Raw genomic sequence first — 504,351 nt, 5'->3', positions numbered from 1 at the left:
AAAGCTGGTTCATTACAACACACACACAAGAGCAGCTCTGATCCCCCGATACCCGCTCCTGGCTCACGTACACCTGCTGGGACGTCACACTGTACGTGAACGGGTGACATGTAGCACCGAATTCCCAGCAACCCGAGCACCTCCGCCATCTTCCAGCCGGTCACGTTACAGCTGCTCCCTACCATAGTTATTTCACATGGCAGCAGCTCTGCTCAATATCCCCTTCTGCCCCACTGCCCAGGGGGCTGCTGCCGAGCTGACTGTACACTGGGAACGGTCAGGCCTGACGTTGCCATTTCTATTTAAAGCCCCAAAGTCCCTGGCGCGGTCTGACTGCCTCAGACCCAGCATGAGCCGCCATTAGACGTTTCCTCCTGACCTTGCCGCTGGCCGAGGCAACAGCTGCACCAGGCTAATGTGGCCTGTCCTAGCCCCAGAAAAGGCAACACATCTGTCTGGAGCAGCTGGTTTCCCCTGGGGCAGTAGTTGGTGCATGTTATGACTATCAGATGTATGTCCAGGTCTCCCCCATCGCTGCAAATTAATATACCCTGTGATCAGTGACTTATACTAGCCACACATCAATGAAGCAACATTACATGGGAGTTTTCATAACATTTTTGACCTCATACGGTGGCGGAATGACGTGACACACTGTGTAGTAGTGCCATGATGCTGGCATGACCCCAGGTTGCAGGGGTGTGACACCATGTGGCACCAGCGTGATTCTGGCATGACCCCAGATAGCAAGGGTGTAACACCATGTGGCACCGCATGACGCTGGCGTGACCCCAGGTTGCAGGGGTGTGACACCATGTGGCACCAGCGTGATGCTGGCATGACCCCAGGTAGCAGGGGTGTGACACCATGTGGCACCGGAGTGATGCTGGCGTAACCCCAGGTAGCAGGGGTGTGACACCATGTGGCACCGGAGTGATGCTGGCGTGACCCCAGGTAGCAGGGGTGTGACACCATGTGGCACCGGAGTGATGCTGGCGTGACCCCAGGTAGCAGGGGTGTGACACCATGTGGCACCGGAGTGATGCTGGCGTGACCCCAGGTAGCAGGGGTGTGACACCATGTGGCACCGGCGTGATGCTGGCGTGACCCCAGGTAGCAGGGGTGTGACACCATGTGGCACCGGCGTGATGCCAGTGTTAACCCAGGTGGGGGGGAGGCATGACACCGCGTGGTGTTGGGCTGACGCTGGTGTTACCCAGGGGTCAGCGTGTCCGTACACGGACACAAGGGTCCATGGTAAAAAATGCTGAGGTCCGTGGTAATTTTTCAAAAAAGGGAATGACTGAATGACATACCCCCCACCCTCACCCCCCCATGCCCATCACTAAGTAAAGTTATTTTGTCAAGTGTCCGTCGCGCAACATGGTGCCGACCCCTGGTGTTACCCCGTCCCCACATGGCTGAGGCATGACAAAGCGTGGCAATGGCGTGGCGCTGGCATGACCCCTGGTGGCAAGGGCATGACATGAGGTGGCGTTGTCATGACAACAGGTGGCAGGGGCGTGACCCCCGTTGGCGTTGTCATGACAACAGGTGGCAGGGGCGTGACCCCCGTTGGCGCTGATGCCCCCAGCCAGGCGCGCGGCGCGGTCTTTGCCCAGGGGCCGGGCATAAGCGCAGGCCGCGGGCGGGGCGGGGCGGGGCCGAGCCGGCCGGGCGGAGAGCGAGCGCCCTCTGCTGGGCCCACGCCGGCGCCGCAGGCACCGCGCTCCCCATGACGGGCGCGGCCTGGCCCCACTCGCCTCCCGTCGCGGCGGAAGTGCGTGCGGGTCAGGTGACCGGAAGCGTTCGGCGGCGACGGGGCAGGGTGATTCCAGGCAGGCGGGCGAGACCCGGCAACGGAGACAGCGAGCGGCGCGGCCCCGGTGAGTGCGGGCAGAGAACCCGGCCCCGGGGGACAGGCCCCGATACCCCCCGCTGCGTGCCCCTGTCACCGCCGGGCCCCCGCGTGCGCGGGCAGACGCACGCCTCCAGCCAGCGCGCGCACGGTGCGGGCGGGGCGCGCCCTGCCTCCTGCACGGGCGCCCGGCGCGTGTGCGGCGCTGCTGCTGCTGCTGCTCCCCGTGTGCTGCGCGTGCACTGGGCCGGGGCGGGCGTGCCTCGCGCGCGCGCACACCCCCATTGCGCAGGTGCCGCCGCCCGCGTGGGGCCCGTGCGTGTGCACGTCCAGCTGCCCTTGCCGGGCGGTGCACGCGCACGAATCCCACCCCCCCCGCCCAGGCCGGGCACGCAGCCCGGCCGTGAGCTGGCGCTGCCCCGTGTGGCAAGGCAGGGCGGGGGGCCCATCGCCTCCCGCCTGTGTCCTTCCTGCCTGGTCGCCGGCTCCTGCTGCCTTCCGCAGGGTGGGCCGGGTGCTCCCGCACCGGGCCGGGCCCTCCCGCACCGGGCCGGGCCCGAGCGCTTGGACCCAAACTGTTGCCTGCCGGCTCCCTCCCGTGCCCGCCTTGTCGGACGCCAGGGGGCAGCAGGCCCCGTGTCTGATTCCGCCCTGGCTCCGAGACACCCCACGGAGCTGTCACCGCCCCAGGTGCTCTGAGCGCACAAGGGGGGCAGCTGTGCTGAGCGAAGGTGCCTCTTCCAGCCTTTCCTCTGTCCTTAAGGCGCTTTGCGGGCGCCAGCCCTGCTCTTAACGGGGGTGCCCAGGCAGCAGCTGTGAAAAAACAGGGCAGGGGGTGGGGGGTAATAGGCAAGAATAGGTAATATGTAAGAAAAAGCCCCTGAAAACAGGACATCTGGTCACCCTACTCTTAACCAAACCTGAATCCCATATAAAATGTGCAATTTCACACCGAACTTTAACACACGGGTCCAAATTTCCTAGTATTTGTTGGGAGATAATATCTTCCCTTCCGTTTTTAATTTATGGGGCTAGCATAGTGTATAATACAGGGGTGGGCAAACTTTTTGGCCCGAGGGCCACACTGGGGTGCCAAACTGTATGGAGGGCCGGGTGAGGGAGGCTGTGCCCCCCAAACAGCCTGGCACCTGCTCCCTATCCACCCCCTCCCCCTGACTGCCCCCCTCAGAACCCCCGACCCATCCAACCCCGCCCTGCTCCTTGTCCCCTGACCGTCCCCTCCTTGGACCCCCCGCCCCAAACCGCCCTGCCCCGGGATCCCACCCCCTATCCGACTGCCCCCCGACCCCTATCCACCACCCCCCGACAGGCCCCCCGGGACTCCCACAACCTATCCAACCCCCCCGACCGCCCCAGAACCTCTGCCTCATCCAACCGCTCCCTGTCTCCTGACTGCCCCCCAGGATACCCTACCCAACCCCCATCACTGCTGCCCCTGTACCATGCCGCTCAGAGCAGCAGGAGCTCGCAGCCCCACTGCCGGTGCGGCGGCGCTGCAGGGGAGGGGGGACAGTGGAGGAGGGGCTGGGGGCTAGCCTCCCCGGCTGGGAGCTCAAGGGCTGGGCAGGATGGTCCCGCGGGCACTGGTATAATACATAACTTGTCTGATACATAGCAGTGAGACTGTGATGGGAAATGTACTCCAAGCGGGAATGATACAAAGATTTCTTAATGTTAGTTATCAAGCATACATTTGTAATTTTTGAGTTTCCAAAAGTGCATTAGATGCTTCGGACTCCCTGAAAGGTACAGTTACTGTCCCGTAGAACATCTAGTCTGAGGCTCCTGTTCTGCAACTTAAATCAGCACAGTTGGAACCATTGTCACCCTGCTCCACAAGGGTTCACCCATCCAGCTCCACTTGCAGGATTGGAGCCTGTATTAGGCATGACCCACAAAATGAGGATCAGAAGGAAGGGGCTGAGGAAGGATAAGATAGACAATGTCGTCTCTTGGGACTTCCATAAGACATACATGCATGCAGCTTGAGGGGTCCAGTTATGTTTGCTCTTTAACTTGCTTCTCATACGTGACACAGCAGAAGTGAGTTTCCAGGAGGGATTTGAATGGAGAGAAGAGGGGATGTTGGCCGGCTGTTTACACATGGAGAGGAACACAGGAAAGTGTACAAAGGTGTGAGCAGCACAAAGGAATAAAGGGGGCATTTAGGCTGGCATGTATCCCTGGTGGTGGGCAGAGGGACCTATAAAAGAAAATACATTTGGAGGAGGAGGAGGAGGAAATGAAGGACACCTCTAGCTTGAAAGTTCATCTAGCATGTAGTTGGGATTTGAAGATGGGAGTAACATAGGTTGAGTGATGAGCAAGAAAGGCTCTAAAGTGTCTTTCCCTCAAGACTTGGCATTTCTTGTCCTCTGTCCCTCTCTTTCCTCTTTCCTTCTCTTCTCCATGTTTTTCTTTTGGCTCTCTGGAGGGCTAGTTCCATGGATTTGAAATCAAGGGACTGATGAATAAACTCTTAGTTCTACATAGTACCTCCCAAAGCACTTCTGATTTGTTTTACAAAGCTTCATACCAAACCATTCTAACAGGATTCTTAGCATGATTCTGGTGAGCTCTGTGACCATGGGCACATACTGACTGGTTCTGTGACTCACTTTCCTCTGGGTAAAAGGAGGATAACTATCTCATAGGAAAGTTTCTAAGGTTAGTTCACTACCGGTAGCAAAGCGCTTTGAGATCCTTGGATAGAAGAGTAAAGTAGATTAATTTATTTTTAAAAGATAGCACCCCTTGCATCAGTGAATGTGTGCGTTCTATTAGTGGAATCATTAATATAGAGCACACAGAATAGACCAAAAAATAGACTGCAAAGAAACCTGCGTGCCCTGCACTTAAAGTGGTCTGACAGTCAATGACTAGCTTATTTTGGGACACAAAGCTCACCTAATTCAAGCTCCAGCAGAGTGCTGGAAGAGGAGGTGGTTTCAGAGATGGGTGGGCCTCCGCTGAGAAGGTGCTTCCCAGTGTACATGCTAACTACTCAGGCTATGCCCTGGGGCCAGATTTTTGGCCTTACACAGATCATATTTCTAGCGTTCCAGGCTATCTATCTGGAGACCTGGGAGGATGGCTCTGCTGTGTCAGTTACGGTCAACTCAAGGTTGCCCTGACAACCCTAAGAGCTAAAAATGTTCTTGTTTTTAAACAAAATCTTGGGTTCTGCAGGCATTGATAGGGAAAGCCAGAGAGAAGAGTCCTGCTCACTTTTGACAGTGGATTTGCTGGGGCCTGCATTGTGCCAATATGTAATGGCTATTTGCTTTATTTTTATTGTACGTGTACTGGGAGGTGGGGGGGGGGTTGTTTGGTTTGTTTTATCAGAGCATCTGATAGATTACAGGGATTGGGTGGCATTCTCACATATTGGCTAATGCTGCAGAAAGCAACATTTCATCCTAAGGCCCAAGCACAGTGCGTTGCCATGATTCATAGCTGAAGGAACCATTGTGCTCTCGTGTCTGATCTCCTGCATAGCACCGATCTGCTCTTGGGCTACCAAAGGCATGAATTGCTATGAGAAGGTTGGTGTTGGGTTCAGCACTGACATCTAACTTTGTGCTGTGCTGACATGGACAAAGACACCGTTATTGCCCTAACCAATGCAGTTTAGACACAGATAATAAGGTATTGGACAGGAATAGCTGCAAATGAGTTTTATCTACCGTTCAATATATTTTTTTAAAAATAAATTGTCCTCTTTTCTAGCAATCTTTTCCTTAATTCTTTCTCTTGAATCTTTTTTTTGCCTGCTTTGATTTCTTGTATGATAATCATTTCCCTTCTTCTTTTGCTTTCTCCTGTGGTCTCGATCTCTTCACCCAAGTTGTTTTTTCACCTTTTCTCACTCTCCTATACCTCCTCCTGCCACCTCCAAGTTGCCATTCTTCCTGGGACAGAAAGCGTGAGTGAGGCACCCTGTGCAACATGGCTAAGAAAAGTAGGATAAATGATAAAAGTAGAATAAATGAAGCATTGTGAGAGGGCACTACTGGTCTGTTCTTTATTGCTGCTACGCTGGGGAATTCTGCATAAAACTCAGCTAAGCATTTACTAGGCTTTTTTTCTTCTTCTTCTTCTTCTTGTCATGGGTTTGACGTGCTTGTCCTCAGTCAGGAAGCTCTATTTGTATGCAGAGTCATAAAGGCATCCATAACAGCTTACCCTCCCTGTGGTTGGAGGCCTTTGTGCAGAGGAGCACAGAAGCTAATACATGTTGCTGTTGTTGTGTCTTCACCGAGTTTTGGCTTCCCTAATTATTTGGCATCCTGGAGTTCCAACACATTTTTCTTCTAAGTAATGAAAGAGAGAGAGTGAGCTTTTAAGGAAGTTGAAAATGCTAGAAGATGGCTGTCTAATACCTCCTCAGGGTGAGCCACACAAGGCGGGGGAAGTATATATTACACATAGCAGTGACCTGGTGCTGTAACTAATCACCACCTGACTCATCCTAAAGAGGCTAAATTGGCTGCTTACCCAGGATGGCTACACTAGATTTTTGTTTTGGCAGTTTTCCCATCGTTGCCTTCCATCTGCAGTAGCAGTGGTGAGAGCACTCATAGCCAAGGCCCCTGGTGGTGACTAGCATTTGAAGCACTATGTCATCTAAACCTGCAGAAAACTTCCCCAGGCCTAAAGAATGGAACTCTCTTTGGTATCTTTACAGTTCTTCTAAGTACTGATTTTCAGTGTGTGATAGTGTAACAGCAGCTTGTGACTTTGGAGGGTTTCTCTCGTGCTTTTCATTGCCCTCCCTTCATTCTAGGGCTGCTTTTCTTCCCTCCCAGTGTTAACAGTCACTCACAACAGCCATTTACTTTTGGTTTGGCGGTAGGGTGCCAATCCTTCTGGCAGGGTAGTTCCACTCCAGCTTTCATTCTGTGTACCACTTCGTAAGAGAGAGACCCTCTCCTGTATCCACCTCCCATCCCAATACCCCAACCTTACATTACATAGTCTCAGAATACTTCCATCTGTGGAGCAATGCTTATCCTTGGGCCTCATTTTGAGAACTACTGGGGTTCTGGTTGGTGCTTCTTAATAGAATTGAGTCATTTGAAACACAATCTAATGGAATTATTAGAGCTTTGACGATAGAGTTATAAAAATGTCAAAGGGATGCTGTCAGCTTGAAATCAGTTTTAAAAATGAGTTAAAAGTACCTTAGGTCCTTTCACAAACTGAAGATACAGAAATGTTTTCCCTAACCTGAGAGCCATTTTATAAGTCTTGTAACAGTTGCGTTGCCAGTCCTATCAATTCTATAACGCGGCAGGTCTTCCATTGTGCAAAATAACTGGGGTCATTGATCTTGGGTAGATTTTGCGTGTGATAGTTTTGGACAGTACACTCAGCTGCTGACTTGCAGGAAAACACCTGATACTCAGTAATTCTTTCTGAACCATGTGAGAAACCAAGTCTCTCTCACCATCTTACTTACTATAGTGTTAAAGGTTATGTTTTTTAAAAATGCATCATGATAGATGGAAGCCACTCATTCTTCATCTGCCCTTTTTTCAGTACCCGGAGACAATTCTGAGCCCAGTAAGTTGTGATCCATGGCTACAATGATAACATGCCGAAGATTTCCAGGCGGAGTTCGCAGCATGGTTGCATTTTCAACTACAACCAAGTGCGGGGCCAAGAAGAGAGTTCCTAGTAGAAAACAAAAGGAGGATGAGAGCCCTGAAGTGAGCAACACCGATGCGAAAGCTGTGGCTTCTATCAGATTGCTGAACCCTCTGGAGTACAGAGTACTTTATAATCCATCAGCCTACACAGGAACCAAAACCGCATCCCATCAGAATGCTGCTAGAAACTGTGAAGATAGTGAAGGGCCATTTGTAAATGAATTCTCCACCATCAGTGCTAAGCAGTTTCAGAATAAGTACAGCATCAGCTGTTCTCGAAGTCTATCAAGCACAAAACACACCTTGCTGGATCTGGAGTTCCATAAAACTCTTTCCACACAGGCCAGCTCAGTGCCTCCAGCCACACTGGAGCCCAAGGAAGACAAATTGCTAGATGCTGATGTGGAGGCCTATGACACTAAGGAAGATCCCAGAATGTTTCAGCAGCACAGACCCGAATACCGATCTCTAAGTTATGACAAGTCTGAGACCTTGCAGGTCCTTCCTCTAGAAGAAGGTGACTTGATATTACATAAAGTAACTGTACTTAAGAATGGCCTGATCCCAGGAACCATTGTGGAATACTTTTGCAAGCTGAGCTGTTCGCCAGTGCAGCAGCATGTGATGGTGAGATCCAATACTAAGTTTATGATGCTGTGTCGTTACGGAGTTGAAAACATCCAGCTGTTTAGCATCTCAGAACTCACTGACATTTTAAAGGCCTTTATCCGTTTAGCCATTCCACCAACCCACTCCATGCTGAAAGTGTATGAGACTGAATTTTGCCGTAGGGTCTGGGACATGAGCCTGGATCAGCTACTGCTGGTGGCTGACCTGTGGCGCTGCTTGGGACGCAGCGTGCCTCACTATTTACAGATCTCCTTCAGCTATGTTAACTTGCACTGGAAAGACCTCACCTTGCCTCAGCTGGTTCAGCTGATTTATATCATCGGTGAAGGCCGGAGGGTGCCCCAAGATTTAATGCAGAAGTTGGAGACTTTAGTGTTGAAGTATTTGGATTCCTTCAACTTGGAGGAAGTGGGCATCATTTCCTTAGGGTTCTTCAAGTCCAACAGTACCTTTTCTGAGCATGTCATGAGAAAAATTGGAGACAAGGTGTCAGGCCAGATGGCAGACATGAGCAATTATGCTTTAGTGAATGTACTTAAGATGTTCCGCTATACTCATGTCGATCATTTAGAATTCTTGAAGCAACTTGGGAAAGTCGTTCCTCCTCGAATTGGTACTATAGGCATACAGGGTGTCATGCACATAACTCTTGCTTGTTCAGCCTTGCATTACCTTGATGAAGGGATTATGAATGCAGTAGCCTCTTTGTTGCCTTCCAGGGTGATGTATTGCCGTAGCAAAGATATTGCTAAATTCTTGTGGTCATTCGGATACCTGAATTATGAGCCGCCTAATGCAGAGAGGTTTTACTCCAGCCTCATAGACCAGATGCACAGAAAGCTGCATGAATTTGAGAAGTTCCCAGAACATCTCCTCACCTGTTTGTTGGCTCTGGCATTTTCTGGGCACTTCCTAGATGACCTGATAGATTACGCTCTGAGTGCTGAGTTTATTCAGTTAGCCAGGGAGAGTAAATTTGAGCTCAGAAAGGACCTGTTCACTCTTGATGGCAGTGTAGAGATCGAGTGCCCAGATTACAAAGGTAATCGCCTTACGCCACAGTTTCGGCAAGAGGTTACTGAGATGCTGTGGAATTTTGCGAAGAAGGAAATCTGCGTAAAGCCGGAAGTGACAGAAGCTGTCTCTCTACTTGAGGTAATGTTAGGTGGACCCCAGTATGTCAAAAACCACATGATTTTGCCTCACACTAGATCAGATGATGTGGAGGTCCACTTGGGCACAGACCGAAAGCCATTACCTTTTAACTTAGAAGCTGCCACAAGAGCTAAAGGAGAACTGCAAGACATTGGAGTCCATCTCACAGATAACTTAATGAATCAGCTGCTGAAGGGGAAGCCCAGTGGCAAGTCACTTGGGGGTAATAAAACTCGGTCAGAGACTTGTAGCCAGAAGGAGGCAGTAGAACAGAAGCAGGCTCCACCCATTCGGAATCATTCTGCATTTTCATATGAGGTTCCTCTGACTGACACCATTTTGAATGCTTTGACCAAATCAAAGACCTCTCCTAAAAATTGTCCCTCCCAGCTAAGGCCGCATCCTGGAGGTGTGAAGCTAGCCATTCAGGTGTCAAACAGGAACCAGTATTGCTATGGTTCTAAACAGTTGTTGGGACTGCACAGCTTGAAAAGGAGGCAGCTACAGAAAATGGGATATGTGGTAGTCGAGCTGCCCTTTTGGGAATGGTTTCCTTTGCTCAGACGGACCCATTCAGAGAAGCTGAGCTACCTGCACCACAAAGTGTTTGACTCGGTTCTTTAAGAATCACAGTGTCAGCAAAAAGCTGTTTGACAAATTAATGCTTGAATCAAGTTCTGTAGGGGAATCTGCCTGGCTATAGAGAGTGAAATAGCCATACAAATGCTCCTGTCTGTTGTTTCTCATCACTGTTTAAAATGGCCCCTCTCTTAGAGTAACTTACTTTAAGCTTTGGTTGCTGCTTTGCAGGCAGAGCATGCAGGCAGAGACTTGACAACCACGTTAGCAGGTTCATCCTGCTGCCTCACCTACAGCTGTAAATCCCAAGCTTGTTCAGCTTTGTAAGGAGATCCCAGAATGATTCCATTACAAATAAAATCTCTGGTAACGTACTCTTTTATCCACAACATAAGACTTTTCCCTTCAAGCGAGAGCCGGTGGGTTTGGTTGCTCAGTGTGTGAAAACCAGCCCCTCCTTCAGGATGATGTATCAATGCAGTCAGGACGCCTGGAGAAGAATCAGTGAATTCTAAATTGTGCATATGCCGTCTGCTACGGACACCTCTTGCCCATAGGTACCTACCACACCTAGAGCCACTGGTCTGGGTGTCGGGGAAATAGGCTTCCCTGTGCCCTGGCTCCTTCCAGTGCTTCTAGTTTGCGGATGTATGGGAAGGATTCCAGGGCTTCCCCTTTCTTGGGCTCACAGCGAAAGTGAGGGAGCTGGTAAGTGGTATGGGGTTGGGTTGACCGCATGAGTGCTGGAGAGGAGGGGGATGGGTGTGGGGAGGGACTGCGCTCTGTTGGCCATTGGTTTCTCGTGCATGTGTGCACACACAAAAAGCCTTAGAGGGAACATAGGTCTTGGGTCACTCTCAGTGGAGAGGCATTCACCTTACACAACCCCCAATTACGTTGGTACTAATTAGCCCTGTTGATGGCAGTCTGACTCTCACAGGTAAAGGCTGAACGGCCTAGAAATCCAACTATCCATCTTAAGTGGTTCCAGCAAGTCAGGGTTGAATCACAGAGACCAGGCAGTGTGGCAGGAGCTTGTACTGCTGCTGTCTAGCATGTCTATTCTGATTAAAAGATGGTTTTAGTCGTCGTCCCCTTAGTTGATATACTTATTTGTGTCACATCTAAAATTAGATAGTAAAAACTTTGGGGGCAGGGAATAGGCCTTTGCTCTGTAAAGGTCCTAGCACATTTTGGAGCAGTATGTAAATTATCATCTTCCTCTTATACCATGTTATATTTCGGATCCCATACTAATAAACCATGCGAGCAGCAGAAACCCTGTGCTGTCACTTGTGTGTAATTGGTAAAGTTATGTGAGTAAATATGGGGGCTCTTATTTCCACGTGCTGTGATGCAGTGTTGCCCTTTGTACGCGTGCCTCAAATTTTGTGCCCAGAATTGGCCTCTGGCTGGAAGCACAACCACTTCTTTGCTAGTCCCGCTTCTTGTCATGAGCTGTCGCGGTCCAACCACCACTGAACCTTTGGTCTCCAGCATTCCATCTGGTTCTCACGGGGCCCAGGTATGATTGAACCTTGCAACATGCTACACAAAATGAGCTTTCAGCCATCCTTATTGCTGTTTCCATGTCTTCCCGCTGACTCAGCAGACATTCTAGGCCTCCGAGTGACCATCGTGGAAGATGTAGGAATTTGTGCAGGTGGCGAATGTGTGCTGAGGTGAGTGTCTGTGTGTGTTTGGGGCTTCTGTGCATGCCAGTTGAATTGAGTGGGTGGTTGTGATGACTGGGGCATTGTGCTGGGAGATTTGCATGGGTGGCAGTTTGGGTGCTCAGCTGTGGTAGTTGGACCAAGCAATCCACCATCTCTTCAGTCTGTCTCCTGCAACCAATGAACTGTTGCTTGCAAAGTAGCTGTCCTGTAAAGGTGGTAATTAGCTAAAGTACCTTTGACATCTCAGTGGTCTAGGACTCTTGATATAGCATAGATATGTGCCTTACTGTAGCTGTACACCAAACAGGTGTAATTCATAAAGTCAAAAAGGCTGAGAACTTAAAAATTGGATGGCAGCAGACCATAAATCCCAGCGATAAGAACATAAGGCCACACTGGGTCAGACCAAGATCCATCTAGCCCAGTATCCTGTCTTTCGACAGTGGCCAATGCCAGGTGCCCCAGAAGAATGAATAGAACAGGTAATCAAATCCGTCCCCTGTCACCCATTCCCAGCTTCTGGCAAACAGGCTAGGGACACCATCCCTATCCATCCTGGCTAATACCCATTGATGGACCTATCCTCCATGAACTTATCTAGTTCTTTTTTGAACCCTGTTAAAGTCTTGGCCTTCACAATATCCTCTAGCAAGAAGTTCCACAGGTTGACTGTGCGTTGTGTGAAAAAATACTTTTTTTTTTTTTTTTTAAATCTGCTGCCTATTAATTTCATTTGGTGACCCTTAGCTCTTGTGTTATGAGGAGTAAATAACACTTCCTTATTTACTTTCTCCACACCAGTCATGATATTATAGACCTCTATCATCTCCCCACTTAGTTGTCTTTTTTCCAAGCTGAAAAGTCAGTCTTATTAATCTCTCCCTATATAGCAGCTGTTCCATACCCCTAATCATTTGTTTTGGCCTTTTCTGAACCTTTTCCAATTCCAATATATCTTTTTTGAGATGGGGTGACCACATCTGCACGCAGTATTCAAGATGTGGGCGTACCATGGATTTATATAGAGGAAATATGATATTTTCTATCTTATTATCTATCCCTTTCTTAATGATTGCCAATATTCTGTTAACTTTTTTTACTTTTTTTTTCCCCCAGAGAACTATCCACAATGACTCCAAGATCTCTTTCTTGAGTGGTAACAGCCAGTTTAGACTCCATCATTTTATATGTGTAGTTGGAATTATGTTTTCCAATGTGCATTACTTTGCATTTATCAACACTTAATTTCATCTGCCATATTGTTGCCCAGTGACCTTATTTTGAGAGATCCTTTTGTAGCTCTTCTCAGTCTGCCTGGGACTTAACTATCTTGAGTAGTTTTGTATCGTGCAAATTTTGCCACCTCACCGTTTACCCCTTTTTCCAGATCATTTATGAATATGTTAAATACAATTTACCTCTCTCCATTCTGAAAACTGACCATTTATTCCTACCCTTCGTTTCCGATCTTTTAACCAGTTACCAATCCATAAGAGGACCTTCCCTCTTATCCCATAGCTGCTTACTTTTCTTAAGAGCCTTTGGTGAGGGACCTTGTCAAAGACTTTCTGAAAATCTAAGTACGTTATATCCACTGGATTCCCCTTGTCCACATGCTTGTTGACCCCCTCAAAGAATTCTAATAGATTGGTGAGGCATGATTTCCCTTTACTAAAACCATGTTGACACTTCCCCAACAAATTAAGTTCATCTATGTGTCTGACAATTTTGTTCTATACTATAGTTTCAATCAGTTTGCCTGGTACTGAAGTCAGACTTACCAATCTGTAATTGCCAGGATCACCCCTGGAGCCCTTTTTAAAAATTGGCATCACATTAGCTATCCTCCACTCATTTGATACGGAAACTGATTTAAATGATAGGTTACAGACTACCGTTAGTAGGTCTGCAATTTCCCATTTGTGTTCCTTCAGAACTCTTGGATGAATACCATCTGGTCCTGGTGACTTATTACTGTTTAGTTTATCAATTTGTTCCAAAATCTCCTCTAATGACACCTCAATCTGGGACAGTTCCTAAGATTTGTCACCTAAAAAGAGTGGCTCGGGTTTGGGAATCTCTCTCACATCCTCAGCCATGAAGACCGATGCAAAGAATTCATTTAGCTTCTCTGCAGTGGCCTTATTGTCCTTGAGTGCTCCTTTAGCAGCTTGATCGTCCATTGGTCCCACTGGTTGTTTAGCAGGCTTCTTGCTTCTGATGTACTTAAACATTTTTTTGTTATTACTTTTTGAGTCTCTGACTAGCTGTTCTTCAAATTCTTCCTAATTATATTTTTACACTTCATTTGCCAGAGTTTATGCTCTTTTCTATTTTCCTCACTAGGATTTAGCTTTCACTTTTTAAAGGATGCCTTTTTGCCTCTCACTTCTTTTACTTTCTTGTTTAGCCATGGTGGCACTTTTTTGGTTCTCTTACTATGTTTTTTAATTTGGGGTATACATTTAAGTTGAGCCTCTATTATGGTGTCTTTAAAAAGTTTCCATGCAGCTTGCAGGGATTTCACTTCTGGTGCTGTACCTTTTAATTTTTGTTTAACTAACTTCCTCATTTTTGTGTAGTCCCCTTTTCTGAAATTAAATGCTACAGTGTGGGGCTTCTGTGGTGTTTTCCCCACCACAGGGATGTGAAATTTACTTATCTTATGGTCACTATTACCAGCTATATGGTCCAGCTATATTCACCTCGTGGACCAGATCCTATGCTCCACTGAGGACTAAATCAAGAATTGCCTCTACTCTTGTGGGTTCCAGGACTAGCTGCTTCAAGAAGCAGTCATTTAAGGTGTCAAGAAACTTTATCTCTGAATCCCGTCCTGAGGTGACGTACCCAGTCAATATGGGGATAGTTGATATTCCCCTTTATTATTAAGTTCTTTATTTTGATAGCCTCTCTAACCTCCCTGAGCATTTCACAGTCTCTGTCACCATCCTGGTCAGATGATCAGTAATATATCCCTACTGCTATATTCTTCTTGTTAGAGCTTGGAATTACTATCCATAGAGATTCTGTGGTATACTTTGGTTCATTTAAGGTTTTTACTTCATTTGATTCTACTCTTTCTTTCACATGATGATTGAATGATTGAAACTGGTGATATTCTGAACAAAAAGAGCTCTCAGCTATGGTTGTAGAGGATTCCATCATTTCACACTGACTCATCAGACATTCTAGGCTTCAGCAGGATAATCCTGCAATATTATATAATCTTAGATATATTTCAGTGGAATAGAGGCAGTAGATCCTACTGTGATATTACACACACAAACAAATGTCAGAATTATGGTGGCCTGTGCAACCCATTCCCTCCCCCCAAAGTGCAATCCTTTCTGCACCATCCCCTCCAACCTTACCATGTCCCAATGTCTTCACCCAGCTAGTCCCAGTCTCCACTCCTCAGGCCCAGCAAGTCCCTAGTCTCACCTCTCTGGACTCTTCCTCCCAGTCTCCTTGCTCAGCCATTCCCAGTTCTCCCCCCACACCAGGCTCCTCATCTGATTATTTTCTGTCCCTCATGCTGCCCATGTACCCCGTCCCCACCGGATCCCTGTTCCAATTTCCCTCCATGGCCTCATTCCAATCTCAGTGTTCACTTGTCTCTTTGTCCTAGATTTTTTGTGCAGCCAAACCCAGTTCTTATGTGACTCCTCATCAGATCGGTCTCCCCTCCGCTCAACCCCACTGGTTCTCAGCCTCTCTCTTGTCCAGCTAGTCCCTGTCTCCTCCCACCTCCTCATCCAATCCCAGTCTCCCCCCACCTACTAGCTCCTTATCATGACCCCCACTGCCACACACACACACACATTCAGTTTCTCTCCCAGTTTCTTTGCCTAGCTTTAATTCCAGTCTTCCCTCCCCCCACCCCATTGCCAGTCTCCAATCCAAGCCTTCTCCTCCCACCACATCCCAACATGCTCCTTGCTGCAGTCTACTCACTCTTGTCCCCTCTGCATTTGAATCAAGTAACCTCCTTCGTCAGGTTCCCTGGGCCCAACAGAGAGAGCCCTGAGAGCACAGGAGAGACAGTCTTCCTGCTCTCAGTTCAGGTGCTTGGATCCAGCATAGTCCACAGCAGCCCAGAGTTGCAGTAGCAGGGAAAGTCCTGTCCATCTCTGTGCTGGAGCACTCCCAGTGTGGATGGAATCTTTGTGGAATTTAGCTGCTAAAATAGAGTCTATATTGAGCATGTGTGAACTTAAGTTTTTTTTGAAAGGCTTTAATTTGGCTACATTTGGGCAGATTTTCACAAGAACAGCAAAAAGCACATCCCTGGCCCAAAGGCCACTCCCCTGCCAAACTTCGAGTCCCTGGCTCCAAAGCATGGGGGCACTTGAGCTTTTCAAAGAAAACATAGCTATTAACATGTGCAAATCGTAGTTTTTCCCAGTCTTGCTCTCAGAAACAGCTGAACTGTTGCAGCTGAAATTTAAAACACAATATTCAAGCCTGAAGCAGACACCCAGTATGGAAAACCAAATGATTAAAGTTGGACAAAGTTATAAGCAACTGAGAAAAAGATCTTATGACACAAAATGATGGGCAGCCTTAACAGCGAGTGATATTACCAGCCCCACCTGTCACTACTTTGGGGTTTGAAAGGATTGGTGGGGGTGTGGTTCCCCCCCTCATCCTACTTCTGTTTTAATTTTTCCCACTCCTCAGTGGAGGTATAGTTCACCTTTGCATACAGAAGATATGGTGCCTGCTAACAGGCCTGAGAAGCTTATTGATACCCTATTGAGCTGAATAACATTTATCTCAAATAGTAGCACCGTTTATCTTAAATCTCTCGTGTTTCAGCTCAAAGAAAATCAGTCCTTAAACCGAGCAGAATAGGAGCTGCCCATTGACCAAAACGCACACAGCTCTATCCAGTCACTTACAGTGGATTGCCCCTCAACCAGAATATTCCTTATACCTCTCAATAAGGGAAGAGAAGATTAAGCGACATCTCACACGTGTCTGTTGCTGTGAGCTGTGCACTTTTTGGTGCCACGCCCCCTTTTCAAAATGACTATGAAGTGCACTTTGTTCCTCAGTCAGAAATCACTCCAGTGGAAACCGTTATTCTGTGGTCACCTACGTAAGTTGTACAACATTCTGTCCATGTGGCTAAAAGCTTAGTAGAATTCAAAAAAAGCCTACGCACTTACACTGTACTAGGGGTGTTGTCAATGGACAGGCTAAAACAGCGTTTTTCAAAGTTTGGGTCGCCACCCCGTACTGGGTCACGGCATGACAGGCACTAGGTCACTCTGGGCAGCACCGCCGACTAGGGTGTTAAAAGTCCCGTCGGTGGTGCTGCCCAGCTAAGGCAGGCTAGTGCCTACCTGCTCTGACACCGTGCTGTGCCCCGGAAGCAGCCAGCAGCGGGTGCAGCTTCTCGGCGGGGGGAGCCACCGGGCTCCCCGAGCACGGGCTCTGCACTCGGCCAACGGGAGCTAGGGGCGGGGCGGGACAGTGCTTGTGGGCGAGAGCCACGCAGAGCCGCTTGCATGCCTCCGCCTAGGAGCCGGACCTGCTGCTGGCTGCTTCTGGGGTGCAGTGCGGTCCACAGCGCCAGGACAGGTGGGAAGCCTGCCTCTACACCCTGGTTGCACTGCTGACTGGGAGCCGCCAGAGGTAAGTCCGTGCCCCAACCCCATGCCCTAATCTCCAGCCCTGAGTTCCCTCCCCCCCCAAGCTGGAACCCCTTCCTGCACCCCAAACCCCTCATCCCTGGCCCCACCCCAGAGCCTGCACTTCCAGCCCAGAGCCCTGACCCCCTCCTGCACCACAACCCTCTGCCCCCGCCCAGAGACCCCTCCCACACCCTGAACCCATCATTCCCAGCTGCAGCCCTCACCCCAACCCCCAGCCCTGAGCCCCTCCCACACCCCAAACCCCTGAGCCCGAGCTCCGTTGGGTCGTGGGCATCAACAATTTTCTTCAACTGGGCCCCAGGAAAAAAAATTGGAAAACCACTGGGCTAAAACATATTTTGAATGGATTTAAACCTAGGATGGAAGCTAGCAGGAAAGTGCCTGGGGTTAGGAAGAAACTTCCCTTATGAGCAGGCTATCACGTAATTCAGCACTATGGAATGACTTGTGCCTTCCTCTCAATTATGTAGTGCTAGTCCCTGCCAGAGATGGGTTGCTGAACGGGGTGGGCCAAAAGTTCCATAGGATCTTTCATGATCAAGAATGGACAGATGTACACAGAGTTCTACTTTTCGAGAGATGGTATTTCCAGCAGCAAGCCTGGCACTGCTATAGATTGCAGACCTTGCACTTTTTAACCTAAATAGAGACTTGAAAATGCCTCTCTGTTTATCTTACGTGAAATTGACATTTATTATATGTGAGCACACTGGTCTCCTTTTAACAAACACAGCCTGATCCACCAAAAACTATCAGACAGGCGTTTGTAACATAAGCTTCAAACTTACTCTTTCATGGGTGACTTGAGATTTTTTTACGTTGAATTTGGACTTTAGAGCCAATGTCACCATTTATCTGTATTCTGACATCTGCACTTAATCAGTGTTCAGGCTGTGTTATGCTTGTACGTTTACTAGACAGGTATAAGAAGCATTACACACTGACCTGATTTCAGTTCATTTTATAATCCCATTGTACACCTAAAAGCGCTTGCAAAAATCCAGTTAGGCTGAACAAATACCCTCAACTGGAAATCATTTAAAGGGCTCCCTTTTCTTGATAGAATTTGCAAGTATGTGATTATAAGATTGCTCCAAGCAATGAGGTTTACACCCACATTAAGAGGTTAAAATTCTTACTTTTAAAAAGAATCGTGTCTAATCAGTTTGTTTAGTTCTTTGAATGCAAAAGGTTGTGTGTTCTCCTGGCTTCCTTTTCTGAACATGTTTGAAAGAGTTGACTTGATCAGTGCTCAGAATTTTGTTGATCTCCCTAAAACACCAAGACAGGTTTCAGAGTAGCAACCGTGTTAGTCTGTATCCGCAAAAAGAAAAGGAGGACTTGTGGCACCTTAGAGACTAACCCATTTATTTGAGCATAAGCTTCCGTGAGCTACAGCTCGATGCATCCGATGAGGTGGGCTGTAGGTCACGAAAGCTTATGCTCAAATAAATTTGTTAGTGTCTAAGGTGCCACAAGTACTCCTTTCCTAAAGCACCAAGTGATCTGTTGGATAACAGAGAGCAGCTATTAGGTAATGGTTATTAATTTTGCATTCAAGAGTAACTTTCATCTGAGGATTTCAGAGCATTTAGAAACATTTATCCTTGCAACCACTGTGCATTGTTACTTATTTACATTACAGTAACATCTCGATTCCTTGGTTGAGATCTCACATCCTATTGTGCTAGACCTTTTACTACCAGACAGTTTCTGCCCCCCGGCTTGCTTGCTTACAACCTAAATAGACAAGACAGGCACAGGATGGAAGAGGAAACAAGGACAGAGATGTAAAATGATTTGCTCAAGGTCACGCAGCAAGTTGATGGCAGAGACGAGAATAGGCCTTCTGACTCCTAGATCAGTGCCCTAGCCGTCTCGGAGCATAGTGTAAGCTATGGCACAGAGCGGTTAAGTGATTTGACCAAGGTCTTAGCGGGGAAGATTTGCAAAGACACAAAGGGGAATTAGGCTGCTGAGAGTTAGGCATCTTTTGAAAAACTCCTTCAGGTTGAATGGATGGCAGGGCAGGGACTAAGTCCCTACCAAACCCTTCCTCTCTAGAGCACACTCCCCTTTGATAAGTCTTGCATCTAATCACTGGTTTATTTACAAATTAGAATTTTCATAAAAACATTCATTCCCTAGGCTTCCTTCTCAGACATTTTTCTCCTTTGAATCGTGAATGATTTTAACTTAATCTTGCATCTTAACCCAGAATCACCTATGACACGCTCACTTGGGTTTCTCATGAGTTGCTAAAAGCCTCACCCACTTGAATCTGAACTGCATTTTGTAAGCAGTCAGACTTGCAATTCACCTGTGACTCAGGAACCGTTTACACAAGAGTCTCCTATTTTCCTATAAACTAACATTTATGTTTTGCTTTTGCCTTTAGTTTTACTAGCTGACTCTGATGCTTGGAAGTTGAGTCCTCAAACTGCAAAGATGGTAATAAACATCTGCCTCCCACATTTCAAGCCAAGAATTCACTGCAACAAGGTAAAAATAAAAAAGCATTGTGTTTTCTGCGGCTTAAGGCATAGAGGGTCGGCTCTGGTATCCCTTGGTTAGGTGGAGAGAATAAGCAGTCCTTGTCTCTGCTGGACAGAGTAGACAAAGGAGTGCTCACTCATTACACCATTTGTGTCTGAGATAATGTTTGCTTAAGAGCATTCTCAGATGCTCATGCAAATCTTTCTAAGAAAAAGCAACCAATTTTACTCACCAGGCTCTGTGGTGAAATCCCCCAGAAAACACCTGAGCAGTGTCTGTTGGAATTATCTCCGTGTAATGTGCAGAGAGATGCTCTTGTGGCATCACACTTAAAGGGCCATGGTCAGGTAGGTTACAGCGAAAACAACAGGATTTTTTAATTTTGCAAAACTGGGTGGAATTGCTTGGGGGCGGGTGTTGACAATTTAGTTTTAATTTATAACATTTTTTTGTGAAAGCCCCTCAAGTCTTCAAGACTCATCTTCAAAGCTAACCACTCTTATTGCAAAGAATTGGGGCAGTGTGGTATAATGGTGAGTTAGGACTCATGGGTTCTTTTTCTGCATCTGGTAATTTGGGATATTGGGTACCTGCAACTCCTGTTGACTTGGTTTGGAGTTGTGGGTGCTCATCACTGCTAAAAATCAGTGCCAAGGTATTTCAGGTTGGACCCCCAGTTAGGAGGTCACTCTGAAAAATTTGGCCCTTATCCTTTCTCTGCTTCAGTTAACCTCTATGTAAAATTGGTGTTATAACACTGTTACACCTCATAGGGGAGTTCTGAGGGTTAATTAGTTCTGAGATCTTCAGATGAAAGGTGGTAGGTAATGTTATCATTATTCAAGTGCTTACATAGTCAACATTTTAATATAGACAGATACCTTTTTCTCTCTGCCTTAGAGATTACCTAGTTCTTAATTCAAAGCCTATTTTGAATGGCAAGGCCCCCCAAACTGCATCTCAGAAACAGAGAACCTGGGTTTTGTCTTGTGAAAAATGCAGCATTTATTTACACAGTATTTAAAACCCTTCCTAGACGGGGTTGATTACATTGCTGGTCTGTACAAGCAAGGTGACTGCAATTAAGTGAGTGGAGTTGCCTGCTCTTACATCAGTGCTGAATTTAGCCTCTCCTCCATATTTTAGTCTAGAATGAATTTATGGCAAAATCCTTTACAATAAATGTTTTCAATTAAATTCTCATTTCCTTAAAGCTGCACTGTCATAATTGGTGAATGCTTCTAACGTCTTGAGCAACACTACTGTACCAAATGGGTTTGCAGAGCCCAGCATCCCTAGACTAACAACTCAGGAACACACATGCCCTGGGGAAGACAATCAAGAGCGCACAGTTCATCCTTTAAGTTTTGTTATTCGCAGTTGATCATTTAATGCCTCAAAAATACTGTAAAAGTGGTTGCAAACTCACTTTCCTCTTTTGGGTCAAATCAAGCCCAGTATCCTCTCATTTCTCTTTAAACACAGATTTCTGCTGATGGTTATGAAGTTGAAAACCTCATCTCTGAAGACCTTGCAAAGAGAAACCGGGGCTTTCGCAGTGAATATTTCATCAAGCCCCCAGTCCATGTTACTCTCTCCTTTCCCTTCAACATAGAAATCTGCAGGATTAACATAGACATCTCATCGGGCGGGTATCAGAATTTCACGGGGCTGGACATTTACACGTCTACCTCATTGAACAAAAGCTCTTGGAACAGCCCCGAGTCTCAGTTCTCAGGTCTGGCTGGTCAGCCTGTGTCGGACAAAGACGTTTTCACACTAGTGGGTAAAGCCATTCTAAAAAATCAAAGCAAAGTGACGTTCAGCCATAGGGGCTTCAAGCCAAGGCCTCCTTTCCATCAGATGGAAGCTGTCTTCTACCCTGGTTCTGCATCTCAAGACCTATGGAATAAAGGCCCTGCCTCACTGAGCAATGTATCGCACTTAAAAATTTGCATCTCCCACGTAGCGGGAGGTGGCCTCCCTTGCATTAAAAGACTGGAGGTTTGGGGACAGCCAGCTAAGTCATGCCCGCAGGAAGTGATGGACAGCGTGTTCCAAGTGGCCTCTGCGTGCCTGGCTCAGGGCTTGGGCATCCAGAGTGCCGGTTTCATGTTCCCAATGGAAAGCGAGTGTGTGCCCTTAAGCAACTCTGACTGCGAACAGCAGAGTCTCCAGAAGCTAGTCGATGTTGTTCAGGATATCCCTGAAGAGTTCTTGGACCCCATCACTCTGGAGATAATGCCCTTCCCAATGCTGCTGCCATCTGGCAAGGTGATTGACCAGAGCACTCTGGAGAAATGCAACCGGAGTGAGGCTTCCTGGGGTCGGGTGCCCAGCGATCCTTTCACTGGGGTTGCCTTTAGCCAACACTCCCAGCCCCTCCCTCACCCCTCTCTAAAGGCGAGGATAGACCACTTCCTATTACAGCACAGCATCCCGGGCACCAACCTCCTCGGGAGGGCTCAGGTCTTAGGGATGGTCACACCTTCTTCCCTAACCATATCTTCTCTGAAAAGGAAAATGGACTGTATGGAGCAAAGCCCTGATGACAGCAACCACGTAGAACCCTCTTATTTTTCTACCACAAACTTACTAGCCATGTCTACCTCCGAGAGCGGTGCTAAAAAAATGAAAACGGAGAGTGACTCGCCTTTGGCCCAAATGGACTGCTCGACAGGTACTCGCCTCCCTAATTCTCACTGTTTCTTCACCTTGCTGATCTCCCAGGACCAGAGTCCCACATTGCCATCCCAAATGTGGTTTCACTTAATCCTCGCATCTCCTGCAGATTCTCACACCAAAACCTAGGGGCGCTTTTTGAGGCTGTTGTCTTTTGCTCCTGCCAAACATTATGGAAATGGTTTTAGCGTGTCATTCATGTCGGACTTTCCCCTTTCCTCTACCCAGCTCATTCTTTCTTTCATAGCCAGATTTTACTTGTTTTGTTTTGTTTTTTTCAGGCCATGACCTCATTGTTCTGCCTGTGTCAATCTACACCATTTTATTTGCCCATAATTGGTTCAGATCACTTAATTTTTCCGTTAGTCTTTTATTTCCTTTGTCCCTATCATTTTCAGTTCATTGACAAATTTTGCTCTGCTGGAAAATCATCTCTTGCAGCCTGTGCAAAACAATTATCATGGGGATTTTACTAACCCAGGCATGCAGCGTGCTGGCCCATCGTCCCCATAATGGGGGAAAACTCTCAAATATCTTCCCTGCGCCGAATGAACTGGTTTGTAGAATCATGTGTGGGCTGCTCACACAGGTCACGGCAATCACAAATGTGCTCTGCTGACCCTTCTGCTGCTTACATTCCTAACCGTTCTCCCCCAAGTGGCATTTACTTAACACAGCACAGCTCGAGAAGCACTTGTCACATCCCAGTCAGTAACACTAAATGCTTGTGTTGATGGATATCCCTGCCAAGGGAGCGTAAAGCCTTAAAACCAATGGATAGCAGAAAGAGCAAGTGTGTGTGTGTCCAATCGGAGTGAAGTTCTAGAGGCCAAGGGACAGCGCTTGAAAGGCTGGAGGGGAAGGTTCTACCCATGGACTGTGGGTGATTAAGCCAGAGAGGACATTTCCAAAGGAGAAGCCTTTACAGTTGCTAAAAATGGGCTGTAGCAAGTGTCCCGGGAGGGTGGGGGAGGGCCGTTTGACACTGGTATCGCCCCCCTCAGTATTAGCCGCTTTCACGCTCTGTTAGAAAAATGTCTGTGAGCAGAGCCATTGGGCATGAGCTCGTCATCGTGAATCATTTGCCAACTGTCATGTCACCAACTATGGGCCCAGTTTTGCACCCCTAAGTCGGTGAGCAGTCCCACTGATCATCCAAGGCTTTAACACGCCATTTAGGTCCCTTCTGTGCTACAAGCTGTCATTGTCAACCAAGCCAGGAGATAGCCATGTTGTAAGTGGGTTCTCTGGCTGGGTGGCACTTGCTGTAATGTAGGCAGCCTCTCGGGCTCCCCGTCACTGTAAAGTTGGCCGTGGGGTGCTGGATAGCAATCGTGGATTGATGGCACACTCAAGCTTTTTGACTGCTGAGCCAGTTACACTGGTTGGAGAGGAAGGATGGCTTTGTGGTTAAAGCACAAGACAAATGCATCTGCTCCTCCAGAATGGGACCTACTGCTCCTGCTTTTTCATTCTCTTAACAAGTAGCGCATTCAGTCTCTGTCCTATAACGATCAGCTTAGCACAAGGGGGATGATAGGCCTGCTGTCTCCAGGCATGTTCGGTCATGTAAAGCATTTTTCTTGGCATATTTATTTCCTTCCTCATTTGTGCAGAAATACCTAGAATGTATTGAACTCTGGCTTTACTCCAGAACACACACAGCCCTTTATATGCATGCGTTTCCATTTTGCTCTGCATCTTTCTTATCAGTTGTGTGGCATAATTATAGTTACTACATTATTTAATAACATCACAGATAAAGAGAGGTAAATGAAGTTGAATAACCAAGGAAGAAGAGACTATGTGGGCATGGGTAATTTGAAGAGAAGTGGAGAGCCACGGAAGCAGTGAAGTTTAGGGAATCTGGCCCACACACAGCACATGAGTGTGTTGAACACAGAAGGATTGTCTCCCTGAAGAGCTGAGTTGAATTTTCTTGAATACATTCTGCAAAGGCATAATGTAAACCAAATAGGATTTGGGCTGAAGGTGGCATGGAGAACGTTCGTCCACAGTAGGTACATGAAAATGTCAAAGGTGGGCTGAAGCCGCACTGTTCAGATCTGAACTCTCCCAGTCTCCCAAACAGCATTTCCTTTGTGGTGTAAACATTCCCCATCAGCGTTAGAAACCAAACCCATGGCGCTGAGCTAGTGCCTACAGACCGGAAAGTGAAACTGAACAGTCTAGCGTCAGCTGGGCAAGCTGAGCGAAGTGCAGAAGTAAAGAAAGGGTGATTGGGATTTTCAAAAGGGCCCAAAGGAATTAGGTGTTTGAATGCCACTGAAGTGCAGGCTTTAAGCAGGCACATAAGCATTTGTAAGATCGGGGCCTAAACTTCAATGGCATTCAGGCACCTAACTCCCTTAGTCCTCTTTGTAAGTCCCAAGCAATAAAAGTAAATAAATCGTAGCATGTCTATTGGGCTTGTCTTCCCTAGATCTCAAAGCACTTTACCCAGCTGGGCAAGGTATCAGTATCCCAACTTCACAGGTGGGGAAGCCGAGGCACGAAGAGTTAGAGTGATGGGGCCAGTCCATCACAGTGAATCAGTGGCAGAGTCAGAACTGAGCTCTCCTGGCTGCATACCCACCCCACCGCATGACATGGGAAAAAGTAAAATGAGAGTTGAAAAGTCCTTTTGCGTGTCTCAGTCCGGGCCTTTCACTGGGCCATAGCGGTGACCACACGGGATATTAGTGCGCGGCTGCGCTGTAGATTCACACGCTGGCCTGTCGTGTGTTAACTCAGCCCTAAGACACTGTTTTGAAGAGAAATAAAAAGGCTTTTGTCTTATGTTCAGACCATCCCTTCAAAATTAAGAATGTGTTTAGTAGCGAAGCAGCTTTTATTTTGTCCCTTGATGCCTCCCCCCGCAAAACTTGGCTATTTCTAGATCTCATGCCTTTCTCTGCAGGTCCAGTCTCTCATGAACAGAAGCTGTCCGAAAGCTTGGACATTGCCTTGACCTCTGCACTCAGCTCTAGGCCATCATTTACAGCTAGGTTGGTAAAAGGCCAGCAGCAGCCGCATAGCGAGGGGGGCTGCAGCAGTTCGTGGAATGCAAATGCCCCAGCTGGTAAGCAGCAAACCGATTGGTTTCACTTTTGGCATTCAGAAGCGCAATGGTAGGCTGTAGATTTTGTATTAATATAATTTAATAAGGACTCCCACAGGTTGGATTGTGCATTTTTTCCCTTCTTTTGACATAGAGTAGTTCGTAAATCTACCCAAAGTGTCTCCTAAGAAGCCTTACTTAGCAATAACCATCTGAGTACCTCCCAGTCTTTAATGCTTTGTTTTCCCAACCCCTTGGCAAAGCACAGCTGTACTATTATCCCCATTATACAGATGGGGAACCGAGGCACAGAGAGACTATGTGGTCTGCCCAAGGTCACACAGGAAGTCTGTGCCAGAGCAGAGAATTGAACCGGAATCTCAGGGCAGCGCTCTGACTACTAGACCATCCTTCCTCATCCGCTGCGTGAAGCTGTTGCCCATTTTGTGTGTCAGAAATCAGATGCTAGACGCTAACTCGTGCCATCGGAGGAGATGGGGGACCACGTGCAGTTCCCATAGTGTATGCAGGTTTCTGAGCTGCTTTCACTAGCAGTGTGTTCTATTGTTGAGCTATCACCATTGAGATGGAATCTGAATAGCCCGCTCTAGGCATTATGGGCACAAAAAGCAAAGTGGTATTTAAGGAAATATGTTAAGTTCTTCATACAGTGGAGTATGATACCCGTGCAGATGTCTGACAGAGACCAAGTTCAGTACTCAAATGCCAGTGTTTGAAAAGGGGTGATTTTTAGCCTAGACAAAAGCAAGAATTCTTTTGCTAGCTTTCATCCTCAATAAAATTTTGGTGGTACCAAACTTCACCTTGATCTAGTCTTCCCAAGCAGAAATGCTAGGAAGCAAGAGGAATATCCTTGGAGTTTTGACATGGTAGCTTGTTATAAGGAAAACAGGGCCCATTCCCAAGATAGTGTGAGCGCTTGCAGCTCTAGCTGCTTGTAGGTGCACCTCACCTCAGAATCGGGTTGATAGCCTCCATCTAACATCTTGTGCCAGAGTTTCAGGTGTGGAATAGGTACCATGTTGCCACGGTTGCTGTAGGATCAACTGACTTGCATTAACATTGACAAAACTTTCTTCTTTCAACTTTCCAGAGCACAGTAGCCGGCCGGTTCAAGGATGCGCTTCCTGTAATAGAACATTTTCTTCTTATTTCAAAATGGAGCCTGTTTACCAGCTTCCCTGCGGCCACCTCCTGTGTCGTCCTTGCTTAGCTGAAAAGCAGAAGTCCTTAACGATACTGTGCATGAATTGTAAAAGGTCAGTCTCCGCTCATGATGTGCTGAGGGTCCACTTTTAACTTCTTGCGTGCTGCTATTGAAATGGCTGGCTGAAAGGCCCCAGGGAGAGCTGGAGCCGCTGCTGTTCTACTTGCCTGTATTGAATAGTACAAGGGCGTGGTCCTTTAAAGAGCTTGCCAGATGAGTGCACATAATTCTGAAGAGGACTTTGTCTTCTTATGCTTACAAAGTAGCGGGGAGGTTAGAGCATCGCCCCAGAGCAAAGCGTTACAAGGATAATAAAGCCATACGCTTCTTTAACAAGGAAAATGTATTTATATGAAACTGACATCCATCCAATCACGCACCATCACTTCACCATTCCACCGGCTCAGTGGTTAGCATAGGTGCCTTTTGAACTGTGAGTTTAGCTTCCCTGTCACTTAAAACCATTTCAATATTTGACAAGTAGCCATTCAGTCCTGGGCCACGTGAAGTCCTTGTGATTGAATTCATGCAAGCTACCTGACTTCTCCCCTTTCCTGCCCCCACTCCCTGCAATTTCCCAGCTGGGCTAAGAGCACACAGGTCCCCTGTTCTGAAGACCAGTAAGTAATGGAAAGAGGAGCTGGAATTAGTGCATAAGTAACTCTGATGATGATCTCATTCTGCTCATACGAACTGTAGAGAAGCCATTGCATTACACACAATGTCACTCTGTTTGTCATGTGACAGGACCGGCTCCCGTCTGGCTGATAGACATTTACGCCTTAATAAAATTATGGTTAAAGTCAGTTACTTTTTTCTGCCTTGTAATTGGTCTCTTTGTGAGTCTTCCGAATGATCTCGCCTTTTGAGTTTCTTTTCAGAGCTCAGTCTAAAAGTGAAGGAGAAAAACAAGCTGATACAAAGGAACATTCTCCCCAGAGCCTTATATTTTCAAGGGGTGATCACAGTAACCTACTCTGCAGTCTATACAGACTTTAAAAATTGAAATTCAGATATGTAAATCCATGGGGTGCAGTTTACAGGTATCTGCTGAGAAAAGACATTCAGGAAAATTACTCAGATACCCCTTGTCACCTGCATAGCCTGGCTATGTTTGGAACAAGTGGCTATTGGAGGGTTTTGCTAATATTACTCCTACGGGAATTATGCACCAAAAAATTAAAAATTCTGCACACACTATTTTAAAATTCTGCACGTAACACAATAGAATCACACCAGTTTCAATTTTGGTAATTTTGTTCCAAAATAGCTATCAGCAAATATGTCTAACTATACAGCCCAAAAAAAAAAAGATTTCAGGAAATGTGTTTTGACAAATAGATTCCGTACTAGGCATATTAATACAGAACTCTGAGTAATAATTCATTTAAACTACATAACAGAAAAGTCACAATAACTATTCAGCATTTCCTAAACCTAAACACATGAAAATTAACTTACAAATACTTGGTAACCAATACCCTGAATTTCAGTTATAATCCTGGATTTTCATTTAAATTACATTACAGAAGACCAAACAGCAAAACGACATTAAAGTAGAATGTTGTTTTAAATTGCTCATTTTAATCACGATCGAACAAAACTGTACTGAAAATTCTCCGTTCTTCCTGCAAAAGATGATGCCCACAAAGCATGCTAGCGCACTTTACATGAAGTGCTGCACACACGTTATCGATCTGATGAAGGCATGAACTCTAGGTGGGCAGTCCCCTGCAAACCCGTGGATCCTCACTGCAGGATCAAGGTATAAGTTACCCTAAAAAAAAGGAGAGATGGGAAGGAAGGCAGAGAGCAGATTAGTCAGTTGAGAGAATGCATTAGCTGAATAGGATCTGTCCCCAGTCTCTTCCCAGGGAGAAGTGAGGGTGCTCCCTGCTTCTCTGGGGGCAAACAGACCCCAAGACCCACTTAGCTGCACTTAGCCCCACACTCTTCTTCAGCTCCACTTCCATCATGATCCTTGTCCCAGTGACTGTTCTCTCTCAGCTGCTCCTCCCATACTGACTGCTTGCTCCCTCCCTCAGGGCACAACCCTGTGCCCTAATCTCTCCCTTCTCCTGGAGATTCTCTCTCTCTCACACCCACCCACCCACATCCCTGGGGGCTCTGTGCTCCCTCTGTTCACCACAACCACTGGGCACCCCTGTGCTCCCCCCCGACTGACCCCTTCCTTGCCTGCCCCACCCCTAGAGGCCTTTGTGCAACAGAGGAAACTGACCACTGCAGCTGGAGAACCCTGGCTCCTGGAGAAAGGGACCTGCCTGTGCAGTGTTGCAGGTAAGCGCCCGGCCTGGGCCTGGGGTGTACACCGCAAGCAGACCCCGGTGCAAAACCCAGGGGGGAGCAGGTGACCCCCACCCTCCCTAAATGACTCCCCTGACCAAGGCTCCCTGCAATTTCCCCATAGCTTCTTGTGTCAGCCCCACGCCTCTGCAGGGCACGTCCAGTGACGACGGCAAGGGGTGCACACTGGGGCTGCTTCCCAGTGGGGAGCGCAGGCCACTAGCTGCATGGAGATGGGGGATCACCCAGTAGCCTCCCCTGAACACAGGCTTGGCAGCAAGGCTGAACCCAAACCTTGACAGCACAAGGGCCAGGCCTGCCCCTCCACACCGGTCACACCCCACACCCAAACCAACATGCCCACTCAGGACCACTGCTGGGGAGGGGCACATAACCCCTCTCTTGGTGTCCCTTTGCTTCCCTGTCAGAATCTCTTATTCTGGGGGGAAACAAAAAATCTGCAGGAGATACTAATTCTGCACATGCGCAGTGGTGCAGAATTCTCCCAGGAGTACAATATACATACTTTGATACTGCCACTCGATTGTCATGGTCAGAGTCGACTTCCCTGGCTCATTTCCTGTGCCCCTTTTTTAGGGTAGTACAGCTTTAAGATGGATCAAGTCAAGCAGGTGTAACCCCTTTGTATACCTTACAAGCAGCATCCTTACTGAGTAATCCTAAGGTACATCTACGCTGGAGCTCCATTTGCTGAGGGTTGTCAGACCAATGTAATGGTGATGTGAAACTGTTCTCACATCACCATTAAACTAGTCTGACTCCTGGTTTGAACTGATGTGAGTTCCGAATTGAGCTCCATATGGATCAGAAAATAATACATAATCTGTTGTAGCAGGACTTCTGGACTCTACTGTAAATAATAAATTATTGAAAAATAAAATATGCAAATTCAGTAAATTCAGAGGCAACAAACACCCCATTAGGTCTGCCAGGCATAAACAGGTTTGTGTTTCCAATGAGTTGAGCCATCCAGCACTATTCAAGCCTCCTGCACCTCAGGTCTTCTCCAAGGTACAGTCCCCGCCATTAGGAGATTCCAGCATACATAGCTCTTCATTTTCCTTTCTCTAGAGCTTAACAGAACCCAGCCACCTCCAACTCAAGCCAAGCCACAGCTCAGGCAGCCCACTCCCATACCCAAAAGGTATACACGAAGCCATCCTGGAAAACGACTTGATGTCACCTCTGGAACTCCTACATGTTGCAGAGACCATCTCCATGCTGGGCCAAATTTATGGACAATAGCTGCACTGACCGTTGTGCAATGGCACTTGGGAATAAATTTGCTCATTTGGATCTTGGTTCCTATTCTGCTGCTTGCTCACATACTCCAGGATTTCCCCCTAGGAGCGCATGAATCTGCAGCACCTGCCACCCTGGGGCCATCCATCTGGTACTCAGTAGCCCACTAATCCTCAACTTTCTGAAGGGACAAGAACAGGCCTACCTGAGTGGTGTTCTTCAGTCCTGTGTGCGTATTCCAGGGGCAGGCCTATTTCACCAGTACTAGTGAGCGTCTTTTTTCCATTTTCCTTCTGGGGATGGGGAATATCCTGTTGTAAATAACTCCCTGCTCTGTGCCATTAGTAAGGTTTGGCACCAGCCGCACCTTCGAGGCTTTACATTGGCTCAGAGCAAGAGAACGGGATCTCTTTCAGAGACTGTCACGCCTGCTCCTTACTTTGCCAAAGGGGAGATGCTGTTCAGCAGCTTAAGGTGTTTTCCATCTCTTCACACAAATAGCGCAAGCAGCTGGGGTCTGGGAACAGTCTGGCTTCTCTCTGCAGCCAATCAGCTGGGGCCATGACCCCGTGAACTCTACCTGCCCAATATCTGCCACCCACTGTGCTATCTAGGTGCTATGCTCAGGAGATCCAGTTCTCAGATGAGAGACCTTCAAGTAACCTTTAGGTGCTGCAAGAAGTGATATCTGTGTTATAGGTGGTGGTGGTTTCCCTTGCAAGTCAGCTCAGAACCAGTTTCCCAGCAAAGCACTGGGCAAGTGGAATGGGGTCTTTTCGAGGAGACCGAAAACCAAGGTCCTGAACATTTGTGGTGTAAACAACCCATGGACCTTTTTCTAACATAAGGGAGCTAAGTGACTTGCCTAAAGTCTCACTGAATTATTGGCAGATCTGGGAAAGGAAGCCAGAAGTCTGGATCCCCAGCTATGCTGTCCAGGCGCTGCCCACTAAATGATGCTTCCTTTCTTAACAATTCTTAAATGGGGCTTGGCTCAGAATGACGTGGTGAGGTGCCGCATTCACTGCATCTCAGCAATTTCCGATTAACGATGCTCAGTTAATAAATAAGAAGAACTTTTCCTCCCAGTTGGCAGCTCGGAGAACTCAACCTGGGAGTTGAGTCAAGCTGGGTTCTTTCCCCATCCCAGATCATCACTAGTGATAATTTCTGCAGGCTCAATGATGCTCTTAGATACTTGTGCAAGTCCATTGTCTTCAAATCCTGTCCCTCCAGCACTGTCTTCTTAAATAGCTTTGCAAGGAGGTAAGTGTGTTAGGAGCAGGATAAAGCATCCTAGGCCCAAGGAGGAGGTGCAGAATCCAGCTCCCTCGTCCTTAGCTGTGTTGGCTCTGTGGGGCTCAACTCACTTTTGGCACTGAAGTCGGAAGATCAGCCAGAACGCAGCCGAGGGGAAGGGCTGAATAGAAGGCGCTGGTTTTATGCACACCTCAGTGCAGAGCCTCACTCTACGACAGGGGTGGCCAGCCTGAGATGGAGCCAGAATTTGCCAATGTACATTGCCAAACAGCCACAGTAATACGTCAGCAGCCCCCCATCAGCTCCCACCCACTGGCAGCCCCGCCGATCAGTGCCTTCCCCTCCCTCCCTCCCTCCCTCCCTGCACCTCCCAGTCGGCTGTTTCGTGGTGTGCAGGAGCCTGTGGTGGGGAGGAGCGAGGGCACGGCAGGCTCAGAGGAGGGGACAGGAAGGGGTGGAGTGGGGGCAGGGCCTGTGGCAGAGCCAGGGGGTGAGCAGTGAGCACCCCCCGGCACATTGGAAACTTGGTGCCTGTAGCTCCAGCCCCAGAGTCGGTGCCTAGACAAGGAGCCGCATATTAACGTCTGAAGAGCCGCATGTGGCTCCGGGGCCATGGGTTGGCCACCCCTGCTCTAAGATAACGTCACAGCCCTGAATGCTTGCTCTAAAGACGGCAGCGCTTCGTTTGAATTGACAGCGCTTAGTGTCTGCATCGTTCCTCCATCCACGATAACTCCTTTACACTCCTTGTTTACACTCGTTTCCCCCACTAGCACCCTGTTAAGCTACACGCCTGCATTCGCTTTCACTTTGGACCCCTACGCTGTGCTCGCGTAGAGTGTAAGTTCTTTGTGGCAGCGACTGTCTTTTTGATAATGTTATGTGGGGCTGGAGTCTTTAAGCATAACATTCTGCCACTGGTAACCTCACTCCTTTGTCCTCTATGAAATCATGGCAAAGAAGCAAATACCCAGGTCCTGTGCCTTTCACTAAGCCCCTGGGCAAGGATAACTGGAGTTCCATACAAGCCCTTCACCTGAATGGGTTTCAAGTGGGCAGCCTGGAGTGCAAAATTAGAGTTAACTGATAGTCCACGCTTAGTTCATGGTGACCGAATGAAGCACCTTGAGCCTTTGCTAAGTATTGGTGAGATTTAGTCGAATTAAGAAGCATTAGTTCACCTATAAAATAAAATGGATCTTGCCTTTGGCAACATGACCTGCTTTGTAGCTACAGAACACCAGTTATGTTTATTACGAGGGATCGCTCTATTCTCAGGGCTGTTAGGCAACCATCTAATCAGCGATCTCTGCTTGTCCATATTAAGGGAAAAATTTATAAATCACACTTCAATCTGAAAATGTTTTACCGATTACTTTTCCAAGTACTGTAGCATCCAAGTTGCTATAATCTTTCTTTGATCACAATGGTCCTTTCTGGTTTTAAAATCTATTAAGCTGATTGGGTTCTTATATTGCACTGACCACTGGTATTTAAACATCTTACCACGGTATTAAAGTGAATGCAAAAAGATCCGTCTTTCTCATTCTTACCACCCACTCCCCCAGCCTCCATTCTGTAGGGAGTCTTCAGAAGGAGATATTTTGTTGGTATTATTACTATAATGAACCATTCTTAGTACTGAGGGAAGGCTGGGTTTTGCATTTTGCTCTGAAGGTGCTGAAGCTTGCAGTTATTCTGTTGACAAGATGAGAAAAATCATTGTCCTCTCTGTACCATAAAGAGAATATTTAAAAATCTTCTATTTTAGCATGTGTATTTTGTGCTTTGAACAGTATCGTGTGCAGTATCGTCAATTTCATTGTTGCCACATGTCACAAAGTACCCACTTGGCTAGGCGTGGAGCTGTAGCACCCTGCCTCAGTTTCCCTTCTTTGACTCCTCGGTAACTCTCAACAGACTTTCACGAGTCCAATGACAACAGCCCTTCTTGGGGTCTGGTTGATTAACTTGATATTCAAAATAAACACAAAAGAGTCTGAGACCCCAGCTTCAAGCTGGACACAGCCCCTGCACCTGGAAGGCTTGGCTGAGTTACTTTGCTTTTCTGCACTTCACTTTCCCAATCTGCATAATGAGTGATGTGATTTCTGATTAGTTAATATTTGCAGAGCACTTTGCCGACAGAAATAAACCTTACGCTTCCCAGAGCTAACGAATGCCCAGCTCGTCACAAATCTTTGGGGTTTTTCTTTCAGAGCCACTTACAACCCACTGCGGCGCGAAGAACTGCTTTAGAAAAAGCATCCCCAGCAAATTAACTCTGCCAATTAGATGCTGCCCTGTGTTTAACTAGTGACTCACATGTCGTTACTATATTAGTGAAAACAGAGGGCCCCTCTGGGGCGAGAGTAGCCTCCGAAAAGAACGTAAACAAGCGTGTCGTGCGGCAGGCAGGCAGAAGAGTCAATACAGAGTTGGTGGCAGTGTGAGTTGGAAATGGAACCCAGTCACCAAGTTCTGGCTCCTCCGTGGCTGATCCTTGAGGCTGCTTTTCAGTCCCTGTTAGAGGACGGGATTCCCTCAGCCTTCCCCATTCCAGGGTTAGGCCTGCTCAGATCAGTTGCTGGAGCCAGGGCAAGGAATCAGATTTGGGATTAGAAAAAGAACAGCAACTACTTAATTCTCAACCAGGTGAGGACACACCCAGCCTGGCTCAAGGCCCCTGGGGTACATTTTCAAATGTGATCAAGTGGTCTAAAAAGAGACTTAGAGGTCCAAATCTCACTGACTTCTAATGAGATTTATGAGTGCCTAAGTCCTTTTGAAAATGTTACCCTTAGACTAGATACACAAAGGGATTTAGGTGCCTAATCACCATTTTAAGCACCTAAATCCAAATGTAGATGCTCAAAACCCCTGCTCAGCTGCCACCTAACCCTGTAGGCCTCTCAGTTTCCTCTGGTAGAGTCCCCTGGGCTCCTACATTTTGGCCAGTGGGCATGTCCAAGTCACCTAAGTCCTGACTGCCTGCAGGATACTCAAACCAGGCATTCCCTTGCCTGCCTCAGTCTATGTCTAATCCAGAGGGCATTCTCCAAGGCCACCAAAGAGCATGCCTGCTGAATTAGACCCTGCACAAAACATTGTGATGCCTGCCCTCCCCCTCGCGCTCCCCCCTGACCAAAGCCCAGTGGTTACAGCACTCGCCCAGGAAGTGGGAGATCTGGGTTCAAAACCCCACTTTGCCCAGTGCAGAGCAGGGACTTGAGCCCAGTGCTCCCACCTATGCTGTAACCACTGGGCTAGGGTCATTCTCTCGCTGGCCCAATGAATGTTTATTTCATATAAAGTAGGGGCAGCATCAACAGGAGCAGGCTCATGGCTGCACATCCCCACTGCAGACAGGCTTCTTGCTTCAACCCAGCGTTAGGTTCCTCAGCCCTTTGAGGAGCCGAGCATAGGCCCCACTCCTCTCCTCGACATTTCCTAATGGCTAGCTTAGGCAGCTCCTCACCCAGCCTGCTGCCTCCTGTGGGACCTGTTCTCTGACACCTCACTTGCCCTGTGTATTTTCTAGGGAGCCTGGGCGGGCCTGACTCTGGGCTGTGGACTCCACTGGGCTGCAATGCAATGCTCAGCCTAAGTCCCCTTTGTGGATCTAGGCCTCAGTGACTCAGGTTAACAGGTCATTCCCCATGCCAGAATGGACAACTATGCCTGTCACATGACACTGGCCTCTTCCAGCACCTGATGAACGACCCAGCAGACAGATGTCTTCCGCGTCAGCGTCTGTCTCCCTTATAGTGCAGCTCCTTTTGTCCTTCCCAACGACCCCATCCTTTGTGGAAGTCTCGATCCGTCTAGTTGCAATAGACACCAGTTTCAGCAAGTCCACCCTACCCATAAGGCAGCCAGTGGCAAATTTCCAGTGGGTAGAAATACACAGAACATGATGACTCGTCAGCCAGGCGCACAGATATGTTCCACCTCCCACCATGAACCTCCAGTGACTCAATCTCTCAGGAATGGCGTGCTCAGCTGACTAGTGGGTTCAAATGTATGGTTCCAAGGAAATGGAGTATTTCAAAATGGGGACTTAGGCTGTATGTGATCATCAGCAACTGGGGGGGGGGAGGGTTCCCCAAAGATTCATAGATTCCAAGGTACAGAAGGGACCGCTGTAATCATTTAGTCTGACCTCCGGCATAACACAAGCCAGAGAACTTGGACAAAACAATTCCACAGCAGAACTTTTAGAAAAACGTCCAGTCTTGATTTTAAAATTGTCAGTGATGGAGAATCCACCACGACCCTTGGCAAATTGCTCCAGTGGTTAATTACTCTCACTGTTAAAAACGTACACCTTATTTCCAGCCTGAATTTGTCTAGCTTCAGCTTCCAGCCATTGCACTGTGTTATGCCTTGCTCTGCTAGATTGAAGAGCCCATTATTAAATATGTATTCCCCACGCAGGTAATTATGGGCTGTAATCAAATCACCCCTGAACCTTCTCTTTGTTAAGCTACATAGATTGAGCTCCTTGAGTCTATCGCTATTAGGCAGGTTTTCTAATCCTTTAATCATTCTCGTGGCTCTTCACTGATCCCTCTCCAGTGTATCGACATCCTTCTTGAATTGTGGATACCAGAGTTGGACATGGTATTCCAGCAGTGGCTGCACCAATGCCAAATACAGAGGTAAAATAACTTTTCTATTCCTACTTGAGATTCTCCTGTTTATGCACCCCAGGATCGCATTAGCCCTTTTGGCCAAAACATCGCACTGGGAGCTCATGGTCAACTGATCATCCACCACGACTCCCAAATCTTTTTCAGCATCACTGCTTCCCAGGATAGAGTCCCCCATCATGTAAGTATGGCTACATTCTTTGTTCCTAGATTTATACATTTACATTTAGCCATAGTAAGAACACACACTGTTTGTTTGCACCCAGTTTACCAAGCAATCCAGATGTCTCTGTATCACTGACCTGTCCTCTTCATTATTTACCACTCCCCCAGTTATTGTGTCGTTTACTGCAAAATTTATCAGTGATGATTTTATGTTTTCGCCAGGTCATTAAGAAAAATGTTAACTAGGACCATAGGGCCAAGAACCAATCATGCGGAACCCCCACGAGAAACACACCCATTTGATGATGATTCTACATATTAAGCCCTACTAGTGAGCCAGCTTGTAATCCATTCAATGTGTGCCATGTTAATTTTAAGGTTATTTTAATCAAAATGTGATGTGCTATCAAGCCAAACACCTTACAGAAGTCTAATACAACAACACTCTTACCTCTTTCAACCAAACTTGTAATTTCATCATAAAAGATATCAAATTAGTTTGATAGGATCTATTTCCCATAAACCCATGTTGATTGTCATTAATTACATTACCCTCCTTTAATTCTTTGTTAATCGAGTCCTGTTCCATTATCTTGGCTGGGATCGTTGTTAGACTAACAGACTTAATATTACTCAGGTCATCCCATTTAACTTTTTTAAAGACTGACACAACATGAACCTTCTTCCAGTCCTCTGGAACTGCCATGATGCTCCAAGACGTACTTAAAATTATCATTAATGGTCCAGCAAGCTCCTCAGCCGGCTCTTTGAAAACTCTTAGATGCAAGTTGTCTGGACCTGCCAGCCTCACCAACTCTCCAGAAGGGGAAAGCAAGAGGAGGGGGATTCAAAAAGGTCAAGGTGAAGATGGTTTGAAGGGCCTCTCCTCGTCTTACACGTGGAGCGTTGTACAATGGAGGACCCTCTGTGAGCTAGCTTTGTCACCAATATAGTCCAGAGTGCCCCTAGGGGCTGATAGCTGACTTGCCCTGCCAGTCATCACTGTTCGGCAGGGTACAGGGCAATCAGGTGCTATGGGCCTCGTGTAAGTAGAGCTTCATTTACAAAGACCGTGATTTGGCATATTGCCAGCTATGGCGGCGCAGATGTTACCAACACCCTCACTCCCATGTAGCAGAGGAAGCAAGCAGCCTCCGCAATTGCACAGTATATAATTGGCTGAACTGTCTTCCACCAATGCTGCTGTCCATCAGTGCCCCAATGAAAGAGGAAACTAGCTGCCTGGAGTCAAGAGACAACTTCCCCCATGGCCAGTTTATTCCATAATCGGCCCCAGGGGGGTTTCATGCCCCTTCCTCTGAAGCAGCTGGTCCTGGGCAATATTAGAGCCAGAATATGAACCCCTGCTCTGATCCAATTGCTATTTATCTCTGTTATATGCAGTGGCCACATCACCCTTAGTCTCAACAAGTCCCACATCTTGGGGGGGAATCTGGGAGGCAGTGACCATGAGTTGGTTGAGTTCAGGATCCTGACACAGGGAAGAAAGGTAAGCAGCACGATACGGACCCTGGACTTCAGGAAAGCAGACTTCGACTCCCTCAGGGAACGGATGGCCAGGATCCCCTGGGGGACTAACTTGAAGGGGAAAGGAGTCCAGGAGAGCTGGCTGTATTTCAAGGAATCCCTGTTGAGGTTACAGGGACAAACCATCCCGATGAGTCGAAAGAATAGTAAATATGGCAGGCGACCAGCTTGGCTTAATGGTGAAATCTTAGCGGATCTTAAACATAAAAAAGAAGCTTACAAGAAGTGGAAGGTTGGACATATGACCAGGGAAGAGTATAAAAATATTGCTCGGGCATGTAGGAATGTTATCAGGAGGGCCAAATCGCACCTGGAGCTGCAGCTAGCCAGAGATGTCAAGAGTAACAAGAAGGGTTTCTTCAGGTATGTTGGCAACAAGAAGAAAGCCAAGGAATGTGTGGGCCCCTTACTGAATGAGGGAGGCAAACTAGTGACAGAGGATGTGGAAAAAGCTAATGTACTCAATGCTTTTTTTGCCTCTGTTTTCACTAACAAGGTCAGCTCCCAGACTGCTACGCTGGGCATCGCAAAATGGGGAAGAGATGGACAGCCCTCTGTGGAGATAGAGGTGGTTAGGGACTATTTAGAAAAGCTGGACGTGCACAAGTCCATGGGGCCGGACGAGTTGCATCCGAGAGTGCTGAAGGAACTGGCGGCTGTGATTGCAGAGCCATTGGCCATTATCTTTGAAAACTCGTGGTGAACCGGGGAAGTCCCGGATGACTGGAAAAAGGCTAATGTAGTGCCAATCTTTAAAAAAGGGAAGAAGGAGGATCCTGGGAACTACAGGCCAGTCAGCCTCACTTCAGTCCCTGGAAAAATCATGGAGCAGGTCCTCAAAGAATCAATCCTGAAGCACTTGCATGAGAGGAAAGTGATCAGGAACAGCCAGCATGGATTCACCAAGGGAAGGTCATGCCTGACTAATCTAATCGCCTTCTATGATGAGATTACTGGTTCTGTGGATGAAGGGAAAGCAGTGGATGTATTGTTTCTTGACTTTAGCAAAGCTTTTGACACGGTCTCCCACAGTATTCTTGTCAGCAAGTTAAGGAAGTATGGGCTGGATGAATGCACTACAAGGTGGGTAGAAAGCTGGCTAGATTGTCGGGCTCAACGGGTAGTTATCAATGGCTCCATGTCTAGTTGGCAGCCGGTATCAAGTGGAGTGCCCCAAGGGTCGGTCCTGGGGCCGGTTTTGTTCAATATCTTCATAAATGATCTGGAGGATGGTGTGGATTGCACTCTCAGCAAATTTGCGGATGATACTAAACTGGGAGGAGTGGTAGATACGCTGGAGGGGAGGGATAGGATACAGAAGGACCTAGACAAATTGGAGGATTGGGCCAAAAGAAATCTGATGAGGTTCAATAAGGATAAGTGCAGGGTCCTGCACTTAGGACGGAAGAACCCAATGCACAGCTACAGACTAGGGACCGAATGGCTAGGCAGCAGTTCTGCGGAAAAGGACCTAGGGGTGACAGTGGACGAGAAGCTGGATATGAGTCAGCAGTGTGCCCTTGTTGCCAAGAAGGCCAATGGCATTTTGGGATGTATAAGTAGGGGCATAGCGAGCAGATCGAGGGACGTGATCGTTCCCCTCTATTCGACATTGGTGAGGCCTCATCTGGAGTACTGTGTCCAGTTTTGGGCCCCACACTTCAAGAAGGATGTGGATAAATTGGAGAGAGTCCAGCGAAGGGCAACAAAAATGATTAGGGGTCTGGAACACATGAGTTATGAGGAGAGGCTGAGGGAGCTGGGATTGTTTAGCCTGCAGAAGAGAAGAGTGAGGGGGGATTTGATAGCTGCTTTCAACTACCTGAAAGTGGGTTCCAAAGAGGATGGCTCTAGACTGTTCTCAATGGTATCAGATGACAGAACGAGGAGTAATGGTCTCAAGCTGCAGTGGGGGAGGTTTAGATTGGATATTAGGAAAAACTTTTTCACTAAGAGGGTGGTGAAACACTGGAATGCGTTACCTAGGGAGGTGGTAGAATCTCCTTCCTTAGAGGTTTTTAAGGTCAGGCTTGACAAAGCCCTGGCTGGGATGATTTAACTGGGAATTGGTCCTGCTTCGAGCAGGGGGTTGGACTAGATGACCTTCTGGGGTCCCTTCCAACCCTTATATTCTATGATTCTATGATTCTATGCTTTTCCTTACAGTGGCAGGGCACAGACCTAGAGAAACTGTTCCCTGATTTTCTTCGCAGGCCTGATGTTTTCTATCCAAATGTTCTTTTGTGGCTTATGCTTTTAAAAACTTCTCTCCCTCCCCGCTTAGCTCCTGACTGATCCTCCCCTTGATTCCATTAAGTGATTCCGCGCCGCAGCTGTGAATCCTCTGCAACTCAGAAAACATTTGATTAACCTACCTTGACTTTTAAGAGCGTGATTACATTTTAATCTTATATTTCCACGTTGGCATTCCAGACACAGAGTCATTTGAATGCAGATCATTCTGGCTAATGTAATTTTAAGATACAGTAATGAAGAGATGCGCATGATCGTGTAACATTGTTATCCAATTTAGCGATGACATTTGAGTTTCTTTTGAAATAAGTTTGCCGGCCCGATTTCATATTTTTTGCTTACTCCTCGGTCTCTTAGATTTGGGTCAGTTGCTGAACCCACTGTGACATGGACAATGTGAGGGGAGCAGGCAGCTACCAGGTGCTGATAGTACTGAGACAGGTGCCTAAGAATATCTACTGGATACATGTCTCACAATGCCTGATAACACCTGAAAGCCCAGTACCTAGGATGTGTATAAGTGAGGGAGTGTAGTTTACCACTGAGAGCAAAGGACTTTTGCAGCAGGACTGCTGGGGCCTAGTTCCCGCCCTGTCACTGAGAACGCTTGGTGTCACCTGGAGCAAGTCACATGAGGCCAGGCTTTCTAAAGCACTCAGAGCCCACTGCCGGGGAACGGCTTCTTCTAGAGAGTTCAGCTCCCATTGGGGTCCTAACTGAAAAGGGTCAGATTCCCAGCAGTGCTTGGCCACCCCCAGGAAGACGCGCACTTGCCCCATTGAGAACGAAGGGAGCTGGTGGGTGAGGAGCCCTTCTGAAGAGTCTGGTCTTAGTGCCTCTGGGTCTCAGTTTCTCCCAGCTGTGAAACAGGGTTGTGAGCTGTGCCTGCCCCATTGGGCTTGATTATTTTTCTTGAACCACCTGAATGTGAGTCGAAGTCTCTGGGAATGAAGCCAAAGATTCCACTTACCTTGTTTTAAGGGCAGGAAATGGTAACGTGTGGGTGGAAATAAGGGTGGGTCACGGTGACATTGATTCATTTCCTGCTTCTCAATCCTAGCCCACGGTCGCCTCCGATGCAAGATCCCCGAGCTTGGCAGTCTATTTTACTGCCATTTAAATGTAAACTGCTCCTTTGTGTCATTCCAGGAAAATTGCATAAAATAAGTCTCACCTGCGATAAACTGAGCAGCGAGTATTTCTCCGTCAGCCGCTAAACAGCGTGCATGACGGACGGATGGGCCCCGCACTCCGGGGCTATAGCAGCAATGCTTGTGGTGGTGTCTTTACCAGCCTGAGAAAGCAAATCCTGCATGTTTAATACCTTTCCTGTTCAGGACACAGCCCTGTCTCGCAGCCTTGGCTGGCATGGCTCTTCCATTAAATGTGTACAGAGGAACCCATGTGTGAGGCCAGGTCCCAGGTTTGCCACTGCATCTGTAAGATCAGATGCCCCAACGATGGACATGGTTATAAAAACCTAAATACAGCACAAGGAAATCTTTCCTCCATTGTGAAAGCATTAGATGCTGTGAGTCTTAGTGATCTCAGCAGGCCAGGTCAATTCACGGCTGCAGAGACACCAAAGATGACGTTAGCCCTGCCCCAAAGGGCAGGGATCTTGAGACCCTGAGAGGTCATCAAGTCCAGCCCCCTGCACTGAAGCAGGACCAAGTGAACCTAGACCAGTGGTCTCCAACCTTTTTACACCCAAGATCACTTTCTGAATTTAAGGGCAACCAAGGATATACCCCGTCACTTCCCCAAGGCCCCGCTCCTTCCCCAAATCCCCACCCTGCTCATTCCACCCCACCCCCCACCCATCACTTGCTCTTTCCCAACCTCACTCACTTTCACGGGGCCGGGGTAGGAGGTTGGGGTTCAGGAAAGGGTGCAAGCTCTGGGCTGGGGCCAAGGAGTTTGCAGTGTGGGAGGGGCTCTGGGCTGAGCCTGAGGCAGGTGGGTTGGGGTGCAGAAGGGGGGTGAGGAATGCAAGCTCTGGGAGGGAGTTTAGGTACAGGAGGGGGCTCTGGGCTGGGGCAGAGTGTTGGGAAGTTGGAGGGGGTATGGGGTGCTGGCTCTGGGAGGGGGCTCAGGGCTGGGGCTTGGGGTGCGACCTCCCACTGGGCAGCACTTACCTTGGGCAGCTCCTGGTTGGCAGTGCAGCAAGGCTAAGGCAGGCTCACTGCCTACCCTGGCCCCAAGCTGCTCCCAGAAGGGGCCAACACACCATTGCGGCCCCTGGGGGCTCCAGGGGTCATGTGGCACCACACACTGCCCCTCTCTGCAAGCACCGCCTCCACAGCTCCCATTGGACACAGCTCCCCATTCCCAGCCAATGGGAGCTGCACGGGTGGTGCTTGCAGGCAGGAGCAGTGCGAAGAGGAAGACCCCTACCCCCACCCCCCCCGAGCTGCGGGGCCACGGTGACCACTTCTGGGGATGGTGTGGGGCTGGGGTAGGCAGGGAGCCTGCCTTAGGGGCAGCCCCGCTGCACCACCAGATATCCTGATCGACTGGGAGATCCTCTGGGAGCGACCGGTTGGTGACCGCTGACCTAGACCATCCATGACAGGTGTTTGAACAACCTGTTCTTAAAAACCTTCAGTGATGGGGATTCCACAGCCTCCCGTGGAAGCCTATCCCAGACCTTAACTCCCTTAGGGTTAGAAGGTTTTTCCTACAGTCAGTCTTCTTTCCTCAAGACAAAACCTGCCCTGTTTTTTAATCTGTTCTCGGAGATCAGGTTTTCTTCACCTTTGATCATTTTTGGTGCTTTAAGAGGCAAAGAACCCAAAGAGGGCTGTAACATGATGTCTCACTGTTATTTAAGCTCCGGCTGTGTGCAAATAACCAGCCACACCGTAGGTCACCTCTTCAGCTGGTGTAAACGGGTATGATTCCATGGAAGGCAATGGAGCTAGGCTGACCTACGCTAGGTAAGGGCACGCCCACACACCTCAGCCTTAGGGTTCTGCAGTGTGATGCAGACAAAGAGGAGTGGTACTCGTCCAACTGTAGCACCTCGAGGCGGTTGTGCCAGGTTCTGTCTACAAAGAGACCCTGCCCTGGAGCACCTGCACACTAACTAGATCGAACAGAGGGGGGAAGGTTGTTCAACTTCGCAGCTGGACGAGAGAGTCAATGAGAGATTAAAGTGACTTGTCCCCGAGTCTGAACGCACACCTCCGGAGTACCACTCCAGTGCCTTAACCACCAGGCAAGGCTCAAACTGAACCTGCAGTGGGGAACGCCAAGACCAGAGCTAGCCTAGGTGGGTTGAGTGATGGATGGGGTTCTGCGCTAATGGATGGCAACGTGGCTTGTGACACTGATGTCAGTGGCACCAGGATTTGGCCCAGGAGGCTTCAGTTTGGGACAGTTAGTTGGGATACGTCTGCACTGGGTTTAGCACCAACCCTTTGCCTGCTTCCAGCACCCCTTGCCTTTAGGATCCCAAAGCAGGTTACGAACATCAATGAATTAAACGTCACAAGCCCCCTGGGAGTATCTAGCCTTGTGCCCATGGAGAAGCTGAGGCCCAGAGGCCCAGATCCTCAAAGGTACTTAGGCACCAAACTCCCATTGACATCAACGGGAGCTAGGCACCTGACTCACTTTGAGGAGCTGGGCCAGAGCGACTTGCCTGAAGCGCATCGTTGGCAAATCGCAGACCAGAATGCAGGTTTCATGACACCTGTTCCCTTGCTCTAACCATTAGGGTGAGGCTCTGCTTCCCGAGCCCTTTTTCTGTGTGTCTCCTCATTGGTTCTTGCTAGTGTAAAGGGTACTGCAAGCCTGGAGTTGTAACACCAACAGACCCCAGTCATCAGCGGGCAGGATCAAATCTGGGACCTCTGGAGCTAAATGCATGAGCCTCTCCTGCATGAGTTAAAAGCCTCATGGCCCTTAGCTAAGGCTGTAGCAGACTCATTAATCTCGAAGGGGGGGTCTCCGGGCCACTAGTGGGGACAGAACACCACACAAAGGAGGTGTGTGGGTTACAGGGGCACTGGAGAACTGGCTTGTCGTGGAGGCTCTGAAGTGTAGCTGTGACCCAGGGTCTCTAATAGCATGTCAGCATGAGTCAGGAACTTTTCCTGGGTCAAAAGAACCATCCAACCAGCTGCAACTGCCTGGCATTATTGCTGAGGGGGCCAAGGAAGAGGGGTAACCTGGAAGAGCATAACAGAAGTCAGCCCAGTGCTGGCAGATTATGTGAGAACTACCTAGCCAGGTATCCATGAGGAGGAGAGTGATGGATGAATGTGGGGGACGGGGACAGGGCCAGATGAAGGAGGCTTGACCATCGCCTTGCGACAGCATTTGTTCACTTAACTGTCTCGGCCTACGCCCAGCTGTTTGTCTGTATATAAGGTCCTGACTATGCGTATTTAACATTGTCCTTTGGTGACTACCCCACAGTGAGGATACTGGCCCCACTGCTCCTCCCAGCTAATGGTGCTCCCTTGACGGCAGGCAGTAGAGACCTGTGTTTTGGGAAAAGGAGTAGCTAGGTGCTCGTCTTCGCACCTCATCTGTAGGTGATTTCGTTAGCTGTGTCTCCGCAGTAGCTGTGGGGTGTGGTTTGATTGATGGAAAGGCTCTGAGATCTGGCTAGGCCTGCTACTTGCAAGGGTTAATAATTCCTGCTTTAGTGCTGAATATATTCCCTTGGTGGTTTTGCTCAGCATGCCAGGAATCCCAAGTTAGATTGTCCTCTGAGCCTCTTTCTATACTTTGCGGCGGGGGGTGGGGAGGTGAGATGCTGGCTTTCTTTTTTTAACAGCTGCCTTTCTAAGGCTTTTCCAGAGCAGGGCTTGTCCGCTTTGCTGATGAATAGTGCTGCAGGTGATGTAGCCCTACCATGATTCCACTTGGGGATAATTGCTCTGTTTGCAACAGTAAATGGGAGGAACGGGTCTAAGGATCATGTACGTTTGCTCTCAGCCTGCCCCTGCCCTTGCCCTAGCAAAAGGATGGGCTTGGGGGAGTGCCACAAAGGGATGTGGGTGTTGCAATGCTGAGTGGTGCAGCATTTAACGTCCAGGTGCCCTGCCGCCCAGTAGAATACACAGCCCCCAGGGAGGCACCCCGGCGCCCTCGACAATGCACAGGGAGAGTTTAGGCCCCTGGGGCCTGGGGCGCTCAGAGGCCAGCATGCTAAGTGGGGAGCCGCGTGAGATAGCCCGTAGGACACACTGAGGAGAGGAGTTGGGAGGGAAGAGGGGTGCAAGTACCTATACAGTTGACCCAGTTCGTGTGCCTTGCTGACAGGCAAGCCACAGACCCGCTCCTGGAGTTAGACTCCTAACCCGAGTCAGCCCCATACGTAGCCCAGAACAGCCAAAACCGTCTCTCTCCTCCTTACACTCACTACCTCGCTCACACTTGGCCTGTGTGGCCCTGTGCCCCTGGTTGTCATGTCTACAGGGGCTGTGCTGGCCCCACACCTCTCAGGGGCCTGGATTGGCGCTCCTGCTGCACTGTCTGACCGGTATTGGGTCTCAGAGGGGTGCTCAGAGCAGTCCTATGGAGTCGGGCTCCGCTGGCATGCTGGGCATCCCCCTCTGCCCCCCGGTCCCACGTAAAATCCCCTCAGGGGGCTTCTGCTTCAACTCATCAGCTGTGGGGTGGCAGCAGCATTTGAAAATGCCAACTGTGGGCGATGTAAGCACCTGGGGGGGGTTAGGCACCTACAGGGTAAGATGGTGCCTGAGCTGCTGCTTTGAAAATGTCAGTGGTGCCGACGCGGTGGACTGAGGCACCTGCCTGCTTGTTTAGGTGCCTAAGTCCCTTGAAACAGCCGACCCCAAGGCTCCAGCAGGATTTCACCAGAATTTAGCCCGAAACGCCTCCGCCCACCTCTCTTGCAGGAGGGGCTCGCTGCCGCTCGCAATCCAACCCGATGTTCAGTGGCACCCGGGACTGATCACTGCCTTCAGGCTGTATGTGTCACAGGGCCCAGGCCAACACAACTCCTCCTTTTCTGCTGGGTAACTCTTCCCTCCTCCCCCCCAGATAGACAGCCCATGGCCTTTGTACCAAACCCTCCTGCAACTGCTGCCCCTTCCCTCCAGCCATCTGCCCTAGCTTCTCCCCACTGGCCCTTCTTCCCCAACAGCCATCTTTCCCTCTACCTCTCCCAATTGCCTGTCCCTACTTCTTGCCATTCCCCCTGCCCATCAATAACCCCTTCCTCCTCTTTATCCCCCTTTCCCCCTCCTCCCCCAACACCCTTCTCCTCTATAACCCCCCCCACACACACACACATGCTCAGCTACAACCCTTTCCACTGTCCTGCATCCACCCCGCCAGACCCGGATGTGACCAGCAAAATACAATAGTCATTTTGGTGGCACTCGGTTGCTTACTGTGTCGTTAGCACTTTGGGGCCCCCTCCCACTTCATTAGACTCTGAAGATGACCTTTAATAATTGCCTCTAAAGGATGAGAAGTGGCTGCCGAGCTGATCTGCCGGGGCCATTGGGCGCTCTCCAAGGGGGGCTGCTGACGCATTCATTAGGCGGATGATTCCCCGCTGCATGTTAATTTCACGTTGCTAAGGTCACCCTCTGCTGGAGCCTGCCCTGGGCCCATCCCCATAGGGATCCACACCACAAGAATTGACTGGCTCTGGGGCTTGTGTTGCTAGGAAGAGGACCTGGGACAAAGACAATGGGAATAATAATATAGATAAACCAGGTCTTGTTTCCTCCACTGCGAAAAACCAAACAAAAACCTACTGCCAAGGAAACGACAGTTCAGCTGGGAGTGTAACTAGTTAACGTCATTAGTGGCGGTGGGGGACTCAGAGGAGTGGGGTGGGTCTCTTACAGCTACTGGTCCTTTGCGTCTCTCCCATCAGGGCTTCATTGGGATCACTCCTGATTTACACTGGTGAGAGGAGAATCTGATCCATTACCTCCAAGAGGTAAGCACATCAGGAAATGGTGCATAAGAATGTAAGAACAGCCACACTGGGTCAGACCAAAGGTCCATCTAGCCGAGTAGCCTGTCTGCCAACAGTGGCCAGTGCCAGGTGCCCCAGAGGGATTGAACAGAACAGGGAATCACCAAGTGATCCATCCCATCACCCAATCCAAGCAGCACTAGATCTAAGGAGGGGCGCTACCCCCTGCAGGAAGGAGGCAACCAGGACCAGCCTTCAGATGAAAGGGACTGTGGACGGAGTGGCCACTGAGACAGAAGCAGAGCTAGTTTATAAAGGCTAGAGCATCCAGTCGGGCAACAGGCCTGAGTTTAAAGTGACCACTTGCAGAGTGGGCAAATACCAGAACCGGGAGGCACAGTTCGTGAGCGACCTGCGAGCAGGAATTCATTTGCCAAACGATGTTAACTGGACAGCTGCAAAGAGCAACCAAATCCGTACGCGCCACTGTCTGTGGACGGGCAGTTTGTGAAGGGAAACAAGGACCACAGCCACCAAAGAAATGGCTCCTCATCAATGGTTCAGCCTAACTACCCAACCTAGGATGTGCTCAGAGCCTGGGGTTAGCTCCCTTCTTTTAATGGAAGGTGCTGGGGATTTTTAACAATTCTAGGGACCTGGATCTTAGCTTTCCGTTTTGGCTGGCTAAAAGCACCTCTGTGTGCTCTGCTGTTGCATTGTTTTCGTAACAGCTCAGATCACATGTCATGTGCTACATCCCCAGCACCCTTTCCTGCAGCACTAGATGGTCCCTGGAGGACTCCCAGCCAAAGACTGAGGGGGTCTGTCTGCACTGCAGAGTATGCGTGGGCTCTGAGCCCATGCCTCCCCTTCCATGCACAGACAAATCAGTCTGACTTGGGTCACCAAGCACTCAGTACCTGGGGTCTAGGATCCTGCTAGGTGGACGGGTCTGAGCCAGAATCCTGCTGGGACTCAGGGTCCAAGCCCGGTCATTTTGCAGGTCAAGTTGCAGACCCGAGTCAGAAGGCCTGTGTCGTGCAGTGAGGACACATTAACATGGCTGTGGGTCCTGGGGGCCCAGCAACTGTAAGCCTAGGTTTATAATGTAGTGTGGACGCTCAAGCAAAGGCTTGAAAACAACAAGCCCACAAGCCTGGGCCCCCAGAGCCAGGGGTGCAGTGCAGCCCCTCACTTGGTTCAACCTGGTAGGCTCTGATGGTACAATCCCAACACGCTAGCAGGAGTGGTGCTGCTCCTAGGCTCGCAGCAGAGGGGAGCGACGGAAAAGAGGAGCAAAGCTGGGAATGGGGCTGGCCACTAACCTGTCATCTGCTGTAGTATCTGGGAGCCTTCCAGTCGTGCCTCAAGTGAGGTGATTGACATCTGTCACCTGTGGTTCATCCTCTCCCCAGGGCGAGACCTGCACATGCAGGGGTAAGTTTTTGCTTGGCTAAGGTTTTAGGTTATTTAAGCTCAAAAGCCACCTTGCAGTCATTCCGTGACAGAAACCAGCCACACTGCAGCTGTCAGTTACCTGTTCAACGTTGCAAGCTCTTTGGGACGATGTCGCTGTGTGCATTTGTAGGCCACCCACTGTAACCCAGAGGTGCCACCCCAGTATAGGTGCTGGGTGCTGGAGCAGCGCCACGGAGTGATCAGGAGATTCATTTAGCACCACTGTCACCAAGCCAGGAATTTGTCACAGGTACAAAGGCTCGGAATCGGAGGCTGCCAGGGAACCAGCCTGCAGGCCGCTACAAACAAATCTGTGTGGTGCAGAAGTCAGGGCCAAAAACCACTTGCCATGACTCACTCAGCAGATGGAGCTGGGTCCTGGAGGAGTGACTTGCAGCTAGTCAGCCTTGCTGCCTTCTTCATGAAGCAGCAACCCTTGACTCTTGGGTTAGCACTGGAAGCTTTTGAAAGTTCTGTCAGTTCCTTGGAGCAGTGGCTCTCAACCTTTCCCGATGCCGGTACCCCTTTCAGGAGGCTGATTTGTTGTGCACACCCTAAGTTTCACCTCACTTAAAAACTTCTTGCTTCCAAAATCAGACATAACAATACAAACGTATCCCTCCCAGCACACTAGTACTGAAAGTGCTGACTTTCTCATTTTGACCATAGAACTAATGGATTGGAATATAAATATTATACTGATCGTTCAGGATGATACTTGAGCCTGTTTTTCATTTCTGAGCCTTGTCTGAAGCCCAAGCGACAGGACTGAAGCCCGAGCCCCAGGCAGCAGGAAAGATGCTTGTAGCTAAGTTTTGAGGGGGTCCCCTGTGGCATGGAGCCCCAGGCAATTGCCTTGCTTGCCAGTAGGGTGACCAGCTGTCCCTGTTTTATAGGGACGGTCCTGATATTTGGGGCTTTTTCTTATATAGGCGCCAATTACTCCCCACCCCTGTCCCGATTTTTCACACTTGCTATCTGGTCACCCTGCTTGCCAGTCCCAATGCCAGCCGTGCACTTGCAATCCCCTTAAACCTGTCACGTGACCTCCCTCTTGGGGCTGCAACCCCGCCAGGTTGAGAAACCCTGATCTACATGAGTTTGAGTACCCACTGGAAGACCTTTGTGTAACCCCAGGGGTACGTGTACCCCTGGTTGAGAATGACTGCCTTGGCAAATGCTACCTCTGTGTGTGTGTGTGTGTGTGGCGGGGGTGGGGGGAGAGGCAGAGCCTCAGCTGGTGTGAACTGGCCAGTGGAGGCTTTGGAGCACAGAATCCGGTGTTGGAGCCACGCCAGGCAATGTAAACGCTGCACGCATTCCAATCAATCAGGAAGCAGAAGAACACAGGCTGGCGCACAGTAGAATACATGTACTAGCATTGAGAACGTATGCGGCGCTTTTCACTTGTAGCGTTCCAAATGCTTTACAGCGAGGGGGAGACACTGTTATGTCTGTTTCAAAGGCAGGGAAACTGAAGCACAGAGCTGTCAGAGCAAGTTATGGCCAGAGCTGAAAATATAGCTAGGTTTCCTGATTCCCCACTTCAGGCCTTACCCATTGGATCATACTGCCTCCCCAGTCCACACTTAGAGCCCTTTGCCGTCCTGAACTAACTCATCACAGCAAACCTCTGTGGTAGAGACATAAAGGTCCAGGGAGGAGCTAGACACAGGGCGTGGGGTTAGAAAGCACAGCAGGTTGATAGGCAGCCTAGGAACGGATCCAGCTAAGGACCTACTTGTCTGAGTGTTCGTCCTTGCGTTAGGTATGCATATGCTCCCCACCCCGTACTGTTAAAGTGTCTCACAATCTTTAATGCATTTAGCTACACAGTACCTTGTGCTGGGGGGCCGGGCTTTTCACCCCATTGTACAGATGGGGCCTTGAGACACAGGGTGAGATTAAGGTCTAGCTTTTGAATGGTATTTAGGTGTTGTTGCAGTCAACATTGCAACAGCTCACGCTGCTTTAGGGGCGTCATTTGTAAAAGGGATTTCGGAACATAGGCGCCTAAATCCTATTGATGGTCAGTACTGACATTCATGTAAAAACCCAAGCCTCAGTGACTGGCCAAAGTGACACAGGAAGTTTGTGGATGAGGAGGGTGTTGAACTCAGAGCTCGTCAGTTGTGGGGGAGGGCCCCTAACCCCTGACCCTGCCTTCCTCAGTGTCATGGGGATGACGGGAGAGGGGTGTGTGGTCTGTCATGCTTTGGCTCACCTTGCCCTGCCCATAGTCTCACCAGAGGGGGTTGGGAGGCGTTTTGCCGATATCAGATTATCTTGCCGCAGCCGCCCTGACAGCGGCCCAGAGGGCAGGTCTCCTCCCCCAGGGCAGGGGATGGTTTCCATATGAGATGCCAATTCCAAGCCCCACTTCTCCAGTGAGCCTTTTCACCTGTCTAGAGCCTCCATCTTTGGACTAAGGCTGGGGCTGTCCAAGGGTCCAGGGATGCTGAGGTGCGATGGCGTGGGGGTCATCGCCTGAGGGGGGGTGGGGGCCGAGGTAAAGCTCAGCACTAGTGCAGTGCTTGCAGATGGCTGCCCATGGGGGTGGGCAGTATGCCCTGGCTGGGTGGGCGAATGAGTGTCAGTGTGTATGGTGGGGGGAGGGAATGCTGTGTGGTCCCGTCTCTGGGGTGTTGCTGCGTCAAACCGTTCCAGGGGTTATTGGGACAGTGGCGTGGGTGGGGCAGGAGAAGGTGTGTCTCTGACTGTGCCCAGATGTCCTTCATCACCCAGCAAGGTATCTAACACCCCCTGCCAGCCCCCCTTGGTCATGGATAAAGCAGGGGGGGATGAATGTGTGAGAACAGTATGAGCTAGTGGCTAAGCCAGCCAAGCGTGGGTGGCTGCTGGCTTTGGTGATGAGTGACGGCGACTGACTTCAGAGGGGCCACGCCATCAGCGGCTGGCTCACACCCTGCAAGCAGCAAGAGGGGAGGGGTTGAACAGGGCTTGGAGAGAGGCTGCAATGTGGAGGCGAATGTTCGGGGGGCGAGAACTCACGTAAGTCAACAGAAGTGCTTCTCTCCGAGGCAGAGCTGAACCTCGGCGCTGGGGCTAGGGCCCCTCTATTACAGTAGGACCCAGAGGGCACGGGCCCCATGGCCGTGAGTAATGTAAAGCTACAGCGTGACAGCCAGCTTGTGCCCCAAAGACCTTCCAGCCTAAGCGTGGGTTGCTCTCATTGGACAGCTGGGAACGGAGGCGCAGAGCTGCGAAATGAACCAAGAGCTTCCCCATTCCCAAGCCAGCACTTTAACCACCCACTCACACTGGTCTCTGGAAGAGTCACACTGTTCCCCATCTTCAACTGGCCTCTTTATCATATTTGCCTTAAAAAGCCTCACGATCCCTTCATAAGAGCCTCCAGAGGAGGCCCTGGCCCTACTCAGCTTTCATGCTGCCCTCTGAGTCCCAGGGCTAGACAGTGCCTTCACCATCCAAAGTCCACACCACCGGCTCTGGCTCGTAACCAAGCGGGACCCAGGATTGGCCGTACCACACTCTCCAAACCAGTCCCCTAGGAAGGAACCAGCACATCAGCTGCTCATGGGCTGCTCTGTAAAAAGAGCAGGACTCTGTATTACACACACATACGTATGCCAGAGCAGCCCACAGCTGACATGTGGAGAAAGGGCTTCTGTTGTTGTCTCTGCTGGTCACAGCCTGGGTTGGACCCAGGTGCAAGCCAGGAGTTCCCCTCCCTCAGAGGCCAGGCCTCTTCTGACCTCAACCCAGAGCACTGAGGTAGCTAGGTCTCCCATTGCATCTATCACCATGGTAGCTGCATCCTCACACACAGGAGAGCGAGGAATGTAACGACATCATTCAAGCTGCTCCATGCTCGTCTTCTCTGCAATGTGCTTGGATGAGCTGGATCGGTCCCCGTCCCTCAGTCTCTCCACACGCTGTATGACTAGAATATTGCTGGGAGCATTGACTAGAATTCCACAAACCCAGTGAAAGTCAGCTGTGTCTTTGTGCTTCTGTCCCTGGGTGGCTAGTGATTTATTTGTGAATCTCCTGGGGTTTGAAGCTGGAGGTTAAGAAGATATTTATAACTAGCACCCCCTATTATTAAGATTGCCCAACACTTCCCATAGTAAGACCCTGTTTTCAGTTGCTTATAACTTTGCCAAACTTTTACTGTTTGGGCTGAAATTTTCCATGCACCATGTCTGCCAGGCTTCCCACTTCAGGTATCTGAATTGAAAGCAAGGGGACTGTCTCTCCTGTGCCCATGATGCTCTCTCTGCTGGGCCCAGGCAGTGTGGAGGAGGAAGCTGCCTGATTCAAATGCAGAGGGAACAGGAGCCAAACCTGCATGGGGGTAGAGCAGACTCATGAGCATCATAGTGGGAGAATGGGATTGGAGGTTGACAGGGAGGAGGACATGGGGAGACTGGGAGATGAGGGAGGGAGGGAAAGTAGGACGGATGGTTGGGCAAGGAGACTGGGAGCAGTCCAGGAAGCCAGTGGTAGGGAAGAGACATGACTGGGGCAGAGACAGGTTGGAGGGGATGGGAACCTTAATTTTGGCATTTCCTAACTTTGGAGTGCTTGACTTTGCAACATTAATGTCCTCAACATTGTGTGTAATTATATAGCTCTACACACAAAGAGCAAGCAAGCAATAATGCAAATCACAGCAAAATGTACACATGATGAGAGGGACGACTAGACATGGAATTGTAATATGGAGGCTGGATCATACCTGAGGTCTCTCTAATTCAGTATCCTCTTTCCCACAGTGGCCAATAGCAGAACAAAACATTATTTGGGGCTGGGAAGTTACTCAGCCTTTAGAGATAGAGGGGAGACTGACTGTCACGGGTGGGTACCAAAAACCACCCGTGACAATGTTTTTGCCCCATCAGGCAATGGAGCTTAACCCAGAATTCCAGTGGGCAGCAGGGACTGTGGGATAGCTACTTACAATGCACCACTCCGTAAATCGATGCTAGCCACGGTATTGAGGATGCACTCCACCAACCTACTGTGCTTAGTGGGGGCATACACAATCGACTGTATCAAATCACTTTCTAAAGATCAACTTCTGTAAAATCGACCTAATTTCGTAGTGTAGACATACCCTAAGTGCCTTATTCATATAAGTCAATGGGAGTTTATCCTGACTAATGATTTTGGGATTTACCCCAGAGAGGTAATTGCTGTGGCTTCTCCCTCCTCACCTTGCTACAACTAAACTACCAGGCAGAAACAAAAGGCACAAGTCTTTTTGCAATGTGGTAAATGTTCCCCGCACAGCAGAAAAGCTTCAGGAGAACAGTCTTGTCTGGTAGTTAAGTGCACTGGAATGAGACTCAGGCGAGCTGGGTCCTATTCCTGGCTCTGTTGTGTTGGACAAGTTTGTGTGTCTGTTTCTTTCTGTCTTGTTTATTTCAATTGTAAACTCTTGGGTGCAGGGCCTGTCTCTCACTATGTTTGTACAGCACCTAGCACAATGGAGCCCCAGGCTAGCAATCATTAATATACGCGAGCGTGAGCTAGCATTGTTAGAAAAAAGGGACAGCTTCATGCCAGGGTTAATGGCATGTGGCTCAAGTTTAACCTCAATTGTGGATGCCTTTGATAGTCACCTAACTGTTTATACAGCACTAGTGGTGTGGCAGGGGCTTCAGAGGCAGGTGTGAAAGCAATGGGCCTGATTCTCCACTGCCTTGCACCTTGCTCCATCCTTTACACCTGTGCAATGGGAGGGCAAAGCGTTGGCGTTGAGCCCTCGCTGGGCACAGGTGTGAATGGCTGTGCAGGGTGAAGCTGGTGAACAAAACCCAGAGAGCCTGATTCTGAGCTTGCCTGCGTGGAACTCAGAAGCAGCCCCACCCTGGCGAACCAGGCTCGGTGAGACCGGAAGCGTTCACAATGTGAAGACCCAATCTGGGTTACGTGGGCAAGGCTTACTCACCTGAGTAAGGGGCAGCAGGACTAAGCCCTCAATAAGCAGAACCCATAAACTACGCCAGCAAATGCATCCCACAATACATTTTATATCTGGAGCCTCAACTGCCCTCTGCGTCCGCTGTCAGCCTCCAGGTTTCTAGACGGGGCCAGCACCATATTACTGCAAGTGGTGTATCCCAAAGAGGAAAAGGCCTTTTACCCTTAGGAGTCAATACGCTGTGTGAGTGGGATGCTCAGCTGGTGTAAGTCGACACAGCGCCAACGATTTCAGTTACACCGGTTGTAGATTTGGCCCCACGTGCCGCTCCGGAGGAAATGGCTGGGGCTGGTTCTCCTTGTGTTCCCAGGATGATCCATTGGCATCAGTGGAGTCACTCTGGAATAGCACAGGGGTGAGTGAGATCAGAATCAGACCCAGACACCCAAGCCCCCCATCCCCACCCTGCTACCCCTCCCCCCCCCACCTGTTCCCAGGTTCCCTGCTGGGATTTCGCATTGGGCTGGAAGGAAGAATTATTCATCAGCACCCAGCTAAGTCTCAGAGGAGCTGTTGAGCCCAGTCTGGCTGTTTGTGCTTCTGCACTGAATCACCTCAATTACAGGATTTACTTTGAGTCTAGTTTGGGAAAGAGGTTTAAAAAAAAAAGCTCCCTCCCCCTGGCAGTGGTGACAAAGGCCAAGAAAGGCGTTACGTCGGCACCAGGAGGGGTATAAATAGGCAGCTGGTCCAGAAAGGAGCCAGATGCAAACAGGAGGCTGGAAAGCAAACAAAGCTTCTCTCTGTGCATGTGAGAGCCTGGCGCCCCCCTTCAAGATGCCCGAAACCTCGCTTCCAGTCCCCTTCCTCTGTCTTCTCGCCTTGTCTTCAGCCTGCTACATCCAGAACTGCCCTCGAGGAGGAAAGAGAGCCTTGCCCAACACAGAGCTCAGACAGGTACGAGAGGGGCTACTTGCGGTGTGCGTAGGGTGGGGTGGGACTAATTCTTCGCTGTGTGGTGAACTGTGTTCCCATACAATGTGTGTGTGCGTGCGTGCAAGTGTGTGTGTGTGTGTGAGTGAGTGAGTGTACTTCAATACTCTGGGCACAAGGGACTGTCTTCCAGTCCTGGGTGTGTTCAGCAAACTCCTATGTGGAGACTCTATTCGAGTTCTGGGTGTGAGAGGGACAGGGGCAAACTCCTCGCTGGCTGGCAGCTAGATTCAGCTCATTGGCCTGAAGCTCAGATTGGCATTTTCTAAAGCTCCTAGTTCTTGCTCCAACTTGCTTCCTTTACAGAAATGAACTTACATTGCTTTGAGCAAAGGAGCTTTGTATTGACGCTTCTTAGAGACGGGGGGGGGGGGAATCTCTATTTAGATTTAGGAAAGGTGCCTCTAAGTCCCCCTACCCTCGGCCCCTACTTGGAAGCTGCAGAGAGAAAAGCTAGGGAGAAAAATAGGGAGCCAGTCCTTAAATCGACTGAAATTCTTTGGACTGGGAAACTGGAGGCGATGGGAGGGAAGTGGTAAAATGATGGGTACTTCACTGGAACTGGGGCTGTGCCTCCTAAAGAGGAACAGCAGACATTCGTGATTTCCTTCTGCCACCTAACACCCTTTTAATGCAAGCTTGTTCCACAAACTTTAATAGTGCTTTTGGCTTGTGGTTAAAGAACAGAATGTTTGCTCTGTTGCTAGTTGTAACAGCCTCAGTAACGCACTCGCAGAGAGAGGACATCTGAAGCCCATTTGAAGAGCCAAATCCTCAGCTGGTGTAAATCATCTTCAATAGAGCATGACAACACCAGCTAAGGATCTGACCCCCAAGAACCCAGGACTTGTATTTTCTTGTGGAAAGTGAACAGATGAAATTTCTTTTAAGTTACAGACCTTCCAATGTACTTAGGGTGAAATCCTGGCCCCACTCTGGTCAATGGACATTTTGCCGTTGACTTCAACGCAGTCTGGATGTCACCCTCAATGCAAATGTGACGTACCAATAATGTATTTAGGGTAATTTCAGAAAGAAAGGCTATATCATAAAAGTAATAGCACCAGTGCATTTGAAACACACATTGATTTACATGAGGCACTACTGTGTTACTTTCTTAAACCATTTCAGTCGTAGCAAAGTGTTTGACACCATTTCATTTTGGTTCTACCACATTTTGAGCAGATCTGAACACAACAGTTACCTGAGAAATTTATATATCAATTTGTAGGCATGCAGGTTAGAACAAGAGGATTTAAAATAACCACAGTTAATGGGATTGTCTCTTCCTATTGTGGCTGACTTGATTTTTAGACAACGTCTCTGATGTATGGTAGCTTGTCCACCTATGGAAAGTTGGTCCCAAAAGTGTTTGGGCCATTAAAGAACCTAACAAATTAAGCACCATGGACAGAGCCACTGTGCTAACCAATTAGAGCCTGTGATCAGCTTTTTAAACCAGTTCCTTCTGATCAAAATTTGAATGCAAACATCTCTAGACCACAATTTAATTTTCCATTTCAATAGGATTCACTGTGGCTGGCTTTAGACTGATGTGGCTTCTAAGTGTAATTACTAAGGTTAAGATTTTGTCACAGTTATTTTTAGTAAAACTCACAGACAGGATGTGGGCAATAAACAAACATTCATGGAAGCCCACAATCTATCTATGATTTTTACTAAAAATGGGGGGGGAGCGGACCGGGGGTGGAAGAGACTACCGGCACCAGCCCCCATTGCCGACAGCGGTGGCTGACAGCTGCAGGCCCCTTGCCATCCCAAGTCACGGGGCTGAAGCTGAAGCAGAAAATGTCATGGAGATCGCTGAAAGTCACCGAATCCGTGACCTCCGTGACAAAATCTTATCCTTAGTAATTACTTTCCCCTGTGGTTTGTGCGTAGGCACGATCCCACTGCTGGTGGGCAGTTATTAAATGAGGGGACCTTTGACACAGAGATACACAGCATGGGCCTGTATTGCCTCCCGTCACTGAGTAGCCTTTCCCTTTTATCCTGAAGAGAGTGTGCAAAATATAGCCCCTTCATATAACAGTCCACAGTAAGCTTCCTACGCTAACTGTGAGCTGGAGCTATATGGATTATAGAGCACAGGAGTTAATAATAATGCCTGGCTCTTATGTATCACTCATCAGCAGCAGATCTCAAAGTGCTTTACAAAGGAGGGCACGGTCATTATTCCCATTTTACAGATGGGGAAACTGAGGCACAGAAAGGTGACATGACCCACTCAAGGTTATCTACCAGGCCAGTGGCAGAGCCAGGAACTGAATCCAGGACTCCTGAGGCCCAGTCCAGTGCTCTAGGCAACCAGCCCACACAGACTTGTTCCCTACTGAACACACCCTACCCTTCTCTCCTGGCTAAATCTGACCGGTAGTGATCAATGGCACCATGTCTAGTTGGCAGCCAGTATCAAGTGGAGTGCCCCAAGGGTCGGTTCTCGGGCCAGCTTTGTTCAATATCTTCATAAATGATCTGGAGGATGGTGTGGATTGCACCCTCAGCAAGTTTGCAGATGACACTAAACTGGGAGGAGAGGTAGATACGCTGGAGGGGAGGGGTAGGATACAGAAGGACCTAGACAAATTGGAGGATTGGGCCAAAAGAAATCTGATGAGGTTCAACAAGGACAAGTGCAGAGTCCTGCACTTAGGACGGAAGAATTCCAGGCATCGCTACAGACTAGGGACCGAATGGCTAGGCAGCAGTTCTGCAGAAAAGGACCTAGGGGTTACAGTGGACGAGAAGTTGGATATGAGTCAACAGTGTGCCCTTGTTGCCAAGAAGGCCAATGGCATTTTGGGATGTATACGTAGGGGCATTGCCAGCAGATCGAGGGACTTGATCGTTCCCCTCTATTCGACATTGGTGAGGCCTCATCTGGAGTACTGTCTCCAGTTTTGGGCCCCACACTACAAGAAGGATGTGGAAAAATTGGAAAGCGTCCAGCGGAGGGCAACAAAAATGATTAGGGGACTGGAACACATGACTTATGAAGAGAGGCTGAGGGAACTGGGATTGTTTAGTCTGCAGAAGAGAAGAATGAGGGGGGATTTGATAGCTGCTTTCAACTACCTGAAAGAGGGTTCGAAGAGGATGGATCTAGACTGTTCTCAGTGGTAGCGGATGACAGAACAAGGAGTAATGGTCTCAAGTTGCAGTGGGGGAGGTTTAGGTTGGATATTAGGAAAAACTTTTTCACTAGGAGGGTGGTGAAACACTGGAATGTGTTACCTAGGGAGGTGGTGGAATCTCCTTCCTTAGAAGTTTTTAAGGTCAGGCTTGACAAAGCCCTGGCTGGGATGATTTAGTTGGGGATTGGTCCCGCTTTGAGCAGATGACCTCCTGAGGTCCCTTCCAACCCTGATATTCTATGATTCTATGATGGAGAGGCTACCCCTTCCCTTAGGAAGCAATTGCAGAGCCAAAGTGAGCTTTCTGTTAGGCTGTTTTATTTGCTATTCATCTTAAGTCCTCTCTTCTCTCATATGGCTAATAAGAACATCCAGTATTAAAATACTTAATGACGTACATTGTGGAAGGGATACTAACCCCCATACTGCAGGGGTTAAGCAAATCTCTAGGAAAGACTAGAAGGAGCCCTAATGCAGGGGGCAGCTTATCTCACATCTGCCTAGTATGGGGCTCTTGCACCTTCTTCTGAAGCATCTGGTACTGGCCATAGTCAGAGCCTGGATACTGGGCTGGATGGACCCTGGGTCTGATCCAATCTGGCAGTTGCTATGTTCTTTCTTAATGTGACCCCATCACTTCTAGCTATTCCCCTTTGTACTATCCTAAGTAATTCCTCTCACCCGCTTGAATGTAATGACCCCCATCCCTTCCAGAGGTCATCAGCCAGGTTGCAACTCAGACCTTCAGCACGACAACACTGATCTCTAGCACTTGAGCTAAAGGGATAACTCTGTTACTGTTAATAGCAGTAGGTTGTTATCCTCCAGTGGGTGGACACACACACACACACAAAATGCACTGTGCTAGGATTGGTTACACTGACCTCTTTCAGTGTTTGTAGAATCATGCTTACCCTCCCACCCTTAGTCACTGCTTAGCCAGACTACCCATATTTAACCCTTTCCCTCTTTCTTTCCAAGACTGTCCCTCCAGCCCCCGATCACTTTTTGCTGCTCTTCTTTGAACTGCTTCCAATTAATTAATATATTTCTGTTAATGAGGTGGCCAGAACTGAATGCTGGTGGTCTCAGCAGAGCGGTACTGAAAAGAGCACTTGTACCTTTTTACCCCATAATGCAATAAACAAACATATTGAAAATTCTAGTGGGGAGGAAATTCCCTTGACTAGGAAGTTCTAAACATGGGAGCGGAATTGATGTAGCCCTGAAAGCAACATCATTCTACAGCTTGGCTCTAATTCCTTTAAGGCTTGAAGGCATCTTTGCAAGAGAGCCACCACCATCCATGAATGACATTGGCTTCCATATAATATGGTGGAAGGCAAATTGTAGGAGACCTTTAAAACAAGACTGAACAAAAGGAGGCACAATCTGGCATTGCCAACAAGGGAAAGAGCAGACAATCCAGTAAGCCATTTCTGTCTCCTGGTTTTTGGACAAAAACGATGACTGCTAATGCCAAGCGCTTATCTAAACCACTGGGAGCCACAGAATATTTAAACCCTGCACTTACTTCCAGGGTTTGAGAGAGTGAATAAGCTCATCCTTCTGCTCAAAAAAATAAGTTAACTTATAGCATCATCTTCCATGGAAAGATCTGAACCCAGCTGCTATTCTATCAACTGAAAATGATTGTCCCCTACATTGGTAACCTTACAGGGATGCATCCTCCATTGAGAAAGCTGCATTTTACTTCAGGGGAGGACGAATATTATGCTTAAAGTATTTGTCGGTTTTATAAATACCTGATGAGGTAGGTATATATGGCTCAGTTCACCCACTATTGAAATGCAGATATCTAGTAAATGGAATAGGTGCCCAGATACTGCAGTGATGGGCATGGGATACAAACATGAAGGGGTGGAGGGAGTTTGTTAACAGCACAGCACCTAAAGCAGAATATCAGCTCCAATTGAAGCTGCAGGGGGCGCTCAGGGAGGCAGGATGTAATTAACTGGGTGCAGTTCTTCTGGGACACACCCACTCTTATGGGCTCTTTCATTGCATAGAGGCCTTGCCTGCAACAGGTGGAGAGGGAGAGGGAAAATGTGTGACCATGCAGCTGGTTTTAGGGTTGATCTCAAAGACCCAGTCCTGCCTCCTAGCTCAGGTTAAACACCTGCTGAAGGATTTGGCCCATAAAATCAGCTAAGAATTAACCGCCATTCAACACAATGGGAATTTTGCCATTTATTTCAATGGGGAGCAGGACCTGGCTCACAACCTTCAGACCTGGCTCACTGGTTATAACAGTGTCCCATTCATGCACCCGATTCTCCTGGCTGGTTACTCCATGGACTCACCTCTGATTCCCAGCGGTGAGATCAGGCCCCGTGCTTATACCATGCATGAGGGGTTTCGCTGTTCCCTGAGAATGAGCCTCCCCCCATTCGCCATGCAGCCCCTGGCAGGCTGATCTGTCTCCTGTCTTCCCAGTGCATACCCTGTGGCCCCGGGAACAGAGGGAACTGCTTTGGCCCCAACATCTGCTGCGGAGAGGAGCTCGGCTGCTACGTGGGCACTTCCGAAACCCTGCGCTGCGTGGAAGAAAACTACCTGCCTTCCCCTTGCGAGGCCGGCGGGAAAGCCTGCAGCTCAGGAGGGAGATGCGCTGCTCCCGGCGTTTGCTGCAATGATGGTAATAGAGGCGTACCCCCCTACCCAGAACAAATACAATGGAGAGAGGAGGCACCTCAAATAGTAACAGCCTTTGCTTAGTGGATCATCTCCTCTCCTGGGTACTGCACTGGCCCCGTTTCTGTAGTAGCTGAGCCCCTCACAATGTTTAATGTACTTATCCTCATAACACCCTACTCTGTGATGTAAGGAAGTGCTGTTAGCCCCACTTAGAGATGGGGAATTGGCCACCGTCAGCAGCAGGATAATGAAAGAGATGGTATGATCCAGAATGTCAGCTACTTGACTCTTGGATTGGACCATTTCTGGAAATACAAGTAACAATAATGGACCAAACCTGCCTGACATTTTAGTTTTTGCTCAGTCATGAATCAGGACAAACTCCTATTGACTTCCCCGGTGGGGCGGAGGGGTTGCTGAGTAACTGACCTCAATGAGCATTTTGCAGGAGTAAGGATTTGACTCAACACAAAAGCCTATGGCTTATATGACACTTTCTATCTTCAAAGCTCTTTACGAGCATTAACTAAAGAGCTCACCAGACTCAAAGGTAGGGTTGTAAAAGTATTACTATAATCCCGATCTCCCAGATGGGGAAACTGGTTTGCCCAAGTCTACATAGCATGTCAATGTCAGAGCTAAGATTACAACTCAGGAATTTCGGGTTCCCCACTTCCAACCTCCATTTGTAATGTATTTGCTGGCAATATGTTATTCATCCACGATGTCTCTGTTTGCTGTAGTGAGTTCCAGACAGGTTGTGGTCTCTGGTAAACAAGGGAGACAAAGCTGGAACATAAGCTCCGTGGAAGTCTTCTTGTGGCTGTAGGTGTAGCTTTTCTGTTTAATAAGTCCCTTCTGTTTAAGAAAGTACATGGAATCACAGCCTATGACACCAGTCCCTGGAACCCACTGCTTCATGTAACATCAGTGATAACACTTTGGTTTCTTTTCTTGTGTCAAAGAGAGCTGCACCATGGATACCATTTGCCTGGATGACGATAGTGACAGAAGTCGAGAGCCCTCAGAGAAGAACCTGACTGTGCTGGATGGCTCGGCGAGTGACCTCCTGCTCAAGCTGATGCATTTGGCGAACAGGCAGCAACAGGGGAAGCACCAGTTCTACTGAGGGAAAGAAGCAAGATCAGAGATGAGTCTAACAGCGAGTATGTTGCTTACATGCCGCAGCACCTCAGAAAACCCTTACGAGATGTAAAGGAACAGCCCTTTGAGAGCATTGTAAATATGTGGCCAATAAAGTCTTTTATTGCACTGTGCTATTCAACTTTGTCCTGTGTCATTTGCACTGAAGTCTTCGGCACCAGGGGCTAGATCTGCAAGAGCTCAGGACTTTGGGTGCAGAGCTCATTTGAAGATCTGCCCATCAATGTCACAGCGGGAGCTGAGCTCTTTAGAGAAGCTGGGGGGTGCTGAGCACTCAGCAATCTGGCCCTCTACGGCTCAGCAGCCCCTCCTCATTCAGTGGAGGGGAGAAGGAGCACCACATGTGACATCACTATTCAGATCTTCCAAAAGCCTTTGCCAAGTTCCCCCGGCTAAGAGAGGCAGCAGATAGTTCAGATGTACACTGCAGGCAGAAACCAGACCTCACGGGGTACAAACCTTCAGCAGCCCCCCCCGGAGCACTGACTTAGAGGATCACTCCCGGCAGCACAGGAGTTTCCCAGAAGACTCCCATGGGAGTTCTGTCTGAGGACAATTCTGCACAGCTTGGGGTGTCTGATGGAAGCACCCCCGCAGGGCAGGCTAGCTGCAGAGAGTGGTGTGGGTGAAGTTTTCAAAGGTTCCTGAGCACCTGTGGGTACGTCTACATGACAAGCAGAAACCCAAGGCAGCAAGTCTCGGAGCCCAGGTCAACAGGCTTGGGCTCACAGGCCTTGCACCGCAGCACTAAAAATAGCCCTGCAGATGTTCAGACTCGGGCTCCCAACCTCACCCCTCTGGGCAGGTTTCAGAGCCGGAGCTGCAGCCTGAGCCAAACATCGACACGGCTGTTATTAGCACCATAGCACAAGTACTAACCTGTAGGTCCGGGCTCCAAGACGCACTGCTGCTGGTTTCTGCTTGCTGTGTAGACATAAGCTTCGGTGACGGTAAGTCCCATTGACTTTCAGTGAGACTTGGCCTCCGAAGTGCCTTTTGAAACTGGGATTTAGGTACCTAACTCACTTAAAAGCTTTTAAAAATGTTATCCACTGGACGTTGGACACTAAGACATTTTAACTCCAGTTGGCACCAAAGACTGTCTTTGGAAACTACCCCATAAGATTCCTACCCCGCCCCCTTTTTTGATTCTGTATACAACCGCTCATCACTGGAGTAGCTGACCACCAGGGTCACTGTCATTCGCAGGCTTTATCCTGCAAGATGTGGACGCATCATCTCCATTGGATGGCAGCACTGTGTAAATTGAGGGACGCGCCCAAGGATCATTTGCAGCAGAGCCAGGAACTGAACACAGGTCTTGTGTGTCCCATGCTACTGCCCTGTCCATTAAACCAGCCTTCCTCCCATAATTAGCTCTTGGGAAGATATTAATAATCAGCGGATAGGTTCAGCAGGCTCGAAGCCACAGGGCCAGCTCCCAAGACCTCAGACAAAATTCTCACATTGCCTTAACAATCTCCTCCCAGCCCTGTGAGGGGCAAGCCAGGAAGGGCCCTGATTCCACCAGTAACAACCAGACCTTGAGGGAGGATGAACCCAATGCAAGAGGGTGAACTGTCTGTTCTCTGCCTCTCCAGACAGTCTGCCATGGGATCCAGCTGAGTGCCAGGACTTGATCTATTCTCCTCCCCCACCCCCATCGCATATGAACTCCATAAGGATGGCATCAGCCCCCCGATGCTGAAACCTGACTCTGGCTCTGAGCGTTCTCTGCTGCAAGATACAGCCTCAGGGCCAAACTCTGCTCCAGGCTACACCTGTGTAAATCGGGAGTAACCCCACTGAAATCACTTTGGATTTATACCCCTGCAACTTCACACAACCCCTATGAAAGAGGTAATTGCTTTGCCAGGTCCAATTCTGCCCATATTTGCATCCAAGCAACCCCATTGGCTGTGCAGAGTTTCCCCCAGGGGCTGTAAGGTCAATCCTGGTACAAGCAAATCCAACGTCTATTGGGCCAGTCAATCAGCCTAGCGCTGCCGTGGAGCTAGGTTGATTGACACCAGCTGAGGATCTGGCCAAATGACTTCAGCACAACTTGAACCAGGTTCACCAGCCCTGCTAACCGGGTATCAAACAGCTTTCCTGAGTGATTTAAAGTAATTGCACCAGCCAGCCTGTTACTGATGCTCTTCTATTGCCTAGAGCAGGGTTTCTCCACCTGTGGGTCGGGAGCCAAAATTGGGTCACCAGAATGTTTCAAAGGGTCACGTGACAGTTCCTGTGGCTCCTGCCCCACAAGGCTGGCTGGGCACAGCTCCCTGCTCCAGGCCCTGCAGCCTGTGGGGTCCCAGAGCCACTCAGGTTTGGCCCAGCCGTCATGACAACGGGAGTGTGGCTAGGCCGAATCTGAGTGAGTGGCACCACAACCCCACGAGCCAGGTCACAACTCCACTCACACACCTTTGGTACAGGCAGGGGTGCAGGGCCAAACCTGAGCAGCACTGCAGCCCCAGAGGTCGTGATGCCCAGAGCAGAGAGTCAAGCCCAGCCAGCCCCACAGCACAGGGGCTATAGGAGCCGCCATTGCGGGGTGAGTGCTGGGCAGAGCCCAACCCCCTGCCAGGGGGCAGGATCCAACCAAACCCACTCCAGAGCCCCAGACTATTTACTGGGTGGCAACAGGTCATCAACACTTACCAACGGGTCCTGAGCCCAAAAAGGTGAGAACCACTGGCCTAGAGGACATCCTCCAGGAAAAGCAGTGGGGTGGTTTGCACAGGGCAGTGCACCAATGTGGGTGGCTGATTTAACGCTCTGGGTTTCTTGCTGTCCAGTTGGCACTAAAGAGAGCAGCATCTCGTTTACTGTATTTACAGAGTCCTCTGCGCTGAGGGACTCACACTGCGGTGACGGTACCTAGAACGGACGGACGGATCCTGTAGGTCCATGGGTCGAATGAATGAATTTGGGGCTTTTTAAGTCAAAAATTCAACTGGGTGAAACGATTACAAAGACTTTAACTTACATGACAAGCCCCTGCGAAGTCTGGCTGTGATGCACTGCACCATCCCATACGCCATGGAAGCCATGACAGGCAGCACCCTTAGAGCTGATGGTCGCCTACCGTGCGCGGTAATAAGCACGAGCGCAAAGACACAGACGCTCGACTTGCTGGCAGACGCGCCCCTGGATAGGAGTGCCCCTGGCTGGTTTTCATACAGGGTAAAACCCTTCTGTCATTCAGGCTTGCAAAGCCAGGCAGCCACAGAGCCAGACCAAGCCCTGGGGTTTGTGCCCGGGGCTCAGACATTGAATTCTGGGGCAGCTACGGCTCCTCCCCACAGGCAAGCCCTGCTCAGCTAGCAAAGCTAGGGGCCCGGCTCTGACGCTGCTCTGTGCAGGGGCTCCCTTGGGAGTTCAATGGGAGTCTGACCATGGGGGTAGGGGTGCTCTGTCAGACCCTTGTTGGCTGCAGCCATCCTGGAGCTCAGAGCGGAGCTTGGCTGGCCCATGTGTAGCACTGGAAGCACGTGTCACCTGGTTTCCAGTTTCGTGACAAACCCAGATCTCAGGCCAGAGGGGCTGAGCCCTTGTGACCGTGAGAGCGCGGGCTGGGGAGACACTTCCTGAGGGAAGCAATGGAAGCCCCATCAGTAGGGACACTGGAAACAAGGCACAGGGAGGAGAAGAGCCCTGCCTTGGCAGGGGAGGGACTGGCTGTTCCAGCAGACCCCCATCCAGCTCCCGTGAGGCTGGGAACACATTTCCCAGGAGCCCAGGGCTGCTTTGGGGCTTGGGGTGGAAAACATGAAACGCTGCAGTTTTACAGCTTTCTCTTTTGAGTCTCCCAGGGCACTGGAGCCGGCCGCCCAAAGTTCAGGGTTGTGACCCTGCCAAAGAACAGATTCCCATGAGCCCTGTGCAATGAACCCCCTGCAGCACCCAGATTGCCCTTGTGTAGCTAGCAGCTTCTCCCCCTCTTCACCAGCGAACCCTCACAGGCAAGCTAGCGAGTCGCGCTGTGCAGATGGGGAAACTGAGGCAAAGCGGTTAAGAGCCATGTTGAGTTTGGACTTGCCGTGAGTGCACATAGAGTGTCACACCCTACTGCACCCCCTGTGGTGGCTAGTAACAACCACAGACCCTGCTCCCTCCTAGTGCCCCCTCGGGTCAGGGCAGTGGCACGGAGGGGGCAGCTTGTCCAAAAGTAGCTCAGTTTTGGCACAGTCCTCATGCACACCTGGGAGCTCCTGGGGAGACCGTGCTCTGCTGAGCTGTCCCTGGCGTGCATCACCCCTACGCAGATTTCACCCTCTCATCCTTAGTGACTTGCGGAGGGAGTCAGCATCAGACTCAGGAGCCTAGTTCAGGAGTTCCTGGCTCCTGGACACATGTTCAGACCACGTCGCTCTGATAAGACCATAGTTCAGCTGAGTGGCAGTCAGACAACCCAAAAGGGGAAAGCGGCTGGGAAACGTGTTCCTGAATGCAGAGAGCACGGCATTCTGCAGGCTTCTCTAGTCTCATTGTGCTGCCTCTCTGATCGGGAATTTGCAATGAGAATCAGATAAAGCACGCTGGCTCATTTGATGCGCCATTCTGTTTGAAACACCCCGTGGTCAGAGCAACCTGGGCTGGGAGAGGCAGGGCCGGGAAGTGAGATTTCAGAGATTGTGTCACCACTTTTACTGCAGGTGGCAATGTTCCCTCTAATTTTTGACAGGCCGTGTGCGCAAAAAATTTCTTCTGTGCAAATTGTTGGGCTTCTGTGCAAAAATTTTTGGGTGTGCCGTGTTTTGCCATGTGCGCGGGTTTAGGATCTGTGTGCGTGCACACACCTTAGAGGGAACAGTGGAGGGCGGAGAATATTAGGGCATGTCAGCATGGCCAGAGCAGAGGGAGAGAGGGCACTAGCAAGGAAATTATTTGAGCCCATTTCTCTGACCTGCTAAGCAAATAAATGGCAGATCAAGAGGCTTGGGAGCGGAGGGAGGCCGACAAAGCAGCCAGCAAGGGATTAATCTCCATTGCCTGGAGTTACAGTGAAGCGAACGGGTTCCTGAGGAAGGCATACGAAATAGCCCCCTTCACTGGATAATAAGGGGGCTGGCTTCTGATCACTCAGTGCAGTCCAGCCAAGCACCCCGTTTTTGCTTAGAGCTCGTCTCTCATTCCCCTCCCTCTGACCCATCTAGCCCTCCCTCTCCAGCTCTTTACTATTCATGGCTTCTCCACCTCCAGCTCCTCCTCTCCCCTGCCCTCTCCCTCAGGTCCCTCCTGAGAACCCACCTGTTTATTTCAGGAGTGTTCTCCTCCCAGTGCTACACAGGAAGGCAGCCTAGAGGAGCACCATGGTCCCCTCTGGCCTGGGAATCCATGACACCTCTTGAAGCAACCCCTCCTCCTCCATCTGCTAATGGCCTTTTCTCTCCTCGTCCCACGGCTTGTGTGTGCCCCTTCGGTCTCGATCGGGGATTGCCACAGCACCCACCACCATAGCATCTCAGGCCCAAATCCTCAATGCTATTTAGGCACCTAACTCGCAGGGATTCCCATGGGAGTTTGGTGCCTAAATAGCCAGGCAATTCGTGTCTGCAGGGAGACATCTCTACTGGACTCCATGGAGTCTTCTTGGAAGCAGAGCTTGTGACGGACATCTATAGCACGTGTAACCCACACACGGCCTGGGTGTGGTGTTCTGTCCCATCTAGTGGCACCGAGATCACTTAGAGATTAATGAGTCTGCTCTATAGCCTTAACTAAGTGCCATATGGCTTTTAGCTCATGCAGTAGAGGCTCATGCACTGAGGTCCCAGGTTTGATCCCGCCCGCCGACAACTGGGGTCTGTCAGTGTTACACGCTCACATTTACACAGAGCTTTGCTCCGTTAAGGACCCCTATAACCAACCCCACTTTGGTGGCAGTGGGATTCGGATCCACGTCCTTCAGAGCGAAAGGCCTTGGCAGCTACAAACAGAACTGAAGGACACAAAGTTAGAGTTTGAAAGGTATCGAGGTGGCTGAAGATTGAAATCAATGGGAGATCCACACCTAGGTGCTTTTGAAAACTCCACCAGGTACCTGGCTGCATCTTTAGGTGCCTAAATACCTTTAAAACCCTGGCCCAAATTCCCCAAACTGGTAGCAATTATAGACTCAAACCTCTCATGTGAGCCAGCCACCAGAGGGAGACAATACCCCACACTGTCTGAAGATTATGTGTACAGTGCCTAGCGCAATGGCGTGGGGGCTGCTAGACACTACCACAATACATTAACACCAGGATCAGAATCTGACCCATCGACTCAATTGAGTTAGTCTGCATTTATACCCATGTGAGGTCAGAATCAGGCTCGCTGATTTCAGTAGAGTTCATCTATAGGTACACCAGTGTACCTGAGAGCAGAAGTTATCCCACTGGTTACTTTTCTTTAATGCCTTGCATATTTTTTGCAAGCAAAGCAGAGAGATAGGTCTTTCATCTGAGCAAACCACACCTGCATCACACAGCAAACCACGGAGGCTTCTGGACTAGAGCAACACAGCCCTTTCAAAACGTCAGGGACCCGACATTGAGATTCTAGTGCCTGGAGGTGCATAATGCCACATTATCTACTGATTGCCCTGTCACGTATAGCTCCCAAAGCTGGAGAGACAGAGAAGTCAGTTCAGTGGGTCTCAGGCTGCAAGCACCCTCACAACACAATTAATACATAATCTTACAGTTAAAGAGCTCTCATCCCATAGGATGATTAGCCAAGTGTATATCTAGTGAATCACACAAATAGGAGGCAGCAGAAAGCCTCGTTAGGGCCACCAAACCCCACAGCTGTGCAGAATCACTCTCTACTACATATTCATTCTCTCATCGAGTCAGGTTCAACGTGAGCCAGGTCATGGGGTTGCCATAATTAACCAGATTTCACGGGTAGAGAATTTGTCCGGATAACTTACACTTCCTTTTGCTCAGCGTCATCCCAGGACTCTCACCCTCGCTGGCTTCTTGCTCCATGGAGCAGAGTGAAGTTCTAGGGCTGTTCAACAAACTGGGTCTAGCTCCCGACACGTTTCAATGTTCTGTATGTTGGCGTGACGTTCCGCTCAGGACAGCCAGAACTGTAAGCCACAGAGTTACCCCCCTGCCTCAGCAGAGATTAGCCCGTGTGTCAGCTCCCTGCCACACCAGCCCGCCCGCTTCACTAGCAAACCCCTTGAAACTCTGCCAGGCTAAACCTTGCCTGGCAGGTAACAATCAGTGAATTGCAGTTCCCCGGAGACGTCTCCCTGCAGCATCTAGTCCCTCTTGCTGGATGCTCACAGAAATTACTAAATCCGCTGCCTCCAAAGAGACAGCGTGCATGTCAGCTGGTTAGGTTTGCTGAAGACTCACACTTACTTCAATAGGATAGCAGTGAGCTGGTTTATAGTAAAACTAGGGAGAAGTTTATTAACAAAGAACAGAGATTTAAGGGATACTAAGCAAGTATAAAAGAGAGAGGTGTGGTTACAAATAATACAAAACACACTTGATAGCAACTAATTTTAGCAAGTTACCATCTTTGCCAAAGCAGTTTTCTTCCCTATATGAAGTTACCAGCATCCCTAGCCCTCCAGACTAGGGAATCCAACTTTCACAGGCTGCCATCCCTTTATGTCCCCACAGTGATGGGTCACTAAAAAGTCTTTTTCCTCCCCTTGTATTACCCAAAATCCATTTTCTCTGCCACAAGAGGCAGGAAGTCTTCCTGGGGTGCATATTCTGCCTCCCACCATGATTGTTGAACAGTCTTCTCCTCTATTTGTTTATCTGGATGGCTTTGATGGCTTTCTTTACCTTACATGTAAATGTACTTTCATTGTCCTCTGCCTGAAGTCTAGCTGGTCAGACAGGTAATACACACCCCTTTGTGCACTGCCTCCTAAACACATTTTGAGAACATGTTTCTAGCACACATCTGTAACTCTTTATACACAACCCATACATCCATCACATGACAGCGGGTACCTTACATGGCACTTTTGAGCTACATATTATGACAACAGTGTGTTGGGGCAATGCGTATGTCAGAGTTGATGCGAGTTACAAAATGGGGGTGCTCTCTGCTAATTGGCACTGAGGGGCTCTTAGGGTCACAGCTGGGTAAAACTTTCTTGTTGTGTGTCTTGGCTGCTTTGCTTTTTCTATTGGGGTGTGATTTGGGACAAGGCACCACCAGCACCCTCACACTGGCCCCTGTGCAGGAGGGGAATTCACCCCCGGCAGTTTGCAATATCCTCCTCGTTTCTTTATTCACCCAAAAACATCCTAAACATCAACATCCCCTTTTGTTCAGCATGAATGTGAAGAAGTGACTGAAATAAAAACTGCTGCCAAACCCAAAGTACAGGCACATGGCTCTTCCCAAAACAGAGGCAAATACAAGGCTGTCCAGAAATCTGAATGAGCTGTGTGGAGGGACTCTCTGGGTATTGTTTGAGCAGAGGGAGGTGTGTAAATGTAAGAGAAGCAGGAGACAGCACACACATACAGAGACAGACACAGTCTGGACAAGCTCAGTGGGTGACCCCGAGAGGAGCCAAGAGAAGGAGTCTGGTGCCGGAAAAAGAGGCTTGGAGCAGAAAGCAAAGAACCTATCTCCTGTTTGGTTCCTTCTGTGTTCAGGGAAACAGGACTTTGTGTTCACCCCTTGTAAATAAACAAGATTGCAGCGAAGAAAAGACCTGATTCTGTCATCAATTTCTCCTTTTAACTGGAACTACCCACAACCCCCCAAATTCAGCGAACCACTCGGGTCCAAAGGGGCAACAGGGTGTTGAAAAAGAGAAGGAGCACACTTACCCGTTGGACCAGGAGAGTGCTGGTTGGATGGTAGCCGGCCTGTGATGCAGGCGACGCAAAGGCACCGCCTCAATCGGCTCTGACGGTCACCAAGCTTAGGAAGCAACCATTTATAGAGTCCCAAGAGGGAGGAGGCACTCCAGGGAGGTGGAGCAAGAGGCGGAGCTTCCAGTGTCAAACCGGGCCTCCTCCCTGCTGAGTAATGCCGTGTCTGAGGAGTCACAGCCACTATATATGTTGCTGCACCCGCAAATCGCCCTGTTGCTTGCGAGGGTTCCTTCTTAGAACTCTCTTTTGGGTCTCAGTCCTGCTCCCCGGGGAGCTGTATGGGGTCAGCCAGGAGGATGAGGCCCATCTCTCCTAGCTAACTAGTGGATAAGAAAGTACAGAACCTGGTCTGAAGCCCCTTAAAGCGAATGAGAGTCACATAGCCTGGCTCAGGCCTATAAACAGCAACTATGTCTGTGTGTAATTAACAGGCAGCTTAATAATGAGAGAGAGAAAGCTCTTCCCCCTCCTAGTCATTTTCTTCTGTGACCAGCTGTTTTTGACTGTTTCTCAGGGACATGTACTAGCCTAGCAGCCTCACAAGCGGGTCTCCTGGAAACAATCCTGAAACTACAGACTAATCAGAGATGAGAGGAAATGGAAACCCTGGGGTTGACACCCACAGACTTTGAGAAATAGCAGATCTGGACCCACCGGCATCCTACAGAACCAAAAGCATAGCTCTGAAGCTGGCATTCAGATCTGGATTGTGGATCTAGACTATTGATCCACTGATGCCTTGTGTTGTCTCCCACTGATGGAGTCCTCTTTTCCCTTTCTACAGCAGGCTGAGAAAGGGCAGCCCTGTGTTATACCCCAGTGCTCAGCCCCTTTTCCAGACAGGGGCTCTCAGTCATTCTAAATCACCTACAATAATACCTGGGGGAGAGTTTATAAAGGCAGTCCTTTCTCTCTAGTGCAGTTACATCTTTAAGTCTTTGAAACACTCTTTTTTCTCCTCCTTTATGATTTCAATGGGAGTTTAGCACTTAGGCACCTTTGAAAACCTCACTAGGGGTTTTGACACCTAAATATCTCCATAAAACTGGCCCTCGGACTCCAAATTTCTGGGTTCAATTCTGGCTCCGATATTGACTTTCTGTGGGCTCATAGGCAAGTCACTTCCCCTCTCCCTGTCTCAGTTTTCTATCGGTCCATCTAAGGTATTTATAGGGCCTGTTCTGGTAACTGGGCCTACAAATGTACCCAAATTGTGAGCTCAGCTGCGAAGAGCCAGTGAAAGTTCATTCAGAGTTACAATAACATGAAACAAGAAATGTTGATGGGAAAAGGTGCAAAAGGGAGACGAAAAACAGCATGAGTCCAAACAAAGAGGCCTCCACATAGAACTCACGGGCTGTGTTAAGACCATGCCTGGTAACCAAAAGAAGTGTTGGAGCAGATATCAATGAACCAAAATGGGTGTGTCAGAAACTAGGACTAATTGGTGGACAAAATAATGAGAGGAGGAGCTATTCCCTCCCCCCCCCATTTTGGGGTCCTCAGAAAGAGATTTTGTGGAGGAATAAGGAGCAGGTTATCATGAAGCCGGCTGATGAAAGGAAGGGAAAGGAGCAAGCTTCACCATCACCTCCATGCCCACCATCTCCTGGGACTCTGGACCTTCTTCAGCCTGGATTGAAGAAGAAGAAGAAGAAGAAGAAGAAGGAAGAAGGAAGAAGGCAGGCACAGGAGCAGGTCCAGCTGCAGACACATTCATTGAGCAGCCAGTGACCTGCTGCTGCTGAGCTTAAAAGCAGGCCTACTGGCTCTCTTCAGCCAATCAGGTGGGCTAGCCAATGAGGCAGTCCTGCTGCAATCCATCCAAGTTTGTTAATTGGCCCAGAGGCTGGTCTGACTAGTCCTCAGGTTCAGCTGAAGGAGCTCACTCCTGACAGCCTAACACTGTTTAATGTTGGAGCATTAAACTGGGTTGTGTTAACACTTTTGATTCTTTGGGCCCTTCTTTTCCACCTAAATTAATTGAGGATCTGGGCCTAAGTGACTTGCCCAAGGTCACACAGGAAGTCTGTGGCAGAGTAGGGAATTTAGCCCAGGTCTCCTAACCTAGTTCCCCTAACCACTAGGTCATCCTTTTCCCATCTGTGGAATACAGGCCTGTTGCTCTTTACCTACCTCACAGGGTGTGTGAGGCGCACTCAGTTAAGGTTTGCACAACGCTTTGGGCTGTTTGTATGAAAAATGACATTACAGTCCCCCTATCCCAAAGAGCGTATTCTGTCCTCGCTCTACTGCACCGGCCAGAGCAATTCTCGTGGGCCAGATTCTGATCTCACAGTAGTTTTGTACTGATGTAACTCCACTGAAGTCACTCTTAACTTGTACCATCATGCAGGAGACTGGAATCAGGCTAAATGGTTTGAGTGGAGTCACTCCAGATTTATAGTGGTGCAAGATAAGAATCAGGCTCTAGGATGACAGCAGATGACAGCAGAGAAGATTTCAGAACACTCTAGAACAGTGGTCCCCAAACTTTTTATGTGGCACCCCCCCCTTCTTACCCATAATGGAACCTGTCCGCCCCCCGGCAACTCTGGTCAGGAGCTGGGAGCGGGACCGGAGCTGTGGTGGGGAGTTGCCCACGGGTTGTGGACGGGGCTGGAATGGAGCTGGAGGCAGATTGCCCGGGCCTTGCCACACCCCCCGGACGTTCCTCCAGGCCCCGCTATGGGGGCACACCCCACAGTTTGGGGACCACTGCACTAGAAGGCTATTAGTATTTATGTCATGTCCTTCTTTTCCCATTCATTGGTTTAAGTGAGGACTCACTGCTTAATGTTGCCTGGCTGACCCTGCTCAGATTCCAAAGGCAGGGGTGAAACAGCCCCTCTCACCCGCTCTATTGTCTACCATGCCCTCGCTAAGTAGCAAATATTAAAGCAAGCCAACGAAGATGACAAAGGTTGCTGATTAGACAACTGTTAAGTGTCTGGAGCAATGTATGCACCATTTATCCAGGCCCTGGGATGGGTGGTGACAGTGACAGGATAATATAGCCAATAAATGTAAGAGTTTCAGGACGTTATCCATGTCTGATGAATTTATGCTAGACAGGAAGATCTTAATTGAGCTAATGAAGGTGAGGGGTCAAGGTGAGCAGCGTCCCTGACTGATTTCACTATCTGTCAATCTCGCTCATTAACGCTTAGCAGCATTACTGGCTGCCGGCGCATCTTCAGTGCCGAGACATCTGCTTTTCTCCCGATGATTCAGCACTGCGTTGGACAACCCGGGGGCGTGGTTGCACGCAGAAAGTTAGTGATCGCAAATCACCAAGGGGTGGGGGGGAGTCACTTTGGGCAAAATGGTTCAGGCCCCTGGCAGGGGCTCTGAGGACAGAGCTAGCTCACCTGCAAAGCAGCCGCACTACTCAGCCTCGTGGCGGGTGTAACACAGGCAGACGCAGTGCAAGCCGCCCAGCCGGCCCACCTCAGCCGCCTCTCGGGGAGAAGGAACTCCGTCTGCTTGGCCCTGGCGACCTCACCCTGGCACCAAAGAGGCCAGGTGTGGCAGAGCCGTTGTGAGGTAGACACCAGAACTCGGAGTGCTATTATCTCCAGTGCACTGAGGTGAAACTGAGGCACAGAGCAACTACGGGCATGTCTCTACTGCAATCACAATGTGATTGCAGCTCAAGCAGACACACTTAACGCTAGCTTTAATCTAGCTAGCGCCGGTACCGGAGGAGTGACAGTACGGCAGCAGCTCATGCTTCAGTGTGGTCTAGCCCCATGAATAATTGCCTAGGGCTCCGATGGGCTTGTACGGCCTGCGCTAAAGTACATGCTGCTGGGGCTTCACCCCTTCAGAATCGGAGTTAGCAAGATTACAACTAACTCAGGTCTGTGCACTCCAACTGTAACAACCACCCCACCTGATGGCAGGACAGCCACACCCTGCGCAATTTGACCCAGGTCAAAGAGGAAGCCTGGAACAGAGCAGAAAATTGAATGCAGGTTTCCCAAATGCCAAGCTAATACCTAACCCCTGGATGGTACTTTCTCTTCCTTTCAGCCAGGCATTACTCACTTGGCAGTGGCATCCTGGCCTAAGTGGCTACAGCAATATTGACCCAGGGTTAGCTCTTTTGGGTATATAGTCCATTTTTGCAATTGACCAGATCAGCTGTTTGGGAAGAGCAGGAAAAATTATGCTCAACCCCCTCAGAGTGAATCTCCATGAGTAGGTTTCGCTGCCTTCCTATTTCCTGCCAAAACTGTTCAGAAGCTGTTTTTCCTTCTTGGTGGATAGGTCAGTTTGCTCAGACTGGCTCTGCCACTTAGCTCTGCAGGCCTGTAACCAGAAACGTTAGGTTTGTTCACTTAAAAATAAAAAGGGAAAACTGTTCTGGAGAAAAAAAACAGACCCTTCCTGTCTGTTTAGCTGCTAGTCCCAGTTTGCAATGCACTGGAGCCGGTGATCTGTGGTGGAACATAGGTTAATCCACAACGGTTTGTGTGTTCCTCTAAACTGTGGCTGTTCTTCTGATGTCATTAACCTGGCAATGTGCCCGGTGTCCGAGACCCTACAGTGCTCAAGGCTAGAAGGAAATGAATGCCCTTGCAACAGGAACGCAGTGTTACTCCAAGGAATTCACCCTGCAGGACAGCTGGAGTTTCCAGGCTGCAGGATCATTCAGAAGTGGTGCGTACGGCAGTGTAAATTAGCCTCCCCTTTGGTGGGCATGAAGGAATTTCAATCCAATAACCTTATCACCTTCAGGGAAACTACACCTGTATTCCCTCTCCAGGGTCTAGCAAGGGCATAGGCTCCTGAGCTGTGTCACCCCTCCTGGGTGGAGACCCTATATCTCTCTCTCTCTCCTGACCAGGGTTTTCCCAGCCTGACCTTCCCCTCTGAGGAAGGAAATTCCACCACCTCCCTAGGTAATACATTCCAGTGCTTCACCAGCCTCCTAGTGAAAAAGTTTTTCCTAATATCCAACCTAAACCTCCCCCACTGCAACTTGAGACCATTGCTCCTTGTTCTGTCCTCTGCTACCACTGAGAACAGTCTAGAGCCATCCTCTTTGGAACCCACTTTCAGGTAGTTGAAAGCAGCTATCAAATCCGCCCCACCCCATTCTTCTCTTCTGCAGACTAAACAATCCCAGTTCTCTCAGCCTGTCCTCATAAGTCATGTGTTCCAGCCCCCTAATCATTTTTGTTGCCCTCCACTGGACTCTTTCTAATTTTTCCACATCCTTCTTGTAGTGTGGGGTCCAAAACTGGACACAGTACTCCAGATGAGGCCTCACCAATGCTGAATAGAGGGGAATGATCACGTCCCTCGATCTGCTGGCAATGCCCCTACGTATACAGCCCAAAATGCTGCTAGCCTTCTTGGCAACAAGGGCTCACTGTTGACTCATATCCAGCTTCTCGTCCACTGTAACCCCTAGGTCCTTTTCTGCAGAACTGCTGCCTAGCCACTTGGTCCCTAGTCTGTAGCGGTGCATGGGATTCTTCTGTCCTAAGTTCAGGACTCTGCACTTGTCCTTGTTGAACCTCATCAGATTTCTTTTGGCCCAATCCTCTAATTTGTCTAGGTCCCTCTGTATCCTATCCCTACCCTCCAGCATATCTACCATGCCTCCCAGTTTAGTGTCATCTGCAAACTTGCTGAGGGTGCAATCCACACCATCCTGGAGATCATTAAGGAAGATATTGAACAAAACTGGCCCTAGGACTGACCCTTGGGGCACTCGCTGGATACCGGCTGCTAGCTAGACATGGAGCCATTGATTACTACCCTATACTTAACTCGAGTTCCACAGGATGACTGTGCACTGAGTGAAGAAGAACTTCCTTTTATTTGTTTTAAACCTGCTGCCCATTAATTTCATTTGGTGGCCCCTAGTTCTTATATTATGGGAACAAGTAAATAACTTTTCCTCATTCACTTTCTCCACACCACTCATGATTTTATATACCTCTATCAGATCCCCCCTTAGTCTCTTCTTTTCCAAGCTGAGAAGTCCGAGCCTCTTTAATCTCTCCTCATATGGGACCCGTTCTAAACCCCTAATCATTTTAGTTGCCCTTTTCTGAACCTTTTCTAATGCCAGTATATCTTTTTTGAGATGATTCCGAACATCCCGTTTGCTTTTTTGACTGCCGCTCCACATTGTGTGGACGTCTTCAGAGAACTATCCACGATGACTCCAAGATCTTTCTCCTGATTAGTTGTAGCTAAATTAGCCCCCCATCATAGTGTATGTATAGTTGGGGTTATGCTGCCTGTTGATATTTGTGTACTGCTTTTGGAGCCTCTCAGGCTGAAAGGTGTGTGATGAAATGTAACTGTTAGGAAATATTCTTCTGCCAGGAGCAAAAAAGGGAACTGCCGCGTCCTAGGACTTCAAGGCAAGGTGAGGGCTATGCCAACTCTGCTCGCTGACCCCCAGCGGCCCCGATTGACTGTGCCAATTAAAGGAAACTTGTAGACGTGAACTTATGTCTCGCCATGTTTGGAATAAGCACCAAGGAGCAAATGATTCCTTCTTCGCTGACCTCACATCCTCGACCCTGGATTATTAGCAGTGCTAGTTGGTGTGAAAAGCAATGCCTTGTATTTTTTAAGGGAAATGAGTGACGATGGTGGTGGCATGTCTAAGTAGTTGCGGCAGGCGCTATATATACAGGCATCCCGGGAGAAGCAAAGACAAAACCTGGAGGGCTTTCCTGAGCCCACTCAAGAGCGAAGCAGGGTCAGCAGCAGCCACCATGTCTCAGAACGCGCTCGCCATCTGCCTCTTGTGGCTCCTGGGTCTCTCCTCGGCCTGTTACATCCAGAATTGCCCCATCGGAGGAAAGCGATCAGTCTTGGACATGGATGTCAGAAAGGTACGTGATGCTTTCCTTACCGTCAGGTTGTTACAGTGAATCTGGGTAAAGACTCCTCACTGACAGCCTGTAAGCGTGACGGTCCCAAGCTGCCCTGATACTGTGCCAAAGCCTTCAACTCCCACCCAAAAGGATCACGTCCAGGGCGTGAAAGGAGAGATTGCTGGCAAGGGACTGAGCTGTGCCAGCTGTCTAAACCCTAGCAACTAGACACGCGTCTGTTTTGATACCCTGATCAACACCACGCGTAGCTAGACTCTGGCTCACCAACTTCCTTCACATAGCTGTGGTGTGAATTTTGTAAAGCTCTGAACAAGCATTAACTAACATTCATTACCAAGTCTCTCTTTTCCTTCCCTTCTCCTGTCCCCCATTCCAACTGTCTCTGTGTTCAATGTTCAGCCAATTAGGAAAGCATAGACTATAGTGTATGCCAAACTCATGGGCAGTAGAGAAGTGCATCTTGTGATTGTCAGGACTTCATTCAGTCTCTTTAAATAATATATTACTGATGCAGCTAAAGCTGAAAGTATGTTTAAAAAACAGTGGAACACATGCACGAGCCCCATTGCAGATGAGCGGTAAGCAGCCAGACTTTTCAGCCTTGGTCTTGTGGTTAAAGCATTGGAGACTGAGAGGGAGGCCGGAGATCTGGATTCAATTCCCAGCTCTGCTACAGACACCCTGTGTGATCTTGGGCAAGTCCTTTAATCTCTCTGTGCCTTAGTTCCCCATCTGTACACTGGGGATAATAATCTTTCCTTTAGCTGTCTTGTCTCTGTAAAGTGTAAACCCTCTGGGGCTGGCTTTATGTGCATGTGTACGGCACCCGGCCCAATCGGGTCCCATTTCAATCAGGTTCTCCAGGCCCTATTGTACTACAGTTATCAGCCCAGCTGTACTGAGGACATCAGAAGTCTAATTTGGTGGTGAATTGTAAATACTGTTACCAGTGTAGCTGTCTATATCAGATTGCCTTATAGGCAGGACTGGGAGCAGCCTCTATTTTGAAAGTTGTTCAATACTTCCCCATATAGGTCTGTATTTTCAGTTCCTTATAACTTTGCCAAATTTCAACTGCTTGGCTTGAAATGTACTGTGCTGGGTGTCTGCCTCAGCTTGAATTGTCTTTTGAAAGGTTCAGCTAAAATATCTTGTGGCACCTTAGAGACTAACCAATTTATTTGAGCATAAGCTTTCATGAGCTACAGCTCACTTCATTGGATGAGCTGTAGCTCACGAAAGCTTATGCTCAAATAAATTGGTTAGTCTCTAAGGTGCCACAAGTACTCGTTTTCTTTTTGCGAATACAGACTAACACGGCTGTTACTCTGAAACCTAAAATATCTTGGCCACTTCCAAGAATAAGATGTGGGGGGGGGGGGAGCATACACTGACTGTTTTGCCCATATTAAAAAACAAATTTGTACATCTGTTTTGTTGAGCCGCTCTAGCATCCCCCTTCTTTGGAGACGGGACCTGAAATTTGGGAGTGGGGTCGCCCTGGTATCAGGGATGTGCCTTTTGCCAGCCCCATGGAATAAAGCACTCAAATCTTGGCCACGTTACAAGCCTCTGTACTTACTTAATAGAGAGGTGTTAGAGTTTGGCAGCTAAATTCTCTGAAGATTCCATCTGCACTGAGCATGTGCCAGCCCCTCACAGGTGCTACATGGGACTGGCTGTGTATGACCCATTCCCACAGAATGACTGAGCATGCTCCAGCCCGGAACTACTGGGGCTGAGCAGGCCTTTCCCTGCAATTGTGTTCCCAGTTGCTGTGGGCAGGCGGGCGGGGAGAGGGCACTGTGATGCCAGGCACTAGAGCTAACAGCAGAGAAGATTCGCTCCTGTGCTCTCAGCAACCCGCCGGTGGGTGCCCATGCAGCTTGGAAGAAAAAGAAGAAGCTGCCTGACTCAGATGCAGAGGGGACGAGAACTGGATTGGGGCAGTGGCAGAGGGACTAGCCTGGAGCAAGGAGCCTTGAGGGGGCTGAGTGCACATGCTAACAGGCTCATGCTGAAACACAGAGAAAAACACCACAGGGATGCAGGCAAATAGTCTGCGTCGCGTGTCAGGAATGCTGGCCGGCGGATGTTGGCCAGCCAAGAAATAGCTGTGATAGACCAGCAGCAGGCCACTGGCCAGTTACTGCACGCTGGCTTTGGGAGAAGAGCAAGGTGGGCCACATAAGGGGCAGTCGCTGGCTGAGACGAGTTTTCAGTGCTCTGCTACATGTTCCTCCAGCAGCCTGTCCATTCTTGGGGCACAGGCACAGTCGGGACTGGGGGAGAAAAGGCCTGCAGCCTTTCCAAACCTATGCCACAATGTTAAGAGCTATTTTGCTTCGGAGGAACATTTTACTGATAATCTTCTTAGTCAGTCTATACAGCTTTAATGTGTATCCTGTACACATGAGAGGAGATATCAGCCCCAGTATCAGCTACACTGGGGGACAAGGGGGCAAAGGGAATGAATCCAATCATACTCCCTGTAACGCCATTTACTCAAATGGTTCTGAGGGAGGCAAAATCTTCTGGAGCAATATTTCCCTAAGGCGGGAGGCCACTGCATAAGAGATGCTGGTTAGGGCCACAATTTGGGTGAGGAGGGAATACGTTTGCACTGGTTAGATTCGAGAAAGCTACCCAGCGATTACTGATGTATTAAAATAAGACGTAATTCTGCTCTCTGTTGAACCCGTGCAACTGTAGCCAATGAGGCTGGGACAGTGCAACTAAAAGCAAAGTCCGGGGGTGAGGTCTATATTTGTTCATGTGACCTGCAATTTGTTCTGTTTTTCAAAGCATCCCTTTTCCTAGCCAATGAACTCCTAGGTCAAATGTTAGGTCTGGCTGCTTTCAAGTGGGTAGGGCTGCCAGGAGCTTTAACCCTGAACTGATACACAAAGGCGCCAGTGTTTGGTAGAACCCACAGCAATAACTGCTCCACTGCCCGCCTCGCGTCATTGATCATCAGGCAAAACTTGGGGACTTTCACATAAAAATCATCATCTAGCTGGAGCCTAGGAAAGCTGTTAGTGCAGCTAAACACTGTGCTTAATTAAAGAAATACACAGCAGAATACACTAGGAGACCCAGCCCAGCAAGCGGTGCGGAGTTCTCTAAATAGGAGTCACATGCCAAGTATCAAACACTACTGTGGTCAGCGGAGTTACACCCTGGATTAGTTTAGCCCAATTTGCTCAAGATGGTCTCACCTGTTTTTTAAAGGGGCACCGTCTAACGCAATGTTTCCAAACAATTCCCTCCCTGGGCTAGCAACTAACAGCGTCAATTATTTAACAATCACAAAACAAAATGATCCTTTATCCCTCCCACTCCCAGGTTGTGTTTGCTTCCCCCTCCCCCACCCTCTCACACACACACACCCCCGAGCTAGAATAGTGACACCTGCACTGGTCAATTTCAGTTTGGGGTGCTGCTAGTTATTTTCACTCCATGTCTCCGATGAAGTGGGTTTTAAATTTATTTGGGCATAAGCTTTCATGGGTTGTTAGTCTCTATGGTGCCACAGGGACGCCTAGTTATTTTCTAGTCGGTTTCACTTTCTGGGGATGCGAGCCCAGGTTAGTGTGGTTGGGCTTCTGACCCCTCCTAAGAACATATCATTTCCCACCACATCCAGTTCCACAGAGAGATCCCATGAGAAGATTTCGCTTTCTAATAAGGTTTCTAATACCAGTTGAAAAACTAGAACTGAAGCGCTAGGCCTGAGCAGAGCATAGAGGGGCTCCTTAAATACTGGCAGATGATGGCAGAAAGACACCATCCTAAGGGCTCAATGGACTGAGCGCAGTGGCAGTCTTTCCAATGGGCTTTGAATCAGGACCCAAGCAACTAGGGTTGCTGTTTTCCCCCGTTAACCAGCCTTTGGGTTTCTCTCTCCCACCAGTGCATCCCCTGTGGGCCTAGGAACAAAGGCCACTGCTTCGGCCCTAGCATCTGCTGCGGAGCGGAGATGGGATGCTACTTCGGTACTTCAGAAACCCTGCGATGTCAAGAAGAGAATTACCTGCCAACACCCTGTGAGTCTGGCAGGAAGCCATGCGGGCCCAGTGGTGGGACCTGCGCAGCCCCTGGGATCTGCTGTAACAACGGTAAGAGAGCACTTGCTTAGCTTGGACTTTAACCATAGCTCCATATGAACTAGAGCACAATCCCTCCCACACCCACAATTTATGGCTGTTAAAGTAACACTTCCTATCTATTCTCAATACTCCCATGCACTTTTAACATGGGGAAAATGGGCCTTGTGATTAAGAGATTGGGGTGGGGGGGACAGGAGATGGGGCTTAGTAGATATGAGCTTTACCCTGCCTCTGCTACAGACTCCCTGAGAGACACAGGGCCAGTTGCTTAACCACTTCGTGCCTCAGTTTCCCCATCAGTAAAGTCAGGATCATTATACTTTCAGCCTCACAGCTACATTGACTGATGTTTGGAAAGCGCTTGGAGATCTCTGGACGGCACACAGTGGCACCGTTATCTCAGTACTGGTGCATGCACAAGTGGCAAGAGTTCTGCAAAGGCCATGGGCCATTATCTACTGCTCAGGCCATAGTAATTGTGGACAGAGAAGAAGTGGGGAAGTTAATATGGGTGGCAGACCAGCCAGTTTCCTCCTTTCCCAGAGGAGAGAAATCTCAATTAGCCTGGTCATTGCCTTCATTGCCGCAGGCAAAGTTAGCAGCAGCATCACATCAGGCCAAACCCCATGCACAGAAGCGAATAGTTTATAATAGCTTTCCCTTTGCAGGAAAGGCACCACACACACATCCTAGGCCAGACTCTCAGACATGTCTCTTGGTATAGTACCATCGTCTTCCATGGAGCTACACGCATTTACATCAGCTGAGGATCTGCCCTAAGGTGTTATCCAGCAGAGCTATATGTAACTCCAGTGGCCAAATTCATGCAGCGTTTCCTTTTACGTGCTTTTGTTTCTCTGCAGAGGGCTGCATGGTGGACTCAGCCTGTGACCAAGAATCGCCGTTTTCCTAGACCACCCACTATACAGAAGGGATGAAGCCACATGATTTGCCATCTACGAGGCTTTGCAAGACCAAAAGCCAGTCCAATAGGATGCATTAATCCTGGCCGTGCTGCACCTCGACAGTCATTTAAATGACATCCCCAGCTAGAAATAAAACTTGTACCAAAAAAATCCTGATATTTCTTTTTTTGCCCCCGGCTTTGTAACAAACTCAACAGCTTTGCTGTCTGCTTAGCTGGGAATCACATCCCCCCTCTGGACAGGAGACGCTGCTTCTTGGTACAGCCTGGATGAGGGAGGGGAGGAATGTAGGTGATTTACCTAAGCAGGCAGTTAAGGACCAGGACAGGGGGTTTTGTGATGCTTTCCAGCGGTCCCCAGGATTGGGAGGCACCATGCTACCACCTGCCCTTAGCATGAGGGAGCCTTGTCTGTGCATGCCTGGGGTCAGCTCCCTGACACCTCTGGGAACACAAACACTCCCCTCCAGGCCTACGCAGGCTCCACTGCCACCCCTCAAGCCCTCTGAGCGTACCCTAGAGTATCCAGTCCATGGTCCACTGGACACTCGGAGCATTCAGAGCCACTGCTCCCAAAGCAGCTGTTTACCCCAGCTCTACCTCAGATCACTGCTCCGCTGGACGCACAGTGCTGAGATATGTTTATAGAGAAAACAAGCAAAAGTTTACTTAGCAAGTGCGGAGATTCAAGGGATAGCACGAAGCAACACTGGAAACAAATGGCTATGTGTCAAATAAAATTCCAACATGCATTTTAGAACCTAGACTTAAGTAACAAGATAATCTCCTGTCTAATGCAGTATTAGTCACCAGTCCTTTACAGCCAGGCCTGGCTGGGATCCCTCTTTCATGAGACATAATACGGTGTCAGCTTGCCACCTTGGTGAAAGGATCCAGGGTGCATCTTGGCACCTCCGGTGATATCCCCACAAGCCATCGGCCTTATTTGTAAACTGTATGCCCCCTGCTGGTTGATTTTTCATGTACACCTCTTTCTTCTTGACTGCACAATCTCTTGATTAGCATTTGGTTCAGCGTGCAACTAGGCGCCCATTACAAAGCATACAATATGCAATACCCACAGGACCAGAGAGAGCGGTAAACTCCTAGCCTTTAAGAACATAACTGTTAGTATAGATACATAAAGCCTTAAATATTATCCATATGTACATTTTGCAATGATTACGACGACTAGTGGGCTGCTGGCTTACGACAGCCACCTTCCGTACCACCCTTTGGTGCACTAACATGTATATACCTGGCCCAGGGGATACCTGACAGCCCATAGGCACCTCCTGTGCCCTCTGTCAGTTGGCATCAAGCGGTCCCTGGGTCACAGTTTTATCCAGCACCCGAGGGAGGTTCTCTGAAAAGTAAGGTCAGTGCATGCTGAGGACCTGGAAAGCCACACTAGGAATTAAGAGCATGGGGAATTGTATGTGTGCTCAGAGCAAAGGCCCTGCCACCCAGATGCTCTAGGTGCTATCCCGAGAGGACGGATGTGGGATTGAGGAGGTAATGCTAGAAAAGAGAGCAGAGAAAAAGAAGGCAATATTGTGCAGCTGTTACAGAGTAATCAGAGGAAACATAACTACGAAGGATTTCGAAGCACCTAATGGCAGCATATGCACTGAAAAGCAAAGTCCTCTTTTTAACCTGCTGGGTAGATAGTTCAGTAGGTAATAAGAACATAAGAACGGCCACACTGGGTCAGACCAAAGGTCCATCTAGCCCAGTCTCCTGTCTTCCAACAGTGGCCAATGCCAGGTATCCCAGAGGGAATGAACAGAACAGGTAATCAAGGGATCCAGCCCGTCGCCCATTCCCAGCTTCTGGCAAACAGAGGCTAGGGACATCTTCACCTATCCATCCTGGCTAATAGCCATTGATGGACCTATCCTCCAGGAATTTATCTAGTTCAGCGGTTCTCAAACTGTGGGTCGCAACCCCCTTTTAATGGGGTCGCCAGGGCTGGCTTAGACATGCTGGGGTTCGGGGCTGAAGCCCGAGCCCTGGTGCCAAAGCCTGAGGTATTCAGCCCTGGGTGGCAGGGCTCAGGTTACAGGCCCCCCAGGCTGGGGCTGAAACCCTTGGGCTTCAGCTTTGACCCCTTCCCTGCCCAGGGCAGTGAGAATCAGATGGACTCAGGCTTCAGTCCCCACTCCTGGAGTCGTATAGTAATTTTTGTTGTCAGAAGGAGGTCGCGGTGCAATGATGTTTGAGAACCCCTGATCTAGTTCTGTTTTGAACTCTGTCATGTGTTAAAAGATGCCTTGGGGGGGGAGCAAGGGGGGGGGGGGGGACACACACAAGAATTTAAACAAGGCAGAGTATTGGAAGCCCAAAGGAGGCCCCTTCAATCAGAACAGAACCTTGGTCATTCACAGCTCTCTGAACAACTCACTCAGTAACTGTCACAACAAAGCTAGAACAGGTCAGGAACCAGAATCTCCATTCTGTGAGAAGCTCCAACATTTAAAAAAAAACAAAACACAACTTCATTCAGATTTGGAACAGAGAGCCAAAAATTTCTACAAACGAATTTCTGAACTTTTGCATTGATAGCATCAAAACGTTTTGTCTTGACTTTTATATTATCCAATCTATTTGTTATACAGATTAAATAATGTAATATTAAACTTTTACTATATTAAAACCTAAACAAATTAAAATTAAATGCTTCCACTATTTGTCAAATATTGATTGAAATCTCCATCTTCCCAGTCATTTATGTTGTATAGAAAGGTTCTACCATGCAATTTAAAAGGAAGTGTTTTGATCAGGGACTTCATGGCACGTGGGGGATGGAGTGCCCCAGTAATAATAAGACCATGAATGTTTGGAAGAAATGCCGGCTCAATAAAACCTCCAGACTAAGAATCTGCTCATGAACCCCACATAAAGAATCCATGACCTAAAGGATTTAGAGACCACCAGTGATGTGCTCTGTGCTCCTCACAGACAAACACATTTCCCTGCATCAAGCAAGCAAATTCAGCCATGATCAAGTTTGCCAGCAACACCAAATCCAGGAGGACAAATCCATATGAGGACTGAATCAAACCATGACAGCCAGCAGGGATTAGAAACGTGAGCAAAGCATGATTCAGTACTTACAAATCCTAACGCCACCTAGTGGAAACGAACAACAGAATCAGAGGACAGCTGTCTGGCAAGTAAATATGAGAAAGATCTAGGGTGAGAACAAGTGTGTAAGCGTCAAGTTTGATCTCATTACAAGGGCACAGTTAAGAGTGCTTGTACATCTCAACTGTGTGTTTCCATAGTTTCAAACATGTGGATTTCTCTTAACAGGTTTGACCTTAACTCTGAATTGCCCTGGTTTTTAATCTTTTTTCCCTCACATTTTTATTACAACAAAACTTCTTGTAAAGATTTTTTTTCAACCTTAATTTGCAGATAAGTGCTCTCAACCTTAAGTGGAGTTTAATAAAGATTTTTGTCTAGAAGGAGGGTTAGTTAAGGGGTAATCAGAGGAAGTAGCACTATGAGAACAGAAAGAAATTAACCAAAAAGAATTTATGCTGTAAATCAGTAACAGATCTCCTGATATCTTTTGGCTACAGTGTAGTTTTCCCCAAGGAATCAGAGAAATGTAGCACAGAAAGGGACGTAAAGAGCTCATCTAGTCCAGCTCCCTGTGCTGAGGCTGGATCAAGTAAACCTAGACCATTCCTGACAAGTGTTTGTCCAACCTCTTCTTAAAAATCTCCAATGGGGATTCCTCAACCTCCTGTGGAAGCCTGTTCCTGCACTTAACTATCCTCATAGAAAGTTTTTCCTAATATCTAACCTAAATCTCCTTTGCTGTAGATGAAGCTCATTACTTCTTGTCCTACTTTCAGCAGTCATGGAGAAAAATACAACACCATCCTCTTTATAAGAGCCCTTAACATATTTGAAGACTTTTCAGGTCCCCGCTCAGTCTTCTCTCTCCAGTTTGTCCACATCTTTCTTGAAGCGTGGTGCCCAAAACTGAACACAGTACTCCAGCTAAGCCCTCACCAGTGCCACATAGATCAGGACTATTACTTCCCATGTGTTACATACAAAACTCCTATTAATACACTCCAGAATTATAGTAGCCTTTTTTGCAACTGCATCACATTGTTGACTCTCATTCATTTTGCGGTCTACTATAACCCTTCCAGATTCTTTTCTGTAGAACTACCACCTATGGTTATTCTCCATTTTGTAATTGTGCATTTGATTTTTCCTTCCTAAGTGCAAATACTTTACACTTGTCTTTGCTGAATTTCATCTTGTTGATTTCAGACCAATTCTCCCATATATCAAGGCCCTTTTGAATTCTAATTCTGTCCTTCAAAGTGCTTGCAACCGCCAAACTTGGCATCATCTACAAATTTTATAAGCATTCTCTCCACTCCATTATTGAAGTCACGAATGAAAATATGGAATAGTGCCAACCCAAGACAGACTCCTGCAGGACCCTACTAGGTAGGGCCTCCTAGTTTGACAGCTAACCATTGATATCTGCTCTTCGAGTAAGTCTTTCAACCAGTTATGCAACCACCTCATAGTCAATTTCATCCACACCATATTTCCCTAGTTTGCTTATGACAATGTCACATTGCTCTGTCTCAAAAGCCTGACTAAAATCAAGAGGTTTAACATCTACAGCTTCCCCCCATCCATTAGGTCAGTAATCCTGTTAAAGAAGGAAATTAGGTTGGAACGTTTAGAAAACATATTAAGAAAGTGATAGAAGGCCCATGACTAAGCATCCAGTGATGGAAAAAACCTACCGGAGCACAAATCCTTGGAATATTTTTCAGGGAATAATCTCGAACTGGCAAAGGCTTAACTGTGCACTCGGACACTGCAGTGATGGAAGCTATATAAGCTCATAGATATATTCAACTAATACTTCTGAACTACTGTGCCTAAGAAATTAAGAACTACAGTGCTGTAAAAAACACATTCCTTTATTTCGGAGACAACAGCAATTTGTCCCAAAGCAAAGGGACATGAGCTACGAAGCAGGTGACAGCCTTTCAAGGCAGGAATTGTGACTGGCACCAAAGGGCTGTTTGTCAAAATGAAATTCCATGGTCGACTTGTACGCATGATGCTCCTTTCCTCTTGCTCCTGCCCTGAGCACAGCATCTGGATGGAAGCCATAGGAAAGTCTCCCAACTGAATTGTCCCGATCAAGAGAACCTCTAGGACAGCATGCTCTGCTTGACGATGCGCCCCTCTTTATCGATGGCGAAGTTGTAGTTGCGAGGGTTATCCAGGCACTCTTCAATTCGCTCATCCAGGTTTTCAGGGGTGATGAAATTTCTGGCTTCCTCCTAAAATCAATTAAAGGTGGAAGTCAATTGTCAGTGTGTGCACCATTTGTGCCCACTGAGGCAGCTGATTAGACACAGAACAGGGAATGAGAATATGTTTCAGCACAGAGGGGTTGGGGCTCTGCACTCCGACATTGTCCACTTGCCCTGATCTGATGCCAGGGGTGCAGCTGATGAAACAGGCATGAACTGGAGAAGGATTAGCACCCCCAAAAATTCTCCTTTAGCTTCTCACCCAAACACCAATCTCAATTCAAATGCAACGGAGCATGCACAGTTCCTACCCCACAGGGCAGCTTCTCCCGTAACTTTGTTTATGGGGCCTGGAATGGCTCTTCCAGCAGCCCTGAGGATCTCAACCCTCATTCAGGAAGACAAAGCCTGGAGACTGCAACAAAGATTCCCATTACACCTCAAGAGGGGCTCAGGACTCATCAGGAGCAAAGGAGAGCTTGGAACTGTAATATTCTTACTGAGGAAACCCTGGAAAAACATGGAAAAACCATCTCCCACCCAAATTTATTCCCCAACCTGCTCTCAAAGGTCTCAGGCAGGACATCCTTATTGCACCCCAAGATCATCAAGGCTGCTCCTTGAGGCAGCTGGGAAGGCAGGAGTTTGCCACAGAGCAATATAAGCCCCTTCTCCCCTCTCCAGGGTGTGAGCCTGGTGCCTCCACAGAACTCCCAACCCATGGATACCAAACAGAATAGTGGGTGACAGCAGGTTACAATTTGAGGGGTTCACAAAGTCACCTCAACCCAGTGATCACTGCCCTCAAACCCAAGCCTTCCATACCTGCAACTGTAGAACCTCTCTCTCCTTCTGCTTAAGAAAATCCTCCATTAACCTGGCATGGTTGAGGGCTCCTTGTAACTTACGGTCCTGCAATTCTTCCTCCTCTCTTCTGAGTCGCTCCTCCCTGTCACATGAGCACAAGAGAAATGGGGTACTGGTGAGACCTCCTCAGGACAACGGAAGGCACAGCACAGCAGCCTCGCAGGGAAGTGTTAAATGTTCAGGTGAAACCTCCCCCTCTCCCATGGGACGAGGATGGTGAAGCAAGGTGCTAGCATGCCTAGCAGAAGATGATGGGGTGGTGAAAGGTTCAGCATGACAGATATGGGGCTTGAAGTCCTAGCTATTCACAGAACAGGGACAGCTTGGGCAACGACAATGAAAATTCCTCTCATACATATGTAACATAACTAATGCAATGGGGTACAAAAGAAGAGAGAATTCAGTGAAGGAAAAAGAAGTCACTGAAAGGGGTGATTTTTACATTTGCATTCCCCGTATCAATTCTTTTTTCATCAAGCCACCATGAAAAATTCAGATCATGCTGAGAGTTTATAATCTGTGGTTTGGTTTTTGCCATTTCAATGAGATTATTACAAAATAAAGGTTTTGAGCCCCTATTTAAAAGTGTCCTCAAATGTAACCATAATACTGTCCACAATAAAAAAGGGGAGGATACAGTTCAGTCTCTATGATCTAACCATTAAAGGAGACACGCATTATGTACAGAGGGCTGAACTGCCAGCAGCTTGTAATACCTCTTATTACGGTGGCCTGGGCTGGATTTAAGCTAGAGGTAGAGGGCTCCAGAAACCATTAGCCTACTTCAGAAGTCATATTTTAAAGAAACAATCAGTTTACCAAGCTTGTGACTTGATTACCAACTATAAGCATAGTCTGTAAGCATATAAGTCTGTAAGTCATATAAGCATTAGTCTGTAGCTGCAAAAAGAACAGGAGTACTTGTGGCACCTTAGAGACTAACAAATTTATTAGAGCATAAGCTTTCGTGGGCTAGAGCCCACTTCATCGGATGCACAGAATGGAACATAGAGTAAGATTTTATATATATATATATATATATATATACATACACACATACACACACACACATACATATACACACACACACACAGATACAGTTTGTATGGTAACATCCAACTTGAGAGGCTAGTTAGTTAAGATGGGCTAAACAAATATTTAATAAAGGGCACTTCAGTCTAGCAGAGAAAGGTGTTAACACGATCCAATGGCTGGAAGTTGAAGCTAGACAAATTCAGACTGGAAATAAGGCACACATTTTTCACTGTAAGGGTAATTAACCATTGGAACAACTTACCAAGCATTGTGGTGGATTCTCCATCATGGACAATTTTTAAATCAAGATGGATATTTTTCTAAAAGATCTGCTGTAGAAGTTATTTCGGGGAAGTTCTATGAACTGTGCTATACAAGAGGTCAGACAAGACAATCACACTCTAAGGCCAGAAGGGACCAGCATCTAAGAATCTATAAATCCACATGCTCTCTGAATCACAGACCAGAGAAGGCTCCCTAAGACCCCTTGGTGGGGGAGGGGGATGGATCACAGACTCCCTGCGTACCTCTGGCATCTCACATGGTTTCATTGCACTGAAGCAGCACCCCAAACCCTTCCTGCCGCAGGCCTGAGGGCCACGTCTCACCTCTTCTTCCGCAGCCGCTCGTTCTCAGCGTTGTTCCAGGCCATCAGCTTCCGGTGCTCCTCCATCACCTCCTCCCCACTCTCTCTATCAAGGCGCTCCTCATGCTGCTTCCGCAACACCTCTTGCTTGAACTCCACCCTGGGAGAGAGGAGAGAAAGGCTCAAAGCATGGCACAGTCACATCAACATTGCTTTCCCCCGGATTACCAATGCTTCTGTCCTGGGAGATGGATTCTAAGGCAGGTCTTTCACCAGCTAGCGGCCCTCACACGCCACTGGGCCCTGACACCACGCCAAAGGGACACTGTCAGCTTGATTTGAGACTTCCAGGCAGTCACCCGACAGCGCCATTTCCCTTTCCAAATGTTGGGGGGAGGCGGTTTTCCTTAAAACCTGGGATTCTGAACACTTCTAAGGCTTTCCCCGCCCTCACACTCCGGCTAAGGTTTCCAAGGGTCCTCTCAGCAAGGCAGCGCCCAGGCCGGCCCTGTACTCATGCCCGCCCGCTGCTCTCTACAGTAGAAGTCCTGGCGCCCAACGCTGCCCTACTTCTCGACTCCTCTCCAGGACCCGGAGTGGCTGTTCTGGGCAGCGATGAAGCCACCTACACCCCCCCGCTCGGGACCTCCGCTCTCACCGCTTCCTGGGTTAAGAGGCGTTAAGAGACGGCCCCGGCTCCCCAGCCCCGGGCAGGGCAGAGTGACCGGGGGGCAAGTGTGAAAAATCAGGACAGGCGGCGGGGACGGACGGACGGACGGACGGGGGACAGGCCCCGCTATAATTAAAAGCCCCGCACATCAGGACTGTCCCTGTAAAATCAGGACCGGGGGACGCGCGAGGCTGCCCTCCGCTTCCCAGCGCTCCCGGGCTCCAGGCAGGGGGCCTGGGGAAAAGAAACCCGCCCCGGCCCCACGGGGAAATCTGCAAGGGCCGCGCCGCGCCGGCGGACACGGGACAGACCTGAGCGCCTGCAGAACGAGCCGGTATTGCCGGTAGCGCTCGCTCACCACCAGCAGCTCGGCCGGGTCCACGGGCGGCGGCACCTTCAGCCTCCCGGCCTTGGACTTGGCGGGCGGGTCGTGGCGGGACTTGCGGCCCCGGGCCGGCACCGGCAGCGGCCGGCAGCGGCTCAGCAGGGCCCGGCAGCGGCTCAGCGCGGGCAGCATGGCGGCGCCACCGACCTCCGGCTGGGCGCCGCCATGGACCTGACCCCTGACCCGGCAGCGGATGCAGGGCGTCGGCTCCGGCCTGGGCGGGGCAGGGGCATGACGGGAAATGTAGTTCTTTCCGGCCACCGACTGGTGGGCGAGGCTCCGTGGAGCGGGCCAGGCCAGGCCCCGCCCCCTGGGTCTCTGTCTCATCAGACCCCCACTCCCGCCTCCTTCCCCTCGTCTGCCCCACGGCTCAGGGCCGGGCTCTTGCTGCCCCCCAGGCCTGCCCCACGGCTGGGCTCTTGCTGCCCCCCGGGCCTGCCCCACTCCTGAGGGCCGGGCTCTAGCTGCCCCCCGGGCCTGCCCCACTCCTGAGGGCCGGGCTCTAGCTGCCCCCCGGGCCTGCCCCACTCCTGAGGGCCGGGCTCCTGTTGCCGCCCCACTTCTCAGGGCTCGGCTCCTGCTGCCCCCCGGGCCTGCCCCAGTGCTGAGGGCCGGGCTCCTACTTCCCTCAGGCGTTCCCCACTGTTCAGGGCCCAGGTCCTGCTGCCCCACCACCCCTGGCCTGGCCCACCACTCAGAGCCAGGCTCCCCCTGCCCCCCGGGCCTGCCCCAGTGCTCAGGGCTGGTGACCGTGGCTCCTCAGAGAGAAGCAGCCCAAGGACCACACAAAACTGGTGGGAAAACCAAGGCAGGCAAGAGTGACAAAGGGCGGGACCGGTGTCCGACAGAGGGCAAGATGCTGCAGTGCATCACCCCGGCAACATGAGCCACCACAAGCACCCCATGCCTGGCCTCCGCCCTACCCTGGCTCCCTATGGAATTGCCAGTCCCGGACATGGGCTTGGGCCTTATCGTCTAGGTCAGTGGTTTTTGGCCCGCAGGCCACTTGTGGCCCAGTCAGCACAGCTGCGGCCCAGTCAGCACAGCTGTGGCCCATGTGACGTCCTCAGGGCCATAACTAGGGCAGGAGGGGCACCTGTCCTGGTCGCAGAGCCAGCGGGCTGCGTGTATGTGCAAAAATGGGGTAGTGCAGGATTGGGCCCACCGACACCAGCTCCTCTGCCAGGATCAGGCCCAGCAGCACCAGCCCCCCCCCCCCACTCCCAGCAGGGTCGGGCCCAGCAGCATCTGCAGGAGGCCACGGTGCTCAGCGCCCCCTGTCCCTACAGGATCGTGGGTCCAGTGATCCTGGCTAGACCAGGCTCCCTGGCACTAGAACTTCAGCGACAGGCAGGCTGCAAGGCAGAGCTACCTGCAGTCACGGTAGGAGACCACCGGGTATGGGGAGGGGGGTGCAGGGAGCTAGGGCTGCAGGGAGGGAGTGCAGCCTGTACATCTGGGACAGACTCTAGGTGGGGGGACTGGTGGCAGTCCCTGTGGGGGGGGGCTAGATACTGGGGCACAGTCCCTGGATGGGAGGATTGAGTGCTGGGGGGCTGTCCTTGTGGGGACTGGGTGCTGGGGGCAGTTCCTGGAGGGGCCATTCTGCTCTGGACAGGCACATGTGCCAGCCCAGTGTTGGGGGGTCTGGATGCTGGGGGGACAGTCCCTGTCTGGGGAGGAGCTGGAGGGCAGTCCCTGGGTGGAGGCGCTGGGTGCATAGGGGACAGTCCCTGGCTGAGGGGGCAGCCCACATGGGGCAGGGCTCCCCATCTTTGCAGGCAAGCTCTACAGCCATGCTCTCCGGGTACTCAGCTCAGCCACGCTACTGCCAGTAGCAGTGTGGAAGTGAAGGTGGCAATACACTGTGCCATGCCACCGTTACAGTAAATGAATTAATTTTAACACTTAGTTTGCTAATTTAAAATGCTCTTGGTAGACATTTGCAAGTGGTGAAATGAAAGATACTATGTTGATTTTAATCGTATTGCTGTCATAATAATACTAAATCGTATTATTTTTGTAGATGTACAGGTAAGTATATATATTGTGTGGATGCGACCCACATAACACAGAAAGAACTATATATGCAGCCCACAATGATAAATAGGTTGACAACCACTGGTCTAGGTGTTCCAGGGCCTGGGCACCAAAAAGAGCTTAAAGCCTAGTGGTTGGCAGCATTGCGCCTCTGACACAACAGAGCACTCTGCAAGCAGGATAAAGTGTCTCTGTGCAGGAGATGAATAAGGTTGTCAGGTGTCTGGTTTTCGACCGGAACACTTGGTTGAAAAGGGACCCTGGTGGCTCCAGTCAGCACAGCTGACTGAGCCGCTAAAAGTCCAGTTGGCCGCAGTGCCAGCAAGGCAGGCAGGCTCCATGCCTGGCTCTGTGTGACTCCCGGGAAGTGGCCAGCATGTCCCTCTGGCTCCTAGGTGGAGGGGCGGCCCGGGGGGCTCTGCAGGCTACCCCCGCTTGCAGGTGTCCCCCTGAGTGCTGGCCAGACAAACAAACAAACAAACAAACCCCTATCAAAACAAAACACTCCAGTGCTAACACACATCACCCCTTGGGGAGAGGATGAGATAAAGAACAAACCACATGTGACAGAGGGGTAGTCACATCACTTAATGCACTGCTGGGAGGTGCTCAGATACTACAGTTATGAGGATGACAGAAGAACCTTTATACAATACAATATAATGCCTTCATATAAATTATTCGTGTAGCCTCCTCTGGAGGCTGCATGCAGTACTGATTACCTCATCTCAGGAGATTCCAGAAATGGAAGGGGTTCAGAGAAGAGAAGAAGAAAAGAGGATTCAGTGATGAAAATGATCAAAGGGCCTGAAAAAACTCTTCTGTGAAGGGAAATTGAAAAGACTGGGATTTTTACCATAGAAAGGCAATTAACATGATAAAAGTATATTAAATATTGAATAGTATAGTGAGTAAAAAGAAAAGGAGTAATTGTGGCACCTTAGAGACTAACCAATTTATTTGAGCATAAGCTTTCGTGAGCTACAGCTCACTGTAGCTCACGAAAGCTCATGCTCAAATAAATTGGTTAGTCTCTAAGGTGCCACAATTACTCCTTTTCTTTTTGCGAATACAGACTAACACGGCTGTTACTCTGAAACCTGTCAGTATAGTGAGTGTAGATCAGGAGTTTTTGTCCTCCCTGAGTTCTTGTAATGCAAGAACAAGGGGGCAGTCACTGAAACTGAGAGGAGGGCAATTCAAAATTGATAAAAAGAAATACTTTTGCACACAATGTGTATTTTGGCTGTGGAACTCATTGCCACAGGCAGTTGTGGTGGCCAAGAATTCAGCAAGATTCAAAAAAGGTTTTGACATTTATATGAAGAAGAGTATCCGGAATTATCATAATTAATGCTAAAAAATTGTGGAAGGGATATTATACCTCGTGATTCAGGGTTTAAGCCAATCTCTGACTAGGAGACCTAATGTGGGAAGTAGATTATCCCGTATCTGCTACTCCAGGATTCTTACATGTCTTGCCGCTGTCAGAGACATAATACTGGACACTAGCCGGACCCTTGGTCTGATCTCGTCTGGCAATTGCTAAATTCTTATAACTACAGATTTCCTCCTCATGCAAGATCATTAGAATCAGTAAGTCTGATCCTATTTCCACCCATTTTATACTGGTGTAACTCCATTGCCTTTTGTAGAGTTATTTCTGATTTGTATCAACAAAAGGAAAATTAGGCCAGTTGTTTTCAGTGGACTTGAACACGGTATAACTCAGGGCAGAATTCAGCCCCCAGTTTACACTAAGCTAATAAACAGCCAGATTCTGATCTCAGTTACACTGGCTTGAATCCAGAGTACACCCCCAGCATGTGCCCCTCCCCTCAAAGTCACTGGAGTTACCCTGGTTTTATACTGATGCAGTTGAGAGCAAAATATGGCTCTAAATTTGTAAGTTGTTGGGGGAATCTGTGTGGATGCAAGGTGCTATTAAATTGGCTTGGAAATATGAGGGTGTTATTTCTCAGAAATGTTGAAATCTTGTTCCAAGAGTATTTGCCTCATTTTAATTGACATATTTTTGCATGAGCAGCAAATTAAAACAATCCTTCATTACCAACTTTTTTTGATTCTTAAAGCAATCAGTATAGAGGCTGAGATTCCCAGCTGACTTAGAATAAACCGTATTTGATCACTGTAATTCATATTCATTTCAGTGTAACTGCCACATAGAACGGATAGCAAAACAGAGAAGTTGTCAGTGAGTGAAACTCTCGGTATGTATTTAAACTCTGTGTACATGTTGATTGACAGGGGACTTATGCACATTTGGTTTTGGGTGGAAGAATTCATACCTATGTTTTCCAGTTACAATCTGTACGCTCCTTACAGCTATTATGACTTCGTTTCTGTGTGCTGCACCTTTAATGACATTACTTCACTGCTGCAGAAGCAGCTGCCGATTCATGGCAGATGTAGCCTGCTACAGACAAAAGATACCCTCTTTGGGCTGTCTTAGGTATGTCTATGAACCCCATTACATAGTATCTTCACAATCTCTAATGTATTTAGCCTCACAACACCCCAATAGGGCAGTGCTATTATTTGTACAGAGAGGAAACTGTGTCACTGAGAGACTAAGTGAAATTGCCCAAGGTCACGCAGGAAGGGCTTTAACCTGGGTCTCCCAAGTCCCAGACTAGCACTCTAGCCCTTAGATCTCATTTCCTTTTGTTATCTTCCCAAGAAACTTACCTTTGCTCTTTCTTATTTTCTTAATATGAATGTGGGAATGTTGCCTTTTGTGAAAAAAACTAACACCATCAAACATTTCCAAGGTTACATGTAACCCTGATATTTATATCTCTGTGAATAAAGGGCTGTGCATAGGATGTTTTCTCACATTTTGAATCAAGTTTGGCAGAATATTCCAGCACTGAGCCAGAAGGCTGAACTACCCAGAAAGCAATGGCAGGGATTACCAATAAAGGGCTTTGTGACCCGACTCTTGTTTAAAAATCAGTGCGTGCTTAAAACTTGTTTATGGGGCTGGAGATTTGTTTATTTTTATTTTTTTAAGACACGGGTAAGGACATAAATGTGGATGGAATTGTGTATGTAGCAAAATAAAAGTATTTTATTCAACATGGTGGAGTTACACCAGTGCGTAAAGAACTCCAGACAGGGCCTCGTTCTGGTCGGGTGATGGGTCAGGGACATTTCTCAAGCATTACACCATTATCCACATTCCCAGCATTTGAGTGCAGTCAGCCAAGATGTTCATAAGAATTCTTTAACGATCAGATACATGGAATCTACAGACACACCATCATGTTGCAAAGGAAACGACTGAAAAGCCAGTGGGGCTGGCAAGCATTTCGGAAAGAGTCTGTGGAAGGGCTCACTTCTTCTTCTGGAGTTGTCTTGCCAGCATGTCAGCCTGTTTGGCAACAAAGACAATTTTTTAAAAAAAATCCCACAATTTATTGGGCCTGATTCTCCATTTGATCGCATTTGATTGATCTCAGACCATCTAGCACAGTGGAGTTGTAATCCACAGTCAGGGCCTGAACCACTGCAGTATAAATAATAATTTTCCCAGTCTTTTAAATGCTGAATGGTTTTCTGTCTAAGCGGGCACTCCACCCATTATGTCTGGCTTATCATCCCTGCCTTTCATTACACCTTCAAATCCCTCCTTTCAAGGTTTACATCTTCCAATTAACTTTCTACCACTCACCTACACACCTACCCCTCTTACCTGACTGTGCTCCCTAAAAAATCATTATTAATATTATATGTATATTAAGGAAACAACAGAGGCCACATTCAGATACCTCTGTGATAGGAGCAATGTAAGAACTTGAATAACCTGGATGTCTTATCTCTTGAGCTCTTCCTATCCTAACACTTGTCCTGGCCATGATTCTGAACTTTTCACAGGAGATGCCCAGCATCTTGCTAGATCTTTAAGTTCTTTTGGGCAGGCAGCTGTGTTTGTTTTTTTTTGTCTTTAAAAGCCTTTGGCATTAGAGATAGAAAATACTTCTAATCATCGACAATAGAGGATTGTTCGCTACTGCCCCACTTTTGCCTCCTCTGCTAAATGCTGAAGCACTCTGGTAGCTCCTGGAGAAGGTTGCATGTTCTTACCAGCAGAGCGTTCACAATGGTTTTCCTTGGGCTTCTCAGATAAGCACACTCTTCCCCATCACACAGTTTGATTTCTTCTGAAGCCTGAACTCACAAACAAAACAAATACATTTCGGGGATTGGGTGGCTACGTGGTCTTTTATCCCTAAATTAAATTCAGCCCTGCTCTGTCACAAAAACACTTATATTCACAGCTGGGGGAAAGAAACAAGGGATGTAAACCCTCATGCTGTGGGGTATAAGCCTGAATAAGCAGACGACAAACTTCCCCCTATGGACTGGTTATTACATAATTGTCCAATAGAGAGTGGCTTGTACTTTCCTCTGAAGCCATTATGAGAGTCAGGATATTAGACTAGAATGAGTGACCAGTCTGATCCGATACAGTAATTCCTATAACTCTAGAAGTGGAAGCGTTACCATCCGATGGCTGTTTGGTGTCCTGTGTGAAATGAGTTAGTAACCTCAGTGCAGCTCCTAGCAGACCAGGGCCCGCAGTGTATTTTTCTGTTAACAGAGCTATGCGTTAGCTCATATTTCTCTGTTACCTCTTCAAGGCTTTCCAATGTGCATGTAATTTGCTGAGCTATAATGTCTGGATATTGGATGGTGACAAAATTCAGTCAATGTATATTAAGGGGGGAAAAGTCCCCCAAACTGCTCAATTCAAGATGGAACCCTTCTCCACATGGATATGCCTTGAAGAGCAGCTGACATGCTGCAGGAAAGGAGGAAATGGTGCATGCCTTAAAGCTAGCATGTGAAAGCACTAAAGGCTGTCCAGCTTTGACCTGCTCCCAGTTGTCGTCTCTTCCCAGTTGCGTCTGTTAAGATGCTCCAGCTGTGCAGATCAGAAGAACCCTGAGCCTTGGGACAGTTCGTATCCTGATCTGTGTCTGAAGGTCGTGTGCTCTGGGTGGTGAGCACAGGGCTGGGAAGTGGTGACGAAATGTTGATCTCTATGTATGCCAGCATTTTCATTAAGGTCTTGATCCTGAGAGGTGCTGAGCACCCACAATTCCCACTGGATCCCATGGGGATGCTCAGCACCTCCCAGGATCAGTCCTTAAATTAGGGCTGCAGAACAAGATGCATTTAGAACGTACTGTGGGCTTTAAAGTAATATGGAAGATCCCCCTACAGAAAGGCTGGAACTCACCTCTGGAGTCTGTGACAAATCTAGTTCTCTTTTCCCTCCGGGATACCAGCCGTGAGACCAGTGCTGAGCTCTTGACAGGTGGGTACTGACTACTAGCACTACAAAGAGCAAGAGCAGGAGAGGTCGTTGACGTGCCATGGCACTGTCTGGCTGAATGGGGAGATCCTGCAAGGAGAAGGGAGGAGAGAGTCAGACATGGCCTGGGAGCAGTCAGCAGAGGGAAAGGTCCCACAGCATGCGTGATTCTAGAGCCGTAGGGCAGGCAGTGCCTCATTTCCTAGCATGCAGTGCAGGGTGCACACAGGCAGCATGGCCTGGTGGGAAGAGATGGGAACAGGGAGCCTGGACTCCTGGGTTCTCTTCCCAGCTCTCCCGCTGGGTGACCCTGGGCAGGTTACTTTGTGTCTGTGTTCCTCACCTGTATAATGGGGATAACGCTCACCTGCCTTGCAGGGTGGTTCTGAAGCCCAACTGGTTAACATCAGTAACAGGCTATGGGGCCCTCAGATGAAAGGCACTTGGCTTCTAAAGGGACTAAGGGTAGCATTAGCTCAAGACCGATAGGCAGATCTGGCCAAAAGAGCTAATGTGATCTGGGATACATAAACCGGGGACTCACGAGTAGGAGTAGAGAGATTATTTTACCTCTCTATTTGGCACTGGTGCAGGACTACTATATCCAGTTCTGGTACCCACCCATTCAGGAATTATGTTGATACATTGGAAAGGGTTCAGAGAAGAGCCACGAGAATGATTAAAGGATTAGAAAACCTGCCTTATAGCAATAGACTCAAGGAGTTCAATTTATTTAGCTTAACAAAGAGAAGGTTAAGGGATGACTTGATACAGCCTATAACAGGGGTGGCCAAACGTATACAAACCTATAACAGCCTATAACAGGGGTCACCAAATGTTATACAGCCTATAACAGGGGTGGCCAAACATACTGATCCTCCGAGCCACATATGACAGTCTTCAGAAGTTTGAGAGCTGGGGGGGTGCCTGCCAGGGCTCGGGGCTTCAGCCTTGAGGGGCAGGGGGTCTTAGGGCTTCAGCACTGTGGGACGTGCCTGCCAGGGCTCGGGATTTTGGCCTTGTGCGGAGGGGGGGTCTTGGGGCTTCAGCCCTGAGGGAGATGTCTGTCGGGGATTGGGGCTGAAGCCCTGAGTCCCAGCAGGTGCAACCTGCAGGGCTGAAGCCCTGAGGACCTCCCCCCCCCCCCACACTGGACAGAAGCCAGAGGTGACATTTGGCAGAGAGATGTGGGATCTTGTGCCCCTCCCCAATTTTTGCCAGGGTTTGTTGGGCCTGCTTGGTCACATGGTGCTGCTGGGCCCCCTCTCTGCACAGCAGCTGCTGGAGCCAGCAAGCTGGGAGGTGCAGCTGTGCAGAGAGGCAGCAGCAAACAGCTGAGAGCTGCTAGGAGAACTGCTGCTTTTGCTGCTGCCCCTCCCTCCAGGGAGGGACCACTAAGGGTATGAGGTGTGTGCGCCTGGGGGGGGCATGACTCAAGCTGTTGGGGGGCCCAAACCTTTATATTGTGCCCCTCCTCAGCAGGCACCAGTCGTCTCTGGCAGAAGCTCCTAGCCCCACCACCCTGCCGCAGGGCAGAAGCCCTGAGCTCTCCCCCCAGTGTGGTAGGCAGAGAATGGGGAGCTCTGTAAAAGAGCCGCAGTTTGGCCACCCCTGGTTTATAAGTACCTACGTGGGGAGCGAATATTTGACAATGGGCTCTTCAGACTAACAGAGAAAGGTGTAACATGATCCAATGGCTGGAAGTTGGAGCTAGACAAATTCAGACTGGAAATCAGATGTAAATTTTTCACAGTGAGGGTAATTAACATTTGGAACATTCTCCATCACTGACAAATTTTAAGTCAAGATTGGATGTTTTTCTAGAAGATTTGCTCTAGGAATTATTTTTCGGGGGATGTTCCCTGTTCTGTGTTCTACAGGAGGTCAGATGAGATGATCGCAGTGGTCCGTTCTGGCCTTAGACTCTCTTAATCTGATGGCACTCCCTGCCTGTGCTGCCTTCTCCGGGATGTCACCTCATTGCATCTCCTTAAGTCCTGCCTTCAACTAAGCAGTCATGGAAGAGACTGATGACTGCACTAAAACTTACACCAGTGTAAAGCAAAATGGGTCTACTCTGGATTTACACTGGTCTCTCTGAAACCCCACTGGGTCAGTGGCATTACTCTGGATTTACACTCACGTAACAGAGAGCAGGACTGGGCCCATAGTGTGGTGGAGTTTGCACTAGCTGGGGAAAGGGAGGAGTTGCTGAACCAAGAGGTCTTTCCCCAGGATTCTGTGGTGCAGATTTAAGAGAGCAGGGCAAAGCGAAAAGCTCTGAACGTGCTCCACTGAAACTGGATGGCCAAGCCCTGCAGTCAGCTTTGCTCCCTGTGTTAGAACAGTTTGCAACGGACTCTGGTGCTATCCCTTTGTCGGCAGCTACCTGCATTTGTTAGGTGGAGCTAACCTAAGTGCCAATCCATCATCCCCTCTCTCATACTGGTCAATGGCACAGTAGAACCTCAGAGTTACGAAAACCAGAGTTTCGAACTGACCAGTCAACCACACCTCTCATTTGGAACCGGACGTACGCAATCAGGCAGCAGTAGAGAAAAAAAAAGCAAATACAGTACAGTGCTGTGTTAAATGCAAACTACTGAAAAAATAAAGGGAAAGTAGCATTTTTCTTCTGCATAGTAAAGTTTCAAAGCTGTATTAAGTCAATGTTCAGTTGTAAACTTTTGAAAGAACCACCATGATGTTTTGTTCAGCGTTATGAACAACCTCCATTCCCGAGGTGTTCGTAACTGAGGTTCTACGGTATTCTCAAGCCACTGAGCACAATGTGAGCAGTGTTTGTGATTTTATCGATATCCTAAATCTGGGAAAGCAGCATATAATTTTACCCTCTTCATTTTAAAACCTAAAGAAACTGCAGTAACAACTGTATACCAACGCTTTGTGCTTATCTAGCACAGAGGGCGTTGAAGTGCTTTCTGAATATCAATCCTATCCCCTAATACCTTGAGGAGATTATTATGCTCCTTTTAAACATGGAAATATTGAGATGTTAAGTGACTTTCCCAAAACCACACAGCAAGTCAGTGACAAAGCTGAGACTAGAACCCAGAAATCTTGATTCCCCCTGTGCACCCCGGGCAACACTTTGTTCCAGTTTACAGCACCTCCCCGTTCCTCCAGACACAGCATCACAACCTCTTCTCATAACCTAGTATCTGAACATGTCTCTGCAATCAGGGTTTAGTGTGATCTCAGTCAGGATTTGAAGCATTCTCATCCAAGTGCTGGTCTGTCATTAACTAAGGATGGAATTTCATTCATTCATGGTATAAAACAGTGCCTATAATCAGTGACTAAATTTTCTTCACTCCGACTCAAAATTCTCTCTCTCTTTTTTCCTGAAAGCTCTGGGGAGTTGAGTCTGACACACCCCAACCCATTTTAAGCTTTGATAGGAAAACCCCTGCTGCAAACCCGCCCTCTTCAAGGGCTCTTACGGTGATCAAAGACCACAAGCACTTGGCCACTGTGGGGCTGAGTGCAGGCTAGATAGAGATTAGATGGGATCCTACAGGTTTCTCTCACTGATGTCAGGAATATTAATTATAAGAATTTTTCCACTCTTTTTTTTTTTTTTAAAAGCAACTGCATAACTAACTTGTGAGATGTATCCAGCCTGAAGCAGCGTGATACCATCTCCAGGCTAAAACAGTTCTGCAGGGTAATTCACTCTGTGCTCAACTGCTGTGCGGTTCATCTGTCATTTCAAAATATTACCTCTTAAGAAAAGAAAGTCCGATCACCTATTACATGATGAAGATATTGTAGTTGGCAAGAGGAAGGCAAGCCAGCACCTTTCTGCTGAAATACTCAGGTTGGCTGGGGTTGATTAGCCACTATTTACGGTTTTGTTTTCATATCTAGAAGGCAAATTCTGACCCCAGTTTCGCAAGTGGAAAGCTGGAGGAATTCCACTGGAGCCCCTCCAGATTTACACTGTCCGCAGAATTTGACTCTATGAAAGATAATCACATACATGAAATCCATTTGCATTTAATGTCTTTAGGATACCAGGCCCCCAGAAGTACTTCTGGTATCGGATTTGCTTGTAACTAACACGGTTTGCAAAGCATGAGAGAAGTTTAGTTACTCACCCTGTTCTGATCTCCAGCTCACTATGTTCTTAGACTTCACCGATGCCTGCACAGTTTGCTCTCATTATTTATACCATCCCCTGTGTGCTTCAGTGTAATTGGTCTCCCACTCTGTTGGGGCTGCCTGCTGACGTTCATTGCATACTCTGCTGACGACGATGTGCATGTATAGGTTTAAGCCCTCTTGCCACCGGGTTGGTGCTCTGATGAGACAGCACTGGGAAAGGATCTTCTGGGAACACTCGCCTGCCAGCTCATTAGCTGGCAAAGACTCCTTGAGCTCCGCAACGGAAGTTTCCTTGTGTCCATTAGCAGATGGGAGCAGAGTTTTATTGCAAGGCAGTTGTCAACAGTGGCAAAGGACATCTAGTTTAAATCAGAGACTGGTGAAGGAGACAGCTAATTGAATAAGGTTGCTGTAAGGTCCTCTAATGCAAGATCTATCCAGCAGGGTGTGCTTGATTTAACAAACAATTAATAAGACCAAAGTCAGGCCTGCTGCAAGGATGTGAAATTCCCAGTGAAGTCAATGGGAGTTGCACCTGCTTACCCAGAGGCTGCATTTGGGCCAGTGCATGTGTGATATTGGGGTGCACCACAATATGGAAAATCAGGCATTTAGGGCTAAGGAAAGTGTAATAAAAAGAAGTGGCTTAGAACTAGAGATGGATCCAGATGGGAGCCCCAGATCCCAATGCCCCTCCTCACCTGCAGGATTTGGGGGCATTTAAATCCAGATCCTAGCTCACACTAGAGTTGATTGAAAAACCATCCCATAGGAAATTCTGTTATTTTGACATTTGTTTTTGTCCTGAATCAGGTTGAAAATGCAAAATTTGTAATGAAAGACAGTTCAGAAAAATTTAGATTTGAAAATGTCAGAATTGATTCACTTTGGGCTGGTTGATATTAATCTGCACCCACTTGAGATGCTGCAGTGCCTCATGGGAGTTGTAGTTCGGGTGCTTCATGCCCCTATTCTCCCCTATGGGCTGGGCTGGGCTCCCTGGGCAGACTATATCTTCCATGATGCACTGTGTTCTCTTCCTCAGGTAGAGAAGCTGTGCGGGACCATGGGAGATATAGTCCAACCAGGGAGCCCAGTTTTTAGGAGAGAATGGGGGCTTGAGGCACCCAAACTACAACTCCCATGAGGCACCACTGCAGCTTATGTTGATGCACAGATTAATGGCAACCCAACCTGAAACAAAATGTTTTGTTTAGATTTTCCTGATGGAAAAACTGATCTTTGGGGGGCAAAAATTAACATTTTACCCCCAGAAAATTTAAATTTTCTGTCAAAACAAGATTTTTATGGAAAATTCCAGACCAGTTCTACCTCACACTTGGACCCTGCCTGTGAAATGGGCTGAACTGGAATCCCAAACATCTCAGGGTGCATAAGTAACTTCTGAGACACATCCAGCCTGAAGCAGTGTGAATTTGATGGCCTGGGTTCATCTGTTTCATGCTTGTCTAAATGAGAGACAGCCAGGATGGCACATTGGCCTAAACATGTAAATAAGCCAATAATAATCACTCCATTCTAAAGGACCCCAAGGCACTTTACTGGCAAACTACTATACAAACCACTGAGAAACATCCCTTCATCCAGCTGTATGCTGGCCCATGGCATCAGCTGCATCAGCTGTCCAATGGTGTATGACATCAGTACACACCAGTTCAGGACAGGATGTGACTGAGATTACTGTATCCAGCTGATACTGCAGGGGGAATATAAATGGGAAGAATAAGCACTCTTCCTTGGCTGGAATTCAGCTTGGACTCCAGCATCACCAGCTCAGCTCCCACACAGAATGCCCTGGGGTCTTTAATGACCACAATCAGCCAAGGCACTGGGTTTACTTCTTGTCCAAAAGGTGATACTTCCAGCAATGAGCACCCCTTCGCACCATACTAGTGGAGGGATTGATTCAGAGCAAAGTATGACACCTACCATATCACCCACACCGTTTCTTGTAGCAACCTGAGCCCAGAGCTACAAAATATTTAGGGTCCTAACTTCCACTGATTTCAACTGAAGTTATGTGCCTGAATATCTTTGAGGACCTGGGCCTTGGTGACCTGAGAGGATCTCCCATACAAATACTCAACCAGGCCCAGCCTTGCTTAGTTTGGGGTGCCTCAGAGGATCCCTTACAAGGTGGTGCCTCTGGAGGCCATTGTGTCTTGTCCTGTTCTCATAAGATGGGACAACCTAAAAGGTACTTTCACATTCTCACTCCTGATCTTCAATCAAGTTCCCTCTAACTTCTCTCCTTTCAACCCTAAACAAGTGAGTATTTGTTTAGTATCTCCAGGCCTCTAGCCATCTTGGATGCCCTTCTCTGGACCTCCCCATTCATGCCGGGATCTTTGTTAAGGTGAGGGCATGAAAACTGGGCTTGGCACCCCAATGAGAGTGCTCCGTCACTGGCTGGAATGCTCCTGTAAGCGCATCCTGTATCACTGCATCTCAACACAATGTGGAAAGCAGCTGGGCATTTTCCAGCCCAAGTGACATCCAGCAGCTTGAAGCTCTTTGTCTAATAGGGAAAGCGTAACCTTGCCAATGCGTGAGGTTAAACTCATCTTGTGAACGGACAGGCAAACACAATGTTTGTAAATTAACTTATTTCTGAGACACCAGAAGGTTTGGGAGGTTTCATCCTCTTTTTATTACTACATTGATTTCCTCTTGCAGCCCTGCTGACCCTGGGTTAAAAAGCCTGATAAGCAATTTGCTTTGGATCCTTTTGCCTTTGTTAGCTCATCAATGCCTCCTTCGTTCCCTGCCTGTTGATATGACGATTGCAAGGGAACGCTCAATACCAAATACGAAGATGCCACATTTATATCAGGCGCCTCATCCCAAAGGGGCACAAACCGAATGCCCAAAAATGCAGCCTGCATTGCTTCATCTCCCATGCAGTTGCAGTAACCTCTAGGGTGGAATACAGTTAATTAACAACACCCCACAGCATCACACTACCATTCAGCACCAGACACGATACACCCCTTATGTAGCTGAAACTGCAGTGGGCAGCATGTCATTCCCAAAGCTGGACGGTAGCCAGGATATCAGCTAACAGTCCTGCTGTCTGAAAAGTGCCCAGGGATCTCGATGGGCACCATTATCAGAACTTACATCTGTAGCAAGCTGGAGAGGGACCTTCCCTAAAGAGAAAGGGGGAATGGCCTCTCTGCTGGGAGTGCCACAAAGATGCTGGCTACTCCCTAATGTGGCTGTGGTTTATGAGAAGCGGGATGAATAACCTGTCACACAAGGCACTAGACAGCTTTCAGCTGCTGCAGACTGCAGTATCTTTAAACATTAAATGTACAGCTCCACTTACTACCCAACTCTCCTTTCATTGCTCCTCTCTAGTGAGGTCTGGGGGAGAGGCAGGAAGCGAGCAGAAAGAAACCAGCTCTGACACCGACTTGCTTGTGATCATATGTAAGTTACTTTACATCCCTGCCTCTGTTTCCCTTTCTTCAAAATCAGCTAATAACAATTCCTGATTTCACAGTCACTTGATGTGAAATGAAAAAAAGTGGCTAATAGCACAATCCCCCTGGACTATGAAAAGTGCTATATAAATGCTGATGGGGTGTGTGTGTGTGTGTGTGTTTTGCTGGTGCTTACAAAACAACTCAGGCAAGCAACTCCAAAACCTGAAGGAGAATTGCAGAGGAAAGCATCAGGACCAGAATATCACTAGATATTTGAACTGGAAGGAAATGAAGAAGGTGCTTTCATTCCCAGCTGCTGCCTCGACTCTCTGATTTCCTTTCAGAAGAATTGGGAATGCTTTTTAGTCCAAGATGAAAGATCCCTCCCGACGATAATGGTGGCACGTACAGAAGGGACTAATGCTGCAAAGCCAAAGCCCATGCTAGGGTAGGAAAAGACACTCCTTCGGGCACTAAAGCCTTCTGTCATTGCTGGCAACTTCAAGCCAGCGCGCAGATGGGGGTGGCAGAATCTGACAGCGCATTGGCCAAGTGGAACAACAGGCTGGTTCTGATGTCACAGTGCTCAATGTGTGAAAATATCCTACTGTCTCCACAGGGATCTGCTTGAACTTCAGAATAACTCCATTTGGAGAAGCGCTGGCATCACCCTAGAAGAGGAAACTTAAGCCTTATCTTTGGTGATGGTAATTCCCTGCAACCTCTGACCCTCAGGGGAAAAACAAGCCTTCCTGAGGGCTGTGATAGCACCTGGCAGGCCCATTTTGATGAGCTGGTAGAGCAAGATGCTGTCCTGTACAGATTCATGAATTAATTCTCTGTTAGAGATGTCCAAGTGGAGGGAGCCTCCTGATTCATGCAGTGATAAGCATTCACACTAAACTCATACTCCAGGGCATAAATTAGTTGCTGGAAAGGTCAGGAAGGAAGACTTTCCTCTTGTATACAGCAATAAACATTGTACAGGTGCATATGGAGGGCTGTAGTTTGCCTTTCTCAGACGTAGGCCATTGCCAGAGGCAGGAGATCAGACATGATCAAGTGGCCTGATCTGGTATGATGAGCAACTTTGCACCCTACAGTAAGAACTCACCAGGATCCTCATACATATCATAGTAACATCTAGGGGTCTCAACCAAGAGACAGGCCCTGCTCCAAACAGCTTAGACTCTAAATAGACAAGAGAGAGGGAATATTGTGATTCCTATTTTGCAGCTGGAGAACTGAGGCAGTATGGGTTTGGTCCAGTTTCACTGATCTCAGTAAGAATCTTATCATTAATCGCAGCGTGCTTTGGATCCAGCCTTAGGTGATTTAGTCAAGATCACGCTGGGAGTGTGTGGCAAAGCTGGGAACTGAGCCTAGATCCCCCGAGTCCCACTCCAGTGCCTTAACCAGAGCCCATAATGTCTGTTCCTTCTCTCACATTGTCAGGCTTGGATCTACTGAGGTCACTCGAGTCCCACCAAAGAAGCATTTGGCCCAGTATGTTTTAAAAGCAAATGTTCTTATGTATGTTACTAACAGTCCCTCAAATTATTACAGACAAACATTGCAGTCAGTGAATATACTTAGTACCATGGATGGATTGGGCTATTTTTGGCATTTCATAGATTCATAGATTCATAGATACTAAGGTCAGAAGGGACCATTATGATCATCTAGTCTGACCTCCTGCACAATGCAGGCCACAGAATCTCACCCACCCACTCCTGCAATAAACCTCTCACCTATGTCTGAGCTATTGAAGTTCTCAAATCATGATTTAAAGACTTCAAGGAGTAGATAATCCTCCAGTAAGTGACCCATGCCCTATGCTACAGAGGAAGGCGAAAAACCCCCAGGGCCTCTTCCAATCTGCCCTGGAGGAAAATTCCTTCCCGACCCCATATATGGCAATCAGCTGAACCCTGAGCATATGGGCAAGATTCACCAGCCAGATACCCAGGAAAGAATTCTCTGTAGTAACTCAGATCCCACCCCATCTAACATCCTATCACAGGCCATTGGGCCTATTTACCATGAATATTAAAGATCTATTCATTGCCAAAATCATGTTATCCCATCATACCATCTCCTCCATAAACTTACCGAGTTTAATCTTAAAGCCAGATAGGTCTTTTGCCCCCTCTGCTTCCCTTAGAAGGCTATTCCAAAACTTCACTCCTCTGATGGTTAGAAATCTTCATCTAATTTCAAGTCTAAACTTCCCAATGACCAGTTTATATCCATTTGTTCTTGTGTCCACATTGGTACTGAGCTTAAATAATTCCTCTCCCTCCCAGGTATTTATCCCTCTGATATATTTATAGAGAGCAATCGTATCTCCCCTCAACCTTCTTTTGGTTAGGCTAAACAAGCCAAGCTCCTTGAGTCTCCTTTCATAAGACAAGTTTTCCATTCCTCGGATCATCCTAGTAGCCCTTCTCTGTACCTGTTCCAGTTTGAATTCATCCTTCGTAAACATGGGAGACCAGAACTGCACACAGTATTCCAGGTGAGGTCTCACCAGTGCCTTGTATAAACGGTACTAAAACCTCATTATCTCTACCGGAAATACCTCACCTGATGCATCCCAAGACCTCATTAGCTTTTTTCACGGCCATATCACATTGGCGGCTCAAAGTCATCCTGTGATCAACCAACTGGTTTAGAGAATGACACTAGACTAGTGAGTTTCACATTTGTTTCTAATCAGTGTCAGGTTCTGGTTCTCATGCACTAGCTTAGCATTTCTCAAATGCGACAACAAGGGGCTTTTCTTGCGGCCACAGCCTCCTGGGCAGTGATTTGTGAGAAGGAGGGCAAAGCACAGCCTCTCCCCAGGGCCCACCAGCAGTGGTTGGGCCCCTCCCCCCTCTGGAGACACACAAGCTGGAGGAGAAGGCAGTCAGTGAGTTCCCCACATTCCCAGGTGTGGTGGGGTTGGGCTTCAGCCCTGGGGTGGTGGGCAGCAGGCTCCAGGCCCTGTCCCCTGGGTGTGGGGCTTTGGGCTCCATTCCCTGGCTGTGCGGTGGCAGGCTCTGGCCCCAAGCTCACCCCATCACCTCTGGTCCCCACTGCCTCCCCAAGTGCCCCATTGCCCCTGGCCCCCACTGCCTCTGTAGCCACCTCCCCATGCAGGGCTTAACTTGTGGGGGCTGAGTAAGTCTGCTGTGAAAAGTGATAAACAAACATGCAAATATCACTTTTCACAGCAGAGTTACTTATAGCTAGCAAGTGTAAAAAAAACCCAACAACCCAAAAACACACACAAACCCACAAGAAAAAAGACAAGTATGTTCAAAGCAACTTATTTGTGTTTCTATTCTGTTTAGGTCCAATAAAGAATAGAGACAACTATGCATTATTTTTATTATTGAGTCTGCAAAGAAAAACACCCTACATAGATAAATTATTATTATTTGGACATGTGTATTTGCATATTTATTTGTTTTTCCTGAAGTTATTTTAGGAAAAATTGTCAGAGCAGCCATCAGCAAGAGTTGGTGGCCGCACTCTGAGGCCACCAAAAATTTTGTTGCAAGAACCCCTGCACTAGCTCATTAATCCAAGCCACAATGGTTGGGTTGCAAACAGTGCCGGGAAATGGTAATTGATTTCCAAAGGGATTTTTTTTAAGGAGGGAAGTATTTCTGTGGGCTTAGGGTTTGAAAGCGTTTTAAAATCACCTACGTTTTTGGGAGCAAAGTTGACTTGGCATTGGGCCCTTGATGCATCATAATACCCTGTGTTTCTGCAGCACCTGCCCTCTGAAGGCCTGACAGCCCTGTGCAAACATTAGTGAGCTAGGCCTCTTGACATTCTTGTGAGGTATGTAACTGTCGTTAGCTTCAGGACGGGGAAATTGAGGCCATGAGAGGCCTGTGGCAGGAATAGAAACTAAATCCCCTGCCGCCCAGCCCTGTGCTTTAACCCTAACACCATTTTGCTTCTTGGGTTCTCCAGAGGCAGCTTTGATCTAGTGATCTGAATGCAGGGCAGAAAGTCAGGACTCCTGGGTTGTTTCTAGTGGTACTGCTCACTCGCTGTGTGACCCTGAGCAAGTCATTTGACTCCCCAGTGCCTCAGTTGCTCAGTCTGTGAAAAAGAGAATGCTGCTCACCCACCTTGAGATTGATAGTCCAATATAAATGGAAAGCAATGTTATTAATGAATGTCTGAACAGAACTTTGAGCTGGTGGGATGCAACAGAAGTGCAAATTATTAGCATTAAATCAGTGCAAAGTTGCTTTAAATATTCCCTTAGAAATAGAGAGTAGCTGAGACTGGGGCTATTTAGGAGGGGGTTCTACCATGTCTTAGGTATTATGAGCAAATGTAAAACAAGTTTAAAGCAGGAGGATAACCTGCCAGCAATGTGATTTCAGCAGTCATTGTCTTTTCTTTCTGGAATAGAAAACTTGCAAGTTAATGCTTAAATATGACGGTAGCTAGCTTTTCTCTCCCTGCACCCGCCTCCCTTTCAGAGCCCTCTGCACTCAGTCATAATTGGACAGCACTGTTGAGAAAAATAAGGCAAAGTATTAATAAAAGAATAGAGGCAACTTAAAAGGCCAAATTGACTTAAGGTTCCAAAGCAAAGAATCAGAGCACAAATCAATAAGCTCATTTCCGTCCATGTCACTTTATGACAGCCATGAAACAAACACCCAGCTAGAGATGGGTGAACAAAACCTAGGGGGGAATTTTGTCCATGGATTTAGCTCTTCTTTCTGATGGGAAATTATCCCCAAACTGATCATGACTTGTGTTAATTTATCCACCATGCAGAATAGTTGATGCTAACAGATTTTGGACTGTTGATTTTTTTGATTATAAACTGTTCACCACAGGTATTCACAATTCACACTGATTGGTCACCTGGATTCACAGATTTTAAGACCAGAAGGACAATGTAGTCTGACCTCCTGCATAGAATTTCACCCAGTAATTTCTCCAAGCCCATCACTTCTGGCTAAGCTAGAACATATCTTTTTGAAAGATATCCAGTCTTGATCTGCAAAAAGAACAGGAGTACTTGTGGCACCTTAGAGACTAACAAATTTATTTGAGCATAAGCTTTCATGGGCTACAGCCCACTTCATCGGATGCATAGAATGGAACATGTAGTAAGAAGATATATGTATACATACAGAGAACATGAAACAGATACAGACTAACATGGCTGCTACTCTGAAACCAGTCTTGATCTGAAGACTTCAAGTGATGGAGAACCCACCACATTAAATTGTTCCGCTGGTTAATTATCTTCTGTCAAGGTTCCCTCCCCACTCTGAACTCTAGGGTATAGGTGTGGGAACCCGCATGAAAGACCCCCTAAGCTTATTTTTACCAGCTTAAGTTAAAACTTCCCCAAGGTACAAACTTTGCCTTGTCCATGAACAGTATGCTGCCACCACCAAGTGATTTAGACAAAGAACAGGGAAAGGACCACTTGGAGTTCTTATTTCCCCAAAATATCCCCCCAAGCCCTTACACCCCCTTTCCTGGGGAGGCTTAAGAATAAACAAGATGAGCACAAACCAGCCTTGGATTTTTAAGACCCCAAAAACCCAATCAGATTCTTAAAAATCAGAACTTTATTAGAAGAACAAAAAAAGATAAGAGAACAACTCTGTAAGATCAGAATGGAAGATAATCTTACAGGCAGTCAGATTCAAAACAGAGAATCCCTCTAGGCAAAACCTTAAGTTACAAAAAGACACAAAAACAGGAATACACATTTCCTCCAGCACACCGAATTTACAAGCCAAAACAAAGAAAACGTAACACATTTTTAAGCTAGATTACTTACTAACTTTACAGGAGTTGAAGAGCTTGCATCCTTGATCTGTTCCTGGCAAAGGTATTACACAGACAGAAGCCTTTTTTAACCCCTCCAGATTTGAAAGTATCTTGTCCCCTCATGGGTCATTTTGGGTCAGGTGCCAGTGAGGTTACCTTAGTGTCTTAACCCTTTACAGGTGAAAGGATTTTGCCTCTGGCCAGGAGGGATTTTATATCACTGTATACAGAAAGGTGGTTACCCTTCCCTTTATATTTATGACACCTTCACTTGAATACGTGTACCCTATTTCTAGTCTGAATTTGTCTAGTTTCAAATTCTGGTCACTGGATCTTGTTATGTTTTTATCTGCCAGACAAAAAACCCTTCACAATTGGAGATCTTTTCTCCATGTGGTATAATTTCTGTTTCATGTCTGGGTGATCTCCGCTTTATAAACAGCTGTCATTCTTTTCTCAGAGAGAGGGTGAATTAGGGAAGTGAGCATTTTAGGAACACATGTGCATACATGTGCACGCACAGAGGCAAACAAGCCCGGGGAATTTCAGGAAATAGAAAAACATTTCCCCTTCTCCTTTGCACAAGGAACAGAATTTGACGTAGCTATCTACAGGGCCCACTGATTTAAAAATAACCAGGTTCCTTCTTGCCTGAGGAAGACAGATAGTTATCAGCCAGGTGTAGCTGCCCAGCAGCCTTTACATTCCACTTCCCCTCATCATGTTCACACCAGGTCATTGCATGTGCCTGTATGTGGGTGGCCCTGTTCACAAAGGCTGCATCCAGAGCTTTATCTGTCCAATGTAGGGTATGTCTACACAGCAAAAGCTGTGCAGAGGTTCGGCTGCCTGAACTAGCTTGAATCCAGCTAGCATGGGTAACAATAGTGAAGTCAGCACAGCACGTGCTTCCGAGTGGGCTAGCTAGCTGAGTATGCACTCAGAGTCTGTGCCAGGCTTCTACCTCCCACGTGGAAGCCCATGATGCACCCTCTTCACCACTGTTACCACCCACACTAGCTGGAATCAAGCTCGCTGGGGCAGGCTAGCTCCTGCACAGCTTGTGTTGTGGTGCCAGACCCTTAACTGCTTGAACACCAAGAGGCGAGGGACCAGACCTGAACACAATTTAATGAATGAGAGCAGAGGAATTCTGAAACTATTGAATATAAATCAATGACACATCCTCACCCACAGTATCCTGTTCCATTCTATCACCGCTGGGCTCTCAGCGAGGGGAAAAAATAAAGTGAGTGGTTCTACTCCAAGCTTCAACAACCAGATAAGCTCCTCCCTCGAAGGAGACCACTCAACAGATTGTGCTGGTGTTCACTGATGAACTTGCATGTTGGTTGGGCTCCTTGGTCTTGGCTCCTCCTCAATGGGGCTGGAGGGCATCCTTGCTTGACTTCCCCATGGTGGGGTCTGGGTGCCCTTCTGGGTTTCTTGGGCATTGTCTTGATTGGGGGTAGACTATTGGTGGTGTCTCCCAAGGCCAGGGCTTCCAAATGACCTGGCACTTAGCATAGATTGTGCAGACCTTCATGATAGGAACCTACTTGCCCTTCCACACAGTGAAATTCAGCCCACTAGCTAACAATAGTAACTCCATCAACACCCACGGAGGTGAACATCTCAGGCTCTCTGCAGATGTTGCTGCCTCAGTTGCACTTGGGTCACGTTTTCAAAGTTTTCTTTGCAATCATGAGGGCAAGAGGCCATTACCAAAGGGATGTGGGCATTCCCGAAGAATCCCCTGCACTTCCTGAAGAAACAGGAGACTGGATTTTACCAGCTGGTTTTGGTACTAGGTGATTACTGTGGTAAGCAGGATGGCCGATTGGAGGGGGCTCTGGAGTGGGGTTCAGGAGCTCTGGGTTCAATTCTTGGCCCTTCCACTGATCTGCTGGGTGACCTTGGGCAAGTCCTTTGGTTCCTCTGTGCCTGTTCCCCATCTGTTACCAAGGGACAGTATCTCCCTGCCACTCGGAGTGTGGTGAGGATAAAATCCTCAGGAGGGTGAGGGGCTTCTCAAGTACTATGGTGATGAGGGCCATATAAGAAGGAGCCATTCCAAACCGTGCAGCCCTAGTGGTCTTCTGTGGGGCATTGCTTTAGTACTCCATGTAGTGAGGGGAATACCGAGATGAAAGAGAATGCGAAAGAAATGCGTTGTGTGGGTGGGACACTTTACCCCAACGTTATTAATAGTAGTACATCTAGAGCATCTTCTGTCTAAGGGTCTCAAAGCACATGGACAAACTGAGCTTCCAAATACCCTTGCAATTCCAGGAAGCACTAGCCCCATTTCACTCTTGCCTCAAAGAGTGGGAGTGACTTGCCCAGTGTCACCTAGGTGGCCACTGGCAGAGCTAAGAATAGGACTCCGCTCTCCTGAGGCCCGGTCCTGTGCTTTAATCACTAGATCAGGCTTCCTGCTTTCCTCTCCCCCACACTTGATGGGCAGCGTAGAGAGAAGGAGCTGGGAAATCAAATATTAGGCTATAGCAGCAAACATTCAGCATCCCAGCATAGTCTCATTGTCTTGACCATTGCTAGTAGCTGGACACTCCCTGCAGGAATTACTGGAAGAACTCTACGCCCTGTGTTAATCAGCTCAGCAAGATGATCAGAATGGTCCTGTCTAGCCTTAACGTAGATGAATCATAGGATCAGTGGATACTTCCCTGGCCCCCTACAGCTTTGGTCCTCAGCAGGCCTTGCCCCGGAGTAGAGCAGGCACTGCTCACATTGACTTTCAGAGTCACAGTCAGCCAGGTCCTAGGTTTCTCGCAGCAGGGGCTCATTGTACCAGCTGGGGCCCGTGTCTCAGGTCCATCCCTAGATCCTTGCTAGGGAAGGAGACGGGGGGTGGCTGCGGTGTCCAGGAGGCTGCCTCATAGCTGCGCCATCAGAGCCTTAATCTGTTGGCTCGAAGTCACAGCTGCCCGTGCGCCTGGGCCAGGAGGCGGAGGTCACTGCTGCACTTCAGAGCTGCTGGTGACATTTACTCAGTGCTGGTTTCCACCCCGCCGGGAGCGTCAGGAAGGCAGATGTGACTTTACATGCCGCAGCCAGCAAAGCCATGAAATGTCACTGCCTGTTACAACTGCTGCTCCTCTGGGGCAGAGGCTGAGCCCCGGGCAGCCAGAAATACGCCTCTGACACATGGCGGCATTGGCTGCTCCACTGGTCTCAGCTGAGTCTCAGGTATCAATGCAATCCCGGCTCAGGGAACCTTTGAAGCCACTCTAGGGGGAGCTGCGTAAGGGGCTCCATACAAATGACCCGATTTGGGAGGCAGGGCCAAGGGACATAGCAATTTCACTGACAGGCATTTGTAGGGCACGAGAAATTGCTGTGGGAGCCAAGATCATTCAAGAGACAGCAAGGTCGCCTTTAGGAGGCAGCGCCTTGGCTCTCTTCTCCTCTGAGGTGGGCTCGAGAGGTCATGACCACTGTGCTGGGTGCTATTCCTACATGGTGCTGAGGGGGAAGCTGGCATAAGCAGGTGTGGTGTGCAGAAGGAGAGATCTAGGCTCAGCTTGATCCACTGCAGAAATTCACTCTGTTTCAGGGGCCTTTCACTTCCTTGTTTGCCCACCACTAGGAGAAGCCTGGGCTCTCTGAGCTGCCATGTCCAGGAGTAAGGGAGCAGAGAGCTGGTTCTGCGCTCATTTGTTTCTCTTAGCATGAGGGTGAGGGCCTCAGATCATGCCCAGTATTCAACAGGCCATTAATGCAGGGTGTGCAGGGCTGACATGATGTACCTGCACCAGCTGGGTCTGCTGGGCTTGTGGGTTTCTGTATATTTCCCTGCTGTGGTTTCCGGGTAGCCCCTGAGCTCAGCTTCCAGAGGAGTGAGCAGTAGCCTTGTCTGGGTGTGACAAACACAAAGGGCAGTGTTGCTAGGTCCATGTTTATGCCAATGGGCGTGGCTGCTTGTCCAGAAGTGTTGGGCTCGAGAGGTCATCTAATCCAGCCCCTGCACACAAGGCAGGACTAAGTATTATCTAGACCATGCCTGGCAGGTGTTTGTCCAACCTGCTCTTAAAAATCTCCAGTGACGGAGATTCCACAACCTCCCTTGGCAATTTATTCCAGTGCTTAACCACCCTGACAGGAAGTTTTTCCTCGTGTCCAACCTAAACTGCGCCTGCTGCAATTTAAGCCCATTGCTTCTTGTCCTATCCTCAGAGGTTAACAACAATTTTTCTCCCTCCTCCTTGTAACAGCCTTTTATGTCCTTGAAAACTGTTATGTCCCCCCTCAGTCTTCTCTTCTCCAGACTAAACAAACCCAGATTTTTCAATCTTCCCTCATAGGTCATGTTTTCTAGACCTTTAATCATTTTTGTTGCTCTTCTCTGAACTTTCTCCAATTTGCCCACATCTTTCCTGAAATGTGGCACCCAGAACTGGACACAATACTCCAGTTCAGTGCAGAGTAGAGCAGAAGAATTCCTTCTCGTGTCTTGCTAACACCACTCCTGCTAATACATTCCAGAATGTTTGCTTTTTTTGCAACAGTGTAACATTGTTGAGTCATATTTAGCTTGTGAACCACTGTGACCCCTAGATCCCTTTCCATAGTACTCCTTCCTAGACTGTCATTTTCCATCTTGTATGTGTGCAAGAGAAGATTACTTGCTGTAACTGGAGGTTCGTCGAGATATGTGGTCCCTATCTGGATTCCAAACGTGGGTCCACATGCGCACCATGTGCTGGAGCCAGAACTGTTCATGCAGTTTGGACGTGGCGTGTCCGAGGCTTGAAGAGGCTGCACGGGTCAATGACGCTCCAGTTCCCTCTTACCCAGCCATAGTAGAGACTGGAGCAGAGGGAATGGAGAGCGGGATTGGACAGTTGGGCCCACTCCTCCCTTTATGCCCTGGGGCGGGGGGGAGGGAGGGTCAGGGCACCCAAGACACTGGTATAGCTCCACAAGACATTGCTGGCCAAAAAGAATCTGATCTCACCTGTATGGGGCGGACATGCTCCAGGAGTGGGATCCACTTGGACAGTCACTTTAAGAAGAACATCTGGATATTTTCCTTAGAAGAAACACCATTTCTGAGCATTATCTTACCAACTGTAGTCAAAATGTGTTGGCCGACTCAGCACATCAGAATCACATCGGGATATGACAATGTGGTAGTTTGCCCACAATTGTGGAGTGGGCGGGTGCCCCTATAATAGAACAGGCCAACATCTTTTATGGTATAAACCCATTAAATTCACATTGTACAACATATCTGTACACCTGCACCAGGATGTCAAGCTATGTGCTTGTTGTCTGGATGGTGCCTTTTTTTCCTATAGCAACGATGGGCGGCAGGACGGTTCCATTCATTAACTGAGGGCACTGGGATGACTGGCACTAAGGTCTGGTTAATGTGAATCACTCTCCAAGTTCAGCACGCCTCAGCATGGGAGTTGGGATGGCCTTGAGGGAGACTGTGCTGATTCCCATTCCACATTTCCGGTCTTGTTCTGGAGTGGATTCACTTAACCATTTACAACAAGAGGGTCCTCAGACACTAGGAGCATCCTGTAAATAGTAGCTCCGATTCCATGGTGCCCCCTGCAAAGCACTGCAGGAAACACTTTTGACGTACAGTGAGAACCAGTGCAACAGACCCAGGGTATGGCAGTGAAGAGGAATGCTGGTGAGAAGGTTTTGGGACGGAAGAGGCTGCAAACCTCCTGCATTTCAGTACTTCTGTCTATGGGATATTGGCAACTGTGGTTTCACTCCCCTTAAGACTGAGAGCAAAGAAATGAGAATAGACCCATCTAGGTTAGGTGAGTATGTTTAGTTTCTCCAATGTCCCGTGGATGTAAATGCACAAACAAGCCAGTGGCCCCAACATGCCCTTGTGGATGTACAGCTTGAAGTCTAAAATGCCAGGACAGGAGATCATGATCTGTAAGGCTGTACATGATTGCAACACCATTAATTAGCTAACTGTGCATGTGGCATCCTGGGTAACAATACTTCAGTTAATAGATTGCTTCCCATCCCCAAAGGACCAGAGCCTGCAAGAAACTTAAACGGATACATCACACCCCCAGTCATCCAAAAGGGGCATCAAGCCCTCTGGACAATCAGTGGTGCCCCTGAGTCTGAACAGCCAAGGCTCCCCAGTACTGAGCCTCCTTGACCCAGCCAGCCAAGGGGAAGCCAGCTGATACTCTTCACATGCTGAAGCTTTTGACACAGGCAGGGTTTCTCCATCTTTTTCCTACTGCAGCCCTCTCTTCCTTACTGGGAACACCCAAAGAATCCATGCCCATCTCACTCGCATGCACGTACGTACATACATTCAGGAATGCATCATAGCATTCAGGAAGTCAAACACCATCATGTTTGGAATGAGCACATTTATTTAAGAGTATAACTTACAGCTTGGCCAATGTCCCAAAATTAAGGATTTCGGTCAAAGTTTATTTACAAAGTTAATAGCAGTTACTGATATTAGGATTAATGGAGGCTGTACACTTGTGAAATCACTAGAAACCACATCTCCAGGTGCTGCAGAAGCAAATCTCCACTCACAGAGGCTGGAGAGAGCACTTCTTGCAAAAGACAATTAATGAAATTGCACCAAAGGGATAAGAGAGGTCACTTGTCAAGGTGGCATTAGTCCATGTCATTGCGAGGGGATGAACTCTGACAAGGAGTTCATTTTAGCGCCAATTCAGAGCTTTACTCAGAGTCATGTGCCAGTAGCCCCCAACTGTCTAACTTTAGAAAGCATGACTCATGGAAAGAGCCCTGCCTCTCCCAGGTCAGTACACACCCCTCTCCCCTCCCATTTGACTGGCTTTGAACAGAGTGCTATGGTTGTGCAGCCAACACAAGGGGGCATTATATTCCCCAGGGCAAATGCACATCCAGTCTTGGGAGATCTGCCACTGTCAGGAATGGCACGTCTCCGTGCAGCAGAATTGCATGGGGCCAGAGGAGCACTCCCTCTATGTGACACACAGCAGGGCTACATGTCCCCTTGTTGAGCCACTCTGGAATGGTAGAGGTGAATTTTTGCATCATATTTTGAGCTCACCTACTCTGGTGCAAATCAGGAATTACTCCACTGAAGTCAGTGGGGCCAAACCAGCACAGAACTGGTATAAGTTGGAGAACAGCCTCTCTCCTGCTTTCAGCTGTGTCTGAACCTCATGAGCAGTTAGACTGCTGACCCCTGGGAAGCTGGTTTTCCCCCCGCTCCTCCCCCTTCAAGATTGAGGATCTGGGGCGTTTGAATCATCACAGCTCTGTCAATGGAGCCCTCACGTTTCATCATTTGAATGTAAAATCCCCCCCCCACACACACGCACACTGACCAAGAAGTAATCCAGGTTGTAATGGTATCTTACAGGGAGGGAATGGACATCTATAGAAAAAGCATGTTCAGAAATGTTCCAACAAAATAAATACAAGATTAGAAAACTAAAACTTCCTGTAAAAAATATCATTCAAAATGAAGGCAGCATAAAGCATTACTGAAGCTACAGAAAGGAACAGCTGGGAGAAAAGGGTTGGCCTGTTTTTGTAATGCTGCGATTTCTTGGAGAAACTCAGTTGAAATCAATGGATTTACAAGCTGGGAGAGATTTAGCACAAGGGTTCCTGTTACTTAGTTAGTTTGGGCCCCTGAGGCATTTCTGAAGAGGCAGGGACATGGAAGAGTACGTCCAGGACCCCAGGGTAAGAGAGCTTAGGAGGCTTGGCTAGGGGAAGGTCAATAGGCTCAGTTCTCCATGACTTTAAATCAGGAGTGAACTCAATGAGGTCACTGTCAAGCTCAAGTGAATGGAGACTCGGGGCCATTGACGAAATATGGCACTGATATAACTGGGGCCTGATCCTGAGACTTGCTGAGCACCCACAACTCACACCAGCTTCAGCAGGAGTTAGAGGGTGCTTAGCACCTTGCAGGAGGCAGATGGCCCCATGCACAACAGTCCTTTTTGTCTTCAGAATCATTATCCAGTCTGTCTCCCCAGCTAAGTCACATTCTAGGACCTCTGGCAGAGATTCGTGCTGTGAGGGCATACGGCTACCTTCGCAATGGGGCCCATTCCTGACATCAGTGACAACTCGCCTATTGCCTTCAATGGCAGCTGCATCATGCCCCAGAAATGTCTGTCTTTTACTGATTTAACCTTGGTTTATACTGTTCTAATTCAACTAATAATTAATTAGAAAACAATCAAGTTTGGCAAATGATTTGGCCATGACATGGTCTGTGCATTTCTTGGGGGAGTTCTGAAGGGTACTGTGGCAGAGAAGATCTTGGTGAGTGTGGTGGACATATAAAACTGGGTCAGTCCTATAGGAACGCAGCACTTGGAAACAAGAACTTCCCCCAGGGGTATTTAATAGTGCACATGCCGTCACAATATTAGTATGAAAGTCTGTACCAGAACCAAAGGGCTCTGCTCTAGACAGGGCCCATAATCTGCAACATTATGGGCTACATTCTTACTGCTTATTATGCATCCCAGCTACCCCCAACACACCCACGGACTTGCCATGCCGAGGAGGTCCAAGGTATTTGGTGAGATGCATGGGATTGAATTGCACAGAGCAATGACCACCAAATCATACTTTGGGGTTGGGATATTCAAAGAGACCTAAGGGAGTTAGGCATCCATCCCACTGAAATTCAGTAGGATTTGGGCACTTAACTTCCTTAGCTCCTTTGAGAATGCCAGTCTAAAGGGCCCACCATAAAGTCCTTGCTCAGGCTGATTTCCCAGTGGCATCAATGGAAGCTTTGCGTGAGTAAGGACTGCAGCACCAAGCTCCAAGGATAAGCTGTGTAAATAATGCGCTGGGTTCATGGATGTTTGTTGTTTTTGAAGAGGGCCTTAAGGACTCATTGGATCTCATCAACCCAAATAGCAAGAGGGATGGAGTGTGAGCCTTTTAATGTTGACTATCCCTGTTTATAGAGTTAAGTCATGTTAGTTAAACATACTGCTATCTACACACATACTACAGAATACTTGTGCAGACCAGCTCTCATGTATACACATATATCGACGTATTTGTGTCACAGACTTACTGACAACACTACACCATGGCCATTTTTAGCTTCAGCATAGCAGTAAATCCACAGATTATTTGGAAAGACTTGATCAGCATCACTCAGCAATACCCAGTATGGTGCTCTTCAGAGAGAGAGGCCATGATATTCCAGCAGACAGTCCCCTCAATTTACGCCACAAAGCAGTGAAAGTTGACATTTAACATTTTCACTGCCATATATATATATAGAATTGGGGAATCCTTTCAGAATTCATGTATAGCCTACTAAAGTGGCAGACAACTATACACCTATACACACACTTAGCTTTATATATGCAAGTACTGTAGTTCCATTGATTCCAGTGGGACTACTCATGACAGTAACGTTAAGTGTGTTTGCAGGACTGAAGCCTAATGCATGGGGGACTCCTATCAACTTCAACAGGAATTCTGTGCAGGAAGTGGCTGAAAATTTGGCCCCAAAGACAGGTTTTCCAGATGAAATTCTATAGCTAAAGAAAATGGTCTCTTAGCAAATACAATCGGGGGGCGGGTGAGAGAGGAACGGCACATCCAAACCATATCATAAAATGTAAGGGATATTTCCAAGCCCTTGGAGATCTCTCAGTCCTTTCTCTCTAACCAATCCTGGGTATTAAACAATCAAATGTCGTATCTGAACAGTAAAAACTACACTCAGTTCCCCATACTCTTACACAGGCCTTCTGCAATAGGAACTTAACTTCTCAGCCACAAAAAGACACCAGCATATTTAGCCTTATATACATAGCTATCTAAAAACCCAACCTTTAAGGACACTTTATAAGACCCCCTCCAGTAAGAAAGCAGAATTTATGTTGGGTGGGTGTGTTATTAAACCCTCTTGTTTGGCATATAATATTCCCCCACTTCCCTCACACACACACCCTGTGATAGATTTCACTAATGCTTGCTTCACGCTGGATTGCCTATGGCTGTACCTAATGCATGTCAGCTTTCAGACTTTGGATTTTAATGGAAGTTGTTATTCAATTTTCATCTTGTTGATTTCAGCCCAATTCTCATATTTGTCAAGTTGTTTTGAATCCCAGTGCTGTCTCTACAAAGTGCTTGCAACCCCTTCAGCTACATGTCATCTGCAAATTTTGTAAGCCTACATTCCACTCCATGACACAAGCAGTTGGGCCATTAATACAAATATAGTGCATGTTAAACACACCAAGTCAACCTAGCTCTTTCTAACCATTATTATTGTCCTAAATAAACACAGATATATTTTACTCGCATGCATGCACACATACAGTCATGAACATTGGCCTAGACCCCCCCACATGGGCAATCTGCAGGATCAGGTCCAAGAGGTGAATGTAGCTGGACTGATTGGGAACAGTGACCATAATATAATTAAATTTAACATCCCTGTGGTGGGGAAAACACCACAGTAGCCCAATACTGTAGCATTTAATTTCAGAAAGGGAAACTACACAAAAATGAGGTTACTTTAAACAGAAATTAAAAGGTACAGTACCAAAAGTAAAATCCCTGCAAGCTGCATGGAAACTTTAGAGGCTCAACTTAAATGTATACCCCAAATTAAAAAACACAGTAATAGAACCAAAAAAGAGCCACCGTGGCCAAACAACAAAGTAAAAGAAGCAGTGAGAGACAAAAAGGAAGGTGCATAAACTCTGGCAAATTAAGTGTAAAAATATAATTAGGAAGGCCAAAAAAGAATTTGAAGAACAGCTAGCCAAAGACTCAAAAACTAATAGCAAAATTTTTTTTAGTACATCAGAAACAAGAAGCCTGCTAAACAACCAGTGGGGTCACTGGACAATCAAGATGCTAAAGGAGCACTCAAGGATGATAAGACCATTGCGAAGAAACTAAATGAATTCTCTGCATTGGTCTTCATGGCTGAGAATGTGAGGGAGATTCCCAAACCTGAGCCATTCTTTTTAGGTGAGAAATCTGAGGAACTGCCCCAGATTGAGGTGTCTTTAGAGGAGGTTTTGGAACAAATTGATAAACTAAACAATAGTAAGTCACCAGGACCAGATGGTATTCACCCAAGAGTTCTGAAGGAACTCAAATGTGAAATAGTAGGACTACTAACTGTCATCTGTAATCTATCATTTAAATCAGCTTCTGTACCAAACGATTGGAGGATAGCTAATGTGATGCCAATTTTTAAAGAGGGCTCCAGAGGTGACCCTGGCAATTACAGGCCGGTAAGCCTGACTTCAGTACCGGGCAAACTGGTTGAAACTATAGTAAAGAACAAAACTGTCAGACACACAGATGAACATAATTTGTTGGGGAATAGTCAACATGGTTTTTGTAAAGGGAAATCATGCCTCACCAATCTGCTAGAATTCTTTGAGGGGGTCAACAAGCATGTGAACAAGGAAGATCCAGTGGATATAGTGTATTTAGATTTTCAGAAAGCCTGGACAAGGTCCCTCACCAAAGGCTCTTAAGCAAAGTAAGCAGTCATGGGATAAGAGGGAAGGTCCTCTTATGGATTGGTAACTGGTTAAAAGATCAGAAACAAAGGGTAGGAATAAATCGTTAGTTTTCAGAATGGAGAGAGATAAATAGTGGTGTCCCCCAGGGGTCTGTACTGGGCCCAGTCCTATTCAACATATTCATAAATGATCTTGAAAAAGGGGTAAACAGTGAGGTGGCAAAATTTGCAGATGATACAAAACTACTCAAGATAGTTAAGTCCCAAGCAGACTGCGAAGAGCTACAAACGGATTTCTCAAAACTGGGTGACTGGGCAACAAAATGGCAGATGAAATTCAATTTTGATACATTCAAAGTAATGCACATTGGAAAACATAATCCCAATTATGCATATAAATGATGGGGTCTAAATTAGCTGTCTCTCAAGCAGGGCTGCTGTTGCACTGATCCTTTCCCGGCTGTAGATGAGGACCCAGCGGATCGGCTTGGCACTTAAATGCATAGGGAAGATACATTCTATTGATTCATTCAGTAGCTGGAAAAGTCTTCTGTTTAGTCATGCATTCAAATGGCAAATGGCTTTGTCTCAGCCCTACTCAATCTGACTACAGAGAGAGGGCTCTGATTGTTCACTCTAATTCCAGTATTTTAGGCCCCTGAAATCAAGTTCCATTGTAAATTGGAATAGGTCAGATATTACACTGCATCTTCCTTTAAGAACAGTTCAACGGCCTTCTTCTCTCATCAGCTACAATCTTTGAGCTCAAAAACAGGATTCATTCAAAAAAGTCGTCTTCAGACACACACAGAAAAGGTCTATCTAGTATTTAAAGACAGACATACTTCAGAACTCTCTCTTCTAGAGAGAGCAAACAATTGAGCCAAATCAACGCCATATTGAGAAAAAGGAAGTAAAAGCTACCTGCTCCCTTCCTTTTAAAAGGGGCAGAAAAGTTTTAACACATCTTAGAAGTTTTAAGATTTGTCTACAATAAAAGCCACAAAACCCAGGATAAAGTTTCATATTCAAAGGAAAGTTAATTGAAAATGTTTAGGAGACCACCACAGTGTCAGGCTGCAATGGCTAAAGGCTAGGTCCTGCAAACATTTAAGTGTGGGAGGAACTTTACTCATTTGAGTAAAATTACTGATACATGTAAATTTATAGGATTGAGGCTACATAAAACTGCAAATAATGTCATGTGGATGTGGGAGGGCTCAGCCTGGGCAGAGCAAGCCTTAAAAGGGAAATACTTTCCATGGAGCAAGGAATAGGCTCCTTGCTTTATCCATCATCTCTGCTCTGGCTGGGATGTGGTGTCCATCACTTGAAGTTTAGCTCAAGATTGGATGTCTTTCTTGAAGATGTGCTCTAGCTTAGCTACAAGTTACTGTGTGCTTGATGCCAGAATCACTGGGTGAAATTCTATGGCTTGTTCCCTTCTGGCCTTAAACATTATGGATCTATTTATTTTATTACCATTTGTGAAGTAAGATACATTCTTGGTGCCTCCTTTCCATCAAAAACCAACAAGTCTTCTTGGTTTCAGACTAGCTCCTAGAGGACAGATATCCATGTCACCATTCTTGGCATCAACTGGAGCTTTTAGCCCGTGATCCTGCAGGCAGGCCTGTGTATCCACGGGCCCTGATTCAGGAAAGCATCTCCATTTGGAACAGTGTTTGTGTGCTGGCTTACATGCTTTTCTGGGTCAGGGCCACACAGAGCCCTACTGTCATCTGCAGGACTCTGCATGGGCATAAGGATCCAACTGTGCGGATCAGAGTGCAAAACTGAGGCCTTTGCAGGCTGTCTCTGTAGAGAGACAAATGTGAATGAGCCCTGTAGACTGAATTCTCCTCTTACACTCAGAAAGGATCCCTTCAGGTAAGGACTGCGGCAAACTGGTGGGATATTCTGTGTGTGAGAGAGAGGGAGACAGACTATTTCTATGTGTATTTAGCTAGAGCAAGCCTACACTCTTGGGGGATGGATCCCCAAGCCTGTTCAGTTAGCACTTTCAACAGTATCACATTCAGTGTAGAAATTAAAAATAAAACCCCTCCCCCAAACAAAAGAACCGTCCTCTAGAAGAGTCTGATTTTTTGATATTTTCCCCTTGCACAACTAACCTGGGATGGAGAGGGTTTACACAGAGTGACTGTGAGATCCCCCACAGGAGGGCTGAGAAGACACCTGGTCTTCCACAATTAACTCAGGCAAACAGGATCTTTATTTAGGGATGGTACCAGAGACCTTCTCCTGGTGACTTTTATTGGTAGTGCTGCCTCCCTGAATGCTGCAAGACTCAAATCCTCTAATTTTCATTTCAGTGCTAAGAAAATACAGAATTGGACCTGTGGACCTATACTATCCTTGGCAGAACCGCCCACCAGGCCTGATTCTGACCGTACTCCCATCAGTATGACCTGTGTGTAAATCCTCGGCTTTCATTGTAGTTATACTGGTATGGGAGGAAAGTCTAGCCCAGGAGCTGCTCAAGGACCATTCATTGGGTGTGGAGGGAGGGAAGGAAGAGATGTGTCAGGGGAGCTGATCGCACTTGATGTCTGAGGGACAATCAATGGCTGGCTGAAGTTTGGATTGTTATGGTGCCCCATCCTCTCTCCAAACCATGGCACCAACACCTAGAAGAGACCTACTCACCCCTCCTCACTCTCCTTCCCTCAGTCCTTCTGACCACAGACATGGAAAGGAGTAAAATTAAAACACATTTCTTCGCCATGGAGGCTCTGATGTGTTGACAGCCAGCAGGCACATGGCAGTCCTGCCTCCAAGCATAAAGGAAACAGGGTCGGGCAACCCATAACTGACATGGGCCATAACACACCCCCTTGGCAGGTGTAAGACAAACATGAAGTAAACACAGCTCTCATGGCAGAACACAGTCCAAGTCCTTGTCTACACTGTGGATTTGCCCCAGCTGCAGCCATTGGTGGAGCTGAGCCAGTGCACACTCCCCACATGGACAGGCAGAGCTGCAAGAAGCCATGATTTTCACACGTGTAGCTTAACCCCAGATTCAGGCAGAGGCACAAACGGTGACTTATTGAGGCTTTGCCTGTCTACACTAAGCATTTGTGCTGGTGAAGCTATACCACTTGCTGGACACCAATGGCTGAAACTCCCAGAGTACACAAGGCTAGAATGAAACATTCGGCTTTGCCGAGAGAGAGAGAGAATGAATCTTAATACTAACAACAACAAAGCTGCTACTGTTCACTGATGAACACAGACTGATAAGAGAGCCAGAGGATTTCAGACAATGGCCTTTGTTAATTGCAGGAGCAGGTAAGGCCATCCACGTACCTGACTGTACCTACAGTTCAGCTAGACATCTAAACGACCTACCGTGTTGCTTGCCAATAACTGCCAAGCTGAGCGGCAGATAAAACCAATCTGAAATCTGGCACACACACAGGGAAGTTTCCTTTAGGGAGCAAAAATCCTTTTTTTCTGGTTGAAATCCCAACTGTTGCTGCCACTTACAAGTCCATTACCATTCTCAGTTGGTGACGCAGAGTTATTTAGTCCCGGAGAAAAAAACTTTTGCTTTTTCTCTTTTTATACAAAAACTAGGATATATACAGAATAAGCTTTTTTCTTCCTTTTCTTCCTTCCTTCCTTTCTTTCTTTCAAGAGCAGAACAGCAGGAAAATGTGAAACCATTTCCCCACAGGTTTGGAAAAGCTTGTGCTTTTAGATGAGATCCAGAATACTATTATTTTTAAAAAGGCTTTACTCCCTCAGGGAAAAAAAAAAAAAAAGATTTACAAACAAAACAACAGCCTATATCAACTCTCCAGCAGAGAGATGGATTGACAATATTAATCCAAACATCACGCTATTTAATTCCCCAATAAAACATTGGAAAAAAGGAGCCAACAGTATCCGCGCTAACACTTTTGCTACATATAAAATCTCCAGCTAATATGAAGCCTATGGTACCAATCTCTAAAACAGTTAAGATATATACACATATTTTGGGGGGTATATTAACAAACAGAATATTACAAAATATTAAAGAAGGCAACTCTTCTGTCATTTGTTTCTTTTTGTTTTGTTTTTTCACTTGAAGTTGGCGTAATCTGAGAAGGCGTCAATGTATTCCTGCACCACCTTGTAGCAGAATTCGTACTGTTCCTGTGGTGTTTGGGAGAGGAAAAGCACAGCATTAGATGAGGAAAGGGACTTTGCACTTATGGCCTGTGTTATGAAGGGGTAAGGCTAGATAATCACAGTGGTCCCTTCCTGTCTTGTATCAAAACAATTTCAACTGCACATCTCCGAGTACTTTACAAGAGAAGGGTGAAGTATCATTATTCCCATCATAGATGGGCAAAAAACTGAGTCATGCAGAGGCTAGTGGCCTGCTTTTCAAAGGTGCTGAGCATCGACAGATCAGCAGAAGCTACGGATGTTTGGCACTTCTGTCTGTAAGTAACTTCCCATGGTGAAAGAGGCAGTCAGTGGCAGTGTCCGGAACAGAATCAGGTCTCCTTATTCCTAGCACCGTGCTCCCCTCCCTGTAGAACTCAGGTTGTTAGGAGGAAGGGGGTAGAGGAGAGAATCCTCCTTCTCCCCACCATTAGGATTATTTTAACTAGGGAAATTCCCACTCAGAAAACTTGGCTGAGAGGAAGGAAAGTTTGCAGGCACATCTCAACCGAGATCTATTAAGGCATGAAGGGAGCTAGGTAGTGAAGATGCAATAACTTGTGCCTACCAGTGTCTGCACCATATGTGGCCTCTGTAATCTTAAACTCTTCACTGTCTGAAAGACGTCCAGAATCCCCTCGGCTTTAACCCTTTCCAGGACAGTGCTCAGTGCACAAAAGGTTCCTGTTCTTCCTGCCCCGGCACTGGCAAAGAGACAAAAAGAAGAGCACAGAGAAAGCGATCAATACAGAGTACATTCATTTGGTTGCATGGATGCTCCTACCCAGGCAGTGGGAGGGAAATGCTGGGGAACGTGAACATCTTGAACAGTCTCCTTTGTGTTTTCTAGTTTAACTACCATTTATAGACAGTTGTTTTCATGTGAAGCATCCCATCTGACTAATTATCCATTGTTCCCTCCTCTCTTGGGCACCACCTCATGTCTGGCCAGAATTAGGTCAAACAGCTAGTCAGATGGTGAAGAAGGTTTGGACATCATGTGACATGAGCTGAGTGGTCTCAGACCAGTTCCCAATTTCTCCACATCAACTCCCACCACAAACTCAACTGTCCCTGAAATAGGAGGAAGAGACGCCAAGGACTGAATGGGGCCTGGTGACAGAATTACTCCCGGACCCCTCCAGCTCCAGGTTGAGGTACACTGGCGGGGCAGCATGAGAGAAGCTTGCACCACAGCTGTCTGTGTTGCCCCTGATCAGTGGGCTGAGGACGTCCATAACCAATCCGGTCCCTTTCACTGGCTTGCAGATCTATTGAAGTTACCCAAGACCAGAGCAATGCTGGCTCTAGGCCAACTGTGTCCAGTCCCTTGGCCTGACTGGGCTGTACCTGCAGTGCACAGTGATTGGATGGTTCCCAGACTGCTGCTGCTGTTTCTGCACAGCTGCAATGATATTGATCATTCCTTTCCCATCGCTAGGGATTCCAACTTCCGGCCAGCCATGGAAATGGAACTGTCGAATCTGCCGGCTCTTGTTTTCCTTGCAGGAGAAAAACAATGACAACTTCACTCCACTAGACCAACCTAAGTCCAGATGCGTAGCTGGAAACAGATTGTTGCAAGGGCTTGGGAAGAAAGTTAGAAGACAATGATCAGAAGGGCAGTAGCAGCAGATGCCCAATAGGACCAATGGCAGTGTGTCAGGGAGTCGGTTGGTGGGGGGTGCCCTAGGGGACAAAGTGGGGAACTGGAAACCAGGGAGGGTTTGGGAGGCCCAGGAGGGAACCAGCAGAGGAGAGAGTATGGGTTGGATGGCAGCAGGGAGGTGGGGGGCAGGAAGTGGATAACTGAGTTTCTGGTGGGGGAAGGGAGCTCCGCAGTGGGGGAGGCATGACCATAGGTCAGTGGGAGAGGAGAGGTTAACAACGGGGAAGGGGATAGGACAGCAGTGTGCAGGGAGAAGGGTGAGGAAGGAGGGAACTGGCAGTGGAGGTGTCGTTTTGGGGCAATTGTGGAAGGGTAGGGAAGCTGAGGAGGGGCTAGGGGAAAAGGGGAGAATCAGCATTTGGGACAGGGCTGCAGGAGTGAGGGGAAGCAGGGCAACTATAGACAGAACCAGGGGTTAACTACAGCAAATGCCCAGAGATCCCAGAGCTGCCTTCCATGGTGAGGGAGAGAGACTCCTACCCTGGTGTTTGTTACTAGCAGGTCCCGCACTGTGTAGCTCTCACATTCCTCCTCTTTTTTCAGCTCCATGGTGATGTCTCCATAGGACACAGAGCCATCAGAAGGCCAGTACTGGGCACATTTCTCCTGAGAAAGCATGAGAGGTGACGAGGTGAGAAACCTCCATGTGGCAGCATGAAATCCCCCCCTCTCCATCCTGGCCTGAGGGGTCTGTTACAAGGAGGCCTCAGTAGGCCAACCATGGGATCCAGAGGTTTAGAGGGGAATTAGGATGCAGCTCTCTAGCTTTGTGCATGAGTGATGTTGCTCTCCAGAAGCCAGCGCAGAGACAATAACTAGCGAGTGGCCATTTAGCTCAAGAGGTGTTTTGGGAGTGGAATGTCTTGGGTCCTTGTCCCATCTCCTCATGTCTAAAATTTGTACTGTGTCTATAAGCACGTGGATTCTTTGGGAGTAAAACCAGAGATCGGGCTGCAGCACAAGATTCACCCGAGAAGGTCGGGTGCATGTGTGTGTGTTAAATAGTTACATAATTTGGGATGTGTTGGGAACAAGCAACAAGGGGCTGTACGGTCTTGCCTTGATTTTCCCACCAGTGATGAAGGCATCATGATGTTGCTTTCCCAACAGCTGCAGAGTTAGTTAATCCCAGGCACTTACCTGGCCTCTCTCTTCCAGCTCTGTTAACATAACTATAGAGCAGGATTTCCACTCCCAGATCATCCTCCAGAAATCCTCTAGTGTGTGCTGAAGAGGGCCCTGGCTGGCAATGTATGAGTCCTTCTGGCGATAACCCTGCAATTTCAAGCCATGGTTGTTGGGGCAGCAGAACTGCATGCAGCCTGGAACTCACCCCAGTGCTGTCAGCATCTGCAGCAGCAGCTGTTCTACCTGACACAGAGCTATGCTGCCATGAACTCCCTCTCATCCACAGAGAGATTACTATCAGATGGGTGCAGAGCATACGGCAAGACAAGAAGTGTGAGGGGTTGGTGACAGTGGGCACCAGTGTGGGGAACTGGGTGGGAACTCACCGGGAGAGTCCTGTGGGTGGATCACAGGCTCCAAAGCACAGATCATATGAAACCAGTGTGTTTGGCTTGGTTTCAGGAGGAAACCGCACCAAAGCTCAGAATCTCCCATTTCTCTCCCCACACCAGCCAGAACCTGAAATCCCTTCCTGGTGACAGTTGAAAAACTTGGTTCTTGTTTGCCAAAGGCTTGTGAACTTGGCTGTCTTCTGTACAGGCAGGGAAGGGGATCAGTGCTGCAACAAACCTTTTTCCATCTCTAACTTCTATGATCCAGTTTCCTTTTCATTCAGAAGTTGGATGTTTGAACAACTTCTTGTACAAATTACTTGGTGTAGATCTTCTGCTGTGTAGCACATGGCTACACAGCAGACAGAATCACAGGAGTCAGAGACAGAAATGGCCCTTTACACCCTCCCTGCCAGTGCAGGATCAGACCTGTTTTAAATGTCCCAGGTGATGAGGCTTCCACCACAGGGAGACGGTTCCACAGGGCAATACATCACATTGCAATCTCCCCTATTATCAGGCAACCCCATCACTCTGGCTTATCCCCAGTATATCACATAAGTAGTTGCTTTCCCCTTCTGGCACTTAAACCCTTGACGTATTTGGAGGCTGCCCTTTTGTCCCATTATCCAAATGTAAAAAGTCAAGATAGCAGCAGCTCTTGCTCTGCCAAGGCTCTGCCATCACTCATCTCCACTCTATCAGCTCTGTTATGCCTCATAATTTGCTGTCTCAGTCATGCTCCATGGTGAAGACTCAGGCTACAGGCTATTACTTAGACATAGTCAAAACATTCTCCCTTCCTGGGGAGCCTGGTTTTTTAGCATTAATTCTGACCCCAAAGTAGCTTTAATTCCAATGCATCCAGCCTTCCTAGGCCCACTTTTCAGCTATGACTCATCACAGCACGTCACTGAGCTTAGGTATCCAATCACTGTGCCCCACATAGGGTGGTCCAGTAAATTAGTGACAACACAAAGGAAACAGATGATCAAGAGTCTTATACATGTTACATAAAGAGCCTTACAGCATCTCAAGCAGATGCCTCTTGTGTTGGACAGCACGTCTCCTTGCGTGGCAAAGACCCAAATTGTAAGTGGCCCACGTTGCTCATTTGGCTCTTGAAGAATTGAGAACTGTAACCCACGGTACAAAGAGCCAGACATCGGGGATCCAGCTTGCTGCACCACACAATGGCCCTACTTCTCATGTACCTTCCACTTGTGGATCTCAAACTGACTGACAAATCCTCACTAAGCCTCCCAGCCTCACTGTGAGGCGGGTTGTTCCTGTCCTCATTTTGCAGGTGGGGGAAGATTGAGGCATATAGAGGTTGACAGGAATTGGGGGGAAGGTCTGTGGTCCTGACTCGCTCAGTCCCAACAGTGGTAGGAAGAGAGCTTGGCTCCGGCAGACCCTAGGAAGGCTGCAGACGGATATGGAATGGACTGCACAGGGAACTTGGAGAATCATATTGGGATCCTCTCACTTCCTGTGGACCTACCCAGGTCTGCATGAAAGAGAACCCCACCTAGCCTCAGGGGGCTAACTGGGACACTCAAAGCCCCTATGAGCCTTGGTAGGTCTGCCAATACTTAGTGAGCTTGTCAGGGTGCTGATGAGGCTTTTGGTAGAAATGTGTCTATTACAGTGAGAAGCCTCCCCAGTGATGCGGTGACACCAAATCTGAGCTCTGTCTGCACAGTAAAGGGCTACAGACCTCGGTCTTGTCTACAAAAGAAAATGGTTCAGATTTAACTACACTGCTTTAGAAACTGATGTAGTTAAACAGCTGCTAGCCACTTCTGTGGACACTCAGATTCTAGTTTAAAAGTGTCCACACAAGGGAATGGCACCAAATTAGCTAACTCGGTGTCTAACGCAATGTAGTTAAATCAGGACCAGATCTTACTGCTTCTGTAGAGGAAAGCTCATGTCTCCAGCGAGCCTGAGATAAGTTGCGCTTGGCTCACCACAGCCAACAATCCACAGTGATGGTCCAAATTAAAAAGTTGATGTCTTTAGAAATTAGGCTTGAGTCAGCTAACTATTGGTCCTGGACACTAGCTCGCAGCCAGGGCTGCCAAATAAACTCAAGTGTTGTTCTCCTCTTCTTTGCAGTTTTTTTGTTGCTACAGAGTGGCGAAAACGTGAAACGACCAAAACATCAGAAGCCTCTTTGGACCCCGGAGAACACCCGCTTTTAGGATGTCATAATTCAGGAATCCCTTATTTGAGTCAGTTCAAATTTTGTAGAAAAATTTTACCCTGGGCCCAGACCTAATCTACCAGTTTTAACGATGATGTAGCTTTTACTGTGGATTTTAAGGAGAGGAGCAAAACCAGGCCTACACTGCAATCTACAGTATAGGTTGACAACTGCTGTTCCACAACCAAGAAACATTCCTCCTTCTGACAGTCAAAGTTTCTGTTGTTCTTTTTCATCCGAGTTTGCAGCGACAACACAAAGATGCTTAGTCATTTGGTGCGTGTCAGTCAAGCAAAGTTCAGTAGAGGCAGGAAATTGAATTCTCAACAAAGCTGCCTACACCGCATCAAGGGCTTTCTGACCTAGATTCATGACAAACAAACAGGGCTGGGACGCCAAGTGGGCTGCTTATACTGCGCTCTGTTTGAAACAGATTGAGTCAGAATATAATGACAGAGCAGCATAGCGGGACTCACCCATTATGGATGATACTCATTAGAAAATTACATTGCAGGGGGATAGATAGATCAGGGTGTTATGCATGTGACACAGTGCCTTTCCCCTCTCCGTCACTGGTTCAAATCTAGCCCAGGACAGTCATTACCAAAAATGACTTGCCTTTGGGAGCAACTGTCATCTGGGGGTCAGAGACAGGATTGGGTGTCAGAAAACCTGGGGATCCTATATCACTTACTCATTGTTGGGTGCATTGCGTGTATGAATGCTAATGTGAGGCTTCCCGTTGACATCAGCAGGACTACCTGTCAGCAAGGGCTGTGCAACTTACCCCTTGGTGAGTAGATCACTTAACCTCTGTGTCTCATTTCCTCCAGTCTGAGGATAACGAGGCTGATCTGCTTTTGTCAAGGGCTTTGAGATTGGTGTATTATGATTACATTGCATTGTCTGGTGGACGTTCAGTGGCCAAATGAAAGGAGCTTGTAGTCACTGTTCTATGCCTCGGAGACAGTTAGTCACTATCACAAGAGTCACTATCACACTTGTTGTGGGGCTCAGTGGAAGACCCAACGGGGCTGTTGAGACTGAAATCACCCTGTGATCTGTCTCTTCAGGTCATGAAGAGGCACAAGGGTGGGGCAGCATGGAAGCTCACGCGGCTTTTGCCTGAGCTGTACATGTTATTAGGAGAAACAAGGGACTCCAGTCCCCAGTCAGACTAGCACCTTCCATCAGTTCTAAATACAATAAAAAAAACCCCCAACACCCTAAAAAGGAAGCATTTAAAGACTAGGCCCATCCTGGCTATGTTTGAGGTGGAGGGTTATTGGCTGCAACCTGCCATGGTTAGAGTATGAACAGGAAACAAGAACTTACATCAATAAAGGACGCATTGACATAGTCTGTGTTCTCTTCGCCTCTCTTCACTGGAATGATCACTCGATTGAACTCATCTAAAATAGAAGCCAGACAAGCAGATTGGAGTTTTGGGGAATATTTTCAAAACACAGATACTTGCTACTCAGGCATCAACCTTCAGATGAAAGTTAATGCAGCCCCAAGGGTGCCGTCAGATTGAGACAACAGAGATGAAGGATGGCTCAGTGAACAGGGAGCTAGCCTGGGACTGGGGAGACCTCCATTCAGTTCCATGCTGTATCCCAGACTCCCTGTGTGACCCTGGGCAAGTCACTTAATTTCTCTGTACCTCAGTTCCCATCTATACACTGGAGATAACAGCATTTCTGTACCTCACAGGTGTGTGGTATGGATACATTCATTAAAGATTGTGGGAGGCTCAGATAATGCACAGTAATGGAGACCCTGGAGCTCTTGGACAGATAAATCATAGTGTTAACGACACTCTAAAGCAGAGTGAGAAACGTTTGTGCCTTGGGCAAAACTATTTAGGAACAGAGCTGGTCAGAAATTTTCACTGGAAAAAAAATGAATAGTGGTACTCAAATTCTGAATCATCAAAATTTCTCATGACCCAGAAATCTCAAATGTTGACCAGCTCTATTCCTAAACCATACTGGGAAATGGAAATCGTCCAGCATGGTCTGCCTCCTTTAGCATGAGCACAGCAAATATTCACCCTTTTGCCATCTCAGTTCAAGATAGCACTTTTCCCCAGTGACTACCATCTTAACCTCAACTTTCATTTAAAAGAATTAAGTCTTTAGCCTTCATGGTTGCAACCTGAAATGTGAATCCAGGAACCAAAGCAGTGCTGTCTACACAGCAGTTTGAACCACTCCTTTTCAGATCAATGGGGTGTTGACTCTGAAGCCCAATGATGACAATTTAAAAGTCAGAATTGCTAACTATTTCATGGATCAAAGATTGGAAGGGGAGAGATTACCAGATTATGGAATTCCAGCACAGTCTGCTAAGGATGACTTGTCATTTTGGTGTCAACAGAGGGTGGGGCTTAGGAGAGTACTAGTGTTTATTTTCTCCCAATATGAACCCTCACATATCAATATCTAGGCACTGCAGAATAATTGCTTGCAAGCACATGGAGCATGGTTCGCAGAGCCAAAATTCACATGGCCTAAATCATTAGCATTATTAATTTGTATTGCAGTAGCATCTAGGATCACGGATCAGTGCTGGACACTGCACAGGTAACTAACAAAGACAGTCCCTTGTCCCAGACAACTAATCAGATGGAATGCAACAGGTAGATAAGACCGAACAAAAATCTGCATGACGTGTTGCATGGCTCTGGCTCTTCATCTTTCTACTTCTCCACGTGGGCACCAATGATACTGCCAAGAATGACCTTGAGCCGGTCACTGCAGACTACATGGCTCTGGGAAGAAGGATAAAGGAGTTTGAGGCACAAGTCATGTTCTCTTCCATCCTCCCTGTTGAAGGAAAAGGCCCAAGTAGGGACCATCGAATTGTGGAAGTAAATGTGTGGTTGCACAGGTGGTGTTGGAGAAAGGGCTTTGGATTCTTCAACCATGGGAAGTTGTTCCAGGAAGGAGGATTGCTAGGAAGAGATGGGATCCACCTAACGAAGAGAGGGAAGAGCCATCTTCGCAGGCAGGTTTGATAACCTAGTGAGGAGGGCTTTAAACTAGGTTCGCCGCGAGATGGAGACCTAAGCCCTGAGGTAAGTGGGGAAATGGGATACTGGGAGGAAACACAAGGAGGAGGGTGCAACAGGGGAGGCCTCCTGATTCATACTGAAAAAGTAGGGCAATCAGCTAGCTATCTTAGGTGACTTTACACGAACGCAAGAAGCCTGGGAAACAAGCAGGAAGAATTGGAAGTCCTGGCACAGTCAAGGAACTACGATGTGATTGGAATTAGAGACTAGGTGGGGTAACTCACATGACTGAAGCACTGTCATGGATGGGTATAAACTGTTCAGGAAGAACAGGCGGGGGAGAAAAGGTGGAGGAGTTACACTGCATGTAAGGGAGCGGTATGATTGCTCAGAGCTCCAGCATGAAACTGGAGAAAAGCCTGTTGAGAGTCTTTGGTTTAAGTTTAAGGCGAGAGCAACAAGGGTGATGTTGTGGTGGGCATCTGCTATAGACTACCAGACCAGGAGGATGAGGTAGACGAGGCTTTCTTCGGACAACCAAGAGAAGTTTCCAGATCTCAGGCCCTGGTTCTCATGGGGGACTTCAATCATGCTGACATCTGCTGGGAGAGTAATACAGTAGTGCACAGACAATCCAGGAAGCTTTCGGAGAGTGTTGGGGACAACTTCCTGGGATGGGATGGAACCAACTAGGGGCTGTGCTCTGCTTGACCTGCTACTCACAAACAGGGAAGAATTGGTAGGGGAAGTAGCAGTGGGTGGCAACCTGGGCAGCAGTGACCATGAGATGGTCAAGTTCAGGATCGTGTCAAAAGAAAGAAAGGAGAGCAGCAGAATAAGGACCCTGGACTTTAGAAAAGCAGACTTTGACTCCCTCAGGGAACTGATGGGCAGGATCTCCTGGGAGGCTAATATGAGGGGGAAAGGAGTCCAGAAGAACTGGCTGTATTTTAAAGAAGCCTTATTGAGGGCGCAGGAACAAACCATCCTTATGTGCAGAAAGAATAGCAAATATGGCAGGCAACCAGCTTGTCTTAACAGAGAAATCTTCGGTGAGCTTAAACACAAAAAGGAAGCTTACAAGAAGTGGAAACTTGGACAGATGACTAGGAAGGAGTATAAAGATATTGCTCGAGCATGCAGGGGTGTAATCAGGAAGGCCAAAGCACAATTGGAGTTGCAGCTAACAAGGGATGTGAAGGGTAACACAAAGGGTTTCTATGGGTATTGTAACAAGAAGGTGGTCAGGGAAAGTGTGGGACCCTTACTGAATGGGGGAGGCAACCTAGTGACAGTTGATGTGGAAAAAGCTGAAGTACTCAATGCTTTTTTTGCCTTGGTCTTCACAACAAAATCAGCTCCCAGATTGCTACACTGGGAAGCACAGTATGGAGAGGAGGTGAGCAGCCCGTAGTGGTGAAAGAACAGGTTAAGGACTAGATAGAAAAGAAAAGTTAAAGTATGGATTGGATGAATGGACAATAAGGGGGATAGAAAGCTGGCTAGATTGTTGGGCTCAACGGGTAGTGATCAATGGCTCAATGTCTAGTTGGCAGCTGGTATCAAGCGGAGTGCTCCAGGGATCAGTCCTGGGGACGGTTTTGTTCAACATCTTCATCAGTGATCTGGACGATGGGATAAATTGCAGCCTCAGCAAGTTCACAGTTGACACTAAGCTGGAGGGAGAGGTAGATACACAGGAGGGTATGGATAGGGTCCAGAGTGACCTAGACAAATTGGAGGATTGGGCCAAAAGAAATCTGATGAGGTTCAACAGGACAAGTGCAGAATCTGCAGTTAGGACAGAAGTATCACATGCACTGATACAGGCTGTGGACCGACTGACTAAGCGGCAGTTCTGCAGAAAAGGATCTGGGGATTACAGTGGACGAGAAGCTGGATATGAGTCAACAGCGTGCCCTTGTTGCCAAGAAGGCTAATGGCATACTGGCCTGCATTAGTAGGAGCATTGCCAGCAGATTGAGGGAAGTGATTGCTCCCCCTCTATTTGGCACTGGTGAGGCCACATCTGGAGTATTGCATCCAGTTTTGAGCCCCCCACTACAGAAAGGATGTGGACAAATTGGAAAGAGTCCAGCAGAATGAAAATGATTAGGGGGCTGGGGCACACGACTCCTGAGGAGAGACTGAGGGAACTGGGATTATTTAAATCTGCAGAAGAGAAGAGTGAGGGGGCATTTGATAGCAGCCTTCAACTACCTGAAGCGGGGTTCCAAAGAGGATGGAGCTAGGCTGTTCTCAGTGGTGGCAGATGACAGAACAAGGAGCAATGGTCTCAAGTTGCAGTGGGGGAGGTCTAGGTTGGTTCACTAGGAGGGTGGTGAAGCACTGGAATGGGTTACCTAGGGAAGTGGTGGAATCTCCATCCTTAGAGGATTTTAAGGCCCGGCTTGACAAAGCCCTGGCTGGGATGATTTAGTTCTTCCTGCTTTGAGCAGTGGGTTGGACTAGATGACGTCCTGAGGTCTCTTCCAACCCTAAACTTCTATGATCTCCTGGGCAGGCTACTTTGTACTATGCAGTGAGTCACCTCTTCTAGTCTGCATGCCACTGCCCAGCTTCTCACAAACACCAAGAAACATGAGCACATGGCCTGCCACAGAGTGAACTGGCCCTAACAGCCAGGCTTCGCCTGTCTCCCCAGGTGGAGGGAATGAATACAGAGGTCAAATGATTGAAGCATATGACTCAGAACCAGTTATACTAAAAGATGTAAAAGGCTGCTTGAGCTCAGTGAGGGAGAGTTTGAAGAGAGACTCAAAGGAGCAGAAGAGCTGCTCTGTACAGAGTTACAGGCCCCTTAGCTTCCAGGCAAGGGGCCAGGGGGCTGGAGAGTGGGGAGCCAGCCTGCAAGAGGAAAGCCTTGGCAGGTACATGTCTAAGCCTTTTACCAAGGGTGTGAGCCAGCTAGGAAGGCTAGGGCAAGTTTTCAACTTTTTTATTAAACCAGACTCCCAAAAGGGGACAGTTATTGAGAAAGCACTTGCAGTGTGAAGTTTTCTAAACTGGAGAAGAGGAAACAGTGTGCCCTTGTTGCCAAGAAGGCATTTTGGGATGTATAAGTAGGGGCATAGCGAACAAATCGAGGGACGTGATCGTCCCCCTCTATTCGACATTGGTGAGGCCTCATCTGGAGTACTGTGTCCAGTTTTGGGCCCCACACTACAAGAAGGATGTGGATAAATTGGAGAAAGTCCAGCGAAGGGCAACAAAAATGATTAGGGGTCTGGAACACATGACTTATGAGGAGAGGCTGAGGGAACTGGGATTGTTTAGTCTGCAGAAGACAAGAATGAGGGGGGATTTGATAGCTGCTTTCAGCCACCTGAGAGGTGGTTCCAGAGAGGATGGTTCTAGACTATTCTCAGTGGTAGAAGAGGACAGGACAAGGAGTAATGGTCTCAAGTTGCAGAGGGGGAGGTTTAGGTTGGATATTAGGAAAAACTTTTTCACTAGGAGGGTGGTGAAACACTGGAATGCGTTACCTAGGGAGGTGGTAGAATCTCCTTCCTTAGAAGTTTTTAAGGTCAGGCTTGACAAAGCCCTGGCTGGGATGATTTAATTGGGGATTGGTCCTGCTTTGAGCAGGGGGTTGGACTAGATGACCTCCTGAGGTCCCTTCCAACCCTGATATTCTATGATTCTATGAAACTGAGGCAAGGACAGGGCCCAAATCCAGACTGGGTAAGCCCAGCTACAGCCTCAATGCTCAGATGCCTCCACTGGCTCCCCATTCATTTCAGGATTCACTTCAAATTTACCTCATTTGTTTTAAAAGTCTTATGCTCACCACTCTGCTCCCTCCACTCACAGTGGCTAGTCCCCATCCCCTTCACAAACTACTGTTGGTGCAAGAGCCACCTCCTCTGCAGCTGCTGCTGCCTTTTGTCCTCCCAAATGATTCACCCTCTATATTTATCCATTTGTTCCCTGAGTGTGTCTTTGCCCTGGGCAGGATGGAAGAAAAACTCACATGGAATTATTTGAAGCACCCTGTTTTTCTTCATATTTGCCGGCAAGTTGCCTGTTCTCATCTTGTCATTCTGGATTTTGATTGAAGTTAGTTTCTGCAGGGGGGACAATAAAATCAACCTACAACTTTCAAATGACCAAAAGCCAAGACCATAACAGTCAAAATGCCCCACACCAGTCCAAGCCAATCGCCCCAAGCCTGCCCAGGCCCCGTGCCAATCTAAGCCAACTGCCAAGTCTGAATGAGTTGCCTTGAGCCAGCAGTTCCCAGCCACTGGGATATGCACCAGAATAAGGAGTTCACGCTTTCACCACTGTCACGCTAGACCATCCCTCCCCTCCTTTAAATAATGAGCCTTGATGTGGGTCTCTGCATGATGCCACTGCCTGTGTCTCATTGTATGCAGCTGTGCACACTATATTCTGCAATCATAGAATATTAAGGTTGGAAGAGACCTCAGGAGGTCATCTAGTCCAATCCCCTGCTCAAAGCAGGACAAACCGCAACTAAACTAATGGAGCTGTCAGATCTACGACTCCCTTCTGTACTCTCACAAGGATGGTCAGGAGACCTGGCTCAATTCCTGGCTCTGCCAAAGATTCCCAATGTGGCCTTAGGCCAGTCACTTCATCTCTGTGTGCCCCAGTGACCCATCTATCAGATAGGGATATTAACAGTTCCCTACTGCTGATCTCTGCAAGACAGAGACACTACAGTGATGGGGGCCATAAAACTGGCTAGACAGAGAACACACTCTACTTTATCAAGTCCCCAGCCCTGTCTCCTCCTGTCAAATTCTGGTTGTTGAGCTGGGAACTAGCAGTGGGAAAGCAGGGGGCACAAGGAGCTCATGTCAAGAATCAGAGAGTGTTTTGGCTTGAAAAAGGACTCCTTCCGGTCAGGAGTCCCAGGCCACACTTCTCAGCTGACGGCTGCTTTCCCTAATCTTTGGGCTGGCATTCCCCTACGGGACTCCTCCAAACCCTCAAACCAGCTGGCTTCCAGGTGTCACTTACAGAGAAACTGCACTGGTTACTACAAACACACTCCAGCAAAACGTTCCTGCTGGGGAAAGGGCCTTGGAACTAAGGGCCCCCTTTTATTCGATATTTAAGGAACAAACAGATCATCCAACCTCTTCGTGCCAGTGGAGGGGCTGTTCCCTCTGCAGGCACTGCCTAGTATTTTGTAGAGTCTGGCTGTCACTCTGCCTGGAGAACCTGCTGTCTCAGGATGGGATTGGATGCAACTTTCATGAGTCACTTGTCCTGGTCTCTCTTTGCAAGGGCACTGAGCCAGCATGGTTTTGACAAACCCACCTTGAACTCCTCCTCTAACCCGTTGCTGCTGGTCCCGGGTACTTTGTTGTAGATTTTCTGGAGATGGCTCTCTAGTGAGGTCACTTCTAGCTCTGTGTCTCCATACAGATAGTGCTCCAGAAGTGCTTGGTATATAAACACATATTGCATCTGAAAGGGAAGCGTGAAGTTACAGGGAGAGAGAGCAGCTTCCATACCATGCTCTGAACCCATTCAGCTCCCTGTCTTTCAGCTGAGTGCAATCTAGGAGAGCGTGTGTGGGAAGGGTGGAAGCCCAAAGTCCAGGCACCAACATCAGCACAACCACTGAGCAAATTGGACACATTAAAGTCAATGGTAACTTTCCCCCCATCTGGGAGAGGATCAAACTCTTATAACATGTTCTCAGTGACCAGCTACAGAGCGGGGCCATGGGCTGGCAGATCAGGAGATGCTCATGGCTGAAGAAAACAGGGTGGGGGAACAAGGGCAGACCTAGGATGCATGGAACAATGAAGAGTGGCTCAGAGAGGAAGCTGCCTGGAGAGGACTGGTGTTCACATGCTTCCCCTGTCCATGGAGAGTGGGAAAGGCCACATGCTCTGTTTAAATGGCTGAGCATGGCTGCTGCTACTGAATGTCCAGAGCTGGACTCCCAAACACTGATGCATCCCAAATCAGAGGCTACTTTTTAGAACATTGGCCTTGTCCTCACTGTGCCTCAGTGTCACTGTTTGTAAAATGGGGATGGTGATACCTGCCTGCCACACAGGCTTAGTTAAGGTTTGCGAAGGGCGTGGGAAGCTTTGCATGAAGGGTGCTATAGAACAGCGGTGTGCAAACTGTGGGGCGTGCCCCCTATGGGGGCGCAGAGGGATGTTTGGGAGGCCAAGCAGCAAAGTCGGGCGGTTCATGCTAGCACCCACAAGGGGCATGGAGGAAGCACCTCAGCAGGCCACCCTGCCTGTGGGTCAGTATGCTGCACCTAGTTCTGCTCCCAGCAGCCTCCACCCCCAGAGACGTGCCTTCCCCCAACCTGAAAACCCGAAGGGGGAGGGGCAGGTACTGGCCCTGCCCTAGCAGTGCAGCCTGGCTGCAAGATAGAAGCAGCCTGCTGCTGAAGAAGCCTTGGCTGTATAGTAATGGGTGTGTGTGTGTGTGTGTGTGTACGTGTACGCCTTGGCTGTGTAGTAATGGGTGTGTGTACGTGTACGCCTTGGCTGTGTGTGTGTGTACACACACGGACAGATTCCATTACTGGTAAGGGGGACATAACTGGAAAAGTGTGTGCACCACTGCTACAGAGGGCAAAGTGTTATCAGCCACGCTCCAGTAATGGGTGGAAGCTGGAAAGTACTGTGGTCTGGAGGAATGAATGGAGGTTCTGGGAGTCAGTAGATCTGTCTCTTACTTCTGTGCATCCTTGGGCAAATCAGCTCACCTGTCTGTGCCTCAGTGCCCTTTCTGTAAAATGGAGGTGAGACTGACCCACCTCACAGGGGTGCTGCAACTGATTAGCTGCTGTCTGCAGTGTCCTGAGTGTGGGAAGTGCTATGTAAGTGCCCAGAGTCACAGAGCCCCTCTCCAGCCCCTTGGAGTGGACTTACATCGGTCTGTACCATCTGGCAGCGCTGAGCCCGGATCCGGCTCACAAAACCGTACACATCCACCTTCCTCTCTGCATGCATCATGTCCAGCATGGCATCAATGACGATAAAAGTGCCTGTGCGTCCTACCCCGGCGCTGTAACACCAGAGGAACAAGCAGTCAGTGCAGCTGGCATTGGAGTATGGCCCGTTCCACTGCCCCATGCCTGCTCAGGGAAGGTTAGCTGCTGCACAAAGCAACAGAAAGAGCCAAGAGGCTACAACAACTCACCCTAGACAGCAGGCAGCTCAATCCACTCCAGACAAGAAAGAAGAAGGGAGCTCGAACTTGTACCCAACTACAACAGGGGCTATTCTAGGGTCCAAAGGCTACAGCTGAGACAGACATTTCTAGACTCCAACAATCCCACCCCCTGGGACCCAGAGTGCATGAGAGCACAGAGCAGGCCACAGTGAACCCCGGAGTCGATTCAGACTGGTAGCGTCTTGAAGTCCTGCCTGTGGATGTTGCCTGGCTGTCCTCTGCCCCCAGCTTCCTTCCAGCCTGCCCTCTCCCCTACAGGGGTAGGCCCATGGCAGCCAGTCACTCTGACAGGCCAGAGCCCAGCTCCATCGCTCCTCTCTCTGGCTCTGTCCATGCTTTGGGTTCCTGTGCTCAGTGCTCAGCTCTCAATGTATCAAGGGAGAGATGAGCCCAAGGGAAGGTCAGACTTGTGAGAACTTTTCATGGAAGAGTATGTAGAGCTGAAGAGGCTCAGGGTGGATCCTCGCACTAGTTCCAACACGTTTGAGTCTTGTCAGGGAGCCTGAGGGAGACGCATGGAGTACCATGCCCTAGTGTGTGGGGGTGTGTGTGTGTGTGTGCGCGTCCTGCAAGAGGGATTTGCCCAACGTCCTCAGTCACATCATCTCTAGCTCACCCTGTTACACCGGCTGCCACACTCCTCTCTAGAGGTGGCTGCATATCAGTTCCGCTGGGTCTTTATAGTTTGTGAAGGGTAAAGGGGCTACAGAAGTGAACAGCATTACAGACAGCATTGTCTCATGGCCAGAGCAGGGGAATGTGAGTCAGGAGAGCTGGGTCCAATTGCTGGTTCTGCCACTCACTTGCCACCATGACCCTGAGCAAGTCAAAGTGCCTGGCTGGCTCCCACCCTCCCTGGCAGTGCTCGAGAACAGGAGGATGTGGAAGCTATATATCAAATATGGTGGATATTACCCCAGGCAAGCTCTGCAGCTTTTGTTATTCCAGGTAGAGAGAGAGCCTGGAGCTCCTTGCTTTGCCTGGGATCCACTCCAGTAAGGGTTAAAGCCCAAATCTCAAATGCAGGATGCTGGAATGTTATAGCCTGCTGTGATGTTACCCCCGGTGGCTGTGTCCACAGAGCAGCCAAGTGAGCTGTTACTACTACTCCTGCTAGCCACAGGCCATCTTCTTTGGTCACATGGCTCACGCGAGGCCTGTGCTTTTGGAGGTGAAAGGGCAGGGCTCTAGTCCCAGCTCCCCGTGCATGTGATTTATGCATAACTATGGCTGTTGCTTGCACTCATGCAGTGAATCCAGGACCCCCTCTGTCTGCCCCTGGCAACCTTCTGCAGGAGATAGAACAGGTTTCTCTGGATAACCCCCGAGAGCTGTCAGGCAGAGATACATGGAGGAGGGAGGGAGGGAGGGCTCTCTGGGAGATGTGGCCCTGGACTCACCTGCAGTGAACGACTATCGCTCCTGCATACTGGGGGTTACACATCTTCACCTTCTTCAGGAACTTCAGCATCCCAATAGGGGTGAAGGGGACCCCAAAGTCAGGCCAACTGGTGAAGTGGAACTGGGTCACCAGGCGCTGAGGCTTTTTGTTTGTGACATCACCTACCTGTGGGGAGAGCACACGCCTTGGTTACTGTCAGACACTCAGCTTCATTACCTTCCCCCCAGGGACCGAGAGCAGAGAGGAGCTTCCAGTCCAGGGTTCAGGCAACCCTAAAGTTCAGTGGGGTTGGAACTGGTTTTGGGATTCAGGGTTGGTTCTAAAGGCCTGATGGCTGAAAATCAAGTGTTGCACCCTACTAATGCCCCAAACTCCAAGGCTATGAAATCTCAAGGAACTGCTCAGCTTATATCTCAGTGTTTCTAAAATCCTAGGACCAGAGTCTCAGCTGCACTGAAGTCAGTGGAGGTAGGCCAATCTCTTCTAGCTGAGGCTGTCTCTCCTGGTGTTTACTGAGGAAGGGGGCAGAAACTAGATGGGCCCCACAATTCCTCTAAGGCGTTTTGGAGCCTGCAGTTTTCCTGTAGTGCATTCTCAATAAGGTGGTGCCAATGGAGACTTCAAACGCAGAGCACAACATCTGGGGTGGTCAGGAATCCTGCTGACTGCTTGGCTACCACCCCAGGAATTTCACTTTGTGTTTCAAGCTGAATCAAACCAGGTCAAAGGTGCTGCGTTTCACTCCTACACAACCTGAAGGCACAGAGTGACCCAGTATTCTCCAGAGTGGCTCACTTAGCAGGACTTAAGATTCATAATGGGGCACATTTTCACTGTTCCAATTCCACTGTAAATGTTTCACACCGCTCTCCTGTTAACATCTGTCCTAACTGTATAAAGGGTAGAGAGGCGCCAAGCACAGAAAGGATGAGCCTGTGGTCAGTGCACTGGACTGGGACTCAGGAGATCCAAGATCAATTCCCAGCTCTGCCACAGACTGCTTGTGTGACACTGGACAAGTTACTTACTTTCTGTGCCTCAGTGCCCCATAATAGCACTGCCCTGCCCCACTGGGGGATTGTGAACATAAACTCCATTAATGATCATGAGGTGTTCAGATTCTATAGTAAGTGAGGCCATAAAAATAGAGGGAAAAAATAACTGCAGCTTTGGATTCCATCTCAGCTCCTGAGATGTCTGACATTTTGCTAAGCGCACATAGTTACATGCTCCGTAACAAGAGAGTGAGGGCCTAGGTGCAAAAATACACAAACAAGTGCATGACTGTAGCAGTGTGTACACACTGGGAAACTGCATGCACAAGAGCAACACTGGCCCATCCTCAGATCCTCAGCTGGTGTAAATCTGTATATCTCCAATGGCTCCAACAGAGTGATGCAGATTTACACCAGCTGAGGAGGTGGCCTTAAATAACTAAGCTGAGTTAAGTGCAAAAAGCTATGGTGAAAACGGAGTGAGGACTCTAGTTATGTCACTCTCAAAACTCAGGGCACAATTAATAACACAGGAAGTGTATAATTTTTACCATGACCATGTCCTTCAAAGAGGCACACAAAGCGTCCCAACCTGCCGATCCTGAGCGAGAACATGTCCCTAGGGGACATTGTGAAAGTTTGGGGCTTTGTAGTGAGTCAGACAATCCTCGCTACAGGCAGGAGCACCTTAATTCTTTCCTGCTTTCTGTGATGGAAAGCAGTGAGGGTAGTGGGGAAGCGAAGGGGAGGAAGTGAACCATGGTACCTGTTGAATGCAGAACTTTCGCACTGTGTAGTCAACCAAGACAGTCACATCCTCCACAGACACCCGGATGTTTCCATAAGTCCAGCAGCCCTGATCTGGCCAGTATTGAGCACATTTGCACTGGAGAGAAATGACACAAAAGCAAGGCAAGGAATTATTTCAGGGAAGTTCTCTGGCCTCTGTTATACAAGAGGTCAGACTAGAGGATCATAGTGGTCCCTTCTGGTCTTGGAATCTATGAAAGCCCAGTGTCTAGAGACCCAAGGATGAGCCTAGTAAAAATACCTGGGAATTGCCATCTTGGATTAGACCAATTCCCCAGGGAGCCCAGCAGTGACACTGCAATAACACAGTGTGGAACTGGACCCTATGAGTTTACAGCTGAATTGTAACAAAAATAAACACACTGGATCAGATCCTTAGCTGGTGTAAATTGGCTCTAATGAAGTCAATGGAGTTATACTGTTTTACACCAGCTGAAGATCTGGTCCCCTATCCTGTTCCTGTTGAAGACAAGGGAAGTTTGGCCAACAGCTTCAATGGGAGCAGAGAAGGCCCTGACTGTTTGCTTCCTTGTGTGTGGAGTGCATGTTTGTCACATCTGTTAAGGGCAGGGGAGCTATGGGGAAATCTGCAGAATCTCATGTATGAGTTATACTTGCAGACCCCAACACATGGATAACCCAAGCTAATGTGCAACTCTTTGTCCCTCTCTAGTGGCTGGGTCATATATATAAGTGTAAAAGTTTACTACTGTCTGCAGGCTAATGGATGGGGTCTTTTAGTGCAAGCAGTAGAGGCTTATGCTTTTAGATCCAGAAGTCCCATGTTCAATCTCACAGACAGCCCTTCTAGTGGCTTTGTTTCCATGGGCACCTACAAGTGAAGTAACCGCTTGCCTAGCTGCCCAGTTTTCATGTGCTTGTCCAGGGTGTGGCAAGCCCAGGAATTCCCCAGGCCTCCATTCACCATCACAGCAGGGTAAATGTGTCCATGTGAGTAGTATTCCCTGACATTCACCTCTTTTCTCTCTTTCAGGTTAGTCACCATGACTATTGTTGCTGTGTTCTGCTCCCAAATCATTCTCCAGAAATCATTCACTGTTTCTTCTTTTGGTCCTAAAAAGACAAAGACCAAACACAGGTATTACGCACTGGAAGGGAACGTCATCCAGCCAGTGCCAGATTTTCTCCTAGTAAAAACCAACAGGGAGAGGCACATACAGAGTTGGTAATGACTGTGCAGCAATGTAATAGGTTTTCCACTTTTTCCCACTAAGTGGCAGCAAAGGGCATTCAAATTCCTCTAATATATTGCTGTATTTTTAAAAGGGATTGGATACATTTTATGACCAGTAATTACATTTGTAGCAATGCAAGCTAAGATAAATGTGAGGGGGAAACTGAGGCACAGATCAATGAAATGACTTGCCCAAGGTCACAAAGGGAATCTGTGGCAGAGCCAGAAACAAAACCTAGGAATCCTGATCACCAGTCCTGTGCTTTAACTGCAAGATCTTCCCTAAATTTGATCCTCATTAGTAGAGCCCTGCGCCAATACAAAATTTATATCTGCATCCGATCTGCAAAAATGGTCCACGGATGTGGATATCTGCGGCTATAAAGCGGATATGTGCAGATTTGCAGGGCTCTCTCATAAGAGTCATTACTGACTGCCCACCAGACAAGCTGCTGAACTGTACCTAAACATCATGACCCAAACTCCAGGCTATGGCTGGGCAACACACAGCACAGGCTTTGCCATCTCTTATGCTGGGCTGGCTGAATGGCAGGCCCATCCTCTAACATTACTTAGCTGTAAGACTGCTCCAAGTTACAACAGTTGCCACCGGCCCATGGGGTTGTTACAGCAAGTGGTGATCAGCAGCTTGTAAGGAAGCCCCTTATGCCAGTAGCAGGGATAAAGGGCGATGGGTAGGGTAGGAGCTGCGACACACACTACACCACCAGAGCTGCCTCCTTTACTGGCATGATCCTCCCATGGCTTTAGGGCCACAGTCTGCTGGGCACGCAGCAAAGTGGTTAGTACCACATACAATGCTGCAAATCCACCAGTGCCAAGGAGGTACAGATGGTGCACAACCCCGCTCTAGAGTGGCTTGTGGGGGTGGAAGACCAGCAGGGTTTGGCAAGATTTGAGAAACTAGCCCACCTGTTAGTCTCCAGCACTCCTCCCCCTGTCATGAAGGAAAAGTCTCGCCATAGTGAATGTTGCAACTAAGTTTTTCTCTGTTGATACACTATTGTCTACTGATGTACAAAAGGAGTGGAGATTAGACCAAATAAGCCTGAAACTGTCTTCACATCAGAGGATTCCTGTGTTTTTATTATGAGATTTAACTGAGATTCCAACAGTTTACACCAGAAAGGGTTACAGGCCTATATGAATCACAACAGCCAGGCAGTTACACTAGCAGGGACATGGGATTGTAAGTACTGTGACAGGGTCAGGCCAGATGGCTACAGGAGAGTGATAGAAGGCAGCTATATTAGCCCCAGGTTAAGTAGGTCCCTTTTCCCTGGGTAAAGTGACAGGGAAGGTTCTAGAACAATTAGAAACTTTCTGGAAACAATTAAGGCAGACAGGCTGATTAGAACACCTGCAGCCAATCAAGAAGCTGCTAGAATCAATTAAGGCAGACTAATCAGGGTACCTGGGTTTAAAAAGGAGCTCACTTCAGTTTGTGATGTGCATGCAAGGAGCTGGGAGCGAGAAGGCGTACTACTGGAAGACTGAGAAGTACAAGCATTATCAGTCACCAGGAGGGAGGTCCTGTGGTGAGAATAAAGAAGGTGTTGGGAGGAGGCCATGGGGAAGTAGCCCAGGGAGTTGTAGCTGTCACGCAGTTGTTACAGGAGCCACTGTAGACAGCTGCAATCCACAGGGCCCTAGGCTGGAAACCGGAGTAGAGGGCAGGCCCGGGTTCCCCCAATCCCTCCATCCCCCACAACTCCCTACTTGATACCGGAGGAGCTGAGCTGTGGGTTCACGAAAACGGCCAAATTGAGGGCTGCCATGAATCTCCAAGGCGAGCAAATCTGCCAATAAGTGCAAGACCCACAAAGGTGGAGGAGGAACTTTGTCACAGTACCCATGATCCTCATACTTCAGGGCACAAGGTGACCACCAGCTGAGGTCAAGAAGGGACTTTCTTGACTTCCTCCCTAAGATCCAGTACTGCAGAGATAGGTTCCTGGAGTTCAATACCTTCCTTTGACACATCCAGCACTGAACTTGTACATGGGCTTACAATCTGTCCATACTATAGCATTTCCTACATTTCCATCTCAGACTCCCTGGATTTTGACCAAGATGATGGATCCAGGGCTGTTGAGCCACAGGTAAAATTTCACAATTTCATAGATCAGGGAAGAATTACCCCATCAGCTTGATGCTGTCTTGACACAGTAACTAGAGATTTTACCTTGTGCAGCAATAAACTTGTTTTTTTCTTGGTACCCCTGCAGAGACACAAAACGAGAAAGGAACATCACAATGAAAGAACAGCCCTCCTCCAAGACAAAGCTGGGTGCATCTCAGCCTCCCTCTAGCACTGTGCCCTGTGTTCACATCAGCAAACATACAAGGATGCCCTTCACTGTGCATTTTGAGAGCACACAGCATCGCGCTCTCAACTCTGCTGACCCTTGTATTAGTGCTGCAGAGTGACCTGTTTATCCTAGCTCTCAGAGTTGAAGAAAATCTTTCCCCATTAGCAGCAATCACAATGCAGTTTCAGTTGCATACGGTGCTCTTCATTTTCTTCTCATCCAGCTGTAAGCTGTTAAAAAGCAGTTAATGTGTTGCACCCCAGAGATGGCTACAGTCCCATGGTGGGTGAAGTGATCCATATTTATAATGCAAAAACTTTCATCTTGAAGGATCCTATAGCATTTTACAAACTCTCTCTCCCCTAACCTAATCTCTCCTAAAATTGCAAACTAAACTGGGAATCCTTTGGGATGACAAGTGGTATTACAAACATTATATATTATTCCACCAGTAGATGGTGCTAGGCTTTATACGTGGAATGGGTCAGCAGCTGGAAGTGCTCTGTTATAGCAGCCTGTTGCTGGGTGTGCTTCTAGCAGAAAGTGCAGAGAAAGGCTTTTGGAATCCCTGACCCCATGCATAAGCAGACGTGCTAAGAATGCAGTACAGCAGAGTGTACGGGAGACCAAGAATCATGACATGTTACCAAGTGGTTAATAAACTGAGCTGACATTCACTTACTCCATTGCTGACCTGCCCACTCTTCCAACAACCAGTCCAATTCCCAAACCCATCAGCATGGGCCCAGCAGGCTCTGGTTGGAGAAATGGTGCCCGAGCCAGGCAAGGACCATGACCAGAGGATCCCCTCCCTGAAGGAAGCACAGTCTGGCCTTGTATGATCCGGGAAGTCATTGAATTTGCCCATCAAATGGCCTGAAATAAGTAATTTCCCCCAAAGCACAGGCATAGTGATATGTGATAACCTCAGAGCTGAGCTCAGATACCACAGTCTGAGCACCACTCAGCGCCCATACAAGTCAGCAGATACCCTACAGGCTCCTGGCTAGAGTGTTTAAAGGGTTCTTTGCTTTTCTTGTTGATGCCAATTTGTATTTTGGAGAGAATAAAATGGATTTCATGTTTTGAAAACCATTCCTGCATCGCCTTGCTTTTCTTTTGGTGCATTAATACTCCATTTAAAATACGTGGAGTACATATTGCTCCTCTTAGTAGTTATTATTGCTACTATTAATTATCTGCATTACGTTAGCACCAATAGGTCCCAAATGATTTGGGGCTCTGTTGGGCTAGGTGCTGTACATTTACATTGTAAAACAGTCGCTTCCCTGAAAAATCTACCATCTAGACACACAAACAGTGGGAGAAAATAAAGTATTGTTATTTCCATTATACAGATGGGAAACTGAGGCACATATTAAATGACTTGCTCACGGTCACATAGGAAGTCAGTGGCAGAGAGAGCAATTGAACCCAAATCTCCTGAGTCCCAGGCCAGTGTCCTACCCACAAGATCATCCCTCTTCTCTCTAGTAACACTCATTTGTGCAATGATTATGCTTTATTGTTTATTTAAAGGGAAACTGAGCTCTGGGAGTAACTCGATAGACAGGACTCTGGATTAACTGCTCACTCAATGACCTGTCACAGAAAGGGAAGCATTTCATGCATCAAAACATATATGTTAAGGAAATGGGGCTGCAAACTCAACCTGACATCTGAAAATCAAGCTATGTTTTTTCTACCCACATCACCATGTTTCACTAGCAAAAGCCATGATCTCCTTATCCCATCTGAGTCAACAGCAAAACTTCCATTGACTCTAATGGGAGCAGAGCAGGCCCAAAGGTGCTGTAAGCAGAATTTAGCTGGCCAGCTGGTTGGTTTTTCATGCACTTTGTTCCCGATCCGGCAAGCCCTTTGGCTGCATGGCTTCCCCTGGCTACAAAGGGAGCTCTGAACATGGAGGGATTGCACGACTGGGTCCTCAGTAATTTATAGATTTTAAATGCCAGATGAGACCATGAGATCATCTAGTCTGACTTCCTGAATAACACAGGCCAGAGAACTTCACTCATTTACCTCTGCACTGAGCCCAGTAATTGGTTGCTTGACTAAATCGTGTCTTTCAGAAAGGCATACAGTCTTGATTTGAAGACATCAAAAGATGGAGAATCCACCACTTCCCCGGGGAGTTTGTTCCAATGGTTGATCACCTTCACTTAAAATTTGTCTTTCAACCAGGGATGACTACAAAGCCCTTTCCAAACATTAAAGCTAAGCTCCACAACATCGCAGTGAGTTAGGTGTTATCGATGGGGAAACAAAGGCACAGAGAGACGTGACCAAGGTCACACAGCAGATTAGCAGCAGAGCAAGGAACAGCGGTGTTGGCTCTCAGCCCCTTGCTCTAAGACCACATTCCCTTTGTGGATGTATGAGGCAGAACAGAACACAGCTCCCTCTCCCATAGCTGTATGGACGCTACAGCACTGACAACACCATCACAACGCTTGGCCAGTGAACTAAGCAGACATGAGTCAGAGAGGAAGAGAGAGAGGCAGTACCAAGGGGCCATTTCTTAGCAGTCCCTTTCCCGACTATAACCACACTCCACGTAAGGCACATGCCTAATGGCTAGCCTCACTCCAAGTGAAACAGGCCATCACAGGACCAGGTACCCTTCAAACCAATCAGTAACAAAGTCCATGCCAGAACTTACATTAATGAAGGAGGCGTTAATGTAATCAGAATCCGGGACACCTTCGATGGGAGTCAGATGAACCCTGGAATGATCATCTAGAGAAAAATCAAAACTATGCATTAAAAACTAAATAGATGTTAATGAACTTCTATATCCAGGGGAAGCTGATTATCTAATTGGTGCTTCAGGTAGAGGAAGCCTTTGGCTGGATAGGTTCCCAAGGTTTCACTTCACTACATTTGTTGAAAGCTTTATGCACTGAAATCATCATGTACTTAAGCCTAGAGATGTGATAAATTCTGCAGAGCGTATAAATTCAAGAGGGTTCCATGCCCAGTGCTCATCCAACCCTCAACCATGCAAATACATTGTCTCTCTTCAGTTACATTCAGGCAATTGAGAGTTCTTGGCCTCCTGTCCAGTTTAATTTTGTATCTTCCTCAGCCTCCCACCATGACCTGTGCTCTAGCTATTGCCTATGGTGTACACCTGCATCCTTCCAGACTATAAATTGAGCAGTTTAGCATGTGTTAAAAGGCAGTTGGCCTGGTCTACACTAGACTTTTCAAATGTGTTAGCTAGCGTGTGTTAGCTAAGAAGTGCAAACACCACACTTTAAATCCTAGTCTAGACAAGCTCTAGGAGAGAGAGGGGAGTTCACTCTCCAAGACCCATTCTATCTGTCACTAGGGGCTTTACAACAGCATGGACACCTGTCCAATAGAAACTGGCCTGAGTCTTTCCGGCTTGGGCTACAGCTGCAGGGAGCTCTTTCTACTATGTGTTAACTGGACCTAGATCGGATGAAGCAGCCTGCACAGTGGTGGGAACCAACCTCACCTCTCCTGTTGCTTTAACTCAACACCTTGTATGTGGTTTCCTGTTAGTTAGCAATCGCTGCTCAGCAGGCCTGTTACGCGCCCCACTTCCGTCCACCACAGCCATACAGAATGGAGAAAAAGGTCAACAGCAGCAGTGTCAGCCGCATTTGGCTACCACCCACACAAGCCTCAATGAAGCCACACTGGGAGCAAATACATACAGGGCAAAATGTTCACATATCTGTTCTTCTCTTTGTTTTCCTCCTTGGAGGCAGCTTCGCATGTGGCCTGGATGGGGCATGCTGGCAGAGCCTGTAAGGGCAGGAGAAATGAGATTTCCTGTTATACTTCCACTGTACGCAGGGTTGGGGAAGAGCATGTCATTGTAGTAAACACAAACCAATCAGCAATTCTATACAGTGATGAACCCTGCTGTATCTTGAGGGTCTTTCATCCAAGATCTCAAAGGTGGTAAGTCAGTAGCCTCTCATTTGGGGGAAAATGAGGCATAGAGGTTACATGATTCACCTAAGATGACACAATGGAAAAGACACAAATGACAACTGGAAGAGCTAGGAATAGGACCCAGGAGTCCTGGCTCCCAGACCCCTGCTCTAACTTCTAGGCAAACTCTGCTCCCTCCCTCCCTCCTCTCCAAGTCAATGTGAAATGCTCAAGGCTCACCTTCCTGTGCCCTTCAGAGAAGCAGGCTAGATCAGGAGAAGAGTGGGAGGGGGTACATAGAGCAAAGGGGCAGCACATGCTCCTGTAACAGCAAAGGGATCATGGGAAACAGCCAGGGCTCAGCTTAGTGCAACTCTGCTCTGTTGAGCTCTTACATAGGTACAGTGGGAGGCCCTTAGAAAGGATGGCAAGTGGAAGCCCCCTTACACTTCAGGCTCACAATCCTCCACCATCTCCCCATCCCTTCTCCCAAAGCTAGAGGCACAAATGAGCTATTAGGGTTTCATAGTTCCAATAATGCTGAGTCCATTTTGTGAAGTGCTTTAGGATCTGTAGATACTCGCTGTCCTGCCATGCTGCAGTAGCAAGAATGTCTCTGCTAGCACCATTCACAGAAGCAATTCATTTCTGAACACAAACATCTCAAGATGGAAAATGGTTAATGAAAAATGAGCCTGTCTAGATGGAGGGGAAGGTGATGGAATAGAGGCTCAGATAACTGTTTACACAAGCTCAGGCCTCCTTGCAGGGAGAAAATCTTCACTTAACACAGGGGTGGCCAACCTTAGCCTCAGAAGGAGCTAGAATTTACCAATGTACATTGCCAAAGAGCCACAGTAATATGTCAGCAGCTCCCCGCATCAGCCCCCCTCCCTGCTCCTGGCACCTCCCACCCACCAGCAGCCCTGCTGCAGCACCTCCCCCTCCCTCTCAGCACCTCCCAATCGACTGTTTTGTGGTGTGCAGGAGGCTCTGGTGGGGAGGAGCGAGGGCACGGCAGGCTCAGGGGAGGGGACGGGAAGGGGTGGAGTGGGGGCAGGGCCTGTGGCAGAACCAGGAGTTGAGCAGTGAGCACCCCCCGGCACATTGGAAACTTGGCGCCTGTAGCTCCAGCCCCAGAGTCGGTGCCTAGATAAGGAGCTGCATATTAACGTCTGAAGAGCCGCATGTGGCTCCGGAGCCACAGACTGGCCACCCCGACCTAACATGAAATAAGGTGCTATATTATCCAGAAACACAAGGTGGCAGCAAATCCTCCTCCAACACAAACCAGACCATCCCATCAGCACATCCGAGACAGGGTAAGTGCAGCTCGGCTCTTTTCATTACCTCAGGTTGACAGATCCCAAATGCCACCAGTGATACATCAGACTGAATTAGGGTTTGGAGCTGGCTGGTCACCCCATATCCCATTAGTCACCCCCACCCCACATCAGACAGGTGGAACATTCTATGGTGCCATGAGCCAATACTGGGCACAGGGGCTATGGACTTTTCTTCTTTAAAAAATAGTCAAGTGAATTGAATATTGATTCAAAGATAGCAGCCTGGAAAGTAACGTCATCTCTCCATAGAGCACAAACAGCAACTGAGCAAGCTTTCCCCACGCTGCCCTGCCAATTCACTCCAACCCTGACCTGGATAGACCCCTTCCCAGGTGTCACAGGGGATTCATTCTCCACAGCCCATGCAGTCCTGGGCCTCTCTGGCAAGATGGCCAGTTGGAGCTAAATGTGCTACTGCTGTGATGCAGACCAGCTGAGACCTACCGAGTTGTTCCATGCAAGTCACCAAATAGGCAGCAGAGGGTGACAACTTTCAATCACAGATCAGATATGATCACAATGTGATTTCGTCCACAACTGGGGGAAGTAGCAGGTATCTAAGATTGAGGGGAGGAAGAGTTGGGTTTCTCAGCATTGGTGATCTTATGTGGCCCACTAGCTCAGTGTCTTCCTCTACTGGCTATCCACACAAGAGGATAAGAACCCACTGCTGCTACCAACTAAAGAGTTATTCCTTTAGCTCAAGAGATAGAGGCCTGTGCTTTAGGGATAGAAGTCCAGGATGCAATTCACATTTCATCAGAAATGATCCCAACGAAGTTTACTGACTACACTAATACCCAATTACTGAAATGCAGCCACTTCTGTGGTGCAAGGCAGCAACCAACTGGCCCAACAGCAGCTGGGAGAGGGGAAATTTTTGGCTAGGGCACAAGGCATTTTGGTGGGTTTGTCTAACAGTAAGGTATTGTAATTCTACAGGCCTGTGTATCCTGGGGAAAACTGGACCGAAATTCTGCAACTCAGTGTTGAAAATCTTGTAGCAGTTCTCGAAGATTTTCTTTATTAATCATGACAATGGAGAATCCATGCAATACAGCAGCTCCTAAGCAATTTATTTTTATACTTAATTCAGTTATTTTTCTTTGCCCCCTACATTATTAATTTTCAGCATGCCACAGATTTTTCTATTTGCAAGGTTTAACTGCATCAGTGGTGTTGTCACGGAAAGCTATAGGTTTTGCCACTGCACATGGGACAGCTAAGTGCAGGCACTTTGGGAGGCATGGGAGACAATTTGGGATTGTGAGAAGCCCAATACCTGGATATGTCAGCAGAAATGACTGGTGACGAAAGTGGCAGCAGTGCTGATCTTTCAATTGTCACCATTAGGTTTCTGAGTTAACACTACATTGAAATAATTAGGATAGTTTCTCTCTCACTTACAGCTCCTGTTTTTGGCAGTCTGTAGACTCTGGAGGGCAACACTGCACTGTTTTAACATCCATGTCATGTTTTTAAAGTTCTCTTTGCAGCCATAAAGACTAGAAAAACTAAGCTTAGATTTTAGAGCCCAGTTCCACAGTGATGGAACCACAGCATACACAGGGTCTTGTCTATAGCACCTTCTGTTTGAGATTAAGAACATAAGACTGACCACACTGGGTCCATCTAGCCCAGTGTCCTGTCTTCCGACAGTGGCCAGTGCCAGATGCTTCAGAGGGAATGAACAAAGCAGGACAATTATCGAGCGATCCATCTACTGTCGCCCAGTCCCAGTTTCTGGCAGTCAGTCTCTAAATATTTTCTAAACAACAGTGAATTAAGTCTCATCCACTTCTGTGGAATACAGTGGGTGTTCTTATCTCTGCTTTGCAGGTGGATACACAGAAACACAGAAGGCTGAAGGGACTTGTCCAAGGTCACTCAGAGTTAGGGGGCAGAGTTGGGAATAGACTCCACATCTGCTCACTCTCAGTCCCACGGTCTAATCACTAGACATGGCTTGCTTTCTGTTAGTTCTTTACAGGCCCAGATAATATGGAATCCCACTTGTGATGCTCCAGGGCCAGCTCTTCTGAAGCTGGACTCCTATTACTGGAAACAGAGACCTATTCATTATCTTGTCTTATCAGCACAATTACACTTCTTCATTCATGTAATCATCCCATCATGGCTAACGCTGAACAGTGCTGCAAATGGTACAGAGAAGGAGGAACCCCCAATGGAAATACAATTATTGTCAAGTCCTGGGTTTAAATAAATAATGCAGGGACTTATTTTAACAAAGGAAACAGGAAGATGCAAGGGAAGAGGGAGTGAAGGAATCTGGAAGGGGCTCAAGCAGCAGGTCAAGTTGGGGAAAGCTGGCAGCCCTGTTGATCCAGAGCAGCTGGGCGGGTGAACGACAGCCACATAAACAGGGTACTCTTTCAAGGGAGGGACACCCTCTTCACTATTTCTGACCCATGTTGCCCAGCCAGAAATGTATCAACCTACTTGTTCCTTAAAAAACTGGTTGGTGTGTCTGTGCACCACTGCCGCCCGCTGGATAAGATCAGACTGCCCCACTGTAGGTCATAGGCCCTATACCTCCAACAGCTACCCTTTCAGCTCAAGCAGTTGGGGCCTGTGCTAAGGAGACAGGAGGATGAGAATTCTATCCTTGTAACTGTGAAGTTCTGGGTGGCCTTGGCATGCAGCATAGCAACAACTGTGAAGTTCCTAACGGGCAGCAGATTGGTTACAATATTGTAACCACATCTAACATTGCTTGCTTTGCAGAGCTACAGAGAAACTGTCTTGATTAGCTTAAGAGGTGAATGGCAGTCTGGACTGGTTTGGCTCAATCTGCTACAGTAAGTACTTCTACCAGGTAAACAAAACACCCCTTTCATTGTTCAAGCCAGTGCAATCCCCTGGCATGACTGAACAGCGTTCAGAAGAGAGGGATTAACAAAGCACTCACGTTGAATTCTTCCCGGAAGAGCTTATTGTCGTCTGCCATTCGTCGGTTAATCTCCTCTTCCAATTTATCCACAGGTAGTGGCGGGTACTTCCTGTTGGTGCTGGGAGATCGGGCAAGCAGTGGCATGCTCTGAGGCTCTGCAATATCACACACGCTATTACAACTGTGTTCATTTCTCCACTGGCATCGTCCTGGCAAAGCTGAGCGAAGGGAACTCCTGTATTATGTCTGATAAATTTTCAGGACAACTTTGCATCTCTGACAGAATGACAGTTATCCTTTGCTCCTTCTACAGGATCGGCCATGCAAGGATGTCAATGCTTTGCAAACATTAACCAAGTAACTCTTTCAACATCCCTGTGGGGTGGGTATTATTGTTCCCATTTTAAAGAACTACAACAGAGTACAATCAAGGCTAAATTTTCGACCCTGGATACCTGAAGTTAAGTCACTCATACTATGGTCTTGTCTGTGCAGGAAAGTTTTATGAGTCATACTATAGACTCTACTTTTACAACTCTCCCACATGGAAACACGCACTCTGGTAGAAGAGTAGCTTTTTTTGGTTATGCAGAAACTGTTTTCCAAGCAACATTAGCTAAGCCAAAAAAAGGCCCTCACATCAGAGTAGGAGTGGCCACATGGGGGTTATATCTGTGTAAGCATAGCAATTTAAATTCACAACTTAGTTTATACCAGTATAAGTTTCTTATACAGCCGAGACCTTAAGCATTAAAATAAACAGAGGCTGATTTTTAGGCTTAATGTGCTACTGAAAGGTATTCTGATACCATGCAGATGCGCTTAAGTTCAAGGACCTAAACAGAAGTCGGAGGCGCAGAGCACACATTACAGCTCTTATTTAGGTGACCACTTCAGGCACCCAACTGTGTAACTTTTGGCCCAAAGTCACAAAGCAAGTCAACCGCAGAGAAAGGAAGGGAAGCCAGGTGTCATGACTCTCAGTCATGTGCCTTAAAAGGGACTTGCAATGGACTTTTAAAATTGGGCTTGTAACCTTTTTTTGACACCTTAGGATGGAAAAAAATAAGCGTTGAAGATTTTTAAAAATAAAACAGGGTGTGTTTTTTCTGAATTTTTTTTAGATTAGAAATATCAGAAACATCTACGCTGGTCTCCCCGGTTTTGCTGGATGACCTCCTGAAAGGTCTCTCAGAGGTTTATCCAGCTCTTATCCTTGAATTGAAGCAGTAGGGGCTGTTGGAACTTTAACAAAGATGTCTTTTCTCCAAAATGTTGGTCACAGGACTTAAACAGGTATTAACAAAACTGAAGAGGAATTTTCAACTGTCTGATTATTATAGGTGGTCATACATTTTCCACTGGAATGTTTTTTTCAAGGGAAAACCCCTTTTCAACTAAATGGAAATTTTTGCAAAACAAGTTTGATTTTGTCAAAAAAAACAAAACAAAACACACCCCCTTTTTTTGTTTAATGAAAACCTAAAAAATTAAAAGAAAGTTTTAAATTGAAAATAGAAAAAAATTGCTTTTCAGGAAAATATTTCATGAGAGAAAAAAAATCACTGTACTGCCTGTAAATCTCTTCCCCCCTCAGTTGTCTAGCTTTCTGCCTATTGATATTTGTGGTGCCATAATGTCACTATTTCTCCAGTCACCTCAGAGTCTTGGGTTTGTACAGTGTCTCGTCCAACGGGATCCAGATCTTGGGCGGGGGCCTCCAGACTCTACTGTAACCGTGACACCGCCGCCACCACCCTTTCAGGCCTTCCATACATCATAAACAAGTGAAAAGGCGGATAAGATCAATTTCCCCCCCCATTGCAGCTTGCCACAAAATTACTTCTCAAACTGATGTTTGAGAAATGAGGGTGTCCTTTCTAACTCAGGATAGCCTATATTCTCACACTCAGCTCCTATGTAAGGTGATGCCAGATATCACTTTTGTCCTAAACCTGAAAAGACGTAGACAATTATTATTGTTCTTTGTGCTGCAGCAGTACCTCGGAGACCGCAGGCTTACCTTTATGCACTGAGTAGTCACATTGAAGTCAGTCAATAAGACTATTCACAGTGTGTAAAGATAAGCTCGAGCATCAGTCTTTGCAGTATCAAACCTGCAAAGTGTGTAGAGCTGCTTGAAATTATTTCAAATAAAAAAAGATTAGTGCAAAAGAGCCTTTTTTTAAAAAAAAAACATGAAAATATTTTGATTTTCTTGACATCTTCGGGATTTCAATTTTCTCACTTTGGGTTTTGTTCTTATTTAGGGGAGAGTTACTGGTAATTTTGATCAGTTGGTTTAGGCAGAGAGTTGTGGTTTTTTAAATTTTTTTTTAAAACGTTCAGTTTATTTCAAAACGAGAAATGTCATCTTAGGTAAACGATTCCATGCAAAACTTTGGAAAATCAACCATTTCAATTTTGCAAACAAGCAGAATGAAACCATCTCAGAGCTGATCAAAATTTAAAAAAAAAAAAAAATTCTGTGAAAATGTGCGCACGCATATTTTTCAGTGCCCAAACTTTTACCCAACTGAGGGCAGCATAGACAACTTCCCAGGAGCCTGAAGACTGCACCTAACTACCATAAAATGAACTGACTTCTGCCATTGATTCTTCATATGGAGATGTAGTCAACTAACCCACAGGCTCTAGCAGGCAATGCGACACCTTGAGCCAAACAGCCTTCCAGGGGTATTTGGTGCAGGGATGGCTCAGAAGGAAGAAATATTTAGCTTTTCTTTGGAGGATTCCCATGCAATAGCTAACCAGCTAAGCTCGGTTTAGCTGCAGCCAAGCACAATGAGGAATAGTGGAAGTATAGCTATATTTTATAAACAAATTCATCTCTACAATACATGGAAACCAACATTTTTTTTCATCCCAGTAGAAAAGGGGACAAAGTAATTTACTCCAAAAACTGCGGGACAGCTGTACCAGTTTAATGAAAACTGCAAGAGGTGCTACACTTAGTACCATTATATATAGATTATAAACCCAGAAGAGACCACTGTGATCATCTAGTTTGACCTACTGTATAACACAGGCCAGAGAACTTCCCTGAATTAATTCCTGTTTGAACTAGAGCAAGTTCTTTTAGAAAAACATTTCACCCTGATTTAAAAATGGCTAGTGACAGAGAATCCACCACAACCCTTGATAGGTTGTTCCAATAGTTAATTACTCTCACTGTTAAATGTTTGCAGCCTATTTCTAAGTCTGAATGTGTCTAGCTTCAACTTCCAGGCAGTGTTTCTTGTTATACTTTTGTTTGCTAGATTGGCAAGCATTCTATTATCAAGTTTCTGCTCCCCATGTAGATACCTGTAGACTGATCAAGTCATTTCTCAACCTTCTCTGTGTTAAGCTAACAAATGAGCTCCTTGAGTCTTTTATAACCAACCCAGCAAAATTTGAACTCAGGACTTTCAGTTGTAACAGCCCGAGTCCCTACTGCTTGAGCTTATGGAAAATGTCACCAACTGAGCAGCTGAAGCAAACTCATTAACCCGTTATATGAACTAGTCCCTAGAGGAAGACAAAATTCAAATTCTCTCTGGGATGGGCAGGGGTGGGGGATCATAGAGAATGGAAGGCAAAGATTCACCTGTGTCATCTGTTCGACCATTGGACAAGCGAAATGAGTTGGAATGGCTCCCAGCTTGCTTGTATTTCTTAAACCTAACGAAGGAGAGAGTTCAGAAAATCAGAAGCTGCCCATCCAAGGAGATCAGCTAAGATTGATTTATTTGGGTGAGAAATATGCCCAAGTTTCACTATGTGTTTCTTCTCCCCCTTGCTGCTCAACAGCTTTTAATCTTGGAGTCACAGTTATTTTGAGGTATCTTATAAATAACAATACTACCTCTCATCCAGTCCTGAGTATTTTACATCTTTGAAGGAATTTATTGAGGTCATACAGGTTGTAACTTAGGATAGAATTTGGATGTAAGATTCACTGTCCCCATGCACTGTAGGAAGTAGGATTTTCCTGATTTTACACACAAGGAAAGAGAGGCCAAGGTCAGAGAGTGTGTCAGTGGCAGAACTAAGATTAACACTGGGGAGTTCCTGGCTCCCGATTTGGTGCTCAGACCACTAGTTCACATATCTAGTCATTAACAGCACAACCCAGAAGCAGGGCTCTGTTCCCATTCACAGAGTGACCTCCATATTCACAGTGTGGCCTCTTCAGGCATACATCTGTTATTACCAAGCTTCAGAACAGCTGTCTTGGGGATCTGTACCATAGTTGAGCAGACACTTGTGGCATCTGGTAGGAAATGGCTGAGCAAATTTGCTTCTGCAGAAATCAGCTGACAATGCCTGTTGACCCCATTGGAGGCCAGAAGCCCTAGTGCTGAGAAGAGCTGAGAAGCTGCAACATTTCCCTTTCTGAAACCTTCATGAATTCACCATCACACGCTCATTAACATCACATGCGCTTAGATACTATGGTGATAGGAGCTATAGAAAACCCTAACACAGACACACATCTAATCTTCAATCAGCTGAGATTCAAAGGATTCTAGAAGCTTAATGAAGAGGTGAGTGAGAATGACAGGCATTAAGAACGGAGTACCCCAGAAGTATATGTTCTGTGGCCTGATTCAGCAAAACACTTAAATACATGCTTAAATTAATTCCTATTCAACAAAATATTTAGTTCAAGCACATGTTTAAGTCCCATTGGCTTAGGGCTTGGCTACACTTATATTTTATAGCGCTCTAACTTGCTAGCTCAGGGGTGTGAAAAATCACCCCCCTGAGTGCAGCAAGTCTGAGCGCTTTTAAGCATTAGTGTGAACAGGCTCCCAGCACTCTGAGCTAATCCCCTTGTGGGCTAATGAGCGAATCCCCTCTTGCGCGACCACACTCGCACTTCAAAATGCTGCTGTGGGAGCGCTTTGAAGTTTCCAGTGTAACCATGCCCTTAGGGTTGACTACTTGCTGAATCAAGGCCTGTAAGAGGCGGGAAAGAGAGAGGCTACTGACATTGCTTTATAAGAGCTAACAGTTGTCTGAAGTTCCATGTGGCCAGGGCCCAAATCATGCTCATGCTGAAATCAAAGGCAAAACTCCCATTTACTTCCATCGGGGCTGCACTGGGCCCAAGCCAAGAGATGAAGGGAATTTTCCCATCACCAAAGGAAATTGCTTTTTTTTTTTTTTAAATCAACTAAGCATTCTGGTAATTAAATAAAATGTTTACTGGAGGTGAACAAACACTCACTCCAAGTTGACCTCCCAGTCGGACAGCAAACCACTGATAATTACTCTGAGTCCAGTCTTTCAACCAACTGTACACCTAGTAATTTCATGTTGACATTTTCCTAATTTGCTTATGAAAATGTCATGTGGCACTGTGTTAAAAGCCTTACTAATATCAAAATATATCATGTCTACAGCATCTTTCAGGTTGAAGGATTCCAAACCTTTTTCCAGATCAGAGAGACCACTTCACACACTGATTAAATGCACTCACCTCTAGTGCAGAATGGGGCCACTGTTTCAAGGCCTGATGCAGAACTCATTGAAGTCAATAGAAAGACTCCCACTGGCTTCAATAGGCTTTGAATCAAGGTTGAAGTGACAAAAAAAAATAATAATAATTTCCAGCTCTAAATGCAGAGGGATTTTAGTTAATGAGTATCGTTATCCAAAACAGAATTTGATCTGTAGCACCCTTACCTTTGCAAAAAGTATCAACAGACTTAATGGCACAAGGAGTCAGGACCTATAATCTCAAAGAATCCATCTTTAGTAGCACAGCACCTCCTACCTTTATGATGAGGATTTGCTTTACACTGATCCAGAGGGAAAAGCGTCACATACCCAATTACTCGCACACTACCTGCACAGCCCTTGGAGGTCTCCCTTCTAAATACTGTCTAAGCCAACCCTGCTTAGCTTAGGAAACAGAACAAAAGGCCCAAGATAGCATAGCTGCAAGCCATCTGCTTAATACTGTGTGTTAATTAGCTTAAGGAGACTGAAAACATAACACTCACTTCTGTTATGGGACATTAGTGACAAGTGTTTCTTACCTTAACATGTACAGCACAATAATTATAAATACTATGACTAGCAGGGAAGATAGGGCCACCATTACAGCTATAATTGGAGTCTCATCTGAAACAAAAAAGTAGAATCAAACAAAAAGAATCAGCAGTTATCTTAAAACATCCAGTTACATCATTTTACAGGCCAGATCACTCTACAATTTCTGGTCTAAAGACGATCAAATTGTTTAATAACGATACCTTCTCAAGTTACGCATGATAGAAACACATATTGCATACTTCAGCATTATTGATCACTTACCGAGTGCCCCAAACTGATATCCTATTTTACACTCTAAAGGCATGATTCTGTGCACCCTAATCTTCCTTGAAAAATCCTTTACTGCAGGATCTGACCCTAGGAATGGAACTATTTTAGGGATATTTCACACAGTGGAATATCTCCCCTTCCTTCTACATCAGGGGTGGACAAAATATGGCCCACAGGCTGGATCTGGCCCATCTAACATTTCTGTCCAGCCCACCAGGCTCTTTGGCTTCTCCCTCGCGATCTGCTGGCCACTAAAAGTCCCGCGGCGCAGCGGGGCACTCAGGCAGGTTGCCTACCTGCTGTGGCCCCACGCTGCTCCCAGAAGCAGCCGGGCTGCTGCTGGCAGGTCACTGCGCACCCCTGGAAGGCAGCTCCGAGTGCTGACCCCACTCCCAGCACCGTCCTCACAGCTCCCATTGGCCGAAAACTGGCCAATGGGAGCTGCAGTGGTGGTGCTTGCAGGCAGTGCACAGAGACCCGCTGCCCCCTCCCCCACAAGGGGCACGCAGAGACGTGCCAGCAGCAGCCGCTTCCAGAAGCGGCATGGGGCCATAGCATACAGACAGCCTGCCTGAGCCCTGCTGCGCTGCAGGCCAGGAGCCACCTGAGGTAAGTGCCTATTAGCCAGAGCCTGCACCTCGCACCCCCTCCCGCACCCCAACCCCCTGCCCCAGGTCAGAACCCCTTCCTGTACCAAACTCCCTCACTCTCTCCTGCACCCTCAACACTCTGTACCAGCCCAGAGCTCCCTCCTGCACCCAAACTCCCTCCCGGACCCCCCTCCTGCACCCCAATCCCCTGTCCCAGGCAGGAGCCCCCATCCTGCACCAAACTCGCTTCCAGAGCCCACACCCCTCACCTGCACCTCAACACTCCGCACCAGCCCAGAGCTCCCTCCTGCACCAAAACTCCCCTCCCCACACCCCCTCCATTAATTAATATAGTAGAAATATGCAGCCTGTGATGACATATCAAAATTCATGGAGTGGCCCCCCTGCAAAAATTATTGCTCACCATGGTTCTACATGTAGTAGAGGTATGATAGGCACAAGTCACTATGTTGGAATCCACATCCAAAGTTTAGTGGCATGGTTTTGATTCAGGGCCCATCTCCCTCTCCTATGTACTGAGAGGGCAATTTGAACAAAACAAACCCCTGACCTGGACACTTCTGAAGTAGGAGTGTTAAAATCCAGATCCAAATCCAAAATTTCCCAGAGTGCAAGGTGATTAAATTTAGCATCAATTTCAGCCAATCACAGAGAGCGGGGTGAGTAGCAAACTCAGAGGTGGGTTTTGGTTCACATCTCTATTTCTCTCTCCCTAGAAATATTTAATTTATTGAGAATGAGATTCTAGGCAAGCCACTGTATATGCTGTAGCACTTAACACTTGTAGTTTATTAGCTAAAACTTTAGTAAAACTGTTTAACTGTTCGCTCTCTCTCTCTCTCTCACACACACACACTCACATTTTCTTTTCTCGGGCAGGAAATGTGCAATTCCTTTGCAAATTCACTGCAGATTAGCATATACAAAATGCTCTCATCCTTTGAAACATGCAACAGGTTTTACAAATGAGGTGCTTTCAGCTGGCCATTGAGAGCTGCCAAACTGGTTGCTGATGCTAGTGACCTATATGGAGAGAGAGGGGGAGCCAGGAAAAGTCAAGCAGACAGTGAAGTAGCCCTGAAGGGCACATGCTGTGCATTTGTAATGAGCTGGAGCAAGCAGGGATGCCAATGGTAACATCTGGTGGCATTTTCAGGGGCATTCACAGTCGGCTTTGGCTATGTGTATGGGGTTACCTTCTCCTCTCTCTCAACAAGCATTTAGCAATCACTAACCCGTGCAAGACATGGTCACAAGAAGCACGCTCCCTATGCTAACTCATCATGAAACGCTAGCTCAGAGGACCTGATCTACTGTCGTGAAAGCCAGTGTGAGTTTTGCCATGGACTTCACTGGGAGCAGCAGCAGGTTCACACAGCATGCAACATCTGTCTGGTATTGCAGGGGGAGAGAAACAGTTAGGGGGCTCTCCATTTTGTTTCCTGCTTGGGGTTTTCTAGATGGGCCAGGCAGTGGGACCACAGTTAACGGCCACAGTAGAAAAGCTCTAACTCATCAGGCCAGAAGTGTCAAAAGTAAAGCAACGAAAAAACCCAAGCTTCCTGCATCCTGCTGCTAGCTGTACCCCCTTTAAAAATCGCTGCCTATTAATCATGCCTCACACCAATCACCTGCCAACAGCAGCTGGAAGGGTTTGCTTGAGGGCAGTGGTTTTCAAACCTTTTTTCATTTGCGGACCCATAAAATATTTCAAATGGAGGTGCGGATCCCTCTGGAAATCAGACATAGCCTGCAGATACCCAGGGATCTGCAGACAACAGCTTGAAAACTACTGTTCTAGGGAATCATTAGCTTGGTCTCTTTATTTGGGCTGCATTTCCAGTGAATGCAAGTGCAATGAACCAATAACAATAATACTTAATGCTTGCTGGCGTGGGGAGAGAAAGGGGATTGCAAGCTGGTCCACAGTTAAGACCAGGGCCGGCTCTCCAGTTTTTGCCGTCCCAAGCACTGAAAAAAACTGCCGCTGCAGACGGCAAAGGGGAGAAGCTGCCGCCGATTTGCCACTGCAGTGGGCGGCGCAGAGAAGCTGCTGCCGAATTGCCGCCGCGGCCGGAGGGACTGCCGCCCCACGCACCTGCTTGGAACGCTGGTGCCTGGAGCTGGCCCTGGTTAAGACTAAAGCTAGCTCCCCTTTGTGGGCTGGATCTCGTTCCCGCTAATGTCAACAGAAGTCATTCCATTGACATTCGCAGGAGCTGCATCAGATAATAAAATTCCTGGACGCTCTCACTCTCTCTCACACCCCGCCTCTAAGAACCCTACAAAGAAGCTGAATCTCCTGAAATTCTGCACACTGTATCCCCTCATGGGAAGTTTAGTAAATATCAAAGCAGGACTTTTAAAGTGAGGGTGTTCTGAAAATGCGCCTTTAGTTGATGCTTGGAAAAGCAGAGGTTATTTATTCTGGCCCAGCAGATAGATCAATGGAACTGACTAAAGAGACCTGGATTCTATTCCCGCCTCGGCCACTGGCCTGCTGGGTGACCTCAGGCAAGTCACTTCGTCTCCCATGTCTCAGTTTCCCCATCTGTAAAATGGAGATAATGATACTTTGTAAGTCACTCTATAAGAGCTAGATATTATTAAATTATATCCCTAAAATGGTTGGCCAAGATACTCATTGGCCTTGCTGAGGCAAGGGGCCTTTTACTGGTTTTGAGAGGGTTGGGGCTGGGGTTGTTAAGTGCATTCAGAGAAAGGTTTATGAACATAAGCTGAATTCAGCTGGTAGACTGAGCCAGATGGGGCAGGGTGGGGGGTAGGTGATGGGCTAGGGCCTGGACTTCAGAATAGAAGACTAAAGGGAAATGTGAAGAGGCACAAATCTGGGAAAGGACATGATACAGAAGGCAGTGTGACCAACTCTTATGATTTTATCACACGTCTGACAATAGCTGGTTCTTTTTTCTTAAAGCCCCAGCTCCCAGAGTCATGTGATTATGTGAGCATATCCGCTTTCATTTAAAAATTAAGTTAAATTTCTAGCCCTCATGGTTGCAGAGAAAAGCTTGAAAATGTGACTTGAGTGCACCCTAATGGCTCAGAAACCAAAAGGCAAAGAAAACAAACCATATACATAAAATAAATAAAATGTCATGATATTTAAACCAATCTTCTGGTTTTTGAACATGTAGGGTTGGCAATACTATGGGAGGGACATGAACCAGGGGAGGGAGCTGGAGAGCGGGGTGAGGGTACACACATGGAGTAGTGCCCTATGGGTTCTGGGGAGGCAGGAGGAGGAGGAATGGCAATGGTGAGACACGGAGGGGTGATTCAGGGAATGCGGGGACCTCTGGAGGACAAAAGAGAGTTAGCATGGAATAGGGCAGGGGAGAAAAGGCACAGAAGGTGGATGCAGGACCATGGAGGCATAGAGGGTGTGCGCGCGCAGGGGCCCCTGGGCAGACAGAGGGGCCCAGCAAAGGGCCAAGTGCTTAAAATTCACTATTTGGATAGAAGCCTTCCCACTGCCCCCTCCATTTCTTCCCGCAGTTCACCTCTCACATATCTCATGGTCACACATCCCTCCTATGGCCTTGCTAGTCTCTGCAGCAAGAGAGCCTTGATCTGGTAGGTCTCAAAAGTTCCTGTGAGAGCAGGGCTCCCCTTCTGCACACCTTCTAAATCCACAAAGGAGTTCAAACTTTGGGGCTCATTTAAAAATAGACAGTGAAATTCCTGCACAAAAAACTTAGCTAAAATTGAAAGTGGGTTTCAGTGGAATCCAATTAACACCCAAAACACAGTGGTGTTATTAATTATTCACATTACAATAGAACCTAGAAGTTACAACTGAGATATGGGCCCTATTGCAAGGATGGTCCAATGGGGACTCGGGGAGACTTGGTTCAATTCTCTGTTCTGCCCTAGATTTTCTGAGAGACCTTGGGCATGTCACTTATTTATCCGAACCTCAGGTTCCCCAGCTGTAAAACGGGTATAAGTACTTCCCTATTCTGAGAGCGTTGTGAGGATATATATACTACAGAACGTTGAGGATATATATACTAAAGAGTGAGGCCCTCATTATTATGGAAACGGGGGGTATATAATTACCTTAGATAGTGCTAGGCACTGTACATATATATGTAAGAAACAGTGCTTGTCCCAAAGAACTCACCATGTAATTAGACATGAAAGACAGCACAGAGAAATGAAGGGCCAGATTTTCAAGGGAAATCAGCACACTGGTTTCTCCCATGACTGGTCAAAGGTCTTACACAGTCTGTGGCAGAGCCATGAATACCCCAGTCTCAGAACTGTGCCTTAATCACAAAGCCATCCACACTTCTTAAACATTGTCAAGAGGCTGCAGAAATGCATGCTGCTAACCTTGTTTGGTTCCCTTCAGTTTTCTTTACAATCAAATTTGGAGAAAAAAAGAAATCAGAATAAAAACAACTCAAGATAGAGTAACAGCCGTGTTAGTCTGTATTCGCCAAAAGAAAAGGAGTACTTGTGGCACCTTAGAGATAAATTTATTTGAGTGTAAGCTTTCGTGTGCTACAGCTCAGATGAAGTGAGCTGTAGCTCATGAAAGCTTAAGCTCAAATAAATTTGTTAGTCTCTAAGGTGCCACAAGTACTCCTTTTCTTTTTGCAAAAAGAGTTTGTTCATAAAAGCCCAGTGAAAAAGTAAATCACAAAGCAAGGAGCTCAAAGACTCCACCCACTGCTATGTGCTCGTTGCTTTTTCAACACCCTAAACCAGCAACAGACACTGTGGTTGGGTGGGGTGTGGGAATAGGGAAAATAAATCAGGTGTGTTCTGTTTGGATATTTTAGTTTAAAAGGCCATATTGACTTTAGAAATCAGCACAGGCCAAAAGAGGCCAAAGTCAACAGCAACCCATCACTGTCAAGAAATCCCATGGAGGGGGAAGGGGGAAAAAAAGGCAAGAGTCATTGAGGCTGTCTTGTTAAGTCATTTTTATTGGCTCCATCCCTCACTTAGTCTAATACAGTCTCCCTGTTGACATGAGCTGCTAGACTCATCAGCATTTGTGTTTGGGGTTTGTAAATGCAAAATGAATGCACACACACGCAAAAATGTGTGCACATCATTTACAGACATTATTACAAGGATTGCAACAGTTAAAGTAAACGTGCACACAGCTGAGTGAAATTCTCCCCAAAGCAGAGGGCCAACATAGGGCTAAGGCAGCAATTAAATCCACCCAATTGGGAACAGCTGATTCACAATTCCCAGATTTCCATGGGACATGTGGGATTTACTCATGGCATTTTGCAGGTGCAAACTTCAACTCCATTATGGAAAATGTACCTCACATTAGCAAGTTTCTTTCATTTTTAGCTATTATTTGCATTACAACAGAGCCACATGAAATCGGGGCATCATCATGCTAGGTGCTGTATATGCACTAGTTAGAGACAGTCTCTTCCCCAAAGAGTTTACAGTCTAAATAGATAAGCCAAAGGATGGGAGAAAGGAAAGATCATTATCTCCATTTTACAGATGGGAAGGGGAGACTCAGAAATTAAGTAACTTGCCCAAGGTCACACAGTGAATTTGTGACAGTCGGGAATTGAACCCAGATTTTTCCAGGCCAGTGCCTTGACCACAAGCCTATCCTTTCTCCAATCAAGGTGTTGCAGATAAGGAATTTTAGAGGCGGTTTATGTTGACAGTTCTTTCAATTGCACAAAAGGAACTAGTGTCTACCTCAGTGGTATCCTTGAAACTTGAAAGTGTGGGCCATATTCACTCCCAGGGTAAGTCCACCTGTTCTAAGGAATTACAGTACCTCCAGGGATGTATTTGACTCACTGGTTTTAATTCACTAATTTCTAATTAAATAACTGATTAACAATCATAGTGCCAGGAAAGAGATTAAAAGTCTTCATGCTCTTATTTTCTTTTAGAGTCTAAAAGCCCTCTCTGCTTTTATGGCTCAGCATATTCAGATTCCCTGTCCGATCATGATTCAATCTATAAAAATATACAGGGCTAACAAAGAAAAGCTATTAGCATCCTATTAAACAAGGGTGTATTTGATATAAAACTTCATTTGGGAGTGTTCACTAATAAACAGGTTTGCATTCAGTGTTTTCCGGAATTCCTGCTGACATTTCATAGCAGACACGGCAATCAATCAGACAAGTGCTCTGCCCAACAGTGGAAAAACATGGTGCAAAATCTGGGAGGGGACCAGTTCTAGATCACAGCGTTAGAAACCTAGCAGAGCATGCATGAATATGCACACACACTTTTTTGCCCTGATTCCTAGCTGGCTGCAGATGGGCATTCCAAACTGCAGCTACCGCAAGGTTCCTCAGGACTTGGGGGCAGCAGCGGAAACAATTTTGTTATTATTAACAACAACTACAGTCCCTGGAACTGGCAGAGATGGGGAGAAGGAAAGGATGGAGCCCCAAAAAACCACAGAGGGTCTTAGATGATTAACCCGCTTTCTTTGAAGTGGATCTGGCTAGGACAATATTCTCTGTACATGGCTTCCACGCTCTCAAGTATCATTCTTAGGTTCTAAGGCAGTAGTCCCCAAGCTGTGGGGCACGCCCCCCTAGAGGGGCCATGGAGGAATGTTCAGGGGAGCACAGCGGGGCCCTGGTCAGCCCCTATTAGGGGTGGGGAGGGAGCACCACCCAGCCCTGCTCTGCCCCCAGCTCTGCTCCAGCCCTGCCCCAGCCATGTCTCCGAGCTCCTGGCTGCAGCTCAAGCCATGACCGCAGCCTTGTTCCTAACTGCAGCCCCTGCCCTGCTCCCAGCCCTGGCCCCTGACCATGGCTCCCAGAGGGGCGTGAAAAAGTTTGTGGATCACTGTTCTAAGTAGTATACAGAGGGACTCATAACCAGCTTCTCTTCTTTTCTCCTTCCTTGCTCCCAACTCCCTGCCATAAGCCATCACACACATTACTTTCTTTCCAACCACAAGCCACATGACCTCCCAACTACTTCCCTCCACCCATTACCGGCCTCATCTCTCCATTGGCTCCATGCCAGATGTTCCTAGCTCCTTCCTGGACTGCTCTCCTGATGATCTGCCTTTCCCAGGCTGTATCATGATCCTGCAGCACATGAGCATGCACACAAAAATAAGATTTACATATAGGTATTAGGGCTGTCGATTAATTGCAACTAACTCACGTGATTAACTCTAAAAAATTAATTGTGATTAATCGCAGTTTTAATTGCACTGTTAAACAGGAGACTACCAATGGAAATTAAATATTTTGAATGTTTTTCTACCTTTTCATATATATCTTGTATTCTGTGTTGTAATTGAAATCAAAGTGTATATTTTGATTACAAATATTTGCACTGTAAAAATGATAAACAGAAGAAATAGTATTTTTCAATTCACCTCATACAAGTACTGTCGTGCAATCTCTTTGTCCTGAAAGTGCAACTTACAAATGTAGATTGTTACATAACTGCACTCAAAAACAAAACGTAAAACTTCAGAGGCTACAAGTCCACTCAGTCCTACTTCTTGTTCAGCCAATTGCTAAGACAAACAAGTTTGTTTACATTTACAGGAGATAATGTTGCCCTCTTCTTATTTACAGTGTCACCAGAAAGTGAGAACAGGCATTTGCATAGCACTTTTGTAGCTGGCATTGCAAGGTATTTACATGCCAGATATGATAAACATTCATATGCATCTTCATACTTCGGCCACCATTCCAGAGGACATGCTTCCATGCTGATGACAGTTGATGCTTTTTTACCCACATTTTGCCAAATATTTCATGTTATAGCAGTCTCGGATGATGACCCAGCACATGTTGTTCATTTTAAGAACACTTTCACTGCAGATTTCACAGAACTCAAAGAAGGTACCAAAGTGAGATTTCTAAAGATAGCTACAGCACTCAACACAAGATTTAAGAATCTGAAGTGCCTTCCAAAATCTGAGAGGGATAAGGTAGGGAGCATGCTTTCAGGAGTCTTAAAAGAGCAACACTCCGACATGTAAACTACAGAACCAGAACCACCAACAAAGAAAATCAACCATCTACTGGTGGCGTCTGACTCAGATGATGAAAATGAACATGCCCTGGTCCGCACTGCTTTGGATGGTTTTCAAGCAGAACCTGTCATCAACATTGACACATGTCCCTGGAATGGTGGTTGAAGCATGCAGGGACATATGAATCTTTAGCGCATCTGGCACAAATATCTTGTGAGACCGGCTAAAACAGTGACATGAGAATGTCTGTTCTCAATTTCAGGTGACATTGTAAACAAGAAACAGGCAGCATTATCCCCTGCAAATGTAAAACTTGTCTGGCTGAACAAGAAGTAGGACTGAGTGGACTTGCAAGCTCTAAAATTTTACATTGTTTTATTTTTGAACGCAGTATTTTTGTACATAATTCTATATTTGTAAGTTCAACTTTCATGATGAAGAGATTGCATTACAATACTTGTCTTTGGTGAATTGAAAAATACTATTTCTTTTGTCTTTTTACAATACAAACACTTGCAATAAAAAATAAATGTAAAGTGAGCACTGTACACTTTGTACTCTGTGTTGTAACTGAAATCAATGTATTTGAAAACACAGAAAACATCCAAAAATATTTAAATAAATGGTATTATATTATTAACAGTGCAATTAATCACAATTAATTTTTTAATCGCTTGACAGCCCTAATAGGTACGTGCATGCTGCATAGTTGGGATCTGAAGCGGAACTTCCCCATAGCCAACAGCATTTGGATCAGGCCTAATCTCTATATTTACAGTACCAGGAAATCGACAGTGAGATGGGAGTGTGGTCTAATGGATGAAGCACTGTTTCCCCATGTCTCCCTATATGTACATAATGTCCTCCCTGAACTGATTCCTTCTCCTCCATATTTCTCAATGCTCACCTCTGCTGAGATACCTACAAGAAACTAGAGGTGAGGAGCAAGCAGCTGAGGGGCAACTGGAATAGGCTGATACTCACAACAACCAAAGAGTACCAACATATACTGTAAGATACTATATTTGTTATTGCATATTTCTCCCAAACTGTTTACATGTTGCTTATCATCTTAGATCGTCAGCCCCAGGGTACAGGAATAAATTTGGAGGTTGCTTACTATAATGGGCCTCCTGTAAATTCTGAATTACTAGGAATTTTTAATAAAATTCAGCAATATCTATGAAAAACAATATTTTGCAATTATATAATGCTTCTCATCCCAAGATCTCAAAGCACTTTACTTGTGTTATTTAAGCCTCAGTACACCCTTATACAGTAGAGATGTATTTCCATTCTACAGATGGGAAAATGGAGGCACAGAGGCTTTTCCATCTCTTGTCTTTATCTGAAGACTGGATGTCTTTCCAGAAGATACGGTTTAATCAAACTCAAGTTACTGGGCTCAATACAGGAGTTACAAGAGGAAATGACTTGTTTGGTGTTATACAGGAGGTAAACCTTGATAATATGGTCATTTCTGACCTTAAAATTTATACATCTAGCTGACACAGTGAGCCAGACATGAACTGATCTCCTGAAGAACTCAGGAATTTTGACTTCCAGTCCTTTGCCCCAACTACTGGATAATATATCTATCTTTGTACATATTGTAACGAACTGGTATGTGTGTGTGTGCATGCACGCACATGTGTCTACAAATGCACCCCTCCCGCCCCACACACACTATCTTCTGCTGGATGGAATCAGAACTGATCAACTTTGTATCATAGTCCCTATATTGCTTTCACCTAAAGGAGATTCTCCTCTAGATTAACTGCTTTTGGAACAGGTGGTTCCGGGTCTAATCCTGAGGAAGTTCTGAATGGCCCTGTTGTGTGCAATGTAGTGAAAATGCTATAAAACCAAGATCTGGTATGATATACACATTTTCATTCTGAAAATACCATATTTAAAGAAACAAATCAAAGAACAAAGAGGCATTAATTCTCTGGCATAATCCATCAAGCTCAACTCTCCCTATGTTCTGCAGTAATGAATCTTACAGTAGCACTCGGAATTCCAAACTACAGCCATCTGAGGATTAAAAAACGAACAGAGAAACCAAATTCTTTCAGGTTTCTAGGAACATATCTTACACAGAAACTGCTATAGGTGTACATATGAAAGAGAGAGAGAGAGAGAGAGAGACACACACACACACACAGAGTGTATAAGTAAAATTAAAGGGTTATTTGTTTTTTATATAACAGCCCTAAATAATAAGTAGCCAAAGTGTGATTTATTCTCTGACATTTACCATCTTTCACCACTCCTCTTGAAAGTTTAATGATCACGGGGGGAAAAAAAATACAGAACATTTTCACTCACTTTCAGTGAAAGCTCCTTTATCTTGCTTGCATTAGAGACACCACTAGAAATTTGTTAAGGGGGATAAGTTTTGAAGTGTATTAAAGATATTGTTAAAGATATTGCTGTAACTTTCTTTACAAGAAGAAAAGGAGTACTTGTGGCACCTTAGAGACTAACCAATTTATTTACAAGCGTACCAGCAATTTCCCTCTTCCCGATACTAGATACATTTTTTTAAAGTAAGTAGCTCCCAAAGGGCATTTGCCCTGACTTAAAAGAAGACAAACTATATTTGCTCAAAGCCTTCACTTCCCTATAAACTCTTCATAATGTTTGCTCACAATGCTCCTTACATTTAAAGGAAAACTCCAGTGTAATTTTTAAGATGCTCTATTCATAACAGGCCTGATCCTGCAGCAACCAGTCCTGATGAAGTCAGCTAATGAGCCTGATTTTAATCTCTGTCATGGTTTCACAGTGTCATAACATCGCTGAAGTCAATGGAACTATTTAATGTACACATCATTGTAAAAGAAACCAAACCAGGTCCAAGGGGAGCTCTTGCATGAGTAAATAATGCAGGTTCAGGCACCACACTAGAGTATCTGGACACAAAGAAGAGTAAAATCAGAATGAAAATATGAGGCTGATCTGCAGCAGGTATAAATCAGTGTAACTCACTGACTTCAATGGAGTTACAGTGAGTTACACCAACAGAAGATCTGGTTCACAGAATAAAATTCTGCTCTCAGGTACCCTAGTGCAACCTCACAGAGGGCAAAAAAATTAGGTTCAGGCAATAAAAACGTTTTGTTGTATCGAATGGGAACAAAAGTTCATGACACTTAAAAAAAACAAAACAAAAAAAGCGCAACTCAAAAAACGTGGGTGTTCCTTTAAATATCCCCCTTGCATTACTGAAAACATCAACACCTTTCACTGGTCCCTAAGAACCAGGAAATGAACTTGACCAGCTTAGTTTAACTATCCAAGCCAGTGAAGTGCAAAAAATAAACTAACAGCAGCAGAGATAAAAAGTAAATCACATTTTTGCAATTTTTTGTTTCAGCATCTGCAGGTGTGAGAGAGCACTGAACAATACACATGCTGTGCTGGAGGTAGGGGAACTGTGCAGAAAGTTTCCATAGGTGTACAGCCAAATTTTAAAATGAATTCACTTGGCCTGTATCCCTTTTGTTTTCACTTTCTGAGAATGTTCTAGCAAACATGTTTATTGACACGAACATTTGCAGAAACAGAGTATCTAACTAGTTATTTACACTGTGCATAGAATCATGAGAGTTGCAAATCTAACCAAATTAACTGGAGCACCTTGTAACCTAATCTAGTTGAAACACTGAACAGAGTATTGCTAAAATATCTGCAGAAAGCTAATTTCAAAGTACAGAAAACCAAACAAAAAAGACCAATGGTCTGCTCCGGTCTGGCAATTCCTATATTTCTGAATTAATTTGTAATTGCAAATATTCCAGAGGGAAACCTGAGTGTCTAAACTAAACTCAACTAATCACATGACAGAAACAGACCAAATGACCTATCATTATAATCAAAACAGCTGGAATTTTGATTATTTGCTGGCAGATCTGCTCATGAACAAGAATTATTCACAGGAATTATTTGGCAAATACTTTGAAAAATGAACACATTAGGGGAAATCATGATTAACAGGCAATTCCCAAGCAGAAAAGGAGAGGTAAATTCTTCAAATAGCTCTCATAGATACAAATTATTTACCCAGATCTATGGAGATTCTAATGCCAGATTTTTTAAAAGAGTTTGGCACCCCCAATAGAAGCACTTTTTTCAAAAGAATTTAACATCCACAGGTGCCAGGCAGGGGCCAGATTTTCTACAGAGCCCAAACACATTAGAATCATAGAATATCAGGGCTGGAAGTGACCTCAGGAGGTCATCTAGTCCAATCCCCTGCTCAAAGCAGGACGAATCCCCAACTAAATCATCCCAGCCAGGACTTTGTCAAGCCTGACCTTAAAAAACCAGTATGGAAGGAGATTCCACCACCTCCCTAGGTAACGCATTCCAGTGCTTCACCACCCTCCTAGTGAAAAAGTTTTTCCTAATATCCACCCTAAACCTCCCTCACTGCAACTTGAGACCATTACTCCTTGTTCTGTCATCTGCTACCACTGAGAACAGTCTAGATCAATCCATGCTCTCTATAAATATATCAGAGGGACAAATACTGGGGAGGGAGAGGAATTATTTAAGCTCAGTACCAAAGTGGACACAAGAACAAATGGATATAAACTGGCCATCAGGAAGTTTAGACTTGAAATTAGATGAAGGTTTCTAACCATCAGAGGAGTGAAGTTCTGGAACAGCCTTCCAAGGGAAGCAGTGGGGGCAAAAGACCTATTTGGCTTCAAGATTAAGCTTGATAAGTTTATGGAGGAGATGGTATGATGGGATAACATGATTTTGGCAATTGATTGATCTTTAACTATTCATGGTAAATAGGCCCAATGGCCTGTGATGGGATGTTAGATGGGGTGGGATCTGAGTTACTACAGAGAATTCTTTCCTGGGTATCTAGATGGTGAATCTTGCCCACATGCTCAGGGTTCAGCTGATTGCCATATTTGGGGTCGGGAAGGAATTTTCCTCCAGGGCAGATTGGAGGAGGCCCTGGGGGCTTTTCGCCTTTCTCTGCAGTATGGGGCACAGGTCACTTGCTGGAGGATTCTCTGCACCTTGAAGTCTTTAAACCATGATTTGAGGACTTCACTAGCTCAGACATAGGTGAGAGGTTTATTGCAGGAGTGTGTGGCTGAGATTCTGTGGCCTGTATTGTGCAGAAGGTCAGACTAGATGATCATAATGGTCCCTTCTGACCTTAATGTCTATGAGTCTTTAGAACCCCTTTCAGGTAGTTGAAAGCAGCTATCAAATCCCCCCTCATTCTTCTCTTCCGCAGACTAAATATCCCCAGTTCCCTCAGCCTCTCCTCATAAGTCATGTGTTCCAGTCCCCTAATCATTTTTGTTGCCCTCTGCTGGACTCTTTCCAACTTTTCCACATCCTTCTTGTAGTGTGGAGCCCAAAACTGAACACAATACTCCAGATGAGGCCTCACCAATGCTGAAGAGAGGGGAATGATCACATCCCTCGATCTGCTGGCCATGCTCCTACTTATACAGCCCAAAATGCCGTTAGCCTTCTTGGCAACAAGGGCACACTGACTCATAACCAGCTTCTCGTCCACTGTAATCCCTAAGTCCTTTTTTGCAGAACTGCTGCCTAGCCACTTGGTCTCTAGTCTGTAGAGGTGCATGGGATTCTTCCGTCCTAAGTGCAGGACTCTGCACTTGTCCTTGTTGAACCTCATCAGATTTCTTTTGGCCCAATCCTCTAATTTGTCTAGGTCCCTCTGTATCCTATCCCTATCCTCCAGCATATCTACCATTCCTCTCAGTTTAGTGTCAATTGCAAACTTGCTTAGGGTGCAATCCACGCCATCCTGCAGATCATTAATAAAGATATTGAACAAATCTGGCCCCAGGACCGACCTTAGGGGCACTCCACTTGATACCGGCTGCCAAACAGACATGGAGCCATTGATCACCACCCGTTGAGCATGACAATCTCGCTAGCTAGCTATCCACCTGATAGTCCATTCATCCAGCCCATACTTCTTTAACTTGCTTGCAAGTATACTGTGAGAGACCGTATCAAAAACTTTGCTAAAGTCAAGGAATAACACGTCCACTGCTTTCCCCTCATCCACAGAGCCAGTTATCTCGTCATAGAAGGCAATTAGGTTAGTCAGGCATGGCTTGCCCTTGGTGAATCCATGCTGACTGTTCCTGATCACTTTCCTTTCCTCTAAGGGTTTCAAAATTGATTCCTTGAGGACCTGCTCCATGATTTCAGGTGAGGCTGACTGGCCTGTAGTTCCCCAGATCCTCCTCCTTCCCTTTTTTTAAAGATGGGCACTACATTAGCCTTTTTCCAGTCATCCGGGATCTCCCCTGATCACCATGAGTTTTCAAAGATAATGGCCAATGGCTCTGCAATCACATCCGCCAACTCCTTTAGAACCCTCAGATGCAGTGCATCTGGCCCCATGGACTTGTGCTTGTCCAGCTTTTCTAAATAGTTCCGAACCACTTCTTTCTCCACAGAGGGCTGCTCACCTCCTCCCCATACTGTGCTGCCCAGTGCAATAGTCTGGGAGCTGACCTTGTTCATGAAGACAGAGGCAAAAAAAGCATTGAGTACATTAGCTTTTTCCATATCCTCTGTCACTAGGTTGCCTCTCCCATTCAGTAAGGGGCCCACACTTTCCTTGACCTTCTTCTTGTTGCTAACATACCTGAAGAAACCCTTCTTGTTACTCTTAACATCCCTTGCTAGCTGCAACTCCAAGTGTGATTTGGCCTTCCTGATTTCACTCCTGCATGCCCGAGCAATATTTTTACACTCTTCCCTGGTCATTTGTCCAGTCTTCCACTTCTTGGAAGCTTCTTTTTTGTGTTTAAGATATCATTAGGCAGAAAGCACTTTCAAAAATCTGATCAGAATGGTCACATGGGGAGCTTCTGGGTGGCTGAATACTTCTGAAAATCTGGACCTTACTTGGATATCTAAATGGAAGCTGAGCTCATCTAGTCCAATAATAGGTGATGAGCTCTTGAAAAACTGGCCCCTGAGCACTTTCGATATCCTGCCCCTAAGAACGCATTCTGTTCTTTCAAACACTATTAAAAAAACCCAAAGCACCGCTGGTGACGCTTAGCAGAGGAATACACAGTATACGGACATAACATGGCAATAAGATGTGAACTTCTCACCTCTTCTGTCCGGATCAGAATCACCTGCACAACAAAAAAGGACAAAACATGAATATCTTAGCCACACAGAAATACAAATTGTAAGAAGAACTGGGGGGGGGGGGGGGGAGGGGTGTTAGAAATTGAGACCGAACAATATTGTGACACAATTAACCCCTGTGTTTTTAGTGCCTCCTTCACAGTATTTGGTTCTTCTTTTGACTCCCTATCTCCTGGAGTGCTGTGATTACATGAGAACCTCAGCTTTCATTTCAATAAAAAAAAGTACATTTTTAGCTGTTCTGGTTGTGGAGAAAAATTTGAAAACATGAGCTGAGTGAGCCCTAATGTCTCAGAAACCAAATAAAATAACTGCAACTTTTTTTCCCCCAAATCTCATGATATTTAAACTGATCTTGTTTTTGAGACCTGACTCATGATTTTTGAGCAGTTGGGGCTGGTACTGCTAGAAACAGACCACTCATCAGGTCCAGGAAGGATGGGCAGACAAAGGTTTCAATGGCTACTGAAATGGACTATAAAAAATAAACTGAGAAGAACTCAAGGTTATTTTGTATAAAAATATAATATGCAGTGGCAAACAGAACAGGAGTAAAACTAGCACAAGACTGAGGAAATTCTTAAGGCAAAGAAATCACTTGTTTGTAAACAGTGGAAGTATGACAAATACCATTTTCAAATGGAATTCAAGCTTTTTATTACATTCTAATACATGCTGGCTTGTAGCACTGAGAACCCTGTTCACTTTTATTGCCACTTAACCTCACACTGGGGTCTCAGCACATAAGCAAATTGCCCCCTTTAAGAGAGAGTCCTGTACTTGTCCCATTAGCTTTGCCTAGTGAAGGAGGAAGCAAAAAGTGCTGCCAGACAGAAAGATGAATCCAGAGATCACAGTCAGGCTGAGCAGACTCTGAAGTGGGGGCTGCTGCTATGTAAAATCTGAGTTCTGTTTGCACCATCCAAGGCTCAGTGAGAAAGACAAGAGCCCCCTAAGAATGTGACTGCATGTAGCTACCCACTGGGCATAATTCTACACCAGTGCAACAGAGAACAGTGGCCATGTGCGTGCATTCATGCATGCGTCTAAAGACTATGGGTCAGATCCTCAGCTGGTGTAAATCAGAATAGTTCCATTGCCTTTAATGGGGTGATGCCAATTTTTATCAGATGAAGACCTGATCCAATAAAGAAGCTGGGTCCAAGAATTCCAGGAATGGCTACCCTGCAAGACACACACTTGTAAGACAAAGCACTATAGGGAACAGCTATGGACTGGCAGGGGATGGACCAGATGTGACCTAATAGGTCTCTCTCAGCCTCTAACTTCTGTGATCCTTGTTTGTGTTTTTCTTACTTGTAGTATCTCCTGATAAGTCAGCAGCAGCATAAAACAATTGTCTTCCTTAAAACTTTGTGACATGCACATGGCATATGGGCTGGAGGAGGTGGGGAGAGGAAAAGGAGGCGAGGGATGAACAGGTACTGCTTCCAAAACATAAAAGAACCAAATCATTCACTGAACACAAAGTTCAAAGCCTAAAAATAAATGGAAAGGGCTTTGGAGATTTAAAGTGCATTTCTCTCAGAGTTTCCAGCTTTTACAAAGCCAGCTTCTTTTGAACATTCATGCTAGGGAAAAAGCCCACCCCCATCTCCTTCCACGGACCCACTTCCCTCCTGGGAATGGCAAGGCAGACACCTGGGACCAGTGAGGAAGCTTGAGTAAAAAAAGGTAGAACCAACCATTCAGAAACAAGGCTCACACTTCACCATACAAATCCATTTATAAATAGTTTACAAAGAGTTGATAAACTACTAGATGTAGTTAATTGATTGTTATTGAGTCCATCAGGCTGCTTATAACCATGGCTTATGATCCGCTCTAAACACTTTTTAGTGAGGCGCTTATAACAATTGATAACACATGCTACTTGTGTCTGTAACATGCATATAACATTTATCAGTCATTTATTAACCCTTTATAAAATATATATTAATGGTACCTTAATATGAAGAACGATCGAAACAAGGGTTCAATTAAAACCAGTCAGGCCCTAGGATAGAGAGTGAGTGTCTAATGGTAAGCGCTTACCTGGGCCTTTTGACGGCTCACCTAGAGAAAGCAAAACAAACCATAATGAGTGTCAGTGACTGAACCCTTACTCCTTTCACCAGACATTGTTATTCCAATCCCCAGCACTTCTACAGCCCTTTCCATCTGTGGATCACAAAGCGCTTGAAACCCTCTTGTGTGGCAGAGTGATTTCCCCCTTTTTACATAATCATAGATTTTAACACCAGAAAGGACAACTATGGCCATCTAGTCAGACCCACAGCATAACAGGACTGAGAATCTCTCCCAACAGGAAGTATTCTCTTCATTATACAGATGTGAAACTGAAGCACAGATGAACGAAATGATCCCAAGATTACACAGCAGGTTAGAGCTAGGAATAGAATTCAGGTCTTTTGCCCCCCAGGCCAGTGCCTTAGCCACTGAACCACACAGTCTCTCAGGTTACACAAAGAATCTGCGGCACAGAAATCAAGGGCCACATTTATAAAAGTGGCCTTTACTGTAAGTTCTCTGGAGCAGGGACCGCCATTGTGTTATTCACTTGTTCAGTACCTACTGTTAGGGGGCCCTGATCCCTTTCCTGGGCAATTCCTTCTTGGATCCCATTCAGAACGGTGACCTAGATCATCAGCTCTTTGGGGCAGGGACCGTGTTTTTCATATGTGTTTGTATGATGCCCAGTATGAGGAGTCCCTGCTCCCTGACTGGGTCCTTAGGTGCTATCAAAATACAAATACAGAGTGATAATATCTGCCCTTTGGACCACTAAAGCACTTCAGCTGAGCAGGATCCCAGTGAGTTTTTTTTCTTGCTTATGTGTTCTTTTAAAGAATGACTTCGCAACCCTTGGGACTGGGTATCACCAGACAGATGAGGAAAGAGATAGTGGTGATGTGACTGGCCCAAAACCTGTGGCAGAAATGGGACTAGAAATCAGGACTCCTGGCATCCCAGTCCTGTGCCTTAGCCACATACCATTGTTCTTCCCTGGACACAGCCTGGGTTTCATTTCCCTGTCTTCTAAGTATAAGGGCCAGATCATCAGCTGGTGTAAGTCAACTTTGCTCCATTCATTTCAATGGAGAGGGGCCAGTCTACACCAGCTGGGGAGCTGGCCCTAAAAAGTTTACTTCTGGTTTCCAAATGTTCTCAGCAAACAGAAAAAAGAATAAAGCCAGTATTAAAGGGGCGAGGGGCCTGGAGCACAGGGAAGAAGAGGAAGGAATGAAAAGTGTCCTTGCCATACCTGAAGTGACAATGGTTTCTGGAGAAGTTACTGCCACAGTGATGTTCCCCATTGCAGGCACTGTCTTTATGTCTTGTGAAGCGGTTTGTGCAGCAGAAGACGTCGTGCTGGGTGGACTGGAGGTGGACCCAGGTGCAGGCACAGTTGTCCTCATGGTATGGGTTTCATTACCCAGCAAGCTGACAGTGGTGTGAGGAGGGAGCTCTGTGGCTTGCGTGGTAGTAGGCCCAGGTGCCATGCTAGGTACGGTCATTGGAGAGCTAGCATTCAGACTGTTTGGATTAGTGCCCTTTCCGCCATCTGGCTCTGATGTAGGGGCTTTCACGGAATGCTTGGTGGAGGTGTGCTCTACGGTCGGTGGCACTGAAAGTAACAAAGCACAAGATAACCTCCAATGTCCTTTTATTCCTTCCCCTCCCCAACACTGGGGCAGCTGAACCTGGGAACACCAAATGGGACCAATTCTCCTCTGACTTTACTTCAGTGCAACTCCATTGACTTCAGTAGAATAACACTAGTGTGAAAGGAGAATTAGGCCCTGCATCTGAACCGCAGGAGTTCAGTGATTGGTAGGTGTCTGATCCAGCTCCCACTGAAATCCCTGGGAGTCTTTCCAGTGGCTTCAATGGGAGCTGGGTCTGGCTCTAGACAACCAGGGATATGTGACAATCTCAATCCTTCCCATTCATTCTCAACCATAGATTATTTAAAAGGCAGGTTTACAGTATTAAATGCAGCTGACCTCAACTATCATTTGACACAGCAAACGTTTGTACTGAGTTAACAGAGTCCAAATATAGTTTTACTTGGCACTGTGTGAGGATCTGAATGAAGGAAAAGATGACTTCCCACTATATTCCCTGTCATGGCAGTAAGATCAGCGGGGGATATTGCCAACAGGAAGGCACAAAGGCCACCAATGCCTATCATCCACAATTGCAGGATTTTGGTCAGGTGGGATGTGCCCACTAAAAAATGCTTCAGGGTAATGCAACGAATGCCTCAGGGTTCCAGCCAGCACACTGTGGGGTAAAACTTCCCTCCTGTCCCCATCAGGCAATCAGGATTGTCCACCTGAATGGAATCAATGAACCAAGGATTATAAAGAATTTGCATAAACCCTGCTGATACAGTATCTGTGTGTTCCTAAAGCACCTATTACCTGGCATGCACTGGCAGTGATAGGTGTATCCAGTGCACACACCTTGACGCAATCTCAGTATCTCTAAACACACACTAGACTTAGGGTCCGGAAAGGAAGAATTTTTCAGTTGGACCACTGGTAAGATTGCTTAATCAGCATATAGGGCTTGCTTAGCCTTGGGGAATTGCATCGTCAGACTTCACTGATACGTTACACTGGTGCAAATCCTTAATATAAACACACGGCACTGGTGCACAATGGGGCCTGCACCAATGTATCTTATCCCAGTAGGTCGCTGGGTATGTTGCACTAATGCAAGCTCCATCTTGCATCACATGTACACTTGGGATTTGCATACTGTAGCTACATCAATGCAAAAAAAACAATCCCACAGTACGGAGATGGCTTTAGATCCTGCAGTGATAAGGGCAATAGAAGAGCAGATGTTTTAGACAGATATTATCCCCTGCCTTTGCTACCTTAACTTTGAGCATGACTAATTAAAAAAAACAAACACACACACAATAAGTGAGGATCTTCGATGTTTGCAGGCCCAGCATTATCTTCTAGCAGACACCATATACTGATCATCTTTACCATCTGCAACTCCCGTCAGACACTTCTTCATGGCAGGTAATTAAGGGGATGAGGGCAATAAATCACTAAGGATCTGAGGATCTCCTCATTCAATCCCGACTACTGTTTACAACCAGAAGGAGAGGAAGCGATGAACATCTCTCACCTGAGGTAGTGACGTGCGCACCTAGACACATCAGGCCACTTCCAAGCAAGAGGACAAAGAACCACGAATCCATGTTGACCTAGAAAAGAAAGTGAACATGCTGTATTAGAGCTCCTGTGGCACTTCCCTGTACCAGCTCAATCACAGGGTGCATTACCAACCACTACTCACACCCACATCCAGGAGGATAGACGACTGAGATGGAAAAGTCCTACTACTAAGGTCAGTTAGTCCATCTCTCTGCCCCATCACATACAGGGAACATGTGTAGGATTGCACTCCACAGAATAGTCTCCCCAGCTTTGTCCAACACAGTTATCTATAACACTTTGCTCTTATATAAAGCTTTTCCCTAGTAGAGCTTAAGCAGCTTGACAAAAGGAAATATCATTACTCTTATTTTACTGGTGGGGAAACTGAGAAACAGAGCGGTGTCTAAGGTCACCCTGCTAGCTGGCGAAGGAACAGAACCCAAGTCTCTTGAATCCCAGTCCAGTGCAGTGTCCACTAAGTTACATTGCTTCTCACTGAGGCTTCTGAACTAGAGACTAGTAAATTCAGTAAATTGCATTTTAATCCGCTTGGGTTTTGCGCCTGATGTTTGATGTCAGTACAAATTAATCTAAAAGCACAATTCAATTGGCTCACGGAAGTCAGAGATGGAGAGGACCTACTAGATCCCATTTAGTTAATCAGTTTCCATTGCAGGGTAATTCCCTGTAGTACATGCTATTGGCAATTGTCCAGTTTAATTTTCAATGTCTCCTGGGACAAAGTTTCTACCGCTTCCCTTAACTGACAGACCGTTCTACTGATTAAGCCATCTCATTGCCAGAGAAGGTTTTACTCTTGACATTCAGCCTATTTTTTCCCTTCTCCTATGACATCAGTTCTCACTATATTTATTTTGTTCTGTTTCAATCTGGGCCCATCCCAAGCTCTGGGCACCCAGACAACACTGAAGTCATAAACATGCTAGAAACAATGTCCAAAATACAAGGTCCTCCCAGCCCCACTCAAACTGGGACTTGTACCACCCACTCAGCCCTCTTTCCCACAGAAAGCCTTGCAGAAATCAAACTTGCAGGATGACCTAAAGGTCAACAAACCCAGGCTCTCCTGGACCAATGGGGGAACTCAGTTCTAGAGACAAGGACCCTTCACTGAAGTCACCCTGCTGCCAGCCCCTTCTGATTAAACTGTGGATTGCTAGCTTGAGCACATCAAGTGATCTGAACTACTCTGGTATCACACAGGGAAGAAGTTGTCTCTGCGATCTGGTCTGCCCTAGTGAGAGCAAATTGCTTAGAAAACATTGCATCCACACATAAGAACGTTCCCCAAATGGCTTCATAACCAGTTAGAACAGCCAGCCTTCCAGAAGGTTTAATAACTGGTTAAAGCTTAGCCAGTTCAGTCTGAAACAGTTTAGTGCCAGCATGAACAGAGGCAAGCTGAAATGGTTCAACTGGTCATCTTGCAACTTCTCCCAGAATGCACTGCTTCTGGAAGCCAAGCCAGGAACTGTGTGATAGCTACCCAGAAAACAATGGTTTAGGCTAGGGCTAACGTGGGTGCGTTCAACTGGTTCAGGCATGGATAATGCATATACACTGAACTGCTTGTGCTGAAACTGGTTTAGTACAACTAGTTTAATTCTCTATTGTAGGGAAGGCCTCAAAAATTCTGAACCTAAACCTTTTAAGGCTTTTAGGGTTACAACCAACTCCCTCACAGGTAACCATAAACCAGTGTAGATCCTGGAGCACAGATATAAAGCAAGAAGCATCACATGCTCAGTACAACTGTTCTAGTTATACCTTCTCCCTTAAGCCTCCTAGAAGCATCCAGATTCCCCGGATTTACACCAAGATCATGCGAAACTATAGGATTTTAATGCAAAAATCACACAGCAAAGCAATTTCATTCCAGAGCAGAGACGGTCCTAAGCCATTGTTTGTGTAGAGATCCTAACCTTCCCAAACTTATTGGGACAGGAGTGAGGCTTTTTTCTCAGGCCTCTCTGTACTTCAAAGGTTTGTGAATGTGAGCAAACTTCACCATAAACCATGCAAGCTTCCATCCTTCAAGGAAACCAAAAGCAGGAAAGCCTCACCTGGTGTCAGGTTGCATCACAAAGACTTTTTTCATTACTGCCATCTCAAGCACAGCCATTTATTTTTCTCAGTATGAATTACTAGTCTGTGATGGATCACAAGTAATGAAGACAGAGCAGAAGGAACACAAAATCATAGAAAAATGTAGGACTGGAAGGCACCTCAAAAAGTCATTAGTCTAGCTCTCTGCGCTGAGGCCACCTGACAGGTGTTTGTTCAACCTGTTCTTAAAAAGCGTCCAATGATGGGGATTCCACAACCTCCCTTGGAAACCTATTCCAGTATTTAACTATCCTTACAGTTTGAAAGTTTTTCCTAATATCTAACCTAAATCTCCTTTGCTGTAGAGGAAGCCCATTATTTCTGGTCCTACCTTCAGTGGATATGGACAACAATTGATCAGAGTCCTCTTTAGAACAATCCTTAACATATTTGAAGACTTATCAGGTTGCCGTTCAGTCTCTTCTTTTCTCAAGACTAAACAGGCCTGGTTTTTAACCTTTCCTCATAGGTCAGGTTTTCTAAACTTTTTATCATTTTTGCTGTTCTCCTCTGGATTCTCTCCAATTTGTTCACATATTTCCTGAAGTGTAGCACCCAGAACTGGATAGAATACCCCAACTGAGGCCTCACCAGTGCTGGTTAAAGTGTGACAATTACCTCTTAACTCTTACATACACTCCTGTTAATACACTGCAACATGATATTTGCCTTTTTTGCAGCTGTAACACAGTGTTGACTCATATTCAGTTTGTGATCCACTATAACACCACCCTAAGTAGTTCTAAGTAGTTCTTTTGTCTAGCCAGTTTTTCACATTTTGTAGTTATGCATTTGATTTTTCCTTCCTAAGTGAAGTACTTTGCCCTTATCTTTATTGAATTTCATCTTGTTGAATTCAGACCAATTGTCCAATTTGCCACGGTCATTTTGAATTCTAATCCTATGCTCCAAAGTGCTTGAAACCCCTCCACAGCTTTGTTTTATCTCTAAGTTTTATAAGCATAATCTCCACTCTGTTATACAAGTCATTAATGAAAATATTGAATAGTACCAGACACAGAACCAACCATTGTGGGACCCCACTAGACATGTTCTCCTAGTCTGACAACGAACTATTGATAACTACTTTGAGTGTGGTCTTTGAACCAGTTGTACATCCACCCTGCATTAATTTAACGTAGACCACATTTCCCTAGTTTGCTTATGAGAATGTCATGTGGGACTGTGTCAAAAGCCTTACTAAAATCAAGATGTATCATGTCTACTGCTTCTCCCCATTCACTCAGCCAGTAACCCTGTCAAAGAATTAAGGTAGGTTGGTTTGACATGGGTTGTTCTTGACAAATCCATGCTGTGAAATTAGCCTCAACTTTACACCTCCACCCATACACTAGTGTGCCTCTCCGCAGAAGAGTGCATACATGGCTGCTAAAATTCAACATAGGTTTGGCCAGAAGGGCAGACCCCCACATGCCATAATCATTCAGCTGCTGGAAAATGGTTTCTCCAAACACTTATTAAGAAGTACATGATTAAAGATCAGGGGCAGTCAAAAGGACCCCAGCAGGGCAACTTGTGAGCTCTGGAGTTTTCAGATTGCAAGGTATGAGGTTCCTCCACCAGATAATCTGAGGAGGTGCTTATTCTGTGCAAATAAGATAGGGAAGTCTCTCTCCTCTCCCCAACCTTTCATTTTAAAAACACATTTGGGATTTACTCGCATATGCCAACACTGGATTTAGAGTAACATTTTGTATAAAGATGAATAGATGAGTCACTGTATCTGGGAGGCTTCCTATTCACACTGAAACAACACCACTTAGTACTCACATGGCACTTCTGCTCTTTAAGTCTCTCTATGCAACCCATATCTGACTGATCAATGGAAAATGTGTATACTGCACCTCCCATCACCACTTCTTATTTCAAAAGAAAGGCATTTTGGACTGTTCCCAATTTCCATCAAACTGGATGCCTTCTTATTGCATGCCTAAGCATACTGCATGGAGGAACAAAGGCGTTATTTGCCCAACGACAGGTTTCAGAGTAGCAGCCGTGTTAGTCTGTATCCGCAAAAAGAAAAGGAGTACTTGTGGCACCTTAGAGACTAACAGATTTATTTGAGCATAAGCTTTCGTGATCCATAAATCTCAAAGGGCTTTCCATATTATCCCCATCTTATAGATGGGAAAACTGAGGTACAGAGAGATGAAATTTTGTCTGAAGTCAGAAAGAATCAGAAATAGAACCCAGGAGTTCTGAATCCAAGCATAGTATCCTATCCACTGGATTAGGCTGCCTCCTCCTGTGGTAGAATGAGGTTCATAGGGCACGTCTTTTTTTTTTTTTTTTGGATTCCTCACTAACTGAAGACAGGGATGAAATCAGACTGCACAATGACAGCAAAGAGAATGCTCTCCATACATAGCCATTATCACTGTATTGATGAGGGCTACAGGAACTTACATCAAAGACACATAACAATTCCTGGAACAGCCCTGTGGGCAATTGCTAGAAAGGCCATTAGAAGAAGACAAAATGATGTAAGTCTCTCCTTGCCTGTACAGTTGAGTTGGCTAACACGTCTTGGACATGATTTAGGATTACATCAGTTGTAATGCAGCTGTCTGCCTTAACAGCCCCCTTGAGATATGTTTAAAAAAAAGTTAGTTGATTCTCAAGCAGATTGCACAGGGAGGAGAAGGGTTCAGAAATGCTCAGAGAGATCACTGAATAGAAGGCTTGGGAGCGAGCTGCTAATGTCATCAAGTATCACTTGCCAAAGCTGTTTCATCACCTTAAAAAATGATCCACAGTGCAGAGCAACAAGGAGCACCCCATGTAGTATGAGACCTTTGCAAGTCAGTCTTTTCCCTGAGGGAATCTCTCCTGTCCCGTTATTTAAATAAGTCCTTTCCCCAAATGCAGTATAAATAAATGACAGAGCTGTGCTGAGTCCTTAACGTAAAAGGCCTCATGCATCCTTCCCCAAAGCTAGAGCAATCTGAGCCTCCCCTCCCCCACTCCTCCGCCTTCTGCTGATTCGGAAACAGAGAGGAAATACTTGTAACGTTATCAACATAAACACAGCTCTTGGCTGGCTGCAACATCCTGTGTGCTTCACAGAAAAACACCCTGACGTCATGTCTCTGGATCCACCAGAGAAAAAGGACCCGACTGTAAGATGGCTTTCGCCAGACCTCCGCAATGAGCGTTGTTAGCAAGACTGTGCAGGAGCGGGGGAGATGAGGAAAGCGACAGGGGGAACTGTACCAGCTGAAAATAATTTCCAAATCGTTAATGTTCTCAGCTTTGTAATGAGGCTTTAAAAATTTATTTTGAAATATTTTCATATTTACATTAGATAACAGCCGTGTGCATTTAAAGAGCCAGACTCATGAATGGAGAGTATGCAGGGAATACCACCTCCCTTACAGCGTTCTACAGTAAAGCTTACAATAGCACTACTGCAGCTTGAAGCTATAGAATACAGGGAGTGGTGGAGGGAAGCAGACATCCCTCAAAAATATCTTTATGAGGCACCACATGGCTCACATGAATGGTAACAGGATACAGAGCTGCTCAGCCATAGGTCAGCAAATGAAATGCAGCCCAGGGACACTATCACTTTCTAGTATCTCCTATATATAACTCCTACTGAGCTCCATAGCAATTATCCATATCCTACAGGGGGAGGACGGAGCCCCTGTAAGTAGCAGTGATCACAGATTGCTACCATCAGACACTTGTTCATTAGCATGGCACACATGTCCATCCCATTATCAGAGGCATCATGGTCAACTGAGTAGGACACTGGCCTGAGAATCAGGAGATCTGGGTTCTACTCCCAGCCTTGCCTAACCTACTGTGTGACTTTGGGTGAGTCACTGTTTCTCCTCCCACCCTTTGTCTAACTTGCCTATTTAGACTGCAAGCTCTGTGGGGCAGGGACTTATTATGTTTGTACAGTGCCTAGCACAATGGGGCCCACATCTCAATTGGCTTTCACAGGTGCTGCAATAATATACACTGTTGGCACCCAACGGAGAGGCTGCAGGAAAGAATGCCTACAGAGAAACCCACCCCTTCAGCCCTAGAAGCAGGTAATCTGGAGGAGGGAAGAGGTGTAATACTAAGGGTGTTGTCAGAGCAAGCTTCTCCACACTATCAAGCTCACTAGCACTAAACTGCCTGGAGAAAAAAGCCTCTAGAACCTACTTCACTCCAAGTAAATACGACCCCCATTATTAAGGGCTTCAAATCTGATCAGCCAGGTGCTGAGCCACTCCAGCAAGTTGCTGGGATGCCCTCAGCTCCCACTGACATCAGCAGGAACTGAGGGTAGTCAAGTATTTTACAGGAGGTGGTCAGCAGTTTGTAGGATGGGGCCCTTTATGAGGCAACTTTATTTCTCTCTCTCTCTGTTTCCTAATGCCACAATGAAAGCTCCAGAAGCCTTTGCACTTTGGATTTCACTATTATTTTTCCCTAAAAAAAACAAAACAAAGTAGCAACCTCCTCACTGTCATAAGAGATTTTTGCAATTTTTCATTTTTATTTTAAATCCCATGGTGCATTTTTTGGGTACATTAATACGGATTGACTAACTCCCTGTGTAGGTCTCTGCAGCTTAGACTAAGCCTTTGATGTGTCACCAAACATCATTCCCACCTCCTCAGCCTTCACATTCCACAGTAAATAGAAAGGATGAGTAATCACAACAATTACTGGCCCTTTCCTAAAGTTCACTTCATTTTATTTTTGCTTTTGTAGAAGCAGATCACTTCCATGCAAGTGACAGCAAATACAGCACATGCTACATGGAGAGGAAGGATGGGCTTGTGGTTAAGGCACCGGGCAGGAACTCAAGATCTGGCTTCAATTTCTGGTTCTGCTACAAATTTCCTGCATGATCTTGGGCAAGTCACAATCTTTCTGTGCCTCTGTCTGCTATCTGTACAACACCACTTCCTTTCTCTTGCCAAATTATATTGTAAGTTTCTTTGGGCCTATCTCATACTATGCGTACGGATGGCACCTAATACAATGGGACCCTAATTTTCCCTGGATCTGTGAAAGCAACAGGAATTATTATTTACTTGTACTACATTAAAACATAGCAACCCCCAACGTAAGTCAGTATTCATTGTGCTAGGCACTGTACGGACACATAGTAAAGCCTACCCCTGATCTGAATAGCTTACACTATAAATAGGTAAGATGGATAAAAGGCCAAAGGGGGAACAGGCAAAAAAGTCACAGAGACTAGTCCATAGTCATAGAGCAGTTCAGCAGCAGAGCAGAGTTTAGAACCCATATCTCTCATATCTTCATCCAGTGCCCTAACCGCTGGTCACACTGCCTCCCAATAATAACAATACATAAGCATTACATGGTATAAAACTCCAGCTGCCAAGGGGCATGCCCCAAATGCAGAAAATTATCTGTAATGGACCACGATTAGGGAAGGAACGTTGCTCCATGACTAGACCTGGGAATAAGAATGTTATTGTTCTCTCTCTAGCTCTGCCATAGGAAATGACAACAGCCTTTGTCTCAGTTTCTCCAACTATAAATGGGCACGTCAATATTATTTGTTTATTCCCAAGATGCTGTGCAAGGTTTAATTCATTCATTAAAGTTTGTAAGGGCCTTTAAGACCACAGATGTAAGGTTCTATATGTGTAAGACACTCTATTTTGGGACCTTCAGGAGTATCCTCGCAGATAAATGCCAGTCTGCAGAGCCACAGAAGCAGAGAATAGGGTCTGGGGGACACAGTTAACATCCCGCATTTAGTGGGACATTACTACATTGCACACTACGTAGTCCTGTAGGAGCCTTATCACAAGCTCCAGGTTCACTGGTCCTCCCTGACGACCAGTAGCCAATAAGCGCTAATGCACACTTCAGTTTGACAAATCGGTGTAATGAAAATGCTCAAGTAATCATTACATCAAGTTCACTGGTCACATCGGAGATCTCACCGAGTAGGAGGCAGAATCATCACAACGTGGAGATGATGATAGGCAGACATGAAGCTAGTCTGAGAGAACAATATTTCTTGAGCCCTCTCCATGAGTGGGGTCACAAAATGCATAGCATTAATAAATGAACCTCATAATAGCCTTGTGGGTAGGGAAATATTACTAAGCCATTTAACAGATGTGGAAATTTGAGTGTCAGAAGTTCAGGACATTTAAAAACGAACAAATGGGGTTTTTGTTTAGGTGCCTAAATATAGACAGCCAAATCCATATTTAGGACCATTAAGATACTGAGGGTATCTGAGTACTGAGTACTGTACTGAGGGTACTCCGGAACTTTGTAGAGCCAGTGCTTGCACTGTCTTGACGCCTATTAATTAGCCAGCTTTTACTCCATTTAACATGACACACATTAAAGGGATTAAAAGCTGGTTCACTGATATGTCTCAATGTAATTGTAAATAGGGAATCATAGTTGAACAGATTTGTTTCTAGTAGAGTCCCACGGTAATTGGTTCTTGTACTATTTGACATTTTCATTAATGATGTGGAAGAAAAAATAATCACCGATAAAATTTGCAGATTATACAAAAACTGGGGAAGTGGTAAATAATGAAGAGGACAGGACACTGATACAGAGTTATCTGGCTCACTTGGTAAGCTGGATGCAAGCAAACAATATGGGTTTTAATATGGCTGAATGTAAATATATGCATCTAGGAACAAAGAATGTAGGCCATACTTTCAGGATTGGAGGACTGTACTCTGGGAAGCAGTGTCTCTGAAAGAGATTTGAGAGTCGTGGTGGATAATCAGTTGAACATGAGCTCCCAGTGTGATGCTGTGGCCAAAAGGGCTAATGCAATCCTTGTATGCATAAACAGGGCACTATCAGGCAAAAGTAAAGAGGTTATTTTACCCCAGCATTTGGCACAGATGCAACTGCTGTACCAAGTCTGGTGCCTACAATTCAAGAAGGATGTTGATTCACTGGAGAGGGTTCAGAAAAGAGTCACAAGGATGATTAAAGGATCAAAAAATCTGTTTTATAGTAACACTAACAGACTCAGGAGCTCAATCTATTTAGCTTACCAAAGAGACGGTTCAGGGGCAACGTAATTACAGCATGGAAGTACAGTAAAAGCTGTTTTATCCAACACATTGGGGGAAATGGGGGGTGCCAGTAAGTGAAAAATGCCGGTTAACTAAGAGGGAGGGAGTTTGGGTGCAGAAGGGTGATTGGGGCACCAATCTAGGTAATTATATGGTCCCAATTACTATGCTGTAGTACTCAAGATCTTCCTTCTAAGGAGTGCCATATAACTGAGCAACCAATAAAGTTTAAGCATCAGGATAGCTATCATGCCTCAACTTTAAAATAGAAGTGTTAGAGGATACCGTGCACATTTGACATCTTTCAAATCCCATTACAGAAGCTAAGCTCCTATTAGGAGGCACTCTGTCTCAGTCTCTCATGTAAAGGATGCTTAATTGTGGCTCTTGACTACACTGAAATCTATGCTAAACACTGTTATGATAACAGGAAGAAAGCGGTTTGCCCCCTAGAACAGCTTTGTTAAGAAAGCACAGTGTACACAAGGAATAATAATTTACCTGATACAGTGCAGCAACCACATGATAATTTCCTCCCTGTTGCCACAGCAACACTTCTGGTATACCAAAGATTGCTAATGACAAAACTGGAAAATCAGAGACTGCTAGTTAAGATACATTCTAGTTCTCTCAAGGCTCCACATTAACTGCATTACAATAGTAAGAACAAGAAATGGCAGGTCAGAAAGTAACATCTGTGTGTGATAATTACAGACGAAATTCAGGTCACTCCTAAGGGAAAACATCTTTTGCAAGGATGCTTTTTCAGTGGTAGTTGACCTGGACGGTAAGAGCACTCATCCATTTTAATGTCTTTATTTCTTCTCCTATTTAAAAGAAAGTCAACATTTTTGGAGAAGCATTGTCTTTCTCCTTTAGAAGATTTCAATATAAGCAATAGCTAAGGACTGCATATTGAAGGGTGATCTAGTGGAAAAGCACAGGACTAGTGAGACTGAGTTCAACTCCCAGCTCATTCAAGACTTCCTGTGTGATCTTGGGCAAGTCGCTTCATCTATCCATGCCTCAGTTCCCCAGCTGTAAAATGGGATACTGCTTTGCAAAGGAGGTTGTGAGCATAAATCCATTAATGATGTGAGGGCTCATATAGTATAGCTATGAGGGCCGTATACTTAACTTGAAAGATAGAAGTTCAGGTTTGTTACTAAACTACACATTAGTCACTCATAACTTCCCAGGGATAGCCATTTGAGCTAAAGGTGTCTGAGGGAGGCCAAGGCCTGAAAGTTTTTCCCTTTCCTATTATTTTCTTATTTAACTGCAAAGTAGTTTGGGCTATAGTTTGTATGGAATACTTCATCCAGAAGAATGTTGGTTGAGGCCAGTGATCCTGCCAGGCATGAACATTTCACGTGCATGCTAGGAGTTCATTACTGGAACCTGGCAAATATTGCCACAAATTAGTTAACTCACACAGCTATGCGGATAGAGGTTCCTCTGCTTTACAACATTTACAATACCTTATTTTTCCAAATCTCACTGGACTGCAAATATGATTAAAGCTGTCTGACATTTCCCCAGCTCTGACTAAGTACAGGAAGAGACAAATCCCACAAGAAACACCTGCAGGGGACAGTGAGGGAGAGGGCTGATTGCTACCGCAAAGGCATTACAGAAAAGGTGGATAAACAAGTCCCCCAAACCTTAACATTCTGATAGCAGCTAATGAAATTCTATTGTTGGGAAATGACAGACCAGGCACTTCTCTGACCCCACTGTCAGCCCTGCCTAACACATGACAGCTAAGTTATATTCACTTGGGCCAAATTCTCCACTCACTCCTTATTTACACTAGTGTGAGTGACTACAGAGTCAGAGAGCCACCGTTCCAAACTAATCTTGAAGCCTGACACCAAAGAAGTCACCCAAGTTTAATATTTAAAATGAAAGGCAAACATGTAAAAGAGATGCATAGATATCATAGCCAGATCACAGAGTGCGCCAAGTGTGTGCATACACCCAGCCACCAAATCTTTATACAGTATACATGGATCACATCAACCATCCCTGAAATGCAGCTGTCTATGGAGTGGATAGTGGCAACCATTTAACAGTGTACAGCAACATTACCCCAAGATCTAGACTGTAGCATTTATACCACTGCTCTACACGGGGTAGGTGGAGATGCACTACTCCACGAGAAGTGCTACCAAAATGGTGCTTTAGGAAAGTATGATCTCTCCCAGGGCTGCACCATGTACATGGTATGGTGTGTGTGAACAATCTACCCCAAGCTTTATAACAGAACAGGTTGCTCCCCGGTGGGCTGGTGTGGAGGAGGGGGTTATGGCCCCATGTCCTTCCTCCATTTCAGTAAGTTACTCCACAGGGAGAGCAGAAGCTAAGCAGTCCCAGCATCCCCCAGAGCACAGGGACCACAACATAGGAAGCCCTCACAAGAAATGGCGAAGAGTTCTTGTGTGCCATGCCCCCTACCTCAGGTGTTAGCATGAGGGTCACTCAGATTTTGGTCCCAAGTATTTGGAACAAAAAGCGTGGGAGAATACTGTATCCAGCTGAAACTACAGGGGCAGTTTTGGGCAAGTGTAACGTAACTAAATAAACTAGGACACACAGATGGAGCAGCACATGAGAGCAATCTACAGAGATCCCAGAGCAGGAGTCTGATATCCTTGTACTGATTTTCTTCCACCAACAGAACATTAAATAGGATATCATTAAGCTTCTCTGTCTGAAAACATTGCACGATTTTAGCTTATACCTGGAAAAGTTGATTTGAAGCAGGTATCGTGAAGCAGGGGTAACCTGGGAAGCCAGATTGTGTAACAGCCATGTCACACACCACTTTTAAAAAAAAAATACTGGAAGTGACACAATCAGAAGAATTTCTAGGATACTGATCTTTGCTTCCTAGCCCCCATTACCTGACATGGCTCAGGGTCACAAAAGATTAACAATACCCTGCCCCATGACAAACTCAACACTCACGGACTCCAGTGGCGACTGTTAGACTGCATTTCATATCAATCAGTTTTCAGGAGACCCTGCCCCAAGGTTGCCCAAATTTTCCCCATCTGAGAGGCATGCTGGTAACTTGCTAGAAGCCAGAGGGATACAACTAGTTTGCTTAGACATTGAGCACATCACTGGTGCCCTCACCTAGGACAAAGATGCAGCCCACCAGAGACTGCACCTGGAGTTTGGATCAAGCTAGTGTATTGCATGCTGAGATGCAGGCAGTAATGGCTACAATGACCCCAGATCACAATTCACCACCTTAAAAAATGCCTGAGTCCCTGCATATTAGATTAACAGAATAAAGTAAAGTGAGGAAAACTATATACAGCCGCTATTGACTGTACAACTGTGCTCTCACCACTGGACAAATAGAGAGGACTTTAGATATGGACCAAATGTTAAAGACAACCACTGGCATAGAACAGCTCCTGTCAGAATATCATCTATCGAAGGACTCTGCAGGGCAGAACCATCCCATCCACTCCCCCAGCTTGCTATCAGCAAACAAAAGGACCGTGTGCTTGTATCCTGCTCTTAATTTCTAAAGCCCAGTCTCTCTGCCTGGATATGTGCAGTGGAGTCAGCTTTTGCAACATGCATCTGTTTTTCCACAAAGGACAAAGGAGACCCAAACTTCCGCACCTTTTCTTTTTTCATGACTGGAACAACTGATTACAGTGCCAGGGCTTTTTTTGTTTTGGTTTGGGGTTTTCTGGTGGTTGTTTTTTAAAGGCGGGTCTAGACAATGCTTCCCATTTACTGTGAAGGAAAAAAACCCGTCAGATGATGAGAAAGGGGGCAAAACCTGTCAGCCTCACTTTAACATAACAGGCATCTTTTAGAGATCTAAAGCCATGTGGAAATCCATTAAACCAACAGTAACTATTCAATTATCAGTTGACAATTAATCAATGGTGCTGTTATTGATTACTAATGACCAATCCAATTCGCACCCAACCGCTGATTGTAGTAGCACATCGGATTAATGACAATTAGGCTAATTAGTTTGTATTAAAGTAAGAGCTCTTTTCTCTGCAGTCTAGCTACTCCACATCAACTATAGTGCGTTACAGAAGAAATGGTGCAGTGCTTTCAGTATAGGAGGGTCATATACGTACTATCTTGGGGTGCTCTAGTGAAGGAGCAGCAACAGTGCGACATCAGACCGTAAACTCTTCTGGACAAGGAATGTGTTTTCCTATGTGGCAGCACGCCCTGGGATTCTCAAACATTTCCCTAGCATGGAGCATATCTTAACTGAGAGATTGTCATGTGGACAAACTCCTCTCCCACTCATGATTGCATAGACCATCTCCCCTTCCATTCACAATCACATACCATCCCCGCAGTAATAACCTACATAGGAAAGTAAAACTGAGGAAGTATTTAACGTTGTTCATTGTCTCAGTGTGATTTAGCAGCTGGGAACAAGGCCAAGAGCCAGCATCATGTGATCAGACAGCACACGGACCACAGTTTAGAAACCAGGTGGCCCAACAAAACGGGGCTCCAACCCTAAATGAATTCTTTAGGGGGCTGCCACAATACAAACAGTAAGTAAATAATAATCCTTCTGAAAACAGTGTGCTTCAGCTGTAAGTATAGAAGGAAGTAAAAGTTTTAACCTTTTACTAGGCTTAGTATGAGACTTTGGTGTGATCACATCTGGAATGTCTGGGAAATTTGTTAATAAAAAGATATGGACAAACTACAGGAAGGTTAGAGAAGAGCTACAGAAATGACTGAAGAGGGAGGACTGAGTTTTGAGGAAAAACTGAAGGTTTGTCCACATATGGAGTTATTGCTATAAAGCTATTTGTGAATAAATCCATGAGTGGTCACTCTTATGGAGTAAGAGTGCCCCTTTCTGGTTTAGCTTAATCCAAAATTGGATTAAGTTTATGCAGAAATAGCCACTCTTATTCTGGAATAAGAGTGTCCACCCATGAGAGTTATTTGGGAATAAGTATTACTCTTTAATATCCACACCCTTCCATATTCCAAAACAACTTTCATGTGTAGACGAGCCCTCAAAGAGTTAATATGTAGTGTTTGGCTAAGAAATTAGCAGTGAGGATATTGGAATACAGTAACAGGCTATGAATATATGAAGGGTGAAACACCTCAGAGGCTGTGGAATTACTTAGGATGGAAAAAGGGACAGATGTAGAAGTAATAGGATGAGATTAAAAAGAGGAATATGACAAAGCTTCCTGACAGCCAAATGTAGTAGACTGTGGAACAGTCTCCCAAGTGACATGGAGCAGACCCCTTTCAGCTGGGACGTTGAAGACAAGACTCTACAAAACGTTCACTAAGGAACAAACTTGCATGTGCAGGGAGTAAAGATGGAGGTTCTAGCAGGAATTTACCTCTCCCTGATCTCTCTGTTTACTCATATTGCCTGCATATTGTCAACTGATTATGAATTCATTTGCTTTCTTCTTTCTCAAGTCAGGTGACATGACTCATGACGACAACAAATGGAATCTGTTTCAGCGGCAGACCAAAGTATGCTGCATTGATCTGCTAAACAATCTGGGCCGTTTCATTCTGCCTCCTGCCCCATTATAAAGGTGAACTCTGAGAAAACTCAAGATAGGTTCAGAAAGATATAGAAGTTAGGGATGGAAACACTCTGCAAGGTCGCTCAGCCCATCACTCCTCATCAAGGCAAAATATACTCCACAGAAAAGACAGAGCAGACTAGACTCCTCAATTTTCCTTCTGTGGCTCATCTCCCACTTAATGAGTTTCCCCATTAATCTCCTCTCCCCGCTCAAGAGACAGCTACACTACAGCACAAGACCTGCAAACTCATTCAAGACCACAGCAATGGTTTGAAGTGACCAGCAGAAGAGACAATGGGACAAGCAATGCTTTCTCCTCACACCTACCATCTGAGGTTAAGACCAGCACCTCTTACCCTCCCAGAATTACAGCCTGGAAAAAGACTATTCACATATACAAATCATCTTTCTCATCCAGCTCATCTTTCTGACAATGCGGGATTGTTACCCTGAACTCAGATTAGGAAATCCTATTCTCTGGCACCTGACAGCCAAATATCAAGTGAAATTTAAGTATTTAGGGCCAAATTGTCCTTTTTCAAGCATTTGCATGGAGTGGAGGGGTAAAATTAGAATGAAAACCACGAGTGAATACCTGAACTCAGATTAGGAAATAATCCTATTCTCTGGCACCTGACAGCCAAATATCAAGTGAAATTTAAGTATTTAGGGCCAAATTGTCCTTTTTCAAGCATTTGCATGGAGTGGAGGGGTAAAATTAGAATGAAAACCACGAGTGAATACCTGAACTCAGATTAATCTGCATTCAGATTAGGAAATAATCCTATTCTCTGGCACCTGACAGCCAAATATCAAGTGAAATTTAAGTATTTAGGGCCAAATTGTCCTTTTTCAAGCATTTGCATGGAGTGGAGGGGTAAAATTAGAATGAAAACCATGAGTGAATTTTTACACAGTTACTGATGTAAATGTAAACTCCCCTTTGACATGATATATGGAATATCTGTCCTATAGGAGACATTATAGAAAACAGCTTCAACTGTAGATATAAGCAGGGTCTCATATTGACCAGGGTCTCATTTCACCACCCAATCTGAGCAAGGTGCACAGGTAAATGTTCAGCACGACAGATGTTGCAACCACATGCGGTATCTTTGGGGATCTTATTGTAAAAAATGTATGAATGTTCTGTGTCTTGTTGCATGTTTGGGATTGTATTCTTCTCCATTGGGGAGGGTTACCACAGTTCCTCCAGGGACTAAAGACTGTAGGGGTGATTACAGCAGTCCCTGGCATTGTACATGGCTCCAGAGAAGTACCACCCCATTTTGATTCAGCAAACTGATGTGACCTTTTGTCCAAGGGACCCAATCCTGCCAAAAGGCTGGAAAGATGGGAATTTGCCAGGGTCTCCATAGGACTGACTGGTAAAACTGTTCTTGTTTTATGTTTTTTCTGTATGCTTTTGTCCTTAATGTACTCTGTTTTGGAAGAGCTATTTGGTTGTTGTGAAATACTGTCCTTAGAGAGAAAGCAAAGAGTAGGGCTGGACATATGTCAAACCTGCTTAGGGAGAATCACAGTGAGTACAAGGTACTGCAGGTTAAAACACTGGGTCAGGAGGGAGTGAGATGCACGTCCCTGCCCAGAAAGAGGTGACTTCTAGAGCCCTCAGAGGGCATTCCTGGGGCAGACCACAGGGAAAGGGCAAAGGTGCAGTTACCTTGAAACTGTGACAATCAGCTCAGAAGGTGAAAAACAAGTTCAATTTTTAAGTTTTTTTCAGTCAACCTATATAAGAAGATGCAACAAAATTCCTGGATCTTTGTGCCAGATTCTGAATTCATTTACCCTTATGTAAGTCTGGAATAACGGCACTGACCTCACAAAGAACCTGCAGCCCCACTGACTTTAAGAAAAACCGTAAGTACTCAGAAGTTCTGAAAAAAAAAAAAAAAAAAAAAAAGGGCTGCTTATTTAAATGCCTAAGATATGAATTCAGATGACTAACTTTAAGCACCCACATTTGAAAACACTGCCAATAATTCATACCCTGTTTCCACCTACCACCAAGAAGGTTGAGTTTAACGATGATGTTTTCAACTGGGACTTCTACATCAGCATTTCAGCTGTTCAAGGCATAGTAACAAATAGTGATTCCCACAACAGAATAAAGATATGAAGGGACTCAAAACAGAAAACTGTTGCTAGGGTTTACAACCAGTGATTTTTGGCACAACTCAACCGATGAGTATTTCAATTTCACCACATATTAAAAATGTGATACAATTGGGATTGAAAAGGGGGAAAATGTCTGTCATTCTATCCTGCAGTATTTCTTCCACAAGGATGTCATTTAAAATTGTAATATTCTGTAACAGGCTTTAAATTGAAGTGAACTTCTGGAGCAGGCTGTCATTTTCAGTCGGTGTCACATTATTTAACCCCACACTGCATTGCTTCAATCTCTAGTGTCAGGCAAACCATACTTGGGACTCGCATCATGTGTTAGCAAGGTTGGGAAGAGGACCAGGATCAAAATCAGTGGGGTTAAAAGTTCAGTAGACTTCAGGGTACAGAGCAGTAAAGGGTGTGTGTTTATTTTTATTATAGAAACTAGGAAAAGAGGAGAAAAGCAGCCCAAGCGAGCTGGGTAGGAGAGCTGTGCAATACTCACGGGAGTAAATATAGGAAGTAAGAGGTGCATCCTTTGTCTAGTTCTGTACCTCTGTTACTTACATAGCTCCCTGAACCCTCATATTCATTGAGATATCTACGGAATTCTCTCACTGTTGCCCTAGTACAAGTGCAGCTCCACCAATCCTAACCACATTGTGAGCGCTCGGACAGACCATCACGTTGTCTAGATATGTTGCAAATGGGGTTCACTGACACTGTGATTAATAAGACACGAAGACTGCACTAGTGTTCCCAGCATTGCCAGTTATGGTAGAGCTGCACTGATGTTATGACAACAGTGGAAGAACCTGAGAATGTCACGAGCCAAATGTCATGAGCCAAAGTCTTCACCGGCATAAATGGCCAAAGCACCACTGAATTCATTGGAACTGTACCCATTTACGCCTGCAGAGAATCTGGTCCCCTGAATGCACATACAGCCAAAGTGTGCTAGGTACTTCAGTTTCAGGCCCATAATCTCAAAGCAATCCCCAGCCCAAACCCTGGCCGTTTGCCTTTCAAACTGAAACCAAGAAAAACCACAGAATCCTATGTGGTTTCTGCATTCTGGGTTTGTACAAAACTAGTAGCTAAGGAAGTTGCACCTGCCCTGCTTTTGGGTTTCAAAATGGAAATCCCAACCTCTTCTTCAACTCTGACAGAATAGAACTGAATTTGGCCTTATTTTCCTCCATATTTTGAGAATCTCAACACTTTCTGCAAGAAGGACCTTTATACTGTTGGGACAGTAATGCTATAGGCCAATGGGTAGCCACAGTGCCTTCAGCAATAGCTCACAAGCATCTGAAACTACTTGGCTGAGAGAGGGAACATTGGGTAAGACAGTGTGGGATCTTTCACTTTCTCCTGGACAGTTCAAGTGAATAGATCCCATTGGTGTGGAAGTCCCACCTGGATACCACATTGCACGGTTAGCAATAAGGTGAGCCAAAATTCTGGTGTGGAACTTGTGAAAAATGGGCAGGACTTGTAGCAATCCCCCAAATAAACCAGTGTGGATAAAAATTGGTTTGGTTTTTTTTAATGGTTTTTTTTTTATTTTGTCATTTAAAAGTAACTTAGACGGTTTCATTTTCAGGAGAGACTTAGGTAAGTAAGAATGTAAACTCGTCACTTTCGCCTAGGCATATTTGAAAATTTTCCCAAGTTGACCTGAAATCACTTTAATTCATTGACTAAAGTTAATCCCTCTATTCTTTTAATAAATCATTTAGTTGTAAATGTAAAACATGTTTTGATAAGAAAAGTTTATGTATCCAAAATATTTAAGATTATTTTAATAAAAATTAATTATATATGCTGTTGTGTGTTTAATTACATCCCAGTCAAAATCCTCATAAGCATAAATCATAGTCTACTTTTTGCTTATCTAGTAAATAAGCAATATGATTCACCATTTTCTAAAATACTAAAAATGTACAACAAGAAACTGAAAATATTAAACTATAATTGCTTAAATAAAATGTATATATTTATGGCGTACCTTCCTAATAGCAAAAAGATGTACCAAATTAGAAAGGATCTGTTTAGTTGTAAACCAACATGTTTTAACGGTTCTATCAACCGCTGAGAACACACCTTTCTTTAGAAAATAAAAGACGTACAACTGGGAAAGTCGATTAAAATCAATTATTTAAATCTGCCTGTTTGATAGTTTATTTCAGGGTGGATTGATTTAAATCATATTGACCCTGAAATAAACTATCAAATAGGCAGATTCCCTGTTTACAGCATTCCTTAAATGCTGTATCCTTACAGACTCCAGAGGTTCAAGCACAATACATGCATATACACGATAACCAGGTCCAAGCTCAGAGTATTTGGCAGGTTTTCAGTTTCACTCAAGACACCCAAGGGTCTTCTCATCATGACAGCCAGGTAATGCAGTCAGATATCCATCTAGAGAGACTTTTGTTTGAAAGTTGTAGATCCTTTCCATTTGTCCACAATAGACACAAATAATCTGCGAGATTTTCTAAATGGCTTAGTCCCGTCCTGCTAAAAGGGAAAAGCCCTTCTGACATCAAGTGTGTGCAATACCGTGTCCTCCATATTCAGGTGTGCTTTAGGGAAGAAAGCTGGGAGATGAATAGGCTGGTTAATGTGGAACTCAGAGGACACCTTGGTTAAACGTCTGGGGTGTGATTGTAAGGGATGTGTGACTCCCCAAGGCAACAGACACACCAGGTGTACCTGTTACTTATTGGGATAGCCTCCAAGCATGACAGCATTTAAAACTGGGCGAACCGGACATGCACTCCCAGCAATCTAAAGCTCCCAGTAGGGGAGAACAATTGAAAGGACAACAGTCCTCAACAAGAAAGAAAAAAAAATTTAAAACTACCACCACCACCAAATATTATCATTAAAAAAACTAAACTACTAAGTCTACTGAGAAAAGGAACGCAGCTGAGATGAGATCAATTTGGACACTGCTAAGCTTTAATTTCAGGGCAAAGCGGGTGAGACGGAAAGGAGGGTGGTTCATCTATGCAGCTCTCTATAGCCACAGTGCTGTGCACGAGGCCGGACAGAACACATACACAGGCTGAACACACTGCTATCTAAAATCTCCAATCAAAGGCATCTGAAGCACACGTGCACCCTGACGTGGAGCACCCATGGGAGCACTAGGAATAATATGCTGCTTCTTGGAGTGTTTCACAGAGGGGGACCTGAAGCAGTGAGCGATTACGTTATTTACCCAAACAATTCACTTACCCAAATAAACAACAGGCTGAATCTGAAGCAGAGTCAGGAATTGAACCCCAATCTCCTGAGTCGCAGCCCACTACATTCCTGGGACATGGATACTCATCCAAAAGGAACTGGTCTAACACTTTTCTAACATACATCACAGAGGCCATCAAAATGATAGCTTGGACTGGTAGTAACCAAAAATAACTGACTGCGAACTGGTGACCTACCATTGTACCCCATAACTCGTTCCCTGAGCTCAAAAGCTTACAAACATCATAATTCCTATATAAAAGCAATGTCCTGAGCCTAACAGTCTTGAGTATCTTTTAAAGGGACTAATGCTGGAAGTAGTTGTTCCACTGAAAACATCTATTTCCACTATCTCCCTCTCTGTGAATATAATACACAGAAGATTCTTCAGTGTTGCCATTAAATATGAGACTCCCCTAACCAGGGATTAAATGGTACAGGAGATTAGTGACAAGAAAGCAACAAAGGGAGCTTTTTGTAGTTGCAGTACAGACACAAGACAGCTGATGTTGCTAAAGCCCAACATTGTATGTGTGCGCATAGTGGCCAAGTGTAATGACCTAATCTCACTTTGGCTGCCTGAAATCCAGTCTGCTCTAGGTCAGGGGATAAATCCTCCCCTGATTTACCTCCATCCCTATGCAACTGCACCATGGTCAGCGGTGTGAATCCGGGCTGAATTAATCCCCAAACCCTTGTATGAAACTGGACTGATGGTAGGATATAGCTTTACATGCTCTGGGGGGATGAGCCCAGCACCAGTTGTTCCATTTATACATTAATTGGTATTGCATTAACCAATCTCCCAGAGTAGTGGTTCTCAAGATGGGCTCCACAGGCAACTGGTGGGCTCCCGACCACTCCTGAGTGGTCCTCAAAGCAGCTTCTGTCACAATGGGGAAATATATGTCAGTCTCCAAGCCCTGTTTCTTGTTAGATGAAGCTCAGTCCAGAACCTATGTAGTGTCTCCAGAGGCCTTGTTTTTAAAACCAGCTACAGTAACTCCTCACTTAAAGTAGTCCCTGTTAACGTTGTTTAGTTGTTACATTGCTGATCAATTAGAGAACACGCTCGTTTAAAGTTGTGCAATGCTCCCTTATAACATCGTTTGGCAGCCGCCTGCTTTGTCCACTGCTTGCAGGAAGAGCAGCCCGTTGCAGCTAGCCGGTAGGGGCTTGGAACCAGGGTGGACCGGCAGCCCCCGCTTTCAGCTCCCTGCTCCCCTAAGTTCCCTGTGCAGCAGTCGCCCAGCAGGCTATCAACTGCTGGCAGTTCAGCTGTCCCTCCCCCCACTACCATGTGCCTCTCCTGTCCTCTGCCTTGGAGCTGCTCCACGAGCTTCCTGCTTGCTGGGGGGGAGGGGGGGGGAGGGGTGCGCCCTAATGTCAGGGTGTTTGTCCCTCTCACCCTTGCTTCTGCACCCCACTTACCCCATCTCCATAGAGCGGGGGGGGTCACACGACAAGGCTCCCCACGGAGGGAGCTTTCTGGCAGCAGCTGTGGGCTCAGCTTGCTGATTAACTTAACAAGGCAGTGTACTTTAGAGTGGGTCAGCATACTTAAAGGGGAAATGTGCATCTCTCACACTCACACACACACGTGTGTGTGTGTGTGTGTGTCTGCCATACTGTCTCCCCTCCCTCCATTCCTGCTGCCTTGTAGAGTGTAAGGCTACATTAACAACGTGTTAACCCTTGAGCGCTCAGCCAATTGCTAGTTCATCATTTAGCAGTAAGGCATTCCCTGGGAAATATCCCACCCTCTGACTTCACCACCTCAACCAAGCTTCTTTTGTCTGGCAAAAAAAAATTTCCCTGGAACCTAACCCCTCTTATTTACATTAATTCTTATGGGGAAATTGGATTCACTTAACATCGTTTTGCTTAAAGTCTCATTTTTCAGGAACATAACTACTACGTTAAGTGAGGAGTTACAGAACATTAAACTCAAAAAACACTTCACACCTGTGTAGCCGCTTCAAAATCTCTGTGTGGGGGTATCTTCTGTGAAATTGCAACCACAATGAAATTTGCAGATAAGACCAAAATAGGAAAGGGGGGAGGGGGAGCAACGTAGTGCCAAATATTAAGTGACCTGGAGAGATCAGGGCTGAAAATAGTGAGGAGTCCTGCATGTGGAAAGTGGCAATATTCAACACGTACAAAACGAGAGGGATGTAACCAAGTAGTTGTATTCACCAGATTAACATTGATTTAATCATGTCTTCTTAATACTGTCCTCATGTTATTTTTTCCTGAGACAGCCAAATCTTACCAAAGTAAGGGCCTCAGGTAAAATTTTCAAAAGCACCTAAGTCTCATTTTCAAAAATGAAAGATACTAAATCCCACTGACTTTCAATAAGATTTAGGCTTCTAAGTGCCCAAGTCATTTTTGAAAATGGGACTTTGGCTCCAAAATCACTTTTGAAATGTTACCCCCAATTTCAATTTCCATGGATTTCAATAGGAGAAAGCCCCAGCTCTAAAGTCCAGAAGACTGGTTGTAGCACTTGGGCTGATGTTTTCCCTCCAAGTCTAAAGTATTGCCCTACAGCAGCTTCCAGAAAGTGTTTATGATTAATGAGTGTTAACACTCTCGCTACAACAGTGTGAGCAAAATAAATGTACAAGAGAGTGTTGACTATTTCATTTAAAAAAATCTTCCAAGAAACACCATCTGGAAACATTCATCACTTCTTTATTATAGATCGCGACCCAAGGTTTAACCCACTTCATTGAGCTATCAGTACGGAGCATTTGACAGGATATTTACTCTAGGATCCAGGTCCTCTATCCTAATGAGTTGAGGGAGGGTTTGGTTTGGCAGAACAGAGTAACTGCATCCCTCTACATCACTAGCTTAGGCAGCAGCAATCAAGCTTCCACCCATGACTCCCAAGAGGCCAGCCTGCTCTAGCTTAAGCAACACCTACTTTGAGCTAGAGATTTGTGTGCATGCCTGTGAGTTAGGGTAGAGGAAACACTCAAATTATACCTCAAACTAACACTGCAATAATGACAAGCCCTTAGTCAAGGCAATAGTATTTTCCTAACTGAATTTATCACTGACCGAAAGGTGCCAGTATTGACAAGTCCCGAGACAGAAGTTTGGTATGCACAGAGGAGTTTTAGTGCACGTAAAAGCAGTGTAGGCTTCCCCACACGCATCCTACAAATGACTGCCCTTTACGGATGAAAGGGTATTTCAGTCCATTCAATCCTTGACCTCTGTTGAGACTGCCACCAGGAACCAGTTGCAATGGTAGATTTTGAGATATCTATTAGGAACTGGATGGAGAAATCCTTTCATTTGAGCCAGATTCCCTTCACATAACTACCAAATGGCCATCAGACAGGAACGACTCAATCATTACCAACCTGGGCTGGACTCGACCTAGTGACCTTGAAGCAAAGATTCAGTGATCCATCTCCACAGCCAGCCAGCCAGTTCTTCCCATTCTGTCAACTGGATTTAGATACACTACAGAATAGTCTTTACGCTCATCCTCCCTGTACTATCTAGGCACGGAAACATGACAATTAGGGTACGTCTACAGTTCAGTCAGACACTCCCAGCTGGTCCATGCCAGCTGATTCAGGTTTACGGGCTTAAGGCTAATGGGCTGTTTAACTGCAGTGTAGATGTTCAGGCTTGCGACGCAGCCCAAGCTCTGGGATCCTCCCACCTCACAAGTTCCTAAAGCCTGGGCTCCAGCCTGACCCCAAACATCTAAAGTGCAATTGAACAGTCTCTTAGCCCAAGCCCCGCAAGTCTGAGTCAGGTGGCATGGGCCAGCTATAGGTTTTTAACTGCAGTGTAGACAATTAGAGCTAGCTTTGAAGACTTAAGTGCTATATCCCAGTAATCATTTTGCATGCTTCCATTACCTTTTTCTTCCCTCTGCCCCCCCGCACCCCATACTCCCAAGAAGTAATTTCTGGGGCTGATTAAAAAAACAAAACAATTTCATACTTAGGAAGACCTTGCCCCCTGCTTTGCGCTCAATTCGAGACAGTCTATGGGGATTATACAGGCATGCACAAGCAGAAGGAGTGTAGGGAAGATCCTTTATTCTTCACAGAGCCCATGGCAAGTCTGGCAGTCACAAGAGTCAAAACTCATGAAAGACCCTTTTATACCAGGGTGAATGTGAAATACAGAGGGGAAAAGTGTGTGTCAGATGACCCTGTTTAAGATGCAACTATTACCAAAAGGCTTTAACTCCTCTTATACTGGATTACCCTTTTGAAAGCTGCCAATTTGACATCAGCGAAGTGATTTCACTCGCTAAATGTTGCCAGGTTTCACTGTCCAGATTCTGAACAGCTGTGCTTTTAACCATACAGGAGATTTAGCCCTGGTTTTTCAAAGCTGAACCTACAGGGAAAAAAAATCATAAAGCTATCAGAGTTACTGGGAGGAACTTCACTTAAGACACCTTTAATTTCTTCTCAGGTTAACTTGCTCAATAGAGGTGAGGGAAACACAGGTTCCATTAATCTGCATGCTTTTCCTGGTCAGTTCTTTCCTATTAAAACAGAGATGGGACTGAACTGGAACAGTACACTGCCTACCCCTTGCAGAGGTTCCGATCCCAAAATGGATCTGAGCTTTTTACCTTGGGCCCCGTCTCTAATTAGACAGCAAAACACCACATTTGCCACTCATTCACACTAGCCATCATATTTAAGAGTTAGCTGGTCAAAGCAGACCTTTCACCTTTAGATTGCCAGCCGACACAATCGTGACTAAAGTCCATTACCATATGAAGGCTTCTTGGTGGGTTATGTGGACGGAGTCTGTTATCTCCATTCTGTTTTTATTGGGCAGCACCCCCATTGCTAACTCCACTATAGTTGGCACCCTTGGACCCAATCATGTGCAGTGCTGAAAAGCACTCAACTCCAGGTGGGCCTTCAATTGGCAAAGAGACTGCACTCCACCTTGCTGGATCAGATTCCTTATTGGGAACCTCAGTTGAAACAAGGACTGACTGAGTCATTGAGACTGATTTTACTTATTGCTAGAGACGTAGCAACAGGGTATTGTGGGATTGGGGCAAGCTTGTGTAACCACCTGGCATGCTGTTCCTGGTTCTATGGGTAGAGAGAACTTCACGTATAGGAACATAAGGAGACGCAAATAAGTCTATAGAATAGAAAAGGCCCCACTGTTCCATGAAAAGTTCAACAAATATACAAGGGAATTTAGGCACCCTCTTCAACTACAGAGGCATAGTGCAATCAAACCATACACCCTCCCACCCACCTAAAATGGTTGGAAAGTAGAGACCACAATGAGCAGAGTCCAGTAAATTCAGTAAATTGTACTGCAGAGTGAGGGTAGAGTTTGAGGCCTGTGTATAGAAAAACAGCTTATGGGGAGATTATCTCAGGGAGGTTTCATGCCTTCATTTTTTTTGTTTGGGTTTATTTTATGAAAATATACACTAAAGGAAAGCACAAGACCCAGTGTAAGGGGGAAAAACAAACCACAACAAAACAAAAAAACCACCCCTAGTAAATGGTAGTACATAAATTGCCTGACATAACTCACTAACCTCTCTCCCCTCCCATGCTCACGGAGTCTGAACAATAGTGTAATTTCACATATCACCTCTCTGTGGCAGGGACTGTCTTTTTATCATATGTACACACGGGGCCTTAGTCCAGGACTGGAGATACTACGCACTACCAAGATACAAATAAGTCAATCACATTTACCAGAGCCCAGTATGTTGAACTTTGTCCTTCCCAGTCGCTATTCCATTTTCTTTAAATAAATTATTATTCCTGTAATATATTGCACTAACCTCTGTCTGGTTGAAGATAGATTTTCATGCAAGTTTAAAATTACAGCTGTGTATGTATGAAGAGAGACAAGGTAGATGAAATAATATCTTTTACTGGACCAGCTTCTGCTGGGGAAAGAGAGAGAGAAGCTTTCGACCTACACAGAGTATTTCCTCAGGTCTGGTAAAGGTACTCAGGGCATCACACCTAGCTATAAGTCAAACAGATAGTTTAGCATGTGACCCTGAGTAGCTTTCCCAGACCTGAGAAAAGGCTCTGTGTAGCTTGAAAGCTTGTCTCACTCACCACCAGAAGTTGGTCCAATAAAAGATGTTACCTCACCCTGCTTGTCTCTCTAACATCTTGGCACTGACACAGATACAAAAACATTGCATATATATGAAGAGCACATGCGCACACGTGCTTTTTGTCTGGCTAAGCTACCATCTCTAATTAAAACGAAAGACTCTCTTGCAGATAAAATGACAGGCTATCTTCACAGTCCCTCTTGATCTGCCTCTGTAGCCCTGTCAATCTGCAGATGTTTAGTGATCGCTATACCTGGCATGATTCAGATTCCCTCCATTAGCTTTCCCTTCACCTCCTGGGACATCTGTGTCCATTGCTGGTGTCCCCTCCCTCCCCCCCCCTTTTTTTAAAAAAATATACCAAGGTCGAATTCCTCTCTTAATAAATTGCCATTGCTACTGCCACTGTAGAGCTCCTGCTGCTGACTCCTAATCTGCTCTTCCATTAGAGATGTATTTGAAACATTTCTCATTTATCTAGTCCCGTTGCTTAGCTTCCCTCAGTTCTCTCTTCCTCGCTTTATCTGTCTTTTCCAGACCAGGGTTTTCCCCTGATTTTGGTGACAATTTTAATGCTCTCAGAAAATGCAGGATGTGTGGAGTAAAGTCTTCAAGTCTGCACTCCGTATACAGCTTGCAGTGAAAGCTCCTCTCCCCTCACATGTCCCAGCAATGTGCCCCAACACTAAGCAGAACAGATCACCTCTAGGGTTGAGAGGAAAGCTGAATCTCCATGATCCAATTATCCTTTACCTCTCTGCTGTGGTAACCATTAGTGCCATAGGGAATAATCTGTGCTAGCAACTGGATTCTAGCTAATAGCATTTCACATCACAGGTCAACAACTTCCAGCTAGCACATATCACACTCAGAGCATGTCTATGCTACAAACTTTTGCCGACACATGCTATGTTGGCATAAAGCCACCTCAGTCAGTATGATGCTTATCTGTGTGCATACTTGGCTCCTGGCATTGGCACTGAGCATATTCACCAGGTGTCTCACCACGAGTACTCAGAGTGGTGCCCCATGAGTAGGTATCTCAGTGCGCAACTCACCACCATCTCGCATGCAGTCTTTTGGGAAGTTTTAGTAATACTGAGTGGGGCAGAAATGAGTCACGTTCAGGGGTGACTGGGAGTAAGGGGTCAACTTCCCAGCAAGCAACTTTCGCCATCCCATAATGTCATCTATATCCCATAACGTTCACGCCTCTTAAGTCATCTCAAAAACCCACCTGGCCCTGTTGCTATCTGCCATCTCTGCCAGAAGTATGGAGACCGCACAGCTCTGCACTATTGTCATGAGCATTGCAAGCACAGGACGCACAATCCTCCAGTATTTGCAGAGCCACAAGAACTGAATCAGCAGAGAACTTGATGACTTTGTGGAGGACACAGTGCTGTGGGACACAGCCAACACCAATTCAGGGTTGGGGTGGTGGTGTTCATGGAGTAGATGCAGATGGTGGAGTGCCACTTCTGGGCTCAAGAAACAAGCACTGACTGGTATGATCACATCATAATGCCGTTTTGGGATCGCAAGCAACGGTTGAAGAACTTTTCGGATGCATAAGGCCGCAGTCCTGGAATATGTGTGCCAAGTTCACCCCAGCCCTCTTGCACAGGTACACCAAAATGAGAGCTGTGCTGACTGTGGAAAAGCAAGTGGTGATCATTCTGTGTAAACTTGCAATACCAGATTGCTACAATTAGTGGGTAGTTATTTTGGAGTAGGAAAATCCACTGCAGAGGCAGTTATCATGCAAGTGTCCAAGGCCATTAACCATCTCCTGCTATGCAGGAGTGAGAGTCTAGGCAACGTGCAGGACAGAGTGGATGGATTTGCAGCAGTCAGGCTCCCAAACAGGTGAGGCAACAGACAGCACTCATATCCCTATTTTGGCACCAGACCACCTTGCCACAGATAGCAGGAGCAGAAAGGGCTACTCTTCCGTCCTTATGCAAGCGCTGGTGGATCATCAAGGACACTTCACTGTCAAAAGTGTTGGCTGGTCAAGGAAGATATATGACATTCGCAACTTTAAGAACACAGGACTGTTCAGAAAGCTACAAGCAGAGACTTTCTTTCCCAAATGGTGGGTTAACATCGGTAATGTTGAAATGCAAATAGGGATCCCGGCGGACCCAGACTACTATTTGTTCATGAAGCCATACATGACCATCTCAACAAACCCAAGGAAAGATTCAACTACCAGCTCAGCAGGTGCAGAATGACAGCTGAATGTGCTTTTGGTAGACTGAGGGGACACTGACATTGTTTACTCACAAGACTGGATCCCAACGGAAAAAACATTCCAATGGTCATAGCTGCCTCCTATGTCCCACATAATATCTGTCAAGCAAAAGGGGAAAGTTGCTGCCGGGTGGAGGTAGAGTAGCTGTTTGCGGAGTTTGAACAGCAAGATGGGAGCTTTATGCGGAATATATGGCTCAGGGAGGTTTTGAAAGAGCACTTTAACAGTGAGCTACAGTAATGAACTGTGATGGGATTGTGCTCTACCTGGTCCTGCTGTTTTGGGGCCCGTCAGAAACCATGCAGTGCTTCTTGTACTTCTATGACTATAACTCTGTCAATGCACCTATTAATTTTGTGGAGCTTGCTGTATACTTATAATTATTACACTTTATCACTGATCCTGTGAGTTGTATCACAGTGAACAACAAGAAGAAAATGAGCGCTTTAGGGTATTACTAGACTTTCTGCAATATATGTTGGGAACTAATTAAGATGAATGATTATCCAAACAATAGAAGTTTATAGAGTAAAAAAACACACTGCAAAAATACTCTGTGCAAGTTAAAAGCAAATATATTAAAAACAATGAATTTATGGAACAAAACTTAACAAGGGGAAAGAACATTCATGTTCCTTTTAGCTACACATACAGCAACTGTGGCTCTTACAGGTCACCGTATGTGAAGTTGTGGTTGTCCATCTTTCCGGTGTGGAATGGAGGGGTAGAGATAGGGATGCAGCCCCTGATGCCACAACAAATTTTGAGGGACAGTGTACAGAGGTGCTATAATGGAGTCCTCCATGGACTGTAAAGAAATGCAAGGCTGTTGAACCTGTACATCCACAAGAGTCTTCAGCATCTGTGTTTGCTGTCAGAGAAGCCCCATTATATCATGGTGCATCTCCCTCTCTATTTCCTGCTGGAGCTCCTGGGCTTTTCCCCCGTCCTCTCTTTCCTTCTCCGTAAGTCTGAAATATTCACCCTCCAGGCTCTCTGCTCACAGCCTGGTGCAGCACTGACTTGCAGGATCTCGCTGAAGATGTCATCCCAATCCTCTTCTTTCTTCTCCCCACCTGGTTCAGGCGCTCCACAGGCATGGTGGGGGAATGCTTCAACACCACAATGACAGCAGCTACAGATAATACCAACAGAGGTACCACTGTCAATATAGTCATAACGGAAAGTAAAACCTAAGATCAGAACTCCCTTCCCTTGCTCCCCTAAAGTTTTAAACACAACACGCTTATTGACACTTCTGCTTCAGAGTGGTTGTGCATAGCATGACTCAGCACCAGAAATGGTCAGTATGGCCTCTCAGGGGTGAGGGAAACGAGGAGGGAATTGCTCAGTTGCATGAATACAGGGCATTGGCACTGACTACTGGCACCATTTTCCCTCAGGCAGTGGTGATTTTAGCGGATGTCTCACTTCTGCGGGTGACAAAGGCACAGAAAGCACAGCTGCTGCTGGCACCCCAAAGCCATCCGGGACCCGTATGCCACTAGCCCAGGGATGGACAAACTATGGCCCGCGGGCCGGATCCAGCCCCTCACGGCTTTGGCCCCTGTGGTGCTGCAGGCCCTGCACTGCTCTCAGAAGCGGTCGGTACCATGTCTCTGCGGCCCCTGGGGGGCAGAGGGCTCCGGGCGTTGCCCTTGCCTCCAGGCAGCGCCCCCCGCAGCTCCCATTGGCCAGGAATGGGGAACTGTGGCCAACAGGAGCTTCAGGGGAGGTACCTGGAGACGTGGCAAGGGCAGTGCGTGGAGCCCTTTGCCCCCCTCTCCCCCCCCGGGGCCACACAGGGACGTGGTTCCGGCCGCTTCCCAGAGTGGAGTGGACTGGCGTGGCATAGGGCCAGAGCAGGCAGGGAGCGTGGCGTGGCCCCGGTGAGTGCCACTGCCACCCTGGAGCCACTTCAGGTAAGCTGCGCCGGGCCAGAGCCCGAAGCCCTCCTTCACCCCGCCCCCCAACTCCCTGCCCTGAGCCCCCTGCACCTCCACTTCCTGCCCTGAGCCCCATCGCACCCCGCACCCATCCTGCACCCCAACCCCCTGCCCTGAGCTCCCTCCCGCAGTCTGCACCCCACACCTCTCCTCTGCCCCAATCCCTTTTTCCCTTGCCCTGAGCCCGTTCCTGCACACCGCACACCCAGCACTCCCTTCCGCACCCCAATCCCCTGCTCTGCATACAATTTCCCTAGCCAGATGTGGCCCTCAGCCCAAAAAGTTTGCCCACCCCTGCACTAGCCTGTTTACTATGATAGTGTCCTGCTGAAGTTATCGCTGATTGGTATGGGAAAGTGGCCTCATGTGGAGCAAGAAATAAGCCCACCACCCCTAGAAATCTTTGGGAGAGGATTGCAGAGTACCTCCCATTAAAGTTTTATCGAGATCTCTCAGGAGGATTCAAGGGACATATCTGTGTAGATAAACAAGCTGCCCCGCCTTCCCCCACACCCCTCTGCCTACCTTCACAGATAACCTCTTGTTGTACCACTGCCTCTTCTAGTATATTTAAATTAAATTAAATTAAATTAATTAAAGTCAACAGCTGTGTCCTGTTAAGTTGGGGGTACCATCAGTACATCATTGTAATGGGAAATACATTTACACACTTACCCAAGATTCCTTCCGTGCATCAGGCTTGTCCATGCTCGACTGCTGGGACTGACTGGACTGTAGTAGAGTCTCAAACAGGTGCTGGCTTGCAGCATAGCTTGACCACTCGGTTGCATGTCCCCCAGTCACATCACTCATCCTCCTCACTGTTCACTGAGGAGGCCTGTGACTTGTGCTCCTCAGAGGTATCCATGGTGGCCTACGGGGTGGTGAATCTCTGCCAAGTGTGGCATGCAGCTCTCATAAGAGGCAGATCTCTGGCTAGGCACTGGATCGACTGCAGGCCTCCCTGGCCTTCTGATATGCCTACTGCAGTTCCTTTGCATGGGGGATGCAGAAGAAGGGGTACGACAGGAATCAACAGTAGTGCTGTGTGAAAGCAATCTGCTCATAAATGTCCACGTTTCTACAGTTAGCCTGGAGCTGGGCCTACATAGTCTCTGCGCTTCCCCACAGGCACAGGAGATCCAATATCCCCTGTCTACTGCAGTCGAGAACACATGTGGAGCATGTAGCTGGCTTGGGCAGCTGCACACAACAATGGAGAGCTCCTAGGTATGTTCATCAAACTGGACAATCAGTAAATGGCATTTCAAAAAATTCATGGGGCGTTAAAGGGGCGCTTTCAGTCTAGGTGACAGTGGAGTTCACAACTGTGAGCAGAGTGGCCAGTGCCAGGCATTGTGGGACAGGTGCTGGAGGACTGTCGGGGTGATCCATAGATAACATAGTGTCTGCACTCATGATGCATTGCTCGGAGTACAACCACCAGGGTTCAACTCTGTTTGGGGAGGTGGTGTTACTGCGTCGCTGTAACAGGGCGTTTATGTGGTTGGGAGACAAATTTCAGTGCTGACAGATGCACACCCAGGTCAACGCAAGGCTAGCTTACACCAACCTGACCTTTTACTGTACACCAGGCCTCATACTCGAATCAGTGATACAGGTTTAAGCCCACATCCATCCACCATGCAACATTTTGCTATTTCATCCCCCTCCTTTCCCATCCTGATTCTCTTTTGCATTTCCTCACTCATCCACAAGCTCTTCTAGCAGCAGAACATCTAGCGGAACTTTGCTGTGCTATTATTACCGTAGTGTTCAGAGGTCCCAGGGAGAGCCAAGCCCTACTGTGCCAGGCACTGTTTACATACTTAGTCCCAGTCCCAAAGAATTTATAATCTAAATAGACAAGATGTACGAGTTCCAATCTAGTACTTTAATCACAAGACCATCCTTCCTCACCATATATAAGATATACTATGTTTTGTGTCTCACCAATGACCAGTTATTGTTGCAAATGAAGAGTAGCTTAGGCTAACGGCTCTACAATGTTTTCTCTAGCAGCCCCCTGATCCCCATCTAGAGTAGCGGATTTGGAAACCCATCCATCCCCTTCCCATGCTTCATAATGTAGAAACAGGTACAGCTATCTACTGAGGAAGCTTTTGTTTGGAAGGGTATGAAGGTGGCCTCAGGTACAGAGTAAGCAGGCAGTCACCTAAAGTGCCACATCTAAGGAGACTTCAGGGTAGTACTGGGCCTGCTGTAGTCATGCACCAACAGGTCAACCCCAAATGGCTCAACCACTTAAGTCCTCAACTCAAAAGGAGGTTTTCCCTTCTGCTCAGCTGTGCCTTTGGCTCTCAGAAGTGGCCCAGAACCCTTTAGCCCAGCTCCCCAGATTCTCATTTTGAATACCCCTTCATCCAGTGCAAAAGAATATGGGAACTACAGATGGCCAAGCAGAAATAGGTTCCTCTTTTTGGAAGAGAAAAGGTTGTAAGTTGACTGATATTGTCCCTATCTAAAAGATACTGATGCACCAGGACAAGACTTGAGCTGAACAAACATAGCTTGCTTTGCCTGGGTTGTTTTTAACTTTAGTGCTGCTGAAGGGTCTTCATGTAGAAGAGGAAAGGAAATACACACAGGGGGGTAAGCAGTTAAAAGGGTGAAGCGTATTCCAGCTTGCCCCTTACTTCTGCTGACCCCAACCAGAGGATTGCTCCAAAAAGAATAACTTACTAAGCTCTAATACAAGTGAACACATTTTTTCTTCTCCCCAGCAAGGCTGCAAAATGAAAAGCATTCATGGCATTTGATTATCCCATGTCCACTAGTGATTTCTGTGGTTTGGGAGGAAAAAAGAGCTAAATGTTTCCAATGTAACTTTTTCCCCTTCTTAAACCACAATCTATCCAAGGTGGTTTGTGGAGGGAAATCCACAAGAAGAAGAAAGGCAGAGGGGGTTGTGGGGTGGGGGAGGTTGGTTGTAATGATATCAGTCTCATATAGTACCTCACACCCTGGAGGATTCCCAAGTATTTACAAATCACAGACTCCAGTCTGTTGCTCTTTTGGATATAGGGGCAGAGAAGAGCTCTACCATGACTTTGCAGCATAAAATATTGGCATTCAAGGAGTTCCACTAACAAGGCCATGTCATACAAGCTGTTTTTAAGTAGAACTTCCCATGTAATCATGACAGTATAATATGGCCTTGAGTCAGTTTAAGTGTTCCCCCAAAGCAATATTTGTCTTGGCATCTGATTTCTGACAGTCTATTGTCCATAGGCTCAATACTTCATCCCACATGGAATTTACTTGAATCTTTTAGGTAGAAGACTGAGAAACTTTGCCCCATGTTAGTGCTGCTTCTCTTCCAAAAGCGCCCATGAAACTAGCGAAGACATTTCACATCCTTCAAAGAGAGAAACAAAGTACATGAATGAATAAATAAGCAGCTCTTGCAGAAAGCTTTGTGGATGCAGAGCCCAGTTTTCAGACTTTGATCCTGGCTCCCTCTTTTCCTCTTCATTTGAATGCAGCTTTCAAGATCTCCATGCAAGCAACTCCAGGTTTCAGCATTCAAATGGCATGTATGCACTTAAACTTGAAGGGGAAAGGAGTCCAGGAGAGCTGGCTGTATTTCAAGGAATCCCTGTTGAGGTTACAGGGACAAACCATCCCGATGAGTCGAAAGAATAGTAAATATGGCAGGCGACCAGCTTGGCTTAATGGTGAAATCCTAGCGGATCTTAAACATAAAAAAGAAGCTTACAAGAAGTGGAAGGTTGGACATATGACCAGGGAAGAGTATAAAAATATTGCTCGGGCATGTAGGAATGATATCAGGAGGGCCAAATCGCACCTGGAGCTGCAGCTAGCAAGAGATGTCAAGAGTAACAAGAAGGGTTTCTTCAGGTATGTTGGCAACAAGAAGAAAGCCAAGGAAAGTGTAGGCCCCTTACTGAATGAGGGAGGCAACCTAGTGACAGAGGATGTGGAAAAAGCTAATGTACTCAATGCTTTTTTTGCCTCTGTCTTCACTAACAAGGTCAGCTCCCAGACTGCTGCGCTGGGCATCACAAAATGGGGAAGAGATGGCCAGCCCTCTGTGGAGATAGAGGTGGTTAGGGACTATTTAGAAAAGCTGGACGTGCACAAGTCCATGGGGCCGGACGAGTTGCACCCGAGAGTGCTGAAGGAATTGGCGGCTGTGATTGCAGAGCCATTGGCCATTATCTTTGAAAACTCATGGCGAACCGGGGAAGTCCCGGATGACTGGAAAAAGGCTAATGTAGTGCCAATCTTTAAAAAAGGGAAGGAGGAGGATCCTGGGAACTACAGGCCAGTCAGCCTCACCTCAGTCCCTGGAAAAATCATGGAGCAGGTCCTCAAAGAATCAATCCTGATGCACTTGCATGAGAGGAAAGTGATCAGGAACAGCCAGCATGGATTCACCAAGGGAAGGTCATGCCTGACTAATATAATCGCCTTTTATGATGAGATTACTGGTTCTGTGGATGAAGGGAAAGCAGTGGATGTATTGTTTCTTGACTTTAGCAAAGCTTTTGACACGGTCTCCCACAGTATTCTTGTCAGCAAGTTAAGGAAGTATGGGCTGGATGAATGCACTATAAGATGGGTAGAAAGCTGGCTAGATTGTCGGGCTCAACGGGTAGTGATCAATGGCTCCATGTCTAGTTGGCAGCCGGTATCAAGTGGAGTGCCCCAAGGGTCGGTCCTGGGGCCGGTTTTGTTCAATATCTTCATAAATGATCTGGAGGATGGTGTGGATTGCACCCTCAGCAAATTTGCGGATGATACTAAACTGGGAGGAGTGGTAGATATGCTGGAGGGGAGGGATAGGATACAGAAGGACCTAGACAAATTGGAGGATTGGGCCAAAAGAAATCTGATGAGGTTCAATAAGGATAAGTGCAGGGTCCTGCACTTAGGATGGAAGAATCCAATGCACCGCTACAGACTAGGGACCGAATGGCTAGGCAGCAGTTCTGCGGAAAAGGACCTAGGGGTGACAGTGGACGAGAAGCTGGATATGAGTCAGCAGTGTGCCCTTGTTGCCAAGAAGGCCAATGGCATTTTGGGATGTATAAGTAGGGGCATAGCGAGCAGATCGAGGGACGTGATCGTTCCCCTCTATTCGACATTGGTGAGGCCTCATCTGGAGTACTGTGTCCAGTTTTGGGCCCCACACTACAAGAAGGATGTGGATAAATTGGAGAGGGTCCAGTGAAGGGCAACAAAAATGATTAGGGGTCTAGAACACATGACTTATGAGGAGAGGCTGAGGGAGCTGGGATTGTTTAGCCTGCAGAAGAGAAGAATGAGGGGGGATTTGATAGCTGCTTTCAACTACCTGAAAGGGGGTTCCAAAGAGGATGGCTCTAGACTGTTCTCAATGGTAGCAGATGACAGAACGAGGAGTAATGGTCTCAAGCTGCAGTGGGGGAGGTTTAGATTGGATATTAGGAAAAACTTTTTCACTAGGAGGGTGGTGAAACACTGGAATGCGTTACCTAGGGAGGTGGTAGAATCTCCTTCCTTAGAGGTTTTTAAGGTCAGGCTTGACAAAGCCGTGGCTGGGATGATTTAACTGGGAATTGGTCCTGCTTCGAGCAGGGGGTTGGACTAGATGACCTTCAGGGGTCCCTTCCAACCCTGATATTCTATGATTCTATAAACAGGTTATGTGGGCACCCAACAGTAGGATCTAGACATCCTAGGCTTGGTTTACACTACAGAGTCAGGTCGATATAAAGCAGCTTACGTCAACCTAATTATGTCAGTGTCTACACTACAATGCTACTTCCACTGAAGTAAGTGGCCCACTATACCAACATAATCATTCCACCTCCATGAGAGGCGTAGCACTTATGTTGATGTAGTTAGGACGACACTGTCTATGTAGACACATTATTGACACTGGCTGTCAGCTCTGAATGGAGCCCCTCCCACAGCTGGCTCCAGTGCTGACAGCCTGAGGTGTCAGCCCAGAGCCCTCCCGATAGTTGGGGGGGGGGGGGGGGGGACAAGAACTGTGATTCCCTGCACTGACAGTTGAGGCTGTCAGCCCCAGGGCTGCCAGGCTCCAGCTGTCAGTGTCCCACAATGACCCACGTCAGTCAGTGGAAGCTCTCTTGGTGAGGATGCATACCACCAACAGAAGCAGCAAGTGTGGACATGAACCACCACTTTAATGACTGCAGTGGCTGTATGTCAACTTAACTTAAATCGACTTAATTCTGTAGGGGTATACAAGCCCCTAGTTAAGACCCAGATCAGAAAACTAGACCCACAGAGTGCACCAGAAATAGCCACTTATTTTATTTTAATGCATGAGAATCAATTCTGACTCACCTACTCAGCCCCATAATAAGGAAGGGATGCAGGCAACTCGGCCAGAGCGCACAAAGGGTATCAGTAGTAACTCCAAGAACAGGGCCCATCTCTCCGAACTCCCAGTACAGTACTACTGGACCAAGCTGCCTCCCTAACGATGCTCATAGTTTATGTTTTTAACATTCTCAGTCTTCGACACTCGCTCTGTGCTGCTGCTTTTCTGTGCAGTGCTTTGAGATTAGCAAAAGGTGCACTACAAAGTCACAGGAATGTACCCAAGCCAAGACGTTCAATTCAGACATCTTCACAAGCAGCAGAGCCCAGATATGGCCCTGTTTTCATGTTACAGTCTATGCCAGATGGACCAGATACATTGGACAGATGCTCAGGGAAGCTGGAAGCACTTTTTCTACAAAAAACTCCCATTGGGAATGGGCACCCTTCCCACTGACGATGAAAGGGTTAAAGCTAAGCCACAGTATCTCCACTCCCTCTCCTGCATGCCCCCTGCAAGCACAGTGACGTACAAGCTTTGGCACCAACAGATGACATAGGTTGCCCAACTGACCCAGTTTGTAAGAACGAGATCAATAAGGACAAAAAATTTCATTTTCTTCCACCCACCCCCCGCATTAGCCAAGGTGCATTTTTCACATTGTTCACATCACTTTACAATCATATACAGCTTCATTCGACCCATTTACAAAAAGTGTTTAGGCCATATATAGTCAGTGGTCTTGGAGGGAGAATGGCATTCACCATGGCCTGAAAGCATAAATTTACACTGCATTGCCAAGAGGCAGCATAAATTGACTCCTCTAAAACTGGTTGCCAAACTTTTATCTTCCCCTCATTGTTAATTTACAATGAAGCAGAAGAATTAGATGATAAAGGGCTATACAAGGCACTACTGGAAAGCTGTGCCTTAGCACCTCAGTTGTGACTATAAGATCAATGCTGGCTATTACATATGACAAGGGGGTTGAAATGCCTGTGGGCCTGATTCTGATTTCACACCAATTTTATATCCATGTCATCCCCAAGACCTCCCTGCAGTTATTCCTGATTTACACTGGTGAGACAGAAAGTAGAATTTGATTCTATCTATCTATATGAAATATTCAATAACATGTTCTGGTATGATATGGGAACTGACTTCTTAAGGGGCCAATGAACAACTGTTCTGTTTATATTTTCTAGTTCTTTATTCAGTCTAGATTTAAAGGTCCTCAAATCAGATTTAAAGGAATCTAAAACTAGTGACACTCCACTTGGGAGACTGTATCATGATGTAAATAATGCAGCAGAGAGGACAGGAATTTCAGAACGTTGTTTAAAATGGTAGTAGTTTATAAGCCTAAAACACATTGTTTTGTAACTCCCTGAATACATGGAGAGCTGTGAATCATTGGGCCAATGATCTTGGAGAGAAAAAGCTGCAAGATAAGAGGAAATGTCTTTCAAAATGGTTATGAAGAAATCTATCTACAAACAATATTTGAGAGTCTTAGTACTTTAAATTATCGAACAAAATTATAGGTCTGCTGCTAGGATGTAGCTACATAGAGACACTACCACACTAGCTTACCAAGACCACATTATCATGTGTAAGAAAAAGACTGGACTCCAAAAGTAACAGATTGTTTCATTAATCCCAGATGTCAAAGTTTAAAATTCCATTCTACTATTTAGTGATTTTGCCATTTGTTTACTTAGAGCATCTCTCTCATGAGACTATGGAAAACAGGCTGATCAATTTCCCCTTGGTTTCTAGTCCGTTTCACTTTCTGGCTGTCATGTACTAAGGCCATGCAGCAATGTCTGGGTTGTAAGCTCTCATGTTAATTTGCTTAAAAGGAAAAAGAAATCATGGGACTGTTTCCACTGGCCTTAAGGTTTTTACAGATCTTAAACATGGAGCCAAATTTGACTTGACAGTGTACCCTTGAATATGGAGAAATATTTAATCGTGTGCAAATGAAGAAAGAGGATTAAGATACGTTTTTCAAAACTATCTGAAACGTAAGTTAGGAAGTACTTCTGGATGAGAGTGGTTGTGGGGTGGAATATGAGCAGAGAACAAACAGCATCCCTTCTCTTCCTTACACCAGCACAAGTGAGGAGGAATACCACAGGCATCAGTGGGATTTCACCAGCATAAGTGAGAAAATTCAGGCCCATGTTATTCTGGTAATTCATCTCCTTTTCTGCAGACACTAACTAGCACAGCTGTCAGAAACCTGACCTTGAAACATGTGTGTCTCATTTTCAGAATGCTCTGTCTTAACATGCCTGGACCCAAATGAGGTCCCTTGAGACCTCTCTCTTTAGAATAGGAAATGAGAGATGGAAGTGCCCACTAAGTGTGTCTCAGCTTCTGGCATTCAGAACAAGAGGAAATAAAAGGCCTATGTTAGTGCATCAATCCTCACCAAAATAAAAAGGGACATTTCAGTTCTCAAACCTCTATTAAAAAAAAAAAACAATGTGCAGGTATTCAGATGTGCAATAAAACGTGAAATTGTGTGTAATGTTCCAGGAACAGATATGTTTACACACATCTTAAGTCAGACAGGAAGCGGGGGGGTCAGAATAGGGGGAGCAAGGGTGCCATGCGTCCCCCTCCCCCCACCACTTTTTGCCGACCATAAGGGTGAGTGGTGTGGGGGAGGAGCAGAGAGGAACGAGTGGGGAGCTTTGAGGGGAAATGGCGGAGTGGGGTCTCGGGGAAAGGGGTGGCCAGGGGGTGAGGGTTCGGGGAGAAGGGGTTGCGCGGAGGTGAGGGCAGGGCCACGGATCGGGTGCTGCTGGCCTGCCCCCCCCACCCCACTTTTAGGGACCGTCTGCCATTCCTGAAGGAAAGTCAACCCCAGCTGTCTGCAGACTGCTTTTGCTGCCTCCTATACCACTTTGGGCTACCTCCACTATACAACTGAGCCATCAGAACACTGCATTAAACTACAAGTCAGCTCCTAACTTCTGTAGGACAACTCACATGAATAAGGACTACACAGTCACATGATTCAAAAAGCTTTCTCGGAACAAGTACACAGCAGCTGACACCATGCCCAGCAAGGTTCCAAAAAATTAAGTGCTGGCACTCTCCCAAGCTCTGCCCACAACTCAAGCTCCACCCAACCACAATGACAAAATGAGATGCCACTCACAGTGGGCTGTGCAGATCTTCAAATGTAATAATCCCAACATACTTTGATCCACAATAGTTAGCCATGTTCATATTTAAATTACTACCACCAGGCTGCAGCTTAGCTACCCCCCTGAGAAGAATGGGATAAGCCACACCTTTCTCAGAACTCTTATTTCCAAGTGTCTGCAGACTCCAGCAGACATTGCCAGACTGGTACACCCTCTTCATATTCTGAAGGTTTTCTTAGTAAATATAACAGCTAGGCATTTTTAAATTTAAAATTAGATTTTCGAGTAATGGAAGCAGCATCCAGAAAAAAAAAATTAGCCTCGCAATGAGCCACTGTGACCTATTCCAATGCAACTCCTGATACCTAATCTCTCACTGGTTTCCTCACTACAATTAGCAACAATCCACATTATTTTCCAGGTTTCAGGGTGGTAGCTGTGTTAGTCTGTATCAGCAAAAATAACAAGGACTCCTTGTGGCACTTTAGAGACTAACATTTATTTGGGCATAAGCTTTTGTGGACTAAACCCCACTTCATCAGATTCATGGAGTGGAACATACAGTAGGGAGATATAAATACACAGCATATGAAAAGATTGGAGTTGCCTTACCAAGTAGTGGTGGGGGGGGGTGTCAGTGCTAACGAGCCAATTCAATTTAACTTGGAAGTAGGCGATTCTCAACAGGTGACAAGGAGGAGTGGATTTATTATTATTTTCCAGGATTTTTAACAAAAGTAAACAAGAATTTATATGAAATGGAGATGGAAGACAAACATTTACATTATGTATTTTGCTGTCAGGAAGCATTTCTAGATTAAATTTTCCTTTTCAAAACTGAAAAGTAAGAAATCTGCAACAAACCCCACCCTCACCAATCCACATTTCACTCCCAACTATTCCTGTACCATTACCTTCTAATAGCTTAATACTGAAAAGGAACAAAATAAAAATAACTAATCAACTGCCTACATTCTGCTTTTGTTCCCCATTGAAAAAAAACAGTTACTCACTTTCTCGTAACTGTTGCTCTTCGCGATGTGGTGTCCATGTCCATTCCAAGCAGGTGTGTGCATGCCACGTGCACACCAGCAGGAAGATTTCCCCCCTAGCAGCGTCCGTAGAGTTGGCCTGGGCACCCCCTGGGGTGACGCCTAATATCGGGCCCCGCCGATCCCCCACCCCCTCAATTCCTTCTTGCCGACATTCCAACAGAGGGGTAGGAGGGTGGGTATTGGAATGGACATGAACAACACATCTCGAAGAACAGTTACGAGAAAGTGAGTAACCGTTTTTTCTTCGAGTGATTGTTCATGTTCATTCCAAGCAGTTGATTCACAAGCCAGAGCTCAGCAGGTGGGGTCAGAGTTATCCACAGAAAAGAGCACGACTCTCCCAAAAGCCGCATCATCCCTGGACTGTTGTGTAATTGAATAGTGCGACGTAAATGTATGTATCGAGGACCACGTAGCTGCCCTGCAAATTTCCTGAATAGGGACTTGTGTCAGGAATGCCGCAGAGGAGGTCTGGGCCCTGGTAGAGTGAGCGGTTATCTGCAGAGTGGGCTCCTTTGCCAGGGTATAGCACTCCCTAATGCAGGACGTTATCCATGACAATATGCGTTGATAGGATAGCAGGAGGCCCTTCATTCTGTCCGCCACAGCTACGAAGAGTTGGACGGACTTCCGGAACGACTTAGTTCTCTCTATATAGAAGCCTAAGGCCCTACGCACATCCAGTGAGTGCAGCCTGCGCTCCCTATCGGAGGAGTACGGTTTGGGATAAAACACTGGGAGGAAGATGTCCTGGGTCATGTGAAAATGGGAGATGACCTTTGGGAGAAAAGCCGGATGAGGCCTGAGCTGAACCTTATCCTTATGAAAAATTGTGCAAGGGGGCTCAGAAGTGAGGGCCCTAAGCTCCGAAACCCGTCGAGCCAAGGTAATTGCCACGAGGACCACGACCTTGAATGAGAGAGATAAAAAGGAGCAGGTGGCCAGAGGCTCAAATGGCGGGCCTGTAAGCCTGGAGAGGACTAAATTGAGGTCCCAGGCAGGGACAGGCTGACGTGTGTGTGGGAAGAGCCTGTCCAAACCCTTGAGAAAACAACTGACCATAGAGTTTGCAAAGACCGAGAGACTGTCTGAACCCGGATGGAAGGCGGAGATAGTGGCCAAGTGGACCCTTACTGATGACCAGGACAAGTCTTGATGCTTTAGGTGAAGGACGTAGTCCAGTATAAACGGTATGGAGTCGAGGAGCGGCGATTATGTTGCTCCGCCCAAATGGAGAACCTTTTCCACTTGACCAGTTAAGTAGCCCTGGTGGAGGGCTTTCTACTACCTAGGAGGACTTGTCTGACCTGGTCCGAACAAGACAGCTCTGTGGCATTTAGCCATGACACATCCAGGCTGTAAGGTGGAGTGACTCCAGATTCGGGTGCCGGAATCAGCCCTGGTCCTGCATGATAAGGTCAGGGACCAGCGGTAAGGTGAGTGGGGTCGCTATGGACATTTCCAGGAGCGAGGTGAACCAGTGCTGACGCAGCCATGCCGGCACTATTAGTATGACTCGGGCCTGGTCCCTGCGGATCTTGAGGAGCACCCTGTGGACTAGGGGGACGGGTGGGAAAGCATACAGCAAGCAGCCCTCCAATGAGAGAAGGAAGGTGTCCCTGATGGACCCCGAGCCGTGGCTCCTGAGAGAACAGAATGTCTGACATTTCTTGTTGCCCGGAGTGGCAAACAAGTCTATCTGGGGAGAGCCCCAGAACCGGAAGATTGAGCTCACCATGTCTGGCCAAAGGGACCACTCGTGGCCATTGAAGGTCCGGCTGAGGCTGTCTGCCAGCGTGTTTCGCACCCCCGGGAGGTATGAAGCCTGCAGGTGGATCAAGTGCTCTATGCAGAAGTCCCACAGTGCAAGGGCTTCTCGGCACAGGGGAGAGGAGCGTGCACCCCCGTTTGTTGATATAAAACGTCGCCAAGGTGTTGTCCGTGAGGATTGAAACATCTGCCCATTATGTGCGTTTTGAAAGCATAGCATGCCAGACGCACTGCCCTCAGCTCTTTGACATTGATGTGAAGAGTGAGGTCCACCAGAAACCAGAGGCCTTGGCTCTTGAGGTCCCCTAGGCGAGCCCCCCAACCCAGATCCAAGGCGTCTGACACCAAGGTGAACAAGGGCTGAGGGCTGGCAAAAGGCACCCTGCGCAAACCATTCGAGGGTCGAGCCACCATAGGAGGGAGTCCAGTATCAGGCGGGGTAGGATTATGACCCTGTCCAATGCATCTCTGGCTGGTCGGTACACCGACACCGGCCAAGACTGGAGTGGACGCAGCCTGAGCCTGGCATGCTGCACCACGTATGTGCAGGAGGCCATGTGTCCCAGCAGCTTTAGACAGTTTCTTGCCAACTTCATGGGGAACCGTCTGAGGCTCTGTATGATGTCCTGAAGTGAGCGAAACCTGGCCTCCGGGAGGTACGCCCTGGCTTGGTTAGAGTCCAGGATCGCGCCTATGAACTCTATCCTCTGCACCGGGGACAGAATAGATTTCTCTTCGTTCAGGAGGAGACCTAAGTTGAGGAAGGTCCTCCTTATAAACTCGACCTGAGCCTCCACCTGGGCCCTCGAGCAACCTTTGATCAGCCAGTCATCGAGGTATGGAAAAACCTGTATCTGACGCTTGCGCAGGAATGCTGCAACGACTACCATGCATTTTGTGAATACTCGGGGGTCAGTCGACAGTCCAAACAGGAGGACGGCAAATTGGTAGTGGCCTCTGTTCACCATGAATCTGAGGTAGCGTCTGTGATATGTGACTATTACAACATGAAAATACGCGTCCTTCAAGTTGAGGGAGGAGTACCAGTCTCCTGGATCCAGTGAGGGGATAACGGAGGTTAGTGAGAGCATGCACAACTTGAGAGTTTCTTTACGTACTTGTTGAGCTGATGCAGGTCCAGTATGGGTCTGAGGCCACCTTGGCCTTCGGTATGAGCAAATACTGGGAGTAGAAACCCTTGCCCCATAGCTCCTGAGGAACCTTCTCCACTGCCCCTACCGAGAGGAGGGACTGCACCTCTTGAATTAGAGGTTGCTTGGGAGAGGGGTCCCTGAAGAGGAATGGGGAAAGGGGTTGGGGGGGAAAGAAGCTACAGAATTGGATGGAATATCAGCTCTCTACCGTGCGGAGCACCCATCAGTCTGAAGTAATTCGAGACCAGGCATGGTAGTAAAGGGATAGATAGGACGAAAAAGTAAGATGGGAAGGATCCAAAAGTCGTATTGGCAAGCACCGTACCCTCAAAAGGGTGGTCTAGAGCCCTGTGGGGCCCTAGGCTGGACCGAGCTTTGTCCAGAGGGAGGGCCTTGCCTCCTCCGAGTGCTCCTGTTCTGCCTACGCGGAGCATCCTGGCAGTTTTGGGGTTGGTAAGGATGAGGGGCAGGTTGAGGCCTAAAATGTCTGCGCTTGGTAGCAGGCGTGTGAAGCCCCAGTGAACGAAGGGTAGCCCTTGAGTCCTTCAAGCTGTGAAGTCTCTTATCAGTCTTCTCGGAGAAGAGAGCTACACCCTTGAAGGGAAGGTCTTGAATGGTCTGCTGGACCTCGTGGGGAAGACGAGAGACCTGTAGCCAGGAGCCTCTCCTCATAACCACCCCATGGCCAAAGTGCGGGAGGCCGCATCCGCTGTGTCCAAGGCCACCTGCAAAGACGCTCAGGAGACCAGTTTCTCCTCCTCCACGAGTGCAGAGAACTCTCCCAAGCTTCCTGGGGCAGATGTTCTGTAAACTTAGCGATAGACAAGCAGGTGTTATGTCCGTAGCAGCTTACTATGGCCTGTTGGTTGGCTATATGAAGTTGTAGGCCTGCTGTCGAGTAGACCTTCTGGCCAAACAGGTCCAGTTTCTTGGCATCCCTGTTTTTAGGGGTGGAGCCTTGAAACCCTTGACGTTCTCTCTGATTAGCCATGTTGACCAAAGAGTCCAGAGGAGGGTGGGTGTAAAGATGTTCATACCTTCTAGAGGAAACAAAGTAGCGGCGCTCGGATTTCTTGGCCATAGGTACCAGAGAAGCAGGAGTTTGCCACAAGGTCTTAGATGTTTCTGTTATTGACTTGATAAATGGCAGTGCAACCCTGGATGGGCCGGAGGGAGACAGGATGTCTATGACAGGGTCTAAATCCTCTCCCACCTCCTCTGCCTGAATCCCCAGGCTTTGGGCGGCCCGGGTATGGTTGGTGACTGCGCCGGGACCAGGACCTTCTGGTCCGCGATCTGCTAGATCGAGCCGAGTCTACCTCCGACTCGGAAGTCTCCGAATAAGACTACCATGGAGGAGCAGTCCCCTGGGTCGCCAACGAACGACGACTCAATTCCGGGGAGCGGTGTGCTTCCTGCGCTGTGTAGGAGGTGCCGGAGATGGAGACCGATGAGCCATCGTGGTTGGCTTACCCCTGGAGCGGAACAGGGGGCATGCGGTCACCAGAGATTTGTCCCTCCCTTCGGGGGAGGACGGCACCAGGAGGCACATCAGGTCCATTGCCACCTCGAACGCCTCCCATGTTGATGGTGGTTGTATGTCCACCAGATGGTCCAGGGACCGAGGAAGGTTCGGACTCGACTGGACCCCAGCTGGGGAAGGAGTCGACGAAACCCTGGGTGGAAGTGAGGCAAAGGCGGTCTGTGCTGAGCCACTCACAGACGGCGCCAGCCGCTTAGGCTTCGAGGGGGGTGATCGGTCCCTCACCAGCCTCCTCTTCTTTACCAGCACCGGAGATGGAGAATGGTGCCGAACCGAGGCCAACGCCCTACGTCCCGAGTAGTGGGCGGTGCCGGTAGGCTTTAGAGTCCTTAGCTGGGCCCATTTCGCGTGCCGTTGGTGCCAGAGTGCTGCGCACCGAAGAGGACATGCTCAGTGCCAGGTCGTTGGGTCCCGGGTCGGATTGCGGTCTCAGAGCCGCCTCCATGAGCAGGAGTTTTAGTCTCTGCTCTCTGTCCTTAAGGGTTCTTGGGTGGAAACCCTTGCAAATGCAGCACCTGTCCTATTGGTGAGTCTCACCAAGGCACCGCAGGCAGGACAAGTGAGGATCACTCTTGGGCATAAACCTTCCACAGGACTCTCAGAGTTTAAACCCTGGAGACCCGGGCATATCTCCGAAGAGGAAACGAACTATCTAACCAAACACTGCTAACTATATGACAAGTATAACTATAGAGAAAAACTATTTACACTAAGAACAAAGACACTGCTAAGGCGCTTGCTGTAAGAGCGAGCAAAGTTCCAGCTAGCCATCATGGGTGGTAAGAAGGAACTGAGGGGGTGAGGGGTTGGCGGGGCCCGATATTAGGTGCCACCCCAGGGGGTGCCCAGGCCAACCCTACGGACGCTGCTAGGGGAAAAATCTTCCGGCTGGCGTGCACACGTCGCATGCACACCTGCTTGGAATGGACATGAACAATCACTCGAAGAAGAACCCCACCTTGTCAGAACAAGTCTGTTCCTTCAGGGGTTTCCTTTTCTTAAATTAGTTCCATTACTCCTAATTATACCCCCCTATTGTGACACCCAAATTAATCCACTCCTAAATACAGGGAGAGCTGGGGATCCAATTCAACAGCATTTAAGTACATGCTAAAGTCAATGAAATTTTAGCACATAATTAAAGTTAAGCATATGCTCAAGTTCCATCCTAAATGAGGACTACACTTCTGAACGTGTTTTAGGAATTTCTCTCTCTTTCTCTCCTTTTAACACAGTCAGAACTATGTGATTGGTAATGTAACCAATTCCATGCCTACAGACAAATCACACACCTTGGGAGCTGGGACTAGAACCTGGTCATTCAGTCCCCCCCAAAGGAAAAAATACAAACAAAAACAAAAACACAGGTTTCTACCCCTGGAACAAAAGGAGAACTCCCTATTCCCTTCCCTAGTCAGCAAAGGACTTAAGCACATGCTTAACCTAAAACCTATGCTTAAGACCCAATTAAGCACATGCTTAAATGCTTTGTTGACTGGGGATGAACTGCTGAATCAGGGCATGAAAGGGAAGGGGGCCTGAATCTCCCCTCTTACTCCTACAGCTGCTGCATCCAGGTCAGTGGTGAAGTACATTGGTGGAACAGCTTGCGAGGCTGCTATCCATCCTACAGCTGATGTGTGGAATAGAAGAGGACTTATTGCTAACGAGGCTGGTAGTCTTTCACCAATTAGATAAAATTCACGTTGAAACACCACAATTGTTTAAAAATTTAATATTAGTTCCAGCATATCCAGATCTACAGTAAAGTCTCTGCTCTTCCTAAAGTGCTTTCTTTTTTATAAACCTCCTCTTTCCCTTTGTTTAACTTCCATGCATGTGTACATATTATAGCACACAAGCTTTGCTATTGTTAAGGCGGACTGTATATAAGGTTGTATACATATATACGTGTGCACACAAAATATTTTGCACAGGAGTTTAAAATGAAGCATTCAAGAAAATAGGAAACACAAAAGTAGAAAGGAAAGTTGGGACAGGAAAATGCAGCTGGTCTCTCCTCAATGTGTCTTGTGCTTTTAGCTGTTAGGTACAGCAAGAAGTCAATTACACAGCAGTCAGCGGCTTTGGAGTCACAGCCAGCATATCCACCAAGCACAATGCCCACCCCAAATCATTTGTTGCTAGGTGGTGGGAGTGAAGGAGTACTGAGGCCCAACAAACAAGTACAAATGGCTTGGCAAGAACTCTACTCTCTGAACTTTTCAGTATTGAATTTTATTAATCCTTTATGCTCTTACAAGCACCGTAATGGGTAATATCCATGAAGCCTGAGACCTATTTGAGCATCCCCCTCAAAAAGGATAAAGAAACAGAAAGAGGCCTAGAGAAGGGCAATGGAAATATCAGTGGTGTGGAAAGACTTCCATGTAAGGTGAGAAAGGTTAGGGCTGTTTAATTGGAGAATTAAAGAAGGGACATTAGAGAAAGATAAAATAATGAAAGATATTGTAAAGGTCCATCAGACTCTCCCTTCTTCTCATGATATGAGAACAAGAGGATATTCAATAAAGGCAACAGATTTAAAACCAATCCATGGAAATACACTTTTCTTTAAATATAATGTGCCCATTAAACTCGTAACCTTGAGATCTCATTTAGGCTAAGATCTTAAAAGGATTCAGAAAAGGTTTAGACATTTATATGGACAATATCATCCACACTTTCCTGGGATACAAAATTTAGAAGGGATATAAATCCTCATACTTCAGGATATAAGCTGATGGGGGTCAGGAAGAAACTTCCCCTGTGGGCAAGTTAATCCATAATTGTTTGATATGGGGTTTCTCGGACTTTCCTCTGAAGCAGCTGGGCCTGTGACTTGCCCTGAAAAATAGATCATTGGTGGGCCTTTATATTATGGGGCTGATCACTATTTGTTTTCAATTGTGTTTAGATGTCCCAACCAATATTCAGGGTTCCATTACAAACACATAGTAAGAGACTGTCCCGTGCCCCAAATACAATCTAAACAAATAGACAAGATAGGCAAACAGTAGGATAAAGTATTATTAACCTCCATTTATAGACGGGGAACTGAGGCACAGAGATGAAGGACGAGATTTTCAAAAGGTATTTAGGTGCCTAAGCTGCAAACAGATGCTTAAGGTGCTTTTGAAAATCCCACCAGCAAGTTAGGTGAATAACACCCACTGATTTCAATAGGAGTTAGGTGCCTAACCTTTAAGCACTACTGGTCTTTTTCCCCTTCCAATTTTCATCAAAATCAATACAGTTCTGCTCACTGATACCTAGAATATTTCTGGACTTTCGGAATTGATTGGATGTGGTGTTCACAAGTTCACGTTACAAACAGAGAAATGCCATCAAGTAGAGTGAAGAACTTACATTGCTCAGTAAACAAGTTTCCAAATGTTTTCCTCACACAGATCACTTCTTCAGATAAACAACATTTCCTCTCCCAACCTGCCCCACACCTACAGTACCCTGCAGTAACAAGAGAGCCCAGTGACATGAAAAGGTAATTTTAGGACCTGATTAAGGACTTGGGTGTAAACAAAGTGGTTTAAAAGTGATGGGTGCAGTCAGTTATTACTTATTTCACATCTGGGCTGTGTATTCCCCCTCCCTAGGTGTGGGACTTCATGTTTATTTGCAATGAATCTCCCCATAGTGCCTGTAGCCTCCACCACACTCACTCTCTCCAGAGCATGTGGCGTGCGGATGCTTCTTTGGGCTTGCTTTTGCACAGCAAGGTGGAACACCAATTGGATTGTTCCCTTGTGGGGCACCAGACATACACTGTGCAAAGAGAGGGGGTTGTTTGTTTTTAAGTAGCTTACTCAGTTAAAGAGCCTCTGGAAACTGAGAGGATTCTGGACTGAGCTACAACTACCAGGAAGCAGCACTTCTTGAAAATGTGTGCAACTCCTCCATGGAGCATTTGGAAGCATTCCCTGAGCCATTGCAAGAGAACCTTCAGGATAAAATAATGATCTCCAATGCCACCTTGCTCATGAGCTTAGGGTCCTACAATCATGTGGGAAACACTGGGGCCAAAGGCACTTGACTGGCAGATCATCATTGTTTATAGCACAATCACACCCATAGGCCCCAACCAGATCAGTGCCACGTAAGTGCTGCGCAGACTAGTAAGAAACAGTTCCTGCTATGAAGAGCTCACAACCTGAATTTGTTCTGTCTCAGTCATGAAGCATGATACACCTCTTATTATGATGAAGAGCCTCACAAAGGAATGGAATGTTTAAAAAGGACACCAGTGCAAATCCTTTCAGGACTTGTATGGTTCCCCCCCAAAATGGTCATGGTTCAGGACCAGGAAAAAAAAAAGTTAATTTCATATATTTTTTTTAAAAAAGTTGTTGTTCCATGTCTGTGTCCCCGAGACCAGAGGCCTTGGCAGACCAACAAGTAAAAGGAAAAAGTTGTAAATAATGCCGCTTTGTACTACGACACTTCAGAGTCACGGAGACTTCTTGATGTTCCTTTGTCTATGGTGACATTTAGCCATGTGCAGAAGGACAGCACAAGGTCTATGCTGCATTTCATTATGATTTGTATTATCATAGCACCTACGAGCCTTAGTTATAGACCACACCCTGTTGTGCTAAGTGCTGTACAAACAGAACAAAGTCACATTTTAAGCCCTTAAAACAGGCTGGCAAAATAAGTGGGCCTTGAGTGGTACACTGGCATTCTACACTAGGGTGAATTTCACATTTCGAGAATAGGGCTTTTACAGCACTTTACTCCACAGTTGGTCATTCCCCACCCCCTTATTGCTACAGACACTTAATATACAGGACTTGGTCTGAAATCCTTTGGAGATTAAAATCATACATCATACAGTGAAAACTATTTTAAACAACCACCCTAGGGACCAACAAAAAACAGTGCCCAGCAGAGATTATCTTTAATTAAAGGTCAAATAAAACTGTTTCATACCTTGGGGGAAATGTTTGAAAACAGTCACTGCAAAAGAGAAAGTGTTCAGCCTATCAGAGGTTTCACCATACTATGTCGTCTTCCCAAGAGACTCATTTGGGGTCTGATTCAGAGCACACTGAAGTCACTAGAAAGATTTACTGAATTAAATAAGGTTTGGGTCAGGCCTTTTGGCTGGCACTCTGGAAATACAACAGCCTTTGAAGAGTTAATATATTCCCCTTTGAAGCAAAGTAGCATAATTTCCACCACCATCCACACAGAAAGAGTTTTTTCTCCAAGGAGCTTACTCGAGATCAGTAGAGTTTGTTCGGGTTTTTTGGTTTTGTGCCTATGGATATTTTTAAGCCTCCCTGCTTGACATTAGCTGGCAATTTCAGTGTTACAGACCACACCTGTGCAGAGATGAGCCCAGTGTGAACTTGGATGCCCCATTGAAGCCCAACAGCCTCCTGTGGGCTAGGCTAGCAGCTGTAGAGTGGAAGACTCGTTACATGTGATCAGTCATTTTGGGGGAAATTTGCATTATGCACAATATGTGGTTGAGCTTTCATCTAGCAGATGTAAACCTCCCCATCAACTTGAATTCAGTAGGGGAAGCAGCAGTAGAAATATGGAGTTGGGTGCTTTTCCTGTAACAAGCATCATCATGAAACTTTGCTTTTCATGTTTCCCTCCACAGTGAAGCAACTAGGGGCCTTTCCTTTCTTTGACTGTAAGTATTAAAAAGGTGGTGTGAGAGCAATAAACTAGTCTGAAGCTTGCAGCTAGTACCTACTCAGCTGAAGGCAGCTATTCATTAATAGTTGAGAGGTTATTTATCACCTGGATTTAGATCATAATCTGGAAAGGATTTTTGTTTTATTTTTATGAAGGAGCTTGGTCTAGTAATTGGAATAAGGCACGCGGAAGCAGGGAATTATTTTCATAGCTTTGCTGCAGAAAGTGCAGGAGCTGCATATGTTGCCGATTCAGTACACGTCATGCTTTTCTTTGAGTTGTTACTGATTCAGTGGTATTTGGGGTGCTATGCTGTGGGAGGTGCTGTCTTCCAGATTTCATGCAGTTCTAAATTATGCAACCTTCCTAACCTTGCATTAAACACAGAATTTTGAATTTAAGGCATTGGACTCCAACTCCTTCTGATATTTCACTTTCAAATTCCTTTATTCCCAGTCACAGCTGTTATCACAATCCTCCCTGTGATTCAGACCTATAAACAAGGAATTATTTTTGACTACTCCCTCTGCTTCAAACGTCCAGGCTATGTCCAGTGCCTGGCACTCCTCCCCGCCCCTCACGACTGAACATTTCTAAATTCAGACCTTTTATCTATGCTCACGACTAGAACTCTTGACCAGGCCCTCAACTTCCACCTTGATCACTACAACATGCTCCTCTCCTTAGCAGCTTCTAGGGTATTCTTCCCAGCCTCTTGCCACCCCAGTTCTAAATACCTCCACCAACTCCCCTTTTCCACTGCTTCTTGTCCTCACCTTCCCCTTCACAGCTCTGCCCCTTCTCTTATCCACTCTTTTTTCTTACTGACTTGCTCTCCCTGAATTGATCTGCCACTACCCTTTCCTCCTCCTCTTCCTCAAAGTCTTTCCTCCAGACTCATTTCTACTATGATGTCTACAAAGAAATAGGAAACTAATAGTGGCTACAGACAGGACCAATGGGGACACTAACTGTACATTCTTTTTAAATTGCTTGTATGATTTATCCCTTTCCTACATCTTTTTCTAGGACTTTATCCTACATGTTAGGAATGAATTTAGCAAAGCAGTTCTCAATTTTTTCCATACCAGAACCCCACACTCATCTAGCTGGAATCTAGCTGAGACCCCCTTCCACTTTCCCTTTCCATATTGCTAAGATGGCTGCACCTCTCCCCCACCTCTCCTGGACATCTATTTGTGACCTGGCTAAGTTGAGAACCCTTGGCCTAGCATGTTGTGTATGCTACTATAATCCAAATACATACTATTTACAAATATAGTAAAGACTGTAGTATAGAAATCTAGATAAATACATGATATGCTAAATGATTTTAAGCTGCAAAGAGATCTTCCTCATCACTTGTGCCTGTTCTAGGAAAGCTCAGACAACTAGTTTATTTGCCAAAAGTATCAGAGACAGGCTAGTTATTTGGTTAACAGATACAAATCTTTCACAGCAGCTACAATTAAAAAACCCCAACAACCTTAAATCTCCACACAGCCATTCAAGTAGCAAAGCAGTCTGAGCTGGACAGACAGCAAAACCAGTAACAATTTGCCAAACTGGAAAAAGAAGAAAACTAGCTTAGGAACTGTTAATAGACAGCATGACTGCTTCAAGTTGTTACCATAAGACCTCCCATGGCAAGAAGAAATAACTCCCACCAAAGCATTACACTAAATGCACCAGATGTGGAAAAATTCATAACCTAAGAGATGATGCACGCCCAATCAAAGACAAAAGGTGTAACAAATGCACAAAATATGGACATTTTGCAGTTGTTTGCAGCACTAAAAGTAGTCACAGAGTTGATTCATATTACAGACAATCAAGAGCCATTATTTCTTTGATCTATCACATGTGATGACAGAGCCTGCCTGGACAGTTAAAGTAATTCATGAAAAACTATTGACTTTAAAATAGACTCCGGAGTGGATATCACAAGTCATCTCAGAAGGGACTTACAATAACCTACAACCCCTTCTGAAGTCACTTGACACAGCTCTGAGAAGAGCTGGAGATATTCTGAACTGCAAGAGCCACTTAACCACAGAAACAACTTACAAACACAAAGCTATGCATTCAGAGTGTAAGCAACCAAAAGATCAACAACAAGATAAGCCTACTGAGAAAGGCTGAAGAACACTGAATATTTGATGATATTGGACTTTTGAACGGAAATCCAGTACAAATAAACTTTAGACAATGCTGAACCATACAGCAAACAAACACCTTTACCAGACAGACTTGGCAAGAGACTAGCTGAAGATTTATGGGAATTCAGGGGACATTACCCAGTCACAGTGGACTATTTTTTTAGGTAGATAAAAACTATGTACTTGAAAGACATGTCATGGTGTTCTCAAGAAACTGAAGTACATTTTTTCTCATTTTGGTAGCGACTAATGATGGACAACAGACCACAATTCACTGCTGCAGAATTTAAGACATTCTGGATGAAATATGATTTTGACCATATTACTAGCAGCCCACATTACCCACAAGCAAATGGAGAGACAGAGAGCAGGAAGAGCCATTTCTTGATCTTCTGAGGTACACATCAGCACCAATAGTAGCTACCAGATATAGTCCAGCATGACTTCTGGCTATTAGCCAGGATGGGCAGGGATGGTGTCCCTAGCCTCTGTTTGCCAAAAGCTGGAAATGGGTGATGGGATGGATCGCTTGATTACTACCTGTTCTGTTCATTTCCTCTGGGGCACCTGGTATTGGCCACTGTCGGAACACAGGATACCAGGCTAGATGGACCTTGGGTCTGACTGAGTATGGCTGTTCTTATGTTCCTGATGGGGAAAAACAACTCAGAACTACTGTTCCCGCTTTGGAAAAGAATCTCTCTGCAAAGTGGCCAGATACAAAGAGAGTAGCCAAATCAGATAAAAAGGCAAAAAGAGCTTACAAACACTTTTACAACATACTACCACCAAGTCTAGAGCCTGGTCACTCCATTTGTATCAAATTGGATGGAGAAAAAGGATGATGGAAAGAAACTCCTGCTGTTGGAAAGAAAAAGAATTTAATAACCAGATCATATGCAATTGAGACTGATAGTGGAGAGTTCAACAGAAGCCATCAACACTACAGTTTGTGCTTCAGAAAGAACTAATAGAGCAAACTCTACAGATGATAGACGCAGAACAAGATGACTCAAGGATTCCAAACTGACCACAGCCACCTGAAAAAGTTGTTACGCATTTAGTTTGTGTAATTAGAAAATCAGTATGATTCAGACACTTAGACTGATCCGTACCGAATATCAAAGATAAAGTGATAGTACAAATTCTGTAAAGGATAGGAATGTACAACATAAAGCAGAGGTCCCCAAACTGTAGGTCACCCCCCTGGCAGGACACAGAGGAATGTTCAGGCGGGGTCAGGGGAGAGCAGTGATCCCAGGACAGCCCCCATGAGGAGCAGGAAGGGAGCGCCACCCAGACCTGCCCCAGCTCTGCTCTGACCCCTCCCCCCAGCCGCAGCCCTGGTCCCCGGCCCCACACCTGGCCCAGTCCCCAGCCCGGGCACAGCTCCACACCCAGCTGAAGTCCCAGCTGCTAGCCCCCACTGCAGCTCAGCTGCTGCTCTGCTCTTGGCCGCAGACCCGGTTGCTGGCCCCTAGTGCAGCTCAGCTGTAGCTCTGCTCCTGCCCCTGACCTCAACCCTTGGCCATGGCTCTGGCTGTAGACCGACCTGCAGCTGCATCCTCAGACTTACCACCTTTACACCTGTCCGTGTCCCCCCGCCACGGGAGCTATAGCCCGACTCTAGGCAGGGGTGAAGGAGCAGACAGGGTAAGGGCGGGGCATGACCCCAAAAAATTTGGGGACCACTGACAAAGGGAGCGATGCATTGGAATGTTAATCTGTATGATGCAAAAAGAAAAGGAGTACTTGTGGCACCTTAGAGACTAGCCAATTTATTTGAGCATAAGCTTTCGTGAGCTACAGCTCACTTCATCAGATGCATTTGATGAAGTGAGCTGTAGCTCACGAAAGCTTATGCTCAAATAAATTGGCTAGTCTCTAAGGTGCCACAAGTACTCCTTTTCTTTTTGCATAATACAGATTAACACGGCTGCTACTCTGAAACCAATCTGTATTATACTGTTCAGCCACTAGGTGGCACTGTGTGTCACATACCTTATTTAAATTAACCTCAGCCATACCACCAGCAGAACATTAAAGCTGGGGTGCCCAACTTACAGCCCATGGGCTGTACAAGGCCAATCAGAGCATTTCTTAAGGCCTACGGCCTGCTTCAGAACAATGTATTAACGACCGATGCATTAGCATTTTGTTGTCATGTTTACATCATTTTAGGTTACAAGTGTGTAAACAGACAATACTGTACGCAGAAACACCCTAGCTAAATACACATCAAACAAGCTGAACTTAAAGCCCTCCAACCTACTGTGTACAATACTTGAATTCACAGAATCAGGTCCTCAGTTATCTTTTAAACTCACACAGTAACTCGTTTATGGAATCTATATAGGTTGCTGCACTATACAGCTGCCAAATCAGTTGCAAGGTATCAGTTCTTTGTGAATGTATTTCAAAATCGCAGGTCCTGGAAACTGCCTTGGGGATCTCCAAGAACAACAGCTGGAATTGGAGGGATCACAAATGTTCTGTGATCAGATATGCAGCACTTGCACATACTCCAGGTAAGCTACAGGAATGCAATACAATGCTAAAGAGTTTTCCCAATCACCAAGACCTTCTGCTGCACAATCTACTGCCAACATTACTAATTTCAAGGAGCTAATTGTCAGAGACAAGGCAGAAGGTGTATTTGTTTATATAAACAGCTCAAGGTATTGCTAACAGGTCCCAGCATGCTTCCAGGCACCGTCTGTATGAACTGTGTTTTATTTAACTATACAAACACCAGTGAATTGAGAAAGCAGGACATTGGTGCACTGTGTTTAATGCCAGTGCTATGTGAAACAGTTACCATGAAAATCAAAACCTAGATGTTTATAAATGCACAAGAAAGATCAGATTTTGCAAGAGTCTTGTGAAATGTCTATTTTGCTAGAAAATTCATTTAAGTGAAAGACATTTAAGACTTAAAAATAGTCCTTTTCCTAATTTTGTGCATACAGCATAGGATTTTCAAAAGAGTTTAAGTGATTTAGGAGCACAAACCCCCATGATTTTCAGTGTGACTTGTTTTTTTTTTTTTACTTTTGAAAATACCGCCTTTGGTCAGTTTGCGGTCAGTTTGCATCCTCCAAAAACTTGAGTCTGATTTTCAAAGAGGCTGAGAGCCTGAGCTCCCATTGGTTTTTACTGGAGTAATAGGAACTAAGCCCTTTCGGAAATCAGGCCCTATTTATTTCACACAATTAAATGTAAAACCTGCAAAACCACACAGCTATAAATGTCTGGATTGTGAAATGGCCCGGAACAAAAGGGGGAATGTGCCTCACCCTCCCTCCTCCCTGGCATCATTTAAAAAAACAAACACAAAACGAAAACATTTTTGAACATTCTAATTTTATAGTATAAACTGTAGATTTATAGAATCATAGGACTGGAAGGGTCCTCGAGAGGTCATCTAGTCCAGTGCCCTGCACTCATGGCAGGACTAAGTATTCTCTAGACAATCCCTGACAGGTGTTTGTCTAACCTGCTCTTACGAATCTCCAATGGTAGAGATTCCACAACCTCCATAGGCAATTTATTCCAGTGCTTAACTACTCTCATAGTTAGGAAGTTTTTCCTAATGTCCAACCTAAACTGCCTTTGCTGCAGTTTAAGCCCGTTGCTTCTTGTCCTATCCTTTGATGTTAAGGAGAACAACTTTTCTCCCTCCTCCTTGAAAACTGTTATGTCCCCTCTCAGTCTTCTCTTCTCCAGACTAAACAAACCCAATTTTTTTCAATCTTCCCTCATAGGTCATGTTTTCTAAACCTTTAATCCTTTTTATTGCTCTTCTCTGGACTTTCTCCAATTTGTCCACACCTTTCCTGAAATGTGTCACCCAGAACTGAACACAGTACTCCAGATGAGTCCTTGTCAGCACAGAGTAGAGCGGAAGAATTACTTCTTGTGTCTTGCTTACAACACTCCTGCTAATACATCCCAGAATGATTTTTTTTTTTTTGCACAAAAGTGAGACACAGTTGACGCATATTTAACTTGTGATCCATTATGACCCTCAGATCCCTTTCTGCAGTACTTCTTCCAAGGCAGTCATTTCCCATTTTGTATGTGTGCAACTGATTGTTCCTTCGTAAGCGGAGTACTTTGCAACTGTCCTTATTGAATTTCATCCTATTTGCTTCAGACCATTTCTCCAGTTTTGTCCAGATCATTTTGAATTTTAACCCTAGCATCCAAAGCACTTGCAACTCTTCCCAGCTTGGTATCATCCACAAATTTTGTAAGTGTACTCTCCATGCCATTATCTAAATCGCTGATGAAGTTATTGAACAGAACTGATCCCTGAGGGACCCCTCCGGCTATGCTCTTTCAGTTTGACTGTGAATCGCTGATAACTACTCTCTGGGAACGGTTTTCCAACCAGTTATGCACCCACCATACACTAGCACCATCTAGGTTATATTTCCCTAGTTTATGAGAAGGTCATGGAGAAAGCATCAAAAGTCTCAGTAAAGTCAAGATATAGCACATGTACCGCTTCCCCCCATCCACAAGTCTTGTTATTACTCTGTCAAAGAAAGCTACTAGGTTGGTTTGACACCATTTGTCTTTAACAAATTGATGCTGTTACTTATCACCTTATTATCATCTAGGTGTCTGCAAACTGATTGATTATTTGCTCCATTATCTTTCCAGGTACTGAAGTTAAATTGACTGGTCTATAATTCCCCAGATTGCCCTAGTTTCCATTTTTATAGATGTGAACTATACATGCAATTTTCCAATCTCCTGAAATCTCTACCGTCTTCCATGAGGTAAGTGGGGATGTGGGATACTGGGAGGAAGCACGAGCAGGAGAACGTGAAAGGGGAGGGCTCCTGCCTCATACTAAGAAAGCAGGACAAACAGCAAGTTATCTCAAGTGCCTATACACAAATACAAGAAGCTTGGGAAACAAGCAGGGAGAACTGGAAGTCCTGGCACAGTCAAGGAATTACGATGTGATTGGAACAACAGAGACTTGGTGGGATAACTCATATGACTGGAGTACTGTCATGGATGGATATAAACTGTTCAGGAAGGACAGGCAGGGCAGAAAAGGTGGGGGAGTTGCATTGTATGTAAGGGAGCAGTACGATTGCTCAGAGCTCTGGTATGAAACTGCAGAAAAACCTGAGAGTCTCTGGATTAAGTTTAGAAGCATGAGCAACAAGGGTGATGTTGTGGTGGGAGTCTGCTATAGACCACCGGACCAGGGGGATGAGGTAGACGAGGCTTTCTTCCGGCAACTCACGGAAGTTACTAGATCGCACACCCTGGTTCTCATGGGAGACTTCAATCACCCTAATATCTGCTGGGAGAGCAATACAGTGGTGCACAGAAAATCCAGGAAGTTTTTGGAAAGCGTAGGGGACAATTTCCTGGTGCAAGTGCTGGAGGAACCAACTAGGGGCAGAGCTCTTCTTGACCTGCTGCTCACAAACCGGGAAGAATTAGTAGGGGAAGCTAAAGTGGATGGGAACCTGGGAGGCAGTGACCATGAGATGGTAGAGTTCAGGATCCTGACTCAGGGAAGAAAGGAGAGCAGCAGAATACGGACCTTGGACTTCAGAAAAGCAGACTTTGACAACCTCAGGGAACTGATGGGCAGGATCCCCTGGGAGAATAACATGAGGGGAAAAGGAGTCCAGGAGAGCTGGCTGTATTTTAAAGAATCCTTAGTGAGGTTACAGGGACAAACTATCCTGATGTGTAGAAAGAATAGTAAATATGCCAGGGGACCAGCTTGGCTTAACAGTGAAATCCTTCCTGATCTTAAACACAAAAAAGAAGCTTACAAGAAGAAGTGGAAGATTGGAGAAATGACCAGGAAGAAAAATATTGCTCGGGCATGCAGGAGTGAAATCAGGAAGGCCAAATCACACCTGGAGGCGCAGCTAGCAAGAGATGTTAAGAGTAACAAGAAGGGTTTCTTCAGGTATGTTAGCAACAAGAAGAAAGTCAAGGAAAGCATGGGCCCCTTACTGAATGAGGGAGGCAACCTAGTGACAGAGGATGTGGAAAAAGTTAATGCACTCAATGCTTTTTTTGCCTCTGTCTTCATGAACAAGGTCAGCTCCCAGACTGCTGCACTGGGCAGCACAGCATGGGGAGGAGGTGACCAGCCCTTTGTGGAGAAAGAAGTGGTTCGGGACTATTTAGAAAAGCTGGACGAGCAGAAGTTCATGGGGCCGGATGCGCTGCACCCGAGAGTGCTAAAGGAGCTGGTGGATGTGACTGCAGAGCCATTGGCCACTATCTTTGAAAGCTCATGGCGATCGGGGGAGGTCCCGGACGACTGGAAAAAGGCTAATGTAGTGCCCACCTTCAAAAAAGGGAAGGAGGAGGATCCTGGGAACTACAGGCCAGTCAACCTCACCTCAGTCCTTGGAAAAATCATGGAGCAGGTCCTCAAGGAATCAATTCTGAAGCACTTAGAGGAGAGAAAAGTGATCAGGAACAGTCAGCATGGATTCACCATGGGCAAGTCATGCCTGACTAATCTAATTGCCTTCTATGATGAGAAAACTGGCTCTGTGGATGAGGGGAAAGCAGTGGACGTGTTGTTCCTTGACTTTAGCAAAGCTTTTGACACCATCTCCCACAGTATTCTTGCCAGCAAGTTAAAGAAGCATGGGCTGGATGAATGGACTATAAGGTGGATAGAAAGTTGGCTAGATTGTCAGGCTCAATGGGTAGTGATCAATGGCTCCATGTCTACTTGCCAGCCGGTATCAAGTGGAGTGCCCCAAGGGTCGGTCCCGGGGCCGGTTTTGTTCAATATCTTCATAAATGATCTGGAGGATGGTGTAGATTACACCCTCAGAAAGTTTGCAGCTGACACTAAACTGGGAGGAGAGGTAGATATGCTGGAGGGTTGGGATAGGATACAGAGGGACCTAGACAAATTGGAGGATTGGGCCAAAAGAAATCTGATGAGGTTCAACAAGGACAAGTGCAGAGTTCTGCACTTAGGACGGAAGAATCCAATGCACCGCTACAGACTAGGGACCGAATGGCTAGGCAGCAGTTCTGTAGAGAAGGACCTTGGGGTTACAGCGGACGAGAAGCTGGATATGAGTCAAAAGTATGCCCTTGTTGCCAAGAAGGCCAATGGCATTTTGGGATGTATAAGTAGGGGCATTGCCAGCAGGATGAGGGACGTGATCGTTCCCCTCTAGTCGACATTGGTGAGGCCTCATCTGGAGTACTGTGTCCAGTTTTGGGCCCCACACTACAAGAAGGATGTGGATAAATTGGAGAGAGTCCTGCGAAGGGCAACAAAAATGATTAGGGGTCTGGAACACATGATTTATGAGGAGAGTCTGAGGGAACTGCGATTGTTTAGTCTGCAGAAGAGAAGAATGAGGGGGGATTTGATAGCTGCTTTCAACTACCTGAGAGGTGGTTCCAGAGAGGATGGTTCTAGACTATTCTCAGTGGTGGAAGATGACAGGACAAGGAGTAATGGTCTCAAGTTGCAGTGGGGGAGGTTTAGGTTGGATATTAGGAAAAACTTCTTCACTAGGAGGGTGGTGAAACACTGGAATGCGTTGCCTAGGGAGGTGGTGGAATCTCCTTCCTTAGAAGTTTTTAAGGTCAGGCTTGACAAAGCCCTGGCTGGGATGATTTAATTGGGGATTGGTCCTGCTTTTGAGCAGGGGGTTGGACTAGATGACCTCCTGAGGTCCCTTCCAACCCTGATATTCTATGATTCTATGAATCACTCCATCCAGCTATGTAATTGAGCACTATTGCAAACCAAACAGAACTGTGGAAGAGGTTAAAGGAATGAGAGGTGTATCTGAATATCTCCAGGTGTACCTATGGTACTGTCTATACCAGAGAACCCCCTTGATTGTAGCTACTGACTAGCATTTTATCTAACTTAATCAAAAAAAAGACCAAGAGGCAGGATAACCACATGGGCTTTAACATGGCATCTTCTTGACACTGCTTGAACCATATACAGACTCATCTTATGGATGCTCAGATACTATGGAGCATGGCATGAATGCCTATACAGATGTTCATTTTGTGAAAGGAATCATCCATGCAAATTCACTCTCAAGTACATTCCACACAGCTCTTATCCTAAGCCAAACAAGTCCAAATACATTTAAGATCCACAAACCTACTGTAAATCATTTGCTCTTGTCAGAACATGAATTTCCATCTCTTGCCCCAACTACCAACCAGTGAGCTAACACTACCGATGAAACTCACTGTTTCCATTGGTGTTACCGAAAGACAGCATCCGTTTTACAGCATGCAGCTTTCTTGCACTGGCGAAGAATGGACACACTGGATCAAATGTTCATTTATGATACATTCTTGCGGACTGCGTGCATGTAAGAGGGCAAAATCCAGCCCACAATGCGGCACTGTGCCTTAAGGCATGTATGCAAGATTTCATGAGCAATCTCACTTCCATGTACCTCTGGACAGGAATGATGTTAAACTGGTGGGAATTTAGAGGCTGATCACCACTCTGAAGGCAATGGCAGTCTTTCCGTGGACAACAGATTAAGTTGTGTTAGGCCTTTAGAGAAAGGCAAAAAAAGATGAATGAGGCTGGACTTAAATAATATGTCTAGAGTAATAAAGCAATGCATAAGGGACAAGAATTAATAACTAACTACACGTTTTGGATTTGGAGGGTGTGAACTGCAAGTGGGTGTGGGAGAGGGAGGGGAGCCTTCATGTAGGGTGTTCAGTGGGGGGGATAACTAGGAGTTGTAAGATGAAATTGAGCAAGGAAACATTTAGACTGAACAACAGGAAAAAGTTACCTAATGGTGAAATCTCTTAGGTTGTGGAACATTCAGCCAAGGAAAACTCGAGCATAAAAGGAGATACTGTAAGAATTCTTTATTGACAGAAGGACAATGACCTAAGAGGTCTCTCCTGTGCATAACTAACATTGTTTCTATGAACGCAGTCTAATGTCTGCAACATAACATCATGACATATTGTGCTGCCCGTCTCAATCATCTCCTTCTAGTTATGGCCATGTGAGCTGCACATGACAAAGGGGATCAGAAGAAAGGATGCCAAAGAAGGTAAGTAATGATACAAACCATGAATGAAAGAAAGGACAGCTAACTGGAAACCTAGAGAACAAATCTGGATTTAATATTCCTGCCCACACCACATACCACCACCCATACATGGAACATCCTGCCTATATCCAGAATATCCTACTCACAAGTAGACAACCCCCCTCCCCTGTTAATTTCCTCTTGGACTCTTCATGGAGTAAAGTACTACTCAAGATGAATAGGGGTGTCAGTTTCTAGCCCTCTGTCTTGCACAGTGCCAAACAGTATCAGTGAATCCTAATATCACGAAAAAAGTTCTAAACTACTGTATTGGGTATAGTTTTTTGACTGACAATTCATATTTCTAATCTCACTACAGTATTTCACATTTGCTTTTTTTTTTTTTTTTTTAAGTGGATTATCTGCAGAGAGCTTAATATAAATTGGTGGTCAGCAGAACACTGCTGGAGTGACGGCCAACACACACAAGGTAATTCTCGCTGTCTCTACAATAGTTCCAGTACAGCTCCACCAGACGGTTGCAAGAGCAGAACTAATGTAGAACAGGAAGTGCGGCTAGAACAGGCAGCGTGGATAGAGCACTACCATGAAAATCAGGAAACCTGGGTTCTCCTCCCAGCTCTACCAGCGAACCCTCTGTCTGTTTTCCCTCCTGCCCCTTGACTTGTCTAATTCAACAAGAAACTCCTCAGGGCAGGGACCGGCTTGTGTGTGTGTACAAAGCCTGGGACAAATAAACTCTTTCAATGCTACCATAATAGAAATAATGAGTAGTGTAATGGTGTTTTACTGTTATGATACCTAATTCTGCACAGATCGTGGTGGTGAAAGTGCACTGTCTACATAAACATTCCATTTTTGCTACCAGTGGCAGAATGGAAACAAAGGAAGCTTTCTGAAAAGTGTAAATATAGACAAGATACAAATTACTACAGTGATGAGTGTCACAAAAATACCTATAAATAAATGCCAGGCCTGAGTACGTTTATATTTGCTTTTCAAATCTTTGCCCAGTACATTCATGTTTTCAGCAAAACAAGAATCCTTCTGTATCTAATTAATCAGCAGTTGCAACACTTCTATACCGACCATGGCATCTGGGGACAGACTAGCTGACCACAGCACTTCAATATGATGGAAATAGACTAATAAAATATATTCTACTTAGTGGCTCAAAATGACAAGTGAGAACCTGAATTGCAAACTCAACCACTTAGTTTCAAGAGAACAAAAAATACTGTACCGAGCTCTTCAAATAAAAGTTTTTACAATTTAAAGAGCTTCTTATTATCCTTAAGGAAGACGATAGTATTTTTTCCATTGTATATGTTCCAGGTTATTCCTAAAATGCAAGACAATTTTTTCTCCATTTAAAGAGACATTCCTAAGAACAAGTTCGTACTTTAGCAGTGTCCCAATACCACCTTTGATTATTAGTAAATTTTAAATAAAGCAAGGACTATAATTTGCCTTCTAAATCCCAAGGCCTGCTTCAAGAAGAGGGGAAATTGGGTGATGCCAAAACAAGTGACTCTTTCCCTTACCTTAATCATCGTAAGCACATCATCCATCTGTTAAGTCCTTAGGATCCCATACAGGTTCTTCTAAGTGTGTCCCCTGCAAGCAAGCAAACAAAAACAAAAAATGAAGACTTTGAATTCAACAAACTATACAATTACAAACATTTTTAGGAAAGATATGAAAGAGCAAAACACTTTCAACTGCCTTCAGCAAATCACTTCCACTTCACTTTATCTCTATCTAGAGCATAAATGTACCCGATGTTATTGTACAACTATAAAGAGACCCTGAGAGAGAAAAAAACAATATATGGACACATCTTTAAATTCCACTGAAATATGATAGACGTAACCTCACTGTGTTTCCAGTCTCTTATATGGTAGTAAGCATGCACAGGGGATAATATGGCCTTAAAATGAGCAAATCAGTATGAAAGCAGTCTGTAGGAGATATGGTCCACACTAAGGATCGGGTGGGGGTGATTACTTTTTGAGTTCAAATCAGTCTCAGAAGAGTCACCCCTTTCTTGCTGTTGATGAAAACCAAGACTGAGGCTAAATCACCAAGCAGGACACTATGACGTATGCAATTTTTCACGGAGCAACAGTTTCGGGAACATCCTTCAGGAAACTGTACCAGAGACACACATGCACCCCACCCCCAACCCTCCTACTCCATCTCATCTAGTCCTGAAACACGTGTCCCAGCTGAGTCTTCATTACTATGTGACCTACCAAGTCTGGTCATGAGTCCCATCTTATGTACGGCCTGGGCAAAAGCAGAATGTCTTCAGCAGCCTACAATGACATTCATGGGACAGAGGGGTGTCTCTATGTCAGATCAAAACTGGCTTTGGGTGTGCAGGACACCCTTATTTGACTGGTAGGAGAGGTTGTTTCTTGGCTGGTCTCTTGGAGTTGTAGCACAATGCCAAATTTAATCTGAGGCTAGTGCTGCTGTTTGAGCAGAATGACCGGGGGGGGGGGGAGGGGGGGGAAGAGTTGGAAGAAAGGAGGGAGGGAAATGAGAGAGAGAGTGAAGGGAATAACTTGACTGTGACCTTCATCTCAAAGAGAGCTGGGCTCAAGACCCAGCACATTAGGGTGACCATATTTCTTAAAGTAAATATGGGATGGCCCAGGGCTCACCCGTGCTGCTCCCTTCCCTTCCCCGCTCCCACCCCCCCAAGCACAGGGCTCGCCAGAGCCACCCTCCTCACACCACCCAGGGCTAGGGCTGGCCTGCAGCTGGGGCTGACCTGCTGAGCTCAGTGCTGCCTGCAGTGGGGCTGGGGTTGACCCCTCCCCAAGGTCCACACCACCAGAGCCCTGTGCCGCCCACAGCTGGGGCTGACCTGCTGAGCTCCACGCCACCTGGGGGGAGGGATGGGGGGGGGTGTCAGCTCTGAAGGAAGCGCTGCCTGCCAGCAGCAAATTTCTCCACTCTCCTGCTGACAGGCAATGCTGCCTTCAGCTGACCCCCGGACAGCAGCCGCCACTCTCTGCTCTGCCCTGCGGCCAGGACAAATGCTCAGTTTTGGCAAAAAAGGTAGAAATGGCCAGGACCAAGCTGAAAAGGGGGACTGTCCCGGCCAAAACACTACATATGGTCATCCTAAGCACACTAGTCATTCTGTGAAGGAAGTAGAGGACTGGCACGAGGAAGAGGCAGTCGCCTCTCCATAGTCAGGCTTGAGACCAGCTTTCCACTCTAAGGCCTCATTTGGCCTCCCTCTAAATGACACAAAGTCATTTCAACTTCACATTTTGCATGGAAAAAGTCTATACACAAGAGACAGGGTTTCAGTTTTATTATTTTTTGGGGCGTGGAGGAGTTGAGTGTGGGAGAGAGGCAGATACAAGAGACAGCAAACCTGAGGTGATTCTGAAAAGCCATTTCCAAGATACAGAACTCCATTTAAAAAAAAAAAGGTTCTTAACATATTTTGAAAATTCTTCCAATGCTTCTTTGCCAAGTCTGGCCTTACACTATTCTCATAACTTCTAAGAAGTGGAATACTCGGGGATCTAAGGGGAGAGTTTCAAAAAGGCATAAACTGCCTTTGAAAAACCTGCCCTTTACAACTGTGGCCAGTTCTGACAGAGTGAAAGCTATACTGGGGACATTGATCTCTGGTCCAGTATGGACCTCTTGATAGCCCATGAGGCTCTCATGGATTTTTAAATGGCTCCAAATGACTCAAGCACCTAAATTACCATTTTCTAAAAAAGCATGTAGAACTAACTTTTTTCCTTCCAAAGAGAGCCACAAAAATGTAAAGCAGTCACGAGCAAAAGAATTCCCATACTCTACAATGTTTGAAATTTCACCTTTTCTCTGCATTCCCTTTAATTTTGATTGCTAGTTTTGTTTTATAACACTGTTTTTGTAAATAGGTGTTTTTACCTGTAAGTAATTGATATGTACTCAACTTTGGTATTTTTTGTCTGGAAATATACTCTAAACTCAGCAGGAAAGATAGATAACTCATAAGATGTTAACAAGAAACACTGTCCACCAAAACAAAAACATTGTATTTCCACACAGAGGCCCCAACCCAAACCCACATTAATAGTGAAATCAGTATTACAGGCGGAATGCAGGAACTCTGGCATCAAGGCCCAGTTGTCTTTCATTGCCATCTGGCTTAGAATAGGATAATTTTTTATTTTCTAAATTTTCAGCGCTCAATTCTTGAAATGCCTTTAGTTTGCTATTAAAATGTATTATAAATAGAGGTGCCGACTAATCGCAGTTAACTCGTGATTAATTAAAACAATTAATCGCCATTAATCACAGTTTTAATTGCATTGTTAAATAGAATACCAACTGAAATGTATTAAATATTTTGGATGTTTTTCTACATTTTCAAATATATTGATTTCAATTACAACACAGAATATCAAGTGTACACTTCTCACTTCATATTATTTTTATTACAAATATTTGCACTGTAAAAACGATAAAGAAACAGCATTTTTTAGTTCACCTCACACAAGTACTGTAATGCAATCTCCATGCATAAAGGGACATAAACGGACATATCAATCTTTAGCGCATCTGGCATGTAAATATCTTGCAATGCCAGCTACAACAGTGCCATAAGAACTGCCTGTTCTCACTTTCAGGTGACATTGTGAACAAGAAGTGGGCAGCATTATCTCCTGCAAATGTAAACAAACTTGTTTGCCTGAGCAATTGGCTGAACAAGAAATAGGACTGAGTGGACTTGCAGACTTTAAAATTTTCATTTATTTTTAAATGCAGGGTTTTTTTGTACATAATTCTACATTTGTAAGTTCAACTTTCATGATAAAGAAATTGCACTACAGTACTTGTATTAGGCGAACTGAAAAAAAAGAGTTACCTTTTCCGTAACTGGTGTTCTTCGAGATGTGTCGCTTATGTCTATTCCACAACAGATGTGAATGCTCGCCACTTGCACCAGTGCCGGAAGTTTTTCCCCTAGCAGTACCCATAGAGGGGGAGCGCCCCCCGCGACCCCTGGAGTGGCACCTGCCTGGCGTGGTATAAGGGGATCTGTGTGCCCCCCACCCCAACTCGTCAGTTCCTTCTTGCCAGAAAACTCCGACAGAGGGGAAGGAGGGCGGGATGTGGAATAGATATGAGCAACACATCTCTAAGAACACCAGTTACGAAAAAGGTAACTGTCTTTTCTTCTTCGCGTGATTGCTCATGTGTATTCAACAACAGGTGGTTCCAGGCTATATTTGTTGGAGGTGGGTAGAAGTTCACAAGTTCCCAGGACGGAGGACAGCCCTGCCGAACCCGGCGTCATCCCTGGTTTGGGGGACAATTGCATAGTGCGAGACGAACGTGTGAACCGTAGAACACACGGCAGCCCCACGAATGTCCTGGATGGGGAGGTGGGCCACGAAGACAGCCAACGAGGCCTGCACCCGAGTCGAGTGTGCCCTCACAATGGGCTGCAGGGGGACAGCCGCCAGCTCATAACAGGAATAGATGCACAAAGTGATCCGACTGGAAAGCCGCTGAGTGGGAATCGGCTGGCTCCTCGTGCGCTCAGCCGAGGCGATGAACAGTTACGAGGACTTTCTGAACGGCTTGGTCCACTCGAGGTAGAAAGCCAGAGCCCGCTGCACATCAAGCGTGTGGAGACGGCGCCCCTCGTTGGGCGTTAGGCTTGGGGCAGAGACGGTGGCTCAGAACTGCCACCAGGCCCACAAGGGTCCCGTACCAATGCTGCCTGGGCCACGCCGGGGCAATAAGGAGGATCCAGGCCTTGTCCATCTTTATCTTCTCCGGGACCCTGCTGATTAGAGGGAATGGGGGGAAGGCGCAGAGAAGTCGGCCTGACCAGGACAGGAAAAAGCCATCGGAGACAACACCCCTCCCCAGACCGCCCCTGGAGCAGAACCGGGGGCATCACCGGTTCTGCCGAGTCGTGAATAGGTTTACCTGGGGAGTTCCCCACCTTCGGAAGAGCCGGTGGGCCACTTCCGGGTGGAGGGACCACTCGTGTTGCGAGGAAAAGTCCCTGCTCAAGCGATCCGCCCTCTCATTCTGGGCGCCCGGTAGGTGGAAGGCCTTCAGGTGGATGCCATGGGCTATACAGAAGTCCCACAGCCGGAGGGCTTCGTAGCAGAGGGCAGAGGATCGGGCCCCACCTTACCTGTTGATATAGAACATCGAGGCCATGTTGTCTGGAAGGACCCTGACTACCTTGTCCTCCACATGTGAGCAGAAGGCCATGCACGCCAGCTGCACAGCCCTGAGCTCCTTGACGTTTATACGTAGGGTCAGGTTTTGAGCTGACTACAGGCCTTGGGTCTGAAAGTTCCCCACATGGGCCCCCCAACCGAGGTCCGACGCACTGGACACCGGCTCCAACAATGGGGCCCTGTCCCTGAACAGGGACACCTTGGAGCATGTTGTTTGGGGCAGACCACCACCGTAGGGAGGCGATCACAGAGTCCTGAATGGTGAGGACCTTGTCCATCCTGTCTGTGGCCTGGGAAAACTTCAAGGCCAACCAGAGCTGGAAGGGCCTCATCCTGAGTCTGGTGTGACGGACCACGTATGTGCATGCCAACATGTGATCCAAGAGTTGCAGGCAAACCCTGGCTGTTGTCACCGGGAACCTTGTGACCGAGCCAATGAGATCTGTCAGGTTCTCAAATCTGTCTGGCAGGAGAGAGGCCCTGGCCGACACTGCATCCAGGAGTGCTCAGATAAACTCTATGCGTTGGACCGGGACTAACGTGGACTTGGTGTTGTTTACCAACAGACCCAAGGCGGTGCACATGGACAGGAGGAGCGGACCCATGACAGCAAGAGACCGGTGATTGACACCCAGGGCTGCGATGTCTTGGCGGAGACTTGGAGCGGGAGTCTGAGCGGAAATGGCATTGACGACCGTGCCGTGACCGACTGGATGAAGACTGTTGGCGATGCCTGCCACAGTCCCGTCGATATTCACTCCTGGAGGACGAGCAGTGCTGAGAGTCCCGGCTGGACGGAACCCAGACAGTCTGGTCAGCATTGAGGGTGATCCACATGGACTCTGCCCAGTGAACGGCATCGGGAACGTACCCTCGAAAGAGACCAGTACCAGGCTGGGGGCGACTGCGGAGATCCCAGTGGCGGCTTGCCTCTGGAGCGTGGGGCCAACATCGGTGATGCTCCGGGCATCGGCACAGACATAACATCCCAGGCCGCCTGGAGAGCTCCGGGTGTGGACGGCATCCGGATATCTGGAGAGGCCTGTTCCAAAGGGGCTGGGCTACTCCGCTCAACATGAGTCGGAGGCCTGGGGCCCGGTGGGGATTAAGGACTGCCCAACATAGGCCTAGCCTTTGTCCCAGACTTCCCTCGGTGCCGCTGTGAAGAGGGAGTCTTTCTGGCCCTCTTGGCGTGCCCTGTGAACGGGGAGCGGTGCCAATTGGTCGATGGCACCAAAGGGTCGCCACATACCGATGCTGCGGTGCCAGGTACCGGTTGGGAGCGGTGTGCCGGAGTGGGGGTCAGCGCCGACTCCATCAGGATGGCCCAGAGCCTAATGTCCCTTTCTCTTTTGGTCCAAGGCTTAAATGACTTGCAAATCTTGCACCTTTCGCTGATATGGGTTTCTCCCAAACAGCGCAAACAGTCTGCGTGCGGGTCACTTCTTGGCATAGAACGCCTACAAGAGTCGCACGACTTAAACCCCAGGGTGCGGGGCATGCCTTGTCCCAGGATCACTGACGAACTAAACTAACTAACTAAACAGCTAACTAACTACAGGTACTAACGAACAGTTCTGGGGACGAGCTACAGCAAAGCTGGAGCAGAGCAGTTCCGACGCACCTTTACTGGTGGCAAGAGGGAACTGAGGGTCGGGGGAGCACGCAGCTCCCCTTATACCGCACCAGGCAGGCGCCACTCTAGGGGTTGCAGGGGGCGCTCCCCCCTACGGGTACTGCTAGGGGAAAAACTTCCGGCACCGGTGCACGTGGTGAGCACGCACACCAATTGTGGAATACACATAAGCAACCACTTGAAGATTATTTCTTTTGTTTTTTTACAGTGAAAATATTTGTAATAAAAAATCAATATAAAGTGAGCATTGTACATTTCGTATTCTGTGTTATAACTGAAATCAACATATTTGATAATGTAGACAAGATCCAAAAATATTTAAATACATGATATTCTATTATTAACATTGAGATTTATCGTGTGATGAATCACAATTAATGTTTTTAATTGCTTGACAGCCCTAATTGTAAATATTACTCAAATAATAAATAATTGATTTAGCAAAAGTCTGCACATTGGAGGCACTTGGATTTTGGTGGATTCTGTTTTTGTTTCCCCTTCCTTGCAAAAGCAAGAAGTCCTGGAAGAGCTGTGTAGGGGCCTTAAATCCATTCTTCATATGGAGTGTGTCAGCATTTCTTAGATAGTTCTTAAACTAGGCTCTGAGAGAGAGGTACTGTTTGAAGTCCTTATGTGTGTTCAGCACTTAACACAATGGAGCCCTGTTCTGGCCTCTCAACACTACCTGAATATACACAGTCACACACACACACAAAGTCTGAACAAGTCAAAATAGAATAAAGGCATCCCCACTTCTGGCCTGGGCTTTAGCCACAAGAACATCCTTACTTTCCTTTTAATAAACTTCAACCATTGCTTAACCTCAGATTCAACTACTATTTGGCCAAACAGGGCTCTAGACACTGTATAGCACTGATAGAGTGAATAGTGTTCCTTGGGTTAGAGCCATATAGGACCACCTCAGAGTTAATCTCTGTTTACACACAGCTAAGTTTCTATTAAAGGCCTACGTAGGCAGGATCACATGTTCCGCTCCGTGCCCCACTGGGTTCTTCTGATTGATGCAAGATTGCTTGAAACAGATGGATCCTAGAGTAAACACTGTTCCTATCACCAAAGCATTTTTACCTCGTCCAATTACATCTAGGTATTTGAGGAAACAGTTCCATATACTGGTTTTTATTTTCATGTCTGTCCTAAAACCCAGAGGACCATAGAAGCCAAAAAGCAAAATACATCTGTCACCTAAAGTTTTGGTGACCACATCTCACCGGTAGGGGTCTACCAATTTCACAGCCATGAAAAATGTGTCACGGACTGTGAAATCAGCCCTTCCCCATTAATTCTGATCTCCCCTGCTGCTGGGAGCCCAGGGCTCCTAACTGTTAGTCCGGACAGCTGGGGAGGGACAGGAGTTGTCCTTCCCCTGCATGGCTGCTCTTGGTGGGGAGATCAGACCCACCTCCAGAGGCAGTGCAGAAATGAGGGTGGTACACCCTCACTTTTACGCTGCAGCAGCCCGGAAGCTGGGCTCTGTGCTTCTGTCCCCCTTCCCCCATGGCTTTTGCTCCCCCAGCTCCTCTGGGCTGGGGGCTTCTGCTCCCAGTGGCTGCAGCTGGGGCAACCCGGGCTCCGGGTTTCTCCCCCCGCCCCCCCCCCTTACCTCAGGGGTCCGGCCACGGCTCTTGGCACAGAGCTTAGGGGCTTCCTCCCCCGGCGGCTCCTGGGACTGGGGGCTTTTGCTCCCGCCAGCTGCAGTCAGGGCAGCCCGGACTCAAGGCCTATCCCCCGCTCCAGCCAGGGCTTGCAGGCAGCCCAGGCTTTGGGCTTCTGTTCTCTGCCGCTCCAGCCGGGTTAGCCTGGGAGCCAGATTACTGCCCCCCACTCCTCCCTTCTCCATGGCTCTTGTTGAGGCTCCAGGTTTCCTCCCTCAGCAGCTCCGGCCCGGGTTTGGGGCTTCTGCTCCTGCCAGCTGCAGCCAGGGCAGCCCGAGCTTCCGCACTGCCACCCCCTAGGCCGAGGCAACCCAGGCTCCGGGCTTCCATCCCCCAGGGCTTCTTCTGGGACTGGGGCACCCAGCCTTAATCTTTAACTGACCTGGCTAGCAGCACGGGGCAGATCCTACCCACCTCTAGGAACCTCCACTAACTGCAGGAAGCTCAGAGGCTGCTGCCTAGGCAGCACAGAAGTGAGGGTCGCAATCTTGGGGACCCCCCCACAACAACTTTGCAAACTCCCACCCGCCCACCCCATGATCCCATTTTGGGTCAGGACCCCCATGATTACAACACTGAAATTTCAGATGTAAACTTCTGAAATCATGAAATTGACCAATTTAGAAAGCCTCTGGCCATTAAATTGACCAGAATGGACCATGAATTTGGTAGGGCCCTTCTCATTGGTATTGCTACACATGCAGAAGTCAAACAAAAAAAAAAACCCTAGATCCAAAGCCCTCTGAACATTAGATTAGATTTAATTCTGCAGTTCAGATCTCTAACAGAAGCTAGTTGAAATTTGCAGATTTTTTTTTAATAAAAGATTTTGATATTTCACACACCAAACAAACCCCACCCTCCATTTTTCAACCACTATTCCTCTCTTTAGTAGCTCCCTCTCTCTCAGTATAGAAGGATCACCAGCACAAAAGCTCAGATGTATTGTCTCAAACCTCTTTTACAATCATGCCAACAAGCTTATGAGAAAAGTATTCAGATTCCTAGAGAAACTGTGGCACAAGGAAGAACTGTGACAGGAAGAGAGTTTAAGGGCCTGATTCAAAACCCATTGAGCCAATGGAAAGATTTCCATGGACTTCAATGGGCACTGGATTGGGCCCCAAGTTCAGATAGTTGTTGAAGTCACGTGAACAACCAGTGACAGAACTGAGACTAGAACTCAGTGGTCTGACTCCTAATCCTCTGTTCTAGTCCTTGGACTCAATGCCCTCCCTACTTCCTTTTGACAGGTGTTAAATACTGAATTGTGTAGACATGTTGCAAGATATCAACGTAAATGTATATTTAACATATGCTAACACTGCTATATACACCAAGAAGTTCATACATGCAGACCTGTCCTTGGAGTTTAAATTCATATGGCCTGTGCATACAAAAAAATTGTGTTTGCAACCGAAGTTTATACAGCAGTATTGAAAGGGATAGGAATGTATGTTCTACATTCAATTTAGTAAGCACCAGCCAACTGTACAAGTATTTTCACTAGGCTGCCTTGCTAGGATCGGACTGACACAGTGTGCCTACAATGTAATCCGATTGCCAGATAATCTTACAAAAATGCAATATCCTGAGGATATGAATATAATGCAATCTTGCCATGGAGCAGTCAGCTGACTTTGATAAGCCATGTTGTATTGAGGTCACTGTGCTGCAGACGTGATCTAATTAGGCTATCCTTGTCGTTTGTATATTTGGATGGCGGCATTCTTAAGTGAGCGAATTTGTATACTGTTGGGGGGCAAACAAGACACCAAGAGAGGGGCCTCAACTACAATGAGGGGTGTAAGCCTTCTGTTGTTGTAAACCTGGTCAGCTCTATCTGCACTTGCAATGTTGGGAGTGCTAGCACAGACGAGGCTCAAGTGTTTGGACCCTCTAGACATCACAGTAGTAGAGAGCAGCCCAGAGGGCTCAGGAGGATAAAAAAATTGCTTATATGGAGACACACTGTGCTATAGAGGTTGATCATTTGTAAAATGAGGAAGATAATTTTCATCAAAAACCATACATGAATGCAAGGTACGCTTTACAAACAAGGGCACTATTATCCTCATTTTACGGATAGAAAAGGTGAGAGAGATATTAAGGCTAGGATTTTCAAAAGAGCCTAAAGGTGTGAGGCCTCCAATGTCCACTGAATTTCAATGGGAGTCATGCTCAACTTCAGTAAGCACCTTCCGAAAAAATCACAGCCAAAGACACTATCTAAGACAAACCTAAGCCTAAGACAAGATCTCAGGACCAGTCAGCATCACAACCAAAGTAGGACTTGGGAGTTCAGACTACCAGTCCCATGCACCAAGCCATACTGCTTTAGTCATGACCTACCTCACTGGGATGTGGTGAGACTTTCACGCATGCTGTAAGTCTCCATGATTCATGGATCAAAATGTGTTGTGTGCAAGGGCAGTTTTGTAACTGAGTTAGGGCAGCTACCATCAAGTTCCCAAGAATGCATAGAGAGAGATTTCTCCCCTGCAATACCTGCACTTTGAAGGATTGGAGCGAGAAGGGAAAACAAAAACAAATAAAAAAAATCTATCCCATGTGTTAATCCATTTTTCAGAAAGATAAGAGGCAAAAAAAATGTAATGGTAAAAAGTCACAGTACAGTGTTAGGGGTAAAAGTCACAGTACAGTATATAGGGCTGGCCTTAAGTACAAGCAACAGCTTGGGATCCTGTGTACTCCAGAGATCATGGGCAGTGGCCCCATCTCCCCTACCCAACAGCAAGACCAGAGGGCAATGTGTTGGGTGGGAACTCACCCCTCAGCCCCCCTTTTATCTGGCAACGGAGGTATCATTCCTTCCAAACCCACCATCACAGAGTTTAGGGCCCAAAGATTAGAACTTAAGAGACAGTCTTATATTCATACAGGCTAAGAAAACTATTGTCTAGTTGTTTGTGTTTAGGGCTGGGGGTCAAACTCCTGATTTCTAGTCCTTATCATTTGTATTATATTAGCATCTAGAGGCTCCAATCGAGATCAGGGTCCCATTGTGCTGGGCACTGTACTGACACATAAGAGACAGTCCCTGCTCCAAAGAGCTTACAAGTCTGTAAGTAAATAACACAAAGGGAGGGAGCAGAAATGAAATCACTCACCCAAGGTAACAACAGGTCAGTGGCAGAGCTGGGAACAGGTCTCCAGACTCCCAGCCCAATGCCCTAGCCACTAGACCATACTGCTTCTGGTTCTGAAACAATCTCATTGTGTGATCACAACCCTTCTGTATGTTTGTTAATATGAACCTAGGTCCCAGAGGCGCCAATGAGAGGATTCACATTTGGAAAGTGCTTTGATGAGACTTTAAAAATACATATTCGCCATTATTGTTGTAATGCTTAATACAGCTGAGTCTTAATGCACCTCCAATATAACAAACCGCAGTAGACAGTTAGTGGTGTTGCACTGAAAAGCTATTTTTATTTCATCCAGGGATGAATTAGGTGACCTACAGCTATAGGTTTGTCCCTCTCTCTTATTAAAATAATTCTAAAACAGGTATTAGTTGGCTAAATGGGACCAAATCCCACCTCCTGTGTAATCCACCTGAAAGCCAAAAGCATCAGGGCAAATTAAAGCTGCCTTTAATCCTTACAAATCTCAGTATACTTTATCCTTCATTACTCCTGCCCCCAGTTATTATTCCTGATGGATGGACACCTGTTCATGCTGCTGGCATTTCAGTGTCTTCCATCAGGAAAGATGGGTGAAAGTGACATGAAGGGTAACATGCTCGTGACATAAGAAACTGATCTCTTGGGGCGTGTCCTAAATATAACGGGAAGGGTAAAACCTTTATGTATGCAGTAACATAAAATCCCTCCTGGCCAGAGGTACAGAATCACTTTACCTGTAAGGGGTTAAGAAGTTCAAATAACCTGGTTGGCACCTGACCAAAAGGACCAATAAGGAAAGAAGATACTTTCAACTCTCGGGGGCAGGAGAGGTTTTGTTTGTGCTCTCTTTGTCTGTTCCCTCTCTGGAGAGGGAGGAAGGGAGGGGGGGAGGGAGACCGACCGACCGACCAAGCAGGTAAACCATTTCTTGAAAAGATACATCTAAAATTACAGACATTTTAAGTAAAGGCAAGGAAATGCGTTAGACTATCTTTTGTTTTAGCTTGTGAATTTTCCCTATGCTAAGAGGGAGTTTTATTCCTGTTTTTTGTAACTTTGAAGCTAGGCCTAGAGGGGAATCCTCTAGATTTTAAATCTTTTTATTTACCCTGTAAAGTTACCTTCCATACTGATTTTGCAGGTATAATTCTTTAATTTAAAAAAAAGTAATTCTTCATTTAAGAATCTGATTGATTTTCAGTGTCCTAAAAACCCAGGGGTTTGGTCACTTTGTAACCAATTGGTTAGTATATTATTCTCAAGCCTCCCCAGGAAAGGGGGTGAAGGGGTTTAGGGGAATATTTTGGGGGAAACAGGGACTCCAAGTGGCCCTTTTTCCTAGATTTTTGTCAAAATCACTTGGTGGTGGCAGCAATACCATCCAAGGACAAGGAAAGGATTTGTGCCTTGGGGAAGTTTTAACATAAGCGGGTAGAAATACGCTTAGGGGGTCTTTCATGTGGGTCCCAACATCTGTACCCCAGAGATCAGAGTGGGGAGGGCGTGATTTCCTGTAGACACCAGCAGCATAGATTTCCACTCCTGTTTTCCCAATCAGCTAGTGACTAGTTCAGATTACTTGTTGCTGCCACAATACCACTGAATAGGTTGAATAAATTCAGCATAAAACTATATCCATGTGTATCAACATGCATAAACTAGGTCCACTTGTACATAAATTAGGCAGAGTTATTATGCTAATTTAAACAGCTTGACTATACCACATCTATGTTTGCAGTCTGCTATGATCCTCCGGGACAGCACTGTAAGCAAGTTGTTACATCTGAATAGGACGACTTTCTGCTGGCAATCTGCCACAGTTCTCACAGATAAGCATTGCAAATGAGCCATTACATATTCCCCCAAAGCAAACTATTAATAGAGAAGAATGGGTAAGGGGACTATTTAGAATTACTGTCACTCCACATTAACTCTGTTGGAAATTAATCTCCTCCTCCTATCTTTCTCCTGAGCAGTAATAAATCTAAAAAACTCTTCTCCTAAATCCCCAACCATAAATCCTATAAAACATGCAGAATCATCCAGGTCAGGCCATTATCCTGTATGACCCTTTCTACCTCCCTTTTTCTTCTAGGAGCTAGCGAACAGGAGCAGCAAACAGGGGAGCTCTGTGAGGGAGTTTTGAGGGGGAGTGCAGGAGGCAGATACGCCTAACACACTAAACTTAGACCAATAATCTCCCCTCCCTCCCCCCAAACCCTGCAAGAGTAAAAAATAACGGTACGGAGGGTAATTTAAGTGACAGGTTACATACCACAGCTAGTAGTTCTGCAATTTCATGTTGAGTTCCTTCAGAAATATCATCTGATCTTGGTGATTTATTACTGTTTAACTTATCACTTTGTTCCAAAACTTCCTCTATTTACACCTAAATCTGGAACAGTTCCTCAGATCTGCCACCTAAAAAACTATGGCTCAGGTGTGGGGGATCTCCACATTCAAAGAATTAGGGCTTGTCTACACAGGCAAATTACAGCGCTACAACTTACTCGCTCAGCAATGTGAAAAAACACCAAGCGCAGCACGTTGCAGTGCTGTAAAGTGCCAGTGTAAACAGTGCCCCAGCGCTGGGAGCTACGCCCCTCGTGGAGGTCAGTTTTTTAGAGCACCGGGAGAGCTCTCTCCCAGTGCTGCGCCGTGACCACACAAGCCACGTTAAGCCACAAGCTGCTGCAGCAGCGCTTTAGCATTGCCGGTGTAGACTAGCCCTTAGTCTATTTAATCATGAATGCTATGGAGAAAGTGAATGGGGAAGTGTTATTTATTCCTTCACATAACACAAGAACCAGTGGTCACCCACTGAAATTAATAGGCAGCAGGTTTAACACAGACATAAGGAAGTACTTCTTCACACAAAGCATAGTCAACCTGTGGAACTTGTTCCCATGGGTTGTTGTGAAGGATAAAAGTATAACTGGGTTAAAAAAAAAAATTAGATACGCTCATGGAGGATAGGTCCATCAATGGCTATTAGCCAAGCTGGTCAGGGATGCAACCCCATCCTGTGGGTGTCCTAAAACCTTCAACTGCCAAAAGATGGGACTGGACAACAGGAAGGATCACTAGAAACTGCCCTGTTCTGTTCGTTCCCTCTGAAGCATCTGGCACTGGCCACTGTCAGACAGGATACGGGCTAGATGGAGCCTTAGTCAGACCAAGAATGGCCATTCTTATAGTCTTTCTTATAGGCCACAATCCCGCAAACACTTATGCATGTGAATAACTGTGTATGAGGGGTCCAACTAACTTCCTGTACCACTGTGCTCTTTCCTATGTGAGCGAAAACATCCCATCAAAATCCATTAAGCTACTCACAACTTTACCCCTTCAAATTATTTAATTGTTTGTATAATGGCAGTGTCTAGAGGCCCCACCTGTGTGGGTGTGGTGTTGTGCCACAGTTCCTCCTCTTCAAGGGCCACCTCAATCAAGACTCAAACAACTCTGAATTTTACAACGAAGTGGCCTCTCCTGGAGTTTCATTTATTATGAAACAACCCCTTGCACTTGTACTTGGGCTTCTCCTGTCCTTTCAGACCTGTTGCAGAGTCAATAGTCCTAAATGACACCCTGCAAAAGGGTCTGGAAAACACTATATTGGGGCTTCATCTCACATCCCTAAGCCTGGATCTTGTTCCTGCCCCAGTTCACCACAATCCCTTTGGCTCTCCCAAAGCTCATACTAGACCTTTGGCCACTGCTCTCTCTCCAGGCAACTAGCCTGCTATTCTCAGTGGAAAGCCCATGTCTCTCCTAGTCCCTGACCCCTCTCAGAATAAACCTAGAACACGGCTCTGTATAGTTTCCCCACAATTCATCACAAGAATATCTTTGCATTAAATGCAACCAGATGTGGCCCTTCTACTGGCCTGAAGACTGAGTCTGTCCACCCCATTTTTCAGACTTGTCATAAGTCATGGGTCCACCAACCTCACAACAAAGTCCATGGCCACAAATTGGGTAAACTCCTCTTTCCTAGGTCTCATCTATTCTTAAAAGTTGGTTCAGATTAAGGCAGGATGTGAATTTAAAGCACAAAACTATATATATTTTATATACAAGCCCTTATACACATTGGGCCTGATCTTGCAAGCTCCAATGCACAAAAGTTCCCATCATTACTCGGTCTTCAAATACAGATTACTACCAAGAAATCCTGCCAGTTTCTGCAGCAAGAATTTTAGGTTGTTATTTTCATGTTTTGTTTTGGGTTGTTTTTTTTAAAAAGTCTCTCTCTCTCTCTCCTCGGAGCTGATATGAAAGCACATTCACAGAACCCAAATTACAAGAGCCCTAATCTCAAAGTCTGATATCAACAGCCTTTCCTCAGGCAGTTTCAGGCAATACAATTTGCATGATTTAGTCAATTGATGGTTTCAGTTTTCTCAGAAGCCTCTAATTTCCTGTACAGAGACTGCAAATCTGGGGCAGGAAAGTCAAGCAGCCCTTCAGGAAGCAGAGTCAAGAAACACAAACTCCAGCCAGGGATTTCTAAAAATGGCTATAGCTTCTGACAGCAATAGGATATTCTTCATTCCTGTGCACAGATGTTTTACATGGATCTTAAGCTTGAAAATATAAATATGACATTGTTGTGCCTGGATATCGTGCCTTTCACCTCTAGGTCACCAGTTTAAGTCTACAGCATGTCAGTACTGATCAAAAACCATCACTTCTTGAGGGCTATTTGTTGGCCTGTATGAAGTAACATGATAGTTCAGCTCCAGTTCCTAGGGGACAGATGCCACGTAAGAATGGCCATACTGGGTCAGACCAAAAGTCCATCTAGCCCAGTATCCTGTCTTCCAACAGTGGCCAATGCCAGGTGCTTCAGAAGGAACAAACAGAACAGGTAAGCATCAAGTGATCCATCCCATCGCTCATTCCCAGCTTCTGGCAAACAGAGGCTAGGGACACTGTCCCTACTCATCCTGGCTAATAATCACTGATGGACCTATCCTCCATGAACTTATCTAGTTTCACTACAATTGGCATTAAGTTAAACCTTTTTGGTCAGCCTCAGCCCAAAAGGACAGGAATGTAGGACCTGGTCCTACTCCCACTTAAGTCAGTGACAGAACTCCCACTGAACTATAATGGTACAGATTTAGGCCTGTAGTGGCTATTAAGGCTGAACCCTCTAGAATTGAATTAATGTACACTGGCAGGGAGCAGCTTTGCACTTCTGCCCCTCATGCTGTACCATTTCTGAGCATGAAAGAAAGATTTTAGTCTCCAGACTTGTCAATCCAGCTCCACCACTAAATTCACTATTAATAATATACATTATTGCAAAACAAAGGATACACAATTAATATTTGTTTTTTTAAAAAACCTGTTGCTCCAAGCAGTTTTATAAATATACAAATACGTATCCATCAGATATCACTTTTGGTCACCTGCAAGCCAGTTACATGTGGAAAATCAGCCAACTGAGCCATGGAGTCCCACAAGTGACAGTTTTAAAGGGTGGGATATTGCATCCATTCAGACATACTGAAAATGTGGGCTTTACCTCCCCTTCTTAGGGGTAGGCAATAGCCAGCTCAGGACTATGGACCCAGAAGGTAAGGTCATCCCCACTTCACAAAGGCAGAGTTTGTGTTTAAGATTTTCAAACATGGTTTCCCAAAGTTAAGCCCCCAAATCCACATAAGCTCCTAAATAAATTGTTCCCACTGAAGTCAATGGATCTCAACATTTCAATTCAGGACAAGGTTGCTCGGAGTGCCTAACTTTAGACAAACAAGTATGAACACTTTGGCTGAAGTGACTTGCTCAAGATCACACAGGAAATCCATGAACAAGCTTGGAATAAGAACCCAGTCTGAGTGCTAGCCCAGGGCCTTAACCAAAAGGCCGCCCCTTCCTTGGGAGCCCACCATATCATATATATTACAGGCACAACCCCTGGAATTCCACTGCACCCCTGGGCCACATTTTTACAGACAAGATATGAGCATTTTGCCATAGTTGTCAATATTTGTGCTGGTGGGTTACTGCAAGTTAAAACCAGTGGGACACATGTTGGTAGCAGTATCCCAGGAAGGCTGGGCAAGGAATAATACTCGGCAGTCATTGGAATTCTGTAACCTTTGAATTCATAATGTTATGTCCAGATATGTGGATTGAAGCAAGACCTGTCAAGGAATGGAAAAAGTCTACAATAGAGATGTGGCTCCAGATGTTGCATGCAGTGGTGGGTTTCCACTTTAATCCTCCTCCTCATCTTCCCTCATTATTAAGGAAGACAGAGCACCAGGGGGACTTGGGGTCAGGGGTAGGCTACTAACCAGCAGGGAATCATAATAAGCAGTCTGAGAGCCTCAAAAGCCATGTCTGAGTATAAACATGCATTGGTTTAGTTAAACTCGTGCAAAAAACCTCTTTGTGGACTTTATTTTTTTACATGACTTATTTTGGTTTAGCTTAGACATGTTCTGGAGGAACTGCCAGACAGAGGTGGTTTGGGAACAAATTGATGAATTAAATAGTAATAAGTTCCCTGAACCAGATGGTATTCACCCAAGAGGTCTGAAGCACCTCATATATGAAATAGCAGAACTAATTGTGGTTTATAACCTATCACTTAAATCAGCCTCTATACCACATGACTGGAGGATAGCTAATATGATGCCAATTTCTTTTTAAAAGACACCAGAGGCAAACCTGGCAATTACAGGTCAGTAACCCTAACTTCATACTAGGCAAGTTGGTTGAAACTATAGTAGAGAACAGAATCATCAGAGACACAGATGAACAAGACACTCTGTGGAAGAGTCAACATTGATTTTGTAAAGGAAAAGTCATGCCTCACCAATTTATAAAAGTTCTTTGAGGGGGTCAACAAACATGTGGACAAGGGTAATCCAGCTGATACAATGTATTTGGACCTTCAGAAAGCCTTTCGTAAGGTCCCCCACCAATGGCTCTTAAGCAAAGTGATCAGTTATGGGCTAAGAGGGAAGATCCTCTTATGGATCAGTAACTTGTTATAAGATAGGAAATAAAGGGTAGATATAAAGGGGTCAGTTATCACAATGGAGAGAGGTGAACACCAGGTCCCCGGGGATCTATACTAGAACCTGTGCTGATCACCATATTCATAAATGATCTGGAAAAGGGATATCACTAAACTGCAACAAAACAGAAGATAAAATTCAGTGTTGATAAGTGCAAAGTAATGCACACTGGAAAACATAATCCCAACTATACATACAAAATAATGATGGGGTCTAAGTTAGCTGTTACCACTGAGGAAAGATATTGGAGTCATTGTGCATAGTTCTCTGAAAACATCTGTTCAATGTGCAGGGGCAGTCAAAAAAGCTAACAGAATGTTAGGAACCATTAGGAAAGGAAAAGAAGATGAAAAATGTGTCAATACCACAATATAAATCCACTCCTTGAATACTGTGTGCGGTTCTGGTCTCCCTATCCCCAAAAAAGGTATATTAGAATAGGAAAAGGTACAGAGAAGGGCAATAAGTATGATTACGGGGACTAGCTTCCATATTAGGAGAGATTAAAAAAACTTGGATTGCTCATTTTAGAAAAGATACAACTATGGGGATATATGACAGAGGTCTATCAAATCCATGAATGGTGTGGTGAAAGTGAAACGTGAAGGGGTAAACAACACAAGTAGTAGGGATCACCCAATGAAATTAATTGGCATCAGGTTTAAAACAAATAAGGAAGTAATTCTTCACGCAATGCACAGTCAACCTGCGGAAGAAATTGCCTGGGGATGTTGTGAATGCCAAAAGTATAACTGGTTTCAAAAAATAATTAGCTAAGTTCATGGAGGAGTGGCTACTAGCCAAGATGGTCAATCTTACGGTCTGGGCATCCCTAAACCTCTGACTGCCAGAAGCTGGAACTGACCAGGGATGGCTCACTTGATAACTGCCCTGTTCTGTTCATACCCTGTGAAATACCTGGCACTGGTCACGGTCAGCAGACAGGATACTGAGCTAGATGGACCACCGGTCTGACCTACTGTGACACAGAAGCCCATTTATGGTTCATGACTCTGTGTTAGCAACTCTTGTCAGGTCTGACATACACTACACCTCATACATTTGTGTCATTTATTTAAAAGGTGGCATGTAATATACTGTTTGAAATCTAACAACACACTGCTCATTAATGTTATAATTTCCTTCTCTGGCCAGCAAGGTCATCAGGCAGGGACAATGAAGCTCCATTTACATATTAGGTAGGCAAAGCTATCAAGCTAATAAGAAGAGAAGGGAAGGGAAACTTCATCTGGGATATAAAACCAGGGGGTCTGAACCTCATGTGATAAGCAATTGAATTAACTGATTGTATACAACATTAATTATAAAAGTATATCAATTGAGGTGTCTTATGAAAGCTTATGACACTGGTGATAATACATACACCTCACAATGATATTAAACACCATTGAGGAATTATAGATATAAATAATATTATGCTTTCCGGTCTGTGACCAAACAAAGAGAAAGAGGCTTTCCCCCAGATAGGAGGGAAGGCAGCTACCTACCTGTCTCTAATAAATAAGCAGGGTGTGACCAGAAACAATGAAAACTATTTACATAGAAATCAGCAAGGGGATGGGAAGACCACAGGAAGAGAAGGATAGCATGAGGTCATCCTGCCTCTTGAAACAAGGCCATTGAACTTTGGAAGATATAAACAAGGACAGAGGCCATCTTTGGCATCCATCACGAGACAGACACAAGGGGCTAAAGCTCTTATAAGTTGATAAAGGTGGGTCCTTCAACCATTGGCTGGGGGACTGAAGTCTCTGGAAACTGAATATAGGTGATAAACCTGCTTAGACAAAGATCTTTCACCTAGAAGAGAAGGGTAACCAGCCACTTGTGCTTCTGTAGAAGATCCTGACAGAGGTGGTCAGCTATGGCTGAGAAGAAAGATTGATGAAGATAACCATCTTGAACACAGCTTGTTCCTTTCCAGATTAAGTTTTAGATGCATATTTTCACTTTTGTTTACTTTGTAACCCTTTAACTTTATTCCTATTACTTGGCATCACTTAACCTATGTCCTACTGTTAATAAATTTGTTTTATTTTTTAACTCAGTGCTGCGTTTGAAGGGAGAGATGTATTTACCCTAGTTGGGTTCATAAGATTGTGTTTTTGTCTCTTTAAAGGAGCAACAAACCTTATTTCTCTGACCTGTCTAGGAGAGAGCTAGACACTTCATGGCACATGGTTTGGGGGAAATTCAGGACTGGGAGTGTGTTGGGGTCACCCTGTTGGTTGTAACAAAGGCTGGTGGAAGCCACAGTGGGGCTGAAGGGCTATAGACAGGATGCTGGGGTCAGAGCTGCTGAATCAGGGCTGTCTAGCACACAGAAATGTAGGGCATGACCTGCGTGCTTGAAGGCTGGTTGTGAGTGTCCCAGGCTAAAAGCTACAGCAGCAAAGCATTGTCAGGCACCCAGGGTTGAGGGGAAGTGGCAACAATTCCTTACTGGTATGGACGGCACTCCAAACCCAGCAACACGCAGTATGGCCATTCTTACAATCTTATGACTTAAGCTTATTTTGGTTTAGCTTTTCTTCAGAGTGGCCAGAAAGAATTTGCACCAGTTTAAACTCACCCTTTTAGTTAAACTGGTACAACTCTATGTAAACAATGCCAAAGATAGCCATTCCCTTTGTGACTACTATTACCTGTTACCAAGATTTTTTAAAAACACATTAGCAATGAAGGGGTTAAAGTACATTGCCAGCTTTCTAGAAATCCAAGCAGGCATTTTAAATTCAGGATGAGGAGGATTTTCTGCTCATCACCCATTCAGGCTGTTGTCAGCATCATTACAAGTAACAGTCTTCCTCACCTCAGTCAGTGGGGAACTGCACATTCTCTCTATACTGGGAACACACAACAAAATACCAACCAGCCAAGTACAGTGGGGAAGAGAAAGACACTGCAAAAGTCTCTGTATTAGCAATAGCTTACAGAAAGCCAAGTTCAGGCTCGTTTGCACCTGTGTAGCTCACACCTTTAAAGCTACACAAAACTGTGTAACCCCCTAATGTAGACACACTGAACTGGTATAAAATATAACTAGCACTGGTGTAGTTCAGCCTGGTTTCAAAACAAGGCTTGGTTGCACTGGTGCTAACCACTCTTTTCAGCAATGCAATACCTCTGCACTAGACATTTGCTCTGGTGCAGCTTATGTCAGTATAGGTACTCTAGTTCAGAAAACTCCTGTGTAGACTAGTTGTCCTCACAGCAGATTATACCACCCTTTAAAATACTATTAAGTTGGAGTAAGGCGGAGAGGTATTCTATACTCCTTTTCCCACATCCAAAACAGATTTGAGGATGCAGAAAAGTATAGGGTCCTGATGGCATTTTGGTGGAGTCCTATTTACTTGGACATCAGAGATCCACTGACACTTTCCAGAAAACCAGGACATTTACTTATGTCCTTAACTAAAGTTTCCTTTCCCATTCCCTATTGTAGGGCATGTCCACCCAGCTGTCATCCTGCACACCAGAAGACCTTCCCATGACAGTGGTCTTATATAAGACAAAAAACAATGCTATTTTCAAATTCATAGACTTTCAAGCCAGAAAGGACCTTTAGATCATCTAGTTAGACTTAATGTATAACAATCCATGGGTTGAAATTCTGTGTATTGAGGTGAATAACTTGGGTTTGAGCAACATCTTCCAGAAAGGCATTCAGTCTTTATCCGAAGAACTCAAAACATAGAGAATCCACCACTTCTCTTGGTTTGTTCCAGTGGTTAGTCATCCTCCTGTTAACAATGTGCATCTTATTTCTAATTTGAGCTTTAACTTCCAGCCATTGGTTCTTGTTATGTCCAATTCCGCAACATTATAAGGAGTCCTTTAGTACCCGGTATTTGATCTGTGTGAAGGAACTCCTACACCATAAACACATCACCTCTCAATCTTCTTTTCGATAGGATAAACACAATGAGCTCTTTCATTCTCTCACTGTAAGGCATTTTCTCCAGCCCTCAAATCATTTGTGTAGCACTTTTTTGCACCCTCTCCATATTTTTCAACCTCTTTCTTAAAATGTGGACACCAGAACTGGATGCAGTATTTCAGTATTGCTCTCACCAATTCCATGTACAGAGGCAATGTCACTTCACTAATCCTATACTCACTCCCCTGTTTATATAGTGAAGAATTGCATTAGCCCTTTTTACCCCAGCTTAGCACTGGGAGCTCATATTTGGGTGTTTGTCTATTATGACCCCTAAATCTTTTGCTGTGCCACTGTTTTTTGGTTTTTATATAGCACTGCTCAACCCCTTATTTCAAAATGCTTTACAAAAAGATAAGTAAGAATCATTTGTTTTTGACAGACAGGGAAACAGACACACAGATATTAAGGGACTTCCCTGGGGTCACAGGAGCAGATGTGAGACTAGGACCTAAAACTCTACAGACTCCCAGTCTCATGCCCTGTCCTTTGGGCCATGCTGATGGACAGTGTGTGGACAGCTTTAGGGATGAAAGGTATAATGCTATTAAATGGGGATGACGACACGTGCACGTACACAGGAAGAGAACAGCATTATGACTCTGAAGAATTTTTCTGTATTGGGTTCTTTGATGTATCTACTGTGAAGCTGTGGTATAAAGGAACAGAAATCTGTTTCTGCAGATCATCACATGATGATGAGTCAGTTGCTGCCCCAAGCCTGGCTATTAGCCTCATAAAAGCCTTGCAAGGGGATGCATTTAATGAAGAACAGTAGCCACTCTGCCTCCAACCAGGAAAGCACTTCAGAGTCACACTTTAATGAATGAACATGATATGTGCAAGGCTCTTAAGTGGCATAACTGTTCTGCTAGCTGGATACATGATACCTCAAAGGCTGGCTTGCTCTTTAAAGAATCATTTGTGTTAATATGTCAAGTTCATTAGAGTAATCAGCAACAATGGGGGTCAAAAAAATAGCTCTAACTCCTCTTAAAAACCTGAGCTCCAGGAGTGCTTTTCTGAATATCCTCTACACTTCACAGGGCTTAGTTAAACAGGAGAAAAATTTACAAGGGGAGGCAATGTGATCTAGTGAATAGGACACCGTACTGGGAGTCGGAGACCTATGTTCTTTTCCTGCCTCTGCCACTGATCTGCTATATGATCTAAGTCAGAAGCACAATGAGGAACTGTTTCCCTTCCACCCGTTGTCTGTCTTGTCTAGTTAGATTATAAAGCCTTTGGGGTAGGGACTCTCTCACACTATGTGCACAAATAATAATTACTAGGGAATAAAACTGCAGGCAGAACTAAGCCCTGCATCGAAGCCAACAGTAAAGCTTCCATTGATTTCAAGGCTGCAGGATCAGGCAACTGCAGCAACTCCGGCTCAAACTGAATTTTGCTCACATAATCCTATGTAAAACCATAATAATTTAGCCAGGAGACAAAACCTTCTGATCTCTTCTCAATTTAGGGTATTTACAGCCAGTAAAGATGGGGTGCTGGCATGAATTGCCTGGAGCTTCTCTATTGTTGGTTCATGAGTGGCTGGGAGAAGCATTCATGTAACTCAGTTGAGTGTGTCACTGCCTGTGGATGTCTATGTAAGTGCAGTGCCTGACAGAGGTTTGTGGCTTGATACAGCATCACAGTAGGAGAAGGATACCTGAGGTTGGTGGGACAGAGGGCTCAGTGGCTTACAGTCCAGGTTGCACCCAGGGGACCCTGTCACAGTGCCATTTATCACCACACCACAGTAAGGGAAAAACCCCATCGTATGTGAAACCATCCACTAGGTCCTGCACATTGCCCATAGTCACTATCCTTCTTAGCAGAAGTTGATGCATGGCCCCGCAAACTTGGATCACAACAGCTCCCACAGCGGATTTGCCAACTCCAAATTGATTCCCCACTGATGGGTAGCAGTTTAGTTTTGCAAGCTTCCATGGTGCGATAGCCACTTGCAACTCCACTGTCAGAGCAGGACTCATTTTAGTGTTGCTGTGTTTTGGGACTGGGGAAAGCTCTTCACAAAGTTCCTGGAAAGTGGCCTTCCGCATTCGGAAGTTCTGCAGCCACTACTCGTCATCCCATAACTGTATAACAATGCAATCCCACCAGTTCCACCAGCTGCTTCCCAGGACAAGAAACGGTGCTCCACCATGTTTAGCTGCTGCACAACTGCCAGCAGCAACCGGGAATCGTTTCATTCTATGACTTGCAGCAGGCCTACTTGAAGGACATCACAATGGTCCGCGCATTGGCGCCTGTCTCGGCTCTGGAAATACTGCAGGATAAGGCGCGAGGTGTTTGCAATGGCCACAACAAGCTTGCACAGCTAAGCAGGGTCCATGATCCTCAGGCCATAGCGTATGTGCCGCTAAGCCAGGCTTTTGAATAAAGGCACGAAAAAATTGATTGTTTGCCCCTGACATCAGGATAGGGAGGGAGGGGGGAAACTCCATCATGGGAGGTCAAAGTCATGTTCTCGTTCCTCCCTGAGACAATGTTTTGGCCCCATGAGGCATTGAAGCCCTTACCAAAACCCCCTGCGGCTAGTTGCATTGTTGGATAGCTACCCACAGCATACTACTCTCTGCAGAGATGCAAGCACTGCTAGCAAGATGCACTCCACAGACACAATGGGCATCATGTGGACACGCTCAACCGATTTAATTACTGCAGTAGCTTGATGTCGAGTTAAATTAAGTCAACTTAACTTCGTAGTGTAAACATGCCCTCAAGAGAGTTGGCAGTTTTTCAAAGAGACAGTATTAAGGGCACAATAACAAACTATCCCACTGAATAGGAAAGATAGGAAGTATAGCAAGAGATTAGTATGTCTTAACTATGAGATCTTCAATGATCTGAAACTTAAAAAAAGAGAGACCTACAAAAAGTGGAAACTAGGTCAAATTACAAAATTTGAATACAAACACACACACACAGGGACAAAATTAGAAAGGCCAAGGCACAAAATGAGATTAAATTAGCTAGAGACAGAGTATCAAGAATATCAAGAAAACATTTTACAAATACACTAGAAGCAAGAGGAAGACCAAGGATAGGGTAGGCCTCTTACACAAAGAGGGGGTAAAAACAACAACATGGAAATGGCAAAAGTGCTAAATGACTTTTTAGTTTTGGTTTTCACCAAAAAGGTTAGTAATGATTGAACATCTAACATAGTGAATGCCAGTGAAAATGAGGTAGGATCAGAGGCTAAAATAGGAAAGAACAAGTTGAAATTTACTTAGACAAGTTTGGTGTCTTCAAGTCACCAGGGCCTAATGAAATACATCCTAGAATACTCAAGGAGCTGACTGAGGAGATATCGGAGCCATTAGCAATTATCTTCAAAAAGTCATGGAAGATAGGAGAGTTTCTACAGGACTGGAAAAGGGCAAATAAAGTGCACATCTATTAAAAGGGAAACAAGGACAACCCAGGGAATTACAGACCCGTGAGCTTAACTTCAGTACCCAGACAGATAATGGAGCAAATAATTAAGCAATCACTTTGCAAACACCTAGAAGATAATAAGGTGATAAGTAACAGTCAGCACGGATTTGTCAAGAACAAATTGTGTCAAGACAACCTAAAGCTTGCTTTGACAGGATAACAAACCTTGTGGATGGGGGGAAGGGATAGATGTGCTGTATCTCAACTTTAGTAAGGTTTTTGATACTGTCTCACATGACCTTCTCAGAAACAAAACTAGTGAACTACAATCTAGATGGAGCTACTATAAAGCAGATACATAAGTGGTTGGAAAACTGTTCCCAGAGAGTAATCATCAGTGGTTCACAGTCAAGCTGGAAGGATGTATCCAGAGGGGTCCCACAGGGATCAGTTCTTGCCCAATTCTGTTCAATATCCCTGCCCTGAGAAACCTACAATCTAAGCAATTGTTCAATTCAACATCTATTCAATTAGAACTGAAGAGGGATCAAGTCAAGATCTCTTGTGAGTACACCCAACATCATAGTTTAATAACTAATATCCAGAGTGCCAGATCCTCAGCTGATGTAAGTCTGCATAGTTCCATGAATTTAAACTGAGCACACTTATTTACATAATCTGAAGATCTAGACCAAAGTGTCCCTAAAATACAAGCCAGCAGAATGTGCACATGCATAGCAGAGAGGGCCTTGCAAACACGGAGTAGGATAATTTCCATGAGACTACCAATCTCTGCCACTGCTGCCCAGCAACAGTGAAAATTACTGGAGCCTGGTGAGTCTCAGCCTTGAAAACGCTCACTTCATTCTTTGCAGCAAAAGTGGAAGTCTCCATGTTCTTCTATGTTACACTAACTCAGAAGCAAAGGCAAAAATCTCCTCCTGTGCTGCTTGGAGTGGAATGGGAGAAAGAAAAAAGTGTCTTCTTCACGGCCCCAGAAGCAGAAGGTTAATGCACTGACATTGGCTTCTACTTCTCAAAGATTGCAGAGCAGCAATGGCATGAAGCATATGACAATCTAGTCAGTAGTGCTCCTGAGGCGATCTCTATTGTTTTCTGAGCAATGGCAGAAAAATGGTCCAGGGCCCAATTAACAGGAGCAGTAGGCGTCAAGGTGGATAAAATCAATGATTTTTTAAAAAAATATCAGTTTTTTTAATTTAAAATTGGATTTTTTTGATAAAATGCTTTGGGAGGAAAAACCTACCTAAAGATAGTTTTAATTAAGATACATTATAGCTCAAAGATATCTCATCATGGAATAGGGATTATAAATTCTAATTCTATAGTATGAGACAATATATTCATGTAATGTTTAGGAAAAGTTTTGTAAATGAGTTCCATTACTAGGGACTCAATTTTCTGTAGAGATTGTTTAGGGTAATCTTTCTATCTATCCAATGGGACTCAGTGCTCAGTCTAGAAGATACCATCAGAGATGCTTAGTTTTGCAGTTCTCAAACTGTGAATTTGTGTCTCCAGAGGTATCATGCTTGTTAACAGCAAAAATGTTTTTAAATATGTAAATATATAGAAGGGAGAAATAACAGACCTCAACTCTATTTTCCCTCTGCAAATTTGTGTACAGAGTCAATGCCTTACCTCTCTCTAAAAGTGCAAAGTTTCAAAAAGTTCAATGAATAGAAGATCGTTGGGGGAGGAATAGATCTAGACAATGAGAAGAAGTCTGGAGATGAATGTGGGAAGCGAGGGACATATGCTTCTTTTGTTAAAATATTATATGTTTGCTGTTGAAGAAAAAAATCTGGAATACTTAATGTTGTTTTAGTTAAAAAAACTACAATTTAAATGTCTGTCTGGTGATGTTCTCCTCCTAATATAGCATGGCAAGAAAATCCTCCAAATATTAATCATTAACCTGTTGAATTGGAGACAGTTCACCTCCCAGTGACTTCATAAATATCTGCTTCAATTACCTTTGGTAAATGAAATAACCAAACAATCATTCTTTTTTTGATATAGCTGTAAAACTAAACTGAAAAGTTTTCAGAATAAATCACTGTTTAAAAATGTATATAGCGTGTACCTTCTAAAAATGAAACCTACATCTATCTCTGATTTGTGAAGAATATGTATTAAGATTATAACAACAAGAATGCACTTTTATGTAGAAAACCATGACTAAATTGAGTCCTCCTGACTAGTGATTTAAATCAAATCCACCCTGGGTGGGGCAGTAAAAAAAAGAATATGGGACAGCAGTGGTTAAAATAGTTTGAAACTGGAAGATCGAACTGCACCAGCCAACCAGTTGGTGGGGAGAGGAGAGGAGAGGAGAGGAGAGAGGCAGGGTGTTGTTCCTCCAAGCCAAGAGAGAGGGGGCACACCTTCTTACCACTCTGGGGGACTGACCAGAGAGCTCTGACCACAGCAATGGACCCTTCCCAGACAACGGACTCAGCGTATCTTCAGGTTTCAAAGTAGAAGCTGTGTTAGTCTGTATCCGCAAAAAGAAAAGGAGGACTTGTGGCACCTTAGAGACTAACAAATTTATTTGAGTATAAGCTTTCATGAACTACAGCTGTTGCTCATGAAAGCTTATGCTCAAATAAATTTGTTAGTCTAAGGTGCCACAAGTACTCCTTTTCTTTTAGCATATTTTCAGATCTTCTACTATGGGTTTCTTTTGTATTCTAATCTCATCCTTCAGCCATTCACCCAGAGCCCTCACCACACCACTCTTTTGTATCCATAATCCATCTTTCTCCTTCCCCCTTTCCCTAACCCTACTGACTCCATCCTCCTTTCTTGGTTACCCTCAACAGTTCCCACCAGCTCTACCTGCTCCTCTTCCCCTCTCCATCCGGATCTCTACCCTCGTACTTCCCAGCACAAATCTAAGGGCAGTGGGCCTCAAGTGTGAGGAGTAACCAATCTCATTCTGCCCCTGTGCCTTTCACCTGAACCATCCTTCTGTGGCAAGGAGTGCTGCTCAAGAATTGGACTTTTTAGCCACTCGAGACACTGTAGAATGACACATAGTAACTGAATTGTTTTGGTGCCTACCCCACCATTTTTTTGATATGGACATCTCTAAGATACAGCCTTTTCTATCCATCCAGGCTGCTGAAAATCAGCATCATGATTACTGCAACATCTCTCTCTCTGGGGGCCTTAAAAATATATATGCAGTCTTATCCCACTCATATCCATTTAGAATGCGCTACAAAAGATTTTTCCTAGCCCACTACTTTGACCATGTCACCTCTCTTTGAAACCCTCTACTGTCCTCTATCCTCTGCTCTAGCGCACCAAACAGAAACTGCTCAATTTCACGTTCAAGGCCATGCACAGCCTATCACCACCCTTCCATTCATCTCTCATTGAATAGCGAGAGATTGACTCCCACCTCCAATGAGCCCATGATGCCAGTCTCCATCACCCACTTGTTATATTTTCAAACACACACCTTTGTGCTTTCTCCCATGCTACCTCTTTTGCTTAAGAAGAATGCTCCCTGTAAACATCCACAAAGCAGCCTCATTATCCTCTTTGAAATCTCCTTAAATCTTTGCCGTGACGCTTACAAATCATGTGACAATGGTTAGGCTGCTGATGTGCTGAGGCCACTCCCCATCATACTGGCCAACTGTCTCATTGTTTCCCTCTTTACTGCAACTCTGTATCCATCTATTATTATTTCATATTATATTTGGATTCTAAGCTGTTTGGGGCAGGGATCTCTCTTTATCCTGTATTTGTACAGCATGTAGCACAATCGAGTCCTAGTGTATGAATGGGGCTCCTAGATTAGGGTGGGCAAATTACGGCCCATGAGCCGTTTTAAGCTGCTCTGCAGCTCCTGTTAGGGAGCGGGGACCGCACCACGCGGCTCAGCCCCGCTCCCAGAAGCTGCGGCATGTCCCTGCTCTGGTTCCTACGTGCTCCAATGGTCCCCTCTGGAGCTCCAAGGGGAGCTGCAGGGGCGGTTCCTGTGGATGGGGCAGCATGCAGAGCCGCCTGGCCACGCCTCCACATAGGAGCCGGAGAAGGGACATGCCACTGCTTCCGGGAGCCACTTGAGTTAAGCGCTGCTCGAAGCCTGCACCCCAGAGCCTCTCCCCACACCCCAACCCCCTGCCATGATCCCCCTCCCGCTCTCCAAACCCCTTGATCCCAGCCCGGAGCACCCTCCTGCACCTCAAGCCTCTTATCCCCACCCCACCCCAGAGCCCACACCCGGAATCTGCACCCCTTCCCGCACCACTGCCCCAGCCCTGATCCCCCTCCTGCCCTCCAAACCCCTCGATCACATCCCAGAGCACCCTCCTACACCCCAAAAGCCTCATCCCCAGCCCCACCCTCTGGGCCAAAAAGTTTGCCCACCCCTGTGCTAGGTGCTATGGCGGTGATAATGCATCAATTGCTTGTTGAAGAAATACCAAAGGTTTCTCCATTCTTGCTTGCAGTAGGAGATGTACACTCCAGCTTCACAACATGGAAGCTGCGGTATAGCTGAGGAAGTATATTTGTCAGGTTCTGGAAAGCTGTTTACCAAGGAAGAGCCACAACCTACGTGGTAGATGCGTAAGAGCACACAAACTCCACTGATTGCTTGGTGAAAAAAAGAAGAGGAAGAAACCTACAATGGATGCTTGTTTGCATTGTAACTGCCTGACTGGATAATTTAATTAACTGTATTTGAGTGGGCTCAGGAGAGAGAGTGTAGCTTGAGTCTCAGGTTCCTTCAAACCTCTTTCTAGGAGCAGGTGTTAGTCAGACTAGTGCAAGGGGGCTGGAGAGAATCCTGGAGGTTAGAGAGAGAAAAGACCTATTAGATCATCCAATCCTTCCTGCTGCCAGTGCAGATGGTTCCCTCTAATCTATATTTGATGATGTTTTGTCCAGCACAGATTTTTTTAAGTATCCAAAACAATAGTTTCCACCACCTCCTTTGGGAGACCATTCAACAGCCAAATAGGCCTCCCTGCCAACAGCCATTTTTCCAGAGAGTGACCCCGCAGATTCATCTGTATCCTTCTCACAGTGAGATGTTCTAGTCTGAATGCAGTATATTAACTCCCCACTTAACGTCCTGATGCTTAACGTTGTTTCAATCTTACATCCCTGCTCAATTACAGAACATGCTCCATTTAAAGTTGTGCAATATTGCACTATAATGCCATTTGGCTGCCTGCTTTGTCCACAGCTGGCAGACCCACTATCAGCTCCCCTTACTGCCCCCCACACACACACATAGCGCCTCCCGCCCACTGGCAGACCCCACAGATCAGCGCCTTCTCCCTCCTCCCCCCACCTCCTGCCCGTGGCAATCAGTTGGCTTGCAGCGTTCAGGAGGGAGGGTGGAGGAGCGAGGACTCGGCATGCAGGTTCCCCTCCCACCGGCCTCCCGAATGCCTCAAGCCAGCTGATTGCCGCGGGCAGGGTGGGGGCGGGAGGGAGAAGGAGGAGGAGAGAGGACGTGGTGTGCGGAGTAATGGGGGGGGGGGTGGGAAGAGAAGCAGGTTAAGGGTGGGGGGCTTGAGGGAAGGGGTGGAGTGAGCGGGCCGAGGGTTGAGCCCCCCGCCCCTGGTGCTTGCAGAGTACAGAAAGCTGCTGCTGCGCAATGTGCTTCTCCTAGCCTACAGCACCTTCAGTCTCCTTGCCTGCCTCGCTGTCTTCAGTGCCAGTGGGCTGTGCCTGTGTGGGGTAAGGCAGGGGCACCTCCCAACTATAGTACTGTAGGGCAAAAAAAAAATTCCTGGAACCTAATCCCCCCATTTACATTCATTCTTACGGGGAAATTGGATTAGCTTAACATCGTTTCACTTAAAGTCGCATTTTTCAGGAACATAACTACAGCGTTAAGTGAGGAGTTACTGTACCTGAATGCAGGGAGGTAACAGTCATCCCAGAGCCATACAGAAAGGAATGACCACTTCCGTATCAGAGGACAAGGTGGCTGATGCATACAGGCCCCAGTATTGGCCTGTTGTGCTGGGAGTTGGGTGAAATCTCGCTGAGGTTGATGGGCATAACAGCCCCCCTTTGTTTACAGCTCCTTTTGGAATTCAATAGCTGAAATAGGAACCACCACTCAAAACACAACCACATGCAAAGTGCTGTGTACGTAGACATAGCCAGAAACACCACAGAAGCAGACAGAAGACATCAAAAAGCCAAGGACGCCCAGAGAATCACACAAAGCAGGACCCTGAGAGAAAGCGAAGGGGGTGCTTTATGGGTAGAATACTGGAAAGCAAGCAAGGAAACTATCTCCTGTTTGATTTCTATTGTGTTCAGGGAAACAGGGTCTGTGTATATTCTTTGTAAATAAACAGGACTGCATTTAAGTAGTACATGACTATCAATTTCTTGTAACAGAAACAGTCTACAAGACCCTGAATACCAGCTCACCAGTTCGGCTATAAAAGGGTAACACTAGCATAAACAATGGGATGCAAATTTCCAAGGAGAGAAATTAAGAGCTGGTATTTCTGTTGAACCAAGACTGAATAATGGAGATGCTCACAGAAATCAAAAATAGCCAAAAGGAATTAACACAAGACCAAAAGGAATTGACAACATGACCTAAAACAGCAGATCGAGACAAAAAATAATTTAAGCAAAATCTGGAGGTTTTTGAGAAAAGGCTGAGGGGTTACATGCAGGCAGAGTTGAAAACTTCTGACTGAGTGGCAACTATAGTGTGTGTCCAGGCAGATTAGGAAGCCCAACTGCACCGCTCCCAGGTTGGAATGGCAAGACATATTGCTAAGGTGACCACCAACTCACCTGTCAGGGACCAGAAGGTTTTCCACAAAATAGGGAGACCCCAAAAGCTTCAGTCAACTTGGAATCTGTTAATAGATATTAGTTGCAGCAAGTACTTAAGGAGCTGAAACGTCAACTTAAGAAGGAAGTGGGTCACAAACCACAGTGGAAGTCAGCCACCTAGATGTAGAACTGAGCAAGCCAAAGGACTTAGATAAGACCAAACATTTGCAACACTTTTCTACCCAGTTTGTGAACACACACGTCCACAGGGGAGGGATCAGGCTGTCCCAGCTCAAATAATGCTGAACTCCAGTATTTTTGAGTGAGGGGGAAAAAAAAAACAAAAACCAAAAAACACTCCCTGAGGGGAGTATTTAGTTCAGTTCAGCATCATAGCCAAAATGAATGGCTGGAAAGGTGGACAGAAACGAGGGTTTCTAGCAGCCAACTTGAGTGGCACAGCTCTGATGGCATGCCAGAACTTCCCCACAGAAAAGAGATAGTTATCCAGATCTGGACCAGGTCCTTAATACGTGCTTTGAGCTAGCCATCAATCTGAGCCAATCAGGGGACAGCTAAGAGCTAGAAGTAGACAGAAAGAAGAAACCACACGTGAACTGACGGAGGAGACCTGAGTTCCTGGCATATCCAGACACTAATGAGGACTTCCAGGATAAAATGGTAATGGACCAATTTATAGAAGCTCAGCTGGAACTGGACTTGAAGATCAAGAAAGCCAAGAGACATTTCAAAGAACTGTGGAATTTGCCATGGAAATTGAATCTTTCCTTGCAACAGTTCAACAAAAGAAGAATCAGGCGTTAGTGAGAAAGCTGACTGCCACAAGCCATGTAAGTACAGCTCTTTACCTAATACGTATGAGAGAAAAAGGGAATTCTAACGTGATTCATAAAATTTTTGGAAGACTCAGAAAGAGGGATACATTTGTTTTGTTTGTTTATTTTAAAGAAAAGAGGCATACAACGCAAAAAACAAAACTAACAAAAACACACGTAAAGAGAGCTGTTCAGTTAAATGCTGAAACTGAAAAAGACTGGCCATAAAAAGAAGGACTCCGATATAAGGTAGGCCAGGACAGAAAGCCACAAGCGTGTGGCAAAAGCCCCTCAAGCTCAGAAAACAGAAAGCAAGGATGGGGGGGAGGGGGAAGAAATGACACACTAAGCTGAAGAGACAGTTTGAGAGGTCCAAGGATCAGACGCGCACAGTTTTTGTTTCCGTCTGGGCAGTTAGTGTGAATTTGGCTATTGAATGTATAACCGAATCTGTGAAAAGCACAGGATTAGCTGATATTGGCTCAAGCACAACAGTTATTAGACCAGACATGCTAAAAAGGCTAGGTAACAGGGGATGCAAAACTGAACCATTTAAGCTAAGATTGGGAGAGTTGTGACAGTAACGATCTCCCCATTAGGAGGGAATGGACAGAGTCTGCTCTAGATCGGTGGTCTCCAAACTTTTTTGATCGCGCTCCCCATCAGTAAAATTTTTTTGAGCACGCACCCCCAATATATGTATATTTATGTATAAATTATATAAACATGTACTACTGTACTAATATATTGTGGAAATTATAAAAACAAAAAATAGAAATTAAAAAAGATGAGATAAAGATGAAAAACAATATTTTTAAAATAATTTTTTATTTTATTTAACAGTACAAAAAACCTTTTTGCTCTCACTAAAAAAATTAATATTTTATAGAGCACTGTGATTGAATATGCTTTATTATTTTTGAAAATCTTTGTTTAACACTTTGTGATACAGCGTGCGCTCAGGGTGGGGTGCGAGGTCTGGGAGGGAGTTGGGTGCGGGAGGAGGCTCAGGGCTGGGGCAGGCAAGAGGTGCAGAGCACTTACCTGGGGCAGCCCCTGTTTGATGAAGGGGGTATGCAGGTGGCTCTGCACAGTGCAGCACCACCCCCATGGCCACGGTTCTGTGAGCTGCCCCCCGGCAGGCAGGGCCACCCAGAACGCAGGGGCTTTAGGACCCTGGGCTAAGGGGGCCCTGGCCTGCAGCTCTAAAGCCCCTTTTGGAATCCGGCCCTGAGAGCACAGGCCAGAGGACTCAGGAGGAGCAGGGGCAGTCGCGCAGCCAGCGGCCGGAGGGAAGCGACGCTTTCCCCTTCAAAGTGCGGCTTCTCTCTGGCTGGCTTTGAAGGGAAGTGCCGCTTCTTTCCGGCAGCTGGCTGCGCGGCTGCCTCTGCTCCTCCATGGGCCAGAGGACTCAGGGCCACCTGCCCCCCCTTTTTTTCCCCTCTCTCCTTCCAGCGGCACTCCTCCTGTCACGTTGCCCTTTTGCTACGGCGGCACTCCTCCTGCTGCGCCCTCCAATCCATCATCTTGCGCATCCCACTTTGGAAACCACTGGTCTAGACAGCAGATTTCCCAGAAACAACAGACTTTCTTCAGGGCTTCACTGAGCAAGTACCCTCCCGGGTGGCTGGAAAGAAACCTGGCAGGAAAAGGGAAAGCTCCAGTGAGATTTGGATGGGAGTAAAATCAATTTGGGTTGGTGATGTGAAAATGTTTTGACAGAAAGACACAATATGTAAATAGTTAAGCTTGTATCATTTGTTATTTGCAAGTTATTTCTTCTCTTTGTTTGAGATGTCTGATTCCCTGTGTGACTATTTTGGACTCAGATGATGGGTGAAGCTGAGATGGGGGTAATAGCTGCCCTTTATTCAGGATAAAAGTTAGAAACAATTAAGCTCCTTTTGGAGTAAGAGATTAAACAGGGCCCATTACTCAAACATAGAAGCCATGTGCAAGATTGGTCAGAAACCAATTATGTGGGTGTAGGGTTTTGACTGCGTATTGTTTTGATGCAGCTGGAAGGGCATGTGCGCACACATGCATGTACATCCATGCAGAGCCAGCCAGAAACACTACAGAAGCAGACAGAAGGTGGCAGAAAAAGCCAAGGACACCCAGAGGAGCAATTGTAGTGTGCCCCTGAGAGAAAGCTAAGAGCTCCCTGAGCAGAGTGATGGCTGAAAAAAGTGGTTTGCAATACTGAGTAAGGAATCTCCTGCTTGAGTCCTACTGTGTTTAGGGAAAAGACAGTTACCTCTTCCGTAACTGGTGTTCTTCGAGATGTGTTGTTCATGTCTATTCCACAATAGGTGTGCATGCTCACCATGTCCACAGGTGCAAGAAGTTTTTCCCCTAGCAGTACCCGTAGAAGGGGAGCACCCCCCGCAAACCCTGGAGTGGCGCATGCCTGGCACGGTATAAGGAGAGCTGCACGCTCCCCCCACTCTCAGTTCCTTCTTGCCAGAAAACTCCGACAGAGGGGAAGGAGGGCGGGATGTGGAACAGACATGAGCAACACATCTCTAAGAACACCAGTTACGGAAAAGGTAACAGTCTTTTCTCCTTCTAGTGATTGCTCATGTGTATTCCACAATAGATGATTCCAAGCTATATCTGTTGGAGGTGGGTAGGAGTTCACAAATTACTGGAATGGAGTACGGCCCCACCATACCCGGTAGAACCGTAGAACACGTGGCGGCCCCACAAATGTTCTGGAATGGGACGTGGGCCATGAAGGCAGCAGACGAGGCCTGCACCTGAGTCGAGTGTGCCCTCACAATGGGTGGCAGGGGGACACCCACCAGCTCATAACAGGAGCGGACGCACAAATGATCCAATTGGAAAGCCGCTGAGTGGACATCGGCTGACCCCTTGCGCGTTCAGCCGAGGTGACGAACATTTGCGAGAACTTTCTGAACAGCTTGGTCCACTCAAGGTAGAAAGCCAGAGCCCGCCACACAACGAGCGTGTGGAGACAGCACTCCTCACTGGACGTGTGAGGCTTGGGGCAGAGGACCAGTAGATGTTCTGACCCATGTGGTGGGTGGAGACCACCTTCGGGAGAAACACAGGGTGTGGGCGAAGCTGGACCTTGTCCTTATGAAAAGACCATGTCCGGCGGCTCACAGGTCAGGGCCCTGAGCTCAGTCTCACCTGGCCGACATGACTGCAACCAGGAAGGCCACCTTCCCTGAGAGGTGACACCAGGAGCACGTGGCCAGCAGTTCCAACGCCGGCTCCATGAGACTAGCCAACACCAGGTTTAGATCTCACTGTGGGACTGGGGGTCTAGAATATGGAAAAAGATGGTGCAAATTCTTAAGGAACTGGCCAGTCATAGCATGGGAAAATACTGTGCACCCTTGCACCAGCAGATGGAAGGCTGATATGGCTGCCAGGTGCACCTTGACTGACGAGGGCGCCAGGTCCTGGGCCCTCAGGTGGAGGAGGTAATCAAGAATAAGCTGGATCGGGGCGGCCACAGAGGAGACACCCTGGTCTGCCGCCCACCTAGAGAAATGGGACCACTTCGCCAAATAAGAGCAGCAAGTGGAGGGATGTCTACTTTCGAGGAGGACACGTTGAACCTGTTCTGAGCACGTCCTTTCTTCTCCACCTAACCACTGAGCAGCCATGCCATGAGGTGAAGAGCCGCTAGGTTGGGATGGAGGAGGCAGCCCTGGTCCTGAGAAAGCAGGTCTGGGCAGAGTGGCAACGGCCACAGAGGAGCTACCGCCAGGCCCATGAGGGTCCTGTACCAATGCTGCCTGGGCCACGCCGGGGCAATAAGGAGGATCCAGGCCTTGTCCATCTTTATCTTCTCCGGGACCCTGCTGATTAGAGGGAATGGGGGGAAGGCGCAGAGAAGTCGGCCTGACCAGGACAGGAAAAAGCCATTGGAGACAACACCCCTCCCCAGACCCCCCACCCACGGAGCAGAACCGGAGGAATCGCCGGTTCTGTCGAGTTGCGAATAGGTCCACCTGGGGAGTTCCCCACCTTCGGAAGAGCCGGGGGGCCACTTCCGGGTGGAGGGACCACTCGTGTTGCGAGGAAAAGTCCCTGCTCAAGCGATCCGCCCTCTCATTCTGGGCGCCCGGTAGGTGGAAGGCCTTCAGGTGGATGCCATGGGCTATACAGAAGTCTCACAGCCGGAGGGCTTCGTAGCAGAGGATCGGGCCCCGCCTTACCTGTTGATATAGAACATCGAGGCCATGTTGTCTGGAAGGACCCTGACTACCTTGTCCTCCAGTGAGAGCTGAAGGCCATGCACGCCAGCTGCACAGCCCTGAGCTCCTTGACGTTTATACGTAGGGTCAGGTTTTGAGCCAACTACAGGCCTTGGGTCTGAAAGTTCCCCACATGGGCCCCCCAAATGAGGTCCGACGCATTGGACACCGGCTCCAACAATGGGGCCCTGTCCCTGAACGGGACACCTTGGAGCATGTTGTTTGAGGCGGACCACCACCGTAGGCAGGTGATCAGAGTCCAACACTGTCATGAGCTTGTCCATCCTGTCTGTGGCCTGGGAGAACTTCAAGGCCAACCAGAGCTGGAAGGGCCTCATCCTGAGTCTGGCGTGACGGACCACGTATGTGCATGCCAACATGTGATCCAAGAGTTGCAGGCAAACCCTGGCAGTTGTCACCGGGAACCTTGTGACCGAGTCGATGAGATCTTTCAGGGTCTCAAATCTGTCTGGCAGGAGAGAGGCCCTGGCCGACACTGCGTCCAGGAGCGCCCCGATAAACTCTATGCGTTGGACTGGGACTAACGTGGACTTGGTGTTATTTACCAACAGGCCGAAGGCGGTGCATGTGGACAGGAGGAGCGCCACGTGATCCCTCACCTGCGACCTTGACAAGCCAATCATCCAGACAGGGAAATGTCTGGACTCACCACCATCTGAGGTAGGCCGCTATCATCGACATGCATTTTGTGAACACCCTGGGGGCAGTGGACAGACCAAAACAGGAGGGCCGTGAATTGGTAATGATTCTGTCACACCACAAAACGGAGGAAGCGCCTGGGACCCTCGAATATGTGGATGTGGAAGTACTCATCCTAGATCGAGGGCAGCGTACCAGTCCCTGGGATCCAGGGAGGGGATGATGGAGGCCAGGGAAACCATGCAGAACTTGAGTTTCATCATGTACTGGTTCAGACCTTGCAGGTCCAGGATGGGCCTGAGCCCCCCTTTGGCCTTCGGGATAAGGAAACAACAGGAGTAATACCCCTTGCCCATGAACTCCTCGGGCACCACCTCTATCACTCCTAGTCCTAGGAGCCGCACCACCTCCTGCTCGAGCAGAGCTTCGTGCGAGGAGTCCCCCAAGAGGGACTGGGACAAGGGGTGGTTGGGCAGGGAGGAAGTAAACTGGAGCACATAACCCCAGGAGATGGTGTTCAGGACCCATGGGTCCAAGGTTAGCCGTGACCACTCTGGGAGGAAAGCACATTGGAGAAGTTGGAGAAGGGAAGCTTTATTGGATCTCTGGTGAGGACTGGTGGGGTGTCCCTGAGCATCCAGTCAAAAACGCCTTTTCCCTGCCTGCTTGCTCTTGGAAGACCCAGGCTGGGGGGCAGGCCGAAACTGCCTCTGAGGGCGTCTTATAGTCTCGCTGATTCTTATGGGCGGCCTCATACTTCGGGAGGGTGGCCTGGGCAGGAGTCTGCTGTGGCTTGAACTTAGGTTTTGCCGGAGCCAGGACATAGAGGCCCAGAGTCTGGAGGCTCATGCGGGAGTCTTTCATGCCATGCAGCCTTGTATCTATTTCCTCCGTAAACAGCTTTCCCATCAAACAGGAGATTCTGCATGGAAGATTGCGCCTTGCTGGACAGCCCAGAGAGCAGGAGCCATGACGCCCATCTCATGGACACCGCGGAGGCCATGGATCATGCGGCCATGTCCGCAGCATCCGAGGCTGCCTACAGGGATGCCCTAGCAGCCGCTGCCCCTTCCTCCACTAATGCTTTGAACCCCTTCCTATCACGCTCCTGGAGGGAGTCCTCAAACTTGGGCAGGGAGCCCCACAGATTGAATTCGTACCGGCCCAGGAGGGCCTGATGGTTTGCCACTCGTAACTGGAAGCTCGAAGACTAATACATTTTCCTTCCGAAAGAGTCCAGTCTCCAAGAGTCTTTGTTCTTTGGGGTCGGGGCTGGCTGACCCTGCCGTTCCCTGTGGTTGACCGACTCGACCACCAGGGAGTTGGGCGCTGGGTGGGTATACAAGTACTCATGCCCCTTACTGGGTACGAAGTACTTGCATTCTGCCTTCTTAGAGATGGGGGCTAATGAGGCCACTGTTTGCCATGGGGCATTTGAAATCTTAGCCACCCCTTCATGGAGATGCAAGGCCACCCTACCCGGTGCTGACGGGGACAGCACGTTAAACAGGGAGTCTGAGGGCTCCTCCATCTACTCTGCTTGGAGGTGCAGGCTTGCTGCCACCTTCTTTAAGAGTTCTTGGTGGGCCCTGAAGTCTTCCTGCGGGGCGGAGGGGAGTGGGCTATAATCGCCTCCTCTGGGCGGGGCGAGGAGACCAGTGCAGTGCTCTGGGTGTTATCCGGCAACGGATGGTCCACCACCTGGTGCCAAGGACGTACGTCCCACCGACTCCTTTCTCAGGGGATCTGGAGAGGGAGGCCGATGGTGCCTCCGAATCTCTGGCCTCCGAGCAGGCTTCCACCATGGGCCACAGTGCCCACTGGTACCAGTGTGTACTTTCTTTGTAAAAGAACAGGACTGCATATGAGCAGCACCTGACATCATCAATTTAGCCTCCTACCAGAAACTAGGCCTCAATGCCCATATCAGAAGGAGTCATAGGCCCTTTACCCTGCCATATCATTCTGTAGACTCCTCTCCACTGTTGCCTCTAAGTCTCTGTCAGTACTCTGCCTCCCACTGAATGCTGCATTTCTGATTACTTTTCCTCAAAAGTATTTGTTTGGATTTTTCCAAGCCGCATCTCACTGTTATTTCCAATTTCTCTAAAACCACCACCTAGCTCAATCATGGAGCTTTTAATCTCCCAATCACTTTGCAAAGAAACTTTGTGGTTATTACCCCCATCTATAAAATGGGGAAACTGTGACATAGAAGGTGAAATGGCTTGCCTAAGATGACCCAGCAGGCCAGGGGAAGAGCTGGCAATGGAATCCAGGTCTCTCATATCCCAGTCCAGTGCTATATCCATTAGAACACAGGGGCCGTAGTTTTCATGTCCCTTTCCATTCTCATTAGCTAGGTACTTGCATGGCCGTCATCACTGTAATACCAGAGTTTCTCCCAATTTCATTAAACAAACCTCTCCTCTCCCTTGACCTCCCACGCAGTTTAAAGATTGGGATTTTTTACCCCATTCATGAACTTATCAATGGTGTGTGAGGTTTGTGGCATTTCGTAACTCCAAATTCAGTATGATCCGTGAATCTCTTATTATTAACAACCACCATGTTAAATAAGCCTGCACCTAACACTAAGCCTAGAGGCACCTCAGACACCTCCCTCAAAGCTGATAAAATGCAGCCTAGCATTACTCATTGCTTACAGTCCTTCAGGAGGTTTTTAAGCTCATCAAGTTTCTCTTTAGGAATCTGAATTCATTTTGAGTGCAATTTTTGGTGAGATGCTGTCAAATGTTTTCCTGAAATCCATACACAGCACCTACTGCTTTCTCCTCCCACATGAATTTAATAACTCTGCCAAAAAGAATCATTGGAATTTGTTCCAAACTTTTTTTCTTAAAGCCTGCGCTGGTTAGTAGTCAAGGTTCCGTTTTCTCTTAGGTACTTGGTAATTTTTCCCCACAAGAGGGAATACTGTTCTTCTCTATCACTGCATAAATCTCAGTTTAACAGGTTTTAATTTGTGGGGTCTCTTTTCAGCCTCTCTTTTCTGAATATAAAAAACCTGCCCCTTTTCCACTACCCCTCTGATATCCTCTCTGTTAGCCTCCGGAAACCCCACACAATACAACATGGTTATTTGGTACAGCATCTGTTATACAGATACAGAATGCTTTAAACTATCACAGAAAGAGAGCAAACTTAAAGTACTACAGGCCAGGGGAAAAAGAGGAGGTTTAATAATAAAATAAGAATACAGTCTAACGCTTATGTAGTAGATCTCAAAGCACTTTACAAAAGGCAGTCAATATCATTTATCCACATTTTACCAATGGGGAAACTGAGACACAGAGAGGTTAAGTGGCTTTCCTAAGGTCACCCAGCAGGCCAATACAAGTTGGCAATAAAACCCAGGTCTGGGTCACAGTCCTGAGCTCTTTCCACTAGGTCAGACAGCCTCTCTGTAAGGCAAGAATCAATAAGGTGAAGAGATATTAGAAAAACTGTTCCAGCTGCAGCAGAAGGCTGTTGCAGGCACAACAGAGTTAGTATAAAGGGGCAGAAAGGACTGAAGAGCTAAATGAGCTGAGGGAACACGAACAGGGCCTACACAGCTCTCACTTGCACTTATTTTACATGAGTGTAACTCCAGTGACATGAGTTAAGTTACTCCTTATTTACACTGGTTTTCTGGAGATCAGAGTCCGGTCTAAGATTCACAGGACAAGCAGAGCCAAGTCCATGGATATATAATTTTAAAAGGCAAAGGAAGTCAGTTATGGGACTGGTCTTGGAAATTAATGCAGAGCCAGGAGACTTTTTGGGGGGGGGGGGGGGGAAGAGAGGTAGAGGAGAGGAGAGTGACTGTTTCATTTCAGTAGGGATTGCTTTTTACGTTGTACAGAGCCTAGCTTGCTGGAACTTGTGCTGGTGTAACTGCATCTACACTAAGGGCTTTTGCTGGCACAGCTACCTCACCACACCTTTGACAGACACAGCTATGCAGTTTGTAACATAGACCCGGCCTGACAAACCCAAAGATGAGATGAGATGAAGGCATGATTGATACAGCATTGCCTCCACTTTACCTCTGCTGAAATTCTGAAGATGCAATGCTGTGGAAGAGGAGGTAGGTACATTCAAAGATAGATACGGGACAAAGTATAGGGTTCAGAATCAAGGACTATCTGATATTAATGCTCTGGTGTTTTTAAAAATAAAAACAAAAAAAAAACAAGGAGTTTAGTGGCACCTTAAAGACTAACAGATTTATTTGGGCATAACCTCAGCCTGGACCAGTCCACACAAGAAATCCACTTCCTGGACACTACAGTGCAAATAAGTGATTGTCACACAACCACCACACTATAGCGGTCAGTAGGTTTCTGGTATACTTACCTACATGCCTCCAGCTTCCATCCAGGACATCACACGATCCACTGTCTACAGCCAAGCCTTAAGATACAAACGAATTTGTTCCAATCCCTCAGACAGAGACAAACATCTACAAGATCTTTATCAAGCATTCTTAAAACTACAATACCCACCTGGGGAAGTGAGGAAACAGATTGACAGAGTAAGATGGGTACCCAGAAGTCACCTACTACAGGACAGGCCCAACAAGGAAAATAACAGAACACCACTGGCCATCACGTACAGCCCCCAGCTCAAACAAGTTCAGTCTGTTGGGTTCTGTTCTCAGTTAACTAGACCAAGACGACCATGGTCAATAACTATGCTCCTCTGGCACAATTAGGGCAAAACTCAGCTGTGCAGGAGACAAAAAACTTTCCTGGAGGAGTTCATTCCAGCCCTTAAGAACTAAGGAGCATCACAAACTTCACCACCTTCTGCTCCAAGCACAAGGCTCATTGCTTTGACTCAACTTCTTTAAACCATCCATAGCAACAGGTAGGAGGAGGTTTGTGTTTCTGTGGGGGGGTTTCTGTTTTGGGGTGTGTTTTTCTGAACACATACCCACCCACACCCATCAAGGCAACTAATTCCATTGCACATGCTTCTCCCCCTGGTGAGAGAATGAAAACACAAGAGAGATGTTAGCCACAATGCCTAATGCACTCCTGAAAGGAGTTCAGATACTACTAGAGTGATGGGCAAAGTCTAAGAAGCTATGCAGAACAGAATACATATCCCAGTAGATGAGATTCCTACTAGACTTGTAGAAAATATATTTGGCCAAAAACTTTGAAATGTAACTGGATTTATATCTTAAAAACTCACCCCCGACCCAACCCAACTCTGGAAGTGTGGCTATGCTAGCAACAATAATGAATTGACTGAGCTAACTAACTGTTATAAGAGGCTATAATAGGTTTATATAGCAAGAGTATAGTTCTGGGCCGTTTATCTTAGGAATAATGAAAAACAAAAATGACAAGGAAAATCAGACAGTTCATGGTATGTAGAGCTTTGCAACTCTATGACAATTCTGCAACGGAAAGGATCATGAACTAGAACCTCAAATCTAACCATCTTCTCCAAATATTTTGAGAAAGGAAGAAACTAAGGCCTCAGATGCATACCAACACCTATCGGTTAAGATTTGACGTAGAAGCCAAGATCAGAAGAGGCCTATGGACAAGAATGCTATAAACACCCATTTATTAACACTAACACACACACACACTTTCCAGATTTGGTTTGGATGCAACCCAAAAGGTAGAAATAAACACAAAAATGGCTGAACTGTTCAGGCTTCCCTCATTCACGGAACAGCCTGCAAGATTTTCCTTAGTTCTGTCTGAAGTTTAGAATGGATCCCAGTCAGCATGAGCCAAACAATTACTGGAGTCTTATGACAGTCTCCCATCTAGCTTGATGGATAAGCTACCGTCATCACTTATTGTGGGTCCTGAAATGAAACCGAAGACCAATTTCAGAACTGCAGTCCCACCCGCAAGTGCCACAGTTGAAAACAATTATAGATGAATGTGCACTACTTTTAGCATTACACCTCACATGGCTCTCCTTGATTGCAGCAATCTATGAGCTCTCAAAATCTTTTAGTCAGAAAAGGCAGAGCTACAGCCATCAGATTCTGTCATGGGGTAAGAGCTCCCAGTTATCAAGGTCAAAATTGCAAGACTGGAAGTTGGCCTTGAGAGAGTCTTTGTTAACATTTTCTTGATCCAGCCCTAAAACGAGTTTCAGTCTGCAATTCTCTTGAAAAGGCTGCCTTTGGTATTCTGTCAGATAAACACACCACAGGACTGAGCTCTCGCTGTAAAAGCTTCAACGCCTGTGATGTTGTAGCACTTAGAGACCTCAGTGTTTGGAACCAAACCATGTCATCTAATTCCCATTATTCACCATAGACATGGTAAGGGGTATTGGCCCGAGCATTTTGTGGCATTGATAAGCAGTCCACATATCACAGCCATAAACCAATGTGGCGATGACAGCATGGTAAACATCAGTTTTTGTTTGCAGTCAGACACCATGTTCTTTCCAAAGATGATGGTGAAGTTTTCTGAAGCCATCGCTGGCTGCGCCAACGTGCTTCATAATGTCATCGCCAATCATTGCATCTTGTGAAATGACATTGCCTATGTAGCGAAATCTGAGAGTAACCTTGAGTGGTACATCATCAATGACACAACTGGAGGGAATGGGCCACATCCACCCTAACTGAATTGGCCTCGTTAGCACTGACCCCCCACTTGGTAATGCAACTCCTACCTTTTCACATGCTGTATATTTATACCTGCTTACTGTATTTTCCACTCCATGCATCTGATGAAGTGGATTATAGCCCACAAAAGCTTTTGCCCAAATAAATTTGTTAGGTGCCACAAGGACTCCTCGTTGTTGTTACAACTGGAGTAGTTACAGTACTTCGTGGTTGACGCTGGACAATGACTTCTATCTTTTTTAGGCTAATTGCAATGCCAAAACTTTTTGCTGCATGCAGAAAGCAGTCAGTGAGCAATTGAACGTTCTGAGGCTAACTGACCAATAAAGCACAATCAGCAGCAAAGAGTAATTCACAAATAACTGCCTTCATAACTTATCTTAGCATGCAGGCAATGTGGATTCAAGACACCTCCATCCATGTGGTATTGCATATAAATGTCACAATGTCTCCAAACACATCAGAACAGCTGCAAAAATGATGCTAAATGATGTCGGAGCAAGAACAGTCTTATTTTATTCCACTGGGGACAACAAAGGGAGCTGAGAAGCAGCCTGGGTCAAGGACATGAACCTCCATTCCCCCATGAAAAAAATTTAATATTGACAAAATGTATTGGAGCAACTGAACTTGGAAGACTGTCCACAGGCTCTCTTGATTCAGAGTGTCAAAGGCCTTAATAAGATCACCAAAAGCTACATATAAAAGTCTTGAATCTGGCTCATAACTTTCTCCTGAATTTGCCAGAGTCCAAAGATCATGTCTGAACGTCATATCCAGGATGGAAGCCATACTGACTTTCAGGCAGTATTTTGTCTGCAAGTTGATCAGTTGGCCAGCTGAGCGTGGCCCGGGCAAGTATCTTTCCTGCAGGGGCCAAAAGCAAGATGCCATTATCACTATCACAAGAAGTGTAAGTGTAATTGCCTTTCCTTTTGTAAAGATGAATAATGTTGGCATCTTTAAGTTTCTGTGACACAAGCCTCTTGTTCCTAAAATCATAATTAGAGGCCAGTGAGCTTCCTGATCAGTTCACGGCCCCCACTTTTGAACATCTCCACAGGAATGCCCCCCGGCCCACTGCTTTACTGTTTGACATTTGCTTGACAGCTTTCCATACTTCAGACATGTTCAATGGAATTGAGAGTTGGTCTTGAATTGGAAGTTGTTTAAGATCATCAAGAGCTGATGCTGATGTGATGGACAGACAGTCCTTATTAAAATGTTCAGCCATCTTCTTAGAATTTTTCCACAATTGGTACAGCAGCACTTACTCATCTGCTTCATTCCAGAGAGCGTGATACCATTAGACTGTGGGCTGTACATGGTCTTTAGTTCATCAAAAAACCATTTGGAGTCTTTGGTTTGCAAGTGACTGAAACTGTTCGGTTTTCATTTTTCTACCAGCTATCCTTCACGTGGTAAAGCTTAGCTTGCAAATTACACTTTATATGTGAAGCAGCCATCTTTTTAAATAGACCACCTTTGAGTATGAAGGGCATGTATTGATGTCAGGAGTTATTTACCTCAGCATCATTTTCACCTAACGAGTCCTGATGCTTCCTCTTTACAAAGCGGAGGACTTATTTAGATGCAAACACTGTTTCCTTAAAAAATGATCAGGCAGAGTCCGTGTTTATTATGTCCTATTGAGAAAGTGTGTTTAAAACTTCAAGTTTTTAAACCAGCCTTGTGCATGTGACTTCAGATTTTAATATGTGCACATTAGGATTGGGTATTGGAAACTGACTACATCTATGCTGTTTTAATTGGAGGATCAATGTCATTTTATATCTCACAAGCCAATGATTGGACCACATGCAAATTCCCTGCATTGCACTGGCGACTTTGACATGCTGATGTCACACTGGTGTACAACATAGTCAATTAAATGCCAATGTCCAGAGTGGGTATGCATCCATGTTATTTTTCACGTTGTTGCTTGTTGAAATATCATGTTTGTGATGACTAGCTTGTTCTCCATGAACTTTGTGAGGAGTTGTGTACCATTTGAGTTCTCTTTCCCCACACCATGTTTACCAATTACTTTAGGTCAATCTTAATGATTCTGACCAATTCTGGTGTTAAAGGAACCTAAGATAATTAATTTGTCATGCCAATGAGCTGACTTTATGGCTTTATCAAAGTTTTCATAAATTTTTCTTTGACATTGTCAGAACATTTCATTTTGGGTGCATAAGCACGAATGATTGTTACATGACGTGCAGCTGTCCAGTAGAGGCGAAGGCCCAGGAGATCATTTATTCCTTTTGGTACACAATCAAGTGTCCAAATAGCAAAGCCCACCAGGATAGATACCTCTCTTCTGCAGACTTGCCTATCCAGCAGGTGTATCTAGCACTGACCTCTTCAAGATGGGAGTCACCTGGGAGACACATTTCACTAGGTGCAGCTATACTGATGTTGTATTTGGCAAATCCGGTACTATGTGAGTTACAGCACTTCTCTGAGGATGCTTCTATACATGCAAGTTATAGGATGTTCTTGTATACTATCCTACCCCCTTGTTAATAAAGTTAATTGAAGACTGGCTCAGAGTGTGCTTCTTTCCAAGGAGGAAAGCATAAAGATGATATCCTTGAGATCATACGTGTGTTCACTTGCCCCTCTGTGAAATATGGTCTAACTTGGTGCTAGCTGAAAAACCCTTGCTGACAGTCTCAACAGAAACACCAAAAAGCCTGAATGGGATATGGAGACTAAACTCACTTATTTGTATTAGTAGTCCCTCCAGCCTAGTGTTGAGGCTTATTGGCAGAGGTTAGTAAGAGACGCTTAGTCGTAGCAATCAGTGTTCCCTCTACTTTTTAGATTCATGTGCAGAATTACTTTTGTTATGTGCACCAATATGGAGGTGATGTGTGGCGGGGGTGGGGCCCAGGGGTTTGGCATGTGGGAAGGGGCTCAAAGCTGGGGCAGAGGGTTGGGGTGCAGGGGGATGAGGGCACTCGATGGGGGTGTGGGGGGTGAAGGCTCTGGGGTGCAGGAGGGGGCTCAGGGCTAGACCAGAGGACTGGAGTGTGGGAGGTGAGGGCTCTGGCTGGGGGTGAACTGCCGTGGCAGGGTGGAGGGTAGAGGAGAGGTGGGGCGGGACTCCCTCAACCCTCTCACCGCAGCAGCTTAGGGCCAGGGGAGAGAGAGGCACCTCTCTCAGGCTGCGGCCGCTCTGGCTGGGTCAGGGGAGGGGCACCTCTCCCAGGCTGCGACAGCTTCGGTCGCGGGGAGCGGGGCTGGGCTGGGCTGGGGGCACCTCTCCCCACCTATGTGGCTCTTGATAGCCTGCTGCACAGCCGCGCAGCTTAGAGGGAAGTTAGATAGCAATAGGGTCTAGAGGCTCAAATTGAGATCATGGCCCCATTGTATTAGGTACTGTACAGACAGAGTAAGAGTCCCTGCACCAAAAAGCTAACAATGTAAAATAGACAAGACAGAGGGCGAGTAAAGGTATCATTTCCAATTTGCAGATTTGGAACTGGGGCACAGTTATATTCAGGGACTTGTCCAAGCTCACACAAAAGACTGTGGCAAAGCTGCAGATCTCCCAAGTCCCAACCAGGGTGGATAACACAGAATATTTAAAAATAAATAAAATACGTTTTAAATAAAAATCTGCTTTTTAAATTCAAATTAAGTAATTTTTTTTAAATAAACCCATTGAAAATTAAATTTGAAATTGACAATCTATGTTAAATCCTATGTTAAGGACTAAAATGTATAATCATTTAAATTGTAGCCATGTAATAATAGTAACAGGAATTAAAGGATGACGGGGTAAGGAACTGATAGAAGAAACACAAGAAATCTATAGGCATATATCTATAAGAATAGCTCAAGCAGTTAGCATAAGGCCTTATAGCCTGAGTAGGAGTAGTTGCTCGATAATTTAGTATAAGTAAGTAAACTAACAGAGACCTTAAAAGTCACAAGAACAGACAAGGCTTTGTTTATTATTTTGTAATAAACACAGGTGTTGTAAACTACTGATAAGTAACAGCAAGAAGGAAGTTTGTACCAGTTTAGGGTATTTTTGGAGCGGGACATCAGCAGATGCCTAACAAGTAATCATAGTAATCCAACTAAAGTATGTGTTAATGAGTTTAACCTAATTAATGTACTAACCTATAGGATAGGGACACCCCAATATCAGGAGGGTGAGGAAGTTAAGGTATGGTAAAGGAATGAAGAGATATGCATACATATGCATGAGAAACACTGAGGCCTATAAAACAGCCGAACTCAGCTACAGCCACTAGAGTTCATCATCGGCATGCCAGAGTCAGACTAGGATCTGTCTCAACCCTTAGACTCTCCCTAAGGATAGAGTGAGTATATACACATGTAATTGTGCTGGTGGCTCTGACAGCGTTATACTATCTTACTTTACTTGATTAGATTGTTTTGCTTATTGGACTAATTATTGTAATAATAAAACTTTTACCATTACAGAAGGTCTTCCCCCCCAGTGTGAGTAGTGTTGTCCTTGCCATGTCCCATAGGGTCCCAAAGCAGTAACTTTAATACTGGAACTGATCTTGGGATGAGCATTTACCAAATTAATAACCAGGCAACGAAATTAAATACAAAATATATTAAGCAGTACATGTTTGCTGCCAACTTTTGAAGAAAGTCAGACTATGAACAGGAGGAAGTCCCTGGCTAAGCACCTGAAACCAGAGTTTAAGTAGTAAACCAGCTTTGGCCAGCAGCAGCCTCTTCTGCAGGTAGAGAGAATATTTTCTTCATTTCAATTTATTCAATTAGTTTAGCTCAATGACTAGCTCATTCAAAGTTAAGAAACCAATTTGAAGTTGAAAGCGCAGAAAAAAGTCTATTTTCCTCTTCCAGTATAGGTGTGACAGGATGAGATCTACTAGTTCTGAAACCTTGAAGGACATTGTGACCAGAAACAAAACAATTTAATTCACTCGCCATAGCTATTTCCTTTATTAAATCAGTTTTAAGGGCAAAACATGTTTTGATAAACTTCTCGTATGTATACAAAACATAAAATTAAAAATTAAAATTCTCTTTGTGCATTTTACATTGAATGGGAATTAAAATTCAAACTAGAGTTTGATGCAATATGCTAGAAAGAAAGAAATGCATCATTCACAATTTTCTAACATAAAAATGTAAAAATTAAGAACCTGAATAAATGTAAGTTAAGCTATATAATTTCTTACCTACGTATAGATATGGCCTATCCTCCTGGTTTGCAAAAAGAAGCACCAAATTTAGTGTAAAGATATTTAGTTGCAAAGGAACACATTTCAATGGTTACCAACCAGTGAGAATCAACTGTTAGGAAACTAAGTACCACCAACACACAAAAAATTAAAAATCAATTACTTAAATCAAGGTTTCCTGCTTGTTGATTTAAATCTTGATTATACCTGGTTATTTAAAAAGCTTTAAATCAATCCACCCTGCCGCAACCCAGTGAATTACCACAGACCATCCCTCCTCTCTCAGGGAAAGATTATGAACCCCTTTTGGGACTATCATGTGAATCACCACTCACCCATGGGAAGTAGCTGTTCATGATTTGGTCCAGAGAGGGGAAGGGTGGTTTTATGGCTACCTAGACTTAATCTTGCACTATCATAGAATCATAGAATATCAGGGTTGGAAGAGACCCCAGAAGGTCATCTAGTCCAACCCCCTGCTCGAAGCAGGACCAATTCCCAGTTAAATCATCCCAGCCAGGGCTTTGTCAAGCCTGACCTTAAAAACCTCTAAGGAAGGAGATTCTACCACCTCCCTAGGTAACGCATTCCAGTGTTTCACCACCCTCTTAGTGAAAAAGTTTTTCCTAATATCCAATCTAAACCTCCCCCACTGCAACTTGAGACCATTACTCCTCGTTCTGTCATCTGCTACCATTGAGAACAGTCTAGAGCCATCCTCTTTGGAACCCCCTTTCAGGTAGTTGAAAGCAGCTATCAAATCCCCCCTCATTCTTCTCTTCTGCAGGCTAAACAATCCCAGCTCCCTCAGCCTCTCCTTATAACGCATGTGTTCCAGTCCCCTAATCATTTTTGTTGCCCTTCGCTGGACTCTCTCCAATCTATCCACATCCTTCCTGTGGTGTGGGGCCCAAAACTGGACACAGTACTCCAGATGAGGCCTCACCAATGTCAAATAGAGGGGAACGATCACGTCCCTCGATCTGCTCGCTGTGCCCCTACTTATACATCCCAAAATGCCATTGGCCTTCTTGGCAACAAGGGCACACTGCTGACTCATATCCAGCTTCTCGTCCACTGTTACCCCTAGGTCCTTTTCCGCAGAACTGCTGCCTAGCCATTCGGTCCCTAGTCTGTAGCTGTGCATTGGGTTCTTCCGTCCTAAGTGCAGGACCCTGCACTTATCCTTATTGAACCTCATCAGATTTCTTTTGGCCCAATCCTCCAATTTGTCTAGGTCCTTCTGTATCCTATCCCTCCCCTCCAGCGTATCTACCACTCCTCCCAGTTTAGTATCATCCGCAAATTTGTTGAGAGTGCAATCCACACCATCCTCCAGATCATTTATGAAGATATTGAACAAAACCGGCCCCAGGACCGACCCTTGGGGTACTCCACTTGATACCGGCTGCCAACTAGATATGGAGCCATTGATCACTACCCATTGAGCCCGACAATCTAGCCAGCTTTCTACCCACCTTGTAGTGCATTCATCCAGCCCATACTTCCTTAACTTGCTGACAAGAATACTGTGGGAGACGGTGTCAAAAGCTTTGCTAAAGTCAAGAAACAATACATCCACTGCTTTCCCTTCATCCACAGAACCAGTAATCTCATCATAAAAGGCGATTAGATTAGTCAGGCATGACCTTCCCTTGGTGAATCCATGCTGGCTGTTCCTGATCACTTTCCTCTCATGCAAGTGCTTCAGGATTGATTCTTTGAGGACCTGCTCCATGATTTTTCCAGGGACTGAAGTGAGGCTGACTGGCCTGTAGTTCCCAGGATCCTCCTTCTTCCCTTTTTTAAAGATTGGCACTACATTAGCCTTTTTCCAGTCATCCAGGACTTCCCCGGTTCGCCACGAGTTTTCAAAGATAATGGCCAATGGCTCTGCAATCACAGCCGCCAGTTCCTTCAGCACTCTCGGATGCAACTCGTCCGGCCCCATGGACTTGTGCACGTCCAGCTTTTCTAAATAGTCCCTAACCACCTCTATCTCCACAGAGGGCTGGCCATCTCTTCCCCATTTTGTGATGCCCAGCGTAGCAGTCTGGGTGCTGACCTTGTTAGTGAAAACAGAGGCAAAAAAAGCATTGAGTACATTAGCTTTTTCCACATCCTCTGTCACTAGTTTGCCTCCCTCATTCAGTAAGGGGCCCACACATTCCTTGGCTTTCTTCTTGTTGCCAACATACCTGAAGAAACCCTTCTTGTTACTCTTGACATCTCTGGCTAGCTGCAGCTCCAGGTGCGATTTGGCCCTCCTGATAACATTCCTACATGCCCGAGCAATATTTTTATACTCTTCCCTACTCTTTCCTTTATACTATTGCTGCCAATGGTGTGTGTTCTGAGGATTAACAACTTCAGCACAACACCGTTCATGAACTTCATGAAAGATTTTTCTTAAAAACAAAAGCCAAGCTAAAAAGAACGATTTAAAAATTCAAATAAAGAGATTTTAAAAACATGCAACTGTAGAAAAACACATATCTGTGGTATGAGGCGGCAGCATTAAGGCAACCTATTTGGTCACAGAAATGAGACAGAAGAGACTTGTGAAGTCATCCAGACTACTACCTGATGTATGATTTGTCCCCATAGGGCACATTTCCAAACCCTGAACCCAGGAAACTTAGAACACATTACAAAAAGAAGAGAACATCTTTCAAAACTAACCAGCAAGTTGTTACTTTCCAGCTGTGGAGCATAGCATTTCAAGCTGTATTGCCAGTTTCAAGAAAGTCAAATGGCCTTCAATGCTCCAAGGTTTATTTGCTAATAGAGAGAGTCTGATCCCCAGCAAAATGGCTACATTTCCTCTCCTCTGTGCCCACAGGCCTCAGATAAAAGTCTGGAGAGACTGCAGTGTTTATATGAAACATAAATCAATTAAAACTGGTATTTAACCATTTTAAATTGGTTCTAAAAAAGTAGCAAGGAAAATACATTTTAACCTCATATCGTCTATAAGATCAGGACTCTGAAAACCTAACTTCCACTCCAATAAATTTTATGGCACAGAGGGCTACATTTGACAGATCCACAAATAACAGTGCGGGCAGAATCCTGCAGAGATCCCATTAATTCTCATAAGTTTTAACTACTGCCACTAGACAAAGCTTTTTTTAAATGCTTTCCCAGCTGTGCTCCTAAAGCAAGAACAGTGAAAGCAAATTAATGCTCATAAAGTACATTCCTCTTGCAACTCTGAGTTTTGCAGATCACTTCTATTTTATGAGCAGACTCACTTCACAAAAAAAAGTAGATTTTGTATTGTGTGCGCACGTGTTTAGCATTCTGCATACACTCTGCCCTGGATCAGTACTATACACATTTTGATTCACAGTGAACTGAATGGGGGAGGGACAAAAGTATTATAATAAGCCACAGGCACATGGATTTTTTTTTAAAACGCTCCTTTTGAGTGTTTTGGAAAGAAATTCCATTTTGAGAATCAAACATGATGCATTTTCTTCACCCACCACAGCCCCAGTGATTCAAGAAAGCAACTGCTACAGACGGATGCTCCTCTGAACATGTGCACTGAAAATGGTTTTAATACAAAGGTAAAAATTTAGTCACTCAGCTACATTTCAGAGGTTGGCTAAAGCTCATGCATGTAAATCCAAACCCTCACAAAGTGTTTGGATGCAGGGCTTCAGCGGGAGCCCATCTGTTACATTTCACAATAGCAATGACTTGTTGCTCTGCAAGGTTTCAAATGAACTCAGGTCACTCACTTCCATATCCAGAGGTCTCCATTACACTGACCAACATACTTAAGAGATTTGGGCAACCAATTCCTAATCTCTGTTCAGAAAATTATGAAAGAAGTATTAGCCTTAACCTTTTTCTGCCAGAGGTAAAGAGCATGTTTGACAGATACTTTACATGACAACGTTGTTGTAGTGGCCCAAAAGCCATTTCTGCCACTATTTTCACTTTCTCTGCAGAAAATTAGGGAAAGAATTTCATTTGAGTTCCACCTCCAGAAAGACAATACTAGGTGGAACGAGTCCTCAAGAAAAAAAATAAATCTTCGATTTTGATCCGTTGTGGCCTCATGTGGCCCTGGAGCTCCAACATGAGCTCAACTCACCTCTTTGGTGATGAATCCTGGTCAAGTGCCGCCTGAGGCACATGGCGCATACACTAAGAGGACAAGCACACAGCTAACTCTCTGTAACTGTGGCAGCATTTCACCCCTACCAGAACCCTAAGATGGCACTTGTTTGAATCCTATAACTGGCTTGGCACCCTTTTGTAGCAGGGACAGGACTCCCCAACTACGCCCGCTATTTGGCCATTCCTCCTCTTCCCCAGCTGTTTGTGAGGCAGGACACCCAAGAGTGCTTTTATCCCTTGAGCTATTGTCGCTGTGTATATGTCCTCAGGGCACTATATGCCAGAGGAAGCACTATGGGATAGCTGCCCATATGTATTCAAAATGCATTAATACACACAGTTATGTAGCATGGTAGATGCAGATGCATAAACCCAGTTCAGCCAGGTTTGTGAAGCTTAAAGGCTAGGTTGTGAACACAACTCAAAAAGCATCTCTCGTAACTAGGTCAGAGGGAATGTGGCATGACCTGTTTTTAAAATAAATAAATAAATAATTTTTAAAAAATGTTGTGGCTATATTGCAGTCAGGGCTTTAGGCCTGAGAATTTAGGCTTAGTAAAAAAAGTTTAGTTTCATACAACAGCAATAGAAGCATTGCCATGATTAAAAGTAATAATTCTTCATTTGGATCCAGAGCTTCACGTGGCAGTACCTGAAACACAAACACTAGAGCATTGTGCTAATGCAGGGGAGCCAGAAACTGAAATTGAAAACTGGCTGTTTGTTTTCCAAGCAGAATGTGAAGCAAAAAGCAAAAAACACCAATCCACAAAAATTTACACCTGGTAAAGAGCTAATCACATTTTTCAATGTTTTAATCATTTAAAGCTTTAATGGAGACAAGAACATTTCCCCCTTTAAGTATACAGTTTAAGAGGAACTTGTTATGACGTAGCAGCAGAAGAGAGAAATTAAGACTGTTGGGGAAGTGGGATAGATGTTTTCATGATCTATCAAACAGGACAATGGCCTGGGACTCAGGAGACCTGGGCTAATTTATGCTCTGGGTTACGCCCACACTACCGCCGTAATGGGTGTTGCAGCAGAACATGGCCCTGTGCCATTTTCATTATCACTCTGTCTACTGAACAAGTACATTCCAGTTCTAAAATAAAAACATGAAAATGATTGTCAACAGGCACAGTAACAGCCCCACCCTACCTACACTTCAGTATTTTTATAGAAGTATGTGTAATTGCAAGCATGTCAGACACAAGGAAACAAAAAAAGTCACAGCACTTGACAGGAGTAGATCATATGGGTCAAGCAATTAAAAAAGAAGTCTCAATCAGGGGGTTGGGTGATCTTAACCTTTTGTTTCCTGACCTATGAAAGGCTGTCATGGTTGGGATACTGTACACATATAGGATTTAGAGTTAGAGGTTTGCTGCCAGCATACTTTGTTTGCCATAATATTTTCCCCATCACACTCTAAATTATCCACTTTCCAAACCAAACTTACTCAACTGCCTGTCAGGAATTCTGGGTAGCATCATTCAACAAGTATTTCCTGTCCTAAGAAGTCATATAGTTAGAATCACCAATAGAGGGCATTCAAAACACTATGGGGCAGACAGCTTACTCTGCTTTTATGTCAATAGATTTACTCCAGATTTACACTCAGATTCATAGATACTAAGGTCAGAAGGGAACATTATGATCATCTAGTCCAACCTCCTGCACAACACAGGCCACAGAATTTCACCCACCCACTCCTGCGAAAAACCTCTCACCTATGTCTGAGCTACTGAAGTCCTCAAATTGTGGTTTAAAGACTTCAAGGAGCAGAGAATCCTCTGGCAAGTGACCCGTGCGTGCCCCATGCTACAGAGGAAGGCAAAAACCCTCCAGGGCCTCTTCCAATCTGCCCTGAAGGAAAATTCCCTCCCGACCCCAAATATGGTAATCAGCTAAACCCTGAGCATATGGGCATGATTCACCAGCCAGATACTACAGAAAATTCTTTCCTGGGTAGCTCAGATCCCACCCCATCTAACATCCCATCACAGGCCATTAGGCCTATTTACCATGAATATTTAATTACGAAAATCATGTTATCCCATCATACAATCTCCTCCATAAACTTATCGAGTTTAATCTTAAAACCAGATAGATCTTTTCCCCCACTGCTTCCCTTGGAAGGCTATTCCAAAACGTCACTCCTCTGATGGTTAGAAACCTTCATCTAATTTCAAGTCTAAACTTCCTGGTGGCCAGTTTATATCCATTTGTTCTTGTGTCCACATTGGTACTGAGCTTAAATAATTCCTCTCCCTCTCTAGTATTTATCCCTCTGATATATTTATAGAGAGCAATCATATCTCCCCTCAACCTTCTTTTAGTTAGGCTAAACAAGCCAAGCTCCTTGAGTCTCCTTTCATAAGACAAGTTTTCCATTCCTCGGATCATCCTAGTAACCTCGTGAAACAAGGCAGAATTTGGCCCTGTGTACATATATTACAATAGTAATGTCCCTGCAAGTTAAAACAACTTTCAGAAATCATCCAACAGGAGGCACAAATCTCTTCTGAGATTAAATTACCTACTATACTTTCCAGTTACAGATCATTCAAGCCACTATCTCACGCAGAGTTTAATCCAGGGGAATTTTAGTATTAAATCCAATAGGCCCAGAACCCAGAAAACCTCTAGCAGGAAGATTAAACATAGCATTATCTAAATCCATAAACTCTTGACCATGCAGCAGTTTATAAAAAGATTTTTTTTCGCCAGATGGTGGTATTTTGCTTGCAACAAAACAATTCTATGAGAAATTCCATCTTTCTAGATAAACAGGTTTAAGATTACAAGTCTGTCTCAGCAAATAATATTTACAAGACCTTCAGTTTGCTCCTAGTGATAAAAATAAACTTATTACCAATTTTTACAAGTTCTCCCTTTATAAAGACAGGGGAGCGAGGGAGAGTTTGCCCCAGTGAAACTGTTGCAGCTGGAATCTCCAGCTAACAAGGGCAGCAGCAACAGCTTTAGTTCAAAGTGCCTCTCCACTAGGGTGACCAGACAGCAAATGTGAAAAATCGGGACAGGGGTCGGGGGATAATAGGAGCCTATACAAAAAAAAGACCCAAAAATCAGGACTGTCCCTATAAAATCAGGACATCTGGTCACCCTACTCCCTATCAACTGTAAAGTGTATTCTTATTGCTCCCATTAGAGTGCTTCTCTCATATACAGATACCATTTCAGCTCACAAAAAGAAACCCAGACTCACTTCATCAATGGCTCAAGGGAATGAAGACCGAACGGTTACAGTTTGAGGCTGGGGACCTGGCCGTCTGGAGTAGAGAAATAAGACCCAGTGATGCCTCCAGTTTTAAAATGTGAAGGGTCAATCCTGTTTTTGGCATAATTTACCTCTTTCCTATCCTTACCACCACCTCTATTTTCAGTGCTAGGCACATAGATGTGGAAGCAGGATCTCTAGTTTCACAAAGAGGATTTTCTAATCGTTAAATCAGGCAAGTTGAGACTTCTGTGTTCTGTCTCCAGCTCTCCCACTAACTTCACTGACACATCTTGGACAAGTCACTTATGGTCTTCAAGTTGCAGAAAAAACAAGACTTTCAACAGAAGTACCAAGTGATCTTCAACTAGAGTTAAGGATGCTCTGTACCTTCACCCCTCTGTGTAACGCAGATAATACCATAGGGTGCACTGGCCTCTCTCTCCAGCTCAGGATGGACTGACATCATGCCCAGAGCCTAGTCATGCCCTTTTTCCTCATTGTTTGTTTTATTTCTTTCAACTAAAATTGGTAAATTACACCTCAACTGTTCCTTTCCCCTAACCCTCAATGTTCTCATAAGAAGGGGGTCTCAACCTTTTTCTTTTGAGCCCCCCCCCCCCCCAACATGCTATAAAAACTCCAAGGCACAACAGGGGAGGGGGAGGACCCAGTGTTCTTGGCCAGGGGGCGAGGGCTCAGGCATAGGTGTAGTTTGACTTCTATTTTGGGTAAATAGGGTCCAGCAGGGCTTGAGCCAGCTCCACACATCAGGGTCCGGGGCAGGAGTGCCACCTCCACCCCCTGACTCACCTCAGCAGGCCACCTGCCTGTCTGGGCTACAGCACGGGGGTAAGGGGGCGCCAATCAAAAACTTAAAGTTGGGGGGACTCAGCTCAAAAGTTTGAAAACTGCTCAGGGTGCAGGGAGAGGGGTACCTAAGGACTGTGTGCAGGCAGGGGGATAAGCTCAGGGTGCAGGGAGGGGGGTTACTCAATACAGGGAGGGCTCCCCTTTAGTCCCTGCTCCTCGAGGGCTCCGCCAGCCACAGAGCCGGGTCCTCCCACCCAGGCGGCTCTTACCAGCTGCGTGAACAAGGGGGCTGGGAACTGAGGAGCAGTGTATTCCCTACAGCAGGGGTGGGCAAACTATGGCCCGAGGGCCACATCTGGCCCTTGAGCCGTTTTAAGCCAGCCCCTGAGCTGCACCAAGCGGCTAGATCCAGCTCTGGCCAGGATGCTGGGTCAACGGCCACACCACGCAGCTCGGTCCCACTCTAGCAGAGACACTGGGTTGGGGGCCGAGACACATGATTCGGCCCCGCTCCGGCCAGGGTGCTGGGTCAGCAGCCGCACCACGTGGCTCGGCCCTGCTCCAGCTAGGGCGCAGAGTCAGGGGCCACACCTCGAGCCTCTCCCCATGACCCAACCCCCGCCCCAGCCCTGATCCCCCTCCAAATCCCTCAGTCCCAGCCCAGAGCACCCTCTTACACCCCAAACTCATACCCAGCCCCACCCCAGAGCCTACACCCCCTCCCGCACCCGCAACCCAAATTTTGTGAGCATTCATGGTGCTCCATACAGTTTCTATTCCCTCGGGCCAAAAAGTTTGCCCACCCTCTCCCCTACAGATTTCCCCTGTAGAGGCTATCTGCTTCTGAGTTATACACAAATTGTGCCCCCCGGCCAAGCCCCTGGCAAAAGGACTTCTTTCCAGAGCCTACCTGCTACTGGCAGCTCTTTTCCAGCCCTCTTATAGACAGTTTGTCTGCAAGACCACCTGTTCCAGGGCCTGCCAGAAGATCCAACCTCCTCCCTGCAGTTCTCCCCACAACCAGGTTACTTGCTGCTTTTCTAGTCACCTGATCCCTAGCTCATCAGTCTCAGGTGAGAGGTAGCTAATAAGTCACAAGTAACACTAGACCCCAATTCCCCTTAAAAGGCTAGCCAGCCCTCCCCCCCCCCCCCAAAAAAAGATTCCTATCCCACAGAGATGCTGGGCAATCTTAACGCTAGCATTTCCTAACTTTTGAATGCTTGACTTCACAAATTTAACATTCTTTTAAATGTAAACCTGTGTGTGCACAATTATATATTGCATTAGATACACAGAGAGCTTCAAGCACGGGACACGAATACTCTATAAGTACTTCTGAAGTAGATAAGTACTGGGATAATGTACATTATACACATACGAGAAGTGAGGTAGAGAGGTGAATGGAGACACTAGGCAAGTCATCCTGTCCTTGGCAGCATCGTGATTTAAATGTTAGAGTTCCTGGTTCCCATTTCTGTGCTCTAACCATTAGCTGCCAGTGTTCTACTCAAATACAAACTAAATATTTAAGGCTCACTTCTGAAAGGGTAGATAAAAATTATTTAAAAAAAATTTTAATTGAAATTGGATTTTTGAGGAAAAACCCATCTAAAGATAGTTTTAATTAAGATATTTTTGAGCTATAATGTACTTCATCATGGAATAGGGATTATAAATTCTAATTCTATAGTCTGTGAATATATTCTGATATGTTTAAGAAAAGTTTTGTAAATGAGTTCCAACAGTTCAATCCAATCCAACAGTCCAATCTTATGGGGTTCCAGGGGCTTCTGCATAGATTATGTAAGTTAATCTTTCTATCTACCCAATGGGACTCAGTGCTCAGTCTAGAAGATACTATCAGAGATGCTTAGTTTCACAGTTCTCAAACTGTGGATTTGTGGCTCCAGAGACAACATGCTTGTTAACAGCAAAAATGGTTTTAAATAAATAAAAATAAAATATATAGAGGTGAGAAATAACAGACCTCAACCTTATTGTCCCTCTGCAGATTTGTGTACACAGAGTCAATCCCTTACCTCTCTCTAAAAGTACAAAGTTTCAAAAAAAAGTTCAGTGAATACAAGATTGTTGGAGGCAAAATAGATGTGGACAAGGAGAAGTCTGGAGATAAACATGAGAAGGGAGGGACAGGCAGTAGAAACAAAAGTGAAACTGTTTGAGCACCATATTTCGAAAGTCTTGAGGTCTTTCTGAGTGTAGCCTTCATTGGTTTGAGATCTACCATACCATTCTCCCACTAGAAGGGAAAACCTATAATGGCAGCAGGCTGGAAGAGACCCACTTTGGGAATATTTTAATGAAGTTCCTCTACCAGTGGGTAAAACAGGCATGCGTGCAAAATGCAAACAGTGCAACAAAGAAATGCAAGGCCTGGTTGCCCGGATGAAACAACATCATGAGAAGTGTTCCTTCTCAGGAGAAAGCTGCATTGAAGATTGTCATAAACAAAGGGAAGGGTAAACCCCTTTATGGTAAACCCCTTTAAAATCCCTCCTGGCCAGAGGAAAAACCCTTTCACCTGTAAAGGGTTAAGAAGCTAGGATAACCTCGCTGGCACCGGACCACAATGACCAATGAGGAGACAAGATACTTTCAAAGCTGGAGTGGGGGAGAAACAAAGGGTCTGGGTCTGTCTGTGTGATGCTTTTGCCGGGGACAGAACAGGAATGGAGTCTTAGAACTTAGTAAGTAATCTAAGCTAGATATGCGTTAGATTCTGTTTAAATGGCTGAGAAAATAAGCTGTGCTGAATGGAATGGATATTCCTGTTTTTGTGTCTTTTTGTAACTTAAGGTTTTGCCTAGAGGGATTCTCTATGTTTTGAATCTAATTACCCTGTAAAGTATTTACCATCCTGATTTTACAGAGGTGATTCTTTTTTACTTTTTCTTCTATTAAAATTCTTTTCAAGAAACTGATTTTTTTTTTATTGTTCTTAAGATCCAAGGGTTTGGGTCTGTGGTCACCTATGCAAATTGGTGAGGATTTTTATCAAACCTTCCCCAGAAAAAAGGGGGTAAGATTTGGGAGAATTTTGGGGGGGGAAAGACGTTTCCAAAGGAACTCTTTCCTAATAATAATAATAATACCGGTGTTAGACGTTTGGTGGTGGCAGCAAAAGTCCAAGGGCAAAGGGTAAAATAGTTTGTATCTTGGGGAAGTTTTAACCTAAGCTGGTAAAAAGTAAGCTTAGGAGGTTTTCATGCAGGTCCCCACATCTGTACCCTAGCGTTCAGAGTGGGGAAGGAATCTTGACAAAGATGATGAAAGGAACATGTAGGAGCTTCAGGATGGTAAACTTTTTTATTTCATACTTGTTTCTTAAGGACTGCCTTTCTTCCTTCTGGACGATTCCTGAATTCTCATGTTTGAGCAAAAAATATAGTTGTTACTCTATGGTATTTTAGATGAAGTTGTGATAAATAACTAGCTGAAATAGGCAGATCTTCCTTTTTCAATTTCACCTTTCAAGTGTCAGTGAATGCAATGAGTAATACTATATGAGCAGTATGGTAATAACAATTAAATAACTGCAGTGACTAAATTTGTTTAGGAAAATCCATCCTCAACATACAGGATTCTGAAGACTAGCCATCTTCAAGATCACCATCATTTTCTATAGTTTCAGAGTTATTTGCCAATTATAGTCTTTCAGTCACATCATGTATGTCACATAGCCACAGCATATCACCTGTGGCAAAAAGAAAAAAAACACATCTCCATCATCCAGAAACAACCATAGATAAGTTTGTGATAAGAACCAGCAGATTACAAAAAGAGGTAGTTGATGAAAAAATTGCCCGGTTTGTTTATGTAACAAACTCTCCATTCTGTATGATTAAGAACCCACACTTCATTAACATGGTTCAGTCATTAAGACCAGGATACAGTCCACCCAACAGAGCAGATGTCGCAGGCAAATTGCTGGATGAAGTGTATGAAAGAGAAATTGAGCAGTGTGCAAAAGGTCGATAGGGTGAAATTGTTAACCGAAGAGCTAGTCTACACTGGCAATGATAAATCGCTGTGTGGCAGTACTTGTGTAGTCGCGGCACAGCGCTGGGAGAGAGCGTTTAAAAAAAAAAGCCAACTCCACGAGGGGCACAGCTCCAGCATTGGTGCACTGTTTACACTGGCGCTTTACAGTGCTGAAACTTGCTGTGCTGGGAGGGGGGGATGTTTTTTCATACCCCTGAGCAAGCAAGTTACAGTGCTGTACATTGTCAGTGTAGACAAGCCCCGAGTCTTGATGTGTGGAGCAATGTCCACCATGATCCTGTTGTATGTGCTTGTGTGACAACAGAAGAAGGGAATGTCTTCCTTACAGAAACAGATACATCAGGAAATGCGCACACAGCAGAATATTTACAAGTAGCAGCCGTAAAAGCTATAACAAACAGAGAAAAAAAATTCAAATGTCTAGTACACAGCTTGGTCACAGACAATGCTACAAATGTATCCAAGATAAGAAATTATTTAGAAGAAGAGAGTCCCAAGCTAATAACATACGGTTGCAATGCTCACTTGATGAACCTCCTAGCTAAAAACTTCAGTGTTCCAAAAAAAAAAAAAAAAGGCTAATGTTGTTGAAATTGCAAAATACTGCCGTAACAACCACTTGGCAGCAGCTGCTCTGAAAAAAGTGGGAGGAACCAAGCTAACTCTCCCACAAGACCTGTGATGGAACTGAGTAGTGGACTGTTTTGAGCATGAAATCAAGAACTGGCCTAATCCGATGACAGTTTTGTGAACAAAATCATGAAAGAATAGATGGTACTGTCACAGCCAAAGTTCTCAACATTGGACTTAAGAAAAATCTTGAACACATGCTGAGTACCCTGAAGCCTATTTCTGTAGCCTCGAACAAAATGCAGGGAAATAGCTGTTTTATTGCTGACATTGTTGAAATTTGGAAGTAACTGCACATTTCTCTTTTTAAGATCTCACTCAATGACAGTTAAATTACAAGCATTAAAAAAACCAATGGGACAAGCACTATCTCCAGATCATTTTCTTGCAAATATTCTCAATACTCAGTACCAGGGTTAAACCTTAATTGCTGAAGAAGAGGAGTTGGCTAGGACATGGACATCCAGCAATCATCCCTTCATAATGCCAACTACAATAAACTTCAGAGCTAAGGGTGAACCATTTAAGAAATGTGTGCTGATGATGCTTTAAAAGAAAGTCACACCTGTGAACTAGTGGAAGTCAATTAAGCACCTGGATTCAGAGACTGTTGAAGCGATAATCTCACTTAACAGCAGTCGCTTCGTCTGCCAGTGTAGAAAGCATTTTCTTCCTTTGGACTAATTTGTTCCAAATTGAGAAATTGTTTGGGACCTGAAAAAGCAGGAAAGCTTGTTTTTCTTTTCCAGATTATGAACAAACAGGAAAACAAAGGTGAAGATGACTGAGTTAGCTGCAGAAGCCAATATTTTAAGTTTCTCATGTTGACCTGGAGCACATAGTCGATTTAATTTTTGTATTTTTTTAAAAAATATTTCATTTAACTATTTTAGTTAACAATTTTAGCAAACAAACCTGATTTTAAAAAACTTGAATATTTAAATTCAAAAATTCATATGCTTGTTTTGTTAAAATATTACGTTTGCTGTTGAAGGAAAACACAGAATATATAACATTGTTTTAGTTAAATAAAACAATTTAAAGTCTGTCCAGTGATGTTCTCTTCCTGATACAGCATGGCAAGACAATCCTCCAAATATTAATGATTAACCTGTTGAATTGGAGATATTTATTAAATCATTGGGAGGTGAATTATCTACTTCAATTACCTTTGGTAAATGAAATAACCAAACATTCATTTTCTGATATAGCTGTAAAACTAATCTGAAAAGTTTTCAAAATAAATCACTTAAAATGTATAGGTGTACGTACACGTCTAAAAATGAAACCTACATCTGAGTTGTTAAGAATATGTATTAAGGTTATAACCACCAAGAAGAATGCACTTTTATGTAGCAATCCATGATTCAATTGAGTCTTCCTGACTAGTGATTTAAATCAAATCCACCCTATCTGAAAGACCAACATACCATCATGCACACTTTAGCAGTTCTAAAAATTAAAACATGCTACCCATGCTGTCCCTGTTCTGGGGGACTTCAATCTCCATGGCAGACAAACCACTGCTAAATGCATATGATCTTATTTAAAAAAACATTTTTGTACACTATAGCTCAGACAAGTCACTCATACTAGTATACTGGAACCTCTGTGCAATGCTATTTCACCAACAGCATACAGTATCCTCTCAATACAAGCGCACAATGGTGCTCCTGGCGGTCCAGTCCTAAAGTCCTTACTTAGCCAGAACTCTGAAGTCAATGGAGCATTCCTTGGCCCTATTCACAGTAGTTATGCAAATGCATAGAAAAAAGAACCTGGAGCACAGACTGGCAGGAGCAGCAGGAACGATCCTTAGTGGTCACTAGTAGATCTTCACAATGCACAGGCCTCCTGATGAAACTGCCTCATCTAAAGAGTTAATAAAGGACCATGGCCTAGTGTTACATCTTATCTCTGCTTCCCTACACTTTGCAAGACTGCTGTACACCCATACCGCTTTCTGCGGCTACCTGCATGGGCTGACCTGTAAGTCACCATGAAAGAGTCCCGCATCCCTTGCGTTTGTAAAATACCTGCCATTGCATTCCACACCAGGGCAAGGGGCCATGCAAGAATTTTTCTAAAACACCACTTTATCAGAAAGCTGTTCTTGAAAGCTATTCAAGTGTGCCAAACTAAGCTAACAATTTCATTATTGTATAAAACAGAAATGCAGCCCAGGCTCTAAGGAGGCCTGGATGAAAGGCAAGGGGAGAAACAATGTGGGTGTAGGAACAACAGTGAAAATAAACAGTTTGCTCCAAGACACATTTCAATGATTTCTGTTTGTTTGTTCTGAATTCTAAAGCCAGGGCTTCGGTCTTCAATTCAAACCTAAGCTGATTAGGCTGACAAAGCCGGGTGATGCCCTATCCCACATCTCACCTGCAAAAAATACATTTTCCAGGAAAAGTGGGAAACTCAGGACATAAGTACAGATACAGCACCTTTCCCTTCTGGCTCACCAGCAACATGAACTGGGTGACCACAACAGCTTTATCTCCTTGTAGTGTCCGATTGTACGGGGAGACTTTGGCAAACCAGTATAGTGCCTGAAACCACTATGGCTTATTGCTAAAAGCAGCCAAGTCAGCAGGCTGTAAATTGGCCATTCAGCACTCTAAGTTTGACCAAGGCAGGAGGGGAAGGGGGTTTTTGGGTGCCACAGAGAGGGCAGCTTGACCCCGCATCCTTCCTGATAAGAATTGTGTTGAAGTTGCTGATACATGCATCTTAGAAGAGCAGGATGTGCCCCAGGAATGTCTATTGGGGCCTCAAGACTGCAAACTCTGGAAAAACCCACACCTGGTTAATCGATAATCAGAAGGAGCCTCTTGCTTGCCCACTGGAACTGCTTGCTTAACAAGTTTTCTTTAAGGGACATATCATTCTATTACTCATGTATAAATAAGGGGGGAAAGTTTGAGGTGGGGGACTCTTCAGAACTGGACTCTCTCTCTCTGGACGCATCTTGCGTTTCCCAGCAGCAGACGGGCTGCCGCTGTGCCACTCGAGAGCCACACTCAGCTTTGGTAATTATCAAGGGTTGGGGGTGTTTTACTAACCTCTTGCGGACATGTGTATAAGTGCTTGAGACTAAGCAAACTTTAGCTTTAAGTGAAAGCACTTGTGTTGTCCTGTTTGTGCCAGCCATCTATAGGTCCGACGGCCGTGTCTCCCCTGATTTATTCCCTGACACCACCTCGCACAGAGTAAAAGTTACCAAGAGCTTTGGGTTGAAAGAACCCTGGGTAACAAGATCACAAGAACAAACACTGGTTGGCAATTCTACTCAAGAGGCCAAGGACTGAATGGACCACAACAATTGAATTTCCCTCTGCCCTCCCCCCAAGTCAGGGAGGAGGCAGACTAACAGGGCAGCATGGAGGAAGCTTACCAGTAGCTTCCAGTCCTATGGATAAACTGAAATTCTTTGGTATTTCAATCTGGCATCTTTCACCAGCACTTAACACTTAATTATAAAGATCATTGTTTAATATTTATATGAAATTAATGCCCAGTGAGCGCAATAAGTGCCCCACTGTAGAGCCCTGCAGCGGGACCAGGATCCTACACGTCTCATGCTGCCATGTACTTTCGTTGCGGGTGGGCAAAAAAACCAGAGACTCTGGTAATTTGCAGGAACACACAATTTATTTATTTATTTTAGATAAAGGTTATAATACTTAAATTTAAGTGAGGATAGAAAAATTTGATGTCTTTTTACATAGTTTAAGCAAGATGTGTTTTATTCTTTTAGTGGTAAAAATGGTCTAAATTCCATGTATAATATATTAATCAACCGTGTTTTGTTTTAGGTAGCATGGGGAAAATCTGTCTAGTGGGATACAAGGTTTTTCTGGGTTGCAGCAGGACAAAAATGTAAGAAAATGTTGGAGCAGGTGGGAGTGGGTATCGCAGGGCCAGGTGGGAGCGGGATTAAAAGGGCTCTACCCACCATTGTCCTAGGTGCTATACACATAAGAGAAACAGTCCCAGCCCCCAAAGAGTTTAGAATTTAAGAAAATATGGGCATGAGGGGAGAAGAGAATCAAATGGATTAATTTTAAAAAATTATAAACCAGAAGTGCTGCTGTTAGATTTTCACTAATGAAATCTATCAGCCCATTTTCAGTTACAGAACTAAACTTGAATAGAATCAGAGAAGAACAAAGGGCTATTCAACCTTGATGTAAACAGGTCAACTCTGGAGCTCAGTGAAGTTGCACTGATTTTATACCAACCCTCAGCAGTCTGTATTTGACAGAATACTGCACACAGAGGAGTTTGCAGGGGACAGTAAGATGGTTGGAAGTTGCCATATGGCCGGACTACTGGGAAGAAATTTTCTTCACAAGGTTTAATCGTCAGGAAGCATTAAAGTCAGTCAGGATTCAGATATAAAAGGCTTTTATACAAACAAGAAGGGAGGGGAAAAACCCTTACTCAAGCTTGTCTGCATTACACTTATAATTCCCCAGCAGTTTGTGGTCCCACTGGGTGTAACAATAGCAAGGGTGGTCAGTATACCCAAAGTTGGAATTACCAAATTTTTTAATTTTCCTATCATCTAACCCAGTTCAGAGCTGGCCTAGATAAACAGTTAAAATGCTAACAGCCAATCCATACTACCATTCCTCCCACTGGTAGTAGCAAAAGTGACCTCTATTTAGAACAGTCACTTTAGTTTTCATCAGAAAAATCATTCCATGTGTGATGGGTTTCTACCCACACACGGGTAGACAGGTGTGGAAAATGCTGGTCCTTCTCTTATGTAAAGTCAGAGTTATCACTTTTACTTCCATTACAATGCCTAGACAGCCAACCAAAATCAGGGCTACAGATAGTCAGAAAAGAGTCTCCCCTCCCGCTCTTTAAACTTTTCAGCCAAAAGATGTAGATTAAAACTAGTGCCATGGTGGGAGTTATTGTTCAGGTGATTTACACTATCTTTCTCCCCTATGGGCCAGGCTCTCTAGCTAGACCACATCCCCCATGATGCACCACTTACTCCTCTCTTAATAAGTGGAGGAAATGTACCATAGGAGTCCCTGGCCATGACGTATCATGGGCTACATAGTCCAGCCAGAGAGCTCAGCTCATGAAGGAGAATGATAGCATAAGGCACACAAACTACAGCTACCATAAGGTGCTACAGCACTAATTTAAAATAGAGATGTTTCAGGGTTTGCCCAAAGAGTGAATTTTTCCCACAAAAAGCAAGCTTTTGTGAAGAGTGTCTTTTTTAATACTAAAGCAGCTTTTCATAGAAAAACAGTTTAGATGGAAACATTTCTACCAGCCCTAACCAAGACCAAACCAAGAAGGGTTGGGCAGGAAGCCTTTGAACAAACAAGTTACTCTGATACCTCAATTGTTCTCCATCTACCTAATGGTTCATATCATGACCTGAATGTAGCATAGCATAAGCAGCAAAACCACAAAAAGGTTTCAGGAAGGACTTAAATTAGTGATGGACCTGAAGATCACATTGTAAACTTGGTACTGGCTGCTAGGAGCAGAGCCGCAGCACATAATGACATTTCAGTAGGTTTAATAAGACTCCATTTCTTACAGTATTGCTAATGAAACACTGCAGAATACCATATCTGCCTGTTTGTGAACACTGAACCTGATTTCCCTAAACAAATCAATGGTTTAATATTATTATTTATTCACAAGGTGATCATGTGTCTGGTTTTGGCCAGGACAGTCCCCTTTTGGCCAGGACAGTCCCCTGCGCCGGTTGTCAGGATTTTTTTTTTTTTTTGGGGGCAAAACTGGGCATTTGTCCCACTGCTCTTGCCAACTGATCATCAGCAGTAAATCTGTCTTAACTGTTTCCATACGATTTCAAAGGTTCACCCAGGTTCATTCTGCATAAACTCAGGTATTAACAGAGACTGTGAAATTTCTTAACACTGTTAGGACTTTCAACACCAGATGCACATTTAACCATAATTTTCAATCACTTAATACACATTTTAAGGTTATGCATCATAGGACAGAAATTTCCACTCCTCTTCAGAGACTTGCTTACACTGAACTTTACTGAAGCATGCAGCATGTATGCAGTACTGATGGCAAGGAACCAAACTGGGGTGACTCAACTCACGATGAAGTCAATGCAAAAAGTAAAGGAGTACTTGTGGCACCTTAGAGACTAACCAATTTATTTGAGCATGAGCTTTCGTGAGCTACAGCTCACTTCATCGGATGCATACCGTGGAAACTGCAGTAGACATTATATACACACAGAGCTTTTACGCTGAACATCAAAGGGAGATGGATCCAACTAAGAAAGCAGAGATCTCGTTTTTTGCAACACAAACAAAGCCAAATCTACAGCCTGGTTACATACAAGAAATAAAATCTGGACAATTTAGAATGACTCCACAAGGGAAAAAAAATCAGAGTTTGGAAAGGAGGGACAAGTTACTCATGTCACAAATCCTGATTAGAGCTGTGTAAAACATAAGAACATAACACAACCAACATAAGAACAGGCATACTGGGTCAGACCAAAGGCCTATCTAGTCCAGTAACTTCTCTTCCGACAGTGCCAATGCCCCCCTTAGTCGTCTTTTCCAAGCTGAAAAGTCCCAGTCTTATTAATCTCTCCTCATATGAAAGCTGTTCCATACCCCTAATCATTCTTTTTGCCCTTTTCTGAACCTTTTCCAATTCCAATACATTTTTTTTGAGATGGGGTGACGCCGTATTCAAGATGTGGGTGTACAATGGATTTAGAGAGAGGCAACATGATATTTTCTTATCTATCCCTTTCTTAATGATTCCCATAGATAGATTTTTTGACTGCAGCTGCACACTGGGTATGTTTTCAGAGAACTATCCACAATGACTCCAAGATTTCTTTCTTAAGCGGTAACAGCTAGAATAGACCCCATCATTTTATAGATATAGTTGGTGGGATTTTGTATTCAATGTTGATAAATGAAAAGTACTGCACATTGGAAAACATATATACATACATGCAAGGCATATCTGGTTTAGTTTTACAACAAACTATTCACTCTGACCATGTTTGATAAAAAAGAGTCAAAGTTTCCTATGTAAAGTTGGGCCAATTTATGCCTTTGCATCAAAATAATTCAAAAGGTTGCAGTGTCAGCAGGAACGCAGGTGAAATTTAAGCGTTTGAATTTGGGTGAAGGTAAAGATGAATCTGCACAGATCAAAGGCAATAAAAATTATTTTGTATGATCCCCTGCTCCCACACAAATTGCCTGGTTTCCACAGAGCTCATCCTACTACTTGAAGAACTCAATCCTGGTATCATAGCCAATTCAGCTGTGAAGTGTGGTTTCTTCAGACACAAGGGAAGAACTCTTGGAGTAGGGAATGTGTTTGGAAGTTCTCCCGAAACTACTTGGGAACCTAAGGGAAAAGAAATCAAGTTGGTGCAAACTCCCTGCTGGTGTTTTGATTCATTCACATGCTGAACAATGCATTTTAGTGCCACTAATTCCTGCTAAAGTTGTTTTTCCCCAGGCCAGACCAACCCCCTGACCAGTCAAATTTATCCTGGAATAAGCAGGTGTATAGCCATTGAAGCCAATGGTCCTTAGCCCTACAATTCCAGCCAAACACACAGACACACACACTGCAGAATGCCTGCAGTGGAAAAACAGATGATAAATATCCATTTAGAGAATAAGAAATAACAAAGACAAACTTGTCTGCGTTGACTATCCCACACAGCAAGGCGTATTTCTGGGGGCAGAGATGATGCTCAAGACAACCCCTCTTTAAAACAGAGTTAATGTTGAAAGTTTGTGTGTACACATGTGTGCCGGCATCTCTCACCAGCAAGAGTTTCTCACTCCTGTTTGCCCTCAGTGGGGAAAACAGACAAGACCCCTAAAGAAGCTTTGGGCACGGCAACAAAGGTAACTTCTCAAATCAGAGGGAGGGAGCAAAAAAGGATGGGGTCAAGTGAGGGGTAGTGATCAGAGTCAAACTTGCTGGTGTGGGGGGTGAGGGTGAGAAGAGACTACACAGAGCTGAAGACTCCATCAGAGAGATACAAACTCAACAACCCTGGTTACTGACATTTTCTATCCACAGAGCAGGTTCCATGCACGCATAGACAGTACAAGTTTCCCATCCCCACCGTGCCCCACCAACACTTCAACTTTACGTGAAGGGATCATATATAAGAGAGAGAGAGAGAGATTATATCAATCTCCAGGATCCACTCATCCAGCCTTTCATCTCTCTGCCAAAACTGTCCACAAAGTTGTTCCAAATACTATCTATCAGGATGGAGGGGTGGTAAATTGTGTTAAGATGCATCTTTGTTGCTAAGGATGCCAATTACTGTTAACTGGAGTGTACCTTGCACGATAGGGACATGTGCCCCATTAATGGTTTGGGCTGAGACCAATAACCCATTTCACACATGCCAGTGAACAACCTTCACAGGGCAGCCCCTTTCTGCAAACAGCTATTATATTATAAGCAGAATGGAGCTAAAGTTACATTGTGTAGGGCTAGGATTGTCCCATCTGACAATTTGGGAGGTGGGGGTGGGACAGTGAAGAAGAGCTCTCAATACAAAATAAATTTGCCACTCTTAATCTATCCTACAAGCTCATCTGGAAGCAGATCAACAGCTTGTGAAATGCAGAAAGGGGAGACACAGAAGTAAAGAAAGGAGCAGACCTATTAATATAGGTCAGCTCTAGTGCATTCCTGTAAACAGGAAGATCCTGTAGATCGATCTCTGTGCAACCTATCTAGGTACTTACATTTCATCCCCACCATTGTAGTATCTGAGCACCATAAACATTAAAGCATTTTTCCTCACAAATAAATATTCTGTTTTGTGGACCAGAAACGGAGGCACAGAGAAGTGAAGTGCCCAAGGTCACACAAGGAGTCTGTAGCAGACCCAAAAAACTCAACACAGGTCTCAAGTCCTATTCCAATCCCTTAAACACAAGCCCACTTTTAATAGTGTTTTCTCCTATTAAAGGTCTCGGATAGGGAGGCTTCCACCATCTCCCTTAATTTTGGACGCAGCGCACCTTCCACCTAAATAGCCCAAAGCACTTTTATAAATGTTACATGATTCATATCTTTACGAATCAAGGCTGGACAAAGCAGTAAGAAATACCCTGTAGGGAAGGAACTAGACCAGTGATAATCAGACTGAGGCTCGGGAGCCACAAGTGGCTCTTCAATGGATCTCCTGTGAATCTTTGCAGCACATGATATTAAAACACACTGTGATTTAATTATTAACCAATCAGGATGTTTTTACTAGGTTAACAACCAATTAAGTTATCAACTTGCACTAAGTTATTAACTTAATCTCACACACAATTTCCCATCATATTGTTTAAATACAAACATAGTATTATAACCAGATACTACTGTGGCTCTTTCAGATAATGTTAATTGCTAAACTGGCTCCTGAACCACTGAGGTCTGAGTATCACTGGACTAGACAATTTAATAGGCAATTTCTAACACTTACTTCTATAATAAGTCTCAGGCTCCCACCACCAAGAAATAATATTAAATACTTGAGCAGTTTGAGTGTTTGTAATTGTGCCTGTGCAGTAGGTAAAAGTTAATACCCCTCCCACCTCTTACAGATGCTGAAATTAAGGCACACACCAGTTAGGCAACTCATTTAGTGTCAGAGCAAGTAAGTAGCAGAGCCAGGATTGGAACCCTGGAGTCTCAACTCCCAGTTCTCTGCTCTGTCCAGTACACTTCTCACATAAGACTGGGGATCCCCAGATTGCAGTTCAGGACTCAAAGAATTAGAGCTTTCACACTGGAATTTCCAGCATGTTAAGAAATATATGGACAGCTATGCAATACATATATTTAAATCATTTACTGTTATGTTGATCTCACTTATTTTTAAATTACAGAGAAAACTACAGAAGGTTACTAACCTTCCGACAGAGGGGTAAGTAGGGTGGGTTTTTGGAATGGACAGGAGCAACATCTCAAAGAACAACAGTTTACAGAAGGTTAGCAACCATTTTTAATTCCAAGTCTTGCTCATGTCCATTCCAATATAGGTAACTCCTAAGCAGTTGAGCAAGTAGGGGGTTCAGAGTTCACGGACATGCTGATTGTAGCACCACTCAGCCAAAGCCCACATTGTCTCTAGCTTGTTTGCATCACACTACGCCATCACCCAACATATGGGCTGACGACCAGGTTGGCACCCTACAGCTATCCTGGATTGAAACTTGAGCCACCAATGCCGCCACCGATGCTTGAGCTCTTGTAGAGTGGGCTGAGAGCCAAGGAGCTGGGACCTTCGCTAAGTCATAGCATGTGTGGATCCAGGAAGTGATCCACGATGAGATTCTCTGAGCCAAAACTGGACAGTCCGTCATTCTGTCCGCAATGGCTTTGAACAGCTGGGTGGTCTTCCTAAAGGGTTTAGTCCTCTCTGTGTAGAAGACAAGCACACGCCTCACATCCAGCGAGTGGAGTCTGTTCCTCCTTGTTAGCGTGTGGCTTAGCATAGAAGACTGATAGGAAGATATCCTGGTTACTATGAAACAGAGACCACCTTAGGGAGAAAGGACGGGTGTGGCCATAGCTGTACCTTGTCCTTGAAAGGACAGTATATGGTGGCTCGGAGGTAAGAGCCCGGATCTCTAAGATCAGTCTGGCAGAAGTAATGGCAACTAGGAAGGCCACCTTCCAAGACAGAGCAGGTTGCCAGTGGCTCGAATGGAGGTCCTGTTAGGGAATACAGCTGTCTCAGCCCTTTAAGAAAATGGCCACATTGATTTTGAGAAGACAGACCGGCCGCTAACCCAAGGGTGAAATGCAGATTGCAGCTAGATGAACCCTTATGGATACACAGTCAGACCCTTCTGGTTTAAGAGGAGTAGGGAATCTAGAACGAAGAGCAACAATGACTCAGTAAGCAAAACACTCTTCTGTATCAATCAGACCAAGAATATCTTCCACTTTGCCAGGTAAGTAGCTCTAGTAGACTGTTTCCTGCTTCCCAAGAGCACCTCGTGAACTGGCCCTGAGTAAGCCCATTCCAATGGATTCAGGCATAGAGTTTCCAAGTTGGGCAGTGGAGAGATTTGAGGTTCAGGTAACTTAGGAGACCGTGGTCTTGAGAGATCAGATCCGGGAACAGTGGCAGTTTGATCAGTGTGTCCAACGAGAGATCTAGAAGAGAGTGATGAACCAGTGCTGGTGCAGCCAGGTATCAGGATCAGCTGTATCCTGCCCCTTCTGACCTTCAGCAAAACCCTGTGCATGAGAGGAGTGGGAGGGAACATGCTGAAGAGCTGGCCCAACCAAGGGAGAAGAAAGGCGTCTGTGCGTAAACCTGGTCTGCAGCCTAGGAAGGAGCAGAACTGAGAGCATTTCCTGTTGTACTTCATCATGATGAGATCTACTTGGGAAAATCCTCACTTCTGGAAAATAGTGTTCATGACGTCTGGGCGAATGGACCACTCGTGATGGTTGGAAAAGGATCTGCCAAGGTGATCCACTAACTCGTTCTGTGACCCTGGGAGGCAGGAGGCTTCGAGGTGGATAGAATGGGATATACAGAAGTCCTGACATAGGTCAGAGAAGCAAGCTCCGCCCTGCTTGTTATTGTAAAACATTGCTGTTGTGTTGTCCATGAAGACTGACACACAGTTGCCCTCCAGGAGAGGCTGGAACACTAGGCAGGCTAGGCGCACTGCCCTCAGTTCTCTCACATTGATGTGAAACTCGAGTTCCTCTGGGGACCTGCAGCCTTGAGTCCTGAGATCCCCAAGCGGGTCTCTGATGCGTCTGTGACCAGCGACATTGATGGTGTGAGTCTCAAGAAGGGGACACCTGCACACACAGTCTCCAGGTCCAGTCACGAAAGGACAGTGGAAATCAGCAAGAGAAGACGTGAGACCACCTTGTCCAGATGGTGTCAACCTGGTAAGTATACAGACACTAGCCAAGATTAGAGAGGCCTTAGTTGTAGTCTTGCATATTGCACCACATAGGTGCATGATGCCATATGCCTCAGAAGTTTCAAGTAGTTTCTTGCTGTGGTGATCTCTCACGCTCTTTATGAGGGCTGTTATAGCTCTGAACTAACTTTCCAGGAGAAAAGCTCTGGCCTGGATCGAGTCGAGTACTGCCCCTATGAATTCTATTCTTTGAATTGTGGAGGGGAAAAAAATGGATTTTTGCATATTTATCAACAGCCCCAAATCCTGGAAAGTCGACTGTATTAATTTAACATCTTCCTCCACCTGATCCCTAGCCCAACTTCTGATCAGCCAGTCGCTTAGGTAGGGGTATACCTGCATCCTTTGCCTCCTCAGAAAGGCTGCCATGGCTGCCAGGCACTTCATAAACACTCGTGGTGGTGCTGACGGACTGAAAGTGAGTACCATAAACTGATAACGTCTGTGGTTTACTGCAAAATCATAGGTACCATCTATTACCCTGAAAGATAGCAATGTGAAAAGAGACCATGTGGAACTTCAGTTTCTTCATGAATCTGTTCAGGTTTCGCAGATCCAAAAATCGTTCTGAGGTTGCCCTTGGCTTTTGGGATTAGGAAGTAACGGGAGAAGACCCCTGAGCCCCTTAGCATGGGTAGAACTTCTTCTCCACTGCTCCTGCCCTTAGGAGTGACTGCACCTCCTAGGCTAGAAGTCTCTTGTGAGAAGGGTCCCTGAAGAGGGACGGGAAGGGAGGTGGGAAAGAGGGCAACTGAATTGAAGGGTGTATCCCACCTCTACCAAGTGCAGTACCCAGCGATCCATGGTAAAGCGGGCCCACACCCTACAGAAGCGGGACAACCAGTCCACAAACGTAGAGGAAATACGATCTTGGTATGCCGTCCGCAGGTGCACCCTCAAAAGGGCTGTTTAGAGCCTGCCGAGTGTCTCAAGGGGGTAGGCTACAGAGCAGATGAGGATTGGGACAGAGGCCTCCGCTTGTAGCATCTTTTCTTTCCCTTATCATATCCCTGCCTCTGATGCAGAGTGTAAAAGCAGGCCATTGGTTGGGGCTTATAGTGCTTCCTAAGGGGGGGCTGGTGTACACAGACCCAGGGATTTCAGAGTAGCCCTTTAGTCTTTCAAGCTATGGAGCTTTGAATCACTTTGCTCCTAAAAGAGCAATCTGCCTTCAGACAGCAGGTCCTTGATTGTCTGCTGGACTTCACAGAGCAGCCCCAAAGATTGAAGCCACGAGCTCAGTCTCATGATCATCGCAGAAGCCACGGAGAGAGCTGCAGAGTCTGCCGTGTCCAGAGCTGCCTGGAGAGACATCTTGGCCACTGCTTTGCCTTCCTCCACCATGGCCAAAAACTCACCCCTAGATTCCAACAGCAGAGCTCCTTTGAACTTTGCCACTGCAGTCCAAGAGTTAAAATCATACTGCGCAGGAGAGCCTGGTGGTTGGCAATCTTTAACTGGAGGCCACTTGTAGAATAGACCTGTCTGACAAAAAGATCAAGTCTTTTGGCATCTCTGGCCTTAGGAAACAGCTCTTGCTGCCCATCTCTCCCTTTCATTCACTGCCAAAACAACCAGTGAGCCCAGTGTTTGTGTCGGTAGGAGGATGAAAATACCCCTTGTGAAAGAAAGTAAGTATTTCCTCTCCAACCTCTTAGCAGTAGGTTGCAGGGATCTGCTAGAGCACTTTTATAAGCTCTAGGATGGCATTGTTCAACAGCACGGCCACCTACAACGGTACTGAGGCCACTAAAATATCCATTAGGGCATGGGAGGATTCAGAGGTGTTCTCTGCTTGCATGCCCAGGTTCTGGGCTACCCTCCACAGGAGGTCCTGGTACACCCTATAATCATCCTCGGTGGGTGCCATAGCTGTCCCCGCCACAGCCTCATCAGGGGAGAAAGAGGAGGTCTGTACAGGCACAGGGCCCTGTGCTTCTCCCTCTGCTCCACATGGGTCCCATGAGGCGGAGTCCTGAGGCTCAGTACTGGGCTCAGCACCGGGGAGCGATCCCCGCTCTGAGGGGTATGGCGGGGGAGCACGTACCTCTGATATCGCAGAGAAGGATCTCCTAGACTGGGACCCCTGGATAGGTTGGAATCCCAAGGGTTCCAAACTGACCACCGCAGGGGCATTTGCCATTGTGCCGATGGCCATGTCGCTGGTAGCATGCCCGGACTCATATCTGCCACAGGGTGCTGCCAATTGGAGCAACGGAAGCAACATCTGCTCCTGCACGAGGCATAGGACTCTGCTTCCGAATCAGAGTCCGAGGAGTTGCTTCTCTGCGACCAAGGTGGGGCAGTGTCAACCAGCGCTGGACAGGAGTACCATGAATGGTATCATGGCCAGCTTGCCCTTTGCTGGTACCGACCTTGGTGCCATGGTGGCCCTCGGTTCTGATGGCATCGCTGACATCTCCCAAATGGCCAGGGATGGTGGCACCAGACGGGAAAGGAAGTCTCTTGCTGCTTCAAAGCCTCTGGCATTGACGTTAGAGCCAGGGCTGTTGCACCACGGTGGCTCTCCCTAGGCGTGGAGTCCAAAGGTACTGGACTAAACGGCGCTCTTCCTGCGGCCAGAGTCAACAGTGCTGCATGCCCTGCTGACAGCTCTGAGTGGCCCAGCATGGATCGCACTCTACCAATGTCCCCATGGCCTGCAGACCTTGGGGTTTGGAGAACACCCCAGATCTGGCATTTTCTGTTTTTTCTTTGGCACCAGCAATGGTGAGCAGCGTTGAGATTCCCATGCCGGAATGGACTTCTTCTGTATTGGGAACTCACGTCAGTGCCAGGAATCCCATGCCAACAGTGCAGAGTCCTTTCTCGGTGCCAGGGATGCAGAACAGCATTGCACCTCCCTCAGAGATGCCAGGGCACTTCTTACTGACACAGAAGTACACGGTGCCAATTCCACCTAAATTGGCTCCGAAGAAGGATGGAGCACTGCCTCCACAAGGAGGCACCTCAATCGAGTGTTCCTGTCCTTTTTTGTCCTGGGTCTGAAACTTCTGCAGATCCTGCACTATTCTTGCACATGGGCCTCTAGCTTTACAGTGTTCCACATCTGGACTCCATAATCTGCACTGAAGTTTCTGGCTGGTTTTTGGGCACTGTTTAAGGTTTGGGTTTGATATATGAACCCATAAGTGGTCTGGGTCCTGCTCAGCTAAAACTCTCTCTCCCTATGTCATACTAAGGCATTGCCATCCTCTGAAGTGCTTCAGATAGGTCCAGCATATAGAACATTAGATTGGGACTCAAGAGACCTCTGTTCTATTCCCAGTTCCGTCCCTGACCTGCTGTGTGACCTTGGGCAAGTCACTTCACCTCTGTTTCCCCTCCTACCTAGTCTGTTTTGTCTATTTAGACTGTAAGATCTTCGGGATGATGCCAGTCTTACTGGATGCACATACAGGGCATAGCAGAGTGGAGCCCTGTCATAAATATAAAGGGAAGGGTAAACCCCTTTAAAATCCCTCCTGGCCAGAGGAAAAATCCTCTCACCTGTAAAGGGTTAAGAAGCTAAAGGTAACCTCGCTGACACCTGGCCAAAATGACCAATGAGGAGACAAGATACTTTCAAAAGCTGGGAGGAGGGAGAAAAACAAAGGGTCTGTGTCTGTCTGTGTGATGCTTTTGCCGGAGACAGAACAGGAATGGAGTCTTAGAACTTAGCAAGTAATCTAGCTAGGTATGTGTTAGATTATGATTTCTTTAAGTGGCTGAGAAAAGAGCTGTGCTGAATAGAATGAATATTCCTGTCTGTGCGTCTTTTTGTAACTTAAGGTTTTGCCTAGAGGGATTCTCTATGTTTGAATCTAATTACCCTTTAAGGTATCTACCATCCTGATTTTACAGAGGTGATTCCTTTTTTACTTCTATTAAAAGTCTTCTTGTAAGAAAACTGAACGCTTTTTCATTGTTCTAAGATCCAAGGGTTTGGGTCTGTGGTCACCTGTGCAAGTTGGTGAGGATTTTTACTAAACCTTCCCCAGGAAGTGGGGTGCAAGGGTTGGGAGGATTTTGGGGGGAAAGACGTGTCCAAACTACGTTTTCTCAGGAACCCAGATAAAGTTTGGTGGTGGCAGTGGAAATCCAAGGGCAAAAGGTAAAATAGTTTGTACCTTGGGGAAGTTTTAACCTAAGCTGGTAAAAGTAAGCTTAGGAGGTTTTCATGCAGGTCCCCACATCTGTACCCTAGAGTTCAGAGTGGGGAAGGAACCTTGACAAGCCCCAATCTCAGTTACAACACAAACCAACACAACAGCCCCCCCGGGTTTAACCACTGGATAGGGCACTTTCAAACAAAGGGTGGAACTTTGGTCTAACAGAACTACTATTGTGAACCCAGTAATCTGCAGATTCTCTAACTCACAGATTTTTCCATTCCTAACACAGCACCCCTTCTGCTCTTGAAAGTTGAGGAACAGAAGTATTTTAACAGCAAGGGGAGATATCAGGGTGGCATTATCCAACTAGAAGCCAAGAGAAAGGAATCTTTACGCAGAGGTCTTATCAGGGCGAGGACAAACGTATTTGGTATTATTGGCGGAGTAACACACACACAAACAAGTTGCTTTTGTTCCCATCACAATGTTTTATTTCACATGGCTAGCAGACTGTTAAAGGATGTTTTAAAATTTACAGAGCTGCCAAAAATGTCAAATTAGTGCACAGCAGGAGTTCATAATAAATCTACTCAAGCAAACCACAGAAACGTCGGTTTTTGGGTGAAACCAAAATAAAATGCAGAGATCTACTAGCAATTACACCCAATACACTTCCTGTCTATGCATTAATCTTTGTTTTGTTTGGGTTTTGGTGGTGGTCGAGAGGGAGAGAGACTGAAACTTCTGTGGGAGACAGATTACAGCTAGTAATGTAAAGGGCTCAGATACTTCCCTAAACACAGATAAAGAATGCACTAAAAATGTCACTCTAAAAGGTTTTTGTTTAAAATCTGTTCCTGCATTCACGAAAAAAATAGCTTAAAACTATCTTTGTTTGTAACCCCCGTCTGTATTTAAAATCAGATGGGATATAGGAAGGATACAGCTGAAATTAGTATTTTATTTCCTGCAACTAAAACTTTGAATGCTCCACTCCATCAATTTTCAGTGGACCCTAGGAAACCAAGCTTTAAAAGAGTACACTTTATGCAAAAAGGAAGACTGAAAGCAAGTAGAACAATGAAAGACAAAGAAGTTTGGTCAGAAGAGACATCTGGGAAGGCGCAAGGAGCAGCTAGGCAAAGGAAAAACAAGCACAAGGACACAAATTAATTCAAACAACCAGCATGAGAAATTCAAGTGCAAGAAGCTAGGATGCTGATCTGGCATTTATATAATATACAGCATTCAAAGAGTTTGTGAAGTGCTTTGATCCAATATTTAATCCCCGCCCTGTTTTCCCTCCTCCTCCCCTCCCCCCAACACACACACACAAACAATAAGTAGCACACACTATAGTTAAGACTAGTGTAGACATAGTCTTAGAGACTTTACAGCAACACAGCAGTACCGATGCAGCTACACCACTAAATTCTCTCGTGTAGCCGCTCTACGCCAACAGGAGAGCCCTCATAATTAAACCATCCACAAAGAGCAGCAGTACCTATTCACACCATCACCTATGCTGGCAAAACTTGCGTCACTGGAGGAGGGTGTTTTTTCACACCCCTGAGCAACAAATTTTGCTGGCATAAGTGATAGCGTAGACATGGCCTAAGGGCCAAATTAGCCCTGTGCCGCTCAGAAGCCACAACCTAGGGCAGGCAATGGAAGCCAAATTTGATTTTATGCCACCTTTGCACCTCCCAGATTCCACGCCGCCTTGCACAGGCTTCTCTGCAGCTTGAAATAACCAGACTGCAAAGCATTCTGGACACTCTTTCTCCTCACAGGCTATGCCCCTAGCACTCATTTGTGCTGTAGCTGCAAAAGGATGATGCACATTTATCATTTGGCTTTATTAAAACAAATATGATATAATCCAGACAACTGGGTATCTTAGGGATTTAATAAGCTGTGAGGTTCGTCACCACCTGAAGTTTTAACACAGACCAGTAGTAACTAGAGTCAGGGCACTAAAGAGCTGTTCCTCCCCCTCCGCGCGCACGCGCACACACACACTCTACCTCCACCACCCATACACGCTGCCCCCCTCATCCAAAAAGATAGCTGCAGTCCAGTCTCTAGAGAGTTCTCCCCCACCCAGAAGTAAATAAAGTCATTTGCTGTCAGCACTAATTGGCTTGCTCAATGGCAGTCTCAGTAGAAAAGTGAAGGATCAAATGGCCCATGGAAACTGAAGTCCCATGTCCTGTGTTCCCTGTAAGCTGCACAGTTGCGTGGCTGCCCAGGAGAGATTTAAGTGCCACACAGCTGATTAGCAGAGCGCACACATCTGGGAGTCTGTGTTCAGGTACCCCTCCCCCTGCTGCTTTGAAGCCACATTGCTCCTGCAGCTGCTCCCGGGACCCTCCCAGGATCCCCTTTCCCCACCCCTATACCCCATCTCCACAGAGCAGGGCAGAGGGGACAGCCTGCTCAGGACTCAGAGCTGCCGCAGTCTGAAGACTCCAGCCTCCGGGCATGAGTGCCTTTCTTAAAGAGACAGTGCACTGTCAGACTTCCCCAGCAGCCAACTTGTATTTCTCCCCCCTCCTTCAAGCCATGTACCCCATCTCAGCAGAGCGGGGGTAGTGGAGACAGGGCTCAGAGTCAGGACAGAGCAGGAGAACTTTCAGTGGGTGCCTTAAAGAGACAGCACATGGCGTGTCTCAGACACAGACGGACACTCCCTCCCTCACCTCCCAGCACATACTTGTATTTTTGTTGTTGTTGTTGTTACTTCTTGGTATTTCCTACAACACACATATTCTCTGTAATTTTATTTTTTCAAAGTATGTTATTTTACTGTTTTGACTGATCTATGCATTTCATAATTATTTCTCTTATACTTAAAGGTAAATTCTTTGAGTAGGGAGTTCTAAAATGCCTAACCTGTCCTGGCTAGAGTAATTATCCCTATGGTAACTTTAAAAAAATACATATATTATATCTAGGTTTTTTGTTTCTACTGGTGGCGCACATCCGCACATACCTCGGTGCACATAAAATTAATTCCGCACATGGATGGAAGAAATTAGAGGGAACGTTGCCCATGCCCCCTGGCACATTTGCTTGGCAGGGGAAGTATGGACTGAGGCCGCCCAGGCTGGTTTTCACCTGTTCTGGGATTAGAGAACTTCAGGTTCCAGGTGTCTGTATGTGGCCCCTTTCACTTCCACCCACATTACGATTCCTTGAAAAACAAGGGTTTTTGTTTTTTTTTATTCAAGAGGACTTTGCCTTCCAGAACCTAAAGAGCTTAATGGCAGGTTATAGATTCAGCCCCATGAAGATGGCAGTGCTCTAACTATAAAAAACAGAAAATGCAGGACCATAAGCCTGCCCACAAAGTCATTTTACCTTTTTTTTTTAAAAAAAAAAACACTAGAAAAAGATTTGAGAAAGAGTTAGTGTTTCCTGTTAGTTCCATAGCATCTGTGGCCTGGTTAAAAACGTTGTGGGTTGAGAGCAACAGCTTCAGTGGAGTTTTAAGGGGGGGGGGGGGGGGAAGAGACAGAAAGAGTCCTTCTGTAAGTCACTCATGAGGATGCTGAATTCCTCCAAGATGATGGGTCCTGTGAATTTTATCATCCTACCAGGTGGAGTCTCTCATCTGCTCTGGAAAGCTGTAGGTGTCCAGAGGTTTATAGTTTAAGCAGGATGCCAAGATCAGTCTGGTTTCTGGATTCTCAAATGAAGTGGCTATACCATTTTGATCTGAATAAACTTTCCTTACATTTGAGTCCAGGAGGTAGGTATCACCCGCATTTTACAGAAGGGAAAATGCAGGGAGAAAGGAAGCGAAGTAACTTATTCAATGTCACACTGAGACAGTAAGTAGCAGGGCCAGAAATAGATCCATGGTCACTCAGTTGTCAGTCCTGTGCCCTAGTCATAAAAAGAGAAAAATCCTTCCTCCCCATGCATAACTAATGGCCATTATTCCTGACGGTAGGAGTCAAGCAGGAAAAGCACCAAACAATTCTGTTTCAAAAGCAGACCTGACAATTGCCTGCATGATAGGAGCATTTTCATCTTATCCTTTTCATTTCCCTCCAGCTTTGGCTAAGAGGAGCCAAGCTCAAATGAAGATGCGTTTTTATTTATATATATTATATAAAAAAATAAACTAAAGGGCACATTGTTTTATCATGAATAATTAATTGTTCGGAATTTAGAATCCATTTTTATCTCTTTTAACAGTGATTTGATTTTTTTTTAAAAAGTTATCAGTGGATCTCAACACAGCTGAACATTTTTCTACACACACTGAAGTGCTCCTGGATTCATCCAGGCTGAACAGGTCATTCCCAGATTGAAAAGGGAACCTCCAACTAAGTGAGCGAGTGAGTCTATATTGTTGAAATGAAGCTAAACAAGTGATACAGTACGTGTAGATGAAACTGCACCCGAACTAGGGTGACCAGATAGCAAGTGTGAAAAATCAGGATGGGGTGGGGGAGAGGAGAGAGAAATTGGAGCCTATATAAGAAAAAGGCTCAAAAATCAGGGCTGTCCCTATAAAATCGGGACATCTGGTCACCCTAACCCAGACTTTACTCAGAAGGTCAAACTGGAAACTTGTTGAGGGCCACACCTAAGTGGCACATAACAGGGCAGACAGTAGCAAGGATACGGGCAACTGCATTTATAAGACCAAGGTGTCAGCAGGCAATGCTGTATCATGATCCAGACAACTGAGAGGAAATATAGGTTCCAGCCATGAATACGCAATGATCCTTTTCCACCCAAGCTGAAGTCTTCACAGACTGTCCCTCAGTATTGGAGAGGTAGTCTGACTGTCCTGATACATGCATGTGCTTTTTAGGGGCATACCGTGTACACTCTCTTTGGAGAGCCCTCATGTCCGTCTCACTGCTTCACTGGCTCCATGCACACTCTGCTCAAAGCCCAACGCTATGGATGAAATTCCTTTCAGAGCCCATCAATGCCACTCCTTAATTTACCGGGGGGGGGGGGGGGGTCAGTATAGAGCATCAAACCACACTTCGTGTATCTGGTGGGGGGAGTCACATGCTGCCTTCACAGCCCACTTCTGAGGTAAATAATTCATCCTAGATCTAAAATAGCTCATTCTGAAGCCCCTGAAGATTAAACAGTGCTCCTTTAAATCCAGGATACATTTGTTCACTGGCAATGCAGGTACCTGAGGTCCTCATGGCTCTAGGTAGAGGATGCAGATGAGAAACCAGCCAGAAACATTGGTGCACCAAGGGATCCAATTAATTTGCTGATCCTGGTGAGGTGCTAACATCCCATTAACATGGTAGGTGTTGAGTGTGCACAAAGGTATGTTAAGCAAAGGAAACAGAACACTTCAAGGAGAAAAAGGATGCTGGTGCCTACATGCAAAGGAAGTGCTTGGAACATACTTATTATCCAATCCCAGTGTAAGGAGCAATGTCAAGATTACATGCCTAAAACGGATGAAAGATCTATGTTGCTTTTTGTCAGCTGCTGCCCTGACCACATCTCAGCTTGGCTACCCACATTCTGTCTTCATTAAAATGCCCCCCAGTCATTTCCATTGTCTCCAGAGAGCCAATTCAGACCAGGTTCAAATAGAGCTGCTCCAGCCCACACCATCTCTTATTTGCCCTCGTATTCTTCACATGCCGTTCCCAGCTTATGCATCTTGCTGTGCAGTTGTTAAGCAGTGACGTTTTCCACCCCAGAGGTGGTAAAATTTCAGTAGTGGGTTTACTGATCCCTACAGTTTGGACAACAGTGCATGAAGCATGTCAGGATCCATTCAACATGAAACAGGATTGCTTAGATCTGTTTATCTCAGGACACCATAAATGTGCCTCCCAGAGATACAGAAGGTTATACAATCACTTAGGCAAGGACTGGTTGTAGGGGTTCTGCTGCCTTACCACACAAAACAGGATCTCAGCACACTTCCAATATTTAAGTTAGGCTGCACCCCCACAAGTTGGATAAGAATATTTTTTTCATCTGAGATAACCTGATATTTGTGCTAGGTCTGAAGGAAAACCCTGTATCTGGGCCAGGTACAGAACCCAGGACTCCTGACTCCTAACCCTGTACTTTAATCACAACTAGACAATCCTTTCCTGCTGTAGGGGACCACAACTTGGGGAGTTTGCTTTTTAGAAGCCCTGTATAAAAGTACCCTGACAAGCACAGCTCCCACAGTGGGATGAAAGCATGCTGCTAGGACAGCAACAGGTCTCCAACAGAGACACATTCCTTCTCTCCCTGCAAGCGTCTGTAAGGGCAGAAAACTGGAAGAATTGATTTGAAAAGGGGAAGGGAAGAAAAGGAAAAACACAGTTGTTGACTTTTTCTAGTGCCTAGACAACGAAGCACAAACTGAGCACAAGCTGGTGTGTTCTACATACCCCATCTGTTTTGTCTTCAATCAAGACCATACCCAACACTTTTCAGTGCAGACCTATCTGCATGCTAGCAAGCTAGGAATGAGTTCAGACCAGACACACCAAGCCAGATATGCTTTCCTATCACACACTGCATCATTGCTCCCCTCAGAATAATCTCAGACTAGAGCAGCGGTTCTCAAACTGTGGGTCGTGACCCCATTTTAATGGGGTGGCCAGGGCTGGAGTTAGACATGCTGGAGCCCGGGGCTGAAGCCAAAGTCTGAGCTCCACCACCCAGGGTTGAAACCCCTTCAGCTTCAGTCCTAGGCGGCAGGGCTCAGGTTTTCGCTTTAGCCATGGGCAGCGGGGCTCAGTTTACAGCCCCCTCCCCCCGGCCAGGGCTAAAGCCCCCCTTCTGGGTGGCAGGGCTCAGGCTTTGGCTTTGCCCTCAGGCAGCAGGGCTTGGACTTCAGCCCTGCTTCAATCCCCCTTCCCAGGGTCGTGTAGTAATTTCTGTTGTCAGAAGGGGGTCGTGGTGCAATGAAGTTTCAGACACCCTGGACTAGAGGAATAAGGGATGGATGGTTAATTATAGGCAGGGCTGGTCACCCTGCCTATTAAGGTTGTGCCAACTTCCTCATTAGAAGACCTTGTTAGCAGTTGCTTATACTTTGCCAAACTAACCTTTCAAAGTGAACTTTTCCATGTTGGGTATGTCTCAGACTTTTTTTTTTTTTTTTTTTTTGGGGGGGGGGGGGGAGGGGGGGAGAGAGACTCAGCCAAAATGTTTCAGCTGTTTCCAAGAATGAGGCTGGGAAAAATATGCTTTTCAATGGTAAAAAGGTTTTGACAACCTTTTCTTTGGAAAGCTCTAGAAAGTGTAGCACCTTCAAGCTTTAGAGAAGGGACTTGAAATTTGGCAGGAGTGGCTTGTGTTTCAGGAATCTGCTTTCTGCCATTCCTAGGAAAGTCCAACCAAATCTGGCCCAGTTATAAGCCTCTGGGGAAAAAACAAAACAAAAACAAACAAAACACCTTACACATGATTAGCTGACACTTCCTAGAGTCTAATATCCAAAAGCCTCAGAAGATTTTGTCCTCAAGGAAAATGCTTAGGCGGCACGCTCTCAGCTCCCAGCACTAACCAGACTGCACATGCATCACCACCACAGAGCAACTGAGCATGTGCCCTTCAGCCCAGGGCTAGGGAGGCAAAGCCAGATTTTTCCCTACAATGCCTGCTCCTAGATCAGGGGTAGGCAAACTTTTTGGCCTGAGGGCCACATCGGGGTTGCGAAACAGTATGGAGGGTCAGATAGGGAAAGCTGTGCCTCCCCATACAGCCTGGCCCCTGCCCCCTATCCGCCCCCTCCCACTTCCCACCCCCCTCTGAACCCCTGACCCATCCAACCCCCCTGCTCCCTGTCCCCTGACCACTCCCTCCTGGGACCCACTGCCCCGTATCCAACCCACCCCCTGCTCCTTGTCCCCTGACCACTCCCTCCCGGGACCCCCCCCACCTCCATCTAACCCTCCCTGTCTCCTGACCGCTCCCCATCCAACCGCTCCCTGTCCCCTGACTGCCCCTCAGGACCTCCTGCCCCTTTATCCAACCTCCGCTCCCTTACCATACCACTCAGAGCGGCAGGACAGGCTTATTGGAAAGCCTGAGAGGTGGGCGGGCACAAGCCATGCTACCCGGCAGGAGCGGCGGGCCAGAGCGCTGCCTGCACAGCGGCATGGCTGCGGGGGAGGGGGGAACAGCAGGGGAGAGGCCTCCCCAGCCAGGAGCTCAAGGGCCAGGCAGGACGGTCCCGTGTCGTTTGCCCACCCCTGTCCTAGGTGCTCCAGTGTGGGGCTGGGCACTGGAACAGACAGAAGGGAGCCCATCTCTCCTGTGCTCTTGATGAGCCCCTGGTGCCACTCAGGTAGCATGGAGAAGGAAGCAGTCAGATTCAAGTGCCAAGGGGACAAGAGTCAGACCTAGGATTGGGACAAAAAGCCTGGAGCAGAGACCGAAACTGGAGACTGGCGGGGGGGGGGGGGGGAGCAAGGGTAGAGACTAGGGGGTTGTCTAGGCTTAAAAAGAGACACATAGCTGCACCACTACAGCTGTCCTACTGTAGCACTTCAATGTAGACACTACGTATACTGAGGGGAGGGGTTCTCTGTCAGTGTAGGTATCAGCCTCCCAGAGAGCTGGTAGCTACATCAACAGAATTCTTCTGTTGACCTAGTGCTAGCTACACTAGAAAATTAGGCTGTCTTAACGCCCTCACTCAGGAGTGTGGATTTTTCACACCCGACTGACATAATTAAACTGACCTAATTTTCTAGTGTAGACTAGGACTAGGGTGGGAGCAGGGAGGAAACACAGATCTGACAAAGAGCCAGAACACAGGGGGATCACTGGGACAAGGAGCCAGGGGGAGAAGACAAGACTAACTGGAGGAGAAGCCTGGGTAGGGAGTCTAGGAATAGGGCTCAGTAGGGATGGGGAACATGAGCAGAGAGGACCAGTGTAAAAACAGAATTAGGAAGACCAAAAAAAGATTTGAGAACAGCTAGCCAAAGACTCAAAAAGTAATAGCAAAAAAATGTTAAGTACTCCTTAAGCAAGAAGCCTGCTAAATAAGCAGTGGGGCTACTGGACAATCAAGGTTCTAAAGGAGGAGAACTCAAGAATGATACGGCCATTGCAGAGAAACTAAATAAATTCTTCACATCAGTCTTCATGGCTGAGAATGTGAAGGAGATTCCCAACCCTGAGCCCTTCTTTTTAGGTGATAAATCTGAGGAACTGTCCCAGATTGAGGTGTTATTAGAGGTGGTTTTGGAACAAACTGATAAACAGAAATAAGTCATCAGGACCAGATGGTATTCACCCAAGAGTTCTGAAGGAATTCAAATGTGAAATTGCAGGACTACTAACTGTGGTTTGTAACCGGTCATTTAAATCAGCTTCTGTACCAGTTGACTGCAGGATAGCTAAGGTGACACCAATTTTTAAAAAGGGCTCCAGAGGAGATCCCAGCAATTACAGGCTCGTAAGCCTGACTTCAGTACTGGGCAAACTGGTTGAAAATATAGTAAAGAACAGAATCTCAGACACACAGATAAACATAATTTGTTGGGGAAGAGTCAACATGGTTTTTGTAAAGGAAAATCATGCCTCACCTATCTACCAGAATTCTTTGAGGGAGTCAGCAAACATGTGGACAAGGGGGATCCAGTGTAGTTAGATTTTCAGAAAGACTTGGACAAGGTCCCTCACCAAAGGGTCTTAAGTAAGCAGTCATGGGATAAGAGGCAAGGTCCTCTAATGGATCAGTAACTGGTTAAAAGATAGGAACCGAAGGGTAAGAATAAACCGTCATTTTTCAGAATGGAGAGAGGAAAACAGTGGTGTCCCACAGGGGTCTGTATTGGGACCAGTCTTATTCAACATATTCATAAATGATCTGGAAAAAGGGGTAAACTGTGAGGTGACAAAATTTACAGATGATACAAAACTACTCAAGATAGGTAAGTCCCAAGCAGACTGCGAAGAGTTACAAAGGGATCTCACAAAACTGTGTAACCGGGCAACAAAATGGCAGATGAAATTCAGTGTTGATAAATGCAAAGTAATGCACACTGGAATCTCATAATCCCAACTATACATCTGAAATGACTGGGTCTAAATTAGCTGTTACCACTCAAGAAAGAGATCTTGGAGTCATTGTGAACATCCATACTTCTCTGAAAACATCCACTCCATGTGAAGCAGCAGTCAAAAAATCTAACCATGTTGGAAATCATTAAGAAAGGGATAGATAAGATGACAGAAAATATCATATTGCCTCTATATAAACCCATGGTACACCCACATCTTGAATACTGCGTGCAGATGTGGTTGTCCCATCTCAAAAAAGATATTAGAATTGGAAAAGATTCAGAAAAGGGAACAAAAATTATTAGGGGGTATGGAACAGCTTCCATATGAGGAGAGATTAATAAGACTGGGACTTTTCAGTTTGGAACAGAGACGACTAGGCAGGGATAGGATAGAGGTCTATAAAATCATGATGGGCATAGAGAAAGTAAATAAGGAAGTGTCATTTACGACTTCTCATGACACAAGAACTAGGGGGTCACCAAATGAAATTAATAGGCAGCAGGTTTAAAACAAACCAAAGGAAGTAATTCTTCACACAATGCACAGTCAACCTGTGGAACTCTGCCAGAGGATGTTGTGAAGGCCAAGACAGGGTTCAAAAAAGAACTAGATAAATTCATGGAGGATAGGTCCATCCATGGCTATTAGCTAGGATGGGCAGGGATGGTGTCCCTAAGCTGTTTGCCAGAAGATGGGAATGGGTGACGTGATCCCTGTTCATTCCCTCGGAAGCACCTGGCATTGGCCACTGTCGGAAGATCGGTTACTTTGGTCTGACCCAGTACAGCCATTCGTATGTTAACTGGGGGAATCATTCCTATTACAGTCTAGTTTATTTGTGCTGGCAGAGGACAATCTGTGAAGCCATGAAGAAGTGTTGCATCCTCCTTAATGGATACACACATACACAAGAGGACAGAGTTAATGTTGCACATGCAGCACTGAACTCTGGTATGGCCTGACTTTTGCACACACACACACACACACACACACACACGCCTGAACATACTAGCAATGTCTTTTAAAAACAAAAAATGGAATTACATTTTATAACACTACCCTGAGTTGTAGTAAGTGGATGATCACATAACAAAACTGACCACCCGCAAAATCTCATTACTGTAACATTTTTCTCCAAGATCTTCAATATTTATTAATATTACAATAGCGGTAGCAGTGTTTCTCAAATGTGGCAACCAGGGGCTTTCTTGCAGCCACAGCCTCCTGGGCAATGATTGAGGGTGGGTTAAAGCAGTGGCCCCTCCCACAGGGCCACCAGCAGTGGTTGGGCCCTGCTTCCCTCTGGAGACACAAAAGCTGGAGGAGCAGGAGACCAGCGAGTTCCCCACCTTCCCAGGGGCAGTGGGTTGGGCTTCAGCCCTGGGGAGGCAGATTCCAGCCACGGCGCTTCGGGCTTCATTCCCCGGCCACAAGATGGTGGGCTCTGGCCCCGAGCTCACCACTCCCCATCACCCCTGGCCCCCACTGCCTCCCCCAATGCCCTTTCGTCCCTGACCCCCTCTGCCTACGAACCCACCTCCACATCCAGGGCTCGCCAGGGTTGAGTAAGTCTGCTGTAAAAAGTGATATTTGAATGTTTGTTAATATCACTTTTCACAGACTTAGTATCTAGCAAGTCTAAAGAAAATAGCAGCCAAAACAACCAGGGGGGGGGGGGGGGGGGGGGAGACGAGAATGTGCAAAACACCTTTTTTCTATTCTGTTTAGGTCCAGTAAAGAATAGAGACAACTGTGCATTCTTTTTATTATTGAGTCTGGGGAAAAAAAATCCTACATGAATAAATTACAATGGATTTGGACATGGGTATGCGCACATTTATTTGTTTTTCCTAAAGTTAAGTATTTTAGGAAAAATTGTCAGAGCGGCCACCAGCAAGGGTTGGTGGCCGCACTCTAAGGACACCAAAAAAATTGATGGGAGAACCCCTTATCTAAAGGTTAGGGCTCCACTGTGCACGGCACTCTGCAGACACAGTGTAAGGGACCCCGGCCAAAAGTTTACAATCTATACAGAGAAGACAAAAGGTGAGAGGAGAAACTGAGGCACAGAAGTGTGACATGACTTCCCCAATGTCACATAGGAAGTCACTGGCAGGGCCAGGACCCCACAGACATGAGTTCAAGTTTAGTGCCCCGTCCATCAGATCACACTGCCTCAGAAGTTTTGCAGAATCTTTACAGATGCCTCTGAACCTATTTTAAGCAGCTTTTGCAGAAGCTGGTTGTGTGAGATTCAACTTACTGAGTCAACTCATTAATTGCCAAGTACTGGTTATTTAGTGTGTCATTCTGATTACTGTACATGCACTTTTGATTGGCATGTACACATGCATGCATTTGTAAAAATCTTCCATTTTATGTATTTAAGATATCTGTAATGCAAGTAAGTACATATCATTTTTAAAAATAAAAGTATTTTACATGGATGCATCCCTTTAAAATGTGGGTCTGATTCTGCTCTCAGTGGGGCAAAATAAGGAGCAGCTCCATTAAAATCATTGGAATTATACTGGTGCAACTGGGATCAGGATGAGACATCCTTACTCTGAAGGCAGCACTCACATCTATGCCAAAAGGGAGAAGGAGGAGGGGAAACAACCCCCTCCCCCCAAAAAAAACAAAAAAAAAAACCCTTGCCCTGGGAGGGAGGGGGACCAAAAAAAAAAATTCCAAGGAAACTCCTGAAGTGACCCTCCCTTACCAGAGCCTCTAGTCCACGCTATAAGTGATCCTAACCTAAGCCATGGGAAAGGTACAAACTCCTCCCAGCATCAGGAAAAACCCTGAAGTCTTATCAAAATATTTTCTTTACTAAATAAATAAGTAAATAAGTAAGTAAATAAATAAATAAATTCCATGTCCAAATCGTACTTACAGTTCACAAAGTGCTGGAAGGTAATTCTCAATCTCTGTGTAAAGTCTATGTGTGAAGTGCAGAGCCAAGCAAATTTTAAAGAAGTGTCTCCTCAGTCATTCTAAAGGAAGAACAGTCAAAAGTAAAAAATAAAATGAAAAGGGAGTAGTATATGGAGCTGCTTGTGATCAGCCATGTGAGCAAAGGAAGAGTATTATCTGAGAATAAACATTATCCCAATGCTTTTGAAAAACGCTCAGTAACTCTTTATAAAGTCTTCAGAAGATATTGACAAACTCCTCCACAGTCAGAACTAGAGTTCTGGGTGGCATCAGCCTTTAGTCCATTTGGGTGGGGTAAGAGAAAAAACCCAACCTACTTCTCTCAATTTCCTTCCTTTGAGGATTCTTCTCCTCAGGTTTTTAGATTTGTGAAGAATTCTGACCTTTTAGATGCTGAGATAGTAAACAGATCCTACCTGAGCAACAAAAGCCCTACCCCTTCTGAGCTGGAAGCATTAGAGATTAAAGTCTTCCAGTTATCAGCAGTACAGGTAAACATATCACAATACCAGCATTTTCCAGGGATGAGAGGGAGTTCAGTTACCATCCCTCATTCAGCCAGGTCACTTCCCGCCCCCGCCATCCCAAGGACTAGCAACCTGAGATTATAATTGCCAAAGGGTGCGCTGATCCTTTTGAAGTAACAGCACTACCACCACCAGACTAATTACAAAAGGCCACCAAACAGCTCTCACATCTACATTAGTGATTAACCATTACTGACATGGAGTGAAACCCTGCCTGCATTTAAGTCAATGAGACCAGGATTTCACCCTTGGATTTAATACAAGCCTAGATATGAAAGGCTCTATATATCCCCATAACCTATTTCTAAACCAATCTCTGGTCTAAACCATTAAGCTTCAAAGACAAGATCCTTCCTAGAGAAGAAGATTATTAAGGTGCTGAACTGGTACTCAGGAGACCTGAGTTCAACCCAGGGCTCTGCTACAGACTTACTGAGTAACCTTAGACAAGTTACTACGGCTATGTCTACACCTACCATTTAAAGTGCAAAAAGTCCTTTTGCACTTGAACTGCGGGAGCATCTACACTTGTTAATGACTTTTTGCAATGAAACTCAGAACTTTCATAGCAAAAAGAAAACCACCTTCACGAAAGGCATACAGCTCTTACCACTGTTCTTTTTGCACTGTTGTAAAAGTGAAAACACATTCTACCAGTGTAAACACCTTTTGGCCTCAGAAGGCTATCCCACAGTTCCAAAAGTGACCATTCTGGCCAGCATCTCCGCTGCTCTGACGCCAGGTAAACAGATGTCTGCCCCCCATAAGCCCCATGAAGTTTGAAACTCCCTTTCCTTTTGCTTGTAGATATGGCAGGAAAAGCAGCCAGATAGTAGGGGGTTTTAAAAAAAAAAATGCCACAAGAAACAAGGAAGTAATGGGGCTGCTGGGACATCAAGCAGGGCAGCACAGGGCACTGATCAAAGACCCAGAATGCCTTCCGCTCACCCCCCTCTCCCTTCCCACAAGACTTATCAAGAGAGCTGCACTGTGGGATAGCTGCCCTACAGCGCTGCTCTCATCAGTGACGGAAGTGCTGTTCGTGTAAACACACTCTACTCACTTAATTCTTCAGGGGTCACACAAACCAGCGCTTTCCCTATCACCGGTGAAATTTATAGCACAAAAACTCTGCAAGTGTAGACATACCCTTAATCTCTCTGTACCACAGTGCCTTATCTATAAAATAGGGATAATAATCCTCCCCTGCCTCATAGGAGTGTAGTGATGTTAAATCCAAACAGATATGAGGTGCTCAGATACTGCATTAATAAGGTTAATAGAAAAAAAGGATGCACACACACACTAAATAAAATAAGTACTTAAATTGGCTGAAAAAAGTGTTTTGATAAAAAAAAGTTAGTTGAAAAAATGGACAAGCCTTTCACAATTTTAGTATCTTTTAGAAAAGAAGAAAGCAGAATAGCTGCTTCCAGATAATTCCTGCATAGGTCTAGAATTGGCATCTTTTCATAGAAGAGTGCAAGAGTCAGGCCTTGCCAGCATAATCCTTGTTTTCTCTTTCTAAATAGTTAGGGACTATTTAGAAAAGCTGGACGTGCACAAGTCCATGGGGCCCGACGAGTTGCATCCGAGAGTGCTAAAGGAATTGGTGGCTGTGATTGCAGAGCCATTGGCCATTATCTTTGAAAACTCGTGGCGAACCGGGGAAGTCCCGGATGACTGGAAAAAGGCTAATGTAGTGCCAATCTTTAAAAAAGGGAAGAAGGAGGATCCTGGGAACTACAGGCCAGTCAGCCTCACCTCAGTCCATGGAAAAATCATGGAGCAGGTCCTCAAGGAATCAATCCTGAAGCACTTGCATGAGAGGAAAGTGATCAGGAACAGTCAGCATGGATTCACCAAGGGAAGGTCATGTCTGACTAATCTAATCGCCTTCTATGATGAGATTACTGGTTCTGTGGATGAAGGGAAAGCAGTGGATGTATTGTTTCTTGACTTTAGCAAAGCTTTTGACACGGTCTCCCACAGTATTCTTGTCAGCAAGTTAAAGAAGTACAGGCTGGATGAATGCACTATAAGGTGGGTAGAAAGTTGGCTAGATTGTCGGGCTCAACGGGTAGCGATCAATGGCTCCATGTCTAGTTGGCAGCCGGTGTCAAGTGGAGTGCCCCAAGGGTCGGTCCTGGGGCCGGTTTTGTTCAATATCTTCATAAATGATCTGGAGGATGGTGTGGATTGCACTTTCAGCAAATTTGTGGATGATACTAAACTGGGAGGAGTGGTAGATACGCTGAAGGGCACGGATAGGATACAGAGGGACCTAGACAAATTGGAGGATTGGGCCAAAAGAAATCTGATGAGGTTCAATAAGGATAAGTGCAGGGTCCTGCACTTAGGACGGAAGAACCCAATGCACAGCTACAGACTAGGGACCGAATGGCTAGGCAGCAGTTCTGCAGAAAAGGACCTAGGGGTGACAGTGGACGAGAAGCTGGATATGAGTCAGCAGTGTGCCCTTGTTGCCAAGAAGGCCAATGGCATTTTGGGATGTATAAGTAGGGGCATTACCAGCAGATCGAGGGACGTGATCGTCCCCCTCTATTCGACATTGGTGAGGCCTCATCTGGACTACTGTGTCCAGTTTTGGGCCCCACACTACAAGAAGGATGTGGATAAACTGGAGAGAGTCCAGCAAAGGGCAACAAAAATGATTAGGGGTCTGGAACACATGACTTATGAGGAGAGGCTGAGGGAACTGGGATTGTTTAGTCTGCAGAAGAGAAGAATGAGGGGGGATTTGATAGCTGCTTTCAAATACCTGAGAGGTGGTTCCAGAGAGGATGGTTCTAGACTATTCTCAGTGGTAGAAGAGGACAGGACAAGGAGTAATGGTCTCAAGTTGCAGTGGGGGAGGTTTAGGTTAGATATTAAGAAAAACTTCTTCACTAGGAGGGTGGTGAAACACTGGAATGCATTACCTAGGGAGGTGGTAGAATCTCCTTCCTTAGAAGTTTTTAAGGTCAGGCTTGACAAAGCTCTGGCTGGGATGATTTAGTTGGGGACTGGTCCTGCTTTGAGCAGGGGGTTGGACTAGATGACCTCCTGAGGTCCCTGATATACTATGATTCTACCGCATCAGGGAGAGGGAAAAACAAAACAGAATAAAAAGGTATCTTTTCGGAGAGACCAGACCATGCCCGGGAACATGTGCAAGAGAAATGTCAGTCAACATACTGTTCAGACAAATAAGCTGCTGAACAAGGAATGCTGCAGCACATTTATAAAGAGATGGGCCCAAATACCCCCAGACCTTAGAGAAGTTTGGACACGACCTCCACAGCTCAGGCCCATTTCTAATACTATTCAGAAACGTTTTCTCCCCTTCTGTCACATTACTAGAGATGTCCTTATGAAAATAGCATTGATCAATCAGATTTTGCTGCTTAGTCACTACCTGAGCCCATAATCCTGTTTGTAACTGGAGACAAGTCCCTCCATCCCTCCCCCACCTCCACCCACAAATTCAGATTGCAACTTTCCAAAAGTCTGGGGAGGTTTGGCTCCTGGGGTGTGCTTTGGATTCATCTCTGGGCTGAATTCTACATTACTCTTATCCCCGCAAATTCTTATGGGAGTAAATGGGAATATTGGTGGCATAAAGGATACAGGATTTACTCCTCTATTTATAACATTGTGGTTGCCATGATTATGATTATAAAGTCATGCACAGGGGATAGTAACTTCAAGTGGGGATTAAGCAGCATGAAATGATGAAATCCTAGGGAACAGATCTTATTTAAGACTCCCTAGTGATTAAATAAGAGAGGGAAGAGAAATATAGTGTAGCTAGAGCCCCTCATTCCAAAGAGTTATTACCAGTACAGAGAGAACATGATCTCTCCTGTTCTGTAATCACTAGACTAATCAGGACTTCTGGATTCAGTACCATTGGCTTACTGCAAGATCTTGGGCAAGTCACTTACCCTCCCTTTCAGGTTTCTTCCTCTGTAAAATGGGAAGAAGTTACGGGTAATGTTTTGTGGGCAGAATTCTTTTTTGCATGTGAAAAGTTTTCTTAAGAGCTAATAACTGGAATCAGACAGATACAAAATACATAAAATGCAGCATTAAAGTTATTAAAAAGGAAACTTATGAGCAAGCCAATGATGCACAGAAAAGTTAGGAAAGCCACCAATGCTTCTGAACAGGCAAAATCAGGGGTCACCACAAGGTCTGATTCTTAAAGTTAGATATGAAAGGTGCATTAGATCATCTTGTCCCCTAGAGTATGTCATTTCCTAATGCTTTGTCCACACCAGTTTTCAGTGGCAAAAGCAGTAGGTTTTTACTATAACTCGTCCTGCAAAGCCAGTCCATGGTAGAGCAATCTGGATTTTGTTCTGCCTTGCACATTAAAAATATAATCATCAGTTGATGTCGGACTGCAGAATCTTTATGACAGGTGATGCTGCAAGAGGGAAAAAAACAGCTTGATGTTCAGATGTAGTTAAAAATATCAATACAACCCTTTCAAGTCTCAATATTCACAGACCAGCAAAACTTAAGACAAAGCATGTGAAAGTGCTGAGGAAAGAACATCCTTTAAAGTAATTTACGCTGAGCCACCTTTTTTAAAAAGTCAAATATGATGTAGGGCTCTTTCAAAATGTTGAGGCGCACATATGCTTTGCAAGGAACGCTTTGCTCACATGCTCTTGAATCCTTTGTCCACTGACTGGAGGTGTATAGTGGTGGTTTCAGTAAGGAAGGGAAGTTTTAGACTTTAGGAAATTAAAGCGATGACAAAAAGGACACAGTTAATCTAGAATCAGGTAAAGTCTGCAAACACAGCTAGGTTCTCAGACATTTCATTTCAGCTTGCTGAAATCCCAAACTGACTCTGGGGAATGGTAGCAGGTCAAGGCCAATATTATAAGTTGGGCATTATAACTAGCCTTATACATCTGTGTGCTCATTAAGGGTATTTTTGAAAGTACCTTTTTATCCTCTGCACAGCTGCCAGGCTACTGACCAGAGTCCTGCTGCCGCTTTGCAGCCCCCCGACCTGATTATGCACTGAATAGGTTGGGGCAGAGGAGTTGATGCCCCACATGGATCTAGAAGAGGTATTTGATTTAATTAACATACAATGGAGCACAGAATTGAAGGGACAGTACATTTGGTTTCTCCTATTTCCAGAATGGGGTAATGACCCACTGGCAGAGCTGCCTCTACTGGGGACTTCTGACCATGTCTTAACCTCTCAGGGCCTGATCCTACAAGAAAGAGGCTCAGCATCCTCAGTTTTCAGTGAAATCAATGAGAGCTGAAGGTAACCAGCATCATGCAAGAGTGAGCTCTTAGATAACTACTAGTAAACATCACAGCAGCAAAACAGAGACAAGAGGCATCTGAATGCGGGCAGTCATACCAAAAAAAAAAAAAAAAAACACACCTCTGGATGTTTGTTATTCACCTTTTCATCTCAACCTAGAACTTCGTGCAGGCCACCAAGAAGGAGAGATGGTCCAGTGCTTAGGAAAAATTCAATTCCCTGATCTGTCTCAGACTTCCTTTGTGACCTTGGGTAAGAGACTGTCTCTGTGCCTTGGTTCCCCATCTGTAAAATGGGGACAATAGCAATGCCCTACCTCAAAGGGGTATTGTGGCAACTACATTAAAGATTATGAGGTGCTCAGAGAACTTGTGGCCCCCATTACGGTAATTAGATAAACAATGCAGCTGCCACTGGGCAGGATGCGGAACCCTAGTTAACGGGAAAGTGAAAACTGGATGGTAGTGACCAAACAGAAGAGGCACGTCCCAGACTCTATGATACCCCAGGTTGGTTCTGCTTCCAAGTGAAAGTCGTGTGTTTCATGTACCTTGGAACGTGAAATGAAGATTTACACAGCTGGCTACTGCAATTCACATGCAAGGCATGGGAGTGGGGCAATTCAGCTGATAAAACAAACGGAGATCATGATTTTGTTGTTAGTAACAGGACAGAGAACCATATGGCTTGGCCGAAGAGTTTGATGATGGGATACAGAGATAGTCACCCCCATATTACCAGTAAAATCTGGGACATTGATGAAAGGTAACAACGTAAGTCCAGCTTAGTAATTGACCAAAAAAGTTGTTGTTGTTCACCAGTCTGCTATGTGCAGTGAGCTGGCGGGTCCCTCCCTAATTCAAAACTGAGGCCCAAATCAGACAAAACAACATCATGATTTGCGCTAACTGACCCATCTGGTCAGCTGCTCCAGCAAGGAGGTCAATGATTGAATGGGCCATGGCGAATGAACTCTTTTGACCCCCTCAGCATGGCCATTTTTGGTCACACATTAGACACATTGGCTGGAGAGCTTGCATTGCTGCTATTCGTGCTATAACTGTCCTACGAACAGAGGATTTCAGTCTTCTGGGATGTCTATCAAGTTAATACCTTCCAACAACACTGGAGGCATATTTAATTTTAAAATTAAACACCACACTGCAGAGAACAAGCTACCTAGCTTGATGTAACTAACAAAATTGCTCTAACTCCTCTTTGCTTACTATTTTAAATGTCCAATTGTAGCCAAACCTCAAACGGGAACACTGGGGAGAAAAAAGAATTATTGAACTGCAACAAATTGAAGAAAGTCCACAAGATCAGGGAGGTATTAAAATTCTGGGTCCGCTGAAGCCAGGAAAGATTTTAAAAAACCTCTTTGCATTGGAAGCAAAAAAAAAAGAAGACATGGCCAGAGGGAAGAAAAGTTATGCATGGGATAATAAAACTGGTAAACTTTTGACAGTGTACTGCTGTGAGTAGGGCTAGAACCAACTTATGAATAGGTTAAAAAAAATTTAAAAAGGGACGGACGGACGGACTGACTATATCCAGTATCTGGCTGAAATCAGATTCTACAGAATCCAGTGAAGCTGTACTCTTCAGGGGGAAAACCTGAAAGGAGGAATAAGGCTAGCTGGACTTTTCTGAATTAAACAAAAACCCTTTCTTTCAAAAGCTGAGTCTGTGTTTTAATAGGTTTAAACTAAAAAAGAGCTGAGTCAAGACATAAAAATTCAGATCCCACTTTCCCCAAAGTGAAGACGTGTCCTAGTACATTATAGAGATAGAGCATAAAGCCAGGTCATGAAGTTCAGAGACAGATTCACCCCCAACACACAGTACACAATTTGAGCTCTGAACTGGACTTAATTGGTTTGTTCTACCTTTTTCTCACAAGAGCATATCTGGAAGAGTCCATACATCTACAGCTCTCCCTAACCCCTCTCTTCTCTCACCCAGCCTCACTTCTGTCCCAAGCGAAAGGAGTCAAACTTCCCTGAAGCTTGGATGTCTTCAGATTCACTGTTTCAGTTCAGGCCCAAAACAGAAATGGACCCAAAAGGAAGTTCAGATGAACAATCAGGTCCAAACTTTTTCCCAGTTTTGGAGCATCCTAAGCAGTGTTCTATTTGCTCCCCTCCCCACTCCCATTCCAATTTTAATTTTAAAAAAAGATGAAATTAAAGAATGCAATGTCACAATAAGAAAAGACAAGGCCAGTACAACATACATGCACAACAACCCTATTACCTTCTACTGTTCATGGATGCATCCAAATCACATTGATAAATTGGGACTGTCATATGAATATGTGGACAGCTTTGAAAAGGCTGCATTCTAGATCCCCAATTCTAATGCAAAGGAAGTCACTGAGGGGACTGATTCACTGAGACAGGCAATATGATATGGCACCTTAACTGCTCAAGTCTACTAAGATTGGTGGCAAAAAATCATCTTTGGTCTCTGCTGAGGCTGTTTACAAGGGTGCTATTGCTGGATCAAATCCTGAGAGGTACTAAGTCCTGTTAGGATTTGGTCCTTTGTTAATAGTTACTATGAGACGTCCCTTTTGGTTTGGGCTGAAACCACCAACTCCCTTCTCACAAAAAAAAAAAAAAAAACCACACACACCACACACACCAATCTGGCAACTTCCACCAGCATCAGGGTGGATTGTTTTAAAAATCAAAGCAATTTAAACCACTGATTTCAATCATGATTTAAATCAACAAGCAGAAAACCTTGATTTAAGTCATTTTAAATCACATTTTACACTTGTACTTTTTAATTTCTTTCCTACAAAAAAAAAAGTTGATTTTCATTCACTGGCAGCCATAAACATGGCGATTTACAACTAAATTTAACCCTTCAACTAAATTTGGTGCTTTTTTGCTAGCCAGGATATACTATCTAACAATTACATAGTTTCACTTAAATTTATTCAGATTCTTAATTTTTACTTTATTATGTTAAGTACATCATTCACCATTTTCTAGGGGATGACTTTTTTTACTTGTGATTTGTCAAATTATTTGGAGGGAAATTCAAACTCAATTTAAAATCCATAAATTTTTTTTTAATTCAACAAAATTACTTTAAATATGCTGGATGGATAGGGATGTGTTATTCAAACACATTTTGCATTTAAAATTTATTATTACACAAAGAAAATATTATCTGTAATTAACTACTAGAACTGATTGTTTCTAGTCACAATGTTCATGATATTTGGATTATTAATCTCATCCTCTCACAACTAGTTTTTATTCATGGACTGGAATAAAATTCACTTCTTGAATGTCCAATTGGCTTAATTTTGAATGAATTAGTCACTGAACTGAACTAGTTGAATAAACTGAAAAGAAGAAAATATTCTCTCTGTACCTGCACAAGAGGCTTCTGCTGGCCAAAGCTGGTTTAGCATGGCAACAAACTGATTCCAGGTGCTCAGACAGTCAAACCACTAAACTAGTGGAACTTTCTTTAAAATTTGGCAGTAAATATGTACTGCTTAGTTTGTGTTCAGATTTAATTTAAATGATTTTAAACAGATTATAATAAGTGTAGGTCTTAAATTAAATTGAAAATAGTCAACCTAATTTAAAAAAAGATTTTTCCATCCTGGGGTTTGTGGAGAGAGCATCTGATTTACCACAGGTGAACTCCTATTTCTCTGGACTTAATTTTAAGGCATCTTTTTATTCCTTGCTTCATTTATAATTATGTTCATTATTTCTTACAAATGATTCCTCATTTCAGAAGGGCACTGGAGGCATAACTGTGTTGAAAGGTTCATAATGGTGTGCTTGTTCATAATTTGTATAACACCGGTGCTTAGAAGCCCTAACAAAGATTGGACTCCCATTGTGCTCTGCACTGTACAGATATAGCTAGCAACAGTTCCCTTCCCTGAAAAACCTAAAATTTAAATAGACTAGACAGATAAATGAAGCATCACTCCCATTTTTATGGGTGGGAAGCGGAGGCAGACAGACTGATTTACCCTAGGTTATGCCAGGAGTATGTAAGGAAAGCTGTAGATTGAACCCAGATCTCCCAAATCCATTACCTTGAACTAAAAGACCATACTTCTTCAAAACCTAAACCCTGCAAAGGCGGGGGGGGTGGGGGGGGGGGGGGCTGGAGCGTGCTGGAACTCAGATTGCCCCAGCAATTTCACTGGGAGGTTCAAGTTTGACAGAGTTCAGCCTCTAAGGGAACCCCCTCACAAGTCCTCCTCTCCCCAATATTTGTGGGAAACAGAGGACTTCCCTCTCCCTCCCCAACTGCTCCTTCCTAGGCCAAGTATCCGGAGGAGTCTGCAAACCTTGCAGCACTAGAGCATTCTCCACCAACACAGGATCCAGGCTAGGTTGAACCAGGTTGGAGGCTCAGAGTAAAAGTACATTACAGTTGCTCCTCTATCAATTGGCATGTTGGCTTTCCCTACCGCAATGACGTCAGAACACAGATGATTCTCCATTACTGGCCAGAGGGTTGATGCACCTCTCCTGGAACACCTCTGCATCCCTCAATGACACTGGTACGCGATTATCGTATGTCCACAAAAATGCTGGAAATCTGTGTGATCCTCTCCTTGAGCAAACTGTCCTAACACCAAAACACAGATCTCTAATTTAGGGTTTGTCCCTACAGTATATTCCACAGTGTTTCTTATAGTCCTGTCTTAAATGTCCCACACAATGGAGCATCCACTGCTTGCTTTTCTTGGGAAACAGTTTAACCCATCTCGTAGTTAGGAAAACTTTCCTCAATGCCTAAATGAGTCTTTGTTATCCTTCTTTGGGCCACCCAAACCACTTTCTTTCCCTTGTCAGCATGAACACCTTTTAAATATTAGTGGGAAGCTAGTCATCATCTAGCCAGGATATTGCATATTCCAGAGTGCATGTGTTAATTTACTCAATATCCTGTATGCTGCACTTTTCACACAGGAATCTGAGCTTAGAAAAATTAGTTATGAAGTGCCAAGTGCTTTCTTGCTTTAGGGGGACATGCTCCGGGTGGAATCCTGCCCTGTGTTCTATGTGCCAAGAGGAGAGAGCTCTCTCCCCTTGTCTTCTCTTAGCACAACTTTATTCGAGCAGAAGCTTTTGAGAGTAAAAAAACACCACTTCTTCAGAGGAAAGAAAGCTTATGCCCAAATAAATCTGTTAGTCTTTAAGGTACCACCAGACTCCTTGTTATTTTTGTGGATACAGACTAACACGGCTACCCCTCCAATACTTACCACAACTGTGCAGCAGCAGGGTAGAATATTTAGTCAGTAACAGAGCACTAACAGGGGGCCTGGCTACAGCACTTAAGCTCCTCTGTTGCCCAAAAGCAATGCAATCTTCTGAGGGAGGGCCTGCAGAGCCACTAAGCAGCTAGCAGCAGGTACACATTACTGGGAACAGCTATGGTTCCTCTTTAAAGGAAAAACTGCATGTTCTCCACTACTCAATACCCTTATGGCCACCCTGAGACATCTTGCCCTGCACTGTACAACTATTACTGCCTCTCTGCAGCCTGAACCTGGAAAGCCAGGTTTTATCTTTGTGTTTGGTTTTTTTTAAGTTTGAATATGGTAGGTTTTTTATCTGAATCAGTTTTCTCAATGTGCAATCTTGCAGCTTCTCTCAATTCACACAGAAGTCAAGGGAAGACAGAGGTGCCTGGCACCTTGCAGGATGGTGCATTTAGTTCCTGGGAGACAGAAGCCCATCGGTTGGTATGAAATTCATGGCCACTGTTTACCGTGGACTGCACTGAACCTTAAAAGGAGCCCTTCACCCATCTGTAATGCTCATTTCTGTTAATTAGCCATTTTGAAAACAGCTCAGTTGAATGTATAAGAGTAATTCTAGACCTGATGCTACCAGGATTTACAAGCTGCCTGTACTGGGTAATTATACAGTATTGGAAGTCTCCCCAGTAGACCATTTGAAACTATCCATTTTCATTTCCTCTCTCCAAACCAATGGGAACAAACCCAAAAACCCAACCCACAAACCCCTTCCTAATTTTTAAGCCAGAAGAATTAAATGCTTGCCCTGAAAACCATGTTTGTTTGTGTGATGAATACTGGCTGGGGGGGTGACCTGGCAGACTCTCGACACCACTTTCAGCATTTTTGTTGAAGTGGCAGGGGATGCAGGTGCCAAATATAGCTAATGGAAACCTGAAACTGCACTCAGGTGCCAGGCCAGAGACTGGGTGACAAAGCAGATTCAGCAATAACAGGAAAACTGAGTAGTTAAGGAATTTACCCACATTTTGTTTTTTGATTTCTGTTGCTGGAGCGGTCTTTTTCTACACACAACAGATGTAGCATGGACAACAGTAGTGCTAGCTTCCCCACAGTCTATCATCATGGTATCTAACTCTGCCTCAAAGGTGTTCATTCTCCATGGTTAATGTGACCGTGGCCACTCAACGGTTACGGTTGGGTGTTGTGGATAGCAGTCCACAAGGAACAGAACCAGGCCAATTCACTCTACACCAGGGGTTCTCAGATGGTCGTGACCTCTCGGGGTCATGGAGGTTATTGCATGGGAGTCGCGAGGTTATTGCATGGGGGTCACAAGTACATGCCTCCCAGATATCACTTTTCACAGTAGTCATACTAGCTATTAACGAACATACAAATACCACTTTTCATAGCAGAGTTACCCCCCCCCCCATTGCTACCTTTTCTTCTGCACTGCTGCTGGCAGCGGCACTGCTTGCAGAGCCACCCAGCTCTGACGGCAGCGCTGCAGCCAGCAGAAGCACAGACATAAGGGTAGCAATGGTACACTAAGTAATATTAACAAACGTACAAATACCACTTGAAATAGTGTTAAATATAAATGAGTTTTAAATTATAAGGGGGGGGGGAGGGGGTCACACTCAGAGGCTTGCTGTGTGAAAGGGGTAGCCAGTACAAAAAGTTTGAGAACCCAACTTTAAATTATTATAGTCGATCACAGACTGGAATGAACAGTGATGAAGTTGAACTGGCAATCTAGAGGTGAAAAACTCCATATCCTATTTCACATCACTTCAACCAAGCAATATTCTGGACATCTACAGTACATGTGTCCATGTAGATGACCACCAGTTGGAACAGAGCTTCACAGAAAGAGTGAACGAGCCTTCTGTCATCTGTCCAAATGCTAAAATGTAGTTTAAACATAATACAAAGGGATGGTAAGTGGAAGGAGGATGCATTGCTTATCTACTGAGGCAGCAACCTCTCTACATCTAGTAAGAGAAATGAATACATAAGCTACTCTCATATGGAGCCAACAATGGGGTCTTCAGAAAAATGGGTGAACTAATGAATGAGAAACATACACCGTTACCCCAGTATCCAGCCTTCATATGTGAAGCACTACATTCCCTGCTCTGAGTCTGATATAGAAAGGTCTTTCCAAGGTATCTGTGTCCTGCACATCGATGTCTGAATTCCTCTATCCCTAACACTATAAATGGGCCCTGAGCAGCACTCTTCATAGTACTTGTGCCTATTCACTTAAGCTGTTGTCAACTACCAGGGCAGCCACTAGGTTAAGGCCGCCGACTGTCTCTTCCTGCATCAACTCTTGTAGTATTTCCCACATGCTCACATATAGGAGTCCACCTGGTAGTCCACCCAGACCTACCCAAGTTAGGACTTAAATTAGTTTTAAACACAATTGATTAAATAGGAATTGCTTGATTGGACCAAGCACCAGCTAGTCCAGTATCCTTTAGGTCAGTTACTAGTACCAGCTGCCACAGGGTAAGGTGTAAGAAGCCTTGCAATAGGCAGTTATAGGATAACCTGCCCCGAGGGAAAGTTTCTCCTAGCCTCCATTAGTTATAAATTGATGTGTGCCTGGAAACAAGAAACGCAGACACACTGGCAACCAAATGCTGTGATAATGTTAGTGCCCACACTGAACATTAGGATTATTTTCTGATTGTTTGCTCTATCTTGTACAGATGGTTAATAAGACGACAAAGTTTGTCAAGAAACTATGCTATGGATTGCTGAGGGTTAGCCCCTAACAGAATTGTCTTCTTAAGCAGAAAAAAAACACAAATCCCTCTCCATGTGAAATCCACACTGGGCTGGAAAACAGGTCAAGTACATCTTCTGGCAAAAATGTACTTGACAATTACTGCTGAGCCCAGATGCAACCACCAGGGTTCTTTTCCACTATAGATGGAGCCTCAGTAACTATTTCATTTCTCGGGGTTGTGTATCATATCCTGTGTTCTGACTGATGAAAAAGTTGTTTGTTAACCTACCAGGAAATGACTGGTTTTTCCAGTGCAGCCTGTTGGCTCTACACTGGAGCTGACTATACAAACTGTTCCTTACAGTTCTGGAAAGTGCTGAACACAGTATGTGGTTGATTTTTTTTTTTTTGAGTCTTTTTTAGAATTAGCCTGTTTCATTAGTTAACCGTTAGTTAGTTAAAGCTTTTATAATGAGCCTTGGCTTTTCTTAGTTTAATTGCTTGGGACTAACCGGGTTGTTGATTTGTGTGGTTGGACAGGAAGATTTTTCTTCTAGTGAGGGGCAAGACTGAAAATTCTACCTCTTGAAAGTCTTCCTCACAAAGATGTAATAAAGGAATACTCTTATGTCTGGCTACCTACCGTGGAGCATCCAGGTGAGATGGCCTAGCATTTGTTTGAAAATACCTCAGCCGCTGAAACCACACAAACAAAATGACAGCACAGCTGTCTCAGCCTTTCATATCTTTGTGGTAGACAAACTGAGTACAATGCAGTTTACAGTCTGTGTGTTTCAGATGAGAGCTTATAAACCAATAGCCTCTGCTCTTGGTTGGCTGTTAAAATCCCATGGCCGTAAGCATTTGTCTGGTGTCTTTGCACAACACTGTAAATTCTACCCAAAGTGCTGGTTGGTTTCTCCCCTATGGCTCAGAGATGAGCTCCCACTCAGGAATATGAAGAGGGGTGGGGTGAGACAGAAAGCAGATACATGGTAGCTACATCATGGAAGATGCTTGCTTATGGTGGCAGGTGACTCACTTCTGAAAAACCAAGGGGCATGACTCATCAAGTGGGGAAGAATCAGGGAAACAGTAATGTTCTACAGTGTTTCTCCTATGTCAAGGCCTGATTCTCCACTCCCTTGCACCAGTACAACCCCATTGATTTCAAGTTGCATAAGGGAGTTGAGAATCAGGCCCACAAAGCAGTGTAATACATTCACAAGACAATGTATGTTTTAATTCACTGCTCAGAGCAGCAACTTAACTGAGGCTATGACAATTGCTGAGGGATCATCTCTGTACCTGGGACAAGGGAACAGGCCAATGCCAACCCAGCTCTGTGCTGGCAGTGCCAGGGTAAGGAGAGGCACAGAGTAGTCAAGATGATTTCCACTTTTTTTCCCTGCCGTACTCCTCCATTCTTTCCTACCATGCAATGAAGGGGGGCAGTGGTAGTGGATCCTTGCCAGAGTATTTGAAGCACTGTGAGGGTTGGGAAGGTTAAAGATATTTTTCCCCTACCTGCTGAGAGGGAGATCCCTTCAGCTGTTAACACCTGTACAGAAGGACTGACAACAGATTATGGTCTTTTCTCCAGTGACATGTCTCCTAAACAAAAATGTTGGAGACTGAAAGCATGTTACTAAATGCTGAATTCAGAGTACAAAGTAGGGAAAGAGAAACCAGTTCTGTAAAGGGGGACTGTCTAGCGCCTTCTTTTTTTAAAAAAAAAAAAAGGGGGGGGGAGAATATCAGAAGTGACATGATATCCTTGGTTGGACTGTTGGTGTGGACAGAACTCAGAACTGCTGAATGTAAAAGCCTGCCCCTCAACTCTTGACACAAAGGACCAGGAGAGAAAGAGAAACTCACAGCCTGTTACACGGTGGACACTGTGTATCTTCAAGAAATGCACGTAAACTCCTTCCTTACCAGCAGGCTGATAATAACGAGCTATGACACCGTTAGCTACAATCTTCATGGAAAACATGTCAGAGCCATTTATGTGAAATCTGGTACTGATTTTATAGAAGCCCTACCAACTATTTCACCTCATTGTGACATTGTAAGTAGGTCAGTTTAAAATTGTGAGTATTTATAAACCTCCTGATGAAGCTTGGGAAACCACACCTCTACCAACACTACAACATTCATCTACCTATGCTGGGGACTTCAGTTGCCACCACACCTCATGGGGCTACAAGGAAACCTGACAAAAATGGACTGGATGTCATATACTTGGCTTCTATAAGTGATCTGTATCTCTTGCATGACCCTAGGCAGCCTGCAACCTTTCTTTTTGCACATTGGAAGCAGGGCTAATCTCCTGACCCAAGCAGGGACCCAACTGTTATCAGACTCCTGTGGAAAAACTTCCCACATAACCACCACCACCTCATTCTTTCTCAGATCTGAGCGATGATTCTCATAATAATCTCCAAACTGGATGACTCTCACAAAACTGGATGACTGGGCAACAAAATGGCAGATGAAATTCAGTATTGATAAATGCAAAGTAATGCACAGTAGAAAACAATCACAACTATACATACAAAAATGATGGGACCTAGGTTAGCTGTTACCACTCAAGAAAGATCTTGGCCTCATTCTGGATAGTTCTCTAAAAATATCAACTCAATGTGCAGCAGCACTCAAAAAAGCTAACAATGTTAGGAACTATTAGGAAAGGGATCAATAATAAGACAGTAATACATAAATCTATGGTACATCCACACCCTGAATACTGGTTATGCCATCTCAAAAAAGATATATTAAAATTGGAAGAGGTACAGAGAAGGGAAACAAAAATGATTAACGATACAGAACAGCTTCCATGTGAGGAGAGATTGAAAAGACTGGGACTTCTCAGCTTGGAAAAGAGACTACTAATGACAGAGGTCTATAAAATCATGAATGTTGTGGACAAAGTGAATAGAGAAGTGTTATTTGCCCCTTCACATAACACAAGAACCATGGGTCACCTCATGAAATTAATATGCAGCATGTTTAATACTAAGATAAGGAAGTACTTAGTCACATAATACACAGTCAACCTGTGAAACTCGTTGCCAGAGGATGTTGTGAAGGCCAAGAGAGTAACTGGGTTTAAAAAAAAAATTGATAAATTCATGGAGGATAGGTCCATTCATGGCTATTAGCCAAGATGGTCAAGGATTCAACCCCACACACTGGGTGTCTCTAAGCCTTGGACTACCAGATGTTGGGACTGGACGACAGGGGATGGATCACTCGATGATTGCCCCGTTCTGTTCTTTCCTTCTGAAGTATCTGGCATTGTCCAGAGTCAGAGACAGGATACCGGGCTAGTGGTCTCACCCACTATGGCCATTCTTACATTCACTGTCCCTAGGTTGCAGTGGAATTACAGAAGAGCAGACTGGGAAAAAAAAATACTCACATGATCAATGAGCATGTAGTATATACACTACATAATATTTTGGTAGAAAACACATTCACTTCTCAAGAGCAATCTTCAAAGCAGTCATTACATCTATCCCACTTGGCTACCAAAAGTCATACATACCCTACTTCAGGGGTAGGCAACCTATGGCAAGCATGCCAAAGGCGGCACGTAAGCTGATTTTCAGTGGCACCCACACTGCCCGGGTCCTGGCCACCAGTCCATGGGGGCTCTGCATTTTAATTTAATTTTAAATGAAGCTTCTTAAACATTTTAAAACCCTAATTTACTTTACATACAATAACAGTTTAGTTATACATTACAGACTTATAAAAAGAGACCCTCTAAAAACGTTAAAATGTATTACTGGCATGTGAAACCTTAAATTAGAGTGAATAAATGAAGACTCGTCACACCACTTCTGAAAGGCTGCCGACCCCTACCCTACTTAGATAAGGAATGTGCAGAACTTCTGAAACAGTGAAGAATCTGGAAACTCAGCTATAACAAACTACCTCAATAACAACCTTAATGCCCACTGTTGGGAACCTTCACCCTTACATCAAATATGGACATAGGGACTAGCAGGAAAGTGAGGTCACTCGTAAGGATGCTTGGAGCAACACAGAAAACACGACCCATACGCCAGTGATAAGTGTCCCCAAATAGCATCACCATGCATCTAACTAAAGTGGCAAAAGCCAACAGGGATGAGCCCTTTGAGGAATCAGAACAGAGGGAATGGAGCAGATATAGAGGATAGACCTCAGAGCCAGGAAGACATTTATAGCCTCTCTCCACCGAGGAAGTGAGTATTGAGCTGCATGAAAGCAGGAAAAGCGTTAGGCCTTGATGAGATTTCATTGGAAATGTTGCTACACTTTGGTAAGAAAAACATAAAATGCATGTTTGTTTGTTCTGATGACTTATATTTTAGGGACACTTTTGGTTACCTCCTCAGGTTACGTAAATATGTGTAGCTCAGTTGAAGTTCATAAAGAACCGGCACATGATGCAAAGCCAGTTGAGTCATGAGTATGAGTAACTCTGACTTGCACACTTACCAACAAGGACCACCTCACCAAGGTAACTCAGAAGATTAAAGGGCTTACTAAATAAGCTTGCATGCTCATCTTGGGGAATTAATGAGCAGCCACTGAGCAGCTCTGCACTAGCTCTCTACTATTCCGTTGGAGAACATTGCACTCCTGTGTGCTTAAATTCTCCCCACCGAAAGCTAGTTAATGTAGAATTGAATCAAACTACAGTATACAACCACCACCAGGGAATATGAGACCAACAGACACTGAGTGGCTACCAGCCCTTTCTAATATCTTGCCTTCTAACCAGGGAGCGGAGCCCGGAGCTGGAGCGCGGAGAAACTCCAGAGCAATGGAGCTGCAGGTTTTCACTTGGAGCTGGAGCGGAGCCGGAGGCCGGCTCCAAAGCCCTGCTTCTAACAGCAGGCATTATACTGCAGCAAAGAACCTATGTAACAAAATCCAGGAGATACCACAACTATCACTTTTCAAAGATATATAGAAGGTGCCCTGCCTCAGCAGAAGTTAGCAGAACTTAGCAGAAGTTCAATCTACACTATGTTATGGACCACCTCCATGGCAGACTGTCACACTAGCGAGCAGAATGGGAGCTGCTCCCTCTGTAGGAAACACCTTCCTCATCACTCAGGAACAGCTCTGTGTAGCTGTGGTGTGGCTGCTCACCTCGTGCTGGTCTACCAGGAGGACTTTCCAGAATCCCCATTGCTGATCGCAAAGTGATAAGCTATAGAATGGCTAATACATGCAAGGGTGTGGTGCCTACCCAAGACCTTTTGGACTTCTTATTTTTTTAAATGTATACATCTATCTCCTTACTTTATATTTTGAACCTTTTTCTATCTTTATTGTTCTACATATGCATTTGCTAATAAGGCCCACCAACTTGCCAGCAAAAGCAGGTTCATCAACTCCTTTATATGGTTCAGCCACTGTAGGGGGACACGAACCCATTTTGATACTGTTACATACCATGTACCATCAAGCAGTTTCCATTTCCATGTCTCTGTGGTATACAGTACTGCATAAGGAGGGGGAAGAACATGTACACATTTCAGTCTGTAAACTGTGAAAAATGCTATTTCAGGTGGGAACCATCCCTGGATCCGGAGGAGAATTTTAATTATTTTCCAACAGCTGAGACATTTCCTTTAAAACATGGAAATCATCACTATCCCACTCACTAACAACTCTAGGACTTTTCTATTTTGGGCTAGAGAGAATACATATCAGAATTACATTGAGGATAAACCATCTGTAATTCATCTCTCCCCTGTACATGACTGGTATATGCAGTCAACTCTTATTCCTTTATTTATAACTCTGTACAATGTGACTTACAAAGAGTTGGTAGGTTTTTTTAAATGTAAATTTATTAAGTACTCATAAGGGTGGATAAAATTTTTTTTTTATAAAGGAAAATCTTTTTTTATTTAAATAAAATATTTGATTGAAATTAAATACTTTTAAATAAACCTATTTAAAAATAAATGTAAAGTGATCAACCTATGTTAAGACCTACACTTACTATAAATCTATTAAAATAATTTAAGTTAAATGCAAAAAAAATACTAAGCAGTACATTTGCTGCTGAATTTTAAAGAAAGTTCCATTCGTTCAGTGGTTTGAGTCACTGGCTGAACACTGGAACTAGAGTTTACTGAAGTACTAAACAGCTTTGGCCACCAGCAGTCTCTTCTGCAGGGACAGAGAGAACATTTTCTTCATTTCAGTTTATTCAACTAGTTCAGTTCAGTGACTAGTTCATTCAAAGTTAAGCCAACTGGGCATTCAATAAGTGAGAAAGCTAGTTTTCCTCTTCCACTCTATGAATAAAAACTAGCTGAGAATGAGATCTACTAGTCTGAAAATCTTGAAGAAACTGTGACTGGAAATGATCAGTTCAAGAAATTAACTATCGATATTTCCTCTGTTAAATAAATCAGTTTGAAAATGAAAAATGCGTTTTGATAAACGTTTTCCCTACGTATCCAGCACGTTCAAGAGTAGTTTTGTTTAATAAAAAAATTAAATGCTGTTTTTGTAAATATTCAATTGAATTTCCATCTAAAGAGAGCCTGACACAAATTGGGGGGGGGGGGGGGGGGAAGAGTCATCTAGTAAATAAGATGTATCATTCACCATTTTCTAACAATACAAATGTAAAAATTTAAGAATCTGAACAAACATAAGTTAAACTATGTAATTGCTTAAATAATGTAACTAGATATACTGTATCCTCCTGGTTAACAAAAGCAGCAGCAAATTTAGTGCAAACGTTATATTGAGTTGTAAGTCAAGAAGTTTTAATGGTTACCAATCAATAAAACAAATCATCCTCTTTAGGAAAGTAACTAAACAGTACAAATGAAAAAACGTGATTAAAATCACTGATTTAAATCAAGGTTTTCTGCTATACACATATCTAATCAACCCTGACAAACCTTATATCAATTTCTACACTCCTCCCTAGACAAAAGATCTTGAAAGTCTGCTCCAGGAAAAAACAAAACAAGAAACCACAACTCAAACCCCAAAAGCCGTATCAATCTGTTCATGCAGCTGCAGAGACAAACCAGAGCTAATCATGCAGACTGCCTTCCTGCTTCTCTCTTCAGCATACCACCAGGTATAGCCTAAAAAATAATCAGACCTGACTAATTCACAGCTTGGCCAGTCTTTACAGCTAGGTATATGAAAGGTTTCATTGGTAACCAATCTGATAACATGTCTGTGCCAATGATTTATTAACCCAGAGATTTTCCCCTCCCCCAATGTGAATAAAAACAGTCATTTTGCAAACTTATTGAAATTAACCACAGCTCACTGTATTCAGCTAAAGTCTACTCTTTGGAGAAAATCTTGAGGATTATCCATGCTTGCCAGTTTATTATTAATCATCAGTCCTAAGATATACTGTATTAATGTCTTCTGGAAAACAGACAAATTGCAGCATTTGGGAGGGTGCAGCTATAAGCAGCCCAGAGCAGTACATGCTGATCTGGTGTTTATTGGGATGAGGGCAGAATAAAGCCTGTGGTTCTAACCTGAGACTAACTGCATGTATCAACCACTGTGATTATATTATTCATAATTCTAAGGCCACAAGGGAGCACTGTGATCATCTAGTCTGATCTCCTGAGTAACACAGGTCATAGAACTTCTGCAAAATGATTCATTTGAATTAGATATTTTATAAAGACATCCAAACTTGATTTAAAAACTGCCAGTGATTGAAAATCCACATACTCATAAAATATACTGAGGCCTAAACTTATATTCCTAAATCAATTGCTAGGCTACCTTAAAAAAGGTGACTTGTTTTCAAAGGTGATGAACTCCTGTAACTCTTATAGACTTTTATTGGGGGTTGTGGGAGCGAATGTATTCAGGCCACTTATGAAGGTGCCTAAATATGGGCTTGAGAGTCTGACTTTAAGCACTCTAATGAGAGAGGACTATCTGTTGATGTGGTACGAAGCCTTTATTACTGACAGGTGGTGAGGCCATCAGCAGATAGGCCAGTCCTTCAAACAAGCATTAATAGACATTTTATACCTCATTAGGGATCATCATGTGTACTGAATAGATCACAAACCTTGCAGAAAAAATATTTTACAATGTTTTACTTTCTGGCTGTACAAGTACTTACCATGGAGTCCGAGTGTGCAGAACTTAGGGGAAGATAGAAATCACAACCAATGCATGTTAGAAGCCTCTAATCAAAAAAGTTACTTAAAGTAGCTTTTCCACACAGAATATCACTTCTTTAAAATTCTGGTGTTTTGAGACTTCCAAGAGACAAAATAAATGTTAGAGGCAGTGGACTGGAGACTGAACTGGGACTTAAAAGGCCAGCATTCTATGCCTGATCCTTCAACTCACCTGCTGTGTAATCTTGGATAGGTCACTTCCCCCTCTGTTGCTTCCATTTCTCTTCTCCTCCCCTCCCCCAGCCCCCTTTGCTGGACTTATCCATTTAGATTGCAAGCTATTTGGGGCAGACACTGTTTCTCACTATGTATAGGCTTAGAAGGATTAGATTTTTATCTGTAAATATCAATTTCACCAACAAACACAAATCAACCAAAAAAATACTTCCATTGCTAATCAAAATTTACAGATAAGCAAAGAAAAAAAACTCGTTGCTTGAGAATTTAAGAGTTTTATTTAAGGATATTTACTTTGTCAACATCACGCAAAATATGAAGTTTTATTACCATTAATAAATTGTAACTTTTTGAATCTCCACATCTACTGTCACTAAATAGTTGTCTGACCCATCCAATTTCCCACAACTGGGAGAATTTATATCTATAAAAACAAAAATGCTTAAACAAACGTATTATACAAGTTATTAAAAAAAATCTGCCAAGCCTGTTTGTACAGTGCCTCACAAAATGGAGCTGTGATGACATATGTAATATGAGTGACCACTTATATTACCAATATCAATATTACAAAATTGCAATGAATCTTACAAGATATGCCATACAAGGTAACAGTGGAAAAGTTATGATTTGGTGAGCACGACAACCTTGTTTACACATATGCATCATACCTGCATCATGAGTTATAAATGTGTGTGATATATGTGCATCTCAAACTTGTGCTGTGTTTCTGGGGCACACTCCCAGACAGATTGGCATCAGCATTATCTAGCCTGTTTGATGGCATATCGAGGCAATCGGCTGTACAATTAACCCACTGAGAGAAGCTGAGGGCTACACCTATGAGTCAGCAGGACATATAGGGACATGTCTGTGGACAGGAGACTCCAAGAGCTTTTCCATTCCATGCGCTGTGAGTTTATGTTTGGGACAAAGGACATACAAGCCATATGGCAAAGAATATAAAAAGGAACCTGCATCTTCTCCATTTTGTCTTCAATCATGCTTCTCACCTCTGGAGTAACTGCTCTACAAACTGAAGCTTTGAACAAAGGACTGAGAGACACATCCAAGCTTTGGATGTGTACCAGAGGGACTTTACAAGCCAGCAAACTCACCAGTGCTGCTAAGAACCTGATATGTGGACTGTGAAGTCATATGTATGTAGCTGATTGCTTTGACCATTTAACAATTCTCATCTGTTTCATAATAAAACCATTAGTTTTAGATACTAAAGGACTAGCTGGTAGTGTGATATTTTCGGTAAGATACAAACTAGTATTGATCTGGTTATGCGGCTGGCCCTTTGGGAATCAGAACATTTTGTATAGTGAATAGAGCTTGAAATAACTTCTCACTTTACTAGACCGACTTGCTGATGGGGAGCCAGAGACTGAAATGCTATCAAGAAGCCCTTTTTATTACCAGTGTGGGGGATCAGGAGCTCAGTTTGTTACTGGTTGGTGAATCTAACTTGTGTTAACCACCAGTTTTGGGGTAATCTTCTCTCCTTTTTGCAGCCTGCCCTGACCTTTGCATTCTCAGCGTGGGCTACTCAAGGCACCTCAGGTCACAGGAGCCCCAATATCTATTGGGACTTCTAAATGCTACAATGAAGAATAGAAGAAAGTACTGTCCATTCCTTTGACAAACTGACAACTTTGCCAGGCACACAGATCCTGCTTCTAGCCCTGATGGTCTTGCTACACTGCACCTTAAACTTATCACTGGTACAGGAGTGAATATCGCCTGCTCTGTCTCTCAGAGTGGTGTCCTACTTCTTGGGTTGGTGGAGGGATTGCCACATTTAAGGGTGGGAAGGATGAAGAAAAAAACATTTTATATCAGCTTGTAACAAAAAACAACAAAAACCACCACAACCAAAACTAGCAACTGTTTGTCTAACAAAAGAGACATCAAAGACACAAGAGTAAACGGTGTAGAGAAAATGGGAAATATGGCAAGAGACCACCACCTGGCTTAATCAGGAGCTCTTCAATGATCTGAAGCTCAAAAAAAGAGTCCTACAAAAAGTTGAAACTAGGTCAAATTACAAACTAATAGAAGTATGTAGGGACAAAATTATAAAGGCCAAGGCATAAAATGAGATTAAACTAGCCAGAGACATAAAGGGTAACACAGCAGAAGCAAAAGGAAGACCAAGAACAGGACGGGGCGGGGGGGAACAATAACAGAAACTGTGGAAATGGCAGACGTGTTCCGTGATTTTTTTGTGTTTCAGTTTTCACCAAAAAGGTTAGTAGCGATTGGACGTCTAACATAGTGAATGCCTGTGAAAATGAGGTAGGATCAGAGACTAAAATAGAAAAAACAAGTTAAAGATTACTTAGACACGTTAGAGGTCTGCCCAGCGACTAGTGATGGTATCTCTGTCCCTCTCCCCCAGCCAATGGGAGCTGCGGGGGCCAGCACCTGCAACAGACAGAGCCAGCAGCGTGCCTGCATGGGTCTCTCCTTCACCGGCTGCAGTGGGGAGGTTCTCAGGCCACAGATGGCTCACAGGCCAGGACTGTGAGACCCCTGAACTAAGGGAACAGGGTGTGAAGGATAAGGGCAGTGTGGTCCAGCAGATAGGACACAGGACTGAGACTTAAGTGACAGGGGTTTTATTCTAATTGTGCCCGTGGCTCTGCCACTGACCTACCGCATGACCCTAGGCAAGTCATTTCCCCTCTAAGTCGGTTTCCCTTCCCATCCATTGTCTGCCTTGTGTATTTAGGTTGTAAACTCTCAGTAGGGACTGTCTTTATTAGGTATCTGTACAGCATCTACAACAAGGCCCCCGATCCCAGTCGGAGCTTCTAGGCAACATTAATACAGATTAGTGAATATTACATCAATAATAAAACTGGCTATATAATTTAGCTGTGCGCACAATCTGAGGGCTTCAAATCATCTGAAATCTCTCCCCCCGCCCCACCCATTATATCGTCTGCTGACCGTCTTAGCCATCACAAGTTGTCACAGCCATTTGTATGCACCTCTATGACAAAACAGAAGTCACAAGCCCACAGTTCCACTAACCCAATTCCACAGACTATGTTAATGCTTTCCACTAAGCCAGCAGTAATGTTAGAAGAAAAGGAGTACTTGTGGCACCTTAGAGACTAACCAATTTATTTGAGCATAAGCTTTCGTGAGCTACAGCTCACTTCATCAGACGCATACTGTGCATGGTACATACACTTTTCACGGTATGCATCCGATGAAGTGAGATGTAGCTCACGAAAGCTTATGCTCAAATAAATTGGTTAGTCTCTAAGGTGCCACAAGTACTCCTTTTCTTTTTGCAAATACAGACTAACATGGCTGTTACTCTGAAACCTGTCGGTAATGTTAGAGTGGATCATACAGATCCATGGAACAACCCACCAGCCCTTAAGGCTGGGGTGGTGAGACAAGATTTTCCAACAAGAAGCTCTGTTTAGGAGTGGATGAGAGGACTTAAGTTTAAAAGGGAGTTGGGAAACCACTTAAAGCAACTCTGAAGATCTTATTCATGCAAAAAATACCTTAGACTATTAAAATGGAAAGATCTAACTTACTATGCAAGGTAGATGCTGTCTCTGATTATACAATGAAAACCTTGCTTAGAATCATAGAATAACAGAGTTGGAAGGGACCTCTGGAGGCCAATAGTCCAACCCCCTGCCCAGAGCAGGACCAATCCCAACTAAATCATCCCAGCCAGGGCTTTGTCAAGCCTGACCTTAAAAACTTCTAAGGAAGGGGATTCCACCACCTCCCTAGGTAACGCATTCCACTGTTTCACTACCCTCCTAGTGAAAAAGTTTTTCCTAATATCCAACCTAAACCTCCCCCACTGCAACTTGAGACCATTACTCCTTGTCCTGTCCTCTTCTACCACTGAGAATAGTCTAGATCCAGTGCTTGTTAATAGTGCACTAATAGTGCATTAATAGTGCTTCTTAATATCACTTTTGTTCCTACTCAATTTCACCTCCATTTCTCATGCTCTATGTCTCCATGTCTGCAATATTTATGGAAACGTTACTAATAAGCCTGGGAGCAGCAACAAGGGAAGGATATGAAGCCCAACTGGGACCCCATTTCTCAAGCCCTGAAGCCAGACATGCCCAGGGCACTAGTCCCATCCTGCCACCTACCCCAGCCATATGCGCTCAGAGGAGCTATTTAATAAAAAAAAAAAAGCTCCAAAAAAAGCAGGACTGCGGTCAGAGGGACTCTCTCCCTGGATACTGGCGATATCAGACTGACTTGGAATATTAACTCTGGGCACCTTCTTCAGTTTACTGATTGGCTGTTTGATCCAAGCTGCACCCTCCCCTCCCAGATCCACTGGTTTGAGACACACAGTCCCAGCCCTTTCCCCTTCTCTTCAGGTTCAATGAGCCACTGTCTATCCCACTCCGTTGCTCCAATTAACTCATCCCTTCACCCAACCTCATCCTCTGCAATGCAATTTTAAAACTGAAAAAACCCAAACAAAAATTGGAACAAAAATGACTTTTGCCCACTATCATTCAGCATACATGTTGCATCATTTTCCCCCACCCTTTTGTCTGTCTTACCTATTTACACTGTAATCTCTTCAGGCCAGAAACTACTCGTACTATGTGTACTACAACGCCCAGTACAATGGGATCCTAATCCTCATTGAAGCTTCTAGAATTAGGATATCGATTTTGTATTCTGCATATGCAGGAGAAATCCTAGTTCCTATATTTTGGACCTGAACTACCCACTTGTGCGTCTAACTCTAGTCAGTTCTCAGGAAGGCAGGCTTTACAATTTTAGAACCTGAAATATCTAATTATTTGATAAGACTTATTTACCTTGTCTCAGCAGTGAATGGTGACAGGCATTTAAAAACTGTACTGTTTGGTATTTATTACATTTGATACATAGGATTATTTCCTATACTGTACAGTACATAGTTTTGCAGTGGTCGATTTTTAGGACAAAAGGTAGGGTTTAGAATTATTTTCTAGGATCTTTACAAGGGCTCTATTTTTCACTGGAAGTGCACACTGGCATAGGAGAAGGTGGATCCAACAGCAGGATTAGGGCTAAAGTGCAAAATATTACTTCATTGTAAACAATGTGAGCACTTTAGCCCCACCCATATAATCTTTGCACTTGTCTCTGACAAACCCCTAAACATTTGACTCATCTGGGTGAGCATTACTCCCATTCCACAGTTGGGGGAACTGAAGCACTGAGATGAACTAGAATTTTCAGAGGCCTTGAGGTATCAGAGTTCCCACTAACTTTAATCCAAATTTTGGCTGCTCAACATCTCTGAAAGAGACATACCAATGTCACACAATCTGTCAATAGAGTCATGAACAGACCCCAAGCTGCTAGACCGTGCTATCACACACAAAAGAGAGACAAAATAACCCCACCCTGAAGATGTTACAGTCCAACACCACAAGCAGGTAAAAGATAGTACAAGATAGAAGGTTACAGATGGTCTTTGTAGAGGTTTCCAGGAGCATTTTAGAGGAGAAGAGGGAGCTTGGCAGACGGTTAACCAAGGACAAGGACAATGATGATATGAAGGACAGGAACGATTAGGAGCGATGGTAGGGAAGACATGTAGCTGAAGGTGGAATGCTACAGGTAACAAGTATTTTCAGGATATGGGAAAGTTCTGATTGTAAATACAGGTTTCAAGGCACTGCTTTGCACTAATGCTAACATTTCCCAACAAGGTCACAAGTATCTGAAGACAGGGTTCTCAGTGACATGAAGAGGTTTTTTAATAAATACTAACTTTTGTACCTTTCATCCCAAAAGTTAGACCCATAGGAATTGCAATACCAGACCAGTATCTGGCAGTAGCTGTATCAGCTGCTTCAGAGAAAGATACATGGAACCATGTAGAGGCCAGTCATGAAATACCCTGCATATAGGGAATCTTTCTTCCTAATCCCCTCAGTAGTGATTGAGTACAAGAGTTTATATTCCAAACCTGTAATATTAATCCTACTTACTGTAATTTCTGATGTTCTCATTATCCATGTAACTGTCTAATTCTTTTTTCAATCCCAAAGCACTTCACACACACACAGGACACCTGTATCTATACACATAGAATCATAGAATATCAGGGTTGGAAGGGACCCCAGAAGGTCATCTAGTCCAACCCCCTGCTCAAAGCAGGACCAATTCCCAGTTAAATCATCCCAGCCAGGGCTTTGTCAAGCCTGACCTTAAAAACCTCTAAGGAAGGAGATTCTACCACCTCCCTAGGTAACGCATTCCAGTGTTTCACCACCCTCTTAGTGAAAAAGTTTTTCCTAATATCCAATCTAAACCTCCCCCACTGCAACTTGAGACCATTACTCCTCGTTCTGTCATCTGCTACCATTGAGAACAGTCTAGAGCCATCCTCTTTGGAACCCCCTTTCAGGTAGTTGAAAGCAGCTATCAAATCCCCCCTCATTCTTCTCTTCTGCAGGCTAAACAATCCCAGCTCCCTCAGCCTCTCCTCATAACTCATGTGTTCCAGACTCCTAATCATTTTTGTTGCCCTTCGCTGGACTCTCTCCAATCTATCCACATCCTTCCTGTGGTGTGGGGCCCAAAACTGGACACAGTACTCCAGATGAGGCCTCACCAATGTCGAATAGAGGGGAACGATCACGTCCCTCGATCTGCTCGCTATGCCCCTACTTATACATCCCAAAATGCCATTGGCCTTCTTGGCAACAAAGGCACACTGCTGACTCATATCCAGCTTCTCGTCCACTGTCACCCCTAGGTCCTTTTCTGCAGAACTGCTGCCTAGCCATTCGGTCCCTAGTCTGTAGCTGTGCATTGGGTTCTTCCGTCCTAAGTGCAGGACCCTGCACTTATCCTTATTGAACCTCATCAGATTTCTTTTGGCCCAATCCTCCAATTTGTCTAGGTCTTTCTGTATCCTATCCCTCCCCTCCAGCGTATCTACCACTCCTCCCAGTTTAGTATCATCCGCAAATTTGCTGAGAGTGCAATCCACACCATCCTCCAGATCATTTATGAAGATATTGAACAAAACCGGCCCCAGGACCGACCCTTGGGGTACTCCACTTGATACCGGCTGCCAACTAGATATGGAGCCATTGATCACTACCCATTGAGCCCGACAATCTAGCCAGCTTTCTACCCACCTTGTAGTGCATTCATCCAGCCCATACTTCCTTAACTTGCTGACAAGAATACTGTGGGAGACCGTGTCAAAAGTTTTGCTAAAGTCAAGAAACAATACATCCACTGCTTTCCCTTCATCCACAGAACCAGTAATCTCATCATAAAAGGCGATTAGATTAGTCAGGCATGACCTTCCCTTGGTGAATCCATGCTGGCTGTTCCTGATCACTTTCCTCTCATGCAAGTGCTTCAGGATTGATTCTTTGAGGACTTGCTCCATGATTTTTCCAGGGACTGAAGTGAGGCTGACTGGCCTCATCTAATCCACCCCTCACCCACCAGTAAAATGCAGCTCTAAGTAGTAAGATTCTGTGGTCAGATTGTGGATGGAGAGAAGACTGATAGCTGATAGCACATGTGATGTTGACAGACCAGGTGCCAGCTCAGCCCAAGGTCCTCAAGCCTTGGTGGAACACTGACAAATACCATGGCTAAAATCCGTCCAGCTCACCTGTGCATTGGTACTGGTAAAATATATAATAGAATTGTAAGTATGTGTTTAGTACTCAGACTTTATGGAATGCTTGTAAGTTGTCCATCAATTAATCTTACTTATAACATCTGCATCCCATATGATAAGGTAGTATTTGAGCGTTTGCAGTGTAAGCCTCAGTAACTGTATAGATCACCAGACACGAGACGTTAACTAGTGTGAAGTGCTGATATCCAATAGAAGGTGTTACATCCTGGCCAACAAGGAAGGTCCTATCCCGACCTTCCAGAAATTATCCTGAAATCACAGGTCTATCTAATACAGAAACTGAAACTGTGGCTGCTGTCATAGGGGGTGCTGCAGCATCCTCCACCCTCCCTAGTTCCAGCACCTGTCTTGAAGTAGTTTCCATTATTATACAGGGTTTACAGTTTGGTTCAATAGCTCTCAGCATCCCCACTATAAAAATTATTCCAGCACCTCTGCTGCTGCCCTATTTATCATTTTTAGCACAGTAGGTTTTCCCAGGGAAATCTTGTCAAACCATGGTGCAAATTTCATGTCTGTCATTTTCAAAAGAGTTATAAGAGTTGGGTGGAGTGAGGTATATAAAGATTGCTCCCTATCATTCAGAAACAAATGCTCTGGTAGAAAGACTCAATGGGACACTGAAGTCTACGCTGAAGATGTATGTTACCTGATGAGAGAATGACAGATGTGTTGCTCCCTTATTTGTTATTCAGATACAGGCATTACTCCAAGAGTCTATAAGGTCTGCCCCCTTTGATCTCCTTTACAAGAGACAGGTGAAGGAACCTCTACATTTAATTTGAGGCTCTTGGAAAGGGAATACAGAAGAGTCTGGACAGCCTGTAAGGCAGCATGTCACTCATCTTAAAGAGAATTTAAAGACTGATGGACTTAGGCATTTCAGAAATCTTGGTATAACAAGCATGCTGGAGAAAGATCTTTTGAGATGGGGGACGTGGTGTTGTTGATTCCAGTAAGAAAGAACAGGATGCAAGATTGTTTGGAGAGACCTTTTGAGATGACAGACAGCACGAATGAGGTCACTTCTAATGTAGTGAAATCCCAAGGCTGAAGAGCTCTGCAAACAGTACATGTCAATAGATTAAAAGTTTACCATAAAAGAGAGTTGGTAGTGAATACAGTTTGTTTTGCTGACTCAAAAGCAGGAGATGCTGGCCCTCCTGAAATACCAGAGGGAGGTTTTTTTTCCAACCTACCAGATTTAACTATGAAAACAGTGCATTCCATAGAAACTACAGGGCCATGCCCTGCCCCTAGCAGAGCACACCATGCTAAAGGAGAAATGCAAAAAGATTTAGGAGGCAGAAGGCATGCTATGGGGAGGGGGTGACTGCTAAATCGAAAAGCCCCTGGGCATCTCCTATTGTGATGGTACTTAAAAGGGAGAAGACCCATGAGATTGTGTGGATTTTTGAAGGGTAAATGCCATCACCCAACCTGATCCTTACACTCTGCACCAAGGATAGTGGACCTGGATCTACTGAGGGGTACATAAATACTCTAGATGCGGCTTGTGGATATTAGCAAATTCCCTTGGATGCTGATGCCCAAGAAAAGTCATCTTTCATATTGGAATCTGTCCTGTATAAATATAAGGTTTTGCCTTTTGGATTAATTAATGCAGGGGCAACCTTTTCAGAGGCTTGTCACAGAAGTGCTGCAGGGTTTGCATATCTTCATTAGGGCCTACACAGATGACTTCGGTATCTTTAGTGACTCCTGGCAAGACCACTTGAACCATGTGGGAATTGTATTGCAGAGGTCTACAGAAGCCAACCTCACCATCAAGGTACCTAAATGCAAGATGGGGGCCTCAGAGGTAACTTATTTAGGACACGGGACGAAGTGGGTTTATTCACCCTGAACCTTTAAAAGTAGAAGCCGTTTGGAATTGGCCTGCCCCACAAACCCAGGAGCAGGTCCAATCCTTATCAGTCTGGCCAACTATTACCAGAGGTTTGTAAGCAACACTGTGGCCTCCATAACAGACTTTACAAAAACAGGGGAAGCCAGACCAGATGATATGGACTATGGCCTGTGAAAAGGGCTTCTAAAACATAAAAGAGGTTTTGTCTAAAGAGCCAGTATTAGTTAACCCTAATTTCAGCAAACCCTTTGTTCTGTGCACTGATGTTGGGTTAGGTGCAGTGCTAATCATAGGCTGGGATGGGGGACATGAGGCACCCCATTGCCTTCTTGAGTGAAGAACTGGAGAGATCTATTCTGTCACTGAGAGGGAATGTTATACCATAGTTTGGGCTGTTAAGCAACTTTAAGCCTTAACTGTGTAATAAAAAATTAAAGGTTCTAACAGACCACTGCCCACTTGCATGGTTGCACTTAGCCAAAGAGACTAATTCCAGACCACACTGGTGCCTAGCTCTACATGGAAGTCATCCATATCAAAGAAAAAGAAAAGGTAATGACAAATTGTGTCAGATTCTACCCTTATGTTCACCACTTTTATAAAATGATAAATTTTGTGCAAAGTATGCCTTGTGAGGTATCATTTGAAATCTCATAATTTGTTGATCATTATTATCCTGGTAAAATGTGTGGCAATACTGTACAGTCATAAGATTCTACTGTATGATGTTACTAAGGGATATTCCAAACTAGGGTAAGCATCCCAAACCAGTTCCTCAGAGACAAAAGGCAAACAGATGCCTCAGCCAGGTGTCAACAAAATCAGCTGGACAATCAGCTGGGTAAGCAGCCATTCTTCCACAGGAAGAGGGGTGAGAGAGAAATTTACATTTTAGCGAACAGTCTTGCTGTCACCTGAACCCCAGGTGGAGATGATTCTTAAAAGAGGAGAAATGCTATAAGAAGGGAGAACAGAGGAGACAAACCACCTCTCTTCCCTCATCTCTATCTAAACCAGGTCCATTGCACCAGTGAGAGATCTAAGGTGCAACTGACCTGAGGTAAGTGACTGGTTCTTTGGAACCTGAATACTGTTGTGATCCTTGGTTTAAGGGACTATCACAAAGGTAAGCTTACCTGGGTGGCAACACAGATTGGAGTAGGCAAGGGAAAATGTCTGTGATTCCATGTTAAGGCTGTTATAGTGCATGAGGAGTTTACACCCGATAATTGGTTGATTGTGAATTCTATATTTTATATAAATCTATATTTAGATTTCACCAATGTGGGATTTGTGCCCCATTTCCTAACAGTCTGCCCTGAGGTTGGTACTCATGCTCAAATCACTGCAGGGCACCTTGACAGCACTCTACCTAAACTCTGAATACAACAGCTCGGTGTTTCCACTAAAGTGATCAGCAATGACATGGCATGATAGTAGCAAAAACAGTTAATCTGTAGACAGGCAGAAAAATAGAGCTGAGAGAGGTGGGAATACATTGCTATACCTGGAAAGTTTGAAAGCTTTACTCTGCAACAATAAGGGCAGGGCTACATTTTATCTCAAATGAAAGCTCACAGAATCCACTTTATCAGGGCAACATCCTGCATAACACAGGCCAGAGAATTTCATCTAGTGATTCCTGCATGTGGCTTAAAGTTTATGGCTGAACTAGAGAAACTTTCAGAACATTCTATACTGCAGAAACTAATAATGCCACCAGAACAGTGCTAGCCCAGCACACCGTTTAATGCCAGCTGCAGGGGAAGCAACAACTGGTTAAGACACTAACTCCAAACAAGACCTTAAAACAGGAACTGGGGAATTTCGGCCAGATTTAATAAACCACGGCATGGATGACAATGAGTCTACTCCACCAAACTGTCACAGGACTATTAGTGATCACAAGAGGTCAGTGCCTGGGGGTTTAAATCTCATCTGAAAAACTGATGAGCAAGGAGCTCTGGCATATCACCACTGTAGCTCACACAACTCCTCATACTTGCACCTCTCTCACATCAAGAATATTTTGCAATACCAACTAGCAGCACTGAAGTATGAGCGATCATTGCTCACAACATTGTCTTTCCTTCTAAACTACACACAGCCTGTAACTTAGTCTGCAATCATACTAGAATAAGTCAGTGAAGGGAGTTTGGAGAGGATTTTAGAGTTTGGCTGGGGACCTTTCTGTGCACTCTCCCCTGACTTTCAGCAAAACAGCCACATTTGTGCCCACTACACCACCCAGGACATACTCCATTTTTACAGTGGAGTAACTACTGGTTTCATGGGAGTCATCCTAAATTAACACTCAAGTTAGTCAGATCAGAATTTGTCCCAGGCCCACCGTGACCAGATTTTCAGAGTTTTCCCCGTCCAGGATCAGACCAAGACAACTTGCCCTCCCTTCTCCTAAACGCTCATGGGCAGTCCTGAAACTCCGTAAATTGCATTTAGTTCAAGAGAAAAGGAGGGTTCCACACCTGCCAAAAGCAGCATAGAATGTAGTCATTAAATATCAGCATGGTGGATAATATAAAGGCCACACCTGGAAGCACATCCACCCTATAGTTAAACAGAGGCTTTTATAGGTAGAAACCAAACGGGTTTCCCTCTTCCATTTTAAGTGGCCCACAAAAATTTTTTGGCATCCTTGAGAAAGGGGTGGGAAGGGGGAGGGAGAAGAGGCCTGCACAGAAATACTGATACCCAGCCCTTATGTCCCTTCTCCCCCCACAGCCTTGGAAATTTGATCCTATATTGCATAATTCACAGGTATCCCATGCAGTATGGAGAGGATGACAACAGCTTGCTTCCGATGCTGGCTGGAAATAATTAAATCCTCCTGTGGAGAGTACACACAACTGACCCTGGAAAATGTGCTTAGAAGACAGAAGGAAATGAACAAACATGGCTGCTCATCACACTGGCTGCAAAGACCACTAAAAAAGGCACCTAGCTTGCTATGAGCACGCTGGAGCAATTGCAGTTAAAATTAAAAAGGAAAAGAGGAGCCGCAGTTCGATTGCATGTTTAATTCCTAATCCCCTTTGTCCCATGCACAGAGCTGGGACCTAGGCAGCTCTTGTTGATCTGCAGTATAACATTTTAAAAATGTAATATATTTTGGCTAATACACACAGAGCAAAAGAAAAACTTCTCTGCAGGAAGGACAACATTGCTTTTACGTATCTGTCAGATTGTTCTGTAGCACTAAGCATTGCAGGTTCTAGCTAACATGCATGCCACCCTCTCTACCATTATTCTTTCTCTTCTAGAAATCACCAAACAAACAGAAGAGAAAACCCAAAAACATTTCCAGAGCTTCCTGAATGCTCTCAGCAAACTATTAATCAACAGCAGATAGAAATGAACCCTCTCTCTCTTGCTAACACACACAACGATTTCAAAACTGGAAGAGCACTCAGCCTCTAGGACAGAACTGAATTAAGCTCTAGAGGCCCATAGCAGGGTTAGCATCTTCCAGTTTGGAACAAAAAACCCAGCAAAGTGGCTGAGCAAAGCATAGGGCCCTCCTTCACTCCCCTCACCTTACAAAAGAACCACTGGGATCTAGTTAAAATGGAAGCAAGATTAAAATGGGCCAGGATTCTTTTCACACCGATATCTGCTATTTCCAGATTTTAATGTCACTCCGTATTTAGCAGGAGAAAAAAGCCTCCCTTCCTTCCTGTCACATTTTCCATTCTTGGTGACATCCCAGATGATCAGAAATAAGCAGATCTTCATCTGAGCTGGGGCTTTCCACCAAGGCGTGGGAGAGCAAAAGCCAGCGTTACTTACAGAAGTTTGGAGCAGTTAATACTACATTACATATGCATGCACACCCCCATCCCACCTCCCAAGGCAGGTAGGGAGAGATCTACCCTATGGAAAACGTACTATTTAGCAGACATCAGCTATGTTTGACAGAATTCTACAGGTCTCTTCTCACCTCCAGGTTTTAAATTTTGTATCTTTGGGGTGGGGTGGAGCGGGGGGATTTTAAAAATAAAAGGCCAGATCCTTATCTGGTGCAGTCAGCATGGTTCTCCATTGACTTCCACAGGAGATGTAGGTCCCCAGCACCTCTCAGGGTTGGGTTCCGAGGCCCACATTCTCAGCTGGCATAAATCAGTGGGAACCATACTGAATTATACCAGATGAGAATCTGGCCCCCTAATTCAAGCCATTTGTTATTTGTTTTCCCTTATGTTAAGTAAACTTCACACAACACCGGGGGGCTTAAACCATGCAACAGTGCAGCAGTGTTACAGAATGCAGCACTTATACTCAAGTCTATTACACAGCAATTTAATTCCCGCCCCGCATAGTCTATTTTGTCGTTATATTTGTGTACAGCACCCAACACAATAGGGCCTGTTCCCTCCTGGGGGGCTTCCATGTACTACCGCAGGGGGTTGCTGTTCAGGGAGTCTAGAATTATTTTCCCCCACTCTGCTTGTATCCAAGATTTCCACTAACAGAAGCATCACTTTCCTCAGTGCATTCAGCCAAAATGGCCACAGTCTCTCGTTCCAGTTTCCTTTCCACTTGGTGACCTGGATGTCAGAATAACTTTCCTCTTCATCTGTCATTTAGAATGCAAATAGGGTGATTTTGGGGGACAAGAGGATTAAACAAAATAAGACAGGCCTGGTTCACACACTAACAGCCATTTTTAACTTGCGCAGAACGTTCAGCCTATGATCATTAACCAACCATAATACCACCCTCTGCAAGATAGGCAGGTGTCATCTCCATTTTTCAGATGGGGGATCTGAGACAGAAATATAAAGTGACTTGCCCAAGGCCACAGGACAAGTTATTGGCAAAATCAGGAAGAAAACTCAGGAGCTCCACCTCTCAGGCCCCTGCTCTAACCAGTAGACAGCACTCTCTCCCTTTAATAAGTAGAATGTATATATGTATCTAGGATGAGAAAGGATAGTCTTGTAATCAAGACAGTGAACTAGGACCAAGGCACTGGGTTGTGACTCAGGAGATCTGGATTCAATTCTCAGCTCCCTGAGTGACCTAGGCAAATCACATAAAAGACCCCCAACCATGCAATAATCTCGCCATGAGCAGACACCAAGAATGCAGACCCACACTGAAATTAGCAGGGCTTCAAGTGGGTTATACAGAACTTACTGCACCATCTGAGCCTTAATCACTCTGTGCCTCTGTTCCCCTCTCTGTAAAATGGGAACAATAATGTCTCTCCCACACTTTGTCCATCTTGTCTGTTTAGATTGCAAATTCTTTGGGGAGGAACCATCTGTGTGTGTCTGTAAAGTACCTAGGCACAATGGAGCATTGATCTTTTCTTAGACTTCCAGATGCTATTGTAGTATAAAAAATTACACACACCCACACACACACCCCTCCTCCACCTCAATATCTGAAGTTTTGTCTATACTTGGAAATTTACCAAAATAATTATTGGTCTTTGTCACTTTTCTCCCCTGCCCCTCTTTTTGGGGTGGTGGTGAGTGGAGAGAATGGGAATAGTCTCAGCAACATATCTTAATTAATCAATCCTCAGAAAGGGCTTGTGTATGAACAGTACTACATATTAGTACTACCAGTAAGATAATATATATTTTAACAGCATTTGAATTTGTGGCCCTGTTCGTGCCCTATGTGGAACATGGGCAGAATGCTGCATCTACACAGCAGGCTACACTGTTCAGGATACGGACCTAAATATGAAATTAAATCTCAGTCCTGCTCCCACTGCAGTCTACAGAAAAGTTCCTTCTTGAGTTCAATGGAAGCAGGATGGTGACCAGAGCATTTGTCATATTATACACCCATCTATAATCCTTCCCTGGACATCTGAGCATCTTGCATATGGGACTCTTTGCATTGCACTTCTTCTCCTGAAGTGAGGAATACATATGATGGAAGAGATGGGATTGTATTTCTAAAAATCAGAGTGAACTGAGAAAGTAAAAATAAAAGTTTTTCCAAAGGCCAGTATTCAGGAGGGAGGGGGCAGCTGATAGAGATCATTTACTCTATAAGCTGCTCTGAACCTGATAAACGACCTAGAAAACAGAAGAATAAGTTTGGTCTTAGCATAAATCACTTGAATAGTCATCATCTAAAATGACAGCTATGCTTGTTTACACTAGGACTGAATTTAATACCAATTGCCTACAACACTTTCCACTGATATCCCTCTTTCTCCATTCTACACCAAGCCCCTCTCCTCCAACCTGCTCCATATGGATGCACAGAGCCTTATTGTGCCTCCATGGAACAGTTTCCAGGATTGGGCTCAAGTAAGAGCCCACTCTTGTGGGGTCAGTGGGAGTTTGGGCACTGCACACATAGCCAGAAAGGGCCAGCCCTCAGACTAACAATGGTTTTAACGATTACGTAGCTGTGAAATGCAACTCCTATAACACAGCATAAAAGAGAGACAAGCACTTAGGACTTGTCTACACTTGAAACGCGACAGTTGCACAGCTACAGTGCTTCTGTGTGGAGTCAGGCACTACCTATGCCAACAGGAGGAGTTCTCCTGTTGGTGCAGATAATCCTCCCGGAGAGGCGGTAGCTAGACGGATGGAAGAATTCCTCTGTGAACCGACAGCTATCTATACGGGGATTTACGCTGGCTTAACTGTGCCACTCGAAAAGGTGGCTTTTTCACACCCCTGAGCACTGTACTTAAGCAGACTTCATTTTCCGGTGCAGACCAGGCCTTAGACACCATGGTGACGGGCAAGGTACAAGAACCCGAACAAGGCAGCGAGATTTCAGCTGAGCACCACAAACCTCCTCACAGGGACAAGGATTTTTCAAGCCGAGGGTCCCCCCCAGCGCCGCCCCACAGCCCAGCACTGAGGCAGGATCTAACCACTGGGAATACCTGTCCCGCCCCTAGACGGGCATTTCAGACCCACGCTCACGCCCCCCCACCCCACTCCCGGGGGCGGCCGATCGGCGGGCAGCGCACAGGCCGGAGGGGGCCTTGGCAGTGGAAGTTGCCCAGCGGATGGACAGGGAGGTCCCCCGCCCATCGCCTCCAGCCGGCCCCCCCGGGCCGGGGCGGAGACCAGCCGGCCAGCCCGCTCAGCCGCAGACACCCGGCCGGGGGCCGCCCCGTTCCGCCCGCACGGAGCCCGCAGGCGGATCCGGGGCGGGGCGGGGCGGGGCGGGGTCTCCCCTCCTTCCCCGGGACACGCGACGCCCCCAGACCCGAGCCGCGCTCGCCGCCCCCGGAGGGGGGAAGCCAGGGCGCGCCGCCCGCTCACTCACCCTGCCGCGGGGACGGTGCGTGACGAGCCGCGAGTGACTCCGGCGTGACTCCGCAGCGGCCCGTGGAGCCAGAGCATTTACCCCGCTCGCTCCACCCCCGGGGAGGGAGGGGGGGGGGTCTCCCCGCCTCAGCACCCCGCCGCGGGGCTCGGCGCCCCCGCAGCCTCCCCGCCGTGGGGCCGCTCCATGCGCGGCGCGCGAGTGACAGGCCGGCGGCGGCTGAGGAGAAAAGTTCCCGCAGCGCGTCCCCAGCCGGGCACCTTCCGCTCTGCCGCGGAGCCTCCTTCGCGGGGGCACGCACCACGCGCCTCTGTAAGCCGCCCTCCCATTGGCCGATCAGACGTCCGCGCTGATTGGCCGCCGACGGGACTCCCGTCTTCTTGGTCCTGTGAATTTTGACTGTGCTGCCGAGGCGGGGGGCGCGTGACGGGACGGGGACGGGGCGGGCGCGCGCAGGTTGCTGCAGCCTGAGCACAGGGGCGCAGCGCCGCGCCGCCAGGGGTCCGCAGGGTCCGCGCTGGGCAAGCGCCCCGCGCACTACTCGCCCCCTACCAGTGCCCACACAGGCCGCTGCAGTCCCAGTGCTTGGCACCCTCTATCCCTGGCAGTGCACCCCCAGGCTGACCTACAGCCCCACTGCCGGGCACTCACATAGCTCTGCCAGTGCACCCACACTCTCCTGCAATCCCAGAGCCAGACCCACACCCACCCACCCAGCCCTGCCAGTGCACCCCCCAGCCTGACCCACAGATCCCTGCAATCCCAGAGCCAGACCCACACCCACCGACCCAGCCCTGCCAGTGCACCCCCCAGCCTGACCTACAGCCCCCTGCAATCCCAGTGTTTAACAATCCCAGCCTGACCCACAGATCCCTGCAATCCCAGAGCCCTGCCACTGCACCTCCTTCTGACCCACAGATCCCTGCAATCCTAGGCCTGCGCACCCCCACAGCCCTGCCAGTGCACCTCCAGCCGAACAGCCCCCCTGCTATTCCAGTGCTGGGCACCCACATAGCTCTGCCAGCACCCCACCCTACTGACTTACAGCCCCTATGCTTTTCTAGTGCTGGGCACATACTCAGCTCTTCCTGTGCTCTCTACTCCTGAGTTGCACTTCCTCCTGACCCCTTCTTGTCCTGAGTACCCACACAGGGCTTGGCCTATACATCCCAATCCTGACACATGCTCAATCTGATGTTCAAATCCTGGGCTCCCTTCGCATCTGCCCATGCACCACAGAAGTGACCTATGTTAATACCTCCAGTTATTCCACTCATGGATCTTCATCCAGCTCTGCCAAGTCTCTACAATATTCCTGGATGTTCCAGTCCTGAGTTTACACTCTCCTTGATCCTGATTTACAACACCAGACCCAGGTCCCCAAGATAGTTATGTCAGTGCACCTCAAACCTCCTCACCTGTCCTTGTAATCCCAGGTCTCATTTCAGCTGAAACTGCTAGTATTCTGAACGGTGTTGCAGACTGTCGTGACTGTACACCACACTAATATTTATTTGCCACCTAAGCTATGATTTGAATCCCAGAGATGAGCCCCAATGCACTAGCTCCATTGCACCACCTAGTGGCACCTTCGTACTATTGTAGATAGGTATGTGGAATGGCAGACTATGCAGGCCTTCAGGATTTCTTTGTAATTAAGTTATTTACAGACTCAGTTTTAAATGTTTGTGTATCTACCATTTTTGAAAGGTAGCAAACCCAGGTTAGTTTGTTGACCTTGGGTGTTCAGGGATGTAACTACCACCTGCTCTGCAGATGCACTAAAACAAGAGGGAACAATAAAAGTGCCTATTCAAACAATATGCTTATCACTTTTTCCTTTGTAACCCAGCATATAATTTAAGAGACACCATCATGATTTTATCATTGTTTCCCTACCAATTGTTGCATCTTGTCTTTACTGTAAGCTCGTCAGGACAGAGACTGGCTTCTACTTTGTGTTTGGACATGCAATGAGTGGCACATGCAATGAGTCCCAATCTCACCCCCCAGCACTAAAAGATCATGAATCAAGTCCTAAGAGTAATGAAAATGGCTTTTAAAAGTGGACATTTTCCTTTAAAAATAATACATTTGAGGTTTTTATTTGCCTTATGTTTTTTAAGCTTGTATACATACACACATTTTTGGATTCAACTATCAGCAGGGGTCAGTATTGTCAACCCCAAGTGTCCAAAAATTATCAGATTTGCTAAAAAAAATTCAGAAAGTTTGGATACTTTTTTTTTTATTTTCTGGTTTTGGAGTTTAGGCTGCACATGTTCAAGCTCCTCTCTGCAATCATGAGGGCTAGGAAGTTACTTTTAAAAAAATTAAAGCTAAAATTCTTTAACCACATGACTCCAGGAGCTGGAGTTTTGAGAAAAATCACCAGGTATCAAAACTGGCAACACAAAGGGATGGTGTAGCTCAAGCAGATTGCCAGTGGGATATTAAGTTTTTCCACCTCTAAAACACCAGCTGAAATCCAACCCAGGGGCTTGGGTCTGGGTGGTGCTAAGCACCCACTCCTGTGATTTCAGTGGGCTCTGCAGGTGTACAGGAACTTACAGGATCAGGTAGCTCAGTGGGGTCTACTTGCTTCCTTTAAAGTGAGCCACAAAACTCCAACTGAGTTCACCAGAAACAAGACCACATCCCAGTGGCCAAATCCTACCCACCTTATTCGCTTTGGGACAGCACCCTTCCTTGAAGTGACTACTGAAGTCAATGGAGGTGTGCAGATTTACACCACGTAGGGAATCTGGCCTAGTGACTTCTGTGGAACTAACCACATGAGTCAGGCAAGCATGATTTAATCCCAAAAGTCATTACTTATCAGTCACAAAAGTTTGAAACACTCTGTATAGGGTTCAGAGGAACAGCCGTGTTAGTCTGTATTCGCAAAAAGAAAAGGAGTACTTGTGGCACCTTAGAGACTAACCAATTTATTTGAGCATGAGCTTTCGTGAGCTACAGCTCACTTCATCAGATGTATACCGTGGAAACTGCAGCAGACTTTATATACACACAGAGAATATGAAACAATACCTCCTCCCACCCCACTGTCCTGCAGCAGGACAGTGGGGTGGGAGGAGGTATTGTTTCATATTCTCTGTGTGTATATAAAGTCTGCTGCAGTTTCCACGGTATACATCTGATGAAGTGAGCTGTAGCTCACGAAAGCTCATGCTCAAATAAATTGGTTAGTCTCTAAGGTGCCACAAGTACTCCTTTTCTTTCTGTATAGGGTGTGGTGTGATGTTTGTAATAAGATGCCATTCTTTGGGAAAAGCTGCTGAACCATTTCTGTTATATACACACATCCTACAGCATTAGTCTAAAATGCCTAACAAACAGAGAGGCACCAGATTTAGTCACCACTTATTACTCTGATTTGCAAATGATTTAGCCTCCCAATTTCTGTGTACAAATTAGATGCAGGTAAAATTCCTGTCATGCCATAAAGCAGGATGCTCCAAGGCTGGTATGTTTCAGGCGATTGGAAATAGGACTGCATGTATTCTGCAAGTCTGCTTTGCGATAGCTGGAAGCAAAAAAATCAGAAAAGAACAACTCACAGGGAGGATGTGATTCTGTGAGGTTATGGGGGTTGAGGAATTGAGGCCAGTGAGGCTTGTGGACGGCAGATGTGCAAGCAAAGTCAGCCTCAGCATAACAACTTTTGAGCTTTCAGAGGAACAGCCGTGTTAGTCTGTATTCGCAAAAAGAAAAGGAGTACTTGTGGCACCTTAGAGACTAACCAATTTATTTGAGCATGAGCTTTCGTGAGCTACAGCTCACTTCATCAGATGTTTACCGTGGAAACTGCAGCAGACTTTATATACACACAGAGAATATGAAACAATACCTCCTCCCACCCCACTGTCCTGCTGGTAATAGCTTATCTAAAGTGATCAACAGGTGGGCCATTTCCAGCACAAATCCAGGTTTTCTCACCCTCCACCCCCCCACACAAATTCACTCTCCTGCTGGTGCTAGCCCATCCAAAGTGACAACTCTTTACATAGTCAAGTCGGGCTATTTCCTGCATAGATCCAGGTTTTCTCACATCCCCCCCACCCCCATACACACACAAACTCACTCTCCTGCTGCTAATAGCTCATCTAAACTGACCACTCTCCAAGTTTAAATCCAAGTTAAACCAGAACATCTGGGGGGGGGGGGTAGGAAAAAACAAGAGGAAACAGGCTACCTTGCATAATGACTTAGCCACTCCCAGTCTCTATTTAAGCCTAAATTAATAGTATCCAATTTGCAAATGAATTCCAATTCAGCAGTTTCTCGCTGGAGTCTGGATTTGAAGTTTTTTTGTTTTAAGATAGCGACCTTCATGTCTGTGATTGCGTGACCAGAGAGATTGAAGTGTTCTCCGACTGGTTTATGAATGTTATAATTCTTGACATCTGATTTGTGTCCATTTATTCTTTTACGTAGAGACTGTCCAGTTTGACCAATGTACATGGCAGAGGGGCATTGCTGGCACATGATGGCATATATCACATTGGTGGATGTGCAGGTGAACGAGCCTCTGATAGTGTGGCTGATGTTATTAGGCCCTGTGATGGTGTCCCCTGAATAGATATGTGGGCACAATTGGCAACGGGCTTTGTTGCAAGGATAAGTTCCTGGGTTAGTGGTTCTGTTGTGTGGTATGTGGTTGTTGGTGAGTATTTGCTTCAGATTGCGGGGCTGTCTGTAGGCAAGGACTGGCCTGTCTCCCAAGACTTGTGAGAGTGTTGGGTCATCCTTTAGGATAGGTTGTAGATCCTTAATAATGCGTTGGAGGGGTTTTAGTTGGGGGCTGAAGGTGACGGCTAGTGGCGTTCTGTTATTTTCTTTGTTAGGCCTGTCCTGTAGTAGGTAACTTCTGGGAACTCTTCTGGCTCTATCAATCTGTTTCTTTACTTCTGCAGGTGGGTATTGTAGTTGTAAGAAAGCTTGACAGAGATCTTGTAGGTGTTTGTCTCTGTCTGAGGGGTTGGAGCAAATGCGGTTGTATCGCAGAGCTTGGCTGTAGACGATGGATCGTGTGGTGTGGTCAGGGTGAAAGCTGGAGGCATGCAGGTAGGAATAGCGGTCAGTAGGTTTCCGGTATAGGGTGGTGTTTATGTGGCCATCGTTTATTAGCACTGTAGTGTCCAGGAAGTGGATCTCTTGTGTGGACTGGACCAGGCTGAGGTTGGTGGTGGGATGGAAATTGTTGAAATCATGGTGGAATTCCTCAAGGGCTTCTTTTCCATGGGTCCAGATGATGAAGATGTCATCAATATAGCGCAAGTAGAGTAGGGGCTTTAGGGGACGAGAGCTGAGGAAGCGTTGTTCTAAATCAGCCATAAAAATGTTGGCATACTGTGGGGCCATGCGGGTACCCATAGCAGTGCCGCTGATCTGAAGGTATACATTGTCCCCAAATGTGAAATAGTTATGGGTAAGGACAAAGTCACAAAGTTCAGCCACCAGGTTAGCCGTGACATTATCGGGGATAGTGTTCTTGACGGCTTGTAGTCCATCTTTGTGTGGAATGTTGGTGTAGAGGGCTTCTACATCCATAGTAGCCAGGATGGTGTTATCAGGAAGATCACCGATGGATTGAAGTTTCCTCAGGAAGTCAGTGGTGTCTCGAAGGTAGCTGGGAGTGCTGGTAGCGTAGGGCCTGAGGAGGGAGTCTACATAGCCAGACAATCCTGCTGTCAGGGTGCCAATGCCTGAGATGATGGGGCGCCCAGGATTTCCAGGTTTATGGATCTTGGGTAGTAGATAGAATATCCCAGGTCGGGGTTCCAGGGGTGTGTCTGTGCGGATTTGATCTTGTGCTTTTTCAGGAAGTTTCTTGAGCAAATGCTGTAGTTGCTTTTGGTAACTCTCAGTGGGATCATAGGGTAATGGCTTGTAGAAACTCGTGTTGGAGAGCTGCCGAGCAGCCTCTTGTTCATATTCCGACCTATTCATGATGACAACAGCACCTCCTTTGTCAGCCTTTTTGATTATGATGTCAGAGTTGTTTCTGAGGCTGTGGATGGCATTGCGTTCCGCACGGCTGAGGTTATGGGGCAAGTGATGCTGCTTTTCCACAATTTCAGCCCGTGCACGTCGGCGGAAGCACTCTATGTAGAAGTCCAGTCTGCTGTTTCGACCTTCAGGAGGAGTCCATCTAGAATCCCTCTTTCTGTAGTGTTGGCAGGGAGACCTCTGTGGATTAGTATGTTGTTCAGAGGTATTTTGGAAATATTCCTTGAGACGGAGACGTCGAAAATAGGATTCTAGGTCACCACAGAACTGTATCATGTTCATGGGGGTGGAGGGGCAGAAGGAGAGGCCCCGAGATAGAACAGCTGCTTCTGCTGGGCTGAGAGTATAGTTGGATAGGTTAACAATATTGCTAGGTGGGGTGAGGGAACCATTGCTGTGGCCCCTTGTAGCATGTAGTAGTTTAGAAAGTTTAGTGTCTTTTTTCTTTTGTAGAGAAGCAAAGTGTGCGTTGTAAATGGCTTGTCTAGTTTGAGGTTTCTAAAATCCTCACACCCTTGGTTCAAGCAGATATAAAGTCTTGGTTCAAGCAGATATAAAGCTAAGAGCAAATATTTCACAAAGTGATCAAAGGCCATTGATGGGTACATACCGGCAATGTGCGAAGAAAAATTTAAAAAAAACAAGACTCTGCACATTGGGAAAATCTCTTGCACACAAACATACTTGCTGTAATGTGTGCCCCCCAAAAATAAAAAGCCAGCCCACCCCCCACTTTCAAACATTTACAGCTTCTGGCTGCACTGAGGCACCCGCTCTGTAGTTAACACTCTCTACCTAAACCAGAAGTGCTGCATCTGATGAAGTGAGCTGTAGCTCACGAAAGCGTATGCTCAAATAAATTTGTTAGTCTCTAAGGTGCCACAAGTACTCCTGTTCTTTTTGCGGCTGCAGACTAACACTGCTGCTACTCTGACACCTAGAGGTGGGCATTCCACACGCAGGAAAGCATTTGTTATAAAACAGCAGAGCTGGGCTCTGTTTGTTGTCTGTCAGTGACTCCCTATCAGGCATGCTCAGTTTACAAACAAGACTGTTTTTCCTCCTGTATGTCAGTCCCGCAGATCAGCTTGGGATCAGAGAGCTGAGCTTGAGTCTTTCCTTCTTGTACATCCTCAGCAGAATTTTTAAACTGCTTTTTTACTCCTGTTAGCCCTGCAGAGCCAGCCCAGCTACAGGTGAGGGAACTGGATTCTATTCTTCCCTCTCCACCATCAACAGAATCACTTGCTATGTTCCAGCTGTTACACTTATGCCAACACATTGAATCATGAACTCTGCTCCTCAGACTCTTCTTCTGTGTCCCTGAGCTCCTGAACAGCCAAATCTTTCTGCTTCTCAAACAGCTCTAATTATCATTCATGAGTCAGACAAAGAGCCTTGTAAAGCACAGGGTGACCAGATAGCAAATGTGAAAAGTCAGGACGGGGGGGGGGGGTAATAGGAGCCTACATAAGAAAAAGACCCCCAAATTGGGACTGTCCCGATAAAATCGGGACATCTGGTCAGGCAACTCACTCTGACTAGCCTCAAGCTAAGCCCCACTCTCCAACCAGCTGAAAGGAATCCGGTTGCTGTTCATACAGGGCCAAATACAGAGGTCTTTACTCAGATAACTCACATTGGCTATGAAGGGAAAAAAAAAAACACCCCCACAAAAGAGGTCTTCTCTGCTCACCCAGTATAGCACATCTCTCCCCTGTGCTAGCATGCTCAGTCCCACAGGCAATGCTTTCTGAGTGAGGTGTGACCTTGAGCTTCTGAACACAAGACTAGTTAAAAGCAAGAACCTCAGTGATTTAGTCCTAGATGTGACACACACTCCTCCTCTAAACTTGGGTTAAACACTGTTCTTCTCTCTGCCTCAGTTTCATGGTCTTTTAAATGAGAATGAGCATATATGTACGCAAATCTATAAGGAGACCTTATGGTGGAAAAGCTTGACTTAAAGAAATGGAGGTTTTGCATTTTGTTCTGAATGCTGTGAGGTTAGCAACCATAGAATATCAGGGTTGGAAGGGACTGCAGGAGGTCATCTAGTCCAACCCCCTGCTCAAAGCAGGACCAATCCCCAATATTTGCCCCAGATCCCTAAATGGCCCCCTCAAGGATTGAACTCACAACCCTGGGTTTAGCAGGCCAATGTTCAAACCACTGAGCTATCCCTCCGCACAAAGCAGTCCTCTAGATTCCCCTATAGCATGGCTTCCTCTCCTCTTTCACTCCAAGTTAAGCATGGTCACCAAAGTCTCCAATGACCTCTTCCTGGTTGAATCTCTAAGTGTGAAATCATAGCCCTAACAAAATTAATGGCAAAACTTCCATTGATCTCAGTGGGGCCAAAATTTCACTCTATTCCCAGCCTCTCTGGCCTTTCTGCTGCCTTCAGTGCTGTTGATCACACCCACTTCCTTGAACTCTCATCCTCCTTTGGCTTTCTCTATCTTCTCCTGTTCTCTGCTCCTACATCTTATCCTTCTCTAAGTGGACCCTCCTGCTCCCCCTCTCCCCACTGGATCTTTAATGTCCAGTTCATGTCTAAAATAATTATAATACCTAACTCATATAGCACTTTTCATCCATACATACCGCCAATCACTACAAAATACAGTCAGTATCATGATCCCCCATTTTACAGATGGCAAAAAAAAGGCACAGAGTGAAAGTGACTTGCCCAAGGTCACACAGCAGGCCAGTGGCAGAGCCAGGAAGAAAATCCATGTCTCCTGAGTCCCTACAAGATTCATAGACACCAAGCTCCATGAGATCTAAATCAATCTCTTCAGAGGGATGAAGGGCTTAGGCTGGTCATCCCAGGATCTAAATCTGGTACTGTGACAGTTCTTGGGTACCTAGGACTGAGAGTCACCTCATTACCCTATGCCTCCAGCATGAGGGAATCTGTCTTGTAGTAGCTGGGTGTCAGCTCCCTAACACACCAGCTTTTCAGCCACTTGAGAGCTCTCCTCTGGGTTAGGCCAGCCCTAACTTCACCTTGCAAGTTAATAGTTGGTGCACCCCAGTCCCCTTGAATCATTCCCCTCTGATATCCAGCCCACAACACTGGCTACTCACAAAAATTTCAGATCCTCTGCACTCAAATGTGCAGTGTGCCTCAGTTTACTAGTTTTATCTTAAACCACCACTCCTGTAACCCACGTAGCACTTAAAGAAACCTTCTTCTGTTTTCTTGTAAGAAATAAAGATTCAACAAGAAGTGAGAGGAAGTTATGGAATCAACCAGTAACAACACAAAATAGAATAAGTGTAGACCTACATTCACATTTTATCAATAGTTACCTTTCCTAGATAATAAACCAGATTTCCTCTCTGCCCCCAAAGTTCAGGCTCTTGCATAACTGGCTGGTTTCACAAGAAGCAGGACCAAATGTTCATGAAAGCACCCCACTCCTTAAGTGGTTTCCTCAGTGACTGGATACAGAGTGCTTTTCCCCCTTGTGTGTTATCCTGACAACAGCCTTTTGTTTCTGTTCACAGACACGGTGAATCCCCATCCAGGGTAAAGCTTTTGTACCTTCAAGTGGTTTCAGTTCAATGGGAAACCATCAGAGGTGACAACAACAAAAGATGTAGTATTGCACAAGGCAAAACAATTAAACCTTGCATTGCATCACCAGCCAAACAGGCTGAGGTGACAACTCACCCTTGCCCAAATGGGTCATCACCAAGACACATTACCCTGGTGACTAATGTCTGTGCCAAGTCCATAAATATGGACACATTATTCCTTCAGTATTACCCCTACGTAACAGGTCAGTAAGATAGCCAGCTAGCCTACTGGTCACGCAGTGGCTCCACACCCCTTTCCAGCCTGATCATTCTAGAGTGGGCTCCAGCCAAGTCATACGTGGCAGGCCTCAATCCCTCCTCAGCAGCTCTTCCACTCCCCACAGGGTTCTGTCATTGCAGCGGTATGGGGGAGCAAAGGAAGGGGACACAGTCTTTACCACTCCACTAGATCCCAACCCAGCACCCGGAAGAGGCATTATCCACTTGCTGGTCCCCTCTCCCCCAGTCACATCCTACCAGGCTGTTTGGGGCATGGTCACACAGGAGAGTCTGTCAGTGGGACAACATCCCATTTTTTTCCACCTCTCGAAGTCGGGGGGCAAGGGAGAATCTGGATCACAGCTTCCAAATAGCCATAGGAATGCTCAGCACCAACCCCCTGGTGCTCTGCCCCATGCCCACCACGGTCCTTTTAAACTACTTCTCTACCTAGAGCATGTCCTAAAGTAGCTGCTGAGGGACAGAGCCTCCCTAACCCAGTACTGCTCTATATCTTGAGCTGGTTTAGCCATGGGGTTTACAGACCCCACACAACACTTAATCGTTACAAGTTACGAACTTTCTGTCGATACTTGACATGTTACTCTTTATGGATAAATACCCTGCAAGACAGGTTTGGTGTGGTGAGTTTGCCAGGTCTGAGGTGAGATGTTTGCAATGAACAGGGGAAGGGACTCTTTGCCAAGGAGTCTGTGTCACAGGCACCAAGCAGTCTACCCTGATGCTCAGACTGCTCACCTGACCTATCCTAGCCTCTGAGGCGAAAAAGAGTCCGTTTCATTTCAGGTTCACCGACAAGGGGGAAATTCCCCATCTGCCATAAAGCTGTGGTGCCAAGAGACCATTCCTTTAATGAGCGACCTCCTTTGCAGGGTGCACTGACGTTAACAGATGCTGCTAACCCAGGCTGCAGTTTGGTCAAGCAAACTGCAAAATATGCAGAGCAATCCCAACAAAAGGCTTTTTAAACTCCCGGGAAAGGCAGGAGCAGGGCATGGGAGACAGGATGGAGGCACCAGGAACACGAGTGACCGGAGTCATACAGTTGTTTGAAAAGCTCCAGTAGCCTAAAAAAACCCATCATTGCAGGGCAATTTCCTCATTTGCCGTTAGGATCTCCATACAGGCTCTCCAGCAGGCCTTGCCCCTATTTAGTGAGCTTACGGAAGATTCCTCCAGCTTCTAGTGATGCTCACAACACAGGTTCTTTGTGACAAGTTATCAGGAGAAGGCAGAGTTCTCTTTCAGGCTAACTCCTTGCTCTGCATATTGCCTTTTGCGGGGGGGTAGAAGAGGCTGCTTTGCCAGCAATAGTGAGGGGAGGGGCAGTAAAGGCTGTTTGCGGTCACATTAAATGAATGAAGTTGCGCCAGTTTTCCCAGGTGCAGCTCGGTCCTTGTTGTCACACTTTGAGCCTCTCCCACGTCCACTAAAGTAAAGGGAGCCAGATCAGGTCCAAAGCTGAGAGACTCTGCTCATGGTTCTATTCCCATAAATTCGCGTTTCTGGTAACTCTTATGCAACTGCATTTTCCACTTTTATGCATCCGATGAAGTGAGCTGTAGCTCACGAACGCTTCTGCTCAAATAAATTGGTGAATCTCTAAGGTGCCACAAGTCCTCCTGTTCTTTTTGCGAATACAGACTAACACGGCTGCTACTCTGAAATCTTACACAACAGACATTTGTGCACCTGCATCCCTCAGAGACAGGGAGTTCCTCTCTACAGAATGATCAGGTGTGGAAACAGGGGGCAGGGTAATTGAAGGAGAAGTCAAAAGAGCCAAGCACTGAGATTCCAGAGCAGGCAGGGGAGCATCAGCTGATTTTAACCCCTGGCTATGAAGTGACTCAGGTGATCTGTACAGCATTCAAGGGAGTACAAGACAGACGATATGGGTCATGCAGGCCTCCTCTTTGCTCACTTGATTACATGTGGCAGGCTTTGAAAAGATAGTCCATTTCATATGTTCTTGGTAGGGGGTTATTATTTTTAAGTGAATTTAGAGTTGATGAAAGGTGCTTGCTTGGCAGCCCAGGAATGCAAAGCTCCCCTGGACTTCTACTGGCTGTGGATCATCAGGTCCCTAGAGCACAAAGAAATAAAACAATGGGTAGCTTCTCTTACACAGTTTCCTTCTCCTTCACTTGGTGCCTGATCCTTGACCTGGAGGCACCATCTCTATGAGTGGGAGAGTGTCATCCCCCTTTAGAAGTGATCAGGTGCTTTATTGTGGTTATTACAACAGGCCTGCCTTACCTAGTCTGGCTTCAGGCTAGCTACTGCCTCAGTTTCAGGGGGCAAGTACCTGCCTTTGCTCTCTACCACATGTGCTGCTGCTGGCCTGTCTCCCCAACCCACCAAGGGCTCACTGTAATACCCACAGTCCTTTGGGCTCTTCCTCCAGCACGCCATTTGATTAATTCAAATGAAACCTCATAACCCCAGGTATGCTTCTGGGACCCAGAGACCTGTCCATCTACTCACCTCTCTCAGCTCCAGAACTTGTCACAGGAGCCAGCCAACCTCTCTCCTGCAGCCTTCCTCCAGTTGAGCCCTCTCTGGGGGGACACTTGACCCCTTCCCTCTGACAGATTACCAGAGCTGTTTATCCCCAGGCCCTTAAAGGGACACCCCCCCATTACAATTCTTAATAGTGAACCCCTTACATTTATATAGAATACTTTATCTCCAAGTTCTCTACAAACTATACACTGATGAACATGTAGGAATTATTTCACTTGCCACTGAAATGGAGCCACCTCTGAGATGGAATACTGCAGTACAGGAAGTGAAGAATCCCATAGCCAATAGAAACAGCACAAGGGATCTAGGCAGAATGCAATTACACACACTGAATTTTGAGTAAGGGGCTGGTGTCAGCACCCGTTGCCCTAGCGAAAAGCAACACATCTCTTCAATGACCAGAAGTGGTCTGGTTCCAGGTCTAAAATCTCATAAGAAAGACTGAAGTGCAGAGAGTTCTCCTGGGTTTCCATAATAGGTCACTGTCACAGGGTCCCACTCACCGCTAGAGTGCTTCCTCCTGGTTGCTCTGGGGATTAGCTCTTTCCAGGTCTGATGCCCCCTTCTGCTGCTTGTTGTGCCCTGCCTCCTCTCTCTCTGCAATTCAGGGTGATCTCTCATATTGGCTTGGCCCTCCGGCCAGGTCACTGTAGTCCTCCCCTTCCGCGTTATCAAAGTCAGTCCGTACGAACTGTCTCAGGCAGACTTCCCATTCCCTGCACAGAGGAACCCAGGCCCACCCACTGCTCCAGGTTCCCACACATGGCCTTTCTAATCAGCAGCCAAGGTCTGCACCATCTTAAACCTTGCTACTGTTTCCATGACCTTTTTCCTACACCCTCTCCCCTAGGTTTACCTTCCTTCTCTCCCTCCCTAATGTCCAGAGTATGGCTACAGGCTCCTTCAGTACAACCCCTTCCCAGCTTTATCCTATCCCTGCCTGTTCCTTCTTGGCTAGCTCCATCATCATTCAGGGGATCAGCTGTTTCCCCTCAGCTGTGGCCTATCCTGTTAACTGGCCCCTTCTCAGCCTCATTAACTCCTTCTAGGCTAGTGTAGGGTGAACACCCCATCACAGTCACATATCAACCTATACCCTGCACTAGAACCAGAAGCAAACCAGAACTGGTCTAACCAACCACTGTTTACAGATGAGGGACACCCACATCATCTTAACCTGTTTGATCACAGTGATAGGCTGATTACAACACAATCTGATTGACCAAGTGTTATGAACGAATTCCAATATGAAATTTCAGAACTGCAATATGCAATGTATCACTTAAATCAGCCTCTGTACCAAATGACTGGAGGATAGCTAATGCAACATCCATTTTTTAAAAAAGGCTACAGAGCAGATCCTGGCAATTACAGACCGGTAAGCCTAAATTCAATACCAGGCAAACTGGTTGAAACGATAGAAAGAACAGAATGATCAGACACATGGGTGAACAAGATATATTGGGGAAGGGTCAGCATGGCTTTTGTAAAGAGAAATCATGATTCACCAATCTATTAGAATTCTGTGAGGGTACCAACAAGCATATTGGCAAGGGTGATCCAATTGATATAGTATACTTGGGCTTTCAGAAAGTCTTTGACAAGGTCCCACATCATAGGCTGATAAGCAAAGTAAACAGTCATGGGTTAAGAGGGAAGCAGCCTTCATGGATCACTAGCTGGTTAAAAAATAGGAAACAAAGGGTAGGAATAAATGGTCAGTTTTCACAGTGGAGAGAGGTAAACAGTAGGGTCCCCTAAGGATCTGTCCTGGGACCTGTGCTGTGCAAAATATTCATAAATCATCTGGAAAAAAGGGGATAAACAGTGATGTGGCAAAATTTGCAGATGATACAAAATTACTCATGATATTTAAGTCCAAAGCTGACTGCAAAGGGATCTCACAAAACTGGGTGACTGGGCAATAAAATGGCAGGTGAAATTCAGTGCTGATAGGTGCAAAGTGATATACACTGGAAAACATAATGCCAACTACACACACAAAATGATAGTGTCTAAATTAGCTGTTACCACTCAAGAAAGATCTTGGAGTTATCATAGAATCATAGAACTGGAAGGGACCTCGAGAGGTCATCTTGTCCAGTCCCCTGCACTCAAGGCAGGACTAAGTATTGGATAGTTCTATGAAAATATCTGCTCAATGTGCAGGGGCAGTCAAAAAAAGCTAACAGAATGTTAGGAACGAATAGAAAAGGGGTAGAAAATAAGACAGTAAATATCATAATGCCACTATATAAATTCATAGTATACCCACACCTCAAATAATGCAGGCAGCTCGGGTTACCCCATCTCAAAAGATATATTGGAATTGCATAAGGTACAGAGAAGGGCAACGTAACAGCTTCCAGGTGAGGAGAGATTAGAAAGACTGGGACTGTTCAGCGTAGAAAAGAGATGACTAAGGGGGGATACGATAACAATCTATAAAATCAGGAATGGTATGGAGAAAATGTGGTATTTACCTCTTCTCTTAACACAAGAAGCAGGGGTCACCCAAAGAAATTGAGAGGCAGCAAGTTCAAAACAAACAAAAGGAAGTATTTCTTCATACAATGCACAGTAAACCTGTGGAACTCGTTGTGATGAACAACAAAAGGACATCAAAATGAATTAGATAAGCTCATGGAGGATAGGTCCATCAATGGCTATTAGCCAAGATGGTCAGGGATGCAACCCCATGCTCAACCCTATACCTCTGACTGTCAGACGATGGGACTGGATGACAGGGGATGGATTTCTCGAAAATTGCCCTCTTCTGTTCATTCTTTGTGAAGCATCCGACACTGGCCACTTTCGGAAGACAGGACACTGGGCTAGATGGACCATTGGTCTGACCCAGTGTGGCCATTACATTCATCACACCAGTGTGGGGCTCCAACAGCCTCCAGTATTATTCACTTTCAGAGCAGTAGGACACTTTGTTCTGATGGATCGGCAAAGGTTTGTGCCATCTGGGCTATCCAAACATGAGCCAGACATTTGGGGTGCAAAAGCAAAGGTAGAATCTACTCCCCGTTTGTTGTTTAAAATCTCAGCATTACAATGAAGTCCTACTCTGGCACTGGACTTGCGGGTGTATTGCTGGACTCCAGCTTTATTCTCTCTGGCTGACATTTCCAGATGGACTCATCAATTCCAAAGGTGACTTTTCAGACTGCCAGAGCTTCAGCCTCTGAAAATGCAGCTGTGTTCCTGCCACCCCTTTGCCCCACCCACACAGCAAAGATCTTGAAATCACACCTCTGTCACAGTGTGATGGAGGAAGCATGAATCAGTTGACTAGGACCCAGTTCAGCAGGGTTGGCGCTATGGTGCAAGAGAAGTAGAAACTTGCTCATGACACTGAAGGAAGCCAATACAACTTTAAGAAATGCACAGAGTCCCTAACGCTGAGCCTGATCCTTCTCCCACAGGACTAGAGGGAGAGTTTACTCTCAGCCTACAGTAAGGTCCAGCACATGCTGGTGCTGCCCCAGGAGCGCAGCCGGGAGAGAAAACTGACAGCATGATATTTCCCCCTTGGCTCTCCCCTTACTCCAGTGGGGGAGAGACCTGCCACCCATCTATACCAGAAGCAGATTAGCTGGACCATCTCTGACGAGAAAGTAAACTGACTGGCACGATGGGCCTGGAGACTAGGATCTGCCTATTCCCTGCCCACCTGTGCAAGAGTGGGAATACCAGACCCACAGGACCTGCTCTTCCCATGCTGTGATCCACCAGGCAGGTAGCCCACGTGGGGGAGCAAAGGGGTCACCTTACATTCTCTGACTCTGTGTGCGGAACAACGCCCATCCTAGTCACAGAGCATTTCACCACTGAATCAAATGGGAGCAGGTGGAATGACCGCCATCTTCCCTGACACACCAGGGATTGAACCGGGGACCTCCAGTGCTACAAGAACCAATCCCAGCCCTTCCTCAGGGAAAACTCCCATTAAAGCACTCCAGGACTTCGGCCTGGCTGTATCTGAGAGATACAGAGCCAAGGAGCCAAGGATCTGAGAGACAGTGCTGAGGTATTGTACAATGTCCATTTTCTGACCAGAACTGCACGAGTGAAGCTCCTTTCTCAAGTTGAAGTAGAATTAAGCTCCCTCCTCCTGGAGCTGCACTAGTCCTGTTCTGCAAAGCTAAAGTCTGGGAGGATGCTACAGGGCACATGCATCTCACAGCCACTCAGAGACCTTCAGGCTCCCTCGGTACCATTGCCTCCCACAAAGTCCGCAGGGCTCAGGCAATGAGAGTCTCTTCTATTCAGATTCTTACACGGATACCATGGGGATCTGTGAGGTATGGGACTCCCACAAAAGGGGCAAGCAGCTTGCCGTGCCTGCTAAGTAACAGAATCCTGCCCTCAGAGTATGGTCACCCAATGATACAGTGCTTCTGCCTTGTGTTTCATTGGCTGAGGGTGTTGACACTGAGCAGGAATCGTGTGGGTGGCAGTGCAGAAGGACCACGAATGTGTAGTTGAATTAAGGCCTTGTCTCGGCCCAGAAGCGGCAGCTATCATTCTGTATGGGTTCAAGAGTATTTTATAAACTGTAAAGGCTCCACATTGGTGCAGATCAGCACCATTCTGCTTTGGAGTAACATTTTATTAGTTCTTTTTATTACAGTAGCCCCAACCAAAATCAGGCCCCATTGCTCTAGGCCAGAGAAGGGAGGGCAGAGGAACATTTATGGTGGGGGGGGGCATGGCTGGAGCCTGGGCCAGCCCCCGTGGGGGGCTAGGAGGGAGCATCACCCAGCTCCACTCCTGGCCCCTTTACCCCTGTCTGCATTCCCCCACCCCAGAGCCACAGCCCTGTTCCTGGCCCCGGGAGTGGGGGGTGCAGACAGAGGTAATGGGGGATGCGAGGTAAAATGTTCAGGGACCACTGCATATGTTGAGAAAGAGTTCCTGCCACAAAGAGTTTACAAAGACCAAGAAAGAACAGTTATCCCCCTTTCTCACATCCCAGTATGATTTTGGGAGAGCTGGGAATTGAACCTAGCTCTGCTGAATGCCAGTCCAGTGTCATAACCACAAGGTGATCTCTGGGAGAGCTCTGTAACCCCACCCAGCTACAGAAGGGGCTGGTCCTGTTGCCAAAAGGAGCAGTCGGGCCAGCCTGGGAGTTATGAGGTGCCCAGTGGTTGGCTTTGTTCCTGGGACCAAATTCACACTTCCCAGAGCGCCCCTTTCTGTGCCTTCCTGTCCCACTGCCCCCAAAGAGCAATTCAGCGGTGGCAACATTGCCTGCCCACTCCAGAGTCTTCCACCAAGGGAGGGCAGCTCTAACCCCAGCTAGGAGCTCCATCAAGCTGCACAGGGAGATGTGCTCAACAAGCCCCATTTCCGTGGCTGCCCTGGCCACTCACCTCCTACTACAGAGAAGTCTGCTTTCAGCTTATGCTGGCACAACTCTCCCCCCCCACCAATTTCACTGCCAGTGGGGGCCCCAGGCCTGGGCTTGCGCTGCCAGAGGCATAATTCATCCCCCTGTGTGTGACTATTTCTTTGGGGAGGTATAAAGTGTGCCAATCATGCAGTGCCTGGCAAAACAACCCACACAGCTTCATAGCAACATGGCATATCAGGAGAGTCCACGCAACTAGCTAGATGCTTATACTCCCACAGCCCCCTTCACTGCGTGACAGGAAGAGCAGGATACCCTGCCTTGCATGCAGGGCTTAATTTATGCCAGGGCTGAGCCCCGGCACCTCTAGGCTTGGCAGTTCATAGCCCCGGCACCTCTGGGTTTGCCGCATCAGTTATAAGTGTAAAAACACTACTTGAGCCCTGGCACCTCTTTCATTACAATTAAGCACTGCTTGCATGGCCCTCTGGACTCTCATAGGCTGGGAACGGATGCACTGGCTGTAGCTAAGAGATGGCACTGGTTCTTTTCTTTTTCTCAGCAGGGAAGCCGCCATCTCAGACTCACTCACCACCTGCCTGCTTCTCTGATGTTCCCCCTACAATGCCTCCCTCATCCATTTGGCCCTTGATCCATAAATCAAGTCCCGCTCAGTAACCCATCCTATTTTGCAAAGTATGTATAGCCCTCAGCCGACTATACCAAGAGTGCTATTGCCCTCTGCTGGTGGAAATTCTTAATATCCGAAAGGACCCAGAGCCATCTCTCCCAGGGTATGTCTACACTACGAAATTAGGTTGAATTTATAGAAGTCGGTTTTGTAGAAAGTGGTTTTATACAGTCGATTGTGTGTGTCTCCACACAAGTGCTCTAAGTGCATGTAGTCGGCGGAGTGTGTCCACAGTACCGAGGCAACCGTCAACTTCCGGAGCGTTGCACAGTGGGTGGCTATCCCACAGTTTCCGCAGTCTCCGCCACCCATCTGAATACTGGGTAGAAATCCCAGTGCCTGATGGGGCTAAAACATTGTCGCAGGTGGTTCTGGGTACATATCGTCAGGCCCCCGTTCCCTCCCTCCCTCCGTGAAAGGAAGGGCAGACAATTGTTTTGCGCCTTTTTTTCTTGAGTTACCTGTGCAGACGCCATACCACGGCAAGCATGGAGCCTGCTCAGCTAACCATCACCGTATGTCTCCTGGGTGCTGGCAGACATGGTACTGCATTGCTACACAGCAGCAGTTAATTGCCTTTTGGCAGCAGACAGTGCAGTATGACTGGTAGCCGTCATCAACGTAGTCCTGGGTAATCTTTTAATCGGGCGCCTAGGCAAACATGGGAGTGACTCAGCCAGGTCATTTCCCTTTTAGGTTTCGTCTCATGGCGACTCAGTCCTACCGGCAGTGCACTGTCTTTTAACCTCCAGCTAGCAAAAGATGATGGCCAGTTGTCATACTGCACCATCTTCTCCTGAGCACCCAGGAGATAATGACAGCTAGCGGTCGTACTGCACAGTCTGCTGCCAGCAAGATGTATAAAGATAGATGAAGTGGCTCAAAACAAGAAATAGACCAGATTTGTTTTGTATTCATTTTCTCCTCCTTCCCTCTGTGAAATCAACGGCTTGCCAAACCCAGTTTTGAGTTCTATCCTTGAGGTTTTGAGTTCTATCCTTGAGGGGGCCATTCAGTTTCTCGCAAAGCCACCCCCTTTGTTGATTTTAATTCCCTGTAAGCCATGTCGTCAATTGTCCCTCCCTCCGTCAGAGCAATGGCAGACAATTGTTCCGCGCCTTTTTTCTGTGCAGACGCCATACCATGGCAAGCATGGAGCCCGCTCAGATCACTTTGGCAATTAGGAGCACATTAAACACCACACGCATTATCCAGCAGTATATGCAGCACCGGAACCTGGCAAAGCGATACCGGGCGAGTAGGCGACATCAGCGCGGCAACATGAGTGATGAGGACATGGACACAGACTTCTCTCAAAGCAGGGGCCCTGGCAATGTGGCCATCATGGTGCTAATGGGGCAGGTTCATGCTGTGGAACGCCGATTCTGGGCTCGGGAAACAAGCACAGACTGGTGGGACCGCATAGTGTTGCGGGTCTGGGACGATTCCCAGTGGTTGCAAAACTTTCGCATGCGTAAAGGCACTTTTATGGAACTTTGTGACTTGCCTTCCCCTGCCCTGAGGCGCAAGAATACCAAGATGAGAGCAGCCCTCACAGTTGAGAAGCGAGTGGTAATAGCCCTGTGGAAGCTTGCAACGCCAGACAGCTACCGGTCAGTCGGGAATCAATTTGGAGTGGGCAAATCTACTGTGGGGGCTGCTGTGATGCAAGTAGCCCATGCAATCAAAGATCTGCTGATATCAAGGGTAGTGACCCTGGGAAATGTGCAGGTCATAGTGAATGGCTTTGCTGAAATGGGATTCCCTAACTGTGGTGGGGCCATAGACAGAACCCATATCCCTATCTTGGCACCAGAGCACCAAGCCGGCGAGTACATAAACCGCAGGGGGTACTTTTCAATAGTGCTGAAAGCACTGGTGGATCACAAGGGACGTTTCACCAACATCAACGTGGGATGACCGGGGAAAGGTACATGACGCTCGCATCTTCAGGAATGCATCTTCAGGAACTCTGAACGCCCTGACCAGGAAAACCGAGAAGTCTGCTGCTTGCCAGGGGCTAAGATTCGCGATGTGACGGAGAGACTGCCGAGACTCATCAAGCCCTCGGATCGCTACCCCTTCCTGCTTCTCCATGTGGGCACCAATGATACTGCCAAGAATGACCTTGAGCGGATCACTGCGGACTATGTGGCTCTAGGAAGAAGGATAAAGGAGTTGGAGGTGCAAGTGGTGTTCTCGTCCATCCTCCCCATGGAAGGAAAAGGCCTAGGTAGGGACCGTCGAATCGTGGAAGTCAACGAATGGCTACGCAGGTGGTGTCGGAGAGAAGGCTTTGGATTCTTTGACCATGGGATGGTGTTCCATGAAGGAGGAGTGCTGGGCAGAGACGGGCTCCATCTTACGAAGAGAGGGAAGAGCATCTTTGCCAGCAGGCTGGCTAACCTAGTGAGGAGGGCTTTAAACTAGGTTCACCGGGGGAAGGAGACCAAAGCCCTGAGGTAAGTGGGAAAGCGGGATACCGGGAGGAAGCACAGGCAGGAATGTCTGTGAGGGGAGGGCTCCTGCCTCATACTGGGAATGAGGGGCGATCAACAGGTTATCTCAAGTGCTTATATACAAATGCACAAAGCCTTGGAAACAAGCAGGGAGAACTGGAGGTCCTGGTGATGTCAAGGAACTATGACATAATCGGAATAACAGAGACTTGGTGGGATAACTCACATGACTGGAGTACTGTCATGGATGGTTATAAACTGTTCAGGAAGGACAGGCAGGGCAGAAAAGGTGGGGGAGTAGCACTGTATGTAAGGGAGCAGTATGACTGCTCAGAGCTCCGGTACGAAACTGCAGAAAAACCTGAGTGTCTCTGGATTAAGTTTAGAAGGGTGTGCAACAAGAGTGATGTAGTGGTGGGAGTCTGCTATAGACCACCGGACCAGGGGGATGAGGTAGATGAGGCTTTCTTCTGGCAGCTCACGGAAGCTACTAGATCGCATGCCCTGATTCTCATGGGTGACTTTAATTTTCCTGATATCTGCTGGGAGAGCAATACAGCGGTGCATAGACAATCCAGGAAGTTTTTGGAAAGCGTAGGGGACAATTTCCTGGCGCAAGTGCTAGAGGAGCCAACTAGGGGGGGGCGCTTTTCTTGACCTGCTGCTCACAAACCGGGTAGAATTAGTGGGGGAAGCAAAAGTGGATGGGAATCTGGGAGGCAGTGACCATGAGTTGGTTGAGTTCAGGATCCTGACGCAGGGAAGAAAGGTAAGCAGCAGGATACAGACCCTGGACTTCAGAAAAGCAGACTTCGACTCCCTCAGGGAACGGATGGCCAGGATCCCCTGGGGGACTAACTTGAAGGGGAAAGGAGTCCAGGAGAGCTGGCTGTATTTCAAGGAATCCCTGTTGAGGTTACAGGGACAAACCATCCCGATGAGTCGAAAGAATAGTAAATATGGCAGGCGACCAGCTTGGCTTAATGGTGAAATCTTAGCGGATCTTAAACATAAAAAAGAAGCTTACAAGAAGTGGAAGGTTGGACATATGACCAGGGAAGAGTATAAAAATATTGCTCGGGCATGTAGGAATGTTATCAGGAGGGCCAAATCGCACCTGGAGCTGCAGCTAGCCAGAGATGTCAAGAGTAACAAGAAGGGTTTCTTCAGGTATGTTGGCAACAAGAAGAAAGCCAAGGAAAGTGTGGGCCCCTTACTGAATGAGGGAGGCAACCTAGTGACAGAGGATGTGGAAAAAGCTAATGTACTCAATGCTTTTTTTGCCTCTGTTTTCACTAACAAGGTCAGCTCCCAGACTGCTGCGCTGGGCATCACAAAATGGGGAAGAGATGGCCAGCCCTCTGTGGAGATAGAGGTGGTTAGGGACTATTTAGAAAAGCTGGACGTGCACAAGTCCATGGGGCCGGACGAGTTGCACCCGAGAGTGCTGAAGGAATTGGCGGCTGTGATTGCAGAGCCATTGGCCATTATCTTTGAAAACTCGTGGCGAACCGGGGAAGTCCCGGATGACTGGAAAAAGGCTAATGTAGTGCCAATCTTTAAAAAAGGGAAGAAGGAGGATCCTGGGAACTACAGGCCAGTCAGCCTCACCTCAGTCCCTGGAAAAATCATGGAGCAGGTCCTCAAAGAATCAATCCTGAAGCACTTGCATGAGAGGAAAGTGATCAGGAACAGCCAGCATGGATTCACCAAGGGAAGGTCATGCCTGACTAATATAATCGCCTTTTATGATGAGATTACTGGTTCTGTGGATGAAGGGAAAGCAGTTGGATGTATTGTTTCTTGACTTTAGCAAAGCTTTTGACACGGTCTCCCACAGTATTCTTGTCAGCAAGTTAAGGAAGTATGGGCTGGATGAATGCACTATAAGGTGGGTAGAAAGCTGGCTAGATTGTCGGGCTCAACGGGTAGTGATCAATGGCTCCATGTCTAGTTGGCAGCCGGTATCAAGTGGAGTGCCCCAAGGGTCGGTCCTGGGGCCGGTTTTGTTCAATATCTTCATAAATGATCTGGAGGGTGGTGTGGATTGCACTCTCAGCAAATTTGCGGATGATACTAAACTGGGAGGAGTGGTAGATACGCTGGAGGGGAGGGATAGGATACAGAAGGACCTAGACAAATTGGAGGATTGGGCCAAAAGAAATCTGATGAGGTTCAATAAGGATAAGTGCAGGGTCCTGCACTTAGGACGGAAGAACCCAATGCACAGATACAGACTAGGGACCGAATGGCTAGGCAGCAGTTCTGCAGAAAAGGACCTAGGGGTGACAGTGGACGAGAAGCTGGATATGAGTCAGCAGTGTGCCCTTGTTGCCAAGAAGGCCAATGGCATTTTGGGATGTATAAGTAGGGGCATAGCGAGCAGATCGAGGGACGTGATCATTCCCCTCTATTCGACATTGGTGAGGCCTCATCTGGAGTACTGTGTCCAGTTTTGGGCCCCACACTACAAGAAGGATGTGGATAAATTGGAGAGAGTCCAGCGAAGGGCAACAAAAATGATTAGGGGTCTGGAACACATGACTTATGAGGAGAGGCTGAGGGAGCTGGGATTGTTTAGCCTGCAGAAGAGAAGAATGAGGGGGGATTTGATAGCTGCTTTCAACTACCTGAAAGGGGGTTCCAAAGAGGATGGCTCTAGACTGTTCTCAGTGGTAGCAGATGACAGAACGAGGAGTAATGGTCTCAAGTTGCAGTGGGGGAGGTTTAGATTGGATATTAGGAAAAACTTTTTCACTAAGAGGGTGGTGAAACACTGGAATGCGTTACCTAGGGAGGTGGTAGAATCTCCTTCCTTAGAGGTTTTTAAGGTCAGGCTTGACAAAGCCCTGGCTGGGATGATTTAACTGGGAATTGGTCCTGCTTCAAGCAGGGGGTTGGACTAGATGACCTTCTGGGGTACCTTCCAACCCTGATATTCTATGATTCTATGATTCTGGTCTGTTTCAAAAGCTGCAGGAAGGGACTTTATTCCCAGACCAGAAAATAATCGTTGGGGACATTGAAATGCCTATATGTATCCTTGGGGACCCAGCCTACCCCTTAATGCCATGGCTCATGAAGCCGTACACAGGCAGCCTGGACAGTAGTCAGGAGCTGTTCAACTACAGGCTGAGCAAGTGCACAATAGTGGTAGAATGTGCATTTGGACGTTAAAAAGCGTGCTGGCGCAGTTTACTGACTCACTTAGACCTCAGCAAAACCAATATTCCCACTGTTATTACTGCTTGCTGCACGCTCCATAATATCTGTGAGAGTAAGAGGGAGACGTTTATGGCAGGGGGGGAGGTTGATGCAAATGCCTGGCTGCTGGTTTCACACAGCCAGACACCAGGGCAGTTAGAAGAGCACAGGAGGGTGCGGTGCGCAACACAGAAGCTTTGAAAACCAGTTTCATGACTGGTCAGGCTACGGTGTGAAAGTTCTGTTTGTTTCTCCATGATGAAACCCACCACCCCTTGGTTCACTCTACTTCCCTGTAAGCTAACCACCCTCCCCTCCTCCCTTCGATCACCGCTGTCAGAGGCAATAAAGTCATTGTTGCTTCACCTTCATGCATTCTTTATTCATTCATCACACAAATAGGGGGATAACTACCAAGGTAGCCCAGGAGGGATGGTGGAGGAGAGAAACACCAGGAGGGGTGGTGGAGGAGGGAAGGACAAGGCCACACAGCACTTTAAAAGTTTAAAACTTTAAAACTTATTGAATGCCAGCCTTCTGTTGCTTGGGCAATCCTCTGTGGTGGAGTGGCCGGGTGGCCGGAGGCCCCCACACCGCGTTCTTGGGAGTCTGGGTGAGGAGGCTATGGAACTTGGGGAGGAGGGCAGTTGGTTACACAAGGGCTGTAGCGGCAGTCTGTGCTCCTGCTGCCTTTCCTGCAGCTCAACCATACGCTGGAGCATATTGGTTTGATCCTCCAGCAGCCTCAGCATTGAATCCTGCCTCCTGTCATCATGCTGCCGCCACATTTGAGCTTCAGCCCTCTCTTCAGCCCGCCACTTACTCTCTTCAGCCAGCCACCTCTCCTCCCGGTGTTAGCCGACGGCCAAGGATGTTTGGTGAGGTGCCAGCTATGCCCGTTTATACCATCCGTGACTTTAACCGCTAGGACGCACTGTCCCTTCGCGGCGGGCAGCCCGGACTAGGCTGACGGATGCCCCAAGGTCCTAACCACCCGTGACTTTAACTGCTAGAGCTCAGAGCTCCTTCGCAGCGGGCAGTCAATACTGACTGACAGGTGCCCCAATGGCAGCACTAAGAGCCTCTCCACACCCGTGACTTTAACTGCTAGAGCTCAGAGCTCCTTCGCAGCGGGCAGCCAGGATTGACTGACAGGTGCCCCAAGAGTTTGCCCCGTGGAGGCGGCACAACTCAACGCTAGGCTCTTAGTACTCTCACCTAATGGCCAGGCTTTAGAGCCAAAACGGCTGAGGTTCTTTAATTGTGTTGGCTGCTTTACAGTAAACCAGAGAAAACAAGTCAGGCTTATGCACAAATGGTTACCAAAATTTATTAAGCTAGATTCTAATCATGTGGTTACAAAATTGCTAGTGCCTACTTATTTAAATGTAGAGATGTTACACACACAAACAAGTTACAAAACTGAAGCCACAATCCCAAAGAAAGAAAACAAAGTATAGAGCTCTATTTCAAAATATGTGTACACTAAAGATAGGAGATCAGGTGTGGGTGCTTCTTACCCTCCTTGCATCTCTCGATTCCAGCGGTGCCAAGCCAGGATCGGTCACTCAATTCCACGGAAAGACGAATAAGGGACAAGGCTTAGGGACCCTCTTAGCTGCAGAAGCCTTGGGAGGCTGTCACTTATCTGACCAGCAGATAGATAGTGAAAAGCACTCAAAAATCATGGTGCTGTAGGTCCCCTACTTATACCTCTGTACTCCTTTATTCTCTTTCTCCTTTCTTATGCCAAATTGAGGCTGGTCTGTCGGGGTGACGCCAGCTTTCGCAAGAGTAGTTTACACTTGCAAGGGAGAGAAACAATAAGTTTCGACTACTGGACATTTCTTTTATCAGGGTAAATATTTTCCCACCTAGGATGTTGGTGTGTGTGCATCACGCTATTTAGTAGGGGCTAAGAGCCATGTCTGTCACAGGGCCTCTGCCTGCTGTGAGCTTAATCCTTGTATCTGTTCCCAGAGGCACATTGTAGCAGCACACCTGTGCTTTCACAGCTTCAAAGGCTGTGCTGGAATATATGTTAAGTGCCCTGTTCCGGCTTCCTCCTGTGTTTCCAGCAATGCTGGTCTGAGGGGGGGGAGGGGGGGCTGGCTGTCTGGCTACACCCGGTCATATTGTGCTTTCTTGCACTCTGACATTGTCTGCCTCCACGCACTCATCTGTGCTATGTCAGTGTGGGAGGACACCATGAGTTCAGAAAAAGAAAAGGAGTACTTGTGGCACCTTAGAGACTAACCAATTTATTTGAGCATGAGCTTTCGTGAGCTACAGCTCACTTCATCAGATGTATACCGTGGAAACTGCAGCAGACTTTATATACACACAGAGAATATGAAACAATACCTCCTCCCACCCCACTGTCCTGCTGGTAATAGCTTATCTAAAGTGATCAACAGGTGGGCCATTTCCAGCACAAATCCAGGTTCTCTCACCCTCCACCCCCCCCACACAAATTCACTCTCCTGCTGGTGCTAGCCCATCCAAAGTGACAACTCTTTACATAATCAAGTCGGGCTATTTCCTGCATAGATCCAGGTTTTCTCACATCCCCCCCCACCCCCCATACACACACAAACTCACTCTCCTGCTGGTAATAGCTCATCTAAACTGACCACTCTCCAAGTTTAAATCCAAGTTAAACCAGAACATCTGGGGGGGGGGGGATAGGAAAAAACAAGAGGAAACAGGCTACCTTGCATAATGACTTAGCCACTCCCAGTCTCTATTTAAGCCTAAATTAATAGTATCCAATTTGCAAATGAATTCCAATTCAGCAGTTTCTCGCTGGAGTCTGGATTTGAAGTTTTTTTGTTTTAAGATAGCGACCTTCATGTCTGTGATTGCGTGACCAGAGAGATTGAAGTGTTCTCCGACTGGTTTATGAATGTTATAATTCTTGACATCTGATTTGTGTCCATTTATTCTTTTACGTAGAGACTGTCCAGTTTGACCAATGTACATGGCAGAGGGGCATTGCTGGCACATGATGGCATATATCACATTGGTGGATGTGCAGGTGAACGAGCCTCTGATAGTGTGGCTGATGTTATTAGGCCCTGTGATGGTGTCCCCTGAATAGATATGTGGGCACAGTTGGCAACGGGCTTTGTTGCAAGGATAGGTTCCTGGGTTAGTGGTTCTGTTGTGTGGTATGTGGTTGTTGGTGAGTATTTGCTTCAGGTTGCGGGGCTGTCTGTAGGCAAGGACTGGCCTGTCTCCCAAGACTTGTGAGAGTGTTGGGTCATCCTTTAGGATAGGTTGTAGATCCTTAATAATGTGTTGGAGGGGTTTTAGTTGGGGGCTGAAGGTGACCGCTAGTGGCGTTCTGTTATTTTCTTTGTTAGGCCTGTCCTGTAGTAGGTAACTTCTGGGAGCTCTTCTGGCTCTATCAATCATGAGTTCAGAGAACATTTAATCACAAGTGCGTTTTTTTCGCCTTCTAATCTTCACCAGCCTCTGGGAAGGAGAAGATCCTGTGATTATTGAAACACATGCAGCTGGTGGATGAAAATAAAAAGAGGCAATGGTATTTAAAAAGACATTTTCTAGAACAATGGCTACACTCTTTCACGGTAAACCTTGCTGTTAACATTACATACACAGCACATGTTCTTTCATTCCAAGGTCGCATTTTGCCTCCCCCCAACCACGTGGCTAGCCCCTCATCCCCCCCTCCCCCCCCCCCGGCTAACAGCGGGGAACATTTCTGTTCAGCCACAGGCAAACAGCCCAGGAGGAACTGGCACCTCTGCATGTCCCCTTAAGAAAAGCACCCTATTTCAACCAGGTGGCCATGAATGATATCACTCTCCTGAGGATAACACAGAGAGATAAAGAACGGATGTTGTTTGAATGCCAGCAAACGTACACTGCAATGCTTTGTTCTACAATGATTCCCGAGTACGTGCTACTGGCCCGGTGTGGTAAAGCGTCCTACCATGGTGGGTGGAATAAGGCTGCCCTCCCCAGAAACCTTTTGCAAAGGCTTTGGGAGTACATCCAGGAGAGCTGCAAATACCAGGGCAAATTAATCATTAAACATGCTTGCTTTTAAACCATGTATAGTATTTTAAAAGGTACACTCACCAGGAGGTCCCTTCTCGGCCTGGCGGGTCCAGGAGGCAGCCTTGGGTGGGTCCGGGGGGGACTGCCCCCAGGTCCAGAGTGAGAAACAGTTCCTGGCTGTCAGGAAAATCGGTTTCTCCGCTTGCTTGCTGTGAGCTATCATCTTCCTCGTCCCCAAAACCTGCTTCTGTGTTGCCTCCATCTCCATCGAAGGAGTCAAACAACACGACTGGGGTAGTGGTAGCTGAACCCCCTAAAATGGCATGCAGCTCATCATAGAAGCGGCATGTTTGGGGCTCTGACCCGGAGTGGCCGTTTGCCTCTCTGGTTTTCCGGTAGGCTTGCCTCAGCTCCTTAAGTTTCACGCGGCATTGCTTCGGTCCCTATTATGGCCTCTGTCCTTCATGCCCTGGGAGATTTTGACAAATGTTTGGCATTTCGAAAACTGGAATGGAGTTCTGATAGCACGGATTCCTCTCCCCATACAGCGATCACATCCCGTAGTTCCCGTTGTGTCCACGCTGGAGCTCTTTTGCGATTCTGGGACTCCATCATGGTCACCTCTGCTGATGAGCTCTGGCCAGCGTGGCAAGCTGCAGGTGACCATGCAAACAGAAAACTGAAATTCAAAAGTTCGCAGGCCTTTTCCTGTCTACCTGGCCAGTGCATCTAAGTTGAGAGTGCTGTCCAGAGCAGTCACAATAGAGCACTCTGGGATAGCTCCCGGAGGCCAATACCATCTAATTGCATCCACAGTACCCCAAATTCGACCCGGCAAGGCCGATTTAAGCGCTAATCCACTTGTCAGAGGTGGATTAAGGAAATCGATTTTAAGAGCCCTTTAAGTCGAAAAAAAGGGCTTCATCGTGTGGACGGGTGCAGGTTTGCATCGATTTAACGCTGCTAAATTCAACCTAAACTCCTAGTGTAGACCAGGGCCCAGTAACAAATGCTGGCAGTGGATGCAACGTAACACAGAGTAAATGCCTGTCACTGTGGGAGGGACAATGAGTTTTGCTAACAGCACTTAGTATCACTTCTCTTGTCACATGTGATAGGCTAACCTCGCCCAGACCTTCACTCCCCAAATGCTGATGCATTAAATTAATTGAAAATTTTAAAAATCCCAAAGGGGAACTAGCAAGATGCAGCTGTCTCACGAATGCTACTGAGGAAAGTGGCTTCGCTGTGGCAAAGGGGACTGAATTCTCCCTTACAACAGCGTGGCTCGATTGCAAGTTCCATGGCAAGACAAATATTTAAGCTGCTCTCATGCAATGTAGCCCTCTTTCTGCCCCCACCATTTAGTGTCTTCTCTGCAGTAGAATTATTTGTCTTAGTGTAATGCCTCAAGACCCCAAACGAAATCCTGTTGAGCGAGGTGTAGTAGAATTGTAACCTTTGGGTGGGCTAAAAAACCCCAACTCCCATAGAAGAGTAGCTGGAGACCCATAGTTCAATCTCTAAGGATACTCAGCAAGGATTGCACAGGGTCAACCTCCCCCATTCAAGTCCCAAAAGGAACGAAAGAAATGAATTTAATTAAATAACTTTATAAAATCTTACGATAAAGAAACAATCTAATTTTTACAGCACAACATGGCTATTTTATAATCCACAGACATTACCTTCAGTTATACATAAATAAAGAAAAAAGATTAAAATCTGAACAGTTCCATCCCCACAGAAACACAGTGAGCAGTCTGAACCATCTTTCCTCCGCTTGCTTGTAGGAATCTTCAGTTGGAATCCAGGCAGACTCTTCCTGTGCTGAAATCACTGCCAGCCAGTCAGCGAACTGATTAACCACACTCAGCTATGTGTATAGATTTAAAGAAAACCCTGCTGCAAAATGCTTCAGCCTTAGGGACACCAGCCTGCTTCCTACTCCTGGGCTCAGCTTCTCGCAACTCACACAGGCACATGGCCTTCTGCAAAGCAGCTGCCCTGACTGCTGACCCTCATGGGGTCTGACCCCAGCCACAGGGAACCTAGTGGAGCAAACCCAAAACTACCACACCCAATTCCAGAAGCTTCTGGATGTGGAGTGCTAAATCTGCCTAGCAACAGTGACCTAGACACAACTCATTCCTACCTCTCTCCAATGGGTCTCTTAAAGAGATATCTGCCTATTAGGCACATGGGTTACAGAATCACATAACAACAGAGGCCTAGCAAGTTAGAAGCAGAGCCAGGAATAGAACCCAGGTCACCCAACTCCCAGGGCAATGCTCTAATCACTAGACCACATTGCCTCTCCAGGCAGCCTTCTCTTGTCGTGTTACATTTAATTATGGCCTGGTTCTGCAACCCTGCCTTATACTGAGTAGCACCCACTTCAGCAAGCAGTCCCAATGACTTCAGTGTTTCACAGCGTGAGTGAGGGCTGCAGAATCAAGCTGTTGTAAGCACTCTGGGACAGGGCTCCAATCATTGTTTATCCGACTTTAAAGCACTTTAAAGCACCCCCTGTGATTGTATTAATAATTTATCATCTAGATCTCATGTAACACCACAAAGCTCAATGGCCTTTGCACAGTGTGAGTCAGGGATAGATGTGACCCTATGCCAGCAAACAGGCATGACGGTAGCTTCATGTTTCCCTTGTTTGAATGTATATATTTAAAGGTAATTTAAGGCCAAAAGGGACCATTATGACCACCCAGTCTGACCTCCTGCATAACACAGGCCAGACAATCTCAGCCAGTAATTCCTGCACCAAGCCCATAGCTTCTGTTTGAACTATGGCAGATCTTCTAGAAAATTATCTAGCCTTGATTTCAAGGCTTCAAATGATGGAGAATCCACCATGCCCCTTGGTAAGTCATTCCAATGGTAAATTACCCTCACTGTTAAAATTTGCACCTTATTTCTAGCGTGAATTGGTCTAGCTTCAGCTTCCAGCCATTGGATCTTGTTATATCTTTTTCTCCTAGATTAAAGGGCCATCTGCTACCTGAAATCTCTTCCCTATGTAGGTACTTACAGACTGATCAAGTCACCTCTTAACCTTCTCTTGGATAAACTAAATAGACTGAGCTGCTTTAATCTCTTAGCATAAGGCATGTTTTCCAGATCTGGAATTGATCTTATAGCTCTTTTCTGAAATCTTTCCATTTTTTCCATATCATTTTTGAAGCATGGACACCAGAACTGGACACAAATTTCCAGTAGTAGTCTCACCAACGCTGTACACAGAGGAATACCACCTTCCTACTCCTACTTGATATTCCCCTGCTTACACATATATGTACCTTCCTAGCTACGGAGTGCTCATGTTCAGTTATCTGTCATTACCCTAAGTCCTGTTCAGAATCACTGCATTCCAGGATTCCACCTTATAAGTGCGACCTACATTGTCCATTTCTAGATGTAATAATATTGTTACATTGTTAATATTAACAAGAGGGAAGCAATGCAAGCCAAAATAGGGAAAAAACAAGTTAAAGAATATTTAGATGTATTCAAGTTGGAAGAGCCTGATGAAATGCATCCTTGGGTACTTAAACTAGCAGAAGTAGTCTCAGAATCATTGGCAATTATCTTTGAGAACTCAAAGGACTGGAGAAGGCAGGGCAAACACATTACCTATCTTTTAATATGGGAGCAAAGAGGACCTGAGGAATTATAGACCAATCAGCCTAACTTTGATACCTGGAGAGATACTGGAAGAAATTATTCAACAACCAATTTGTAAGCACCTAGAGAATAATGGGGAGATATAAGCATTAGCCAACATGGATTTCTCAAGCACGAATCATGCCAGACCAACCTAATTTCCTTTTTTAACAGAGTTCCTGGCCTAGTGGAAAGGGGGAAGCAGTAGATGTGCTATCTTGATTTTAGTAATGTTGTTGTAGCCGTTTGGTCCCAGGACATTAGAGATACAAAGTGGGTGAGGTAATTATTGGACCAACTTCTGCTGGTGAGACACATTTTCAAGCTACACAAGCTCTTGTTCACCAACAGAAATTGGTCCAATAAAAGAAATTAGCTCATCCATCTTGTCTCTCAATTTTATTAAGGCTTTTGACACAGTTCTCCATGACAGTCTCATAAGCCAACTAGGGAAATGTGGTTTAAATGAAATTACTGAAAGTTGGCTGAACAACTGGTTCTAAAACCCATACTCAAAGAGTTAAACTGTTTGCTATCAGTGCAGGAGGATATATCAAGAGGGAGAGCACAGGGGTCTGTCCTGGGTCTGGTACTATTCAATATTAATGACTTGGACAATAGAGCGGAGGAGTGTACACTTATCAAATTTGCAGATTGCACCAAGCTGAGAGGGGCTACAAGCACTATTGAGGACAGGAGTAGAATTCAAAATGATCTGGATAAATTGGTCTGAAACCAACACAGTGAAATTGCCTGAAGACAGGTGAAAAGTACGATTCTTTGTGTGATGGAGTTCACGCACGAGAGCGGCACCTCCTGCTGACTGGCTCATGGATTAGCTCTCAGCTGTTGCACCCTCTCCTGGTGGTGCCTATCCCGCTGCCTTTTCCGTCTGCAGACTCCCCCCCTCAGTCCAAGACCCGCAGAAGACCTCTTCAGGACTCAACTTTCCAGCCATGCCACCATCTGTGTTTTCCCACTTCGGGGGAGGGTGGGGGGGGGTAGGAGTATCTCCCAGTTCTATAATCCAGCCACTTCCCAGTGACAAATAAGGGATGAGAGCAGGGACCCAGGCCCGCCCACTACTCCAGGTCCTCTGTAGATAGCAGCCACTTGCTGCACCTCTAATTTCTGTCTGGGCTGCTTCAGTTCCCTGGGCCACTTCCCCATGGCCCCAGCACCTTCTCCGCCCTCTTCTCAGGGCCTTGAGCCAGCTAGGAGCTCCCTCACACTCCCCTAGTCCTGCTAGCAGCGGGTCTGTCCAAGGTACTTCCTAGTCTCTCAGGGACACAGTCCTCATTCCCTGAGGACCCCGCAGCCACTGATCCTGCTTTGCTTTGCAGCTCTCTTATGTGAGCCCACTAGGCCCTGATTGGCTGCTCCGTGCAGCCTCCCTCCAACTGGCTGCTTGGAGGACTCACCTCCACATAGGGTGACCATGTGTCCCATTTTGGCTGGGACAGTCCTCTTTTTAAGCCCTGTCCCAGGTATCTCGATTTTTTGGCAAAACTGGGCATTTGTCCCATTGCTCTTGCCAACTGATCATCAGTTGACAAGAGCAAACAAGACAAAAACACAGTTTTGCCAAAAAAGTGGGGCACAGAGGAATGTTGGGGGGCAGGGGAGGCTCAGGCAAGCCCCGTGTGGTGTCCCGTTTTCCCTTTGGGAAATATAGTCACCGTTCCTCCACTACTCCTGAGACAGAGCATGGCCGGCCCCTGAGGCCTCCATTAACTCCTTCCTCTCCGGTGTAGTAAGACAACGAAAAAGAAACAATAACTAAAACGCACACCTACAAAATCGGGAAAACTGGCTAGGCAGTAGTACTGCTGAAAGAGAATCTGGGAATTATAGTGGACCACAACTTGAATATGAGTCAATAATGAATGTGATGCTGTTGTGAAAAAGGCAAAATGTCATTCTGGGATATATCAATGAGAGTGTCATATGCAAGACATGGGAGGGCACTGTTCTGCTCTATTTAGCACTGGTGAGGCCTCACTTGACACTCACAATGCGAGTTCAAGCTGCTCAGCACCTCACAGGATTAGGCCCCAGAATACAACAAGTGATGCTAGCAGTGATGCAAGTAGAATTCATTTCTTGCCAGTAAAAGCTAAAGGGGGTGGGGAGGGGGGTATACCTCCCCCTGTGAACCGCAGGGCTCTCCCGGGAACAGCAGCGGTGAAAGGAGCAGAACGTGCAGCTCCTCTGGTGCGGCTGTGCTGCCCCCAGCCCCTCCACGCAGCTGCATGCCCGAGTCTCCTGTCCGGGGGGTCTGTACAGGGTTGGGGTGGTACAGCCATGCCAGAGGAGCTGCACATTCTGCTCCTGGGAACCACAGCAGCAAAAGGAGCAGAACGTGGGGCCACCAGGCAGCCCCACACTGGCAGCTCCTCTGGCACGGCTGTACCAACCCCACCCCTGTCCTCTGGGGGGGCTGCTGTACGGACCCCGGAGAGGAGATGCAGGCACACAGCTGTGTGGAAGGGCTAGGGGTGGTACAGCCGCCAGGTGGCCCCACCAGCGAGGGGCCGCCAGGTGGCCCCACATTCTGCTCCTCCTGCGTCTTTCCGGTATGCCGTACTGGCTATAAATACCTTACTGGTACGGCGGACCGGTCCAGACCACCTTACTTGTACCACTGGATGCTAGTGTCTGCATAAAGTTTCTCCTCTCTTTACTCTCCTCCTACTGCTGAATGAAGGCATGTAAATGTGGGCATCCAACAGCCCCACCTCAGAGTCTGCACTCCCAGCTGGAGCCCTCACCTTCCTGCACCCCAACCCTCTGCCCCCGCCCTGAGCCACCTCCCACAAGCCAAACCCCTCGGCCCTACCCCCACCACACATCACCTCCATATTGGTGCACATAAAATTCATTCCGCACATGGATGTAAAAAATTAGAGGGAACACTGCCCAAAGGTGCTGAAGAAATGAGCTGAAGAAATCTCAGAGCTGCTGGCAATAATATTTACAAACTCATGGTTAACAGACTGGAAGACTGGAGATGGGCTAACGTAGTGCCCATCTTTTAAAAGGGCTGGGGACGACTGCTAAAGGCTGGGGACTGATTGGCTAAGCGGCAGTTCTGCAGAAAAGGACCTGGGGCTTACAGTGGATGAGAAGCCTGATATGAGTCAGCAGTGTGCCCTTATAGCCAAGAAGCCTAATGGCATATTGGGCTGCATTAGTAGGAGCACTGCCAGCAGATCAAGGGAAGTGATTATTTCCCTCTATTCAGCACTGGTGAGGCCACATCTGGAGTATTGTGTCCAGTTTTGGGCCCCCTGCTACAGAAAGGATGTGGACAAATTGAAGAGAGTCCAGCGGAGGGCAACAAAAATGATTAGGGGGCTAGGGCACATGACTTATGAGGAGAAGTTGAGGGAACTGGTCTTATTTAGTCTGCAGAAGAGAAGAGTGAGGGGGGATTTGATAGCAACCTTCAACTACCTGAAGGGGGGGTTCCAAAGAGGATGGAGCTCGGCTGTTCTCAGCAGTGGCAGATGACAGAACAAGAAGCAATGGTCTCAAGTTGCAGTGAAGAAGGTCTAGGCTGGATATTAGGAAACACTATTTCACTACGAAGGTGGTGAAACACTGGAATGCGTTACCTAGGGAGGTGGTGGAATCTCCATCCTTAAAGGTTTTTAAGGCCCAGCTTGACAAAGCCTTGGCTGGGATGATATAGTTGGGGTTGGTCCTGCTTTGAGCAGGGTGTTGGACTAGATGACCTCCTGAGGTCTCTTCCAACCCTAATCTTCCATGATCCTATGAAAGGAGAAGCCAGGGGACTATAGACCAGTAAGCCTGATTTTGATACCTGGGAAACTACTAGATCAATGTATAAAACATTCAATTTGCGAATACCTGGAGGATGAAAGGGTGATCACTAGCAGCCAGCATGGATTTACTAAGAACAAATCATACCAAACCAGCTTGAGTTCCTTCTTTGATAGGGTAACTGGTTTGGTGGATGGGGGAAAATGTGGCAGACATAATATACCTGGATGTTAACAAGGCTTTTGGCACAGTCCCAATTGACATTCTGAGAAGTAAGCTGGAGAAATGCAGGCTCAGCGGAACTACCATTAAGTGGATATATAATTGGTTAAACAACCGCAAACAAAGAGTAACTATTAATGGAATGGTGTCAGATTGGACGGAGGTCTCAAGTGGGGTTCCACAGGGATCTGTATTGAGTCTGGTGTTATTTAACATCTTTATTAATGACCTGGATGTAGGAATAGAGAGCACACCGATCAAATTTGCAGATGACAGAAAGCTGGTGGGGGAGGGGAGAAGTTTGCCAACACTTTGGAGGCTAGAGCTAAAATTCAGAAGGATCTTGATAAATTGAAGAACTGGGCTATAGTCAACAAAATGAAATACAACAAAACAAATGTAAGGTGCTACACTTAGGGAAGAAAAACCAAATGCACAAATATAGAATGGGGGAAAACTGGCTTGGCAGCACCACTGCTGAGAAGGATCTGGGAGTTGTGGTGGATCACAACTTCAACTTGAGTCACCAATGCAATGTTGTTGCAAATTAAAAAAAAAAAAAAAGCAAATGCAATGTTAGGTTGCATTAACAGAGGCATAACATGCAAGTCACAGGAAGGGACAGCACCACTCTACTCAGTGCCAGTTAGGCCTCAGCTGGAGTACTGTGGTCACAAAGGATATAGATTAACTGGAAAGGATCCAGAGGTGAGTGACAAAGATGATTAAAGGGATGAAATGCAAGCCATATGAGCAAAAGCTGAAGGAACTGGGTATGTTTAATTTGGAAAAGAAATTAATGGTGATAACGGTCTTCAAATACTTGAAAGGCTGCCATAAAGAAGATGGAGAAAAGTTGTTCTCTCTTGACACAGAAGGCAGGACAAGGGGTTACAAGCTACAGCATAGCAGGATTTAGATTAAATCTCTTGAAAAACTTCCTAACTGTAAGAACAGTAGGACCATGGAACAGACTGCCTAGGAAGGTCATGGAAGCTTCTTCATTAGAGGTTTCCAAAAGGAGGTTAGATAGCCATCTGTCTTGCATGGTTTAGAGTAGACACAACAAATCCTGCATCTTGGCAGGGGGTTAGAGTAGATTACCCTTGTGGTCCCTTCTACCCCTATGATTCTAAGCATTCTTCTGCCCACACTTTGGGCTTAGCTTTCACCCTTCCTGGGCTCCTTTCGGTTGCTCCTTGCTTTTCCCAAGCAATCACTCCCAGGCCTTCCTACCTGGAGTCTGTATACATGCATGTCTGCCTCCCAGTGCTGGACTTTGCTCCTCTTTTTAGTCCCACACCCAGCACAGGTGCAGCTGAACTGGGCTGACTGGCCCAGGGCCTCTTGGCCCTTAAAGGGACAGGCTGCTCTGCTGCACTTCCCCTGTGGGCAGATTATTCCATACCAGACCCTGATAAACCTGCTTTTTCCCCTGTGCAAATGAAGTTCCTATAGATGGTTTTCCCAGGCATGGCCGAAAGCTCCCACCCTCGAGTGGATGCTGGCTGACTGTCAACACTGAAAGCACCAAACTCCACTTCGTTTCAGCCTGGGCTTTCCTTCTGCTCTGTCATTCATTTAATATGACCCAGCATTCTGCAGCTACGTCCCCATTCTGTGCTTATGGAGCAGGTTGGATTGGACCTTTCTGTTCTCTAATGGATCCATCAGGAATGCACCATTCACTTCCTTGAAGAAACTGACTGATGTTGGAGATTGTCACATCAGGGATGTGCTATTTTCTGTACAGCTGGTATTAAGGTAGAAACCACCATATTTTCATGTTTACAATCCTATTCTTACAAAAATACCAGTATTAAAGGCCTGTTCATCTGCAGATCTCAAGGTGTCTTGCACATTGAACTAGCTAAGCCACACAAGCCCTTGTGAGGAAGGTAAGGAATATATTGAGATCACTTCACTTGCATCTGAAATGCAGCCACTTCTGGGGTGGAACACAGCAGCTACCAAACACTGCATGGCACCACTACACAATAGCTTAGGGCAAGAAATAAAGGAAAAAAATTGTATCCAACTGAAACAATGGACCTTAAAGGGACAGAATGTAATTTACTGCCATGAAATATTCACAGGACGCCCAGACTAGCCCCCCAGTTCTTGCAAACATTAACATGGGATAGTCATTGCTCACAGGTGGTCAGCAGTGACACTGTTTGTCCCCTTGGGGCCCCCTGCAAAGCTCAATTCCAGGGTCCGTCAGTCATCTTGCACGTACAGTGTATGCAAAGTCACACTGTGCAGAGGACACACAGACTTGTATGTGCTTAAATCTGATGCACTGAGAGTGAAATCAGAGTGTGTAAAATTAAGCTTGTGCATGAGTCTTTGCAGGAATTGGGGCACAAGCCTGCAACTCTGGCCAGTGCTCGTACTGTAGGTGAAGTCAGGGCTGCAGACACAAAGTGGTTTGAGTGCATACAACCTCTCAAATACGTTAAATTGTTTTTAAATTCATGCACAAGCAAAAGCACACACACACACACACAAAGAACCAACCAATCTTCCCCAATGTTAGAAACCAAGGAAATGCAAAGACACAATGGCACTTTTTAAGCAAGACACCTAAACATCCTTAACTCTGCCCACCATACAGACATCCTTCTTTGCTGAAGGTAGATTTCCAGGACTGGGGGGAAGGGGCAGAGAATGACCCCTGTTCTCTTGCATCCCGCACGACTGTGTTAAAGTCAAATGACTGAAGTTATTAACACCATGCTTGTCCTGAGCACTAAGCCAGAGGGAGGGGAATTCAGTAAAGTCGGTTTCATCTGTCACCTATTTCTCTTTTTTCACCACACAGTAGCAAAAAAGTTAGCTGCTGGAACCAGCGACCGCCCCTCTTTTTCAGGGGTCAGAAGTGACCAAGCTTTGTCCACTTTCCTTCCCCTCTTGTAGCCGAAGTCTTCCCCTTGGTCCCAGATCGAAAGGGAAGCAGATCTGACCTCTTCTGTGAGGACTCTGGGGGCTGGGGAGGCAAAAAATAAAATAAAATAAATAAAAATTCAGGCTTCTAGCGGCCACCCACTTGCAGCCTCCCCTGGGAGCTGGAAGCAGCAACCCTCACTGCGTAATTCGCCATCGCGGCGGCCGGGAAGCCCCTGCGCCGCAGACGCCGACTCCTCCCGCAGACTCGGCTCGGCTCCGCTCTCCCCCACCCTTTGCCCGGCCCCGCTGCTCCGGCCACGCCGGGCGCTTGATGGACGTCCGGAGCGAGGCAGAGCGGCCAATAGGCGGCGGAAGCCCGGGGCGCGGAGGGGGGCGGGCTTAGAACGCTCCCCGGGAGGGAAGCGAGGGCGCGCGCGAGAGTGGTCGCTGCGCGCGCGGGCGTGTCTCGCGTGCCCGGGCGGGGGCCCTTCCGCTGCTGGTGTCGCGCGCGCAGGTAAGGAGCGGCGGCCCCCGGCCCTCTCCCGGCTCGTGGCGCCGGGTGTCCTTGCACGAGGCCGGATTTTGCGGCGGGGGCTGGCTGAGGTTTGCCGACGCCTTCTCTCCGCCCGCAGCAGCCCCAGCGGGAGGCAGGAGCGGGGAAAGGCGTTGGCGGGCCCCCTTTGTTTAGCAAAAGGCTTGGCCGCGCCGCTGAGCGGAAGGGAGTCTGAAGGAAGCTAGGGCAAGCTGGGTGGAGTCAGTGGAGCAGCGCGTTCGCTGGATCGAGCAGAGAAGTGAACAAGACGGCTCCAGGCCGAGGGGGGGCTGCGGGAAGGGCGGCAGCACGTCCCTCGGCCCGCGCCGCTTTCCGCAGAGACTCCCCCCCCCCCCCCTTTTTGGATGCAAAAATCTGTGGAAATGTGTCTCCTTCTTAGGCAGAAAGCCCACTCCCCTTTTGTGCAGGAGTTTGTTGTGGCATTACAGCCTCAAAGTGTGATCTCGCATCACATTAGGCTTGGCCATCCTGGACGGGAGCGCCCTAGGGAAACCTCAAGGTGGTGTTGGGGAATTAAGTAAGGTGCACTCGGCACCCCGGCACTGAACTCAGTTCAACTCAGGAAGCGAGGAAAGGACGGGTCTCCTCGATTCGGGGACTGTTGGGGACCAGTTCACCTCTACAGCTTTTGTGGCATGCAGGGAATCACTGGTGCCTTGCTCCCCACATGTTACCACACATCCCAGAATGTCCCCTGAGCCAATCCTGTACCTCAGAGAGAGGCTCCCAGGACAGGTGTTATTTATGGGAGGGGTTAACTTCTTCACAACCCCTTTGCATTGGCAAAGGAGGTGTAAAAGGGCTAAATGAATTGTGCTGTCAGTAGTGAACCAGTCCCCTAGCATCATGTGCTCAGAGTGCCATGTTTTGAAAGAGATCCATGGCTGTGATCCTGACCTCTTGTGGACAAGAGATCCCATAAAAGATGGGGTGGAAACCGCCCAAAGCCACAGACAAATTCCGCAAAAAGAACAGGAGGACTTGTGGCACCTTGGAGACTAACAAATTTATTTGAGCATAAGCTTTCGTGAGCTATACAGCTCACTTCATCGGATGCATGTAGTGGAAAATATAGTGGGGAGATTTTATATACACAGAGAACATGAAACAATGGGTGTTACCATACAGGCTGTAACAAGAGTGATTTGGTAAGCTGTTACCAGCAGGTTTCAGAGTAACAGCCGTGTTAGTCTGTATTTGCAAAAAGAAAAGGAGTACTTGTGGCACCTTAGAGACTAACCAATTTATTTGAGCATAAGCTTTCGTGAGCTACAGCTCACTTCATCGGATGCATACTGTGGAAAATACAGAAGATGTTCCACAGTATGCATCCGATGAAGTGAGCTGTAGCTCACGAAAGCTCATGCTCAAATTAATTGGTTAGTCTCTAAGGTGCCACAAGTACTCCTTTTCTTGTTACAAGCAGGAGAGCGGGGCTGGGGGGGGGACCTTTTGTAGTGATAATCAAGGTGGGCCATTTCCAGCAGTTGACAAGAACGGGGGGGTGGGGGGGAGATAAACAAGGGGAAATGGTTTTACTTTGTGTAATGACACATGCACTCCCGGTCTTTATTCAAGCCTAAGTTAATTGTATCCAGTTTGCAAATTAATTCCAATTCAGCAGTCTCCTGTTGGAGTCTGTTTTTGAAGTGTTTTTGTTGAAGAATTGCCACTTATAGGTCTGTAATCGAGTGACCAGAGAGATTGAAGTGTTCTCCGACTGGTTTTTGAATGTTATAATTCTTGACGTCTGATTTGTGTCCATTTATTCTTTTACATAGAGACTGTCTAGTTTGGCCAATGTACATGGCAGAGGGGTATGGCTGGCACATGATGGCATACATCACATTGATAGATGTGCAGGTGAATGAGCCTCTGATAGAGCTCATGCAGACTCATATTTTACTCATAGAAGGACTGTCAAGGAAAACGGAGGAGACATGAAAGACAATGTATGAGGTCCAGTCAGCAGTCCGTGTGCTCTGGGGTGGCTGGCATGGTTTAATAGTCCCTCTGTCTCCGTCAGCCCCTGCCAGCAATAGCTTGGGCCACTCAGTGATCTCTCCATCCTCACCTCTTTCAGGGTAACAAAAAAGTCCAAACAAAACCTAAATCTAACGAACTTATACCAGGCTTTCCGCATCAATCTGGGCTCAGTAGTCCTTGCTCCTTTACTCTCAAAGCTTACAGAGAGGTCTCCTGTTGGCATAATAAAATCACCCCCACGAGCAGCAGAAACTCTGTCTCCACCAACATAGCGCTGGGTACACTAGATCTTATGTCAGTGTAACATCTCTGGGCGGGGTGGAATATTCACATCCTTGGGTTCTGCCAACACAAGCAGTAGTGTAGACCTATCCTAAGAAGCAGCATTAGGGCAATGTAATCATGCTGCATGCTCCTTGTCTGTTTCCTGAATGGTAGGACTGAGGCTATGGCTACTCTAGAGAGTTTACAGCTGCTCTAATTACTTAATTACTCCAGCCCCCCTGTTAGAGGGTTTGGCCTCCACCCTCCCACTTCCCTAGTTCTTCTCACGCAAGCAGCAAAAGACCAGAATCCAAAGTGCAGACAATGGAATGTTTATTGGGGTTAATTTCCAGCAAGCATGATTCCAATTTTCCCACCCACTTCCTGTTTGACCCCGGTTTATATAGTAATATTCTCAGCTATACATTAACCAATCATTTTACTGAAATTTAACTAACCAATCCTAACATACTGTAACATAATTCTCTAACCAATTATATCCCACTACCCTAATTAACTTACACTTAGGTAAATTAATTATACACCAGACAGAAAAATTAGAAAAACAGACAGATTAACAATAGAAAAGTGTGGGCCATAAAGATAAAACAATACAGAAATGAGGGTTTCACAACCATTGATAGGTGATTTCTTGCCAGACAGGATGCTATCAAACTACGTTTTCTTTAATCATCTTAAGATCTGTTTCTTTATCTGGTAGTGATGGGCACTATCAGGACAGGATCGTCTTCCTAACAGCCACATGCCACCTTATTTCCATGTGACTGGTTTGGAATGTGAGGATGTGACTGTAGGCTTCCCAGCTTATGGCTGCCCCTGCTACTTAGCCAAAGGCCTTAGCCTAAGAACAAGGCATCAGACTATCCTAGTGAGAGAAGGCCCATATACAGGCAGACTGTGATTTTGAGTCTTTGTTTTATATCTCTATAACCAGCTAATGATAAAAATACACCTAAATTCTTAAAATACAGGCCTTTACAGGCAGACCCCCCCTCCCCCCCCCGCATGCGAGTGGTGGTAGCTATGTTGGTGGGAGAAGCTCTGCCATGGACATAGCACTGTCCACACCTGCACTTATGTCATCATAAATTATGAGGGTAGCTAATTCACACCCTTGATGGACATAATTTATGTCAACTTAAACTGTAGTGTGTACACAGCCACAGTGGGATTTGAGAAAAGCAAGTAGCTTCGGCTCATCAGTAGTCATGATCAGAGGGGTTGCTTAGTAACAGGAAATGGAGTTTCAGCTTTCTGCAGGATTTCAGCCAAGAGCTTACCCCTATCAGTTTCACCCTGGTCAAAGCGCTGTAGTCTCTGTGAAGAAGATGTCAGATGCTAAACATTTGTCACGTGCCCTTTTTAAATCAGAGCAAACCTCAAATGACGTCCGTCCCCCGTCCTGCCCCACCCCAATTGCTATAGAAAAATCAAGCGGTGCACATGCTACAATAAACATTTAAAAGTTATACTCTAGCCCAGAAGACAGAATTTTTGTAACCCATTTTTACCCCTGATAAATACAAAACCTGGTGCAGCCTTCGTATTGCTGTGCCACGTTAGGGCCAGAGGTAGAATTCCTGTTGCAAACCGGGGTCTAGGGTTTCTCAGATACAGCCCCCCCCGCCCTCTCAGTACAGTGCTGATTTTAATAATCAAAGTGTTCTAAAATGCATGTATTTATTTATTTATGTATAGTAGTAGTGCCATGAAAACTGGTATTTCACAGCAGGGGCTGGAGTAGGCTTTGGGGGACAGTGGGAGAGCACCCACTGAGATGGATGGGTCATTCCACACCTCTCAGAGCTTCTGTGTCATGTGTTCTCATTCACGGGGCTGCGGAGCACCATTTAAAATGGGGGTCTTTGATTGGCCCCTCTGCCTGATCCTCTTCTCATTTCCCTGGCCCATGAGCCCCTTCGCCCACCCCCTCCAAATCTGAGTGACTGGTGTTGCAACGTGGCTCATGGAATCTCAGCACCACTGAGGTTTGGTGCGGCCCAGAAGTGGTTGGGATGTGGCCCAGGCGGCCCTTCTGGCTCCGTGGCCTGTAGATTCATCTGAGAATATCCCATGGAGCCGAATGGTCCACCTTGCACCTCTGTAATCCACTTGTCTCCACTGCAGAGGGTTGTGCCGCGCCCCTTCCCTTGAGGCTAGCCCCCGAAGTCTATGACTCTCCTCCACTTGCCCTTGCTGCCTCCAGCCGGTAGATGTGCTCCTCCCAGCCCAACGGTTACCACCTTCCTATCTCCCTGCGGCCTCTCCAGCCCTACTCGGGGTACCGAGAAGGACAGAGCTGATAGATGAGTGGCAGTGACGTGTTCCCAGGAAGTCTGGTGCCAACGCCTTCCCTCAGCATGGGTGTCCCTTGTCATATCCCCCTTACTACCACCACTTCCATGAAAAACAAAGGGAATTCACTATCCTTGTCTAGCAGTGCCTTGTACTCTTCCCGAATGCCAAGTGCATCCCTACTAAATAATAAAGATTTGTATTCCCTTGGACTGACCAATCGGATTTTTGCTGCTGAACTGCCAGATGCTGCTTGTGGATTCTGAAGAATAGCTCTCTATCAGTTTCTCTTGCACCAACAGAAGTTGGTCCAATAAAAGGTATTACCACACCCACCTTGTCTCTCCAGGATCAGACAAAATGGCACAAGATTTCTCCCGGAACACAAAAGTGTTCTCATGATAGACTGAAATGAAAGGAAGTGAACAACGCTGCATTCACAAGCATGAAGCCCAATGTCTTCAGAAAGTGATACCCTGATACAATGTGTTGCCTTGGCTAGTGAAGGTCATGTACTGCTTTTCAAGGTCTTCAACACCAGATCAGTGTGTTGTGGGCATTCCTGGCACCTCTACAACAAACAGGCAGGGAAAACCCTTAAAAAACGAGAATAACCCACAAACTAATTAATATTCTTCCAGGTCTACATCATAAGGAAACTAAAAAGAGCACCGACTGTCTTGATTCCCGCCCCCCTCCCCCCCTCTTTGCAGATCACTTTTAATCAGTCGCTACATGTGCCCAGTGCCTCAGTTTTATATCTGCTCTGACCACCGGATCATTGTCTAAGTACTGGAGAGGTAGCCAGTGCTCTTATGGGGATAATTAATCCCCAACTGAGCACTAGGGCTGGAGCAGACCTATCGCAATCACATGTTTGCTGCTGACAGTTCTAAAGGAAGCTGGGGCAAGGAACTGGCTGAAGCCAGTTCAGAGCAGAAGATGCTGACGTGACAAATCCGGTTTGCGACAGCAGTTGCAGGGAGAGTGGGCCAAATTCTGCTTTTGGTGACATTGGTGTAAATCAACCCCATGGATGGTAGTGGAATTACCTTGTATTTACACTTTTACCTGAGAGCAGACTTCGGCCCAGTATTTTTGCCAGCCAATGGGAGCTGTGGGAAGCGGTGGCCAGCACGTCCCTGCGGCCCGCCGCTTCCCACAGCTCCCATTGGCGATGAACGGCGAACCGCGGCCACTGGGAGCTGGGGGGGGGGACGGGGGACGTGCCTGCAGATGGTTAACGTCCACAAAATGTCTCACTGCCCGCAATCAAATTACCCTGATGGGCTGCGTGTGGCCCATGGGTTGCCCACCATTGGTTTAATGGCCATTAATTCAAATTTGGAACACTGGGAGTAGAGAGGCAGCAAGGAAAAGGACCTTCTTTCCATTGCTTGGAACAGACAGACCCTGTTTTAGCCAATACAGGTGAGCCCAGCAAATTGCAAGGATCTGTCCAGTTATTTCTGTGGCCTTCATCACCATGGTATCTGAGCACCTCACGAATATTAATGGATTTTATCCTTCCAGCACGTCAGGAAAGGAAGGTATTATGCCTACTTTACAGATAAGGGACAAGGTAGACTAAGTGACTTGCCTATGCTCAGCTGGGATTGGAACCCAAGTCCCTCCCAATCCGGCGTGCTATCCACTATCTCATTCATCCGCTTTATCTGTATCAGTTTTCTCTGTCATAAACTCCATCCAGTTTCATCTCTTGGTTTCACTGAGGAACATGCTTTGATTCTCTTTCTCAGGAAACTGCAAGTGTTTGCTGTGTAGAATACCACATCACTTCACAGCCCAAGCGATAACTCTTTTATTTATACTGTTTAGGAGGTTCTAGTAGTATACAGTTTGAGGGCCAACATTCCTACTGTAGCAAGAGTTGCATAGAAAACCTAGTGCTGCAATGCGTAATATATCAACATACTGAACTGACTGAAATCCCTTACTTAAAATCGAATAATTTGTAAACTCTCAAGGCAGCCACAATATTAAGTCTGAAACAAATCTAATCCTAATTGTAAAAATAATGGCTTTATAATGCCATTTTCCTGTTCTTAAAAATGTGTCTCTTGCTGTGTGAAAGCCCAATATGAACAATTGATCATACAGTGAAACTGACTAGATGCGAAGTGCTGTTAGATCAGGGATTGGCAACCTTTGGCACGTGGCCTGTCAGAGAAAGACTGTGGCGGGCCAGGCCAGTTTGTTTGCCTGCAGCGTCTGCCGGTTCGGCCGATCGCAGCTCCCGCCGGCCGCATTTTGCCGCTCCAAGCCAATGGGGGCTGCGAGAAGCAGTGCAAGCCGAGGGATGTGCTGGCCGCATTTCCCGCAGCCCCCATTGGCCTGGGACGACAAACCACAGCCATTGGGGGCTGTGATGGGCCGAACCTGTGAACGCCACATGTAAACAAACTGGCCTGGCCCTCCAGTGGCTTTCCCTGTTGGGCTGCGTGCCAAAGGTTGCCGATCCCTGTGTTAGATACAAAGTTTTAATAGAAAAAGTTTTCATTTTTCATAGGATTTTTTTCAATAAAAATGTTCTGAGTAGCTCCAATTATTATTATTATGAGACTGTAAGCTCTTTTTGGTAGGGATCATCTGTTTTTTCTGTGTTTGTGCAGTGCCTTGCACAGTGGGCCAACCTGTAATATAAAAGTTAACTAATAACAACTGCTGTGTGTTGGATTTTTTTGCTAAATTGATCTTCTCGCTCCTAGGTGCGAAGCAAAGATGGGGTTTGCTGAGGACAAGGTTTATGACTACATTAGGGAAAACATGCACGACTTCCATCGCATCCGGGTGCGCCAGCTGATTCACCATCTGCCGTGTCTCTCTGATGCAGACAGGGTAATTATTTATTTATTCTTTACCTCTGTTTTCTTCTTTGAACCTGCCAGGCTAGTTCAGGCACACGTGTGTGGGAACGGGGTTGGGGTGACAGTAGATATCATCCCTCCACAACTCTAACCTCCTGTCTCGCGGAACCAGCAACTTCGCCCCAAACTGGAAAATGCTCAACGTGCTAGATCAATGCTGAAAACACCAATGTACAAATCGCTGGGAAGAACAAATAGAAAACAACAAGCTAGACTGCTCTAGATTCCTGGCCAGAACTATCATGCTAGTGTGGGGGCCGACCGGCTGGGGATCTAACCTGTGACCTCCAAAGCTAGAAGCTTGAACTGTCACAGCTTGAGCTAAAGCATCAAGTCTCCCAAGTAACTAGGCTCACATCCTCTATGGTGCAGGCACAGAGAGGGGGACACACAATGCATGCTGACCAGTGGGTTACACTGCCAGATCCCTCATCACAGGGCGATGTGCAAAACTAAGGCAGTCTCTTGCCAGCTACAGAATTGGATGGTGGCTGCAAACTAGAGGTGGATACTGGGAGGCATAACGCCCAGTCCAAACCCAGAAGGAGTAGCCATGCAGCCAGTGGGACACAGTGATGCCAGAATTGTAACTAGGAAGGAGCACAAGTCAGAGAGATCCTTACAGTCTCAGAGATATATATATATATATATATATATATATATATATATATATATATTTAAATATTGAAAAGTGATGAGGGAAAACTAACCAACTGGTGGAGGGGGTGGGGATGGGAGACACAGAGCTGGCGTCATGTTACCCAGCAATCTGTCCCTGGAGCAGCCATGGACACTCATGTCATATCCAGTCCCAACCCCAGCATGAAATGCCCCCGTCCTGGGCAGGACACCTGAGAAGTCTGTCTTGTTTTTACGGAGTCTGTCTCTCTCTCTCTCTCTGTGGATTGTGCTGCCAGTAAAGGAGAATTCTTGGTTTGAGCTCTGTGTGTGGTAAGAAAGAGGGAGAAAACCACCACGTGTGGGAGTGTTTTGTGGCAGCTGTATCTATAGCTGCTGCTGCTCACGAAGTCTCTACCTAGTTAGAGCAGGGAGCTGCTTTCTGCAGCCTGGGCTCTCTGTCTGCATCTCAGGGACAGACTCTTCCTGCAACACAGGTGCAGGTAACCAACCAGCGTGCCCTGCCAGCTAAGAACAGCCCAGGTAATTAGGAAACCTAGGAATTGCCAGATTGGATCCGGTGCCTCTGGTCCCGTGTCTTGTCTCTGACAGCGAGCAGCACCAGGTATTTCTGAGGAAGATGCAAGAACTCTGCAGTGGGCAGAGGTGGGGTAGTCTGTCCCCGCAGAAAGATGATCTCCTGATCCCTAATAGTGATCAGCTTAAACCGTGAAGTATGAGGGTTAATATAGTTGTTAGGCCTGTGGCCACTGCAGCTCATGGAGACTGTATGGTCTTGGCGTGCATGGCTGTATTCTGACTAGCAGGCGGGCCGCTGACCCTCAGTTACTGACCCCCCCCCCCCCCCCCAAAAAAAAAAAACCTTGAAAGGTAAAGGGAGAGCCGTACAGCAGGGTTTGAAAAATAGTGCCCCTTCCTGCCCCCCCTTCCTTACTCTGTTCCCTCCTCCCTCCCTAACCGAACCTCTACTCCCGCTGCTCTCCAGCCTTGGCTTGCTCCTGACTTTCGCCTGCTCCCCTGTTCAGAGCTCCCGCTGGCTGCAGTCCTCGCAATGGGGAGGTGGAATGTAGGGTACAACATGGAGGGTGCTCAAGGTTCTGTGAGCTGTAACTGCTTCCAGCCCTCCTGCTCTGTCATCCCTCCTTCCTGAGCGCCCCCCTCCTGACCTGCGGCACCCCTGCTTGTCCTGGCTCTACACAGACCCAGTAACATGTTACCATCCTGCCTTGCAATTCCCCTTGCTGCTCCAGCACAGGGCCACCTCCTGGTACACAACACAGAACTCTGCCAAACTGCGCCGTGGCTCCTGGAGCTTCCTCTCGCCCTGAGCAATCCTGCCAGCTGACTCCTGGCTAAATGCCTCGGCCTGAGCAGGACCCCAGGTGCTGAGCGGCCGAGCGCTTTGTCTGACTCCTTCTGAGACTGATGAAACGCCCCGTAGCCAGCCCCTTTCTCAGCGTTCTCTCCCTGCTGATTTTTAGGAAGAGATCGAAGCCCACGACGACAGGAAAGGGAACGAGCACGCCGTGTGGGAGCTCTTCTTCTACCTGAAATGCAGGAATGGCTGGGTGAAGGAGCTCATTGAGGCGCTCAGGAAGAACAGGCACCACGATCTCGCAGACAGGGTTCAGTGCAAGTACGATGCTCACCAAGTCCGTAAGTTTCCTTGCAGCACCTGTCCCTTAATACATGCTGCGCTCTCTTACCTGCCTGGCCCTGGGACTCTCTCTAGCATCACCACAGTATCTCAACGCCTTGCAGTCTTGACTGTGAGGTAGGGCAGGGCTGTTATCCCACAGGTACAGGGGGGCCAAGTTGTCAGAGAGGCCTAAAGCTGCCAGTAGACACCTTGTGGGATTTGCGAAAGCACCAAAGCAGGTTTCAGCACCAAACTCCCATTGAAATTGAATAAACACCTCTGAGGATCTGGCGCTAAGTGACTTGCCCAAGTCATACTGGCAGTCCGTGGCTGAGCTGGGATTTGAACTCTGGTCTCCCAAGGCCCAGGCTAGTGCTGGGAATGGGCGACAGGGTCGGATCACTTAATGATTACCTGCTTTGGTCATTCCCTCTGAAGCACGTGGCAAAGGTCACTGTTGGAAGACAGGATACTGGGCTAGATGGACCTTTGGTCTGACCCAGTGTGGCCATTCTTATGTTCTAACCACTGGTCAATCCTTCCTCTGTTTCTTTCCCATTTCCTGGAAGTCTCTTTGGGGCTATCACTGCTGTGATTAGGAGGGTGTAAGTTTTAAATATACAACTCCAATCAATTGTGGAGACCGGCACCAGTAGCAAAGTCTGACTCCTCCATCCCTCCTGCCCGCAGAGTTAATAAATTAACCCCAGCCTTTCACCCGCTTACCCCTCTCCCGACCCACCTCCTTCTTGAAAGCTTGGTGATGCATCTGCTCTGGAAGTCAGCAGGTCCTGGCTACGCTAGCAGGTTCCAAACCTTGGAGGCTTCTCCTCAGAAACAGCACCTGCCCCTTCCCCTTGTTAAAACTTACAGGCTGCTGGCTCCAGCTGCTCAGCTGATCTCCTCTACAGTGGCACGGCCCAAGGAAAGAGGTGGAAGTTGGCACCCCAAATCACTGAGGTTGAATCCCACGTGTAGAATTGCAGGGCACAAGGGTAAGGTGGCTACTGGACCTTCGTGCTGGGCCATAGCTGGAGTTTCTGAATGGCCTGAAGCTGCAGCCCCATGTTGTCTGCTTTGCAGTAATTCAGACTCCAGGTGACAGAGACCTGGAAAACTGTAGCGAGGTCTGGCCCCCCTTCAAGCGGGTTGTGATCTTTCCTTCCAACTGCCTGGGACCACTAGACAGCCGATGAGACCCATCCCCAGCTTGCAGACTGGTGTCACAAACAGCCAGCAAAGTCACTCAGTGCAGGGAGGAGCAACAAACCTCACCCGGTCTTGTGACTGCCTCTGCCAACCTACGAGCGCTTGCTCATGGGCTAACTCTTAGCCTTGCAGGCCTTGTCCAAGCCTCCATCTCTGCTAGGCACAGGGTAAAGGGCACTGCCACGCACTAGTGGGTTGGGTAAGATGGGGAGAGAACCCTGAGCATCATCCACATAGAAAATATGGACTGTGGGCTCTTCACTCACTAGCTAGTCCACGTTGAATGAGTGGCGTGGTAGAATGGGACCTTGTGAAGGCAAAGGGGTCCAGCGCAGGATCCTGTCTGAAATGGTGTGCTTGGCTTTGGTGCTCAAGCTAACAGTCCCTTCCAGGGACAAATGGGAGAAGTCTGGTGGCGGTAAGGTCACCTCCTGGAATCCTCCTGTGCGTGCCGCAGCCTGGCTTTGAGCTTCAGGGGACGCTGCAAGCTCCTCTCCTCATCTGCTCACCTGGAGCAGCACCTGGCTGATCAGCAAGTGGGGGAGGCTGACTTGGGAGAGTTGAGCAGGAGATCGATAGTTCTTGGTTTCTCTGTGGGTGATCTGTGCCTGGCAGGATGCCCTACCCTGCGTATAGATTGTATTTGTACTCGTATATTTTTGTAATGAGCCGGGGCTTAGTGTGCCAGACACACACAAATGCTCCGTAGCCTAGGTGAGATGAGGTGGGTCTCAGCCCAGTTGCTAGGGGACGTGTCCATTTCAATGGAAGTGCTGTCACAGTGACAACAACTGTTCATTGACTGTCTCAGCTGAGAGCTGGGAGGTTGAACGAGCCATGGAGAGCAAGAACTCCTCACTCCCTCATAGAGGACGCACCTCTGAGAGAAGGTACATTTGTTGTCGGTGCCTGGTTTCCCTCTGACTAGACGGAATGCTTCCCTTCTAGGGCCACACCAGTGCTAAAGTCAGCCCCTGCCGGTACTCCCCATCTCCCATATTACCCATCACTTCAAATATTCTGTGCTCTCTCTTCCTGCAGGTCCTCGGAACAAAGCACCACTTCCTGCTGTGAATAACTCTCTGCTCAGCTGCGAGTCGGTTTGCTCTCAGATGCCTCCACCGACAGCTAATCCTCATCCTCAGCGCGCTGGCCCCACCTTTGAGAACAATCCCCACACGCCTTCATTGCCTAGGCAGCCAGCAAGTCTCCCAGAGCCTAACACACCCCTGCCTCTCCAGACGAATCCGTCTGGAGTGGAAAGCTACCAAGACCTGGGGGAATACAATACTCCTGTGCAAGAAATGGAGCCGTTAGCAAAGCAAAAGGTTTGTTGGTCTCTGAGAGTGTCCTGTGGCGTCATATCTCTTGGGTTTGGTTGACAAGAACCTGACTCTTAAAACTGGGCCGAGTTCCTGCCTGTGTCCCAGCCCCCTGTGCTGTTCTGACCGCTCAAAGAGGCTAGAAGTCAGCCAGATCCCGGCTCCTGCACTGCTCCCATTCCATCCAAAGCAGATGCGCTGCAGCCATTCCAGCCTGGTGCACATGATCCAGAGATTCAGGGTGTTACAGCCAGCTGCCCAATACCCACCTTTGCCATGGGTTTGATAGATTGGGGGCCAGAAGGTGGTCTGGACCCTTCTCTCTCTCTCCAGCTGGTGCTGCCATCGCTCCTGCCCCAGAGAAGTGGCTGCAGCGTGTGCCGGGTACCCTGTCAGTCACGTTCTCTCTCCGGAGGTAGCTGTTCCATTCTACGTGCCCCAGCACACGGCGATTCCTTCTGGTTCAAAGGCGATCTCGGTGCTAGGGAAGTGCTGGATTGTCACCCCCTAATTCCCGCAGGCCCCAAGGCAGGGGAGAACCCAGAGTGACTGCCTCCAAGGCGAGGAGGAAAGCTAGTCTCCATGTCCATTCAGTCCTTGCTTCTCTTCAGAGTTCAGTGACGAGGGTAAAACACCACCTCCAAGGGGCTCTGCCTGTTGACCAGGGCTTAAGTGTAGAGGCAGCACTGTGGAGAGAGGAGTTTGGACACCAGGGCTCTGTCTCCTTCCGAACACTTGGGTCAAAACAAGGCCTGGGGGTGGGTCTGTCCAGTGCCTCGAGGGAGCCTCCATCCCAATTTGGGCCTAAAGAATAATTCTCTTATGGTCTAAACACATCTCGTTTTTTCTTCCAGGTTGCAGAAGATGCCCTGACCCCGTGGAGGGAAGCTCAGAGTCCCCAACCCACTGGGAACGCAGCACTAGCTGATCTCAGGGCATCACAGGAAGGCAGTAACCATGGAGATGGTCTGTCCTCAGCAGCAGTCCAATTACCTCCTGGATCACCAGCGGGACACCTGCTGGGTTGTGGGGGTGTGCCCAGAGGAGAGGTGGAAGTGGCTCAGCCAGGCAGACCAGTATTTGACCCAAGGGGACAGGGGCAGGACTGGGCTGGCCGCCAGCAGCATCCGGTCTGCGTGAACGGTGGGTATTTTGGGAACATGAATCACCTGAACATTGGGAACAGCAGAAAGGCATCCATGCCTGGAGACCCTGTTCAGAGAGGTGAGCCGGCCGCCGCTCCTAGCCCAGAGGATTTCAAGAACCAGCCAGAAGAGGTTTACTATTCTTCTTTTGAGCGCTCTCCCCTGGCTGCCAGTGCCAACAGAGCTGTCCCCGGACATGGGCAGCAGGCTGGAGATTCGCTCCGGGAACAGAAGATTCAGGCTTTGCAGGGTTACGAGAATGGGAACCTGACAAGCAGCATGGTGGATGTTCATAACCCTGTCCTCCTGCAGGCCCAGTTTGATGCAGAGCAGAAACGTGCCCAGGGGCAGAGAGAAGACCATGGTGGAGAGAGGGATGCGTTTCCTCTACACCAAATCAGAGATTCCGCACAAAGCACACACAGTTATGGCGAGTTGGGAGCCATCAAAGGAAGGACTGACTCTAGCCCTGCAATCGGATCAGCGCCCGCCTCTCAGACGACGAGCACCATCCCCACAAACCTCAGCGAGGATGCGACTGCTCATGATTTGGGAGCATTAGATCTCGGCAGAACACGCTTGGCCAGCTCCTCTGAAAAACTGGCTTCAGGCTCCTCTGCTGGACCTTCCCAGGGGATCCCTGAGCAGAACTCAGGTAGCACCATCAATTCCCACTGGGATGGGTGGTCGGGCGGGTGCCTAGCAGATACCCCGGGCGTTGCCAGTGTACCAGCAAACAGCAGGAGTAAGAGCTTTCCCTGTCAGTATTCACACGGCCATTTTAGTCTGCTCCTGGTGCAAAGGGGGCAGCATCTTCATCACCGGGGATGAGTTAGGGACATTGAAACCTGTGATCAAAATTGCACTGGCTTCCAGCTGCAGTGGGAATTGCAGTGTCTGCATAGCATCCACTGGCTTCTCCTACCCCCAAGCAGAATTTGTGGTGTGGGGGAGGTACACTTAGAGGTGCACCTGACTCAGTGCAAGGCTGTTCTTGGTATTGTGCCACTCCACTCCATGTGGAACTGGCTGGTCCACTCGCTGGCTAAGCGCAGCCAAAGCTGGATTCGTCGCAGCTCATCAATGCTGGGCTGGGCCAAGGCTGTGCCAGGCTTGGGGAAGGAGGCAGCACCACGTACCACATGTGTTTTGAAGCCCCAAGCCACTTCTGGTTTCCCAGCGACATGGGGCAGATGGGACCTGGGGTGAGTGTGACAGGGAGGAATGGGGCTGACCACCTTGCTAGTCTTGGAGTTTCCTGTTCCCCCACCCAGAAGGCTAAAGCCAGACTTTGCCCGTGTCAAGAGAGGGCCCCTCCCATGGTGTCTCTGAATTCACAGCTCTCCTTGCTCCAGTGCCTGGGTTCCAGGCAAAAGTAACTTGTTAGTACAATTTCCCTGTAGGAAACAGATATACACCCAGAAGTGAGGGACAGTCTCTTGGCCTAGTTATGCACCTGAGACTTGGGCCCCGTTTGTCAGCAGGTTTGCCAACCTGCGCTGCCTTCAATCAGGTTTGCCAGGGGAAAAACCGGCCAAATGTGGTGACATGCCACGTGGGACCAAGCCAAACTTGGCTATCTTGGGCTGAGTTTCGCTTTGGGTTTGGACTTGGACTAGAGGGGGGTGTCAACCTCCCATGAACCAAAACTAGAAAATGGCTTCCCATGAACCCCTGCAAAGTGGAGATGCTGGTTGTAACCAGATAGTGAATGTGACTGTTGCTGTCTATGCTAGCCCAGCTGACTTCTTTACAAAGACTTTCCCCAGCAGTAGGTCCAGGTTGTAGAGTTGTGTTACGGATCAGAGTGCTGTGAGAGACAGAACCAAGAGAGAACCCCACAGCACTCTGGTCAATCCACCTGCTCCCTGTGGCCCAGGCCGAGGGCCAAACACCTTGCTCAGAGCTTGAAGGTACTAGAGAGATGAATTTGGGAGCCAGTGAGCTTAGCTACTTCGTCAACATGGGAGGTAGAAAAGAGAGCTATAAGCTGGAGCCCTTACTACCTTTCAGTGGGGGCGAGACGGATGGGGTGTGAAGGGTAGGGCTTCGCATGGTGCTGGCAGCAGACAGATGTTTCTGAGGATGCTGTGTAGCATTCCCAGTTACCTGTCTACCTGGAATTGACCAAACCTCTTAGCTCAGATTACAGTACAATGGAGGTTACTAAATGCCTGACCTGAGTCCGTTCCTTAGTGCCTCTCATTAGACCAGCGGTTCTCAAACTGTGGGTCAGGACCCCAAAGTGGGTTGCGACCCCAATTTTAATGGGGTCACCAGGGCTGACTTAGACTTGCTGGGGCCCGGGGCCAAAGCCTAAGCCCGAGGGCTTTGACTTTTCTCCCCAGGCTGGCAGGGATTGGGCGGGCTTAGGCTTTGGTCCCCTCTCCTGGGGTCCTGTAGTAATTTTTGTTGTCAGAAGGGGGTCACGGTGCAATGAAGTTTGAGAACCCCCGCGTTAGACCCATCACCCTGTGCCCCACAATCACACTCCTGTTCTCTTTCATGGGCCTGCTCCAAAGCTCTCTGAAGTCATTGGGGGTATCTTTCCATTGACATCAGAGCCCTTTGGCTCAGCGCCCTGTTGCACACGTTGTTTGTTAACAATGCACTTCATGTTTGGCAGGCCTAATGCAGAATGACTCCTCCCCTCCCTTTTTGTTTGGAGCAGGTGTAACATTTTTCCCCCTGCACCAAGAAACGTGACTTCATAAAGAGGCACCAGATAAGAGACTCCTTCTGGAGACCACCCCCTCCCTTGAACTGGGACTTTCCCATTGTTAAATAGTGAAATATTGTTGGGGGCAGTGGGAGGAACTCCCAACTCCTATTCATTTCATACATCCTGATTAATACACGTTGTGCCTTGTTTCCCTCCAGATCCTCAAAGCAAAGTCCAGATCCTAGCTCCTGCAGCTCACATGCTACGCCCAGCTTCAACTCCTGGACCCAGCAACGTTCTTCCAGCCAGTTCCCCCCTCCATCCCAGTACGACTAGCATTAAGAGTGTTCTCAAGCTCTCCAGTGCCATGCCTGCTGTGGAATTCCCTGACCCTAGTGGCTTCTCCTCTACTGCTGTGATTCCGCCTAGTTCACCTGCATTGCCCTCTGACCCGTCAGAGCCAGCGTTCAACAGCGACCTGGGTGAGCTGAAATCTCCCGTCCAAGAGTGCAAACTGCCAACGAGAGAGAGAGACAGCAGCAGCACCTCCATGCCAAAGGAGAATGTAGGTTATCACATGTGTTGGATGTGTGTTCACCTTGATCCTGTTGTACACAATGACCCCCAAATGGTCTTGTTCTGCCTGAGCTATGGTCTCCCGCAGAACCATAGCCTTTCAGAGAGATCCTGCCAAACAAGCTCCCTTTAGCCTGGACCCTTTCTGCAGGTTTTTTTCTCTCCATTCTCCTTGCCCTGTCCCAGAGCCTTGTTTAAACCGAGTGAGGTTCTAATGGTAGAATCGGGCAGCACAGTCCGTAATCATGGATATGAAGGGCTTGAGTCAAAGCCCACTGAAGTCGGCTTCTTCCACCTTTTCCTCACCTCCCCGTCCCAAAGGGTCCTCCAGAGCCCTGATAACCTCCTCTCCACACCTGCCCAGAGGCTTCCCATCCCTCCAGCCGAGGGGAGCTAGCTACGACCTGTGTTCCCTGTTAAGCTGCGCGCTTGGGCAACCGTGCAGGAGAGATTCAGATGCCACCCAGCTGATTATCAGAGCATGCACAGCCAGCAGTGTGTGTTCAGGTTCCCCTCCCGCCACGTTGCTCCATCCTGCAGCTGCTCCCAGGATCCTCCTGCTGGCTGTGCAGAGTGGGGAGGAGGGTGCTGATGTCAGGGTGTCCCCCCTCCCCTGTACCCCATCTCTGCAGAGCAGGGCAGAGGGGACAGCCTGGATCAGGAGGCCTTGGAGCTCCTGAGGTCTGAATGGTGAGTGGCTGAGTGCCTTCTTAAAGAGACATTGCACTGTTTCTGAGATTTCCCCAGCAGTCAGCTCACACTCTCTCTGTCTCTTCCTCTCCTCCTCCCCGTGTACCCCATCTCCACAGAGCCGGGGAGGGGAGACAAGACAATAGGGCTCAGGACAGAGCAGGAGAGCGTTCAGTGAGTGGCTTAAAGAGACAGCGCATGGCACACACACTATCTCTGTCTCGCACACACAGCCAGCACACACACCATCTCTGTCTGTTTGTCACACACACACACCCACCCACCCAGGTCTCTCTCTCTCACACTCACTCTCTCTCACTCACCCTATTATTGTTACTACTTGGTACTTCGTGCAATGCACATATATTCTCTGTAATTTTATTCTTTCAAAGGGTGTTATTTTTCTGTTTTGACTGGTCTATGCATTTCATAATTTTTACTTCTCTTACACTTAAATTTAATTCTTTGAGTAGTGAGTTCTATAATGCCCAACCTCTCCTGGCTGGAGTAATATCCCTATGGTAACTTTTAAAAAATATATATTATATCTAGGTTTTTTGTTCCTACTGGTGGCGCACATCCACACATACTTTGGTGCACGTAACAAAATTTATTCCGCACATGGATGGAAAAAATTAGAGGGAACGTTGGCCATGACCCTTCCTTCTGAGCCACAGAGTGTTGGGAGGGATTGGTGTTAAGCTGGGGGCAGCCTGAAGCTGGGCTTGCAACACTCAGCCCCAAAGCAAGAGGTCAGGTGCCATCAGTGCTTCTGGTGACATGCTTCAGTTTGTGGTCTAACTAGTCCCTGTTGTTGTCTCTTGAAGGCAAATCAAGCACCAAAGCCCCCTGCTCTGACTGTGACCCAAAGCAGTCCAGGGTTCCCTGGGAGCACAGTTCGCACCACCGCAAGGGAGGCAGGGTGGAAGATCCAAAACGCCTTGCCAGGCTCCCCTGGGGGCTGCCAAGTGTTCTACAGTGAGCCGGATGAAGAGGTGGAGCTCAGCAAGCCAGGTGTGCTAACCTCCACCGGAGGTGTGGAGGAGCCAGCCCAGAGGCAGCCAGAGTCACCCGAGACAAATGTCCAATATTCTGGGAGGTCCAACCGCTTCTTCCTCAGCAGCGAGTGCACTCTGGGCAGCAATCCCCTAATGATAAGTGAATCCAGCAGTGCCTGCCCCAGCTCCAGCAGAGCCCAGAGGAATCAGCCTGAAGAGAATCACTACTCCTCTCAGTCTGACCACCCCCTCCCATCTTGGGCTACCAGCAATGGCCCAAGAAGAGTCGAGGCTACCAAAACCAGCAGAGCCTCCCTTCTGCCAGAGAGCAGCAGCACCTGGGACAGCACAGCTGTGGGAACTCACGAAGTCCATGTGGTTGAGTATCCTGGCGCTGATCTGGAGGAGGCTCCCAGCCTGAGGGTTGTAGCCAGTGTCTATGAGAACCCATCTCCAGCCAGCTCTGGCTCGAACATTAACAGGCCAAAGCGAGACAGTGATGGGACATCCTTCCCCTTGAAGGACTATATACTGCCAGCTGCCATTGCTGCATTCGCTTCTGTTGTGGCTTTCCTATTCTATAAGCATCTGCGGAATTAGGAGTTGAGCAGGGTGGAGAGATAGAACATCACTTTGTTCAGCCTCAAAGTCAACTGTAAACTTCATGCTTAGCTTTCTCTTGCATAGGAATTTTAACTGGCATATTTAAGGCTAGGCTGGAGGGTGGAATTTCAAACACACTATTCAGTCTTTTTTGGAAATGAGGCCTCAGATGCCTGACCCCCTTATGCTCTTCTCCATCCTTGTTGTCACCAGTTGCCTTCTCATATACTTTCCTTCTCCTGCTGCACCTCAACCCACCATGCAAGCCGTCGCTGATGGACCCTTATCTGAGACAGTGAAATTTGCAACCCGTTCTGCAGATGCTCTTATTCACACCTGTCTGTGGGCCAGTGCAGTGGAAGGGGGTACCAAAGAGACAGGTGGAGGCTTTCTACAAGAGAGAGCTTGTTGTCCTGTGAATCTCAGGATTCCTACTGCCAGCTCTGAGAGAAGGAGTTTCCTTGCAGAATCTGAAGTGTATGAACGTCAAGAAAACGCAGCTGACCTCTGCTTTGCCCAACTTTAAAATGCTGGTGCATGGAGAGGGGCTGGGCACTAGCTCCTGTGCAGGTACCTGAACAAGGATACTACCCTGAACTCAAACGTGGTCCATTGAGGGCTCTTCTGGCTTTCTCCTCCAGCCATGCCTCGTGATGGGGTCTGTGTTCACTCTCCCCTTCCTTCTTGCCATGTGTTTGTGTATGACTGACTGGGTCCACAATTCAGGATCCTCTGCTCTCGCTGAGTTGAATGGCTGTGCTGCTGGTACAACTATTCACTCATGGAGGGCTAGCATGAGGCCTGTTTGCCAGTCAAATCCCACTGGCAACTAGGCCCTTTGCACTGGGGTGAATTTCACCCTTAGCTTACACCTCACCGGCTTGAATCCAGACCAGATCAGTAACTTGGTTGTTAACATCTAATGCCTTTTCAGTGCCCTGTGTGAAATGAGCAGGGTCTGAAAATCATCTGCTCAGCAGGTAACCAAGTTACAAAAATCCCACAGCTGGTCCCACTGGTGGCAGTCCCAGCTGAGAGGCCCGGGTTTAAAATGGACCATGGAGGTTAAACTACCATTCTGTATGCCTACAGGGGGGTCCCTCCAGCTTTGAGGCAGTGTGGGGAAGTTTGCACTGCAGCTTCCATGCTGTATCTGCTCTGTGACTAAGTAGAGAGGTCAAATAGACTGTCACCTTTCACTAGCACGAAATTCTCTTCCCATGTCTGCAGGGGACACCACTAATCTTGTGGTTTCCTTCTCCTCTTAGCGTACATTTCCCATACCTGTCATGCTGCATAGCCTTAGTCAGAGCATGGGATTACATGCAAAGGTAGGTGTTGCCTGTTGCAGTCCTAGGCCTCCAAATTGTCTGGGCGTAATTTTACTGTAGAATCAGACTTTAAGTGGAAATGGGCGGGTGGGAATTAAGTAGTTTGAGAGAACTCAGCCACCATCATGGTGATGGTAATGTATGTAACTGGGTCTGTAGGTCAGTTGAAGCAACTGTCCTGCAGGATTCAAGGAACAGAGAATATCCCTCCAGCTTCATTGCTCCAGCGAGCATGAGGTTTACTCCTTTTCCTGTCGCATTGTCTCAGTGGTTTTGCTAAGGAGTAGGGCCATGATTTTGGCAAGGGTATTTTATTGAAAGTCACAGGCAGGATGTGGGAAATAAACAATAAACCGTGGATATGTATAGAGGGCCAGCATTAAGGGGTAGCAAACAGGGCAATTCCCCGGAGCCCCACAAAGCTAAGTTACAGGCGGTGGGGCTCGGGCTTTGGCTTCAGTGGAATTGTGAGGAAATTGCAGAGGTCTTGTGAAAATCACAGAATCCATGATTGACTCAAAGCCTTACTAATGAGAAATCAGAACTGACAGCTATGGTAGAGTGGCCATTTATATAAATGGCCATTTATATAAATTGACACTCTCCAGGTGTCAATTCTGCAACTGCCCAGGACCTGACAGTGTTCCCTGTTCCTTGCCCCACATGCCCCGGCAGGGCTGAAGCCTGAGGCCCTGAGCCCCGCCACCCACAGCTGAAGTTGAATTCTGAGCAACTTAGCTTTGTGGGGGCCCCCATATGTGGGGCACTGGGCAGTTGTCCTGCTTGCTACCCCCTAATGCTGGCCCTGGCTTTTATATGCAGAAAAACCATTGCTGTGGCACAGGTGGGTTGTGGAATTTTTATAGTGGGGGGCTCAGAAGGAAAAAGGTTGAAAACTTCTGCCCTATTTCATCCCAAAACACAACGTGCTTCTAAACTGCGTGTCCAGCATGAGGCTCTGCAGTGGGACTAGAGAGAGGCTGGTCCCAAGATGGTCTTCACAGCTAACTAACTATGTACCTTGTGAGGCAGAGCCTTTTCCACTTCTTAATTGAACCTGTTCAACCCTTAAATAATCCAGCAGTAAAACAGAAGATCAGATTGGTTCTCTGCCAGGTGAATGCAGTAAGAACTGTATAGCACTTAACCTCACAGGAACTGATGTGATCTTAACATTTTCTAGTTGGAGCCAAAAGATGCAAGGGGTATAAGGGCACAAAAAAAAATGCGCAACAAAAACCACAACTTTGTAGTCATTGATGAATGGATGAAAAATTGAAATGCTTAAATGATTTTCTCCTCCTCCCCCATTCCTATGCTCAACTGGCTGGACTTTACAGTGTAGGAATTTGCAGGCCAATAGTCCTTTTTGCTGCAAAAAAAACCCAAACCCACAGACAGCCCCCCAAGTTGTTAGCATTTCTGAAGAGTCTGTTCTGCATTTACACAGTGGAAGTTTTCCTCCCATTTGGCAGTTTACACTCCTAACTGAGGCTAGTACAGTCCAGTAGTTAATTTATGTGCAGTTAGCTTTCAGCTGATAGAACTTACTCCAAAGACAGCTTCCAGTCCAGAACCTGCTTCTGGGTCTGAACCTGCATGGTGCTGAGCACCCTCATCTCTCAGTGACTTACATGAGAGTTGAAGGTACTATACTCAGCACCACACAGGATCAGGCTCTATCCTAGTTGGAAGCCGTCTATGAGTAAGTTCTGTCCGCTGAAAGCTAGCTGCATGCAATTCCAGGATTGTATTAGCCTCAGTTAGGAGGGTGAACTCTGCAGAGTGGGAGAAAAAAATCTGTTGTTTGAGCACATAACAGGCTTTAAAAAACAAAAACAAAAAAGAAATCTTGCAGGTTGGTTTTAATTTTTTCCTCAACAAGCCAGCAACGAGGGGAGCAATTCAGTACATAAAATCTATGTGCTTGGAGATGGAGGAGGTAACCTGTTCCCAAACCTAGAATAGGAACTCCTGAGCTCTAATCCCATCTGTGACAATGACTCCCCTTTGGCCATGGACAAGTCACTTAATGTCCCTGCCTCAGTATCCCTATCTTGATAATGGGTATATTTACTTGCCCATCTCACAGGGTGGAGGAGGATTAATCCATGGGCCAAATTCTATGAATGGAGTTTGGGGAGGGAGTTTAAGTCTCTCAGAATGTGGCCTACTGTCTGAAAGACAACAGTCCCAGTGTAAGCATTAAGCATATCTGGGTATGAAACAAACAATTTTATGCCATGTTTATGAGTCTTGTTTGTTACAAGCCCTGTCCTAGCAGAGTTCATAAACCCTGTAACATTATGAAAACAGGTTTTTATAATGGGAAGTGTCAGGCAACTGTAACTCTAATAACCTCTGCAAGTGCAAGACTTGTGTAGCAGAAGGTGCCCTGAGTTTTAGAAGCCACCTTTAGCTTTTTCCTTTTCTCCCCCTCAGAGAAAAAGAGGGAAACGTAAAATATAAATGTGCCTAGTTGAAGTTAGAAATCCTAGTCTGCAGTTTTTAATGGACCCTAGAGGAGTTAACATCAATCCCCATGAGACTTGAGGAGAGTTGGGCTCCTAAGTTTAAACACTCAAAAGCTGGGGTCTGAGAAGGATAATGGGTACAATTTTCAAACCTGTCTGAGGGCAGGTCTGCTCTGGAGCTGGGAAGTGTCACTGAGGGTACTTCTACACTGCGGCTGGAGGTGTACTTTCCAGCACAGGTGGATGTGCGTGTACTAGCTCTGAGCAAGCTAGCATGCGAAAAACAGCATAGTCACAGCAGCACGGGCTGGCCACTCAAGTGTGATCCTGTCTGAGACCATAGGTACATACATGGGTGGCTAGCCCCTGCCCCCTGGCCATGCTGCTGGTTTTAGCATGCTAGCTCGATCAAAGCTAGCACAGGTACGTCTACCCAAGCCGGAAAGTACACCACCAGCTGCGGTGTAGATGTACCCTCTGATTTAGGCGCCCAACTCCCATTTGCTTTCAATAGCAATGTCACAAAGTATACTGACCCCAGAGCACCCCGGCACATACGCAGTGTTGCCAGTGTCAAAAGATCAAAGTGCATGAGTCAGACCCCCACCCAAATCATGAGATTTTTTTTTAAAAAAAAAATCTTCACCCCCTATATTGCAAATTTTGTGGGGGTCTCTTGATCTTTTGATCTCCCCCACCCATCCCCAGTGTGTGCGTGTGACAACTAGCCTTGCCCCCTCTCCCAAATTTATTGGGCATGGTGATTTTGGGCCCCGCTGCGGGAGCGCTTAGCCCCATATCTGCCCGTCCCCTGCCCAGCAGCTAATTCTGCCTGCCACTCCCATCAGCTCAGCCCCCTGCTCCATCAGTTCACTTACCCTGCCTCACCTCTGCTCCTCCTGAGCACTTTACCCCCCTCCTGCTCCTGCAGGGGAGTGCACACTCCACCTTCCCAGGCTGGGGGAGGAGCAGCACCAGGGGGTCTTCATGCCCCTTCCCAGGTTGGGTGCTGCAGGGAGGGAGGGGAGGAGCAGAGGACCCATCCCAAGGAGGACTGGAGCTGCACTGTTCTGCTGGATTCTTTAGCTCCTTCCTCCCCTCCTGTGAGAGTGGCTTTGAGTTGCAATGATACTCAGACCTCAGTGGTTCAGGAGCCAAATTAGCAACCAGCATTACCCAAAAGAGCCACAGTCGTGTGAATTCATGGTTTCATTTACTATAGTACTAGAGATTCATATTTACACAGTATCACAGGGGAACTATTTATTTAGTTTATATGTATTATTCTCACAGCAAATAAGTTAATAACTTTAACTTAATTGGTCAATAATATTGTAAAAGCATCCTGATTGGTTAATACCTTAGACTGGTTAATAATTAAATGACACAGTGTTTTAATATAATGATCTGCAAAGAGTGACAGGAACCACATTAAAGAGCCACTTGCGGTTCATGAGCTGCAGTATCACCTCTCTAGGAGTGGTTATGCTGCCCCAGGTGGTGGGGCAGGCAGCCAGAGGGCTCAGATTTGCTAGAGGGCTGGAGTCTCTTGAGTCATCGCCAGACTGGCTCCAGCCCTAGCTGAGGTTGTCAGGAGAGTTGGCAACACTGCGCTTGCCATCGAGGCCTGGCCTGGCCTCCAGTCAGACTCCTTCTAGTGTCTAGCCCTGTCAGGCGTGGAGTGTCTTTTACCTCACTAGTCCAAAAGGAACCCATCTGTGGCCACCAATGGAACAGTCCTTCAGCCATTGTGCAGCTGGAGTTCTGGTTCACCTCTTCGTTGCTCAGGCGTCCTTGTCGCCCCTCGGTAGGGTGACCACCCATCCTGAATTGGGCAGGACAGGCCCGAAATGCACATTTCAAGTCCTGGTCCTAGGATGGTTTCAGAGTAGCAGCCGTGTTAGTCTGTATTCCAAAAAAGAAAAGGAGTACTTGTGGCACCTTAGAGACTAATCAATTTATTTGAGCATAAGCTTTCGTGAGCTACAGCTCACTTCATTGGATGCATAAAGTGGAAAGTACAGTGAGCAGATTTTATATATACACACAGACCATGAAAAAATATACGTTGTTAAGGAGAGTGATCACTTAAGATGAGCTATTACCAGCAGGAGAGTGGGGTGGGGGAGAGAAAACCTTTTGAAGTGATAATCAAGGTGGGCCATTTCCAGCACATTTCCAGGAGTTAACAAGAACGTCTGAGGAACAGTGGGGCAGGGGCGGGGAGGAATAAACAAGGGAAAATAGTTTCACTTAGTATAATGACTCAACCACTCCCAGTCTCTATTCAAGCCTAAGTTAATTGTATCCAATTTGCAAATTAATTCCAGTTCAGCAGTCTCTCCTTGGAGTCTGTTTTTGAAGTTTTTTTTGTTGAAGGATACTCGCTTTGAGATCAGAAATAGAGTGACCAGAGAGATTGAAGTGTTCTCCGACTGGTTTATGAATGTTATAATTCTTGACATCTGATTTGTGTCCATTTAGTCTTTTACGTAGAGACTGTCCAGTTTGCCCAATGTACATGGCAGAGGGGCATTGCTGGCACATGATTGCATATATCACATTGGTAGATGTGCAGGTGAACGAGCCTCTGATAGTGTGGCTGATGTGCTTAGGCCCTATGATGGTGTCCCCTGAATAGATATGTGGGCACAGTTGGCAACGTGCTTTGTTGCAAGGATAGGTTCCTGGGTTAGTGGTTCTGTTGTGTGGTGTGTGGTTGCTGGTGAGTATTTACTTCAGGTTGGAGGGCTGTCTGTAGGCAAGGACTGGCCTGTCTCCCAAGATTTGTGAGAGTGATGGGTCGTCCTTCAGAATAGGTTGTAGATCCTTGGGAGACAGGCCAGTCCTTGCCTACAGACAGCCCCCCAACCTGAAGTAAATACTCACCAGCAACCACACACCACACAACAGAACCACTAACCCAGGAACCTATCCTTGCAACAAAGCCCGTTGCCAACTGTGCCCACATATCTCTACGTAAAAGAATAAATGAACACAAATCAGATGTCAAGAATTATAACATTTATAAACCAGTCGGAGAACACTTCAGTCTCTCTGGTCACTCAATTTCTGATCTCAAAGTGAGTATCCTTCAACAAAAGAACTTCAAAAACAGGCTCCAACGAGAGACTGCTGAACTGGAATTAATTTGCAAATTGGATACAATTAATTTAGGCTTGAATAGAGACTGGGAGTCGTTGAGTCATTATACTAAGTGAAACTATTTCCCCTTGTTTATTCCCCCCACTGTTCCTCAGACGTTCTTGTTAACTCCTGGAAATGTGCTAGAAATGGTCCACCTTGATTATCACTTCAAAAGGTTTTCTCTCCCCCCACCTCACTCTCCTGCTGGTAATAGCTCATCTTAAGTGATCACTCTCCTTACAATGTATATTTTTTCATGGTCTGTGTGTATATATAAAATCTGGTTTCAGAGTAACAGCCGTGTTAGTCTGTATTTGCAAAAAGAAAAGGAGTACTTGTGGCACCTTAGAGACTAACCAATTTATTTGAGCATAAGCTTTCGTGAGCCACAGCTCACTTCATCGGATGCATGCTGTGGAAAGTACAGAAGACGTTTTTATACACACAAACCATGAAAAAATGGGTGATTATCACTACAAAAGGTTTTCTCTCCCCCCACCCCACTCTCCTGCTGGTAATAGCTTATGTAAAGTGATCACTCTCCTTACAATGTGTATGATAATCAAGGTGGGCCATTTCCAGCACAAATCCAGGTCCCCGTCCCCCCCTCCCCAAAAAAAACAAAAAAACCTCTCCTGTTGGTAATAGCTTATCTAAAGTGATCACTCTCCTTACAATGTGGGCCCACACATTGTAAGGAGACTGATCACTTTACATAAGCTATTACCAGCAGGAGAGTGGGGTGGGGGGAGAGAAAACCTTTTGTAGTGATAATCACCCAATTTTTCATGGTTTGTGTGTATAAAAACGTCTTCTGTACTTTCCACAGTATGCATCCGATGAAGTGAGCTGTAGCTCACGAAAGCTTATGCTCAAATAAATTGGTTAGTCTCTAAGGTCCTAGGATGGATGACACTGGGACGCCATTTGTCCCGGATTCCATGTGGCGCTGCTCCATTCCTGCCTGAGGCTCGGGGGCGGCAGCAGCCCCTTCCCGGGGGGGGGTCTAAGGTGGGCCCCTGCCCCACCATGAAGCACCCCCCCCGCTCCTCTTCCCCCTGCGGTCCCACCCGTGGCCAGGCCAGAAGCCGGAGCCGAGCAGTAGCAAGAGCCACACAGGGAGCCCAGGTCACCGTGGGGAGCCCGGGACGCTTCACCTGCTCTGGGCAGCGCACCCTGGAGGGCAGGGACACAGACGGGTGGCTGCTCTTGGGCACCATAGCACCTCACCCAGAGCAGATGGAGGGTCCGGGGCTCCTCAGAGTGGCCTGGGCTCCCTGGGAAGCTCTTATGGTGGCCTGGCTCTGGCTTCTGGCCTGGGCAGGACCTTGGAAAAAAGGAAGAGCTGGGGCAGGGCTCCTGCATGTGTCCCTGTTTTTATGTTTTGAAAGGGTGGTCACCCTACCCCTCAGCCATCACCCTCTCTACCAGACCCTTGTCCCACGGTGCCTAACATCCCCTTGTCTAGATCCTTTTCCTTCAGAGCCCTGCTGCCCAGGGACATTCATTCCCCTTGCACCAGCACCCCTTGAGTCCTGGCCACTCTTTCCGGGGCATTCTCATTCCCTGCAGCACAACTACCTTCAGTCCCAGCTCCTCTTTCAGGGTCCACTGACCAAGGTCCTCCCTTTTCCCTGCAGTTTCAGCTACCTTGAGTCCTAGTTTCCCTCTCTCACTGCCATTTCCCCCTTTTGAAGCCACCAGCCCTTCCTCTTTCTAGTCTCACATGCTTCCTTAACCAGGTGATAGTCATCAAATAGATAAAACCTTTCAACTGATCCTCATGGTCCAGTTATTATTCAACTCTCCCTTATTAGCGCTGGCCCAGGCTACCTGCCTCCCCCATCTCCAGGTGATGAGACAAGGTCCTTTAAAAGGGAGCCACATCACTCTGTGATAGGGAACGATGTGCGAAAACATGCCCAGGTTAACATTACAATATTATGTTGTAGCCAAAGCCTTTTCATTTCCTGATTTGAGTGCTGAACATTGTAACCTTAGGGCTTGTCCACATGGGGAGACTCAGAAAAGGGAATCAGAATAAACTAAACATGAATTTAAAGTGAATTTGTTAAACTGCATTAAACTCCTGTGTAGACACTCTCATTTAGAATTCGTGGCCTTAAGTCAGTTTAGCTTAATTCCCTTTTAAATTAATTTTCCTGAATGTCCTTGTGTAGCAAAGTTGTCAGCTTTACACAAACCTATTGGTTTGTATTTTAACTCTCTAACTAGGCCACGTCTACACTATACAATTATGTCGACCTAAATTATGTCAGCATACAGCCGCCGCAGCAATTACATTGCTTGTGCGTGTCCATAGTATGCTCCTTGTGTCAGCGGTGTGCGTCCTCACCAGGAGCACTTGCACTGATTGAACTGTCAGTGTGGGGCATTGTGGGATGGCCTCTGAAAGCTGGCAACAGTCACTGTAAGCAGTGCGGTGTCTACACTGACACTGCGTCAACCTAACTACATTGACATTAATTCTATGTCTCTTGTGGTGGTGGGGTTATTAAATCCACGTAGCAGGCGAGTTACGTAGGCGGGAGTGAAATTTTAGTATAGACGCTTACAGAGTGAGGTTGACCTAACTCTGTAGTGTAGACCAGGGCTAGGAAGTGGCTTGCTGGTCCCGAGTACAGATGGGATGCAGCCGCATAGTCCCAGAATGCTGGGTGCTAATAAGAGATGTCATTAGTATGTTCCTACCGGTGCTGAGTAGGATATGATGTCTGGGATTGGAAATTCTGTAGTCCTTTGACTTGTTTATAATCCTGTGATGGTCTGTTCTCCCCTTACATGTGCATGTGTCTCCCCATTGAGTCTAATGGCAGTTACACATACGCTACATGGCAGGGAGGACAGACCCTGATGAATCCTGCTATGCTTTGGTAGGAGAGGATGGAGAAGAAGGTATTAGGGAGCCTCTTTGTATGGTTTAAACAGCAGGGCAGGTTCTCTGCAGAGCATGCCAGAGAGTGCTAAGCCAGGGGGACTGACTCCCATTCTGACAGACGCACTATGCGCCCAAGAGGGCTTGGGAGCTAAGGGTCTGGCCCCTGTTAGCATGCAGGCTCTAGCATGCCATTCATGCAAGCTAACACAAGGCAAATGCTATTTCTTTTTAAAGAAACAAAGTGCATCTGCCCCCTTCCCCCTCCACGCACATATTCACCACCTCCCTCTTGCACTGGAATCCTTCCCTGCTCAGCAGCATTCCAGAGTTGACGATGCACCACCAGTGTCCGCTTCCCTTAACCAGTCAGGGATGCATTTGGCTCTTCGGCAATACCATTGAGATGATACCACAAAGAGACTTCAACAATGAGAGCTATGGGGGAGTGGCTACCATTACTTAATTCCCAGTGGGTGTCTACGCTGCAGTAAAACACCTGCAGCTGGCCCATGGCAGCTGACTTGGGCTGTGGGGCTATAAAACTGCAGAGTAGATATTTGGGCTTGGGCTCCAGCCTGGGCCCTGAGAGTATGTCTATATTGCAGTTAGACACCCACAGCTGGCCTGTGGCTGCTGACTTGGGTTCATGGGGCTCAGACTGTTTATTTGCAGTGTAGATTGTTCAGGCTCAGGCTAGAGCTTGAGATCTAGGAGCCTGTGAGGTGGGAGGGTCCCAGAGATCGGCCTGCAGCAGAGCCCAAACATCTGCACTGCAGTTAAACAGCCCCTTAGCCTGAGCCCTGCAGGCCTGAGTCAGCTGACACAGGCTAGCTACAGGTATTTTCTTGCAGTGCAGACATAGTCAACGTGTCAATGCTGGGAATAATCAGACATGAGGTTCCTTTTCTATTCTGTGCCTTTAGGATGCATCTTGGCAATAACTAGCTCTGCTAACCAGTTAGTGTTCATCAAATGATGGACATTGACTTTCTTTTATCCTTGAAGTAGAGGTGTGGTAGAAAAATGACCATAAAAAATTACTTCCCATATGGGCCAGATTTTCACAGGTATCAGGTGCCTAAAGATGCAGATGGATGCCTCATGGGATTTTCCAGATCACCTTTCTCCATCTTTAGGCACCTAATTACCTTTGAAAATCTGGCCTAAGAGCTTAGTCACCACCCTGCTCATTTTGTTCCGACTGTTTTTGGACTCACGGCTGCTTTACTTAGTCATAGAGGCTTTTTGGTCTGAAATTTTGTTGTTTAATCTTGTTAACACTGCAGCCGATACAGCTTGGTGGGAGGATGAGCTGGAGTCTATTCTGACTCATGCATCAACAGAATTGCCAGTCTACAAATCGCAGATGGAACTTAGTTAATTCTGCAGATGATACTCAAGCTAGAAAAAGCCCAGCTTGACTTTTAGATCCCAGGCTGAGTTTGTAGGTCTGGCAGTTAGGAAACCATCTCTTTACAGAGAAACAGCAAGCTTTGCAGTCAAGTGATTGAGACAATAAAAATGGAACTCCACAATGCTTTTTTTTTTTTAAATCCATATAGTCACTTTTCAGAGTAGAACCAGGCTTATTAATTCTTTGCACTTCTGTAGTGCCTCTTCGAATGTCTCAGTGCACTTTCCAAATATGAATGCATTCAGCCTCACATCAGTTTGTAAGGTAGGAAGCTATTACCCCACTTCAAAGATGGAGAAACTAAAGCTGTGAATTTCCCCAAATCACACAGCTGGTCAGTGGCAGAAGTGGGAAGAGAACCCAGGGGGCCAGACTCCCAGTTCCGTTCTCTAATAAACGATAGTTCCTGAGTGGTTCCTTTATGTTTAAATCAGATTTTTTTTCTAGAGAAAAAAGTTTGATACTGACCTTTGGCTTCATTGACAGACAGCCTGAAAGCTTCAATTGTGACCAGAGATCTAAAGCCCTTTCCTTTACACAGCTGTGGGGTAAACACAAGAATCTTTTTACATGGAAGGATGTTAGTGGAACATCTGCAAAGTAATGAGTACATGATGGGTGTCCCTAAGTAGTTATCATTTATTACTATTGTTTATTTGTTCCCAATAGGCTGCACAAAGTGCTAGGCACTGTACAGACAGCAGGAGGGCACAGTCCCAGTCCTAGAGAACTTACGATCTAAACATGCAGTGCTGTACTACAGAAGAAGATGCATATTATTGGCTATGCCCAAAGAGCTGTCCATCCAAATCAGCCTAGCAGTAACACCAATTGAAGGTCTAGGGCTAGCGTCTAATCTGGTGTAAATGAGCAACACTTTTTTGAAGTTAATAGAGCAGTGCTGATTTATACAAGCTCAGCATTTAGCCCTTTGAAAATTGTCCTGAAATTTTCTCCCAAGGCTTCTGTCTCTAACTATGGTGAGTTATCATTGAAAGTCTGGGTTGTTGGGGTTTTTTGTTATTATTAGACAGAGGGAGTTGAATGGAAAGAGGCCAATTCATTGGGAAAACAGATGGAAATCATCTGAGATCGTCAGCATACTTGTTAATTATAAAACAGAGACAGAATTTTTCCTGTTTAATCAGACACTTTTACCATGTTGTGCAGTCAGTCAGAACATTCAATATTTTAAGGTGGTGGAGCACACGTGTATCTTCACATGCTTACTTCCCAACACAATTCTCAGCATGTATGTGGAATGGCTAGCAAGCTGGACCACTAACAGATTGGTCATACCAAGCAGTAGCCTATTCTTCAAAGTTTTGCTTTTGTGCTCTCTTTTAATTGTTTTTTTCTGTGCTGTGTAGTAATGATTTGTACACATTTATTTTCACATAGTAAAGTTTTCTATGAAATGGTCAGTTTGTGGCATCTGCTAACATTATGAAATTGCACATACCTTGTTTTTATGGTATGAAATTTTAGTCTTTCAAGCGTGATCCTTTTAAAATAAAGGTCAGATGCACCTGCAAAGTGAAAAGCCATGGTTTCACTGTCCACTAAACCTTTCGTGAAGCATTTTGTAGGAGAGGTAATAAAATTATTTCTCAAATCAAACTCAAGTTGTGAAGCTGTTATATGTGTTCCTAAATCCAAGAGGAGTAAATCTGGCTTTTGAAATACATGTAGAACAAAGAGACATTCATAAGAGGTTCTAGCATGGCAGTTAGAAATGGAGAAATCCTCTAATCTAGCCTCGTAGGATCAGTACAAAACAGTGTGGGACCAATACCTCTTTCAAGCAGACAGAGTGGTTCGGAAGTCAGGTGTAATACTTGCTGGGTGACCTTGGGTAACTCACCTAAGGTCTCTTTGCTTCATTTTTCTCCATCTGTTACTGATGGGTGGAACAGTATGGACTAGTGGCTAGAGCACTGGACTGGGACTCAGAAGACCTGGGCTTTATTCCTAGCTCTGCCGGTGGCCTTGGTCAACCATGCCTCAGTTTCCCCATCTGTAAAATGGGGATTATGATACTGACCTCCTTTGTAAAGCACATTGAAATCTTCTGATGAAAACAGGTAGGTGGTGTTATTATTAATCACCTTTTTAAGGTACTTTTGAGGTCCAAAGGCAAAAAGAGCTATACCTTCTCCATTGCTTTGCCATGTACAGTTTCAAATAACTCAAGCAATGGGCTTTCCACCACTTCTCTTGGGAGACTCTACAGCATAGTAAAAATCTCACTACTGGTATATGTTTGGATTTACTGCTGTGTAAGTTAGACCAAAATCTTGCTCATAATTAGAAAGCTTAATTCCCAAAAGAAGCTATGTGTACGACCTTCCTACTGTGGCCCTTATCCCCAGGCAATCTTAGTGTATTATTACGTCTCCTGAAGGGAAATGTACAGGCATAAACAGCCCTCTGGTTGGATTATAGTCCAGAATTATAAATAGTAAAACTGAGATGGGAACAGGTGCTTCCTCTGCAAAGCCTGGCTCGGGCCAGGTGTGACGTGACCAATGCTGGTTACTGTCCAGCAGCTCATGACCCTGTGTGAAACGAGTGTGGTCTCAGTGCAGTCCAGTGAACAGGTGCCTGCATCATCAGAAACAACACCAGGGCTCACTCGAATGGGCAGTCTTGTCAGCAATCGTGGGAGAGGAGCTAAGGATGGACAGGGCCACGGAGATTCAGTTCTCCTCCAGAGCATTATTGTGGCACATTGGCTGGTTAAGGCAGGAGGGAAGCGTGCTGTAGATAAAAAGGAATCTTCAACTTCCAGAGCTTGGCACTGCAGCACCTTTCATTAGCACTACACTCACTACCGGATCCTAAGTGTTTAATAGTGAACATTTCTAATGTACACCCACAGCTCACACAATGCTATTGGCTAGCTTCTGTCTTCGAGGGCTTAACCAGTATATCTCTAACATCCCAGCTGATGGAGCTCCCACCTTATTCCTTGGGAAACTACTTCACAGCTGAATACAGCACATTGTCTGGAATTTTTTTCTCCTCCTTGATACTCATCTAAATTTTCCTCACTGATTTGATCTCATTGTTCCTATTACATACTTCTTTGTATCCCCTTATCAACTTCTCTCCTGCCTTTATGTTTACACCTTTCTAATCCTTGTAGGTAGTTGTTGCTTAGCCAACCTACACATGGAAAATCTGGCCATAATCTAATGGCTCCTATTTAGGCACCTAAATGAAGCATCTACATTGTCAAAAGAGCTCAGTGGGAGTTTCTGGGTGCTGAGCACATCCAGTAACCTGGCCCTTAGGAGGAGAGATGACAAGAAACTAACTCATAGCCTCTTTTTCCTCTCTCACCCTTTGTCTCTCTCGTCTATTTAGATTTCCAAGCTCTCTGGGGCAGGCCCAATGGGCCCTGATTTTGGTTGAAGGTTGTAGGCACTATTGTAATTAATAATATTAAGGAGGGTGGATGTGCTGTCGTCATGCTGCGTGCACTGGTTGCATAAAAACAAAGCAGACTGTCGCTGTGCAGGTACTAGCCCTGGACTGTTTTAAATTGGATCATGTGGTATAAAGGGAAGGTAAGTCTCTCTTCAGCTACTAATTGAGAATACATGCAATGATCTGGAAGATCTCACACCTGTTCCCTCTGTAGCCAAAGTAAAGTGTCAGTCTGATAGTTTCAGGAGAAAGATATCACTACATATATGTTACATTACAGTTTCTCCAGCCAGCTGTCACTTCATCCTTCCTCTCTACCGTCCATTCCACAGCTTTCTGGTGCTGTATAAGGTCTAATCTCTTGTCCTTCACGCAAAGGAAATGGAATTCTTTTTCACTGGGCATTGTTTCCTCCCTCGTAACAGTGGCATCTTAGCTCTTCTGAGGAAGTTCTGAAAACCTCGTGAGCGAGGGAGATAGGCAAGCATCCAAGTGTGGCTGGATGCCTTTTAGTGCTTTGCAGGATGTGTCAGGCTCAGGAACATCAGATACTGTTCCACTTAATGTTAATGCTGTTAATCCAGCTCCCATAAGGTAAGAATGGTGTCCTAGTCTCTGTTTGGCGGAGGATGGAGGTGGATGGCAGGAGAGAGATCACTTGATCATTACCCATTAGGTTCACTCCCTCTGGGGCACCTGGCATTGGCCACTGTCGGTAGACAGGATACTAGGCTGGATGGACCTTTGGTCTGACCCAGTCTGGACATTCTTATGTTCATACCACACCCTCTTAAGCACTCTGGGACAGAGATTCCCCAGAAGGTTTCTCCCACAGACAATAACAGCTCGTGCAATTTTAAAATGGCCAGAGATGCCTGAGGCCACAGGAATGTTTGGTGCATGGACAGTAGAGGGTGCGTATCTACATTTACAAAAAGAAAAGGAGTACTTGTGGCACCGTAGAGACTAACCAATTTATTTCAGCATAAGCTTTCGTGAGCTACTGCATCCGATGAAGTGACCTGTAGCTCACAAAAGCTTATGCTGAAATAAATTGGTTAGTCTCTAAGGTGCCACAAGTACTCCTTTTCTTTTTGCGAATACAGACTAACATGGCTGCTACTCTGAAACCTATCTACATTTAGCGTGTTCCTGAGGTGCTCCCCCTGCTGTGCAGTTGAAATCTGACAGCACAGGGCCAGTGGCATTCCTAGTCTTAGCAAGACTTTGGTGGGGTTGTTCCACCCCCCAGTAATCTGCTTCTGTGCGCCTCATTTTCACAGCAACAATGAGGCCTCAGACACAGTCCCTCTCTCCCCCAACAGTCCCCTTTTTACAGCAGGAATTGAGGGTGCAGGTCCTGGCTCTTTGTGCTGAGCATGGAGTACTTCTAACTGCCCTGTGCAGTTCTGCCTACCCTTTCTGCCATACGTGTGCTCAGCCCACCCTGTTCACCTCATCCCTCCATGCCACATTAGGGCTTGTAGGGTCACACCACAGTGCTGGGATTCCCTTCCATGGTGCAGTGCAGTCAGTCCAGAAGCAGTTTCTTACCACTCCTATAGCAGTCAGGGGACTGCTCTCCTCCTCCTACTGGTTCTCTTGTTTTAAATCTCACTGTAGTGGGTTTCACTTTGAGGCCTAGTGCTCAGGCCATGGCCAAATAGTCTCTCTGAGTGTTGGAATAGCTCTTCCAGGCCGTTTGGGTAGCCTGGCAGCCAAGTCCCAGTTCGTCACAAAGCCCACCCCCAACCCGGAGTGCTCTAGGCTCTCTCAGGCAGACAGTGGGAGGAGAGATCTTTAGGGGGACCTGGCCCTCCCTTTCCACTTGATTCTGGCCCAGTGGGAGAGAGGCGAGGGGTGGTTCAGTCCTTGGGGGTGCCGCTCCAAATTGGCCTTCCCAGCCGCCTCCTTACCTTTCCTGGCAGTTTTTCCTTCAGCTTGTGGCGTGGCCCCAGCTTTCTTCTTGCACAGTCTCAGTAATTCAGAGCCCCAAGTGGAGGCTTCCCAGCTCACTCAGAGTCCAGTTGATCCTACTATTCAGGGAGAAGGGGAAAAAAAAGGGCAGAGCCCCAGCCAAGTCTTACTCTCAGTCCCAGTCCTTCCCCTGCAGACTGCTCTGTTTCAGTTGTCACTGTCTGCCCGTCTCTCCTTCACTCTCCTGCGTGCCTCCCTTTTAAGCAGGTCCTCCATAGGATAGGAAGCATGCCCAGCAGCTGCAGAAGGTCAGGGCCTGCTTGGCCCAATACTGTTCCAGTACTCCTTTAACCCTAGTGTCGGGTCTGTAAACAACCTCATCACATACTCTCCCCCTCAGGCTGGGCACTGGAGTCTGTGCAGACGGGTCTCCTCCGTCCCACGAAAAGAACTCCCATGTTCTTATGATCACGTCCTGCTCACTGTAGTACCTCAAACTTGTACAGCTGCATTGAGGTACCCGTTTATAATCCACGGGTTATGGCGTTTCATGGTGTTCAGCCATCACAGAGGTGCATGATCCGTCACGAGATGGAATGTCTGTCCTCATAAGTAGTAGCAGAGTGCTTCAATAGTCCATATTACTGCCAAGGCCTCCTTCTCTATTATTGAGTACATAACTTCCCGGCCGAACAATTTCCAGCTGAGGTAAAGGATTGCGTGTTCTTCTCCCTCTACCTCTTGGCATAACACGCTCCCCTGAGGTTAAGGTCAGAGACATCCATCTGCAGGGTGAAAGGTTTTGAAAAATCAGGGTGGAACAGGATGGGCTCCTGCATCAGTCAATCTTTCAATTTCTTGAAGGCTGTGGTGCACTCTTGAAACCACCAGACCTTCTTGGGGGCTATGTCTATCACCAGGTCTGTCAATAGGACTGCAATCATGGTGAAATCTGGGATAAACCACCTATAATAGCCTGCTAATCCCAGGAAGTGTCAAACCTGCCACTTTGTGGTGGTTTCGGTGCCAGGGAGCTGCCGCGGGGTGGGGGTGGGGGGCACTTCAGGGTGGAGGGGGCGGTTCAAGGTGGAAGTTTCGCCTAGGGCGCAAAACATCCTTGCACCAGCCCTGGTTGAACTAGTCTGACTCTCACAATGCAAACATTGCCCAGTGTCCCTGTTGCAGTGCATGACAACTCTTACTTTTTTTTTTTTTTTTGGCTGAGGATCTTTGCAAACACTCCTCTGGGAGCAAGAGAGAACAGATTTGTTACATGTTCTTACAATACAAACCTTTAGATTTTTAATCTCCAGTAGATTATTTGGAATTTGTTTTTTAATCAAACAGGCTTCTCTTAAACTGAGAAACCTAATCTTCAAATTCATATTCTGATCAGAACAGGATAACCCCATAGTTTCTCAGAAGGAACAGGGTTAAGATAAAAGCTATAGGTTAATGGTGATAATGTTTTTAAGAACAGAGAGGTTACCTATTTCAAGCCTCAACTCAAAAACAGCACAAGGATCTTTGAAAACACACCCAGAATGGCTCAGGTTAAGCACCTACATTGCGGGGACCAGATGTGACATGGGAAAGCTGGATTATGTAGTGGTTAGAGCACAGTACTGTGTACCAGTATTCCTGTGTTCTAGTCCTACTTTGGACTCTGACTTGCTGTATCGCTCTGGGCAGGTTACTAATGCCAAAATTAGAAGTGGCCAGTCATTTAGTATGCCTCAGTTTTCAGGTCTGATATGCCAAGGGTGTGATTTTCAGAGGGGAATTACATCCCCTCCCGACCTCACACTGAAGTTAACTGGAATGGTAAGTGTTAAGAGCTTGACTCAGAAAGTTATTGGTAGTGCATAACAACAACTTTATTGAATCTATTAATTTTTGAACAATGCTACTTACTTTTGTATGCCACCCATCTAGTACCCACTTCTTTCAGTGCTCTTATAACAGTAAGTGCTCAGCACCTCTGAAAAATCAGCCACTCAGTGTCTGTTTCTCCATCTCTAAAATATTTAGAAACAGGGGCATTAGCAAAGGGGGGGGCAAGCGGGCATGGGCCCCCCAATCAGTGGGGACACAGAACTCCTCTGGGCCTGGGACCACGGTGACGATGGCAGCTCCTCCAACTGCTGTGGGAGAATAAGCTCCACCACCCTGGGACGGAGGAGTGGGAGGGTAGCCAGCTCCACTGGCCTTGGGGCTGTGGCAGGGAGAACCAGGTCCTCCTGGGGGGGCAGGGAAAGGAGAGCCAGCTCCAGGGGCCTGGGGGGAAGGAGAGCTAGCTCCTCCATCCGCAGGGCACACAAAGTGCCCCTCCAAAGCAGCCAAATTTGTATTCCTGTTTACGCCCGTTTAGAAAAACTAATGGCATTCCAGGCTTAATTAATATTGTAAAGCACTTTGAGATCCTGGCATAAAAAGAGCTAAAGCCCTGCAAGATATTTTACCTGACACATAGGCATTGTTCTGTTGCATTTGAATAACAGTCATGGTACCACAGAGAAAGTTAATGATAAAAAGGTTAAGGGGAGGTGCCATTTGATTCATAAGTCCACAGCATTATAATTTAAATGGTGTCACCTTCTATGACTTGTTGCCCCTGGCTCCCAGCTCCAGAGCCTCCAGTTGATGGTACTTTTGATAATACAGTGTCATTGGAAAGAGGTTGAGTTTGATATCATTTGAAAGCCCTTTCTCCCACAAACAAAATGGTATCAAACATGATCTACTTAGAACAATTATGTAGATAGATATTTGAGAAAAATGTTTAAAAAATTATTTTTTTTATTACACGTTAACACTGGCATGTCACACATGTAGCCCTCACAAAGTTAAATTGTGGCCATTGGCTGACCATACCATTAATGCTCAGACAATGATATCTGATTAATTTTTTTTAATATTACAGATTACTGTAAATAGAAAAATATTTCAAGTTGATTTGCAGTTGACAAAAAAGAAGTGGTTTAGTGGGACTGATTATCAGATTTATTTATTATGCCAAAAGAGTTGCAATGAGGCCCTGTTTAAGACATCAGTATCCAGACAGAAATTACTGGAATCCTTCTGCAAAATGTATGCACACAGTTAATTATGTTACGTAAGTACAATCCCAAAGTAATATATTACAAAATCCCTTTTACTTTGTTCTTGATCATTTTTAGGTCTCAATGGGAAATGAAGAGTACCAACTAGTAGTTGAATCTCTGGAGAATACAACCACAGAGGACCTTGTTAAACACAATGCTCAGTGGCACCTTACATAAGAAGTGCACCATAAACTTAATTTGGTGAGGTTGGAGAGGAAGTACATTGAGCATCAGGAAAAAGATGAAGATGATGGGACAAGCACAAGCTGTGGGTGAGACTCACCTTATACTAGGTCACACGGCATGCATTTCAAGCAGAACATATGCTTCTATGGTAAGCCAGAAACCTGTAGGCATCCATTAAGCACAGTTTCAATCACAGGCATCAACTTTCCAATGTGCCGGGGAGTGCTCGACCCCGAGCTCTGCCCCAGGCCCCATCCCCACTCCACCCCTTCCGCCAAGGCCCTACCTGCCTCTTCCCACCCCTTTCCTCCTCCTCTCCCGAGTGCACCATGTCCTTGCTCCTCCCCCGCAGAGCCTCCCGCACGCCATGAAATAGCTGATTGTGGCAGGCGGGAGACGTGGGGAGGAAGGGGGAGGTGCTGATTGGCAGGGCCCACCGGTGGGCAGGAGGTGCTGGGGGGTGCTCCAGCGCCTGTGGTTTCAATTAAGCAGTTTCAGCATGAGACAAGTGAAAAGCAGACACTTTGAGTGAGAAGATTGCATGGAAAGTAAAGGTAAGTGGGTGCATTGACCCTAAAGACACCCATGCATACGGCATTGAGTACTACGCCAAGAGTGTACGTGTTTTATCAAAAGCTAAAAGCAGCAGAAAAAAATACTAGTTTTTCCTGACATTGATATTCTGATGAAAGCAGCCTTCAATGATGAGACAGCTAAAAAATATCAGTCGAATGGATACTTCAGGTCATGACTTGTATGAAGTCTTCAAAACCCAAAGAATTATCTAAAGTTCTGTCAGTCTATGGACTCCAATCAAGAACAGACTAAAGCTGTGCTCAAATGCAAAGACAATAGTCAGAGTGAAGGTGGCAGGGACTATTACAGAGCTAACCATGGACTGGTAATTATTTACTCATCTCTTGGTTGTGTCCAGACCTCAGCATGATGTTGATCTGCGTGAGACTTTGGGAAAGTACAAGTTCTCTGTGGTATCATGATCATTATCATTGTTCGAAAGCAATGGAACAATGCCCGTGCACCAGGGGAAAAGCAAACTAATGCACATCTTGCTTGGTCTTTCTAAGCCAGCGCCTACTGACAACCTAACCGGTACCGTAATCCAGCAAAGGCCTTTCAGTATAGCAATCATAGATAGTATACCTGAGATACAACTCTCGACAAATCAGAACCTGTTAACACTGGCCGAGATTTGGCTGAATACTTCATTCTGAGGCTACAGAGAAAATACTGAATCTATGACGAAGTCCACCTTGTGTCTGACACACACGCAGAGGAATCAATTAAAAATATTACTAGAAAGAAGAGACTCCATGGTATTGCACTTGTCAAAATCATTTACGCCACAAACATCTCCAATCTTAAAGTGAAGAAGCTATTGTCTCATACTTGGACAAAGGATGAGTTAACCACATACCTTGCAGGAAAAATGCTCCAGCATATGAAGAATTGCTCAAAGACTTCAGTCGTTGCATTGTATAATGAAGCTACCACCTCGCAGTGTTCAGTGGAGTTGCTCTGTAGTCCCAGTGAGGAAGCTGACACTAAAATTATCATGCTTGCCATCAGTGCCACAGAGAGAGGTGCTACTAAACTCTATAGAGTTTTGCACAAGTCACATGTTCTAGTGCGGTCTGAGACACATTGTCCAAGACTTCCGCAAGATTCTGTTTTTGTCTAGGCTCCTGGGGAACAGAATTGCTGTATACTCCTCAGAGATGTGTTTCTACCCTTGGGCACCTCCCACCCCCAGCCCGGAGAAGTCCCGGACCAGCTGCACCTGTGCCTCCCCTCCCCAGACCCTAAGCCACCCAGGGAAAAATGTCTCTGGTCTGGAAGAAGCTTTTGATATGCCCCATGCAGGTTCTGGGGCGGCTGAGAAGGCAGTATTTGCTACTCAGGTTCCTGGGTTCAGTAGTAATCTCCCTGGATTCCCTGGAACCTGCATGGGGGCATAATAAATAAAAACCTTCCCCCCAGAACCCTGCAGCCAGCACTGTGTGGTCAAGTCCAGTTACAGGAGTAACCACAAATCAGCCTCCCTGCCAGGAGGGCAGGAAGAGCAGCTGCTGCTTCCTGGAGGAGCAGCTGCTCAGTTGGAGAGAGAGAGAGAGAGAGAGAGAGAGAGAACTGGCTCCCAAGGCTCTACACCACATTGGGGGGAATCCTGTCTCCCACATCCCTCTCTGCTTGCCTCCAGCCCCTGCCTCACTCTGGGAACCGACACCCCCCCATCCCTCTATACTTGCCCCTGCCTCATTTTGTGAGCCACCGCCCGTTGTACTTATCCTGGCCCCGGCCTCACTATGGGGACCAACCCCCCCCCCCGCTGTGCTTAATCCTGGCCCTGGGAGCCACCTGAGGTAAGTGCTTCCTGGGGCCCGTACCCCCTCCTGCATCCCAAACTCCGGCCCCACCCCAGAGCCCATACCCCCAGCTGCACCACAACCCCCTGCCACAGCCTGGAGCCCCTCCCCAATACCCTGCCTCAGCCTGGATCCCTTCTCCTGCACCCTGAACCCCTCATTTCTGGCCCCACCCCGGAGCCTGCACCCCCCAGCCCAGAGCCCATACGCCTTCCAACACCCACTCCCCCTGCCTCTCCTGCACCCCAAACCCCTCATCTCCAGTCCCACCCCAGAGCCCCTACTCACAGCCAGAGCCCTCACCCCCCCACCCCAATTGCCTGCCCCATCCTGGATCCCCCTCCCACACCCTGAACCCCTCATATCTGGCCCCACCCTGGAGCCTGCACCACCCAGCCCAGAGCCCCTACCCCCTCCCACACCCAACCCCCTGCCCCAGCCTGGTGAAAGTGAGTGAGGGTGGGGGAGAGCAAGCCATGGAGAGAGGGGGGAGGGAGTCTTGGAGAAAGGGTGGGGCAGGGGTGTTTGGTTTTGTGCCACTGGAAAGCTGGTAACCCTAAGGAGGGGGCTGGGGCCTGGGGTTACTGTGGGGAACAGGGGTCAGAGTGCTGTGGGGGATGGGGGTGCATTGCAGAGGATGGGATGCTGTGGGGGGGTGAATTACTGCAGAGGGGGTGCTGCGGTGAGCGGGGGCGGGGGGCACTGTTCTGGGTGTGCAGTAGAGAGGAGGGGCAGGAGGTTTCCGTGAGGAGTGGGGGGGCACGGATCTGGGGGTGCGGGGGCTTGCTGTGGGCAGCGGTGGGGCATGGTGTTGGCGGTGCAGTGGGGAGTTGCTGTGGGGAGGCAGTACTGGGGGTGCAGTGGGGGGCGGGGGACATGGTGCGGTGGGGGCGGGGGACTGCCGTGGGGGGCGGGGGGCATGGTGCTGGGGGGCAGGTAGGGAGGAGGGGGCAGGAGGTTTCCGTGGGGAGCACGGTGCTGTGGGGCGGGAGGGGGGCTGCCGTTAGGGGCACGGTGCTGTGGGGGCGGGGGGGTTGCCGTGGGGAGCGGGGGGGCACGGTGCTGGGGGGCAGGTAGGGAGGAGGGGGCAGGAGGTTTCCGTGGGGAGCACAGTGCTGTGGGGCGGGAGGGGGGCTGCCGTTAGGGGCAGGGTGTTGTGGGGGCGGGGGGGTTGCCGTGGGGAGCGGGGGGGCACGGTGCTGGGGGGCAGGTAGGGAGGAGGGGGCAGGAGGTTTCCGTGGGGAGCACAGTGCTGTTGGGGGCGGGAGGGGGGCTGCCGTTAGGGGCAGGGTGTTGTGGGGGCGGGGGGGGCACGGTGCTGGGGGGGCGGAGGGGGGTTGCCGTGGGGAGCGGGGGGGGGCACGGTGCTGGGGGGGGCGGTAGGGCGGAGCGGGTAGGATGTTTCCGTGGGGAGGGGGCTCATGACGGTATAGGGGGCGGGGGGTTGGCTTTGTACCGAGCAGGCCACTTTAGGCCACCGCTATTTGCATATGTTAATATAATGCAAACGAATCGCACGCTAGTCTGCGCCGCAGCGCCCTCTGGGGGAATTTGCTCTTCACGGGTTGAGCCACGGAGCGGAACGCGGCTTTCTCGTTGGCCGTGTTGTTATAGCTACTATGGTTGTCAATCATTCCTCTACTCCCGCCCGCTTGGTCACCCTTAAGATTCCATAGGATGGAATCCCTGTCACTCTTCCTCCTAAATCTTAGGACTCTGAAACCGTCTCCCGATAAATTCGTGTGAAACGCCCTATATGAACTCTCGCCACATTATTCGTTGAGATCACCTGTCAATATCTGTGACAGGAGGACATAATTGGACGAGGGTGATCGATGGGCCGTTTTCCCACGTCGTTGGCCATGTCCCATTTCTATTGGTCAGTTCTCTTGTCGCTCTGGCCCCTGAAGCTGGCGATTGGCACAATCTGTAGGACTGTCCCACCCCCCCCAGGAAGGGGCACGCTCCGGGCCACTTAGCGCCGGCGCAGTGCCGCTGTTGGCTGCGGCGGTGGCGGCTGCTGCTGAGGCGAGCGGCCGGGCCGCGCTGCGGATGGAGCCGCTGCAGAATGGCGGTGGCAGCGCCGAGGCGGCGTCGACGAGCGGCCCGGAGGAGAAGCGGCGGCGGGAGCCCGTCCTTTCGCGGCGGCGGCGCAGCAACAGCGGGGCCGGGCCCGGGGCCGACGCTGACAGCGGGGCCGGGCCCCACCCCCGCGAGCGGGGCGGTTCCGTGACCCGCCAGCGCCTCGACTCCCTCCGCAAGAGCCGCCCGCGTAAGTGATGCGGGGTGGGGGGCAGCTGGGGCGGGGCTGGGGAGGAGGGAGTGGGGTGGGCGGGGCAGGGGGCGGGGCTGGGGAGAGGCGGGGGCGGGGTAGATGAGGCTGGGCGGGCAGGGTCAGAGCTGGAGAAGAATGGGGCAGGTGGAAGTAGAGCTGGGTGGGGGGAGGTTGAAGTATGGGGGGGGGTAAGGAGAAGTAGATGGGTAGAAGTAGGAGGGGTTAGGAAGGGAGTGGCGAAAGGTGGAGCTAGAACCTGGATGGGGAATGAACGAGGCACACGGGGAGCCGTACACGTCAGGGCTTGAGCCATGGTGATGGGGGAGAGCTGCTCAGGGCTGAAGGGGGAACTAGGTAGGGTGGGTAAGGCGCAAATGAGATCAGAAAAAACATGTTTTAGAAATGTTGTGTTAGAAATGGCATGTAGAATGAGGAAGCTGGAAAAAGGAACACTGCCTTCATCTTAGCAGGGCATGGAGCAGCTGCTGTTGAGGTGGCTCTAACATATGAAATTTATTTTTCATAATAGAAAGCATCCACTGGTCTGGATGTTATTTATGCTGATTTCTAGGGAGTACTACTCAGTGCCAGTTTCACACAATGTGAGCATCCTAGGCTTCCCCTCCTCCTTCCTCACTTCAAGTTCAAATTGTGCAGAACTGCTGCAGCAACGCAGTTGTGTCAGGAAATGACTTCCAAAGCTGAAACTGCATAGTTGAGTAGAAGACATTAGAAAGAATTCCAAAGAATAAGATGAAAGAAATTATCCCTTTATTAGGAACCTGTTGATACTTTCTATATTTTATATATAGGAAAGTAATAGCCATAACAAAGGGTATCCATCATTATAATTACAGGTAAGGAAACTAATTTTTTCTTCATGATATATGAGCATGCACTTGTGTGAATATTTTTAATGGGAAATAGCAAGCAGCAAATACCAAATTCCAAAGTGGGAAGGGATTTGTAAAGAAAGTAAATTTTCTTAAATAATTTCTTATTTGTAAAGAAAGTAAATACAAAACATTTATCTCAAAATGCCCCAGAAGAAATTAAAATGGAAAATTTTTTGTTCATTTTTGTAATTTGAGACTTTATTTGCTTGCTTAGTTTGAGGGATCCTGAAGGAGTCAAAGGTTGCATTGGCTGAGGAGAGACAGTCTTATAGTGTTTGAAGGAATTGCAGATCTTAAGGGGGCATACTGAATAGTATAAAGCTCTATTATTCCCAGCTATGGCTTTAGAGAGTCCTTTGCAGATTTTGCCTTGAGGGGGGGATCTTATTGGATGCTTTGCATGCTTAGTGTATAACTTGATCCATTGTCAGGTTCCAGAGTAACAGCCGTGTTAGTCTGTATCCGCAAAAAGAAAAGAAGGACTTGTGGCACCTTAGAGACTAACAAATTTATTTGAGCATAAGCTTTCATGAGCTACAGCTCACTTCGCTCATTAAAGCTTATGCTCAATAAATTTGTTAATGAGCGAAGTGAGCTGTAGCTCATGAAAGCTTATGCTCAAATAAATTTGTTAGTCTCTAAGGTGCCACAAGTCCTCCTTTTCTTGATCCATTGGGAAGATTGAGTATTGAAGACCTTCAATCATTTAAGATCCCCATAAAGGGGAGAGATAGCTCAGTGGTTGGAGCATTGGCCTGCTAAGCCCAGGGTTGTGAGTTCAATCCTTGAGGGGGCCATCTAGGGAACTGGGGCAAAAATTGGGGATTGGCCTGCTTTGAGCACGGGGTTGGACTAGATGACCTCCTGAGGTCCCTTCCACTCCTGATATTCTATGAAACTTTCTTCACTCTTTGATCTAGTGTTCATAGACATTAAAGCCCATTTCACATTCAAAGTAGATTTAGACTTAGAGCAAAAATAAGGGCACCTTTTTATGTTTAGAAAGTTAGTACCTGGACTAAGGATCATCTTTTTAAAAGAAGCATTGAAATGAGGTTCTTTAATTCACCAAGTTTACTCTCCTAATTTATGTGAAAAAACAAATATGGTGAAGCTTCCATTAGGGAATTGAAAAGGCTTTGGAGAGCTACAAAACAAGGTTGAAATGTCAGTTTCATCATATGCCTCACAGGAGAATCCCAGTGAAACAGAAGATGTGAGATGGCTGGGTCTAGAAATGTTGGGTTAATATTTGTGAGGGTTGAGGATTGAATCTTGGGTATCTTTATAAACCTTGGGATCTGCAGCCTGAGAGACCAGCGTGGTGTACTTACGATTACAGGTAGTTTGTCTAGACTTATTTTCCAGATCATTGATGATTTAAGAAATAAGGGAAAGACATTCACGAGTAGATCCTTTCACAGGTAGAATGTGTGTCCATCATCTGTGTTCAGTGATCGCATTGGCAAGAGTATAGTACTGGTACCCTCTTGTTTTATGTTACAAGTAAGTCTAAATGAGAGAACCACTTAATGGGCAGATGATCAAAGACTGTCCTAGTTTAGCTCCCACTTATCTGGCGCTGGTATGTGGCAAATAATCCTTTTGACCTTGAAGTTTGTCTTGGCCTCCATATACATTACACTAGTAGATGAGCCTGCTTCTTCAAGTAAGAAAGGATTCCAGTGGCTTTGTCGTTCAAGTTGATGATCTTTGTTCCTTTCTGTATGTTGCTTTGTGGAATAAAAAGATGTTCCTGGAAATTTATGTGAAACAGGGTTCCTATGAGATCTCTGGCTGCTCTTGAACTAATATCAAAATCTAAAATTAGTGCCAATTCAAAAAGTATTTAGTGGTGGGGCATTACTCTCTGTATTTGCATGTGCACAATGCCAATGTACATATGAAAATTGATCCAGAGATAACTTATTTATTTTCCTCGTACTTGCACACTTACAGGACTATGGCACAGTTAAAAGAACCTTTTCTCCACACAGTTCAGTAAGTACATTTTTGGTAGTAGGTAATGTAGTAAATAGCCCAGATGAAGAAAGAGGGTATCAATATCATATCTATTTTGATAAGACTGTAGGAGAAGATATGCCAAATGACCTGGACATGAATAGACAACGTTTTCCCTCAAGTGTAGGATATAAAACCGATGATGACTAGATCCAAATGATTCATGGAATCTATGCAGTAATGAGTGTTGTTTCTGTTAACAGAAATAGATTGAACAAGGATAGAATCCACTTGTCTTTGTAGACACTACGACCAACTGCACGAAAATACTTTGCATATGCTCTGAGAGCAGCACTGGGATTATTAGTCCTGTGTACAGATATTTTCCTTTCATATAAATGTACTGACATAGAAAATAGAAGAGGAAACATCAATAGTTCCCCAGTAGGGAATAGGGTGCATGGTGTGTGTCTAGCTGGAGAGCATTGTGGAATGAAGTATTTGGAGGAAAAAAGAATTTTGGGTCACAAAAAGTTTAGAATTTGAGCATTTTTTAAAACTTTTTTAAATTAAAATTTCTAAAGAAAGTTGTTCCAAATTTTAAAAATCTAAACATTTCATTTTGAAAATGGTGAAATTAAATGTTTTGATTTATTTGATTTTGATTTATTTTTGATTTTTTTGATTTTGATTTGGATTGATTTGATCTATTTGATTTTGATTTATTTTTGATTTTTTTGATTTTGATTTATTTGATTTATTTGATTTTGATTTATTTTTGATTTTTTGATTTTGATTTGGATTGATTTGATTTATTTTGATTTTGATTTATTTATTTAGTTTTTTATTAAACAATTCAGTGAAATTGGCGTAGATTCTTGAAATGTTTCAGAATCTACATTCTTTGCCAGAAAAAAGTTTTGATAGAAAAATTTCACCCAACTCTTGTCCTAGGTGTTCTGGTCTCGTTGTCTGATTTCTGTGAAAGGGCTTCTGTATCTTTCAGCCTTTCAAATACTGTATATTTGATCAAATCCAGCCAAAGATGTAAACTACACATAACATTTAGAACAGAAAGTAATGTAAATAACTGGAGGTAAAAATAAAATATTTTGGTAGTTATTTTGTTGTCTTAAATTTAAGTCCTGATTTAATTACCTTTTATGATTTGAAATTTTATATAAAATGTTAATTACTGATGAAGCTCCATTTTAGAGAGGTGAAGAAGTGTAGATTTAGTACAACTTTTTATTAAACATGTGTTTAATAAAAAATTGTCGCAGTTGTATAATTTCCATAATGGTACAAGGTGGTTAAGATTTAATACGGAATATTTTAGAGTAAGTAGAGAGATGCTGTTCTACATTTAGCTGTCGTCTGTAAGTTTCCAGTGCTCTGTAGGCTAAACTTCTTCTTAGCTCTTACTATAATTGTTTCATAACTTAAAGATCAGTCTAAAAGTACAGTTTGAGCTTCATAACTTTTTGAGATCTGTGATTATATCACCATTTTTCACAGGGTGGGTTTGATTTAAATCAATTTTGATTTAAATCATGATCAGTAGTCACTAGTCAGGAAGACTCGATTTAATCATGGATTACTACAGAAAAGTGCATTCTTGTTGGTGGTTATAACCTAAATACATATTCTTCACAATTTAGAGGTGGACGTAGTGGGTTTGTGTTTGTGTGTGTGTGTGTGGGGGGGGGGGAGATGAGAAAACCTGGATTTGTGCTGGAAATGGCCCAATTTGATTATCATACACATTGTAAGGAGAGTGATCACGTTCGATAAGCTATTACCAGCAGGAGACTGGGGTAGGGGAGGTATTTTTTCATGCTTTGTGTGTATAAAAAGATCTTCTACACTTTCCACGGTATGCATCCGATGAAGTGAGCTGTAGCTCACGAAAGCTTATGCTCAAATAAATTGGTTAGTCTCTAAGGTGCCACAAGTAATCCTTTTCTTTTTGCGAATACAGACTAACACGGCTGCTACTCTGAAACATTTCTTGAATGGTTCACCTTTAGCTCTGAAGTTTATTGTAGTTGGCATTATGGAGGGATGATTGCTGGATGTCCATGTCCTAGCCAACTCCTCTTCTTCAGCAGTTAAGGTTTGACCCTGGTACCGAGTATTGAGAATATTTGCAAGAAAATAAGCTGGAGATAGTGCTTGTCCCATTCGTTTTTTTTTAATGCTTGTAATTTAACTCTGTCGTATATTTCTCTTTTTAAGATCTCAGTTCCTTCCAAATTTCAACAGCATCAGCAGTAAAACAGCTGTTTCCCTGCATTTTGTTCAAGGCTACAGAAATAGGCTTCAGGGTACTCAGCCTTTGTTCAACATTTCTCTTAAGCCCAATGTTGAGAACTTTGGCTGTGACAGTACCATCTATTCTTTCACGATTTAGTTCACAAACTGTCATCAGATTAGGCCAGTTCTTGATATAGTGTTCAAAACAGTCCACTACTGAGTTCCATTGCCGGTCTTGTGGGAGAGTTAGCTTGGTTCCTCCCACTTTTTTTCAGAGCAGCTGCTGCCAAGTGGTTGTTACGGCAGTATTTTGAAATTTCAACAACATTAGCCTTTATTTTTTGGAACACTGAAGTCTTTGGCTAGGAGGTGCATCAAATGAGCACTGAAACTGTATGTTGTTAGCTTGGGACTCACTAATAAATTTCTTCTTATCTTGGATACATTTGTAGCATTGTCTGTGACCAAGCTGCATACTAGACATCTGAATTTTTTTTCACGGTGTGTTATAGCTTTTACTGCTACTTCTTGTAAGTATTCTTCTGTGTGTGCATTTCCTGATGTATCAATTGTTACTGTAAGGAAGACATTCCCTTCTTCTGTTGTCACACAAGCACATACAACAAGATCATTGTGGACATTGCTCTACCCATGAAGACTCAAGTTAACAATTTCACCCTCTAGACCTTTTGCACACTGCTCAATTTCTCTTTCATACACTTTTATGCAGCAGTTTGCCTGTCACACCTGCTGTTGGGTGGACTGTATCCTGGTCTTAACGACTGAACCATGTTAATGAAGTGTGGGTTCTCAATCATACGGAAAGGAGAGCTTGTTGCATAAACAAATCAGGCAATTTTGTCATCAGTTACCTCTTTTTGTAATCTGCTGGTTCTTATCACAAACTTATCTATGGTTGTTTCTGGGTGATGGAGATTTTTTTTCTTTTTTGCGCTTCAGGTGATATCCTGTGGGTATGTGAAATACATGATGTGACTGAAACACTATCATTGGCAGATAACTCTGAAACTATAGGTTTCAGAGTAGCAGCCGTGTAAGTCTGTATCCACAAAAAGAAAAGGAGGACTTATGGCACCTTCGTCTCTAAGGTGCCACAAGTCCTCTTTTTCTTTTTGCTGAAACTGTAGAAAATGATGGTGCTCTTGAAGGTGGCTAGTCTTCCGAATCCTGTATGTTGAGGATGGATTCTCCTAAACAAAATAAGTCAATACAGTTATTTAATTATTATTCCCATACTGCTCATTCAGTATTACTCATTGCATTCACTGACAGTATTACCTTAAAGGTGAAATTGTAAAAGGAAAATCTGCATCTTTCAACTAGTTATTTTTTATCACAACTGCATCTAAAATGATAGTAGCATAGAGTAACAACTATATTTTTTGCTCAAACATGACAATGCAATAATAGTCCAGAAGGAAGACAGGCAGTCCTTAAGAAAGAAGTATGGAATAAAAAAGTTTACCAACCTGAAGATCCTGCATGTTCAGACATGTTACTTTCATCATCTTCAACGCAGCTTCCTCCTGAGATGGAACACGTCTCATGATGTTGTTTCATTCGGGCAGCCAGGCCTTGCATTTCTTTGTCGCAGTGTTTGCATTTTGCACGCATGCCTGTCTTACCCCCAGGTAGAGGAACTTCATTAAAATATTCTCAAACTGGCTCTCTTTTCTGGCCTGCTGCCATTATAGGTTTGCCCTTCTAGTGAGAGAATGGTATGGTAGATCTCAAACCAATGAAAGCTACACTCAGAAAGACCTCAAGACTTCTGGAATATGGTGCTCAAACAGTTTCACTTTTGTTTCTACTGCCTGTCCCTCCCTTCTCATGTTTATCTCCAGACTTCTTCTCCTTATCCAGATCTATTCGCCCCCAACAATCTTCTATTCATTGAACTTTTTTTGAAACTTTGTACTTTTAGAGAGAGGTAAGGGATTGACTCTGTGTACACAAATTTTGGAGAGGGACAGTAGGGTTGAAGTCTGTTATTTCTCACCTCTGTATATTTTATTTTTATTTATTTAGAAACATTTTTGCTGTTAACAAGCATGTTATCTCTGGAGACACAAATTCACAGTTCTCAAACTGTGAAACTAAGCATCTCTGATGGTATCTTCTAGACTGAGCACTGAGTCCCATTAGGTAGATGGAAAGATTAATCTAAATAATCTTGACAGAAGCCCTTTGAACCCCATAAAATTGGGTCCCTAATCCATGAACTATTGGAACTCATTTACAAAACTTTTCTTAAACTTTTCTTACATAAATGTATAGCCTCATACTATAGAATTAGAATTTATAATCCCTGTTCCATGATGAGATATCTTTGAGCTATAATGTATCTTAATTAAAACTATCTTTAGATAAGTTTTTTTCCTCCAAAAGCATTTTATCAAAAAATCTGATTTAAATAAAAAATCTGATTGTTTTGATTTTTTTTAAAAATCATTGATTTTTATCCACCTGATTTTTCATCAGACACTTCTGTAGTTTTTATAAACAAGAAAACAGAAAATTTATGCACTCTACCAGGTTCAGATTCCATAATGTCCAGAACTGCTATATGCTTTTCAGAACAAATAAAAGCATTACATGTTCCTTGCCCCAAAAAGCTCACACTTTTAATTTTTGATTTGACTTGCGGCTGAAGAGGAAAGGAGTAGGGCAAGAGTTACTATGAGAATAACACATGGTTACTTAAGGCTTGTCCACGCTTGGAGTTATTCTGTAATAGTTAGATGTTTAGGGCAGGAGGGTTGCAGAAAGCAGGCTTGTGTCTGTATGATGCATGTACCACCATGTGCCTTGTCTGAGTGATGGAGCGGGGTGTTAATTGCCTCCCTCACTTCACGGGAATCTGCCTCAGATCTCCACAAAACATTCATGGAGATACTGGGCAATCCGCTGCCGCAGGTTCTTTGGCAGAGCTGCTTTGTTTCTTGCCCCATTAAGGGTAACTTTTCCTCGTTACTCTGCTGTCACAGGGGAATGGGGGGACCATTGCTGCACACAGGTGAGCCGCATAAGAGCCAGGGTGGAAGTTGCAGTCTTGGAGAAGAACCTTCCTTGATTCCCTGCTCACCCTCAGCAGTGAGATATCTTCCATAATTAACACAGCCTGGGGAAAATGTGGGGACAGTAATGATTATAAGGCCCATTCCCTACACTGCTGACTCTCCCCAAGAGCTATGTGCCCAGTGTACAGTATGGTCCTGGAATACTAATTTCCCCTGCGATTACTCACCATTTTGAGGGTCTTGTGGCTCATGTGTGCTGGCCTGGGGTCAGCCAGTTAGTGATAGGTATGTGAATAGTGGCTGTGTTTTAAATAACTGAATCAGTGGTCTCTGTGTTGCAAACAATACTGCTTCTGTAAAATGTTGGCAGAATTAGAAAGCGGCCACCAAGAACTAAAGAGGACTTTCTGCATGATGTCATGATGCACTCCGCAGCCGAAAAACAAGAATTGAAGGAATGGCAGGACAGCGAGAAGAGGGACTGAAAGGAGAACGTGGCGCGCCAGAATGAAGCCACGGAGCAGCTCTTAAACATTATGGAGCACCAAGCGGACACGCTCCAGGTGCTACTAGCACTGCAAACTGAGCAGCTCTGCGCCCACCTGCCCTCCCCTGCAGCTGCTGTCGCAAAACTTTTTCCTATGTGCCCCCCAGACCCAACCAACACACAGTTATCAACCTCCTGGCTCCAATCTGTACCTGCGTCATTCCACTCCTCCCCCGTCATAGTCCAACATTGTGGACTCCAGTACCCACTGCACTCAACACCCGGCCCTCTGCAGTTTAATCCTGCTGCACTGTACTCCAAAGGAGAAGGTTGGATAGGATACCTGAACATACACAAATCTTTAACTGTCCCAGGACCCCACCTCCTCCTGGGACCCTCCCGTTCCCCATCCTCCTCAATGCTGATGTATTTTTTTTGTTTCTCTCTCTCCTCCGGTTGTTGTTTTTTAATAAAAGAATTGTTTTGGTTTGAAAGCAATCTTTATTCCATTAATTGAAAGCAAACAGAGCCTCGCAAAGCAACAGGCAATTTTCTTAAATCTTCATAGTGCATCGTCTGTACCAATCACAATCATCTCCTAGAATTACAAGCACTGCCCTCCAGAGCATAGCAACACATATTAGTGGCTTTCAGCTTCAAATTGCTGCCTCAAAGCATTCCTGATGCTTGTGGTCCTGCGCTGTGTCTGTCTAATAGCCCTGGTCTCTGGCTGTTGAAATTCAGCCTCCAGGTGTTGAGCCTCAGTGGTCCAGCCCTGAGTGAAGCTTTCACCCTTCCCTTCACAAATATTATGGAGCGTACAGCATGCGGCTATAAGCATAGGAATATTGTCAGCAGCCAGGTCCAGCCTCCAATATAGGCAGTGCCAGTAGGCCTTTAAATGGTCAAATGCACAGTCAACAGTCATTCTGCACTTGCTCAGCCTGTTGAACTGCTCCTTGCTGCTGTCAAAGTACCCCGTCTATGGCTTCATAAGCCACAGCATTAAGGGGTAAGCAGGGTCTCCCAGGATCACAATGGGCATTTCGACTTCCCCTACGGTGATCTTCTGGTCCGGGAAGAGAGTCCCCGCTTGCAACTTCCTGAACAGGCCAGTGTTCCGAAAGATGCATGCATCATGCACCTTTCCGGACAAGTCTGTGTTAATGTCTATGAAATGCTCACGGTTATCCACAAGCGCCTGGAGAACCGCTAGAAACACCCCTTCCGATTAATGTGCTAGGTGGTCTGGTGCCAGAATTGGAATATGCCTGCCATCTATTGACCCCCTGCAGTTAGGGAAGCCCATTTGTACAAAGCCATCGACAATGTCATGCACTTGCCCAGAGTCATGGTCTTTCAGAGCAGCATGCAATTAATGGCCCTGCACACTTCTATCAACATGCGTCCAACAGTCAACTTTCGCACTCCGCACTGGTTAGTGACTGATGGGTAGCAGTCTGGAGTAGCCAGCTTCCATAGTGCAATCACCGCGCGCTTCTCCAGTGGCAGGGCAGCTCTCCTTCTCATGTCCTTGTGCCGCAGGGCTGGGGCGAGCTCCTCACAGTCTTATGAATGTGGCGTTCCTCATCCGAAAGTTCTACAGCCAGTGCTCATCATCCCAGACGTGCATGACAATGTGATCCCGCCACTCAGTGCTTGTTTCCCGAACCCAAAAGTGGCTTTCCACTATAATCAGCACCTCTCTGAATGCCACAACCAATCTCGTGTCGTAGCTACTATGCCTGGTGAGATCAATGTCGCACTCCTCTTGCCTTTGTAGTTTAAGGAATGCCTCCACTGCCACTCATGACACGTTAGTGAGAGCGAGCAGCATATTGGGCACCAGTGCGGGATCCATTCCTGCAAACCAAAGAGGCAGAGCATGCAGTACACAAACCATTGAAAGATGGCGCCAAATGCAGACAGAAGCACAGAGATTGCTGGGATGCAAAGTAATGCATCATGGGACATTGGGACAGGACCCAGGATGCCGCGTGACCCCCTCTGCTTTCCCACAACTCTTAGCGGGGGAAGAGGAATAGATTCTCTGTGGGATAGCTGCCCAGAGTGCACCGCTCCGAATACCGCTGCAAATGCCGCGAGTGCGAACACGCTATTGCGCAGGCAGCTGACAGTGTGAACACACAACAGCGGTTTCCCTTCAGTGCTCTCTGAGTGGCGCTGTAAGTGCCGGCGATGTAACTCGGCCAGTGTAGATATACCCTCGGTGTCACCGCTAAATACAAGGTGGAACAGCTTGTTTAACATAAGTAGTTAACACATTTCAAGAGACCATTCAAGGTGAAGTGGCCAGTTAACACCTCTTCAGTCATAGGGGGAAAGGAGAAAAGAAAAAAAAAAAGCTGAGAGCCAGTCTGTTATTGATTGTTGTAATAAGCCATAAATCCAAGTGTTTCTATTCAGTCCACGATTTTTAGTATCTAACAGTTATGAATTTAAGCTCCCAGGCTCATCTCTTGCAGGTTTCCTTTTAGGATGAGAACTGAGAAGTCAGATATAGAGTGCTTTGTGAAAAGTGTTCACTCACAGGTGATACGGTGTTTTTGGCCTGGTCTACACTAGAAAATTAAGTCAGTGTAACTACATCACTCGGATATGAAAAATCCACACTCCTGGGGGGCGTAGTTAAGCCAACCTAACCTCCAGTGTAGATAGCACTAGATTGAATGAAGAATTCTTCCATGCACTAGCTACCGCTGCTCAGGGAGGTAGACTGCTGACAGTCCTACTCTGATGGGAGAACCCCTCCCATCAGCATAGGTGGTGTCTACACTGACACTCTACAGCAATGCTGCTGTAGCATTTCAGGTGTAGACAGGCCCTTTGTGTAGTGATTGTCTTGTTTCACCCACATAATTATTAGGGCATTTAATGCACTGAATGAGGCACACCACGTTTTGTGATAGGCATGTGTAGGATCCATGGATCTTGAAAGGTATGTTGGGGGTGTGTGGATCATTGTGGCAGTGGAGATATGTCTACTAGTTTTACACCTGTTGTTCTGGTGCTGCTTTGAGGTGGTGTGTCCTGGCCTGTGGGGAGCTTGCTTCTGATGATGAGGTTGGGGGGTTGTTTGAAGGCCAGAAGAAGGAGTTCAGGAAAGATTTCTTTCAGGATATGGTCCCCATCAGATATTTTGGCACGGGGTTAGACTAGACGATTCTTGTGGTCTCTTCTGACTCTATGGTTCTATGATTCTAAGTATGGATCGTAATTGTTTAATGATACTCTGTATAGGTTCCAATATTATGTGATAGGTGATGACTACGGGTATGCGGATGGAGGGGGTTTTGTCTCCAAGCGGGTTGTCTTGGGGTATTTGAGTGGCCTGTTCCATGATACAATCTACTTCTTTGGTAGAGTGTGCTTGTTTGGTGAAGGCATTTTTAAGTGTTTTAAGGTGTGTACCCTGGACTTTCTCCTCAGAGCATATCTGAGTTCCTGACTATAGATAACAGATTTCTTGGTGAGTTTGGGATGGTTACTGGGACTGTGAAGGTAGGTGTAGCGATTCATAGGCATTTTGTGGAATTTTTTGGAAACTGCATGGCATGAAATTGTTTATTAACAAATTGGTTCTCTGTACAATTTAACATCTTTGTTCTGCAGAAATTAAGACATAATATGTGTTGTTGTTTTTTTTTTCATCTTAGTCTTTCCTTGGTTTGGCTTGGATATTGGCGGGACCTTGGTCAAGCTTGTTTATTTTGAACCAAAAGACATCACTGCTGAGGAGGAGGAGGAGGAAGTGGAAAATCTTAAAAGTATCCGAAAATACCTGACCTCAAATGTAGCCTATGGATCTACAGGCATTCGGGATGTGCACCTGGAACTAAAGGACCTTACCCTGTGTGGACGTAAAGGCAATCTGCACTTTATACGCTTTCCTACTCATGACATGCCTGCTTTTATTCAAATGGGCAGCGAAAAACACTTCTCAAGTCTCCACACTACCTTATGTGCCACGGGAGGTGGAGCTTACAAATTTGAGCAGGACTTTCGCACAGTATGCATTTTTGGTTTCTATACACTTAGGATATGGTAGTGAAGTCTCATGTAACTTGAAAGATTGTAAGATAAAGGCTGAAAGTAATTTCGGTCTCTGACTTAGCCTCTGAAAAGTCTAGTGTCCTAAATTGAGCTCAAGTTTAATATGAGCTAGAAATAAGCCCATCTCTGTAAACACAGATACTTACTATTTTAAGATTGTGCAGCTTTGCTGTGACTCCAGAATTATTCATTTTAATTTCCATGAAATATGCCTTTACAAGACTTGAATAGTCATTAGAATTAAGTCAGCTCTGCTACCTACCTTAACTTTATTTTTTCCATTGCTGTCTATTCATGAGCTTAATATTTGTTTTGTACTTGCCTGGTTGATTAAGGTTCATTTATAACTTATATTGCTGTGATTTGGTTAAGATTCTGTTGAATTAAGTGGTAAATTAACTGCAAGTGACTTGCTGGTCTAGATTCATCATAAGAAGGTGTGTTTCATTATAAGCGGAATATATGTGTAGATAATATATTTATAGCTTGATTGTATGTTAACTTTTTCAAGCCCAGGTTCTACAATATATTTATCACACAGACGAACTGTATGGGGGTTTGGTGCAATGAAAAGATTATCATGCTGCTCCCTCCTGGCTTTTGTGAGGAAGTCAGCATTTTCTCTTTTACCCTTGACCCCTTAACTTTTCCAGATGTTGTGTGGCACTCTGGGCCTGATCCAAAACACCATTGAAGTTAGGGGGAATCTTTCCATTGGCATTTGCTCAGGACTTCTATTACTTCCTACCCAATGGGGTGAGGATGTGCATGAACCTCATTACAAATTGTCAAGCACTAAACTTAAATAGCACAGGGAGCATTCCACTCCGCACAATACAGATATATGTGGGAGAGCAGGAACTCTCTTGTGATCTGTACTCCACTCCTTCTGCCACAATTCAGAGCAAGGAGGGGTACTGAATGCACTGGTGAGTGCATTTTTCTAGCCCTGAGTATAAAAACATTAGATCTCTTCAGCTCTTTCATAATTTTATTTCCTTTAACAGATGGGTGACCTTCAACTTCGCAAACTAGATGAACTTGACTGCCTTATTAAAGGTGTTTTGTACATTGACTCAGTTGGATTCAATGGACATTCAGAGTGCTACTACTTTGAAAACCCAACTGATTCTCAAAAATGTCAGAAGCTCCCATTCAACTTGGAGAATCCATATCCTCTCCTCTTGGTGAACATTGGCTCAGGGGTCAGCATCTTGGCTGTGTATTCCAAAGACAATTATAAGCGGGTAACTGGGACCAGGTAAGATCTATAAATAATGTGATTACCTTTAAGAGCAGTGGTTCTCATTTGTAGTGGTGACTCCTTTCACATAGCAAGCCTTGGAGTGCGACACCCCCCCCTTAAATATATAAAAAATTGTTTTTAATTTATAACACTAATATAAATGCTGGAGGCAAAGTGGGGCTTGGGGTGGAGGCTAACAGCTCCTGACCGCCCCCCCATGTAATAACCTTGTGACCCCCTGAGAGATCCCAACCCCCAATGTGAGAACCCCTGTTTAAGAGCATAGTCTTGGAGCTTGGAATTTACTCGTGGTAAAAGATAGATCACATCTTCATGGACAAGTTGCTTTAAAAATGACTCTTATCTGACAGAACTTTGTTTCACCATAATATAGTACCTCCTCATTCCCACCCCCAGTAAGCAAAGGTCTTTTTTGTGGTCTGGATGGCATTTCACAATCTTCTACTTACCACAGTCAGCCTCTTCAGAAAGGCCAGTTCTTGACCTGGTCACCTGTCTGCTACTGCAAGAAACTAATTTTTTTTTTTTTCATCAGAGGAGTGTAAATCATATTTTGGAAACAACCCAGGTATGCTCAAATAGATGAATTTTTAATGTGATCACTTTAATTCTAGTATTCAGGGTTTGGATTCTAACTTTTAAAAGATGTTCTACCCTTTATGAATGATGGGATGGTGTTCACAGTTCTAGTCAGGTCTGAAAGAATAATATAGCCACCTATTGTACAGCAGAGCCAAAGAGATCTGTGCATGTGAACTTTCGTGGACTTAAGGAATATTGTTGTTTACAAAAAAAGTACAGACAAGGATTGCACAGTGCACCTCAGGAAGGACAGTTTTGTTATACATCTTTGCCAGCATGTGTATGCAGTTATTCAGCAGAACGTACTTTTTCCAGGCTTTGAACAATTAGACCCAAGTTCTGCAGTGAATTCCATATGGGCATACCTGCAGATTCATGGAGCTCATTGCAGGTTGACATCTTACATTGTACACAGCTGTTTGTTCAACACTGTGTCGTGAATATTGTAAGCGGAGAAAACCCACTTCTCGTTTAAGCAATAACTCTGGGGAAGGATGCTAAGCTGTGGGTTTATCTGTGGGCTGTGAAGTTACCCGAAGGAGGCAGATTTAAATGTGGTAAGAAAGGAGACATAAATCTAATTACTCTTTCTAGATTTCCAATGAGAAGGAAATGAAAAATGCGTGGGCAGCACAGCTAATTTTTGGTATTCAGAGGAGTTTAGCTACATAACTTAATTAAAAAACAAAAACAAGCCCTTTTTTCTCCCTCTCCTCAAAGTGAGAGGTAGAAAATATCGATTCTGTTTTGTTTTATTAGTCTTGGAGGAGGAACATTTTTTGGTCTCTGCTGTCTTCTTACTGGCTGCTCCACCTTTGAAGAGGCTCTTGAAATGGCATCCCTTGGAGACAGCACGAAAGTGGATAAACTGGTGCGGGACATCTATGGAGGGGATTATGAGAGATTTGGACTGCCAGGCTGGGCTGTAGCATCCAGGTAAGGATATACCTTGGGTTTTTGAGGATGCATATAATGTGCCTGAATGAAAAACTGGGGCAGCAAGGGTATATTTTTAGCACCTCTAGTTTTTTTTTTTTGTAGAACTGGCACTGTGGAGAGTAAACTCACCATTCATGCACCCCCATGGCTGGGCATAGCATAGTAGGCTCTCCTCTCTAGCACACCCTACTGACAACCTCTCCAGCCCTGCACTGGTGTGCTACCTCTTGTAACTCATGTAACTTTTGGTTGCCCTGGAAGGAGTGGCACTAAAAGTCCAACAAACAATAGTCCCATGACCTCAAGTTCTGACTCAGTAGTCCTTCCACTCCCTGGTCTCTGGGGTCTTTGCACTACTTTTTCTGGTGGTCAGAAGGGGAATCCAGGCCTTTCCTCTTCTCTGGGTTCCATTCTAGGGACGCTGCATTAAGCAGGCAAGGTCTGTCTACTCAAGCCCCATTCTTCCACCCTGGGCTACTTCTTACCTTGGACATCTACAGGCCTCCCCACAAGTCAGTTCCTGGGCTCCCTGTTCACCTATGTTCCTCTCAGGATCCCTGAGGTCTTGGACTTCACCCTTCCTTCAGGGCTGTGGCCCCTGGAATTGTCCAACAAATCCCAAACCAAAAGGACAAACGTAAACCATTTCTGCCCTTCCCAGACTTGAACTTTAGTCCTTCCCAGTCTGCCCCAATACTGTGCTCCTCAAATGAACACCAACACCCAAGGACTTCCTCCTGGAGTCTTGTCTGTTTTGAAATCCACCATAGGAGCTAACTCTCAAAAACCAGTCGGAGAACACTTCAGTCTCCCTGGTCACTTGATTACAGACCTAAAAGTCACAATATTACAACAAAAAAACTTCAAAAACAGACTCCAATGAGAAACTGCTGAATTGGAATTAATTTGCAAACTGGACACCATTAAATTAGTCTTGAATAAAGACTGGGAGTGGATGGGTCATTACACAAAGTAAAAAACTATTTCCCCCTCTACTGTTACACACACCTTCTTGTCAACTGTTGGAAATGGGCCATCCTGATTATCACTACAAAAGGTTTTTTTCTCCTGCTGTTAATAGCACACCTTAATTGATGTCTCTCGTTATAGTGTGTATGGCAACACCCATTTTTTCATGTTCTCTCTGTGTGTATGTGTATAATCTTCCTGCTGTATTTTCCACTGCATGCATCCAGTGAAGTGGGTTTTAGCCCACGAAAGCTTATGCTCAAATAAATTTGTTTGTCTCTAAGGTGCCACAAGTACTCCTCGTTCTTTTTGCTGATACAGACTAACATCGCTACCTCTCTGAAACCTCTCCTTCTGTGGTTTTTCCTGATTCTCTTGCTTCACTTCAGTTGGACCAGTCTCCCATTCTGGGTCTCTTTCTAACTGATCTTTCTCTGTCCTTTTAAGGAAACCTGACTCATTTCCAGTGGACCTCCTAATTCACCTAGTTAATCTTGAATTGAGCTCTCAGGCTCTTGTTAACCCTCTCAGTACCAGTGTGGGGTTTATACCCCATCACAATAACATAAGTCTATTTTAGACCAACATTAATTGTGATTCATTGTTACTGGGTTTACGTAATAGAGGCTGTAACTACATGATTTGAATTTTACATAATTCCATTAAAAATGGTATTGTGCATTCATTTTGGAATTGCGACATTGCTTCATGCGTTCTGATACTGCATAGTTTTCTGTAAATGGACACTTAACTCTATAATTTTCTGCACAGCTTTGGGAATATGATGAGCAAGGAGAAGAGAGAGTCTGTCAGTAAAGAGGACCTGGCAAGAGCAACTTTAATAACCATCACCAATAACATTGGCTCCATAGCACGGATGTGTGCACTTAATGAGGTATTGAGAAATATGGAAAACAGCATATAACCTCTTTTTTTTTTTTTTTCTGAGACACACATGTAAATCAATTACTCACGTGTGCCACCAGTCTGCAGTAGCTTGTTTTCAATTCTGTAGAAGCACCTTCATGCATACCTGTCCAGATGCTCTAGTTTAAATTGTAACCCTAGATTTCCCTTCCCCATATGGTCTAGGGGCCCATATGGTCTAGTCAAATAATAGCTCTACAATTCAAAGCCTTGTAAAAAATAATAATAATAATAACATGATGTGTTGTCATTTATTGGTCCAGTCAATTTCCCTTATTATTCAGGAGGTAAATTGCTTTTCTGGGAGAGTTGAGGGAACTGTGGAATAGCAATGTGTTTTAGTCTCCTGGAACTGCAGGTAGAAAGTGATAAGCATTATCCTGTTTCTTCTCAGGCACAAAATTATCATATCTTGTCCCTTCTAGGAATCCAAACTAAGTGCATCAGTGAAAAGAGAACTATACCTGCTGAAAGAGGACCTTCTGTATGTCATTTGTTCTAGTTACTCTTGCATTTTTAAGCTAATACAACGCTCATGGGCCTTAGTGGGGTTGTCTCTCTGAGCTCTGTGCTTTCAGCTTCTTTACAGTGCTGCCTTGTTGCATTCATGTCAAGCAGCATTGTACAGGGCTATGAAAGAACTGAGACCTGTTCTTCACTTTATTTTAGGGCTGTTTGAACAGGATTGAGTCCAGCAGTTTGAAGCATACTTATAACTTTCATAGTTCTTATCAGCATACAGTTACTATTCTGCACTAGTGCAAGGGCAATAAATGTACAAGGCACTATCTAAAATGGCAGCCAAAAACAGCCCTGCCCATGGTATGTTCATTTCCCTCCCTCTCGTCCCCCCCACCCACTCCCCCCTTCCTCCATGAATATAGAATCTAATGCAGACAAGGCACTGAACAATTCAGGTACAGGAAGATGTGGTGAATTCATTGGAGTGGAGAACACCATGGGAAGGTGTCACATTCTGGGGTACAATCCACACCAGTGAGGAGTTGTCACCGCTTCCCCTGTAATCTGGGTGTCTCACAATGCTTTGCTGTTGCAGCTCCCACCTTGGGTCACTCACAAACAGCCTAACAGCATACAGGTCATGCTCTGAGTGTCTCTGTATAGCCCTAGCCCAGCAGCTCTGACCCCAGCAGCCTGTCAGCAACACATAAGCGCCACTCTGACATTCAGCAGCCTAGGTTACTATTTGCAGGGTGACCACAACACACTCCCAGTCCAAAATTTTCCCTGAAAGCATTTGTTCTGCCCTCTCCCGGGCAGTTCAGATATCATAGTTTCATTACCCCTGTAAGGGGTCAATATCCAGCAGACTACTATAAATGGTGTTACCAAATAGCTCAGTTTAAACACAACACTTGATTATCTTTATTTAACTACAAACAGAGAGATTTTAAATGAGTACAAGTATGAGGTCTTAAGGTCAGAAATGGTTAAGAGAGAAATAAAGATAAAACGCTTTCTAGTAATTATCGCTTAACAAACTAGACTTGGTTCAAGGTAAAATCCTTACCACATGTTCCAAGCAACAGGGCTAACCAATTTCTCAGGTCATAACCTTTCCCAAAGTCCAAAGGCTGGTTCTTTTGTCTCTTAGGTGAAAGAGAGCAAGGGAGAGAGAGAAATCATGGGGTGATTTTGCCCCTCCCTCTTATAATCCAGTTACCCTTGAGAAGTGCATTTTCCTGAGAGTTACCCCTAGATAAAGTTCTTCCCACTGTGAGGATAGAGAGTGTTGTGATGAAAAAGGTTCTATGTTGTTGGTTAAAATGCAGCTAGATCTGTTCCTGCCCGCTCCATTGCCAATCAGCTTTGAAGACACCTGGCTAGAGGCGTCAGCTTATCCTTTGTCTTTGAGAAACAGGTTTACCCCCTTCCCAGAGTTGTCTGGTAAACACATTTCAGTCATAATTTCAGTTTTATGTTCATAACTTTATATGTAATATGTCTACACACACATCACCATGATATTATTGACCAGTGAGTTACTAGTTTTCAAATGATACCTGACAAAGCATATTTTGTATAAAGATTATTTACAATGATATGTAGGGTGTGACTACAGGGGTGCATTCCGTCACAGAAGAATACATGGAAGAACAGGTTTGAAGGACCAGAGATGGTGCTCAATCATGATGCTTCAGTCACTTTGGAACCTTACATTTCTTTATTGATTGAAGGGTCAAGAAGCTGCAGAACTCCCTGCGCCAAGTAGGGAAAACATCTTTTTTTCAAGAGTATAGTTATTAAAACGTGGATGGAGATTGTTTAAACCCAGAATGTCATTCTGCAGAATCAGTGATGATGTATCCATTTCACTGCATAAGGTCACTTAAACATTTGGATTGTTCTGATTATTGGTTTCTTGATCTTCAAGCTGGTAGTGGGTGTGGAGGAAGCATACTTGCACTTTTAGTTTGCAGGACCAAAGGGAGTGTGGGAAGAGGAGTACCCTTCATTGTTCAACAGCATCCCTCTAGCCCAGTGGTTCTCAAACTTTAGCAAACAGGACCCCCATTTTGATTTAAATTTTTTCGGGGACCCCCAAGCCTCCCGGCTCAGCCCTTGCCCTGCTCCTTCCCTGGGGCCCTGCCCCTGCCCCACCCTTTCTCCGAGTCCCAGCTCCATGCTCACTCCATCCCCGCTCCCTCCGTCGCTCCCTCTCCCCCACCCTCACTCACTTTCACCAGGCTGGGGTAGGGGGTTGGGGTGCAGGAGGGGGTGCGGGCTCTGGGAGGGAGTTTGGGTGAGGGCTCTGGGCTGGGGTTGGAGTACGGGAGGGGCTGAGGCGTGCGGCACTTACCTCGGGTCGCTCCCAAAAGCGACCAGCACATCCCTCTCGCTGCGGCTCCTAGGCAGGAGGCCAGGGGGTCTCCGCGTGCTGCCCCTGTCCGCAGGCACTGCCCCGGCAGCTCCTATTGGCCTCAGTTCCTGGCCAGTGGGAGCTGCAGAGTCGGCACTCAGGGTGGGGACAGTGCATGGAGACCCCTCTGGCCCCCGCCCCAGAGGCTGCAGGGACGTGCCCGCCGCATCGGGGAGTCAGGATAGGTAAGCCTGTTCCCCAGCGTGCTGGAGGCGCACCTGGGAGGGAGGGGGAGCAGTTTCTCAGCGCGACCCGTGGACCCCAGTTTCAGAAATGCTGCTCTAGCCAGCTGAAGGACTGGCATTGTTATTCCACAAGGGGTTCAGACTCATTAGCCAGAAAACATATGGCTGCAACTCAGGGTCTAGAGCAGAGGTGGGCAAACTACGGCCCGCAGGCCACATCCGGCCCGCAGGACCCTCCAGCCCGGCTCCTGACCTCCTGGCCCCAGAGGCTCGCCCCTGGCCCCTCCCCTGCTGTTCCCCCGCAGCCTCAGCTCACTGCGCCGCCGGTGCAATGCTCTGGGCGGCGGGCTGCGAGCTCCTGGGGCAGCGCAGCTGCAGAGCCCGGCCGTGCTCGGTGCTGCACGCTGTGTGGCTGGCTCCAGCCGGGTGGCGCAGCTGTAGTGCCACCAGCCACTGGCGCTCCAGGCAGCGCAGAAGGGGGCAGGGGGCAGGGGTTGAATAGAGGGCAGGGGAGTTCGGGGTGGTGGTCAGGGGGTGGGGGCGTGGATAGGAGTCAGGGCAGTCAGAGGGCAGGGGGTTGAATGGGGGCAGGGGTCCCGGGAGGGGGCAGTCAGGAAGGAGGTGGGGGGTTGGATGAGGCGGGGGGCAGTCAGTGAACAGGGAGAAGGGATGGTTGGATGGGGCAGGGGTCCCGGGGGGCGCAGTCAGGAAGGAGGTGGGGGGTTGGATGGGGTGGGGGGCAGTCAGGGGCAGGGGATCCAGGGGCAGTCAGTGAACAGGAAGAAGGGATGGTTGGATGGGGCAGGGGTCCCGGGGGGGCAGTCAGGAATGAGAGGAGAGGTTGGTTGGGGTGGTGGGGGGCAGTCAAGGGGTGGGGGTGTCAGGGGACAGTAAGGGGGGGGTGGATGAGGCAGGGGTCCTGGGGGGGGCTGACAGGGAACGGGGGGGTTGGATGGGGCAGGAGTCCCGGGGGGGGGGGGGCTGTCAGAGGGCAAGAAGCTGGTGGGGGGATGGAGAGGGGCCGGGCCACGCCTGGCTGTTTGGGGAGGCACAGCCTCCCCTACCCGGCCCTCTGTACAATTTCCGAAACCTGATGCGGCCCTCAGGCCAGAAAGTTTGCCCGCCCCTGGTCTAGAGAGTGGATATAAAGGGGTGTGAAAGGGACTCCGGAAAAGAACCTACCCTGAAATAAGCTGGATGCTGTGCTTTTAACATAAACTTTATCAACCCCTTTTATATTTGGATGTATTTTTGAGATCCTATTTGATGCTTTTAAGCAATCACTGTTCATCCTCTCCCCTTCAGTGCATTCTCTGTCTCCTCTCTTCCAGTATCTTGAACACCTGAACTTGCCTCTTGATTTCATCCCACTCTAGTTCCTCTTGTTCCACTACACTGCTGCAAGACCCCAGTCTGCTTGGTACTTCATTCTTTCCCAGTTGCAATTCTGTTCTGTTGGATTTGATTGGAGTTTTCCTAATGAGGATCTAAATACAGAAAGCTGCAAATACATCATGAGTCTCTTCTCAGCCCCAGACACCCCTCCCCTCACTCAAGGCAACCATCCTCCATCTAACTGTCCTTTCTTGCATATCTGCTTTCTCCCTTGGTGTGAACAAAGGAATCACTATTAAGAGCATGGATATTTGGAGTGCTGTGAAGTTCAGTATCCAGACTTTACTCAGTTTAACAAATACTGGCAACTTTAACTTGGCTTTTAGCTGACTTTTACTGCTCTGTTCGAAGCCATATTTGAAAAGCTTCATGTATCCTCATAATTAAATGTGAGAAGTGTAATATATGGATTCTCCTTCAGTGTGATAGCCTTTTCGTTGTTGTGAAGATGAAATTGAATTCAGCTTAAAGATTCTCCTATCTTTTTTTATGTTTGCAGAACATTAATCGGGTGGTTTTTGTTGGCAATTTCTTGCGGATCAATACAATCTCAATGAGGCTTCTAGCATATGCTTTGGATTATTGGTCCAAGGGGCAGTTGAAAGCACTTTTCTTGGAACATGAGGTGAAGTTACTGTTTAAATCCATTGTGCCTTGTCAAAACTGAAGACCTTTTTATTTAAAATTATCTGATTATAGCATACCAATGTTGAGTTTCTTGGCATTGGCAACATATGTTTTGCAGCCAGTTCTATGCTTTTGTTACTATAGCCACAGTTATTGCAGAACTTCCAGTTCTAGGACTCTATCCATGTAACATTTATTGTTTCAGAAGTTAAAAATGCAAACTTTGTCTACTTTATTGCTAACTTTGTAATAGCTTTCCAACATCTACTTTTGAAAACTTTTCACCTGCATATCTAACAATGTAATTTAAAAAAAAAATTGTTTCCTTGTATAAACAGTATAACTAGGAGTTGTAATAAGTTTACATACAGTAGTTAGGAATAGTTTTCTTCTGTTTTCTTTTATAACCAGTATTTTAAAACGGTATAAATATTTTTAATATTCCTTTCCCAGTATTTGTGTCAAACATATTTAAACCTTGAATCTAATAGAAACTCTTTGCCTTTTGCTTTATAGGGTTATTTTGGAGCAGTTGGTGCTTTTCTGGAGCTTTTGAATTCAACCTGAGTCATTACAGATCCTGTACAATGGACATAAGGTGCAGGAGATTCTACCCTATTGGAACTCCCACATTTGTTTAGATTTTTTTAAAGCATCTGCTAAGTGACTATTACAGTAATTGTACATGACCTAATCATTGAGGAAAAGAAAAGGACAAATGAATTTTTTGTAAACAGTTAAAATTAATCCTGAATCTTAATGTAGATTAGTTAATAATAAGAAATATTATTTCTGCAGTTTTTATTATCTGCTACACGTGTTGAGATAGTGTGGGAAGGTGCGAGATGGAGATAGTTTAATGTGAGACTTAGGCTATCCTGTTCTCAAAAGACTTCTTTTGTAAAATGCCAAGTGTCTACATTGTTAACTATTTTATATTTCACTTGCAATGTTTATATGTATGGGATTGAAGGACTTGAAGTATTTGTGATAGTATTGAATAGTGTATTGTTTATATATGAAAATTATCAAAACAGAACCCAGAAATATAAAAACTGACCTGTTTCTGAAAGTCCTTGTTTTTTGCCCTCTTCTGAACATTATAGTGGCCTGTAAAAACATCATCCTACAATCAGTAATGGCTTATTTTCTGGCAAGACAGTCACTGTTTTTTAGTCCTTATTTCTTGTTTCTCTATCTTTTTTGGGTCTTGCTTTCTGTAAAAGTGTGTAGCAACTTCCTGCCATCTGCACCCTGGTGACTCCTTATAAGCCGACCAGAAACTCCTCTGGATGTGAGGGTCAAACCCTTATAATGTAGTTTTAGCAACGTGCAGCAGATATCTCACTTGAAATCCACTAAGAGTAAATTTAAGAATATTTATAACTAGTGTGTTACTTTTTTTTTTTTAAAGAATTGTATGTAACTTTACCAAAAATTATAATAATGCTATTCCTGATATACTCAGGCTGTTCTGTATAACTTAATATTCTGTAGATGTTTGTTGTCAGCTAGTTAATAACATAATCCAGACTCAGGAGGAAAATCAATCTTCTTTCCACATCAGCATTACTCTCTCTCTCTTTCTCTCTTTGTTTCCCTGGTGTGCGCATTCCTGCAGAATCCAAACACTTCATTGCCACGGTTTCAGATTCTTGAAGACATTGACCTTTCAAGATGTTAAACTAGAAGATACTGTGTGAGAGAACATTCCTTCCATGCACAATAGGTTAAACAACATTGGCAGTAGGCTACCCTTAAAAGAGCTATGTTTGAAACAAGCATGTGGCTTATAAACCAACCTTTTGTCTGGAATAATTGGCAGGTTCCAGGGTCCCTCACATCCTTGGAGCTATAGTCTTGGGCTACTAATCTGAACAGAATGTCCACTGGGAGGGTGTAAATGCTCTCCCTCCTCTATGGATGACACTAGGTATTTCAGTATAATTTCACTGCAGGGGGTTGGAAGCAGTTCCTTCCTTAAAAGCTACTGCATCTTACCCTGATGTTAACCAGTGTTGCTGCTGTGGAGAGTTTTCTGGAAAATGGTAATATGGCTTTTCTGCTGAATAGCTCCACTATATGTAGAAACCTGGTTCACAGCAGGAAAAATTGAATAAAATTTCTGGCGAATACAGGGATAGATTCTCGGCTAGTGTAAATTGTCATAGCTCCACTTGATATCGGTTTACACCGGTTGGGGAATCTGCTCCAGAACCTTTTAAATAACTTATTCTTTTTAGGATTTAGTAAATTAATGCATCTGCCTCATTATATTTGGGTTCATATTTGCAGTGGATCTCAAATGAAAGCTCTTTGGTCTTATATTGGCCCTGGTGGATATTTTTTGATCACGGCATACAAAATCCACACGAGTCTGATAGTTTGACATGATTAGCAATCCTGAGCTGAAATAGTTCAGAATTAAAGTGCAGTAGCAGAGCTGTGGGATGGGTGGGAGTTGTCTTAGGGCTTCATCCTGCCATCTGCAGACATCACCTGCATGGTACTGTGTGCCCCTTTAACTCCCAATGCAATCTATGAGCTGAGTGCTCACAGGAGGTGCTCTTCACCTTGCAGGATTGGTCCCACCGTGTCTGTACTTGAGAAATAACTGGGAATTGAGAGTGCGTGGGTTTTTCACGAGATCAGGCCATTTGTTTTATTTACTAAAGGCAGTGTTGTTAGCTACATTGCAGTATGAAGACTAAATTCCATCAGGTTTGTTGTAAAATAATGTATTTTTAGAACTTCTATTCAAGAAATTCCAGCCTCAGCAATCTAGTCATAGACAAAAATGATGATCGAACATCGGATGAGAGAATCCAGAACCTTTAAACCTCTTCAGCTGTATTGGTACATATGAAGGACTGTACCATTCAAGAGATTCAGCTGCTAATTCTCCACTGTGGACCAGAGTCCTTGTCACCTCTTCTGCAAAATCTTCCCAGATATGTGGAAAAATAAGTAACTACTTAGAAAAATTGCATTAGCTCTTTAAGTGTAATATTGCTAACTTAGATCATGCAGTGATCTGCGTTCAAAATTTGAATTAAGCTACTTTTGAAGGTGCACATTTGAGGAGACAATATTTCATGCCTAGGATCTTGGATTTGTGCTTTATCGTGATATCCCACTAAAAATAATATGATAATACCGGATCGTTTTAGAAATAAGTCAGACTTCCTAACATACCTAGTTCCAGATATAGCAGAACTTAGATTGTAAGCTCCTTGGGGCAAGGGCTTTTTCTATGCCATGTTCTGTATAATGCACAGCAAATTTTTGATGCTCAGTGAATTTAGACAACTTCTGCAGCTTGCTTGGTCACACAACCTCAACTGGAATTTCAGTCCTTGCTTCAGCTTTGGTCTAGAATCCAGTTGAAATTCTTATTGTCTTTATCTGTTAGGTTGAGGTCTACCCCTGTTCAGACCCTTTGTACCACTGAACCCCTTATTTTGCGGTATAAGATGCAGTGAGCTCGTGTGGACCCTCTGTGCATTGCTTAATGTGAGATTTAAATGGTGCAAAGGGCTTCATTTGGAATCCCTGTGCAGAGGTGAATTAATACGCTTAGTGTTTTAGTAGCAGGAACAAAGGACCTACACTGGACCTCTCAGAGATTAACGTACATACATGTTGGTTACAGGAAAGCGGCTTATCTTTCTATAGCAATTACTTGGAGCATGGTCATGAGTTAAAGGATGATGAAAGGGGCTATCTGACAGTGCTTTCATGTGGTCTTGTATACAAATGCAACCTATGGAGGGAAAAGAAATGTACATAAATTCTGCAGTAAGCTATCTGGCCTAAAACCAGGTTATGTTCCGTGTTGCAGCTGTGCACATGCCAAACCTTGGAACTGAAACTGGAGTAAAAAAGCAAGCCATCTAGTGTCTTGGAATTTCCCCTTTCTTGGCTGCTTTTCCCCCATTCACTCCACATACATGTATATGTAAGATGTCTTTTTTTTTGTGGGTTGTTTTTTTTTTTTAAATAGAGGCTGAAGTTGTGGGTTGTGATGTCTTTGCTTAAACATGGAACTCACCTATGTATTTTTTTTTGTACAACTGTTTGTTTTTAATATTTTATCCAAAGAAAAAATTAGTTATTTTTATATACTCGAGACTCATTCTTGTGTTGCCTATTTAAAGTCTCTCGTCCTGCTCAACAAATGAACCAATCTGAATAATTATCTAGAGTACTAGGTTGAGATGGCAGGTCTGACCTACTGAAAAGTTTTCTCCACATTTAACTCTATTTTGACAAAGATTTTTCTTTTTATGGGGTTGACTGTCATTAAGCCCTTCTAACTAAACATATACATTTTGTTGGTCATCATTGGAAATTAGCTATATTTGAAAGCAGGATACCTGGAGGAAAAGAATCCAATATTTACCTGCTCCTTGTATTGAGAAGAGATTCCAAAGAGTAGCTTCCTCAGTCTGAGTCATTGCTTTTAAAAATATATTCAAGGCAAATGACGGCTGCAGCTACAAAAGGCAAGGCATAGAAAGAAGCTGTTTTTTGTTGTTACAGAATGTGCAATCTATTTCTGTCTTGGTGTGGGAGGTTTTAAAGTAGGTACCTTCTCGCCAAGTGTTGAGATAAGTATAGACTCCTAAAATATTAAGTTTAAATAAAATGCAAAGGTTAGTGCTATTCAATATCCCTTTTCACGGTTTCTTGAGAAAACAATGCCTTTTCGTCTTTGTCATGGAGAAGCACTGATTGCTTCACAGCTGCTCTAATTCTGCTTCCAGCATTCCAGAATACCAGCAATTCGTAGTTAATTGGTTTTGGGGAATATTTAAAGCACTGGCTTGCTTAAAGGGTTAAGGCACCAATTCAGCAAAGAACTTAAGCATTGTGATTAAGCCCCATTGAATTTAGTGGGTCTTGATGTAGTAGGGTGTTTTGTTGAATGGAGATGGACTTAAGCATGTGCTTTGCTGAATCTGGGTCTAACTCTGTACTTTAAATCCTTAAGTACTTTTACTCAATGCCTTTTTACTCAATGCCTTTTATTCAATGATATCAAAATATTTTGCAAACAATAACTGGCTCACAGCACCCTGGGGGCCAGTAATATTGGGTGTCTTTCCAAAAGATATGTGGGCTTGATGCAGGAATCACTTGGTGAAATTCTGTGATCTATGTTGTGCAGGCATCAGACTGGATGAGCATAAATAGTCCATTTTATCCTTAAAATGTATGAAGGGTATTGTAGCCTCTGGAGGGGAACCAAAGCATCTCTTTAAGATGGGAAATGAAAAATGTTCTATCAAATGGAAACTGCAGAAGTAATTTAGATAGCGAGACTGTAACTGCTCGTAGTTGGCCAGGTTATGAGGTTTAATGCCCTCTACTATTTCATGGGAGTGCTGAATGATCTGTAATGTCAGGACTTTCATTTTCCCCTTATCTGAAAGACATGGCCTCCAAGCAGCACAGTATCCACCATTGCCACCCTGGGGCACTGGGCTCAGTACGGACAGGAAATATTCCCTTTTATCACTTTAATTTTACTTGTTGGTCTCAGCCATCCTAGTTAGTGACCTTTTCTGATTCTTAGCTTTTGAGAGCTCAGAGCATCTTAGCACAATCTTTGAAACAGATTCTGCTTGGAATGAATGGTCTGTTTCTTTAGGGTGCCAAAGGACTTTGTCTTACTGCTTGATTCTTATTTTTGTATTTTCTCCTGCCTACTAATTTGATAACTTTCATCAGGTGTGATGCCAAAACTTAATCATTCCTAAACCTCAAACCCCTGCTTCTTTGCAGCCATGAGATGATTTTGTAAAACTAAACTCCTTTGGCTTCAAATATAATCAATATTATTTTATGGCATTCTGAAGGGGGCGGAAAACTATCATAATAAGTGAAATAATTCTCAGCTGCTTTTAAGTCTATAAAAATAAACCTTTTATCCTTGAGTTTGATGCAAATAATAGGGACTGAATTTATGTTGCAGCTGGTTTTTAGTATATAGCATATAAAATTTCCATGGGCACTGATTGTTCAGGAGAGTGGCTAATTTAAGAGGCCTTGTAGATGGTAGTGTTGGGTTTGTATATATAAAATGTTTGGTAGAGTTACCAAATCCCTTTTTTTCCTTTCATTTTTTCCATTGTGAATATTCAGTCTTTGAATTTTATCTGTTTTGGCTTTGAATACGGAGCCCAGAGCTGTTTTAAAATGCTGAAAACCTGAACAGATCTTACACAGATCGACATTTTGTCTTAGGAACAATGTGGTTGTTCTCACGGTTCATCTGCAAAAATGCCACTAATTCCAGGTAAACCAGTAACTACTAGATTCACCTGCGCGCTTGATTACCCCACTATAAACCCAGAGTGTGTCCAGACTTCCCTGGATTTACACTGGTGTATCTAAACTCAGAGTATGGCTGTGCATTTCTATTCTTGGCTCAATTGTTCAGCCATAAATGAGAAAACCAGCCAGAGACACAGTACAAGTGGTTGATTTAGAGACATGGTTTGACTCTAAATTATTTTCCTTTTTTGATGCTCACTGCTTGAAGCATGTCAGATTTTTAAGCAACCCTTCTGGGTTGCCCTTAATCTCAGGGAGTGGGAAGCAGAGGTCCTGATGGAAGAGTTTTTATATCTGTAACTAATTAACATAGGTCAAGAAGAGCTTTGTGCTTAAATATACAATTCAGTTCTCTCAAACGCACATTATCCATTGTAGTAATCTTATTTGGAAAATAATTATTTTGCAGATACTATCAGTCACAATATAGTTATTGGAGATACGGAACTAGCATGATGATAGAGAAGAGACAGGATTTGGTTGTAATGAATATAAAGAGGAGCCTTTCTGGAGGCTGCTGGACACAAACCGTGTTGTTTTCTTTAGCTTCTTGGCTAATGTAACCTGTGCTGTCCAGTATCTCCACACAAACTATCTCCTTGCAGTTCTGGACTAAGGACTATGCTATAGTAACCAAGTCCAGATCTTACCAGGATGGATGCTATCGGAATAGTTCTTATGGTTTGTATGCTATTCCACTCCAAGCGTAGCTTAAGTATAGTGGGAGCCACTGAGCTGTAGTCATCCTGAGAGCTATTTTAACATAGTGTTTGTTATTGGGGGGGAAATGGTCAGGTTCTAACATGGTCATCTTTCTTGGTTATCTTACAGTAAGGGCAGGGCTTAAATGGGCCTAATCAATAGAGGGAGTTCCAGCCAGAGTGGTTTTGCTGAAGATTGCACTGCTGAACTCTGCTGCACCTAGCCTGAGGGTAGACAGATCTGCAGCGAGAGAGAGAAAACTGTATTATGATAAATTTAATTTTTGCCATTCTTTATTTAAGATAAGGGATATGTATCAAAAATTCTATCAAAACTATTACTTTGATCTTACACGTGCTGAAGTCCTGCTGTTCCCATTGCCTTCAAGGGGAATTGCTGGTGCTCAAGACCAGCCAAAGTATTAGTTGATGCCTTGACCCAGCTCAGTTGGTGTATTGGCCCTGTGGTCTTCAAGATACCTGCCTGGGTGTTGAGCATCCCAGGTGGAGCATGACTGTAGAGTTCCGTGGCCAGAAGGGACCGTTGTGGCCATCTAGACATTCTCTATAACACAAGCCAAAGAACTTCCCCACAATAATTCCTAGAGCAGATCTTTTAGAAAAACACCTAAAATTGTCAGTGATGGAAACAACCATGACCCTTGGCAAATTGTTCCAACAGTTTATTGTCCTCACTGTCAAAAAATTTACACTGAATCCAATCCAAATTTGTACAGCTTCAGCTTCTAGCCATTGGATTGTGTAATAATTTTACTACCCTGAAGAGCCCATTATTAATTATTTGTTCCTCATGTAGATACTTACACAATGAAGTCACCCCTTAATCTTCCCTTTGTTAAGATAAATAGATTGAGCTCCTGGAGTCTGTCGCTATAAGGTATATTTTCTGATCTGCTAATCATTCTTGTGGCTCTTCTCTGAACCCTCTCCAGTATATCAGCATCCTTCTTAAATTGTGAGTTCCAGAATTGGACACATTATTCCAGCAGTGATGCCAAATACAGAGGTAAAATAACCATTCCACTCCTGCTCAAGAGTCCCCTGTTTATGCATCCCAGGATCACATTAGCTGTTTTGACCACAGCGTCACTACAAGTTCATATTCAGCTGATTATCCACTACAACCTCCAAATCTTTGTCACTGCTTTCCAGGTGGAAGTCCCCAGTTCTGTATGTACACCCTACAATTCCTAGATGTATATCTTTACATTTACCTATTTTAAAACACACATTTTTTGCTTGTGACCAGCTTACCAACCAATCCAAATCAGTGACCCTGTCCTTTTTTTAACCACTTACCCAATTTTTGCATCATCTGCACAGTTTGTCAGTGATGATTTTCATAGAATCATAGAAGTTTAGAACTGGGAGACCCTCAGTAGGTCATCTAGTCCCGTCATTTGCACTCAAGGAAGGACTACGTAACACTAGACCATTCCTGACAGGTGTTTGGAGGTTTTTAAGAACAGGTTAGACAAACCCAGGTTATTGATTAAAAAATGTTAAAAAGTGTAGGGCCAAGAACCGGTCCCTTCAGGACCCCATTGGAAACAACTTGCTTGATGCCTATTCCCTGTTTACAGTTATATTTGGAGACCTATCAGTTAGCTAGCTTTATATCCATTTAATGTGTGCCATGTTAATTTTATATCATTCTAGTTTTTTAATCAAACTGCTGTGCAGTACCAAGTCAACCACTTTTCAGAAATCTAAGTTCAGTAGAACTCTGTTTATCCTACCCTCCATTATCTGTAGGGCCCTACCAAATTCACAGTCCATTTTGGACAATTTCATGGTCATAGGATTTTAAAAATCATGATTTCAGCTATTTAAATATGAAATTTAATGGTGTTGTAATTGGAGGGGTCCTGACCCAAAAAGGAGTTGGGGGGTGGGGGAGGAGTCGCAAGGTTATTGTAAGGGGGGGTTGAGGTAATGCTACCCTTCTGGCTGCTGCTGGCGGCAGCGCTGCCTTCAGAGCTGGGCAGCTGGAGAGCGGCGGCTGCTGGCCGGGAGCCCAGCTCTGAAGGCAGACCCATCGCCAGCAGCAGCGCAGAAGAAAGGATGGCAGGGTCTGGTGTTGCCACCCTTATTCTGCGCTGCTGCCTGCAGAGCTGGGCCCTCAGTCAGCAGCCGCCGCTCTCCGGCCGCCCAGCTCGGAAGGCAGCGCAGAAGTAAGTGTGGAAATACTGTGACCGCCCCTACAGCTACCTTTTGGGTCAGGAACCCCATTTGAGAAACACTGGTCTCCCCCATGAAATCTGATAGTATAGGGTAAAAGCATACAAAAGACCAGATTTCATGGGGGAAGACCAGATTTCACAGTCCGTGACATGTTTTTCATGGCCGTGAATTTGTTAGGGCCCTAATTATTTGGCTCTCTTTATTAACTGAATAACCAGCACACAAAAGTCCAGAAGAAGGCAGTCCCTCCTGTGACTGCTAGATGGCACTGCAGCCTCACACTTTCCCATTATCTGGATAATCAGAATTTTTGACTATCCGATCTGGTCCCAGTCCCAATTAGATCAGATAGATGGGGTTCTGCTATATATTACATCACCGGTTTACCTTTGTCAACCAAATTTGTAATCCTGAAAAAAGATATTAATCTAGTTTGACAGGATCTGTTTTTTTCCCATAAACCCATGTTGATTTTCATTAATTACATTACCCTCCTTTAATTCTTTATTAACTGAGTCCTGTATCAACTACTCCACTATATTGCCCAGGATTGATGTCAGGCTGACAGGCCTATAATATAATTATAATTACTGTCCCATTTACCCGTTTGTAAAGATTGGTACAACGTTAGCTTTCTCCCAGTCTTCTGGAACTTCCCCAGTGCTCCAAGACTTGGGGCAGGTCTACACTACAGTGGGGATTGACACTCTGAGATCAATCCACCGGCGGTTGATTTAGCGGGTCTAGTGAAGACCCGCCACATCGACAGCAGATCGCTCTCCAGTAGACCCCTGTACTCTACTCCCGACAAGAAGAGTAAGGTAAGTCGACCCTCCTGCAATGTAGAGCCTAAGGTATGTCAACTGCACTTGGGACGGAAGAACCCAATGCACAGCTACAGACTAGGGACCGAATGGCTAGGCAGCAGTTCTGCGGAAAAGGACCTAGGGGTGACAGTGGACGAGAAGCTGGATATGAGTCAGCAGTGTGCCCTTGTTGCCAAGAAGGCCAATGGCATTTTGGGATGTATAAGTAGGGGCATAGCGAGCAGATCGAGGGACGTGATCGTCCCCCTCTATTCGACATTGGTGAGGCCTCATCTGGAGTACTGTGTCCAGTTTTGGGCCCCACACTTCAAGAAGGATGTGGATAAATTGGAGAGAGTCCAGCGAAGGGCAACAAAAATGATTAGGGGTCTGGAACATATGAGTTATGAGGAGAGGCTGAGGGAGCTGGGATTGTTTAGCCTGCAGAAAAGAAGAATGAGGGGGGATTTGATAGCTGTTTTCAACTACCTGAAAGGGGGTTCCAAAGAGGATGGCTCTAGACTGTTCTCAATGGTAGCAGATGACAGAACGAGGAGTAATGGTCTCAAGTTACATTGGGGGAGGTTTAGATTGGATATTAGGAAAAACTTTTTCACTATGAGGGTGGTGAAACACTGGAATGCGTTACCTAGGGAGGTGGTAGAATCTCCTTCCTTAGAGGTTTTTAAGGTCAGGCTTGACAAAGCCCTGGCTTGGATGATTTAACTGGGAATTGGTCCTGCTTTGAGCAGGGGGTTGGACTAGATGACCTTCTGGGGTCCCTTCCAACCCTTATATTCTATGATTCTATGAACTAGAGCTATGTTATTCACGTAGCTAGAGTTGCATAGCGTAGGTCGACTTACCGCGGTAGTGTAGACATAGCCTTACTGAAAAGCAACATTAACTTTTGGGTGCAAGTTCTCTGAACCTGCTGATTTTTAAAATTACCTACTTTTAGTAGCTTCTGGTTAACATCCTCCAGAGCTGGGGGAATGGAAAGTATTATCATCACCATTTGATGAGACTATCATCTGTTCTTTCCCCCAGATACAGAAGAGAAATATGTATTGAACACTTCTTCCTTTTTTGTATTACTATTGATAATTCTACCATTTCCATCTAATAATGGACCAATACCATTATTTGTTCTTAATATATTTGCTAGGTGCTATACAAACACAGACCAAGGCGGAAGCATCTGAAATGGGGGAGCCATTTTTGAAAACCTGTGCTCAAGGCCCTGTGGGAGTCAGTCAGTACTGACCACCCAGGAGTCCCAATTGTGCCCTTCGTTCCTGCCACTAGCTACCATGGTTTCCTCTCTGTATGCGCAATGGTCAGCGGAGAGGCTGGGTGTGGGTACCATATGCAGAGGAAGGTTTTTTACCATGTGCGGTAAAAAACTCAGGTCTGAATCGTGAGTGCTGGGTTATATTCCCAGCCTTGCCAGGGAGCTGCTGTGTTCCCCCAAGTGTCACTGTTTCCTCATCTGTAAAATGGGGATAATGACCCCGTGTGTGTGTGGTGGGGGAGGGGCACAGTGCTCAGGCCCCTGGAGCAGAGGGGCTATAGCTATGCAAAGTACTGATAGCAGCCAAACACTTGTTCATCTAAATTTACATGTATTTGGGGAAAAAAATATTTTTGGTGTCATCTCCTTTTCAACCCCACTTCCCAAAATCCCTTGTAGCTGCTTGTAATAACTGAGGGCTATTTGGAGTTGCAGGAAGATTGTCATTTTCTACTGATGATTTAATTCTAATTACAATAATGAAATCTAGCCACCTCTGTGGTGGAACACAGCAAATGATCAGCAGAGCATAGAAACACGACAGAACAGGTTAGACAAAATCAAAGACTTGTCTTGTATCCAAATGAAATTTCCGGAGGAGTTTAGGCAGGTGCTGGGAACTGGCGTGAGCAGGAAATACTCCTGGGCAGCGGAGTGACAGCCCTCTCCTTGAAATGAGTCAGGGTTACCAAAAGGCTTGCCCTTGAGCTGGGGCTGAGTCCGGGGCGGCGGGGACGACGACAGTGGTCTTGGCTGAACTTTTCTTTGACTTTGGAGGTTATAAATGTGTGACATTTGATCGTGCAGTTCCCGTGCAGTCCCCTGCCAACGGATGCCTCTGCCTGTTCAGCTCTGCTGTTACGTGACTCAGATGCCACAGACACTAGGGGGCAGGGTAGCACCATGCTAGAACATCTTGCTGGGAACGGCTGAACACTACCAGCCTTAAAAAGAAAAGGAGGACTTGTGGTTAGTCTCTAAGGTGCCACACGTCGTCCTCCTTCTTTTTGCGGATACAGACTAACACGACTGCTGCTCTGAAAACTAACAGCCTTGGTGCTCAAGTACATTCGCTTTTGACAATAGAACTGGGCCCTTAGGCCTCCTCCTGCTGTGGTGAAGTACAGATATAGAGGAGATGGGCCCTGCTACTGGCTGGGATGAGTTTAAACCAAACTCCTATATCCCAAAATCCAAAGCAGGCTCCACATTTTGTAAATGGCCTCTTATCTTCTTCGTGCTCTGACCAAGCCCTGGCTTTTCCCTGCTCCTGTTTGTGCGGGGGGAGCTGATCATTGAGTTGCCACTTTTGCTGGGCCTGCAGCTTTGTGCTCTGGCTTCCTCAGTCCTCCTTACTGTGAACTGGCAGCTGCATGTGCATATTCAGAGATGGCGCATAGTGCTGGACTGACAGCTCTGCAGGCTGAAGCCCTCTACCTAGGGCACTGGTATAACTCAGGCAGCAGCCGGGAAGCTTTGCCTCACACTCTCACCCATGTAGCCTCTTCTCCGCATCCCCCCTACCCCTGGGACAATTTGTCCCTTTGCTGTTGCTTACCAATGACAATTGTAATAGCTTTAATGACAGACCCCTATTCTGACAGGAACTGATCTGATGCCCCCTAACTCATTGTGCTTAGGGCAGCAAACGAAGGTTGAACGTCAATGGTGGTGGGTCATTATACCACATCTTCCATTGCAGATCTTCCCTACCCCCCTCTCACCTGCCTCTGTTCCCCCTGGGGGGTGATGAACACTAAAATCAACTCTTTTCTGAAAACTTGGCCTAGCCTCAGTTCCAGCCTGTCGCAGGGAGCAGTGGTGCCCATGAGGCTGGGCTCAGTGAATGTCAGAAACAAAGGCCCTGCAGCGCAGACTGCTGGTAGCTGACGAGCCCCAAGGTGGGCATATAGAAACTGCTGGGTGGAAGGGATGTGCGTGAGACAGGGCACTCGAGCTGCCGGATGGGGAACAGCAGCAGACTGCACCCTCCACACCAGCATTGCCACCCTGATAACTAATCAGTGTGATCTCAACGGGGGCTCAAGCTGCTGGAGAAGAGAAAAGAATCAAGGTCCTGAGGCAGGGGTGGAGGCTGGATCAGTAGCAGGACGTTCCATGGCGTCACAGTTCAGATTCCTACCCCCACTAAGTTACAGAGGGGAGACTGTGAAGAGGACGGGGGAGGGGTTAGATGGGCAAAACCTTCTTGGAGGAGTTTCAGGTTTAGCTAAACCAAACCAAGGATCCTGGTTTCAATTAACTGATTCCTGGGAGGGCAGCTGGCAGTGCTGGTTAGAGGAATGGCTGTAGCACTGGCCCACCTTTGAATTGACTGGAGGGTGATCAGATGCCATGAGGCTAGGGACAGGACAGATCAGGGAGCACAGGATCTAGCTCCCCTCTTGTTACTAAAGGAAAAAAAACATCTCCTGGCTCAGTGGGAGGGGGCAGTGAGTCCACTGTTGGGGGTTAAAGGGCTGAGGCCAGCAATAACTGTCTCCAGCTAGCTGGCTGCTATGACCCCTGGCCAGAGCTCCTGGAGCAGAAGCTGTTGTCAGTCCCCCTTCTGGCTCTGCCTGCTAATCATCCCCTTCTCCATCCCTCCCCAAGGTCTCTTTTCCCTGTTCAGCCTCCCTTGGGACCTGCCCAGCTTCTAGCTAAGCCTCTTCACAGCTCTTTGCCCTCTCCTGCAAAATGGCTGCCACTCCCCCCCACGCCCTGGGCTTCCCAAACTCCCCCATTCTCAGCCCCCCAACCTCTCTCCACTCCACCCCAGGGAAACGCTTGTCCTCCATCACTGGGCACTCAATTAGGAACCTGAGTCTCATTGGGGGCTGGGTCATGTTAGAAACTGAGGCAGGCTCCTAAATCATGTCGCCCTTGTAACGCCAAGCAGAGAAATGCCTTGATACCTTTAAAACCTGGGTCGTGGGCCTGGTGCCCATCAGCCAGGCAGCGGGTGGGCTCTGCTGAGCAGGTGCATTTTTGGTCACAACTGCGAGGACATGAGGGGTTAGCTGAGGGGAGGACAGGGGTGAGGGGAAAGCAGAAGCACAGGGTCAGGGACTGGGCTGAGGGGGGCGCAGAGGGACAGAGGTATGGGGAGAGCAGCGGAGCAGAGCTGTAAATCGGGCAAGGAGAAAAATGGAACTCAGGGCCTGTGGGGTGCTGAGGCCCCTAGAAGAGCAATGAAACCTTTGCAGGCCGGCTGCAGGGGGCTGGTGCAGCGGGTGACAGAGGCATAGGACCCAGCACACAGCAAACATCCTTCACCTCCCTCTGCCCAAGTCAGCCATCCTGAGTCAGAAAGACACTGTAAACATGGCACCCACCCTGGCATACGGGGTGAGCTGGGGAGGGGCCTACTCCAGCATTACATGGGGCAGAGAAATGCTCCGTGGCCCCACAGCATGCTGGATTGAGCCTGGGCTGGGCCCATGGATAGTAGGCAGCGAGCGTGCCTTGCCACCTGGCTATTTATTGCCAGCAATGCAGTGTTGACAGGTGATTATTGCTTATTAAAAAAAGGGGGAAATAAATCCACTTTGCCTTACGCTAGCGCGTGAGGCTTTGGTTCCCCGCTAGTTAGTTGTGCTTCAGCTGTCATGGGGTGCGGCTGAAACACCTGCTGCTGCCCCTTGACTCAACTTCTGGCTCTGGTTGCACGCGCAGCCAGCAACACAAAAGTCTTATGGGCTGGAGCTGGGGAAGAGAGTGGTGGCACTCAGGGCTTGAGCCCAGTTTCTGGGGAATTTCCCCATTGCCTGTAATGGACATAGGATCAGGTTCTTAGCCTTAAATGTATCACCTCAGCTAGCAGAATTCCCCCCCCCCCACCTCCCTCCTCCCCAGGTTGCGTGTGAGTGGAGCAGCAAAGCCAATGTGATGAGATTTCTGATGACTGCCAGAGAGGTAACAGCCCAGGGCTGACAACAGCTAATTGTTTGGTCTGATCCCTTGTGTGGCGTGCTGAGCAGGCTCAGGCTGGGAAAGGCTGGAACCTAACCCAGAGAACGCTGTGGGTTCAGGCACCGCAGGACCACAATTCAGGTGGGGATTGGACCTCGAGTTTTGAGGTGGGCGCGTCTCTCATGAATCTACCGTTTCATTTTCAGTGGTGGTGCTCTGAGGAGGGAGGGGGAGCAGCACAGGGTAAAAACTGGAGGGGATCTGGTTGGTTGAGTGTCTGTTCAAGGGAATCACAGCAGTCATTTGTGTTGGCTGTTGAAGAATCATTAAGTGCCCTTGTGGGTTTCCATAAAGTGCAATTACATGACAAGGTAAAAATGGCCCAGACTTGCTCTAAAGATCTGCCCCATGGGCTGGAGTCTCTTCTCACTTACATCCGCGTAAATCAGAAGTTAACACCATGGGGGTCAATGGAATTTCACCCAGGTAAAACCAATGTAAATTAGAGCAGACTCAGGCTGTGTGCGCGTTCAGAGACAGGGCTACTGACTTTAACACCAAGAGTAATTTTCTTACTCCTCTTGGTCCCACCAACGAAGGCAGCAATAAAGGACTGCTTTGGTGTCATCTGGCTCTTCAGCAGAAATGTTAGCACTAGTGGTGAGACATGAGAAGGGAAGTACCCAGCTTGACTCTCAGCTCCAGGCTGAGTTTGCAGGGCAGGCAGTTAGAGGATGCAGCTTTGGATTGTCAGCCAAGCAGGCTGGTTACACAGACATCATGAGAAAGGGAAGCCCAGGCTGCCATTTTTACAGCTACATTTCAGAATGCCTACAAAAGCCTCACTTTCCAGGCACAGAAAGGTCATTGCCTGGAGCCACCACTGCCTCATCAGCAGCTCCCAGCTGGCTCTACCTCCTGCTTTCTTAAACTTCAGTGCAGCCTTCCCCTGAAGCAGAGGGGAGAGGCAACAAGCAGCTCACATTCAGCCCACGTAAAAGGTAATTAATGGGGTAGTTAGTGGCTTAAAATGTACAGCACCTTGCACAATGGGGCTCAGATTACCCAGAGGTGCTACTGTGATATAAGTAACTAATACTTTCATTTGGGTTTGGGGTTTAATGTGGAGTGAAGTTACTTTAACACACACACGGCTGCCTTTTCAGCTTTCTCCAGATGTAGACATGGAACCACAGCTCTATTCATTTCCTCTGTAGAGGCCAGTTTTCATGCCAGTAAGGCTCCAGGGTGCGTATGTTATGCTGGGATGCAGCCAGTTCCTAAGGAGTATAGCGCAGCACCCATGGCCTCCATACCTAGCACGGCAGGTGGGGAGTGGCACTGTCCCAGCCTAAGAGGACTTTTGTTCCAGTCCCTCTCAGTGCCAAGCACCTTTACCGATATGGTGCATGAGCGATGAATCTGGGGTTTATGGCCCAGAATCATAAAATCCAACTGCCATGGATCTCATATGACTAACATCTGCTTCCATCCCCCGTCCTTACCTGCTGGGAGCTCAGCCCCTCCTCCTCCTGACTCAGACAGCAGCTGTGTGTTGTGACTTTGGCAGGAGATTTAAAAAGTTGTGCTCTGAAGTGGGGATCCCCAGTTGCCTTCAAAGGAGGCTCCCCCCGCATCTTCTCAGGGGCCCAAGTGAGATGCATAGCAACAGGGCACTGCAGGCCACACAAGCCTGGCTCAGTGTAGCATGGGGTAGCTGCTAAGGTTAGGAAAGCCTGACATCGTTTCTTTGCTCTAGCCTCAGGTGGCTGGCTGGGCTTCCCGATCCATCAAGCAATTCAGTGCTGGTGAAAGGCATCAGCCCACCCATCTTGGAGCCTGGAGGCGCCTGCCCACAGAATAGGTACAGGCCAAGCAACAACAGCACACACCTCCCGCACTGCTGTGCCTAGACAGGCCACTTTTAGGGGTAAGATGACAGGACAGGTGCCATTGTGAGATAGGGAAGAAGGTACCAGAATTGGCACAGGTACCCCAGGCCCTTTTGCAAGCTGGGCTGAGTCCAGCAACAAAACCATATGAGGGAACCTTAGCTGCGGAACTCTCTGCTGCAGGGGAGTGGGACATGTCTAGGTCCCATCTTGTTTAGATCACAGTGCATAGACCATCTTGCGAGAGAGGCATGGCAAGTCCTTCTTCCCCCCATTGACAACTCCCGGAGACCCCATGGGTAACACCTCCCTGAGTGAAAGCAGAGGAGAGCTGCGCTAACAAGGCAGGGAGGGCCCGCAGCTCCTCTCCTCATGCCACTCTCTCGCCAACCATAGTGGCCGTACAGCTGCTAGGGCAGAATTTGCCAGCCTGCTTGTTAAGCAGCATCGCTCATCATGAGGAGATCACACTGGCCACCTGGGGCTTTCCCACTGGAATTTAAAGGTGGTGGCTTTGATTTAGAAAGCCCTAAACGGCTTGGGAAGTGCTAAGCCACAAGCCCCCTCCCCCGCCCCCTTCTCCAGGGGCAACACAGTGGCAGGGGAGATGCTCTGGGCGGTCCAAGGGGAGCCAGTGCAGAGAGCAGGGTGAGGTGTTTGTTCACACAGAGCTGTGGGCTGCTGCAGTTCGCACCGAATAGACGCTTTTTCTCTAAACCTGCCTCCCCAGGAGAATCGCCTCTGGCTCCCTAGAGTTAGAGGTTGTCTAATGCCCTGAAACAGGAGGGGTCAGGTCCCTTCCAGTTGTGACTGTCCTGATCACGAATAGCCTCCTCTATTGCTGTAAAAGCCTGTAGCATTGAAGAACAAGCGAAGTCCCTGCTGCAGAGTTTTGGAGCCATCCTTG

General features: G+C 46.2%; 9 protein-coding genes and 5 long non-coding RNA genes across 23 annotated transcripts; 8 read left to right on the top strand and 6 right to left on the bottom strand.

Annotated features, from left to right (window-relative positions):
- The first annotated feature begins 1,801 nt into the window (after positions 1 to 1,801).
- Positions 1,802 to 9,944, top strand: FASTKD5 (FAST kinase domains 5). Its single transcript, XM_048846357.2, has 2 exons — positions 1,802 to 1,886; positions 7,421 to 9,944. The coding sequence occupies exon 2, from the start codon at positions 7,459 to 7,461 to the stop codon at positions 9,937 to 9,939; it is 2,481 nt and encodes an 826-aa protein (XP_048702314.1). The 5' UTR covers positions 1,802 to 1,886; positions 7,421 to 7,458; the 3' UTR covers positions 9,940 to 9,944.
- Positions 1,802 to 27,506, top strand: UBOX5 (U-box domain containing 5). 4 transcript variants are annotated; one of them, XM_075128134.1, is made up of 5 exons: positions 1,802 to 1,886; positions 19,632 to 19,735; positions 21,215 to 22,409; positions 25,332 to 25,493; positions 26,587 to 27,506. In XM_075128134.1, the coding sequence occupies exons 2-5, from the start codon at positions 19,682 to 19,684 to the stop codon at positions 26,790 to 26,792; spliced, it is 1,617 nt and encodes a 538-aa protein (XP_074984235.1). In that variant the 5' UTR covers positions 1,802 to 1,886; positions 19,632 to 19,681; the 3' UTR covers positions 26,793 to 27,506. The 4 variants fall into 4 exon arrangements, with proteins under 4 accessions (XP_074984235.1, XP_048702326.2, XP_074984237.1 ...); XM_048846369.2 differs by lacking the exon at positions 1,802 to 1,886 and adding an exon at positions 10,474 to 10,602; XM_075128135.1 differs by lacking the exon at positions 1,802 to 1,886 and adding an exon at positions 11,519 to 11,576.
- A 27,678-nt stretch (positions 27,507 to 55,184) lies between these two features.
- Positions 55,185 to 62,510, top strand: LOC125635117 (vasotocin-neurophysin VT). Its single transcript, XM_048846379.2, has 3 exons — positions 55,185 to 55,384; positions 61,033 to 61,234; positions 62,199 to 62,510. The coding sequence occupies exons 1-3, from the start codon at positions 55,193 to 55,195 to the stop codon at positions 62,360 to 62,362; spliced, it is 558 nt and encodes a 185-aa protein (XP_048702336.2). The 5' UTR covers positions 55,185 to 55,192; the 3' UTR covers positions 62,363 to 62,510.
- Positions 62,511 to 77,927: 15,417 nt separating this feature from the next.
- On the top strand, positions 77,928 to 83,316 carry LOC125635118 (neurophysin 1-like). The gene is made up of 3 exons (XM_048846380.2): positions 77,928 to 78,121; positions 82,038 to 82,242; positions 83,097 to 83,316. The coding sequence occupies exons 1-3, from the start codon at positions 78,002 to 78,004 to the stop codon at positions 83,144 to 83,146; spliced, it is 375 nt and encodes a 124-aa protein (XP_048702337.1). The 5' UTR covers positions 77,928 to 78,001; the 3' UTR covers positions 83,147 to 83,316.
- A 4,791-nt stretch (positions 83,317 to 88,107) lies between these two features.
- On the bottom strand, positions 88,108 to 92,175 carry MRPS26 (mitochondrial ribosomal protein S26). Its single transcript, XM_048846378.2, has 4 exons — positions 91,937 to 92,175; positions 90,978 to 91,115; positions 89,293 to 89,416; positions 88,108 to 88,494 (listed from the first exon to the last, which is right to left on the bottom strand). The coding sequence occupies exons 1-4, from the start codon at positions 92,140 to 92,142 to the stop codon at positions 88,363 to 88,365; spliced, it is 600 nt and encodes a 199-aa protein (XP_048702335.1). The 5' UTR covers positions 92,143 to 92,175; the 3' UTR covers positions 88,108 to 88,362.
- Positions 92,176 to 97,114: 4,939 nt separating this feature from the next.
- LOC125635119 (progonadoliberin-2) lies at positions 97,115 to 103,672 on the bottom strand. Its single transcript, XM_048846381.2, has 4 exons — positions 103,513 to 103,672; positions 99,317 to 99,481; positions 98,158 to 98,241; positions 97,115 to 97,444 (listed from the first exon to the last, which is right to left on the bottom strand). Exons 2-4 carry the CDS (start codon positions 99,452 to 99,454, stop codon positions 97,406 to 97,408), a joined length of 261 nt encoding a protein of 86 aa, XP_048702338.1. The 5' UTR covers positions 99,455 to 99,481; positions 103,513 to 103,672; the 3' UTR covers positions 97,115 to 97,405.
- A 15,472-nt stretch (positions 103,673 to 119,144) lies between these two features.
- PTPRA (protein tyrosine phosphatase receptor type A) lies at positions 119,145 to 381,327 on the bottom strand. 3 transcript variants are annotated; one of them, XM_048846355.2, is made up of 25 exons: positions 381,048 to 381,327; positions 341,983 to 342,082; positions 250,219 to 250,291; positions 186,286 to 186,364; positions 184,400 to 184,762; positions 183,169 to 183,189; positions 181,074 to 181,097; positions 165,054 to 165,138; positions 162,614 to 162,687; positions 159,022 to 159,158; positions 154,524 to 154,614; positions 153,500 to 153,576; positions 150,690 to 150,726; positions 148,265 to 148,362; positions 147,245 to 147,364; positions 145,482 to 145,648; positions 143,778 to 143,913; positions 142,192 to 142,341; positions 140,873 to 140,966; positions 135,195 to 135,271; positions 131,271 to 131,405; positions 130,611 to 130,736; positions 129,812 to 129,963; positions 129,030 to 129,165; positions 119,145 to 128,446 (listed from the first exon to the last, which is right to left on the bottom strand). In XM_048846355.2, exons 3-25 carry the CDS (start codon positions 250,243 to 250,245, stop codon positions 128,372 to 128,374), a joined length of 2,481 nt encoding a protein of 826 aa, XP_048702312.2. In that variant the 5' UTR covers positions 250,246 to 250,291; positions 341,983 to 342,082; positions 381,048 to 381,327; the 3' UTR covers positions 119,145 to 128,371. The 3 variants fall into 3 exon arrangements, with proteins under 3 accessions (XP_048702312.2, XP_048702311.2, XP_048702313.2); XM_048846354.2 differs by lacking the exon at positions 341,983 to 342,082; XM_048846356.2 differs by lacking the exons at positions 162,614 to 162,687; positions 165,054 to 165,138; positions 341,983 to 342,082.
- On the top strand, positions 130,679 to 135,219 carry LOC125635121 (uncharacterized). Its single transcript, XR_007356152.2, has 2 exons — positions 130,679 to 130,761; positions 133,772 to 135,219. It is a non-coding gene; the product is annotated as an uncharacterized LOC125635121 (long non-coding RNA).
- A 26,891-nt stretch (positions 381,328 to 408,218) lies between the features above and the next one.
- LOC142071962 (uncharacterized) lies at positions 408,219 to 414,426 on the bottom strand. The gene is made up of 3 exons (XR_012668245.1): positions 410,868 to 414,426; positions 409,261 to 409,832; positions 408,219 to 408,671 (listed from the first exon to the last, which is right to left on the bottom strand). It is a non-coding gene; the product is annotated as an uncharacterized LOC142071962 (long non-coding RNA).
- Positions 414,427 to 418,918: 4,492 nt separating this feature from the next.
- On the bottom strand, positions 418,919 to 420,040 carry LOC142071961 (uncharacterized). Its single transcript, XR_012668244.1, has 2 exons — positions 419,954 to 420,040; positions 418,919 to 419,854 (listed from the first exon to the last, which is right to left on the bottom strand). It is a non-coding gene; the product is annotated as an uncharacterized LOC142071961 (long non-coding RNA).
- Positions 420,041 to 420,159: 119 nt separating this feature from the next.
- On the top strand, positions 420,160 to 459,169 carry MAVS (mitochondrial antiviral signaling protein). 2 transcript variants are annotated; one of them, XR_007356149.2, is made up of 8 exons: positions 420,160 to 420,268; positions 427,603 to 427,732; positions 429,882 to 430,056; positions 432,290 to 432,576; positions 433,425 to 434,370; positions 436,596 to 436,942; positions 438,471 to 439,814; positions 459,038 to 459,169. XR_007356149.2 is itself a non-coding variant. In XM_048846353.2 (7 exons), exons 2-7 carry the CDS (start codon positions 427,616 to 427,618, stop codon positions 439,239 to 439,241), a joined length of 2,643 nt encoding a protein of 880 aa, XP_048702310.2. In that variant the 5' UTR covers positions 420,160 to 420,268; positions 427,603 to 427,615; the 3' UTR covers positions 439,242 to 441,147. The 2 variants fall into 2 exon arrangements, 1 of the variants encoding a protein (XP_048702310.2); XM_048846353.2 differs by lacking the exon at positions 459,038 to 459,169 and having other exon boundaries at positions 438,471 to 441,147.
- Positions 451,875 to 461,283, bottom strand: LOC125635120 (uncharacterized). Its single transcript, XR_007356151.2, has 5 exons — positions 460,584 to 461,283; positions 459,246 to 459,309; positions 457,773 to 457,876; positions 455,858 to 456,643; positions 451,875 to 452,038 (listed from the first exon to the last, which is right to left on the bottom strand). It is a non-coding gene; the product is annotated as an uncharacterized LOC125635120 (long non-coding RNA).
- PANK2 (pantothenate kinase 2) lies at positions 459,145 to 487,367 on the top strand. 4 transcript variants are annotated; one of them, XM_048846374.2, is made up of 7 exons: positions 459,145 to 459,234; positions 476,127 to 476,479; positions 477,531 to 477,784; positions 479,132 to 479,308; positions 481,052 to 481,175; positions 486,168 to 486,293; positions 486,812 to 487,367. In XM_048846374.2, the coding sequence occupies exons 1-7, from the start codon at positions 459,204 to 459,206 to the stop codon at positions 486,860 to 486,862; spliced, it is 1,116 nt and encodes a 371-aa protein (XP_048702331.1). In that variant the 5' UTR covers positions 459,145 to 459,203; the 3' UTR covers positions 486,863 to 487,367. The 4 variants fall into 4 exon arrangements, with proteins under 4 accessions (XP_048702331.1, XP_048702332.2, XP_048702329.1 ...); XM_048846375.2 differs by having other exon boundaries at positions 459,224 to 459,296; XM_048846372.2 differs by lacking the exon at positions 459,145 to 459,234 and adding an exon at positions 463,517 to 463,804.
- Positions 465,606 to 472,943, top strand: LOC142071960 (uncharacterized). Its single transcript, XR_012668243.1, has 2 exons — positions 465,606 to 466,704; positions 472,333 to 472,943. It is a non-coding gene; the product is annotated as an uncharacterized LOC142071960 (long non-coding RNA).
- Positions 487,368 to 504,351: the final 16,984 nt, after the last annotated feature.

This window comes from Caretta caretta, chromosome 4 (genome assembly GCF_965140235.1).
Source record: "Caretta caretta isolate rCarCar2 chromosome 4, rCarCar1.hap1, whole genome shotgun sequence".
Taxonomy (NCBI): Eukaryota; Metazoa; Chordata; order Testudines; family Cheloniidae; genus Caretta; species Caretta caretta.
This window is presented reverse-complemented; position numbering and strand designations above follow the sequence as displayed.

Excerpts from the sequence above, each read along its gene's own strand:
- LOC125635117 (XM_048846379.2), top strand. The coding sequence starts at position 55,193 with ATGCAAACAGGAGGCTGGAAAGCAAACAAAGCTTCTCTCTGTGCATGT. Across the intron at positions 55,385-61,032 it reads CCAACACAGAGCTCAGACAG|TGCATACCCTGTGGCCCCGG; the intron begins GTACGAGAGGGG and ends CTGTCTTCCCAG. Across the intron at positions 61,235-62,198 it reads CGGCGTTTGCTGCAATGATG|AGAGCTGCACCATGGATACC; the intron begins GTAATAGAGGCG and ends CTTGTGTCAAAG.
- MAVS (XM_048846353.2), top strand. The coding sequence starts at position 427,616 with ATGGGGTTTGCTGAGGACAAGGTTTATGACTACATTAGGGAAAACATG. Across the intron at positions 427,733-429,881 it reads GTCTCTCTGATGCAGACAGG|GAAGAGATCGAAGCCCACGA; the intron begins GTAATTATTTAT and ends GCTGATTTTTAG. Across the intron at positions 430,057-432,289 it reads GTACGATGCTCACCAAGTCC|GTCCTCGGAACAAAGCACCA; the intron begins GTAAGTTTCCTT and ends CTCTTCCTGCAG.
- LOC125635118 (XM_048846380.2), top strand. The coding sequence starts at position 78,002 with ATGTCTCAGAACGCGCTCGCCATCTGCCTCTTGTGGCTCCTGGGTCTC. Across the intron at positions 78,122-82,037 it reads TGGACATGGATGTCAGAAAG|TGCATCCCCTGTGGGCCTAG; the intron begins GTACGTGATGCT and ends CTCTCCCACCAG. Across the intron at positions 82,243-83,096 it reads TGGGATCTGCTGTAACAACG|AGGGCTGCATGGTGGACTCA; the intron begins GTAAGAGAGCAC and ends GTTTCTCTGCAG.
- PANK2 (XM_048846372.2), top strand. The coding sequence starts at position 463,585 with ATGGAGCCGCTGCAGAATGGCGGTGGCAGCGCCGAGGCGGCGTCGACG. Across the intron at positions 463,805-476,126 it reads CCTCCGCAAGAGCCGCCCGC|TCTTTCCTTGGTTTGGCTTG; the intron begins GTAAGTGATGCG and ends TTTTCATCTTAG. Across the intron at positions 486,294-486,811 it reads CACTTTTCTTGGAACATGAG|GGTTATTTTGGAGCAGTTGG; the intron begins GTGAAGTTACTG and ends TTTGCTTTATAG.
- PTPRA (XM_048846355.2), bottom strand. The coding sequence starts at position 250,245 with ATGGATGATGTGCTTACGATGATTAAG. Across the intron at positions 147,365-148,264 it reads ACCTGAAAGAGAGAAAAGAG|TGCAAATGTGCTCAATACTG; the intron begins GTGAATGTCAGG and ends ATTTCTCTCCAG. Across the intron at positions 135,272-140,872 it reads GGTGCTTCAAATAATTCCAT|ATGAGTTCAATCGAGTGATC; the intron begins GTGAGTTTTTCT and ends CTTCTATTTTAG.
- FASTKD5 (XM_048846357.2), top strand. The coding sequence starts at position 7,459 with ATGGCTACAATGATAACATGCCGAAGATTTCCAGGCGGAGTTCGCAGC.
- LOC125635119 (XM_048846381.2), bottom strand. The coding sequence starts at position 99,454 with ATGGCACGTCAACGACCTCTCCTGCTCTTGCTCTTTGTAGTGCTAGTA. Across the intron at positions 98,242-99,316 it reads ATTTGTCACAGACTCCAGAG|GCTTCAGAAGAAATCAAACT; the intron begins GTGAGTTCCAGC and ends TTGTGAGTTCAG. Across the intron at positions 97,445-98,157 it reads CCATTGTGAACGCTCTGCTG|GCTGACATGCTGGCAAGACA; the intron begins GTAAGAACATGC and ends GTTGCCAAACAG.
- MRPS26 (XM_048846378.2), bottom strand. The coding sequence starts at position 92,142 with ATGCTGCCCGCGCTGAGCCGCTGCCGGGCCCTGCTGAGCCGCTGCCGG. Across the intron at positions 89,417-90,977 it reads GAGCGGCTGCGGAAGAAGAG|GGAGGAGCGACTCAGAAGAG; the intron begins GTGAGACGTGGC and ends CTCATGTGACAG. Across the intron at positions 88,495-89,292 it reads GAGAGGTTCTACAGTTGCAG|GAGGAAGCCAGAAATTTCAT; the intron begins GTATGGAAGGCT and ends AATTGATTTTAG.
- UBOX5 (XM_048846369.2), top strand. The coding sequence starts at position 10,545 with ATGGGAAGGATTCCAGGGCTTCCCCTTTCTTGGGCTCACAGCGAAAGT. Across the intron at positions 19,736-21,214 it reads CAAGAATTCACTGCAACAAG|ATTTCTGCTGATGGTTATGA; the intron begins GTAAAAATAAAA and ends CTTTAAACACAG. Across the intron at positions 25,494-26,586 it reads GAATGCAAATGCCCCAGCTG|AGCACAGTAGCCGGCCGGTT; the intron begins GTAAGCAGCAAA and ends TCAACTTTCCAG.